The sequence below is a fragment of the Martes martes genome (genome assembly GCF_963455335.1).
Source record: "Martes martes genome assembly, chromosome: 12".
In the NCBI taxonomy this organism is placed as follows: domain Eukaryota; kingdom Metazoa; phylum Chordata; class Mammalia; order Carnivora; family Mustelidae; genus Martes; species Martes martes.
In genome coordinates, this window is record NC_137900.1 from 48,279,641 (window position 1) to 48,856,356 (window position 576,716).

The 576,716-nt window shown below is 40.9% G+C and overlaps 10 protein-coding genes across 11 annotated transcripts; 4 read left to right on the forward strand and 6 right to left on the reverse strand.

Annotated features, from left to right (window-relative positions):
- Positions 1–40,351: 40,351 nt before the first annotated feature.
- FOCAD (focadhesin) lies at positions 40,352–344,201 on the forward strand. Of its 2 annotated transcripts, none has more exons than XM_080819443.1 (44): positions 40,352–40,376; positions 73,862–73,950; positions 77,217–77,291; positions 79,762–79,916; positions 95,385–95,489; positions 112,307–112,408; positions 119,685–119,889; positions 123,270–123,476; positions 131,614–131,701; positions 134,788–134,990; positions 143,667–143,924; positions 184,735–184,839; positions 185,231–185,332; positions 186,339–186,469; positions 188,325–188,451; positions 229,056–229,190; positions 235,606–235,656; positions 236,437–236,520; positions 243,169–243,307; positions 247,716–247,901; positions 250,978–251,099; positions 264,701–264,793; positions 271,415–271,503; positions 274,738–274,782; positions 279,469–279,577; positions 282,547–282,663; positions 285,197–285,435; positions 288,555–288,644; positions 295,813–295,960; positions 297,853–297,972; positions 300,267–300,389; positions 300,854–300,931; positions 301,595–301,666; positions 302,985–303,087; positions 305,474–305,554; positions 320,178–320,306; positions 322,629–322,744; positions 325,212–325,472; positions 326,252–326,341; positions 330,326–330,503; positions 332,316–332,413; positions 339,106–339,357; positions 341,751–341,826; positions 343,804–344,201. In XM_080819443.1, exons 2-44 carry the CDS (start codon positions 73,894–73,896, stop codon positions 343,875–343,877), a joined length of 5,418 nt encoding a protein of 1,805 aa, XP_080675569.1. In that variant the 5' UTR covers positions 40,352–40,376; positions 73,862–73,893; the 3' UTR covers positions 343,878–344,201. The 2 variants fall into 2 exon arrangements, with proteins under 2 accessions (XP_080675569.1, XP_080675570.1); XM_080819444.1 differs by lacking the exon at positions 40,352–40,376 and adding an exon at positions 40,637–40,762.
- Positions 344,202–352,086: 7,885 nt separating this feature from the next.
- HACD4 (3-hydroxyacyl-CoA dehydratase 4) lies at positions 352,087–387,859 on the reverse strand. Its single transcript, XM_080819445.1, has 6 exons — positions 387,814–387,859; positions 385,451–385,578; positions 371,235–371,347; positions 365,897–366,003; positions 353,307–353,432; positions 352,087–352,474 (listed from the first exon to the last, which is right to left on the reverse strand). Exons 1-6 carry the CDS (start codon positions 387,842–387,844, stop codon positions 352,392–352,394), a joined length of 588 nt encoding a protein of 195 aa, XP_080675571.1. The 5' UTR covers positions 387,845–387,859; the 3' UTR covers positions 352,087–352,391.
- A 41,041-nt stretch (positions 387,860–428,900) lies between these two features.
- IFNB1 (interferon beta 1) lies at positions 428,901–429,461 on the reverse strand (the record flags this gene model as incomplete). Its single annotated transcript, XM_080820609.1, has 1 exon — positions 428,901–429,461. One exon carries the CDS (start codon positions 429,459–429,461, stop codon positions 428,901–428,903), a length of 561 nt encoding a protein of 186 aa, XP_080676735.1.
- Positions 429,462–476,917: 47,456 nt separating this feature from the next.
- On the reverse strand, positions 476,918–477,577 carry LOC308353349 (interferon alpha-1/2-like; the record flags this gene model as incomplete). Its single annotated transcript, XM_080820193.1, has 1 exon — positions 476,918–477,577. Exon 1 carries the CDS (start codon positions 477,479–477,481, stop codon positions 476,918–476,920), a length of 564 nt encoding a protein of 187 aa, XP_080676319.1. The 5' UTR covers positions 477,482–477,577.
- A 5,538-nt stretch (positions 477,578–483,115) lies between these two features.
- Positions 483,116–483,703, reverse strand: LOC308353350 (interferon alpha-1/2-like; the record flags this gene model as incomplete). The annotated part of the gene is made up of 1 exon (XM_080820194.1): positions 483,116–483,703. The coding sequence occupies exon 1, from the start codon at positions 483,677–483,679 to the stop codon at positions 483,116–483,118; it is 564 nt and encodes a 187-aa protein (XP_080676320.1). The 5' UTR covers positions 483,680–483,703.
- Positions 483,704–500,628: 16,925 nt separating this feature from the next.
- Positions 500,629–501,294, reverse strand: LOC308353351 (interferon alpha-1/2-like; the record flags this gene model as incomplete). Its single annotated transcript, XM_080820195.1, has 1 exon — positions 500,629–501,294. The coding sequence occupies exon 1, from the start codon at positions 501,223–501,225 to the stop codon at positions 500,629–500,631; it is 597 nt and encodes a 198-aa protein (XP_080676321.1). The 5' UTR covers positions 501,226–501,294.
- Positions 501,295–516,189: 14,895 nt separating this feature from the next.
- KLHL9 (kelch like family member 9) lies at positions 516,190–520,492 on the reverse strand. The gene has a single exon (XM_080819171.1). The coding sequence runs from the start codon at positions 519,988–519,990 to the stop codon at positions 518,137–518,139; it is 1,854 nt and encodes a 617-aa protein (XP_080675297.1). The 5' UTR covers positions 519,991–520,492; the 3' UTR covers positions 516,190–518,136.
- Positions 520,493–549,277: 28,785 nt separating this feature from the next.
- LOC308353352 (interferon alpha-1/2-like) lies at positions 549,278–549,913 on the forward strand (the record flags this gene model as incomplete). Its single annotated transcript, XM_080820196.1, has 1 exon — positions 549,278–549,913. Exon 1 carries the CDS (start codon positions 549,350–549,352, stop codon positions 549,911–549,913), a length of 564 nt encoding a protein of 187 aa, XP_080676322.1. The 5' UTR covers positions 549,278–549,349.
- A 5,210-nt stretch (positions 549,914–555,123) lies between these two features.
- On the forward strand, positions 555,124–555,801 carry LOC308353353 (interferon alpha-1/2-like; the record flags this gene model as incomplete). Its single annotated transcript, XM_080820197.1, has 1 exon — positions 555,124–555,801. Exon 1 carries the CDS (start codon positions 555,238–555,240, stop codon positions 555,799–555,801), a length of 564 nt encoding a protein of 187 aa, XP_080676323.1. The 5' UTR covers positions 555,124–555,237.
- A 19,248-nt stretch (positions 555,802–575,049) lies between these two features.
- LOC308353354 (interferon alpha-1/2-like) lies at positions 575,050–575,709 on the forward strand (the record flags this gene model as incomplete). The annotated part of the gene is made up of 1 exon (XM_080820198.1): positions 575,050–575,709. The coding sequence occupies exon 1, from the start codon at positions 575,146–575,148 to the stop codon at positions 575,707–575,709; it is 564 nt and encodes a 187-aa protein (XP_080676324.1). The 5' UTR covers positions 575,050–575,145.
- Between the last annotated feature and the right edge of the window lie 1,007 nt (positions 575,710–576,716).

The following is a 576,716-nucleotide window of genomic DNA, read 5'->3' on the forward strand; positions in this document are numbered from 1 at the left end:
GTAGTGGAGGAGAAGTGGCCCTTCTCATGGGTGGGAGTCTGACACTCACAGTCCTGTCATTGGTGGTGGAAGGGTACAGGTATTAGCCACATGGAAGTACCATGTGTAGAAGTAGACCCTACAAAAGCAACCCTGAGATCTGGGCCCACTATAAGATGCTCTTCGTGGAAAATTTGCCTTCACTTCATCTAGTCGGCCCAGTTAACACTCCAGAGTGTGCTGGGGTTGTTCGCATCAGTGGCTTGCAATGGAGAACAGATATGGCAATTGCTGAGTCTCCAGAAAATCAGGCGGGGGGAAGATTGGGAAGTTCCCGGTGGAAACAGCAAAGGAGAAGAGTCTCATGCTTTGCGAATGAGCACGATGGAGACCTTGAAAAGTCCGTAAATCCAACTGGGAGTGCACTGTATTGTTTCCTGCTTTGTCTGACTGTTTTCTTGAGTTTCTGTAGCTGCGGCCATTCAGGAAACTTTCTTTTGCCTGCGTCTGTCGGCCTTTTCCTTTCAATCATCATAGCAGCCTTATTGTGGAAGCACCACACTAAAAAAGAACTTCTGTCAAGGCAGGGGGACCAGAAGACAGAGATGAGTGGGTTGTCCTGAAGACAGATGGGGAAAGATATGCCCCAAAGTTCCTTCACCTGGGGAAGGATTCAGGTGGAAGATAGGAAGCGCCATCAGCAGAGCACGAGTCCAAACTTCAGCTTCCCAATCAATCCCACACTCAGCTGAGTGGGATTCTTTTCTTGTTTCAGAAGAACTTCCAAACAGTGGCCTTTTCCACTCTGGCATTCCAAGAGGAATGTCCGCACTCTCTTGTCTGCTCCTTCTTTGGCAAAACCAAGTATAGAAAGAGTCAAAAAAGGAATAGGATGCTTTTCTCTCTCCTGACATCCCTGTACTCCTACACAAAAATACAGGGAGAGGAAGGAATCATAAATGCCACTTAAAAAAAAAAAAAAACTATTGTGTTTGGTTTCTCCCAATGAGATTGTGTATAAAATTGCTTGCTATGAAGAAAAGTTTAGGAAAAAATAGGCTTAATCCAGTTTTAGATATTCAAACCCAAGACACAAGAGACACACCCAGTCTGTGAAAGGAGCTCAGGGAAGGGGTGAACAGTTCATGCTTGAGATGAGATGGAAGGATGACGAAGAGTTTGTCACAGGGACAAGGACAAGGGACATTAGGAGGAAAGAGTTAACAGAGAAATCTTTCCTCAGTCCGGGTAGGCACAAGGCAGGGTGGGGCAGCAGGTACTGGAGAGAGCTCAGTAGCCTGAGGGAAGAAGAGTGAAAAGAGATGAGGAGCCAGTTCCTGAAGGGCCGTGAGTGTCAAGCTAAGAAGTTTCCCTTCCTCAGTGCTGACAGTGTGTGAGGAAAGGAGTAGCAAAATCAAATTTGCATGTTAAAAGGATTGCAGGAGGAGAATATTTGTCCCATAGTCTTTTTTTTTTTAAGATTTTATTTATCCAGGGGTGCCTGAGTGGCTCAGTGGGTTAAAGCCTCTGCCTTCAGCTCAGGTCATGATCCCAGGGTCCTGAGATCGAGCCCCACATCGGGCTCTCTGCTCCGCAGGGAGCCTGCTTCCTCCTCTCTCTCTGCCTGCCTCTCTGCCTACTTGTGATCTCTGTTTGTCAAATAAATAAATAAAATCTTTTAAAAAAAATTTTACTTATCCACTTGACAGAGAGAGAGATCACAAGCAGGCAGAGAGGCAGGCAAAAGCAGGCTCCCCGCTGAGCAGAGAGCCCAATTTGGGGCTCGATCCCAGGTCCCTGGGATCATGACCCAAGCTGAAGGCAGAGGCTTTAACCCACTGAGCCACCAGGCGCCCTTGTTCCATAGTCTTAAGGAATGTGCATGAGAAGACAGGACGAATGGTAAACTACTTATTAAATGGATCAGAAGAAGAAAAAAGAGTGGAAGATCTCCTGGAAGGGATTATAAAACTACTGAAAATGATAAAAAGATTTAAACTTATCAAAGAAAATAAGAAAGATTTTAAGCCACTTGAACCAACACTATTTAAAGATGAAGAAGAGAAATCTTCCTAATGAAGAAGTTCTTGACCTCATCCCTGATCAAGGCAAGATTAGGGAAGTTACAGTTTCCACTCAGTCCCCAGAAACAGCAAGTAATGGGGCAACACTTGGGCATTGTAAACCAGTTTTTTATAATACATACAAAAATCATGAGAACTGCTTAGTAGCCTTTGAGCACCTCACTGAAGCATGCTTTATCCTTTTTTTTTTTTTTTAAGATTTTTATTTATTTATTTGACAGACAGAGATCACAAGCAGACAGAGAGGCAGGCAGAGAGAGAGGAAGGGAAGCAGGCCTCCAGCTGAGCAGAGAGCCCGATGCAGGGCTTGATCCCAAGACCCTGGAATCATGACCTGAGCTGAAGGCAGAGGCTTTAACCCACTAAGCCACCCAGGTGCCCCTGCTTTATCCTTTTTAAGAGATATTTCTTTTCACATGATAATCACACAGCCATTTATTTGCATATAGGTTTCTTTGTGTGTGTGTGTGTGTGTGTGTGTGTGTCCATAGATTTCTTTCTCTTTTTTAATTATGGTTTTTAAAAAAATTTTTTTAAAGGTTTTATTTATTTATTTGACAAAGAGAGAGACAGAGAGAGAGGGAACACAAGCAAGGAGAGTGGGAGAGGGAGAAGCAGGCCTCCCGCTGAGCGGGGAGCTCGATGGGGGCCTTGATCCCAGGACCTGTGCTGAAGACAGACAACTTAACAACTGAGCCACCCAGGTGCCCCCCTCACCTTTTTTTTTTTTTTTTTTAAGATTTATTTATTTAATTTAGGGAGAAAAAGCATGAGAGGGAGGGGCAGAGGGAGAAAGAATCCCAAGCAGGCTCCGTGCAATGGGGCTTGAAGTGGAACTCAGTCTCCCAACCCTGAGATCATGTCCTGAGCCAAAACTAAGAGTGGGCTGCGGAGCTGGCTGAGCCACCCAGGTGCCCCCTGTGTACACAGATTTCTCATAGAGGAGGTAGGATTCTGTTTTGTTTTCAATTTTAAAATGTCAAGGGAGGAAATTTGTTTTAATCCTCAGTATATATTTTACTAGACATTTTGTAGGTTATCGACTTTCAAATTTCAATCTTCTCATTCTTTCCTGATGCTTATGTCATGATTTCTTTTCCTTTTTCTTTTCTTTTTTAGATTTCTTTCTTTCTTTCTTTAAGTAATTTCTCCACCCAATGTGGGGCTTGAACTTACAACTCTGAGATCAAGAGTCACATGCTCCACTGACTGAGCCAGCCAGGCAACGTCCCAACAGTTTCTTCTCCAAAACTTATCTTTTCTTTCCTCTTTTCTTCTTTTCTCTTCTTTTCTTTTCTTTTCTTTTCTTTTTGTAATGAGTCCCACATCTAATGTGGGACTCAAACTCACGACCCCAAGATCAAGTGTTGTATGCTCTACCACCTGAGCCAGCCAGGCATCACTCCCCTCCTCTTTTTTTTTTTTTTTAAGTGACTGATATTTTCTATATAATTTTATTTGGTTTAATAAGCATTCATTGACAGGGGCACCTGGCTAGCTCAGTCAGTGGAGCATCCAACACTTGATCTCAGGGTTATGAGTTCAAGCCCCATGTTGGGTGTGGAGCCTACTCAAAAAAAAAAAAAAAAAGAATCATTCATTGACATTTTTTAAATGGCTTTTTCCCCCTTAGACCATGAAGAATCAATGATTGACAAGATGGACAAATCTGGCTGCTGTCCTTGTGGATATAATTGCTGTCTAGTGGCAAAGCAAAAAAAAAAAAAAAAAAAGTTGATATGTACTAGGAACATGGCAGAAACTCACTTTGCCTACCTAATATCTGTTTACCACATCTTTCCTGCTTAGAGAGCCCCACTTTTGTTAGCGCCAGGCAACATGCCCAGTTGCAGGAGATTATATTTCCCCCAAATGGCCACACCAATATCTTGATCCTACATGCTCTTCCCAAACCTTGTCACTGCCACATCAAAAAGTAAAATCGATTTCCCCTCCCTTTTAACCAGGGGTGTGTCTTTGTGTTTGCCACAATGACCAGAGTACAGCTAAAGTGATGTTGTAAGACTTCTAGTCTTTGGTCATAAAAGACAACATGGTGTCCACCTGGGTCTCTCTTGCCCTCACCCTTGGGACTCAACGACTGTGGTGTGGGAAGCCAGGCAGCCACATGAAAAGGTCACGTGTAGGTGTCCTAACCGCAGTTCCAACCGTGTGAATCTTCTTGGCCGGCAGCCAGCATCAGCTGCTCCTGTACTGATGTCAAGGGCAACACAGGCAGGAGGTTCCTGTTGAGCTTTGCCCAAATGGCATATTTGTGAAGAACAAACAACAACACGTTTTTATTTTAAGCCACTGAGTTTTGCGTCAGTTTGTTACACAGCAGTGGATACCCCGAGCACCAGCTTTAAAAACTGTATGCCACAGCCTTCCAGGTAGATTAATGTGGCCACGTGACATAATCCTTTCCACTAAATTGTAAGCCACAGGATGAGGCTTTGGAGAAAGAGACTCAACAGATACACGACTTCAGGACCTGGATCTTTAGCTCTTCCTTCTGCCAGGATGACAGCTAGAGCTCCAGCAGCCATTTTGTAAGAATGAGAATGAGAGCCACACCCTAAGGATTCCGGAATAGAAAACTAGAAATGCTGTTCAACGTTTTTAGGCAATGCAATTTAAAACTACCATGAGATACCATTCCACACTTCTAAAATGACAAACATCTGGGGTGTCTGGGTGGCTCAGTCGGTTAAGCATCTGCCTTCAGGTCAGGTCATGATCCCAGCATCCTGGGATCGAGTCCCGCATCAGGCTCCCTGCTCAGGGGGGAGTCTGCTTCTCCCTCTCCCTCTGCCCCCACCCCCTGCTCATGGGCTCACACTCTCTCTCTCAAATAAATAAAGTCTTTTAAAAAATAAAATAAAATGACGAACACTAAAAAGACTGACAATTGCCTGATTTGGGTGTGAATTGGAACAAGAGGCATTTCTAGTCGGTGTATGAAGTGATTACCAGCACTTTTGAAAACTGATTAGCAGTTTACAACAAAAGTAAAAATACACCTATTCTATGATCCGTCTTTTCAACTGGATTTTATTAAATTTAGGTTTTTATTACATTCAAGATATGAAAATATACATTTATAAAAAGATATATGTAGGAATGTTCCAAATAGCCAGAAACAGGAAATAATCCATAAGTTCATTAATTAAATTGATAAAAATGAATAAACAAGTTGCAATATATATGCTACTTGGGAATACTATTTGGCAAAAGAAAAGGAAAAAAAAAGTGACTCATATATGCAACAATGTTTACTCATCGGTTCTGAATTTCAGAAGAGAAACCTGGGCTAAAGAAATATTTAGTAAACATCGATGTATATAGAAGGTGTGTTAGAGAGTTTCTGTGTAATACAGGTCTAGCTGGATACATGGCTCCCCAGATAGAAACTCTATGTCTCAGTCTCCTTTAGAGTTAATTGTGGCCATGTGACTGGGTTCTCTTTCTGACATTTAGCGGAAATGATGTTTGCAACTTCTAGCCATGCTCTTTATAGGAAAGAAGAATGTCCCCCATTTCCGTGAACTTGAATGTCGGTATGGTAGTAAAGTAACTGAGACCACATGGATGAGGGCCATATCCAAACAGATGTCATAAGTTAAAAGGATAATGGGTTCTCTAACCACCAGACCACCATATTATTCCTGGAGCACATATGCAAAATATTACATGAGAAATAATTACCTTGTTTAAGTAATTTTCGTCTCTTGTTACAAGACTCTAGCCTTTATTTGAACTAACCCAACTATTATTTAAGCCCAGAGGAGAAGGCAAAAAATAAGAAGTGCCGAGAAAGTGGAATTGTGAAGACTGAGGCAAGAGACAAGAAAGGAATGGTCAGGGGCGCCTGCGTGGCTCAGTCCTTAAGCGTCTGCCTTCAGCTCAGGTCATGATCCTAGGGTCCTGGGATGGAGCCCCACATCAGGCTCCCTGCTCGGCAGAAACCAGCTTCTCCCTCCCCCAACCCCCTGCTGGTGTTCCCTCTCTCTCTGTGTCTCTCTCTGTCAAATAAATAAATTAAATCTTTAAAAAATTTTTAAAAATTAAATAAAAAAAGAAAGGAGAGGTCAATTGTGTCAAAGGCCTTGATATATACAGCAAGGAATGGATTGTCTTTCAATAAATGTTAACGTAATCACTTACCCACAGCACCCCCATGAACAAGTCTTATCTCTCTAATTGGAACTAAATCCAGTAAATTTCTTCTAATTTTTGCTTCTGTGCTACTTGGTCTAGTAAACATTGCTTTGTCTCTGTTAAAAATCTCACCAACACTTCTCATCCATGAAGGATTAGATTTTGTCAATCTAATATTGTGTTTGGGTAGACACTCTGGAAAGTGCCAATATTGGATCCATTTTATTTATTTTTTTATTAAATTTTTTATTTATTTTCAGCGTAACAGTATTCATTGTTTTTTCACCACACCCAGTGCTCCATGCAATCTGTGCCCTCCCTAATACCCACCACCTGGTTCCCCCACCCTCCCATCCCACCCCTTCAAAACCCTCAGGTTGTTTTTCAGAGTCCATAGTCTCTCATGGTTCACCTCCCCTTCCAATTTCCCTCAACTCCCTTCTTCTCTCCATCTACCCTTGTCCTCTATATTATTTGTTAAGCTTGGGCCAGAACCAACAACCATGACTCAAAGTAATCAGTACTCTTACCAAAAATTATATGGTATATTAATCTAGCAGAAAGAAGCTATATCCATTTCTGCCAAAGTAGTTGAGTTAGTCAATAGTCTTCTTGCAAGGAATAGAAACTAAGGTGGGAGGTGGGGGAGATGGGTCAGGGAAGAATTCAGTGCAAGTGTCCTGAAATAGTTTAGAGTTTCTGAAGGGAAAAGAGCTGTACTAGGAATCTCACCGGGAACCAAGGGCTCAATGCCACTCCTTTCTTTTCCTCCCTCCACTATCCCCCCTGGCTGTCAGTTTTATGCTTACATATATATTTACATCTTCGAAGGCAAGAGGTACATTTTGTGCTTTTATTTTATTTTATTTTACTTTTTTTTACAGTTTGTGCTTTTAGTAATCATAGTAGGCTAAAGAAAAATAATCATAGTAGACTAGATCCCTGGAAAGGGAATTTGGAATAAAGAGTATGGACTTTTTATAAACTTCTTGATGGATGTTGCCAATTACATTTTATATCTATATATCTATATATCTATATATATATCAATTTAGACTTATAATAGGAGTGTATGATTGGGCTTATTTTTGAAACAACTTCATCAGCCTCAAATTTTATCAGTTTTACAGTCTTCATTTTTTGATAGTATACAATGATATGTCCTTGATACCAGGTTTTATAACTATTAACTGTGAATTGTTTCACTTGATATCTCTGCTTCTGAGATTTGTCTATACATTGTCATTGCACTTTTTCCCATTGAAGTTTCAGCATTTGCATTATTGATTTAAACTACTACTTGCTTTTTGTTAGATGTTTTTCCTTTATAATTTACTTTTCAATTTCTGACGATTTCTTTTAAATTTCTCATGGAGTTAAGTCTTTGATTCTTTTTGATTTCAATTGATTTTATGCTTAGACAATTTTTCCCTCAACTCAAGAATAAGTAAATAGTTTCCTAAACGCTCTTTGGCTCCATCCCAGGGCTCTGAGATCATGACCTGAGCCAAAGGCAGATGCTTTACCCACTGAGCCACCCAGATGTCCCTCGTGTGTTGTTTTAATATCTTTTGATACATTGTGGTGCAAATCCTTGCATTAGGAGACTTCTGGTTACAACTAACAAAAGTGTGGGACTCCTGGGTGGCTGAGTTGGTTAAGCATCTGCCTTTGGCTCTGGTTGTGATCCCAGAGTCCTGGAATCGAGTCACACATTGGGTTCCTTGCTCAGCGAGGATCCTGCTTCTGCCTCTACTGTTCTCTCTGCTTGTGCTCACTTTCTCTCTCTCTCTGACAAATAAATAAAACCTGAAAAAAAAAAAAACCTAACAAAAGTGTATTAAAATTACATTAAGCAAAAGGGAGAATATCCGTGGACCAATCAACTGTGCTCAGAGGTCAGGATTACTTTGAAAGGGAAAGGCAGACACTGAGCCACCGTTATTAAATCCTTTGAGCGGGGGAGGGCACTCAGTAGGTATTCATTGTTCCCCTCATCCATTTTCTTTAAAAAAAAAAAAAATGTCTTGTCTCTTCTCTATTTTTTCTAGCTAATCAATTTTAGAATCACCATTTCAAGCTCCAAAAGATATTCCTATTTGGATTTTGATTGGAGTTGCATTAAACCTATAAATTAATTTGAAAAGAACTGACATCTTTATAATAGTCATTGTTACCAAGGAACATGGTAGGACTTCCCATTTATTCAAGTCTTCTTTTATGTTCTTCAGTAAAATTGTGTGGTTTTATTTATATCGTTCCTGTCCATTTCTTATTATGGTTATTCTGAGGTGTTTTATATCATTCATTTTTAAACCAATTACAATCTGACTTCCACCTATTAATCTTAATTCTTTCGTTACTAAAAAAAAGAGGGAAGCAGTAGAAATTATTGGAAGGACATTGAGGAAACTTATAGAATTAAGAGAAGAGAATTAAGTTTCAGGAAAAGGAGACAGGGCTGGTATCGGGGATGATGGGATCCCTGGGCTGAAACACCCATGCGTCTTTCAGGCTCTCTCTCTCACCATTGCTTGTCTCTCATCTCTACACATCTGTGTATTTTGACCTCACAGATGTCCATTACTAAAAGAAAAGAGGATGTTTTTGCCTACTTGTTCCAGATAGTAAGATCCTAGGCAAATGACCCATAAACGTATAAGATGATGCTTGCTTCATCTTATTCAAAAAAACAGAAATACAAATGAAAACATCACTTCTAAATTATCACATTAGCAAAGATCTAAAGGTGAGTTTAGAAAATTTGCTCTCATATACTTCTAGTTGAGTATAAATTGGCAATTTGGCACTATCTCACTGAATTAACAATGCAACCCAACAGGTCTTCCAATGGGAATTTATCCCAGACTTTATGCACTCATGTATGAAATGATGTATGAAATAGATTACTCATTAGAGCATTGTTTGCAAAGCCAGAAGATGAAATCAATAGATGGTATACCTGATGACTCATCTCTCTGTTGGGATACAGCAGCTATGATGATGCTATTTATGTGATAACGGACTGAGCTCTGTGACCCAGTGTTGTTCAGAGAAATCAGGCTATGGCATGCATAACTTGCTATCCTTTGGCAAAAACAGGAGGAAAAAATAAATGCAAATTGTCTTTTCATGTAGGAATGATCTCCAGAAAGATACCCAAACGCTCTTTGTACTGCATGCCTCTAGAAAATGAAACAGCATAGCTGGGAAGTAGATGTAGAGAAGAGCTTTCTCTTGTGTACCCCTTCATACTTTCTGTGTCATGTGAATATACCACCAATTCTAAAGTGTCACCACAGCTAGATTTCAAAATGTTATTCCCCATTTCTCATTTATACAGTAGTATTTGCTTGCTGTTGAACTGACAAAATAAGTCCAAGGCTCAATTATGATTCTTTTCTGAGGGCAAATTTGAACCTTGTGCGAACTCACAAGTGGCAGTGCAGGTGAAAAGTTCCAGAGTGGGGCGTCTAGGTGGCTCAGCCGTTAAGCCACTGCCTTCAGCTCTGGTCATGATCCCAGGGTCCTGGGATGGAGCCCCATATCGGGCTCCCTGCTCAGTGGGGAGTCTGCTTCTCCCTCTCCCACTCCCTCTGTTTCTGTTCCCTCTCTCACTGTCTCTTTCTGTGTCAGATAAATAAATAAAAGTCTTTAAAAGAAAGAAAGAAAGAAAGAAAAAGACAAGTCCAGTCCTGGAGAGCAGGAGATGGGGCAACTGGAAGGTAGAACAGAAGGCTTTAGACGTTCATCTCCTGTTTGGAAAGTCTAACACATTACCCGGATGTTCCAAATATTAGTTTATCTTCAGAAGTTGTTTAACTGGGGCACCCAGGTGGCTCAGTCGGTTAAGCATCTGACACTTCATCTCTGCTCTAGGTCTGGATCTCAAGGTTGTGAGTTCAAGCCCCTCGAGGAGCTTCACCCAAGGTATGGTGCCTTCTTGGGGAAAAAAAAAAAAAGGTCTTAAACTAAATTAAAGCCTGGTGTGACTGATGTCACGTCCCTGAAATAGAAACATGATACAGTTCTATCTTCCCACATCTGCTGTCACTGTGCTAAGCTGAACTGCTGTTCTGTCGCAGAGAATTTCCTCAACAGTATCAGATTTCATAACCATCATTTCCAGTCACTTTCAATTACTAAAACCAGTCCCTTGAGGATGAAAAGTCCTGCTCACTTTATTTTACAGTATCTAGAAATCTTTCTGTACCACGTGATTCGTACGTAAAGACTCTGGAATAAAGAGACTTCTTTCCACCCCTTACACACGGGGCCTTCCTTCCCTCTTGGTTATGCAGGTTATATACTACACCATTCTAGCCGTCTCTAGTCTCTGTCATTTAGATCAGTATTTCTCAGGATTTAATGCAATAGGAAACACCTGGAGATCTTCCTTAGCCGAAGGTCACCATTCAGGAAGTGCAGGGTAGGAACTGAGATTCTGCTTTTCCAACAGGTTCCCAGGTGATGCTGATGCTGCTGGTCTGTGAACCACATTTTGAACAGCAAGGTCTTTTTTTTAATATAGTTTGAGTTTTGTTCTGAACATTCTTTTTTTTTTTAAAGATTTTATTTATTTATTTTATAGAGAGAGACACAGCTGGAGAGGGAACACAAGCAGGGGGAGTGGGAGAGGGAGAAGCAGGCCTTCCTCGGAGCAGGGAGCCCGCCTTGGGACTCAATCCCAGGACTCTGGGATCATGACCTGAGCCAGAGCCAGACGCTTAATGACTGAGCCACCCAGGCACCTGAACAGCAAGGTCTTATGTGATTGATGCCCCAGGTATATAACCTGTGTGGCATCACCTGGAAGTCTTGCATTGTCCATTTCCCCTAAGGTTCCCAAGTTTAAAATATCCTTCCAGATATGCTGTATGTGTATGCAAGAATAAATATAATTTGGGGGGACATGATAGCGTTTTACATACATTGTTCTATATGTTCCATATGTTGTCCTCCCCCCCAACTTACTATGTCTTGAAGCCTATCGGTACACATAAAACTGTCTTCTTTCTCTCTCTCTCTCTCTCTCTCTCTTTTTTTTTTTAAAGGTTTTATCCATTTATTTGAGAGAGAATGCACAAGCCAAGGGGAGGGGCAGAGGGAGAGGGAGAAGCAGGCACTCCACTGAGCAGGGAGCCTGATGTGGGACTCTATCCCAGGACTCTGGGATCAGGACCTGAGCCAAAAGGCAGATGCTTAACTGACTGAGCCATTCAGGCACCCCTGCCTTCTCCTTTTAATGATAAAATATTATTACATTGCACAGCTGTAAATACTATTTATTTAGATAGTGAGTTTTCAAATGGTGAGCAAGCAGTCAGCCTTTCTGTCACTCCTACTTTCAGCTATGCACCTCCCTCCCTCTGACACTTTTCTTCCTGTTCCAGCAACATCTGGTCTGGAACATCTATCCCACCTCCACCGAGGTGAGGATGCGGAAGGCGGAAGGCATGGTCGCTGCTCCCCCAGTTCTGTTTCTCTCGTGACTGGCATTCGTCAATTCCTATGTGGACATAGCTGGTCCTATAGTTGGCAATTCTTTGACTTAACATGTCATTTGTTATCATTTCTGGGCTCTGAGAATATATGAAAAACCCACCCCGGCACTCCCCACTACCATTTTACATATATTAGTTATCCTCTGTTTGATATCTCACTATTTTACATCCAGTGTATTATTATTTCTATTGGTGAAGTAAAATAAGAATCACGTATTTCTTATATTCTATCAAGGACATTCAGTAATCTATTTATTAGTGATAGCATTGAATAAATTGTTATAGTGTTAATGATGAGGTATACACCAACAGGCTACAACAGGTGAGGCCAGGTTCTAGAACTAGCTCTATTAGCCGTGAAATTCTGCTCTTGAAGAAATGTTTTAAATTTGTGGGGTTCTGGTTACACAGAACCTGTAGGTGAGATACAACAGTCTATAGAGAAGAGAATTAGTATTATTTCACATTCATTATTACTTTCAACATAGGAACCTTGGGAAACCTCTAAAATTTTATTTATTTTTTTTCAAAGATTTTATTTATTTATTTGACAGAGAGAAAGATCACAAATAGGCGGAGAGGTAGGCAGAGGGAGAGGGGGAAGCAGGCTCCCCGCTGAGCAGAGAGCCCAATGTGGGGCTCGAGCCCAGGACCCTGGGATCATGACCTGAGCCGAAGGCAGAGGCCTTAACCCACTGAGCCACTCAGGCGCCCCTAAAATTTTATTTTTTATTCTGATGGTTTACGTTTTCGGCTGATTACCTGCTTTTCTCCTTCCTTCATTTTTTTTGGACCAGAATATCTGAGCTTGATTCTAATACTTAGTGCATTTTGATCAAAATTTATTAAGAGTACCAGCTATCACTAAATGCATTGCCAGGCATCCAGGCTATGGTAGGACAGGAAACAAACTAGTTTTCAGTTACTAGGGAGATTGCAGTCTGGAAAAGGACTCTATGAAATGTACACAAATAAGACAAGGGAATGAGCGAGTAACCCTGTCAGATATTGAGGGTGTGGCAGTGGTCAGAAGGTTTACAAAATAAAGTTATGCTAAAATCAAGTTAGAGGCGCCCGCATGGCTCAGTCATAGGTGTCTGCCTTCAGCTCAGGTCATGATCCCAAGGTCCTGGGATCAAGTCCTGCATGGGGCCCTTCTCCCTCTACCCTTCCCCCCATCTTGTAATCTCTCGCTCTCAAATAAATAAAATATATTTTTTTTTAACCAAGTCAGAATTGGGTATCTTTCTTGAAAGAAAAAAGTTTCGTTGCTTAAAAAATTATACCTCCTAATAGTAAACCAACTGTTAACTTCAGAAAGAACCACAGAGGTATGATTTAACTCTCTTCTCTTTTTGCAGATCCAGTCTCATTAGCAAAAAAAAGAGGAGGGTAGGTAAAGGAAAGATAATTGTCTTTTCTCTGTTAGACCTATGGATTTTGCTCTTCTACGAAAAGACTGGGACTGGCCTTCAGAACCAATCTCCTCAGAAACTAAGCAACCAGATAATATTCAGGTCTCTGCGAGTTTTCTGGATGTCATAAAAAGACCTAGGATTAGGGCTTTGGGAACCGGCCCTACCACTGTCAGCATGGTCTGGGGCTCCCAGGTCCCTTGCTGGGTCTGCAGGCTGTGGCACAGCCCCCCCCCGCCCCCCCGCCCTAGAGCAAGCATCCCCGGCTGCCCTTTCCAATGGTGAGAGACCAGTGTGTTCAACAGCTTCATGCTACAGAGGAAGAAATCACCACTCAGGGACCCTGGGCTAAGAGATTAGGGTGGGGAGATGCCTCAAGAGATGATTGTGACCATCCCTAATGTACTCTGATTTAGAAAAATAAAGAAATATGACATAACCTGTTCCTGAGAAGGACACAACAGGGTAAGAGAAACTCATACTGGTAAGAAAATAAACATTTTGAAAGTTCCTCCTGGCGAGATCTCCTAGTAATCACAAGGCAATCAGACCCACCTACGTTTACGACTAATGAAAACCTCAAAGATTATTGTGTCTGAATCAAATTGGGCACTTGCTCAGATGGGGGTAAAATTGTGTCTTGTGGGTTTCTGGTTACTAAGGATGCTGGTAAGTAAGAAATAGATTTCTCAGGACTGTAGAGGTCCCCAAGTTAATCACTTTGTGGACTTAGGTACATAGGAAACCAAGTATGTTTTCTAGTAAGACTTCTTTCTTTAGGCATCAGACCGTTCCCTCAATGAGTTGGAACAGTAGGCCTTGAATCTAGAGCGGAATGAGACAGTTGGGTTGTAATGCACTGGTTCAAATTCATGCACAAACGCCATGTTTGAAAAATGAAGGTGTGATTGGCTGAAAGCCATACATCCTGAAAGCACTGGTGGGTTTGTGGTGCCTGGGCCAGGCAATGTTCCAAACCCTTTGCATATATTAACACCATATCCTTACAATGACCCTATGCTGTAGATACTATTATTATGCTCATCTTAAAGGTGGGGGCACAGAGATATTGTCCAAGGTTATTCTCAGCTAGGAAGTGGTAGAGCCAGGCCATGAACCCATGCAGTCTGGTTTTAGAGTGTGTATCTTGACAACTGGGTTAATTGCCTTTTCATATAGTCGGTAGTTAAAATTAGGGAAGAACACTGAAATCCCTTGTAGAGAAGATCTCCATAGAGTTAGAAGCGAAGAGGTAAGGATAAAGTCTGATAAAACACTAACATGTAGGGCATTAGCAGAAAAAGAAAACCCAGGGGCACTTGGGTGTTTTACCTTGGTTGAGCCTCTGCCTTTCGCCCATGTCATGATTCTGGAGTCCTAGAATGGAGTCCTGAGTTGGGCTCCCTGCTCAGTGAGGAGTCTGCTTCTCCCTCTAACCCTCCCCCTTCTCATGTGCACTCTCTCTCTCTCTCATTAAAAAAAAAAAAGAAGAAGAAATGAAAAAGAAGATCCCAAGCAGACAGCAACAGTTTGTTCAGAATGGAAGAAGGGAGACCAGGGTAAGACCACGTAGTCAATAGCGTCACTGCCACAGGGATGTCAAGTAAGCAGACAGCAACAGTTTGTTCAGAATGGAAGAAGGGAGACCAGGGTAAGACCATGTGGTCAATAGCGTCACTGCCACAGGGATGTCAAGTAACAGAGACAGAAAAGTGTTCGCTGCATGCAAAAAGCAAGAGGTAATCAACAGCCCCAGCTAAGGTCCTTTCAGTGGAGTTTTGGGGGAGAGTGGTCAGAAGTCCATGATTTGAGAAGTAAGCCAGAAGAAGAGCATGCAGAGCAAACAGTGAAGAATCATGGCTGGGACGACTATGGAAGTTTAGAACAGACTCCAGGGACATGTGAAAAGAAAGGCAACATAAAGAATGAAGTGGTTGAACATGGTCATAGACCTTGGGAGATGAATCAGCAGAAGGGGGAAGGTTTAAGACAGTGAGGGAAAATTCCATAGCAGGGATGTGTTTGAAGAGACTAGAGAAGGAAAATTCAGGAACACCTGGGTGGCTCAGTTGGTTAAGCAGCTGCCTTCAGCTCAGGTCATGGTCCTGGGGTCCTGGGGTCCTGGGGTCGAGCCCCGCATCGAACTTCTTGCTCACTGGGGAGACTGCTTCTCCCTCTGCCCGCTGTTTCCTCTGCTTGTGCTCTCTCTTTCTCTCTCAATTAAATAAATAAAATATTTTTTAAAAAGAAGTCCTATTCAGAGCACAACCAGAAAGTCTGACAATAGCAGCTGGAAGTTGGTGGAGTAAAGCTTGATGCTCTTGGTCTTCTCTAACACGTAGGCAGGTAGTTACCCAATAACTGTGATGTTAGGAGAGTGAAATCAGAGCCAAGCAAAGCCCTACGAGGAACAGCTCTGAAGGGCAGCTTTGGCTCCTGAGCTTCCGGACAGGCTGGCGGGAGGTTTCGTCAGGCTAGCTTTGGGTCCCACTCTTCCTTCTGTTCAATTCCGCTTCCTGCCCTTACTTTTGACCAGAGTTTTATCCTTTATAAACCTCTTGTTCTGTGAACATCTTCTCAGAGTCAGCCCTTGGAGATCCTAATCTGTGAAGCACATGTATTTGGTAACATTCCAAAGATTTTATTTCAAATGGGAATGATACGTAACAGCAAACCCAAGAAGTTTACACTTAAAGGAATAATTAAAATAGCATCATATTTGTAACCCATCATATTTCAACATAACCTCCCTTCCCTTTCAATTTTACTTAGTATTAGTTTCAGGTGTACAAGATGGTTCGATATTTATATCTATTGCAAAATGATTAGCACAATAATATAATTAACATTTGACCCCATGCATAGTTATAGAATTTTTTTTCTTGTGATAAGGACTTTGCAACTTCCAAATATGGATTAATAAACTTCCAAGTACTCAATAATAGTCACCACCCTGTACATTACATCCCCAACATCCTCAACATAACCTTTTATCGTAACAATTCTAATAACAGCACATACGATGTATCTTGTTCTTAGCAAGCAAAATTACCATGTAATGAAAAGTTTTTTTTGTTGTTTTGTTGTTGGAACAATGGCTGCTTACAAATGAAAGTAAATTAAAAGGAACTCTTTCACTTGATGAAATATTATACCAACAGTCTACCTTACTTATCACATGTTCATATGTGTGTATGCACACAGACACAAACACTAAATTGATCCCTTGGTTTGAAATCTCTCATCCACCATGGCCTTAATCATTCAATAAAAATGGATTAAATGTTTTGTGTCAGAAACTATTTTAAGATGCAAGTCCTGTTTTCTAAGAACTCACAGTCTAATCAGCGTTTGAATAATATTACCAGAATGCTTTTAAAATTGTGGTTTGGGGGCATCTTAGTTGGTTAGGCATCCCACTCTTGACCTCAGCTCAGGTTGACCTCATCTCAGGTTTGTGAGTTCAAGCCCTACGTTGGGCTTCGCTGGGCTTAGATCTTACTTAAAAAGAAAAGAAAGAAAAGACCACATGAAATCGTGGTTTGAAGAGAGCAATGAGTAACCTCAAACCTGAAAATCCCTTAGCTATCAGCATTTATGGAAAAAGTTTTCATTCAGGCTTCCATATTTTCTATTTTTCTAAAACATATTTAATGTTAAAAATCATCTCAAGTATTCTTACCAAATTTATTTTGTATTATATTTTCCCCTAATCTTCGTACCGGAAAATAAACATATAGGAATTATATATCTTTCTAATTTTCATTAACATCATAAAGTAAATCAGTTGTGGATGATGTTTTAAAAAAATTTCGTAGTTACCTATTTGTGTTGTTATTTTATCTCGATGAGATCAGATGAGACAATAAATTTCAAAGTACTTCTCAAGCAGTAAAAATATTATCATTGCTTTTATTATTAATTATTAATGAAATAAGATATGAAACCTTGTTTTTCCCTTCGAGATTCTGAAGAAAATGTAATTTAAATACCACAGAAGTATGTTTTCTTTTCTTTTCTTTTTTCTTTTTTAAAAGATTTTATTTATTTGACAGAAAGAGACAGCAAGAAAGGAAACACAAGCAGGAGCAGTGAGAGAGGGAGAAGCAGGCCTCCCACTGAGCAGGGAGCCTGATGCCAGGCTTGATCCCAGAACCCCGGGATCATGTCCGAGCCAAAGGCAGACCCTAATGACCGAGCCACCCAGGCGCCCCTGTTTTCTTTTCTAAAAGTTCTTTTAGGGACACCTGGATGCCTCAGTAGGAAAAGCATATGACTCTTAATCTGGGGGTCATGAGTTTAAGCCCCATTTTGGTTGTAGAGATTACTTAATAAAATAAAATAAATTCTTTTTTATTTATATATAGCCCTAGGAGTATGAAATGAAATTTTATTTATTTTATCATATTACATTCATATCTATTTGTGGTATGTTATTGACCAAGTGATCTGACATCTATGATGATCATAGAAATATCTACTTTATTAAAGGAGGAAAAGTAACAATAGCTCAATTAGTACTGATTCTATTTAAAGATTCAGAAGATCAGGCCTCAATAAAAACAGTTATTCTTTTTGAGTGTGTATTATTTATAAAGTACTTTGAGCATTTCAAAGACAGTAAGACTCCCTCTGTCTTTCTAAAGCGTTTATAATACGGGCACTTGGGTGGCTCAATCGGTTAAGTGTCTGCCTTCAGCTCAGGTCATGATCCTGGAGTCTCTGAATCAAGCCCCACGTAGGGGTCCCTGCTCTGTGGGGAGTCTGCCTCTCTCTCTATCCCTCACGCTACTCTTGCTCTCTCACTCTGTCTCTTTCAAATAAATAAAATCTTTAAAAATAGTTTATAATATATTCAGGAAGAATAAGTCAAATAAGCTCCAAGAGTCAAATCCCATGAAGATGAGATCATATAGTACAAAGCTTCAAATGCCAAGATAATATCTGAATTGTGATGATGGATTCAAGAGTGTATACGTATGTCAAAACTTACTGAATTGCACACTTTAAGTATATACTGTTTATTGTATATGACATCTATCCTAATAAAGCTATTTTAATTTACTTTTTGTTTATTTACTTTTTTTAAAAGATTTTTTTGAAGATTTTATTTATTTATTTGACAGACAGAGATCACAAGTAGGCAGAGAGGCAGGCAGAGAGAGAGGAGGAAGCAGGCTCCCTGCAGAGCAGAGAGCCCAATGTGGGCCTCGATCCCAGGACCCTGGGATCATGACCTGAGCTGAAGGCAGAGGCTTTAACCCACTGAGTCACCCAGGCGCCCCTTATTTACTTTTAAGTAAACTTTGCCTCCAATGAGGGGCTCAGAGTCATGATCTCAAGATCAAAAGTCACATGCTGTCCTGACTGAGCCAGCCAGACACCCCAGAGATATTTTTAAAACACCAAGATGAGAAGATTTTACATGATACTATGCATAATGGAGAATACTGCATTTTTTTTTAAGCAGAAAAATGATAAAACTGATACTCTGCTTTATGAAGTGTGAACTGGTGACAATAATAGTTAACTAAATTACAAAAGGAAAGTGATAAAGCCTGGCAGATTATCCCAATATGAGGTATTCTGCTAGATTAGGTAGGCATATTGATTGCTAAAGGTTCAGTAGACCTTGAGTTACTGGCTTAGGGACTGTTAAAGAAAAAAGAAAAACCTTACTTGTAGCTTTATCGAGACTGAGAATGACTCCCAAGAGGTCCAAGGGCCTAGGATAATTGCACAGTTCTCCCAGTAGAAGACTATGATAGTAATGATAGACATAGTAGCAAAAAACACAAACAGCAAACTTTTACATTTCTTTTTTCTGGGAGGTTATGATTAATATTGCACTGACTCACATTGGCTCAAGTCAATAAAGCCCAATTCTTCATCTTCAGTCCATGTAGAATCAAACTAAGTTATCTCTTCACCTTATTGGAGAATGTAAGGATGGCAGGACAGTCAAGGTACTTCCTCAGAATTGCCATTTGTGTTGTGCCAGCAGAAGATCAAATATGTGTGTATATGCTTATGCTGTGTGTATAAAATTGGTTAATTCCACAAATATGAGAGTAAAAGAAAGAAAATGAGTAAGTATGCTGGTAAAAGGTGTGAAAATACAAGCTTAAGTTGGAGAAAGGAATAAAAAGTTATTTTTGAAGGGAATAAATCTCTATTCCATTTGTTTTTCCCAGGTCTTTATCTGCCATTATCTAGAATATAATTGAAATACACTTATTTCATTTTCTTTCATTATTTTTTAAGATTTTATTTATTTATTTGTCAGAGAGAGTACATGCACAAGCAGGGGGAGTGGCAGGCAGAGGGAAAAGCAGCTCCTTGCTGAGCAAGGAGCTGGGCGTGGGACTCAATCCCAGGACCCTGGGATCATGACCTGAGCCAAAGGAAGATGCTTAATTGACTCAGCCACCCAGGTGTCCCTGAAATATATTTTAAATAAAATGTATGCCCTCAGTAAAATGAAATTCTTTCCCCACAATTCTCTTTTGGTTTAGAATGAATTGCTCTATACTTAAGTTTTTATAGTTTCTTGTGTTATATAAAAAATGTCTCAATCATGTTACTTGAATTAAAAAGCACTTTTAAAAAAAGATTTATTTATTTATTTGAGAGAGAGAAAGCACAAGCAGGAGGAGCAGGGAGAGGGAATCTCAAGCAGACTCACCATGGAACATGGAGCCTGACCTGAGCTCAATCTCACAACCCTGAGATTACGACCTGAATTGAAACCAAAGACACTTAAACGACTGTACCACCCACATGCTCCACCGTCCATATTTTTTTAAAATAAAGGCTTATTTTCTTATTTGAGAGACAGAGAGAGAGATGGTGCATGCTCACAAGTTGGGGAGGGAGAGGGAAAGAATCTTTAAGCAGACTCCCCACTGAGTGTGGAGCCCAACATATGGCTCAATCTCACAAACCATGAGATCATAACTGAGCCAAAACTGGGTCAGACACTCAACCAACTGAGTTACCCAAGTGTGCATGTTTTCTGAAGAGCCATTGGCTTAAAGTTACTTAAGTAAATGCTAGTTTGGGATCCTTAAAGAAGTCAGTACCAGAATAAGCTTAAAGTTAAAAAAAAAAAAAAAAAAGGAGACCAAGAAACTTAGCTAGATTTGCCATAGTCGTTATTCCTGGTGCGGGAGGGTATGACCCCAAATTGAAAGCACTGCCATTTAAAACAGACTTTTTAAAATAAGATCCCCTTAAAAAGAAATACAGGTTTCCTGTTAAATTTGAGGGAGCAAAGACATGAATTTCTCTATGCCACTTCCAGAAAACACCAATGGAAATGGCAGTAAAGGAATAAAATGGTATATAAAAACCACAAGGGCAAAATACAGGAGAGGTGAGGACAACAGATCAGAGATAGCAATAACATTTGAGCACTGAAAAATGGGTGAGTAGTATCTCATACAACAGAACTGAACCGGGAATGCCAACACGTAAGTGGATAAGCCAAGAAAGAAAAAAGAAGAAAACCACCCCAAAGACAGAAAACTCCAGAGTTATTCAGAAGCTGGAGGCAGTTGTACATTGGAACAAACAAACAAAAACAAAAAATAACTGAGAGAACTAAAGATAATTCAGAGAGAATGATAAAAATAATTATGCAATAAGAAACATTTCAGAGAGATAAATTATTGTATTCATAAAATACAAACAGGGTATCATAAAAATACTGAGAGAATAAAAAAAAGATTCAAAAAGTGAAAATACCAAAGCAGAAATTGATAAGCCTATCCGTAGGCCCCCAAAGTTCTATACCTAGCTAAACTATCAGTCAATATAAGAAAAATAATATGTAATATTTTCAGAATGCAAGATTGCAAAGAATTTACCTCCCATTCTTTCTTTATTTCTTTTTTTAAAATATTTTATTTATTTATTTGACCGAGAGATAGAGAGCAAAGTAGGCAGAGTGGCAGGCAGAGGGAGAGGGAGAAGCAGGCTCTCCAAGGAGTGGGGAGCCCAATGCAGGACTCGATCCCAGGACCCTGCCAAAGGCAGCCACTTAACCAACTGAGCCACCCAGGTTCCCCCAATCTCTTTCTGAGGAAAGCTAGTGAGAATGGAAACTGAGAAAGAACATGTGGGAGCAAGAGAAAAGATGATCCCCAGGAAGAAAGAAGTGAGAAGCTTTTGATGATGATGATGATGATGCTAATGATTCAGGATAGCAGCAGTTCCCAGGATGACATTGTACAGCTGGTATAGAGAGAAATCAGGATGATAAAGGGATTCAGGAGGGATTTGTCCCCATAAAAAATGACACCTATAGATTACCTGACACATTTGGATATACTAAACAAAGATTTACAATTTTCTAAGAAAAGATTTTTCTTTGAGAGTTTGAGGATGGATTAGTAATAGATACAAGGAAAAGTGAGCAAATGAAAAGAAATGAGGCAATCATTAGTGCCAGGAAAAATTTAAATATTACACAATAATGAAATTGTTGCTCTAGTGCACACAGTATATTCTATATAGATTCAGCTGTGAATGATGTTAGTGAAATTGGATTAATATAAACACTGAATATTGATTTAACCCCAAGTTGGGATACAAATACATTGTAAAGATGGAGATGAGGGAGAAAGAGAAAAAGAACATTTGCAAGAGGGGACATATATAAGAGAGATTAGTCCTCATTTTTCAAAGTAGGATGTCCACGGATATGATCTAAAACTTTTTTTTTCAAAAATCAATAAATACTGGTATAACCTATTTAACATTTGAAAGGTAAACAGTAGGAGGAAAAAATGTAACAGACTTGAACATGGTGGAGAGTAGAGATCTGGAATCAGAGGTAAGGAGGGTTAGGTCGTCAGGCTGCTATTTTTGTTGTTAAAAATCCTGCACTATTTACTTTGTGTTTAAATTATTTACCTGTATTATTAAGCTTTTAAGTGATTACTTGGTGGAGATCATGAATATTACATATAGCAAGAATAAAAATAACTGATTTAATCTTACTTAAATACTTACAGCTTAGAATAAAATTTCCAGTTAGAGCTCATATACAGATTCGGTAAATACTTAGTCTTGAGCAATCTAGATGAAAGTAAAAATGGTGTGCTGAAAATTATTATGATTTAAAAAGTGGTTTTAGGGACACCTGGGTGGCTCAGTTGGTTAAGCAGCTGACTTCTGCTAAGGTCATTATCCCAGCATCCTAGGATTGAGTCCCACATCGGACTCCTTGCTCAGCAGGGAGCCTGCTTCTCCCTCTGCCTCTGCTTGCCATTCTGTCTGCCTGTGGTCTCTCTCTCTCTCTCTTTCTCTGACAAATAAATCAATAAATAAAATCTTAAAAAAAAAAAAAGTGGTTTTAGTGGTGACAAAGATACTGATGTTGGAGGGGTGCCTGGCTGGCTCAGTTGGTAGAGTGTGTGACTCTCGGTCTCAGGGTTGTGAGTTTGAGCCCCACATTGGGTAGCGATTACTTTGAAAAAACAAACAGGTGTACCTGGTGGCTTAGTCAGGTAAGCCTCCAACTCTTGGTTTCAGCCAAGGTCATGGTCTCAGAGTGGTGAGATGGAGCCCCACGTGGGGCTCTATACTCAGCGTGGAGCCTGCTTCAGGTTCTCTTTCCCTCTGCCCCTCCATCTGCTCGCATGTGTGCTCTCTTTCTCTAAAAAAAAATAAACAAAATCTTAAGAAAAAAAATCGATGTTGCAGATGCCCATGAAGACTTTGAATAAAACTGTAATGAGGAGCACCTGGGTGGCTCAGTGGGTTAAGCCTCTGCCTTCAGCTCAGGTCATGATCCCAGGGTCCTGGGATCGAGCCCCACATCGGGCTCTCTGCTCCGCAGGGAGCCTGCTTCCCCCCCCCCCCCGCCTGCCTCTCTGCCTGCTTGTGATCTCTGTCTGTCAAATAAATAAATAAATAAAATCTTAAAAAAAAAACAAAAAAACTGTAATGAATATATGTGAATAGGAAAACATATAAAATAATACTGGATAACATTTTAAATATGTATGTGTAAAAAGTTAAGTTTTTTAAAACTATTTTTTAAAACTATTCTTCAACGTTCCTAAAATAATATGCATTCTATTTGGCAAAACAAATAAAGATTTATATATATATATATATATATTCCACTGAAAGAGGACTTCAACTATCTCCATTTTGACCTCAAACTTTCTAATTGGTTAAATCTTTTTTCCTGTTTATCTCTGAACTCAGGCAAAAGACCCTGTGGGCAAAGCATCCCCTGATGGGAACCAAAATTACCCCCTCAGGCAAAAAGGACTGCCCTGAGCCAGCAAGACCCATCTGTGGTTAACTCCAAAACAATGATCGACCTGATATTCACTGCCCATCCACGCGTACCCACTGGTCTTTGTACCACATTTTCTTTATGCAAACCTGGAAGTATTTTCTTCTTTTCTAAGACTTTATTTAGAGAGTGAGCGAGCACAAGCAGGGGGAGCGGCAGAGGGAGAGGGAGAAGCAGGCTCCCCGCTGAGCAGGCAGACCCATGTGGGACTCCATCCCAAGACCCTGAGATCATAACCTGAGCCAAAGGCAGACACTTAACGGACTGGGCCACCTAGGCGCCCCAAACCGGATGTGTTTTCAACACTTTGGAAACAGTCTCTGAGATGCTAGTCCACTCTCTTCCCAGTGATAGCCTCACTGAAATAAATTCTTTTCTTGTTTCCCCACCAATCGCCTCTGCCCTTGGATTTTGTCCGTGGCAAGTGGCGGAACCTCATCTGTTTGGGACACCCACCCCCCACGCCCACCGGAGGCAGGTGCTCTCGCATTCCTGTTCCCTGGCTACACCACTGCTTTTGTATCTTCTCATTAGGAAAATAGGGGTTTGACTTAAATGTGAGATCACTCTATGTTTAGGCAAATTTGGTAGTTATTTCCTCTGTGGTTCTCTGCAACCATTAATTCCATTGAAATCAACATACTCTACAAATAATTAGTTTCTCTTTCTTTGTCCGTCCTATACAGTCCCTGAAGACATGTTTATGTGAAATGGACATGTGCCATGTCTAAAAATCATTCAGTTGTTCATTTGAGATTGAAATTGTCTTACATAATTCTCATTGATAAGTGCTTAAGGTTAAAGAAAGGTCTACATATTTATTGACCCAGGAGGGAGAAACTAAATGTGTGCTATATAATTTTATATTTGAGAATTTAAATTGTAAAAGAAAAAGTACCCAATAAATGGCTCATCTCCTGAGTTTTAACCCCATCAAAATTAATCCCACCCTTTTGGCCACTTCCCTGACAATGGAGGCTTTCATTCTAATTCCACAATGCTAGCCTGGGGTCCAGGAACATCCCTGAGAGGACAAAAAGGAATCACCTAGGAAACCACTACAGAAATTCTGAGTATGTTTTAGGTGCTTTACAATGGATGGCGGAAGGCATTTTGCCCATGGTCACTGTTGTGATAGAAAGTACTGCTTCAGGGTCGGGCTAAGGAAAACGTGCATGTGGAAAACCTTGGACTTCCAAAGAGTAAATAAATCAAAAAACCCTCTGAACGACAGTAACAATCAAACCAGAATAAAAAACAGGAATAAAAAAGGAATTCTTCCTTTATTGCATTAATCAAAATGGCCATTCTGTTGTAGACAGAGGTAATAGGGCTAAATTGTTAATATTTTTCAATTGTTTATAAATGCCAGTAAGAAGGTTTAAGTGTGTTTAGACAGGGAAAAGGAAGTGTAACTTTTTCTTCTGTATCTCTTCTTGGGAGAGCCAAATCTCTCTAATAATTTCTGACTGAAATATAATTTAATTGTGTATTTTCTGTAAATAAATACATTTCCTTATTCAACATGGTAGGAAATTCATTTTTATTTGCATCTCTTTTTAGTGTTTTTTAGAATTAAACATTAAATTGCAATCACCAAGTTCCCTTCGTTTTCTTCCATTTGAGAGTTCATTACTGAATACTTGCAATATTTAATCGTAAGGGGAAAATATGATCCCAGAATTATCTGATCTTTAATGACTTCATTTTAACAACTACATACAAAAAAGGGAGCAAGCTGAAGGACATCCTCTCAGATGGAAATGTGAATCAAAAGGAAACATTTTATGAATGTTCATGGATACAAACAAAATTGCCTTATGTGCCAGGCAGCATTATTACACTCTGCAAGAAAATATTCTTGGTGATAAGTAATTGCTAACAGCTAACTATCATTTTCATATTTCTATTTTTTATGTTCTGATATGAAGCAACATCTATAGAACAAAAATACAGAGGAAGGAAAAGGAGAAATATTAGGGTAGGCTATAAAGGTTGTAAAAATCCTAACTGGTGTGATTACAGGGCATGATGGCCATTCAATAGATCCATTAGTCATAATTGAAGCTGTCAGGAACCAGTTAAATGGCTGTCTCTGAGGAGGTCACCTTCCACACACATGCTGGCCTACACTGAACATTAGCCTTGTCAGGAGGTTGAATCCCTGACTCATCTGGACAGACCTTAAAAAAAATGCTTTGTTTTGTTTTGTTTTGATTATAGGAATGAAGAAACAAGGCTCAAAGTAATTTAGCGTTTCTGGACTAGACTTTAGTCATAGTACATAGCTTACATAGTGGTAATCACAAGATAAGTCACTTGTCTGCCTGTCCTGGTCCCAACCTGTGCTAGGTTGTCTCTGTTTGCCTCTCTTAGCCTTCTGGTTGGGTTGACCTCTAATGGGTGCATTGGAAGGGGTTCCTTGCTTTCTGATTTCCATTTGGACTCAGCCAGTGGGATGCCCTATTGGCGACTAGAGGATGAAAGAGATTGCATTTTTAATTCCCTACTCTTGTATATTTATTAATTCTCTGGTATCTTCCTTCTTGGGTTTTGTGCTCCATCAAGGACCACAGCAGGGTCAAATAGGTCTAAGACAAGTGAGGCCTTTGGGGTACAAAATTTAGGGAGATACCCACTCTTAGGTTTGTACAAAGCAGAGTGCCCTCCTTAAATTTTGATGACCAATTCCTTACATTAAGCCTTCTTTCAACTGAGCTGGTTTGAGACAATTCTATTCCTTACAGTCAAAGCAACATAGACCAAAATAACAAAGGGAACAGGAGCCTGAGAAGTAGCTGGAGAATACCTAGTTGTTCTAAATGAATTCTGGGTTGTAGGGCCCTGGGTGGCACTGGCTACATAGTCTATAACGCCTAGTGGTGGTGGGCAGGGGGTAGAATACAAAAACCAAGAACCAAATGCAGAGCCCTTCTTGAGAAATTACTGCAAATTTCAAGAAAGCAAGAGCAAAGCATTAAACCAAATACAAGTACCTCCTGAGAGTGAAGCTCTGTATGACTCTGCAGGGCTGGGCTATCTGCAAATGAAATGGTTAGTCTTTATGGGACTGTGGAGAATTGGAAAAATATTAGAAAATAAAGTTAAAAGTCATCTGAAAAATCTTGCAAGCCCTGTGATGGCTTCATGGGTTTCTTATGCACCTCTCCAGCCTATGGTGTTTGTTAAACACATAATAAGAACCTAACAGCAACACTAATAACCGATATTTATTGAGCTCTTATGATGGATCTAAGGCCTGATACATAGGAAGTATTTATACTTCTTGGTGCAATGGATGGATACATATAATTTAGAAATTAGCTAAGGGTTTTGTGGGTTTTTTAAAAGATTTTATTTATTTATTTATTTATTATCTTTTATTTTATTTTAGAGAGAGAGAGAGCATGCGCACATGCACCGCAAACCCCAAGGAGGACATAGAGAGAAGGACAAGCAGACTCTAAGCTGAATGCAGAGCCTGGCAAGGGGCTCGATCCCACAACCTTGAGATCATAATCTTAGCCGGAATCAAGAGTTGGATGTTTAACCGAGTAAGCCACCCAGGTGACCTTAGGTAAGGGTCCTACATGAGTGATCTCACTTAATCCTCAAGCAACTGTTAAAAGGTGATATTAGTTTCCCCATTTTACAGCAAAGGAAATGACACTGAGAGAGTTAGAACAATTTGCTCAAGGTCACACAGGTGGTTAGCCTCTGGGATTGGCACCAATAATTTCTCTCATTTCAAAGTCTGAGCTACTGTGCCCATAGTAGGCACTTTGGAATCACAGATTGGTTTTGGGATTATCTTTGGTATTAATAAAGGCATAACTCTAGCAACCTTATTAACTTGATACCAGAAAATAATGATCATTCAAAACCTTAGAAATTCCAACTAGTATATACTAACTATACAAAGGACTCTGCTTATACACAGGGTTTGCTCAAGTAGCTAGATTTACAAACTTATTTTTCATTAGCCTTCTGATCTTCTGTCAGAGGGCAATGAAATTATTATGTCATGAATATGATATATATGTTACACTGTATCATGGATACTTACAATCTTACAAGTGTGTCAGGCCAATTAGAACTCTACTCTTATCTCGAAATACACGTGAAGATAAATTACATAGATACAAAAAGCCACACATCCCAATTCTTGGTGATAAATTTCAAGGAGTAGACGTCTTAAAATAAAGAAGAAGCTCTTAAGAATGAAATGCACTTGGGGCGCCTGGGTGGCTCCGTTGTTAAGCATCTGCCTTTGGCTCAGGTCATCATCCTGGGGTCCTGGGATCAAGCCCTGCATTGGGCTCCCTGCTCCATGGGAAGCCTGCATCTCCCTCTCCCATTCCGCCTGCTTCTGTTCCCTCTCTCACTGTATCTCTCTCTGTCAAATAAATGAATAAAATCTCAAAAAAAAAAAAGAATGAAATACACTTTAATATTGGTGAAAGCAAATCTTTACTTGTCGCATCATTTTATGGAAGACCTTATACTCCAGTACCAGTCTTCTAAAATCCACAGGCTATAGGAATGGCTCCAAGTCTTGGAGCAGCAGGACAAGCCTCCTCTTAGGCAGATGCAACAATCTCTGAGCACCTCCATGTGTACAGCAGAAGAGCATATCTTTGAATTCATGGGTATGGTGACTGCTCAGTTTCCCATCTATTGGCCATCCTTGTAAGAGAAGAACCACTCATTCACAGAAGCAGTTCAAGGGAAACAAACCTGGTGGTTTGAAGAGGCACATCCCCCCCCCAGTGTTTATAGCAGCAACGTCCACAATAGCCAAACTATGGAAAGAACCTAGATGTCCATTGACAGATGAATGGATAAAGAAGAGGTGCCCCCCCACACTAGAATACTACTCAGCCATCAAAAAATGAAATCTTGCCATTTGCAACGATGTGGATAGAACTAGAGGGTATTATGCTAAGCAAAATACATCAATCAGAGAAAGACAATTATCATATAATCTCACTCATATGTGGAATTTAAGAAACAAGACAGAAGACCATAAGAGAAGGAAGGGGAAAATAAAACAAGATGAAATCAGAGAGGGAGACAAACCATAAGAGACTCTTCCTGTAATTTTTTTTTAAAGATTTTATTTATTTATTTGACAGACAGAGATCACAAGTAGGCAGAGAGGCAGGCAGAGAGAGGGGGGTAGGCAGCTCAGCAGCTCCCTGCTGAGCAGAGAGCCTGATGTGGGGCTTGATCCCAGGACCCTGAGATCATGACCTGAGCCGAAAGCAGAGGCTTTAACCCACTGAGCCACCCAGGCACCCCTCTTTCTGTAATTTTTAAAAAAGATTTTATTTATTTGAGAGAGAGAGTGCACAAGCAGGGGGAGTGGCGGGCAGAGGGAGAAGCAGGCTCTCTGCTGACCAGAGAACCCCATGCAGGACTCCCAGGACCCTGGGATCATGACCTGAGCCAAGGGCAGATGCTTAACTGACTAAGCCACCCAGGCATCCCTATTTTTCATTTTTTAAAGATTTTATTTATTTATTTGAGATAGAGAGCAAGCAAGCATGTGGGGAGGGGCAGAGGGAGAGAGAGAAGCAGACTCTCCACTGGCCAAGGAGCCTGATGTGGGACTTGATTCCAGGCCCTGGGATCATGATCGGAGCTGAAGGGAGACCCTGAACTGACTGAGCCACCCAGGCGCACCAGAGACTCTTAATCATAGGAAACAAACTGAGGGGTTCTTGACGGGAGGGAGGTAAGAGGATGGGGTAACTGGGCAATGGACATTAAGGAAGACACATAATATAATGAGCACTGGGTAGTATATAAGACTGATGAATCACTGACCTCTACCATATAATAATACATTATATGCCAATTAATTGAATTTAAATTTAAATTAAAAAAGAAAAGTAGAAAAAAAGAGAAGATTTTATTTATTTATTTATTTTAAAAGGAAGACCATATCATCTGCAATGATGATTTTACTTCTTCTTTTCTTTTCTTTTCTTTTCTTTTTTTAAGTAGACTCCATGCCCTGATCTTCTATAGCCTAATGTGGGGTTTGAACTTGGGACCCTGAGGTCAAGACCTGAGGACAGATCAAGAGTCAGACACTTAACCAACTGAGGAACCAAGCGGGGGGAGCAGCAGGCAGAGGGAGAAGCGGGTTCCCTGCTGAGCAAGGATCCCAGTGAGGAACTCAGTCCCAGGACCCTGGGGTCACAACCCAAGCTGAAGGCAGACACTTGACTGACTGAGCCACCCGGGCATCCTGCTGTAAAATACTTTTAATGTGCTGTTGAATTTAGTTTGGTAATATTTTGTCGAGAATTTTTGCTTTTATATTCACCAGGGATAGTGGTCTATAGTTTTCTTATAATGTCTCTATTTGGCTTTGTTACAGGGTAATGCTGGCCTCATAATATGAATTTCTTAGTGTTCCTCCTTTATTAAATTTTGGAAAGATTTTGAGAAAAATTGGCATTAATTTTAGTTTATATGTTTGGTAGAATTCATCAGGGAAACCAGTGCTCCTGGGCTTGTCTTTTGGTGATGTTTTTGATAATTGGTTCAACCTCCTTACTCATTATTACTGGTCTGTTCAGATTTTATATTTCTTCATGATTCATTCTTATAGGTAGTATGTTGTAGGAATTTTTCCATTTCTTTATGTTATTCAATTTGTCAGAATGTAATTGTTGATAGTATTCTCTTATAATCTTCTGCATTTCTGTAGTATTGATTGTAATGTCTTCTCTTTTATTTCTGATTTTGTTTGAGTCTTCTATTTTCCCCTAGTCTATTGGCTAAAGATTTCTCAATTTTGTTTCTTTTAATTTTTTCTTTTTAAAATCAGTTCTTAATTTCATTAATCTTTTGTATTGCTTTTCTTCTTTTTTCGATTTCTTCTCTGATCTTTGTTATTTTCTTCCTTCTGCTAATTTCCAGCTTAATTTATGTTTTTCCAGTTCCTTGAGGTATAAATTTAGGTTGTTTATTTGGCATCTTTCTTTCTTTCTTTTTTTAAAGATTTCGTTTTTAAGTAGTCTCTACACCCAAGGTGGGCCTTGAACTCAGAGCGCTGTGATCAAGAGTCATATGTTCTGGGCTCCTGGGTGGCTCAGATGGTTAGGTGGCTGCCTTCCCCTGGGGTCATGAACCCGGGGTTCTGAGATCAAGTTCCACATCGGGCTCTCTGCTTCTTGGGGAGTCTGCTTCTCGGCTGCCTCTCTCTCTCACTCTCATGAATAAATAAGTAGAATCTTAAAAAAAAAAAAAAAAAAGTCATATGTTCTACCAACTGAGCCAGCCCAGCACCCCCTTTATATTTTCTTAATGTAGACATTTACTAGAAACTTCCTTCTTGGAAATGCTTTTGCTGTATCCCGTAAATTTTGGTGTGTTGTATTCCTAGGGACCTGGACAGGCAGTGGTGGTGGCTGGAACCAGTGGTGTGTATACACTCGACCACGAGGGTCAGCTGTAGGTGCCCGTGCGGTGGCAAAGGCTAGTTACAAATGCAACCACAGATTTCGCGGTGGGGGCCAGGGAGGCAGCGAGGGCCGGGGCCAAGTGTGAAATCACTGGCAGCTGTGGGGACCCTGTGTGTGGGCGTGAGCTCCACCGCAGGGTGTGGTACATGGAGGCTGGGGCTTACCATAGACCCACAGCAGTGGAGGCTGGTGCTGCGGGCTAGGCTGGGGCTCACATGTACTTAGATGAAGAAAGTGGTGCCTGCCAGTGACTAAAGACGGGGCCCAATGTGGTCCCACAAGCAGCTGCGTGGGTCCTGGCAAGGGGTGCACGCGTCACCTCTCCGCACATGCGCAGTCTTCCCCTGCAGGTGCGTCCTTCTGTGGAGTCTGGTGACAGCTTGCAGGGCAGTGCCCTGGCTCTGGCGGGTATGGGGGTGAGGAAGGGAGCTGGGAGGGACCCAGGTGACTGGCCTCTGTGACCACGAAAACCTGCGGGGTGAAATCAGTGGGAAATCTGCAGGGCTCTGCCGAGGCTGTGCTGGCCGTTGGTTTCTTCAGTATTGGAATCTGCTCACTTTGCAAAGTTGGTCACTTTGAACTGCAATTGATCCGGCTACGTGGCTGCTGGTGGTAGCCCCTGCTTTTCTACTTTGTCTCTGGCCATCTTGGGGTGTCTCTGCTTTGCTAGTCTGGGTTGAGTGAAAATGAGGTGGAACGTTTTTGCCCTGGTCCCAGAAGGCCGAGGTAGTTGGGTGCTCACCCTGCTCTTCCTTTCCTGGGGAGGAGAACTCTTTCTAATTGGGAAATGTCCTCTCTGCACCGAGCAATGCCAGCCTGAGCAATGCCATCCTGGAGGATGGGATGATGCAGGGAAATTACAGCTGTCTCCCCTCTTTTCGTGGGTAGTTATTGTTGGTTTTTTTGTTCTGTGTTGATGACGTTTCTTAAGTGGACTCGAGAGCTGTCCCAGAACCATTTTTGTTAATGGGTAGCTAATTGTTGGTTTCTGTCGGGGAACAGAAGCTGGGGTCGCCTTCCCTGACATTTTGGTGACATCACTCCCCTTTCACATCATGGTTTTAAGGCGCAATGGAGTGTGGATTACTTTGTTATCCAATTAGATGGCAAAGTATGCATGAATGGTACAGTGACACTCCACCTGTGCTAAAAGGTTATATAACACAATATACGTTAAGGTTCCCAGACTCATCACAATATCCCAAACTTAGGAAAGCCATGATAAGAAAAATATGATTTAAGATGGCATATCTTATCACAGCAGAATTTCTTTACAAAAAATGAAAAAGCTGTAACCAGGGTAAGTTTCCGAGGAGTTCATTTGTTTGTCAAGCAAGGAAAGCTGTTTACTGTTGGTGAGTTAATTAAATCATGTTTGATTGCAGCCGCTAAAGAAATGTTTCTGCAGAAAACACACTTGTTCAAGACCATTAGCCTTTCAGCGAGAACAGTTGCTTAAAGAGTTGAGGACACTGGGAGCACCATCGATAGTTAATTAAAAAACAAAGTAAATGATTTGGAGTGGTTTTCCTTAGCTCTTGATGATTTGACAGATGTTCCCAGGACTGATCAGTTCTATTCAGCGAGTCAGTACTGAGTTTGAAGAGACTGAAGAAGCAACCTCTATGAATTTTTTTTTTGCCCAAAACAACTATAGGTGAATAGATTTTCAGAGAAATTGAGAAAACTTTCATTCAGTACAACCTGAAGTGGAATCTGCTAATATGCTTTACAACTGATGGGGATAAACATATGCACGGAGCAGAAAAGGCTTAGTTGAACACATTTATAGAGCTTGTGAAAATGTAGGTATTTACAGCCTGTAATTTATCTCTGTGCTGTTCCTCGGCAGGTAATTTGCAGAAAGCGTTTGAACTGGTTCTATTTTGACCCAGTAGTCTCCCCGGTGAACTTCATGTGCTCTCAGGGACTTAAGGATCATCAGTTCTGTGAACTTTTGTCAAAGATAGGAGCTGGATATCCTAACTTGCCTGAACCCAAAGAGGTTTGATCACTTAGTTGTGGTGAAGTTTTATTGCAATTTTTGAACTCAGGGTTGAACCTGAATGTTTTGGAATGAGAACTTCTTTCAGTCACTTTTATTAAACACTGAATGGCCTTGGAAATTAGCTTTAGCTGCCGACTCGATCATGTGTCCCGATATAAAATTACAAGGCAAACAGTGCTTATATGTAAACGTTACACTCTGGTAAGTCATTTTAACAACAATTAAAGTTGCTTGAAATGCAAGTGATGTCAAGCTGTTTAATATATTTCCTGTGCTATCAAGGCTTTTCTTGAAAAAAGCAAATCTCCGGGGTGCCTGGGTGTCTCAGTCAGTTAAATGGCTGCCTTCTGTTCAGGTCATCAGAGTTCAGGGTTCTGGGATTGGGTCCTGCATCAGGATCCCTGCTCAGTGGGGAGTCTGTTTCTCTCTCTCCCACTGCCCCTGCACCTGCTTGCTTGATCTATCTCTCTTTCTCTCTCTCAAATAAATAAAATTTTTTAAAAAGTTAAAAACAAACAAACAAACAAACAAGAAACACATCTCCATTCCTACGAAAATCTGCAGAGGATATACTTTCTAAGCTCAAACTGCAGTTCCAATAGCATTTTTGGATCTCAGGGTAAGTGGAAAGGAATTTTCCATATTTCAAAATGCATTTAACTTTGCAATTGAGTATCTTCAATTGGAAGTGATTAATCTGAAATATAATGACATGGTAATTGGCAAATATCAAGAGAAGAATCTAATAGGATTTTGTAAATTACTTCCAAGTGATAAATATGCTCAATTAAAATCATACTTTCATAGGCTGATATACGTATTTGGCCATTTCTGTGTGAAAAGATGCTCTCAAAGATGAAATGCATAAAGGCTCATAGATCAGCCTTCAGAGGTGAACATTTGCAACTGATTTGGTGATAGAGTACTAACTTTGAACTCCAATTTAATGAACTATTATTCCCTAGCAAAGAATTCTGTTCTTCTCCTTAGTAGATCTGTATTGGAAATGATTGTACTCAATTATTATACTTTGGATTTCATCAATAAAAATTCTGTGCAAATTTTTTTTTCTTGTTATTCAAGTTTCTGTATAATGTCCTCGATTTTGCCTCTTGACTCCCAAACCTTAAATATTTACTTTCTGGTTCATTGTAGAAAAAATGTGTTGACCTCTGCTGCAGATTAATCACATTCCATCCACCGGGACTGGGAACATTACAGAATCAAATAAAAATTGGGATGGTTTTAACATGGGAATTCCATTGAAATAATGTGTCTTGATATTAGCAAGGATTTGATAGTGTTACCAGGTGAATTGGGGAGACCCTGGGCCCAGAAGCCTCGATCCAGCCCAACCCAAAGATGTTGCCAAAGGTTCTGGGTCTCATCATAAGAAAGAATTCAATGACATACAACGCAGTGGACAAGTGACACAGCAGGAAAGTTTATTAAAGTGAAAGTGTACTCTGGAGATGTGAAACTGGGTGGGGGAGAGAAAGAGAAGAGGGAGAGTGAGTAAGTGCATGTGTATAGTGCGTGCGTGAGTGCTCAGAGCCTGAGTGCAGGTGAGCTTCTGCTGTGCCCTGAGGTTTGGGGTTCTTTTACTGATAGTTGTTAACATGGGGATGGAATAGTAATTACTTGTTGTGGGGAATTCTTGAAAGCAGGGTTTTATACCTTTTCCTCTTTGGTTGGGTTTCTGGCCAACTTTGTCGGCCATCTTGGGCCTGTTGAGTTTGATCTGGCTTCCTCTGACTTTCTCAATAGCTGGCCATGACTTCCCCTTTGTGGGCCTCCAGATACGTGATAGAGCCTTACTAACTGCCTACTCGAACAATAGTGTCTGACAAGGAAGAAAAGTGATTGGTGGCAGTCAGTAGAGATACACGGTCACATCATCCCTATCATCCCAGCTGACATGGAGCAAACTCCCAGCCATGTGAATGAGGCCATCCTAGACCAGCCATGCTGCCAGCTAACTGCAGACATACAAGTAGTTTCAGGAGGGACCCGCAAAGCCAGCCTATATCAAAACTGCCTTGGCAACTTACACAATTCTGAGAAGAAATAGACATCTGTGATTTTAAAGCCACTAAGTTCTGGGGTAGTTTGTTACACAGCAGAAACTGACTGTTGTGGCTCACTGAGGTGAATGTGTTGGATATCATTTATTTGCCCCTTTACTGTTCCCCAGAAGGCTGACCTATATGAGCTGTGTGAGGTTCCCTTGCTTCAGAAGATCCAGAAGGAGAAATGAGAATGACAGAGGTTATGGGATAAATTCCTAGGCTCTCTCCCTGTTGGGTCACTGTGGACTGGCTGTGTTCCTTGACCAATGGTCCCAGTTCCTGTCAGTAAGTCCCACAGCCTTCTCCATGTTTGTTAACTCCTTCCCCCCTCGCTCTTTGAAGTACAAGGGTGATTTTGGAGCCCCCACATTACTGAGTCTCCCTTTATTTCTTGACCACACCTTTATGTATAGGCCCTTACTGAAGTCTCTTCCTGGGCGGATAGAGTGGGACTTATCCAGAAGGTAACATCTTGGCAGACTTGAGTGATCCAATGGAGTGAGTTGGAAAGGTATGTAGAAGTGCGGAGATCCTGCAGCAGCAAGGGGGGCAGGGTGATGGGAGTAAAATGAGCGGGGGAGGAATGTGCAAGGCAAGGTCAAAGACAGAACTGGTATGCGTATGGAAGGACATGGTGCAGGAGAGGCAAATCATGTATGGGCTTGTTGGCTTTTGTAAGGAATTTGGCTTCTGCTCTGAAAGAAATGGGAAGCCATTAGAGCCATATACTCACATCTAATTAAATCTAACAACATTACTTTCTGTTAATGTGTCGACAGTGGAGCCGGGCGACTCCGTTTTCAATTTCTCCTCCCAGTTTCATGCCTGCTGATGAATGCGTGGGTGTGTTAAGCTAGCCCAGCATGCTTGGGCCTGAGTTCAAGGCTTTGTGCCTCTCCTGATGCTGTGGGTGACATGACCTTCCCTTACAGTACAGGATTCGGACTACAGTGTCTTTCTTTGTTAGCATATTCTTTTCAGTTCAGTTAATGATTTGGGAGTGGACACATTTTTCTTACTCTCTTTCTTTTGTTGTTGTTAAAGTCAATAGGCCCTTCTATACTGACTTCAAAAAGTGTACTTATCTAAAGGTTCTGGTACAATAGAGAACTGCCTAACTACTTCAGGGGAAATAATACACGAAGGTTAACAGAGAAATGCTGTCTGCCTGCTTACCTCTTAAAGACAGTGGTTTGTCTGGGATATTTAAAAGGCAAAGAGTACATTTGCATTTACATTTTAAGCCTTTCCAGAAAAATAATAAACAGATTTGAAGCCCATTTTAATCCTTCAATTGAAAATTCCATCTGTCCTGGGGCTTTCAGTATTAAATCTAGATCAGTCTCTGTGGGTACGGGGTGAAAGAAGTTGACCCTCATCCCCTTGCTCCTGTGAGGGTCCTCCCTCTCCCTGCCCTTTCTCAAAAAATCTCCCCTCTCTCAGTGAAACACTTGCGTAGGGCTCCAAAAATTCATATCAGATGTGGGTGTGGCCTACTCAATCAAGCAGACCTTCTTAGGTCTTACCTCAATCAAAATGTAACTGCCTGTAGTAGCTGTATTCCCTCAGGCCCCATTTTTTGCTTTCAGCTCAGAAGGAAATCAATCTACTTAGCTAATCTGATTAATTAAGCAGGCAAGAGCCTTTTCCTCCCGGCTAACAACACAGCTGGCCTATCGGAACCAGTTCTAATCTTTGTTGTCTAACCTTGACCTTGATTTCTTTTTAAGTTTGTAACTATCACTTAAAAAAATTTCTAGCCCTGGACACAAAATGGGATGTTTTGGGGGTACCCAGGAGAAAGAGGACTGGACTTTGTTCCTCTGGAATCTTAGTTTCCCTCTCTGTACATTAACAGGGTTAAACTAAATCCATGAAAGATCAAAAAATTTTGAGAAACAACATAGGGCTTTAAGATCATTAAAAAGCCCCCAACAAATATAATCTATTCATTATTTCATACAAGAGAACATTACCACCACCACCACAGCGTAATTTCAGAAAAAGGACAATTCTTTAAATTGAATCTATTTTTATGAAAATTCAATACATGTCCTTATTTATCTGTTTTTCATCTCAGCATTTGTTAGTGAAAACTTTGTCATAGGCTAGCAGCTTCTGAGACCTCTTCTAGTTCTAGAAGTCTGTACCTCTAAAACAAAAAACAAATCTATACCTCTAGTCTTGCCCAGGTAAATCTGACTTGGCCTCCAGGATGAGGGGGCTTCCTGAGGCTCCGATTGTGTCTTTCATCTTCACACATATCTAGCACAGTTTCTGGGATAGATGAAATAATTTAAAGTTTGAAATGATCCCTGCTGAACTATACTCATCTGCGGAAGGAGTATATCCTAGAAGTAGGGTAGAGTATATCCCAGAAGAGGATGAGGTGTACTTCCAGCCTAGTCTAAGATTTGTAGCAAGCAGTCAGGTTAGTCCTAGGCTCTAGAATTAACAACCTAAGTCTTTCATTCCAGCCCCAAATTTGAATCTAAATTTTCTTTCTCTCTTTCTTTTTCTTTTTAAAAAGATTTTATTTATCCATTTGACACACAGAGAGAGAGAGACAGACAGACAGAGAGCACAAACGGGGAGTGGCAGAAAGGAGAGGGAGAAGCAGGCTTCTACTGAGCAGGGAGTCCAAAGCAGGGCTCAGTCCCAGGAACACAGGATCATGATCTGAGCTGACTGAGCCACCTAGGTGCCCTGAATCTGAAGTTTCAAAAGTGAAAAATCACAGGGGCACCTAGCTGGCTCAGTTGGTAGAGTATGAGACTCTTCAACTTGGGATTGTGAGTTTAAGTCCCATGTTGGGCATAGAGCTTATTAAAAAAAAAAAAAAAAAAGTGAAAAATCACATAGTAAACAGCACTCTTCAAAAGGACATTTCCACATGTACTCCTAAAAGCCACCCCTTCTATAACAGAGGCAGTAAAGTTATTTATTGAGAGCCAGGGTGCCTGGATTCAAATTTCGGTTTTGCCACTAACGAGGTACATGTGCTTGGTCAAGATGCTTCCCAGTCTGTGCCTAAGATTCCTTACTTAGAAAATGTGGGTAATAACTGTATCAGCTTCATAAGTTGTTTTCTTGATTAAGTGTGTTGATGTACTTAGAACAGTGGTATTCATATAGTTAAGTGTACGATTAAAATTTTGACTAATGTGTCTCAAGAAATGGAAATAGTAGAGCTTTTTAGTTGTATTTATTTATGAGAGAGAGTGTGCACAAGTAGGGTGAAGGGCAGGGGAAGGGGAGAAGGAGAAGCAGACTCCCTGCTAGCGTGGAGCCCGACCTTGTGTTCAAGCCCAGAATCCTGAGCTCTTGACCTGAGCCAAAGTCAGGCATTTAACCAACTGAGCTACTCAGATGCCCTTTAAGGTTTTTAAAAGTAATCTCTACACCGAGTGTTGGGCTTGAACTCATGACCCTGAGATCAAGAGTTGCAGGCTCTACCTACTTAGCCAGCCAAGTACCCCCAAGGGAATAGAAGATGAATTTTAAAAAAGAATTAAAATGGTCCTAAAAGAAGTTCTGATGCATTTAGAATTATGAATAACCAAGGGGACTATCATCTGTGAAAATTAATTCAGGAAAACTTCGCTATACTGGACTTGAGATGCTTGAAGGGGAAGCTTGTAGGAAAAGCCATACCCCTTAATGGCAATTACAGACCCAACAGAAGAATCTTCAACAGGACAGGATCATCAATTACAGGCTCCAATAGGGAAAGATGTATCTTTGCATCTCCTACAAGAAATTGACTACCCCCTGAAACTCAGCCAAGGAGAAACCAACATCACTCAGAACTCTTGCTTTTCTCCAATGGGTTTTCATTCAAAACAACCCCTCTCAACTTCATTCTTCTTCTCCATAGAAAAATATTCTTCTTCTTTGTTGGACTTGCCTATGGTTTTGCTGTAGCTTGATTGTCCTTGATTGCCATTCTCTGCTATTCCTGTTTAAACCCACCTTTTGCTGGTAAAATTTAGCTGGCAGTTTATTTTTAAGGTTAACACATCAAATTCCATAAAATCAAGAAGGCCATTATAAACCTTATAATACTACTTTCTCTCAAAGGATAACATAGTGAATATATAAGTAGGTTAAAAATTAATTTAGATAAATTCCTATAGAATGAATGCATAACAGGTTATTGAGAGAGTTGAAATGGCCTGTGGCATATAATTATTTTTCTAAAGTGGAGTATAGGGAACCAAATCCTTCCTACAAATGAGAAGTAGAACTCTTGTCAGCACATTAAAATGACTTTGGAAACTTAAGAGTACCAATGCCAAGGACTCACAGCAGAGCTGCTAAATCGAGAATCTCTAGAGATGGGGCCCAGGGACCAGTATTTTTTAAAAAGCTCCCCACTTCTATATATATATGTACTTCTAAAGATATACCAGAGTTTGGAAACGGCTGGATAAGTCAAGTTCTCTAGAGCGACGTGTCTTAACTCTTGTATATAATTTTTACACAAATAGAATTCCATTCCTTTTTTACTTGCTCATTTTTTTTTCTTTCTGCTGTCTCCTTTAGCTTCTGTTTTACCGTGACCCGTACTTTACAGCTTTCTTACGGAAATGAGTGTTTGTGCACAGGTGGACACGCAGTAAGTATTAGACCAAAAAAAACAAAAAACAAAAAACAAACAAACAAACAAAAAACAATGACATGTGCCTGCTGTCCCCAGATTAACTGAGCAGAAATATCCAGGCTATAATGTCCTGTAGGACTATCCAACAGGTGGATGTACCAGTGTAGGTAGCATTGAGAGCTGCAGTGTTCTGTGTTGGCCAAAGAAGTAAAAGTATGAAGCAGCAACTACAAGGGGCAAGGGGAAGAACGAAGTGGCAGGTCGGCTGTCTGCATTACATTTTCTGAATCCTTAACGTTACCGGGACTATTGTTTTCTGGGCAACAAAATCCCCAAACACCAAGAAGCTGCTTTGCATCGCCAAAAGCTGCATAAGGGCAGGCTGCCAACAGGACGACCCAAGCACGCCGCAGTGGCATCCCCAAACAAGTTCCTTCAATCGGCTGTCTCGTGGGCTAATCCCCACTGCGGTGCAACTCCAGAACCCCCACCTGCGCGCGTCTCTTTTCCTGCCCCGGTGTCCCTGCAGAGAAGCGCTCAGCAGTGCACGCCACCCTCCAGCCGCAGTGCGCGGCCTTGGCCTTGGCCATGAGCGCGCGCGAAAGCAGAGAGGGGCGGGCCGAAGCCGGAGGAGGCGGGGCACACGCTTGCAGTCTACAGTCCATTGGTTCTCTCACCGTAGTCCCCGCCCCCAGGCGTTCGAGACGGCGGGGCGGGCCACGTCAGGCAGCCGGCGCGGGGCTGAGCTTGTGGCAGAAGGGAGGTAAGCGACGCGGGGTGGCAGGCGGTGAGCTGCGGGCCGCTGTCCCCTGCTTTGAGGCCTCTGGATCGCATTCGCCTGTGGCCTGTCTCAGCTTGGCGTGGAGGGCGGCTGAGGCCCTGCGGGCCTAGGGCTGTGCTGGGAAAGCGGAAAGGGGAGCATGTGGTGGCAGGGCCGCGCTGTGGCGTGGGTGGCCAGGAAGGGGATAGGTCTTGCTCTTTGCCCGCGCCCTGTCCTGACTGGGCTCTGAACTCCTGCAGGATGAGGCCTTCTGCGTAGAACCGCTCCGCGATGCCGGGTGGGGCCGGCTCCCGTGCCTGCGGTGGGGCTCAGCGGGATCTGGACTCGGAAACAGATCAGCGCGATCCTTGCATACTAACCTGCAGCAGGTTGCAGTTCCTACACTCTTCCCTGACCGGTTCCCTAGTTAAAAGGAGTGCAGGAGATTCCGGGCCGGTTTCTGGCTGGCTGGGGAGACGGTCTTATCACCAGTGACTCACTTAGATCTTGTCCACTTTAATGCAAAGGCTTATGGGTGAGCAGGGCCTGTTTTCAGACTTCTCGATTCTCTGGCTCTATCCTCCCTTGCGGGAATTACCTGAAAAAAAAAATGGCATCTATGTATGAATGTATGTTTTGAAACACCCGCAACAGCTCTGCGGAGATTTGCAGAGACCTGGTTGTTGTGTTTCACATAGGAGTTGTTTGTTGCACCGAGTTTTAATTTCAGCTATGGCATCATCATGATCCTTCAGTTTAGCTCCTGAAATTGGAGCTTCTAAAATCAGTGAAGTCATCCTATCAGGTATCATGCAATCATTCATTCATCCATTCAACAAACTTTTTGGATGAATTCCTTGATGGTCAGGGTCTTAGGTCAGAAACTAAAATGGACATTCCCTGCCTTTTCTCTCATTTTATCTGCCAGTTTTATTGTCTAGATTTGAGATGTAATTTTGTTGTTGTTAATGGTGGTTCAGTTTCAGGTTCCAGATTTAGGTACAGAAGCTTATTATGATTATTACAGAAGCTATATTATTATTATTACAGAAGCTATATTATGATTCTATATCATAATATAGAGCTGTTATGAGACCTCATTCGGTTTTTCTTACTTTCACCTCTAGTAAGCTTCAGACCATGATGACCAGAGGTTTTGTAATTCTGCTAACTAACTGTACATTGAAAGACCCCAGGTCTCAGGTGCCTATCTGTAAAGTGAAGGGATAGGATTAGAAGTATTCGTAACTTTTAGATATTCAAGAAGAGGGCAATTGGCATGTTTACTGAACTGGGTTAACAGTTGGGAAGTGGCCGTTTTAAAAACACAATGTGTATCATGATTATATGTTTTAATCTTTCTGAATCTGTCCACATGTCTCTTTGACTAGCAAGCAAGTGCATATTTACAATTTTGATTTACATTCAGTTCCTGCATACAAAGCACTATGACTCATCTAAATTTGGAAATGTAATAATCCAAAGCTTTTTAGTGTTATGTTTAAAGGTATGATGTAAAAACAATTGGGGGCACCTGGGTGGCTCAGTTTGTTAAGCGTCCCACTGTTGACTTGGCTAAGGTCAGCAGCGTGCTCTGTGGGGAGCCTGCTTGAGATTCTCTCCCCCTTCCATTGCCCCCCCCCATATGTGCTTGTGGTCTCTTGCTCTTTCTAAAAGAAAGAAATCTTTAAAAAATTGGGTAGGTATACAATTTTCAAAGTATTTTGAGTTGGTAGGTGGTAGTTGGTAGTTGGCAGTGATAGTGGTAGGTTAGTAGTGGTAGGTTAGTGATAGGTTAGTGGTAGCCAAAACCTCTGCCTTGGTTATCATGCTTATACTTTGGTAAAATGTTAGGTAGTTACTATCACTTGGCTAATACCTATCAATATCATGTCTATATTAGCATTTATTTTATCAAGCTAAAATTTACTGGATTTCAGTTGACTGCTACTTGAGAAAGTGGAATACTCATGGTTATTGATAACCATAAATAAATCATTAGTTTGAGAATGAAAATGTCCATAGAGATATACTAATAGCTTTTCTTTTCTTTCTTTCTTTCTTTCTTTTTTTTAGATTTTATTTATTTATGTGAAAGAGAGAGAGAGCTAGCAGGAGCAGGGGAAGGGGCAGTGGGAGATCGAGAAGCAGACTCACTGATGAGCATGGGCTGGATCCCAAGACCCTGAGATCAGGGTTTGAGCTGAAGTCAGATGTTTAACCATCTGAGCTACCCAAGCACCTAGTAACAATAGTTTTACACTTGCTGTTTGGTTGGTGGGACTTGCAAATAAATTGTTTGGCCTTCCTGCGGGTGTAAAATAATTTCTAAAATATTTCTGAGGCATAATATTCATAGACTTGTGAAATTTTTTGGATGTTACCCACAAACCATTATGTGAATTGTTTATGTCACAATTAGGGGTTTGGAAAGTTTCAGGAAATACAGCTTTCCAAAATTTTGCTTTTGCTGTACCTTTCTAGTTCTAGAGATGGACCAGATCGAGCTGGGAAGACTGAAGAGAAATGCAAAAACTGAGGGAAAAAAATCCAAGAGGAGGCTTTTTTTTTTTTTTTAATTGGAGGAGAAAAAACAAAATGAAAAATACAATTATAAATATATTTAGAAGAAAAGTAAGGAACTAATAGTGTCAGGATTATTGGTAGGTCTGTAGCACAACTTGATTTTTTTTTAATTGAAGTATAATTGGCATGCAGTATCCCTATTAGATTCAGGGGCATATCATAGTGATTTGATGTTTTTATACGTTATAAAATCCCTGTAAGTGTAGTTATCATCTGTCAACATGGAAAATTCTTACAATCTTATTCGCTATATTCCCTAGGCTGTACTTTATATCCCCATGACTTACTGATTTTATATCTGGAAGTTTGTACCTCTTAGTCCCTTTCATCTATTTTGTGTGCCTTCCAGATACTATCCCCTCTGGTAACTGTTTACTGTATCTATGACTTTGTTTCTGTTTTGTTTGTGTGTCTTGTTTTTTGGATTCCACGTATAGGTGAAATCAAATAGTGTCTTTCTCTGTCTGACTTATTTCACTTATCAAAATACCCTCTAGGTTCGTCCATGTCGCAAATGGCAAGATTTCATTCTTTTTTGTACGGCTGACTAGTATTCCTGTGTGTGTGTGTGTGTGTGTGTGTGTAAATGTACCACATCCTGTTTATCCATTCATCTATCAATGGACATCTATTAATGGTTCTTAAAAAAAGAAACCCAGTGTGATAATTTAAACTTTGATCACATTACATGTGGGTAATACATTTTTTTTTAGGAGATGAGAAATCTATATTGTATGTGTATATATATGAATATATGTTTTTAACTTGTATTTAAGTAATCTCTATAGCCAACGTGGGGCAGGAACTCATGACCCTGAGATCGAGTTGCATGCTTCTCTGACTGAGCTGGCCAGGAACCCCTATATTGTATATTTTTTTAAGAAGTTTTACAGGTCTAGAGATGAGTAGTATAATAAAACATGGTATAGTTATGTAAGTATAAGTCTGTGATTCATAATTCATGATAAATTGGATCGAGGTAGTGTATACTTTTTTTTTTCATAAGATTTTATTTGTTTATTTGAGAGAGAGAGTACCAGTGAGCACAAGCAGGGGGAGTGACAGAGGGAGAGGGAAAAGCAGGCTCTTCATTGAATAAGGAGCCCAACACGGGGCTCGATCCCAGTATCCTAGATCACAACCCAAGCTGAAGGCAGATGCTTAACCAACTGAGCCACCCAGGTGCCCCACTCTGTATACTATCTCCACATGATAGGAAACAAGATTTGCTAAACTTATAGGACAAAGGATGTTTATCAGTTTTTCTCCCATTTAAATTGAAACAAACTTTCAAGCAATGTGAAAGATTCCATCTATTTTCAAACAACAGATTGAACATTGTTGTTTTTATAACTTGGGTCCCCAAGGCACTCCTGGCTTCATAATTTTTTATCCTATTTCAAGTCACATTGGAAGTAATAACATTGCATTTCTGATTTTGAAATTTTGTTAAATTTATATTTGCTTTCAGGGCGCCTGGGTGGCTCAGCTGTTGAGCAGCTGCCTTCGGCTCAGGTCGTGGTCCTGGGGTCCTGGGATCGAGCCCCACATTGGGCTCCTTGCTCAGCAGGAAGCCTGCTTCTTCCTCTCCCACTCTCCCTGCTCGTGTTCCCTCTCTCACTGTTAAAAAAAAAAAAAAAAGAAAAAATTTATATTTGCTTTCATTCCGTTAGAATTATTTTAGTTTTTATATTTTGAAGATGTTTAAAAGCTTTGATATTAAATACCATACAGTTTTCCATTGTTCATGATGGGAAAACATTTCTTTAGGCCCAAGGAATTTGAAAATCCAAGCTGCATAGATAGTCAGTTGTTATTATTATTTATTTAGAGATTTATCTTTTCATTTGCCTGGGGAACCAATGAAGCAGTCCACCCAGGCTTCTAAACTGGAGATTTAAGTTCTTTTCAGTGCATTAAACTGTATCTTTGAACCTCATTTTGGTCAAACAAATGACTGTATGCTAATTTGGCTGATAAACATGTTGAAAAAATGTTAAAATTGTGAATGTTGTAACTGTAGTTTTGTTAAGTTTTCTGGCTGCCCGGGTGTACTTTTGTCTCTTTCAAAATCTTTTCCTTTGGCTTAGCTGCTCTCAGAATTAAAAAAAAAAAAGATTTTACTTATTTATTTGAGAGAGAGACAGACAGATAGACAGACAGCAAGTGCCCACAGGAAGCGGGGAGGGGCAGAGGGAGAGGGAGAAGCAGACTCCCGCTGAGGAGGGAGCCGCCTGCAGGGCTCCATCCCAGGACCCTGCGATCACAACCTGAGCGGAAGACGGATGCTTAACCGATTGAGCCACCCAGGTGCCCTGGCTTTCAGAATTTACTGTAAGTTTTACTCTATTTAACCATCATTGAAAAGGTTGGTTTAGGTAATGAAACCATTAGGTTTTAGTATATATTAGGACACGGGGAGGGAGTGGAGGAAACTTTGTATTAAAATTTGAATTCTTGGGGCGCCTGGGTGGCTCAGTGGGTTAAGCCTCTGCCTTCGGCTCGGGTCATGATCCCGGGGTCCTGGGATCGAGCCCCACATCGGGCTCTCTGCTCTGCGGGGAGCCTGCTTCCTCCTCTCTCGCTGCCTGCCTCTCTGCCTACTTGTGAGCTCTGTCTGTCAAATAAATAAATAAAATCTTAAAAAAAAAATGTAAATTCTTGAAATCTGTAAGTAAATTGAATTTTAAGAGTCATAAATATTAAATACTGTTTTTTTTTGTTTGTTTGTTTTTGTTTTTCCATTCAATAAAGAGTATCTGCTCTGGTCCAGGCCCTAACTTTCCTTTAAGGAACTTACACTATTGAATGGAAGCCCCGGAGAAGGCCAAAATACAAAGAAATAAATTATTATAGTTAGATGCATGCATAGAGTACTGTGGGGACAGAGGAAAACTGTATGTGTGTCAGATTTCAGGGGATTCAGAGAAGGCTTTTTGTTGGAGTGTTTGCTTGAACCGAATTTTGACAGCAAGTAGAAGTTAGCTGGTGAGGATGGAGGATAAGGCATTCTAGGCACAAGAAAGACATGAGGCCAAATCGACAGATGCGAGACGAAACAGATTCTTAATGTATTAAGGGGAGGACAGAGAGATGAGGTTGAATATGTAAACAAAGGGCCCACAATGAAAGGCCTCTTTCTTACTGTGTTAAATGTTTTGAACTTGATCCTTGAGGCTGTGGTGATCTATGGGTAAGAGATTTTAAGTTGAAGATCAGTTTCATGTGGCAAGGTGAGGAATGAATTGTGGTGGAGTAAGGCCTGTTTGATAAAGCTCCAAATTAGCAGTGGGGCTTGAGAGAATGGGATGGATCCAAGATAATGTCAAGATGATGAACCTGGTGTCCAGTTTGATATGTGGGTTGAGGAAAAGGTGGAGTCAAGATGCTTCCTAACTTTATGACTTCCCACAGTAGGAATCCCATGTGGGTTAGCAGGTGACTGAGATCAGTCTTGGATATGCCTTTGGGTCACACAGTTGGTGCTATTCTGTGGGTAACTAGCTGCACTGGTCTGGGGATGAGAACAGGATTTTTTTTTTTTTTTAAAGATTTATGTATTTATTTTAGACAACATGTGAGATCAAGGGTTGGGAAAGAGGGAGAGAGAGAATCTCGAGCAGACTCCTCTCTGAGCCAGGAGCCCGACTCGGGGCTTGATCCCATGACCCTGAGATTGTGACCTGAGCTGACATCAAGAGTCCCGTGCTTAACCAGCTGAGCAACTAAAGCACCCGGAGGAGAGGATTTTATGCAGTATAGAGATTAGAATGTTCTTAGCACGTAGATGATAGTTGAAACAGGGTGTATATGGCTATAGATAACCTAAGAGAGAGTTTCTAGAATAAGAAAGAATAAAACAGGGATGCCTGGGTGGCTCAGTCAGTTAAGTGACTGCCTTTGGCTCAGGGTCCTGGGATGGAGTCCCATGTCCGGCCGTCTGCTCAGCTTCTCCTTCTCCCTCTGCCTGCCTCTCTCTCTCTCTCTCTCTCTCTCTATGTGTCAAATAAATAAATAGATAAAATCTTGAAAGACAAAAAACAAGAGAAACTCTGGGAAGCACCATCACGTAAGGAAGATGGTCCAATGAAAAAGAATGAGAGGGAACAGCCTAATGGACATTGGAGCTCTAGAAGAAAAGGAGGTAGGGAATTTTAGGGGAGAATGGTGAACTGTTAAACACCATGGAGAATGGAAGAGAGAGCTCACTAGAGGTTTTAGGAAGGTCTACCAGATAGGCAAGAATCATTAGTTTAGGGGTGCCTGGTGGCTCAGTCGGTTAAGTGTCTGACTCTTGATTTCCACTCAGGACATGATCTCAGGGTCCTGGGATAAAGCCCCAGTTGGGTTCTGTGCTCAGAAGGGAGTTTGCTGGAGGATTCTCTTGGTCTCCCTCTGTCCCTCCCCCATCCAAGCTCTCTCAAATAAATCTTAACAAAAATTATCAATGGTTTTAAATTTTACTAGCTTGTATAATTGTGTGACTTTCTGTAGCAAAAGTCAGTAGATCCAAAGATTTTGAATAGTTGGAATGATCCAATATTTGGATTTTGTTATGTACTTACAAAGTAGGAATGCCTTTGAGCTCAAAGGATTAGCAAAACAATGGTTGAAGTGATGGAATGTGAGGTTTGGACTGCATGGAGGTGGGGACCAAGCAGGAGGAGGCTGAAAGAGTGAAAGAAAGTAATTGGTTCTGGGGTTCTTGGCTGGCCCAGTCAGAAGAGCATACGACTCTTGATCTGAGGGTCATGAGTTCAAGCTCCACATTGGGTGTAGAGATTACTAAAAAGATAAATAAATTGAAAAAAATAATTGGTTCAAGAGCTTAGAAGTCTGGGCAAAGTGAATATGTAAGTATATGTAGGCATAAGGGAGATAGCTGATAGAATATTCTGGATTCAGAGAAGAATATTGGAGTTTAAAGTTTTAGGGTACTAATAGAATGTAGGGTTTGGCCATGGATGTAGATTGCTAAAATGGAGGTGACAAGGAGATATTCAAGAGCAATGAGACTGGTGTGTTGGATGAATCACTCACCTTGACATGGACCTCAGAAGATCTTGGTAGCCAGATCTTGGAGAGGTAGACAATGGTTTCTGAGGTTTTAGATCACAGATAGTAGTTATCAGTATATATGGGAAATGAAGATACTTGGGTGGCATGCCCTCAGAAATATGGGGGTAAATGGTAAAGAAATGTTCTTCTGGACCTTGGAGCTTGGAAGGATGATTAGCTTTCACTGAAGTGGCCACTAAAGAAGCAGAGTATAGTTTTCATTAGACCTGAGAAGTAGGGGGACACCTAATGAAGACGCTGAGCATCTAATAAGAAAGTTTGATGGTCATGGTATCAGAGTGCAAAAGGTGAGGACTGGTTAGTGTTTACTGAAGAGGAAGGCAGATGAGGAAGAGGTTAGACTAGACTTGGGTGTGAGTAAGACTGAAGCATATGAAAATTTTGGAGTTACAAATAGTTTGCATGTCAAGTTTGGATGAAGCTTGTTAGCTTTCACCCATCAATTTATACTAGTTTCTGTTTATTAGTAGGACAGCAGACGGAGTTCTCTTTTTTTTTTTAATTTTTTATTTTTTAAAGATTTTATTTATTTATTTCACAGACAGAGATCACAAGTCAGACAGAGATCACAACAAGTAGGCAGAGAGGCAGGCAGAGAGAGAGGGGGAAGCAGGCTCTCTGCCGAGCAGAGAGCCCGATGCGGGGCTTGATCCCAGGACCCTGGGATCATGACCCGAGCCAAAGGCAGAGGCTTAACTCACTGAGCCACCCAGGTGCCCCTAGAGTTCTCTTTTAAATTTAAGAATAACCTGTCACCAGTGAATGTTTGTTATTTGTCAGAGGAGAGGCAATGGCCTTTTTGCTTTTTGGACTTCTTTTTGAACTTTGGACTTCCAAAATACTTTTCATCACATGGGTTGGCTCTCATGTATTATTAGGGGTAGGTGGGCATACCTGTGTTTTCCTGCGATTTCCTGTGATTTCCCTCCTATTGTTTTAGGACTTAGAGTCACATTGAAGAGTCTCTCTCTCTCTCTCTCTTTCTCTCTCTCTCTCTCTTTTAATACTTTATTTATGGGGTGCCTGGGTGGCTCAGTTGATTAAGCAACTGCCTTTGGCTCAGGTCATGATCCCGGAGTCCTGGGATGGAGTCCCACATCAGGCTCCCACCTCCATGGGGAGTCTGCTTCTCCCTCTGACCTTCTCCCCTCTCATGCTCTCTCTTACTCTCGCTCTCAAATAAATAAATAAATAAATAAATCTTAAAAAAAAAAAAAAAAGACTTTATTTCTTTGACAGAGACACTATGAGAGAGGGAACACAAACAGGAAGAATGGGAGAGGGAGAAGCAGGCTTCCCTCCGAGCAGGGAGGCCGATGTGGGATTTGATCCCAAGACCCTGGGATCATGACCTGAGCCGAAGGCAGAGGCTTAACCACTGAGCCCCCCATTCCCCACTACTAAGTCTCTTTGTTTCAAGGACAGCTCCTCACTCATGCATAATAAGATCGAATTCCTTTCACCTACTGAAGGATTGGGCTCCAGTAGCTCTCTCTCCTGCAAGATTGCATTTCCCTCATTACTAGATTATTCCCTTCAGTATGTAAACATGTGATTATTTCTCCTATCTTAAAATAATTACCTTTTGGGGCACCTCGGTGGCTCAGTTGTTAAGCGGCTGCCTTTGGCTCAGGTCATGATCCCAGCATCCTGGGATCGAGCCCTGCGTTGGGCTCCCTGCTCGGGGGGGTGGGGGAGGAAGCCTCCTCCCTCTCCCACTTCTGCTTGTGTTCTCTCTCTCGCTGTGTCTCTCTCTGTCAAATAAATAAATAAAATCTTAAAAAAAAATTTAAAATAATTACCTTTTGATGGGGGTGGAGTAGCTCAGTTGGTTAAGCGTCCGAGTCTTGACCTTAGCTCAGGTCTTGGTCTCGGGGCCATGAGTTCAAGTCCCACATTGGGCTCCATGCTGGGTGTAGAGCCTACTAAAAAATGGTAATAGTAATTACCTTTTGAAGCCCCTCGCTGGCTCAGAGGGTAAAGCATACAGCTCTTGATCTTGGGGTTTTAAGTTTGAGTCCCATGTTGGGTGTAGAGATTATTTAAAAATAAACTCTTTAGGGGTGCCTGGGTGGCTCAGTGGGTTAAGCCTCTGCCTTCAGCTCGGGTCATGATCCCAGGGTCCTGGGATCAAGCCCTGAATCGGTCTCTTTGCTCAGCGGGGAGCCTGCTTCCTCCCCCCAAGACCCCCCCCCCCGCCTGCCTCTCTGCCTAGTTATGATCTCTGTCTGTCAAATAAATAAATAAAATCTTAAAAAAAAATAAAATCTTTAAAGTGTTGGGGGACTGACTCAGTTGGAGGAGAATGTGACTTTTTAATTTATTTTTAAAAAATTTTTAAAAAATTTCTATTTATTTATTTATTTTTAGATTTTATTTATTTATTTGTCAGAGAGTTAGAGAGAGTACAGGCAGGCAGAGTGGCAAGTAGAGGCAAAGGGAGAAGCAGGCTCCCTGCAGAGCAAGGAGCCCTAGGTGGGACTTGATCCCAGGACCCCGAGATCATGACCTGAGCCAAAGGCAGCCGCTTAACTGACTGAGCCACCCAGGAATCTTTTTTTTTTTTTTTCTTTTAAAGATTTTAGTTACCCGTTTGTCAGAGAGAAAGAGGGGGGTGGGGATCGCACAAGCAGTGGGGAATGGCAGGCCGAGGTAGTAACAGGCTCCTCACTGAGCCGGAAGCCGGATGTGGAACTCAATCCCAGGACTGTGGGATTGCGACCCAAGCTGAAGGCAGATGCCTAACCCACTGACTCACCCAGGCATCCCTGAGCATGTGACTTTTGATCTCAGGGTCATGAGTTTGAGCCTTCATTGGGTTTAGAGATTACTTAAATAAAAACTTAAAAATATAAAATCTTTAGAAAGAAAATTTCCTGTCTTTACCCCATTTCCTCCTTACGCTGCTGCACAATTTCTGTTTTCCACTTTGTGGCAAAGCTTATACTCATGTGTCCAGTAATTTTCTTCTCATTCTTCCTCAGACCCTCTCTACTTGGCTTCCCTCACCACTCAGAAAAAATGTGCTCTTTTTAAAGTGATTAATGACTTTCATCATGCTGAATCCAAAGGTCTGTTTTTCAATCCTCATCTCTTACCTGGCCAATCAGCATTTCCACCCCAATTTTCTTGAGATATAATTGACCCATGACATTGTGAAAGTTTAAGCTATGCACTGTGTTGATTTGATACATTTGTAAATTGCAAAATCGTTACCACCATGACTAGCTGCCCCCTTTAGCCTGTCATACAGTTACCATTTCCTATCAGCATTTTTTGAAACTGTTGATCATGTTCTGCTTCTTGAAACACCTTCTTCCCATATTTCTCAAAGGTGCCACAATTCCTAGTCTTCTTTTACCTGACTGCCCCCTTTCAGCTCCCTTACTGGTTCTTTCTTACGTCTCTGACCTCTAAACATTAGAGTGCTGCTGGGGTCGGTCATTAGACCTCACAGTCCCTCAATCATATCTTCAATCAGTCTTAAAATACTGGTAATACTCTTTTAGCTGCTCAATTTATATTTTTAGCCTGGGCCTCGTCCTTTGAAATCCAGACTCTGCGTATCTGGATACCTACTCAGCATTTCTATTTGGATGACCAGTAGAAATCTCAGACTTAGCTCCTGATTTCTGCCCTGTACCTGCTTCATCTGTGGTATTCTTCATTCTGCCCTGTACCTGCTTCATCTGTTGTCTTCCTCATCTCAGTTCATGGAAACTCCTTCATTTCTATGACTCTTCTCTTTCACAATCCGCCCATAAACTATTAGGAAAGCCTGTTGGCTGTACCTTCAGAATGTCTAGAATCTGAGTACTTCTCACCTGCTGCTCTCAGTCTCTGTGTGTGATGTTTCAATAGCCTCTATATTGGTTAGCTGTTATGACCCGCCTTCAAAATCTAGTGTGGTAAAGCCACCATCATTTTTAAGCTTATGATTCTGGGGTTGGCAATTTGGGTTGGGTTTGAGGTGGGGGAGGGGGCACTTATTTTGTTAGTCTTGCCTGGGCTCGCTCATGTAGCAAATGGGGACTAGGTTTGGAGGCTTTGTCTGGGATGACGTGTCTTTGCTGCATGGGCTTCCAGCAAGCAGCCCCATGCTGCCTTTTTTTTTTTTTTTTTTTAAAGATTTTATTTATTTATTTGACAGAGAGAGATCACAAGTAGGCAGAGAGGCAGGCAGAGAGAGAGAGGGGGAAGCAGGCTCCCTGCCGAGCAGAGAGCCCGATGTGGGACTCGATCCCAGGACCCTGAGATCATGACCTGAGCCAAAGGCAGAGGCTTAACCCACTGAGCCACCCAGGTGCCCCTGCCCCATGCTTCCTAACATGGTGGTCTAATGGAGGAAGCAAGAAAGCAAGAGGAAGCAGCATGGCATTGGGACTAAAAGCCTACAACATCACTTCCTCTGCTGCTGATTAAAGCAGTCACAAGGAAGCCCAGATTCAAGGGGATGGAGAAGTAGATGACCTGATTATGAGGGGAGCAGTGAAGCCACTTTGTAAAGAAATGTGCATACAGGAATTGGGAAGAATTTGAGGGCATTTTTTGCAATCTACTGTAGTCTTCTAATTGCTCTATTCTCTCTTTGCCCCTGAAATATTGTCAGCAGAATACCCAAAGTGATTATTTTTGTTTATTTTTATTTTTTATTTATTTATTTTTAAAGATTTTATTTATTTATTTGACAGACAGAGATCACAAGCAGGCAGAGAGGCAGGCAGAGAGAGAGAGGAAGGGAAGCAGACTCCCTGCTGAGCAGAGAGCCCGATGCGGGGCTCGATCCCAGAACCCTGGGATCATGACCCGAGCCGAAGGCAGAGGCTTTAACCCACTGAGCCACCCAGGCGCCCCAAAGTGATTATTTTTAAAACACACATAAGGATTTCTCCTCTTGGGATACTTGGGTGGCTCAGTCAGTTAAGTGTCTGCCTTCGGCTCAGGTGATGATCCCAGGGTCCTGGGATCGAGTCCTGTTTTGGGCTCCTCGCTCTGCGGGGAGCCTGCTTCTCCTTCTCCCTCTGCCTGGCAGCTCCCCCTGCTGTGCTCATGCTCTCTCTCTGACCCCCCCCACCCCAAAAATAGATTTCTCCTCTCATCACTTTTCCAGAACCCTCTAATGGCTTACCAAAGTAAAAGGCAAAGTCTTTGCAGTGGTCTTCGAGGGCTGCCGCCATCTGACTCCTTTATTGCTTCCCTAACTTCATTTCCAGCTACTCTGCCCTCAGTCACTAAACCTGCTCTGTTAGCCTCGTTGCTGTTCTTCAGACCTTAAGGATACATTCTCCCACCGTGGTTTTTGTATTGCTGCTCCTTCTGCCCAGAATCCTTTTCTTAGAGACGGGACTCCTTTACTTCAGTTAAATCTTTGCTTATGTGTGAGCTTCTCACTGACCATTCTTTGTAAAATTAGAACCCCTTTCTATCGGTCCCCCTTTCCTGCTTTACTTTTGTGTATAGACCTTATCTTATAAAATGCTGTATCATTACTGTTTTCCTTATTTTTGTTTTGCCTCTGTTAGGAATGTAATCCCTCCTAAAGGTAGGGACTTTTGTTTTTTCTTTCTTTCTTTTTTTTAATTTTATTTATTAGAGGATAAAGATAGGGAGAGAGAGTGCATGGGGGTGGGGGAGGGAGAGGGAGAATCAGACTCCCCGCTGAGCAGGGAGCCCAATGTGGGGCTCGATCCCAGGACCCCAGGATCATGACCTGAGCTGAAGGCAGATGCTTAACCCACTGAGCCACCTGGGTGCCCCAAGGCAGGGACGTTTATATCTCCAGTACTTAGGACAGCATCTTACACAAGGTAGCATCTAGTAAATATTTGTCAGATGAATGAAATGTAGGTTTTTGTTACTGAACTTTTTTCAGGTGTCTGGGTATCTCTTCCATGTTTTATGGAAGAGCTCTTGAAACAGATTCTGGCTATTACCCGAGGAAATTTGTGACCTCTTCTCGCAGCTATGTATGTATGTATGTATGTATGTATTTACTTATTTATTTATTTATTTTTGCAAGTACTTTTGTGATTCTGTTTTTTTTAGAGCCAAATTGTTTTTCCACATCCAAGCTCTTTATTCTTTCAAGAAGAGTGTCCTGTTCTCAAATCAGCTGCACAGAATACCTGTTCTTTTTTTTTTTTTTTAAGATTTTATTTATTTATTTATTTGACAGAGATCAAAAGTAGACAGAGAGGCAGGCGGAGGGGGAGGGGGAAGCAGGCTCCCCACTCAGCAGAGAGCCCGATTCGAGGCTCGATCTCAGGACCCTGGGATCATGAGCTGAGCCGAAGGCAGAGGCTTTAACCCACTGAGCCACCCAGGCGCCCCCAGAATAACTGTTCTTTAGGTACTTCCTAGCTGCCTCTTTACTTTGAGTTGTAAATCACAACATTTTTGTTCAAAGTGAAGCTGAAACTTTATATGTGAAAGAGACAATCTGAGATAGAAAATTTTCAAACCTTTTCTTGAACTCTTGGACCTTTTTCTTTTGATATCTTCAGGAAAAAGAGGTATTTTTTCAGTCAAAACAGAATTACGTTAAATTCTAATTTATAATATAGTCTTAAATCATTCTGACCCGTGAAGCATGAGCATAACCTTTGAAATTAGTGATTATGAATGAAAATGATAATCTCTTAAGTGCCTCAGCCTCCAGTTTATTTTTGTATTTTGGTTTTGTTGCGTATTGTCAAGGAAATCTTCATTCATATTGATTGGCCTTTGGAAGCAATAATAATTTTTTTTCTCTTCAGTTCATTGTAATCTTAGTCTCTGGTTACCTAGTTTTCCTGTGGGAAATTTTGAACACACACATAAATAGGGACTATAATAAATGAACTTAAATGAAATTAATGTTTTGTTGATCTTGTTTTGTTTCTCTAACATTTTTCCTCCTTCAGCTTTTTCTGCAAAAGTAATTATTTTTAATTAATATCTTAAGTTATTTTAATTAAAAATTATTCTTAAGTATAACAATTTAATTTTACTGTTTTATTTTAAACATAATTTCTGTGCCATTATCATATCCCAAAAAAGTAAAAGTAACACTGATTTCTCAAGATTATCTGATACTCAGTCCCTCCCTATTTCAGAATTTCTTGGTTATGCCAAGAATGTCTTATTACAGTTGTTTTGTTGGAGTCAAAATCCAAATAATGCCCCCAGATTGCATTTGGTGATTAAGTCTCTTAATCACTTAACCTGTAATAGTCCCTCCAGCCTTTCTTTTTCGTACGTCATTGAGTTGTTGGAGAATCAGTCACTTGTCCAACTAAATGTCCCAAATTCTGAGCTTATTGTTCCTCCCCTGGTTTTTGTTTACTTTGTTCCTCTATGTCTTGAGTTTTCTATAAATTGGTGGTTAAATATGGAAAGCTATACGGGGTGATTTTGAAATGCTTTAGGTGGGAATATTCTTAGAGGGTTCCATGTATGTCTTCTTATCCTGTCATAACAGGAGGACACAGCGTCTGGTTTTCTTACTTCTAGTGATTCTAAGATGAATGAATGGATTCTGGTGGGGTCATCCTGATCCCTTTAATAATGAAGTTCCCATCCTCCTTTAACCTAGTAGTTTCAGCAACGATTGATGTTTCGTTCACAAATCAATTATATATTAAAGTGACTTCGTATCTTTGAAGTTTTTTTTCTTTGAAGAAATGAATGCTTTCAAATTTTCTTTACATTTCTGTTCACGGTATCACTTTACAACCAAATTTTTCCCTCCCCCGATTCTAAATTTATTCCCATTTGCCATGGTTTTAGAATGTCTGGGACATTTAACATAAAGCTCGGAAGGAGATACAAAGTAGAAGGGACAGGGAAGCCTGGGGGAATGGGGAAGTAAGGGTTCTCTACCCACCTACCTGCTGGTTAACCTGTCTTCGCTCTCTCCTTTGGGCCTGGTGGGCCACAGAGGCCTTAAAGGGGATTGGAGAGTGGGTGGGACTGGGGCAGTGTGGACAGCAGCCTTGGTATTGGATATGAGCTGAGTGTAAATAGAAGCTGGAGCTAAGCATACACATTTGTTGTTGTTGTTGTTTAATAATTTTTATTAATTTTTTAAAATTTCTTTTCAGTGTCCCAGAATTCATTGCTGATGCACCACACCCAGTGCTCTATGCAGTAGGTGCTCCATGCTCCAGGCTCAGCCAACCCCCAGACCCCCCTCTCCAAAACCCTCAGTTTGTTTTCAGAGTCCACAGTCTCTCATGGTTCATCTCCCCCTCCGATTTCCCGTAACTCACTTCTCCTCTCCATCTCCCCGTGTCCTCCGTGTTATTTCTTAAAGCATACACATTTTAACATTTACTGTGTATAGTCAAGATTGGCCTCAGATAAAATTGAGATGTATACAAAGCTTCTGCTTTATATTTTGCACCCTTTATCATGTAGCCTTTCCTTGCTGGGATGGACAGAAATTGTACCCCCAAGGACGCAGGAGACTTGTGCATGGCTGCCTTGTTTTATTTATTTATTTATATATTTGAAAATATTTTATTTATTTATTTGAGAGAGACCACATGAGAGGCACGAGTAGGGGGAGAGGCAGACAGGGAGGGAGAAGCAGGCTCCCCGCTGAGCAGGGAGCCCCTATTGGGCTCCATCCCAGGATCTTGGGATCCTGGCCTGGCCAAAGGCAGACACTTAACTGACTGAACCACCAGGGTGCCCCTGCTGTATTGTTTTATTTTATTTTATTTTTTAAAGATTTTATTTATTTATTTGACAGAGATCGCAAGTAGGCAGAGAGGCAGGCAGAGAGAGAGGGGGAAGCAGGCTCCCTGCTGAGCAGAGGGCCCGATGTGGGGCTCGTGGCTCAATCCCAGGACCCTGGGATCATGACCTGAGCCAAAGGCAGAGACTTTAACCCACTGAGCCACCCAGGCACCCCCTGCTGTATTGTTTTAAAAACAATCTTTAGTCTTATGCATCTTAGTATGACTGCTTTTTTTTTTTTTTAATTAATTTATTTATTTGACAGAGAGATCACAAGTAGGCAGAGAGGCAGGCAGAGAGAGAGGAGGAAGCAGGCTCCACACTGAGCAGAGAGCCCGATGTGGGGCTCGATCCCAGGACCCTGGGATCATGACCTGAGCCGAAGGCAGAGGCCCCAACCCACTGAGTCCCCAGACATCCCTGACTGCTTCTTTCTTTCGATTGTCTGAACTAAAAACCTTGGTGTCATCCTCTGCTCTTCTTGCCTTCCACATTCTATCCATTAACAAGTGTTGTCAAGAAAGTCTGACCTAGTCTCACCATTTCTGCTGCTGTTCTCCGAGGCAACATGGTTTCTCTCCCAGATTATTGCTGTAACTACCTCACTGGTCTCTCTTTTTCCATCTTTGCCCATTCTTGTCTGTTCTTAGAGAAGCCAGAATGATATTTCAAATGATAGTCAAGTCTGCCATCTGTCTGTCCCAAACCCTCTAGGACTTCCGGTCTTACTTGGGAACCCCACAGGCTTATAGTGTCCTGCAGAGATTTAGGTGATCTGGGCCCCTGGTCACTCTGTCCTCTGTCCCCCAGTGCAGCTTGCTTACATGCACCAACTGTGCTGGTGTCCTTGGTCTTCCCTGAATTTGCTAAGCCTACTTCTCCCTCAACATTGTTGCCTTGAGTATTTCTTCTCTCCGGAGTGGTCTTTTCCTTCCGGTCTCTGTCTAAAAGCCTACTCTTTTAAAAAGGCTTTTCTTTATTCTTTGGCAGGTGCCAAAACACAAGACTGCCCTAAAATTTATCTATGGATGATGTCATTTTTGGGGGCGGGTAATAAGGTTGTATGTGCATTTGGAAAATTAAAAGAAAATAAACTCTGTACTATAATTGAAGCAATTAAAAATACCTAACTTTTATAAACTTTCAGTTACACTAGAATGAGTAAGTTCTAGAGATCTACTGTACAACAATATGGTATTGTGCACTTCAAAGTTTGTTAATAGAGTAGATCTCATGTAAAGTTTTATTACCACAAAACCCAAACCAAAGGACACAAGAAAACTCTCAAAGGTGTTGCATATGTATTGCCTTGAAGTTGCTGATGTTATCATGGAGGTGTTTACGTATGTCCACCCTCATCACATTGTACACTTTAAACGTACATTTCTTTGTATATCTATTACTATACAGTAACTGTTAAAAAAATACCTGCTCTCTCAACTGAAGCTAACATACTTGATTGAAATGAGATGGGAGAAAGTTGAACACACTGGAGGACATGTAATTTTTTTCAGGGACAGATGGATTAATTTGCTGGCAAACAATTTAGAATCAAAGGTAATTCTGTTAGCTTACTTATTTGGAACTCTGTAGGACCATTACAGCTTCTAATAACTCAAAGGTGTGACTTTCTCATTAAATAGCTCTTAATAAGCAGTGTAATTGGATCAAGTGAGACTTTTATCTTGGTGTGTGCTGTGGTGAAACCGACTCTTTAGACAGTGATAAAAGACCATGGGTGTAAGTGAATAAATAAGATCACTGATTTTTTTTATTGCAACCCCAAAATTGACTGTATGGTTTTATTTGAAGAGAATTAATAATTTTTACTTGGTGTAAAAAAAGTAATGGATGCCCATTGCGGGGGTGGGGGGGCGCGGAATTAAATGTAGCAGATATAAGGAGGGATGTGATAGGTTGTGATCTCGTATCATCCTATTCTCCGGAGAGGAACTTGTTAATATTTTCCACATTCACTTTTTTTTTCTTGATCTTATGTCTTTATATATATGGTTTAAACTTAGTTGTGTTCATGATTGTGTGTAATAATTTCTTTTTCTCACTCTATGGTAAGCATTCCTTTAGTAAAACTTGTAAATGTATTTTTCATAACTGATCGGTATTTTATCTGCATGTTCCTTAGCTTACTTTTTCGATCAGTGAATAATTTTACACAAAAGGTGGTTGCTTTTAAGCCTTTTGTATTCTACTTTTGAAATGGGAAGCGAATAGGACTTGACAACTCTGTGCCACAGTTCAGGTTGTAGCCGAGAAATGCCAGACATGAGGATACTCATCAGGTGGTACCTGGGCTGCCCACTTCCACTTCCATACTTCCATACAGAGTGGGTTAGTTTCCACCCACCTCAAACTTTCAGCTTCGTTGTGCTAAGTTCCTCTGGAATTGAGTTTGCTGGTTGGGACTTAGGGAGACTCTTCCGGTCCTGGGCACTGTGCTGGTTCTCCCGTATTTCTTTGGCTTTGAGGACTTTGGCATCAGTTTGGAGGTAAGCCTGGTTGGGAGCAATTTCATAGTGGTTTGCATTTGGGCTGGGAGGCAGAAGTAGTCTTCAAGGCTGAGGGGCACCTGGGAGGCTCAGTGGGTTAAGCATCTGCCTTTGGCTCAGGTATGATCCCAGGGTCCTGGAATCGAGCCCCACATCGGGCTCCCTGCAGCTGCTGTTCATGTAGTCCGTCATATTATGTCCAACACAGTGTTGGAAAGTTCCATTGAAACTGTACAGAAAAAATTGTAGGTATTGGTTTTAAAACTTGAGAAATTAAAAAAAAATTCTCACAAGGAGCTACATGTTCCTCTTCCTCCTCCTCCACCTGTTCTCCTCCTCCTCTTCTTTGTTTAAATATGATCTTAAAATTAACTCTCTGAAAGACGTTCCCTATGCTGTACTCTGCCAACTGGATATCAGTATTTTCCAGGAGCCTCTTCTAATTCTTGCATATGCTGCTTGGTGTCTCCATGCTAACATGAAATGATTTACTAATGGGCTTCTGCCCAGGACGGTTGTGAAGGTTAACTAGTCTCTGATTATTAAGCACCCTACAAATAAAAACAGCCATGAATAATGCTGGCTGTGTAAGAGAAAATTAGTAAATGTTACTTCGTTGGGTAATTACATGCTTAAAATGCCTTTTGCCCCAGTGGGAAATCCACAGAGGTGATACTGTGGGTTTCTAACGGGTTGTAATACATAGCAGATTACGAGCATAGCTATGATAAATAATAGCTGTCAACTGAAGCGTTCACGTAAAACTTATGATGTATTCAAGTAACAAAGACCCATTTTCCATCTCTATTAGATTCAGCTGGAAACAGTGAAGAACAAGTCTTGTGAGCTTTTGCATGTGGTCTTTGACCCCCCCCCCCTTTTAAAAGAAAATGTACCAAAATGAATAACAGTGTAATAAAAGCTCACTAATCTGGATTCTGCTGATTTAGGGTTTGGACCTGATACATCTTTATACTACCTATACAAAAGTTATTTGCTCAGTTAAAAAAAAAAAAAAAAAGCCAGGAGGAAGGGCTGTGTCTAAAAGGAATGAATTATTTTCAAATCCTGAATGTGATGGTAAGTGAATCCAGGTTGCTGCGTTAATTTGACAATAAAGTTGTTTACATATTTATTTTTCTCCTCCTGGTTCTTATTAATTTACTTAGGGTCTTTGTTTTGGGAGTCTTCATTAGTGGGAAAGATTGCAGATTCTTTGTTTCTCAGTTTCTGTTTTGGAAAGTTGATTGGAAAGTGAAAGAAACAGCAGAATTCTGATTCTAACATTTTTTGAGTCTGTTGTGTATTTGCTACTATGCTAAACACAGCAACTCAAAAACACTGACTAACTGCTTATTGCACTCTGGACCCAGCGGTGGTGAACAAGACCCAGCTGTTTCCCCCAAGAAACTCAAAAGTCCGGGGGAAAAAAAGGCAGAAGGCTTGGTCAGTGAGGAACCCTTCCTGCCTGACTTCTTCACTAGTGTGCGAGCAGGTCCAGCTGCTGTGGGCGTGGACACTAAACCCCTCTGTGACGAGATCTACATCTTGAGGATGGCTGGTGATCTTCGCAGGGCTGGAAGGCACATAGAAATTGTCCGAGTCTAGCTCTGCCATGTGGCCCCCACTGCACCTTATCCTCTTCTCCTTGCCTGGAAGATGATGCCAAGTTGTAGTTCAAGCCCTGTTTTGTGAGACAGCTGTGGGAACTGAGAAGGAACACACAGTGGTTTCCGTTTGATCTTCCCAAAACATTCCACCATTATTTCAAACTCTGTTTTTACAAGTGAACTCATCTGCACAGAACTTACGTGTCTCGTGGAGCTGTGTTTTGACCCGTCACATGGTGGGGCTACCTGCCAGCCAAGCGTTCAGTTGTGGAACGGTGGCCATCTGTGTCTGTGTGGTAGTGTTTGAGCACTCGTTTGGGCAAATAAGTGCTTTCATCTATTTCAATGAATATTGACTTATTTTTAAAAAATGGAAATTTTTTTTTTTAAGATTTTATTTATTTATCTGACTGGCAGGGATCACAAGCAGGCAGAGAGGAAGGGAAGCACGCTCCCCGCTGAGCAGAGAGCCCGACCCAGGGCTCGATCCCAGGAGCCTGGGATCACGACCTGAGCCGAAGGTAGAGGCTTTAACCCACTGAGCCACCCAGGCGCCCCAGAAAATGGTTTTTTAACAAATTGTGCATGCTGAAGAAAATGGGGGGAGAAGTAAATAGGGAAGTGTTGTTATCAGCGGCAGGAAGCATGGACTGAACTAGGGAAAATCTACACTAATTATAGTGACAAAAAGAGCCAATCTTTATTCTTCATTTGTTGCCCATTGTACTTAAACTCAGTGGTCATTGATGAAATGAAGATATAAAATCAAGAACACATACAAACGCGGGAGATGGACTGCAGGTGATGGTACCACAGGAGAGGGTAGGTTTAGGTGGATCATTTTTGTGTTTTGTGGTCGGCATTGGACTCTCCCTCCCCTCTTTTTAAAAAGATTTTGTTTTTAAGCTATCTCCACACCCAGTGTGGAGCTCAAACCCACAACCCTGAGACTGAGAGTTGTGTGCTCCACCGACAGCCTGCCAGGCACCCTGGGACACCCTTTTTAAAAAATTTTTTATTTTTTAAAAGATTTTATTTATTTATTTGACACGGAGAGAGATATCACAAGTAGGCAGAGAGGCAGGCAGAGAGAGAGAGGGGGGAAGCAGGCTCCCCGCTGAGCAGAGAGCCTGATGTGGGCCTCGATCCCAGGACCCTGAGATCATGACCTGAGCTGAAGAGCTGAAGGCAGAGGCTTAACCCACTGAGCCACCCAGGCGCCCCTGGGACATCCCTTTAATATGTAACTTTTGCACGTTAGACTTGCTTACATGTTTTTAGGCTTGCAGTAGATACAAAGATAAAGAGCTGTTTGCATATGCTGATGGGCTACTTTGCAACCCTGATTTAACAGGTAGAACCATACCCAGGTTTTCTTTTCTTTTTTTTTTTTTTTTAAATTTTCTTGCATTAGACATTTGCTTAGATACACTCTTCTCTCTCTCTCTTTAAAGATTTTATTTATTTATTTGATAGAGAGAGACACAGCGAGAGAGGAAGCACAAGCAGGGGGAGTGGGAGAGGGAGAAGAAGGCTTCCCACTGAGTAGGGAGCCCGATGCTGGGCTCGATCCCAGGACGCTGGGATCATGACCTGAGCTGAAGGCAGCTGCTGAACGACTGAGCCACACAGGTGCCCCTAGTTTTTAAAGAGAGGCTTGATTCCCTGGGATGCAGCAAGATGTAATAGAAAAAGCAAGGTGTTGGATTCAGACTCAGAATAGTAATGGATAACGTTTCAAAAGTGTTTGTTATGTGCCTGGTTATGAGCGAAGCGCTCTAATGGACTCTCTTAGTTTTACAAAAACTCTGTGTCAACGCTCCTTTCTCGAGTAGCGGTTAAGAATGTGAGCTCTGGAGGCAGATTGCACGGTTCATGCTCGTGCTCTGCTTCTTACATAATTAGGCAATTAATTTTGACCTCTCTCTGCCTCCCTTGGTTTTTCACATGAAAATGAGGATAATAATAGTACTCATGTCATGGGGTTGTTTTGAATATCGGGAGCGAGAAGACACGGAAAGAGCTTCGACAGTGCCTGCCTGGCACATGGTAAAGCTCAAGAAATCCCGGCTGTTAATACGGCTGTATAACCCTGGGCAAGAGGCTTTCTCTCTGAGCTCCTGTTTTCTCCTGTGGGAAGTGGGAGGTAGTAATACCTACCTCAGAGTTACTGGGAAGAGCCAAGGGGATTAGTTATTTAAAGTGTTTTATGGAGTGCTTGACCCCTAGGAACTGTTTGGTCCACCTTGGCCTTCTAAATCCTAGGTCTGGCTGTGGTTAGTCAGTGCATCTTTATAGAACAGGTTCTTATGTGCTGAAGTTACAGTGGTCAGAAAGAGAGACCAGGTCCCTGCCTGCAAAGAGTTGGCCTTTCACTGGGAGGCACTTGGGGCTGTGCCCTTAGCATGGAGCCTGCAGAAGATTCTCGATCCCTCTCCCTTTGCTCCTCCTGTTCATGCTTTCTCTCTCTCTAATAAATGTATCTTCAAAACCAAAACCCAAACAAAACAAAACAGAAATTTAATTCTCATAGTTCTGGAGGCTGACAGTATGAGATTAGGGTGTCAACATGATTGAATGAGGACCCTTTTCCTTGGTTCATAGGCAGTGACTTCTCCTGTTGTCCTTATAGGGTGGAAGGCCTCAAAAACTTACAGAAATTTTCAAACATACATAAGAGTAGAATAGTATTATGAACTTGAACTTGTCTGTTACCAACCTTTAGACATTCTTGTGCCCCTTTGAGGGTAAGTGAAGTATTTTACAGAAAATCCCTAATATCAGTATCCCTGAATACTTCACTTTGTTCCATATTGATATTTGTTAAGAAGTAAATTATTTTAGAGAACCAGTGCACAAAATTAGAGTCATTTTTGAGGGGAGGAGATACAAGTAAAATACCTATAAAATACATTTCTGTGATGGTGCTTTAATAAATTCTAGTTAACTGAATGGTATTTGAAGTAAGATTATGACTATGGAGATTTTAGCTATTTAAATTAGACATTTATTCGGTGAGATCTTTATAATGATTGGTATCTTTTATTACAAATGTACTGTAAGGATTATTTTGATTATTTTATATCAACATAAAACATTTATTTTAAAAATGTAGAGAGCAATTCAAGTATTCTTTGATGGAGAGAGATTTAAAAATTGTAATAGAAAAAAATCATCTGGGGGCACCTGGGTGGCTCAGTGGGTTAAGCCTCTGCCTTTCGGCTCAGGTCATGATCTCAGGGCCCTGGGATCGAGCCTCTCATCGGGCTCTCTGCTCAACAGGGAGCCTGCTTTCCCTCCACTCCTGCCTGCCTCTCTGCCTGCTTGTGATCTCTCTGTTAAATAAATAAATAAAATCTTAAAAAAAAATCATCTCAGAAAGGAGCTAATCTGAAGACTCTTGAAGACTTAGATTGGATACTGTAAAAATTCTAGATAAGTAAATATTTAGATTTTTAACTTTTCATCTATATTCCCTATTATATTTAACACGCATATGCATACACATATATGACACTTCAAAAAGATTATTCGAGAGTAATTGGAGAAAAAATTGTAAAAAGTTAGGCATTATTCAAGGAGGTAGTTTTGTTTTTTCACTTTAATGCCTGGTTCTCCTGGATAGCAGTCAGTTCTAACTTGGAATTTCCTGCCTTTGGTCTTATTTTAGACTCCCATTTCAAAATCTGTGAGTAAGTAGCATGTGACATAAGTTCAGAAAGAACTAAAGTATAAAGGCAGGAATTTGATTGCAATTGGATATATTTCAGTAAATTGCAACCGGTGAGATCATCAGAACTCAGAGTCACCTGAATTTGGTCAGCGCTTGAATTCTAGATCCTAAAACTCCTGGGGCATGGCCAGTATTGGAATGTGCTGGTCACGCCTTATGTTACTACTGGTGGTCCAGGGATACACTGGGTCTGAAGTGAAAAACCTCCCTTTTCACCTGAACTGCCAGGATGGTTAGCCTTTGTGGCAAGTTGCTTAACTTCCTTGACATTCAGTTTCTTCGTTTCTCTGGTGAAAAAAAGGTATGGAAAGGAGATAGTCTCAAGTCTACTGTATTATTAAGGAAGTCTTATCTACTGTAACAAAGAAATCCCAGAATGCCCTAGTTTTATACAAAGTAGAAAATTCTTTCTCCTATAATAGCTGGAGTTCCAGGTATGTAGTTCTGCTTCATGTTATTATCTAGGGATCTGGTTCCTTCCACATTGTTTCTTTTTTTTTTTTTTTAAGATTTTATTTACTTATTTGGCAGACAGAGATCACAAGTAGGCAGAGAGGCAGGCAGAGAGAGAGGAAGGGAAGCAGGCTCCCTGCCGAGCAGAGAGCCCGATGCGGGGCTCGATCCCAGGACGCTGGGATCATGACCTGAGCCGAAGGCAGAGGCTTTAACCCACTGAGCCACCCAGGTGCCCCCCACGTTGTTTCTTCAACAGTGAGCTAGCGGCATTATCTTCATGCAGAGAGTGGAGGAAGCAGGTGGTAGCCTGGAAGGGCCAAGTCACATTTGTTAAAACTCTGGAGAGAATTTGATCACACACGTGGTCTTAACCTAAGCGTGTTTGAGGCTAGAAAATGTGATGGAGCTGGTCAGGCTACCATTTTATTGATACAGAAGAAGGAGAACACCGAGAGTGAAGGATAGTTAGCTATCTCTACCACATCTATGCAGTTCTTGCTTTCTCTGATTATAATTTTTTTCTTTTTTCTTTTTTAAAGATTTTTATTTATTTATTTGTCAGAGAGAGAGAGAGAGAAAGAGCAGCAGTCAGAGGGAGAAGCAGGCTCCCCGCTGAGCAGGGAGCCCGATGCGGGACTCCATCCCAGGACTCTGGGATCATGACCTGAGCTGAAAGCAAACGTTTAACTGATTGAGCCACCCAGGCGCCCCTCTGATTATAATGTTGACAACGTGTCTTCATCACACCACCTAGTTGCCCTCTATCTTGGGCTGATTTTGAAATTACTCATTAATCTGAAAGTATTTTCTATTCTTTGCCTAATTTTTTGATGACTTAGTGGTCTCTGTTTTTCTTATACTTGCTCTGTAGTATTACAAACTTCCATTGTGATTTCTCCATGATCTTTTCATTTTTATGGATCTTAGAGTGAGAAGGGCCGTAATTGTCACGTCCTGCTAATTTGAGAGTGCAGGTGGCAGTTGGATTTCAGAGCTTTTGAAGCAAGAACTGAGACTAAGCTTGATTTTTAGCAGGTATCAGGATTTGGTACAGGGTGAATGAAACAGACTCCAGCTGCCAGATTCTGGAGAGCATGTGGAGAAGCCGTTAGGGTCCAGGAAGTGGTAGGTGAGAAGCTGTGCAGGCAGAAGGACAAGGAAGACATAGTACTGGATTGCAGAGCAGGGTGGGTGGTTGAAAAGAATAGATGGGTTTTTTTCCCATCTTTTTTTTTTTTTTTTAAAGGTTTTATTTATTTATTTGATGGAGAGAGACACAGCGAGAGAGAAGGAACACAAGTAGGGGGTGATTCGGGGCTCGATCCCAGGACCCTGAGATCATGACCTGCGCTGAAGGCAGCTGCTTAACGATTGAGCTACCCAGGTGCTCTGTTTTTTTCCCTCCTTTAAGAAGCTGGGCAAAGTAACTAGGAGAGATAAGAATATACCCATAAGCCACAGTCTTGATAAAGTTACAAGATCAGCTCAAAGTTATTGATGGCACCATCAGCTTTTGTGTTTCTGAAACAGGGGTCCCCATTAGTGAATGAAGTATGTATTTTTATCAGTCTGCTAATGTAAACTCTTTATAGCTTTGACTTAGCGGCTATAGATTGCTTCCCTGAGTCCTTCCTATAAAGGGATTTGGTGGTCAAGGGTGCTCAAAGTCTCGCTTTCTCTGTGATTATCAGACACTCCCTCCAACATCCCATCCCCGTCTACCCCGCATAATCCTGTGCTGGGGTCCCGTAGTGAGTGGGAATGTAATTAGATGGATCTCTTGTTTTCCATATCGTGCACTTCATTGGAAGTTTGACACTAAACGCTTTTGTGTGATGTATGGTTGTGTATTTCCATATCCCAGAGAAAGCTGAAAAACTGAAGTGTGCTATCTATCTGCTGCTCCTTTATTATCTCTAGAATGCAGGTGATAGGTTTATTTTCTTGGAAATATTCTTAGGGTGCTGGAGCATCTTGGCAGATAAGGTGATAATTGCTCAAGTTAAACAAATGCTTTGATTCCCTTGGAACTTAAAGGCCTCATTAAAAATTCCCTTTCTGATTTAGGTGTAGACAGCCAAAAAAGGCACCGTGACAGGTTGGAAATAAATCTTTAAAAATCAAACACTTTTTTGTAACAAGCGGTTTATGGAGCGTATTGTGAGCGTTCTCATTCTTTTGTAAAAAATGTCATGGGAAGAAGTAATACACAAATTGTTTTCTTTAATGCATGAAATGCCCAAGGGAAGTTGAGATTAGAAATAAAGTAGGACAGAAGCTAGACTGCCAATGCTAAAGCAAGCATTATGTGTTCTTTTTTTTTTTTTTTTTTGGAATTCCCTAAGAGAATATGATGTTCTGATACCTTGAAAGGCCAAATAGTTGTGATTAACCTTGAAGTTTAAGTCTCCAGCAGATGAAAGACAGTTGCAGTTTGTAGCTGAAGGATAGCAAATCAAGGGTGATATCAAATTGAAACGCAGCTTAGGGAGTGGTTTTTAGAATGCTTTGTGGCCATTTATTTGAAAGGTTGAGTTTTGTTTTTTTGTTTTTTTTTTTTAAAGATTTTATTTATTTATTCGACAGACAGAGATCACAAGCAGGCAGAGAAGCAGGCAGAGAGAGAGGAGGAAGCAGGCTCCCTGCGGAGCAGAGAGCCCGATGTGGGGCTCGATCCCAGGACCCTGGGATCATGGCCCGAGCTGAAGGCAGAGGCTTTAACCCACTGAGCCACCCAGGCGCCCCTGAAAGGTCGAGTGGTTTAACTTGAAAAAATGTACTTAAAAAATGTATTCATTCTCTAAAGTGTCACATGGATCTTGGGGCTGTCTTTTGTAAACTTAGGTGTTTGTCATCTGTACTCAGGTGGTTTTGATGAAAATGGTACTCTCTTACTCCATTGGCCTCCTTCTTCGAGACAAAGTCATTCTTTTTTTCTTTTTCTTTTTTATTAACATTTTAAAAAGATTTTATGTATTTATTTATTTGAGAGAGAGAGAGAATGAGAGAGAGAGAGCGTGAGAGGGAGAAGGTGAGGGGAGAAACAGTCCCTGCTGAGCAGAGAGCCCGATGCAGGACTCAATCCCAGGACTCCAGGATCATGACCTGAGCCGAAGGCAGTCGCTTAACCAACTGAGCCACCCAGGCACCCAATGTCATTCTTTCTGTATGGTTTGGCTTTTTCACTGCACAGTAAGCTATTAGCCTAACCAGCTGCTCATCTGTCCCCAAAACATTTTGGAATTCCACCATTCTGTGCCTGGATCTGAGAGCATAACCTCGCATTTTCTTCTCTTTCTCTCTATCACTGTTGACATTTGGGTGAGTCTCTTCTGTGATATGTTTATAAGCATCTGCTACCCTGGAGAGTCTGAGTCTCCTTTTTACTGAGTTAGATTAGATCATCAGAAAACTGTCCTTGCGCTTCATTCGCTGAGGCTCTTTTGCTGAATTACATGGTATGTTATTCCCAGGGCTTTATCCAGGGTTTGTTTAAAAAAGTCGTATGAAATTCCCTTTAGCTTACGTTATTGAGAATGTTGCTTATTATACACTCTGTATTCCATATGTAAAGGCTAACCTGAGAAATTTCCTTCAGAGGTTAGGGGCACAAAAAGCTTGTTTTCTTTGATGAAAGGTGCTTCTCCCCGCACCCTCCCATCTTTTAGATAATAAAAGTTGTATTATTTACTATATATATACACACACACATATATATGTATATATATATATGCCATGTAATATATGCTATAAATATTATATATTATATAACATATGTTATGAATAACATAACATATAAAATATAACATTATATATAATATAATATAATACTATAATAATATATATTTATTTACTTTGCTTGGGAGCACGGGGCCAAATTTGGATGTCAGTGTTAGCAATTGTGTCTACACATTTTATAAATTAATTAAAAAAATAGTCACAAATTAAAAGGAGTCAGCAAACTACTGCCCACCCTCCTCCTGTGCTTTTCAGAAAAGTTTTATCAGGGCACAGCTATGGTCCATCGCTCATGGCTATGGCTGCTTGTATGCTACTGTGGTAGATTGAGTAGTTTGCTGTCTGACCCTTTAGAAAAAGAAATATTTCCATTCCCAATGCGAATAGTCGCAAGATGGTATGTGCCAGCCAAAACACTGAAATAATGTAAAACAAGGTGACTTCTAGAAAATGTGGCTACTTGGAAAAGGCTTAGCAGCAAAGATGGTCTATGAAGGAAATTTCATCTTTAAATAGTGGGAACATATAGAGAAGGGCATTTTATGGGGGCAAAAACAGCATAAGCAAAATTCCTTAGGAATGAGCACATTTTGAGCAACAGGGGACTAATTTGGAAGCCATTGTAGCCCAGTTGAAATTAGACAGCGGGGATGATGAAGCCGGCTGGGAGAGATGCTTGATGGAGGGCTTAAAGGTGAGGAATCAGAATGTGCCTTTAATCTGACAGGCTAGTGAAACCTCTGAAGTCTTCGCAGGGAAACAATGTGATGGCAATTGCATTTTAGGACAATTTGTCTCACGGCGGTGTATGGGATCTGCTCATGCGTGGAGGTCCCTGGGACTAAGCAGTTACTGAAGTGAGCTGAGCGGAGGAGCTGGTCTGAGGAGGGTAGAAATGGGGAGGAGAGGTAGGCTCTCAGGTGCTGGGAGGGATGAAAGCGACTTTGTGATTGAATGGCTGCAGAGGAAGCAAGGAACTCTTGAGAGAACCGGGAGAAGTGGAACCGAAATGGTAAATGTGTTTGTGAGAGAAGATAGGTTCTCCTTCCTTCTTCCTTCCTTCCTTCCCCCACTCGCTCCCTTCCTTTCTTCCTATTTAAAGATTTATTTTTTTTACTTATTTAAATTTAATTAGTTAACATAAAGTATATCATTACTTTCAGAAGTTTAGGTCAGTGATTCATCAGTCTTATATAACACCCAATGCTCATTACATCATGTGCCCTCCTTAATGCCTATCACCCAGTTACCCCATCTACCCCTCTCCAGCAACTTAGTTTGTTTCCTATAGTTAAAAGTGTTTGTCTCCCTCTCTTGATTTTGTCTTATTTTTCCCTCCCTCCCCTAATGATCCTCTGTTTTGTTTCTTAAATTCCACATATGGGTGGTACCGTGTGATAATTGTCTTTCTCTGATTGGCTTATTTCGCTCAGCGTAATACCCTCCAGTTCCATCCACACTGATGTAAATGGTAAGATTTCATCCTTTTTGATGGCTGAGTAATATTCCATTGTGCTTACATACCACTTCTTCTTTATCCATTCATTGTGGATGGGCATCTGGGCTCTTTCCACAGTTTGGCTATTGTGGATATTGGTGCTATGAACATTGGGGTGCAGGTGCCCCTTCAGATCACAACGTTTATATTCTTTGGGTAAATACCTAGTAGTATTTTCAGCATTTTGAGGAACCTCGGCACTGTTTTCCAGAGTGGCTGTGCCAGCTTGCATTCCCACCAACAGTGGGAAAAAACACCTGTTTTTTCCTGGCTGGTTAATTTTAGCCTTTCTAATTGGTGTGAGGTGGTATCTCATTATGGTTTTGATTTGTATTTCCCTGGTGCTGAGTGACAGTAAGCACATTTTCATGAAGGTTTTTTTTTAAGCACTCTCTGCATCTAACATGGGGCTTAAACTCACAATCCTGAGATAAGGAGTTGTGTGCTCTTCTGACTGAGCCAGACAGGTACCCCAATATGTGCTTTCTTTTTGACATCTCCAATCGCTGGCTTTATAAAAGAGAGCAGGGACAGGTTTGGGGGTATGGACTGGGCTCTGGGAGAGTTTCCATGAGGGGAGAGAGCACAAGGCAAGGAACTTGGCAGCAGTAAGGAAGGTGGGGTGCAGGAAGTGGAGTGGACAGAGGAGTTGGAGTTGGTAGAGCAGTTTCCCAGTGTGTGTCCCAGGAAGGGCTGGTTGTATAGACTGTTAACAGATATTTCTAGAAAAAAGGGTGCCATGATCAGATAAGTTTGGTAAACTCTGGGTTAAGCAAAGTTAATCAGACTTCTTGCTTTAATACCTCTCAGATTCTATAATTAATGTGCACCATCATTTATATCTTTAGCTAAATCTGTCTCTTCAGTTGTAAATTCATGTATTCAGCTTTCTACCTGACCTCTCCATTTGGATATCCGTTAGACATCTGAAACTTACCAGTTTCAAATGAAATTCCCAGCTTTTTCCCACAAAACTGGTTTGCCTCTCTCAGTTGATGGCAACTCCATCTTTTTCTCTTAGTAAAACATGCCATGGTAAGTGATATATAAATTGTTTTGTTTAATGTATAAAATGCCCAAAGGAATTGACATTAAAATTAAAGGTGCTCAGATCAAACACTTCGGAGTCATCTCTGACCCTTTCTTCTATACTCTCAACCAGTCATCAGCAACCACATTGACTCTTACCTTCAAATGTATCTAGAATCTGAGCACTCTTCATCTCAGGTGATTCTGTTAAAATCTTACCACTCTTTTTCAGTACCAGCTTACCATGTCACTGGGGACAGATACATTAGTCCTTCTGGTGACCTGCATGGTGTTTTATAAACTGACTTCTTCTTCTTTTCTTTTTTTTTTAAAGATTTGATTTATTTATATGTGAGATGGAGAGAGAGCATAAGCAGGGGGAGTGGCAGGCAGAGGGAGACGCAGGCTCCCTGCTGAACAAGGAACCAGATTCGGAGCAACTAACTCAATGCTGGGACGCTGGGATCATGACCTGAGCTGAAGGCAAATGCTTAACCTCTGAGCCACCCAGGTGTCCCTGTGATCTGACTTCTTACTGACTTTCTGATTTCCCATTATGTTCTTCCTTCATTCAGTTTTTTTAAGCCTTTATTCATCTATTAGAGAGAGAGAGAGAGAGAGAGAGCGCGAGCATGAGTGAAGGGGGAGGAGTAGAAGGAGAGGGAGAAGCAGGCTTCCCGAGGAGCTGGGAGGCCGACCCGGGACTCGATCCCAGGACCCCAGGATCACAACCTGAGCCAAAGGCACACGTTTAACGACTAAGCTGCCCAGGTGCCTCTTTCATTCACTCTTGGCTCCTTTCTTTGTTCTTTTCTAGCCCTGGCCTTAAGCACTTAATGAGCTTTGGGTTTTTGCACTCACTGTTCACTGTGTCTGTGATATCTTCCCCCAGACATCTGTATGGCTGACTCACCAAATGTCATCCTCTGCGGAAGAGACTGACCCTGGTTGCCATATTTAAAAAGAAAGTGTTTCTGTAAACCCTAAGATCCATGAGTGTAGGGATTTTTGTCTGTTCTGTTCCTGGAAGTTGCCTAAGCACACTGAGCAGTGCCTGACACCCAGTAGGCAGCTAGTAAGTATTTGAGTGAATGAGTGAATGAACATTAAGGTGCCAATATATATTCCCTACAAAACCTTTTACCCTCGTGGACATCTCTTCATCCTAGGTTTCCTGGGGACACACTTTGGGAAATGGTGTTCTGATATCTTACAGAATTCCAGAGAGCAGAAGATTCCAAGAAAGAGGAGATGGACACATCTGGAAAGTTGAGCAACTTTTAACCTGTGTAAACTAACGAGTAGATTTTGCTAGCAGACATAATTTGCAGTCTTTGAAGCTGTTTCAGTGCTGCGAAGTGTCAAATTCAGGGGAGTAAAGTTGGCCCTAGATGTTGAAGAAGAAGGCGAGGATGAATGATCCATTCAGAGAGTGTAGTTTTGGAGGAAAGGGAGGAAAGTAGTAGAGTCTTGGGTTCAACACAAGGCACATCCATTTGTGAGAGCAGGAGAGCTTTCTTTCGCTGCCTATTATTTTTATAGGGTAACCTGGACTACCTGGAATTTCTTTTTTAATACATATGTAAATATTTTTAAGTAGACTCCATGCCCAGTATGAAGCCCAACACAGGGCTTGAACTCCCTGAGATCAGGAGATCAAGAGATTAAGAGTGGGATGCTTAACCCACTAATAGCACCTTATTTTTTCAAAGTAGTGTAATTTGGTGGGTTCAGGGCTGCATGGACTGGATAAATTGAGGTCCTTAGGAAATCCTTTCAGTACTTCAGAGCCTTCTCTTGACCTTGCCCTCCTCCATCCATTTTGCATACTTGAAAACATTTTTCTTTCTCTTTTCTTCTCTTGTCTTTTCTCTTGCCTTGCCTTGCCTTTCCCGTTTCCCTTTCCTTTCCTTTCCTTTTCTTTCTTGACAGCCCAGTAGGAATGAGAGGTGTGATGGAAATATTAAAAGTTGGTGCTAATTGCTTCCTCTTTTAGCAGACAAGCAATCCGTTTCAGTGTGTGAGTTTCTAGGTCATTTCTATACCCCCTGAAAAAAGCTCACCTAGGCTTCATACTTGTCACCAGCAGTTAGATGAGTGCTTAAATGAAAGCTTGTCCCCAGACCGTGGTAGAGTTTAAATAATTTTGCGAAAATGTGGTTCTTTCTCTCTTAGAAGTTTTGATCTTTGAAAGAGTTTCTATTTCAAACATGCGGTTGAACTTTTAAAATCCTGTTATTTAGGCGGGAGCTTTTGGGATTTTTTTGGGTGTTTCCATAGTGTGAATTAATCTGTTCCAGGATTTGCTCTAATGGGAAAAACCAAGAGTGGTTGAGCATTTTAGTTTATTTATCAATCATGGCATTTGTGGGCCAGAGTGGTTGGTGATCCTATGCCAGCAATTATGGGGCAGAGCCCAATGCTTTATTTCCGTTGTTGTCTTTGGAATGAATTACTTTTATGTTATTTGAGGAATAATTGGTTTGAAAGCCTTTTCCAGACTAACAAATATTCTTTTCTTTTGATTACAGAGTCGGCTTATATACATGTAAGAGGAGCAAAAATGTCAGATGATATCAGGAAAAGGTTTGAATTTCCAAATTCTCTTATCCAATCACAGGTAATTTTTACATACTTAATTATTTTTGCTTCATGGTAACAAACGCAGTGCTTTGGTGGACTGTTAGTAGAACTTTACAGTTTTAACATTAAGTATTTTATTCTACATAAAGGATTCTACATACTTATTGCTTTATTAACTTTATATTAGTTAATTTGAAAATTTATATTTAAGGGGCACCTGGCTGGCTCCTCATGTCGGGGTGCATGCTAATCTTGATCTTAGGGTTGTGAGTTTGAGCCTCACTTTGGGTGCAGAGGTTACTTTATTTTATCTTTTTTTCTTAATTTTATTTTACTTATTTGTTTGAGAGGGAGAGGGACAGAGAATCTGAAGCAGACTCTGCACTGAGCACAGAGCCCGACGTGGGGCTCGGTCCCATGACCTGAGTGGAAACCAAGAGTTGTCTGCTTAACCGACTGAGCCACCCAAGTGCCCTCATATCTTGTAAAGATTATATTAAAAAATTAAATAAAAAACGCTGAAAATTTATATGTGACATAGGAAAGTGAATATTTGAAATTGACCAATCTCAGCTGCTGCTGCTGCTTTTTTTTTTTTTTTTAGAGATTTTATTTATTTATTTGAGAGAAAGAGAGAGAGAGGGAGAGCATAGAGGGAGAAGCAGGCTTCCCGCTGAGTAGAGAGCCCAACGTGGGGCTTGTTCCAGGACCCAGAGATCATGACCTGAGCTGAAGGCAGACACTTAACTGACTGAGCCACCCGGGCGCCCCCAGTTTCGGTTTCTGTTTATATCATACTTTCTTCTTAGACATAATAAAACCTTGATTAATTAGGAGGCCCCTAGATCTGTATTTTTTTTTAAGTCTACAATGAATTTGGGGAATAGAAATAAATGGTTACACATCTATGGAGTATGAGAGATTGATACTTAAAATGGTCTATTTTACCCCTGTACAACTATAAAGAATAAGGGATTTTGACTGTAATAACCAACATTCAGTAAGTAAAATACCCTGGATTAAAAAAAAAATTGATGTATATAGTAACACAGGCAGGGCTTGGTGATAATTTATTTTGAGAGCTTTTTAGTTATTAGGGTTCAACCAAAAGTGGTTTTCTGGTTGGCCTTGCACTAACTTGAAGCATTCTGGTTGGTCAAGGTGCTATAATAGCTTACTGTCTTTTCTTGTGAGAGTGAAACCAGGCGACCAGCTCCAAGACCGAACAGCGTACAGCCTCTTGGATGCTTTCAGCAAGTTTTCTCCGGAGATGCCTGCTGTGGGAATTGACCTAGCTGGGTAGTGGGGAACCCTTCCATGAGGAGTAGAACACTCCTTATGCAAGATTCCCTTCTACCTGACTGGGTTGGAGTCCTGTCCTGTACAGCACAGGTCCTTACCATGAAGAGGAGGATGAAGAGGATACCGTCCACAGTTTCTGTTTTCTATTCCTGGAGTCCCTTCATTAGCATAGATAACTGAGAAGTGCCTGTGTGTGTTACTGTTAAATTAAGTGAGAAGTGTACATGTATGGGTTCATGGATGGAGAATGTCTCTTTCAGCTATTGTATTATGGAAAACTTAAGTAGCAATATAGGGTCACTTATCCTTGGACTTTGTGCTTTAAAATCAGTTTAGCCTGTATTCTCTGATTTGTTAGTAGGATACACAGAAAGGCAAACTGGAGAAGTTGGACCTGGTGGGGGGATGTTTGTCAGTAAGCTGATCTTTTAGTCCTTTTTTTTCTAAATATGAATGGGAGCTTTTTTTTTGGTCCCTGTTGTGTTTCATACTGGTTTTATGTGGTTCTTGCAATTGTGCCCTGTTCTCTCTGAATACTTATTGTTCTTTTGTAACTGTTGCTCAGTGTTAGCACCATATTTCATTGATTCACACACATTTTTTCCACATTTTAGCATCTTTGAAATTGGGTCGCATCTAGTAATTCGTGGCAGCAGTTTTTACACAGCTGGTCTTGCCTGCACCATTGTGAACTTGGCCATGATTTTTCTAAAGGAAATCTTTCACTAATATAAAATCAAAACTCTAAATTATAAGGCACATTATTTAACATAGGTTAATGGGCACCCTTTCTTCCTTAGTAGTACAAATAAAATAATGGTGTGTCTCGCTGTTGATGGCCGGTTGCATTCAATGAAATATGGTGTATTTTGTAAGCAGCCACCAAAGCTGTTCACTGGTCTTCAGTTCTTGTTCATTTCCCTTGAACTAGGAGGTAAGAGACAGTTAATTGATCTAAACTTAATATTCATGTCATCGAGTGATTTATATTACAAAACTGAGATCATCAAGCATTGAGGTCTTAAAGCATTTCCAAGGTGTGAAATACAAAAAGAAACAAAGTGGGGGGAGATGCTTTGTTTTTGTGTGAGCTTTTCTGGAGACTACAAGACTGACAGTGGCTCCCAGATGTATCATATGTTGGTCCAAGTGCAGGATCAACACTTGGTGCAGTTGGAGAGTTTTTTCCAGCCCATAACCAGGAGGGCTGTCATTGTTGCTGGCCTACTGCTCTAAGGCAGCAGAGCAGTGCTGGGGAGGGGTGAAGAACCAGGGGAATGGAGTTGAGGTGGTAGGAAGGAATGATACTTATGTATTTATGTCATCAACAGTCCTCTAGAAATAGAGTCTTAGATTTAATTTTGGGCTTTTTGACCAAAGCAGGATATGGGAACATTTTAGAAATTTATGAGACTAAAAGCTTATACAAGGGCTAAAACTTATAAGAAAATAATAAAGAAATTAAATCATAGGCCTAAGCGAGAGAGAACGGTTGTGGTACTGGCTCAGATCTGTTTGGGCTGTGGTCATAAAGATGGGGATGAGTTTTCTCCATCTTCATTAAGGGCATGATGAAGCATGATGGATTTCATTTAGATGCAAAAATGATTTTAAAAGCTGTGGAGTTTCTCATTTGTCTCCTGGATTAATGGATGAAGCAATCTCACATTATCTTCTAATACTAAGTGACAGCAATTTGAACTGAAAATCTGGCAATTTTCTTAACATCTATGAACTATAGTTTGCTTATTGGGATAAAAATGCTTACCTTGAGAGTTGTTATGAAGCTAAGAAATTATGTATGTAGAATACCTAATTCAGTGCCTTCCACAGAGCACACTCTCAAATGAATGGGAATTTTATTACCACTTGACTGGTTGGCACACTCATACTCCGATCACCTAGTATTTTTTTTTTCCCCATATCAACTTGTATTGACAGGAGTTACCTTCAAATGCACTAACTGGAGAGATTTGTTGATTTTTTTTTTTTTTTTTTAAGGCTGTGGGTCATCTTATTGCTGCGGTCCTGAAGGAAAATGGTTTTTCAGAAAAGATCCACCAGTCGACAAACCAGGTCTGTATTCACCTTTGTGCTTGAGATCTCTTCAGATACTGCTCCCAGCTGCATGTAGGCACTCCTTCTGTTTCAGGTCACTGTAGAAATGATCTTGAACTGGTTTTGTTTGTTTGTTTGTTTTTTGGTTTGCCAAATTCTTCTTCTGAATTCTTTACAATTTAAAATTGGTTACAGAACTTGGGGAGTGAGATATGGAGGGGGTGTGAAGGGGAGTATTCTGTGACTCTTAGTGAAGAGTAGCATGCGTGGGATGAGGGTAGACATGCCTTAGACAAGGTTGGTAGGATTACCTCTGAGGGAATCTTTTCGGTTAATGGAGAAAGTGAACATAGCAGCTTTCTGCTATGGAGGAGATTTCTCCTACTTTCAGGTGGCCCAAGTATGAGTTCTGAGTTAGAAAGGTCATGCTTTGGAACTTGGAGCTGAAGGAAAATTACCATGCATAGGGCAGGAGAATGCTAGGATTGAAGCAGTACTCCACTTCCTGAGATGCAGACCACTTGGGTTTTGGTCAGCCCGTGTTGTAGATTTTGACCTGCTGGTTGGAAACTCCACTTGAGTGGGTGCTCTCAGGTAAACTCTGTAGAGAATGTAGATGATGGAAATAAGATTTTTTTTTTTCACAACAGAAATAATTGATTTCCTTTCTCTCACATTGCCTTTTTTTTTTTAACCCCTTCACATTGCTTTTGATCAGCTACTCCCAAGTCACATCTCTTTCCAGCTTCTGCTGCCATGTTGAAATCAGTGTAGAGGCAAATTTCACTAATTGGCATTTATCTGGTATTTGTATGTAGTGTATAAATTAGGTTTTCTGAGAACCCTCATCTTAATCCTGTGTATAATCACATTATGTACTCAGAGGTGATCTAATGGTTTTACTTAAACAGCTGGGATTTACTGAATGTCAAATCCCTGTGACTTAACTGTATTCTCTTCTGTATTCTCTTCTATTAGTAAATGAATGCTCACTTCCACGAGGGCATACCTGAGGCAAGGGTTTTTTTTATTCATTTATTTCATTTTTCTGGTTTATAATGGAGTAATAACATGTGGAACCCTTTGATATTGGCCATACAGGTGAATAAAATTTCCTTCTGAATAAAAGAACAGGAATATAAATATTTCTTTCCTGTAGTGACTGTTAACTGTATTGTTCTGTTATAGTGGGATCCTAAGATTGAAAAGGCTCTCAGAGCCAGCTACAGTGGGCAAGTGGGCACAATATGATGTTGATTTTCACTCTTTATTCTGTGGGAGCTGAGGACCTTGTTTTTTCCCCTCAAATTATATATTTTTCTAATAACTTATGTCAGGAAGAGGGAAAAATAGCTTCATGATGTTCTTTAAAAAAAAAAAAAAAACAAAGCAAAACAAAACCCAAACCGCATGTAAATCTAAATGGACTTAACTAACCCACAATACATTCAAATATAGTTTATCATTAGTCATGAGCTTCTGGTGGGGTGGGTCATGGATTCTTGAGGATGTTCTGAAAGGTTGAAGCTCTGCTTTTATAGGATTTTTCAAAATAAAGATCTTACATTTACTTATGTTCCCTTCTGGTACTTCTCTATCAAACAATACAGACTTATGGTCTGAGGGGGCAAAAAGTCAGTTTCTTTCTTTCTTTTTTTTTTTAGATTTTTATTTATTTATTTGACAGAGAGAGACACAGTGAGAGAGGGAACACAAGCAGGGGGAGTGGGAGAGGGAGAAGCAAATTTTCTGCTGAGCAGGGAGCCCGATGGAGGGCTCGCTTGATCCCTGGACCCTGGGATCATGACCTGAGCCGAAGGCAGACGCTTAACTGACTGAGCCACCCAGGTGTCCCAAGTCAGTTTCTTTCTTGACCACAGCTGTTTTCTAGGCATTTGTTGGAAACCATGGAAATAGCAGCTTGCTGTTTCCCCCCTTTACTATCTTTCCTCTGGACCCACATTAGACTTCAGTAAATTGAGGCAGGGGCATTGTGGGGGATGTGGAGTGCATGTAAGTGGTAAAGATTGCTGGTAGGAGAGCAGAAACACGTTCTGAAAAATGTTGCATTTCGGGCTTAAACCATAGGCGTGATTCGGACTGAGTTCAGCCTAGACTAACTGCTATGCTGATATTGACGGTGTCTGGTTCAAGGGCTTGGTTGGAGCTCTGTGCGAGAGCCGAGCCTTTGTTTTGATCCCCTGTCAGTTTCCTTGGGTTGCTCAAACTCAAGTCATACCCCTGTCTGCAGCCAGCCTTATTCTGAAGCCGGGACACCAGATGGGCGAGCATGGCTGTATCAGAACACAACCATTATCTCTCCTGGAAAACTGACTCTAGTTTATTCTACAAATGGTGGGACAACAGCATCATCTTTGTATGGGAAAGCTAGCCCACTGTGAGCAAATTACGCTTCGATGAATGCCTGGGGCTGTCCATGCCTTTGCTGCTCATCGGACGTGTCTTTTGATCACTGGTTTGTTTTCAGACTCCGGCTTTGAACTTGCTGTGGGAGAAGTGTTGCAGTGATAATGTGGTGGTTCGAACGGGCTGCTGTGAGGGTCTGGTGGCCCTTGTCGCTCAGGATCACGCAGAGTTTGGCTATGTGCTCAACGGGATACTCAACCTGATGCCATCGACCAGGTATTCTTTCCTTCGTGTTTAATCAGTAAAACACATTTTTAGGAAAAAAAGGTCACTGATTTGCCATTAAACGTCAACATTCACTCTACTTGCCAGTTGTTTTTCTTTCCCTTAAGATGTCATGCAGTTGATATCTCGTACGTGCCGATTTAAACTCTGTAGTCTTGGAATTTGTGGTCATTTGCTGTAGTTAAGCCTCCAGGGCTTTCTGAGGCACCATTCTTTTTTTTTTTTCCTTAAGATTTTATTAATTTATTTGACACAGAGAGAGAGAATGTAAGTAGGCAGATCAGTAGGGAGAGGGAGAAGCAGGCTCCCCACGGAGCCAAGAGCCTGATGCGAGACTCGATCCCAGGACCCTGAGATCATGACCTGAGCAGAAGGCTGGAGCTAGTCTGGGGAAGGGCAAGTATACCACGCTAAAGGATTTGAGTTTCTGACTAGAGACAGCACACTACAAAGAAAACTCAAGGTTCCAAAAAGATACACAGAGAGGATCTAAAAAAATAAAATAAGACTTGTGAAGAAAGATGAAAAGGCCAGAGGTTATTCAACCTAGCCAACTCTAAGCGCAGGATGCCATCTTCCACAGATAGGACAATGACAGCTGTATTCCTTCTCCACGGAAAGCAGAAAAAAAGATTAGGTGTCCACCTCCGAGGACACTATGATAAAAAAAACACAAGGAGAGGGGCGCCTGGGTGGTTCAGTGGGTTAAGCCTCTGCCTTCGGCTCAGGTCATGATCCCAGGGTCCTGGGATTGAGCCCCACGTTGGGCTGTCTGCTCCGCAGGGAGCCTGCTTCCTCCTCTCTCTCTGCCTGCCTCTCTGCCTACTTGTGATCTCTCTGTCAAATAAATAAATAACATCTTAAAAAAAAAAAGCATATATTTTGGAGGTGCCTGGGTGGCTCAGTTGATTAAGTGTCTGACTCTTGATTTCAGCTCAGGTCATGATCTCAGGGTTGTAAGATCGAGCCCTGCATCAGGCTCTTTGCCCAGCTTAAGATTCTCTCTCTCTCTTTCTGCTCACTGTCTAAAAAATTAAAATAAAAAAATGTATTTTTCAAATAAGCAACACAATCACATGGAAAAAGTCCAAAAGGGTACATGAGGCAAGGTGTCTGTCTTACTCCTATATTTCAGTTTTTCTCTTCAGAGGCAAAAGTCTTACAAGGTCTTATTTTTCTTATAAATGTGTTTATGTACATATAACTGACAATTTACCTGTTTATTTTTCCTTAAGAAAAGAAATAGCCTATAATGCACACGATTTATTTTTCATTCTTAAGTGAAAAAATGTATCTTGGAGACTGTTCTTTAACAAAAATAAAGTGCTTTCTGTTTTTTTGAGCCGCATAATATTCCATTGTTTGAATGTGCCATAATTTACCCATTCCTTATTGTTTTCAATTTTTTTTTTGCAAGTATGGGTAGTGCTTCAGTGAGTAATCTGATACATATAGGTGACTGTTAGTTTTTAAGGGTCATTGGAAACATGGTCACGATATAGAAGAAAGCCTTATATTTTATAGTAAACCTCTATAGGAATTTTTTTTTTAAAGATTTTATTTATTTATTTGTCAGAGAGAGCACAAGCAGGCAGAATAGCAGGCAGAGGCAGAGGGAGAAGCAGGCTCCCTGCTGAGCAAGGAGCCTGATGCAGGACTTGATCCCAGGACCCTGCCCTGGGATCATGACCTGAGCCAAAGGCAGCTGCTTAACCAGCTGAGCCACCCAGGCATCCCACCTATATAGGAATTTTAATGATTGGAAGATCCTGGGGGAAAAAATTTTTTTTCAAGTTTCCTGTCTGAGAATGTTCTTGACTAACTTAGAAGCCTCAGGGAGATGGAGACAGGGTAGACCTTGAAGCGAACCAGTTTAATTTTTGAATCAATTTGATGATGAAATGTGTTATATAAGTGTGACATTTTCTTTATTGTTGCCAGTAGAGATAATAATTATGTGTGAAGAATTTTTTCATTTGCTTGACTTCAAGTAGCAGAGCTTTGTGGTTTGTAAGGATTACCAAGACTATACTTTGCATTGTTTCTGTCATTAGAAAAAAAACAAAATGAGAATCAAATTTAAGAAATTTAATTTAATTTAATTAAAAACAGGAGGCCCAAACAGCCTTCTCATTCAAATGCTGTGCAGGGAATTTTCTGACACAGAAAACCATCTTTTTACCATGCAGATGGAAGCAGAAAGAAAACTGGGGCACCAGTCCTTACATTGCACAAAATAGCCTTTAAAACAAAGACTGTAACAAGAAACGGAAAAGAACACTATATAATGATAAAGGAGACAATCTAACAGGAGGATATAACAATTTTAAATATTTATGCACCCAACACGGGGACACCTAAATGTATAAAACAACTATTGATAGACATAAAGGAAGAAAACAGTAATACAATAATAGAAGACTGTAACACCCCACTTGTATCAATGGACAGATCATCCAGACAGAAACTCAACAAGGAAACAGTGGTTTTGAATGACGTGTTGGACCAGATGGACCTAACAGGATATATCCAGAACATTCCATCCCCAAATAATGGAATACACATTTCTTTTCAAGTGTACATGGAACGTTGTCCTGAATACCTTACATGTTAGGCCACAAAACAAATCTCAATAAATTTAAAAGAGATTGGAATCACATCTTGCATCTTTTCTGTCCACAAAAGTATAAAACTAGAGATAAAAATCAAGCAAACATTCCCTCCTCCCCCGCTCTCCCATCTTTATCTTTGGGATATAAAAGCAGGAATGACTTTGTCATTTCCCTGTGCTTCTTGACTGAGATATTTTGCATCTTCAGTTTCCAGCATTTAAGTTTCTACTTGTCTCTGGATTTCTCTTCAAAGAGAGATTTATCAGGATCTAGAGGCACCCTGGGAACACAGCCACACAGTAATTGCTCAGCTTTGACGTAGAACAATAATTCTAAAGTGTAATCTTTTCGTTTTGCCTAGCTACTAGCATAGCATCTTTCAGGAACTGAGGGAGAGATTGAGAGAGGGAGGGAGCGGGCCATACTGAGAAGCAGCCTTCTGTAGAATGGAGATTTAGCGAATGTAGCTTCGGGAGCTTTCTCAGCATTGTAGGAAATGTTCAAAGGCACAAGGAAAGATAGAAGGAAAGGTCTGTGAGGTCATCTCCCCTAGCCTTATAACCTGCTTCTATGCCCTTTGTAAATCTAGTCTATAAAATTCTCTTGGAACGCGTATGGGAGCCCTCTCCCCAGACCAGGCCATTCAACCTGCAATTTGAGAAACAGTGGTCTAGAGCCTGCTACACTGTATAGTCTAACTTTGCAAAAGACTTGACGTTTGCAAAGCTCTGGTTGTCTAAACTTCAGGGTGTGGCTGGGAAAGTGTCTGGCTCTGTTTGAGAGACTGTTCCCTTCAAAGGAATAGTTTGATGTCTAAGAGTGTTCTTGGTTCAAAGGCAACATGAAACAATTGTAAACTAGTTTTTATAGCTTCTGTAAACAAAGAAATGGATTTAAGAGGTCTAAAATGTTCTTTTAATCAGTAAGGAAATTTAAAAAAACATTATTCCCTAGGGAGGGTGAAGGAAAGAAGGGGGACCACAAAGGAAACACAGTAAGGAAATCATTATCATCAGTTAAAATGTGAATTTTGAAATTAAACAAACTGAAATTCAAGTGCATGATACATGGTAGCATGTACTTTTCTCATCTCTTAAGGAACTGCTTGTTTTAAGTTTAGATTATTGTAGATTTTGTTTATTTTTGTTTTTACATTGAATTTATCCTGAGATAATAATTCCCAAAGCAAGTTTTTCCATTTTTCTGTTCTTAGATTCCGCACCCCCCTCCTTTACTGCGCTAGCTTCTAGGAAGCTCGTGCAGCCATTGTTGTAGTTGCTTAGTAACGGGATTGTGCACAGAAAGTGTACTCTCCTGTGGAACTAGGTATTCCGTTTTCGATACTGAGATGTCATGACAGCCTGTAATTTCAGTTCAACTGCTTCCCCAAACCCTTCCTTCTTTTAAAAATGTGTTTGGGAAGATGGTCATGTGCTAGATAAACCAGACTAGCCCCTGATTTGTGTGCCTTTTGTGCTTTTAAATAGGGGAGAGACCTGCAATTTATGTATTTGGGGAAAATAATGTGTGTTAAAATAATGTGTTAAGACTTTAAGAGATTAAAGTCTGTTTTCTGAGATTCCTAAAGGAAAACCTACTTTTTATTTTTATTTATTTTTATTTTTAAAAGATTTTATTTATTTGAGAGAGAGGGGGGCCAGGGGGAGGGGCAGAGAGAGAATGCTAAGCACACTCTACACTGAGCACAGATCCCAGTGCAGATGGGGCTCGATCCCAGGACCCCAAGATCATGACCTGAGCTGAATCCAAGATTCGGATGCTTAACTGACTGAGCCACCCAGGCGCCCTGCAAAGCCTGCTTTTTAATGAAATCTTGCATAGACTATTAAAAATGCTCATAGTGGTCCTGACTAAAGCTGATGGATTCAGTGAGTCTTTGATTGTGGATTGATGAAGGTCCAAGTTGTTTAAAAATGACTTGAAGAACTATTGGGAGTTGACATTTAGGGTAATTTAATGAGAAAAGTTCTTCTGTTTCAGGCTCTTCTCTTTTATTGATGACTGTGTTCCTTGTGGACTTGTTTCGTTCTCTTGTAGGCGATGGCTAGCAACTGAGGAGACAGTGTATTCATATCTTGTATTATTGAAGCTTTTCTGTACTAATTAGGTTCTCCATTTTTGTTTTATTTGGCAGGAGAAGAAGTGTCAAGGAAGGATGGCTTCATGGGTTTTCCCCAAGATTTAAGGGGTCCAGTCATAGCATGCTTTCATCTGTAGTTGGGGTGTCAGTACCTTTTTTCTTTTTAAAAGAGACACAGCGAGAGAGGAAACACAAGCAGGGGGAGTGGGAGAGGGAGAAACAGGTTTCCCGCCGAGCAGGGAACCCCATGCGGGGCTGGATCCCAGGACCCTGGGATCATGACCTGAGTCGAAGGCAGATGCTTAACGACTGAACCACCCAGGGACCCCATGGGGCATCAGTATTTTTCTTGAACTTGAGATGGTTTCAGGATCGTATCTACATGGGTATCATTGCTTATTTCACTCTTACCTGAGAGTGACAGAATTGTTAGACCATGTCAGTTTCCCAATCTTCTCTTCTAAATACTCCTGTAAGCTGTTTAGCTTGTTTCCAAATGTTCTCCTTTTCTTTTCTCCAATCCTTTTTCTTTCCCCCCAAATCTCAGAATGTCTTTCAGCTTGCAGCTCGTAACCAGAAAAGTGATTCCAGGCACTTTTGCCGTCTAGGACATTCTGCCCTATTTCTTTTCAAGTTCCTTGATCTGGTTGAAGGCTTTGTTTGTCTCAAAATCTTCCATTGTAAGAGCCATGTATTTGTGCTAAGATGTTTCTAGGTGATTTAGGAAAAGCAACTACTGAAACCCGTGTTACTTTTATAGTGGGAAAAGGCTTCAGAAGAAATCAGGCTGTTTTCTGGGACTGAGAAGATAAATGAGTATGCAGAACTTCCCCAAGCAAGAAGTCAGTAGCATTATATTTCTTAGATTTTTTTTAAGCATTTTTTTTTTTTGGTCATTTATGCAAGCCTGGGTTTCCCAGAACTGTTTTTGATTTCCTTCCTTTCTTCCTGGTCTTCTTTGTCTCTCTCTCTCTCTCTCTCTCTCTCTCCTCATATAATTTTATAATGAATTTCGAAAATGATTTGATCATTAATCTAGTGTTTAACGTTCCCTTATTTGCTGGTGGCTTACTGTTCTTAAGGCTGACCAATTATCCTTTCTGGTGAAAAAAAGACTTGGCCACATTCATACCATTTGTTCCCGTAATATCCAGGGATGCCCCCTCCAGAGATAATTTGTGTCATTCTCTTCAACCCAGACCCTTGGTAATTCTCATCCCTGGTCCAAAAAGTAGTATGGGTACTTCCTTGTACCTCATATTTGGAATATTTCAAAAGCAAAGAACCAAGTATTATTTGAGGTCTTTCCAAAAAGAGACTGAGCATACATGAGCAGTGTTTCATGTTGTAATCCAGTCACCCCCCAAACAAAGGAAACCTGATGCGTGCTATTCATACGCACAATAGTAACTGTGCTATATTTACCTAGAGAAAAGCAATTTCGTGGGTGGTTTTCATTACTGGGGTTTGTACAGCTTGACCAAAAATGTTTTCTCTTTGGCCTTATTTATTTATTTCCTTGGAACACTCAGCATCATTCCTGACCTGCAACTCCCTCTCATGTTAAGATCTGGGTCTCGGGGGACGCCTGGGTGGCTCAGTTGGTTGAGCGGCTGCCTTCGGCTCAGGTCATGATCCCAGCGTCCTGGGATCGAGTCCCACATCGGGCTCCTTGCTCGGCGGGGAGCCTGCTTCTCTCTCTGCCTCTGCCTGCCACTCTGTCTGCCTGTGCTCGCTCGCTCTCTCTCTCTAACAAATAAATAAATTAAAAAAAAAAAAAAAAAGATCTGGGTCTCGGCTCTTAGGCCTGGGGAAAACTGAGGTTCCTTTTCGAGTTGCCTCTTGCTGCTCTGCTTGTAGCTGAGGCCTAGAAGTCTCTGCTGCTCTCACTGAGAGGCTTTTTTTTTTTTTTTAAAGATTTATTTATTTATTTGACAGACAGAGATCACAAGTAGGCAGAGAGGCAGGCAGAGAGAGAGAGGCGAAAGCAGGCTCTCCACGGAGCAGAGAGCCCAATGTGGGGCTCGATCCCAGGACCCTGGGATCATGACCTGAGCCAGAAGCAGAGGCTTTAACCCACTGAGCCACCCAGGCACCCCGTCACTGAGAGGCTTCTTGAGTCAAGTCAGCTTTTTCTGGAACTTTCCCAAGGAAGAACTTGTTCCAGCTGATCTTCACTGAAGGACTTTTGGCAGCAGGTTACTGAGTGTGTTAGCACTCTCTGGGCTACGAGTTACAGAAACCCACTTGAACTAATTTGAGCCTCAAAGGGTGCTTTTTATTTGTTTGGTAAATGGGTGTCCCCTAGGACCCAAGAACAGGGATGCAGCCAGGCCTCAGAAATGAATTGGATACAGATTGCATGTTTCTCCCCTCTTGCCGCAGACTGAGTCTTTCTGCTACTAATCCACAGGGCACCACCTGCACCTGGGCTAAGAGCTCTTATATCTAAGCGACAGCCAGACCGAGCTTAGCCACGATTACAGATTTCCAGCGACCCGTGTATGTGTGAGATGTTCACTCTGGACCAGTCAGGTCTGCCAGAGGCTATGTGTTAGTCTCCTAGGGCTGTTTCCACAGAATAACCACAAACTTTGTGGCTTAAAATAACAGAAATTTATTATTTCACAATTCTGGAGGCTAGAAGTCCAAAACCAAGGAGGCTGCAGGATTGGTTCCTTCTGGAGGCTGGGAGCACGTGTTCCATTTCTCTCTATTAGCTCTTCTCTTAGCTGTTACAATCCTTGGTATTCCTTGGCTTGTGGCTACGTAACTCTGTCTTTCCAGGCCCTCCTTGTCTGGGTGTCTGTTTCTGCTCTCCCTTCCCTTTCTCTTAGAAGCACACCAGTCATTGAATTTAAGGCCCATCCTGGATGAGCTGATCTCAGGATCCTTAACCATATCTGCAGAGACCCTATTTCCATATAAAGTCATGTTCATGGGTACCAGGGGATAGGACTTAGATGTATCCTTCTGGGAGACACAGTGTAACCCTCTAGAGGCTGTGTCTTCACTGTGTGAACATGCGTGTGCTAGGTTCCCTACACATGAACCACATGAATGGGGAAGGAATAGCAAGTCCCCACACAGGAGACTGGAACACTGTTTCCAAGGCGTCTTCTGCACTGGGATTGAACTTGGAGGAAAGCCATGAGTTGGGAAATAGGTATCTTTCAGCCCCTCAGCTCAGCTGTAGCTTTGAACTGTAACTATGCCTATGTGACTGATGTCAGACCGGTGTTGGCCCAACAGGGCTAGGCAGAGGAGCTGTTGAGTGGATAGAGAGTCATTGTTAAAGGTAACGTAACTATGTTCCTGTGCTGGCGAGATGCTGCCATGTTTTCCATTGTCATGATCTTCTGGAATATTCTTTTGAAACTATGTATTACCTCTCCAAACAGTAGCAATGGCAGTAACAATGTCAAAAGCTGGGGCCCCTGGGTTGCTCAGTTGATTAAGTGTCGCCTTCGGCTCAGGTCATGATCTCAGAGTCCTGGGATCGAGTCCCACGTGGACCTGGGGTTGAACCCCATGCTCAGTGGGGAGTCTTTTTGTCCCTCTGTCCCTTTCCCAGCTTCTGCTCTCTCTCTCTCTCTCAAACTAATAATATCTTTACAAAAAAGAGAAAAGAGTGTCAAAAACAAAGGGGGAATGGTTTGAGATGAAGCTGGGAAGGTAGGTAGGGGCCAGAGAAGGCAGTTCACAATGGCTTATCTTGAGCATTTGCATCTTTATCCTGAGTGTCAGGGAATCTACCCAAGTATTTATCTCGTGGGTATCAGGGCTTTCAAAAAGGCCTCTTTGGCTTCAATATGCACGTAATATTAAAAGTGTTGGAGGCACCTGGGTGGCCCAGTTGGTTAAGCATCTGCCTCCGGTTCAGGTCATGATCCCTGACTCCCAGGATTGAGCTCTTCTCTGTGGGGAGTCTGCTTTTCCCTCTCCCTCTGTCACTCCCCCTGCTTGTGCTCTCTCACTCTCTCTCCATCCAGGAAATAAAATCTTTAAAAAAAAAAAAAAGGGGTTGGGTTTTGGGTAGGCAGATAGAATGGATATAAGGAGATGAGTTTAGGTGGCACTTGCTGTAAATCAGGGGAAGGAAGATACCTGCTTGTACCAGGGAGGGAAACAGGTGGATTTGGGAGCTATAGAAGGGGTGAAGTTGGGCTACCTGGGTGATGCAGTCAGTCAAGCATCCAACTCTTGGTTTCAGCTTAGGTCATGAGCTCAGGGTCATCAGATCAAGCCCCATATCGGACTCCACACTCAGTGTAGTGTCTGCTTAGGAGGACTCTGTCCCTCTTCTTCTCCACCTGGTGCTCTCTCCCTCTGTCTCACATAAATAAATTAAAAAAAAAAAAGAAAAAGAAGGGGTGAAGCATTGAGGTGAGTTACATATGAGGATGACTGAATGGAATATGTCAAAGGTGACGCCTTGATTTCTGACTTGCCAAACAGGTAGATAAGGAACAACGAGAGAAAAGGTGTGTGGGAAGATAAGAGCAAGAGTTAGATTTTAGGCGTGTTGACTTTGAGACACATGTTGAATTTGAGACAGAGTTCCGATGTTGATGTGGAAATATCTAGTAACACATTATACTATGGATAAGTTAGTCATAGTATGTAACCCGATCTTTTCTGTCCTGATTAAAGCCTTCACTTTGTCTTGTTAAAGAACTCTTCCGTGTATGTATGTACATAGAGAACCTGCTTCTCTAAGGGCTAATTCCAATTTCTGAAAATGTTCCTCAGAAGTCAGTAGTCTGTGACTAACCATAGGTTGTAAATAAAAGATACTGTGGTTATTTTATTGTTTACTTCAATTTCTGCTCATATTACCCATCTAGGGGATCAAATTTCCTCTTCTATTTGTGTTCAGTGAGTCCTTCTTCACCATGAGATTATAAAACTCTTTTGCCCTTTTTTTACTATTAGAAAAATAAAAGTGGCACATACTCTTTTGAAAACCCAAACAATGGCACTTGTAGGTAGTGAAAGTAGTAAATGGTATAACTTTTCCTTTTTGTCATCTTCTCACTCTTTTCTTCTTTTTTATTTTTTATTTTATTTTTAAATTTTATTTATTTTTTAAATATTTAATTAATTTATTTGTCAGCAAGAGAGTGAGAGTGAGCGAGCACAAGCAGGGGGAGGGGCTGGCAGAGGGAGAAGCAGGCTCCCCGCTGAGCAAAGAGCCCAATGCCAGACTCCATTCCAGGACCCCGGGATCATGACCTGAGCTGAAGGCAAACGCTTAACCAACTGAGCTACCCAGGCGTCCCTTATTTTAATTTTTTAAAAGATTTTATTTATTTGAGGGACGCCTGGGTGGCTCAGTTGGTTGCGCCGCTGCCTTCGGCTCAGGTCGTGATCCCAGGGTCCTGGGATCGAGTCCCGCATCAGGCTCCTTGCTCAGCGGGGAGCCTGCTTCTCTCTCTGCCTCTGCCTGCCTCTCTGTCTGCTTGTGTGTACTCTCTCTCTGACAAATAAATAAATAAAATCTTAAAAAAAAAAAGATTTTATTTATTTGAGAGAGAGAGAGTGAGAGAGAGCATGAGAGGGGAGAAGGTCAGAGGGATAAGCAGACTCCCCGAGGAGCTGGGAGGCCCATGTGGAGCTCGATGCCAGGACTCCGGGATCCTGATCTGAGCCAAAGGCAGTTGCTCAACCAACTGAGCCACCCAGGCGCCCTCTCTTTTTTCTTCTTTTTTAAAAATTCGGTTTCTTTTTGGGCTCTGGTGAAAACTGGAAATTAGAAGACTCAGGGCTCTTAGTGTGTTTCGGAGGCAACTTCAGATCTGCACTTGGTTCCCTCTGGAATATAGAGGAAGCTGGAGTGATGATCTGTAGTCAGGACCAGGCACTTGGAATCACTTCACTCCAGTGAAGCTGGAGCCCCATTTCTAAACCTATAAAGAAAGTGTTTATAAGTATGTACACTCCAAGTGTTTTAAAACTGGGTAATCCATTCCTATGTAATATACATAGTTCTAAAACTTGGTTTTTCGCTTAATAGGTATAGGATATCTTTCCATACATCCGTTTGCCTCTTTTTTAACAGCTGCAGAGTATTCTTTATTATGAATGTATCATAGTTTATTTTATTGTTATTTTTAAAGATTGTATCTGTTTGAGAGAGAGAGAGCATGCACACACGGGAGGGCGTGTGTATACGAGGTACGGGGCAGAGGGGAGAGGGGGACAAGCAGACTCTGTGCCGAGCCAGGAGCCCAAGGGGAGGCTTGATCTTAATTAAGACTCTGAGACTATGACCTGAGCTGAAACCAAGAGTTGGATGCTGAACTGACAGAGCCACCCACGTGCCCTAAATGTATCATATTTTAAACACTTGTCTATTGACAAACATGTTTTTCTTCTTCTATTTTTAAAGATAACAAATGCAGTATAAGATCTTCTTTTGGCTATGTAAGGGTATTTCTGTATGATGGGTTCTTAGAAGTTGAATTTATGGATTTAAACATTTATGAATACTGCCAGTTTGCTCTCCGTAAAGACTGAACCTGCGGGGGTACCTGGCTGGCTCAGTTGGGAGAACATGTTACTCTTGATTTCAGGGTTATGAGTTCAAGTGCCATGTTGGGTGTAGAGATCACTTAAAAAAAAAAAAAAAGACTGAACCAATGTATACTCAACCTGAAAGTGTTTATTTCCCCATTCACTCATCAACACTGGATATTTTGAACCTTATTCTTCTGTGATTTGCATATCTATGTTCTTTGCTCTCTTGCTGTTATATGATTAGCCTTATTTTGTGCTTTTCTTGTTTTTTGGATGGTAACGCTTTGTCTTTCTTGTGTGTTGTTAAGTATTTCATCTCAGATGGTCTCTTGTCTTAATGTTTTTTCTCCCCTGAAAAGCCTCCCCACTAACTTTGTTAAAACTATCTGGAATTTTAGTTGTAGGTTGTGTTTTTCTCTTGTTCTTTTTCACACTCTCCCTTCCCCCCCTCCAAATCCTCTCTGAACAATTGCTATAAACTTACAGTCACATTTGAAAAATGGTAAAGACTTGAAGATAAGTTCTTCTTGGTGTTCATTCTGACGAGTTCTTTGTAGTCTTTTTCTATTTTGTCAGTTCTTTCTTATGCTTTATCTTATTCTTTCTTCCTTTTTTTAAAATAAGAGCCTTATTGAGATAATATTCTCATGGTAGAAAAATCATCATTTGAAAGTAAATAACTCAGTGGTTTGGGATATATTTACAAAATTGTGCAGTTATCATGTATTACCTTTTAACTGGAGTACTTATTTAAGAATTTCACAGTGTTATGTCTGAAAGTATTTCTTTTGTCTTCATACATTAGTCTTAGTTATTTTGGGGGAGGTTAGACTTATTAAGTTATATAAACCTTTCTATTTCCATATATATTTCTTTATTTAGTGTTACAGATGAGAATTCTGATGACAAATTAGAAATGATGTCAGTCTAATGGTCTTTGCTTTTTAATTATTTTTTAATGGTCTTTATTTTATAAATTTTATTTTATAAAATCTGAGAGGTCATAGGGTTTTCCTTTTATCTTTGGATTTGAGAAATGACAGTGATTTTTTTCGCATCTTGCCTAGCCCTTGGTAACCTTTTTAATTTGAAGACATAGATTCAATGAAAAAATTTTCTATCTTGTCTTGATTTTTGCTCCCCTAGTGGTTATATTTTCTTGTATTTCACCATTTTAATTTTCAGGACTAATCAAACTACTATTTATTTATTTAAAAGAATCGTAAAAAGATTTATTTATTTATTTATTTGAGAGCGAGAGAGAGTGAGCGAGAGTGAGTGCACAAGCAGGAGGGAGGGGCAGGGGGAGATGGAGAAGCAGACTCCCCGCCAATTTGGGGCTTGATCCCAGGACACCTAACTGACTGAGCTACCCAGGTGCCCCTAATCAAACTATTATTGTAACCTTTTTCTGGAATCATATAGAATTCAGTAGAAATTTAGTTTTTTTTTTAATTTCAATTTTTTAAAAAGATTTTATTTATTTATTAGACAGAGAGGGATCACAAGTAGGCAGAGAGGCAGGCAGAGAGAGAGAGAGGAGGAAGCAGGCTCCATGCCAAGCAGAGAGCCCGATGCGGGACTCGATCTCAGGACCCTGAGATCATGACCTGAGCTGAAGGCAGAGGCTTAACCCACTGAGCCACCCAGGTGCCCTAGAAATTTAGTTTTTTGAGCAGATCTCGGATACTGAGTAACAGTTGCTTACAAACAAGAAAAAGAAGGTTTTGCAAGGAGAGATGGAAAATACTAGGAGTTAGGATAAGTTTGGGTTTGTAGGTAGTTTTAGGGACATTCCAGTTCTGAGCATTTATGAACTCTGATGCTTGTACAAGTTTGCATAGTAGCCTCATCTGTAAAGAGGGAAAAACATTATAATCTTGGTGGTACAGTTACATGTATTAGATTACCAAAATTTATTGAAAAAATAACCAGGTGCTTTACTGACATATTTGTATTTATTCTTTATAACAACACAAGAAGTGGGGCTATTATCATGATTCTAGATTATATAGATGAGGATGTTGTGGCTTTTAGGTGTTAAGTGCCTTGGCCAACATTCCCTAGCTAGTTAGAATTAAAACAGGGGTTTAAATAATAATTAATCTGAAACTGTCCCTCTCAGCCCCCTTGAAATATTTAAATAATCTGAATAATTATTCAATTGAATTTAACTGCTATCTGAATGGATTTGTTATTTGATTGATGCCATCATTTTTCAAAACTTATAATCTGTTCATGCGGCACTCTCACTTAAAATATAGTACACTTAATTATTTAGACATTAAGATCTGGTCCACAAATAAGGCCAAACAAGACCGAATTTAAAGGTTAGAAAACTGGGAGTTCAGGGGCACCTGGCTGGCTCAGCAGTAGAGCATGCAGCTCTTGATCTTGGGGTTGTGAGTTCAAGCCCCACTTGGGTGCAGAGATTGCTAAGAATAAATAAACTTAAACAAACAAATAATTAAATAATTCAAAATAAATAAATAATAATTTGAAAATTTCAAATTTTCAAATAATTTCAAATAATTCAAAAATTCAAAATTTTCTCACAGCCACATTAAAAAGTTAAGCAGGTAGTGTTAATTTTAATTATATCCATTATGTGCCCCATGTATCGAAAATAGTATTTCCATATACAGTCAATATAAAAAATTACACATAATATTTAATATTCTTTTTTGTGTCCTAAGTCTTTAAAATTCAGTGTGTGTTTTACACTTCTAGCACATCTCAGATTAGCCATATTACATGTGCTTAGCAGTCACGTGTGGCTGTTGGCTGTTGTATTGGCAAACCTTAATGTCAGTTGGAAAACTTCCAATATTGTAAAAGATACACTAAATAACACTTCACATAACTGCTCCAAGTGATACCAGTGAATTAAGTCCAAGTCTTGTCCTAGCCTAAAAATAAACAGTGATTTGTAACTTACTATATTTTGGATAGCAAATGACAATACATGTTAAGCACTTAAGGAAGTACATAGCTTACAATGGTTGCTCCATGTGTATTAACAACCATGATTTAAAAAATAATTCCTTTTTTCCCCCATTTAACATGCAGTATTTTTTTTTTTTTTTCTAAGATTTCTTTTTTGTTCCCAGGGAGAACCTTATATAAAAAGGGCAGGTTACTTTGTGACAACATGGATGAGCCCGGAGGGCATGATGCTAAGTGAAATCACCCAGAGAAAGACAAATATGAGTGATCACACTTATATGTGGAATAAAAAACAACAACAACAACACAAAAACTGAACTCATAAAAACAGAGTAGAATGGTGGTTGCCAGGGGCTGGGTGGGAGACATAGGGAGAGGTGGATCAGAGGATACAAACTTCCAGTTAGAAGATGATCAAGTTCTGATGTGTAGCTTGTTGACTAGAGTTAACAATACTGTGTTATATACTGAAATTCCTGTGGATAGATCTTTAGCATTCTGACCCCCCCCACCTCCAAAAAATGAAATAAATTATGTGAGTTGATGGATGTGTTAATTATAAAATGATTGCCTGTAATTAAGTCAATGTATGCATATATCATATTGTACACTAAAATATACTGCAATTGTGTTTGTCAGTTTTACTTCAGGAAAAAAATTCCATGTCACAATTTAAAAAAATTAATAATGAAATCAATCTTTCTTTCTTTCTTTCTTTCTTTCTCTTTTTCTCTTTCTTTCTTTCTTCCTACGTATTATCTTCCTACCTCTTACAGAAAATAAAGAAAAAATTTAAGGTTTTCCTCCCCACTCCCATTAACTTTATTTTATTGGGGGTTATTTGCTCTGAATGGTCCCCTGGCCCACTTTTTTGAGTGGCTAATCCATTTCACATGTCTGGTTATTATTCATGGTCTACTAATATTTATAAATGAAGGACTTAATTATTCAGTATGGATAACTGATGTGGTCACCGCCTGCAATTATGTGGGCTAATGTTTATTTTTTCCTGATTGATACCCCCCAAGTGTAGAGAGGTGATTGATAGGTTGGTGGTTTGATTCCTTGGTTCCACTTCTCCTCTTTTAAAGGTGTGGGATGAGAGCTGTCTACCTTCAGGCCTCTTGGCTGCACGGTAGAATGAGGGGGCTGCATGTGGGTGGTTACTGTTCAGTGTGGGTGGCAAGTGTTCAGTTATTTTAAAATGGTAGATATAAGTACCTGATTAGAATATTCACTTTATATCTATAGCATTGAACATGTTGTTGTATTTCTTTACAGGAATACACATGGCCTGATAAAAGCCATTATGAAATTATTACAAATGCAAGCTCTTAAGGAAGGACAAGGAGGGGAGAAGAATATTCGGAATTTGTATACTATTAGGTATGCCATTTCTCCTTTAAAACAATTTGTGTGTGTGTGTGTGTGTGTGTGAATTATTAACTAAGTTATGAACAGATATGCTAATCAATTAAGAATTATTTAATTCAACAGTGATGGTGGGTGTTGGACCTCTCAGGAAGTTAGTAATTCAAAGACATAGAAGATGGAGATGGAGTTGAAAACATGCTGATATCACCATTGTGGATTTCAGGGTTGCTTCCTTGGAATTGGAATCTGTTACCCCACATTCTTTCTGCTCTGGGATATTTATAACCATCTTCCCAATACTATGAAAACTGAAGAGTTGATTGAGCAGATGTCCTGAAAGCAGGGGGGGTTTAGGTTAGGTAGGAGGGTACTGTAAATAGTAATAGACTATTTAAGGGTTAATAGCCAGGGCAAGCTTAGTAGGTAGGAGCATTGATTTGTCTTTTCTTTGTCATCTATATAATGTAACATGGTAGAGTTATGTTAAAAAGAAAATACACATAGCAACAATTTTATTTTTTTTGAAATACACTGGATTTTTTTGAGAAGTTTGGACAAGGGAAGACATTGTACTTACTTGTGAAGTTGACCCTAACCATTGCCTTGAACGTCCCAGAAAGCCGTTTGTTAAGAGAGGGGCTCCTACTTGGTGAGCAGAGTGCCCCAGAAGATGCCATGTAACTAGTGTATGTGGTAGAATCCCGGGATCAAGACCTGTGTCCTGCTCAGAGGGGAGTCTGCTTTTCCCTCTGCCTGCTGCTCCCCCTGCTTGTGCACTCTAGTGCTCTCTCTCGCAAATAAATAAAATCTTAAAAAAAAAAAAGAGAGAGAGGGAGCACATGAACGGGCGGAGAGGGCAGAGGGAGAGGGAGAAGCGGACTCCCCACTGAGCAGGGAGCCTGATTCGGGGCTCAATCCCTTGACCCTGGGATCATGACCTGAGCTGAAGGCAGCCGCTTAACCAACTGAGCCACCCAGGTGCCCCTATTTATGATCTTTTTATTGAGTACATTATTGAGAGTTTAAGCCGACTTTTTAACAAGGGAAGATTTTCATTTTATGTATTTTTTTCTTAACTTTTTTTAATATCTTCAAACAAACTTTGGAAGAATGTAGTACAATGAATTAGTTAATTCATTGTTAACTTATTAGTTAATTCAAAAATTAATTTATTTTTGAATTGGGAAGCAAAAGGAAAATTATTTTTTTGAAAATACCCTGGAGACTTGGGGTAAGTGGAGTAAACTTTTCCAAAATGATAAATATGCTTTTCTTTCCTTTTTTTCCTTACATATTGTGGTGCTCTGTGACATAACAAGGTTTTCATTTCAGCTTTCTCTCTCATCCATTGCCTTAACCAGAATTGAACCTAAGAAGAAGATGAACAGATCTTAATATTTCTAGATGAACCATAGAAATATGTGTGTGTGTGTGTGTGTGTGTGTGTGTGTGTGTTTTAAGAATTTCAAACTCTTGGGCCAGAGTTCCAGGATAGAGGATAAATCCAGGGGCGTCTGGTGGCTAATGTCCGACTCTTGGTGTTGGCTCAGGTCATGATCTCAGGGCCCTGAGATGGAGCTTCCCTTGGAGATCAGCTCAGCTTGGAGTTTACTTAAGATTCTCTCCCCGCACTCTGCCCCTCCCTTTGCTTTTGTTCACTCTCTCTCTCTAAAAATAAATAAATAAAATCTTACCAAAAAAAGAGAGGGAAAAGAATTCCATTGTATTGTTCAGTGGGAGTTATTTATTTTAAAATAGGAATGCCATTAAAGTTTTAAATTTTTATATAAGTTTTATTGAGATATAATTCACATACCACAGGACTGAGCCATTTAAAGTATACAGTTCAGTGGGGTTTTCTTTTTTGTATATTCGCAGAATTATGCAGCCATTGCCATAATCAATTTTAGGACATTTTCACATCCCCCCAAATTCCTCGCCCCTTAGCAGTCACTCCATATTTCCGTCCTCCCAGTGGGGTATTTTTAATTCAATGGTTCCAAACATTAGCCACTTATTAGAACCACCTGGGTGTGCTTAAAACAAGCATCAGAACAATCAAATGCCCCAGATCGACTGCATCAGAGTCTCTGCTGTAAGGCCTGGGCTTTTGTAGTTCTTAAAAAGATCTCAAGTGATTCTGATTCAGTGAGTGCAAGATGGTATGTCAGCTGCTCTAATGTGCATGCTAATGGCCGGGGACCTCGTTGAATGGCAGATTCTCTTTCTTTAGGGCTGGGGTGGGCCCAGGATTCTCCTGCACCAAGCTCCCAGGTGACGCTGACCCTTCCTCCCCACCCCCCCACCCCGCCCCCTACATTATGGGTAGGGGAGCTCTGCCTCAGCGTCAGCGATACCAGGGAGCCTGTTAGGAGAGTGGGGTCTCATGCTCCAGCTCAGACTACCTGTGTCGGCACCCACGTTCCTTTTAGATTTTGCAGGTAATTCACAGGCACCTTAACGTTTAAGAAGCTCTGGTTTAGATGTCGGTAAAGGGAGATTTTCTGCCAACTGAAGGGTTAGAGTTATCCTCCCTTTCCCAGTGATTGTCCTTACCCTGTGTGAGTACCAGACCTTCAGTCGGCTGTCACGTTGCACCTGTTTTCCTGGTTTATAATTCATTTTCTCTGCTAGTTCTTCAGAAGACAGTGGGTGCAAAGTGTGGAGAGGGAACCCAGTTTGAGGAGCTGAAAATCATACTGGATACATAAATTGTGTCTTTAGAGTGGCGGCACATCGAGAGGTCCAGAATCAATCACCTGAGTTGGCATAATCCGGTAATGTTTATGGAGAGCCCTTATGTGAATGGCTGTTTGGCACTATAAATCAGGAGAGTGTAATTGAGTGTGTAAGAGCCTTAAGTTCCTCCAAGAGGGGGATCGTGGATGCCGGGGACAGAGGAGAGGTGAGCCTGAAGAGCAGACCCCCCCTCAAGAGAGCTGTGATTACCTGAGTCAGGCATGAAATTGTCATGCTGTTTTCGAACCTTCTTTGCGGCGTGTTGGTTGGCAGTACCCTCCAGCTTTGGAGAAGCAACTGAGGAGCTGTGTGTGAAAGCATAAAAGGATTGTGAGAAGCCCAGAACTCCACGGAGAGGTGTTCCCGGGTTATGCTGGAAGGTGAATTTCCAATGGAAGTAGTAGGACAAATAATTGCAAGCTTTCTGGGAATGAAACTCCCCTGTGTTTTTTACGGTACTAAGGACCTGGTTTGCACACAGTTTTGGAGTTTGCGCATTTTCCACTTCTTCTTGGCCTGATAGCTAATTAATTTGAATTGTAGTACAATAGAATATGTGGTTATTTTAAATGGATTGGTGCTGAATTTGCTTACGTTATGCCAATGTGGAAGGGAAGGGAGGGTGCTGTGAGGACCGGAAATGAGAGCCTGAGCCCGTGGCTTCCCCTGGTTCCTGTGAATTTCATGGAAGGAGCTCTAGAGAGGGTATTCTCTTTGTTGAACCTAGAGCTCAGTGGTTCTCAAACTTTCTGTGCCAAAGAAGCACCTGGGGAGCTTGTTAACAGTACAGATCTTACTCAGTGGGCTCTGCACCAGACTTAGGAATCAGCATGTTTACCCAGCTGCTCAGTGATCTGGATATAGGTCAGCTGTGGTTCACGATTGAGAAATATTGCTTGGGGCTGTGGGAGCTTAAAGGTACCACATATAAGCCGCAAGGAGCCCCTCGGGGACGCACTACGGGGGGATATTGAGGGGCTTAATCCTGTCTCCTTGCCTCTATTCCCTGTTGGGGGGCAAAAAGCCCATTTCCCGCTAAGCACCAAGGCACTGAGTTCATCAAACCACGTCTGGCACGGACAATAGAGAGGTCAAGATCAGAACCAAAGAGCATTTTTAAAGGAAAAACAGCCTAGGGAGGGCAAGCCAAGTACAAGTGCAAGAGACCATGTAAGAGATTTAAACCTCATCGCTCTGTTCAAAGAAATAATTCTGTGGCCCCCACAAGGGAGTGTTCTTCATGGTCAGGTGGTGGATGCGTGTTTGAGGCAGGAAAGGAAGAGAGCCCTCCACAGCTCTCTTAAAAAAAGCAACACTGGTTTTCAGTGTTTACCGTGCATCAGGAGCTCATGCTGAGAGTTTTTGATGTGTATGTCTGGAACATGACCGGAAACCTGCATTTTTAATGAAATTGAGATGCACAGGTGGTCAACTGACTGTGCTTTGAGATACATTAGACTAGAGTGTGTATGGCTGATAAAGTTCATATTGCTCAGCTGGACCCTTCTTCTGTTTTGTGACTTAAGATTAAAGGGGGATGTTTATTTTATTTTTTTTAAAGATTTTATTTATTTATTTGACACAGAGTAAGAGCACAAGCAGGAGTAGCGGGCAGAGGGAGAGGGAGAAGCAGGCTCCCCAAGGAGCAGGAAGCTGGACACAGGACTCCATCCCAGGACTCTGGGATCATGACTTGAGCCGAAGGCAGCTACTTAACCAACTGAGCCACCCAGGCGCCCCTAGATGGGGAATGTTTAAATGCGGCTTGAACTATGATTTTTAGGATGGGGTTAGCTGGAGGAACACCACAGCACATTTATACTTAGCATATGCCATGTGTGAAACTCTAGGTGCACGAGTCTTGACTGTGGCTTCACAGTAGGGCCTTTGAGGGGTTTTATTTTATTATTATTATCTTTTTAAGATTTATTTGAGAGAGAACACAAGCCGGGTGAGGGTTACTGGGGTGGGGGGAGAGGAGGGGCAGAAAGAGAAGCAGACTTCCGCTAATCAGGAACCCCCCCATCCCCCCACCACAGGCTCGATCCCAGGACCCTGGGATCACAATGCGAGCCGAGCCGAAGGCAGATGCCCAAGGGCTGAACCACCCAAGTGCCTTGAGGGGCTTTTAAATGTACGGGTGCCTGGGCTTTTCCTAGAAGGACTGGAGGGTTTGCCTGAGGCATTGGTGGTTATTCAAAGCTTCCTAGGTGGTTTCCAGTCTGCTGGTAGCAGGGAGAACTGCTGGCCAGTGGTTGAAATGAGGCAATAGGGGTTCATTGTTGCTAGACCTTCAGATCTTTCAGTATTAATAATATTTTATATGAAATCTCCTGAATGCTGAATGCTGGAAAACAATTCAGATTTTTAAAAATACAGGGTAGGCAGACAAAATACATCTGTTCACAGGAGGCAATCCAAAAGGGTACCAGCTTTGTGACCTGTTTTAGGCATTTAATAGTTTTCAAAATCTTAGAAGCTCTTTTCTACCTGTGAACAATTTTTATAATAATTGCCTTTTTAAAGGTTTATTTATTTATTTTTGTAATCTGTACACCCAGTGTGGGGCTTGAACTCACGACCCCAAGATCAAGAGTTGCATGCTCTACCGACTGAGCCAGCCGGTGCCCCTCCCTCTATCCTGCCTTTTAAAAACTGCTGCTAATGTATCCTCTAGTTTAGGCTTCCGTTTCTTCTTCCCCTTTTGTTTGGTCTGGATTTTCTGTTGGTCAGCTTGAACTCCATTTTTTTCTTCCTTTTCTTTCTTTCTATTTCTTTTTTGTTAAAGATTTTATTTATTAGAGAGCACGGGCACGCATGAGATGGGGGTGGGTCAGAGGGAGAAGCAGACTTCCTGCAGAGCAGGGAGCCCCATGTGGGACTTGACCCCAGGACCCCGGGATCCTGACCTGAGCCAAAGGCAGACGCTTAACCAACTGAGCCACCCAGGCACCTGAACTCCATTTTCCTGTAACACTGTTATATTTAAGTTACTTAAACATTCTCAAATATTGACCATAGAGAAAACATGGCAGAGAATGGATCCGCAGCAAGGATTTCAGTTTTGAGAAAGAATAACTAAACTGAGTTTTTACAATTCATGGAGGCTCATTTTCTTAGTTGCTTTGTAATATGCCATCCCTGCCCCCCCAATGTTATCATGTGCTTCTGCCTTTCGTTTTTCCTCTGCATATTCATATTATGGCAATCTTTTCAAGATCTCTCTTCCTTTTGCTGAAGTGAGGAAATAGCTGTGAATTCATGAGCAGTGACTGCTTGTTCCAGAATTCGTGCACCATTCTGATGTGCCAGACAGTGGCTGACATGCACACATAGCAAATGTTAAGAATCTTATTTGTGGAAAGGTTTGGTCTGATCAACATCAAGCTGTACTTTCTGAAATTAGGGAATATTAAATGCTTTTGGCAGATGGTGTGCTCTGAATGGGTGAAGAGGCCAAGGGTAATGGAGGGTTATACCCTGAGCGGATTATTTAGGCACACTCTATCTCTTTGGGCAGTGTTAGGTAGTTTATTTAGATAGTTAATTTTTTTTTAAAAAAGAATTTATTTATTCATTTGACAGGAGAGAGAGAGAAGATAAGCAGGAGAAGCAGCAGGCAGAGGGAGAGGGAGAAGCAGGTTCCCTGCTGAGCAGGGAGCCAGATGTGGGGCTCCGTCCCAGTTTCCCGGGATCGTGACCCGAGCTGAAGGCAGACACCCACCCAACTGAGCCACCCAGGTGCCTCTGGAGAGTTAACTTTAAGAATGTAAAGATGTGTGTCCTGAAAGCTGAAGTACTTTGTAATTCATACTGATCTTTTTCACTCAGTTCTTAAGGCAAACACATTCATCCCTAGGTCTATAACAAAGAAAAATGAGAGTCCTAAGGGAGGGACTGAGACGCAGTGGGCTAAGACCAGTTTGTGGCTGAGGACATCAAAATGTAACCCTTGTTTTAATTTTGATAAGTAGCTTTTTCTCAGCAATAAACTCCTTCTGCGTTTTCTCTTCTACCCATTTTGAAGAATGAGATGGAGGCAGCTGTGGGAAGAGCACAGGAAGGGTGTTGCAGATCTAGGTGGAGGTAGGTGCCTCCGTGCTATCTGCTGTCATGAGTGAGAGCTGGTGTGTGGGAGGCCCAGTGGCTGGAGACAGAGTTCAAGGGAGGGAGAGCCCAAGATGGAGGCCCAGGAGACGGGGTGTGGCCTAGGATACACAAGATCACGTCAAAGACTTGGGGTTTTAATTAGAGTAGTGGGAAGTTTTGAAGGTCTGTCTTTTTAACTTCTTTGGAAATAATTTCAAAGTTCCAGAAAGATTGTGCAAATAGTACAAAAGACTCCCATATACCATTTACCCTGATTTATGAGTTTAATACTTTGCTACATTTGCCTTATCATTCTGTCTACTCTGTATAATTCTTAAAAAACATTGGTGAGTAGATTATATGTCTTCAACAGTGTATTTTCTAAGAACAAGGGTATTCTCATATAATCAGAGAACAGTTATCATGCTGAAAAAATTTAACATCTATATAACAATCTATAGTCCATATTCCAGTTTTGTTATAGCATCCTTTTATACATTTTTCCTTTTTATTTTTAGTGTGTAAGATCTAATTTAGGATCACATGTTACCTTTAGTTGTCCTATCTTTTTAGTCTTTTAAGTTCTGGAACAATCTCTTCCTTTCTTTTTCATGACATTGACATTTTGGAAATCTATAAAAGTGATGCCGTGTCCATCTCAGGATATCACATCCAGAGGCACTGATGTTCATCTCATCCCTAAATGGTGGTTTTAATTAAAAAAAAAAAATTTTTTTTTTAAAATAAACTCTATGCCCATTGTGGGGCTCAAATTCATGGCCCCAGAATCAAAAGTCACATGCTCTACTGACTGAGCCAGCCAGGCATCCTTCAGTGGTGACTTTAATTTTGGTTATCTAGTCAGGGTGATGTATGGTTTCTCTACTGTAGAGTTAATCATTTTTCTCTTGTAACTAATACGCAATCTGTGGAGAAGACTCTTGGAACCATGCAAATGTACTGCTCCTCATGATGCCCCCAACCTCTCAACTGATTTTCACTGTGATACCTTCAGAATGGTGATTTCAATGGAGAGGTGGAAATGGTAGGAATCCCCGGAAATGCACTGAATGTATAGATTCTGATTTAGAAAGCTTGGGTGTCATCCAATGTGCATACCTAGAATCTCTATATTTTTTAAAAAGTCTCCAGGGATTCAGCTGTGGAAATAGGTTTAAGAATCACTGGATGAATGGCTAAAATAACCAAACAACATCATGGTATTTCATAGTGATTAGAAAAAGATACAACTCTCTTGCCTCCCACATCTGCATCTTTTTTTTTTTTTTTTTTAATTTATTCATTTGTTAGAGCGAGCGAGCGAGCACAGGCAGACAGAGTGGTAGGCAGAGGCAGAGGGAGAAGCAGGCTCCCTGCCGAGCAAGGAGCCCAATGTGGGACTCGATCCCAGGACGCTGGGATCACGACCTGAGCCGAAGGCAGCCGCCCAACCAACTGAGCCACCCAGGCGTCCCCCACATCTGCATCTTTAAGAATCAGCGTAATTGTGGCACCTGGGTGGCTCAGTCCGTTCAGAGTCTGCCGGTCATGATTCTGGGGTTCTGGGATTGAGTCCCACATCGGGCTCCTTGTTCGAGGGGAGTCTACTTCTCCCATTCCCTCTGCTGCTCCCTATGCTTGTTCTCTCTCTCTTTCTCTTTCAAATAAATACAATCTTAAAAAAGAAATGGGTATAATCAACCAGGTGTATTGAGATAATAAATGAGATTTTGATTTGAACTTTCTTCCTTTGTAAGGGAAATTCAGGTTAGTTTGTTTCTGTTAGTGGTGTCCTTCACAGGATACACATGAATTTTTTTCTAAAATCAAGAATAGGGTAACTAAATTTAAGATAGTATGTGGCTGAATTAAATTTGAAAATTTTTTAATATTTGTTTTATTTAAGTAATCTCTATACCCTATGTGGAGTTCGAACTCATGAGCCCCAAATCAGGCATCACTGGCTCCACTAACTGAGGCAGTCAGGCACTCCTGAAATATTTTTTAATGCATTTTTTGAAGATATAATTTATACGCCATAAAATTCATCTTTTTAAACCATACAGTTCCGTATTATATCCACTAAGTTCTCTAGCCATGATCACTATCTAAATCCAGCACATGTTCATCCCCCCTAAAAGAAGCCTCATTAACAGTCATTCCCTAGTATTCCTTACATCCAATCCCTGGAAAACACTACTTTTTTTGTATCTGTGGATTTGTCTCTTCTGGACATTTTATATAAATGAAATCCCTGTGATATGTGGCCTTTTATGCCTTTCTTTTTCCACCTAGCATAATGTTTTCAAGGTTCATCTATATTGAATGGCTGAATATTATTCCATTGCATGGATATACCACATTTTATTTATTCTGTAGTCTTTTTTTTCTTTTTTTTTTTTTTAATAGCAGGCTCCCCATCAAGCAAGGAGCCCGATGCGGGACTCGATCCCAGGACCTAGGATCATGACCTGAGCCAAAGGCAGCAGCTTAACCCCCTGAGCCACTCAGGTGTCCCATCTGTAGTCTTTTTGTATGCTTACCAAGTCAAGTGAATTTTTAGTGTTTTTGCCTTTTATGTTTATTTTTGGAGGTAAGCTATTCTTTGTAAGTTATGGAACTGAACTCCTTAGTCTTTAAGAGTAATTAATGTTACATGCAAGTGATGAATTACTAAATTCTACTCCTGCAATGAATATTACATTATATGTTAACTAGAATTTAAATAAAAACTTGAAACAAAAAATTTTTTTAAAGAGTAGCTGTTTGTTTTTCATTTCTATGCAGATTTCTGTATTACATTACATTTTTTTTTTTTAAACATTTACTTTTTCTTAATGAGGTTGCTTAGAATCCTGTAATTCTTTAAAAACTTGACCGTCTGGAGCTTTTTTTTTGCTTTTTTTTTTTTTCTTTTTTGGGTCAAAGTGAACATTTTGCTTTTGGGAGAGCTGATTATTTCAGTAATCGAATATATTATCTAAAGGGATTCCCCTGAGATGTAGCTGTTTGGTTTTATTTAGCATAAAATAAGCATGACACCATTATTAAATCATCTGTACTACACAGTCTAGCTGCCATAAGGGATTGGAACCAGTAGAATACATTAATATATTTAATTTTGCTGAAGTTACAAAGACTTCAGTGCTTGGTGAACTACCATTTTGGGGTATGTCATATATAACCTTTTTTTGGGGGGGAGATCGTGCTTTGTAGGTTTTTTTGAAAGCAGGAGTTTAACAAGCCTGAATTGCAGTAATCACCTTATTTAATTCTCTGGTATTTACTGTTTTTTGGATGAGGGGTATAGGCAAGAACCTTCTTTGAGAATCTCGTAAAAGTTTTGATCCTTCCTTAGAAAATATACCCACACACACACGTACATACATGTCCTTAAAATTTTGCGTATCATTTTGGACGACTTGTGTATTCTTGCTTTAATAATAAAGGGACATCTTTATAGAAAAATCATGAAAATGAATACAAGTTAAGAAGGGATTATCAGCATCAGATCTGACTCTGAGAAAGCCCAGCAGAGTTAATGATAAGAAAGCCAGGGCAGTAAGAGGGGAAGCGTAGCCATTACTTTCCAAGGGCCATCTGGCTCTTTGCAGTTTAATGCTTTCTGTTGAACTGCATGTTTTGCTTCTGTTTTCATTTCCTCTTTTCTCTCCTTTTTCCCACCCAGGGAAGTCTTTGTTCACAGTTTATGGTTCTAATCACCTGGGGTTTGCACTTGGGATTTATAATCACACCTAAAGAATAAGCTACACATATTGTACGTCTTCCAGTTAAGCGACTGCCCCTAGAAAGTGCTTTTAAGTTCTTCTAAAGGTGAGATGTTTAATTTAAAAATTGCTATGGTAATTTGGTAATCATTGTCTTTAAGGGCATAAAATGTCCTTCTAGCCTTCTTAGCCTATTTATCTTGTCTCTAGTTTTTAGTATATGTGCTGCCAAAGTGAGCACTTGTCTCTAGTTTTTAAATTTAATTCAACTTTATCTATCTATCTATCTATCTATACACTTTTTACACTCATGGCTGCTAACTTAATAATAGAAGTTTTGAAACCCTAAGTATTTGTTTCCCCACAGTCATTACCTTCTACCTAGAATAATTTTAAACTTTTGACGTTGGCACACACCTTTGTTGTTAAAACCCTGCCTCTCAAAATAGGGATCCTGCAAAAGGTTCAGTATGAGGGCAGAATCAATTGTAATATGAACTACGTTTTTGAAGAAATCTCACACTTTCCCTCTCTGCCTTATGGACCCAAAGAAAATAGATTTGTCAAAATTCATCCACATGTCCACATTAAAATACTTTTTGCTCCAAAAGTTTTTCTTTTCCTGGTAGCTTATGTGGAAAGGAAAAATACATGTGTCTTAAAAATGCGACAGGATAATTCCCAATTATTGTGTAATTTTTTTTTCCCACATTCATTGTGGAATCTTAAATTTTTGTTAGGCATTTTTTTTTTTGAATCTTAAAATCTGTGGGACTTTTTTTTTTAATCCCTTTTTGGCTTCTAACCAGCACTTTCAAATCAAAATTCAGAGCAGGTAGAGAAATGCTTTTAAAATGCATATTTGATGTAGTAAGTGCTATGCTATGCTTCTGAAAGGGCCCGGGTCACAGCTGCATACATGAAAATGCATGGTGACTGTAGGCATTGTTTCCTCACACAGAAAAGGCAATCTGTGTCTATCGCTGAATTTATGATGTAAATCAAATCCTCTCGTTCCTGTATTCAGCAACAGAGCAGAAAGGTTGAGGTGACCTAAAGGTTACAAATAACTTTTGCTTTTTGATTTGCCTACCACAAGATGACTTTTTTTTTTTTTACTCCCTCTTTTCTATTAAGATTGATGTATTTATACTTGGAAAGGTGAATCTAGTTACATACCTTATTCTGTCATTGCCTCGGTGCTAGTGTAGCGGAACCGCACGTTTATCATTCCTTCCTCCCCCACTCAGTTCTGTTAGGATGCGTGTACTGCGCTGTGTTGTTGACAATATTATTAAAGGGTGGGGAGGACTCAAGTATTAGGTACCAACTCTGCGTGCTTCCTCTGTGCGTTTTATCCCTGAACAATGTAGACTTTGAAACCGCGTACTAGAGGCACTGTGAGACGTTGGTTTTTCACTATCCAGGGAAAGAGTTTGAAAAGGTGCTTTGGGGAGAGCCTGCATGTGTGTGTTACATTTATTGTAGTTGTGCCTCGGCACCAAGAGGGAAACCTAACAAGAATAAGACAGATCCAGCTTTCAGACAGCTTCTCCTCTGGTTTAAGAAACAAACCTACCTGCCTGAGAATCAGGACGGTACCACGTTGATGGAGTGTTCTGTGTGCTCGGTACAATGGAAACGCATTACTTACAATGGCAGTTAAGACATTTATAAATCGTGAAATGGGAAGGTGCCAAAGAACGGAGGACAGATCGGTTCCTCCATGGCAGAAACAAAAACCACACGGTGAGGGAGAGAGCAGAGGCACTTGAGGCCAATGAAGGGTGACCAGATAGCCTGGTTTGTATTGACTTTAACCTTTAGAAACAGTGCTCTTCTCTTTTAAGAGGAAAGCAGAATCTATTGGAAGTCTCAGGAGTTGGGAAATTCTGACTTAAAAATTTGTGCTCCTTCTGGGCTCCGTACTTCTCTCTGAAATAAATATGGTATGGTTTATCTCTTTGGGATTAGAAATAGGAAATTCCTGGGGCACCTGCGTGGCTCAGTTGGTTAAGCATCTGCCTTCAGCTCAGGTCATGATCCCAGGGTCCTGGGATTGAGTCCCTCATCGGGCTCCCTGCTCAATGGGGAGTCTGCTTCTCCTATCCCTCTGTGTGCGTGCTCTCTCTCTCTCTCAAGCAAATAAATAACATCTTTAGAAATTAAAAATAAAAGTAGACTCCTTTGTGAGGTTTAGATTTTATTAAACATTGACCTTAGAGCCACCTAAACTTGGCCTAGAATTATTAACAGTTGAGAGCCTTCTGTATTGCTTTCTGCCTTTCCAGGGTTTGGCCCTACCTCTAGTCTGGAGCAGTACAAAGGTAAGGGCTTTAATGGGTCGCTTGGGTTGTATATCTTTAGCACTGGAAGGTTCTTAGTCTGATGTCTTCATTTTACAGATGAAGAAACTGCCCAAGAGAGGTTAATTCTCTTGCCTGAGATCACATGGCTTGTTGCAGAACCTCAATGTAAATCTGGAACTCTTGACCCTTTCAATTCCTTGCTTTCCCTTCACTAATTTCCCTCTACCTCTCTACTTGCAGTTTTTCCTAAGATAGGATTGTGGCAGCCTAACAGTGATTCCAGTGATGCTAGGTAGGCAGTGCTTATATAAATAATAATGATGACTGTGTCCCACCATTGTGTTTGTTACTCACAACTTGCATAGCTTATTGTCTGCCATTATTAATTTTTTAAGTGATCAGGTTGATTGGTCAACCCATCTATCATTTTGAATAAAGTATTATAGTCAACTTTTTTAATAACTTGAGTAGCAGTTATAACTGCTTAACCTTAAAATTTCACTTAATTGAAGTGAAATTTTGCTTGGTGTTCTTTTGTACATGTTCTTTTTTTGATCAGCAGTGCTTCTAATGAAGAGCAGAGGTGACTTATTTAAACTGTAGACCCTTCCATTGACCTTGACCTTTCTCAGTTGGATATACTTGAATGAAGTGGAGTGGCTAACGAGCAGTGAATGGGAGGAAGAAGGAAAAGAGAAATCTTGAATAATCCATAAATTTAATAATCCCCACATGTATCAAGAATGAATTACACTTACCCTTATGATGTCTTAAATGTTCCAATGATAATATTTTAAATAGGAAAATAACTATTTTCTATCATACCCAAATTAGTAGGTATATTATTGAATACTGTTTATTTTGGAACATGATTCTGTATTTTGCAAAGGAATAATTTTCCATGAGTTTTCCCTTTAAAATTCTGGAGTTTCTGCTGTATTGTGTTAGCCTTGTGCACCTAATGTTAATATTTGAGGACTATATTTCCATAAGAAACTTATAATTTTGAGTATGATCGATTGCTTTGGTTCATTGCAAGGAAGGGTGAAGGTGGAATCAAGTCTTTTTTGTTTTTTTTTTTTTAATAGCTCTGGGATGGTACCACGGTTTAATCAGTTTTGTGCCTCTCCTCAGTGCTTGTCATTTTACAGTAACGCCGTGGTTCTTAACCAGGGGGCAGTTTTGCCCCCCAGGGACATTTGGTAATGTCTGGAGACATTTTCGACTGTCATAACTATATTGAATGCTATTAACATCTTGTGGGTAGAGGGCAAGAATGCCGCTAAATATCCTTCAGTGCACTGGACAACCCCAAAAAGAGTCCTCTGACCCCAAATAGCGGGAGTGCAAAGATTGAGAAAACTTCAGGCATGGCAGTTGTACCATAAAATATATTGAATTAGAAAATCATTCTGTTAAGCTTTCTATATTTGTATTCGCATACCAATTTGATGAGTCACAAGGGAGAATTTAGCTTTTTGCTTCATTATGCTCAAAGTAGTAAAACAAAATCTTGGCAATTATAATTGATTTTAGGTTAGTTGTGTTCAGTTGAAATAGTATAATATTATCCAATGTTAATCGCTAGTAAGATTCAGTGTTCTTATTTTGGACTTCCCTTCTGCCTCAAGAGAGCTTCTTGAATCAATTGTGTATTATTCTCTGCAGTATTTGTACTTGGATCTGACATAATCAATTCTTTGGAAAAGTTAGTCTAAATCAGTAATTCATCTGGATAATCCCTACTCTCCTATATTCTACTTTGTCTTGTTTTTAATGTTTAGGTCTCAGATACTAAATAGACTTTGTTGGATCCAATGTCCAGCAAAACAGGCCTTCAGCTTCATGCAACAAAGCTAGAGTGGTTCCCATAATCCCAGTGAAGTCGAAGTGAAGTTATATTGGGTATATGTGCAGCATTTCTGATCCTACTTTAAAATTACTCCCGCAGGGGTGCCTGGATGGCACAGTTGGTTAAGCGACTGCCTTTGGCTCGGGTCATGATCCTGGAGTCCTGGGATTGAGTCCCGCATCGGGTTCCCAGCTTTATGGGGAGTCTGCTTCTCCCTTTGACATTCTCCTCTCTCATGCTCTCTCTCACTCTCTCTCAAATAAATAAATAAATAAAATCTTCAAAAAAATAAGATTACTCCCTCTGGGACACCTGGGTGGCTCAGGTGGTTAAGCGTCTGCCATTAGCTCAGGTCATGATCCCAGGGTCCTGGAATCAAGTTCTGCATCGGGCTTCTTGCTCAGTGGGGAGCCTGCGTCTCCCCCTGCTTGCCACTCTCCCTGCTTTTGCTATCTCTCCCTCTCTCTCTGACAAATAAAATCTTGAAAAAAAAATGACTATCTCTTATTTCTGTTGATCCGATTTAATTTGGACGAAAATTTTAAACTGTAGATAGAAAACAAAACAAAACAAAACAACCCACCAAAACAGTAGATACTTGAGGTTTTTTTGAGGGAAAGGAAATGTTGAGGAGCGAGTTGAAGGAAGGAATGACTTACAAGGGAAGAGTATTGAAAAGCATGTAAGTGCTTTATGATCACACATAGTGTGTGATAATACATAATGATGTGATAACTTGTTGGGTTTTCTTCTTAAATAGTCATAGATGCCACCATTAAGTGGAGGATTAACGGATGGTCTAATGTGATGTGCCTCATTTCAATGTGGTGCTTGGCAGGAGCCAAACCCATACCGAAAATGATAGCAGGTGCTGTTCTTTCCTTTTTATTCGTGTTTCCTGGAACGTGACCTACTGAACTCTCAACCTTTGAAGTCTGACTGATATGACATTCCTGGGAGACTTTCAGGATCTGTAACATTTGTTTGTTAATATCTGTGGCAACTAGAGCAGAAGCAATTCTAGGTAGGTTTCAGTGCCAAAGAGTTTGGAATTTGGAAATAGGATTTTGATAGGATTTTTGAGTGTTGGCAGAAATCGTTGGAGCGATCCCTTAGCATGGCAGTCATCTGATCAGTCAGAATTAGCCTGTGCTGTGACAAATAGGAGGGTGGCAGGAAGTGATGTTAGTGCCTAGTAGGTCAGGTGAGGTTGAGGAGCACGGGAGGAGGTGGTGGTGTAATACGCGGGAACTGTGGAGTCTCGTTAGAGCCGTGCCTCTCGCGAGAGTTTCCATGTGAAGGACCTGCTATGCTTTTCTGTTTAAGAGAGCGAGATATCCGAAAACTTCCTGACTCTTCACCTCCCTCTTCTGGGTTTTTTTCCTTGTAGTAGTTCTCAGCCCCGGCAACACGTTAGAATTGCTGGAAGAGTTTTTAAAAGTGACTAATGACTAAAAATGACTAATAATCCCAGGACCCTGGGATCATAACCAACTGATGGTATCTTAATGGATGTAGGCATCCCCTCTTTAGGTATCTTAATGGATGTAGCCTAAATAAAAATTCTCATTCTTGTTCAATAGAAATTTTAAGAATTTTCAGTTTGGAGAGTTTATTTTGAGATGGGAGAAATGTTTTCTTTTTCCTTAAATATGCTGGGGGAATGGAGCCATGCACTGAGAAGAACTGGGTAAGGAGGAACCGGGAGGGAGAGAATGCTTATAAATTGGGGCAATGTTAAAGGAAATAGAACCTTCCAGGTTTGGAAAGAGAGGAAGAGGAGGTGACCCAAGACTTCCAGGAATGGAGAAACCAAGGAGATGCATAGGACCGAGCTCCCGAATTTAAGAGCTTGGCCAAAGTCCCAGGGTTACTGTGTGGCAGAGTTCGTGCTCAAATTTGGATCCCTGAGACTCAAAGTTGATTCTTTTTTCTGCAAAACAGGTAGAAGAAAAAAATGTTAGTTCTAATCACCCAACTCTGCAACAAATGATAGTTTTGCTTCCTGGAAAAAAGTTTCTAGATGGCATTGTCTCTTGCTGCCGTATTTGGATATTGAGAATTTGTAGTCCCGAAATGACAGCTTCCTATGTGACTTTTTGTGCTTTTCAGAAATCATCCTCAGCCTTTGATCACTATGCTTGAACACAGACCTGATTGCTGGCCGGTACTTTTGCAGCAGCTGACGGCTTTTTTCCAGCAATGCCCTGAAAGGTAATGTAGAATAAAATAAATGAGGATATGGAATGGCATATGCTTATTTTAGAGCCTTTTCTTTTTTTCTTAAAGCTGCTTTGACTATGTTGTTTTCTCTTGAAGAAAAGAAGTGTTTTAGAATAGGATATAGTTGTGTTTTTTAAGAGTAAGAGACAAAAAGACAAAACCCACCAAAAAACAAACAAAAAAACCTTTTTCAAAAGCCCTACCAGATCTAATTAATGGTTGAAATATTAAATATGAGAAAAGCTATTATTAAAGAAGTTAAGGCTTCCCTGCTTAGTTGGGAGTCTGCTTCTCCCCCTCCCCCTCCTCCCCGCTCATGCCCTTTCTCTCAAATAAATAAATAAAATCTTAAAAAAAACCCACACACACACAAAACATTAAGCATTGGTTACTTAGGAAAGTTGACTGGAAATATTTGGTAAGCTACTACACAATACATAGGAAAGATAGCTTCTTCCCCCTGGAAATTGATTAGTAAGTGATCTCTCCACTGGAAACCTTCTAGGTGGGATCAAGTAATACTGCCATACATGGACTTAGTTCAGCTTCACCAGGGTGTTCTGATGGTCCTCAAAACTAACCCTCCTTCTTCCATTCATACTGCCATGATGCTGGCTCATATTCTCATCTCTTTCTGTGGCTTTTGCCACCTGTTCCTAACTGGCATCTGTGCCTCCAGTCCTGTTCTGCTCAGAGCGATTCTCTCAACATCCATCAGGGTGTTATATCAAGAGAGTAGATCTTGGGACGTCTGGGTGGGTCAGTCTGTTGAGCATCTGCCTTCAGCTCAGGTCATGATCTCAGGGTCCTAGGAATGAGCTCTACATTGGGCTCCCTGCTCAGCAGGGAGTCTGCTTCTCCTTTACCTCTTTGTGCACGTGCACTTTCTCTCAGAGAGAGATTTTATTCATTTGACATAGACACAGGGAGAGAGGGAACACAAGCAAGTGGAATGGGAGAGGGAGAAGCAGACCTCCTGCTGAGCAGGGATCCTGATACGGAGCTCAATCTCAGGAAGGACCCTGGGATCATGACCTGAGCCAAAGGCAGATGCTTAACGACTGAGCCACCCAGGCACCCCTCAGATAAATAAATCTTAAAAAAAAAAAAAAAAAAGACAAGAGAATAAATCTTATTGTATCAGTCCCTTGCTTAAGTTAACACAGTTGTGGTTTTCAAACTGCACTTGCATAATGTGGGCTGAGGATGGGGACTGCCCTTTACCTCATTAGCTCTTTCTATAGAATCTACATGTTGATATATTTTTTTTTTCTACATGTTGATATCTTAATGGCAGCTTTTTACTGGCAAACAATAGTGTGGCTTCCGAAATAGTTGCAAAATCCGTGGACTAGACGGTAAAATCGAGTTTGTTATGCTAGGCTCTCTTTCTTACACAGTTTCAACCTATTTCCCCAGTTTTCTCTTGACGTACTGGTTTATGGATGGTGTATTCAGCAGTACTTGACTTGCTTTCGGTTCTACACAGAGAGCCATGCTGTTCCCTTTCCTCCGTGTCTTTGCTTATCAGTACGTACCTTACTCTTGAATTTTACCCCAAATATCAGTACCTACCTTACTCTTGAATTTTACTCTTTCCTGACTCATTTCTCTCTTTTAAATCTCTCTGCTTGGAAGTCCTTGCTTACCAAGCTGAATGAGGCGTCTGTTTTTTGTGGTCTCATAGTAACTTCAGCTGCGATTTGTAACATTATTGTACTTCATTATTGTACTTATAATTCTTCTCTGGGAAAATTTCTGAGGTCAGGGACGGTACCTCATTAGTCTTTGTATTCATAAAGCCTGGCCCATTTCTAGTTGCTCTATAAATATTGCATTTATGTACATGAGGTGCGTTGCAGAGGGCTTTATAATATATAATATTACTGCATATTTAGTACCATCATGCAAGGTCATGATAGGACACCATTGTCCCAGGTAATCCAATGCCTGAGTTACATTCACCACACTAGCTCCATTCATATTTTCTTGCCCTTGAAGGTCTTACCATGTCCTATCCATACAGTTCCTTAGAAAACCATTTCTGAGTTCATAATTTCAGTGTTAGATGGGATTTCTAGGCTTGGTGTACTGCCACAGGAAGTTTTAAGGGACATAGGAAACCTTGAATCATCTGCCAATGAGAAAAATCAGTGTGACATTTGGATGATAGCTCAACAGAAACATCACTAACCTCTATTCCCTCACCTAGGTTGCATTTTCATTGGTAAGATACTAACGTTTCCTAAAAAAGTTTTTATTCATCTTTATCAGAAAGTAAAAATAACAAACTTACACATTTTTGATTTTTATTTTTTTTTTAAAATTTTATTTGACAGAGGGAGACCCAGGGAGAGAGGGAGCACAACAGGGGGAGTGGGAGAGGGAGAAGCAGCTTCCCGATGAGCAGGGAGCCCAATGTGGGGCTCGATCCCAGGACCCTGAGATCATGACCTGAGCTGAAGGCAGACACTTAACAACTGAGACACCCAGGCACACCCCCAAACTTATACATTTTTTTTTTAAAGAAAATTTCTTGCTCTTGTTAAATAGATTAGGATTTTTTATAAAAGATGGTGCTGCTGTTGTGCCAAATTTAATATTAAGCTTTTTTTTTAAAGATTTTATTTATTTATTTGACAGACAGAGATCACAAGTAGGCAGAGAGGCAGGCAGAGAGAGAGAGGAGGAAGCGGGCTCCCCGCCGATCAGAGAGCCCTATGCGGGCCTTGATCCCAGGACCCTGGGATCATGACCTGAGCCGAAGGCAGAGGCTTTAACCCACTGAGCCACCCAGGTGCCCCAAGCTTGTTTTTAGGGTAATCCTCAAGAATATCTTTCTTTTGCAACTCTTGAGTTAGCCATCGTGTAATTAATTACCTTTTGGTTATCTTCATTTCAGAGGAATATTATATTGGGATTTGGATGTAGTTATTATAATGAAATATGTCCAGATATTCATAAAGTAAAAAAGATTACTAATTGACTTTGGTTTTTTCACTGATAAGCTTCTGTTGACTCTTTTCATTCAAGTTCTCTCATGTTAGATTATGCTATCAAGAGCCTTTTGGAAGTACTTTTTCTTTTCTTTCTTAATTTTTTTTTTTTTTTTTTTGACAGACAGAGATCACAAGTAGGCAGAGAGGCAGGCAGAGAGAGAGGGGGAAGCAGGCTCCCCGCTGAGCAGAGAGCCCAACTCGGGGCTCGATCCCAAGACCCCGGGATCATGACCTGAGCCAAAGGCAGAGGCTTTAACCCACTGAGCCGCCCAGGCGCCCCATCGGAAGTTCTAAATTAAATTTATTTGCTAAGAATAATTTCAGTTGCCTCGTGTCCACTTTTACACTATGGGGTTACTCTTTGCAGAATGAAATTGATATTTCTGGTTGCATTTTTCAGCAGACCAACCATTAGTTTCCTGAGATTTAATTTTAGAGCAAGTTAGCTTAGGAACTTAGTAACTTCAGTTGTTTGGAAGGTAATGAAGGAAGGTTGGTGATTTAATTTGCTAAGAATATAAACAGTGATTCACAACTAGGGGAAGAAGGCAAAATGTGAAGAGAGCTTGTATTCTTGCTCTTTCTGTGTTAGGAATTGTTGATTAGCTGGATTCATTTTTAATATGTAGATGTCCTGACATGACAGTGGATCTTCATGCTAGATTTTTATGGGCATTATTTTCTAATTAAATTCTGCATTCATTTATAGAAGGCCTGCGATGTTAAGACCTGAGAATTGCATAAATTGTCATAGACCTGAGAAGTGCGTGAACGGTCAATGACATCATTGTCTCTAGGCCTGGTACTTCCAAGTTTATCTAGTCTCATGTATAATTTCTCAGATGGAGGAATGAAGAAGAGCAACATCAAATGACTTTCTCAGGGTCACAGGATTAATTAGTGGTTGAGATCAGCCCAAAGCCTCAGTTTCTTGACTTTCATTCCAAGTTTTTCCTTACCACTTCTTCCTCTGTGAACATAAAGAGACACTTGGGTGTAGATAGGTGCACACACAGTCAGTTACGTTTGTAAACATTCTTAATCACTTTGTGATTTCAAGTTGTCCGTTTTATTATATTTCTGTTCTCCTTCAGACCTGTGAATTTCAGACCCCACTGAAATGACAGTCATCAGATATCACTTAGGAAATACAAAATCTAAAATCAGGACAGATTAAGCCAAAGAGATTTTAACTTTTAAAAAATTTTTTATTTAGTCATTTATTTATTAATTTATTTAAAAAAAGATTTTATTTATTTATTTGACAGAGATCACAAGTAAGCAGAGAGGCCGGCAGCTTGGGGGAGGCGGGGAAGCAGGCTCCCCGCTGAGCAGAGAGCCCGATGCAGGGCTCCATCCCAGGACCCTGAGATCATGACCTGAGCTGAAGGCAGAAGCCTAACCCACTGAGCCACCCAAGCAACCCCTAGTCATTTATTTATTTTAAAGATTTTATTTATTCATTTGATAGAGAGAACACAAGCAGGGAGAGAGACAGGCAGAGGGAGAGGGAGAAGCAGGCTCCCCACTGAGCAGGGAGCCCGAAATGGTGTTTGATCCTAGGACCCCGGGATCCTGCTGTGAGCCGAAGGCAGATGCTTAACTGATTGAGCCACCCAGGCGCCAAGCCAAGGAGATTTTTCAACATTATATCGTCCTAACGAAGCTCAGCATTATGTCCGTGATGTCAAATAATAATAGCCTCTTGGAAATACGTTTCTTTACATGAATCCTGCAGTTTGCCTTTAGCATCTCAAAGTAGGAGAAAACTGATAAGCTGTTTGTGCATGTTCTTGACACCTGGATAGTGTTTATTCTTTGGGGAAGGTGTTATTAGAGATGCAGAAACAATGTTTCTTAAATCTCTCTTCTGGAAACTTCTTTGTATTCTAACCTACACATACATCGTCTGCTTGCTTGATCTATGAAGATTTTTTTAGTTTCCTAAAACGGATGGTATGATAAAAGGCGTGTTTCAGTGAGAATTATGAACTCAGAAATCCTCAGAAGTTTTTTTATAGATTGTGTAAATATTTGTCTCTTGAGGAAAAAATCCCTCCAGCTTGTGAGCTCCATCAGATTGAGTATTTTTTTCTGTTTCTTGCTTTGTTTCTAGCACATAGAAGGGTGAATGGGATACTGTAAGTACTCAGTAAATTTTGCCAAGAGAATAAATGAATAAGTAGATCTTACCAGTTTGGTAACTTGAAAATATGTTAATGGTGTTTTGAAATCACGTTGCTGTTTAATGTATAGTTTTATAAAATTATGTGTCAAGCATAATTTAAATAGCATTTCCTCCATGAAGTATTGAAGTATTGTACTCTCTACCTTTCTTGAAGTTTTCACTTTATGTCCTCTAGTCCAGGAACAGAGCTGATTGCCACTGTTAGATTGTACACCTCTTTTTTTTTGTTTGAGGGAGACAGAAAATTCCAAGTAGGCTCTGTGCTCAGGCTTGATCCCATGACCCTGAGATCATGACCTGAGCCCACACCAAGACACTTAACTGACTGAGCCACCCAGGTGCCCCTAGACTGTATGTCTCTTAAAGATAGATAATGCCAGACACCTGGGTGGCTCAGTCGGTTAAGCGTCTGCCTTCAGCTCAGATCATGATCCCAGGGTCCCGTGATCGAGTCCCACATCAGGCTCCCTGCTCCTTGGGAAGTCTGCTTCCTCCTCTCTCTCTCTGTGTCTCTCATGAATAAATAAAATCTTAAAAAAAAAATGTTTACCTTTATAGCTTATCTAATAATTCCTTATGTATAATAAATATGAAACAGTAAAATAAAATTATGACATCTGCATGCTAATTGTAATACTACTCTATGATGTAGTATAACTGAAACGATTAATTTAGTAATTGAATATCTCTTTGGAGGCCTACTATGTCATTATCGGTGATCCAGCAGTAAACAGAAATCCATGCTGTCATTTCGCTTATAGTATGGCCCGAGATAGAGGTATTTAGTAAATAATGACAGTATATTCATTGTCCTGCGGAAACCCATAATGGGGCTCTGCCTTTCACTAGGTTAAGGGAAGGCCCTCAGGGAGTCATTTTATTTTATTTTTTTAAGATTTTATTCATTTATTCGACAGAGACCACAAGTAGGCAGAGGCAGGCAGAGAGAGAGAGGAGGAAGCAGGCTCCCTGTGGAGCAGAGAGCCCTATGTGGGGCTCCATTCCAGGACCCTGGGATCATGACCTGATCTGAAGGCAGAGACTTTAACCCACTGAGCCACCCAGGCGCCCCAAGGGAGAACTGGAAGGTGAGAGGAATTAGCAGAGGCAGGAACAGGAAAGGAAAAAAAGAGGAGAATGTTCTAAGTAGTGGGAACAGCAAGTGGGAAGAACATTCAGAGAACCTGACTGAACATCTGAAAGACGTTTAGTGTAGCTCAGTGGAGAGCAGAGGGGAGTGAGCAATGAGGCTGAAAAGACAAGCAGAGGCTAAATTATGGTGGGTTTGTGAGTTGGGCTAAATACTTTTATCTTAAGGGGGCATGCTCTTTTAAGCTGGTTAATGACCTGATCAAATGTATATACCTCAAGGGTAATTCTAGCTAAATTTTAATGACTTCAGATGAGTTATTGAGGTATATTGAAATCTAAATAAATACAAAAGGTTTGTTAAGCCTTCCTCCTTTGAGTGGGAAGAGCTTAAGAGGAAGGACTTGGCAAATTACCTTTCTCCTCTTTTATTTTTGCATCTGCACAATGGGATGGTTTTATTTCATAGGGTTGTGGTGAGGACATGGATTGAAAGGATGAAGTGCAATAGCTTGGATACCCCATGTGTTGACCATTTGACAAGTAAATGTTAATGGTTCATGTAGTCTTCTTGGGATGTCTCTATGGTTTCGTTTTCCATAGAATTGCACCTATGGAGTTTTTCCAGAAATGTGTGCCCATGTCCTATCCCTGGAGCACTCATCCTGACTTCTGCAATTCCAAAAAGGTTCTAGGGTCATTTTGATGTCCGCCAAAGCCTGGTCCTGCAGATGCTATTTTAGTATGTGAGTAAACATTCTTGTAGTTCTAGGCATCAGGCTTCTGGGCTTCTGGTGTTGTCATTTCCCCCAGGGTGCAAAGACCTTCGAGGCATGGATCCCGGTAGGTCATGGTAGAATTGAAGAATCACAAAAACAAGTTACATTCCGTGGTATCTTAGTGTGTCATGAACTATAAGTTGATGTTTGACAATTACTGCTTGGTACCTTGTTGAACTTGGTGACTGGCTTATGCATGAAATGATTTGCAGGTCAGAAGTTTCGTGTATCCAAATAATGGCACCATTTCTATGGTATCTCTATTGCGAACCATCCCAGTTACAAGAATACGCTAAACTGCGCCTAATGCTGCTGAAAGTCTTACTTCAACCCCGGGTTCCTGGTGACCCAGAGCAACCATCAGTCTTGGAACAACAGATACTTCAGCTGTGTTGTGACATGGTTCCGTGTTTGCAGGTAAGGCCGCTTGTCCTCCTCTGCTGATAAAACAGCAGAGTCAATCAGTGTTGGTTGTTCCCATCACGCGTAGAGTAGAACCCATGATTTGCAAACTTGGATACACGCCTGTTGTAGAAATGCTCGCAGGCTTTTGGAGATGAGGAAGGAACCAAATATAGATTTAACATTTACACATATCCTGTTATAACTAAGTTCATAGACCTGTAAATCAATATAATCTATTTTAGGATTAGTAAGAAATAAAAGGTTTCTGTTGTTCAGGGAAGACTTCTCAGGGTAAAGAATTTTGAGTTGAGTTCCTTCTTGTGCTAGACACAAGAGTTACAAGGAAAAAAACAAAACTGTACAAATTAGAAAAAGGTGTGCCTCTGGGCAGATACAGCCCTGGAAATGCAGGGCATGACCAGCTGAGCGCTGGCTGGAGTCCAGGTTCCACATGTCTCCTTACAACGTACTCGGTGACCCTGCTGTCTCCTGCTCGTGGGAAGCCCACAGTCTAGGAAGGGAGTTAAGACAAGTATGTAAATTCTCATAATTTGAAGTAGATGGACCAAAGATGTTGAACAGGCATGGAGAAAATGCCGGGGAAGTTCGAGGGAGAAATAAATATGAGCTAATGTCTTTATACCTGCAGATTAAAAAAAAGTGCCACTTACCCCTGGGTTCTGATGTCAGTGTAAGGATTAAGTTATCAGGCTGTCCCTCTCATCGTGAGTTTTCCAGTTTGCCTAGAGTCTAAGTGCCACGCTGCTTAGCTGATGGAGGGAATCTGTGAGGATTTTTCAGAGTGATCACTTGAGGTCACAGATGACCTGTTTTAAGTTTGTGTTAGCAAAGAGTGACTAGACTGAATCTTTCCTTTGTGACTCATAAATGGGCTTTCCTGTAATCAAGGCAGAGAAAAGTTAATTAAAATGAATTCTCCTGTGGCTTTTCCAAAGCTTTTGTTTTGTGTGGGCAGTAAAGCACTGTATAGCAGAACGACTTGGACTGGGGTACACTTTTCCCAGCTTGTGCTTGCATTGCCCAGTTCTGTGCTCTCTGCTAGGTGTTTGCCTTCATCCCCGTGAACCTGGATCTGTGAGCCTAAATAATTTCCACAAGTGAGCTCTGCGAGATATTTGGGGGAATCTGTGGCTTATTAATATAATTGAGCTAGGTGAAGAAAAAAAAGGAGTTAGGTACATCATTTGGAACTAATGGAACTAGCAACATAAATACATTTAATCACTTAACAAATTGGCTTTATTACAGTATGAAGAATCTGAGCGTCAGGAGAGATTTTAGTAGGAACGTAATCCATTTTCCCACTGATTACAGGTATTTCTTAAACTCTCCAAGATGATCATCCCATGACTAAATTTTTAGGGATAAGAAGTGTGCTGTTTTGCAAGGCAGCCTTTTTGTTTAGTACTTCTAATTGACCTGCATTTTCCTTTTACCCATTAGTTTCTGTTCCTTATAGAACGAAACAAAATAGGCTTTTAAAAAAACCCATCTGCATCCTATTTTGTGTTATTTCTCTTTCCTTTCTCTTTCTTCCTTTCCATCCTTCCCTCCTTTCTTTCCTTCATCACTTTTTTGTACTAGGGTTTCCAGACTTTTCACTGTCTTTTGCCAGGAATTCTCTAGTTTATTAGCGCTCAGAATGTGTTACTATGAAATGTTCTTTTTAGAGCTGAATACACTCCTGTATTTGTGGTCTGACCCATACTGTACACATGAATAGACTCTCATCAATTAAAAAAAAATGTTATTTTAGAAATAGCCATGCTGCCGTGTTGACCCATGATGAAACGATGGTTCATGAAATTTCTAGTTTCTTTTCATACCAGTTGCTCTTCCATTTAGTATTTGTATTTGTTTGTTTGTCTTTAATTTACCTGCCTTAAACTTCACTGTTGACTTTGGTCCAAATAGTTCCTTCTTTTTAATTGTGACTCTCGTCATTGCACATGTAATCCATTGCACGTAATCTATTGTTACATCAAGACAGAAGATTACAAGTATTGCTAAAAGTATTGATAAAGATTACAGAGCCTTATTGCTAGCTTGCTGAGGTTGTCCAAAATTTTTTTTTATCATGGAAAATTTCAAGTATGCACAAAAAATACATTCAAGGAAATATATTGTCCAATAAACATGAGGCTTTGTCTTGGTATCCGTCCCTTTTCTTGGTGGCCTTTTGCCTTTCCCATTGTAGGTTTGCAAAAGAGTAAAATAATTTAGCTCCTTGACTGTTTATCTTTACTTTTTATAAATTACTATTTTTTAAATTACTATTTTCTGTCTCTTCTCCCTTGATCTTTTAATATCTTTTTTCCCTCTTGTTTGCTAGGAATTAATTTTTCTTTTTGTATAACTTATAATCCTTTTGGGTTATTATGGTGGTAACGATTGGTGAAAGGTACAGCTGGTCAACTGTAGGCTTTCCTCTTGATAAATTTAACAGACACAAGGCTTCTGATTGAAGCAGATGGTTCATTGTTTGTAATCTCTGGTAAATGCCAATGTGTCTGTGAGCAGGACCATATCCTTAATACCAACTCCAGAATTTTGATCGGAACAGCTGGGTTTGAATTGAATTGGGATTTTCAAGAGCACCCAAGTCCTTCCTATCTAATGCATTAGCCTGTTGAGAAGACACCCGACCATTTGAATATGGTCTTTCATTGCATCTGCCAAGTGTGGAAATGGTGCTCTCAGTTAAAGTTGTCTGAGCAAATATCTTCCAGATGAAGGGCTTAGTAGTACATTAGAATAACATGCCAACCCTTTTACTCCAGGTAACTGTGTTGGAATTGTGGAAAGGAGAGTTCATTTGGAGAGCTCAAAACCAACTTTGATTAATTTCCTTCAACATGTTGGCACAGTCTTATCGTTTGTCTTAAAAAAGAAAAATCTTCACTCAGAGAAGTCAGAAAAATAAACGAAAACAATTTGTGTCAGCCAGCAGTAACAGAAACAGTAGCAAATTGTATTTTGGTTAGTGGCAAAAATAAGGCAGAGTTTTTACCTGGTTTAATTCTCTTTGAGTTATGTAAATGTCTTCATCTCTCTAAGTCTTTATAGGTTTAGAAAAGATTGCCAAAACTTCTTAGATAGTTTAAAATTATCCTTTGTTTTGTATATTTTATTTTTTTTAAGATTTTTTTTTATTTGATAGAGATCACAAGTAGGCAGAGAGGCAGGCAGAGAGAGAGAGAGAGGGAGGAGGAAGCAGGCTCCCCGCTGAGCAGAGAGCCCGATGTGGTTCTTGATCCCAGGACCCTGAGATCATGACCTCAGCCGAAGGCAGAGGCTTTAACCCACTGAGCCATCCAGGCGCCCCCCTTGTATATTATTTTAATATCCTATAATGACTTTTTTTTAAACAGGTCAAAGATTTGATCCAGACAACAGAAGTGATGCTGTTTATTGAGGAAGTATATTTAAGCTTACTGCGTCATCCCATTTTCTGGAAAATTCAGCTTACCCAGCTGACCCTGCAGCTGCTGTGTGTCTGTGAAGTCAGCCTAATGATAACTGGGGAATGCTCATCTTTAATTCACCTTTTAGAGCACAGTGTTGAACTTTTGAAGGAGGTAAGGAGAGTACCAATAAAACCACACTCCTTTTTAAAATATTTTATTTTATTTATTTGACAGGAAGAGATAGAGAGCTCGAGCAAGTACAAGCAGGTTGAGTGGCAGAGGCAGAGGGAGAGGGAGGTTCGATGCGGGGCTCGATCGCAGGACCCTGGGATATGACCTGAGCTGAAGACAGATGCTTAGCCTACTGAGCCACCCAGGTGCCCTAAGAGTATGACATTTTAATACATCAGTTCTCTTAATTGGGTCTTTCAGTAGCAGGGTGAGTGTGCTCTTTTAACTTTATTGGTATTAAAGGTGTTTGGTTAAATATCATTAGATCATACTGTTAATGACTACTTTTGTCATCTGTTATAAAAGCGATTGCTACATTTGGAGCACCAGTTAAGGTGCTCCAAGTCTTGAACACCTATTATATGACAGACCCTATAGAATACATACTTAAAAAGACATTTTCTGTGACCTCAAGAGACTTCCAGACATGACCTCATCTAATTTTTTAATCACTTCCATACTCCCAATATAGTCAGCGTGGTAGTTAGGTATTCTTACTTCAGGTAAGAAATAACTAGGTATAGTTACTTCAACATATGTATTTGTGTGGCAGGGGCACAACTCAGCTCATAGCAAGGGACTAATTAGGGGAAGAGAGTAGGAAAGAGTAGAAGAGGGAGGAAGAGAGTGGGAAAAGAGAGAGGGAGGAGATGAAATCAGTAGGGTTTTGTGGCTGAGTAGATGGTCAAGGAGAAGTTCCTTGGCTGAGTCTCACCTGTCTCTTTTGAGCAACTGGATGGTGCCCTTCACTTTGAGAAACGGTAACTGATATTACCTCCAACTGATGTTGGAGGGAAGAGGATAAATTTGGCTTTAGATATGCTTGGTTTGAGGTGTGTAAGGATCATGGGTAGTTGGATATGTGGTCTTAAAATTCAGGATAGAAGTTTAGGCTAAAGGTATAGATTTGTAGACCTCTTCTTTGGGGTGGGAGTTTTACCCGTGGGATGACATTACATGGGTTTTCATGGAACTCCAGGGACTGGAGTATACTGAAAACGAGGAGAAAGTGTGGTCAGGAGGATTGTATGATAAGCAGAAGAGACCGAGGACGTGAAAATCAAAGGAAGGAATATCTCAAAAAGGGGAATGGTCAACACTTTCATAGAGTGTTTAGAGTAAGGTATGGAAAGAAGTCTTAGGGTGCAGTACATAGAAGTTTCTTGTTTACATTAGAGGAAGCCGTGTCAGTGGAGGGATGGTGGTAGGAACCAAATTAGAGTAAAGGAGTAGAAGGAAACAGAAACTAAATATAAATTTTAGTGGGAAGTGGGAGTCAAGGAAGCTCAGGTAAGTCATTTGCCTATTTGTCAGTCTTGTGATCAGTATGATTTTATATCTGCTGGGACTTTATAGATAATACTACGTTATATATTATATAATATATTGGGGTTAATATGATATTACACAGTAGTATGTATCTGTTAGCTCTATTATATAACATCTGTTAGCTCTAGTATATAACATGATAAATAATTATAATAATTATAACATAATAACTTTGATATATAAAATATCAATGCCTATTCTAATGTAAAATTATTATATATAACCATACTCATTAGATACATAATATATGCTGTATATGACATGTAACATTTTAGAGATAAGATATAAAAAACCTGTAAAAATATAGTTCTTTTTCCATTTTGGATGTTGACCCCTCATCAGATATGTCATTAGCAAACATCTTCTCCATTCCATAGGTTGCTTTTTCATTTTGTTAATGGTTTCCTTGGCTGTTCAAAAGCTTTTTATTCTGATATGGTCTCGTGTGTTTGTTTTTGCTTTTGTTGCCCTTGTTTGAGGAGACATTCAAAAGATCCTGCTAAGACCAACATCAGGTTGCTTACTGCGTATGTTTTCTTCTAGGAATTTTATGGTTTCAGGTCTTATAATAAGGCTTTAATCCATTTTGAGTTTATTTTTATGTGTGGTCCAGTTTCATTCTTCTGCAAGTAGCTGTCCAGTTTTCCCAACACCATTTTTTGAGGGGCTGTCCTTTCCCCATGGTATAGTCTTGCCTTTTTCATCAAAGATTTATTGTCCATATACTTGTGGGTTTATTTTTTTTCTTTTTTTTTTTTTAAGATTTTTATTTACTTATTTGACAGACAGAGATCACAAGTAGGCAGAGAGGCAGGCAGAGAGAGAGAGGAGGAAGCAGGCTCCCCACTTGAGCATAGAGCCCAATGTGGGGCTTGATCCCAGGACCCTGAGATCATGACCTGAGCCGAAGGCAGAGGCTTTAACCCACTGAGCTACCCAGGTGCCCCTGTGGGTTTATTTCTGAGCTCTCTGTTCTGTTTTGTTGGTCTGTGTGTCTGTTTTTGTGTCAGTACCATACTGTTTTTTGTTTTGTCTTAAGATTTTGCTTATTTTATTTGACAGAGAAAGAGAGAAAAAAGAGTACACAAGCAGGGGAATAGTAGAGGGAGAGGGGGAGGCAGGCTCTCCGCCGAGCAGGGAGCCTGGTGTGGGGCTTGATCCCAGGACTCTGGGCTCATGACCTGAGCTGAAGGCAGACCCTTAATCGACTGAGCCACCCAAGTGCCCCAGTATCATACTGTTTTGATCACTGTAGCTTTGAGTATAATTTGGAATCTGGAAGTGTGCTACTTCCTCCAGCTTCATTCTTTCTCACTGTTACCTAGGCTATTTGAGGTCCTTTGTGGTTCCGTAGGATTATTCTAGTTCTGTGAAAAATTCAGTTGGTATTTTGATAGGGATTACACTGAATCTTTAGGTTGTTCTGGGTGTTAGGGACATTTTAACAGTGATTCTTTTAGTCCATGAGCATGGAATATCTTCCCATTTATTTGTATCTTCTTCAGTTTCTTTCATCAGTGTCTTATTGTTTTCACAGTATAGTTCTTTCCCCTCTTTGGTTAAATTTATTCCTTTGCCTTTTTTTTCTTTCTTCTTCTTCTTCTTTTTTTTGGATACAATTGTAAATGGGATTTTCTTTTTAATTTTCTCTTTCCGATAGTTTATTATTAGTGTATAGAAAGAACAGATTTCTGTATGTTGATTTTTATATCCTGCAACTTTACTGAATTCACTTATTCTAATAGTGACCCTAATAGTAACCCTAAAGTTTTAGGGTTTTCCATATATGTAATATATGTTATCAGCAAATAGTGACAGTTTTCTCCCTTTCTAATTTGGATGTGTTTTATCTCTTTTTCTTGCCTAATTGCTGTGGCTAGGATTTCCTCTACCGTGTTAAATAAAAGTAGTGAGAGTGGACATACTTGTCTTATTACTGATCTTAGAGGAAAAGCTTTCAGCTTTCACCAATGAATATGATTTTAGGTGTGGGTTTCTCCTTTATGTTCTTTAGAATGTTGAAGTATGTTCACTCCCTACCCACTTGGTTGAGAATTCTTAACATAAATGATTGTTGAGTTTTATCAAATGCTTTTTCTGCATCTATTGAGGGGATCATATGATTTTTCTTCATTCTGTGAAGGTGTTGTATCATGTTAATTTGCAGTTTTTGAACCATCCTTGCATTCCTAGAGGAAATCTCATACGTGATCCTTTCAATGTGTGATTGAACTTGATTTGCTAATACTTTGTTGATTTTTGCGTATGTGTTCGCTAGGAATATTGGCCTGTGGAATTACAACGTATTTTAATTTAAAACAATAGTGATGCCTGTGAAAATCATATTTATAGTGTCCTCCTTTTGCTCAATATTTTACAATTTTAGAAGGAAGTAAATATGAATAGAACTGTTAAAATACTTGTGTTTTGGGGCGCCTGGGTGGCTCAGTGGGTTAAAGCCTCTGCCTTCGGCTCAGGTCATGATCCCAGGGTCCTAGGATCAAGTCCCACATCCAGGTCTCTGCTCAGCAGGGAGCCTGCTTCCCCCTCTCTCTCTGCCTGCCTCTCTGCCTACTTGTGATCTTTGTCTGTCAAATAAATAAATAAAAATCTTTATTAAAAAAAAATACTTGTGTTTTGTAATTTTCTACCCCCAACTCTGGCCCAGTGATTCTGAGGTTTAACCAAAAAAAAAAAGAAAAAGTCTAGGAAAACTAATTTGCACATCTATATCCTTTAGGGCTATGTACTGTAATCTGAAACAAAATAAAGTAGAATAAGACATTCTTATTACTGGGGCACCTAGGTGGCTCAGTTGGTTAAGCATCTGCCTTCAGCTCAGATTATCATGATCCCAGAGTCCCAGATCGAGCCCCAAGTGGGGCTCCCTGCTCAGCAGGGAGTCTGCCCCTCCCTGTGCTCCATTTCTCACCCTCAAATTAAAAAAAAAAAAAAAAAAACAAAACTTAAAAAAAAGACATTCTTATTACCTAGGCTAAGGCTGTATCTTTCCTATATCACTGAGTTTATCAGCTGGATATGCAGTTCAAATGTTACATTAACTTTTGTTTTCCACTTTGTTATTTTTATGTTCTTCTATTGGAGATGTTTCATTGCATTCTGAAAATGGATGCATTCCTTATGCTATATTAGTTGCAGTGGATTTAGTCTTGGTTATTTGTAGCACTGTTTGAATGATCATAACCTAAGGTCCTTTCCATTACTCTCAAGAGCAAAATTAGGCAAAAATGATATTGATGGTGTGGAGATTGGGTAGCTGTCAGAGTGAAGCAAGAGCTAAACAGCCCATCTTTGGGAAGGCCGGGAACCTGAGTTCTAGAACACCTCACCATCAGCTGACTCAGTTCCACCCACCTTTCTTCACTGTGTGTGTGTGTGTGTGTGTGTGTATGTGTGTACTTAGTGCCTGTTTCATTGGTGATGCCCAGTGATAGGATTTCATTTGAATTGAGGACAAAAAGTGTGGACTTCAAGGTCTACTGCTATTAAATGTCCTGTGACTTCTGTGGCCCAGTGTAAAGGCATTTCCTCCTCTTTTGTGTTTTCCTTCCTTGCTCCAGATAGGCTCTGAATTAGCCTGGGTTCCTCCAAAAGTCGTTTCTGAGTTTCCCTAACGTCAAGAGCAGAATCCATAATTCCATAAAAGCCAAGGTGTATGCAGCAGGAGTTTATTTGCAAGGGTGATGCCAGGAAGCAAGCAGGAAAGGGTCAAGACCCTGAAATGCTGGAAATGGGAGAGAGGTAATACAAATATCTCCATGTTGCCCAGCGCTAGGAACAACCAATTGCTTGATCGCACAGAATATTCTGAGAAGTGTTATGAAATATGTCTTTGAAGGATCCAGATAAAGGAGGGAAGCATTTATCCATGGGCTTCCCTTGTCAGTTTGTCAAGCATCAGCCTATGGGGCTTTAACTGTCCTGTCCTCTGGACCTTTCACTAGTCTGGGTCAGAAAGCATGAGTTGTAGTAGCAATACGTATAGGATCTCAAGTGGCATATGAGATGTTTAACACAGTCTTCTATTAAGAGACCTCATGAAGTTATTTGGTCTCCATTAAAAATCAATCAAACAATAAATTTCTTAGAACTGTAAGCAATTTAAGCTTACCTGGTGTAATCCCCTACTATTCCTTCGTCTTAGTGCCTTGCTCTCCAGCTCATTTCCTTTCACCTTCTACTCTGAACTCCCCCTCTTCTTGGAGAATGCCATTTTTACTTGGGCCTTCCCACCTTTAAGTTCCATCCACGTAGGGGCCCTTGGATGGCTCAGTCCGTTAAGCATCTGACTCTTAATTTTGGCTCAGTCATGATATCAAGGTCCTGAGATTGAGCCTTGTATCAGGCTCTGTGTTGGGCATGGAGCCTGCTCGTCTCCCTCTGTCCTGCCCCGTCCCCCCACCCACAACTCTCTCTCTTAAAAAAGTTCCATCCACTTAGCATGTTTCTAGTCCATGTCAGAGCCCCAAAATACTATTTTGTGGCCTTTGCAGTGATAGCTTTTGTGAAAAAAGCTTTCCAGTGTAGCCTTAGTGTAAAGTCATACTTTAATTTGTCCTCATCTTCTTGGTAGCCAGGAAATTTGAAATTTAAATGACCTTGCTGGGTTTTCTTCTCTCTTTTTTTAAATGGATATGCAGAATATGAAATGAAATTGAGGAAAAGATTACGACAAAGAATGGTGTAATGGTATATACAATAAGTGTCTTATTTTTAAAAAATACGCTGATTGTCCTCAAATAGATAGCCATTGCTTTGTTCTCAACTATATTTCAAAGCAGTGAGGGGATATAGGCCCAAAGACACCAATGAAAAAATATTCCAAGTTAATTTTCTTCTTCTTCTTCTCCTTTTTTTTTTTTTTTTTTTAAAGATTTAATTTCTTTATTTGACAGAGAGAGAGAGAGAGAGAGTGAGAGAGGAAACAAGCAGGGAAGTAGGAGGGTTGAAGCAGCCTCCCTGCTGAGCAGGGAGCCCAATGTGGGGGTTGATCCTAGGACTCTGGGATCATGACCTGAGCTGAAGGCAGACGTTTAATGACTGAGCCACCCAGGTGCCCCTTAATTTTCTTCTTTTGCTGGTTTTTAAAAGTCCATAAACAAGCACTTGGGCAGTTTGCAGTTTATCTTCACTTTTTAAATGGTAAAACTGAGATGTAGAGATATAGATATAGATATAGATATATATATATATATATATATATATATATATATAAAATATCTATTTGTGCCAGAGTTAATAGCCCTCCAAGATTATAACTTCTGAGTTTGTCAGATTAGTTAGTTTTCTCCAGGTGTTTTCTTAACATGTGGTTCTACCACACGTTTTTTTTTTTTTTCTCCTTGCCCATCCTCTGATTCAGATTATTTCTGCTCTGCAGTTGCATCTGTAAAATTTCAGAATGAAGTAATTTTAGTGAAGTGTGCTAGACCTTTTTTCTTTAGTTACAGAATGTGTTAATATTTTTTTTATTTAGAACGCTCAAATAACATCTAATAAGTAAATTGCAAGAGATACAAGAACTTAGTGTTCACATCCATTTTGCCTTTTTTTTTTTTTTTAAAGATTTTATTTATTAGAGAGAGAGTGAGAGGGGGAATGCAAGCAGGGGAGTGGGAGAGGAAGAAGCAGACTTTCCACTGAGCAGGGAGCCTGATGCAGGATTCGATCCCAGTGGGCTGAAGGCAGATGCTTAACAACTGAGCCACCCCCGCGCCCTCCATTTTGCTTTTTATGTGATTGATATACTTGGTGAAAAATAATGATTTTCAGTTTCTATGATTATTGATTTTCTACATTTAAATATGCTTAATAGATTACTGTGATTTAAGAATAATCTCTGCCTCCCTGGGTATTACTGTTTCCTTTATTAAAATAACATAATTTATTTTTTAAAGATTTATTTATTTCAGAGAGAGAGAAGGCACACTTGAGCAGGTTGGGGAGCCGGGGAGGGGCAGAGAGAGAGGGGAAGAAGACTCCCCACTGAGGTGGAGCCCAACATGGGGCTCGATCTCCCCGCCTGGAGATCATAACCTGAGTCTAAACCAAGAGTGGGATGCGTAATTGAGCCACCGAGGCACCCCAAAATAGCATGATTTATTAAAATCATTAAGTGTAGTTCTTTATGTGAGTTATATAGATGAATCATCCCTGGATTAGGTAATTAGACAGTTGACCTACTTTTTAGAAGTGAAGTATTCTTTTAGTATTTTGGGTAGTTTTTCAGTGATTTGAAAGACTGTTTTTGAAGATGTATAGGTCTGTTTGTTGTGTTAAGGCATTGTCTCTTTTTAATTTGTTTTTCAAGATTTTATTTATTTGAGAGAGAGAAGGAAAGAGAGAACAAGTTGGGGGAGGGGCAGAGGGGGAAGCAGACTCCCCGCAGAGCAGGGAGCCTGATGCAGGGCTCAATCCCAGGACCCTGGGATCATGACCTGAGTCGAAGGCAGACCCTTAACTGACTGAGCCACCCAGGTGCCCAGGCATTTTCTCTTTAAATTAATTTGGTGGATAGCCTCTGCTCTTCAACCAGATATGATAACGTTTTGAATTTATGTGTGATTGCTGTGGAGTCCCCATTCTTCCTATAGTAGAGCTGGCTTACCGTAAATAGCTTTGTACAATGGGTTGATGATCTTTCATGTTAAATACACTCTTCCTGGATACATGCTATTAAAAAGCCATGGCTCTGGGAACTTCAACTCCTTTCTTGTTTCTCTTTTAGGATTTTCCTGTTGAACCGGTCACAGTTGGAATAGCTTTCTTACTGCTGCAGACACCAGCAAGTCAGCAGAAGCCAATCCTAAATTTAGGTAAATAAAAATAACCTCACAAGAGTAAAATGTACGTATAACGTAAGTGTTGGGGGGAGTCCCTTGAGCTATGTGTTATGCTATGCTAGAAAGTCCTCTATACTTTGAGTTTTCATTCTAGAAATTTTCCTCGTTAATCATTCTGAAATAGAACTTTGTTTTTCATATCCCACAAGGTGTTTTATGCAAAGGCTCCCCACATACACCATAATTTACCAAGTATCTCAGCTGTCCTACCAGTAGGAATGGGACTAAAGCGGGGGGGTAAAAATGTTCTATTTAAGAATATGGTAAAAAACCAGGTTGATATGTCTGGCCTATTGGCAACCAAGTCACACCTTTAAAATGCAGCTTTTATGCTAGTGTTGTGTCTCTTTACTTGGGGTAACATCTATGTAGTAATGGAGAACCTGTCCAAATTATGTTGCATGGTGCCATGATCTGTCGATCATCCCCACTCTCATTTTAAAGTGTGTAAAGAGGTAGATACTGATTGTGTAGCTCATTGTGGGCATTTTAATTCATCGTGATTTTGAGGTGAATTCCTTTTCCACTTACAATCTGTCTTGAGAATGGCTGTAGCACGTGGAGGGGGCCCTTGGCTTCCTGCGCTCTTTTTTGTCTGTTGGCCTTGCCTCATTTGCGCCCTCCTCCTGAGGCTCTTTCTGAAGTACTTTTGCCTTTTTGTTGATGGTGGTGTTCTGCAAGCGGAGCACATGGCATCTTTCCAGAGGTATAATTTGCCAGGGCTGGTACTTCTGATAGCCATAGTTGTTGTTGTTTTTCTCCCATTTTTAAATTGAAATTAAATTTATTAACATATAATGTATTATTGGTTTCAGAGGTAGAGTTCAGTAGATTCATCAGTCTTGTATAATACCAGTGCTCATTCCATCTCATACCCTCCCCAGTGTCCATTGCCCTGCCACCCCATCCATCCCACCTCCTCCCCTCCAGCAACCCTCAGTTTGTTTCCCGAGATTGAGTCACTAATGGTTTTCTCTCCCTCTCCGGTTTCATCTTGTTTTATTTTTTCCTCCCTTCCTTATGATCCTCTGTTTTGTTTTTTAAATTCCACATATGAGTGCGATCACATGATACTTATCTTTCTCTGATTGACTTATTTCCCTCAGCATAATACCCTCCAGTTCCACCCACTGACAGCTGTAGTTTTGTTTTCTTTTTTAACAGCTTTATTGAGGTATAGTTTATTTACCACAAAGCTTACCATTTTTTTTTTAAGATTTTATTTATTTATTTGACAGACAGAGATCACAAGTAGGCAGAGAGACAGACAGAGAGAGAGGAGGAAGCAGGCTCCCCGCCGAGCAGAGAGCCCGATGCGGGACTCGATCCTAGGACCCTGAGATCATGACCTGAGCTGAAGGCAGAGGCTTTAACACACTGAGCCACCCAGGCGCCCCAAGCTTACCATTTTTAAGTGTACAATAAAGGGCTTTAAAAAAAAATGAATTTACAGAGTTGTGCAACCAGCACTACAATCTAGTGACAGAGCGTTTCCATTATCCATTATGTTACGTTGAAGAGTAGGGAAGATGGGCTGTTTAGTATATTGGGAAAGAGTTTTCAATAGGATAACCAAGAAGATATTGATGATTTCAAATTTGACAAATCCACAGCATTAATACAGTGTTATGCTTCTTAATTATTAACACTAACCTTGATTGTAAATAGCAATTTATAAAAATGCCTGGAAGATTTATAATATAGAAGATAGAAATGTGTACATTTCCTGTTTTATTAGAGATAATGGATTTTCATACTCTCTCAGGGACAATTAGGGATTAAAACTAATATTTTAATTGGAATGATAAAGAAAAGATTTGCATGCCCGCTGTGCAAAGATACTTGCACATTCATGAAGTATTCCATATTTTTAAAATTTAATTAAAAAAGACTAATATTTAGGCAGGAAAGGTCAATTAGCAGTGTTAGAATAACAGGTGTTTGTACTTCATACCATGTTCAGGTTTGACTGCCAAATGATGAGAAGAAAATATTGGCAACTCACTGACATGACTTAAGGCTTGTAGACTAGACTTTTTTTGGTGTTGTGGGGAGATTGATTGATCGATAATCTAGCTCAGAAGCCTATGAATAACATCTTTTGGTAAATTAGGGTTCATCTAATAATTGTGAAGAATATATTTCTGCTTTATCTCATTCTGTTAATGGTCTAGGGGAGATTATATATGTGAGTAAGTCATCACTTGTGTTTCTTTCTTCCTTTTTTCTTTTTTTTTCTGTGTGTATTTCTGATGTATAAGTTGAGTGTCCATGTTAAAAAAAGATCATTTATGAAAATGGGTTTGATTGTTACTGGTTATGGACTCTGAGACTTTTCCTGATTGACTTTTTAGCAATTACAGTGAAGGACTTCCCTATTTTGCCTCCCTTTACCAATGCATCTCAATATAATTCTCACCTGGGTTTGTAAGGGAAGCATGCACATTGGTCTTAAAATCCACTGATCAGGAACTCCGGTCTCTTGGCTCTGTGGAGGGCAGTGGAAGGATCTGGCAATAAAAGGACAAAAGTTGAATTGTATTTTATTTATCTTTAAAGATTTTATTTATTTATTTATTTGAGGGGAAGGGAGAGAGCATCCAAGTGTGTGGGGGGGAGGGGAAGAAGGGGAAGGACTGAGGTAGAGGGAGAGAATCTCAAGTGGACTCTGCACTGAGCATGGAGCCTGATGTGGGGCCTGGTCTTGGGACCCTGAAATCATGACCTGGGCTGAAACCGAGAGATGCTACTCAGGTGCCCCAGTTGAGTTGTATTTTAGAGAAAGTCACATTTACTTAAAGAGTTGGTTTATACTCTATGGTATGTATTTTTTCTATGAGTATCCCAAAGTTATCAGGAACATACTTTAACAGCTTGTTTTAGACAATAGTTAATTTTTATGTTCCTTTCTAAAAGGGTAAGATCCATTGTCTCAGTTGTGTGTCTGACCCAGTTGTAAAGGGATGAGAAAACTTTTTGCATATCTCTCTTGAACAAAATAGCATTTTGTTTGATTGGGGTAGTAATTTTTTAATGCAAATTGTTGTTTTGATGAATAGCTTTGAAGCTCCTCTCTGTTGCTGAGGGTCAGAAAATCCCAAGGTCATCCTTGGTGCTAGTGATGCCGCTTCTGCAGATACTGTCTTCTACTGCCTTGGAAGACTGTATGTCCGTGGATGAAGAAGGTCCCTCTAGGCAGCAGTTGGCTCTGAACCTTTTGGAAATGGTACAGCAGGAGTCCTACAGAGATGACCACCAAAAGGTAATGAGTTCAGCCTTGATTCTCATGTTTATTTAAAAAAAAGAAAAGTTATTTATTTATTTGAGAGTGAGAGAACGTGTGGGAGGAGGGGCTGAGGGAGAAGCAGACTCCCTGTGGGGAGCCGGATGTGGCACTCAATCCCAGGACACTGGGATCATGACCCAAGCTGAAGGCAGATGCTTAACCGACTAAGGCACCGAGGCGCCTTGTTTCTCTTAAATAAAGGTGAAGTGGTAATGTGGGACTTCTGTTTGTGCAGATAATCTCACCTCCTGGTGAATATCTGTTTGGATTTAAACTCCTCTCCTTGAACTTTACCATTCTGTCACACAGTGGTGTAGCTCTTAGTCTATTCTTCTAGACTGTGAGAGGGGAGTGCAAAATAAGTTTTGGAGATGCTGTATAATTTTTTCCTCTTTGAGTTTTCTTTAAAAAAATTTTCTTTTTAAAAGATTTTACTGATTTGTCAGAGAGCGCAAACACAAGCAGGGGTGGGGATGGCTAGGCAGAGGGAGAGGGAGAGAAGCGGGCCTGCTGAGCAAGGAGCCTGATGTGTTACTCAATCCCAAGGCCCTGAGATTATGACCTGAGCTGACGGCAGATGCTCAACCGACTGAGCCACCCAGGTGCCCCCCTCTTTGAGTTTTCTGACTATATTAGCAGTTCAAGGTCATGAGAAATCCTGCAGAAAAGGAACTAATTCCATTTAACCTAGTACTTCTCCAACACATTTGAGCAAGGAATCCTTTTTTCTTATCATACTATTTAATTTACATGTTTACACAGCATGTTGTTACATCTGGGCCAATCCAAGGTGGGAAATCTCCTCAAATGCCTGAAAGTTCTGGGATCTGTAAGACCTGAGACTTCTAGTCTTCTTTTCTAATGTGGTACCTTAGGCCATTTTCCTTGACAAAATGGCTCTTGTTGTCTCCTGTGTCCTACCCTCCATTGCTGCCTTCAGTTGGAAGGCTGCAGGTCTCTCACACTGCATCCCCGCTCCCCGCTGCTGACGAACCTCAGTCCGCTTCATCTGTCTGTTTCTGTCAAGAGAATGTAAAAGTATTGTCAGCGTCTGGTTAGTGGCTGGGTTCTGGGCCCACGTTGGTTAGACATTTTCTTTTTTGGTATTTGAGTGTTGCCTTCAGTAAAATGTAGTATTACTTTCCCAGCTATGAATTTGATGGGGATTGAATGAGGATTAAAGAAGTGAAACTGGTGAAACATGTCGCCATGGAGAGAGATAGTATATAAATGCAGGCCAGTCTCTCCGTCTGCAAAAGCAGGGTTGTGTCTCGTTGTGTGTTGTTAAATGTCCTCGCAGCCCAAATGCAGGCACTGTAATTCCTGGTTTGAGGGTGCGGCAGAAACCAGCGTATAGGCAAACTGACCTTATTCTACAGCTTTGGAATTCCTAATTGCTCGTCTAGAACTTTCAAACTTGAAGTAGGTAGTTGACTTGCCTGAGAGAAGGAACTTCTTACCTCCACCCTGATAGGACAGAATGTGGCCCAAATTTTCTAATTACTTCCTGTTGTGGTTTGGTCCTGTAGAACAATGATTGGGTTCTGGATGGACCTGGGGGCAGGGCAAGATGTCCCCATGTCTGAGAATTCTATTCTTTCAGCTCACAAAAAATTTTCTCACCGCTTTATGACAGGGTCAGACACGTAACTGAGACGATGGATACTTCCTGAGAATCGTCCCGACTCCAATACACTTTACTGTTCACTCACGTGTGTGTGAATCTTACTAACTCTGATAGTTAGACTGTCTCTTCAGCAGCTGGGAAGAGGGACGAGGAAGGGATACTATTAGGGCCGTATACATTCTCCTGTGATAATGTGCTGCAAAATGGAAGCTGGAGTGGAGATATGATCCCCGTTTTTAAAATTGTAATCCACAGTTTGCTGTTGGCTTTCCTTCCGCGCCCGTCCAGCCCTCTCTATCAGACATACCTATAAATTTTAGCAGGATGCAAGCTCTCCAGTTCTCTCCCCGAATCTTTGCTTTTGCTCGTAATGCTCTTTGTCTCCTTTGCCTGACCTACTCATTCTTCAAGACCCAGCCAGATGTTCTCAGCCTCCTGGAGTCCGAATTCATGACCCTTTTCTTGGCATCCCCAGCTCTTTTAGTATTACTCAGTTGTGTTGTGTCTTAAGTTAGAGGGCTACGTGTATGTTCTTCCAGCTATGCTGCGAGCTCATTGAGGGAAAGGATCTTGGCCTTTCTCACACTTTGCCTGTATTTTCTAAGCATGTTGAAATTGAAATTGCAACAGTTGTTGAACTTTTTGTATTTTTTTTTTCCACAGAAGTGTTTTTGCTTTATCTTTGTGACCCGATCATAGATGAGAGCATTCAAAGTCTTTTAGCCAGTTGTTCATTGAATACTCTGTTTTCCACATACTGAAATAAGATAGGATGTTACCTATTTAACTTCACGTTCTCAACACCTGACACATTGTTTACCACATGACAATCATTCGGTATGTTTCTATTCACTGAGGGATGTGTGCTTCTCCTAAAGATATGGAAGATCATTTTCCCATCTCCGTATATTACAGAAAGACCTTTCTTTAAAACCACAGGTCTTGTTGTTTTTTATTATTTCTTTTTAGATGGGTGACTCTGACTTAGTGTGTTTGATTTAGAACTAGAGCAGTTTTTAAGAAGCACAGTTCTACCGGTGAATGGAAACAAGGGTAAATGTTCTGTACCACACAATTCTGTATTCCCTACCCATTTCGGACGTGTTGATAACCATGAAATGAAACACACATTTTAACTTCCAGTTTTTAAGAATTAAAAAAAGTAAGTTATTAAAACAACCACTCATCTTCTTTTAAAGATTAACATAATCCCAGAAGCTTTTAATATTTTTTAGTGGTCTGTGAAAAACAAGATTTCTTCTATTAAGCTATTAAATGGGATATTTAAAACCACCTATTTGTGTCTTCCTAGGCCCCCCCCCCCCGCAAAAAAAAAAATCAGACACTAGTTGTAAATTCTAATGTGCTTAAAATCTTTGCACCCCGGGCCCCAGAGAATGTGGTGGGGAGAAAGAAAGTACCAGGGTATGAGTCTGGGTCTAGGCAGGAGAGAGAGATCCTGCTGGTAATTTGAACAAAGAAAAACTTAATACAGAGAATTATTAACCAGTAAATGCTCTCCAATGACTAATGTAAAGTTTCACAGGTGAGGTAAACACAACACCAGGCAAGGTGGGCGCAAGGCAAGATTTATTAAAGGCACTCTCCGGCCAAGTTTCAGGGCTCAGGAGAAGGGGAGCCAGGAAAGTCGCACTGGGAGGAGGTGGGCACCCTCAGGCGAGGTTCCTCGACTCCAGAAAGGGGAGTGGGGGAAGTCGAGCTGGGAGGGAGTTGGCAGGGGTCTTTTATCGGGCCAAGGCAGGGCATGGGCTCACATCCATATATGGTAGGCTATTTGGTGATCAGAGGGTATGGGGTGGGGGGTCCTGATACTTCTGTTTCCTGCATAGGTATAGGGTTACCTATGGAGACGTGACCTGGGCATGCATCCTTTTGGCGGGAGAGTCAAGGGTTAAGGAAAGGGGGGCAGGAGGCTGGAAGACCTCGGACCCGGTGGTCATTTCTATTATTCCTCCTGCACTCCCGGAGCCGCCGACCAACAACTAAAAGAGGCTCTGAGGAATATTCATTGATAAATGTAGGGAGAAGCTCCTACTTCTAGGACTGGAGAGATTACCCAAAGGAAGGAATGGAGAGGGTCTCCCTACTCAAGATCAAGATGAGACCTTGTAGGAAGGATGTGGCTGTGGCCTGCTAGATGGTGACATTCTCTCGGGTGTCTCAGGCCAGAGCTGGTCTGTAGGAAACCACCTCCTGGGGTGTGAATGGGGTGGCCTGGGTCCTCCACAGGAAGACATCTCCTGGGTTCTCCTATATGCCCCTGGCAGACACGGTAGGAGAAATCCCTGGACAATATTCCACTGCATAGATACACACCACATTTTACTTTTCCATTCATCTGCTGATGAACTTTTGGGTTGTTTTCACTTTTTGGCTATTATCAGTAGTGCCGTTATGAACCTTCCTATGTAAGTTTTTACATGGACGTGTTTTCATTTCTCTTGGGTAGATAGCTAGGAGTGGAATTGCTAGATCATATGCTAACTCTGTTGGAGGAACTGCTAGACTATTTTCCACAGGAACTATGCCATTTTACATGCCCACGAGCCAAGCCTGAAGCTTCCGACTTGTCCATATCCTCACTTCTCATTGCCTATGTTTTTGCCTCTAGCAGGTGTGAAGTGCCTTTTCCTTAGGGTTTTGATTTGCATTTTCCTGATGACTTCTTAGAATACTCCTTTGACAACTGAAGAACCTGAGGCTAGAGAAGTTAAGTTGCCCAGATTACACAGCTAGTGAGGAATAGAGTTGAGATTCAGATTTTGACTATTTAACTATAGAGCCTACATCCTACTGACTCCAGTTTGATTTTTTTCCCCCCTTTTGGTAATTTGTCATCTTTGTGCTGAACTTGCAAGTAAACAGAACAGTGGCAGGTTTACAGGTTAACATTAAGTCATAGTACATTAAAATAAATTGGCTTCTTAGAAACTTCTCGTTGGAAGTTAAGAGGAATTAGTAAGTCTTAGACCTTGCATATCTTCCATCATCTTCTGAATCACATGGATACTGAGGACGGTATGGGTTGTCCTTGGGTGATAAGCAGCCCTCCCAAACCTCTCCACTCTTGACTAGATTCTTCATGGAGGTATAGGGCAGAAAGAGCCTCTTGAGGCTTTGTCTAGTCCAGTCTTCTGCCTCTGATCTGGTGAGTGCTAGAAGGGCCTGGCAAAAATCTGTCCTCCTTTCAAGGGGCTCCAGATTTGAGTTTCCATACCCCCTCTCCTGATCAAATCGTGGCTCCAGTTTGGTTAAGCCTATTTTGGTCACTATTACAGAGGAGTGTTAATCTTAAGGATTTATTTATTTGAGTGAGAGAGCACTCATGAGAGGAAGAGTGAAACCTCAGAGGGAGTGGCAGAGGGAAATGGAGATGGAGAGAATCCCAAGCAGGCTCCATACTCAGCAGTGCTTGATCCCAGGACCCCGAGACCATGACCTGAGCTGAAATCAAGAGTCAGGCACTTAACCAATGGAGCCACCCAGGGTGTCATAGACGAGTGTTACTCTTTAAAGTTAATAAAAATCTGTATTGTTCGCTGAACTCACAGTTTCTTTTTCAGACCCCTTTAGGCAAAGAAGTGCTATCAGATATCTGTCTTACTGTTAATACTTAACAGACTCGAACATTTTTATTACAAGCTTTTTCAAATAAAGATTCTCAACTAGTATCTGTAGATGTTTTACAACCATTTAATATTCCTTTAAATGTTATTTTTTATGGTTCCTTTTTTCTTGTATTTTCTTACTGAGATGTAATTCACCTAACATAAACCTCCTTTATTTTTGAACACCTGCTTTCTCCTCTAAAACAGAGAGCCTGCCAGCACTTTCAGGCCCTCCCCCCCCTGGCTGTGGGGCCAGGATTTGGTAGCTGGTGCTTAGAGAAAGCCCTGGGTTGCATCCTTGCCCTGGGACTGTGCCAAGGGCAGCCATCACTCACTGGGACAGAGAGACTGTTCTGGGATGTCTCATTCAACACTGTGCTTTTCTGCTGCTGTTCTAACCCTAGGCAAACAGACAAAAACCAGAGCCTAACCATCAACATAATACTTCAAGTAAAACAGGATTTTCTTTCTGTTTCAGTATGTTTACTCTTACCCGTCTGGGTAATGTTGCTGCTTTTGACTCAATTTATGGTGGATGGTGATTTCCAATTACTTTCTTTTATACTCCTATCCACCAGTTTTATTTTTCTCTCCTAAAGATGACAGAGATCATATTTCTCTGTATTTTGCAACTTTAAAGACTGCAAGGTTCTTTATTGTGTCATTATGTACCAAAGTAATCTTGGCAGGAAGGTAGTCATTACTTCCATTTTACAAATGAGCAAAGTGAGGCTCAGAGATTTGTGTAATAACCTCTAGCTGGCATGGCTATGCCAACGTCCTGCTGTTTTAAAGCACAAGTCCAATGCTGTTTGTCCTTTGTCGAAAGAACTTCAATGAATTTCATCTTTGGGTCTTCAGTGAATTTCATCTTTGGGTTGGGGAAGTATTTTTAGAGAGAAAAGGCTGTAATAAATGTGAGTATTTAACTTTTAAAATTTATTATTTAAAAAATTATAACACATTAAAATGGTTCAAAAATTAGAAAATGGTATCAATCAGAAATTTTCTTCTCATCCTTCATTCTGGTTGCCCAGTTCCCTCCCTCTCAAATGAAAAATGAGTAGTGGATGTTAATTTCCTTTGTATTTGTCTCATAACTTTCTTTGCATGTATAAGCAAATACAAATATATAGTCCCTACACTGTTTAAAAAAATAATTGGTAGCATTCCAGGCACACTGTATGCATCTTGTATTTTCATGAGAGTTCTTCTCATGTCAATAAAGATAGGTTCCTCATTTGTTTTTACAGTGGGATTTGCTTTCAAATGGTATCTCTCTAAAGCATATACTTGAGACAATTGAACACCTGTGTCCTCACAAAAACTTTTTTGTACTCTTCATAGCAGCATTATTCATAATAGCCAAAAAGTGGAAACAACCCAATGTCCACTAATTGATGAATGTTAAAAAGGTGGTATATCCATTCAGTGGAATATTACCGGCTAAGGAAAAGAAATGAAGTGTTGATACAAACCATAGCATGGATGAACCTTGAAAACATGCTGAGTGAAAGGAGCTGGTCACCAGAAAACACATCTTGTGTGGTTCCTGTTATATGAAATAGCCAGAATAGAAACAAAGTAGATTAATTAGTGGTTTCCAGGGGCTGTGAGGGTGGTGTTGGGGGAATGAGGAGTGATGTTAATGGGTATGGGGTTTCCTTTTGGGGTGATGAAAATTAGCTATGGTGATGCCATGAATTGCTAAAGTTCACTGAGTTGTAAACTTTAAAAGGATGGGTTTTATGGTATATGAATTATATCTCAATAAAGCTATTATTTAAAAAAAATTTCAGAGCTGCCTGGCTGGTTCATGAGACTTATCTCAAGGTCATGAGTTCAAGCCCTACACCAGGTGTGGGGCCTACTTTAAAACAAGTTTTTTTTTAATAAAGCTTAATTTTTTAAAAGATTTTATTTATTTGACAGAGAACAAGCATGGGGTGTGGCAGGCAGAGGGAGAGGGAGAAGCAGACTCCCCGCCTAGTAGGGAGCCCAATGCTGGGCTTGATCTCAGGACCCTGGGATCATGACCTGAGCTGAAGGCAGATGCTTATCCAACTGAGCCACCCAGGTGCCCCTATAAGGCTTAATTTTTACTTCCCATCTTTTCAGTTCTGTATCTGTATAAGTCAGTCTCTCGTAACAGGACAGTTATAATCTAGAGATTTCTAATTTGTTTCATCACATGCTCTGAATGAATTGAATCTTTTTATTAGCAGGCAATATTTAATGCTTCTTTAATGTCTCTGACTTCTGAGCCATGTGGGCACACTGCTCACCTTGGCAGAGTTCTGTCTATTCTCTATCCCTGACGGCACTACTTTATTTCCATGAGGAGTCATTTCTCAGATTGACTTAAGCATAACCTCTTCTCTGGGTATCATTTCAATTTAGAGCTGTCAGGCTGTTTCTTATTGCCGAAGTTATTCACAGTTATTAATTCCCAGGTTCCAGCTGAACCAATGCTGTTCCTGTCAACATTCTGTCTGTTACAAAAATGAATTGTCCTCAGTCCAAGTCTGCCACCTGCCCAGGGTTGTCTCTTACCAGAGCTGGAGCAGGGCGAATACAGTGATTTTTTTTTTTTTTTTTAGTCTTCCCTCTCACGGGGTGCCTGGGTGGTATAGTTGGTTGAGCTTCTTTCTGACTCTTGATTTTTGGCTTGGGTAATGATCTCAGGGGCTTGGCATTGAGCCCCATGTTGGGCCCACACCTAGTGCAGAGTCTGTTTGTCCACCTCTCACCCCCTGTGCATGCACTCTCTCTCAAATAAATAAATAAAATCTTTTAAAAAAATCTTCTCTTGGGGTGCCTGGGTGGCTCAGTCGGGCATCTGCCTTCGGCTCAGGTCATGATCTCAGGGTCCTGGGATCGAGCCCCATGTTGTGCTCCCTGCTCGGTGGGGAGCCTGCTTCTCCCCTTGCTTGTGTTCCCCTCTCTTGATGTCTCTCTCTCTCTCTCAGTCAAATAAAATCTTAAAAAAATAAAAATAAAAATAAATTTTGAAAAATCTTCCGTCTCACTGGTGAATACTTTTTTTTAGTGATAATAGGTTTGTTTTTTGTTTTGTTTTGTTTTTTGCTTTTTTCCCCCAACTCTGTTGCCTCTGGATCTTGTATATTGATCCTTTTCTCCCCTCCTGCCGGAACCAGGAGCACATGGTAAATAGGAGGAAGAGTTGAAATCAGGTGTTCTAGAGTTCCATCTGTTTTACTTTTGTGTAATCCTGTTAGCTCAGATATGTGCAGAGGAGTTTTTGGCAGGAATTGAAAATTCTGTACTTTGTTGGAAGGATTGATTTCTTACAATGAAGTATAAAAAAATAAATGAATATATCTCTGACAAATAGACTTATTCATTTATTCATGCCTCTTTTTGTTGGTTTTTCAGCTCTCCTACAAGCTTGCTTTCCCTATAACCAGCATGTATGGATCAATATTTACAGCCTGGAGGATCCTTGAAGTAATGAGAGAAGAGTCTGCGGCCAGTGACTGGCTGTTTTCCGTAGAGTCCTTGCTCCCTATTACCACAGTGATCCCTGTGCATGTTTTCCTTCTGTTGGCTCACCTCCTTGTTGAAGATCAAGGACAAAATCTTCGCCAGATACTGAAGGTCACTACATTATTAGCCCAAGCAGATTCTTCTCAGGTAAAGTAAGAAAATAATAGAACAGTAATGGGGGTAGAGCTTAACTCCTGGAATTATAGATTATTCTTGGTTTGCAGATGGTTTTGATCAAAATCTTAAATTATGGGTTGATTCTTTTTGGGGGGGGTTGGGAAGCTGTTTTTATCTTCTCAGTTGATTCTTTTTTTTTTTTTTTTTTTAAAGGTTTATTTATTTGGCAGAGAGAGCACAAGTAGGCAGAGCAGCAGGCAGAGGGAGAGGGAGAAGCAGGCTCTCCACTGAGCAGAGAGTCTGATGCGGGGCTCAATTCCAGGGCTCTGGTATCATGACCTGAGCAGAAGGCAGAGGCTTAACCCACTGAGCCACCCAGGCGCCCCTCAGTTGGTTCTTTTTTGTCCGTACTCTGAGTTAATGAATACTTGATGCAAACGTTTCTTCAATGAAAGCACATTTCACTGTGAAAGCTACACATGATGCTATTCTGGTACTACGGTTTATCGGTAGATTTGCTCGTTTGTAACACTCTGTTAACTCTTGCAGCCTATTCCAAGGTGAATATCCCTTAGTTCTAATATTGATCTTTTACTTTTATTTATTTATAAAAAGATTTTATCAGAGCGAAAAAGAGCAAGCACAGAAGTCGGGGGAGTGGTGCAGAGGGAGAGGGAGAAGTAGACTCCTTGCTGAGCACAGAGTTTGATGTGGGGCTCCATCTCAGGACGCTGGGATCGTGACCTGGGCCGAGGGCAGATGCTTAACTAACTGAGCCACCCGGGCGCCCCTAATATTGATCTTTTGAAGTGGATGCAGATTAATTAATTTAGGGTAAAGATGCCTATGTAATAGGCATTAATCTCTCTTTGACTTTTGGCAGTTTGATCCTATCTTCAGTCTTTAATAAACTAAACAATACTGAGTCCTTGCTATGTATAGTAAGGATGAACGTGGCTGGGTTATGAGGGTGAATAATCATTGTTCCTGTCTGCACAGAACTTGGAGTGTAATAAGTAGGCAGACATTATTAAGACTCCTCCTCCCCCCTTTAACCATATATTTGGTAAAGTCATCTAATTTTTTCCCACTGGATAGACTGAAGGGAAGGGTTTCCACACCAAATAGGTATGGTATGTGCTTATGCTTCTTTTCAAACACAGTGAAGAAAAAGTTCATCCCTTTATGGAAAATTTGTGTTCCTTTAGGAAATAATTTAGTTGTAGAGGTCGGAGAAATATGTTCATCTAAGATCTGAAGTTAATATTTGGATTTTTTTTATCCCCAACTTGCATGCTTTTTCCTTCCAGTCAAGTAAATAACTACCGATCACAAAATGTTTTCCTTCTGACTAGACCTCTTATGGTCTGATTCTCCACATGGATCTGTAATGTTCTCCAAGTACCTGTATCATATATGGCATAGGCATAATTTGAATAATTTCACTTTGCTTCCCACTTTGTTTCTGCCTTCACCTTCTGTAATAATTCAGCTTCTAATAAATGTTTTGTTTCAGTGCAGACACCTTAGAGGATAGTATCTTTATAATAGTTAATGCATCAATAATGCCCAGAGATTATCTAAAGAAGTGCTATAGCAAGTTACCTGACCTTTGTATGCCACTGGTGTAAAACATATATTACATCAAATTATGTGTTGATACTCAGGAAATGCATTGGTCTTTGAAATTCTAAGGTGATACTTTGGGTTATAAGTAACAGAGACCCATCTGTCTTAAATAGCTTTTATTAGCTCCAGAATTTAGAACAAGCATGGCCTAGACAGTATATTGACTGTATAGTTTCTTTGTTTCCTCTGTGAATTGGCTGGCAGCCCAAAGCCTTATAACCTTATATTCTGTCCAAAAGGAAAGGAGATGGGGAGGTATTTGTTGGGTCACGTGCCCACACTGAATCAGCTGTTATGGCGGGAGAATGGGACACTTTAATGCACTTTAACTGGCCATCGTGGGTAGCATGGAAGTGGGTGAAGTGTCAGTCCTGAAATTGTCTGTGCCACCAGGATCCTGTGAATAGAGGGTGGGATGATTCACCAAAGGAAAAATAGTTTCCTGGTAATAAAAGTGGGAATATGCTAAATAGGCAAAAACATGTAGTGGGGAGCTTCTCAGTTAGTGTTCTGGGAAGACTGACATGGTGTAAGTGCATTTCAGGTTTGCCAAGAATATCTCCCCTCCAAGCCTTGGGCACCCAGGTAGTTGTCCAAGCTCTGGGTGCTTGGCTGGTCGCCTCTGGCCACCTGGTCTTTCAGCTGTTCTCCCTACTCTTCTTAGAAACTTGATTTTCATGTGTGCCGTGAGATGGGAAAGGTTAGGAAGTACTAGAGTGACCATCAGGTTTATTCATTTATTCAATAAATGTTCAAGAATCAGTGGGAGAAATGAAAGTTGGTATATTACACTTCCTTTGATTATTTCTTGGATAGTTTTGAGAGAAATGAGAGTGTCATTGTGCTGTTAGGATGAATAGTAGGGTGAAATGCTTAAAGAGCTATTCAGATTCATGCGTAAGCAAGGGCAGTATCATTAATAAGAACTTAGAAGTGGAGTTTTTGTGAAAAGGACGAAAGTATCCTTGAACTAGGAGATACTGTTTTTGTTTTTCTTTTAAGATTTCTTCATTTATTTGAGACAGTGGGGTGGGGGGAGAGAGCAGGGGAAGGGGCAGAGGGAGAGAATCTCAAGCAGACTCCCTGCTGAGCACAGGGCCTGACACAGGGCTTCATCCCACAATCCCTGAGATCATGACCACAGTTGAAATCAAGAATCCAGCACTTAGCCGGCTGAGCCACACAGGTGCTCTTAGGTGATACTGTTGTTTTCCTCCCTCCTTCTGTAGTGAACATGTCATATATTTTCACTGAACCTTAGTTATAGGTAAAGTAGCCAAAAGGAAAGGACTGAATATTTGGAAAAAGCCAATTTTCCAGTTGTGAGTAGATATGGAATAGACTCAGTTGAAATGTGTTCGGTTATTGGCGGGTTGTTTCTGTTTCTTTAGGTTGACAAGTCTGCATGAAATGTATTAATACTTCATGTGTGTTTGTCCTTTCTCACCTTATGGGAAGAAGCTATATTATGTGTAAGCAGTTTTTGGCTCAGATTCGGGAGCAGTTGATACCAAGATTGACTGATTGATTTGAGAGAGAGAGGGAACAGAGGGACAGTGAGATGGAACAGCAGGCTCCCTGCTGAGCAGAGAACCCAATGCGGGGCTTGATCCCAGGACCCTGACATCATGGCCTGAGCTGAAGGCAGACGCTTAACTAACTGAGCCACTCAGGTGCCCCTCATGGGCAGGTGATACTAAACAGAAGTCTTAGACTACTCATGAGCAGAAGCTAAGTAAACAGGCAGTTAAGAGTAGGAATTTCGGGCACCTGGGTGGCTCAGGCCTCAAAGCCTCTGCCTTTGGCTCAGGTCATGATCCTAAGGGGTCCTGGGATCCAGCCCCGCATCGGGCTCTCTGCTCAGCGGGGAGCCTGCTTTCCCCTCTCTCTCTGCCTGCCTCTCTGCCTACTTGTGATCTCTGTCTGTCAAAGAAAGAAATAAAATCTTTAAAAAAAAAAAAAAGTAGGAATTTCAAGGCTGTCTTCCACCTATGTTTTGGTAGTCACTAAGCCTCTATGATAGAATTCGAATTCGTTGGCCTGCCATATGCTTACTAAGTATTCAGTTTGTGTGTCACCATGACTTATTGAAAGAATCCTACTGGAAGATCTTGTGAGAAAAAGTATTTCAAAAGTTTGAAAGAGATGAAGTATGTTTTGGTATGCTTGTTATTATTCTAAGGTATTAATTATGTTTAATTATGTATTAATTATGATTAATGGTAGTACGAGTCAGTGTTATATTAGTGCTCATACCGGTAAGAAAATGGGCTTTTTAAAAAGCTGTGATTGTGTTACTTATCCTGCAGTCTGATGGATCCTCTTCCTCTGTGAGTTTTCATCTTTCACCCCTACCTGGTTCTTGCAGGGCATGCATTTTCCATGTGGTTTAGTAGCTTTAGGACCATGGAAGACTAAATGGAGTTAAGTGGTTTGAAGGGAACTTGGCTTTGTGAGTATCATTTTAGAGTTAACTGGATGCAGATGATAATGTTGAAATAACCACATAATTAACCAAAGCCACAGCAATAAATTGACACCTGAAAAAAATAGGGACCCTATCCCTACCCCCATCTAGGAATGCTGTCATTAGTTACTACTAATCCCAATAGTTTTCTTACCTGGACATCGTGAGATTCAATTTGCAGAAGATTCAAGCTAGGTCAGGCAGTGCTCAGTAAAAGTTAGGTTCCTTTTACACGCTTGGCGGGAATGTCTTCTAGTGTTCTGGGGAGAGATCCAAGAATGAGCATCCTGTGTAAATTCCCATGGAAGTCTTGAAAATTTTAAGCACATTGATTTCGTTTAGAGAGAGTTTTTCATATCATAGCCTGTGATTATAATAAATGAGAATGCCATGTATTTCCTAAATTAGTGTTTTTTCTGGAAATGTTGATAGATTGGTGTGCTTTTTGGTTATGTTTATGTAATAGTTCCTGCCTTTCTGATACTGAGTAATGTTATTTTCCTTCATTTTGATGGAAGTCATTCAGAATGCCTTCAGAGATGCCTGAACAACAATGGAAGCACATGGCTTCATGGCTCATGTACAGTAATGTCCAGTTGGCCTTATTCTTGACTCTTTAGAGAGCTATTTCCTACCTCTGTGAATTGTTCAGGACCGGGTTTCGTCAGGGGTGAGATCAGTGGTAGTGAATTGTGAACATGGACTCTACCGAGTTAATTAAGGGATAATGTGGACTCCATGCCTGATTGAGGACATTTTCTGAACTTTATAGAATTTTAATTTTTTTTTTCTAAGTAGTCACATTCAGTGTGGAGCCGAGCGTGGGGCTTGAATGCATAATCCTGAGATCAAGAGTCAGGTGCGTAACCGACTGAGCTACTCATGCACCCCTACAGCTTTTTTTGTTTATTTGTTTTTAAAGATTTTATTTATTTATTTTTTGAGAGGGTGAGAGAGAGCGAGCATGAGAAGAGGGGAAGGGGAGAGGGAGAAGCAGACTCCCCACTGAGCAGGGAGCCCGATGTGGGACTTGATCCCGGGATTCTTGGGATCATGACCTGAGCCGAAGGCAGACACTTAACCGACTGAGCCACCCAGTTGCCCCAACCCTACAGCTTTTTAGAAAGACAGATCAAATCTTATTTTGAACTCTGAGCCAATGACTGGCCAATTTGTGTACAATATGACTGTGGACAGTTGGGAAATGTCTCAGACTGACAATTTCCTTAAGGAGAAGTTAATGACTCTTAACCAACAAGCCAACTTCAGATAAACTCTATATGTTTACCTGGGACTCCCCTAACCAAACCCCCAGGATGTTTTTCAGACCCCTAGGCCCTGTGAGAAGAAAAGGCTGTTACAAAGTTCTTAAAACCTTCCCTATCTATTAGCTTAGCTATATTATATTAACTATATTATTAACTAATTATTATAACATAATTTATTGTATTATGTGTTTAACATAATAGATTATATGAGTATATATTAATTACTATAATAGTATATATTACTTATAATTATAAGTATTTATTAGAGTGGATATGTTATTAACTATAGCTTCCCTATAGTTGTTGGAAGTGAGATTCTCCGTCTGATCCTGGAGAACAGAGGTGTGGGAGGAAGCTGTTATTCCACATTGCAGTATGTTTATACAGAAGCCTTATTGGAATTATTAGGTGCTTAACAGTAGATCTTCTAAATATATGTAGGGAGAACACCTGACAAAAGATTTTAGTCTTTTTGGAAATCAGTACTCCTGGTCAGTGGCTTTAAAACCTGAGAAATTATGTTTTCTCCCTATCTTTCTATATATAGTAAGAGTTTATGGCAAGACTCCATAGGTATTGGCATTGAACGTTAACCACAAGGATTAGTAATTTTTAGGTAGGCTTGGGTGGTTGAAAATGAAATCTTAAAGCTTAGTATCTCAACTTCAATGGAATAACTCTAAATACTACACGTAACGTACATCGGTTTCTTTTTGACTGATGGAATATGCCTAAAGGAAAAGTTTATGAACTTTGACTTTAGAGAAGTACATATTCCTTCCTTAAAACCTACTGTCATTGAAGAACGTAACAAATTGAGTTTTGTGAAACTCACTGCCTCTCTCAAACCCTTGGTACTTGCTTACTTTTCTCTTGTTTGGAAGTGGGAAGAGAGATGCTGTTTTTTGTTTTTTAATTAATTTTTTTACTTGGAATTTACAACTCTCCGGTCTTTTATTTCCCTTTTACGTTTTGGTTGTTAAGTCTAGTTAAAGGTCTTGCTTAATGGGAACAATTGCCTTCTTTGATAATTTAATTTTATCCTCTGTAATGTTTTCAGGGCTTAATTTTTTCCATTTGTAAAAGTGTACACACTTCAGAGCCATTTGAAATCACTTATGTGGCTAGGTTCATGGCCCATGACTTGCGGGTCTTTCAAAAGTCGTATATTATCACATAGTAAAAAAGCTGACTTTCAGGGCAGAATTCTGTGATAGTTCCACTCTGGGTCATAAGCCATATTTTAACATGGAAAATGAATAGGAAATGTGTGAAATTTAATGGTCTGTAAGTTACTGCTGTGAGAAAAGGAGAAAATATATTCTATAAAAGAACTTGCACAAAGAGTCTTTGGACACTTTGCACTCTGTTCTATTGTCACTGAGTTCTATGAATTGCTACCCCCTGAAGTCAGTCTGCTTTCTGTGTTCCTCTCACCAGCAAAACGAAGCCAGAATGTACAGTACCTTTAATAAAGAGCTTTACAGATAAGAAGTGCTGTACGGCTGTTCCCTCGTAGCCATAGCATCGATTATGCCTAGAGCAAAATTGGGCTGAGCCTGTCAACATGAAACAATTAGACAAAGAGAAACACAGACTGAAATTCAAGGTCAGGTATCTATTCCGTTCGGTGGTAGTATGCTTATTTCTTCTTTATAAACCCCACATAGATACCTGTAGAATGTTTTTAACAGGCATTTGAACCCTTCACTGTTTTTGTTTTTTCCTTTTATTTCAGAAAGCCTAGAATTTATACCCAGCAAGGAGTTCTGTATCAATTTCTTGCGCTCCCTGAGTGTTCGTATTGGGCAGAGTTTCTTTTGAGGAGCCCGGAGATTGTAAATCGCTTAAAATTGTCACGGAAATTATTTGATTGTGATTTTCAGTTCTACCCTATATCACCGTGATATTCAGTAGTTCTAATACACTGAAACGGAAACATTTGTCTTGTTGCGTCACTGAGTCCTGAATATAGAGAGGGGGTGGGGTAAAGCCCTGAACTGCATTTGGAATAGTGGAGTCTGTCTTCTCCCTGTTAAATACCAGATAGAGTAGCTTTGTCTTCTGGTTGAGACTCTCTAACGGAATTACCTGCCTGAAATGGGCTTCTAGTGTTGGTGAAGAGGGAGATCAGATTTTGTGGCAACTTTGAATTTCAAAACTGGTGTGAGGAATTCCCCTCCACAGGAAAACGCATCGAAGTCCACTCTTGCCAGAATAAAAAATGTCCTCTTTTAACGAGCAGACAGGGAAGGAAGAAGGTGTTTTTGGTCTCCTGGCTACATGTATCATGGCCAGAAAGACCCAAGTGAAGCTGCCAGTGGACATCCTTTACCATTCATTCTTCAGCTCTTCCGAGTTAGCCCTTCAGATGAGAGGACAGTCTTTAAGGAAACATTGCTTTACATCTACAGGAGCAACCCATGCCAGCTCCCTACAGCCGACTTGGCACTGATTCATAAATATAAATGGATAATGAAGGCTCACCAGACTTGGAGAAAACATAACAGCATTAGTAACCGAAGAATCTGTTTCCAGAAGAAAGAGAACTTAGGAAGAAGAATATAATGAAAAACAATCTTAAGTCCTGAGAGAGATTGGAAAGCTCTTCTATGATTCTGTGTTCTTATATGGTAAACAAAAATACTGCTGTGAAAAAGAAGAAATTCAATGAGGAGATTTTAGAAATGGAAAATGTGATTGCTGCAGTATGTAAACAGAGACAGGATTAGTGGTTTACAGAACATGCAAGTAAATAGTTTAGAATGCAGAACAAAAAAAAAAATTAAAAAGTGCAGACACTGAGGGTCAATATTGGGAGTTCTAATATCTTTCTGTAGAAATTCCGGTTGAGGGGATCAGAGAAAATGAAAGAGAAATTTAACACACGACAGAAAACTATTTCATGAGCTGAAAAAAGACACAAGGATACTGGTTGTTGGGGCCCTTTGAAAGCCAAGTAGCATATGGAAGAATAGATCAGTACCTAAATGTGTCCCCCGAACTTAAAGGATAAAGAGAAAGTCGTGAGAGATTTTTAGAGAAGAAGGGGGAAAAGAAAAACTTTAAGTTAAGATTGATCTTCATTTCTTAGCAGCAGCACATCAGGTGGTCGAATACATGGGATTATTGCCTTCTAAATTATTCTAATATGACACTTTAGAATCACTTTGTACCCAGATTATTCATCCCCATTATCCTACCTTTTACGACTGGTAATAAAGGCTTTTCAGTTCAAGAACATTTCTTGTTTGCTGATTTTTTTTGGTGGGGGGGAAGGGAAGAAACTCCTTAAGGATGTGCTCCAACAAAATGGAAAATGAATCCAAGAAAGCACAGAGAAGAAATGTTGAATGGTGATCAAAATATTCAGTAAACCTTATGGTTAGTTTAAAATAATTATTTATAGAGTATGAAAATTAATTACCTGGAACTAAGGTCCAAGCTTTAAAACATGGTAGGGGTAGGTAGGGATGGTGTAAAGAGTTGAGAATGTGCTGAGGGTGGAATTGTTTTGGAAAATGAGTAGTTCGTGATGTTAGAAAAAGTTGAAATATGCACATAAGCCCTTATTAGTAACAATTAGTGATTTATAATTTCTAGATAAAGTAACAAAAGGAAAAAGGAAGAAACCCTAAAAGGATCGTAAATGTGAACATAAAATAAGATGGTAGGAATAATTCCAAGTAGACCAGTTATGACAGTTACTGTGAGTGAATTAAATTATCAAAAGAAAGGCTCATACACTCTATAATGTTTCTAAGAGGCAAACCTTGAAACAAGTGACAAAAGTTGAAAATGAATGGTAACAAAAGCTAGGTAGATCATTAAGATAGAAGATGTGGTAATGTTATCATCCACAGTAGATAATACAGAGTCCAAAATAAAAAGCCTCACAAAGGACAAAAGTTATTTGTTACTGACATAGGTAGATTCCAAGTCAGTTTTCATTTAGAAGCTGTCCCATTAAAGTTAGGAATCAGAAAAATGCGGCTAATGGTCATGTTGCTATTTTTCTGGAGGTTCTGGCCATTGTTCATTCAAGAAAAAGAACTAGAACTTACATATGTACTACGAAGGAAAAAGCCGGAGCTCCTTAGAAAATCCAAGAGAATTTACTTAAAGCTGTTGTTTTTAGAATGGATAAGAGAGTTCATTACAGTGGACAGATATAAGGTCAGTGTACAAAACCAGTTGGTTTTCATTACAAAATAACCCAATAAATTAGATAACATTGGCAGTATATGGGAAAGGTATAATTTATAAGCAGTGTAGAAGCAGTAACTTGAAATACTAGAAATGTATAGAAACAGTTTGATGTAATTATAAAATGTCACCAAAATACGGTGGCATCTGACACTTTAGATATGGAATTCACATCATAAATATTTATCATGGATTGAAATTTAATGATCTTATGATTGCGAGACATTTCATTTTGTTTTTGCTGTTAATTATCTTTAATTGGTATATGGGTTCTGATTCATTACCATAAATTTGTGGCAGAAAGATATTCAATTAATCAATTTCATGTTATAGTGCCAAGGGCTCAAAAGGAAAGTGTTGGTCATATTTGCCAGCTTGACTGAATTCTGAGTTCTGTTGAGTAAACCAGTTCTAGACCTTTTGATAGCCTGGCTTGTGCTTTGGAATAAATTCTTCTATCCTTAATCTTCAGTGCTAAATAGTTTTAAATGTGGTCTACTCATTAGAAACTATAGTTTCTCCTTGAACAAAGTAATAGCAAATAAAAATAGCTAACATTTACATATGCTGATAACATAACAGTCACTATTTTCATCACTTTATTTGCATCTATTAACTAACTCACAAACAGCTTTTTGAAGTTGCTACCACTACTGTTTAGGAACTGAGGCACAGAGTTTGGTTAAGTTCCCCAAAGTCACACAGCTAGTAATTGGCAAAGCCAGGATTTGAACCGAGCCACAGAAGGTTCCAGAGTCTGTGCTCTTACCCAGTATGTTATTACTGTCTCTACAACTTTTAGTTGAACTATTAAAAACATTTTTTTGAAAGAGCAAACAAGATCCCCTAACTTCACATTTTTAAGATTGGCCCAGTCAGTTGTAGAGAGAATTACATGCTAAGAGAAGAACATCAATGTTTGTTTGAAATCTGGCCAGGTCTTCAATCTTGTGTGATTTTTTTTTTTTTTTTTGGCCTCCATTATGCTAGCTCCCTTTGGACCTTCTATAAATAGGCAAATCACATTTAGCTAGCTCTTTATACCTAACTAGAAAACCTATATACCATCCTAACTCCTGAAGGCATCCATCAAAGGGAAGATTGAGACAGTCCAAGTGAATTAGCAAATCAGCAAGCATGCTTGCAGTTGGGATTATCGCTTAATGGTCAAAATGATTTGATACTTTTTGGTTTGTAGTGATCCTTACTGGGAGATTCTGAAATCTAATCGAAGTCAGGTCTATTAGTAAACAAAAAAAGTAGGTTGTTGTAGTGTCTTTGAAAAATAATGTCTGTCAGTGCTGAAGAAAATTATATGTTGGTTATTAGGTTTGAAACCTTTAAAATACTGTTAAGATGCAGAGCTAATTCAGGATCTTGAAAGGGCAAGATGGCATCAGTCCTTCAGAAAAAAGTCATGGAGAACCTCTTTGGGATGCATGTTTTAACTGGAACTTGGGATACAAAGACCCTTATTGGGGAACTCACAGTGCTTAGGGAAGATAGCAGTATCTGATCAGAATACCTTGTGGTGAGTGCAATAACACAGGGAAGTGCAGTGTGTTGTAGGAGGAAGAGAGCCCAGAGGGGCGGAGGAATCATAACAGGAAGACTGCCTGAGGTAGGTGATTCATAAGCTAGTCTTGCAGGTCGAATACAAGTTCAAAAAGAGTATCTTTGAAATGAACTAGAAGAAGCATATATTGCCTGTCTTTACACTCTACAAAACACTACTTTTTATACATGGCATTTATATGATCCTCCTTGAGTACCATTGTTGGGCTAACAGTGGAATAAATACATTTCTGGAGGTGCTGGAGTAGTTTTTTGGTTTTGTTGTTTTTGTATATGAACTATAGGTTCCCTAGCTGTAATATATTTCTCATTTCAGATGTAATTTTTTTGTGTCGGGGAGTAAAAGCCAATGACAGTCACAGCTGTAGCTGCTACGTGAAAGCTGTAACTGAAAGAATGCGTCAGGATTTGGTGGATTTGATGGGAAAGGTCTATTCTAGAATTCTGAAGGTAGGACAGCTGGTAAAATCCCCTTACCAGAAGTCTTGAGACTGATTCTCTCCCTTTGTTTTCTCACACTGGACTCCTACCGTACCAGTGATAATTTTGAGCTTTCCATGATGGGTGGTGTAATAGACTCTTTGGCAAGTTGGCAGAACAGTTGTGTAATGCAGTTGGGCTTCCTGAAGTCCGTTTATTTCAAATGAGCAGGCAGGGTTACAAACTCAGTGGAGCCAGGCAAGTCGTTAAGGAGTGACTTGGGTGGATTTCTGTGTGTCAGGCTTCCAGTGTATTATGGGGCTTTGAGAGACCTCGTGTCCTGTTCTCCTTGTTCAGTAGCATTTTTGTGATCGTGGATCATACCTGCATTTAAGACAATTTGTGTCCCTCCCCCCACCTAGAGAAAAAGATTATGTAAAATATATGTAACCTGAGTTATATCATACCACAGAGTTAAACAGTGCTAAAGATGATTGAATGTGAGTAAGCACAGATTAGCATTTTTAGATGTCCTAGAGTTATTTTGAATGTAATTGGTCTTCAGTGGAAACTTTCAATAGATTACAAGTAGACTTAGAATTCATAAAAGGAGTTCCTTAAAGGAAATAGTCTTGCTTGTTTTATCTCCTAGTGACCTTGGACACTTCCTGGTCAGATTAGTTCCTGGACAGATACCTGCTTTGTTGCCTGCTTGAATGAACACATGAATATATTAAATGCACGTATCAACCCTACTAGAACCAACAAAACCCTATTTTCCAGTATTGTCATGTGTTATCCAGACTAATAAAGGGAACAGTGTGGAGTCCAGGGATAGAATTTAGGTTCGGTTAGATTACAGTAAAATCTTATTAAGTGAAATCCTATTAATTTAGGGTTCAGGGTAATTAGATACAGGCTGAGTTAAAACATAAGCTGATTTTGAAGCTATTGTTTTTAGGCAGTTTGGGCTTGCTCATTTGCATGAGTACAATGAATGTGCCAATTTAAAATGATCACATTATCTATTCATTAAGACATATCAGCAGGGACTGGTACTTGGCAACACTTGGCTAATTAGTTTGTTACAGTATGTACAGGAAAGTAATAGAATTTTGTTTCTTTAACATTTTTCTCTAATCCAGTCTTTCCTACCTTCATTGTTTCCAGTAGTCTGAATTGTTATTAGTGATAATTACACTGGTGGCATTTTACTCTATTTAAGTGTATTTAGTTGTCAAATTGTATTCAGTTTTTAATGGTGCATCTTGATCTATGTAAGTGGAATTATCGTGGAAGTATTTTACTTGAAATACTGGGAGATTCCTTGTCTTTACTAGTCTCATTTTATTAAGCATTTTCAAAATGTTCGTTTTGTCACATATTCCCCCCCCCCCCCCCCCCCCGTCTCCCTGTCTCTGTCTCTGTCTCTGTCCTAGCAAACTTCCTATATGGCAGGTTCTGGTAATAAGAAGAAGAAAGGGTATAGTCTTTGTTTTCAGGAATCAAAGAGCTTAGTGTGTTGACAGAGGTACGAAAATTTACTGTTTAGTGCAGGATGTTGAGTGGCATTGTGGAAGTAAGTAAGTGTCCGTAGAACATACATGAAGGGGGAGAGCACAGGTTTCCCTGATGCAGAGGACGGGGAAGGCAGGATGAAGGGCAGGTGCAAAGACAAAAATGTGTGGCAGGTCACGGGGTGGGGAACGAGGCAGCAAGGAGTCCTCTCCAAAACTGAGGTAGACAGGGTATGGGAAACTGTTCCTTCAATAGATATTGGGTAAGTATCTGGAAACAAGATCTGGAGAACCTTGCAGTCAGGCAGGAGATGAGAATTTCTCTCAGGAGATAAAGTTATATGACAGGATGTTAGAAGTGTTGGTGGTGGCTCAGTGGGTTAGGCCTCTGCCTTCGGCTTGGGTTGTGATCTCAGGGTCCTGGGATCAAGCCCCGCATTGAGCTCTCTGCTCAGCAGGGAGCCTGCTTTCCCCTCTCTCTCTGCCTGCCTCTTTGCCTGCTTGTGCTCTGTCACTGTCAAATAAATAAATAAAATCTTTAAATAAAAAAAAGTGTTGCCGGGAACCTTGAAATACCAAAATGCATTTTTCTTTTTTAAAGATTTTTAAAAAGATTTTATTTATTTATTTGTCATAGAGAGAGCACTGGCAGGCAGAGGCAGAGAGAGAAGCAGGTTCCCTGCTGGACAAGGAGCCTGATGTGGGACTCGATCCTAGGACCCTGGGATCATGACCTGAGCCGAAGGCATCAGCTTAAACAACTGAGCCACCCAGGTGTCCCTCTTTTCTAAAGATTTTATTTATTTATTTGACAGAGAGACAGCCGGAGAGGGAGCACAAGCAGCAGGAGTAGGAGAGGGAGAAGCAGGTTCCCCACTGAGCAGGGAGCCTGATGCATGGCTCGATCCCAGGACCCTGGGATCATGACCTGACCCAAAGGCAGACGCTTAACAACTGGACCACCCAGGATCCCCACAAAATGAATTTTGAGACAGAACATCCAGCAGAACTTGGAGAGTAATAGGAATAAACTTCGATGACTGAGTACTATTGCAGTTTTTAACCCATCACTCAGAGCAAAGGTCTAGAATTGAGGAGATGACAGGATAGGTGAAGAGAAGAGGGGGGATTTTTGCGACAAGTTGCGGGCATGCTGAATCCTACAGTTGCCAGCCTCTCTCACCTCAAGCCTAGTGACACGGACTTCAGTGGAACCCCATGTCTGTCCAAGCCAACTCTGTGTATCCCTGGCAGCCAGGGTGGGCAGATGTCTACTGTGAATGTCCCCAAAATCTAGCATCTGAAAGCGAGCGATGGGCTGGCTAGCCCTGGAGCGAGGGCTGAAGCGGGGGAGAGAGTACCGGCCATGTAGGGATTGGCTTGTGTGCCTGGAAGTTGTCGAAACAGAAGATGTGTGTGTTTCCGGTGGAGAGTGGGCGGGCAGTATGGGCAAGAGAGTACAGTGGACTTGTCTTATCCCATCTTACAGGTTTGCTTAGAGGGTTCTACACACTTGTGAAAGAAATAGGATTCCTACAGAGCATGTAGGACAATCAGACTGGAGGAGAGCATCTCACCTGTATCGGGAGTCTAAAGAGAACTTAATCATGCAGGTTTAGTCTGCTTGCCGGGGAGCCATAGGAGGGTCCTTCTGGGGCAGGTGAGCTGGAAGGACGCACCTAGTCACGTAGCGCAGGAGTGCCTCCTCTCCTTGGAGGGGCTGGCCCACTTCCAGCAAGGGAAGGGGGAAGCCACGCCTATCAGCATCTATTAAAGGGAGTGAGCAAAGGGAACCCTGGAGAGTGTCTCCAGCTGTCACTGTGAAAGAGGACTTCAGCTCTTCCATTTGGACTTCAGACTTTCTAATCGATTAAGTTCTTCTTTCCGGCTTATCTCTGAATTGAGACAAAAGACACCCCTGCCCCACAGCAGAGCATCCCCTGAAGGGATCCCCAGTTATCCCCTCAAGCAATGGGGACTACCCTGAGCCAGCAAGACCCCATCTCTGTTTGACCCCAAGGCGGTGGTGGACCTGACCTTTATTGCCCACCTGGGTGTACCCACTGACCTTTGTCCTACATTTGCACTATACAAACCTGGAAGTCTTTTTTTAGTACTTTGGAGATAGTCTTTGATGTTCAGGTTCACTGTCATCCGGAGGTTAGTCTCACCGAAATAAATTCCTTTCTCATTTCCCCACCCCTCGATTTTATCGGTGGGTGGAGAGTGGTGGAACTGGTCTGTTTGGAGACACCCCGCCCCCCAGCCAGGTGCTCTTGAACTCCTGTGCCCCACCAGGTACAACTATAGCCTTTCTGCATTTAACCTTCTTAATTGCATCAGCAAGGCAGGGAAATGTGTAGAAATGTGTAGACATCCTCAGGCTGAGACTTCTGTGGATACTGAATGATGCCAAATCATGTATTGTTGGGAGGGATTGTGGTTGGTTAATTTCACACCTTTTCCTTTAGTTTCCACTTTTTACATTTTTTGTGCTTTGCTGAGGTTTACCAATGGCAGTCTCCCAGTTCACTTTATCTGAAGCTTTTATTGGCAATGTCCTATGGCCCTTATAATTAACGGTGAGTTGCTGAAATGTTGCAATGCATCAAAGTCATTGCAGTAACCAGTTATGCCCATTCTCTCCCTTTTCTTCTTTCTTCTCCTTGGAAGCATTTGTGGGATTTCATTTAACCCACGTAGAAACCAGGAGCCCTATGCACGTTTCTGTTGCCTGCTGAAAAATCGTTGGTACCTGTGTTTTTTTTTTTGTTGTTGTTTGTTTGTTTTTAAAGATTTTATTTATTTATTTGACAGAGACCACAAGTAGGCAGAGAGGCAGGCAGAGAGGGGGTGGGGGCGGGGGGGGGGGAAGCAGGCCCCCTGCTGAGCAGAGAGTCTGATGCGGAGGCTTAACCCACTGAACCACCAAGGTGCCCCTCGTTGGTACCTGTTTTAAAGTGCTCAGTGAGCATCTGATGAGTTCTTAGTTATTTTTTGAAGCCAGGGAGGATTCAGCCAATGGTCTGCAAAATTGCTGAAGGAAGTCCAGGAATCTCCTTTAAAACGGTGGAAAAATGAAGAATCACGCACGCATATATTAGGTTGTCTTAAATCAAACGCCAGCTAAAGCAGTAGTGACACATGCTGTTCATGAAAGACTTAATACAGTCCTTCTAATCGGATGAATTGTCTTGTTGTGCAAAAACTGTTATTACACTGTGTGTGAAACCAACCATGCTGCAGGGGGAAAAATTAAATCGCCTGACTGAGAGGTCACTTGTGAATAGTAACACAAGATCTATTACCGTTATTAGGGGCTCTGGAGGACATTCACCCTTTTATGGTCTTTCAACTGCTGGAATGAAATATTTTAGTGGTAAATGACACCGTTCTGGGAAATCGTCCCAAGGATTCATTCTTTGCTGTTTGTACATTTAAAAAAGGGGGAGGGGTCTTGGGGGGGTGGAAATCACATTATTCCTTTAAGATCACTTAAAAAATTTACCGATTTTGACTTGGTGTGATGACGATTGCCTTTGAATGTTCCTCATTTACACCATTCTTAATCTGGGTCTATTAGTATCACACTTTATCTTTCGTAACATGTCACGCACATTCTGCAATCTTTTCCTTAGGGAAATCCGTGATCGCATGGAAGCTCAGAGACCAAGGGTGTATGTGGTTTATGTCAAAATCTGGATTAAGCACTTTAAAATTCATGAAATGAGAAGTCTGCTTATTTTGTTTATTTTCTTCTAAGGCTCTCTGAGTGTATATAAGGAAGATGATGTGAGTATATTTTTTAGTTCTGCATGGCAACCATGCTGAGTGGTAAATATTTTAAGGAATATTATCAGAAGGGAATGAATAGCTATTGATCTGAGGTGCAGCATTATAACATAGTTATTAAATTGGGAACCAGAGTTCTTTTCCTATGGATTACATTCATTATAAACTGTCGATCCACTCTGGAATTACCACTCTTGAATCTTCTGGCTTTTTGCTATTTTGCTATGTGCTTGAGATTAGCTTTTGTGGGGAGAAAAGAAAGAAAGAAGAAATCAAGAGCCTTGCAAGTAATTGGGGTGTTTTTTGGTGAATTTTGAAATCCTACCTATTTCCTCTTCCCACTATTTGACTTTAGCATCTTTTTTTTCCTTCTAAAACTTCCTTACTTTATTGCCCCAAAGATGTGCAACTGTTACCAGAATGTGCATAAGCATATAAATTCTGTTGGATTTCTCAGTGCCTGCTTTTGTTACAGGTATTTTGATGGGTTCATTAAAACCTATCTGTTGAAATAGGGGTTGGTCAGAAGAAGGAAGAGAGGGAAGGGAAAATGTTGTCAGTAGGAATAATATGTAGATATTTGAGCTTCACCTGGAAATAAAAATAATTTTGCAAAATGGGAGATAGAAGCCCTTTGTCAGGTTGCTAATGAGAGGCTTGACCTAGCCGCTGCTGCTGTAGCATCTTTGGGGATGATGAGAGATGCAAAATGCACTGTTGCTAGGCAACTCTCTTGGCTGCCTTTGGAGCAGGTTCATATGTGCTAAGAGCTAATGAATCCTCATGTCTGCTCTTTGAAACTGTTCAAAAGCCAATGAAGACATACCCGGACATTTAGCATTTACAAGTACCTGAACTATTCTTGCCGTGTCATTTACCCGTTAAAAATTAAGTTGATCACTTAGTGTGTACTGAATATTGCTTTATTTTTTCAAGGTGGACCAAGATTTGAGCCCTAATAAATATGTTTTCAAAAAGGAGCTCAATAAGAATGCCTTAGTTCCTATTGACACTAGTTAAGTTGTTCCCTATGAAGGCTTATTTTAAATTCGAATGCTTCCCCCGCACACCCCCCCCACCCCGCCCCAAAGATGATCAGTTGTTGCAACTTGCCTCTTTAAGCCTCTTAGAAAGTTTTTAATTACACTGTCTTCATGCCTTGCTCAGCCTGAGGCCTTTATTTCTGAAGATGATAGGAATCTGGAATCCTAAACCAATTTCCTGGGTGGCCTGTCTAAAACTCCTTCCCTTTCCATCTCCCCTGCCCCCAAATCCTGGACAGTAGCCATCAAACAAGCACAGAACATAAATTAAAGCTTGATAAGGAACATCCCTGGATCAGATAATGAATCTAAGTACTTGTAGATTCCAACCAGTCTCTAGTAATAACTACCTATCAGGGGTGTTGTAGGGATTACAAGATTCTGTGCAGGAGCAACGTTGTAATGTGCCATATGAACATGAGTTTTTACCGCGAATTCCAAGGTATTGTCTAAACCTGACAAGAATTTTGTGTGACTGGATTATTAGGTATTAGTCAGGCTTGTTAATATTTTGGTAGGATATACGATAATTGTAGTGGGATTTATTTGGAACAGGATTTAGCCTATACCTTGTTTATATTTTGATTGTATTAACCTACGATTCTTCGTAATGTCACAGCACCTAGTATAATACCATGTGATAGATAGAAGGCATTCAGGCTATATTTATTGCTTAAAGTTGTATAAACCTTCTGTATAGATTATCTAAATTGAATTGTTTCATTTCTTATACTCTTACAAAGTATACTGGAAATTCTGTTGTAATTCTCTGTGTTTTCTCACCTTTAAAATAAGAGTAATAGAAGAACCCACCATATTAAATTCATCATGTAGATTAAATGAGATAATCCAGAGTAGAGTAGCTGGTCTATAATCAGTGCTCAATGAAAGTTATGTATTATTAAAACTGTGGTTGACTTTTATAGCCCCTTTTATTCATTTCACAATTATGTATATACTGATTCTGTTCAAGGAGCACTGCTAGGCTATTTAGCAAATAGACATGTTCCTTGCCCATCTGGGGCTTATTGTTATACTTTATTCCCCAAGTACATGAAAAGAGAGCCACTATCTGTCTTCTACGTGTGCCTGTGTGTGTGTGTGTGTGTGTGTGTATGAGAGAGAGAGAAAGAAACTCTAGTATATTTAGGTGCATTAAGGAGATAAAGAATGGTGCTGTTCAATAGAAATATAACATGAACCCCATATATAAGTTTAAGTTTTCTGATAGCCACTTAAAAAAGTAAAAAAGGGGGTGCTTGGGTGGCTCAGTGGGTGAGCCTCTGACTCTTGATTTTGGCTCAGGTCATGATCTCAGTGTCGTGGGATTGAGCCCTGCGTGGGGCTCCATGCTCTGTGTTCATTGGGGAGTCTGCTTCTCTCTCTCCCTCTCCCTCTTCCCCTTCAAACCCTCCTTGCATGCGCACTCTCTCTTTAAAATAAATAATCTTTTAGAAAAAAGTGAAAGTAAACAGATGAAATTAATTTTAAAAATTTATTTTACTTAATCTGAAATATTTTCATATGTAATCAACATAAAATTATTAATGAAATATTTCATATATACGTATATATATATATTACTAAACATTCCAAATTTGGTGTATTTTGGCCTTATAGCACATCTCAGTTTAGACTACCCATATTTTACTACTGTGTTGAATAGTATAGAGGTACTAAAAAAATCCCAATGCTCATTTATTCGATGTAAGGGTAAATATGTACTTCGAAATACTCTTTTTTGGGGCAGCTGAGCAGCTCAGTGGGTTAAGCCTCTGCCTTCGGCTCAGGTCATGATCTCAGTGTCTGGGATTGGTCAGCCCCACGTCGGGCTCTCTGCTGGGCAGGGAGCCTGCTTCCCGCCACCCCCCACCCCTGCCCCGCCTTTCTGCCTACCTCTATCCCTACCTGTGATCTCTCTTTCTCTCTCTCTGTCAAATAAATAAATAAATAAATAAATAAATAAATAAGAAATGCTCTTTTTAAATTGGTTTTACTTGGCTAAAAATAGCCTTACAGTTTCTGCAGTGGGATAGAAGCCTAAAATGATTAAGAACAATAATCCTTTTTTTTTTTTTAAAGATTTTATTTATTTATTTGACAAACATAAAGAGAGGGACCACAAGCAAGGGGAATGGGGGAGGGAGAAGCAGACTCCCTGCTGAGCAGGGAGTAATCCCAGGACCCTAGGATTATGACCTGAGCGGAAGGCAGATGTTTAACGACTGAGCCACCCAGGTGCCCCAAGGATAATAATTCTGAAAATGGGGTTTTCAGGGAGGTACTCAGCAGGTGAGGCTATGTCCAGCAGCTGCCGTGTGTGTGTGTGTGTGTGTGTGTGTGTGTGTGTGTGGTGCCAGTCTTAACCAACTAAGCCACCCAGGTGCCTGTGAAGGTAGCCAGTCTTAAAAAATTTTTACTCTGTTAACCTTTTCTTCTTTCTTCAGGTAGTCCTTAGTTTCATCCCACTCATATTTACTGAGTATTTGCTCTGTGTGTGTTTTGAGCTAATAGTACAAAGAATAGGCGTAGTGTGGCTGCCTGCAAGGCATTCCCAGGCTAGCGTGGGCAACAATTGTGAGGAGTAACAATGACTCAAAGTGTACAGAAACAAAGGTGTGCACAAAGCTACAGTAACAAACAGTACTTGGAATATTCTTTGGCCAGAAAGAGCCAGTTACTCCATTAGCCTTAAATGTTTTTCGTGGCAATAAAACAGATTTTTCATGGTTAGTTCATAAGTAGTTGAATTATTGGTTTGAAAACAGAGAAACACAGACAAGTTTCCTTGAGCAAGAGGAAGGGCTAGATGTGTCTTGACTACTAAGCTGAGCAAGAAGGTGGTCAGAGGAGCATGATCAGACTTTGTTCGCTGACGTCGTGTCATCTTTGGGCAGGAAATCAGCAGTAGTCTCATTCCTCCAGCGAGCCTTTACTGAGTCCTGTAACCACCTTGTCCATTTCTGCCTTTTCTACTAGTCCTGTGCCTTCTGGTCATTTAGTTTGGTTCCATTACTTACTAAAGCATTGTTGTAAATAATTTTAGTAAAGTACCCTCTTTATTTTACTAGAGTAATATGTAGTAGTCATATATAAAATATCTGGACAATATAGTGTACTATATACTGTAGTCATAAGCATACATATTAATGCCACCTCTTCCCCCAAACATATGCCCACAATGGCGTTATGTTTTATAAATGTTACTTTGCAGGGCACGTGGAGAGCTCAGTTGGTAAGTGTCCAACTCTTGATTTCGGCTCAGGTCATGATCTCAGGGTCCTGAGATAGAGCCCTGCTTCGGGCTCCATGCACGGAGTCTGCTTCTCGCTCACCCTCTACTATTCCCCTGCTTGTGCACGCATGCTCTTTCTCTCTAAAATAAATTTTTTTTAAAGATTTTATTTATTTATCTGACATACAGAGATCACAAGTAGGCAGAGAAGCAGGCAGAGAGAGAGAGGAGGAAGCAGGCTTCCCGCTGAGCAGAGAGCCCGACGTGTTGCTCGATCCCAGGACCCTGGGATCATAACCTGAGCCGAAGACAGAGACTTTAACCCACTGAGCCACCCAGGCGCCCCTCTCAAGTAAATTTTTAAGAAGTTCCTTTGCAGTTTGTGTTTTTCTGTCATCCATATGTTAGACCCATTTTCCCATGGTAGTTTATACAGATCTATTTTATGATTGTTGAAGGATACCAGTGTTCCACAGTGTATCAATAGGTCTGATATGGTAGCTGGTAACCAGAGGTGACTGTTGAGCATTTGAAATTTGGGTAGTGTGGCTGAGGAAATGGGTCTTAGTTTTATTTAATTTTCATTAGTTTAAATTCAAATTTAAATAGCCACATGTGGCTCGTGGCTACTGTATTGGGCAGCCCAGCTCTGGGATCTCCCTCTTCCTCTGAAAAAGAAAAATCAGTCATTGTTACACTGGGTAGTGTTTTACACATTATCAAAGACGTTCTTGAATTCTTTTCTTGTTCTTATATTTTAATTTCTGTCTTTAGAAACTATTTTCTATATTTCTAATCTTTGGAGCTGAGTTTGGCTGATTCAGTGGTGACTGAGATTCTAATCGTTAGTTCCTTAAGTAGACTATAAACTCCTTCAGAGCAGGGGCTGACTTTTCTTGTATCATTAAAGCCTAACACAGCTCAACCCTCAAATATTTTTGATTGTTCAGTATATAACTCACAGGAAAAGTTTACTGTTACTGTTGATATTAGAAAGACTCTAGAAGTTAGTCCTTTTAAAAATCTACGTAACATTTTTTTATTGCTGTTTTGTGTTTGTGTTTATTTTTTTTAATTTTTAATTTTATTTTATTTTAAAGATTTTATTCATTTATTTGACAGAGAGGCAGAGATCACAGGCAGGCAGAGAGGCAGGCAGAGAGAAGGGGGGAAGCAGGCTCCCTGCCAAGCAGAGAGCCCGATGAAGGGCTCAATCCAGGACCCTGAGATCATGACCTGAGCTTAGGGCAGGTGGGCTTCACCCACTGAGCCCCCCCAGGCACCCCGGTTTTGTTTTTAAAGCAAAATATAGGATGATTCTGGTCAGTGGTCTCTAACACGACCCCCAGTTTCAGTGATTTGCTAGAAGGACCGGCAGGACTCAGAATATAGTTGAAACCATGACTATGATTTATTACCACAAATGGGTAAAAAGCAAAATGAGCAAGGGAGAAGGTTCCTTGGGTAAAGGTCCTGGGGAAAATAGGTGCAAGCTTCTGCGTGTCCTGTCCTGCGGAGTCGCCCAGGCTACACTTCATTCCTCCAGCAGGGAATTGTGATAACATGGGTAAAGTGTTGTCTGCTAGGGAAGCACATTCAAGACTCTGTGCTCAAGGTTTTTACTGCGGACTGTGTAGGTATGATGTTCAGTTTACTGTGTTTGTACAAATGGTTTAGGCGCAGTCGTATCAGTAAAGAATGGTAGTAGAAACCCTTAGAAAATCCACTTTCCAGGATCCCACTCAGAGGCTAATTTTGCAATCAAGTCCTTTAAGGATGGCAGTCTCAAGCCTCCTATGTTAACTCTCTTGTGCACAAATACCTACTTAAATTTTGATTAAGCTGGGTTATGATTTTTTTTTTTTTAGATTTTTTATTTATTTCAGAGAGAGAGAGAGATCACAAGTAGGCAGAGAGGCAGACAGAGAGAGAGGGGGGAGCAGGTTCCCCGCTGAGCAGAGAGCCCGATGCGGGGCTCGATCCCAGGACCCTGAGACCATGACCCGAGCCGAAGGCAGAGGCCTTAACCCACTGAGCCACCCAGGTGCCCCTATGATTTATTTTTTAAGTACTAGGTCCAGAATCAATCATTATAATTTTCTCTGCTATTCTCGTTTTTGATATTTGAATATATACTTTAAACATCATCTAAGTAGGGCATTCTCATTCTCTTATCGGGTACCTTTAGTTCAAGAAAACTTAGTGCTTATCAGGGCAGCCCACTGTATTAAAAAAAACAAACAAACTACTTTTCTTTATTAAACTCCAAATATGCCTTTTGATTTGGACCTCAGGATTACATAAAACCAATCTGGTTTGTCATTCATGTGTTAGCCCCTTAAATATTTCAAGATACCTATTGTCTGCAATTTTTCTGGGCTGCAGGAACACAGAATATTCTGTTTCTGTTCACCCTTTTTGTTTTGGTTGTAACAAAAAATCCTATTTATGGTATTTTGTTTTTCCTGGAACGTGTTTTGTACACTGTATTGGTGGTTTTTAATACGGATGTTTTTGTTTTCCTTTTTAATTTATTTATTTATTTTTAAATTTATTTGACAGAGAGAAAGAGATCATAAGTAAGCAGAGAGGCAGCAGAGAGAGAGGGAGAAGCAGGCTCCTCACTGAGCAGAGAGCCCGATGCGGGGCTCGATCCCAGGACCCTGAGATCATGAACTGAGCTGAAGGCAGAGGCTTAACCCACTGAGCCACCCAGGCACCCCTTGTTTTCCTTTTTTAGTTGATTTTGTCTGACATAAAAATAATAGATGCTGTCATATATGTATTAATGTGTGTCTGGGGAGATCTAGTGAATTTTATTGAATTTATGACTTATTTAAAAATACATTTATGTAGAAAAAATATGAGATTAGGAGATTTTTAACTTTTTGTTAGGAAAAGCTTCATATTCAGAAGTGGAGAGAGTAATATAATAAATTTGACAGGCACATCCCTTAACTTTGATGGTTATTATATGAGTCATCTGTATCTTCTTTACCTTTTACTCCACAGTTGGCAACTCTGTAATGTTATTTTGAAGCTGACCTCAGATTGGAGCTGAAGATTCTAAATGAAGTTTGAAATTCTTCATTTTAGGAACATTGTGTCACATTTTAGTCCTCCAGAATTATATGAGAATGTCTGTTATACTGTATCTTTACATACATTTTATAATTTAAAATATTTTAAGCTTCAGTATGTGAGAATATTATCTTATTTTTAGTTTTAAAAATTAATAGTGAGATTTAAAGTTCTTATTGATGCTAGATTTGTTTTATTCTGTCTGAGATTTAGATTTATGTATTTTGCCCATATATTGTGGGAAAGGAATCTGCATCCTAAGAATTTGTTCATTTTTTGTTTAGAATATCAAATAATTGGTTGATAATTCTATGTGTGTGCATGTGTGCATGGATGTGTGTGTGTAATAGCTAACAACTAGTGCTTTCCTGTGTGGCAGGTATTGGGTTAGTTTGGCTAGATATGGAATTCTGGGCTAGAAACCATGCCCCCCGCTCCCCGTCTTACTTTGTTTTCTTCCATTGCTTCCATAGCTTATAGTATTGGTGTAGAGAAATTCAAAGTTATTCTACTTACTGAATTCCTGAGTATATGTCTGTGTGAACCAATTTATTTTAAAGATTTTATTTATTTATTTATTTATTTTTAAAGATTTTATTTATTTGAGAGAGAAAGCATGAGCAGGGGGGAGAGGGATAACCAGGCTCCCTGCTGAGCAGGGAGCGCAATGTGATGCTTGATCCCAGGATCCTGAGATCATGACCTGAGCCAAGGGCAGATGCTTAACCAACTGAGCTGTTCAGGCACCCCTATGTGAACTAAGTTTTGTTTTTATTTTTCCTCTTAGGAAGCTCTTCGGATCTTCTTTGTCCCTAGTACTCGGTAATTTCATGGTGATGTGCCTTGATGTGAATAAATAAATAAATAAATAAAATGTAATTTATATATATAATATATATAACTTATAAATATATAAAATATATATATTATGTGTGTGTGTGTGTGTGTGTGTGTGTTTATTTCGGCTTTTTGTTTAAATTCTGGTTAGTTGACATATAGTATTAACTGTATATAGTTGTATATCAAAACAATATGTACTTTGAGGTGTAGAATTTATTCATTACTTGCCTGTAGCAACTGGTGCTCCTCACACAAATGTCCTTAATCCCCGTCACCTGTTTATCTACCTCCCATACCCATGCCCTTCCCCTTAGCAACCCTCAGTTCATTCTCTGTAGTTGAGTCTGTTTCCTGGTTTGCCTCTCTTCCCCTACTTCTCCCCCGACTCCTACCATGTTCACCTGTTTTGTTTCTTAAATTCTACTTATGAGTGAGATCATATGGTGTTTACCTTTTTCTGAACTGACTTATTTCGCTTAGCATAATACTCTCTAGCTCCATCCACATCATTTTAAGATTTCGTTCTTTTTTAATGGCTGAATAATATTCCATGGTGTGTATACACACACACACACACACACACACGCACTTCTTTATCCGTTCTTCAGTCAGTGGACTTTTGGGCTCTTTCCGTTTTCATGTGCTGGGCTGGATAATTGGTGACTTTTTTAAAACTGGAAAGTCAAGTCCTTGAATTCTGGGGAATGTTTTTCATTATATTGTCATTAATTTCTTTCCCTCTACTGACCTTATTTTTTTCTCTCTGGAAATTCTCTTATTTGGATCCTGAATTCCTATACCGATCTCATAATTTTCTTATCTTCTTCCCCTATTTCCCTTGCTCTACTTTTTCACTCCTTGAGAGATTTCCTTATCTTTGTCTTTTAACTGTTATTGAATTTATTGTTGTGCTAACATGGATTTAAATTCAGCAGCTCTTTTTATTTTTGGAATATTCTTCCTCTTAAATTGTATTCACCTTAGTAGTCTTTCATTGTTTTAACTCTTAGTAGTGGCATGTAAATAGCCACTTACCATTCTGGTTTCTTAAACGATTATTTCTCTCTGATTTTAATTTTTGAATCCATCTGGAATTTTTTTCCTGCGTAGTGATGTGTTAGGATCCCTCCTCCCCATTAACCATTTTTTCTATCACCATTCATGGATTAATCTTTTTTTTTCTCTTTGTTTGCACTGTCTGCTTCTATCATGAATGTTACCATCAGTTTCTTCTAACATTCATTTTATCTTTCTAGTCTAATGATTTTCTTAATGTAGAGATCATGAACGATAGGAGTTTGCTAAGTCTGTTTTCTTTCATTCCTTAATGGTCCACCATCTACTCCAAGCAGTGGAATCAGTCTTCTTATTCATTGTTGCAAGAAATTTTAATCAATCCTTTTTTATGTTACTGGCCTCTTTCATTAATTTCATTTCATCCTGGGTGTTAATCTTCTTGGCTAATAAAGCATTCTAATAAGGTCATTTGTTTACCATTATTCGTGCAGACCCTATTTCATGGTCAGTCTTTTATTTGAGACTAAGGCCCTTATATAAAATTCACAGTAATAAGATATTTACTACTTACTTAATCTTCGAAGGATTTTTTGTCATTGAAGATGAGGAATGATTAGAGTCATACTTTATATTCAGCCAACTTGTGTTGGCCATGTAATCGTTTTTTCTCAAATGTAGTATGGATTGTCTCCCCATTTACATGGTCAGTCCAGCATGGTTTTTCATATCCCAATAAATTGACCTCACTTTCATAGCTTTGGGATCTTTGAGCAATTTACTATTTTAGTAAATTCAAAAGCATTGACTCTCTCTATTTTTACTACGTAAGTGCTCACTTAACTGAGCTATATTTAATTATTGGAGGGCATTCAGACTCGGTCTCCCAGTTCTGATGTAAAACACATTGCCAGTGACGGATGCAATAGTAGAAATTGACTGCACCTAATTGAAAGGAAAAATAGACACATTATACATAAAGGACATTGGCTATTAACTTCTGTTCTGCCAGTCAGCCCAACAAAGATTTAGGTCTCATCGTGATAGAAATGTAAAACCTACTTTGTTTTGTTTTGCTCAGGAAGGAAATTTTATACTTATAGGAATTCAGTCATTCTACTTACCATTTATAGAATTGTCAAAATGTTAGCTATCGAAAAAATTAATGGTGGTTATACTTCTTTTTCCCATTGGTGGTTGCGTCTTAGTTATGTGGCTAACCATTACTTTATAATTTAAGTTTTCTTATACCATTTTCTAAAAATATGAATTGTCTCCAACTCTGAGAGATAATGAAGAATCAGGTGGCTAAGAGACTAACCTGGAAATCAAGTTTAGGTAGAGAAAGATCACAGTTGTTTTCTCCTAGGATTTAAAGCTCCTTAAGTGATTTGATACATGACTTTATCTGCTTCTGGTCTAGTGATATTTCTCCTGTTTTTCCATACTTGGAGCTTCTGTGTTGTTGACCTGATTTTCTATGTACTGGAACTTCTTACTTCAAATTCCGATGGATGTCCTGGTAACATTTTGATATCCTGCTATCATTTACCCAGCAGATACATTTCCCAATTCTACGTTAATTTGGTCAGAGTTACTATCCTTAAGTCCTTTTCTTTGCAAGTGGTATTTTTAAAATAATTGTTTATACAATCAAATAACTAACACTATTACAAGATCCATCTTGCTGAATGGAATCAGAGCAGATAAATTAGGAATAGTTTATGCTTTCTGAAAGCATTTTATAGTATGCTGCGAACCAGAGGTACAAAGGAGAAGAAGATGTTATCCCTGCTTTTTGCAAAGCAGAGTGACATGTACATGGGCTTTGGAGGTCATGGCTTTGGTCCAGTCCTAACTCCAGCATGAGCCAGCCCTGTTAGCTTGCACAAATTATCTGGCTTTCACGAGATTCACTTTTGCCATTTGAAACACCGTAATAATAATGATTTTCTATAAAATGTTTAGGAGAGTGTTCACAGTAGCTGTTCAGTAGATGTTAGGTGTAGAAGTAGGGGAGTCCGTGTAGATCAGACGCTCTCACTGGACTGGAATAAGGCTAGAGAGAATTGCAAATAGAAGATTGCCCAGTAGGGGCCTTCGTTATTCTAGATAGATTTCTTCCCTTGACCTTGTTTGACTCTCAAATGTTAAATTTCAAGACCTGAGGCCAGTTATTAATTAGGTTATGCTATAAATATAATTGGAATCACGGAAGAATAACATTGTACCGTTTGCATTTCTTTGACGTTGCTGCATGCCTGCAGTTTCCTTATCAGTGAAAGAAATTATTAGCTTTTCAGCATTTCATCAATGGACTGCTTTCCAAGGTATTATTTAAATAATAAGCCGAAACCATAAGTCGTTATGTCACATAAGTGGGGAAAGTGGAATGAACTAATGTTCAAAGGCATAATATACTATTATGTACATTAATTGTAGAATAAATAATTTTTAAAGTTTCTTTCAGTGTTAAAATATTAAAGAATGCATTTATGTTTCTATTTGTATGTGCCATTCAAGTATATTCATTCTTTGTTGTATAAAAATGTAGTTTTTCAACTTAATGATACTGTTTTCTTCCCACTGTTTTATAAATGGCAAATACACTTGTGTGCACAGAATTTACTTCCATTTTTTTTCACAGGAGAAAGTCTTACGCAAAGATGGTTCAGCATTTATCTCATCGAAGAACATAAATAAAATATAAACTGGGGGGGGGCACCTGGGTGGCTCAGTGGGTTAAGCCTCTGCCTTCGGCTCAGGTCATGATCTCAGGGTCCTGAGATCGAGCCCTGCATCGGTCTCTCTGCTCAGCAGGGAGCCTGCTTCCCCCCTCTCTCTGCCTGCTACTCTGCCTACTTGTGATCTCTGTCAAATAAATAAATAAAATCTTTAAATATATATATATATATATATATATATATATATAAACTGGGAATGTATCTGTGTGCCTCAGATCTAGTGTTGTAAAACCTAAGTCTGAAAAGTTAAAGAAAACCGGATATTACTTTGGATTTTTGCCTAGATGACCATGTCTTAAATTATTTCTTTCCACTAGTATCTTTATTTCCATGGATATTAATTTATTACTGTATCTTTTATATAGTCATAAAGTACGAGCTATCTCATTCCTTTAAAAAAGAGGGATAGTTGTAAACATTAATTATATATTCTCCCATATGATGACTAAGATGACTAGCAAAGCCCTTTTTCTTCCTCATAATTTAGAAGCAGATAGCACTCCTCATGATTTTCATTACAGAACTGTCTGAGGGACCAGGCTGCTTTCTGTGTAACCTCATACAGTGTTCCCAACATGGATGTTTTTCATGGAATCCAGAGTTAAATTTTTATATTCTGTTCTTTATATGATTGACTCCTGGGCGATGCTGGTTTATGTCTCTCCAGCTTGTTTTCCCCTGTATGTTTTGTCTAATTACAGGGAGAAGTCTTACTCGATAGCTCTTTATCCTGTTAGAAATAGTCTGGAATCTCTGATTGCTTTCACTCTGCCAAGTAGAATGGAGGAGTGAGCTGAGACATGGACTCCACCAACTAACTTTGTGGTCCGTCTGGGCCTCACTTCCATCATAACCAAGTGAGCACCCAGGTGACTCTGGCACTGTTAGTTTTGATAATGAAACACACACAGGGATTTTAAAAATTTTTTCTTTTTCTTTTTTTTTTTTTTAAGATTTAATTTATTTGACACAGAGAGAGAGAGTGTACAAGCAGAGGGAGAGGGAGAAGCAGGTTCCCCACTGAATGGGGAGCCTGATGTGGGTAGGTCTCGATCCCAGGACCATGGGGATTATGACCTGAGCCAAAGGCAGACACTTAACTGACTGAGCCATCCAGGTGCCCTTAAAAAAACATTTCAAAGAGGGGCACCTGGGTGGCTCAGTTGGTTAAGCATCTAACTCGTGATTTCAGCTTAGGTCGTGATCTCAGGGTTGTGAGATCTAGCCTCATGTTGGGCTCCGCACTGGGTGTGGAGTCTGCTTGATATTCTCTCTCTCCCCCTCCCTTTGCCCTCCCCCACCCTAAATAAATAAGGTTGTTTAACCAAAAGAACTTAACATACACTCTTCTGACTGTTAAAAAAAAACAACCCCTTGATTTTTTTTTAATTATGGTATGAAAAACATATGAAATACACCTTCTTAGCAAAATGTTGCGTATATGGTACAGTGTTGTGTAGAAATTTTCATCATGTAAGACTGAATCTGTGTACCCACTTAATAGCAGCTCCCTGTTCCCTCCTATCCCCAGGCCCTCTAGCAATCATTATTTTATTTTCTTCTTCTAAGACTGCCTTCTTTGGATACCTGGTATAAATGTGGAGTCATGCAGTATCTGTCCATCTGTGATTCGTTGTTTTACATATAATGTCCTCAAGATTCATCCATGCTGTATCATGTGACAGGATTTCCTTTCTTTTAAGGCTGCATAATATTTCATTGTATGTGTAGACCACATTGTCTTTATCCTTTCATCGGTTAATAGTTAGGTTGTTTCCGTCTCCTGGCTATTGTGAATAATGCTGTAGTCAACATGGGAATGCAAATACCTCTTCTAGATCCCGATTTCAATTCTTTTGAAATACTGAAATTCTTTGAAAAAATTTTTAATCATTTATTCATTTATTTATTTGAGAGAGACAGCATGAACAGGGGGAAGGTCAGAGGGAGAGGGAGAAAGAATCCTCAAGCAGACTCCCTGCTGAGCATTGAACCCAATGTGGGGCTCGATCCCAGGACCCTGAGATCATCACCCGAGCCGAAGGCAGAAGTTCAACCACCTGAGCCACCTAGGTGCCCCTCTTTGAAATATTATTTAAAAGTCCCTGTGCGTGTTTCATTATCAAAACTAACAGTGCCAGGGGCACCTGGGTGACTCAGTTGGTTAGGTGCTTGCCTTCGGCTCAGGTATTGATCTCAGGGATGGAGCCCCACATCAGGCTCCCTGCTCTAGCAGGGAGTCTGCTTCTCCCTCTCCTTCTGTCCCTTTCCCTGCTGATATTTTCTCTGTCTCTCAAATAAATAAAATCTTTAAACAACAGCAGCAACAACAAAACTAACAGTGCCAAATTAGACAAATTAAACAGTCTCTTTGTATTTCTTAAAATATTAGAGAAAGATTTGTTTGTGTTTCAATAGAGAGACCATTGTTTTAGAACAGGTACCTAAAAGCAACCGTACAGTTAATGGACTTTTGTCAGTATATTTTATTTTATTTTTATATTTATTTATTTATTTATTTATTTATTTTTAAAGATTTTATTTATTTACTTGACAGAGAGAAAGAGCACAAGTAGCAGAGATGCAGGCAGAGAGGGAGGGGGACGCAGGCTCCCTGCTGAGCAGAGAGCCCGATGTGGGGCTCGATCCCAGGACCCTGGGATCATGACTGGAGCCGAAGGCAGACGCTTAACCCACTGAGCCACCCAGGCGCCCCTGTCAGTATATTTTAAAAGAGATGAATACTTGTTCTGAATTTCCCAGAAGTGGCACTGCCAGATCATATGTTGGTTTTCTTTTTAATTTTTTGAGGAGCTTTCATACTATTTTTCATTGTGGCCGCACGATTGTACATTCCACCAAAAGTGCACAAGGGTTCCCGTTTTCCCACATCTTCACCAACACACGTGAATTTCTATTATTATGGATAATGCCCATCCCAACAGGTGTGAGGTGGTATAGCTGATTGGGGCTTGGATTTGCATTTCCCTGGTGATGAGTGATGCTGAGCATCTTTTCCTGGGCCTGTGGCCATTGGTATGTCTGCTTTGGAAGATGTTTAGCTCCTTTGCTCACTTTTTCATTGGGTTATTTGTTTATTTGTTGTTGTTGAGTTATAAAAGGTTCCTGATATATTTTGGATATTAACCCCTTATCAGATATGTGGTTTATAGGTATTTCCTGCCATAGTATAGGTTGCCTTTTTTTTTTAAACTCTGGTGATTGCTTTGCTGCACAGAAGCTTTTCAGGGTGATGTAGTCCCACTTGTCTGTTTTTGCCTTTGTCACCTGTCGTTTTGGTGTCACATTCAAGAAGTCATTGCCAAGACCAATGTTAGGAATTTTCCCCCTATGTTTTCTTCTAGGAGTTTTATAGCTTTAGGTCTTGTGTTTAAGTCTTTTATTCATTTTGAGTTGATTTTTGTGTATGGTGTAAGACAAGGGTCCGTTGTCCTTCTATTTTTTGCAGATACTCAGTTAACCCAGCATCATTTATTCTAGAGACCATCCTTTCTCCATTGTATTTTCTTGTCTCCTTTGTAATAAATTAATTAACCACACATACATGGATTTATTTCTAGGCTCTCTATTCCATTCCATTGGTCTCTTTGCCCCTGTTCTAAGATCACACTGTTTTGATTACTGTAGCTTTGTAATATGTTTTGAGGTCAGGAAATGTGAGGTACCCAGTTTTATTTATTTCTCAATATTGTTTTGGCTTTGTGGTTTCATGCGATTTTATGATTATTTTATTCTTTTGTGCAAAAAATGTCATTGGGATTTTGATAGGGATTGATTGTACTGAATCTGTAGATTGCTTCAGGTATTATGTACATTTTAACAATAATTTTTCAGTCTATAAATGTAAAATATTTTTCTATTTATTTGTGTCTTTAACTTAAGCAGTCCTTTGTAGTTTTCAGGATACAAGTCTTTCACTTCACTGGTTTATCCCCAAGTATTTTATTGTTTTTGATGCTATTGCAAATGGGGTTGTTTTCTTAATTTTCTTCTTGGATTGTTCATTAGTTTATGAAAACGCAACCGATTTTTTTTAATGTTCATTTTGAATCCTGCAACATTTCTTTTATTTATTTATTTATTTATTTATTTAATTTATTTATTTGACAGACAGAGATCACAAGTAAGGAGAGAGGCAGGCAGAGAGAGAGGAAGGGAAGCAGACTCCCTGCTCAGCAGGGAGCCCGATGTGGGGCTCGATCCCAGGACCCTGAGATCATGACCCGAGCCGAAGGCAGAGGCTTTAACCCATTGAGCCACCCGGGCGCCCCTCCTGCAACATTTCTAAATTCTCTTATTATGTTTCTCCCCCTCATTTATTAGTTGTAACTAACTTTTTTTGGTGGAATCCTTAGGGTTTTCTGCATGTAATATCATGTCATCTGTGAACTTTCTGATTTGGATGATCTTTACTTCTTTCCTTCTTTCCTTTTTTCCTTCCTCCCTCCATTCCTCTGTCCCTTCCTCTCTTCCTTTCTTCCTCTTTTCCTTTCTCTCCCTAATTGCTCTGGCTAGTACTTCCAGTACTATGTTGAATAGAAATGGCAAAAGTGGGCACTCCTGCTTTGTTCCTGATCTTAGAGGAAAAGTTCAGGTTTTTACCATTGAGTATGCTGTTATCTGTAGGCTTTTCATATAGAGCCTTTATTGTGTTGAGGTAATTTCCTTCCATCTCCAGTTTAGTACATGTTTCCATCATGAAAGTGTGTTGGGTTTTGTCAAATGTTTTTTCTGTATATATTGAGATGATCATGATTTTTATCCTTCATCTTGTTAATGTAGTTTGTAACTTGATTGATTTTTCTATGTTGAACCATTCCTGCATCTCAGGGATAAATCCCACTTGGTCGCAGTATGGGATCCTTTTAAAGGAATTCTGTTGCTTAGTAGTTTGAGGATTTTTGTACCCATGTTCATAAGGGATAGTGGCCTGTAATGTTCTGTTCTTGTAGTGTCTTTGGTTTTGGTATGATTGTAATGGTAGGGTCTCGTGAAATGATTTTGGAAGTATTCCCACCTCTTCAGTTTTTTGGCAGGAGTTTAAGAAGATTCGTGTCAGTTCATCTTTAAATGTTTGGTAGAAATCACCTGTGAAGCCATCTGCTCTTGAGCTTTTCTATGTTGGGAGGTTTTTGGTTACTGATTCAGTCTCCTTTGTTATCAGTCTGTTCAGATTTTCAATTAATGATTCATTCTTTGTAAGTTGTATGTTTCTAGGAATTTATCCATTTCTTCTAGTTTATTCAGTTGTAGTATAATTGTATATAGTTGTCTCTTATATCCTTTAGATTTTGGGGGCATAGGTCGTAATATCTTCACTTTCATTTCTGAATTTATTTGTATCTTCTCTTTTTCTTATTCTAGATGAAGGGTTGTCAATTTTACTGACCTTTTAAAATACCAACTCTTAATTTTATTTTTCCCCCCATTTTTTATTTCATTTATTTCTGCTTTTATCTTTTATTTCCTTTCTTCTGCTACCGTTGGTTTGGTTTATTCTTTTTCTGGTTCCTTGAGGTACAAAGTTAATTTGCGATCTCCTTTCTTTTTTAATGTAGATTCTTACTGCTACACACTTCCCTCCTAGTGCTGCTTTTACTGCATCCCATAAGTTTTGGTATCTTGTGTTTCATTGTTATTTGTCTCAAAATATTTTTAAATTTCCTTTTAGGTTTTTTCTTTCGCTCTTTGATTAATCAAGAGTGTGTTGTTTAGTTCCCATGCATTTGTGAATTTTTCAGTTTTCTTACTTTTATTGACTCCTAGTCTCATTTAGTTTTGGTGAGAAAAGATACTTGGTATTATTTCAGTCTTAAACTTTTTAAAAAATTTTTATTTTTTTAATTTTTTTAAAAGATTTTATTTATTTATTTGACAGACAGAGATCACAAGTAGGCAGAGAGGCAGGCAGAGAGAGAGGAGGAAGCAGGCTCCCCGCCGAGCAGAGAGCCTGACGCAGGGCTCGATCCCAGGACCCTGGAATCATGACCTGAGCTGAAGGCAGAGACTTCAACCCACTGAGCCACCCAGGCGCCCCTCAGTCTTAAACTTTTTAAAAAAGATTTTATTTATTTATCTGACACAGAGAGCATAAGCAGGCTTAGTGACAGAGGGAGAGGGAGAAACAGACTCCCCGATGAACAGGTAACCCAATGGGGGGCTGGATCCCAGGACTCTAGGATCATGACTTGAGCTGAAGGCAGTCACTTAACCAACTAAGCCATCCAGGTGCCCTGCAATTTTCTTAAATTTGTTAAGGGTTATATTGTGACCTAATGTGTGATCTGTCCTGGAGAGTATTCTGTGTGTACTTGAAAAGAGTTTGGATTTTGCTGCTGTTGGGTGGAATGTTTTGTGTATGTCTGTTAGGTATATTGGTGATAGTATACATGTCCTCTGTTCCCTTTTTCATCTTCTGCCAGGATGTTCTGTCCATTATTGAAAGTGGAGTGATGAAATCTCTTATGTTGTTGTCTTTCCCGCCTTTAGTTCTATAAATGTTTGCTTTGTATATTTGGGCTTACATATATTGCTCTGATGTTGGATACTTATATATTTATAATTATTTTCCTGGTGAATTGACCCTTTTTTATCATAACATCTTTGTTTCTCATGACAGTTGTTGACTTAAAGTATTTGTCATATGGTATGAATATATGGCTGTCCTTGCTCTCTTTTGGTTACCATTTGCTTAGAATATCTTCTTTTACCCATTCATTTTTAGCCAGTGTGTGTCCTTAAGTGTGAAGTAAATCTTTTGTAGTCAGCATATATTTGTATCTTGGTTTTTATCCTGTTAGCCTCTCTATATTTTGATGTGGGAGTTTAACCCATTTACATTTAAAGTGATCACAAATAGAGAAAGCTTTAATATTGCTATTTTGTTCATTATTTTCTGAGTCTTACAGCCTTCGTTAAAAAAAAAAAAAGATGTACTCATTTATTTTTGAGAAAAAGAGAGAGCAAGTTCGGGGAGAGGGAGAGGGAGAGAATCTTCAAGCAAACTCGCCGTTGAGCAGGGAGCCCGATGCCCAGCTTGATCTCAGTACCCTGAGATCATGACCTGAGCTAAAAGCAAGAGTGGGACACTTAAGTGACAGCCACCCAAGTGCCCTGCTCTTACAGCTTTTTGTCCCTCATTTCCTCTGTTGCTGTCTTACTTTGTGGTTCATTGATTATTATTTTTTTGTAGTGACATGTTTTGACTCCTTACTCATTATCTTTTTTTGTATCTTCTGTGGGTATTTTGTTTGTGGTTACTATGGGGCTTATAGAAAACATCTTACAGCTGTAACAGTGTATTATACATCTGTTAACAACTTAACTTCTGTTGCATATAGAAGCTCTTTTTATTCTCCCCACACTTTGTTATTGTTGTCACAAATCACATCTTTTTGTATTCTGTATCCATTGACATATTTTTATAGCTTTGTCATTTATACATTTGCCTTTTAACTCCCATATGAGAATTTAAAGTGATTTATGTTACTATCATTACAGCATTATAGTATTCTGTGTTCTTCTCTTTATTTACCTTTATCACTGAGATTCATACTTTGATAAGCTTTTCTGTTGCTAATAGCCTTTAATTTCAACTTGAAGGGTTTCCTATCACATTTCTTGAAAGACAGTTCTGATGGGTGAACTCCCTCAGCTTTTGTTTATTTGAAAAAGTATTTCTCTTTCATTTTGAAAGAAAGTTTTGCTGGTTATAATATTCCTTTTTTTTTTTTTTTCTTTCAGCACTTTGAATATCTTATCTAGCATCCCCTTCTGCCTATACGATTTCTGCTGAGGAATCTGCTAATAGTCTTATGGCAGGGGTGGGTGGAGCTCTTTAATAATCCCATCATTCTAAACTAAACTTTTTTTTTTTTTTTTTTTTTTAAAGAGGGAGGGAGAGTTAGGGGCAGAGGGAGAGAGTCTTAAGGAGGCTCCATGCCCACCAGGGAGCCCGACATAGGACTTGATCTCACAGCCCAGAGATATGACCTGAGCCAAAACCAGGATTTGGTGGCTTAACCAACTGAGACACCCAGGCACCACTCCCATCTTTCTAAATTAATTGTTTATCATTGACTTGAATTCTGAAGGAGGGAAGCAAAAGCATAGAATTTTCTGAAACCAGAAGATCATGAGACTGAATTATAGGGCACTTTCCAGCTTATTTTAAATTTAAAGTCAGAGAATTCATTCTTTTTTTCTGCCTTACAGTAGAATGCTCAAGAGCAGAGGAATTGGGTACTTAAGTGGCTTAGTCAGTTAAGTGTCTGCCTTTGACTCAGGTCATGATCATAGGGTTCTGGGATTGAGTCCTGCATCAGGGTCCCTGCTCAGTCGGGAGTCTGCTTCTGCTTCTACCCCTCCCCCCAATTGTTCTGTCTCTCTCTTTCTCTCACTCTCTCTTTCAAATAAATAAAATCTTAAAAAAAGCAGAGGAATCAATAGTTCATAATTACATCTCAAGTCAATCAGTACATATGTAACTTCATTAGGAAAACAACAGTTCATACTTTATGCAAAAAATATTTTCCATATGTATATATTTGTATCTGTGTTTTCCCCTATTTTGTTTTTCCCATTGGCTTTTGACAATTTACTTTGGGGTATAATAGCCTTTGAACTGTATTAAGTTTAAGATAGGTACAGTAAAATTTTCTCACTTAGGTTTTTTCATTTATGAACTCACTAGGAAACAGTAAACACCCAATCATACTTCTTTAAGTCTGAGGCTTGTAAAAACAACAACAACAACAACAAAACCTGTACTCTTCAGCATAAATAGAGTACTTTATTTCTTTTCTGACAATATAATTAAAACAGTTGTTTAAAACCGTACGGCTAAATGCACTATTTTATAAAATGTCAGTAAATATACTGATTCCCTTCCCAGAACTAAGAATCTGTCAAAGTGTCTTAGTAGAAATCTTACCAGAAGGGGTAATTGAAACTTGGGCAATGCAATCTAAGATAACCTTTTGTTTTTAATTAAAATGGGGAATAAGAAGCCAGTTCAAAAATTTGTCTCCCTTCATTTGCTCAAGGTAGGGTGATGGAACCTGTGTTCTAATAGAGCCCCAACACTTGTTAAAAACATCAATTCTGCCTGTGTGCTGTGAGTCCAGCCATTACATGCATAGCTCCAAATGCTGCCATGGTGTATCATGGTCAGGCTCATTAATGAATTAATGTTTAACCATTACTTTTTGGTTAGCAGATTAGTAGAGGATTTTTCTTCCTTCTTGAAAGTGAATTAAAGTAGATGCCTTCCTCAGCTTAGAAGGAACAGGCTTTCTAAGATTACAGCAGATAGAGGAGATTTAACATTTTAGACAATAAAAGTGTGAAATGCACTGGCAGGAAAATAAAATTTTTTTTTGGAGCTACATCGTGCCATTAATAGGCTTATAGTAAGTATTCACTTGTAGATTTTGAATTGAATTTTTAAAAATAGCTTTATTAAGATATAATTCATATGCTTTATGTTCTATATATGCTGTATAATTCATCCATTCAAAATGTACAGTTCAGTGACTTAGTATATTCACAGAGCTGTGCAAATGTAATTATAAATAATTTGAGAACATTTTCATTATGCCCCCCAAGAAACCTTGTACCCATTAGCAATCACTCCCCATTTCCCTCTACACCTTTCCAATCTTAAGCAATTACTTTCTGTCTCTTTAGATTTACCTATTCTGGACATTTCATGTAAATGGAATAATATAATATGTAGTCTTTTGTGACAGGCTTCTTACACTTGGCATGATGTTTGCAAGGTTCCTTTGCCTTTTTATGGCTGAATGATATTTCCGTTGTATGACTACACTACATTTTCTTTATCAGTTCATCAGTTGATGGACACTTGGGTTGTTTCTACTATTTGGCTATTGTGAGTTATGTTGCTCTGAACATTCATGTAGGAGTTTTTTGTGTGGATATGTTTTCATTTCTCTTGGGTAGATAGATATCTAGAAGTAGAATTGCTAGATCATATGGTAATTCTGTTTAAACATTTGATAAACTACCAAACTGTTTTCTGAAGGGGTGCACCATTTTATATTCCTACCAGGAGTGTATGATGGTTTCATATTCTCCATATCCTTACCAATATTTGCTATTATCTTTTTTTAATGATAGATCCTATTGGTTATTAAATGGTATGTCATTCTGCTTTTGATTTGCAATTGTGTCATGGCTGATGATGGTTGACTATCCCTGTCTTTATTAACATTTATCTTCTTTGGATCCTTTGCTCTTTTAGAATTGGGTTATTTGTCCTTTCATTATTGAATTATGAGAATTCTTTACATATTCTGGATACAAATCCCTTATTAGACGATTTGTAAAAAAGTTTTCCCCCATTTTGTGGGTTGTCTTTTCATTTTCTTTCTACGGTCCTTCAAAGGACAAATACTTTGAATTTGAAGAAATCTATTTTTTTCTTCAGATGCACTTGTTTTTGGTGTCATATCTAAGAAGGCTTTGCCTAATCTAAGGTCACAAAGATTTACTATTATATTTTCTTTAAGAGTTTGATAGTGTTAGCCTTTACATTTGGGTCTAAAATTTATTGTGAGTTAATTTTTATGTGTTATGTGAGAAAAGGGCCCAGATCCATTCTTTTGTATGTGGATATCTAGTTGTTGAAATCAAGCACCATTTTTCAGGGACTCTTCTTAATCCATTTTTCTTGGCATATTTATCAAAAATCAATAGAGGATGAATATGAGGATTTACTCCTAGACTCTGAGTTCTGTTTCATTGATTTATATATATATATTTTTTTTTGAGATTTTATTTATATATTTGTAAGAGATAGAGAGAGTGCACACAAGTAGGCAGAGGCAGGCAGAGGCAGAGAGAGAAGCAGGCTGCCCACTGAGCAAGGAGCCCGATGTGGGACTCGATCCCAGGACCCTGGAATCATGACCTGAGCTGAAGGCAGCGGCCTAACCGACTGAGCCACCCAGGTGCCCATCATTGATTTATATTTTTTAGTTGTTACTGCTGCTACCACACTTGTTTGATTACTGTAGCTTTGTAGTGAATTTTGAAATTGAGAAGTTTGAGTCTCAAACTTTGTTCTTTTTCAAGATTGTTTGGCTATTTGGGATCCCTCGCTTTTCCACACGGTTTTTAGAATCAATTTTTCAATTCTGGCAAATAAGCCAGTTAGGATTTTGATGGGATTGTGGTTAATCTGTAGATCTATTTGGAAAACATTGCTGTCTTGGCAGTATTACGTTTTTTGATCCACAAATGAATTGCACTTCTCTTTTTATTGTGTTATGCAGAGGGATTGAAACGGACACCTGGAGATGAATTTTTGTTAACCACCCCCTTACAGTACAACTAATTTTACTTATTTCATGTTGGAATAACAATTTCACTGTACAGTTATTTGTTGTTTATATATCCTATGTTTTAGCTTCTTAGTAGAACTATAGACTTCTTTGGAGCAGGATATATTTTAACTACTTTTGTATTTCTGAGAGTTAATGTCATGCTTATTTAAGAAAACCATTTTTGGGGTTGCCTGGGTGGCTCAGTCGGTTAAGCTGCTGCCTTCGGCTCAGGTCATGATCTCAGGATCTTGGGATCGAGTCCTGCATCAGGCTTCTTGCTCATCAAGAAGCCTGCTTCTCGTCTCCGCCTCTGCCTGCTACTCTGCCTGCTTGTGCGCGCAGTCTCTCTCTCTCTCTCTCTCTCTCTGACAAACAAACAAATAAATAAATAAATAAAATCTTAAAAAAAAAAAAAAAGAAAACCATTTTGATTGGTATTTGGCAGGTCATTGTAAAAGGGATAGACTAGTAGTGGTACTATGAAATTACCACTGACAACAAATGGCTAGCTAACATTTTTTTAAGTCTTCAAAGTTGTATATATTTCTATTATTCTTTTGAAGAAAAACAAAATAATGATTGCATTACAGATCTATTTCCTTTGAAGGCATAACAAATACATTCTTTACATTTATTTTAGGTACCGAATCTGATTCCGGTTTTAATGTTCAAATTGGGAAGACCACTAGAACCCATATTATATAATGACATCTTGTATACTTTACCTACACTTGGTGTTCACAAGGTTTGTATAGTAAACAGTTTGGCTGGGGACAAAAAAGAGAGTGAGGCATGCCTAATACTTTGAATTTTGAACCCTTAATTTTGCCATGACCGCTCTTTCTCTTAATTGGGTCAGAAGTATTTATTATAGTATTTTAAGAATTAATTCTTTGAAATCATATAATAGCCAATTTTCCCCATTAGCTATTGTCTGAGATAAGGTCTTATGCCCCCAGGTTTGCTAGCTAGCCCCTCCCCAAAACTGTCCCCCACCTCTGAGAAGTTGGGTTGTATTGTAGTTGGCTTCTGTTTCAGTCTTTATTCTGTGATAAGGGATTTTCACATTGTTGGGGTCACTTTGGGATTACCCACATTCACATTTGAGAAACCAAAGTTTCTTCAATATTTTCTAGGTGTGTATAGGACAGATTCTACGAGTGATCCAACTTCTTGGAACCACTCCACAACTAAGACCTGTCACTCTGCGCTTGTTGACATCATTGTGGGAAAAGCAGGTAAGCTCAGGTGTACACTCTGTATTAAACATGTCCCTTTCACCAAAGCAAACTAGTTTTGTCAGTGTGTGTGACAGTACTTTGATGCAGTAGGGCTGTGGAGTGGCATCAGTGATTGCATTCAGAAATTTTGGTTTAGCATGCTGCTTTTGATCTGTAATGCAGTCGGTGGTGATTGACTCTCAAAGAGAAATTGAGAATAGAAGCAATGGCCACAGTCGCCGAACTGTGGAAAGAACCAAGATGCCCTTCAACGCATGAATGGATAAGGAAGATGTGGTCCATATACACTATGGAGTATTATGCCTCCATCAGAAAGGACGAATACCCAACTTTTGTAGCAACATGGAGGGGACTGGAAGAGATTATGCTGAGTGAAATAAGTCAAGCAGAGAGAGTCAAGTATCATATGGTTTCACTTATTTGTGGAGCATAACAATATGGAGGACAAGGGTAGATGGAGAGGAGAAGGGAGTTGAGGGAAATTGGAAGGGGAGGTGAACCATGAGAGACTATGGACTCTGAAAAACAACCTGAGGGTTTTGAAGGGGCGGGGGGGTGGGAGGTTGGGGGAACCAGGTGGTGGGTATTAGGGAGGGCACAGATTGCATGGAGCACTGGGTGTAGTGAAAAAACAATGAATACTGTTACACTGAAAAGAAATAAAAAATTTTTAAAAAATGACGTAAAAAAAAAGGTATTTCCTTAATTCTGAACTTTATTTTTCCATCTGCATGGAAAAAGTAATAGAAATATGATTATACGTAATTAGTGCCTTTGTAATTAGGGTGAGATTCAGTCACCTTTTTCTTTTCTTATGAAATGAACAGTACGTGGGTCTATAAGAAAATCCCCAGGAATCACAAAAGCATTCTTTGCTGCTGATTAGAAGAAATGCATTACAATTAGTGATGCAAATTGTGGGATTTGGAGGTAAAAATGCTATCTAAAATAATTATTCAACTCCAGTTGGGAAATTACCTTTTTTATGAAATTCTCTTCTTAGGATCGTGTCTACCCTGAACTGCAGCGTTTCATGGCCTTGTCCGATGTGCCTTCTCTGTCCGTGGGCAAGGAAGTCCAGTGGGAAAAGCTCATTGCCAAAGCAGCATCGATCAGAGACATATGTAAGCAAAGGTAAGATGTGCTTAATCCTTGGGAGTGGATATCATGATATATTCCTTTGCTCTTAATTTTTTTATTGTAAGGAAAAAACTAGGAATGATAGAGGGTATTTGGGTAAGAATAAATTAATTTTCAGTTCCAGTTTTCTGATTGTGGAACTTAGTAAGATTGGATAATAACTTTGAGAAGCAAGCATGTCTTTTTATTTCAGATCTAGCCTTGTATCTAGATTTATAGGAAATTCGTATCCTTTTCTGGATAATAATTCAATATTATGATAAAAAACGTGATGCTATGTTTTCTGGGTTTTTTGGGTATACAAATCCCTGAAACCTAAGCAGTGGACTACAATGAATTGTTCTTCTTTTGTTTTGTTTTTTTTTTTTTTAAGATTTATTTATTTATTTATTTTGGTCAAAGTGAGAGGTCACAGGCAGAGGGAGAAGCAGGCTCCCTGCTGAGATGGGAGCCTGATGCGGGATTTGATCCCAGGACCCTGAGATCATGAAGGCAGATGCTTAACCAGCTGAGCCACCCAGGCGTCCCTATAGTCAGCTGTTCTTTTTTATATTTTCCCTGTGTTATGCCTAATTGTTAAAAGGAGTTTGAATAGGGAAGATCTCATTTGTGACTCATTGTCTAGAATTAATTACTAGAATTATTACAAAGAAGGCCTGATCTTTAATCCCCACGTATGCTCTAGAGGTGAGGAAGACACGAAGGTATTGGGGAAGTGACTCTGCTGTTGTAGATTCGGGATTATCCTGAAGCTGGTAATGTGGATGATTCTTGTTTCAAATCTGGGGTCAGGATGTATCTACTTCTCAGTTCTGCCTCTTTTCTAAGTTCAGCCTTTTGGCAACGCCAACCTAGCCTCACTGTACGAGTCACACACATGAAACCCAAGACCTGGGCGTGTGGATTCTCTTGAGCTACTGGTGTGGACGACATTTTAGAGATTAAGAATTATTAGCTGACATTTTGATTTTACATCCTTAAAGCTCAGCTTCAGGAGAAGTTAGATATCAGAGCAGGTCAGAGTCTGTTGATAACTTGTTCTGTATTCCACCTCAAGGTCTGGCAAAGTTTTCCAGTTTTGAAAAATGATTACTGTTTTCCAGACAGTGAAATGGTAGAATCCAGCCAGGCAAATTTCACTGTTGGGAGTTTGTTAGCGGAAACTGTTCTGTCACTCGGCGGTTATGAGGAAGGCCGAGGATGGACCTGAGCATTTCTTTGAGAAGTTCCAGTCATCCTGGGGCTAGCACACTGCATGTGGAGGAAAGAGGAGAAGAAGGGGAGGAGGAGGAGTGAGTGAATCCAGTGTCATGCTGGGTGGGGGGTTTTGTCAGTTACGATTCATATCATTACTTTTATCATCATCGTCATCGGTTATCGTTACTGTGATAGGTGTAACCACCTGACTATCACTGCTGTAATAAATTATCTTCTCATCTCCAATCCCTGCTTTTGTAGTCAGTGGCTGGTACCAGAGCACCCGGCAGGCAGGAATAGCTCTATCTTTACTGATAATCTCAATGAGGTAAGTCAGTTCTTCTCACCATTATTACAGACTTGAATTTTTGTCAATCCAGGCAATAGCATTTACAGTTTAGGGAGAAGACAATTTGTTAGCAAGTGTCCTCTTGCTTGGATAATATTTCTTTATCAAAAATGAGCCTTACGTTACAGCCAGAACGACGATGATGCGAATCTTGGCAGAAAACACATGTTCGTATTTGCGGGTCAACATTTAATGGATGTGAGGGTAAAGAAAGCTCTTAAGCTTTTTGATCAGGCAGAAGTCCTGGGAGGGGGAGTGTGCTCTTCAGCTTTAATCTTGTTTCTAAATTATCGTTTCTCATAGGCCCTACCAGCATGGTGCAGATATGTTGGCAGCTGTTTCTCAGGTGTTGAATGAGTGCACCAAGCCTGATCAAGCCACTCCGGCAGCTTTGGTGCTCCAAGGTCTTCACGCGCTCTGCCAAGCGGAGGTAGGCTTTTTAACCTTGCTTTGGATCCTTTTGAAGAAAGTACTTACTGGATGCACCATACTTGTTACAAGGACCTAAGTTTAGATTCAGTTAATTGAGTGCTGAATGTTCACTCCCAGAGAATCTTGTTAGGGAGTGAGTTTAGCCAGATTCTTTCTTGAAACATCTGGTCCCACAGACGTTCTCCAGAGGCTAGAGAAAACCACTGTTTTCCCTTGTTCTTTATTTTCCCTTGTTCTTTATTTCCTGTGGTATTTGTAACACGGAACAGTTATGCTCCTAGGAGAACCCGTGAGTAAATCTGCTTCTTAGGTTTGTGATTAGCACGCCATAGAAGCAGAGGAGGTGAAGAGATTGGCATACACCCATGGCAGCTTTATAGCCAGCAGAAATTATGGTTGGCTTGAAGACTGGCAAAGGACCCTTTCTTTCCTAGTCACTAGTTTGGGTAGGATGGATTGATGTTAGACTTGCACCTCTAACCATTTTCTGAACTTGAGCCCACTCCCCAGTTGACAACTCAGCAGACAGAATCTTAAGCATTTTGGAGAAATGCGATAATGATGTCAAAGATCACTGATGACCCACACCAAAGGTTTTGACACAGTGAGACATACTTATACAATTGGAGTCTTTTTGTGAAGGAGACTAAGTGGAATTCTCTTAGTGTTGGCAATTATGGTTGGTACAATAATGAATGTAATGGTATATTAAAACAGGCAGTGACTGTACTCGTGTTTATATGCTCATGTTCTTGTGCTAAGTACTTTGCATTTATGCTCCTCATTAATTCTGCAGTATGGGGATTATAAAGCCATTTTATAGATGAGGAAAATAGACCTTCGAGGGCGGTTGTTTACTCAGGATCTTGATATGAGACTGAACTTGATATGAGACTGCTCTTTTGGGTAGATACTTCCTTTAGCAGAGAGTGAGCACCATCACTGTTCAGGAACCGGTGTGTGCTGAGCGCTGTACCTCTAGAGCCTGGGCCCAGTGGTGGACAGAGCTCTTAGGGTCTCCTAGCAGAGGGCTGCTATAGTAGGGGACAGCTACACAAAACCAATGACTGTTGTTTGTTATTGCTTCCATTAGTCATCTGGAATTGGCAAGTGTCACTTGAATAATGATCTTGCTTTCCTGACAAAGAATTCTAAACCTCTTTTGGAAATGAGTTTTTAATAGGAGCTTTGAGAGAAGAGAGAATTCTATACTTTCCCCTCCAAAGGGTGATCAGTGTTACCATTTTGGAGGATTTCCTGGTCATTATTTTTTCCAAACAGGAATCAAGTCCTTTCCAAAATTAACCTTTTCTCCTCTAACAGATGGTAATTTTGTCTTACTGTGTCCGTAATTCCTTTGTGTTCTCCACCCATCCTCCGTTGTTAACATGGCTCTGTTGTCTGTAGATGCTTATTAACTCATAAGAAATGCTCAGTGTGTGGTGCTGATTTTTCTCATTCCATTTTCTCTAAGATATCATTAACTGTAGTTAGTACTGGAGACATGAAAAATGTACCAGATGGCAGGAAGCATCTTTGTTTTGGGGCAGTTGTGGAACTGTACTTGAGATATACCAGTTTTTAGTTTCCTGTCCTTCGGTTAGTTTACTTAGCCTCTGAGCATCTCGTTCTTTAAGTGAAGAGAAAAGATTACCCAAAAACAAAAGAAACCTGGCATAATGTCTGCCGACATAGGTGCTCTTTAAATGTTGAGTTTGCTCCTGGAAAATTGGTATGCTGTTGGATATAGTGAGTGCCATCGAGAAGGTTCTAAGTAGTTTTTTGTTTTTAATCTTTTCCCTAAAGTTTATATAATATAGAACAATGACTTAATGTCTTCCTATAGACGGTATCCTGTCCTTTCAGTGCTGAAGCTCTTGTTACTTCTTTCAGTACTTAAAGGAGACAGTTGAGGATTGTTGAAGTCTAGCCCCCAATCCAAACTACTACCCAGAGGATTTTACTAAATATGATCCATATCCATTCAGGCTGCTGTAATACAACAGAACATACACTGGGTAGCTTATTAGCAAACATTTCTTTCTCATGGTCTGGAGGTTTGTAAGTTTGAGCTCACGGTGCTGGTATATTCAGCGTCTGGTGAGGGCCTCCTTCTTGGTTCTTAGACAGCCATCTTTGTAGACAGCTTCAGCCTCACACAGCTGCAGGGGCAGGAGAGCTCTCTCGAGATTAATTGTAGGGTCACCAATCCCAGTCATGAATCACCAATCCCAGTCATGAAGGCTCTGCCCTCTTAACCTAGTCATCCCCTAAAGATCCCAGCTCCTAAAACTATCATCTTGAGAATTGCGATTTCAATATATGAATTTTGGAGGGGATACAAGTGTTCTGCCCATGGCAGCCACTTTGCTTCTCACGTTCCATTGTCTTGTAGAGGAATTAAGATATCATGTCTCTAGGTATTTTATTTAATGAGGCCTGTGTCTTATTTTGATACCTTAATATTCCTTTCTCTGCTTGGTTGAAGGCATTTCTTTTTTCTGTTGTGTTTCTCTCCTTCCTCTTTTGTTTCTTTTCGTGTTATGAAATCCAAATCCTGTATGATTTTTTTTTAATCAAAAATTCACTTTTAAGGGGTGCCTGGGTGACTCTGTCGGTTGAGCGTCTGACTCTTGGTTTCAGCTCAGGACATGATCTCAGAGTCATGAGATCGAATCCCGCATTGGGCTCTGCCCTCAGCACGGAGTCTGCTTGACCCTCCCTCTGCTCCTCCCCTGCCCCGCTTGTGTGCGCATTCTCTCTCTCTCTCAAATAAATAAGTAAATAAATAAAACCTTAAAAAAATTCCCTTGACAGGTTGCAAATGAAATAAATCCACCCTGTCTTTTGAACAAATAGAGGTACCCTTTTCAAATCCTTTTTGTATTAAGATGAGTATTAATAAATCATAAAGCAATACTGGCAGTCACTTAACTTCATTTTTTATAGAGAGTGCTTATTTTCTTGTCCCTTATTTTTCATTTTTCTTGTCTAAGAGGATAAACTCACTGTTTTATTGACCCTTACTAGAGGTACTTAGTGTTATTTACCATCTTTTCCTTATAGATAGTACAAGTGTCCTGAGTTGTGGAATTATTTGTGTTTTTTTTTTTTTTCTGAGTTGTGGAATTTGTTGAAATTGGCTATATCACCATTAATTTTGACAATAGAAATACTCTTTTTAAAAAAATGTTTTGCAATAGCTTTATGTTCATTTAAATAACTAGACATAATCTATTTCCCCTTGATGAATCTTGACGGTAGTAATTGATCCTTGTGTTTTGTTTAAGCCATTCCAAGCCTTTTTTGTATGTGTTCATTGTTTGTGAAGTTGCTGCTATTATGTCCTGTGGTGTGTGTTAAAGTTGCAAAATACACTCAATTTGGTGGCTCTTGCCAGGACACATCTACTAATTTGGGGCTAATCTTTTTTTTTTTTTTTTTGCCAGCATGCTATCCGTAGAAGCCAGTATGCATTCTTTGAGGCCATTTATTCTGTCTTCTAATTGATATCATGTGTGAAGCAATTGATGGTTGCCAAGAGTTTCAAGAATGAAAATATTCAGCATAGTTATAAATCTATTTCCCAGTAGCATTTGGTAGTAATTTGTCTATCCACAGCTTTTTAGATCCTTGACTGTCAAATATAATTAAGAATATAGAAAGCTGGGGCGCCTGTGTGGCTCGGTCGTTAGGTATCTACCTTCGGCTCAGGTCATGATCCTGGGGATCGAGCCCCACATCAGGCTCCCTGCTCAGCAGGAGGCCTGCTTCTCCCTCTCCCACTTGTGTTCCCCCTGCTTGTGTTCCCTCTATTGTCTGTGTCTCTCTCTGTCAAATAAATAAATAAAATCTTAAAAAAAAAAGAATATAGAAAGCCCAAAACAATGAAATTTTAAAAACCCATAAGGAAAAGAATAAAATTGAATAACCCTATCTTTTAGAAAGTGCCTCATTTGGAAAACCATTCCAAATTGAATTTCGTTGGGCTTTCCCATCCTTGCCTTTTGTAAGTAAGTAGAGCTCTTTTTCTTAAGGTCTATCCTGGACTCCTCAGTTTTAGAGTCACGATTATGAAATTCATTTTTCTGGAGGGTTAAATTAAGCCTGTAATTCCCTCTCCTTAATCATTTATCATGGCCTCCAATGAGAGATTGAAAGGATGGATTCCATGTCATTGCCAACTCTGTGAAGGTGAAGATTGTGTTTCCTGTGTGGGTTTCTTCGATGCTGCTTTACTAAACAAAAATGTAAGGGGAAGTCCTAGGAATCTTGGTGAACCATAAAGATAAGAATGTAGTTTCCATTTTGGAACTGGGAAAGAAACTTACTCTTTTTTTTATTTTTTCAGATTTTATTTATTTATCTGACAGAGATCACAAGTAGGCAGAGAGGCAGGCAGAGAGAGGAGCAAGCAGGCTCCCCGCTGAACAGAGAGCCTGATGCAGGGCTCGATCCCAGGACCCAAGCTGAAGGCGGAGGCCTTAACCCACTGAGCCACCCAGGCACCCCAAGAAACTTATTCTTAACGCTATAGGTATATTGATTCAGGACTTCACACCTTTTTTTCTTTTTTAATTGGCCGAACTACTTTTTACAAGTTACACCTAATATGAATTTGGACATTTGGTGGTATGGGGAATCATTTAATACTGGAGAAACAGTGGCTCTCGCAATTTAAGTAACTTTCCAAGGTCACATGACTCATAAGTGAAAGAGAAGGAAAGTAGATCCAGGACCCTCTCCAAGTCTGACTTTCTTTTGTTATTTTGAGGCTTCTTTCCTTTGAAAAATATGAGCATGGAATAAAGTACTTTTATCTTCAAGCAGAGGGTTTGTCATTTTCAAAGGAAAATTAATAGTCTTGCATTATCTTTTCCATATGTTTTCCTTTCAGCTTTCTCATCTCATCACTTTTTGCCTTAATTTTCTTCTTCTTAAAAAAGATTTATTTATTTATTTGAGAGCGCAAGTTTGCACACACAAGTGGGGGCGGGGGCCGAGGGAGAGAGAGAATCTTAAGCAGACTCCCTGCTGAGTGCATAGCCCTACTCAGGGTTTGATCTCACAATCCTGAGATCATGACCTGAACAGAAATCAAGAGTCAGTTGCCTAACTGACTACGGCATCCAGGCGCCCCGTTTCTTTTTCACTTAATATAAAATTATGTCTCTGAAAGGCAATATTCTCTCTCTTTAAAAAAAAAAGTTTTATTGGGATGCCTGGGTGGCTCAGTTGGTTAAGCGTCTGCCTTTGGCTCAGACTATGATCCCAGGGTCCTGGGTTCAAGCCCCACATCGGCCTCCTTGGTCAGTGGGGAGCTTGCTTCTCTCTTTGTGTGCCACTCCCCCTGCTTGTGCTCTCTCTCTCCCTCTCTCTCTGAGAAATAAAATATTTTTTAAAAAGTTTTGTTAAGCTTTAAATCACATACTATTTATTTTATCCATTTAAATGTTTACAATTTAATGGATTTTAGTACAAAGTTCTACAGTCATCACTTCAATCCGTTTTAGAGCATTTTACCACCTCCAGAAAAAAAACCTTGTACCCTTCACATTTGTCCTAGCTCTAGACAGCCATGAATCTACTTTCTGTCTCTATGGATTTGCCTATTCTGGACAGTTTACATAAATGGAATCATACAGGGGCTCCTGGGTGGCTCAGTCGTTAAGGGTCTGCCTTTGGCTCAGGTCACCATCCCAGGGTCTGGGGATGGAATCTCCATCAGGCTCCCTGCTCAGTGGGGAGTCTGCTTCTCCCTCTCTCACTTCCCCTGCTCTCTCTCTCTCTCTCAAATAAATAAATAAAAATTAAAAAAAATGGAATCATATAATACATTGTTTTTTTGTGATTGGCTTCTTTTACTTAACATGTTTTTAAGGGTCATCCATGTTGTATCATGTATCAATACCTCATTTCTTTAATGGTTGGATAATATTCTACAGGGTAATTCTACGTTTTGTACATTTTTTAAAAAAGATTTTATTTATTTATTTGACAGACAGAGATCACAAGTAGGCAGAGAGGCAGGCAGAGAGAGGAAGGAAATCAGGCTCCCCGCTGATCAGAGAGCCTGATGTGGGTCTCGATCCCAGGACCCTGGGATCATGACCCGAGCTGAAGGCAGCGGTTTAACCCACTGAGCCACCCAGCGCCCCTCCATTTTTTTTTCTTTAAAGATTTTATTTATTTGACAGAAGTCGCAAGTAGGCAGAGAGGCAGGCAGAGAGTGGGGGGGTGGTGGAGCAGGCTCCCTGCTGAGCAGAGAGTCTGATGCGGGGCTCGATCCCAGGACCCTGGGATCATGACCTGAGCTGAAAGCAGAGGCTTTAACCCACTGAGCCACCCAGGTGCCCCCGTTTTGTCCATTATTAGTTAATAAACATTTAGGTTTTTCCCCTTCTTTTTGTCTGTTATGAATAATGCTGCTGTGAACATTGGTGTACAGATTTTGGCATAGACCTGTTTTCATTTTGGGGGGTATACACCTAGGAATGGAATTGCTAGGTCACATGCTTATTCTGTGTTTAACCATTGAAGAAATGGCTGGGCTGTTTTCCAAAGTGGCTGTACCATTTTGCATTCCCATCAACAGTGTATGAAGATTGTAATTTCTCTTCATCCTTAGCAACACTTCTTAGCTGCCCTTTCTTTTTTTCTAACTGTAGCCATCCTAGTGAGTGTGAAGTGTATCTCCTAAGGCTTTGATTTGTGTTTCCCTGATGACTGATGGTAGTGAGCATCTTTCCTTGTGTTTCTTGGCCACTTGTATATCTTTTTGGAGAAATTTCTACTGTGATCCTTTGAATAGTCTCTTCTTCATAGCTTTTAACTTGTCTTGTCAGCCAAGTTACATTTTGTTCCTGTAGGAATGATTAGTAAAACAGTTTTGTTCTCATACATCAAAGTAAAGGAGACTGGGAAATCATGAGCTTTTTTATGGGCCTTTTAGTATAGAGCTTATCAAACCATGTGAAATATCAGATAAAGACTCGTAAGTTCCATTTTACCATTTGTTCCATTTGTCTACATATTACATTTTCTTTATTTTTAATGAAATTAGCTGAATGTTTTCAGTTTGTGGAAAAGTATTAGAGATGTTTTAGTAATAGTATTAATAAGCATCTGTTGTTTTACTGGGTGTTTTCTATATATTAACCATTATATATTACAGTCATTATTATCTCATTTAATCTTACTTAAAGAAGCCCCTTACCTAAAAGGTACTGTTGTCTTCTGAGAGACTAACAGTAGTTAAATTAATTGCCCAAGGTCATATGGCTAACTTGTGGTAGAGTCAGAATTCAAACCCAGGTCTGGCTCAATTCAAAGTCTCTGTCTTAATCACTTTTTTAAAAAAGCCTAGCTTTGGGGCGCCTGGGTGGCTCAGTGGGTTAAGCCTCTGCCTTTGGCTCGGGTCGTGATCCCAGGGTCCTGGGATCGGGCCCCGCGTCGGGCTCTCTGCTCGGCGGGGAGCCTGCTTCCCTTCCTCTCTCTCTGCCTGCCTCTCTGCCTACTTGTGATCTCTGTCTGTCAAATAAATAAATAAAATCTTAAAAAAAAAAAAAAAAGCCTAGCTTTGTTGAGAGATAATTCACAAATGACCACTATGTGTTTTTGTTAGTCATGTTTATGTTCAGTTGACCTAGTTATAGTGTGATATTATTGGAGAGATCGTTTTGTGAGCATGACATTTGGACTCATTTCCCACACTTCTCCTCCATTTCCTTTGTGATTGGTTTACTGCAAGAGTTTATATAATTTAGCATTCACATAAAGATCCAAATGAAAGAGATGTTTTGAGCTAAACTAGATTAATTTTTAGTGTTTTTACTGGTGAAAAATTAGATTTTATAATTTAAAGATGTGTTGAATGTTTTTATATCACTTTTAAAGACATTTGGTTTTTATAGTATCACATTTACTTTGAATAATGAAAAAAATAGTATCCATCAACTTTTCACAAAAGCATTTTCATTTTATTTTCCTTTCCATTGTATTTTTACATATATATTTTTTATTTCTATCCTCTCTATTTACTTTACATTTTGCTAGAAATATTTTTGATGTTTCTACATATTAAAAAAAAATTTTTTTAAAGATTTTATTTATTTGTTTGACAGAGAGAGCACAAGCAGGGGGAGAGGGAGACGTGGGCTCCCCACTGAGCAGGGAGCCTGATGTGGGGCTTGATCCCAGGACCCTGGGGTCATGACCTGAGCTGAAGGCAGACATTTAACTGACTGAGCCACCCATGTGCCCTGTTGCTACATATTTTGATGACTTAATTACATTCCCCTGAGTAAACTTATTGTAAGTAATCAAATAATGCATTTCCTTTTTTTACTTAATTTTATTTTTTCAGTGTTTCAAGATTCATTGTTTATGCATCATACCCATTTCTTAAAATTTTTTTTAAAGGATTTTATTAATTTATGCATTTGAGAAAGAGAGAAAGTGAAAGAGAAAGAGAGTGAGGGGAGGAGCAGAGGGAGAGAGGGACGAGCAGACTCTGTGCTGAGTGCACTGCCTGATGTGGGACTTGATCTTACAACCCTGAGATCACCACCTGAGCTGAAACCAAGAGTTGATTGCTCAATCAACTAAGCCACCTGGGTGCACCACAAATAATTCATTTTTGATTGACTTTTAAGTTGCTTCCTCCTTTTTTCCACTTTATTTATTTATTTTTTTAAGATTTATTATTTTAGAGAGAGGGAGGAGGAAGAGAAAATCCCAAGCAGACTCCCCACTGAACACGGAGCGCGCTAGGGGACTCCATCCCTGAGATCATGACCTGAGCCATGCAGGTGCCCCCCCCCCCACCGCCTGACTTTTCTGTCTGTATATTTAGTAGTCTAAGAAGTAATTACCTTGTAAAGTTTAAGTTCCTTTTGGATTATTTTCTTAGAATAAATATTTTAGAGTTTTAAGGATACTTTAATGATTTTTTTTTAAGATTTTATTTATTTATTTGACAGACAGAGATCACAAGTAGGCAGAGAGGCAGGCAGAGAGAGAGGGGGAGGCAGGCTTCCTGCTGAGCAGGGAGCCTGATGCGGGGCTTCCCAGGACCCTGTGATTATGACCTGAGCCGAAGGCAGAGGCTTTAATCCACTGAGCCACCCAGGCACCCCTATTTTAATGATCTTATTAAATAGTTAACTTACTTTTGTAGTAACTTTCCATGTTTACCTGAGCCTGAGAGATGGAATGTAGCTATTAGTACTCAAGTTTCAGGCAGTATTGTTTGTTACTGGGGAGAACAGTTCAGTTGTATTGCTACTTCATTAACTCCTGGTAGCATTGCTTGTTAAGATCATTGTGCTTACTACCAGGAGCCCATAATCCCTTATGCCCCAAATTACAAGCTGTCATTAAGGAAAGATCAAATTGTTGCCTCATAGTAAATTTGCCCACTATAAGTTTAGCTTTAGGGCTTTAGAGAATTACTAATAAAGGAGGCAGGGTGGTGATTTAATTCAATATGGGTTTTTAAGTGGAAGTTGTAAAAAGTTAACTGTACTTTAAATTAATTTTATTTTTTAAATTTTTATTTTTTAAACATTTTATTTATTTGAGAGAGAGTGTATACAAGCATAAGAGAGGGGAGGGGCAGAGGGAAAGGGAGACGGACAAGCAGGCCCCCCAGTGAGCTGAGAGCCCAACCCAGGGCCCCATCTCAGAACCCCGAGATCATGACCTGAGCTGAAGTCAGATGCTTAATCGACTGAGCCACCCAGGTGCCCCTTAATTAGTTTTATTTTTAAATCATTTGTGTATTATTATTATGAGTGCCTTTAAAGTTCATCTTGTTTGCTTGAGATCATATTAAACCCAAACTTCAGCTTTTATTTTTTTTTGTTTGCTTTTATTTTATATTTTAAAAATGTCATTGTTTTGCTTTAGAGATTTATGGGTCTAAATGTAAGAGATCCTATTTATGTCATAATCTCATGCAGTCCCTTGCCTGTTCCTGAAGATGTTCAAGTAGAAAAGGTTGGTAGCCTTTCAGAAGGCTTCTGCCAGGTTGTCATCTGTTCATTCTCTGATCAGTGGAGGTGGGGAGGAGAGCAAGGGGAGAGGGGGTGGTGTGGCTTCGCCCTCAAACCCCACGGCCACTGCAACAGCAAACAGTAGGCAAGGATTCCTTGGGCAGGAAACAACATTCACCTTAAAATAAAAATACTGACAATTTAAGCCGGGATGTGCAGGGCTCTCTGGATATGAACATTTAAAAGACACTTTTGGCCTAGGAATCCACAGTCTAGTAGGGGAGAACACTGCGTTAAGTACATTCAGTGTATTTGAAATTTGGAAATAAGGGAGAGGAGTGATAGATGGCAGCAAAGGGATCCTTCTCTAAACCTCACGCAGCAATTCCATGGCAGAGGGCAAGGACATCTGGGTCTAGAAGGGAGAGGCTCTGTGGCTCACCTGGAGCTCTCAGTTTTTTTCTTATTTAAAAAGAAAGCTGTCTTGTTAAATAGCCCTATTGAGATATAATCCACATAGTCTACATTTCACCAATTTATGGTGTACAGTTCAGTGGCTTTTTGAATATTCACAGAGTCATGCATCCATCTACACAGTCAATTTTAGAACATTTTCGTGACCCCAAAAAGAAACACCATCCCTTCCATGCCCCTCCCCCCAGCCTTAGGAAACCGCTCTTCTATTTTCTGTGTCTATAGACATGCCTGTTGTGGACATTTCACGTAAAAGGAGCTATATAGTATGTGGCCTTTTGTGACTGGCTTTTCATTAGCGTAGTGTTTTCCAGCTTCATCTGTGCTCTAGCATGTATCCATACATTATTTTTTATAGCTGAGTAATACTACTTGTACGGCTACACCACATTTTATTCATTCATTAGGTGATGGACATTTGGTTTTTTCCACACTTTGGCTGTGATGAATAATGCTGCTATGAACATTCATGTACAAGGTCTTTTTTTTTTTTTAAGATTTTTTTTATTTATTTGACAGATCACAAGTAGGCAGAGAGGCAGGCAGAGAGAGGAAGGGAAGCGGGCTCCCTGCTGAGCAGAGAGCCGGATGCGGGGCTTGATCCCAGGACCCTGGGATCGTGACCTGAGCCGAAGGCATATGCTTTAACCCACTGAGCCACCCAGGCACCCCTACAAGGTCTTTTTAAAAATATTTTATTCATTTGCAAGAGAGCAAGCGAGTGCGCATGAACGGGGGAGGGTTAGAGGGAGAGGGAGAAGCAGACTCTCCGCTGAGCAGCCCCCCTCCCCATCCCACTCCCCCCCGCCCACCAAGGTCTTGTACATAGATACACACCCAGGAAAAATGAAACCTAAGAGCTGAAGTGTTGGATTATGTCACTCTCTGTTTAGCTGTTTGAGTAACAGCCAGACCGTTGTCCAAATGTATTGTTGTACCAACATACATCTTTCGTTTCCTCTCCCTAGATAATGCAGATACTCCTAGGTAGGCATGGCCACTGAAGCATTATTAGCCGTTACCTATATTCTTACAAAATGTATATGATGTGTCTAGTCATTTAAGAATAAGAATGTAGTAGCGTATCTTTGGTTATATAGAAGGGTTGCTAAGAAAGGGGGAGCTGCCCTGGGCAGTTCTTTCTGACTTTCTTTGGGGCATTGTTGCCTTACTACTCAAAATGATGTCATCTGCCTTTGGGAAGTTGCCAACACTTGTCTTACCAGGTGTCCTCTTTGACCAGTAATTAATGACAATCCTGAATGGTGCATTGTTTACCATACTAAGGATGTCTGTCTTCATAAAACCCGACATATCTATAAATCAGAGTTTGGAAATGTATGGCTTATTTTGTTTGATTATCATAGGATTAATATTTTAAATTCTAATATTAATGAAGAATGAAAATATAGATACCTGCTGTCTCTTCGTGAGGCAGGAGTATCTTGCAGTACCTGGCCTGCTTGTCCACATGGCATTGACCCTTTGGTGGTAAGTAGCACTTAGCAGCTTCCTGTAGACAAGCGCATGCTCTAATTTGCTGTGGTCCCTTTGCCTTTTAGATTTGCATTACCTGCCTGAGCCAGGTAGTCCTTGCAAATGTGTCTCATTATTTTAATATTGCAAGTGATTTCGTAGGAACTTGTGTTTGTAACAACTCTCCCTTCTTCTGTCCAAACCACTCTTCAAAAAGGAAGCTTTTTGTAGGATTGGGTAGTAGGCATGAAAAAAGGTCCACATTGTTGGTCATAGGGAAACCTATATACCTCTGTGATCGCTAAAATTAAAAAGACTGTCAATACCAAATATTAGAGAAGGTGTGAATATCTCCCATGTTATTGTCAGGAATATAAAGTGATAAAACCATGGTGGAAAAGTATTTAGTAGTGGTGGTTGTTGTTTTAAGATTTTATTTGTTTAGGGTGCCTGGGTGGCTCAGTGGGTTAAGTCTCTGCTTTTGGCTCAGGTCATAATCTCAGGGTCCTGGGATCGAGCCCCGCATCAGTCTCTCTGCTCAGCAGGGAGCCTGCTTCCTCCTCTCTCTGCCTGCCTGTCTGCCTGCTTGTGATCTCTATCAAATAAATAAATAAAATCTTAGAAAAAAAAGATTTTATTTATTTATTAGAGTGCAAGCAGGGGAAGGGGCAGAGGGACAAGTGACTCCCCGCTAACCGTGGAGCCCAACATGGGGCTCCATGCCAGGACCCCGAGACCACGACCTGAGCCAATGTCAGATGCTTAACCCACTGAGCCATCCAAGCGTCCCAGTGGGTTTTTTTTGATAAAGATGAACGTAAACCTACTTAATGATCCAGCATTTCCACTTCTAGGTATTTACCTGAGTAAATGAAGACAGTTTCACAAAAAAACTCCATAAGAATGTTCAGTTGAGCTTTATTAATGGTAACATATTTGCAGACAACCCAGCTGTTCGTCAGCTGGTCAGCAGGTGAACAGATAGTGGTGTATTTGTACAGTGCTATTCGGCAAGATAAAGGAATGCACCACTGATACTCGGGACAGCACAGATGAATCTTAAGAACATGCTCATTGAAAGATTCCAATCACAAAAAGTGCATACGTATCATTTTTATGAAATTCAAAAATTGGCAGAATTAATCTATGGGGACAAATCAGCATAGTGGTTGCCTTAAGGAGGGGAGAAGGATAGGGTAGAAAGGACCTTAGGAAATTCCGGACTGTGGTCTATATCTGAACTGGTCACATCATAGCTATTAGCTACATGTGACTAGTAAGCACTAGAACTATGGCTAATTAGGGGTGCCTGGGTGGCTCAGTATTGAAGCACCTGCCTTCGGCTCAGGTCATGATCCCAGAGTCCTGGGATTGAGCCCTTCATCAGGCTCCCTGCTTAGCAGGAAGCCTGCTTCTCCCTTTCCCACTCCCCCTGCTTGTGTTCCCTCTCTTGCTGTGTCTCTCTCTGTCAAATAAATAAAATCTTGAAAAAAAAAAAAAGAAAAGAACTATGGCTAATTCGAAGTATGATATGTTGCAAACATGAAATATACAGCAGATTGAAGCTTTATGAAAAACATGTAAAATACCACATTGATAATATTTTTAAAATCAATTCCAGATTGAAGCGGTAGTATTTTTGGGTATAGTAGGTTAAATAAAATGTAGTTAAGTTAATTTCATCTGTCTCCTTTAACTTTTTAAAATGAGGTTACTGGAAAATTTTAAATTGAATATGTGGGTCACTTTCTATTTCCACGGTCTGTCCATCTCGATCGGGGTGGTGGTTACAACAGTGTGTACATCTGTCAGAATTCATTGAACTGTAAGATTAAGATCTGTACTTTTAGTAGTATGTTATTCTACTTTGTAAAACAAAACTACAAAAGATATATTCTTCATGCTAGTTACCATATTTGGCACTCGGCATCCATTATATCCCATGGGAAACTTCACGATCACCTTATAATGTAGATGATACTTACTGATGAGTCTAGGGTATCTAAATAACATCGGAACTGACGTACAAATACATGGTAATGTGATTTGCGTGCCCTGTAGTTCAACTCTAATCCTTGTGCTTTTCCTATTCCATCATATTGCTTTACCAGTGGTGATCAAAATGTGGGTCTACTCTGGGGCAGTTGGTTTTGTGCCTAAAGCCATTGATTTCTAAATCTGTGCTCTGGGGAGGTGGTGAATGAGTCGTAACAATTTGGAAAGGTACTTCTGTAAGTGCCTGAGTCTGGTAGACTTGCTCCTGAAGTCTCGAGGAGGAAAGTAACTTCCTGGCTAAACAAATTGCCCGCCGTTGGAGGGGCAACGGCTGTAGGCTCTAGGGTGCGTAAAAATGAAAATCGGTACATTGTCCTGAAAAGCGGGGCTCATTCACTTTTAAGGTTTTCTCTCTCAAGTCTTGAGATGGGACCGTGAGGCCGGGCTAGCTCTCTGTTTTCTTAATCAGCTGTGAGTCTGTTGTAGCAAAAATTAATAGGCGTTGCAGGATCATGAGGAAAAGCTCTTTCATCTTGCCAGCTCCAAGAGGGTGTTGTATTTTCAAAGCGGAGTATTGTACAATTGAGCAATAGATAAGGAGGGGAGGGGCCTTTCCTGGGGATTCTTGACCGCTGGAAGAGTTCACTTCAGGCCATTTGTCACAGCAGTGATTTTCCCGGAAATCCCCTCTGCCAAGGTTATGTTTTGGCTATTCTATCCTCTTTTATTGATTTATTTTCTGAAATCACGGGGGAAGGTAGTTGTCCCGCCCTCTCTTCATCATCCCAGCTCTTTGTCTAGCTGCTCCTTCCGAGCACCACGGGGTGGGAACCATTTTCAATGGGACCCAGCAGGTTTGAAAGGTTTTAGGGAGTGTGGTGCAGAAATGGCCAATAGAAATCCTGGATTTTGTTTAAGCATTTTTCAGCGTGATAAATATAATTTAATATGGAAATGTGATCCATTGTCCCACGGCAGGTTTTCTCAGCTGTGTACAGTAAGGATTCTGTCGCCTACTGTGGATTCGGTATTTATTACACTCTGGAACCTCTTTTGTTGTTCTGAGGTTTTGTTTGTGGGGACATTTAAAGGTGGATTGCCTGTTCAACCTTGCAGAGGAGTTGATTAAGTTTAATTTGCTATGCATTAGGGAAGGAATTTGCTGGTCTTTTTGAACTGAGCTCTACGTTATTTGTAGCTGGGGCATGTTTTTTTTTTTTTTTTTTTTTTTTTTTGATGCCTTCAGTTCTTTCTGGGCATGAAAACGCTTTTTGTACATTTGTTGAATCTATTTCCATGCTGAGCTTTTTATATACAGCACAATGACCCTTTGCACTTGCACTTGTAGTTTGGCCTTATTTTTAACTTTAAAAGGACAGCAGGAACTTGCCTTTTATTAAACATTTGTGGGATATTATAACATTTACTTTGTCACCCCGTAAGTAGATGTTTCAATATGGTTTTTCATTTTCAAAATAAAATTTCAACTGTGTTATTTTTGTACGGTTCAGCACACATACGCCATGTGAAATGTGTGGGAAAATAAAAATATTGCTGTTTTTTTTTCTTTAAATAGAAAAGACTTAAGCCTCCCACTATTTAATTATTTGGTTTTATTTATTTTTTTTAAAGAAGTATTTGGAGATCATGTCAAATTGAGCACTGTATAAAAACATAATGGGAAATCTTGAATTTGAGGTGTTGAAATTTTACAATTTCCTGTAGCTTCTCTTTTCCTTTTATTTAATTAAGTTTTTGATTTTCCTTCCAGTTTCGTGGACATACAGTGTTTTATTAGTTTCAGGTGTATGGTGTCCTCTGCATGCTCAGTGTTCCTTATAAGTGTGCTCTTTAGTCCCCATCACCTATTTCCGCCATCCCACAAACCCCTTCTTGTTGATGCTTTTATACATCAGTCCTCTTTGCTCTGCTGTCTGCCCTTCACCATACTCAGATTTGCTGTGATCTTAAGATACTTTGAAAAATGTATAATCTCAACTTCGGAGGTGACAGCGTTTAGGAGCTCCTCCTGCCTCCTGTGCGTGATCTTAATCCCATTTTCTGTTGATGTTGTGTTTAAGGTATTTTGGTAAGAAAAGTTTTCTTCCTTGAATTGGCCTCATGGTCTCTGAGGATTATGAACTGATGTGAGTCGTCTGTGAGTGAACATGAACGCTGTTCAGGGTATCCAGCCGTGAGTTTCCGGCTCTCAGTCACAAGCCCAGGGCATTCTTTAAAAGATCAAACAAGTTGGACACTGGGAGGGTTTCAAGGATGCCAGTTAACATCAGAAGAGCTGGTCTTGGTGGTTGCAAATTGTGCTTATCTGAATCAGTGCCACTGAGCTGGAAATAATGAAATGACTCAGATGATGCTGATTGTGTGCCATTCTGCCATTCCTGTGAATAAAATACATTGGTTTGAGCTTATACAAGGGGTAGGGTTTTTCTTTGGGGGGATAAATGTGGATATGGGGTGTAGAGAGGGAATAACTGAATCAGGGTAGTAGACCAGATGGCATTAATGTTTGAAAGGCTTTATGGATTTTGAGGTCTGATTGAAAGCATTATTTGGGTACCTTCCAAGAATTTAAAAGGTTTATTTCTAAAAAGATTTTATTCATATGTACCCTTAAGTGACCCAGAATTAAACTTTTATCAAAAATGGCATTGTCATCTGTGATGCTTAAACTCATCTCTGTTCATATGAACGTATTGATGAAAAAGCGAAGGATCTCACCCTCTCATTGCCTCAGATGAAATACCGCCTTTGTCATATCCCATAGGTTTTGGACTGAGGTGTTTTCGTTCTCATTGGTTTCCACGAATTGTTTAAGTTCTTTGATTTTCTGGTTGACCTAAACATTCTTGAGCAGGATGGTCTTTAGCTTTCAAGTGTTTGAATTTCTTCTAAACCTTTTGTTGTGATTGAGCTCCAGTTTCAAAGCATTGTGGTCTGAGAATGTGCAGGGAATCATCTCAATCTTTTGGTATTGGTTGAGACCTGATTTGTGACCCAGTATGTGGTCTATTCTGGAGAATGTTCCATATGTGCTCAAGAAGAATGAGTATTCTGTTGCTTTAGGGTGGACTGTTCTGTATATATCTATGAGGTCCATCTGGTCCAGTGTGTCATTCAGAGCTCTTGTTTCTTTGTTGATTTTCTGCTTAGGTAATCTGTCTATTGCTGAGAGTAGAGTGTTAAGATCCCTTACAATTAACATATTATTATCAATATGTCTCTTTATTTTGATTAACAGTTGGCTTATGTGGTCGGCTGCTCCCATGTTGGGGGCATAGATATTTCCAATTATTAGATCTTCTCATTGGATAGACTTTTAAGAATGATAGTGTCCTTCTGTATCTCTGACTACAGTCTTTAGCTTAAAATCTAATTCATCTGATAGAATTGCTACCCCAGCTTTCTTTTGAGTCTGTTGCCATGAAGGATGGTTCTCTATCCCTTCAGTTTAAGTCTGGATGTATCATTAGGTTTAAAATGAGTCTCTTGTAGACAGGATTAAAAAGCTTCTGCACAGCAAAGGAAACAGTCAACAAAACAGGCAACGCATGGAATGGGAGAAGATATTTGCAAATGACAGCACAAAGGGCTGATATCCAAGATCTATAAAGAACTTCTCAAACTCAACACTCAAAAAACAAATAATCAAGTATGAAAATGGGCAGAAGACATGAACAGACACTTCTCCAAAGAAGACATACAAATGTCTAGCAGACACATGAAAAAAATGTTCATCATTATTAGCCATCAGGGAAGTTCAAATCAAAACTGCATTGAGATACCACCTTACACCAGTTAGAATGGCAAAAATTAACATGGCAAGAAGCAACAAATGTTGGAGAGGATGTGGAGAAAGGGGAACCCTCTTACACTGTTGGTGGGAATGCAGGTTGGTGCAGCCACTTTGGAAAACAGTGTGGGGATTCCTGAAAAAATTAAAAATAGAGCTACCCTTTAACCAGCAATTGCACTACTGGCCCCAAAGATACAGATGTAGTGAAAAAAAGGGCCATATGCACCCTAATGTTCATAGCAGCAATGGCCACAGTCACCAAACTGTGGAAAGAGTCAAGATGCCCTTCAACAGATGAATGGATAAAGAAGATATGGTCCATATATACAGTGGAATATAACTCAGCCATCAGAAAGGGTAAATACCCAACTTTTGTATCAACTTGGACGGGACTGGAGGAGATTATGCTGAGTGAAATAAGTCAAACAGAGAAAGTCAGTTATCATATGGTTTCATTTACTTGTGGAACATAAGGAATAGCATGGAGGATGGGAGGAGATGAACCATGAGAGACTGTGAACTCCAAGAAACAAACTGAGGGTTTGAGGGGAAAAGAGTGGGGGGATCGGTTGGCCCGGTGATGGGGATAAGGAGGGCATGTATTGCATGGAGCAGTAGGTGTTAAACAATGAATCTTGGAACATGACATCAAAAACTAATGATGTACTGTATGGTGACTAACATAATAAACAATAATAATAAAAAAAGAAATATTGCTAAGAGGCTCATTTCTGGAAATACTGTTTCCAGATTACACTTCACCTTGACTAGATGACGAAAATCACTTCTTAGTGAAAGGCCGTTAACTTGCTTTGGAAATACTTGGGATTAAGACAGTAAGAATTTGATAAGTCTCCATGTAGGTACACAGTTACTCAATACATCTGTAACATGCATGCATATCCAGAAGTAATATTTAAAGGAGATAATATACACACTGTTTTAGTTCTTCAGTTTTAAGTTTGGGAGACTTTTTATCATTTATAGTAAAGGATTTTGTTAGTCTGTGGACTATAAGTTGGGTGTCATTCTAATGCCTTTTTCATGTTTTGAGTATACATTACCTTTATGATTCAGATGACTTCTTGCTATTGATCCTGTGGTCTGGTTTTTGAGCTTTATGAAAAGCTCGGCTGACCTTTTCTCACAATAGCAAGGTGGACTGCACTGCCCTCGGTTCTAATTCAGCATTAATGGGTAGATATTCTCAGGAGAATCATTCTTTTTGCTTCAGAGCTGTGCCATACTGCCCCTGCTTCTGTCAGCGGTCATTGGAGCAATTAGCGTGCTTAAACAGCCTGACATGGAATGACTTTGGTCTGAAATGATCGAAATACAGGTCTAATAAAAGAATGTCATTGACTTTGTTTCATTGTGTTATACTTAAAACTTCAATTGGAGGGGCGCCTGGGTGGCTCAGTGGGTTGAAGCCTCTGCCTTCAGCTCAGATCATGATCTCAGGGTCTGGGATCAAGCCCCGCATCGGGCTCTCTGCTCAGCGAGGAGCCTGCTTCCTCCTCTCTCTCTGCCTGCCTCTCTGCTTAATTGTGATCCATCTGTCAAATAAATAAATAAAATCTTGGGGCACCTGGGTGGCTCAGTGGGTTAAAGCCTCTGCTTTCGGCTCAGGTCATGATCCCAGGGCCCTGGGATTGAGCCCCGCATCGGGCTCTCTGCTCTGCAGGGACCCTGCTTCCTCCTCTCTGCCTGCCTCTTTGCCTACTTGTGATCTCTGTCTATCAAATAAATAAAAATCTTAAAAAAAAAAACAAAAACCTTCAATTGGAGTGTACTTCCTTCTCTTTCTCTTGTTTGGCTTAGCTACTACTATATCTAAGTTATGAACTTCACAGAAAAATGAAGGATGGTAGCGTTTAGCATGTAGGGCAGGGTCTTCCAAAGTTGGTAGAAAGCTTGTGCTACTAAATCAGAATCTCTAGAGATGAAACCTAGGCTAATATTTTTAATGAGTTCTCCAGTGACTTTGATGTGTAGTGAAGTTTGGGACCAATGTCAAAAGCAGTGGTCTCTAAAGTGGGTTGTGTTCAAACCTACCCATGAGGTTGAGAAAGAAGATATTATGATTTTTCTTTTTATCTTTTCTCTGAAAAGAGAGAAAGAAAACTTTAATAAGATTTAGCATACAGATGAATGGCCTCTTGCATGTCCATCAGATGATCGGGTGTCACCTGGAGTAGCCAAGTATCATAAAGGAAGAATGAGACTTCCACAGTGAACACCAATTCTAGAACCATCTCTCCTCTGTTAGAATATGACAGTCCATTAGCTTATACATATCAGTTAAATGAATTTATAGGAAATGTATATGCATGCATACATATATACATATGTATGTAGTTGTCATTTTGCATGTATTTGTGTAACGTATACTATATATACTATCCTACATATATACATGTGCATATATATTTATGTGTGTGTGTGTGTGTATACCACATATAGTGTGTCATTTAATTAGGCATGATCTGGGTATGGATTGTTGAAAAGTTCATCTGAAAAAAAGTTTATCTGAAGCACTGTTAACCTTGACTTTATGAATTTCTTGATTCCTTCATGTTATACCTAAGCACAACTACACACAAATCGTTTGCCTTTTTTTTTTGAACCACATAATAGCTATGTTTTTCTAACAACAGTGTCATTTAAAGAAAATAACAGCTTTTCTGAGATATAACTCCCATACCATAAAGTTCACTGTTAAAGTGTATAATCCAGTGATTTTTAGTGTAGTCACAACATTATGCATCGGTCACCATTGTCAAATTCCAGAACATTTTAAAATCATTCCTGTGGCAGGCTGAATAAGGCATCCAAAGATATTCAGGTCCTAGTCTCTGGAACCTATGACTGTAACCATACATAATCAAAGGGGATCTTGAATATCTGATTGAGTTAAGGATCTTGAGATGGTTAGATTGTCCTGTATTATCTGGGTGGTTCCTTAAATGTAATCACTCACATCCCTCTAAGAAGGAGACAAGGAGAGAGAGTGGGATGGCTGAAGCAGGAGGACAAAAGGTGATGTGCTAGGAAGAAGGCATCATGAGCCAAAAAATGCAGGCAGCTTCCAAAAAACTAGACCAGGCCAGGAAATAGCTTCTCCTCTAGGGCCTCCAGAAGGAACCCTGATTTTTTTAGCCTTGGAAGAGTCATCTGAACTCTGGCCTCCAGGACTGTAAGAGAATATGTTTGTGTCATTTAGGCCACTACATTTGTGATAATTTGTGAGAGCTGTAGAAATGAATATGATCTCCAAAAGAAACTCTCCTTCCATTAGCAGCCACTCTTAATTCCTTGGCAACCACTTTCTGTCTTGATAGATTTGCCTCCTCTGGACTTCTCATGTCATTGGAATCATGCAATGTATAGCCTTTTGTATCTGGCTTCTTTTCATCTAGCATATTTCCAGGGCTCACAAAACTTCACTCCTTCCTATGGCTGAGTAATATTCCATTGTAATGGCTATACCACATTTTATTAAATCCATTCAGCAGATGATGGCCATTTGGATGATTTCTACTTTGTGGCTATTATAAATACTGTTCTGAGCATTCGTACACATGTTTTTGTGTGGACTTCTGTTTTCAGTGCTCTTGATACATACTTTGAATTTCTGGGTCATGTGATAACTCTTTTTAATTTTTCATGGAGTTGTGAAACTCCAAATGTAAATGTTCTGTTGCATTTTATGGAGTTGCAAAACTCCAAGTGGTCACGCCATTTTACATTCTTCTGGGCAATGTGTAAGAGTTTCCGTTTTTCTACCTGCTCACCCACCTTCCTTACTGTTGTTTTATTGTAGTCATCCTATGGGGTCTGAAGCATTTTACTGTGGTTTCTATTGCAGTTTCCTGCCGAATTTATGGTGTTGAGCATCTTTATATGTGCTTATTGGCAGACTCTATTATTTACAGTATTTTGTACTGAGATTGGGAGTGTCTCTGAGAAATGTGTATCACTAGAGGTTGAAAAGTTATTGAAATTTGGGATGTGTGGGCGGCTCTGTCGGTTACGTGTCTGCCTTTGGCTTGGGTCATAATCCCAGGCTCCAAAATTGAGCCCTGCTTCGGGCTCCCTGCTCAGCCAGGACCCTGGTTCTCCCTCTCCCTCTGCCCCTTCTCTGTTTGTGCTGTCTCTCTCTCTCAAATAAGTAAAATCTTAAAAATCAACAATAACAACAAAAGTTATTGAACTTAAAGATGTTTTACTTTTTTCTTTTATTGAGAATAATTGTTTCACGTTTTTTTACTTTGCCTGATATTTTCTTTCTTATTGTTCATGTATATAACATGTGACTAAATATATGTTGGCACACTTTTTTTTTTAACCAGTAGAGCTGTACAAACAAGCATGTTTATAGGTCACAGGATAGAGGTTGTGCCTGTGTAACATATGGTAAGGTGTTATTCAAAGGTGTCCTCTCAAGCCATCTTTATGAAGAGGTCTGTTAAGATGATCCTTTTTCTCAGATTTTTTTGTTACATGCTGTAGAAATGCTTTGAAGGGGGGCACCTGGCCAGCTCAGTACCTGGAACATGCAGTCCTTGATCATGAGGTTGTGAGTTTGAGCCCCATGTTGGGTGTAGAGATTACTTAAAAAAAAAACAACAAACCAAAAAACCCTGAAACTTAAAAAAAAAAAAAGATGCTTTGAAGGAATAAGGATTTAACTCTAAAGAAGCTAGGCTATAGCATTCACTTCAAGTAATTGTCTTTAAATGACTAACTTAGGAGCAAATAGCATTATGTAATAACCACAAACACAAGGAAAACAACCATTCCATTTATTGAGTGTCCATTGTGGTCAAGGCCCAACACTAAGTATAACATGCATTATCTCATTTAATTATTACAACATCTCTGTGAGTTTGGTGGTCTTATCCCTATTTTATATGGGAATAAGCTAAAACCCATGGAGTGAAATAATTTTCAAGGGCACGGAGCTAAGAAGAGGCAGAGTTGGGGTTTGAATACAAGGCTAATAATCCCTTGCCTTTTATTCAGTATCTTATCATAAAATGTCATTCTTGTTACTTCTGTTCCCATCCTCCAAGAGGTCCTCCCTCTTACCCCAAAGGTGGGGCAGATGTAGCCTGCTGCATACATAAATAAATAAAAGGGCTGAAGAAGAATGCTTAGAGGTTTTGTGAGCAAGAGCATTTCCATTTAGCCATGGGAAACTCCAGAACCACTTAGAATTGGCTAGGTTTTAGAGTCAGCAGCTGTAGAACGGTATTAGAGAAGGACTTGATTCTGGTTACAAGTGACACCCATCCTTGAGCTGAGCAAGGCAACCCGCTTTCTGCGCCAACCCAATAGAGGAAAGGAGAAACTGACTGTTTTTATTTATATTCATTCATGTTCAACTAAAATTTGCTTGCCCACTATGCACAAGGCACTGTGAGATGCTGGAGATAGAATAATGTAAAGGACAGACCTCATTCTTAATCCCCAGGAAACCCATTCTAAATTGGGGACCCAGAGCGAATGGACATTTAATCATTCATGGTACGCCTCCCCGTTTGCAGTTGTGATAAATTCTGCGAAGCAGGATCACAAATTGTTTTGGAATAAGTTGTGTAATCTACGGTAATATCAGGTAATCTAAGAATGCTAGTAAAACTTCTCTAATTAGTGAGATCTTTCCTGGTTAATAATGTAGTTAAATGATTGTCTTCTGTTTCTCTTTTATGAAATTTCCTTATCCCTTAGGTTTGTATCTTTCTCTCTTTGCCCCAAAGCATCCCTTTCTATTTGAGCATTATAACCAACTGTAAATATTTGCTTCCCATGTTTGTGCTCCTGTGAGCTACTTTGGGGAGGTAATAAGCTCTTTTTATTTGTCTGTAGTCCTAGTTCTTCACAGAGGGGTTGGCCTATTAGGAGATTTGAATGCCAGCTTGTTTATGAGACATTCTGAATTGTCCAGGAAGGTTATGATTTCACATTCTATTCCATGCTGTTGATGAATTTTTATTTTTTAGACTATGTGTATTGAGTTTCTAAAGTATTTTTTTTATTGCACGGCATGTTTGTTGCTCAAAAACCAGAAAATACAGATATGCAAAACGTGAAGCAAGGAAGTGCCTGCGTCAGTATCCAGGGATACATCTAATATAAACAACTTGCCATATGTAATTTTGTACCTCTTTATATATAGATGTGGCTGTCTATCTAGAGATATTCTAAAAAATGAGAGTGTATTGAGCATACTATTTAGTATAACCTGATTTTTTTCCTTAATATATTGTGAATATCTCTTTCTGGCAATATGTATACACATATTTTAGTGGGTACATAGTACCTTATTGTATGCTGCGTGTATCATACTTTTACCCATCTTTTGTTGATGGGTATTTTGTTTGTTTCTGATTTTCTACTCCCATATTCAGAGCTGTGATGAGCTCCATCCTTGGAGCTAAACTTTAACATGCATCTCTAATTATTTCCTTAGAATAAATTTTTAGAAATGAAATTGCTAGCCCAATGGTATTTATTACCATCCATAAAGATTTCTCCCTTTTATTTTATTTTATATATATTTTTTTTATTTGTTTTAAGATTTTATTTAATTTATTTGGAAGAGAGAGACACAGTGAGAGAGGGAACACAAGCAGAGGGAGTGCGAGAGGGAGAAGCAGGCCCCTCGCTGAGTAGGGAGCCTGATACAGGGCTCCATCCCAGGACCATGGGATCATGACCTGAGCCGAAGGCAGACACCTAACAACTGAGCCACCTGGGTACCCCTTTGTTTTTGTTTTTGATTTCTCTCTTTTAAACTCCTACCTGCATTATATGGGAATGTTGCTTTACCTATGCTTTTTTTCTGCATAGGATATGATTGCTTCACATATGTCTTTTTTATTTACTTTGGAAAACATGGATGATCATTGTAACTTAAGTCTTTATTCTTTTATTTCCCTACTAAATGTGAGCCTTTTGCAGCTGCTAACAGAAGTAGGCATTACTGATGATTTGGTGACAGCTGAGACTAAAGTATATGATACACTCTAATAAATGAGAGAACACAAGGAAATCTCAAACATTATTATTGCTGCAATAAACATTCTACATTGACACTTACTTTCTTGTAGTGTAGGGTGGGGGGGAGTTGTGGGAAGGAATAGTCTGAAGGCCTCCAACCCTTCTCTACCCCAGTGCCGAACTACTGGGTTGTCGGCTGGGCCTTCAGGCTAGGGTGTGGCTGTTCGTGATGGTGTTGGGTGCTCTTGCCTTAGCCTCATGTGCCCTGTCTAGATATCTGTGGTTACACTAGGTTTCTGAGAATCGAAACTCAGAAGTCATGGCAGAGAAATGCATACTCACCCCTGTGTGGGAGGTTCTGCCCCATCTTACCTTCTTCCCCTTGGCTGGAAGTTAGGCTGCAGAGAGTCAAAGGATACTTCCACATTTCCTTTACCTCCGTCCCATCACATGTAAAAGTAAAACCAACCTAGGTGGAAACAGTCAACTTCCTGGTGTTCCTCTTTTCCTTCCGTGGGACCATGTTAGCTTCAGAGCAGCCAAAAGCACACTACAGAAGAGTGAGGATAAAAGAGCGTGAAGGAGAGAGGAGAGCTTTTAAAATCTCTTTACTTCTTCTGTTCTGCGTGGGAGCCTTCTCCAGGCAATAGGATGGGGGTTTCATGGTGAACACAGCCCGCTCAGTTGGATGAAACAGATACCAAACGAACACCCTATGCTTCCATAGTCCTCAGACCCAGAAAAGGTGTTGATTCAAGTAAGGAGTAGAGTGATGAGGAACTGAAGTGGAATTCTGATGAAGCACACTCAGCCCAGTGCTTGAAAATGGATGGTGATCTCATGTCTGGTCCATCTTTGGAAAACTACCCAAGGTAAAGAATGAAAACAGGGATATAATATCTTTTTTTAAGATTTTATTTTTAAGCCATCTCTACACCCAACACGGAGCTCGAACTCACAACCCTGAAATCAAGAGTTGCATGCTTCACCAACTGAGCCAACCAGGTGCCCCCAGAATATAGTCTTAATACTTATACCAAAAGTAAACATTGGCTGAGCGTTTACCCCTTGCCCAGTACTCTCGTAAATCGTTTTATAAAAATCATCATAGTAACCTTGTGAGGTTGGTATTAGTGCTGTGATGGCTGAATTTTAGGTGTTAATTTGACTGATGTATGGGATGCCCAGATAACTGGTAAAACGTTATTTTGGGATATGTCTGCTAGGGTGTTTCTGGTAAAGATTAGCATTTGAATCAGTAGGCTGACAAAAGGCATCCTCCCTCACTAAAATGAGAGCGGCAGCATCCAATCCATGGAGGGAGTGGAATAAAAAGGCAAAGAAAGGGCAAATTCTCTTCTTAAGCTGGGACAGCCATCTTTTCCTATCCTTGGATATCAGGGCTCCTGCTTCTTGGGCCTTTGGACTCTCAAACACCACTGGCTCTTTGGTTCTCAGACGTATGGCTCTGGGACTGAATTATACCCTCAGCTTTCCTGATTCGTCAGGTTGCTGACAGCAGATTGTAGTAAAGCCCCCTCTCTCCGTCTCTCTGTCTCTCTCTGTCTGTCAATCCACCCATCATCATCATCTATCTGTCTGTCTGTCTGTAATCTATGGGTTCTGTTTCTCTGGAGGATCCTGACCAACACAAACACTGTCCTTCATTTGGCAGCTGAGGAAACTGAAGTTAATACAGCTAATTACTGGCAGGGACAAGGTTTGAACCTAGAGTTGGCGGATACCAAAATATTTGTTCCTGTGGTACAAGTAGTAGGACCACACTAAATCTAAGCTTTTTTTTTTTGGTAAAAAGTTCTCAGATTAAATTCACACACAGTACAGTTTACCCATGTAAAGTTCATAATTTGATGCTTTTTAGTATATTCAGAGATGTGTGCAGCCATCAACTACAGTCAAACTTAGAACATTTTCATCAACCCAAATAGAGACTTTGTACCCTTTAGCTGTCACCCCACATTAACCCCACTCCCCTCCCCTGCCTTCCAGGTCCTATACAACTGATAATCTACTTTCTGTCTCTATAAATTTGCCTGTTTTCATATAAGACATATAAATGGAGTCCTACAGTATCTGGTATTTTGGGATTGGCTTCTTTCACACAGCGTAATGTTGTCAAGGTTCATCCGTGTTGTGGCATGTTAAATCTAAACTCTTACGGTGCCACTGGCTACTTTTCCTTTGAGAGCCTTCGAGAAGCTCTTCAGTCCACCTCAGAATTGTTCCAGCTTTGTGCAGTGTTATTTTCCTGGCATGTGTTTATGGGTTGTACAGTTATCACCAGCCATATATTTATTTGATGTGGCTGTAATAGCTGTTAATTCCTGGCTTAGGCTTTGTGCAAGGAGGCACAGTCTTCCTGCCTGGCAATGAGGGTGTTTAAGGAAACCTTTGGAATTATATTAGGCTTCCCAGGTGTGGTGGAAGATGTTTGGCTCCATTTTGTAGAGTAAGAATGGCTATAGTAAACTTTCAGATTTCCCTATAAAATATTAATTTAGGTGGGTGGAAGGAAGAAACATAAATCTCTCTTTTTACCAAAGAGTGATCACTTTGCCAAATGTCATTTTAAAAATACACTAATTTTAGGTGTCATATGAAAATAAATCTTTTTTTAATCTTTATGTAAGCTATAGGGAAGTGGGGGAATCAAATTAATTTTAACTGTGGAGAAATGATTGAGACTCAAATGAATAAAATGGATATATATTTCCTTTAAAATATGACTCAAGTATTATATGTATGTAGTAGGAAAGTCATAAGCTATAACCGAGGAAAAGATTAAAAATCACCTTCAAACCACAGGTATAGAGCAAAAAAAAGACCATTTGATGTTAGAGGGCTGTGTTACATATTTTTTTGTAATCTGTTGTCTCAGCTAGCAGTTTACCATGAGCACCAGGTTGCGTCGGCGGTCTACTTCTGACATCGAGTTGAGTGAGCACATGAGTCTATTTCCTGTTGTGGGATAATTAAATTATTTATTGATTCGTTTTGATTTTTTTCATATCATAAACCATACCGTAATCAGTGTTTTTTTGTGTCTTAATCTTTATTATTTAGCAGGTGTACTCTGATACAATGGATAATTAGGTTTGAGAAGAATTGGGGGGTTAGCATTGCATTTCTATATTCTTAAATATTTTTAAAAAGATTTTTATTTATTTATTTGAGAGTGAGCATGAGCCGGGGGCTGGGGGGAGAAGCAGAGGGTAAGGGAGAAACAGACTCCCTGCTGAGCAGGGAGCCCACGTGGGGTTTGATCCCAGGACCCCCAGATCATGACCTGAGCCGAAGGCAGACGCTTAACCGACTGAGCCACCCAGGTGCCCCTGTATTCTTAATTTTTTATAATAAACAGGAGATGCAGACAGAAAGTGGTTTAATTTCCCATTTGGATAGAAAACTTTAAAAAGACGTTATTTGAGACAAACCATAAAAGACTCAATCTCAAGAAACAGACTGAGGGTTGGGGGGGGGAGGGGGACGGGAGAGGGTGGTGGGGAAATGGACATTGGGGAGGGTATGGGCTATGATGAGTGCTGTGAAATGTGTAAACCAGATGATTCACAGACCTGTACCCCTGGGGATAAAAATACATTATATGTTTATTAAAATAAAAAATTAAAAAAAAAAAATAAAAAGACGTTATTTTTGGCAAAGCCGAAGGACTCGTCCCATACTTCCTTACCTTCTCTTGAGTGTAAAATACTACAGAAAGCTTTTTTTTTTTTAAACAAACCTCTGGGAGTGCCTGGGTGGCTCAGTGGGTTAAAGCCTCTGCCTTCAGCTCAGGTCATGATCCCAGGGTCCTGGGATCGAGCCCCGCATCGGAGACTCTGCTCGGTAGGGAGCCTGCTTCCTCCTCTATCTCTCTCTGCCTACTTGTGATCTCTGCCTGTCAAATAAATAAATAAATAAAATCTTAAAAAAAACAATAATCAAACCTCTCCCTGCTCACTTGGGCTCCATGGCCGTATCTATCTTTTCTCAATTCTCCTGTTTCTGTTGACATTTCTGTGGTGTCTAAATGGGGTGTTTCTCAATCGGATGGGGGCCCGCAGATGTGCAGTGATGATCTGGTGGAAGCCAGTGGCACAGCAGGTGAAAGAAGTCACCTGAAGCAGAACAGAGGAGCTGGAAGTTGAAAAGTTGAGCACACCGCAGGGGAGCTGCGGGAAGCCAGCAGAGGAGAGGCTCTCTGCAATGAGGCAGTGGGCAGGGGCTGTTTTTAAAGAGGAAGCATGAGTGGGGCGCCTCGGTGGCTTAGTTGGTTAAGCGTCTGCCGTCAGCTCAGGTCATGATCTCGGGTCCTGGAACTGAGCCCCCGGTGGGCTCCCTGCTCAGGGCGTCTGCTTTTTTCTCTGCCTCTGCCCCATCCCTAGCTCATGCTTTCTTTCTCTCTACCTCTCTCTCTCAAATAAATAAAATCTTAAAATGAAAAAGAGGGAAAATGACGAGGTTTGGTGACATTTGGAATTTTCCCTTTTGTAGCCCATTGGTCAGTTGGGGCCCGTGGCTTTTTTTGAGGTGGGTCCTCCAGTGGACCCAGCTGTATTCAGCCTGAGGATCACTGTGGCCCTTTCTACATTCCATCACTCAAGCCTATTTGCCTACAAGCAGCCTCTGCACTTTGTTGAGGTGCGCTGTGTTTCTGTATTGACTTAATATTCTTTCCTGTGGCAGGTGGACTCTTAGGAAAATTGATCATCCATGTGCTCTCTCCCCCAGCAATATGTAGCTTCTTTTCTCGAAAAGTTCCTTTACCATCGCTGGAGTCCTGATGTTTTCCTGGATTTTCTGGTGTAATTATTCAATTGCAAAGTAGACTGCTGAGAATAATTTAAGAAGACATTAATAGCTCATTTAGACTTGTGGAGTTCTCACGTATAATTTCAATTTTCGAGCTCCTTGGTGTTTGGGGAGGAGTGGTTTCCATTTCCTCTCTCTCTCTGGAGACTTGGGTCCGGGGAGTAACATCTACAGTTTGCGATGAAGAATTCATTAAAGCTGCAGTGTGCAGACGGGCACACATGGAACTGGACAACATCTTAAGGGAGAGGCCAACGTGGTTAGTTGTAAGTGAGGACATTGCCAGATCTTCACCTTCAGTATACACTCCTCCCTAGCGTTTCTCTGCCCGAGATCATGCCATGTCTCCTTTTCCAACTCTCCAGAATGGCCCCCACTCTGCGGTACAAATGGATGGCGTATTTCTACTTACTGTAAATATTTCTTCAGTCATTTTCTGAGGTGTAAAACCTCAAGGGCATGAAACAAAGGGGCGGTTCCAAATACTGATTTTAAGGAAGCATTTCTTAATTAAGTCACCATTTCTCTCTTCCACACGAGTCGTGCCATTTCTGATGTTTGGGTGGTTTTTTGGTTTTCTTTCTTACCTCTCACATGTACCGATTATCCCTATTTGCGGTACATAAATGTTCTAATCAATGGCTGCTCCCATGACACAGCGGCAGAGCGGGGTGGTTAATGACAGGTTGTGTGGCCCTCACAGCCCAAAACATTCCCTCTCTGGTGCTTGGCAGAAAGCTCTCCAGCCATGTTCTAGCTGATGGTGGGCCAAGTCATACCACTCATTTGTTCAACACGTTTTTTCCTTTCTTTCTCTCTCTCTCTCTCTTTTTTTTTTTTGTAAGGGGAGTGCCTTTATATGCCAAGCAATGTGCTAGCTACTGCATTTTTGGGAAGGAAAAATAGTTTATACTTGTTAAAACCTTGTGAAGGGGAACCTTTTTGTTGTAATTCAGGGTTTTTTTTGCACGAAAGAACAAATAATTCCTAAAGAAAAGCTGCCAAAATGCGTGCGTGCGCTCTCTCTCTCTCGCACTTGTAGATCACAGGTTTTGTCTTTAGTTTTCATTAAACAGGAGCTTGTTCGTTTCTTTTGTTAACAGAAAGTTGTAAATGCATCTTTTTGAGTCATTCAGGCAAGTAAGACTGATCTGCACCATTGCTATCCACGAGGAATTCATCAGTTGGGTTATTCTCAAATCTGTGGATACACAGAGGGGGTGGAGGGGGATAGAAGAATCATTTATGTGAATGTGGAATCAGGTTACATTTCAGTAATGGCAACGTTGGTTATTCAGAAATGTTTTCACGGAACTCCATCATTGTAAAGGGGACTAAACTCAGGAGGCATTTCTAAAAGCTTCATCTGTGCCGCTTAGAATTGTTCTGTAAAGTGTTTTTAGAGCCTCTATAGTGACTGCTTAATTCATCAATTATTTTTGATGCCTAGCATGTTGATTTTCCAGTATGTAATGGCACTAAACTGTTTCTCAAGCTCTTTCTACATGCACTCATAGTAGTCCCTTTCACCCTTTTTAACATTTATATGGGGAGGGGGTTATTTTACTTTTGTTGCTGGTAGATACTGAGTTTGCTTCGCTTTCAGTTCTGTATCTGCTGAGCAACTTTTTAGCAATTTTTTAAGCTATTTTGATTGAATTTCTATTATTTTGCTTTACTACCTTGAAATCAAACCTCTGTTTCTCTGAACAGTGGAAGGACTGACCTTTAAAAAAAAAAATTCCCTCTGGTTATTGAGGGGTGGGGGGAGTAAAGCGCTAATCATTTTGTTATCAAAGGATATTTCTGACACATTCTTACTGTGAGTTTGCTAGTTCAGGCCAGAAGAATGTCCAACATGAAGTAGATAATTAATCCGGACAGAATGTAGCAAAACTGAAAAGTGAGCATCCCTTCAGGGAGCTCTTTGTGTCATTCTTTCTGTTCCTGCCAAGAAATCAATGGAGTTTGCATCGGAAGATATTGTTCCCTATGGGGAGGTAGCTGGGGAGGCTGCAACTTCTCACAAAGGGGAATAAAAAAGAAACTTAAATCCCTGGCCACTGAGTAGCGAGTCCCTAGGGAGGCTTGATAATCTAGATTGGTCTGTTTAATAAGTGCCTCTCTGTTGTTGCTTGTGTCTGTTGTAGAAGCCCCTTCTATTCAGATACTGGAATTCCCAGTCCACAGTACAAACTGCCAGTTTTCCAGAAATACAGACTAATTTGAAAGGTCTCTTTGGAGATGGCATGGAGGATGAGATTGCTACTATGAGGGGAGCCTTACCACATCAAGTACAAATATTTCTGATTTACCGAGCCACAGTTGGGAATTTAGATACAGGTTTCTACGTTATTTGCCACGAACAGGACAGAAATTGAGCAACCGTAATAGAAAGTCATCGGGATGGCTGTCCTCTCAATTTTAAAGGACTCTTAAAAAGGCAACTCAGTATTTATTTCTGTTACTTTTCTCTGACACTGCCTTGATCCTAGTCTCAGACATGAAAGGACTGTAAAGTTACTTCAATAAACCTGTGCTAGTCATTTTTTTTATACTTATAACCTTTAACCCCATATTATTAGGGAAAGAAAGAGTATTATTTTTCTCATTGTTTCTGCCCCATTGATTGTGTCTGCTGAAACTCCCTCTTACCCCCCATTCCTGTATTTTGGTAACAGAAGCATCCTGTTTTTATGAATTGTGTGTACTGAATTAGCTTAAGAGGACTTCACTGTACGATGATGCCTTGAGTCCTTTAATTGTGAAGGCAGTTTCTTTTACCTTCATTATGAAAAGGGCAAATAAGGCAGTTTTCATTGCCTAAAGATTTTTTTTTTTTTTAAATAAACCTTTCCCTCTGTTGGAGTAAAGCATCAGGACAAAAGGAGTAGGCTGTTCCCAGGAATTTCTAGAAATAGCTTTTGGAAGTAAAATTAGAAGATAGCTCCCTGTTCTGCTGTGAAGGAACAAAGTCATTCTTATGGCACAAGAATTAGAAGCAAAGGCTTTGATTATTTGGGGATTCGTGATTTTTCCCCATTGGTTATAACAGCAATAACCATTTTTACAGTGTATGAAGCACATTTGCATACAATCATCTCAACATTGCCTTTACTGTTAACCTTGTGCTATATAGAGCGGGTGTTGCTACTATTATTTCCGTTTTGCAGCTGGGGAAACAGATTGAAGGAGATTAATGACTTTGCCCGATTTACTCAGCTACCAAATGGGAGAGCCTGGGGTTTTTGACTCCAATCATGTGCTCTTTTGAGTGTACGCTGCCCATGGTCATCTTAATCTGGGCCATTTAGTGTTGCTAAGATTGTAGGGGAACGGGGACAGGACGAAAGTATCCTTCTCCCTGAGAATCGCAAACGGCAATAAAATACACATAATGTAAGCACTTAGAATGGGATGTATTCTCCAAAACTCATAGACAAACTGAGCAACATGTTCTGGTAATTTGTACATAAATATTCATATGCTATAATGTGCTTAATACCTGGGTGTTCCATCTATTTAATTTAATTCCTATATTCTTGTTTCTTTTGCCCTTACTACTGAATAATGGATTCAGTCTTGTAGGCTGATAGTTTCCTCAGACCTTTAAGACGTTATTGCGTGGTCTCTGGCCTTGTTAATTTTGAAGTCTGTTACTATTCTAAATTGTTCCTTTGTAGACAGTCTCTCTTTTTTTTTTTTAATATTTAAAAAGATTTTATTTATTTATTTATTTGTCAGAGAGAGAGAGAGAGAGAGAGAGAGAGAATGCACAAGCAGCGGGAGTGGCAGACAGAGAGAGAAACAGGCCCTTCACTGAGCAAGGAGCCCAATGCGGGACTCAGTCCCAGGATCCTGGGATCATGACCTGAGCTGAAGGCAGATGCTTAACCACCTGAGCCACCCCGGTGTCCCAACAGTCTCTGTTTTTTGAAAGTCTCTTTTTTTCCCCACTGAGCTTTGAAGATTATCTCTTTGCCTTTGGTGCTAAACAGCAATCTTATAACGTATATAGATGTAACCTTATTTTTCTCTTGCTGACAACTTAGAACATTAAGGTCTTTCATTGACTTTGGAAATTCTTAGTCACTATTTCCTTAGGTAGTTCTTTTTTTTTCTGTTCCTTTTTTTTAACGTTTTATTTTGAAATAACTTTAAACCAATAGGAATGTTTCAAAAAATAGTAGAGTGTCATTACACAGAATGGCATATTATTTAGCAACAAAAAAGCCTACTGATATATATTATGCTATAATGAACCTTAAAAGCAATATGCTTATTGAAAGAGGCCAGTAACAGAAGACCATATATTGTATCATTTCCTTTATAGAAAAGGCCTACAAAAAAAGCAAAATTATAGAGACATAAAGTAGATTTATGGTTGTCTTGGATTGGGTAGCCTGGGGAAAATGAGTGATGATCAAATTGATTGTGATGATGGTCATGCAACTTTGTATCATTGAAAACCATTGAATTATGTACTTTAGGTGAATTGTATGTGAATTATATCTCCAAAAAGCTATTGTAAAAAAAAAAAAAAAAAAGGAAAGAAAGAAAAAGAAAAGTAGTATAGAGAGTTCTCATGTGTTTTTCACTCTGCTTTCCCTAATGTAACATTTAACTTTCATTACTATAGCACAGCCATCAAATCTAAGAATTAATGTCAGTAAAATGCTATGAGCTAAATTATGGATTTTACTGGGGCTTTATAGTTTTTCCCTCTAAAGTCCATTTTCCGTTCCAGGATCCAATCCAGGGTCTCATGTTGCACTGAGTTGTCCTGTTACCTAGCTCTTCCCATCTGTGCCACTGCCTCAGTCTCCTCTCTTTTCCCGATGCTGACCCTTTCGAAGAGTCCTGGTTAGGTATTTGGTAAAGTGTCCTTCAATTTGGTGTATATGGTTTTTCCTCATGATTATGTTGAGCTTAGCTTAGGTGTTTTTTGACAAGACTACTCCAGAAGTAGTATTTCTCAGTGTATCACATCAGGAGTACATGGTGTTGATATGTTTTATTACTGGTGCTATTAACCTTCATCACTTGGTTAATGGGTTTTTCCACATCCCATTACTGTGCTTTCTTCTGTAATTATAATTAATCCAATTCTTAGAGGAGTTACCTTGAGACTATCTAGTTGTCCTGTTCGTCCTCATACTTTTGCCCACTAATTTTAACATCCACCAACAGATCTTACCTATGACAATTATTCCTGTGGTGTTTGTCTAATGGTGGTTTTTTTTTTTCTTTCATTGCTTCTACATTTATCAATAGGATTTTTTCTGTAAGAAAGAGCTGTTCCTTCTTTCTTATTTGCTTATTTATTTATCTCTTTTTGCTTCTGAGGACTTAGGGGTTTTTATTTGTTCATTGGGAACACTTTGAGACTGGCTCCTTTGTCCTTTCAGCAAGTCCACATCCTTTAATGAACACTTCCTTACTTCTGGCACCATAAGATGCTCCAGACCTCAGTTACATTTTTCTTAGTCCAGTCCTGGAATCAACCACTTCTCCAAGGGCCATTCTCAAATGAATCTCCTTTAGGAACTCTTGATAAACATAAGAAAGACCACCTTTTTTGATACTACCTGACTTTGAATTTCTTTTTATATGGTAACTCTAATCTCTCTGGTCTGTGGTTAGGATAACTTCCTATCTGTTGGGTTAATAATTTCAGTGATTTTTTTTTTTATTGTGTCATGTTAGTCACCATAAAATACAGCATTAGTTTTTGTTGCAGTGTTCCAAGATTTTAAAAAAAGAAAAGTCAGGTCACAGATTGAGAGAAAATATTCAAAATAGATATATCTGACAAAAGACTTGTATCTGAATAAATATTTCTTTAAAAAAATAATAATTTCAGTGATTATATTCTTCATTTTTGGAGATCTTATTTGTTTTTTTCCCAGATTCGGTTCTTCTTTTCCATCATGCCATATTCTTTTATTGGTAATTAAATTCCTTGTCTGAAATCTTTAATTCTGTTTTTTTAAATTTTTAAATTTTTAAATTAACATATAATGTATTATTAGCCCCAGGGGTACAGGTATGTGAATTGTCAGGCTTACACATTTCACAGCACTCATCATAGCACATACCCTCCCCAGTGTCCATAACCCAACCACCCTCTCCCTACTGAAATCTTTAAATCTTACACGTACTTTTGTATTGCTGCTCTGTTATCTAAAGGTCTGAGATGTTTAGTCCTGATGTTTCTTGTTTTTGTTGATTCTTTCATGTTGGACTGTATCATAGTTTTTGAAAATTTTTTTAACATGAGCTCCTTTTTAGAAGAGCTTATTTTATTTCATTTTTCTCTGCAAACCATTTGAGTTACGTGTTATAGGAATATCCTTTGAGAGTGATCCATATGCCCCCTAGGTCACTGCTGTTTTATTATTTTAGTGTCTCAACCCAGTGGTTTTTAGTCCAGCCATTACACTAAGGATTCAGTACTTTCGAGGGTGCTGTTTTTTGTGTTTGTGTCGGTTGTTTTTTTTTTTTAATTTTTTTAAAAAGATTTTTATTTATTTATTTGACAGACAGATCACATGTAGGCAGAGGAGATAGGCAGAGAGAGAGGAGGAAGCAGGCTCCCTGCCGAGCAGAGAACCCGATGTGGGGCTCGATCCCAGGACCCTGGGACCATGACCCGAGCCGAAGGCAGAGGCCTTAACCCACTGAGCCACCCAGGTGCCCTGTGTGGGTTTTTTGTTGTTGTTGTTTTATTTTTATTTTATTTATTTATTTATTTTAAATATTTTTATTTATTTATTTGACAGAGAGAGATCACAAGAAGGCAGAGAGGCAGGCAGAGAGAGCGGAGGAAGCAGGTTCCCTGCCGAGCAGAGAGCCCGATGCGGGGCTCAATCCCAGGACCCCAGGATCATGACCTGAGCTGAAGGCGGAGACTTTAACACACTGAGCCACCCAGGCACCCCTGTTGTTGTTGTTTTAAAGATTTTATTTATTTTATTTCAGAGAGAGAAGGAGAGAGAGCACACACAAGTGGGGGAAGCAGAGGGAGAGGGAGAGAGAGTCTTAAGCAGACTGAGCACAGAGCCCTTTGGGGGGCTTGATCTCATGACCCTGAGATCATGACCCTGAGATCACTACCTGAGCTGAAACCAAGAGTTGGACATTTAACCAACTGCGCCACCCGGGCACCCCAAGGGTGCTGGTTTTATGTAGGGTCTCAGTTGCAACTCCCTGCCTTCTATAGGGCTACAGGTGGTATCTCGTCTTTCCCTGTGGACATTGAAACACAAGCTATTAGGTTATGGAAACTGATAACTTTCTTACAGTTGCTCAGTGTGGTTATTTGCCTCTTTGTTTCTGGCACAGGTAATTACCACCACCACCCTCTTCCCATGCTCCCACCCCTACCTTTTTTCCTTTTCAGCTCAGCTTTATAGAACAGAATTTCCTTCTTTATCAGTCACTTCAGCTCTGGTCCATCACATTCCTAGAGCCAGATGTCAACTTGTTTTTCTGAAAACAGACAAGTGATTGGGTAATGAAGAGTAGAGGCAGAACGAGCCAGTAAAGGTCAGGACCGTGAGCCTGACTAATCTGATATCATTCAGTAGATTGTAGGGGTCACAAGGGTAGTGAATCAGATCCCTAGGGTTCCAGGAGGTGGATATAGCAAGATGGTAATAGCTTGAACTCAAGGAGCCCGCAGGGCCAGGAGATCTCTGCAGTGTAGTGTCAAGAATAGCCCAGGATTGGGAAGGTCAGGGAAAGCAGCCAGCCTTCTTTACTAGAGGCTTCCCTGCTTCTGATGATGGGGACAAGCCTGGGTTTGCAGGTATTCCCTGCACGTGTACCTTGCTTCCGTGTAAGGCCACACTTCCTGGCTGCGGTTCTGAAATACCGTCTCCTAGTCCATATGTACAGTACCATTTCAGGCCTTTGCTTTCAAACTTTCTAGAAAGAAGACTTTTTACAAGAAGTTCTGTGAACCCTTGAATAAACTTGAAGGCTGTAGCCTTCCTGCCCACCCACCCCTACCGAAAGGGCAAGGCAAGGCCTTTTTTGTACTTCTGTCATTGATGGCCAGACATCCTCTTTGTTGATCTGCAGAGTACATCAGAGCATCTGTGAGGCCATACCTCCTCATGGTATTTTGATTTCTAGAAATACTCGAACAACAAAGCTATTGTTGACCAAACTCACATCTGAGTTGTAGTACTTTTCTTTTTTTTTGGTGCCGAAACCTGGGAAGTACTTTTCTTTTCCTGCAGGGTATTACTCTCTGAATGTCTTTATACCAACTCACATTAGACATATATCAAATGGAACTCATCCCTAGTTCCGTCTCCTACAAATGTGCTTCTTTGTCCAGTTTTCCTTTTTTTTTTTTTTTAAGATTTTATTTATTTATTTGACACAGAGAGAGCATAAGCAGGGGGAGCAGCAGAGGGAGAAGCAGACTCCCTGCTAAACAGAGAGCCCGATGTGGGTCGCGATCCCAGAACCCTGAGGTCAATACCTGAGCCAAAGGCAGACACTTAACTAACTCAGCCACCCAGGTGCCCCTCCCTCCTTTTTTAAATGTTACTTTTTATTCACCTAGGCATTAGTTGCATAACCTTTCTCTTCCCAGTTCATTCTCCAGGTTCTTTTAATTCTTTCATTCTCCATCTCAGATTTAGCATTTCTCAGGTTCTGTATGAAGAGCAGTTGATACGTACTGATGATCTGTTATATACTTATTACCATGCTAGGTGAGTGGGGAGGGAGAACTATAAGACATCATCATTATCTTCAAAGAACTTAATATCTACTTGAGGAGACAACTTATGTTCAAGAAAATGGTGAATAGTACTAGACAGTATATAATTAAATGCTAAATTGGGTGGTGCAGAGCTTTAAGTGTTAGACAGCTGAGGAAAGAAAGGGATAAAAAGAGGGCTTGAACTGTAAGAGAAAGCTTAATTGTGGAATTGGGGTTTGAACTGGGTCTTGAAACCCCCTCAGCTGGATTCGGATGGGCATTTAAAGTGAAGAGAAAGCACAATTAACACACTGAGCACGAGAATTGGGGAAGATGTTGGAGGCTCTGTATGTGTTGGGGACCACTGAGAAGTAGGAGTTAGCAGGGTTGGGCGGCTTCTTTGACTTTGGCTCTCAGACCACCAGAAGATTATTTCAAAAGTGGCATTTTAATTTTGATGTTCCCCCACTCAGAAACTGCTAGAAGCTTCCTTTTCTTTTTTGATTCTGATTCAAACTTGTTTTAGGATCCTAGGTCCTCTCTGATCTGTCAGCCTTCCCTCACTGGTACTTTGCATACCAGTTTTGTACCTACAACACACTTTCTTCGTGTTTCGATGTACACTTTCCACTCGTTCAGGAAGTGTCTGCTGGATTTGTCTATTCCTTCTTCCAGTCCCATCTTGAGGCTTCCTGGCTCTCGATATCCTCTATGATGACCCCCACCCCCAGACAGCGCTTTATAACCTACTTCCTCCTGAAACTCTTGTCTGTTGACAACAGTTTTAAATCTAATCATCTCTTTTGTTTCCTGATGATTTAGAATTATGTACATACTCTTCAGTAGGTGCTAAATTCTTTGAGATGTTAGATTATGTTTTATATTCCATTGTTCTTCTTAGTACTTTATGTTACCCTGGGCAGATACTCCATGTTGAATTGAGAGTTTTGAAAGAATTAGTTTATCTTTTGATGGCAAATACTGATTATTTGGAATATTAAGGCTGCTTTGTATAAATGTGGCTACTGACATGACTGTCACACAGTATTCTCCCTAGTAAATGTGAATTCACCCCAAATTTGCAGGGGTTCCCAAGCCGAAGAACATTTTTCTGCTGTTTCACAAAAGGAGAAAATAAGAGCAAAAGCATCAAATCCACGTGTTCTGAGCTACTCCTTCTGTGGTCTCCTCTTTAAGGGTCTTAATCTGTGTCCTTAGGTATATATTATTCATTTATCTTTGACATCTTTTCACTTACTACCTTATGTAGTTTTTCCTAAATAATTTATGTTTGTAGATAGAGATAAATTGTGTGTGTGAATTGACGCTTAAGAGAAGAGGTGGGAGTATTTTAGAAAGATTGAGCCTTGTTAAACTCTATCTAATTGATCTATGTTGGCACTCCTCTTGCTTAGAGTTTAAAGTTTTAATAAAATATCTCTAAGTGAAGAAATCGTGTGTTGTAGTTGCAGTTGAACCTGAGAAGACACTTGAATCTCCAGAAAACCAAATAGTGAAATGAACTAAGAACACTTGATTTAGAAAATTGGGTCAAATTAAAAATAACAGGGGCGCCTGGGTGGCTCAGTGGGTTAAAGCCTCTGCCTTCAGCTTGGGTCATGATCCCAGGGTTCTGGGATCGAGCCCCATATCGGGCTCTCTGCTTAGCAGGGAGCCTGCTTCTTCCTCTCTCTCTGCCTGCCTCTCCACCTACTTGTGATCTCTGCCTGTCAAATAAATAAATAAAATCTTTAAAAAAAATAATAAAGCTATTCTCCTGCCTCCTTTAAATGTTTGTAAGATGATTTGAGCATGTTCAATTTATATATTGAACATCTCAATTTTCTGAGTGCTGATGCAGTTTCAGCAGGGCTGAAAAACAACAAAAGCTGCAGGTACCTGCCTTTAGAAACGCTCTAACATTATCTTACCCTTCTTTGTTTTGAATAGTTCTTCAGCAGCACACGTAGCTAACCCCACCCGCGGACGTGTGTGCCGGCATGAGTGCCCGCGTCTGGTATGCATGCCGGCGTCTGCCTGGGAGAGTTTTACTTCCTTGGTTAGCAAAGTAGTAAAGAAATGGTCCTAAGAGTCAGGCTGGATCATCTTCAACCACAGTTTATGTTGGTTTAAATCGTTTCTTTTGAGGAGTGATACCTTATCAAGTCTTAACTCCTGGCAATGTTCTTGTTCTTTCCTGGTTTCCTTATAATGAGAGATAGTACTCTGTGCTAATGGCCTCCTATCATTTGGGGTTTTGTGAGGCATTGACTCTTTCCTTTGCTTCACAGGTCGTTTGCATTCGCTCCACTTGGAACGCGCTCTCCCCGAAGCTCAGCTGTGACACGAGACCTCTCATTCTAAAGACCCTCAGTGAACTGTTTTCTCTCGTTCCTTCCTTAACCGTCAACACGGCTGAATATGAGGTACGAGTTTGGAGGCCAATACGTTTTCTCTCTTCACACTGGAAAGACATGGGCTTCATAATAACTTCGGGAGAAAGATGTTCATAGTCTTTGTTTGCCAAAAATCCTTTAACACTTTTTGTTCCTTAGAACGTGATATCTTTATGGACTGCTGGAATAGGAGTCCTTATCAATTCTGTGTCTCCTCTAGGGTTTATTTACATAAAGGAGACCATATTTTTATTATGAGAAGAGAGCCAAGATGTTAAAAAAAGTCAGGATGTAATAAATGAAATAAAATAAAAAGTCAGTGTGTTAAAAATAGGGTTTCTAAAGTAATGGAATTCCTGAGGCCAAAAGTTTAAACACATTTTATTAGTGCTTTTAGTTCTAAAGAAACAAAAAGTCACAAAGACTTTGATAAGGCAGGGCAGAATCTCCCATAGTATAGACATACTGTCATCGTTTTGCTTCTAGGTTTCCCATGAAGATTTGATTTTTACACGTTAGTTCACATTTCCTATATACATCTGTATGATGAGGATGATTGTAAAATCAGACTGCCTTAGGAGAGGAAAATAACTTTATGAGCTGCTTGGTTTTGTCATTGCAGTGAACTCAAAGCCTGGGTGGAAAATCCAGGTGTTCTGTTTAACATGTTCCATATTCTCTCTTCCCGAAATGAGCAAAATGAGAGGGTGGTTAATTCATTTATGTCTCCACTTCTGTAGCCACATTCCCACTCATGCTTCCCTTTTCTCTTTTTCCATTAAAGCCCAGCAATTGATTTTCACTTGAAATCTTCGTGAACTTTAAGTTTGATTTAGTGCTTCACAGACTTTGATAAACTACCTCCCCCAGAAGAATCCAATAATGGTCCCTTTCATGCTTTAGATTATGTGATAAGGCAGGATTATAAGGTAATACGTCTTCTAATCATTCTTAATGCTGCACAGCAAATAAAATAAAATTTGTCCTTCCTGAGGATACAGTCCCCGGGAGGGGGCCTGGCACATAACATACAGTCAGTAAGTAGTTACTCAGTGAATGATTGAACCAATAGAGGATGAGTTTATTCTCAGATTTGGGGTTTTGTTTTAGGGTATTAAAAAAAAATCAATATAAGAGTCCTAGAGTATATAGTTCACCAAAAGTCTTTTTTATGGAGACTATTAGGATACATACACTCACGTTGTCCGAAAGTGTCCTGGGCTACTGACAAAGAGCTAAGACTGAAAGCCAAAGGGAGGACATGTGTTTATCTACTTTCTGTTTTCAAGGACTGAACTCATATACCTTTGCATTGCTTATCCTATGAGTTGCTCAGATTTTATTACAGGTTAATTTATGAACTGGTTTTTGTGTTGCTTTCTAATGTCTGCTTACCAATGGCTGTAAAAATTTGTGTGTGTGTATATGTATGTGTAGGGGACACTTTTTTTTTTTTCTTCAAATTTACGTTCTTTTTCACCAGTGTCTTATTTTGGTTTCTCTTCATGTTTGTGTTAATACTAAGGTTCCTCGGTTGTTCATTCAGATAGATGGCTGTGGAGCCATTCTAGCCATCAGTTTCCTCCCAGTAAGGGAGAGCCCTTCAGTAACCATAGTCCACTTGGAAGCAGATGTCATGAAATGCGGTGACCTCTGTCCATCTGTCTTGCGCTGTCTGTCTGGCTCTGTCTCTTCCTATTCCTCTCTTTTCCCTCATCTCCTCCTCTCTCACCCCCAGTCCTTTCCTTTTTCCCTCCCTCTTCTCTCCCTCCATGTGTGTATTTAAACAAAGCGTTCTCTATTAACTGCTTAGAGTTTGGGTGTAATTTTCCCAAAAGATTTCTAAGGTCATTGTTTTCCCCAGTTACCTCAGTGTCTTGTGTTTGCCTAAAATGGAGTCCAGCCTCTCTACCTAACCAGTCAGGCCTTTTAGAATCTGGTCTCACTCTGCGGTTCTGCCTCCTTCACTCCAGGAAAACTAAATCGCTTGGAATGTGTTTTTTCTGCCTCCAAACTTTACCGTTTCTTTTCCTTTGTGCAGTTCTTCTCTCTGCCAGAATTGCTTTTTTTTTTTTAAATCCCTAGTTTTAAAATCTATTTTAGAGAATAAATAATTGGTTTAATTCATCCCTATTTTTGCAAACTTTTGCGCAATCATGGGTCTATTGCTATAGGCTTGACTTTTTTTTATATCTGTACTATCTTAAGAACATTTATTTCTGTTTTATAATACAGGTATATGTATATCTATGTTTTCCCCATTAAACTATAGGCTTGTGGCAAATAGATAGTATGTTTCAATTCATGTATTTTCTGAATGGCTTTGCTAAGTGTTTGTATATCCATTCATTGACTCAGAATATATTTCGTAAAACTGTCCTAGGCTTTAGAAGTACTAACACATAGTAGGGATAGAGGGCACATCCCTCAATATTATCAAAGCCATCTATGAAAAACCCACTGCAAATATCATTCTCAATGGAGAAAAACTGAAAGCTTTTCCGCTAAGGTCAGGAACATGGCAAGGATGTCTGTTATCACCACTGCTATTCAACATAGTACTAGAAGTCCTAGCCTCAGCAATCAGACAACAAAAAGAAATTAAAGGCATCCAAATCAGCAAAGAAGAAGTCAAACTATCACTCTTTGCAGATGATATGATACTATATGTGGAAAACCCAAAAGACTCCACTCCAAAACTGCTAGAACTTGTACAGGAATTCAGTAAAGTGTCAGGATATAAAGTCAATGCACAGAAATCAGTTGCATTTCTTTACATTAACAACAAGACAGAAGAAAGAGAAATTAAGGAGCCAATCCCATTTACAATTGCACCCCAAACCATAAGATACCTAGGAATAAACCTAACCAAAGAGGCAAAGAATCTATACTCAGAAAACTATTAAGTACTCATGAAAGAAATTGAGGACGACACAAAGAAATGGAAAAATCCATGCTCATGGATTGGAAGAACAAATATTGTGAAAATGTCTATTCTACCTAAAGCAATCTACACATTTAATGCAATCCCTATCAAAATCCCATCCATTTTTTTCAAAGAAATGGAACAAATAATCCTAAAATTTATATGGAACCAGAAGAGACTTCGAAAAGCCAAAGGAATATTGAAAAAGAAAGCCAAAGTTGGTGGCATCACAATTCCAGACTTCAAGCTCTATTACAAAGCTGTCATCATCAAGACAGTATGGTATGGGCACAAAAACAGACACATAGATCAATGGAACAGAATAGAGAGCCCAGAAATAGACCCTCAACTCTATGGTCAACTAATCTTCGACAAAGCAGGAAGGAATGTCCAATGGAAAAAAGACAGCCTCTTCAACAAATGGTGCTGGGAAAATTGGACAGCCACATGCAGAAAAATGAAATTGGACTATTTCCTTACACCACACACGAAAATAGACTCAAAATGGATGAAGGACCTCAATGTGAGAAAGGAGTCCATCAAAATCCTTGATGAGAACATAGGCAGCAACCTCTTCTACCTCAGCCGCAGCAACTTCTTCCTAGGAACATCGCCAAAGGCAAGGGAAGCAAGGGCAAAAATGAACTGTTGGGATTTCATCAAGATCAAAAGCTTTTGCACAGCAAAGGAAACAGTTAACAAAACCAAAAGACAACCGACAGAATGGGTGAAGATATTTGGAAACGACATATCAGAAAAAGGGCTAGTATCCAAAATCTATAAAGAGCTTAGCAAACTCAACATCCAAAGAACAAATAATCCAATCAAGAAATGGGCAGAGGACATGAACAGACATTTCTGCAAAGAAGACATCCAGATGGCCAACAGACACATGAAAAAATGCTCCACATCACTCAGCCTCAGGGAAATACAAATCAAAACCACAATGAGATACCACCTCACACCAGTCATAATGGCTAAAATTAACAAGTCAGGAAATGACAGATGCTGGCAAGGATGTGGAGAGAAGGGAACCGTCCTACAGTGTTGGTGGGAATGCAAGCTGGTGCAACCACTCTGGAAAACAGTGTGAAGGTTCCTCAAAAAACTGAAAATAGAGCTACCCTATGACCCAGCGATTGCACTGCTGGGTATATATCCTAAAGATACAAACATGGTGCTCTGAAGGGGCACGTGCACCCGAATGTTTATAGCAGCAATATCCACAATAGCCAAACTATGGAAAGAACCTAGATGTCCATCAACAGATGAATGGATAAAGAAGAGGTGGTATATATATACAATGGAATACTATGCAGCCATCAAAAGAAATGAAATCTTGCCATTTGTGACAACGTGGATGGAACTAGAGGGTATTATGCTTAGTGAAATAAGTCAATCGGAGAAAGACAACTATCATATGATCTCTTTGATATGAGGAAGTGGAGATGCAATGTGGGGGGGTTCGGGGGAGGTAGGAAAAGAAAAAATGAAAGAAGATGGGATCGGGTGGGAGACAAACCATAAAAGACTCAATCTCAAAAAACAGACTGAGGGTTGCTGGGGGGAGGGGGGGCGGGAGAGGGTGGTGGGGATATGGACATTGGGGAGGCTATGTGCTATGATGAGTGCTGTGAAATGTGTAAACCTGGTGATTCACAGACCTGTACCCCTGGGGATAAAAATACATTATATGTTTATTAAAAAATAAAAAAAGAAATACTAACACATAATAGATATTCTTAAGAGCCTATTATATTCCCAGCACTCTTCTCATTACATTGTACCAATTCATTCTAATATCTCATAGGAAGGTATTATTTTCATTTTAGAGCTAAGGAATCTGAGATTTTGAGAGGTGCATCCATTCATTAAATATTTATTGAGTACCTGCTGCATGCCAGACAAGGAGCCTGAATATCATTGTAGTTTCTAAACAAAAGCTGGTGTCTAAGTCCAGGACATTTAGCTCCATAGCCCCTGTTTTCCATTACACCGTATTGTCAGTCCTTGCCTTCCAGAAGCTCAAAAGTTGGCAGAAGAGTTGGACATAAGCAATAATAATTTCAATAATTTTTTTAAAGATTTTATGTATTTATTTGGCAGAGATCACAAGTAGGCAGAGAGGCAGACAGAGAGAAAGAGGAGGAGACAGGCTCCCTGCTGAGCAGAGAGCCCGATGCGGGGCTCGATCCCAGGACCCTGGGATCACGACCCGAGCCGAAGGCAGAGGCTTTAACCCACTGAGCCACCCAGGTGCCCCATAATTTCAATAATATCTGATGAGTACACTTAATCAGAGGGGTATGAGAGTGTGGTGGTGGAAGTGACTAGCATTCTAGAAGGAGTCGAATGAAACCTTACTTAGTTGGTACTATTAGACTAGGTTCGTTTTTTTTTTTTTTTAAGATTTTATTTATTTATTTGGCAGACAGAGATCACAAGTAGGCAGAGAGGCAGGCGGGGTTGGGGGGAGCAGGCTCCCCGCCAAGCAGAGAGCCTGATGTGGGGCTCGATTCCAGGACCCTGGGATCATGACCTGAGCTGAAGGCAGAGGCTTTAACCCACTGAGCCACCCAGGTGCCCCTAGACTAGATTCTTAAAGAATTTTAAAAAATGTTGCTTCTCACTGAAGTCTAAGAAATAGAATACACAAATTCAAGCAGGTATAGGAGAACCTTCTATGACTTAGAAGGGCAAGAAGTTAGATGTGATTGAAATGAAGATGACATTGAGCCAATGTTGGAAGATAAATAGCTTTTTAAGCTCATTACTTATTAAGTGTCTGTCATTTGAGGAACTGGGCTTTATGCCCTTTATTTTTCTGGGCTTTATGGTCCAGGCTTTTGAAATGCAAAAGACAATCACTGTTCTAAAGTGTGTAAATCTAGTAGGGAGTTAACCACATGCACATATAATCATACTGGATGCTAGAGTGTGTCATGGGCTGTATGGACAGTTTGTGAAGGGAGAATTCTCTCCTGGTTAGAGGATCATCAACAGTGGCACAAAAGAGGGGAGTAAAATTTGTACTAGGTAGGACTTGAGAGGTCAGCCAAAAAATGGTTAGGTTTCTTTTTTTCTCTTTCTTTCTTTCTTTTTTTTTAAGATTTTATTTATTTATTTGACGCACACAGAGAGATCACAAGTAGGCAGAGAGGCAGGCAGAGAGAGAGGGGGAAGCAGGCTCCCTGCTGAGCAGAGAGCCCGATGCGGGGCTCCATCCCAGGACCCTGGGATCATGACCCGAGCCGAAGGCAGAGGCTTTAACCCACTGAGTCACCCAGGCGCCCAGGTTTCTAAATTTAATAATATTAACACACTATGTTTAAGATGTCCATGTATTTCCATGATGCATCTCGTTCTATTTTCATGTCATGAATGATGGCTAAATACAGATTAAGTCAATCACTAGTGGTATAATTTTGAGTTAGTTAATTTTCACTGTTTTCTACTTTGGATTGTTCCCAGTTTTGTCTTCATCTTAGCAATTTATTGTGATGTTTATTGATTTTTCAGAATTTTAAAGTTCAAGTCCTCAGCTTCCTCTGGACCCACACTCAAAACAAGGTACTATCACAAGGGTGTCAGTGAAACAGAACCAAGTTGAGAAAGAACTGTGAAATAAGACTCTAGGAGTAAGAAATAGAACTAACTCGAAATGATGGCTTTGTGATCTTTAAAGAATTGTGACGTTAATGAGTTTAGGTTTTAGAAATTCTTCTCAGATTATGCTGATTAGTACATTTTTGTCATGAAGTGCACTTTATTACTTTGTGAAGCTGACAGATGTGAAGAGAGACTGCTGTTGTTGTCTCATTTTTTTTTTTTTGATGGCCCTTCCCCTTTCCTACTTTGCCCCTCCCCTACCAATAAGCTCATAAGCAAACAGAAAGTTCAGTACTTTTCTTTAGATATGGTTTCCAGTCAAGGAGGACTGAGAAGAGGGTGTCTGTCAGTGATACTAGACTCAAGAGTGTATGAGCTGAGATTCCCAAGGGCTAATTTTCCTGGTTAGTAGCTAGAGAATCAGAGCCTAATTCCAACCTATCAGACTCCGTTTCCTCATACTCCTTTCAGTCAACCCTACTATGTCATGGGGACCTGGCAATTTTGAGTTATGTTCTGTTTAACGTCCAAACTAGGATAAAAATTGAGTGCTTCTGATCTCCCTACCTACTGCGGTTTTCTATTTTTAGTTGCGACACAGTAAGCAAGGCCTGAGTATCATTTCTAAAGCACTGACTCTAGAACTTCAAGGTTGGTGCGGGATGGATTGTCTTCCTTCTTCCAGAGTTAATGTGTAATGTCTGTTGTTTCTTTTGTTTGTCTTACTGGTACCCCGTCTAGGACCCAGTTGTAGCCAATGCCGCGTATAAATCTCTGTCACACTTCAGTGCGGGAGAGCACACCATTCTTCATCTGCCTGAAGAGGTAGGCCTTTCTGCTTTCTTGCTCGGTTTTATATAACTCCATTTGTATCTCCTCTCTTATAAGGTTTTTACCTGATGGATGTAATTCTAAATATGTGGTCTATTAAAGATAAGAACTTATATTTATTGCTTGTTTAACCTGTAAAAGACCACAGAGGTCTTAGACCTCACAGATAATGAATTTAAATCCGATGGGAACCACCTGTGCTGCCCCGGAAGTCTCTGTAGGTGACCGGGTATAGGACTGCATGCCTGGGCCCCCGGCTTATTGTTCCAGAACATCTGTGTCCCCATAGCAACTGTTTTGCCCAGTTGGTGTTCCATCTCGGACTTTAAATCCAAGCATGGCCTGCGTCAGCTAAGGTTTGTGCAACCTGGGCAGCCAAAGATCCTTATTTCTGATACAAAATTGAGATGCCATGTCAAAACAAACAAACAAACAAAAAAACCCCCACAAAACTTAGTTTAGTGTGAAAAGCCCCAGGGAACTAGATGAGGAAAGTGTCACTCTTTAGGGGTTAACATGTTATGTGATACTGCCTTGGCTTTTAGACTAAAAACATACAGCCTTTTCTAATATCTCCTGAACATAACCAGCTTTAAATTATTCGGTTATGTTAAGGACCTAAGTGTATATTTCACATTTCGTATTGCTGCTAATTCAAATGCATAGAAATGTTTATCGAGTGTCTCTAGAGTGTAAGGCAGACATTGTATTAGAGAAGTTATGTGAAATGTTACCCAGAGTCTGTTCTTAGGTCAAATGGCCTAAGAAGTTTTGATATAAATTTCTTGGTTCCCTAAGGCGTTAAAATGGGTTGAGTTTTTCTTTGGAATTGAGTTTACACCGAGGTTAGATGCCAGTAGGAACAAGGCAGACTTGTGTTGATTGGCTTGAATTGGAGGGACCTATAAAAGGCTCTTGTGAAACCAAATCCTAAGGCAGGATTTCCCACGTTGAGGATGCAAACATAGATTGGCCAGCTTGTCTTGCAGTCATCACAAATGGGAAGACTTATGGAGACGTGTTCTGTGACTCATAAAATTAAAAAAGATGGGACCTCAGACTGAGCTATGGTGACTAGCAATACTCAAACCGTCTTTAAAAAAAAGGAAAAAGAAAAAGGAAAAAAAAGCTACCTGTAAATTTTGTAGGCAAACTGCCAGTAAATTGGCTACAACATCTGCAAAGATACCTTTTATTATTATTGTTTTAATGAGCATTTGCTAAGTTAGATCATGGCATAATAATTACCTTTACTTTTAGCTAATATTCATGAGCTATGCCAGCTGGAGTACTAGGTTTCATTAAATAACTCCCACATGTTCTTGACTGTTTAGTTTCTATCTCTTTACATATTGGAATGTTGGTATCTGTTCCTACTTTGGCCTTCTATTCAGTTCCTGGTTGTGCTTTTTAGAGTTTGTGCTCAGATAAGTGAGCATAAACTTCTGAGCATAAACTTCTGCTCAGTCAGATATTAGATACTTTCTTAATCTAATTCTTCAATATTCTCTGATCCCTGAGGATCCATAAATAGCTCTTTTATACCTTCCAATGTAAAGGGTGGTGATAGAGTTGGGTTTCTAGATATGCTTGGGTTTTCACCTTTGGAGTGTGAAGAACTATAAAGGAAATCTCTAAAATTTATCTTTTTTTTTTTTTTTTTGCCACTCTTCTCAGCCTTTATTTTACCCTTACCCCCTTCTGGGATTCGACTTATTCCCCAAAGTAACAGTGGTTCACTATAGTGGATATTCTCAACTAGGTTTAAGATGAGGAGACATAAGTGATTTAAAAGAGTTCGTCTTTGACCTTCAGTTTCTGGTGTAGACAGCCTGCCTCCTCATGGAGAATTATTGCTTCTAAGACTGCACAATGCATTCTTCTTTTTACTGATGACTGAGTTTCCCTTTGGCTGTTTGAATACCCAAGGACTAAAAAGTCCAGAAAATGGTCAGTGTGCTCATATCCCAAACAAGCCCCCCAAAACTGAGGGTACAACTGAGTCAGGTCCCCACCTCCGTCTGGTAGGTGTAGGTGAAACTGAGGCTCATCTTCTCTAAAACCATATTTTCAATGATTTGAAGGTCCCTGCCAGGTAGGATCTTCTACAGTGTAACAACCAACACTCTTCCTTGTTGTCAGAGATGACTCACTCTGCACAAGGCTCACTCACAAAACTGAAGCCTCCCTCTGGACCTTTCCTGTGAAAGTACATCCACATTCTCTCAATTTCTGGAAACTTGTGAGATAATCTTTTAAATGAGAGTGCTGTGAATTTCAAGTAGGAAGAAATTGCAGAAAGATACATTGTATCCTGATCAACATTGCTACTTTTGTGGATAACTCAGCTACTTTGTAAGTACTAGGTCTCTTTACATTTACTAAAGATAGACTTCTTGTTAACTGATGCATCAATTTAAGCTGTGAAACTTGTTGAAAGCTCACAGGTTGATAGAACAAAAGGTGTTAGGGGAGTGGCAGACATCAGGGTTGAATGAAACATAGGTAAGGCAGGATGGAAAATGTCAGTGGTTAGTAGAGCTGAATAAGATACCATGTGAGCTAGGCAGTTTGAATATCAAATTCATTAGCTCATATTTCTTGTCATTGGTTTGTTATTAGGAAGTTCTGTGGGATTATTAATGATAGACCCTTCATACTTGGATTGGTTTAGCAATTATTTATTGAACATACACTAAGTAGTAGGCCATTTTATAATCTGGGAATGTTGAATGAATCCATATGTTTTGTTGATTAAAGTGTCATTGTTAATCACTTGAAACATGCAAATCTAAAGTTGGTCAAAAAGTTTTAGGGAGCTTTTTTGAGGACTTGTTGATTCCAATGTTAAGAAATGGACACAGATGATTTTCTCTTTTAGTTTGTATTTTTTTTTGTTGTGCTCAGCTATTTATACTTCTCTTCTGTCTCCTTTAATGTGCCCCCAACCGAATAAAACAGAACAAACAAAAACAAACAAAATACAGAGAATTGTTATTCTGGTAAAACAGTCAGTAATGGATGAACCTTTAGGTGGAAGATTGATTCTCATCTCTGACTTGGGTTCATTAAAAATATATTTAGTTGTTTAAAAATTAGACTTTTTATTTTAGAAATCTTAAGATAGATTGTGTTATTGATTTCTGGAGTTAATTTTAGAAGTGAGTAATATAAAAGAACTCATTATGCATCCTGGGTTGGTATTAATATGGTGTAACCTGTTTGGCTTTGATTTAAGTGAATGTCACTGCATTCATCAGAAGCTGTTTCTCTTTTTAAATAAATTTATGTGGATACTTGACGTGTTCTAAATAAAATCCTGTGTTTATGCACAAACTCCTGGGTTTTCATAGGTTATACACTAGGAAAGGTGGTTGAAAGGTTATGTGGCTCACGACCCATAGAGGAGGCATTTTGTAGGATAAGCTTTCCAATATTCAATTTGAAGCCGATTCTAAAAGTAATTAACATTTTATATTTGGCTCTCCACTTAAGTTCTTTCAACAAAGCTTAGCTATAATTGGAAGGGTGTATTTGTGTGTGTGTGCGTGTGTGAAATATGTACGTGGTTTTCTGGATGTTTTAGTAGCTAATGTAATTTACCAAAATGTTATAATTTTACAGGTACTTTTTATGTGACTTCTTTTGATTTTTTCTTAGTTGTACATACATTCCTCTTACTCAGTCATTACACACAAAGCAAGGGAAAAGCCTAGCATAGAGAAGCTGGAACAAGTACTTCTTTAAGAGGTGAGCAGAGAATGGGAAAGGTAATGAAAGCAAAGTCCAACAGTAAGTGCTAATACGTTCAGGAGAATTAACTCACCTTTGAAGACACAAATCATACTATTATAAGTCGGCAGACTCTATCAGCTATTCTGAAATTACAGTACATCTGTAGTTTCTTTGTTAAAATATATGCATATGTGAGATGCAGACATATGCTCTTTACCACATGGCAGATAAATTAATATAGGCATCCAGTTATGTGAATGTAAAATTAGACAACATAAGATAGATGAGTGGATCGTTATTTTTTATTTCCAACCTAGTAGGTCTTTCTTTAGCATTTCTAAGAAATATTGCTGGCTTGGGTGCTATGACTCATTTTAAGTAATTTAAGTTGACCGAACAGAAAGACTGGGTGGGCTAGAATATGTGTAAAAATAATCTTATCGCTTTTACGTTAAATAATTCTGGAATTGGAAGCATTTGGTCATTTGCCATAGTTCCTACACCAGTTAAGATCCCTCCGAAGGTGGTGATAGCTTCCAGCTTCTGCTGCCCCCTCCTCCCCTTTCCTTTACCACCTCCTCTTTATAACATGCCTTCCTTCCCCCTTCCTTCCAACCTTCCTCCTTCCGTTCTTCTGTTCTTATTCAGCGGCTTTATTGAGCTATAATTCTCATTCCATATAATTCACCCATTTAAAGCGTACAATTTAATGAGTTTTTGGTATATTCAAAGAACTGTGCAACTAATCACAGAGCAACTACAATCTAATTGTAAAAGATTTTATCAGTAGTCAATCCCCATCACAGCCCTAAGCAGCTGTGTCACCTACTCTCTGTCCCTAAATTTACCTAACCCAAACCTTTCCTATAATGAAATCACATAGTATGTGGTCTTTTGTGACTGGCTTCCTTCATTTAGTATAATGATTTCAAGGTGTGTTCATCTGTGGCGCGTATCTGTATGTACACCTTTGTCTGACTGAATAATATTCCATTGTGTAGATAAGACTACACGTAGTTTATGTATTTATCAGATCATGGACCTTTGAGTTGCTTCCCTTTGGGGGCTGTTATGAATAATGCATTCACACACACATGCAAGTTTCTGTGTGATTGTACCTTTTCATTTCTCTCGATTGCATGCCTTGGAGTGGAATTGCTGGGCCATGTGGAAACTCTGTTGAACTTTTTGAGAAACTGCCATGCTGTTTCCCAAAGGGGCTGTACCATTTTATATTCCCACCAGCAGAGTAGGACGGTTCTGATTTCTCTATATCCTCCCCATCCCTCTGAGTTTTCATGGTAATTTACATGTTTACCTCTGTCTTCCAACTCCCCAAATCTCCTGCCATTTGTGTATGGGGTGTACATCAGAGCTTCCCAGCGCTGTGATACGCTGGTGTGGTAGCTGGCGTTACCCGTGTAGTCTCGGGCTGTAAACATTGTTGTCTGTTTCCCCCTGTCTGCTGTTCAAATGTTATTTTCAGTTTGTACTATGATGTGTAAAAAGGAAGTAAGGCAAACAGACCCAGGACCACCTCCTTTTATGAATCTTCTTAGGCAACTGGGACTGGTTAGGATTTCTGAGATAACTCCCGATGGAACCAAACTGGCCAATTCAAAGTATGGGCACAGACAAGAGGCACTTGGAAAACCCCTGCTTGTGAGAGCTGAAAGGGTTGCAAGTGTGTCCAGGTTCCTCCAGGAACCAGTGACACCCACAAATGCTGTCATGCCCTATGCGGAGCATACATTATTGTTATCTCTGTAATTATGGCTGGCTCAGTCCTCTGAGAATTAGGTACTCAATATTGAATCAGAATTAAATCGTGTCTTGGAAAGTGCTTGGGTAGTCAGGTTGCTTTTATTCCTTCACTAGTGAAGAGAACACTAGTTATGGTTGAAAGGCTTCATTGGAGTTGGGGTTATTATACTTAAGAGAAGCATTTCCTCTCTGTTTTCTTTTATCCCCCTGCAAGAATCCTGACTCAGTGCAGTTCCTAAATGGAACAGTGCTTTGGGGACCTATGAAGAAGGCAGTCTGCAGGAATTGTTAATTATTTCTAAAAATAACTCCGGGAGACAGGCTAATGGTAATGACTGGGTTCTGGCACTTTATGGTTATAGCAACCACTTTTATATATTTTGATTTCCTCCCCTAATGCTTAATTATCTCCATGTGGGCATTATGATGGTGTGTCATTGAAAGTATTAAAAATTTAATTAATTGCTTGACAGTTACATCTTGTAGAAATTACAATGGTAGTAATCTTTTTAAATTTTTAAATTTTTGGTTCAAACAAACCTAACTAATCACAGAGCAACCACAAAATCTTCAAATTGCAAATTAGACACCATAAGTATAGCTACCAATTACAGATTTTAGTGTTTTTATATTCTCTAGCAACAAACTGCCGAGTCTAAACAAAAGTCAGCTAAAGCATTCTGTCCTTTCCTGATCTCTACTATATATGCTGCTGGAAGATTTTAAGCTTTGCCATAGAGATATGGCTAGAATGACAAGTTAAAAAGGAAGTATTCCGACAAGGCAAATATTTAATTACAAACCATAGAAGTTCAATATATTGAATGTGTCAGTGTTTGCATTTTATAGTCAAATGGTGTAAAATTTTATTAGTGTTCTATAATAATCATTGCTTACGCTGGCTTACGGTAATTTTCTTAGTATATTACCATTAGTTCTTTACGTGGATCTGGGCTTGTAGCTACTAAGATCGAGTTTACCATTCAGTTAATCTGAAAATGAATAGGTAATTTAAAATTAATTTTTAATGGTCTTTTGACATTACAGTGCAATGAGTCTAACTCAGTTTTTAAATCTTGACATAAAAAGGACAAAGAAAGGATTTTACATAATGTTTTCGTATTGCCCTCTCTGTCGTTTCAGATAAGACCAGAAATCCCTACTCCCGATGAGCTAGATGAAGACGAAGATGACGAGGGTGATGAAAAGGATGTGGATCTTTCTATTCCTGGCTCTTGCTATCTCAGACTGTTGTCACTTACTGCTCCTTTGGTTTTACCAGGTGACTCCTATTCAGTGGCACGGGAGCTAGCATTTTTCAGGGATTTTACCTGTCTGATTGTGTTCTTTTGTGATGTGCACGTATGATAGCTCACTTTAATTACAGCCCACTTTCTATCTGAAAGGCACAACATAGCCATCTGTTGTGGAGGTACTGCTTAAGTTAGGAATGGTGTTCAGAACACACTGAAAAGCGTTAGAGTCGAAGAAAATTGAACCGGAAAACTAGTTTAAACAACCATTTTCAGTAAGAAATTAAAATTCATTTCCAAAGCTATATTCTACCAGACAAATTTGCAGTGGGACTTCAAGTCACTGGCTCCAATAATGGTTCTTTATCCTATAAGCTAAATGAAAGGATGGTTAGAATCTTCAGAGATTTACTGGGTACTTTCATTATGAATTTATTCTTTCTTTAGAATTATTCCAAAGATGGTATCAATATTTGAGAGCTGCAAATTGATGGTTTAAAAAATGGATTAAATTGTATGATCATTCTGTTTTGATAAAAAGCTTACAGGACCTTGACATTTTAAAAAATTATTCTAATTATGTCTAATTATTCTAATTGTCTTAGCCAACATTTTGCCGAGCATGCTTCTATTACCTTGTTCAGCCCCAATCCTACCTTAATTGTACATGGACGTAGAAAGTCCTTTTCTGAAAATTAAGGTCAGTACACTTAAGAATTGTCATCTGGTCAATCATAGTGTCAATATCCTGTACCAGGGGATATTTTCCCCTTGGTTTCACCTCACATGGAGATTTTCTGAAGAATTAAGGCAAATATAATTATCTATTTCTAGACAAAGCTCCTGTCCCAAATCCCTGCCTCCTTTCATTAGAGAAAACTGAAACGATGTAGCATAGACAAAGAGAGCACCCTTCCTTTTCTCTTGATGTCCAGAACAAGCCTTAAAGATTTGTTCACTGGTCCTCTCTTCTGTTTTTACCCACTTCTGGAAGGCTCTTCAGAGTCTGGGACCCCTTTGGCGTTTTAATAGTCAGTCCCAGGAAGGAAATAACTTTGTTATCTAAAGTTTCTCCTGTAACCCAAAATCACCTTAGAGGTAAAAGTTCTTTTGGGCTTTTTAAATGATATCGTTCCTAGGGACGTGGGGCCTTTGCTCCAGTCTTGTTGTATTGGAAAAAGGAGAAGGTGTGGCCAAGGTGAGCTGTTACTTCTCTCCTCTCAGGATGTGGTGGCCATTAACCTGTTCTACATCATTTGTTCTTGATGGTTGCAAGTGCCTTTCCATGAGAAAGAAGGGGAGGATTTGAGTTCAGCAACTGTATCTGTTTGAGAAAATTCAGTAATTAGACTCTGGTGGGGGTGCTGTAGATGCTGGCTGTGTCTGGCAGACTGTGTCACTCCGGGCAAAGGTCTTTATTTATTCTGTGCCTCGCTTTCCCTGCAATTACTGGACTACTCAAAAAAGAACCAGGGGAAAGTACCAGCCCTAGGACCGTGGACCTTAAAAGGTACAGGGTGGCTAGTATAAGATCTCTAGTTACAGTAGCCAGAAAACCCAACTACACTGTTAGTGAATCCTGGTCCTTTTCTTCTCCTCTTTCCTTTCAAGTAAACACAAAAGCAGCTGCAGCGTGAGTCCAGTAATTTGCGTTATTTTAAATGGGGATGTTACTGGTATTTATTTTTTATTTTGACACAATTTTAGAATTCAAAGATGTTGTGAGTACACTTTAGAGGGCTCCCGTGTACTGTCACCCAGCTGCCCAGCAGCTCACATACCTTAGTTCATTATTCAAACCAGGAATTCACATTGATACAAAGCAGGTAACTGAAGTGTAGACCTATGAGGATTTCTCCAGTTGTTGTTGTTTTTTTCCATACAGTGTATACACTTTTTGGTTTAACTTTTTTTTTTTTTTTTTTTTTTTTGGTTGGCATAGTGTCTCTGATATTTATCCCAACACTGGCCTGTCTCGATTCTTCTTAATCGCTAAATAATATCCCACTGTAGTAGGCACCAGTCTGTCCACTCACTTGTTAAAGGACATTGGGGTTGTTTTAAAAATTTGTGTCTTAACACTCTGTTCTACAGATTTTCTGCTCTTTCAAGTTCTCACGTGGTCATCTGAAGGGATGGGGCAAGGCTCTGACAGGGTGGAAAGATTCCTGGTTGTTGGATTAGTGGTTGGGGAAAGAGGGCGCTGTATGGATCAGTTACACTCATGGTATCATACCCTCATTTAGACTATTTTCAGGGCTAGAGTTAATTTGAGAAACCTTAGTTCTCTGAAGAGCTTGACACGTAGACACATTTCCATTCCCGAGTTAGCGTGTGTACAGTGTGTACTTACCTCCTGACTCGTGCGAGCTTTTGCCGAAATAGGACCCCTTCGGAGAAAGCATGAAATGCCCTTCTCTCGCCATAGCTCCTCTGTCCTCACAAACATGACTCTTCGCTACATTCTGGGAAGTCTGTGCTGAAATTCCGCATGAAGTGGTCACCCACGTGCCTGCATATCGGATACAGTTGGATGTTACTCATTTCTTTCATTAAGACCATGTAACCGTCAGGGTCTTGATGGAAAAGGCACACTGCGATGGAATCCCTGAGCGTTTACCGCAAGGGACTCTTGGCAGTTGTGTGGTCAGGGCTGCAGGACATTCCCAAGCAGTGGTGCTTTAACCCAGACTGGTTGGCGCCCCTCCGCCTGAAGAGGTAAGGAAAGGGAGATAGCGGTTTGGAGACTGAGGGGGAGCATCCTGTCACAGTGCTGCCAAAGGGGACTCAAGGCCTGCGGAAGAGGGGTGCAGGCAACTTGTAGCAATCCTGCGGGAGGGGGGCTGGGAATTCATGCCCTGACCTCATTCTGTTTCCATCCTCTGACCTCCTGCGAGTGTCTCCCATTGGATAAAAGCCAGCCAAAATCCCAAGGACAAGGGAGCCTGATTATTCTTCCAGGTTATGGAGCAGGGTTGAGAGGGTGGAGGTGGGGGTCGGGAGGGGTAAATAGAAAACGTCCCACATAGGTGTTCTCTGGGCTTTGAATGGAGAAGCGTGGTTGCATTTGGGAAGGTTCTATACAGGAATGACAGAACTGGGCACGTAATAGAGGCTCCAGGGCACACTTGCTGCCTTTAATGTAATCATGGTCATTTAAAGCAGACTTTTCGGTGTATTAAGAATGAAATTTCAGTCTCGTGAGGCGGACCCTTCTTTTTTGTTCCTATGAGAGGCACATGCAGTGGTTTTCTTTTTTTGTTTTCCATACATTTGTTAAGGTTTCATGTTTCTGTTGTTTTTGTTTCTGCATTGGCAACCTCTAGTGGTCCTTAGAAAAATAACACTTGATAGAACCTCTAGTCTTCTCAAGAATTTTGTTTGGGTATCCTATTGTCTTCTGAGCCCATATTTGTGTCGATAATAAGTAGAAACGTTAAGCAATAAAATTTGGGGCTTAATTAGGAGGATCACAAACAAAGAAATCATGAACTAATATTTTGGTTTTTTAAATAATTGTCCTGATAATTGCTACAGAATGATGGAGAGTCGTAAAGGACCTCTCTGATAATACCTAACTGACAAGAAGGAACTGATCCCATGGAAATCTGAGACTAGCGTGTTCCACTAGTGGGAGGAATAGCACGTACAGTGGCTCGGACTTCGATATGAGTTTTGTGTTATTGCAGAATAGAAACAAAGGCCATGTGGCAGCGCGCCCTTAACACTTAGTTGGCAAGGAGGGTGCATGGCAGAGATGAGGTCAATGGGAGAGTCAAGGGCTGGATCATATAAAGCCTTGATCATTGTGAGAAGTGTTAACGTTATTCCACGTATGGTGAAAAAAATCACTGGACGATGTCAGGGAAGGCAAGGACATCAGATTCTGGCTTCTGGGCAGAGGATAGTTTGTAGGGATGGTCATGAAGAGAAGACACCAAGAAGCTAGTTTTATTTAAATTTGTCCAGATGAGGAATAGAGAAGATAATAACTGGCCAAGTAGCAGTGAAAATAAAGAGAAATGCATGGGTCCAGGATATATTTTTAAAGATAGATTTAGAAGGACTCGTTAATGGATTATATGTGAGAAGTATGAGAAAGAGAGGAATTCAGAATATCTGAGTTTTTCAGCTTGAGTAACTGGGTACCATGTTTTAATTTGGGAAGACTAAGAAAGGGATGAGGTTCAAGAACTCCCTGCTTACTTTGTGAAGTTTGGTTTGAAATAGAGCTATGGCTGTGTGTGTGTGTGTGTGTGTGTGTGTATAAGTGTGTCTATATACACACTTATACTACACTTACACTTTGTATATAAGTGTATATATATCCATATATAAGTATATATACATACACACACATATGTGAGTTAACAATGAATGATTGTCTCCTAACGTATTGTATTTACTCTACTTTTGATCACTTTTCATCTCTTTCAGCCTTGGAGGAATTTTTTACATCTCTTGTGAAGCAGGAAATGGTAAATATGCCCCGTGGGGTCTATCACTCTGCATTAAAAGGAGGTCCCCGGTCCGACCAAGGAAAAACTGTAGCAGGGATCCCCAATTTTATACTGAAGATGTATGAGACCAATAAGCAGCCAGGTTTGAAACCTGGCCTTGCAGGTAAGTACAGCACATGGTATCAAGGTACAAGTTCTTAGCCTAAAGATTGCACTTCCTCTTCCAAGTTCGGTGTGATAGGTCACGACAGAGCACACCTGCTGCTAACATTTTGACACACCTGGACAAATGAAAAAAATAAACCATATTTTAAAGGCATCAGAGAAGTGTAGAAGCAAAGACAGGTAGACGAAAACTACAGAATGAGGAGAAAGAATACTTCAGAAGTGTGCCCCTGCTGCCCCATGGGAGATCGTCACTGATTTTGATTGTATGCTAGGACCGGGGCTTGGCCCGAGAAGAGGTCTGTTGCAGTATATAGAGAAACCAGTGGAGCTTTTATTTATTAATTTTTTAAAAAGATTTTCTTTATTTATTCCTGAGATATATATATAGAGAGAGAGGCAGAGGCAGAGGGAGAAGCAAACTCTGCACTGAGCAGGGAGCCTGATAGGGGACTCAATCCCAGGACCCTGGAATCATGACCTGAGCCAAAGGCAGGCATTTAACCATCTGAGCCAGCCAGGTGCCCTAACCAGTGGAGCTTTTAGTGGTTCCACGGGCCTAGAGTGATGTGATGGCTCATTTTCTATGTCAGTTTGACTGGGCTAAGTGATACTCAGGTAGCTGGTGAAAAATTACTTGTGGATGTCTTTGGGAGTATTTCCAGAAGAAGTTAGCATTTGAATGAGTAACTGAGGAAAGAAAGTCACCCTCACCAGTGTGGATGGGCAACAACATCCAGTTCACTGATGGCCTGACCAGAACAGGTGGCTAGAAGAAGAGTGAATTTGCTCTTTCCTTAGCCAGGACATCCATCTCCTCTGAATTACACTGAATTACTGAATTACACCAGTACTCTTCCTGGATCTCCACCTTGCAGATAGCAAGATCATGGGACTTCTTATCCTCCATAATCATGGGAGCCAATTCCTATAATAAAGCTCCCCATTTAGAGAGGGAGAAAGGGGTGGGGAGAGGGAGAGGTTGGGGGAGAGAGATTGAAATTGAGATTCTGGTTCTCTGAAGACTCTGATGAACAGAGGTGAGAAACTAGAGTTTTCTCAAAAGCTAGCTGATGAATTTTGAGTTTGCACTGAAAGTTACAGAACTAGGCTGGAGCTTCTGAGAAGCGGTGCAGTCTCCAGCCTCTCTGTGCTCAGGAAACAAAGAGCTAGGACAATGGGCCTGAAAACAAAGCCCAGGAGTAGCAGCGAACTGATACTGAAGAGCTACGTCTCTTTTCACCTGGGAGCACTTACTTATTCTGGCCTCAGCTGGAGACTGAATTTCAGGCTTGACCTTTACTAGAGGCTGGTGCGGGAGGCAGAGAAACCCACAGAGATCTTGTCATTCATGGGGTGTCTGAGCAGTGGAACCGGGGACTTGTGGAACCTCAGACACATAGCCTATTTCTCCCTATTTGTCAAATTTTGAAGGTTTATGGGATGGGAGGTTAAAGAGATAAACTGAAAACCTCAGAGGACCCGTCTGAGTCTCTCATAAGCTTTCCGTATTGAGGAGACCAATTAGGCTGTCAGATGAAAATCTTGGGGGAGGCATGCCCGAGGAACAGGGTTGAACCAGAGGTAGACTGAGATTTACCAAAGCTATAATCAAGCCTAACCCAGTTCAGTCTCTGATTCAATTTATATGATCATTCCTTTATTCTATGTATCTAAAAGAAGGCAGCTGAAACTCCTCTCTGAGTTAAAAAAAAAAAAATCATTTAGATTTTCTGTGTTTCCTTTGTATACTGTCCAGGATTCAATGAAAATGTATTGGATGTATGAAAAAGGAAAAGCTTTGAAATGAAGGGGACATTTCATGGAGATAAAGAAGTCATTCTATTAAGAAAATATCACAGTACCACTGTACACAAAATAGCATCATTTTTAAACTATATGAAAACCATTCACAAAACTAAAAAAAATGGACAAACCTTCCAGAAGGGAGGTGGGTGGGGGCCTGGGTGAAAAGGTGATGGGGATTAAGGAGTACACCTGTTGTGATGAGCGCCAGGTGTTGTATGGAAGTTTTGAATCACTGTATTGTACACCTGAAACTAATATTATACTCTTTGTTAACTAACTGGAATTTAAATTTTTAAAAATGGGCGAACCTATAATAATAGTGGGAAACTTTAAAATAATTTTTATAAGATTTTATTTATTAATTTTTGAGGGAGATAGAGTGAGCACAAGCACAAGGAGGAGGAGGGGTAGAGGGAGAAACAGGCTCCCCTCTGAGCGGGAAGCTGGACACGGGACTCTATCCCAGGATCCTGGGATCATGACCTGATCTGAAGGCAGATGCTTAACTGACTGAGCCACCCAGGCATCTCTAAAAAATGTTTTAAAGTAGGATACCTAGGTGGTTTAGTTGATGAGATTAACATAATCTTGATACTGAGAGCAAGAAGGGAATATTATAAAGCAGTCTTTTCTATTATACATAGTTGTAAAAATACCCCAAAATATATTAGAAAATTGAATTTAGCAATATAGCTAATACAAGTGAGGTTAATTTAATGTTTGAAAATCAGTATAATTAAGTACTTTAATAGAAAAAGGCATAACAATCTTTAGATAATCTCGGTAGATGCAGAAAAAGCCTTTGAAAATTTTTGTTCATTTACAAATGAATAAGGCTCATAAATAACTGATAATTTGAATATGGTAACTGCTAATTTCTTAAATCTGTTTTTTTTCCATAGATACCGTGGTCAAAATCATAATTTGCTTAGCAAATTAATTTCTGATCTCTCTATCCAAGGGCACCTGGGTGGCTCAGTTGGTTAAACATCTGCCTTCGTCTCAGGTCATGATCCCAGTGTCCTGGGATCGAGCCTTGAATCAGGCTCCATGCTAAACAGAAAGCCTGCTTCTCCCTCTCCCACGCCCCCTGCTTGTGTTCCCTCTCTCGCTATTTCTCTGTCAAGTGGGTAAATAAAATATTTAAATAAATAAATAAAATCTCTCTGTCCAGATTGATTGAATATGGATTACTGAGACTCTGGGAATCTGTTTTTCCATAAGACGCGTTTTTTACAAGTTGTCCCCCCCCCCCCCCCCACCAGGTGGTATGTTATTTTGTTACGATGTTTCAACCTATCAGAGTAAAGATGGCAAACCTTTGAATCGACTGATGGCCAGTAGGGGGCGAAGTTTCAAGCAGACCTCACTCGCTCTGGTACATGAGGTAGGTGCCTCCCCATACTGTGTAACAGGTTCTTCTTGCTTGTATATGTTTAGGGGTTCCCCCTCTTCAGTTTATGGTCATGAAATTTAGTGTGTGTTTATTTTTTTAAAGATTTTACTTATTTATTTGAGAACGAGAGAAAGATAGCAAGAGAGGGCACGAGCGGGGTGAGGGGTTGCAGGGAAAAGCAGAAGCAGGCTCCCTCCTAAGGGGGAAGCCTGACACGGGGCTCGATCTTAAGACTCCAGTATGATGACCCGAAGGCAGACGCTTAACCGACTGAGCCACCCAGGCACCCCTGTACGTTGCTTTTAAAGGAAACCAAAAAAGTTGACCCAGTTGAATACTATAATATTTGGATGTATTTCTGAAAGAAAGTGGCACACTTCTTCCATTGCCCAGCCTTATTATTATGGAGTGGTATGTAGGAATTTGGTTTATTTCATCATTGTTTAACTTGTATTGTTCACTATAAGTACCAATTTATTGTTTAAAGAAGTAATCTTGCCTCTTCCTTGATTTGAATCCTTTGCAAGTATGTAGGGTACCAGTGTTTATATATTTTGCAAATGTTGGGAATTAAGAGTAAATAAAAGTGTTTAAAGAAAAAAAAAAACTTTGGTTTTAGTGTTTATTCTGTTTTTCCTTAAGGCTACCCTTTTAAAATAAAGTTAGGTGATGCCACGAGATGATTTGTATAAAGTCTGATCATATCAGATTATAGCAACACCAGAGGGAAGAGAGAAGCTGGACAGCGTGTGGGAAACGTGTTCTTTGGTGTTACTGTTAAACACTTGATGACTTATTGTGGTGAATATAAACTAAAATAAGTGAATAACAAAGTGTCATAGCAAAGAGATTTATTTTATACAGTTTAGACATGATAGGTTATATACCACTTATAAATGAAGGTAGGAATTTTAAAACGTTTAACAGTTTGATGTTAACTTAGAGCTAAGACAGTATGTTTGTACTAAATCTCATTTTGGTGTGTAATTTGTAAATCTTGGCATCACTCATTTGGCTGGACTATATGCTGTATCTTCCCAGTTGCCACCAGTAGCATATCCAGTTTTTAGAGAGCTGTCTTTATTTGGTGCCACCCATGCTCTTTCATGTATTTAATTAAAGTTGAAATTATGCAAATATTTGGTTCAAAGCCTTTTTTGTCTAATTCATTGTCTTCGCTTAACTAAGGAGGGACTAACGATCTGGGAGGAAGTGCGGTTTAATTTCATGAAAGAGAGAACATAGGTGATTTCTAGATCTGTTTTCCTTAACATCTTTATACTTGCTATGGACAAGGGAGAGATTTGGTACCTTTTTGTGTTTTTCAGTGTGCACCTAGGAGACTGAAGGATACTTAATCACATACTTAACCAAAGTGTTAAGTAATAATGGAAAGCTGATTTTAAAAGTCACCATCAGAACTGAAACAAGAAAAAGTGTTAATATGAGGAGTAGCAGAAGGCAGTCTAATAAATTTCAGCAAATGGCATCAGAATTTATGAGGTGTGCCTTGGATATGAACAAAGTATTTGGGTTAAGATACTTGTTGCTTATGTTGTAGAATGCCTAGAAAATTTCAAAGAGATGAAAGAGTGATTATTTTAGGAGTCATTTAGAAGATATATTGGATAGAATTTTGTCAAATCTATGGTAGGATTTTAGTTTGGATTCATCTTGCTGTAATTCATTTAAAAAAAAAGAGGCAGAGATAGTGAATGAATCATACAGTTTCTCAGACTAGGTGACAACAAATAATATGAATTTTAAGATCTGGTTAGAGTAATAATTGCAATGATAATAGCTAATAACCAGCTCAGGTATTTTAAAACTTGCGTGCACGTTCTCTCTCTCTCTCTATATATATATATTTATTGAATATTGAATATATATTAAATATATATTGAATATATATTTATTGAGTATATATTGAAATATATATTATTTATTGAAAATTTATTGAATATTGAATATATATATTGGATATTGAAAAAACATATCTATATTCATTTAATCTCTAACACTGTGGGGCTGGTACTGCTAATGTGTCTGAGATCACAGAGCTCATAAGTACAGAAGCCTGAAAATTGAACCCAGGCAGTGTGATTCAGGATGGTCCTTGAATTACCCTACACCATACCAAGTTAAGCAGAGAGCATTTAAAAAATATCTTTGAATCTTCCCAAGATGCCTGTAGTATTTCTTTACTCTTCTCCTTGTTTCTAGATTTTCTTTTGTTGGGATCCTTTTGGTGGTGTTGCAGGTGATGTTTCTTCAAACTTCTTTGGGTTCTTATTATTGCTTCTGAGTCTTTTTATTTTAAAAATGTCTGTCATGAGAGTTTCAGTTGGTTTATTCACCCATTGATGGACTCTTGGGTTGTTTCCGGTTTGGGGCAGTTAGGATGAAGCTGCTGTAAGTGATTCTCATATAGGTGTATGTGTGGACACCTGTTTTCATTTTTTTGAGTAAATGAAGATGTAGGAGTGGAATTGCTAGGTCATATGATTAGTGAATGTAACAAACTACCAAACTTTTCTTTTTTTCTTTTTTTACTACCAAACTTTTCTAGTGACTGTCCCATTTTGAGTGCCTCGCGGCAGAGTGAGGGAGCTCCACTCGCTCTCTTTGTCCGTACTCCTCTTTTTTTTTTTTTTTTTTTTAAAGCTAGCTGTTCTCATACATGGAGAGTGATTTCTCTTCTGTGGTTTTGTGTTTCCTTAATGGCTGTTGATGTCGAGCATCTTTTTAGGTGTTTTTTTGTTTGGTTGTTTGTTTTGTCAGTCATACTTTTTCTTCCATGAAGTATTCTGTTGTTTTGCCTGTTTTTTTTTTTTTTAACAAGGTTTTTCTTTTTAAATGAGAGTTCTTTATATATTCTGATACAAATTCTTTATTAGAAATGTGTTTTTCAATTTGTTTTTTAAACCAAGTCTGTAACTTGTCTTCTTATTTCCTTGGCAGTGTCTTTTGAAGAGCGAATGGTTAGCTTTAAAGAATTCCAATTCATCAAGGTTTTCTATTTATAGACCTTGCTTTTTGTTGAAACCAAAGCCTCAAAGATCTTCTGTTTTCTTTTTTCTCTCCTGTATTTTCTTCTTTATTTTTTTCAAAAATCGAGGCATAATTAATGTGCTGTGAAACCAACTCATTTAATGTGTGCAATTCCGTGGTTTTAGCATATTCACATATTTGTGAAACCATCCACACAATCAATTTTAGAATGTTTTCATCTCACCAAAAAGAAATTCTGTACCTGTTAGCAGGGAGACTCTCTTTCCCTCTTGCCCTAGCCTCCAACAACCACTAATCCACTATTCTGTCTCCGTAGTTTGCATATTTTGGACATTACATATAAATAGAATCATGCAATATGTGGTCTTTTTTGTCTGACTTTTTTCACTTAGTATAATGTTTTCAGAGTTTATAGATGCTGTAGCATGTGTCAGGACTTCATTCCTTTTTATGGCCAAATAATATGCCATTATATGAATCTACCATGTATAGTTTATCCATTAGTCCTTTGATGATCTCCTGTGTTTACGTATGAAAGTTTTATACTTTACAGTTCCATTCTAGCCTAGGATCTGTATGAGTTAACTTTTCATGAGCTATGACTTATATTTATTGAATATACCGCCCTTTCTTCACCAAATCACCTCTGTAGAAAATTGTTTGTCCATATGTATGGGTCTACTACTACTTCTTTTTTTTTTTTTTTTAAGATTTTATTTGTTTATTTGAGAGAGCAAGAGAGCATGAGCACGCACAGAGGAAGAGGCAGAGGATAAAGCAGACTCCCCACCAAGCAGGGAACCTGACTCGCGGCTCTGTCCCAGAACCCTGGGGTCATGACCTGAGCCAAAGGCAGATGGTTCATCAACTGAGCCACCCAGGCGCCCCTGCATGGGTCTACTTCTGCACTCAGTTGTATTCCCTTGATCTTTGTGTGTATACTTTAACTAAAACCACACAGCTTAATTACTGTTGCTTTATAAAATGTCTTGAAATCAAGTAATATGAGTCCTCCAATTATGTTGTTTTAAAATTTGGCTATCTTAGGCCTTTGGCTTTTCCATGTAAATTTTAAATCAGCTTTGAGAAACCACAGAAAAGCCTGCTGTAATTTTGGTTAGAAATGTATTGAATCTGTAGATGAATTTGGGAGAGAATTGACATCTCACTAATATTGAGTCTTTCAACTCATGTACAAGGTATTTGTATCTTTCCATTATTTTAGGTCAGTGTTTTGTTTTATTATAAATCTTATGCACATTTTGTTAAATTTAATGAATATTGCATGTCCCTAAGTATTTTGATGCTACTGCATCTAATTAACTGTTTTTTCCTTTGTGTTAATTTGCAACTGCTCATTGCTAGTATATAAACATATAATGGATACTTTTCTATGACTTTACTAAACCCACTTACATGTTCTTATTGCTTTTTGTAGCTTCTTTTTGTTTTTCATTGTGATGTGTGTGAATAGAGAATATCTTAATTTTTTTTCTTTCTGATGTTTTTGCCTTTCACTTTTTTCTTGCCTGATTACACTGAATAGGGCCTTCTAGTACAGTGTTGGACTGGAGTGGTAAAGAGCAGACATTTCTTATCTCATACACAGTCTTGTGGGAAAACATTCAGTGTCTTAACATTCAATATGATATTATGTTTAGCTTATTTTAGTATGAAGATTTTATAGATATCTTTTATCAGGTTTGCAAAGTTTCCTGTTATTCCTAAGTTGCTGAGGGTTTTTATCACGATTTTGTCAAATGTTTTGTTCTATATCTATTCAGAAGACTGTATGCTTTTTAAACTTGTTAATATGATGAATTATTTTGATTCGTCTGAGTGAACCAGATTTTCATTCTAGGAAAAACTCCTTGTAATCCTAATGTATTATCCTATTTATATATTGCTGAATTTGTTTTGCTAGTAATATTTTGTTAAGGATTTTGGCATCTGTGTTCATGAGGGATATTTTTCTATAGTTTCCTTTCATTGTCTTTGCCTGAAACATCGCTGTGTAATGCTATCCTAATAATTTTTCCTTAAATGTTTGGTGGAATTTTCCCATGAAACCATCTGGGGTTGGAGTTTTCTTCAGGAATGTTTATAACTATGAATTAAATGTATTTAATATATGAGTCTCTTCACACAAATCTATCCATCTTCCTACTAGTCCTGACAGGGGTGTGTGGGTGGCAGCAGACATGACAGTTAGTGTCTGTCTCCTGTAAAGTGTAGAGTTCGTAAAATCAGGGAGCTGGTTTTGGTCACATGTAGCTCTAATGCCTGGTATTCCTGGGACACAGCACATACTTCGTAGACCTTTGTCAAGTTAATGGTTTGAATTCTTTTGAAACATGGATGTGCCTTAGACTTTGTATGTGCATTTAGTGTGATGGTTTCCTTTTTCCAGAAATGTTGTTAATAAATTGATGCTGAATCTAATCACCATTGAGGTCTTACTAAGAGGTGACATTATTATAATTTGAACAGCTTTTATGTACTGTTTCATGTCATTATTCACTTATGTGAATAGATGTAGCCTTTCCCCTTTTCTCCCTGCCCAAGATCACATATACTTACAGGATATGCTATGGCCTTCTTAATGCCTACAACTGTAGGTGGGTGAGTGTGTGAATCGGGAAGAGAACTTTGTTTTGAATGTCCTGAAAGCTCTGCTCTTCGTATTCTGACCTATTTGTTTTACATAATTGTCAGTATTTCTCAAGAACTGTGTTCATTAAATCAAGTAATTTTCATTATGGAGAACTAGCTATTTCATCTGTGATGAATTCTTTTGGAGATTATTATATTCCCTTCTTTCTGAAAACTTTTTTTTTTTTTTTACAATTTTTGTTTTTTAATTGACTTTTCTTTAAGTGAAACTCTCCCATGGGACTTTCAGAAGACTTGAAAATCTAAGTCTCCTTGGACTTTGACCTGAAATACCAGGAGAAGTTCTGTATCATCATTGCCCTGCTTAGATTTTTCTAAACCTGAAGTGTTTGAACAGGGACAAGCAGGGGTCATTTCAGATCTACTTAGGGGTTCTCCAACCTCAGGTGACCGTCCTCTTCTGCTCTGATTTATAACTACACTTTCCCCTCCTGAGACTAACTGATTCCTCTTGATAAGGAAGCTGAAGGTGAATGACAGGTTCCTTCCCTGAAATTTGCTGCCTGTCTTGTCATCCTTTGGCATTTCTAACTCTGACGTGACACTCTCACCTAAATTGGATGATTGTGATTTGTCCCTGGATGGGAATGGCAGTCTTGCTTCATTATTCCCTCCATCTTTGGACGCATGCAAATTTTCCTGATCCTGCTGCTGCCACCCAATATTTCTGCCTCTGCATTAGGTAATGAGCTCTTTTTTCATTCTTATTTCACTGCAACCTTATCTGGACTTATTGGCAGAACTATTCTGAATGAAATCTCTCTCTTTCTTCCTTCTTTCTGTCCTTCCTTCCTTCCTTTTGAGTTGATTATCATTTGATTCTTTTTGTCCTATAAATTAATTTTGCCTTTCTTCTGCCTTCTGTGGATTTTTTCCCTAGATAGGTGGGCTATAACCCATCATTTGAAATACAAAGAATATATTTGCCTTTTTCTTTCAGTTTCTTCTTTATTTAAGAACCTATTTCTTAGGAAGAACGTGGAGTAGCATTAACATTCATGCAATATGAAACAATTAGATGGAAATTCTGAATAATAATTGGGAGAAGTGGTATCTATGCTTATTACACATTCCCCTTAGAAAACATTGTGAAAAGTATGGTTTGCTGTATTTTAGAGACTCCATAATTACCATGTGATGTGAGTTGTTATGGTAACTGGGTTTCCCCCCTCCTATTAAATAACAGAGTAAGTAAATGGTTGCTTGAGATGTGATTGAATTGTCAGCTTTCAAGCTAATGTTATCCTGATGGGGGTGGGGGGGGCCGAGATAGACTGAGGAAGAGAGAGAGAAGATGAGGGAGAGAGAGGCAGGGAGAGAAATTTTAAAATGTCCAGAAAGCACCCACAAAGAGATGAGTATCATTTTACTTTAAAAATGTGTCCTCTGCAAGCCCTCCCTTCTTGTCCTTCAGTCACTATTTGTCAGGAGACAGGAATAACAAAATTATTTTTGTGCCAACAAGATTGCTATTGACAGAAAATTGAAGGCTATTATATCTCATATATAAACAGTGGGACATTGAATGGCTTTTTGGGGTCTCGAACACTAAGGACAAATGGTTTTTCTTCTGGGAATGTGGGAGGAGTGTGTGTATGTCACAGACTGCATGTAGAGTGACTCAGTGTTTGTGGGTCTGTGTAGCAACTGACATTAAATACTTCAATTCTTTTGATAATAAATACATCTGGGGAGCATGCAAATGTCTCCTTTTTGAAATCAGGGTTTTAAAGTCAATAGCAAACACTTGGTTTACCTGTAAGTTTGTACAGGCTACTCTATCTTTTTTCATTCTGCCTCAACCTTCTAACAACCTCACCAAAGGTTATTTTACTCGAATTATAGTGTTTAATGAAAGTCTGTTAAAATGGATGTTTTCTTATAAATGGCAATTGTACTTGTTAAAATTGCATAGGAGACAGAAGACACTACCAAATTTCTATGCAGTGTATTATGAACAGTAAGTTTACAGGCGGCTGTAAAACACGTATCAGTGAGGAAACAAATCTACTTTTTGATTTTTTCTTTCAACATTTCCCTTCATTTGTGAATTGTGTTTTCAAGCAAGATATTTTCTGTTGAGCTACTATTTCAGATCTACTTGATTAAATCCTGTATGATTCAAATGAAGTTTAGTGAGGAAACTTCAAAATATAAGACATATTATACCCACTTGAAAATTCTGCCTTGTCACTCACTGTGGTTTTAGCTGGAACATCTTGGACGTGCTTTTGTAAAATTTCAGATAACTGTGTCCTCAACAGCTTGTGTTTGAGTTGAGCTGTGTCTACTTAAAAAAGTTTTCTAACACTGGTTCCTGCATGACTGAAAGTTGAAAATCATAGTTTTCCGATTGCTTGTTTATGTTCGTGTAGTTTTCACATGACATTTTGTCTTAAAGCAAATACTGTACATTTGATTTGATTAAACTCAGAAGGTACTTAATTGAGTACTTATGTGCAGAATCCTATCATGGGTCTATGGGAGGAATTCTGAGATGAGTAGGACAGGTTCTCTACCTCTAGGATTGTATGAGATGAAGGTACATACACAAATAATCTAAGATGGAATTGGATGAATGTTACAGGAGATGTCTGTAGCCTCCTGGAAGTATAGAGATGGAAGAAATTATTTCAGTAAGTAGAGATGAAAGGAAGACAGAGCATTCCAGGCAGTGGAAAGAGTGAGTGCAAAGGTCCTGTAGAGTATAGGACTGACTTGGGAATTGGTTTATAACCAGATTCAGCCAGAATGCAGGTTAAATGAAAGAAAGGACCAGGAAATCATCTGGGGAAATTGGTTGGGGATCTTGGCCAGCAGAGTTCTTACATGAGAACAAATTATTTTTTAAAGTAAATGGTGTGCTTTTGATTCTAAAAGGCTTTGAACATAGTACAAAAGAGTTTGGACTTTATTCTTTAATGAACCATCAAAGGTTTTTGAAAAGGAGTTCTGAGTTAATGGAAGAGTAGCAGCACCATTTAGGATGTATTAGAAGAAGGAAAGATTTTAGGCTGTTAGGGGAGATCAGTTAGGGGCCTTAATACTTTAGGCAGGAATTAGGACTAAGCCAGTGAGGAAGAAAGTATAGAAAATAGAAGAAACATTTCAGAGGTGGAGTTGGCTGTTGAGTTGGGGGCAAGAAAGAAGTCCAGGATAAATCAGAAGTTTTAAACCTGGGTGGCTGGGATATTGACGTGTGATATTGATAGAAACACAAAGGATAAGAGCAAGGGTGGATTTTCAGTGCTGATGGCAAGTGTACAGGGTATAATAGACAATGGGAAGTGAGGGTTTGAGAAGCATTACAATCAAAGTAGTGACTTTCAAACTCTGTATTTTTAGTTTTATTTGTATTGAGGTATAATATACAGGCACTCGATTTCTCCTCTCTTAGTACATAGTTCTGTGAATTTTTGCAAGTGCATACATTCACGTAACCCAAATCCCAGTCAAGATAAGAACAGTGCTGTTGCCCTAAAAATTCCCCCATGCTCCTTTATAGTCAGTCCCTTTCCTCTCTCCTTTCTTCTGAAACCACTGATCTAGTTTATGTCCTTCTCGTTGAAACCACAAGAGTCCTGGGGACCACCACAAATACAGTTGGATGATTAAGAGGCTGACTACCAAGCCCCCAGCCCTCGTCCTCACTTCATCTAGATAAGTTTTGCCTGTTTTCTGTTTTATATGTTGACGTTCTACTTAACATTTGGGGTGGGTGGGAAAATTGCATAGCTTAACACTTAAAACCTCGTCATATTCTGTGGTGTTGCTGTCACAACTCTAAGCTACAGTTCTCTCTTACCTGGATCCTTGCAGTAGCCTGTGAGTAGGTGTCCCTTCTCTGACCTTTGCCTCCTACAGTCTATTCGCAACATAGCAGTCATCATGATCTTTTTGTTCTATAGAAGAAAGATCATGTCTTTCTTCTCAAAATCTTATAATGGCTGTCCCTTTAATAAGAATAAAGATTAGTCCTGAGAGGCTCCCAGGTGTAAGCGTCTGACTCTTGATTTCAGCGCGCCAGTCATGATCTCAGGGTTGTGAGATCGAGCCCTGTGTTGGGCTCTGCCCTGGACGTGGAGCCTGCTTAAGATTCTCTCTCCTACTTCTGCCGCTTGCCCTCTGCACCTGTGCACATTCTCTCTCTTTCGCTCGCTCTCAAAAAAAGGTAAGTCTTGAAAAGTGACCTAGAAGTGACTTCCCTGCGTCCTCTGAGTGCCCTGTAAATTTACCAAACTCTCGTGCTCACTCTGTCTGTGGTCGTTCGTTGTAGTTGGTTACACTGGCCTTTGTGTTCCTCAGACAGGTTAGCCATGTGCTTGCTTTAGGACCTGTGCCCTACCTTGTGTGTGTGTTTTTAAACTGAGGCAAAATTCGCATAACATAAAATTAACTCTTTTAAAGCTTAAAGCATACAATTCAGTGGTATTTAGTGTATTCACAGTGTGCAGACCATCACCTTTAGCTAGTTCCAGAACATTTTCACCACCCTCCAGTGACATCCTGTGTGTGTGAAATAATCACTTCCCATTTCCCCCTCCCTTCTTCCCTTCCCCCTCTCTTCCCCTCCCCTGGCAACAACATCCATGGATTTACCTATTTGGGATATTTCATATAAATAGAATCATCTAATAGGAACCTTTCTGCCTTCTTTCTGTTTCACATAAATGTTTTCACAGTGCATCTACATCTAGGGCGCATCTGCCCGTCATTCCTTTTTATGGTTGAGTAATATTCCATTGTAGATACATTTTGTTTGTCCATGCATTGCTCATGTGGGTTATTTCCATCTTTTGGCTATTGTGAAAATGCTGCTTTGAGCATTCATCTACGGTGTTTGTCTGCATATATGGTCTCGATTCTTTTGGGTATGTGTGTAGAATTGGAATTGCTGGGTCATAGGGTAATTCTGTATTTGACTTTTTGAGGAATGACCAAACCGTGTTCCGTAGTAGCTGAACTGTTTTCCATTCCCACAAGCCCTTCTCTGGGTTTCTATAACTTCATCACGTTCCAGTCTTTACTCAGGCCTCCTCTTCTCAATGAGGTCTGCTCTGACTGCCCTGTTGAGTCCCGTAAAGTGTTCTGTCCCTGTCCTCCTCCCTTGTCCTCCCTCCTTGTCCTCCCCCCACACCCTCCTCATGTATATTTCTCTAATATGGTCTCCTTTTTTAGACACATGTGTAATGTTTCATTATACTTACTCCCTCTTACACCTAGAAACACTTCCTTTTCTCCAGATCACAGAACCTGCTCATTGCAACAGTCCGTCAGACGCCTGTCATTGCAAGGGCATGTGCAGATGAAGCCAAACTACATTCCACATCCCTGACAACTTGCTGCACAGTAGTGGAGAACCCTCATCTGCTGAGTAACAGGGTTACAAGTTCATGATTTGCAATTATTTAGTTGATTGGATTCCCTTCAAAGGCTTCTCAGAGTATAGAAAATTATACATAATTTCCATGCTTTAAAAATGCTAATTGTATTCTTCAGCCTAGCAACATTAACCTATATGGGTGGCTATATACTGAACTAGAATAGTGTCCTAAAATGTGTTTTTGTTAAAAATGGTCAAGGACGTCTCTTTTGCTGTGTAACACAACGGGAGTGTAAGGGCATGACTGACTTCAAGCTGTCTCTCTGAGTTTCTCTTCAGTAAAGGGAAGAGCAGGAGAGTGCATCTTTAAGGCGATTTATTCGCAGCTGACTCCGTAGAACACTGAGACTAGGTATAATCTCACAAACCAGGAGGCGTTCAGGCTGGTGTGTAGGCTCGAGAGTTGAGCTGGGTCCCCGCACCCACCTTCAGATGTGGTTGGAGCCGCAGCCAGAGGATTAGCTCTAACCTTCAGTTTTTAACCTCCTTTCAGATAGGTTTCCGGGCACAAATGCTCTTGTTCTTAGAAGCTCAACGTTTGATTTGTTCATTTTCCTTTACATTTTTTCCATAATACTTTCTTTTTTTAAACTCAGGTTGAAATCATCATTGCCACTGTTGTCCTTCGAAAAGCATCCATTGCTCTTTTTACCAATTCGCTGAGACCATGGATCGTCTCAGTAGTGCAGTGGTGTCCGTGGATTATATGGCAGGAAAATACTGAAATACTTTGAGGTTGTGAAGTAAGAGAGGAAAGTTTGGTTGTTGTGCTTGAGTGTTTTTTCTATTAAATCCAGGTCTCACAATAGGATTTTTTTAAGGGGGGGCGGGGTGCAGAGGAAGGGGAACAGAGAGAATCATAAGCAGGCTCAACGCCCAGCACAGAGCCTGACCTGGGACCCCATCTCATGACCCTGAGATTGTGGCCTGAGCCAAAGTCAAGAGTCAGATGCTTAACTGACTGAGCCACCCAGGTGCCCCCAAAATAGGACTTGAGAGTTAATGTATTTTATGAAACATAAATAGAATTGATAGGAAGATGCCCTCCATTTTGGAAAGAGAGAGCAGGGGCAAGGACCAGTTGATGCCTCTCCAGCTGGAAATGGGGCCTCCGTTGGCGACTGCTTCCTGGATAATGAGAGAGGAAGCAGGAATTGGTGGGTCTGTTTCTTCAACGATTTTTGTTGACCTGTTGACAATCTCCCTCTACCCTACTCTATATAGTGAGTACTTACTCGGAAAAAGAAGAAACCCGTCCTTAGAATTTTTTTTAAAGTTCATTTCATGGTGCAGGTATCTTTTTCAGACTCAGTATCAATTTTTTTTCTTTTTTTAAGAAAAGCAGTGCTAAGATGAGAAGTGATAGGTAGCAGACAGAATAATTTTCTTTGTTCTTTTCATTCCCATAGGTTCCTCCTAATTTTGACGGATAATCTGTTTGTGCTCCTTTCTGACTCTCCCATTAGAAAGCTCTCTGCAGACACACACCGATAATCATAACCTTTCACAGTACCTTATGTATAGCAGGCCTGCACGAGGACCAGGGTTCCAGAAAATTCTAGAGGCCCTGGGAAGCAGCTGTATTAAGAGCGGCTGTTCTCTTCCCTCTCACAAAGCCCTTGAGAAAATTAATTCCCACAATGCAGTAAGATCTCCTTACACACTCTAGTTATCATAATTCTGGGGTCATTATATAGAAATTTGTCTTTTTGGCTGTTTGTTGTTGTTTTCGTGTGCAAAGGATCCAGACTACAGTTTTGGTTGTTTGGGTTTAGATGAGATGGGTTACAGGAAATGTGAAATGTGATGCACTGTGACTGTTTTTCTTGAGTGATCTTTCTTTAACAGAAGCAGACCTTGGGAAGATTTGTTGCAAGATAGCCTCCTACTAATAGGTAGAAACAGAAATGACTATGAAAACCAGATGTTTTGTCTGGGCCTCTCTTCAGAAACAGGGCTTCGGCATTGGCATATATCATTTTTCTCTTGTTTACCCACCCTGATTAAAGGGCTTTATCTAGTTGTGTGCACGATTGCTCGGTGAAGGATTCATTTGCATCTCTGGCCCTCATGGTTTCTACACAACGTGATAGTTCTGTTGGCAATTGAAGTTTATTACTTCAGAAATTGTCATTGTGGAAATCCAGGATGCGAGTGATACTTATTTAAAATGACCAGGGGCATTTGCTAGACAATACCTAGTTTCCTGACATTGGCAAGAGGCTGCACAGAGTTGCCCCCTCATTTTCAGGGACACATTTGTCTTACACATACATCGTAACTTGTGATTACTGTAGAATTCTATTGGCTTTAATTTAGAAAATTCCAGGCTTATTTTGTCTTGACGCGACTCTAAACCCTTCGCCTTTGAAAATAGCTGAAAGATCTTATTTGTGGTTCAGATCCTAGACTGATTTGGTTTGTTTTAGAATCTGAATCATTTAAAATGAAGGGAAGGAAGGAGTTTTATTCTGTTTTAATACCACATAGTCTGACTTAATGTTGTGGTCCGTTTCCCCCGCAGGTTCAGATCCAGCTTTCCGAGTGGCACCGGGCGATCTTTCTGCCCCAGGCCTGGCTTGCGTTTATGAGTCGAGCTTATCATGCCATTTTACAGGTAAAGAAACCATAGCACCGCTGTAGGGGAGTGTCCCCTTCGGATCTCAAATTTTACTGTGCATATGGATTTAATATAAAAGCCTTTAGGAAAATAGCACTGTCAAAAATGCAGAGCTTGGGACGCCTGGGTGGCCTAGTCAGTTAAGCTTTTGCCTTCAGCTCAGGTCGTGATACCAGGGTCCTGGGATTGAGTCCCTCATGGGGCTCCTTGCTCAGCGGGGAACCTGCTTCTCCCTCTGCCTGCTGCTCCCCCTACTTGTGCACTCTCTCTCCCCCTCTCTCTGACAAATAACTAAATAAAATATTTTTAAAGATGCAGTGCTTACTTTGCTCACAAAAGAATGTGAGTTACACACATAACTGCACTTACATTTGCAACCTTGATGTCCTCCATCTGTGGCCGGTCCAGAGCCCCCTCTTAGGTGCTCCTCTTCTACACCCCGCTGCTTTCTGAGACCTCCCAGGTGTCCCCCGTGGCCGTCCCACAGCGCCTTGACATACACACATCCCAGACTGAGCTCCCCGTCTGCCCGTGTACCTCCCAGGCTGTCCTTGTTTACAGCTCCAGCCTTATTATCTCTTAATCCTTCTCAGGAATTGTATGTTTCAGTCTTGGCTAAACCTCTTTGTTGTCCAAACTCAGCACATCTTCCCTAACCTCTTGACTTTTACACACCATTCCTTCTGCTCTAGGCGCTGCCATTTCGTCTTCACCCGCCTAATTCCTGCTGGTTTTTAAATTTTGTTTTGTTTTGTTTTTTAATTTTATCTGGGAAGGCACTTACCTGTGGGGCCCACCCCGCGAAACTGAATCATATGCCCCTCTGTTGTGCTTTCTTAGAATACCTCCTTCCCCATTTCCTTTTTTTTTTAATGGTGTATTCATCTATCTGTCTATTTATTTATTTACTTAGTAATCTTTATACTCAATGTGGGGCTGGAATCTACAACCCCGAGATCAGGAGTCATGCCCTTTGCTGACTGAGCTGGTAGAGCATCCCCCATGCTCCCCATTTTGAAGCCCTTATCACCTTAGATATTTCTCTGGAGCCCTTTGGCTGTCTCTGCTCCTTAAAGCCAAGAGCTGTGCTTTCTTCCCTGTTGTCCCTCTAGAACCTGGCATAGTGTCTAAAACATAGCAGGTACTCCCTAAATAAATGAATTATACTCCATTTGACTTCATTTAGACCAATAATACTAAAAATTGTGGTTTGTGGATTTTGAAATTAGAAAATTTGCGATCGGTGTGGAAATATACAAACAGTTAACAATATGAGGAAATGACTAACCAACCTTTGTTCGAAGCATAAAATTCATTTTTAAGGATGATAGAAAAAAATCTGATGGCACTTGGGTAATTTATGGCCCAGAATAGGATTTTCATGGAGTCTCAGGAAGTGTGGTATTAGGGTTAAAGGTAATAGCTGTCCTAAAAGATGGGGGGCGGTGCGGTTGCGAGAAATGAGTGGGCATCTTAGCATTGGTGTTCTCGTCCTGAAACATGGCTGCAGCATATTTTATTGAGTCTAGGGTTTTTAAGCCCTGTTGCATCTTCAGAGTTTCTGGCTCCTTAGAACTGAGTCAGGGACCAGGAACTTCTGTGTTTACCAAGCTGTCCAAGGTCATTTTAACATAGTCTGTCAACCACACTAGCGTTTTAGATGGTTCCCCAAACTACACTGGAATTCACATTTTGAGGATGTCCTTTTAGAACCCTCATTCCCTTTGGCTCGGCTTTCACACATTTTTGCTCCAGGTGGCATCTGGGCACTCGGTTTTGAACAGGTCCATGAGTGAAGGAATGTGTATTACACAAACATACCCGTAACCAGTTATGGTTTTTAATTCAAGAAGAGTGAGATCGAGAATCAGAGTATGCTCTTTTTCTCACATCTGTTTGCCTCGATGTGATTTTCCAGGGCTTTCCTTCAGCAAACACGTATAGACCCCCTTTCACTGGCCAGGTCTGTGCCAGGTATGTGGGATACGAAGGAAACTGAAACACTCCTTCCTCTCTGGGCGCTTCCGGTCCAGTGCAGGAGACCGACATGGCCACCAGCAGTTTTAATGCAACATCTTTGAGGCTTTAGAATAACTCCTGCTGCAGCATGAACTGAGAATTTTATTTAGCTCTTAGCATAAGGAAAGCTAAATCGAACAGGATTGAGGTATAACTCATGCAGATGACTTGCCATTGATTTAAAAAAAACCCACCTCCACAGTTATTTTTTATAGTAAGAGCTACCGTTTATTAAACAACTAGTGTATGCCCAACACTTAACACGTATTATCTCAATGAATCTCTACAGTAACCCTTTGAAGTGAGATGTTAACCCCACATATAATGGGATTCCAGTCAAAAAAGCAGAGTTAGCTAGGAAAGTAAAACAACGGTGCAAAACCCAATAGTCATAACTGTCGGGCTCCAGGGAAAGGAGCTGAAACTTCCCCTGGATTTGTCTGTCCCCAGAGCCTCAGCCTTCCCCACTGTGGCGTGCGCTTTCCCTGGCACTGTCATTAGTCGTAACAACAAATCATGCAAATTGGTTTACTTTTTTAAAGGATGGATCTATTTACGAAAAGCCGGCTGAGTATTTTTAGTAATGCAGGTCAGTTATTCTGCCTTTCTGCTGTTGTAGGTGCTAGTGTGCCTCTTTGCTTATTTATCATTTAAAACGCTTTTTACTTTGGATCTCTCAGTTCCGCTGAGAATTGGTGACAATAGAAATGAAACTCAAATTGTAGACTCTAAGATTTTTGCTATCATTTAAAAGTACAGGTAAGCTTTTAGGGAATCACTATTATTTGAAAGCACACTGATGCATTTTAATTGTTTTGAGTTTTTTTTTAAATGAGCCCAGACACTTAAACCGAATTTATGGTATCTTAGGAGAATTAGAGCAACTGCCAGACTCCTTGTCTATATCCAGAATTTCTGTCCTGGAGGATCCTTCTTCTAGACAAGAGTTACAGTCACTTCCATATGGTGCTAGACATATTTTGTAGCATTGAACCAGAGGATCGTTTAGAGGAGGCATGTTTTATTCAGTTAAGCCTAGGAGACATGTTGAAAGATACACTCCATATTATTTCCTGGAGGTTGATTATGATGTGAGTAAATCTGAGATCTGACCAGCACCAGTGGGTTTAGCTTGGGCATCTGCTTCCAGCCTTACCTAATTTGCCCACAAGAAGATTGGAATTTGAATTTTAAGCATATCAATGTGGTTGACATGGGGAGGTCTTTGGCTTTCTTCCCATTAAAATTGAAAATGTGGTAGATAACATTTGATTGACAGTTCAGAGGCTATTTTGATAAGGAGGCCTCTCCAGCCATCTTTGCCTTGGTGCCCGTGTGGGATGCCGAGCTGGTTAACATCTCCAGCCTTTGCGGAAAGGGCTCTTGTGCATATGACCTCAACCTGGAGAGGGGACTTAGAGATCAGGTTGATTGCAGACATTTGCTTCCTGAGTGGGTCAGTTGGCTATCAAATAATTTGAAATCAAAACCAGGGTCAGGAATTGCAACCCCCGGTATATTTCTCTCTGACCGCTGGTAGGAGTTGTTCATTCTTAACGTCTGCACCCTTAACCACAGAAGCCAAAGTGACAGACAGAGATGGGGGCTGCCATGACCAACACACAGAGACTCCAGGGGCAAAGTGGGTCTGAATACACAGCATCACACGGACTGGGTGGAAAGGGGGAGAGAAATATTCCAGAAGGGAGGATTGAGAGGAGCGAGAGACTTTGGAAGAAGAAATGAGAAATATACTTAGTTATGTCGATGGTTATACTGGGTTGTGGCTCTAGAAGAGAGTAGAAACGTAGGCCTTCTCAATAGGCTGCACATATACTGAACTCTTTTGTTTTTTTGGTTTATTTCTAAGCAGATTTTGAACGTTTTCATTTCCTCCTGCGTATCCTTTTTGGAAAAACATTATAGCAAGTAAGTGTTCCTAGGAGTGAAGGGGCTAATTTAAGAAGCGTAACTAACAGGGATAGGCACAAAATACTATTTTCTAGTTATAGTAACCCTCCCTCTGGGAGGTCAGTATCAGTATTATTAAGTATTAATATTAATGTTTTTCCTATTTGTTCACCTCTGATACTTGCTCTGGGAGACAGAGGGGAGAGTGAAAGGGCCAGGATTCTATCTTTGAAAACACGGAGATGGGGACGGAGACGAGTGAAGTAAATGGAAATGATGAAGGGTGTGAATGAGATGCCCATCAGATCTCGAGTGTCTGAGCTGGTCAGCCCCAGGGCACTGAGGGCTGGAAGTTGTGCTCAAGTACAAGGACCCCTTAGACAGATCGACTGTCTTTGCCTTCAGTGGGCTCACAGGCTGGTGGTAACTGAGAGTTTATATATATTCATGAGAGATCATTTCCTAAGAAGATAATAAAGGGAGGTGGGATTTTTGTTGTTGTTAACAGTAGACCTGGTATGGTAGCTATGTGTTACCAGCCATCATACTGAATAGATATTTTCCCACATGATTTCGTGTGGTGCTCTAATAGCATGAGATAGCTGTTAGCTACATTTTACAAATGAGGAAATTGAAGTGTAGAGAGACGAAGTCACTTGGCTGAATTTACACAGCAAGTAAGTGGAAATTGCCTGAGATCAAGGCATTCTGATTCCAGAGCCCACATCCTTCCTCCCGCAAGCTGTATTGCTTCCCTCTCTACAGTTTATATGGAGATATACTGTTCTTCTGTGGAACATACATTGGGACTTTACTTTTCACTTTATTTTATTATTATTTTTAAAGTAAGCTCCACACCCAGCATGGGGCTTGAACTCGCAACCTGGAGATAGAGAGCGCATGCTCTACTGACTGAGCCAGCCAGGTGCCCCCATACCTTAGAACTCTAAAATCATTAAGAGAAAGACAACCAGTAGAAAAATGGACACACGGGGGCACCTGGGTGGCACAGTGGGTTGAGTGTCAGACTCATTTCAGCTCAGGTTGCGATCTCAGGGTCATGGGATGGAACCCTGTGTCAGGCTGTGTGCTCAGCGCAGAGTCTGCATTTCTTTCTCCTCTCCCTCTGCTCCTCCTCTTGGCATGTGTGCTGTCTCTCTCTCTCTCTCTCTCTCAAATAAATAAATCTTTAAAAAAGAAAAAAAATGGACACAGTAGAAAATCTAAAAGTCAATAAACGTTTGAAAAGATTTTCAATCTCATCTATAAACAGTGAAATGGAAATTCAAACCATAATAAACACTGTTTCGCACTTGCCAGAATAGTTAAAATTCATAGCCTGACAACTCCAAATGTTAGTGAGAAAGTGGAGTAGCCAGAACTTTTATTTTCACTGTTAGTGAGAACATAAGCTGCACAACCACTTGTGAAAATGGCGTGGTGTCACTCAGTAGCACAGTACACGGTAAGTTCTCGTCCAATGTGGTGCTCATCAATAAACCAGTATTTTTCTTCCTTCTTTTCTTCCTCCCTCCCTCACTGCCTCTTTCTTTCTTTCATGATTTTAATAATCCATTTGAGAGAGAGAGCAAATGAGTGGAATGGGGGGCAGAGCAAGAGGGAGAAGCAGACTCCCCACTGAGCGGGGAGCCCGATGCGGGGTTTGATCCCAGCACTCTGAGATCATGACCTGAGCTGAAATCAACAGTCGGACACTTAACCGAGACACCCAAGCGCCCCCAAACCAGTATTTTAAGTATGTTCAAATAATGTAACTACTGCTAGACTAGAGGGGAAAGGAGCTGATCAAAATAATCCTGAGTGTAAAAAAATAGAGCGGAAAAGAAATATCTGAAGCTCTTGGTCTTAAAGGGGTGATAGTAGCTATAGTTTTATTGTGTATAGTAGTTGAAAAGTGTGGTATCAACTTTAATAAATTCATGAAATAAAAATGTCATGTGCAGATGTTTGAGAATAACTTTGGTTATATATGACCCGAATCTTAAGTGTTATATGAGTATCCTCATTTTCTCCCATTCTGTTATAGTACTGGTGCCCAGACCCCAATCTTGGTTTAGTGTCCGTTAAAATTATCAGCTGCTGACAGAGGCAGATCATTATGATACAGGTTTTTTGTTTTTTTGTTTGTTTGTTTGTTTTTAATGGGACCTATGGAATTCAAATCTTTTTTTAATTTTTTTTTTTTAAGATTTTATTTATTTATTTGACAGAGAGGGAGAGAGCACAAGTAGGCAGAGAGGCAGGCAGAGAGAGAGAGGGGGAAGCAGGCTTCCTGCTGAGCAGAGAGCCAGATGCGGGGCTCGATCCCAGGACCCTGAGATCATGACCTGAGCCAAAGGCAGTTGCTCAACCAGGTGAGCTACCCAGGCGCCCCTCAAATCTGCTTTTAATGAGCTATCCCAGAATGAAGGGCTGTACACTCAATTACCCAAATCTACAGCTGCTCCAGGATAAACTTCTCTGATGAGTGTTGAAATACCTGAGTGCTGATGTATTTACCTCTCCTCACATGTTCTTTTTTAATAATCTAATCTAATCTAATAATCTAACATTTTATTAGGAACACTGGGGAAAGGCTGCTACATCAGTTATCAGTGTTTACAAAGAACTGTTAAGGTCGTTTCCGCCGTAGAGTTTGCACGTTGATCTATGCTGTGTATCCTGCAGGGCAGGACAGGAGAGTTGGACTTGCAGCTGAAACATGGGAAGGAAGGACCCGAGGAGGTGCAGTACAAAAAAGGCACCGCCTGGCTCTGGTAAGGGGATGGCTTTCCGCTGCTCATCATTCCTCATGGGAAACAACTGATGCAGGGGGTGGGGGGCACTGTTTAAAAGCTTGTGTGGGGAATTTTAACTTATATACATGCCGGAAGGTGAAGAGACTGAAGATCTGATGGTGGATTTTCCAGCTCTAACAAGTAGAGCTTTATTCATAAATTTTAATTATTTTTAAAATGGTTTTCTAAAGCAGCATGAAAATGGATTGCTTTTCCCTTTTTTTTATTCCCTGTAACAGATTATTTCATATGCTTTCAAAGGAAAAATTCTGTTTTCCCACTCAATTCATTGCCTTCCTAACATCTCCCATTTCATCAAGGAATACTCTTCCACTCCCACGCTCCCCCCACTTTCCCCAAGATATTTTCATTATTAGGAGCAACTTTAAGGTGTCAGGGTTTTAATTTCTTTGGCAGACATCCCCAAGTGAATTCCCACTATATTAGCTAGAAATGTGTAAGTGCTGGCACATTAAAAGCAATTTAAATTGTTACATGGGTTAGGAAGAATACCTTGTCAGATTAATGTGGCAGCAACCTAAATCTAGGTAAAGTGCCTAGAATCTAAATTGCTTTACCTGCAGCCACCAGGTTTCTTGAATCTAAAAATCTATTCAAAGCTTACTGAAGTTTAGGTTTTGGTTTACTGATAATTGGCATTTGTAGAAAAGCAGAAGCTATATGTGCATGTGTGTATGCTTAAGCAATTCTATTGTAAGTTACATTTTCTAGGTGAACTTTCAAAATGGCGACACAGTTTAAAACATTAGGACATCGAATTCAAGATTAGAGGTTAAGAATTTGGATTTCGCTTCCTGTTTGTGATTCTCTTTTACATATAGTTTGAGGTTCATCTTCTAAAATGATCATTTGGTGGGGGTCGTGTATTGGTCGTGTATCTCCAAAATACATAGAGATGGAATGAAGAAAGTGACAGAAAGATGGGCATCCAGGATAACTCCGAGATTTTGACTGTGAATAACTAAAAGTATGAACTTCCCATTCCCTAAGATGGGGAAGACAGTAGAAAAGCAGGTCTCCATGGGGTAGGAATCAGATTTGGGTCTTGCTAGTTAGACCTCCAATTTGGAGATATCAGGTAGGTCATTGCCCATGTGAGTCTAGAGTTTGGGGATGAGATCAGGGCTAAAAATATAAATTTGGGTATTATCAACATATCAGCTGCATTTAAAATGATGATGCTGGATGAGATTGTCTAAGGCATAAGTAAAGATAGAGAAAAGGTCAGAGGACAGAGCTCCAGAGTGGTTCAACATTTAGATGTGGGGCAGATGAAGGGAAAGTAGTGGGTGAGTGATGTGGGAAGAAAACCAAGAGAGAATGGAATCTGAAACCAAGGAAGAAAGTGTTTCGAGAAAGGAGAAACCGGTTGTGTCCAGGGTTGCTATGTGGCAGCAAAAGGTAGAGACTGAGAATTGGGAAAGACTTGGTCTCTTGAAAGTCCTTGGCAGCCATTATAGGAGTTGTTTTAGTGGAGCTGTGGGGACAAAAGCCAGATTATAGAAGGGTCTAGAAAGAGTGGAAGGAGATGAACTATCTTAAATAAGTTCTGCTGTATGAGAAGCAGCAAAATGGGGTAGTCACTGGAGAGTGTTTTCTTCCTTGAAGATGGTAGGTATTATAGTATGTTCACCTGCTAAGGAGAGTTATACAAGTAGAGAAGGAACGGTTGGTGAAGCAGACAGAAGCAGGCAGTAAGAGGTGGGAACCAGCCCACGAATAGAAGGTTTGGCCTAGCATACAACTATAGGCAGGTCATCATTTGTAAAAATTCCACATTGACCAGTAAAAAAAAAACCCGCACTGAATGCAGCATACTCCATTTAGGAAGACTGAGAGAGGACAATATATTTTAATTTTATTTTATTTTATAAAAATAGTTATTTATTTGAGAGAGAGATAGAGAGTGCATAGAGGGAAAAGGAGAAGCAGAGTCCCTGTTGAGCAACGACCCGGACATGGGGCTTGATCCCAGGAACCTGAGATCATGACCTGAACTGAAGCCAGCCACTTAACTGACTGAGTCACCCAGGTGCTCCCTAGGACAATATATTTTAGAGAAATTTATTGTCAAATAGTTTTATAGAATGCAGGTTTATAGTCTGTAGGAACAGTGTTTGCAGCTGTTTGAAAAACTTGGCTGTGAAGATCAAGTCATTCTCAGAGACTGCAGATAGCTAAGATTTTTAAAACATTTCCAATGAAAATAGTACAGCTCTAACATTTGCAAAATTTTATATTTATAAAAAGTTTGAACTTAAGAAACTTAAGGTGTATAGTGAAAATACTTATGATTGCGTCTTCAAAATGTAAATATGGCAGTCCATGGTTGTTCTTGATCTCAAGGCTTTTATGGTGAAAAGAGATTTTATCTTGTGAATATTTGAATTGAGTACATTATCTTCCAATCCACATGTATAATTATTTTTTTTCAGCTCCAGAGTGATTTTAGAACCATTTCAATTTTATTTTGTGTAGTGATGGTTCTATTACCTACAATTTGGACATAGTAAATTGCCATTTTAGTGAGCTCTTCTGCCAAAAACGAGAGAATGTCTTAGTTTAGACTTAGTTTAGACTGCTATACCATAGACTGGATGGATGGCTTAAATAACAGAAATTTCTCATGGTTCTGGAGGCTGGAAAATGCAGATCGAGGTACCGGGAGATTTGTGCTGGGGAGGGCCTGCTTCCTGGTTTGCGAGTGGCTGCCTTCTCCCTGTATCTTCACAGGAGGGAGAGCAACCATTGTGTTTCTTCTTAACAGGGGCGCTCATCCCCTCTCGAGCTCCCCACCCTCACGATCTCCCCAAGTCTCACCTCCAAACGCTCTACATGGGCTGTGGAGATTTTAACATACTAATTTGGGGGGAACACAAACTTTCAGCCCATAGCAGAATAAAACATAAGGGACACCTGTACAGCCACCACTCAGTTTAAGAGGTGACACCATCGTGACTCTGCCTGCATGTCGCTCCTCGGTAGTCACCTTCTTCCCTGCCTCCAGTAAGTGACCTAAGAAACAGGCGGGGGAAAGTCCTTGAAGGAAAGCCTCCATTGCAGTTTTTTCATCTTACACTGAAGTTCCACATATGTCGTTTTAGGATCTGGAGTCATTGCCAGAGGTAAGCAAAAAGATTGGGTTCTTACTCCAACAAAAACTCCTGCACCTATTTTCAATCTGTATTGCAGGGTCCGAGACATGTTGACGGAGGAGATCACCAAGGCGGCGGCCAAGTAAGATCCATTTATTCTCTTACCAAAAATTTTGTTTAAACTTTTTTTTTTTCCTGGCAGGTGCATACCATTTCTCCCTTTAGGGTCTGTCCTAACTTTAAGGATTTTAAAGATTTTTTCTTTTCTTTTTTTTTTTAAATCAGTTGTTATCCTTTCTTGTGTTAATTCTTAAGTTCATGTCTTTTTTGTGAGAATACAGAGGAATCAATACAAACATGACTTTGACATCAAGAGTCACTGAGGTCGTGCCCTTGTTGTACACCTAACAGAATGCCCCGTGCTTTGACTTAGATTTAAAGGATTCTCATTTGATTTGGGGCGGGGATGGGGGCTGCTAAGGGAAGGAGAAATTCTTGCTAATGTGAATTATGTGGGTTCTGCAAATAGGTTATTAAATCTCAACTGTGAGCCAGGAAATAAATCAGAGTACTACTTCCTTTCATTCCCTTTGTGTTACTGGGTCCAGGGTATCTAAAAATTGAATTTTTAAGTACCTAAAACGTGCATGAAGACCCATGAAAATGGCAGTTTCAATCATAACCTTATGGTTGTTTTAACAAAAATAACAAGCATTACCACCTTGAGGCTTTTTATTTATCTTAAGCCAACTCTCAACAGAAAATTACACCCTAATGAACTTGCTGGAACAATCTCTTCAGGTTCCTTTGCTAACAAGCTGAGTAATTGTTTCTGGCAGTAAGTTACATGTCAGTTACCGCCGCTTCTCCCTTCCACTGTCACCTTTAGCTGCTGCCCTTTCTGTAGGACTTCCTTTATTCTTATCCACCAAATAACGTGGATTGACCTTTGATCTGGAGGATTTCATGTGTCTGCATTATCTAGACATATTTAATTGCAGTATAGTTTATCCCTATCGTGTCCAAGAGCCTTCCGTGGCTAAATAGGTTTTTCTCTAGGGTAAAAACAAAAAGAAAGAACATGATCTACCTGAGAGTTCGCTTTCTACCAGTAATTTCTTAAGCAGGCACGTAATGGTGAAGTCTGATTGCAGTACATGATCACTGTTCAGCCTCATGTCTTCTGAATAAAGGGAGATAGAAGTGGTAATCCTCCCCTGCACTCAGTTCTGTGGGAGGCACTGGGAAATATCTGTTGACATATCTGTTGACAAAGTGAAAACTAAAGTACAGAGAGGCTTCGCTAGGGACTCATTTGTGTCTGCTTATCCAGTTTGGTGAATTGCAGACACAGTGGGGGAGCCCTCAGCTGCATATGGAAGGGAGGGGGTGCTGGGTTGGGGGCTGTCTTTGACCTTTACCTTTAGTAGTTTGTTCCATTATGTAGCCTACTTACATCCTGTTAAAAAGAGTGCTCTGACATTTGCAGCAAAAACTGTAAATGCTGAAGAATCTAGCAGCTTTCTATTAGACTATAATTTTGCCTCTCTAGTAGCTTTTGCATTTTCCATTCTAAAATTTTATTTCAACAAGATTTTAATCTTCAGATTTGCAAAGCATCGTTTCATGACTAATACCTAGGAAGAGTGTGTTCACATTCTCAGTGGTAGGGAATAAAAATAATTCATGTTCTCATGGTGCTAAACCTTTTCATCAAAAATTTCAAAGTATTTTATAGACCTTATCTTATTAAAGCAATGCTGACAATAGTAGGTATGACAGCAAGTGAGGTTCGGAGGCTGAGAGATTAATGATAGTGCAGGAGGAAAAAAATTACTCTGCTGCCCTCTCTTTACTTTTTCCCACTGGCTTCCTCCAACCATGGGAGGACCCCACCACCACCTGCTGCCAGCTTAGCCTTCCCTTTCTTGGATCATGGCTGTCACAGGCTGGTTTGGACCATTGTAAGACTCACTTTGTTCTGAGCTGTAAGTTAAATGCAGTCACAGGATTAGACTGATTTACTCATTTAAGAGCAGTTTTAAAGCATCAAGGATAGGGCTAAGGGAGAATCAGAACACAGATAAACCCCAGTGATTGATGTAAGTTTATTTTCATTGTTATTAATGAAATAGATCTGAACCCAAAGATGAAAATCCCCAAAGGATGGGATCGCTTTACTAATATATAATGTAATACTTTGTCCCTAAGAAAGCATCCTTGTAGCTCATCCTTCCCTGTGCTTTTTAATTAGGTTAATGGCATCAGTTTGTTCCAAAGGACAGTTTAATTAAAATGCTAGTGGTGTTGCCTAGATAAATACTGTACTGATGCTGACATGTTATTATGCAAATTAGTTACCACTGCCGACCGGTAGGGGATAGTTATTTGATCCACAAGCTGATGAGTTTTTGCTGAACCCAGTTGTAGATTTTCACCTGGCCAGCTCCTCGGTGAATTTGTTTCACTAAATATGTATCGAGTGTCTCCCCTCCATAAGTCACGGTGCTGGGCATGCAGGGAAGGCCAAGTTGACCAGTGCTGGTCACAGCACCTTTGTGAAGTGTGTAGCTTGGCCCGAGCATCCACTGCATGGACTGTGATATACTTTTTTTCTATTCAAAGATTAATGTCCAAATATGCATTTAGTCTGCAAGCAAAGGTCTAATCACTAGTGGCTTTAAATACATTTTTTTCCATTTTACAAGAACAATGCATGTTGGGGATGTCGAGACCAGTGGAACTTCTGAAACAAAATCATTTGAGGGCTCTGTTTTGAAACGGAGGCTAAATGTTCTTCTGGAATTTCAGGGTTACAAAAGGACTTTTCATGTCATCTTGTCTCATATCCTTGGGTTTGTTTGTTTGTTTGTTTTTAAGTATTTATTTATTTATTTGGCACAGAGAAAGAGAGAGAGAGATGGAGGGAAAGAGCAAGCATAAGCAGGGGGAGTGGCATGTAGAGGGAGAAGCAGACTCCCCACTGAGCAGGGATCCAGATGTGGGACCCCATCCAAGGACCCTGGGATCATGACCTGAGCCACGCAGGCACCCCTAATATCCTTGTTTTAAATTATTTGACGCCCAGTTTCTGGTGACCATCTGAGTTTTTCTATAGGGTAATGAAAATCAGGGATCAAATTGTGAGATCACTCAGAATTTGAAATTTTTTTTTTTTTTTTTTTTTTTACTATAACTTTAGGGATCGATGGCTGTTTTGTAGCAGGACAGGCTTCAGGATATTCTCAGCTAAAGGAAAGAGATCATATTAGAAATAGAAGAGTTAATTTTGGTTTTGTTAAGTGATGTTACGGCTTGGGCGCCTTGGAGTGCACAGACCTTGTCCTGCTTCCTGGTGTTTTTTTAATTATTATCCATATCCCAGTGATCCTCACTGCAGAAGTCTAGCAAAACCTAGGTTGAAGGCATTTGCTTAACCTTCAGGTCTTCCTCCTAGTTTCTCTCCTCACCCCATCCCCCAATATAAACATCGTTGTGTTATCAAATTATGACAGGCCTTGCAGAGAAATGAATTAAGCAGGAGTGAACAGAATGAGCAAGTGCGCAAAGGAAGCCTCCACCCCAAGGCGGAGAGGGAGAAGGCGGGAGGGATTCCATGGATAGGTAAATGGGGGAACTTGATCATGGCAAGTCCTGAATCCTGTTCTTACCCAACGGAAACAAAAATGCAAGAACGTGTGTGTATACTCACCTTTGAATACCCATAACTCACAGGTTCTGTCATGATTGTGGCCTGGGACTGGAGGTCCTTAGCGTGCATGGGGAGCAGAGCTGGAAGTCTCCTCACCCCACAGATCTGTCCTGTTCTTGCATTGGGGTGAGCAGGAGTCATTCTAGCATGTACCCACAGGTTCATGTTCAGGTCTCAAATCCAGGTTTTGGGAAACAATCTCTGTAGTTATGGGAACCCCCAACCAGGACAGAATGGAATGTCCGAGGGCTTGGGTGCTCAGATGGAGGTGGCCAGCCAAGAGCCTCTCATCAGTGCCCACTGAAGATTTTTCTTCTATAGAATCACGTTGGAATAATGGAAAAATATTAAGTGTTCATTTTCAGGTGGTAAGTATATTTGAAAAGGTTCAGTTTTCTTGATACTAAATCCAGAAGTCACATTAAAATTTTGTTGCTGTTCATAGAAAAACCACTATTTGTATAACAGGAGAGGGCAACTCTCCATCCAGATAGTTTAAAAACAGGACTTTTTTTTTTTTTTGGCGCCTTATCTAGGGTCTCTAGGTTATATCACAAACTGCCTTTAAGATTGCTGGCTTTGGCATCTCGAAGGAAAGAAGGGGAGGATAATGATAATAATTATAGTAACCAGCATGGCAGGTTGCTGGCAAAGGGTGCTGTCCACACACCAGCGCCTGAGAAAAGCCAGAGGCCAGTTGCATTCTACTGTACTCATTCACACAACTGTCTCCGCTCGTCTCTTCCACACAAATCAATAAATTTATATTGGTCAAAGATGAAACAGAAAGACACAGCTTATGAAATGCCGCATCCAACGATGGAATAAAAACTTTAGAAAGAACGAACTTAGATATGTGAGCTTAGATTTGTAGGTCCAAAAAAAAAAAAAAAAAAAAGCTGAATGAATGACCATACCCGTAGAGGAGAGTAAGAAATCCGCGCCAGGGTCAGAAGAAGGCAAAAACATCAGGGCACAAGCAGACGTGTGGGGCTACAGCTCTGTGAGGGAATGGAAGTGCGTTTTGACCTCATCTGCCTCCTGTGTAATAACACCTTCTCTTTTCCCTGTTAATGCCCCCAAATCCTCTCTCGGAATTTTTTTCTTTTTGAACAGGGAGAGCCCAGTGGTCAAGGGCAACGCGCTGTTAGCCTTAAGCAGCCTCGCTGTGGTCGTATCCAAACACGAAGCCAGCCTTTCCTCAGACTCGGAGGGGGTCCCGGAGGTGAGTTAAGGGTGATTTGAACCAGTTGGGCACCGTTTGAAAAGTGAGAAGCCTCTTTAAGCCTGGCCCTGAATTTACGAGGTTAGAGCCCATGCCTGCGGCAGCACGGTTAGACTGCTCCATGGGTCTTTACACGGCGGGCGAGCTCGAGGGGCTCCTCAGACACTCTTCCTTGCTGCTTTTCTGTTTTGCTTTCTCCATCACAGTTAAGTGGTCATTTCCATTTGAAGGTACCAATTTTATGCAACAGGGGTTGTCTTTTTGTGATTACATCAGTGGTAACCAATCTTAGGAGGTTAACTAGGCTTACTGAAAGTGAACAATGCTGTCAAAAAATGATAAATAAGCAGTGTTTACTGACTGAAAAAAATTGTACTTTGCATTTTAATTGTAGATGTCAATGACAAAGTGCCTATTCATTTTTGCAAGGCATTTATTTCTTAATTAAACATGTGGCGAGCTGGCCAATGTTCATTTCCAATGTACTTTTTCAGATAATTCATATCTGTCAAAATAAAAAGGCATGGATTTATTCTTCTTTTAAGCCCCGTTATCTAGTAGCTATCATTATCTGGAGACAATATAGCCAAGTGGTTAAAAAACACAGGCTTTGGAGTAGGAGAGTCCTGTATTTAAATCCCAGTACTTGCACTTGCTAGCTCTGTGGTCTGTTTTTGGTAACTTACCCTTGCAAAGCCTGTTCCCCCATCTGTAAAGTGGGGATAGAGGTACTCAACAGACATGATTGCTCTGAGGATCAAATGAATGTGTATTTGTAGAGCTCGACGGCTGGTGGATACTAAGTGCTCAGTCATAGTAGCCATCATCTGACTTCTTGCTGCAAGAACCGGGCTTTATTCAACACCATTCAGCCTGTCTCTGTTCCCTCAGTATGTCTTCTGGGCCATCTGTACTCTTTTTTTTTCATGGTGGAGTTTTTTGTTTGCAAGCGAAGGAACCAGCTCTCATCTAAATTAAAAAAGCGGAAAAATAGGGCATCCGGAAGTCCATGGAATTGAAGGCAAAGCTTAAAACTGGGTTTGGGGAAGAGCATTAGGCACAGGAAGTGATAGGAGAACCATCACAGCGGACGGACCACTGTCCCTGGGATGGATCCGCTCTGGTCATGTACTGTGCTTGTGTCACTCAAGATTTAGGGTCCCCTGGGTCTCATGCCCACCCCTTGGGCAGGTTGGATGGGTAGCTTCATTGAGCATTTAACCAAGCTTCAAGTCCTGGAGGAGAGAATTCTCCAAAGTGTGCCATCACCAGTAAACCAGAGAACAGAGGCTGTGTGGCAAAAGCTACAAACATATATTACCTGTGCGGAAGGGAAAGAGACCAGGCAATTATTGCACGAAGGATAAAAGTGTAGATACCGTAAGAAAATTTAACTTTAAATGCAGAATCTTACTTTAATGCTGAGAAAGATGTTTTCTATCCTTGAAAGAGGCATAGAGTACTTTAGCAGAGACAACATGCTAAGTAGAATCTACGACCTAAAAAGTTAAAAGTGCCTTTCTAGGATCCCTGATTTGGGGCAGTCGAGCAGATAATTTGCCCCACTGATAACCAGGGGTCTAGCTCTGAGTTTGAGTTCCAGGCAGTCTTATTCTTTATTTCCCCACTCTTTGGTTCTGTGCTAAAACACATAGTACACAAAACGTGGAGAAGCCACACCACCTGGAGCTCTGCTTTTGTTCTTCATCGCCTTGTCTTTGGTTGTCAGTACAAATTCACTCCTTATTTGATGAGCGTTGAGGCTTTCAAACTTTGTTCCAATCTGCATATGACTGAGAGCCAAACAGCCTGGGAAGAAGGCCTTCCTTGAGTCAAGCTATTAATTCCAAGGATGCTTAACATGGCATTGACCTTTGTCGTTTGCACCACCTGGGGGTGACCGTGTGAGTTAATGGATGCTTTTGACATCCACGGTCATGAGTGATTTTTAAAACCAAGGTCTCTTTTTAATGAGTTGGGTTTTGTTGTTTTGGTTTTTTGCATTCTCTTTCCTTTTCTTTTCCCAACTGAAGATCATTTGTGCTTTCATACCTAATTAGCTAGGCAAATGTTGTGATGATTCAGAATGATAAATCTGTGGTGGTAGTAAGCAGAAATGCTAAAGATGGTGATGAGAATTTTGTAGGCTGCTTTTTATTGCCTCCTTTGTGAAACGGCAAGTCAGAGAAATGAGGCATTTTGACTTTCTTTCTCTGCACGTCTCTCCTTTAACCCCCATGTCACCCTCACCAAACGCAGGTGGGCTGTGGAGAGCTCTTGGACACAGTCTGTTTCCTAATCCCCATCCTCTCACACCTCTGCTTGTCTTGTATAAAAGGTAAATCTTGTTCCTGTTGGGGCACAAACCGAGGATGTGTATTTGTTAAATATCTATCTGCCTCCTAATGTCCTGGCAGCTGAAGGTTACTTTTTTTTTTTTTTAAAGATTTTACTTACTTGACAGAGAGAGAGCACAAGTAGGCAGAGCAGCATGAGAGGGAGAGGGAGAAGCAGGCTCTCCACTGAGCAGGGAGCCCGATGTGGAACTCGATTCCAGGACCCTGGGATCATGACTTGAGCTGAAGGCAGAGGCTTAACTCACTGAGCCACCCAGGTGCCCTGAAGGTTACTTTTTGATAATAGCACTGTACAGAAGGGGGTTGTGCCCCAGATCTAGAAATAATATTTAGGTTTTGTTTTCTTTTTTTTTTCTATTATCATTTTATGTTTTTTCCTTTTTTTTTTTTTTTTTAACTTACTTATATGAGAAAGAGAGAAGGTGAACAGGGGAAGGGGCAGAGGGAGAGGGGAGAAAATCCTCAAGCAGACTCTGCTGAGTGCTGAGCCCGATGACATGGGGTAGATCCCAGGATCCTGAGATCATGACCTGAGCCAACATCAAGAGTCTGGACACTTAACCGACTGAGCCACCCCGTCGCCCCTCACTTCATGTTTTCCTTCCTTTGCAGGTTCAGCCCAATTTCCTTTCAATGAAGGAGTGGGTTTCCATGGTGTCTGATACGCTCCTGGTCATTGTGGATAGCCATTACCAACCCAGAGGCCAAGTTTTCTCCTCATTTTATTACGTAAGTCTGAGAAAGAAAATTTTTAAAATGATTGGAAAAGTCAAGGGTCGAGGCTACTCATATTAGTTGTCCATACGAAAGCCATACCGTGGTGTGATCATTCTTAGCTTTACGTTGGAATCACCTGAGGAACATGTATGTGTTTGAAATCTCTGTATAGATAGAAAAAAGAAGTACTGCCCTGTAGGCCTCTCCTCTGATTTAATTGCTTAGGGATGGACCCTGGGCACCATCAGTGTTTTGAAAGGTCTCTAGATGATTCCCATGTATAATCAGAGGCAAGAGCTATAGTTGTCGTGAAATAAATATTGGCTAAAGATTGGGAGCCCTGAGTTTCTAGTTTTGGTTTTTTAAAATTCTGGAATATGTGACCATGGGCAGTTCACGTAAGTCTCTTTGGACCTTTGTGTCCTAACGTGGAAAATGAGGCAGTTGAACGGTATTATCTATACTGATTGTAGCCCCAGCTCTGCCCCTTATTGGTTTTGTGACCATTGGACTGATACTTAACCCATCATTTTATTTTCCTTACCTGTACAATGAAGGTAAAAATTAATGCCTTGCCAACATTATGAAAGATTTGCGAGGATCACCGCCTATAACTTTCGAAATACTCTAAACATACCAAGGAATATTGTTGCACCTGTCACTTAGTCTCTCTTTTTCTTCATGCTAATATCCTAAGATTTGAAACAAACTGAAAACACACCTCTTTTGTTTAGGTTTTATTTCCCCTTCATTGGCTGTAGTGCATGTTTTATTTCTGTATCTGCCCAGAATTATTTTGGTTCTGCCTTATCACTCTCCACTGCTTAGGGAATTACAGTGATCATGGGACAATCAGCTGAGTGGCAGAGGATTATAGTCGATTTGAATAAAAATATAGCACAGGTCGTGAACTGTTGCTAAGATCATGAATTGTGCCCGAAACTCCATTCCCTTCTCTTCTCCATACAGCTTTCTGCATGCCTCTGTCCTCCTGCTTTTGGGAGGACCTGTTACATATTCATCCGGGCCTTGGGGTCTGGAACTAGGATTTTTAACTATACTTGGGGACAAAGAAATGACTTGTAGATAATATAGAATTAAGTTGGAATTTGGATTTTCCTCAAAGAAATCTTTGCATTATGATCCTTTGCTTGCTGTCGGAAGTATTCTTACTCCTTTAATGACGGACAGAAATCTAGTTTATGTGGAGGTCTTTGCAATAGGTCTCTGGTTCAGATATTTACCAGGCCAGGATATTCTATGAGATTTCTAATCATGCTGCTTAGTTCTTGCAAACCAATAAAAATAATCTCCCTAGTAGCCAGCTCAGGGTTGCCTCTTACCATTGTGATTTTTGCATTATTCTACTTCTTCAAAGCACTGATTCGAAAGCTACTTTCTTGACTTCCAGTGTTGGAGCAGCTGGGTCATTTTGAATAGTATTGTCATTACAATAATGCTATGTTAACTTAAAGAATACCTTAGCACATGTTTGATTTTTGTCCTTGAAGTACTGAAGCTTAGAGAGCAAATGGGTACAGAATTAAACACACTTTTTAATGTGCTTTGATTGCAAGGGGCAGAACGGCCTTTATGGCGTGTCTGAAAATTTGAAGTGGATAATAATGCGGAATGATAAACGGGCTTTCTTCCCCACTTGAGACATATTTATAAATGTATATCCCATGTCTGTACATGGGATTCTTGTAGAATTCTTGTAGAAGCTGTTCATACTCAGCTGCCCTGCCATTTTATTAGGGCTGTTATTCATTTCTTTTCCCATAATTACATATAGGAAGGAGCATATAGAGCTCTCCATTTCGTTTTGAATAGCTGGTTATTGCTTTGTAACCAAAGGCTTTTAGGATTTCAACTTCCTTTTTAATTAAAAGGAATTAACCCCCTGTAGGAAATAATCCATCTACTGGGAAGCGTTCCCACCAAAAATTTTGGGAGATCTGCCAATAGATCCCTGTGCTAAACTTACACTTCTTCCTTCGTACTAAACTTTAACCACCACCCCCACCCCCCACCACCGCCACCTCCACCACACACACGCTTCCTCTCTCTCCTGGAAAACTGGTTTTCTGGGCATTTATAAATATTTGCTTGGTGGTTTCTCCAAGCTTGGGTAACTTCACTTTGGTTTTTTGTTTCATTTTTTAGTAAACACATGTGGTCTTTCAAAACACTGACTTTTTTTTCAGGCTTTATAATGAGGGAATTCACACCTTTTCAGAGAAGACACTTATTTATTTTTTTCCAAATGTAAAAGGATATTACTAATCAGCTGTTTAGGAGCAAATTGTTTCAGTAAGGGAGGGTGAAAAGGGAACCTACTACCTAGACAAACACAGATACAGATGATTTTAAATGATATTTTTGATTGGCGGGGGGGGAGTGTGAGTGGGGAGGGGGGTAGTGGCAGCTCTAAGAGCCACAGATCTTGTGGTGCGGTGCCTCTGTGACACTCTGTGACAGGTGTGCTTCCTTCATGTTTTAAACAAAAGGCCAATCCCTGTTTTCTTCCTTTGGCATGTCCTAGAAATCCTATTCTGGTGAAAACACAGCTAGCGCGATCGCCCGCTCCGCTGCCGCCACGGCTTTGTCTCTCCTCGTGCCAGTTTTCATTATTTCTTGCAAAGAGAAGGTTGAGGAAATCCTGAACATGCTGACTGCCAGGTTACCTGGGAAACCGAGAGCTGATGAGTCTCAAGCCGTGCAGATCCACATGGGCCTGGCTTTGGGGATGTTTCTCTCTCGCTTGTGTGAGGAGAAACTCAGGTACAGTTGATGAAAATACTCCTCCTTTTCGTCTTTGTGATGAGGCAGACAGCACCGCAGGCACATGCGCTCGCGAGCGTGCTGGTGGCAGCTCAACTTTTTGAAATGGGCACATCGGTGCTTTTTTCTCCTCTGTGGGTGCATCCGTCTTCCCAGAATGCCATCCCGAAGATATTACTGTGTTTGGGGGATTGCTCTTATGAAGGTGATGGCAACTTGAAAATCATTCCGTGCTTAGCTGAATGACATGCATAGATCCATGTAATAGACACGAGGAAAAGTGGCCTAAAAAGAAAAAGCTGCTTTTCCCCCTGGTTTCCAAGGGTGAAAATAATTATTGATTATTGATGCCATTATAAAATGGGAGGAAAAGACTGGAAGATCCCTGCTGCCTGAGGGAGGTGAGAATCACCCAGGCTAACTGAGAACTGCATGTACCCAGTTTTAAAGATTGCTTTTATCCCGTGCCCTGGCTACATTTTTATAATCCTTAAAGAGTCTTAATCTGTGCATATTATACTGTGTGCTTTATTCCATTTACTCGGTGTTGGACAGCTAGCTTTACCCTTGAATGGAGCTAACCGAGTAGCAAAGACCCAGGCGGAAAATTCCACAAGATGGGAAAGTTTTCTTGTGCATGAATCTACTTTGGTTGTGTTGTCCGTCCTACTTATTCTTTATTTTGAAACAACCCTTAGAATTTTATATATCCAGGTTGATTGCAGTGTGGTACAACATGAATATTTGAATATCATGAATATTTAGGTATGCACTGAATTGGAATTTTCCCCGCACCGGAAAGAGGATAGCGGGGAGAGGCAGCCTGTTGTGATGTTCACTGTCCTTAAACTTCCCTGGTTGGCAGAAATGAACAGTCTGTCCGAAGCCAAGAGACAGTGTCAATGTGGGTAAACTGGATGGCATTATGCTATATTTAGATTTCAGTTTGAAACCAGTGGTTAAGTTTGCATTTATAATTTACATAGCTTTGTGCAGACACCATTATGTGAAACCTTTATGAGAACTGCTATTGATCTAGGGAAATACTGTCTTTCAGATGATCATTTTCAGCTCTTGGAAACATCTGTCAGATGATTGGAAAGATTGGCTTCGTCTCTGTGATCATAAATGAAAACGTTTCTAGAATGCTCATTTTGTTCTGTTGACCAGCATTTGTATTTATAGGCCTGGTTCTGGACATGAACACAAGGCTGCCCTTTGCATGTGAATTCACTGTTCCATATCTCGTGTGTGTGACAGAACGCAGCATGTTTTTTAAAGACTTAAAACTTGAAAGTGATTTTTTTTCCCTTTGCCACTATTGCTACAAATGGCAGTTTCTTCACCATCTGTGTTCATGCTCTTTCTTCAGTATCTTTCAAGCAACACGTTCTACAGCTAAAAATGAGCCATGGCAGTTTAATTCCAGGCAACTCATCTCTTCCTATCTTGGCTCTGGCTCCCCTCATCATTAGTTTAGGAGGAGATGCTGCTGGTTTTAGGGCTTGACAAGTTTTCACTTGTGGTTAATTTAATCATGCTACCTGGAGAAACTGGAAGGATTCATGCCAGTTCCTAGATTACCTTCCACCCCTGTCTCTCTTACTTGACTTTGCATCTGCAGAAGAGGCTGGGGAAGGACACCAGGAAGCTCTTCCCAAGACTGAATGCCCTCAGAATCAATGCAAATTTTCACTTTGCTCTAATGATCTGTTTGGACAGCATCCTTCCTTTTTTGGCCCGTGTGTGAGCACTGTAGTGACCAGTGTAATAATTCATGGTTCCCACCTTCCTAATTTCTCAGAACAGAGGAATCTGAAATATTTGCCTTTTGGTGCTGTCGAGTATTTTACTAGATAATGACAGCGACACTAGATAATGACATTTTTGGAGGAAGTTTCCATTTTTCTAAAATTAAGGTCATCATTTGAAGGGCTGTTGACTCTTAATAGTTGGTGACAACCAGTAAATGGCCCACCATGACTCCCTCAGTGGTACAGGATTAGGACAGTATATTGGGCTCAAGAATGAAAAATCACCTTGTAGAAGAGAATTGTGACAATCCTTTTTTGCCCTGGCTTATGAAAAAGTCACCTGAATTTCAGTTCTGGTCTAGAATTTATTCAGAAAAGCATATTATTCCCAAGCTTGCTTCTGTCATAACTCCCAGAGGATACTAGTGGATCTCTTCAGCATTGGTTTAGGATAGTTAAGTATATTTTACTTGAGAGAACAACGATAATAGGACTTAGTCAAAGCTATTAAAACTGTGTGTGTGTGCGCGCACACATAGTGTGCACAGGTACACACTCACTGCAGAATATAATCCCTCACCTCAGATAAAACCACTGATTCTTGGTTTGGGAAGATATTATGTAAAGTGTCTGTGGCTGGTTGGCATCCTGGGGCTGATGAGGGAGCAGTGTGACAGTTGATGTGTTAGGAGCCCCTTAACAGTCAAGTGTTGGTGACAGCCCACAACCCTGCCTGAGAACACAGCCACAGAACCACCTTTTAAGTTTTCTTTTACTACAGAAGTCCTCGTTCTCACCAAGACCATGGCAAAACCACATCAATGATTCTCTAAAGGCAGAAAAATACATGGCTGGGTTTCCTCCCCCATCTTCTGAAAAAACAAGTGAAAGAAAAAGGACAAGAACACCCTTCACAAATGACACATGAAATCAGAAGTAACAGTGTCTGCAAGAGAGAGATTTGGAATGATTATTCTTAATTCCAGCTTCACGGGTTGTTAAATATTCTGAAGAAAATCACGTTAGCATTGTTAGAAATGTTTCTGGAATTCTGATTTTAGTTTTTGTTTTTCAGTGGTTTAAAATCTGAATGGGGTGAGGAAACACAAAAGCAGCAGTTTTTGAGTTTATTGTTTTACAAGTGATTATACTGTTCAGGGACTCAATTATTAAATAAATTCTCAGACTCCATTTCTGTGCTCTGCAAAATAAGTATATGTGAATCATCAATATTATTGTTACTTTTATGTTTTTTTTTTTAATGAAATGAGTGTTCAGTAAAATATTAAGAGGAAATAGTATACGGTATTTTGGGTATTTGAATGATTTTAAGTGACTGACTTTTTCCTCTTGGTCTTTGCCCAGTGATATATCTGGCCAACAGATGAACCTCCTTCTGATGAAGTCTCTGGATGCCCTGGAAAATTGCTGCTTTGATCCTAGTCTTGAATATAAGTATGTTGGTTCCATTTCCTCTCTGATACATGGGGATTGACTCTTTCTCTGCCATAAACTTTACCTTCAATCGTGAAATATTTGTCAGACTGGATCTTGAATTCCTTTGCAAAGACTTTTCACTAATAATCAGAACCTGTAGTTAAAGGTACTTGTTCTAAAAAACCATGTTTCAGCAATAGACAGTTTGCTTCAATACAGAGTAACGAATGTCATTTCATGGCTGTCATTAAGTTATTAATATCTTAGTTCTGTCTTCTACTTATCATATGAGGCATGTATCTGGAGACTTAACATGCATGATTTAACCTTTTTAAATAGTTGAAACTATTCTTTGAATTTGATTGGACAAAGAGAACCTTTGACCCATGATTTAGATTTCCCTTGTGAAATCCAATGACTAAAGAATCAAAACAGAAACAAATATAGGTTATGTCTGGGGTTCCCAAACTCCTCAATATTAATCACTTCTCTCTGCCCCACATCAGACTTCATGCTTTTTAAAGATTTTGCCTATTAAACTAAATATCTTAAAACTTATTATTCCAGTTGTGAAAGGTAATCAAAACAAAAAAGAATAATTAGAGAAGAATACCTTGCTTTCACTGGCTCAGTTGGTAGACATGCGACTCTTAATCCAGGGGTTCTAAGTTCGAGCCCCATGTTCAGTGTAGATATTACTTAAAAATAAAAATTTTTTTAAAAAGAAAAAAAATACCTCAAAAAACTGTTTAAACTTACTCATTTGGTTTTCTAAGTGTTTTAACTGGTCTGTGACTTAACGTGGGAGAATATAGTGTTATTAGGCTTCCTGAAGCACTGAGGCAGTCGAGGACTTACACTGTATCTTTTTGGACTTCCAAGTGTTTTGGAACCTCCAATGTAGATGTTCTCATGCTCATTGTTACTAAAAAACTCAACACATTGTTAAGCACTAAGCTCCAGTTTATTAACTCATTTAGTTTGTGCTGTTTCGGGCACTGCTCAAATGTGACTGTTTATGTTCATGGCCTTTAAGGGAACTTATGACCTAAAGTCACATTCAAGTCATCTAGCCTGCTACGTTCAGATGGAGAAAAGAGTCAATAGAAGTAACTGCATATCTCAGGTATTTCATTATGAGTATATGAAGTCAAATCTTCACTTGGTGGGTGGTAGTTAGAAGATCTTCTCTGAGATGCAAGCTAAGATGAGATAAGAATCATTGACATCCACCCAGTTTATCATGAAACACTTTAGAAATGAAATGAGATGTTTTTAAGAGTGTGGTTTTGAATATGGGAAAAGAGAGTTCAGTGGCATGATTGAAGTCTCTTGAATGTAGAAAATGATGAATGGAAGGGATAAGGCCATTTAGCTGTTACCGGGTCTGATGAAGAGTTGCTATCTTGGAGCCCAATCCATGTGTTGGTGTTGCCTTTTACAGCCAAGGAGTAAGATAAATTTCCCTCCCCCCTGACCCGCCTTCCCCCAGAGGTATTCATCATAGCTATAGGGCATGGTATTATAAAGCCGGGAACAAATTTGTGGATCAACTTACTGCAGGCTTTCAGCCTTGTGACTTAAACATGTATTATCTCCACTGGTCTGTGGGAAGTTTGTTTGAATGAAGGAGAACCATAGAGATAATGGAATTGTCCATAGTGTAGGTATTTATGCATATAAAAACCTCCTATGTCTAAAGACATTTAACTTTACCATTACCTTTTTTTTTTTTTCAAGATTTTATTTATTTATTTGACAGAGAGAGACCACAAGTAGGCAGAGAGGCAGGCAGAGAGAGAGAAGAGGAAGCAGGCTCCCTACCAAGCAGAGAGCCGGATGCGGGACTCGATCCCAGGACTCTGGGATCATGACCTGAGCCGAAGGCAGAGGCTTAACCCACTGAACCACCCAGGTGCCCCCATTAACTTTTTTTTTTTTTTAAAGATTTTATTTATTTGACAGAGAGAGATCACAAGTAGGCAGAGAGGCAGGCAGAGAAAGAGATGGGGGAGCAGGCTCCCCGCCTGAGCAGGGAGCCTGATGCGGGGCTTGATCCCAGGACGCTGGGATCATGACCTGAGCCGAAAGCAGAGGCTTTAACCCACTGAGCCACCCAGGCGCCCCCCCCATTAACTTTTTATATCGAGAGGATTCTTATTTCTTCATTATTCTTCCTTGATTCTTACCTCCATAATGATCAGCTAGCTGTGCTTAGGAGAGGAAAGGGTGAGCCCAGATCGGGACTAAACCTGGAGAATTAAGTAGAATAGGGTCATCAGAAATTTCCTGTCCCTTTAGGAAAGTCTTGCCTGTCTCTCAGAACTCAGTTAAAAGCCCAGATCCTTCAAGAAACTCAACTTCTCAAACTCCCATTCTCTCTACAGTTAATGAAGTTTAGTATTTTGTCGTTCCTAATGCTTTGTAGCTTGAAGCGCTTAGGTAACTGTCTCTGGTTTCAGTTCAACTAATACCACATGGCTGTGTACTGTGCGAGGCATTTTCACATCCGTTTCTCCTGTCATTCAGCCCCAATGACAATCTAAATATTGATACTAAAACAGGAACAGTCATCGCTTTGGTTTACAGATTAAGAAAATGACTCTCATGCAGGAGACTGGTTCAAGATCACACAAATAGCAGCTGGGGGAGAAGCCTAGGTTGTCTGCCGTCAAAGCCATGTTTCTGTCTCTTAAATAGTTTTGTGGGGAGAGTGCATTTCAGTAGAAGGAAAGCTGTTTGCTGACAATATGGTGTTTACTACTTTTTTTTTTTTTAAGATTTTATTTATTTACTTGACAGAGGTCACAAGTAGGCAGAGAGGCAGCAGAGAGAGAGGAGGAAGCAGGCTCCCCGCAGAGCAGAGAGCTCGATGTGGGGCTCGATCCCAGGACCCTGGGACCATGACCCGAGCCGAAGGCAGAGGCTTTAACCCACTGAGCCACCCAGGCGCCCCTGTTTACTACTTTTTTTGACATGTGGGTGTATCTCACTATTAAAAAGAGAGGCAGAAAGACACACACACACCCCCACACCAAACCACCCCAGAGACCACCCCCCCGCCCCCCCCAGCCATAAAATATTCCCCTGACTAATGAGATTCAGGAGTCTCTGGCAGTCTACCCTCAAGTGAAATAGTGGAAGCATTACCAGGAGGTAGTTAATAGACCTGGGAGCTTGCTACCTCAAGTGATAGAATTCACCCAGAGTAAATTCACCATGCTTCCGTGATTTAATAGACATGTCCCTGCTGAGAGGACCCAGCACCTGGGCTGGTGGGGGGGAGGGTCGCCTGATCACTTACATTCTGCTGCCATCTAGTGGTACCTGTTGTGCCATTGCAGTCCTCCCAGCCTTAACTAGTCCTGCCATCCATCAATGACCTGAGCGCTGGTTAATTGCTATTGAGCTTTTACAAATACGATAACATCTGTATAGCACTCTGTAAAGGGCAAAGCGCTATACAAATGTTAACTGTTATTAGAACTAATTATTAGACAGCCTCCTACTTAATCTGCAGGATTGTCCACAATAAAGTCAGGAATTGAAGATTCATATCTGATTAATTTTAGAAACAATTTATCATTATTTCTCAGTTGATATAGCAACCCACAGAGCAGAATTGCACAGCTTTTCTTTTCGCCAGTGATATTTTAATATACTTGGATAAGAGATTCAAGAAGTAAAGACATAATAGGGCATATAATTTTAAAACTCACATTCTCTTTGTCATTTGTTAGTATTCTTCAAGACTCATGTTAGTAATTCCAAAACCCAAAATTTATACCTAATACTATAATTTCGTTTTATTTCATCTCTCTGAGACACCACCATGGAACTCCTTTTTGTTTTCAGTGGAGAGAAAGATGTAGAAGCTACTTCTGCCCAAGCTATTCGTGGTTTAGAGCCGGCAAACATATCAAAGGGGAGCTAAGATGAGGTAAACGTATAGCAGTGCTGACCTAAGCACCTAGGGGAATCTTTAAGACTTAGTCACCCCCCCAAAAAAAATTTAAAATATAGACCACTTGGAAATCAGAAGAAAATACCAGGAATAAAGCTTCAGGACTATCTTCTTGGAGCATGCTGGAAAAATGAGATGGAATAGGAGTTTAGAAGGTCAATAGACACATACATCTTAGCGTATTTATATTGGCACACGTCTGTCCATAGTTAGATTGTATGTTCACATATGACAACAGTCACTGATCATTGTAGCAATAGAATAGAATCGTTAGTGAATGGCAACCTTGCCCATGAATAATTATGCTGTGATAATATTAGGTAAATGTGAACTAGGAACCAGGATGTCTTTTTCTAAGCCTTTGTGCCTGCATGCCTTGGGATAGTAAAAGAGGAGTTTTAGTCCAGGAGATAAAGATTTTTGCCTACCCAGGATAGCCCCCAAAAAGCCAGATGTAGGAGCCTGCTACTTACTGAGAAAGATGAACCCCGAAACTTTAGTGAGCTTTGAGAGGTCTCCTTTTCCCGCATGAAATCTGACACTCCTCTTTCTTAAATTAGTCTGGCAAGAAATGGAAATTGAGTTTTCTTGATTGAATCTTGGATAATATATTCAGTGTATTTTAGCATTGGTAAATTTTGCCTCAACCTGAATAGAAGAATCCAGTCTTGTTTTTGCTGTTTTACTTGTAGATCTTCTCTCTACTTTGGACTCTCTTAAAACCCTATATTGGGTCAGTTCTCCAGCATTCGATATTGACTGAACTCTGTCCCTGTCAAAGCAGCATATAGCAGTGAGGGAAAATCAGAAAACATTCCCAGCCTCGTGGAGCTTCCAGACTAGTGGAGGACATGGGCAGAAATCAAACAGTCCTTCAAATAATCCTCATCAGAATTTATAATTAAGGGATACCTGGGTGGCTCAGTTGGTTAAGCATCTGCCTTTGGCTCAGGTCACATTCCCAGGGTGCTGGGATAGAACCCCGTCTGGCTCTCTGCTCAGAGGGGCGTCTGCTTCTCCCTCTCTCTCTGCTCTTCCCCACCTCGCTCATTCTCTCTTTCTCTCTCAACTAGATAAATAAAATCTTTATTTAAAGAATAGAAATTTAAAATAAAATCTTTTTTAAGAATTGAAAATTATAATTTAAATTGTCTGAATTAAATTAGTATGGGGCATTATGGGAGAGTCCCGAAGAGTTTCCCTGCTGGGCCAGGGAAGGTGTCCCTGAGGAAGTAACATTTGAAATCTTAATCGAAAGTAGCAGTTAAATAGTCAAGAGGGAGCAAAAGTCAAATTTTTCGAAGTATTAATCACATTTTGTCTAGCTATATCTTTGGTTCTAATTTTGTCAATTTTTATATGCGCCAGTATAGAAAAAGCCAAAAAAAAAAAAAAAAAAAAAGACCTTCCCTGTAGATTCTAAATGAAAACAAAGACTTTAAATCCCATACTAAAGGGGCACCTGGGTGGCTCAGTGGGTTAAGCCTCTGCCTTCGGCTCAGGTCATGATCCCAGGGTCCTGGGATCGAGCCCCACATCAGGCTCTCTGCTCCGTGAGGAGCCTGCTTCCTCCTTTCTCCCTGCCTGCCTCTCTGCCTACTTGTCATCTTTGTCTATCAAATAAATAAATAAAATCTTAAAAAAAAAATAAATCCCATACTAAAGAAGAGCGCCTTTTCTCTTTCAGAAACGTGATTGGTCTCTAAAGCGTGCCGTGTTCAGGTGGTAGACGCTGATTTAACTGGTTGGAAGTGCATTATGCTAGTCGAGCTTGTTGTTAAGTTCCTGTAAGCTGGAACAGCAGTTCTGCCTGGCTAATGATGGATTATTACTGCAGTAGCTTCTTTACAAAGGATTTTCTAATGCCAGATAGTTACACAATAGAACCGAGAAAAACAGGCTCGAGATACGGTGCCTTCTCACAGGCATTTCATCAGGGCATCCCGACGGGGCCCTGAGAGGGGCCTGGGGCTTGGCAGATGGAGCTGAAGGCTGGGAATGAGAAGCCTCTGTCTCCTGGCCGTTCTCTGCTGGAAACTCTCCATATGACCTTGAACAAATCTTGTAGCCTCTCTGTCTTTTTGGGTGTCTCTTATCTGTTGTGGATGCTTCTTTTGCAGGAGGTGTTTGAGGGAAGGAGCTAACATATTCAGGAAATGACGTGAAGGTTCTTGATGCCAGCCAAGGAGATAGATACTATAGACGTGTAAAGTAACATAACTTATGGGCATTGAAATACGTTATTGGAGAAATGCCCTGGAATGGCGTCTTCAGCGCCAGATACCATGCCGGGCAAGCCAAACCAGAGTTGAGATGATTTCTGAAAAACAGTTCAGCATTTTCGCAGTTCAAAACACAACAATGATGACAGAAACTTTTTTTTTTTAAATAGAAAATCACCCTACAGCTGCATTATCTAATCATTCTAACTAGAAGTTTTCTAGGAGACCCCTTTTTTTTCCTTAAATGGATATGTATTCTTTCCCAAGAACTGGGGCACAAAGCCTAAGATTCCAATTGAATTGTCACATGGGGTAACTTTTGACAAGCCTGTCATTTGTCCATTTTCTCTTCTGACCCAGTGGTACTCTGAGGGATCAGAGGGGAGAAGAGGATTAATGTCATTGTGCGCAGACAAATAACATAGTTTCTTTAAGAAATTCCACTTGTGGAAGTTGACTAGGAAACACGAAGCACTTAGCAGTACCTCATCATCATGGCTTGCGACGTGTCCCCCCTGTCATTAGTCAGCTGTCCTCAGCTCATATTCTGAAATGGAGTCTTTTCTCTTGTGCAGTTCATCGTAGTGCCGTCTACATGTGGACATGGGGGGATGGGGTCGAGGACAGAGCTTCTCCCAGTGTGGGGATAGAGCTGGTTTGACTTGACTTTTTATTCATCGTCCTACTTCACCATAGAGTTTAAGTCAAATCTATTTCATATTTTCGTCTGTTCTTCCCCATTTTGTCCACAGCACTAACATGGGCCAGAGACATCTGTTCTAATAGAAAGTTTTCCGTTTAAGGTGGGGAGGGGCAGTGGGTGTGCCTGTGGTGGTTCATGGGACACACTTATATACCAGGCAGCAGACTGAGAATCCAGCCATCTCATCTCAGGTCCAAGAGCATTATAAACTCCCGTGATGAGTGAAGAGCAGTAACGTGGATTTCTGGTGATTTTTAACAGCTTTTTTTTTTTTTTTTTTTTTTTTTTGCATCCAAGCACGGGCTGTATATTGGGAGTTGGACTTGTTCTGTCTCTCATGAGCCACAGCAGCCAGACAGAGTCCCGAGTTCACGTGGCAGCATCGCTTCGGAAGCTCTCGATGTACCTAGATGACAGTGGGAGCCAAAGCAGAACGTTTCAGGAGGTAGGAGTGGGAGGTTACGGCTTTCTTCCCTTTGTTGTCTCATGTTTTCCAATGGCCACTGATTTTCTACTTCTCATATTTTGGTAACACTGAAATTAAATTCTTCCTCAGTTTCAACTGGGATAAAGAGAAGAATTTGGCAAACAACCTATATTAGATCATAAGGTTTTCAAACTGTGCAGCTGTTTAAATCAAATGTGGCCTTTAAGATAAGAGCCTTCAGTGAACGCAAAAAACGAAGTCAGCCTCGCTAGAAGGCACTTTCTAAGAAGAGCTGCGATTTCCGGAGGAAGGTCCAATGGAGATTTTTAGAATTACGTTCAAGCCAAATGTAACTTTAAAAGATGGCCAGGAATAAGCTTAAGAAACTGCATCAAAAAAGGCATTTGATTTTTTTTTCTTTCTTTTTTTTTTTAACGTCAGCTAGCATGAAAAGTCATTGAGGAAATTCCCTTTACCACACTTAATGAAAAGATTTTTCTGTTACGGTGCAAAAATGCACAGAATTGTGGATCCTGGGACACAGCTTTTGTGTGTCAACCCCGTTCAGAGTGAGCGTCTGAGGTGTGTGTCTTTGCCCAGGTGAAGCTGGGCGGCCTGGGCTCTGTCTTCGGGAGGACCCGGGGATGACCTTTTAGCCTGGCCAGATTCTCTGTCTCATTAGAGCAGATTCTGTTTTCTCCGGGCCTGCCCACGAGCTATTGATGGGCACATAATGGCTGCTGTGTTCCCCCGCTCGGCTCCTCTGCTTTCAGCAATAGGACTTGTTGAATCGGTGAATTTCTTTGGGGCACAGAGGGTTGAAGTTTTGTTCTACTATGTGCACCACATTTCCATTTTTAAAGCAGTTGCAGAGCACAGTTGAAAAGGACGTATCTTTTTAAGCAAAGGGAGAAAATTTTGCCACCGAGGGGCAGTTCGATTAATAAACGAAAGCGGGGCTTTTAGCACTGATGCCTCGGTCTGCCTTGATGTTTTGATTTACGAGGCCTCGAGCAGGCAGTTTGGTTTTTTCCCCTCCCCTCTGATGTTTTATTATCCAATTTCTACCTTAGAAACAGCTTCCTTTTTTCATGCTGTATCGACCAGGGTTGGGAGTTGAACATTTCCACTTTGCCTTAACAGCATCTTTGTGAAGGAGGGCTTCATGAGGAAAGTGTGAGGTAGCGGGGAGGGGAATGACTAGCCAGGATTTGCAGAAATTGAGGCTCAAGTCGATTGAGTGACTTGCCCAAAGTTTCTTAGCCTGTCAGTGGTCAGTGTGGGACGTACACCTGTGTGGGCCGTCTTGACTCCCAGCATTCTCTTTTACTTATAATTTGCTCATTTATTCATCTTTTCATGTATTAATTAGCACACGGGTACTCTGAGGTAAGAAATATTACCTCTATTTTACACAATTTATGTAACTCTAAAACCCGCATGCCTGGCCGCTATGCCCCACTCCTAAGAGGGAGTCTTAATGCAACCATGGGTCACATCTTTGAATTTCCTCTCCGGCTTGGCCTTGGATCAGAGCACATGGCTATCAGTAACATTCGCTGGTTATGAAAATCTAGCCTCTGCTGTTAATAGATCCAGTGTTCTGACATGAGATGGTGAGAGAACTTTCTGATTTTGAGTCTAAAGACCTGGGCTTGAATCTTGCCCCTGTCACTGGCAAGCTGTATGTAGTCAGGCCTCAACATCCCTGTGTTAAGTGGGAATTCTGACCCGCATCTCATACCATTGTGAGGACATGTCAGGCGGTGAAGCAGTGCCTGGTCTGTGGTAGGCATACTTGAATCCAGTCCTTATCCCGGGGAGAAGTTGGACAGAACACTGATGTCCACTAAATCGTGTTCTTTTGTTTTCCCTCACGAAGAAACCTCTCCTGCCATCTCTTCTTCTAGGTCCTTGCCTATACCCTCAGCTGTGTATGTACCTCAGCGTTCAGTACCGGGATCATTGAGGCTGCGGAGGCTGAAGATATCATGAACAAGCTTCAGATGTTGGTAGAAAACAACCAACAGGTTGGAATGTGTGCCCTGATCACTCCTCTCTTTGGGTCTCATGTTGCTGCTGAGTCCTAATCTTGACTGACTCTGATTAGACTATTATCTGGATGTTTTCATGCACAGAACTGAGGAACTACTACTTTTTTTTTTTTTTTAAGATTTAAAAAAAATTTTACTTGAGAGAGTGTGCACACGTGGTGGGGGAGGGGCAGAGGAAGAGGGAGAAGCAGATTCCCTGCTGAGCAGGGAGCCCCATGCGGGGCTCGATCCCAGGACTCTGGGATCATGACCTCATCCGAAGGCAGATGCTTAACTGACTGGGCCACCGAGGCATCCCCAGAACTGAGAAACTTCCGACTTTTCTCACTACCGTAGCCAACGGTCACAAATGTCTTTTTTCTCTCCTTATACTTTTTCTTTTGTAGGTATTTCTTTTTCTTTGTCAGAGGGAGTATGAAAGGCTTTTCTCTCCCTCCACCGGTATTTATAAAACCTTGAAACATGTGGCTAGGGAATATAAGGCTAGTGATAACAATTTGCAAAGATACGAATACTTGATGGACTCTGATGGGTCAAGCCTCTGCAAATTCAAAGCAGAGAATGTCTGCTCATGACTGAATATGCATGGGACAATTTAAATACCTGCAAATTACTTTAAAGACCTTTAAAATGTTCCCTCTGAAATATTATTCAGCCTTAAAAAGGAAGGAAATTCAGACACACGCTACAACATGGATGGATCTTGAGGACATGATGCTAAGTGAAATGGACCAATCACAAAAAGACAAATACTGTATGATTCTATTGATAGGAAGTCCTTGCAATGGTCAGAAGCTTAGGGACGGAAAGTAGGAAGGTGGTCGCCAAGGGCTTCGGGAAGGAAATGGGAAGATATTGTTTAAGGGGTGTAAGATTTGCATTTGCAAGATGAAAGAGTTCTGGAGATGGGTCGTGGTGATGGTTGCACAGCAGTATGAATATATTTTTTTTTTAAAGGATTTCATTTATTTGGCAGAGAGAGGTCACAAGTAGGCAGAGAGGCAGGCAGAGAGAGAGGGGGAAGCAGGCTCCCTACCTAGCAGAGAGCCTGATGTGGGACTCAATCCCAGGACCTTGAGATCATGACCTGAGCTGAAGGCAGAGGCTTAACCCACTGAGCCACCCAGGCACCCAATATGAATGTATTTAATGCCGCTGAAAGTGGGGAAGATGGCAAATTGTATGTTATGTATATTTTATGACAATTTCACTGAAAAATATATTCCCTCTGATTACACATGTTATAAAATTGCCCCATCTGGACTTTTTATTTTTTTATTTTTTTTATTTTTTAGATTTCTCCACAAAGTCTCAATATTGGCCATGGTGGATTATTGCAGGATTCACTGGTTATTAGCTAATATTGTATTGTATTGTTACTAGTTTATGGATGTGTGACTGCTCACTTAAATTCAAAATAGGCTTTGCAACACCAAGATGTAGAAGTTTGCATATGCTGTGCTCATTATGGGGACTTTTTCTCCTCTTGTTTGGGAGTTGACTAAGCTTGCATGATCTACTTCAGTATTTTCACCCTTTAATTCCTTCTGAAAATTTGGATCATTGGAATCAAGTCTTGTAATGGTCCAGTATTATTTTCCTAAAATAAACAATTCAGTGCAGGTGAATTCCTTATAGTTGGTCTGCAATTTCTGTTGCAAACCAAAGTCTTGATTTTTTTAAAAAGAAATTTTCAGTTCCTAGGAGATGAGATAGATATGTGTTTGTTTGTTTGTTTTTTTAAGATTTTATTTATTTGTCAGAGAGAGAGCCCAAACAAGGGGAGCCGCAGGCAGAGGGAGAAGCAGGCTCCCCACTAAGCAAGGAGCCTAATGTGGTCCTTGATCCCAGAACCCTGGGATCATGACCTGAGCCGAAGGCAGACACTTAACTGACTGAGCTACCCAGGTGTCCCCAAAGTCTTTTTTTTTTTTAAGGTTTTGTTTATTTATTTGACAGACAGAGATCACAAGTAGGCAGAGGCAGGCAGAGAGAGAGGGGGGGAAGCAGACTCCTCACTGAGCAGAGAGCCCCAGGACCCTGGGATCATGATCTGAGCTGAAGGCAGAGGCCTAACCCACTGAGCCACCCAGGCACCCGCAAAGTCTTGATTACAAAAAAATAAGTCTGCAAATCACTGATTTTCAGATGGCAAAAGAACCTGTCGGTAGGAAAGGGAGCCCCTCGAAGTGCTTAGATGCTGTCTATAAAATTCTGTGCCATCTGTGCTCTTCTTTTCTTTACCCTTTGTTTTTATTTATTTATAACAGACTTCAGGTTTTGCCCTGGCGTTGGGAAACCTGGTTCATGGTTTGTCTGTGTGCGGACATGGAAAAGCTGAGGACTTGGGCCACAGACTGCTCCCTGCCTGGATCAGAACTGTTCTAGCACAGGTAGGAGGGCATGTCCTAGCATGTGATTTTATATTTCTATAATGGAAGAAAAGAGCAACTTTATTGAACCATTTATAGGTGCTGCTAAGATATATAGCCTAACAGTAAAAGAATAGGCAATTTCAAACGAAAGGGATGCAGGAACTTTAAATCCCTTGTAAATGATACATCCTGTCAACCATTATAGCTTTTGTTTTTTTTTAGACAGGCTACTTTCTTAGTGTTTTAACTTTCAAACAGCATTGTGGTTTTGAAAATACAGAACAAGAAGAAGCTACCTCTGATCGAATAACTTCAGCCTATTACTGTATTCAAGTCGGCTGCCATTTTTGGTTCAGTGATGCAGGTTACGTTGACCCTACAAGTGTACTATCATTTTGACCAGGGTTTCTCTAGAATATAATAAGTTTTATCCAAACCCCAGGATTGTTTGCCTCTTGACATACCGGATGCTTTGTTTTCAGGGCACTCCCACAATGCTTTGTTTGGCGGCGCTTCATGGCATGGTGGCCTTGGTAGGCTCTGAAGGGGACGTAATGCAGGTAAAACCAAAAAACAAAGCACGAATGGAGAAATCTATATGTGTGCATGACCACCGCAAGAAGAGAGCACCAAGTGTCTCAGTTTGCCAAGGACAGAATACATGCTCGTAGTAATGGTTATTCTGGGCTTTTCAGTGCCTTGATATATAGAAAATTGCTCTTGGGGGAGCATTCCCTTTTAGAAATTTGTTCCTTCTTTTATTTAGTCCGTAAGAACTAGACGTAGTCAGCCTATGTACTTTCCACGAAGTTCCCTGCCCAAGAAGTGACTGAATCGTAAGAAATTTCAGAAGTTGTCCGTAAGAACCTCCATTTTGTATCTGCCATGTTTAAGTTTATATCTAGGTAGTTGTTTCACTTTTAAATGTTTCCCAGAGTGGACATATGTATGTTCCAGTTTACAAGTAATGCTAAAGAGCGCCTGTATTCACACAGTGAAGGCTCTTCAGTGAGCGCTGCTCACTGCACTGAACTCGTGTTAGGAAATCGGTGATAAATACGGCGTGGGCCCTGCCCTCAAGGAGCCCACAGCTTTTGTTTATGAAATGTAAGCACGTAGTGGTAGATGATACCATAGCTTAGAAGATGATAGCTCATCCACTGGGAATATCATTATTTACTTTTTGGGGATATTGGGGTAGATATTTCTCCTTTTTCTTTCAGCTGAAGTCAGAAGCCATCCAGTCCTCTCATTTTCAAGCCCGACTCAATGAAGTCATTAAAACTGTAACTCAGGTGAGAAGAGGAATTTAAAATTCTTGGGTGGAAAAACAGATAATCCGCCCCGCCCCCCCCCTCTTTTTATTTGAGACAGAGAGTGAGAGAGAGAGAGCATGCATGTGTGTGTGAGCAGTTAGAGGGACAGTGGGAGAGGGAGACAGAGAATCTTAAGCAGGCTCCATGCCCAGTGTGGAGCCTGATGCAGGGCTCGATCTCATGACCTTGAGATCATGACCTGAGTTGAAACCAAGAGTTGGACACTTAACTGACTGAGCCACCCAGGCGCCCCACAGCTACTTTGTTTTACTGCCTTTCTCTTTCATGGTACCAGCTGTTTTCCTTGGAAAATGAGGAGACCTCTGGTTATTCACGTTCAGCCCAAGCAGCACTTGAGAGTGGCTTATGGCCCCACATTCACCAACAAACACGCACTGCCTCTGGGAAAAAAGCTGGCATTTTTGAGTTAACTAAAGTTGGCTTGGTTTCCTTTAAAAATGAAAATCTGACCCTGGAAGGGATGTTAGGCCCTCAGGACAGAGTAAAATGGAAGGCGATCAAAGGACAGGACAGATATCTAAGAATAGTTGAGAAGTGCTAGTTCAGATGTCACAGATAAAAAGTGTTCATAGTAATTGGTCCTATTTCAAGTATTCTTATTTGCTTTGCACAATTGATACTCTTACTATATATAGAACTTTGTAGATAGTCTTTTCATTTAGCATACTTTTTTCTTCGTGTAAATACAGCTGATTATTACATCTACCACATAAACAAGTTTTAGTAATTCATGCTTTGAGAAGGAAACATAAATCTCTGAACAGAAGAAACTCTCTTTTGCGTGTAGGAATGTGATTCTCAGAAAAAGAATTATACCAAAACTTAAGTGCTTATAACTTGGGAGAAAAATCTATAAATGAAAACTTATTTAAGAAAATCTATATTATGAATGATAAAGCAATCATAGAACATTACTTAAAGAAGAGAACAAAATAATATCTCCTTGCATTTTTAGAGGTATTTTATTCTTAAATATCTAACACCCTTTTTTTAAAATTACTTTTTGGATTTTTTCCCCCTTTTTTATAAAAAAAAAAGTCCTTTGAGATCAGTCATGATTGATTGATTCATCCATTCATTTCTTCAGCAACAATCCTTGATCACCTGTGTGTCCAGGGTTTAGTATACTAGACACGTGATATTATGTCTTGTCAGAGAACTTGTCATTAACAGACAAGCCACCACCTCATAAAAGATAAATGATTTCCTCTGAGTGACCTTATATTAAACAGAGTTTGAATCTTGCCCAATTGAACTGTTACGCTTTCATCCGTAGGTCATCAGTGTGTCTGGGGTGATTGGTCTTCAGTCAAATGCTCTCTGGCTTCTAGGACATCTTCATCTGTCTACGCTGTCCTCAAGTCAGAGCAGAACCTCTGGTAAGATCAGAATCTTAGAATACTGGGGCTGGCAGGAGGGATTGCTACAGGGGCTGTGTACTTGGTTAAGAGCATTAACCTTTGCAGCCACTTTAAGTGGTGGGTGTTACCATCCCTCTTTTACGTCAGAAGAAGGAGAGGCTGTGGAGAGCCTTCCTGACTTGCCCAAATACCATCACTCTTTAATGTCAGAAGAAGAGGGGCTTGGATAGCCTTCCTGACTTGCCCAGGGTCACGTGGCAGCAGGTGGTGGACACACAGTTGAACTCACCTCTGTCAGCCCCCAAAGCCCATGCTCTTTTCATCCTTCCTCCCTGCCTCCCTCAGAGAACAGATTATGCCTACTAACCCCATATTTCACAAATGAAGACACTGAGGCTTAGAAAGGTGACATGACTTACATGTGCAGTTAGTTTAGCGACAAATCCAGAAAGTAGGAACAGGTCCTTGAAGCACGGAAGAGAGTTCTTTTTATTTTCCTAGATGGCATTATAGTTTGTGTAATACTCATATTTCATTAAAAGTCTCTTCCTATATGACTGGATTTCTTTGGACCCCTGCTTTTTTTTGTTTGTTTTGTTTTTGACAGAGAGAGATCACAAGTAGGCAGAGAGAGAGAGGAGGAAGCAGGCTCCCCACCGAGCAGAGAGCCCGATGCGGGACTCGATCCCAGGACCCTGAGATCATGACCTGAGCCGAAGGCAGAGGCTTAACCTTACCCTGAGCCACCCAGGCGTCCCAAGCCTCTGCTTTTAAGAAGAGAATGGAATACATGCATTTAAAGATATGCACATACTTGGCATTGAAATTAAAATTCTAGGTCTTACCATCACAAGGCCTTTTCTGTTTCCATATTTTTAATAGAAAACAATAAAAAATATTTGCAATTCCCACATTCTTTTTTTTTTTTTTTAAGATTTTATTCATTTATTTGACAGAGATCACAAGTAGAGAAGCAGGCAGAGAGAGAGAGAGAGAGAGGAGGAAGCAGTCTCCCCACCAAGCAGAGAGCCTGATGCGGGGCTCGATCCCAGGACCCTGGGATCCCGACCTGAGCCGAAGGCCGAGGCTTTAACCCACCGAGCCACCCAGGCGCCCCAAATTCCCACATTCTTAATTTAAGTTTGTACTTAAAAGATTTTCTGCGGAAGCCTTCCCTGTAATACATGGGGACCTGAATCTGCTCCTTGCTCTTTACAGAATTTTGACCCACTGGCTCTCTTGGACCCAGGCCAGAGAGGTTAGGTACCAAAGATTTCTCATTAAAACCTAGTTTCACATCTGCCCTGACAGGTAGTCCAGAGATAGCATCACCATGAACACGTAGTACCGTAATTACTGTTCCCCTCACTTTCAGACACTGCATAGCTAGAGAAATAGGACATTGTTCCACAGCATTCCCAACATAATGAACTTGAGACAGCTGGCAGTTGTCATGTTAAAGTGGGAAAAAGGAAAAAAACACCAAACCACCAAACTTAGTCATAGAGGAAACCTTAAGTAATGCTAGTTTGGAAGGGCAGGGGGCTCCTAAGGTAAGGTTCTGGTAAATTAGCAAGCTGATGTCAGGCTTTTGTTTTTTTATGTAAATTTTTAATCATTGTGCTCTGGGTTACATGGCCGGCCCCACATGTACTCAAGTCAGGTGGTCGTGAACCGTCTCACACCAGGTTCATTGGAACACAATGATTGTTATGTCTGGAAAAGTACAGCTCCTTGTCTCTGTTGGAATTTTCCAGTTGAGCCATTTGTTGCGGCAAAAAGCATCTCATGAAGCAATTCTGGGGGACTGGGGAGGAAAAGAATTTAGGAAACTCCCCAGACTCGCCTCGCCTCCGTGTCGCTGCCTCAGTGTTCCAGGTCAGCAGGCGGACCTGGTGATTTGGACATGCTGGTCACTGAGAGGTCCCCGCCTTCTGAAGTAACAGGCCGGCTGCTGTTATTACTGATTGTGGCATTTCCCTGGTTCATCGACCTGGCTTGGGATGTCCTCAAGTCACCCCTAGAATGGTGGTCTCAGCCTAGAGGCCAGCGGACTCCTTGCAGACACCGAAGGTCGCCGGACTGGGGCATATTGATGTGACAGCGTGGAAAAGACTTTTTTTTTTTTTTAAACCACTTCAGTGAAGTTTCAGTCCCCTGTGTTTTTGCAGAATCTGCTAGGTTTACCACAATTTTAGCTTTGCTTGCATAGCCTAAGTGATTCCTTCAAGGCCAGTCACTTAATCTAATAGAATTAGTTGCCACCACGGAGTGTTGTGCTAGATTAATGACGTAAACATCCCTGCTTTGTCTCTCAGTTGATATGGCAGCAGGAGATCATTATCTTTCCTTCATTAGTCCCGCCAAGTTCACTGGTTAATTTGATCATTTTCTGTCTCCACAGTTCCTACTGACTATAGCTATTTGCCTGAGAGCAGTTTTATTAGAGCGGCCATTGGCTTCTTCGTCACAGGAGGGAAAAAAGGCAAGTGAGCACATTTCTTGAATGCTATCATTCTTCTACGTGTTAGGTTTGGGTGCCCCAAGCTTGCTTCTGTAGGATTAAACCATAATCAGTATGAAGGAGAGAATATTTCCGTCTGCTAGACCATCTTCACGGTAGAAATGACCACAAGGCCAACACACCATGTCTTCTCTTGGAATCATTGTATCTGACCTTGGGAGTGGTGGGGTAGGGGGGTTGGTCAGGGGGATCTGTGAAGATCTTAATCTTTTTTTCAAAAAGTATGGAGCACGCATTTCTTTTCTTCTTACTGTTGAGTGGGTATTGACCATAAAAGAGAAAATGCAGCTGAGACCTGACTTGGAAGTAAGTCTTCTCCCTGGACCTCGAATGATGGCTCTCTGTTTGAATCACTGGCTCTAGTTCTTAATTGTATCTTGTGTTCTTTTTCTCTGCAAACATTTGTCCCTGTGGGATTCTTTGTTGCGGCCACCCACATTAGAGCACAAGCAACCTGAAGACAGATGGATTCGCCTTTCGTTTTTAACTGGAGTCCGAATAATGCCTTAGAAGTTTTTAAATAAATGCTCTCTACTGATACACATCGACTATTCAGCGATGTCAGGGCAAAATGTATACCTCTTGAGAATTTGATAGCTCAAGAAATAGTTTCATTCATATAATATTCTTTCATTGATAGTTGCTAGTTTATTTCTTGCCTGGCCTGGTTGGGTCGATCTGGGCAAATCCAGTGCCTGCATTATGATAAGACCATCCCAGTTTTGGGGGGAGTTTTTAAACAAATTAAACTGAAGAAATCTGGAGAACTCAGATTTAATTAATGAAGGTCGTAAAAGAATAAAATCTTACTCTTGGAGGGGACGTTAAAGGTCATGTCATCTGATTTCCCATTGAATACAGTAATCCCTGCAGCTTCCAGATTATAAACTAGTTTCAGAGTTTGGAGATGAACTCCTTTAGTTCCTAGAGTTCTTGAAACTAGTATTATTTTAGGGTCATGAGTTAGCATGACTGCTTTTACATACCCTCAGTAAAAATGGACATATAGTTATGTCATTGTTGTACATAATATAGTTATATATTAAACGTGTAGTATATTACATGTAATATAGAGTTAATTGTTTATAGTGTCATAAATTAAGTCTATTTATGGTAGTATCATAGTAGAGATGTCTTCATTAGTAAGAAGTTGAACTTTTACCGAAGGAGCATCTAAAATTTCCATAGCCAGGATAATTTTAGGAATATATATTTTGTTCCTTTTTTTTAGTTTGTTCATTGATATCTTACAAAAATTTTAAATGACGACAACATGAGTTATTTCCATGAGAAATAAAATGAAAATTCTTCAGACAAAAGAAAAGATACTTTTTCTTTTCCAGTGAATAAAATGTAATGTGGACTCCCCAGATCCCTATTTCTTGGCAGACATGAATTTTCTCTGAATCCTGTGGGAAATTCAGGATTTCATGTTGGTTAAACATAACGTTTTTATGATTACATAGCCATGGCACAACAGGAAATGTTCTGCTCTAGAATTGAAAAATCAGGTGGAGCTGGCCTCAGTGACGTTACTTGCAATCTTCCTGAAAGCTGTTTTAAGACAGATAAATGAAGTATTAAAAATGCCATATTACCAATCAGATTTTTGGCATTTTCAGGTTGTGGGAGAGGGCTGCCTTCTTGTCAGGTTTGCTGACTAGATTCAGAGGAAAATCTATTCAGCCTTACACATTACTAATGATGACCCCAGAGGAGTGGGGGCCGTGGGAGGCTGACCTCCGCCTCCGAAGCCCATTTACAAAAACAAAACCAGACCCTGCTCTGTGGGTCTAAATGGGATGGCCAAATGCGGAGGTGTGCATGCAAACGAGTGTTTTCTTCTTCAATATGCCCAGCTCATTTGAATTTTAATAACTCCCTTCTGAAGCAGCTTTTGAGTTTAAATGTCTGGATGTCACTCACTAGAGCCCAGTGGGGCTGCCGATAGGAAGGATGACGACGTTGGTGAGCTCTTTTGAGGAAGAAATGGCTTTAGAGAATAAAAATCATGCGTGGCCTAGGCAAAAGAGAGGAGGTATGATATGGCTTCACTGCCTCTGTGTGCTGCTTCCTAACTCTTGAGAGGAAGAAAAATGTGATGAGTTATCCTGGATCCACATTTACGCCAGGATGGGCTAGGGAATCGTCAGGGTTAGCCAATCAGATTTGAGATAGTGGATGCGTGGCTCTGGTGTCTAATGCTTAGGGCTTTTCTCCCCCTTGGATCCACATTTTAATATTCGGATGATAGAACACACAAGACGTTCAGAACATCCATTCCTTCACACAGGCCAAATCTGAAAACCCGACAGATGAAAATCTTTCTAGTTTTTAAAGACTACAGTTAATAGCTTTGACTATAACTGGTTTTTTGCTCTGCCCTGACGTTCTCCTTTCTTCCCTGATAACCATGACCTCTAATGGCAGATGTCATCAACATCATCATTATTTATTCCCATGGACATTTCTTCACAATGCTATTAAAATATTAAAATATGCTCAGAATCTCTCTCTGCCTATCATGGGATTATTATTTTTTTTCCCCTTAAGAGACTCTCAATTTTGACCCTTAGTTTTGCTTCTTTTCTATTCATTTATTCTTTTTTTCTGATCTTTGTTTTTCCTCAGCTTCATAGCCATACTCAGATTTCATCAAGATTATATCTGTTTCTTTCATAAAACATTTAAAGGGGATCAAAAGCACTAAACAAAAGCAATGGTTCACTTTTGGTGCTAACACCAGGTATTACTACCTAATGACTGAGGATTATTTTTTCTTACCATTCTGTTGCTGGGGAATGTGACTAGCTTTCCAAGCTTGTGTTTTTCTGTTAAGCTTTAAAGTTCACAGAAATATTATTTGTGGAAAGTATATTTAAATCCTTGTCATAAAGTCTCAATGAATAGCATTTCCTTCTTGATCGGAATTCGTTGGTCACTGATGTATGTGCGTAAGTGCTGGACTCTTGTATAAAGTATCGGTAGGTATATTCTTCATTGGTTGTTTTGGACAGTTAGCACGAGGTGTGTTTATTGGTGAGTGTAGTCAAAGGAAGCAGGATTAGTGAAGTCTGAGTGTAGAATAAACGATACGGGAAAGCTGTCCTGTTTTTCTGGTAAAATTATGAAGTCGGATGCTGAGATTGTGTTAAAGTATTTTAATTTAGTAACAGTTTACCTATACAAAGCTTTTGACAAGTATTACTAGAAAGGAATACTTATATATTATACTAAGTTTAAAAATGGTTTCAATCTCCTATAATCTCACCACCCAGAGATAGCCACATAGATATTCCAACACAGGTCCTTCTAGATTTGTATGTGTGTTAGATGATACTGAATCATAAAATTTCTTTTATTTTGTTGCCTGGTTTTTAAAAACTTAACAACTTTTCATGTAAATGGACATAATCACTCATCTCCTCCAAAAGAAGGTTTGGGGGAAAGTACAAAAAGAATCCTTACATCGCTTCCTAGACATTTGTTAATGGGATATGTTTTGGGAGTATTTGATGGCTATTTTTGGTTATAAATACCATGAAAAATATTTGAAAGGAAAAAAGTCACCAATTATCCCATGACTTTCTAACTGCTATCGTCGTTCTTTTTTTAAAGATTTTATTTATTTTTTTGACAGAGATCACAAGTAGGCAGAGAGGTGGGGGGGCAGGGAGGGGGAAGCGGGCTCTCTACCGAGCAGAGAGCCAGACTCGGGGCTCAATTCCAGGACCTGGGACCATGACCTGAGCCAAAGGCAGAGGCTTTAACCCACTGAGCCACCCAGGTGCCCCTATCATCATTTAAAAAAATATTCTCTCTAATTTGTTGCTTTTACGCACATGCAGTTTTTACATATTTCCAAATGCAATATTTACATATTTCCAAATATACATATACTTTGAATCTTTTATTATCATTTCCCTACCTTTCATTATATCTCCATAGTTATCATTTTTTAATGATGGTAGAATATTCCATCAACTTGATGGATCACAATTTAGCCATTTTTCTATGTGTCATTTAAAAAATTTCCATTATGGGGAACATCTCTATGCATGTAGCTTTTGCTTTTCTGCATATAGGTTTCCCCAGGATACATTCTCAGCGACTTAAAATTGGCAAAATGATGTGGTGATGCTGGGGATGGCTTGGCCTCATTGTTCTTCAAAAGGATTGTACAGGTTTTGGTACCTCAACCCTGGGTGCATGTGAAAAGCAGTATATTTTTGAGGTAAAAGGCGTGAGAGTCAGGCTGCCGTGGTTCATGCCCCACTCCCACCACAGGCAGGCTATGTAATTTCAGACAAGCCGCTTAAGTCCCGAAGCCCCAGTTGCTTCTAGAAAGTAGAGAAAATAACTGAATCTTCTTTATAGAGTTTTGGTAAAGATTATGAGTCACTTTATGTCACAGTGCTTAGAAAACAAAGTAAGAAACCCTTTCTAGCTATCATTTTACAAAGCAAACCAACATACAGATAAACAGATGATTACAATAAAGATCCGTCAGGTATAAAATGATACCGTAACACTGCTTTAATTTACATTTCATTGCCAGAAGGAATGAACACTTTTGTGTGTATTTACTATTTGAGAAGTTTACTTTTAAATTAAATTTTAGACCACTTTTTTTTTTTTAATTCAATTACTTTGTTTTGAAGTAAGCTCTACACCCAAAGTGGGGCTGTAGGGCTTGAACTCACAGCCATGAAATCGAGAGTAGTACACTCTACTGACTGAGCCAGCCAGGCACCTCCAAGATTTGTACACTTTTTCTTTTACTTTTTGTTTTGAAATGATTCCAAACTTGTAAAAAAATGAAAATAGCCAGAGAACCCTATTCAAGTTTCACTGACCATCCAAGTGATGTCTTTAGCAGAGAACAAATTTGATCCAGAATGTCACACTGTGCTTACCTGTTCTATCTCTTCAGTCTCCTTCAATCTGGAACAGTTCCTCAGTCATTCTTTACCTTTCAAGACTTGAACATGCTTTTTGGTTCTTTGTTTTCGTTTTTTTTGGGGGGGGGGTTGGTGTTTTTTTGTTTTTGGGGGGTTTTTTGAAAGAGTGTGAGTGGGGGCAGGGAGGAGCAGAGGGAAATAGAGAATTTTTTTTTTAAGATTTATTTTTTTTATTTTAGAGAGAATCCTCAAGCAGTCTCCCTGCTCAGCAGGGAGCCCGACATGGGTCTTGATCCCACACAAAAATTGTATTTCATGTAATTATTTGCTATTCTATTATTCATTATTTCAGCCTTCATATTGTTCCGTATTTGATCAGTGAGAACCTCTTTAAATTGGCTTTGTGTCCTTTTGACATGACCCCATCATTCTGTGAGTACATTGTTTCACGGTGGCCCAAGAAGACGTCCTAGGCTCATCTTGTATTATCCTCAGGTCTGTAACAGCCAGGTAGCTCAGGTTCCTTTTAGTGGGGAGTGATACTTCAAAACAAAGATCTGGGTACAAATTCTCCTTGTTCCTGAGGTGATCACTGCTCCCAGGCTCTCTCAGTGAACAGTTGTTAGGAAATAGACACACACACCCTCTCTATTTCTCTCTCTCTCACTCTCATATCTATATTCATTTTTTTATCTCACTATATACATTGAAAGCCACTAGTTTATACTAATATCTCCAATTCCAGTTCAACACCATAGGGTTCATTGTACTTTTCCCCTCTTTTCATATTTGTAACTCTCTTCCCTGAGAGGGAGAAACCGGCTCCATTTTTCTCCATATATCTGCTCATTTGTGGAGTCCCCCTGTATGCGAACAATCTGCTGTCCCCACTGGGCCACAGCCCTGTGGAAGCCACCTTCCCCTCTTGGATCCTGATCCCCAGTGGGCAGCTACCCTGCTTGGCAACCTTCCTGGTGCAAAGGGGTCTGGGGATGTTATTGTAGTGATGAATTCTGAATGTTGTTGACGTGCTTCTACAGAACATTCTACCAAGTCTGAATATCTCACCTCTCAGAATCTTCAGCTGTTTTTAACTACCGTCTGGATTTAGAGTAGTTTCTGGCAGCTTCTGGGGCGAAGCATCTCTTCAACTCCACAACTAAGCCATGCTGTCATTATCTCAACCTGTGTGTTCTGCGACTTGGTGTAGAAAAATCCTAGTGACCCCTTCCATCTTGGTTTAAAGATCCTTTCCTCATTCAGTGTTTCCAGACTAGTTTGGATTTCTTATGTTACATTTTCCAATGTTTCTCACAGTACTTGACATAGGAGTAGTTATTTTCTTAATTGTTTCTGACTCTTTGTTTAAAGTCTCTCTTTCCCATTGGACTGTCATTTCCTCAAGGACAGGAAGAACATAGGTGTTTTATCCTAAATGCTTTGAGAACAGAGTACTTGACGTTTAATCATTTTCAAATATTGGTTGATCTACAGCTGTGTGTGTGTGTATGTGTGTGTGTGCACATGTATTAGATAATTCTAAGCTAAGTGCTTCTAAACAACACTGAAGATGGAGAAAATAACGACATGTCCGCACTATGCGAACAGCACACAGTGATGGGAAATAGATGCGCCACCGGCTGTCAGCCGACTGCTTGTTACCAGACTTTTACTGGAGGGGTTACACATGTGCGTTGAGGCATTGAGATGTGATCCTCTGTGTAGCTAAAGTATGTGTGATAATGGGTCCTGTTGTAATGCATTATGTTCGGATATGCCATTTATATCAAGGTTCTTTGAGGCTGTCAACTGGATGAGAGATTTAAAGCAACTTTGTATCTGGATTTTAAAACATCTGGATCCTGTTAACAAGGACTGTTAGGCCTTCTCAGTTCCAAAGCCATCGTCTCTAAAGCATTCCAGTATTTCTTTTTATCTAAGGCGCTTTCTTGAAAGACAAAGCACAGCCAAGAAGGGAGCTAATCATTCCCGTTGCTTAGACTTGGATTCCTGTGTCCAGCGCTGAAGATCTCTGGGGAGCAAGCCATGTGACTCTGTTCTCCCGTTTGGGGACTCCCCCTTTTTCCATAACCCCCCTCCCCGCCCCCAAGCACCACGTGCTTGGAACTGCCAAGTATTTTCTCCATTCCTAACAGTTACTATAATTCCTTTCATTCCAGTTAGTGTTAGAATTAGTTCCCTGCAAATATAGCGGAAAATTTTGTGTGATTCTAGTTACGCCTCTCAGTACCAATGCTCTGCTCTTTTTTAAAAGGGGAATATTTATTGTGTCATAGCACTTACTTGATTTTCAAGCCTCTGTTCCCTGCTTCAAGGTCTTGTTTCTGACTCTTGCTTGTGCATCAGGTCAGTTCCAAAGAGTGGAGAAGCAAGGTGCAAAGTGTATAGTGAAGCGTGGTTGTGTGTAGTTACATATAGTGCAAGTTGTTGGCGCAAGAGCTTGTTGTGTAAGCAATAAAATAGGGTGTGGTTTTGTGTGCGCATGTGTGAAATGGTCATATTTTGCACTGGGTCCTGATGTTAGAGCACGTGGTGACTGTCTTTCCTGATTCCCTAGATCCTCTAGAAACAACAAAATTTCTGTAGTAAATTCTGTAGAAGGACCTGGAATAAAATCAAAATAAAATCAAAAATGATTTTGAAAACACTTGACCTGAGAAAAAGAATTTAAAGGTATCTGCTTATGAATTAATGATTTCCAGCATAAAACTGGATTCATGCCCTTAATAGGAGATAAAAGCAGTTCTATGCACAGATTTTTGTGTCCTGTCTACCAGTTCATCAGGCCGTTTCTGAGAATCACACGCCAAAATGACCCCAAAAATGCGGCTTCATTTTCTGTATGTGATGTCTGCTTTGCTGCCCACATGGTATAGGGACAGCTGCCCTATGTGTGTAACCAGGATGGAGTTCTGAAAATGGCCAACCAGTTAATTCCTAGCACAGAATTTTGATTTTTATCACACCTGATTCTTTCCTTGTCGGTGTTTCTGTCCTCTAACTAGAATATAAGCTCCATTAGTGAAGGTGCCTGTTCTGTCTTGTTGAACACTCTTATTCATGTCTGGAATAGTGCATGGTACTTCCTAGATGCTCAGTGATTGAATGAATGAATTTTTTTGTGTGTGTGTGTGAATATGTTTACTTTTTTTGGTCAGAAATTCTTCTCTTTGTAAGAGCAGTGGTAAATTCCTTGATAATACTTCCTGCACTCCTGGTATTATATCTTAAGATGGAATAGAAATAAAGCTTCAGTTATTGGTAGCAGAGGCTAGAAACGTGGCAGATGTGTTGAGCTTTTAACATTTTCAGAAAGCGAAAAAGCGCTTGTTGGAGGGGAGAAAAATATCACTGGAAGGTACACTACTAGTTTTCCCTTTCCAGGCTGGCAGAGGCAAGGGTAAGGAGGAAGTAGGTTAGTTGGTGACTAGCCTAAGAAAACATACTGATTTTTTTTTATATATTTTTATTTATTTGACAGAGATCACAAGTAGGCAGAGAGGCAGGCAGAGAGAGAGAGGAAGGGAAGCAGGCTCCCCGCTGAGCAGAGAGGCCGACGCGGGGCTCCATCTCAGGATCCTGAGATCATGACCTGAGCTGAAGGCAGAGGCTTTTAACCCACTGAGCCACCCAGGCGCCCCAACATACTGATTTTTGAGGTCCTGGGATCGAGCCCCGCTTCGGCTCCCTGCTCAGTGGGGAGTCCGCTTCTCCCTCCCTCTACCTCTGTCCCTCGCCCCGCTCATGCTCTCTCTCATGCTCTAACAAACAAATAAAATCTTTAAAAAAAATGCTGATTTTTGAGGTGGCTCTAGCTGGAAATAAGAATGTAAAATATCAGGAAGGGCTTGGATGAGTACCATGGATTTACTCTTTATCAATATATGAATGGGGAGTCTGCTTCTCCCTCTGCCCATCTGTCATTTGTGCTCTCCCTCCCTCTTTCTCTCTCTCTCTGAGAAGAAAAACCAGACTCCCTGCTGAGCAGAGAGCCCAACATAGGGCTCAGTCCCAGGACCCTGAGATCATGACCTGAGCCGAAGGCAGATGTTTAGCTGACTGAGCCACCCAGGCACTCTTTGTTTTAACCATTTTAAAATGTTCAATTCAGTGGCATTCGTGGGTTCACAGTGTTGTGCAACCATCACCACTGTAGAGTTCCCAAATATTTTCAGCACCCCAAAAGGAAACCTTGTACCCGTTGAGCAGTTGGCTCCCCATTTCCCCCAGCCCCTAGCAACCACTAATCTGCCTCTGTCTCTGTGGATATGCCTGTTCTATATGCTTTATTTAAGTGAAATCGTACGCTATATGGCACTTTGTGACTGGCTTCTTTCACTTTGCGTAATGCTTTCAAGGTTCACCCATGTTCTGGTGAACATCAGAATTGCATTCCTCTTTACAGCTGAGTAATATTCCATTGTGTGAATATACACTTTATTCATTCATTCGTCAGTTGATGGACATTTGGGTTGTTTCTGCTTTTTGGTTATTATGAGTGGTGCTGCTATGAAGGTTTGTGTACAAGTCTTTGTTTAAACACCTATTTTCAATTCTTTTGGACATATGTGAGTGCAGTTGCTGGGTCCCATAGTAATCCTGTGTAATTTTTCAAGAAACTGCCAAACTGTTTTTCCATAGTGGCCATACCATTTTATATGCCTACCAGCAATATATGAGGGTTCCGATTTCTCTGCACCCTTGCCTGGTAAGCCATTATACCCTCTGTTCATCTGGCTGTTTTTCCAGTCACCAGGGTAGCAATTTGCCATGTGTTCTGCCCTCTGTTGCAGAACCAAGAATTGTGGATTTTTTAGTCTGTTCAGCTTTTTACTTGTTATCAGGACAGCGTGGTGACTTTCAAGCTACTTGCATGCAGAACTGGAAACCACAAGTCATTCCTTTTAACTTTTTTTTAATTGTAAAAAAACACAACATGAAATTTACCATCTTGACCATTTTTTAAAAGATTTTATTTATGTATTTGTTAGAGAGGCAGAGAGACAGAGCATGAGCAGGGGGAGGAGCAGCAGGCAGAGGAAGAAGCAGGCTCCCCACCAAGCAAGGAGCCCAATGCGGGACTCGATTCCAGGACCTTGGGATCATGACCTGAGCCGAAGGCAGACACTTAACTGATTGAGCCACCCAGGCATCCCACCATCTTAACCATTTTTAAATATATGGTTCAGAAGTGTTACATATATTCACATTGTTGTAAAACCAATCTCCAGATGTTTTTCATCATGCAAAACTGAAACTCTGTACCTATTAAATAATGTCTACTCTTTCTCCTGCCCCATTACCCCTGGCAGCCATCATTCTGTTTTCTGTTTCTCTTAATTTGACCACTTAAATACCTGATATAAAGAGACTTGTACAGTATTTATCTTGGTGTGACCGTGTTGTATCATTCAGCATGGTGTCTTCAAGATTCATTTATGTTGTAGCATATGACAGGATTGCCTTTCTTTTTTTTTAATAAGTAATATCTTTTTATTTTAAAGATTTTATTTATTTGACAGAGAGAGACAGGCAGAGAGAGAGGAGAAAGCAGGCTTCCTGCTGAGCAGAGAGCCCAATGCGGGGCTAGGCCAGGATCCCAGGACCCTGGGACCATGACCCGAGCCGAAGGCAGAGGCTTTAACCCACTGAGCCACCCAGGCGCCCCTGCCTTTCTTTTTAATGTTGACTACTGTTTCACGTGTGTATCAATCACATTTTGTTTCTCCATTTATCCACTGACTGATGTTTGGGTTGCTTCTGCTTGTTGGCCATTGTGAATAGTTCTGCTGTGAACAATGGTGTACAAACATCTCTTCAAGATTTCTTGCAATTCGTTTGAATATATGCTCAGAAATGGGATTTCTAGATCATATGGCAGTTCTGTTTGTAGTTTTTTGAGGCGCCATCATACCATTTTCCATAGGAGTTCTACCATTTTATAATCCCACCGACAGTCCACAAGGGTTCCAGTTTCTCTAGTTTCTCCACATCTTTACCAACATGTGTTATTTTCTTTTCCTTTCCTTTTTAAAATATAGTAGTTGTCCTAATGGATGTTATCTCATTGTGAGATATTATCTCATTGTGGTTTGATTTGCAGTTCTCTACTGATTAGGGATGTTGAGCATCTTTCCAAATTATTATTGGTCCTTTGTGTATCATCTCTAGAAAAACTCTACCCCTGCTTCTCCTTTCCCATATGCAGCATTTGCTGATTCTGCTATTCTTCTGCTAATTTAATCTCTGCTTCTCCTCTTCCCTATGCTTTTCCTTTTTGCAGCTGTTTATCCTTTAGCAGACTTTGCCCCAACTTCTGCTTCCCCTCTTCCCAGGACTGCTGATTCTGCTGGCTTTTCTGCCTTAGCCTCTTCTCCTGTGCTTCTCCTTTCTGTAGCATTTGCCCTTTTGCTGATTGAACCCACCTTAGCTTCTCCTTTGTTCAGTGCCTGCTCATTTTGCTGCCTCTTCTGCCTCAGCTTCTCCCTTTACTTGTGCTTCTCCTTTCTGCAGCTGTTGTTCCTTTTTCAGATTCTGTCCGCACCTCAGCTTCCTGCTTGTTCAGTCCCTGCTGATCGTGCTGCCTTTTCTATCTCAGCTTCTCCCTTTTCTTGTGTTTCTCCTTTCTGCAGCTGTGGTTCCTTTTTCAGATTCTGTCCGCACCTCAGCTTCCCCCTTGTTCAGTCCCTGCTGATCGTGCTGCCTCTTCCGTCTCAGCTTCTCCCTTTACTTGTGCTTCTCCTTTCTGCAGCTGTGGTTCCTTTTTCAGATTCTGTCCGCACCTCAGCTTCCCCCTTGTTCAGTCCCTGCTGATCGTACTGCCTCTTCTGTCTCAGCTTCCCGCTTGTTCAGCCCCTGCTGATCGTACTGCCTCTTCTGTCTCAGCTTCTCCTTTGGTGCTTCTCCTTTCTACAGCTGTTGTTCCTTTTTCAGTTTCTGTCCGCACCTCAGCTTCCCCCTTGTTCAGTCCCTGCTGATCGTACTGCCTCTTCTGTCTCAGCTTCCCGCTTGTTCAGCCCCTGCTGATCGTACTGCCTCTTCTGTCTCAGCTTCTCCTTTGGTGCTTCTCCTTTCTGCAGCTGTTGTTCCTTTTTCAGATTCTGTCCGCACCTCAGCTTCCCCCTTGTTCAGTCCCTGCTGATCGTACTGCCTCTTCTGTCTCAGCTTCCCGCTTGTTGAGTCCCTGCTGATCGTACTGCCTCTTCTGTCTCAGCTTCTCCTTTGGTGCTTCTCCTTTCTGCAGCTGTTGTTCCTTTTTCAGTTTCTGTCCGCTCCTCAGCTTCCCCCTTGTTCAGTCCCTGCTGATCGTACTGCCTCTTCTGTCTCAGCTTCCCGCTTGTTCAGCCCCTGCTGATCGTACTGCCTCTTCTGTCTCAGCTTCTCCTTTGGTGCTTCTCCTTTCTGCAGCTGTGGTTCCTTTTTCAGATTCTGTCCGCACCTCAGCTTCCCGCTTGTTCAGTCCCTGCTGATCGTGCTGCCTCTTCTGTCTCAGCTTCTCCTTTGGTGCTTCTCCTTTCTGCAGCTGTGGTTCCTTTTTCAGATTCTGTCCGCACCTCAGCTTCCCCCTTGTTCAGTCCCTGCTGATCGTACTGCCTCTTCTGTCTCAGCTTCTCCTTTGGTGCTTCTCCTTTCTGCAGCTGTTGTTCCTTTTTCAGTTTCTGTCCGCACCTCAGCTTCCCGCTTGTTCAGTCCCTGCTGATCGTGCTGCCTCTTCTGTCTCAGCTTCTCCTTTGGTGCTTCTCCTTTCTGCAGCTGTGGTTCCTTTTTCAGATTCTGTCCGCACCTCAGCTTCCCCCTTGTTCAGTCCCTGCTGATCGTACTGCCTCTTCTGTCTCAGCTTCCCGTTTGTTCAGTCCCTGCTGATCGTACTGCCTCTTCTGTCTCAGCTTCTCCTTTGGTGCTTCTCCTTTCTGCAGCTGTTGTTCCTTTTTCAGTTTCTGTCTGCACCTCAGCTTCCCCCTTGTTCAGTCCCTGCTGATCGTGCTGCCTCTTCTGTCTCAGCTTCTCCTTTGGTGCTTCTCCTTTCTGCAGCTGTGGTTCCTTTTTCAGATTCTGTCCGCACCTCAGCTTCCCCCTTGTTCAGTCCCTGCTGATCATACTGCCTCTTCTGTCTCAGCTTCTCCTTTGGTGCTTCTCCTTTCTGCAGCTGTGGTTCCTTTTTCAGATTCTGTCCGCACCTCAGCTTCCCCCTTGTTCAGTCCCTGCTGATCGTACTGCCTCTTCTGTCTCAGCTTCCCGCTTGTTGAGTCCCTGCGGATCGTACTGCCTCTTCTGTCTCAGCTTCTCCTTTGGTGCTTCTCCTTTCTGCAGCTGTTGTTCCTTTTTCAGTTTCTGTCCGCACCTCAGCTTCCCCCTTGTTCAGTCCCTGCTGATCGTGCTGCCTCTTCTGTCTCAGCTTCTCCTTTGGTGCTTCTCCTTTCTGCAGCTGTTGTTGTTTTTTCAGATTCTGTCCGCACCTCAGCTTCCCCCTTGTTCAGTCCCTGCTGATCGTACTGCCTCTTCTGTCTCAGCTTCCCGCTTGTTGAGTCCCTGCTGATCGTGCTGCCTCTTCTGTCTCAGCTTCTCCTTCGGTGCTTCTCCTTTCTGCAGCTGTTGTTGTTTTTTCAGATTCTGTCCGCACCTCAGCTTCCCCCTTGTTCAGTCCCTGCTGATCGTGCTGCCTCTTCTGCCTCAGCTTCTTCTTCTCTTGCGCTTGTCCTTTCTGCAACTGTTGCTCCTTTTGCTGACTCCACCCCTTTGCTTCATCTTCTTGCAGTGGCTGCTGATTCTGCTGCTTATCTGCTGATCCTTATCTGTTTTTCCTTTTCCTACTGATGCTTTTCCTGAGTCTGCTGCTCTTTCTGCTGATGCTGATTTCCCTTCTGCCACGTATGTTGATCCAGCCGCTCTTGCTTCTCCGTGCTGTTTTACTTTTTTGCACATCATTTCTGGCTCCTTCGAACTTCACTTTTATATGGCCCTCAGTGGCTACTCGAACCCTGACTGTGCCTTATGGCTCCACTCATAATTACTCCAGTGTTGCATCATGTCGTTTTCAAATTAGCCTCCTTCTAAAAAAACACAAAAATTATGTGCATAAACAATGAATTTTGGATCACTGAAAAAAATAAATTAAAAAAATTATGGTAAAGCTATGTACTGTCGTAGATAGCTGATTAACCTGGATATTAGCTGTATCATAGGTGCTCACCCCTGGAGCCGTCAGCCATGGCCCAGGCTGCAGAGTCAGCGCTGGGGGGAGGGGACTGCAGGCACTGAGGGACTTCGTGGTCGTTTGAAGGGACTGTGCCCAAGTAGGCAATAGTTCCCTCCTTTCCTGGAAGTGAGTGCATGAGTAATGAGGCAATAATGTGGATTAGTTACTCTTTTTAGAAAGTTGGATGAAGTACCCACAGGTGAGGATGGAAGGCAGCTAAGTGGTAATGCGGGATATGTCTGTCCAGACGAGAGGGGGCAGCTGGAGGCGAATAGGAAAGAGAAGGACAGAAGGAGCAGGCTTCTGTAACAGATGGGGTTGAGATTGAGAGCACAGAATTGAAGAACTGACCGCAGTTGCAGGTGTGCTACCAAGTCGTTTGAAACTGGAAAGAGGGAAAGTTGGCATTTCCCCCTCTCACGGTGCTGTCAAGGTGTCTCATTAATTTGTTTCCTTTCTGTCGCAGGTCCCGAGTCTGTGCCTCCTTCCCTTCTCAAAGTCGTGATGAAACCCATCGCAGCTGTCGGAGAAAGCTACCAGTATCCTCCTGTGAACTGGGCCGCGCTCCTCTCTCCACTTATGAGGCTAAACTTCGGTAAATGTCAAATGTTTTTAGGCCTTCGGACCCTGCTTTTAGGATGTGACCTGAATAGAAAGAGAGATTCTGGGTCACAGCCAGTGGTGACTGGAGAGACCTTTAGGATCTTGAGGTTTGTCTTCTTGGATGGAAGAGCTGGGTTACTTCCACCGAGTCACTTTCTAGATCGCTGAGGCTGAGCAGGAGGAGGAGGTCTGAAGACACAGGCCAGGTGCGCTCATCAAAGCAGTAGTTGGCTGACGTGTGCCTGTTGGTGCGCGTGTGGTGCAGGTCCCAGAAAGCCCGGTTTGATGGTCATCACACTGCAGGATACAAGAGCTCTAGGATACAAGGAAGCGCCCTGTGGCATGGAGCGTTAGTTTTCTGTTGCTGCTGGAACAAGTTACCACAGATTTAGTGGCTTGAAGCACCACAAATTTATCAGCTTATAGTTCTGTCGATCAGAAGTCCAGCATGGTTCTTGGCCACGGCATCATTCTTTCCTAGATGCCCTGAGGAGTGCTATGGTCTGTGTTTTTGTCCCCCCAAAATTCGCATGTTGAAATCCTAATCCCTAGTGTGTTGGTATGTGGGGCCTTTAAGAGGTAAGTCGGTCATGAGTGTGGAGCCCTCAGAGGCCCCGAGAGCTCCTTAGCCCCTCCTGCAGTGTGAGGACACGGCGAGAGTTGGCGTTCTACAGCCGGGGACACGGGGTTCCACCAGAGCCCGACCATCCTGGCACCCTGATCTTAGACTTCAGCTGTCAGAACGATGAGAAGCACATTTCTATTGTTTATAAACCGGTTGTTCTGTGATATTTTGTTAGAGCAGCCCAAGCAGACTAAGGCAGGGAGAATCTTTCTCTCCCTTTCCCAGCTTCTAGGGGCTGCCCACATTCCTTGGCTTGTGTGTCGTCCCCCATGCCCCCCTTCTTCATCTTCAAAGCCTGCAATGGAGAGCGGAAACCTTCTCACACTGTTCTCTTTCTGGTTCCCTACAACCAGGAAAGGTTTTCCATATTAAAGACTCATGTGATTAATGGGTCCATTTGCATAATCCAGGATAATCTCCCCATCTCAGCAGTCCTTAACCTCAGTCACTTCTCAGAAGTTCCTCTGCCAAGCAGGGTAACACAACATAGTCACAGCTCCAGGCATTAGGATGGCGGCATCTTTAAGGGCCGAGGTTCTCTTTACCACAGATACTTTGTGATGAGAGACAGAGGGAGCGCACACCTCTCATTCACCCACTGCAGCCTCTTTTATGATGTTAGCGTATGCAGATTTGATCCCATGTACTTGCCCCCCCACCTCAAGAAAAAGAGTGGGGAGAACCACTTTTTAACAGTGCTGTATTACTCTGTGTGTATGTATTTGCAGTGTTCGCTCTGTTATTTACAGTGGGGTGCTCGCTTACATATGATATGCAGAAAGACTTGTAAACTGTAATTTACATACAACTGAAAGGATAATCAAAGATGATTTTGACTATACACAGTTTTTGCACTTAAATGCTTTCATTTGAACCTAATACCTCTATAACATACAATGTCACCGTACCGTGTTTCTGGAGATTTTGTTTGAAAAGTATGTTCTCTCGAGCCTCCCCTGTTTTTATGCGCTGTATTAAAAATGTTTGTGTTTTAGTATAAATCCTTAGAAAAAAGAAGAAAAGGTCTGGTTGGGAAAATATGCCTGCTGATGGGAATCGGGCTAGTAAAAGTCTGGATTGCAAGAGAACGTGGTGACCATTTTTTTTTAAGATTTCTATTTATTTATTTGACACAGAGGGAGAGATCACAAGTAGTCAGAGAGGCAGGCAGAGAGAGAGGGGGAAGCAGGTTCCTCGATGAGCAGAGAGCCCGATCGGGTCTCGATCCCAGGACCCTGAGACCATGGCCTGAGCCGAAGGCAGAGGCTTTACCCACTGAACCACCCAGGCGCCCCATGTGGCTACATTTTTAAGTCCTTCTGGACCTAAACAGATTTCTCTGTCTTCAGAATGAAAGGTGGAGAGGAGGGGAAAACAGACACAGGGAGTTTATCTAGAATTTTTCTCAAGTTTTTGTTAGTATTAGATTCTTTAGATTTCTTAGGACATCACAAGAGAAATTTCCTGAGCAAAATCACGGCCCTTGCCAGTTCCAAGACTTACTCCTCTGCTGCCAGTGGGTACAATCTTTGCTTCATAGTGGAAAGGTCACTTGGCATATCTTTTGGTTCACTCAAGTACTGTTACTGGGAGAAGTCATACCAGCAGATGCTTTGATTTGAGACATGGAAGCCTGACAGTGAGTCCCAGGAGCAGCTGTATTACCTATATTCTTGTCTTCTCTTGCAGGGGAAGAGATCCAGCAACTGTGCCTTGAAATTATGGTGACACAGGCGCAGTCATCCCAGAATGCAGCTGCGCTCTTGGGACTGTGGGTGATGCCGCCGCTGATCTATGGTCTGAGCGTAAGTTGAATTTAAGGGTGCTGGGCAGCAGGCGGATACGGTTCTTTTGGGGGAGAGGAGCGCTCATTTGTGTGTGCATTCTCAAAGTCAAGAGTGGACAGATGTGATTTTCTAAAACTCAGGGCCTTGGCAGTTGCTGGCCAGCAGACTGGAAGCGTGTGTGATTCAGACCTCTACCCTAGCCGTCGGCGTTCGTGCTTTCGGCTCCCGTTGATTACGAAAAAGGAAAATGATGGTCAGAGATACTAAAGTTCCTTTCTCCGGATCATACAGCTAGAAAATCGTGGTGTTAATGAAACCTCGGCTTATCTCTAGGATATGCAGTATGTTGGTTCAGTAGGTATTAAGAGAATGGCAAATCCATATATGATCCCTCCCTTTCACAGAAAAGGCAGCAATTCTGGTGGGCCCTGAAGGCTTGGTAAGGTTTTGTTAGGCATCAGGTTAGAGGCACGGGGCGGGGTGCTGGCGGGGGCCATGTAGGTGAAGAGAGGAGAACATCTCTGCCAGGATGTTCGGCTTGAGCAAAGTGCTGAGGAAGAAGTAACATAGCCCAGTATCTATGACAGAAGGAGCCGATTGCTTAAAAATGCAAAATTAACAAATTGTATAATTTTGAATATAGTCAAAGCTAGGACCAAACAAAGCAAAAAAACCCCACCCCACATTCCGTGATTCCTTAGAGGTTTACCAGTTGATCCTAAATTAACTGATCCTGTTACTCTGCAGGAAGCTTTAATTCCTTGAGAATAGCATAAAGTTCTCATGTTTGTTCCTCGGTCTTTTAACTTCAGTTCCTGTCCCGTCCTTTTGTCTTCTAAGCTCTGCTATGTATTCTAGTGCTCCTTAATTGAAGGGGGACAGACTGAGGGCTGCATCCCTGTGTCAGCAATGACCGTGAGGTGTCTGACCCAAGCACCTCCCATCCGGCTGCCAGTACCCGGTGCTTGCTAGGTACCCGCTACTTGTAAGCGCTCAGTGAGCACTTTGGGACAGCAGACTGAATGTCTCTTCAATTCTGGCAGATTCTTTTTTCAACCTTAGTTATAATTTATAGTCCATAAAGTATGGCTGTGTTGAGCATACAATTTGATGAGTTCCAGGACATTTATACATTTTCATCCATCCCCAGTAATATTTCTATCACTCCCCCAAAACTGCATTGTCCCCACCTGGAGACGATCCCCACTCCCAGTCTCAGACCCAGGCTACCTCTTATCTGCTTTTGGTCTCTATAATTTTCCTCTTTTTAGAGAACTTTCCTAATAAATTTCAATTTCATATAAGCTTTAGAAATTCTTTAGAAAGGCATCATACAATATGAAGTCTTTCATGCCTAGCTTATTTCATTTCTCAGAAGTCGAGTTTTTTTGTTTCCATTTTACAAGTTGATAAACTGAGGCAGGTTGCAATTAAACAAAATTTATATTGCTAATAAACAGGATTGAGTCCGGCTGACTCCAAAGTCTGTGTCTAAGACACTGTTCTATGAACCTCTCCTTCCTTTTGAGTCAGGTATACCTCGAACAGCCGGTCTTGTTTACCTCAAAAATCTTTCTAGAATTTAGTTCTCCTCCCACTTCCCTTTTACTTTTTTGGTATTTGTCCATGATTGTGGACTCTCTTACTACCTACATTAATGAACAAATGAAGTTTGTGAATTCATTTTCTTAATTATATACCTTCTCATTTACAAAAAAGATCAGGAATGGCATGTTCTTTCCAGTGAACTGTTTGGCTAACTCATGCAACCACGCTGATACTTTTTTGAAATTTACTGGGCTGTGTCAGGTTTTCTTTCCTTTTTTTTTTTTTTAAGACCACTTCTTTGCGACTCGCTGCTCCTTTGGTAGCATACCTGTGTTCCTAAGAACTTCTCAGCCTCCTCTCTTAACATGTCTGGCACACAGCTATTTCAAACCGTGCCCCCTTTTCAGCTCTCATGACCTCCAGGAAGCCAAGGTCATGTCCCCATTTGTGTGGTCAGCAATGGTCCTGGCATGCCAGTCCTTTTGATTTCCTTATGTTTCCTGAAAGAAGAAATTAATAATATCAAGTATTGATGAGTCCCTTTCCTGCAGAGGAGCCTTTCATCTTCAGGATTTTGGTTCTTGCCAGAGAATGTGACCATTTAAGACTGAATAGCAGCTGTCATGTACGTCGAGAAGTAGCACAGTATTTTCCTCCCTATAAAAAGACCCATGGCTTAAGTGGAGTGGTTCACGGGTGGATTGGCAGATGCTGTCTATACCCACGAGTCACCGTGGGTCACAACTCCTGGCAGCAGCAGCCAAAATTGCCTGCATCGGTGGCCTATTGGACCATGAGGCTGGGGGCCCTGCGGGGCCAGGGAGTAACGCGAACCTTTCTTCTCTCATCCTACCCTCAAACACAGGGACAACCTCAAGGTTTTGAGCACCACGAACCCAGATGTGCCTGTTTCTGACCTCTTTTCTTTTGCTTCCAGGTGAATATCAAGAAGTACCTCCTGGTGTCCACGTCTCTGTGGGTAAAACACGTCTCTGACGAACAGATCCGGGGCTTCGTTGAAAATGTGATGGTGCCCGTTTTTAGAGCAGCTTCCCCGCCTGCCCACCCTGAGTTGCGCGCGAGTGCCCTGCAGGGGCTGGGTCAGGCCATGAAGCTGCCCAGCCCTACCCACCACCTCTGGAGTCTGCTCTCTGAAGCTACTGGAAACATTTTCGACCTTCTGCCAAATAAGATTCGGGTGAGGAACGAAAATATTTACACTCCCGACAATTTATGTTTGGGATTTTTGAAAGCCCTTTTGGCAAAGCAGGGAGGTGTATGTTTTAAGAATGTGGCAGGAAGGCTAGGAAGAAATAACCGCATTTTTCACGAGGAATGTGTTCGCTTCCAAGATCTAAATTGAGGTTGAATATTTAGAACCAAAGTTGGGAGCAAGCTGAGCCACTGGGTTAACGAGTGCTACACCAGGAAATACGCCCTTGGGCCTTTTACCAAATGCAGAAGATGAGCAGGCTCAAAAGTGCTTCCACATTGCGCCTGGAGACTCTGGGCACAATGTCCAGTATTTTGCTTATGTCAAGTGACATAATCCTAGCCTTTCCCCTCCCCCAACAGATTACTGAATTATAGTTTTACAAAGAAATTAAAAAATCTCTTTGGAACGATGGATTCTGATAAGAGGAGAAAAGTACAGCCACACAAATAAGTACAGCCACACAAATAAAATAATAGGAAAGGTGGTTTTTGTTCTGTTTTTAAGTAAGCTCTATGCCCAGTGTGGGGCTTGAACTCATGACTCTGTGATCAAGTGTCACCTGTTCTACCAACTGAGCCAGCCAGGCCACCCCAGAAATATGTTTTTTTAAATTATAAAAATTGGCCGTATATTTGGTTTGATTAATGTCTCATAAGCTGCTGTTCATGGAAATAAATAAATCTAATAATTCGTCAGAACATGAAGACTATATCTGTTATGTTACCTTGTGTTTTGACATGCTTGTGATTTTTCCGTGCCAGAGAAATGATCTAGAGCTGTATGTCAGTGTAGCAAAATGCCTCTCAGAAATGACAGATGATGAAGCCAATCGGGTTGCCCAGATTACGGAGGTAAGAATGTATTTATATATTTCCATTACTGAAGTGGGGGTTACAATTGACGAGGTGACTACAGTATCCTTTTGATGGGAGCTAGTTTTGCTTCATATCTGTTAGTGGTTGATTTGAGGAAGCTCTCTGTGTTCACTGTGGCATCTCGTGTTCAGGCTAGTGTTATGGATGGATAGATGGATGAACAACATTTTAACCTAATTCCACTTTGTCAAGATCATGTTCGTGTCACCTGTGGGCAAACATAAGTATAGGACAACATCTTCAATAAAAATCCCTAAGAATGGGAATATTCTGGCTGAAGAACTTTCTGGTGCATGGAAGGCATAAATAAGTAGTTCTTAAATTTGATTTTCTTTCACCTGGTACTTATTATCCTTTTGTAATGAAGAAAGGTGTCTATTTGAAAAACAAACACTATTAGCGCAGACACAAGGTAATTAACAGATACTCCTTTTTTTTTTTTTTTTAAGATTTTATTTATTTATTTGTCAGGGAGCACAAGCAGGGCGATCAGCCGGCAGAGAAAGAGGGAGAAGCAGCCTCCCCACTAAGCAAGGAGCCCGATGTGGGACCCAGTCCCAGGACTCTGGGATCATGACCTGAGCCAAAGGCAAACGCTTAACCAACTGAGCCTCCAGGCAGCCCAACAAGTACTCCTTATACTCACACTCAAAGGATGAATGAGTAACACACCAGTAAAGTTGCACATTTAGCTAGTGTAATACATGTCTTGTTAGATTTGAATTGCCTATAAACAGTGAATTTTTTTTTTTAGTATAAGTATATCCCAGTGGACATACTTACACAAATGCCAACTCTACATACCAGGTGATAGCAAAGATCTAGAGAACTGTGAGCCCTCACCCAGCTGGTAGACCTCTTACCATTTATTTCACCTGATGACAGGTGTGCCTATTCAGTTGAATCCTTGAATTGCTGCATTGTATAGCCGTGATTCTCAAAATGTGTTCCTTGGGCCAGCAGCATAAGCATGGTGACTGATTAGAAATGAAAGTTCTGGGGGCGCCTGGGTGGCTCAGTGGGTTAAGCCTCTGCCTTCCGCTCAGGTCATGATCCTGGGGTCTTGGGATCGAGCCCCGAGTTGGGCTCTCTGCTCAGCGGGGAGCCTGCTTCCCTCTCTCTCTCTGCCTGCCTCTCTGCCTACTTGTGATCGCTGTCTGTCAAATAAACAAATAAAATCTTAAAAAAAAAAAAAAAAAGAAATGAAAGTTTTGGATTCCCACTTCAGCCAGGTATACTAAATCAGAGGTGGGGTCCAGGAGTCTGTGTTTTAATAGTCCCTCCAGGTGATAGTGCTGCGTCCTGAGGTTTGAGAACTCCTATTAGAGTATTTGGAATATCAGCATTTTGGAGATTAGTTTGTTTTAAGCATTTTGGAGATTAGTTTGTTTTAAGGAAAGACAAGCAGTCTAAGGAAATGCTTAAGAGAATGGGCTATGCTGGGGATTGAAATCCAGCTCTGTGATTTACTAGCAATGTGACCTTGGTTACATTTCATAATCTCTCTCTGCCTCGGTTTCCTTATCTATAGAAGGGAGATATTAACACCTACCTCCCAGAGTTGTTTTGAGAGTTACAGTGACTTAATCCGTGGTAGGTTTTGGAAAAATATCTGACATAAGGCTAGTACTCAGTAATTATTTGTTATCCTTATGATCACATTCATGTAATTTATTATATCCTGTTATTATTATATTCATGTAATATAGTTGGAAGTAATGCATATAATTTCCTTCGTGGTACCTGGAGCTGAACATTGCTGGGTTACGCATCCAGGTTCTTTTTTTTTTTTTTTTTTAAGATTTTATTTTTATTCATTTGACAGAGATCACAAGTAGGCAGAGCAGCAGGCAGGGAGGTGGGGGTGGAAAGCAGGCTGCCTGCTGAGTAGAGAGCCCAATGCAGGGCTCGATCCCAGGACCCTGAGATCATGACCTGAGCCGAAGGCAGAGGCTTAACCCAGTGAGCCTCCCAGGTGTCCCCTCACCCGGGTTCTTAAAGTACCACTTAGAACATTTTCGCTAGAACTTACTGAATAGTGTTCTTATGCTCCCCAAAGAGCGCATTTTACTGAGGTCAATGTCTTCTGTTCTTTTCTGGAAAGAGTAAAGTAGTGAAGGGCTCAGACTCCCTGAGTTTCAGTTCTTACTCTGCCTTGAGCCATGTGACCATAAGCAAGTTACTTAACGTGTGTGCTTACTACTATCCTCTACAAAGGAAGGATGATGGTTGTCATCTGCGTAGGGTGGTGTGAAAATTCAGTGGTTCGTACAGGACTTCTCACACTTTCTGGTCTCAGGATTACTTTAGTGTCTTACAAACTGTTGAGGGTTCCAAAAGACTTTAATTTAAATGATCATATCTTTCAATATTTACCATCTTAGAAATTAAAACTGGGAAATTTAAAAAATATTTACTTAAAAGTAATAATAAACCCATTGCATCTTAACACAAATAAGAAAAAATTTTGAAAACAAATAAAAAATGGTATTGTTTTCCATTTTTGCAAACCTCTTTCATGTCTGGCTTAATGGAAATCTCTTTAATGTTGAACTCTCATAGCTGCTGTTTCATTCAGTCTGTGCTGTTATTTTGGTGAAGTATGTGGGGAAGATCCAGCCTCATACAAATACGTCAGTAGAAAAGGGAAAAGAGTGTGTTGATAGTTTCAAATAATTATGGATATCTTTTTTTGTTTGTTTTGATGTTGCAACGGAACTCAACAAACGGTGTTTCCTTCAGGGTAGTTGGCACTATGTGAAGTCTGAGTCCCTATCAGTGAACTTCACATAGTCTGTTGTATTAAAACCCATTGGTCCGACTTCCGCTCCGGGTATGATATCACAAAATCATTTGGAAAATACTGAATCACTGAGTTTTGAAAATCTTCCAAATGTTCATGCATTTCATTATACACTACCAAACATCACATTTGTTAAAATCATCAGAAAAGTCTTTTATGTATTGGGAAACTGCCAACTCATAGTAGCAAATACAAATTTTTTTCCGAAAGTCTAATTTTCACTTGAAAGCTCAGATTTTATCACTGCTAACAAATACTGTCAAGTATTTCCTTCAAGTGACAGTCTCACTTTCTTCTGTTTAAAAAAAAAAAAAAAAGTCCGTCAAATACTCAGTTTGAATAACCATCATTGGTCCATCAGTCATCCTTCCAAGTAGATGTGTCCCGCAAAACGTGGCTATTTCAGTTCACAGCCCAGACTTAGTGTTTTCCCTCGAGACAACCGTAATACTTGGCTAGGCACCAGAAGTCCCTGATGCATGCTTGCCATTTTATCATACCTTTTGTTAAAAAGATGTATACTCAAGGGTGAAGATTTAATGAAACTAATAATTTTTATTGTTTATAAGGGTATTTTAAGTAAAAGTTATTTTAAACAAAAATTGCAAGTGGCTGTGAAAAATGCAGTGACTCTTACTGTGGCCTTGGTGCTATTGTAAATATACTTTGACCTCACAGAGCCTCTAAAAGGGTCTTGGGGTCCCTCAGAGGTCTGTGCACTGCACTTTGCGAACTGCTGAATTAATCCTTGTTAAGTGCTTAGAGTGGTGCCTGGCACATGAGTACTGTGTTTTTCAGTCATCATCATCATCATCATCATTTTGTACAAATAAAACAAATACACACATTATTTTGTGCAAATACACAAATAATAACGATTATTTGTGTATTTGTACAAAATATCATCACCAATTAACCCCTGAAATCACTGACGGTTTTTAGGAGAAAACAGGAGGTGACATTATAATGCTCTATCTGTACATTCATTTTAAAATACGTACGCAGGCAGACAGGTCACATGCTGCAGGAAATGAGCTGTTTTAGCATTTGGAATAATAATCAACTTTCAACTCACCCTTTCTGTTTTGCCCTTGCCCCGAGGTTTTATAATGACTTCAGCTAATTTAATAGTAACCGAACAATTTGCTTTTTTGCAGAGCAGCCTAGAAAAGGCTGCCTTTGTCAGACTGTACTTGGTCTCTCAAGGACGATTCCCCTTGATGGGCTTGATGGAGATCCTCAGCGTGGCTGTCCAGCACCAGGAGAAAGACACCCTGGCGTGGATGGTCCTGCACAGCCTCTACCAGGCGCGGATCGCGAGCCACGCCAACACAGGTGAGGCCGGCCTGAGAAACCAGCAGGACCAGAAGGATCTGCCAGCCGTTTTAACCTGTAACTGCTTCCTCCACTAAAAAGGGAGTTTAGTGCTTCGCGACCCAGGAGAGCTCTTGTTACCCCAAATAAAGAGCACCTTAAATTAAAAGACCAGTTAAAACTCAGCAGCCTCCACCCTGGGGTTGGGAATGGGTTCCGTTGGTGATTTTTATTATTGTCTTTAGCTGTCCAGGCCCTCGAGTCCATAAACGAGTGGATCGGGTTGATTCTGCCTGCTTCCATTTCCCAACCGGGATGTCCATCGATTCTGCCTGATGTTTTCAGGAAAATGACTTTGAGGTGGTTACTTAACAAACAAAAAGAGGAGAACAGCGACAACAAAATTAAATTGTTATTCTATAGGCGAACTTCTCAGGGGTGAGGGGAATAAAATTGGGGTTCCCTCACTACATCCTCAAGCCAGAAGCTCTAGGCCTGCAGCTCTGCTAATGAATCATATGGTGGAACTTCTATTTATTTTTATTTTTATTTTTTTAAGATTTTATTTACTTATTTGACAGAGAGAGAGAGATCACATGTAGGCAGAGAGGCAGGCAGAGAGGAGGAAGCAGACTCCCCGCTGAGCAGAGAGCCTGACGCAGGGCTCGATTCCAGGACCCTGGGATCATGACCTGAGCCAAAGACAGAGGCTTTAACCCACTGAGTCACCCAGGTGCCTCCATATGGTGGAACTTTTATACCATCATAGACCTTTAGCCTTGAATAATAATGAGCTGTGCCATTTCTCCTCCTGAGCCTTTGTTCACATTGCTTATGGCCTACAGTCAGGCCTGAACAGCACCTGCCTCAGTAGATCAGGTGTGGCGGGGAACTCCTAGTGACCGCGCAGGTGGGTTACTTACATTTCTGGATTTTTTATATGTTCCTCAGTTCTTGATGAGGAAAACTGGCAGACATAATTGTAATACCGTTTTTGGGACTAGATAGGAAATTTTGATTTATTCTTCTCTTTGGCAGTTGAGATGGTTGTCTCATCTCTGCATCAGTGCCTGCCCATGAAAAATGAACCTGTGATGAAAAACTATTATTTTCTTACTCTAAATCAAAGTATATTTATCAGGGAGAAATCTAGTAGATACTCCCAAGGAAGCGTGAAGATAACGCGAAGTAAACTGAAATAAATCTGATATTGCCTTTGGTTTTAACTAGTTGGCCTTCTAGTTATTTCCCGTTTTCCTCTGACTCACTGAAATTTGACAGCCTTCCCAAATAAGCTTTATTGTGCTGGGAACCCTCATTTTTTAAAAACAAAAACGGAAGAATCAATATTTATGCCAATGTTTGTTCTCCAATTACTATATAATAGCTGGTTTTTATTTTTCTTCTGATGTCTTTGGGTAGGTTTTCTCTTTGATTTTGGCATAAAATGGGAAAATGTAAGTAAAGAAGACCATAAAAACAACTAACTAGCCAGGAGTCAACATTCTGGCTAGCTGGCACGCCAGATTTCTCCTAGTGTGTTTAACCTTGAGAGAGAGAAACTCCAACAAATGCATTTTATCACTAGCATATGTGTACTTTTGAAGAATAAATTACCTTTTGAAAATAAAGGCAAAATTACAGTTATCTGATGTGAATAGTGTCAGAGAACTCCTACAAAATCCCAAGTCTCAGGTATGGCAGGAGGATTTGCGACTGTTTCATGGAATCCTCCTCAGCTGTTCTGCTTTCTTCATGGTGGCTAGTACTGACCTCTTGGACATGTCAGAGGAAAACTGTGGTCTGGTAAGAAAATATCTCTTTTTGTTTCAGGTGTGTTGAAGAGAATGGAATGGCTCTTGGAGCTGATGGGTTATATCAGAAATGTTGCGTACCAGTCAACATCTGTTCAGAACGTGGCTCTTGATGAGGTACGGTCTAGGGGAGTCATTTGTGGCTCCCTTAAAATGTGGAACTTAGTTTGCTCTCCCAAAAGACAAAGAAGTCGCTGCTTGCCTTTGTTTTTCCCCCTCCTTCCTTTTACTTTGGGTAGAGCTGGTGATAACTCTCTGACGTCATAAGGAAATAGATGTGCTTACCTGTCTCTTGGAGACATCCAGGGCTGCCCTTGGAAAAATATTTTCAACAGAATAAGTTTCTTGAAAGGCAGCACACAAGGACACTAGCTGATGAGGGAACCCAGTGTCTATGTACTTGTGCTTGACCCCACAGAGAGGAGGTACAGAGCTCTGGCCTTCGCACTGGCCCAGAGAATGTCTTCAAACGTCTGGTTTGAAGAGGTTCCTGAAGTGTATACAAGTGATCCTGTTTACTGTGTGAGTGGAATTTGTATAACCTGGGATGTCATTTGAAGTTCTGACCAGCTTTTCTGAAGAGTGGCGTATATTTTTGAAATTTTAATTAGAGAGATTATGACTTTTAAGAAATTAAGGAGTACTTTTAAACTTTTTTTTTAACTAGCAGAATCTGTCATCTTTTTCTTCTGACCTCCTAAGTTTTTGTTAATTTTCTGTTTTCTTACAAAAAATCTTTTGAAACTTAGAAAATACAGATAAGCAGAAAGAAGTATAATTTGAATCACAGTAATCCAACAACTCAGAGGGGCCCCTTGTTCCCACCATTTTATAAGTGTGTAGATTAGTCTAAACTCTGAATGGATGGATCCCAGACAGAGTATTTAAAATGCAAGTGGAGGGCGCCTGGGTGGCTCATTTGGTTGGGCGACTACCTTCAGTTCAGGTCATGATCCTGGAGTCCCAGGATCGAGTCCCTCATTGGGCTCCCTCCTCAGCGGGGAGTCTGCTTCTCCCTCTGACCCTTCCCCCTCTCTTGCTCTCTCTCTCTCTCTCCCTCTCCCTCTCATTCTCTCCTTCAAATAAACAAAATCTTTAAAAAAAAATGCATGTGGAAATATGTAGGCTGAGAAGATGGCAGCATAGGAAGACCCTAAGCTCACCTCATCCCACAGATACAACTAAATGTCAGTGTGAATAACCCAGGAAATGACCCGAAGGCTGCAGAACAAACTCCTCACCTAAATGTAAAGAAGATGCCACATTGAAGAGGGTAGGAAGGGCAGAGACATGCTGGGGAGCTAAATGGACCGTAGGTGTGGAGAAGGGGAAGAAGAAGGCTATCATACTGGGGAGCCCACATGGAGAAGATGAATCCCCATAATATTTGGCTTTGAAAACTAGAGGGGGTGAAGTTTAGTGACTTACTACAACCATCAGGACTTAAAGTCTGCAACTTTAAAAATCAGCAGATTAGGTTCTGGGAGAACCTGGCCACTGAGAGGAAACTGAGTCCCTGCCCTTAAAGAGACAGCACAAAAAACAGCCTGTGGAGATACAACATAGGAGCAGTGAATTTTGGAACACTGAAAAAAATAAAATAAAAGGGGGGGGGGAATGTCTGGGGCACAGGGAGGAAGAGTTATTTACTCATCTCAGAGCCTATCCCGGAGGGGTAATGTTCACAGGGAGTATCCTCCAGGAACAAAGGAGCTAATAGGTGCCATTTCCCTCCCCTGCCTCCCAGCATAAACACCTGGCCGGCCACCTGCAGCCACCTGCAGGAACCAGTTTAGTGCCCACATTTGCTACCTAACTTGCTTACACTACTCCCTGCCTCCCTACTCCACCCCAACTCTGGGGATTTGCCCACTCCAGCTGGGCTTGCCTCAGTCCCAGTGCTGTGGATCCCCTCCCTGAGAAGACCTGCTCACATTTTGCTAACCACGCACTTTGTGGGGCCTCGGCAGTGGTGGTGGCAGCCAGTACCCTCTCATGGAAGATGGGCAAATGCCTTGTTAAGCTGTGTGCCCACCCACCCACTCTTTGCGGATCCACACAGGCTGGCCCTATGGTGGTGGTAGGTCTCCTTTCACAGCAAACCCGAGTGCACCTTGGTAAAAATACGTGCCCTACCCCTGTATGCTTTATGGATTGACCCAGCCACTGTGGTCTCAAAGGTAGCGTCATGTCCCCTCTCCCTGGTACACAAACCTGTGGGCTCTGCATACCTCCCTCCCGGGCATATGGCAGATCCACCTCCTCCAATATGCTCTGGGCCAAAGCCCATTCAAACCGAAGCCACAAGAAAAGTGTGCTAGCAGCCTGGACAGGGACCAGCACCACGCCAAAGTGATTCCTGTCCTGGGGAGAGAGAAGGATAAACACCACATTGGTCAGGCTTTGGCCTCCACCATGGGTTGGGGACAGACAATTCATCTGATCGTGAGCCCTGCCCACCAATGAAGGCTTCTCAGGGGATAACACAGGGAAGGTGCTCTGCAGTTTGGTGCTATTGCATCTCTGCCAAACACCTGGTCTGGCTCAACTCAAGCACAAGGTAGCACCAGCCTGGCCCACTAACAACATAGGAGACCCCCCTGAAGCGCCAGTTTCTGGTAAACAGGAGAAAGTGCCCTGAAGAGCACCACAGGCCCTCTTCTTCATAAAGCCACTACTTTCAAGAGCAGGAGATATAGCTGACTTTCCTAACACACAGAAACAGATGCAGAGAGTTAGACAAAATGAGGAGATAGGGGAATATGTCTCAGATGAAAGAACACAAGAAAACCACAGTAAGGGTCCTAAACACAATGGAGATAAATAATATGCCTGATAGAGAATTTAAAGTAATGATTATAAACTTTTTAAAAGATTTTATGTATTTATTTGACAGAGAAATCACAAGTAGGCAGAGAGGCAGGCAGAGGGGGGCAGGGCAGTAGCCTCCCTGCTGAGCAGAGAGCCCGATGCGGAGCTCAATCCCAGGACCCTGAGATCATGAGATCATGACCCTGAGATCATGACCTGAGCTAAAGGCAGAGACTTAACCCACTGAGCCACCCAGGTGCCCCTAAAGTAATGATTATAATGATACTCACTGGACTTGAGAAAAGAGGGGAGGACATCGGTGATACTATTAACAAAGAGATAAAGAATCAATCACAGCTGAAAAACAAATGAAATAAAAAATACACTATATGAAATAAATAGCAGAGTACAGGAAGCAGAAGAATGAATCAGCAACTTGGAGGAGGATAGAGTAATGGAAAGTAATCAAGCTGAGCAGGAAAGAGAAGAGTGACAAAGAATGACACTATATAATCATAAAGCATACAATCCAACAAGAAGATATAACAATTGTAACTATACACCCAACATGGGAGCACTCAGATAGATAAAACAGTTAATAATAAACATAAAGGAAGTAATGTATAGTAATACAATAATATTAGAGGACTTTAAGGTCACCCCACTTAACATCGATGGGCAGATCATCCAAATAGAAAATCAACAAGGAAACCAAGGCTTTGAATGACACATTGGGCCAGATGGATTCAACAGACATATTCAGAACATTCTACCCTAAAATAGCAGAATACACATTCTTTTCAAGTGCACATGGAACATTCTCCAGGACAGATCTCAAAAGAAGGCCACAAAACGACTCTCAATAAATGCAAAAAAATTGAAGTCCTACCAGTCTGATTCCCAGCAATGAAATTGATATGTAAAAAACCCACAGCTAACATCATACTCAGTGGGGAAAAACAGAACTTTCCTGCTAAGGTCAGAAACAAGACAAGGATGTCCACTCTTACCACTTTTATTCAGCACAGTACTGGAAGTCCTAGCCACAGCAGTCAGAAAATAAAAAGAAATAAAAGGCATCCAAATTGGTAAGGAAGAAGTAAAACTTACACTCCTTGCAGATGACATAATACTGTGTATAGAAAAGACTCTGCCAGAAAACTGCTGGAACTGATCCGTTAGTTCAGTAAGGTTGCAGGATACAAAATCAGTGTATAGAAATCTGTTGCATTTCTATACACCAATAATGAAGCAACAGAAAGCTAAATTAAGAAACAATCCTATTTGGGCGCCTGGGTGGCTCAGTGGGTTAAAGCCTCTGCCTTCAGCTCAGGTCATGATCCCAGGGTCCTGGGATCGAGTCCCACATCGGGCTCTCCGCTCAGCCAGGAGCCTGCTTCCTCCTCTCTCTCTCTGCCTGCCTCTGCCTACTTGTGATCTCTCTGTCAAATAAATAAAATCTTAAAAAAAAAAAAAGAAACAATCCTATTTGCAGTTGCACCAAAGATAATAAAATACCTAGAAATAAACTTAACCAAGGAGGTGAGAGACTTGTACGCAAAAAACTATAAAGCATTGATGAAAGACAATGAAGATGACACAGAGAAATGGAAAGACAGACCGTGCTCATGGACTTTAACAAATATTGTTTAAAGGTCTATACTCTCCAAAGTAATCTACAGATTTAATGCAATCCCTATCGTAATACCGACAGCAGTTTCTAGAGAACTAGAACAAACAATCCTAAAATTTGTACGGAACCACAAAAGACCCTGCATAGCCAAAGCAGTCTTGAAAAGAAAAACAAAACTGGAGGCATCACAATTTCAGACTTCAAGTTATATTACAAAGCTGTAATTACAAAACAGTATGGTACTGGCATGAAAATAGACGCATAGATCAATGGAACAGAATAGAAAGCCCAGAAATAAACTCACAATTATATGGTCAATTAATCTGCAACAAAGGGGGCAAGAATATGCAATGGGAAAAAGACAGTCTCTTCAACAAATGGTGTTGGGAAAACTGGACAGCCACATGCAAAAGAATGAAAATGGTCCACTTTGTTACACCAAACGCAAAAATAAACTAAAAAAATGGATTAAGGACCTAAATGTAAGACCGGAAACCATTAAAATCCTGGAAGAGAGCACCGACAATAATTTCTCTGATATCAGCCACAGCATCATCTTTCTAGATATGTCTCCTGAGCCAAGGGAAACAAAAGCGAAAATAAACTATTGGGACTGTATCAAAATAAGAAGCGTCTGGACAGCAAAGGAAACAATCAACAAAACTAATGGACAACCTACTGAATGGGAGAACATATTTGCAAATGACATACCTGATAAAAGGTTGGTGTCCAAAATATATAAAGAACTTCTACAACTCAACACCAGAAAAACCCCAAACAATCCAACTAAAAAACGGGCAGAAAACAGAACCAGCATTTCTCCAAAGAAGACATATGGATGGCCAACAGACATATGAAAAGATTCTCAACACCCCTCCGCATCAGGGAAATGCAGACCAAACCCATAACGTGATATCACCTCACACCTGTCAGAATGGCTAAAATCCAAAACTCAAGAAAACAACAAACATTGTGAAGATGTGAAGAAAAAGGAACCCTTGCGCAGTGTTGGTGGGAATGCAAACTGGTGTAGCTACTGTAAGGATGGTATGGAATATCCTCAAAAAATTAAGAATAGAAGTACTCTGTGATCCAGTAATCGCATCACGGTATTTACCCAAAGATTTACAAAAACACTAATTCAAAGGGGGTATATGCACTCCTGTGTTTATAGTAGCATTATCAATAATAGCCAAAGTATGGAAGCAATGCAGGTGTCCAGTGATAGGTGAATGAAAAAGAAGAGATGAGATACACGCACACACACACACACACACACACACTCTCTCTCTCTCTCTCTCTCTCTCTCTCTCTATCCAGCCGTAAAAAAGAATGAAATCTTGCCGTTTGCAGCAACATAGATGGAGCTAGAGAAGAAGTGCTAAGCAAAATAATCCTGTCAGTTAAAGACAAATACCATATGATTTCACTCATTTGTGGAATTTAAGAAACAACAAAGTGGGGGGAAGGAGACAAAACAAAACAAAAAGCAGATTCTTGACTGTAGACAACAAACAGATGGTTACCAGAGTGGGGGTGGGGGGATGGGTGAAATAGGTGAAGGGAATTAAGACGACACTTGAAGAGCAGCTGAGTAAGACATGGAATTGTTGAATCACTGGGTCCTACACCTGAACTAATGCCACACTGGAATTAATATTTAAACAAATCCTTGGAATTATAGCTATAGGTCAGGAGCCAGACCCTGGTGAGTCTCTTTCAATTCATGGCGGAACATACTGAAAAAATTGTTCTAAAAAAATGCCTAATGATCTGTTGTGACTGACTCCCTTATTCCAAGAATGCTTGTTGGTAGTTTGTCTTCATGCTTACGTTTCAGCATTAGTGGAACAAAAATCAAGTGTTTGCCTCCCAAATGTTTTGATTAGGTAATGAAAACAGAAAAAGAAAATGCCTGGGGAGAGTCATTTGTTATTGTTCAAAAGTAGAATCAGACTGTACCTCTTTTTAAAAATCCATTTTGGCCACATAACAATAACTGTAAATATCCCTCTCCCTATGACTCCTAATGAATTCTTTAATCTCGTTGGAAACACCAGAACAGAGGAGGATCTGGATCTCAGTGTGCTTAGGAATGAAATAAGGTTTCTCCTGCATTATTGGAGTAATAATAATGAAACTGTTGTGGCTTCTGTCTTACCAAAGAGGATCCCTAAAACCTTCTGGAGCCCTGAAATGTCTCTTCATTAGGCATGGAAATGGAGTTTCTGTTCAGTCCGGTTCCTCTTCTGGGGTGAAGGGGAAGATAACGTTGCATCATCCTGAGAGGGGCTGTGTGTGTGAACATGTGTTACTCTGAATTGTTAAAACCTGTGACCTAACTTTGTTTCCATTTCCTTTGTAGGCTGTGGACTTCTTGTTGCTGCTCTTCGCCGCCGCAGTGGTGACATGGGCAGACCACGCGGCCCCGCTCCTCCTTGGCCTCAGTGCCAGCTGGTTGCCATGGCATCGGGAAAATGGCCCAGCTGGGTCAGCCTCGAGCTTCCTTGGCCGGAGTCCAGTGCACAGGGTCACTCTGCAGGAGGCCCTCACTCTCCTTCCCAGTAGCATGCCTCTCCTGCTGCAGAAAGAACCATGGAAGGAACAGACCCAGAAGGTGAGGTTGGCAGCCTCTTGCGTGTCAGGGCAGGCCGCCGTCTTCTCTTGAGGGATTTCTGCGGTAGAATTGAGGTTGGAAGTTAAGTGAAACTGGAATCACCCCACGGGCTCTCATCCTCAGCCCCGAATCGCAGCCAGATGCAGAGCCTCAGAGAATGAGGCTGACTGCTGGCCAAAAACAGCAATGACAACAGCAGCAACTTGCTGACAGCTGGAGGTGAGGCGGAAAGAAGAGCTTATACTTGCCCTGAGATCCCGAAGGCACATGTGTTCTTGATCCTGGGGGCGAAGGGATGAGTGAGGCTCCGAGTGCTCAGAATGTCAGAGTGAGAACAGATAGGAAGGCAAGTTCAAAGCTGGAAGGTTGGGAATGATCCGTCATGCCCGGGGGTAGGTCAGGGAAACGGGCATCTGGAGCAGCCACATTCCCATAGCCCAGTTAGGGTTCCTCATAGCTCACTCGGTCCTATAGCCACATTCCAGGGGCCCACCCTGCTCCCAGCCTGTGCTCGACGACATGGGGAAAGTTGTAGAGGTCATCACCCTAGCCCTCCGGAAAATTCAGAATGTAGGATGCACCTTTTGGTTTTTAATGTTGAGTTTCCCCAGACAGCTAGCTGTTGTGCAGAGCATATGGAAATAACGCCTCCTCTCCTTCTCATTCCATGGCTCTGAGCGGCCTTTAAGACAGTTGATTGAAAGATTCTTTTTTGAATCCCATTTAATGAAAACTGGATTTTTATGAGGTTGAAAGCTTAACGCCAGCTTTTTGTAGCTTATTGTTAAAATCCGAACATTAGTCTTTAAAATATTTCTGAACTATGGACCCACAGGTTAGCCCTGCACAACTCCACTAAGCAACTCAATTAAAAGGCCTTTGTTTTCTTTTTTTTTTTTTTTAAGATTTTATTTATTTGACAGAGGGAGAGATCACAAGTAGGCAGAGAGGCAGGCAGAGAGGGAGGGAAGCAAGCTCCCTGCTGAGCAGAGAACCTGATGTGGGGCTTGAACCCAGACCCTGAGATCATGACCTGAGCCGAAGGCAGAGGCTTTAACTCACTGAGCTACCCAGGTGCCCCCAAAGGCCTTTGTATTCTTAAGCATTCATATTGTCCCAAGTTTTGTGTTTTCTGTCTCATTTTAAATCAAAATCGATTCAAATGCGTTATCCCCTTGTGTTTTTTTCTGGGCTGGGATACCATGATCACCGTGGACGACAGTGCAGACATCTGTGTCTGTTAGGTATTTGTAGTGCTCGATTTATTTACTGACCAGTCAGATATTATATAAAAAAATGGAGAAAAAATGTTTTAATTTAATCAAAACAGAGAATTAGGAATATTTTCTATCTGACTCTTTCTTGCAAGCCGGTCTCTACATCCCAAGTTAAAATACCTAGTACCTATGACTAATGTATGTGTTTTTTAGTGAGTCGAGAGTGGACCATTCAGTCATTAATGAAATTACCCTCCATCTAATTCAAAACCAATTTTGGCTGTACCCTGGGAGATCAGTCAAACTCCTGAGTAGTCTGAGTTTCTACCTCATTTGTAGGATTTATTTGCAGTTAACACACTCGGCTCTACCTAGTAAATTACTTTATGCCTTTCTCTTGCATTTTAACTTCCTGTTTCAATTCCATTTGAGCACAAATTGTTCTCAGCTACAGAATATCTGATTTTAGAAACGGGGGCTTATGTCTGATGTGTTTCCTTCTTTACCACCCACCCTGTGAGCCTGGGCCTAGATGCCTGCAGTGTCAGGCAGCAGGAGGCAAGGAAGGCTCACAAGGTTCTGAAGTCAGGTGTACCCGGGCTGAAATCTGGATTCTGCCATTCACTGGGAGTGGACTTGGGCAAGGTTCTTAACCTCTCTGTGCTCTCGGAGTGATGAGAGAGGAAGTTCGTGGCACACCGGAGGCCCACTGGGCCCACGTCTGCCTTGCTGTTAAAATCCACAGCAGGGGGGCGCCTGGGTGGCTCAGTGGGTTAAAGCCTCTGCCTTCGGCTCAGGTCATGATTTCAGGGTCCTGGGATCGAGCCCCACATCGGGCTCTCTGCTTGGCAGGGAGCCTGCTTCCCTTCCTCTCATTCTGCCTGCCTCTCTGCCTGCTTCTCTGCCTGCTTGTGATCTCTGTCAAATAAATAAAAATCTTTAAAAAAAAATCCACAGCAGGCTCAGGGTATGTAGCTGGGCAAGGGGTTTTGACTTGGCTGGGTTGTTGGCTGAATGGGAGCTGTGTCCGGCTTCCCCGTCTCTTAGGCCTGGTCTTCCCATCGCCAGTCTGCCAGCTCTGCACGGAGATGCATGTATACAGACCCAAGGGACCGATCGCTCTTGTACTGATAGTGCGGCTGTCTTCACTGACACTGCTCTTCTTTTTCACCCTAGTTCATTGACTGGCTCTTCAGCATCATGGAAAGCCCTAAAGAAGGCCTCTCAGCAAAATCCAGGGATCTTTTGAAAGGTATGACTTCCGTGCTGCACGCTCAACAGAGGCGAAAGCCCCCTATGCTTGCCTTTGCTGCAGAAATAGCATCCTCGTATATATTGGCTCCTGAAAGGGTTCGTCTGAATTCAGGGTAGAGAAGTAATCTGGAGCTGCCATTATGTGGCATTTTGAAGCAGAAAGTGGGTTTAAAAAGAGTTCCATACCTTTACATTTAACTTTTATTTAAATAGCTTTTAAATGTTTTATTATGATGGCCAACTATCACTTTAATTAAAATTCAGAAAATTCAGGAAAGAGCAGAGAGGAATCCAGAGTCCCATTGCCCAGTGGCAATTTTGATAATTTTTTCCTAAGAAGTTTTTGCCCCTCCGCGTATGAGTGTTGTTCTAACATATTTATAAATCATTAAGCAACTGAAAAAATAGACGTAGATACTTTGAACACTGCCTTTTTATTTCAAAGTTATTTTTAAAGCCTTTTAACCTATTCCTATATTGGCTTCTTTAATAGTATTTTAACAGCTGCATGGTATTTTGCCATGGGAATTGGACATTTCTCATGCTTTCAGGCATTTGAATAGTCTTTGTGCTTCTTATACTTCTCTCTTGATTTGTTGAACTATGACTATAGGAACCACAAACATAGAATACCTTCCTCTGAAAATTATGTACATTATTTTCCTCAAATCTGAGAAGTTCATTGGGCGTTGGTTCTGTGGCCTGAGACCGCGTGTACTATCATCTGTGTCTTAGGGCTCGGGGGTCTGGTCCAACCAATAGCTGTTGGTGAGATGACCCCAGTTTGCTGTAAGATAGTGCACTGGAAAGTCTCAGCGTGGGAGAATCACCTCCTGGCCTACACATGTGGTAATTTATCTGGCCAGCCTGGAGTCTTAGGATGACCATATTTTACTCTAAGTATGGTATGATTTGTTGGTTGCCAAACAAATAAGAATTCCCTAACCAGTTGGTTCTGATCCTTCTCCCTAACCCCACGTATCAAAGGGCATATGTAGGAAGTGGATTGTGATCAAGCACAGAACTTCACTGGGCAAAAGGTCAGTGGTCTGACATACCTTTACTTGATCCGTCCTTAGACACTTGCTAGGATTTTCTTTTTTTGTTTGCCTCAGGAAGACTGAACTCATTCTTAATGGCCATAGGTCTATAATACCATTGTTTGCTCCAAACATACAGTGTTTTAGGTCACGAAGATAGCAAACAACTTGATACTGATGAGAATAGTTATTTGGGTCAAGGAAGTACACGTTCACTTGATTAGATAGTCAAGGGCTTATTTGAGTCACACACAAGAATTGTGTAACTGGCTTCCCTACATTTCCTATTATATTTTAAATGACATCTCAATATATTTATATTAATATCCTAAAATAAGATCTATAATGAGTGACCTAGAGGAATTACACAGCGCTGGCCTACCTTAAATTGATCCCTGAGGGACCCGTGATGAATAAGAAAAGGTGTGGACTTGAAAGCACATAGATGAATACAGATTAGCACAGTCATGCCTGCTCCGCTGAGCCTCAAGGACCTAACTTCATTGCAGGATCAGTTTTTTATTTTTGTTTTTTACCTTTTAACCAACTCCTAATGGAAAAATCACATTCATGTAGAAAAAATACACAGATCATTAAGTAGCTTTTTTACAAAGGGAACACACCTATGTAATCATCACCCAGATAAAGAAAAGAACCAGCATCCCAGAAGTCAGTTTTTGTTAAACTCTGCAGAATTTCCTGTTAACTGGTTGCAGAATAATTTAACAACAAAGAAACCCTTTCCCCCAGATTTTATTAATCGTGTTCTACTATTCAAATTCTGCCTAAGGCTTGATGGGAGTTTTCAGTCTTGAAGATGAGCCAAGTAAGAAAAAGCCAAGTTCTGTTCTGACACATTTTCCATCTAAATGACCTTTTCAAGTGCAGTTTCACCAAATGCAACAGTTCACTTTACTTTTTTTTTGTCCCCTTAGCCACCCTGCTGTCTTTGAGAGTTCTCCCAGAGTTTAAGAAGAAAGCTGTGTGGACCAGAGCCTATGGTTGGTGAAGTTTCGTGGGTAGCCAGCAGCCTCCTCAGCTGGGTGAGGAAAACCATAGAAATTGAAGAAAGTTTTCAGAATTCATGCCTGGGATCGCCGAGCCATGATGCAGAGGGTCAAGGGGCATGAAAAGGTGGACACAAAACTGACCCTTCGACAGGTACATGCCAAGAGAAGGGGGCGTTGCTTCAATGCCCAGGCCAATTGGGAACGAAACCAGAACTTGAATTTTCTTTTATTTGGCTGGAGTTCAACCTGAAGATTTTCTTTGTGAAAACTTGACTACATTATCTACTCCCCCTAAATTCTAGTAAAATGATCTTGTGAATTTCGTGCATGTTTTCTTCTTTGTCTTAAGGCATAGGGAAGGTTTTGCTGGCAAAGCGAAACTCTAGTGGTGACAGTGGCATCATGATTGATTTCCCGTGAAGTTTCTAGAGGACATTCTCTGACTCAGTGTTTTCTTATTTTTATGGATAAAGCACTGTCTTGGAACTGCTGTCCACATTTAAACAATAAGTATGCTGTGTGTTGAACATTAGCCAAATACGATTCATTAGTGGTGGTTGTAATTTGCTTATGCTTGGGCCTCTTGAACGCAATTGAAAGTTCTCCAATTCAAAATAGCTCCAACCAAGGAAGAGAATATTGGGTCATAAGCCAAAAAGTTCAAGAGTAGATCTGATCAGGTCAGTCAGCTGCATCCAGTGAGTCAGTGCCATTAGGGGCATAGACAGGATCACTCCTTGTAGTTGGTAGGATGGCGAACAGCCACCTCAAAGGGAAGGAATGGCATCTTTGCTTGTGGATATGGCAGAAGCAACATAGAGAGGACTCTGGTTCTGCGTGGGTCGTGTGAGAGTCCCTGTACAATTATGTGGGCCTTGGGAGTTGGGGTAATCTAAATGACCGGTCCTCGGTCCTACCTGAACTGGCTTTCCTCCAGGAGGAAGATGATGGAAAGCTGGGCGGATACCTCCTTAAAAGAACAACGTGTTTTATTGTAAGCATACATCTCTGTCTCAAGCAGGGTGACTGCTGGCCTAATGACAAGTAAATGAAGTCTGTGACGGTGTCCTCTGAGATAGCAGTTTATTCAAAGGTGTGAGCCATCAGCCAGCGTTCGATCTGTTTGCTGCTTATTTTTCTTTCTCGCAGGCATTCATCAGGGCAGGCTTTAAAAACCAGGCATAGGAGCGTACTGCCAGGGCTCTGTGTATATACAGGGTCTCTGGGAAGAAAGGTTGTGCCACTGGAATAATATACCTTTGTGTCTTCCAGGCCATAGCGGTGCCTGGTCCTTAAAAGCACCATAGAACCTTCAGTATTATTCCCGTGTGACACATACATTCATGTTGTCACTAAGTGAACCCGCCGATGACTTAGGTTAAAAATAGCTCTCCTTGATTTATTTTCCAAATATATGGATTTATGATTCCAGGTTTCAGATATTTGTGGTTCACTGTGTAATCCACACTCCGTTTTTTCTTTTGCTGAACTTCAGTACGACGTGGAGATGCTCACAGAAAAGGGAAGGGAGGGCAAGCTCTCAGGGAGTCACCTGCAGGGCCAACATTTCATTTTTATTACCTCCTCAAGAGGCCGGGCTAGAGGGAAATGAATTTGAAGGAAGCAGCCGAACATGTTCTGGGAGCAGCCAGCTTCTCTTTCCTTCCCACTGCATGCACTTTGTTTTACTTCCCACCAAACAGTGATTGAAATTCATCTCAGATTTATCGTTAGGTGCCAGACAGTAAGTTCACCAGAACTTTCACTTGTATTATCTTATTTCACTCCTACAACAAGACTGCGAAGAAGCATTTCTATTTTAAAGTGGAGAAAATACATCTAATAAGAGGCAGAGCTACATAGAACGCCAAAGCCTTAAAGCCCCAGGTCCAGTGCCCTTTCTGCTGTATCCAGGCATTTAGTGCCCATTTTCAGATGAAAACTCCTATTAAGGAGGAAGCCTCACGCATGCATCACATAGATTGCTGTCATCAGACAAAAGAAAGAACCCTGAAGCACAGGGAATAGAATCAATAATATCGAAATAATGGTGGTGACGGATGGTGACTACACTTAACCGTGGTGCCCGTTGTGTAATATATAGGATTGTCAAACGCCTGTATTGACCCCTGAAAGTAATAGAATGTCGTATGTCAACTACAAAACCCCAAATCAGAAAACGACACTGCCTCATGTTAATAAGCTGCCGGAACTGGGAAGTTGAGGAGTTGTAGTGTTAAGGAACAGGTCTTTGCCCGTTGAAGGACTTAAATCCCTGCGCTGGCTTGCAGACATTTGTGGCAGAGAAGAACAGTGAAGGGGAAGTGGGCACCGAGGAGCCCGTCTGCGCTTCCGCCCTGAGTGGGCGGGCAGAGCTTGCTAGTGCTGGAGGAAGGGAGGAAGGATCAGGCCCGGCTTCTAAACCCAGCCGGCCTTTTTCTCCTCAGCCTGGTTTCTTCTCATTCAAACTTTGTCCCTGCTCCTGCCCTTGACAAGAAAACAGAAGAGTACAAAATGGAGGAGATAAATTACATCTGTATCCCTTTTTCCCTAGCTACACAACTCCCCCCTCCTGTTTTTGTTTTCGGGGGTCTTGAGCTTGAGATTTGTAGGATTTTCCTATTCATGGTCATCTCTGACGAGTCAAAAATACAAGGTGCTAGGGGTGCCTGGTGGCTCAGTTGGTTAAGTGACTGACTGGATTTTGACTCAGGTCATGATCTCAGGGTCGTGAGATCAAGCCCCAAGCAGGACTCCACGCAGGGCTTTCAGCTACTTGAGACTTTTTTTTCCTCTCCCTCTGTCCCTCTCCTGCCCACTCCATCTCTCGCTCTTAAAAAAATAAATAAATAATGTAAATTTCAAAACCTAAAGGTTCTAAAATCTAAACACACTAATATATTAGGTCACTGGAATAATAACACTCTTACTCTTGGTTCTCTGTATGACTTCAGGTCAGAATTAAGTTATTTCCTCAGAAGTCTCTGCCTTTTTAGACCAGATGTTCCAAACTATGTATGGAAACACTTCCTTTTCACAAGTCATCTTCCATCGGATTTTGAAATCACAAGTTGCCAAGACAGAGAGCATGCTGGGATATACTAACAAATGAACATGTGGGGTTAAAGCCTTATGTGTCTCAGAACACTGACTCTTGATTTGCAAAGTGTGCATTTGGAGCAGATGTTGGGATGGGATCCGTGCAAGGGCCTAAAATTATCTTTGTGTTTTGTCGTGTAATGACTCCATGGTAAGTAACTACAAGGCTGTTAATGACCTTTTTTGAAGGTAACTGTCAGAAGTTCACTCGAAATGATTTTACCAAAGATAGTGATATTGTAATTATAAAAGGAGTAAGACTTTGTTAGGCACGCAACTACTGTCTCGAAATAACTTAGTCACTTTGAAAATAAGCAGTTTTAAACTTTTGGAAACATTTTCATAAATTGCTGTATTCGAAGGGAGATCAGATCTTGGGCTTAGGAGGATGGGGCCTTCACTAAAGCCAGAGCTGTAGGCGAGACCTCTGGGTGAGTCTGAGAGAGATGCCCCAACACGCCTATTCCCAGCTGCAGGCATTTCGGATGAAATCAGGGGACCGAATGTGGCCAGAACAATTCCCATCCTCCATCCTACCATCGCAGAAAAACACCTCATGCTGTCATCTTTATGTATAAATGTGTATCATCGTCACTCCGGTCCTAGATGATGTAATATGCTTTTATATTTTCTGGAAGGAAATGCTTTATACTGATGCTAAACTCTCGAGCCTCATTTTTTTAAAATGTATGATATATATATAGTAATTATGAAGTTGTGAGTGTGCATGGAATGTGTTAATCTTCATAAACAGTATGACATTCTTTAAAATTGCCACTTAGATCGTCTGGTTCTTGTCAAACATAAGGAACTTGTGAAATAATTTCTAGCTAAATTATTGGACATGAAACCAAGTAAAAATGACAGGGATGACTCCCTGACTTTGGTTTTGTTTCTTGGGTACAAGGAATAATTTAACTCACAAGGATAAAAGAGTACAGAAATATGGTTTATAAATTCTAAAATGTAATAGAAATGTTATCACCTTTGTATGTTTCGCTGAAAATAGTTCTAACTCTTGGCGATCTTTATGTTAGGACTTGGGAAGATAATGGAAATTTAACCAGTTCTTAATACATTCTAAAAGCAAGTAGCACATTAGGAAAGGATACTTAGAGAAGCTAAAAAACAAAACAAAAAAGTCCTTTTGTGTCTTGTAAATATGAACTGCCCTTTGAGAGTAATCAAATACAATGGAGATATCACCTATCAATTTGATATTTTTAAAAAATGTTTTATTTATTTGACAGAGATCGCAAGTAGGCAGAGAGGCAGGCAGGCAGAGAGGGGAGGAAGCAGGCTTCCCGCTGAGCAGAGAGCCTGACATGGGGCTCGATCCCAGGACCCTGGGATCATGACCTGAGCCAAAGGCAGAGACCCAACCAACTGAGCCACCCAGGCACCCCTATCTGATAGATTTCTTAAAACAGGACTTTTTCTGGAGGTACTGGTAGTAATCTATAAAGTCAGAGCTGCACAATTATGAGTGTGTACCATGTGCCCGGAGTGACCAACGCATGATATTCCTGCCCTCACAGAATTTATATTCAGAAAATATAAATCAGTAAACCATCAGATAATTTTAATTGATCCAGGAAACGTGTTACAAATTTCCTGCTTCTGTGTAGCTGTTTATCATTTAGAGAGGTTTAGTTTACCGCACGGCATTTATTCTTTGCAACAGCGTGGGGGCAGTGAAGGAAAGGAACCCTGGGCTCGTTCACTTAGTAAACGTTGGAGCTGGATTTCATATCAAACCCACTGCTCTTACTTCCATCCAGGCCACGTTCTCACTCACAGGACCCTGTGGCTTGGCAGAGTACCACAAAGTAAGTACGCAGTGGACGCCTACGTTTATTTGGTGAATTAAGGCATGTTCTCACTAGTTGATTTGCAATATGGAATTGACGGTTACCTTTACTTGAGGTTTTAAACTCTAGCCACCCTTAGCAAAGATAAATCCCTCTTTAACATCTTTAAAAACCAAACATAAATGCCATCATCTCCATTCTGAAAACAGAGAAAACTATATTGTATGGGGGCTTTTATGTTATTAGCAGGTTTCTGTCCAAAGCTGAGATACTTAGACTCAAACTGTAGTGTGCAGGAGGGGCATTTGAGGAGCCTGACAACATGTAGGTTCCTGGGTCCCAGTGGAGCCCAAGAGTCTGGGTCCTAGGTGGCACCCTGTCCTAGGACTGTTGCTCCCTGGAATACACTTGGCAAGAGCGCCATATCGAAAGGTAACGTAGCAATTAGACCTGGAAGTAGAAAGGAAAAATTAACAAGGGGGCAAAAATGTTTACATAGGAAAAATAAGCCAATGAGAGGAAGATGTGGGGAAAGGGGAAATAATTTGTAGCATATTTTCATTTAAATCATTGAAACTTTAGCACAAAATGTAACTGTTTTCTTTGCACGTCAATAAATGTAAGATTCTCTGTGGAAATATTTTGGATACTGATGTTACAGCTACATTATCTCTTGAAAGAAACACAAAGTCTTATACGTGACACCTTGCTCAAGGTAAGCAGAATAAGGTATCCTAAAACAAAATGGTTTTTCTTGGTGGGGGCGGGGGGCTTCAGTGCAATGTGGTACATTCTTTGGTAACAAGTGTGTCTGCAGGAAGCCTATTAAAAGTTTTGTAATTTGTGCCTTCAGTGCGTCAGGCGCCCCACAAGGTGTTTCTTGTATCCTAAGACCAGGATAACTGTGTGATTCTTGAAGAGCATACTGGAGGGAAAAAACACATTAATATCAAATGGATGCTTTTGGCGGAAGTGTTACTGCTTTTCATTCAACTATTTTGGTAACATAAAAGCCCAGGGACTTTGATGATATTACAGTGTCTGTGTGTTGTATTTTTTAGGCAGACTTTTGCTGAATAAGGAAATTCTTCGAAGTAGTTTCCATTCAGAGCAGTTTTACCCCCCACTACCCTACCCTTTTAAGTCCCAGAGGCACTGGTGATGTTGATTACTACACCTTAGCTTGGGTTACTTGGAACTTGAGGCAATGGAACTTGGCATTGAAAGGTCCCAAGAAAGTTGGGGTTTTTTTGTTTTATAGAGAGGGAGAGAGAAGAGGGCTTGGGGAAGGAGAAAGAATCTTAAGTAGCTCCACACCCAGCACAGGACCCAATCTCACGACCCTGAGCTAAAATCAAGTCAGACATTTAACTGACCAAGCCATCGAGGTGCCCTAAGAAAGATCATTTTAAAAGTTATGTGTTATGCTTCTAAAATATCTAACAGTTTGCTATTTCATCTATATTTATTATATTTGAGAAACCAAGCCTTTGACAACACTGAACAAGATGAAATAGAGATTTGATGGACATACAGTTTAAGAAATAAGCCAAAAAAATCAACTTTGCAATCTGGGTAATATCCAGTTAACTAGGTAGATGTTTACTTGTCTAAGTTTCTTAACCTGGGGAACATGAACTTGAGTGGAAGAGAAATGACATCCTTATGTCCACTAACCTCTAATGAAATTTTTCTTTCAATTATGAATACAGGTAACCACCCACAATAAGTTGTGACTGTGTTACCAAAGGAATCACAGAGCTTTGTTACAGTTGTTGCGGAGACCTGATTTTCAATCCATAATTATAAACTGTGCTTTTTAGTCTAGTTTGAGAAGTAGGCAGGCTCTTAAGGTAATGTGGCTTAAAAATTAAATAACAAGATTTTAATTTCTTATAATAGTCCAGTGCGATATAGTTTCTCTAATTCTTACTCTGCAACTTTAGTGATGCATGTAATGCTTCAGCAATCTACGCAGCCATATTGACTGAGAGGAAGCTTGACTGAATCACCTAAAGTTTGCAAATGGATTTTGTTCTCTTTGTACACCAAAACTTTCAGTATTTTTTAATTTTGAAGAATAAGCTTTTTAAAAAGCTATTTTTTTGTTGTTGTTAAAGATTTTATTTATTTATTTGACAGAGAACACAAGTAGGCAGAGAGGCAGGCAGAGAGAGAGGAGGAAGCAGGCTCCCTGCTAGCAGAGAGCCCGATGCGGGGCTCGATCCCAGGATCCTAAGGCAGAGGCTTAACCCACCACCCAGGCACCCCTACATTTTGTTTTTAAAGATTTATTTGAAAGGGGGAGGGGTAGGAGAGGGACTAGTAGACTTCCTACAGAGCAGGGAGCCCAATACGGGGCTCGATCCCAGGACCCTGAGATCAGGACCTGAGCCAAAGACGCTTAACCAACTGAGCTACCCAGGCACCCCTATTTATTTTTTTTAGATGGGGGAGAGAGAGAGAAGCAGACTCCCCGCCGAGCATGGAGCCCAATGTGCAGCCTGAAACCACAACCTGAGACAAAATCAAGAATCGATGCTTAACTGACTGAACCACCCAGGTACCTCAAAATGTAGCTTTTTAGAAGGGTAATTTTAAGTATTTTAAAATCCCAAATAGGATACTAAATTTACAAAGATATCAATTATCTTTACCTAGCTGCCAATTTTTTGTAACTATATTTTACTACCTGGTTTTTATGTCATAAAATATTTAGTAACCTTTTTATATAGTTACCGGATAATAAAATTCTAGACTCCTTTCAAGAAAAGTGAATGTATACTGATACAGAAGTGATATTAGTTATTTTTCAAAACTGTGACTTATGTAACATAGTATTTACAACGATAATGCAATAGTAATCTGAAACATCACTAGTTAACTGCCTTATCTCCTTTAAAATAATTTACTCTAGATTTTTACCTTTTGTCTCCCTGTAAGGTAAGTAACATGGCCTGATTTCAACCCCCGCCCCAGAAGAGGAATATGGATCAAATAAATATTTGTATATTTACCAAAGATCCATTCTGTTTTTATCAGTCTCCTCTTTTAAGGCACCAAAGTCCAAATATTAATGAATACTTTCTCAGGGCTTGGAAAATGTAGAATTTTCTCAGCGTGTCTCATGTGTAAGATGGGGGTGAGCCCTGGCGAGGATGACATCTGTCTATAAAATGTTATTCTAGACAACTGCTGAACATATTTCACATTGTTGCACTCCCGTGGAGTTGCTATTTGCAAACTCCGAAATGAAAAGAAAAAGATGTAAACAGATAAAATCCCGGCTAACAATTTTGGTTTCTCAATTTCATTGAATCCATTCCAGTGAATCTATTTCTCATTTGCCTTACAGGAAAAGAATCAATGTAAAGTTACTTGTACAAAATCTATAGCTTTGGTAAAGTAGGTTGCGTGGAACATGCATTTTGAAAACATGTGAGGATAAGAGTGCTGCGATCTGCCTCAAGCTCGAGGAGAGCGCGGTCGTCGCGGAGCCGTGTCCAGCAGCAGGTATTTTTCCAGCAGGCTGCTTCCTGTGTTGTCCGTTGCAGCTGAGTCCACAAGCCTGTCCTTCCTTCTCTTGCATCGGAATGCGGTGCTTCACATTTTCTTTTTCTTAAAGGGAAAGACTCCGAGGACGTCTCTTCTTTCTGAGTAAAGATGACTGTAGGTATAATACATGCCTAACACGGGGAAGGAAGTGGCAAGAGTAAGTAAGGTTGATTAACCATCTCCCTGGAAAGAACCATGGTTTTAAAACATAGAGTGCAGCTTGGAGTCTAAGGACAGGACACTTGCATGGGAGACTCAAAGAAGGACCATGTAAACAAGAGGCCAGGGAAGGGAAGTAAAGCGAACTCCTCTACCCTCCTATTTTGTTTAAGGCAAGGAATTAATGTTCCCCTTTCTGGAGGGTAGTGCTCTCTACCAGCCCTGAAGTTTCACATCTGTCTTCTTCCTGATGCATTGTTCCTATCTGTCTGATGATTACTCTAGACCAACTACCATGGGGATTTGTAAAGGTCAGAGCTGCAGAAAGTGAGATGTAATCACAGAAGTCCTTTGCCAATTAAATTTTCTTGACTCTTAAGTTTTTGTTCCACACATTTTTGTGTTTTTAGCACCTACTCCCACGTGCCTGCTGGGAAATGCCAGCTCAAAAAACCAAACAAACAGGAAACAAACAGATATAAATGGGAAAACCAGAAATGGCCCACTCTGTAGATCCTGTATCCAGAGTCAAATTTCTACATTTCCTACACAATACAGGTACTTTACCTGCTTGTAAATCTGTTCTTCTTTATACAGTGAAACAGTGACATACTTGATCTTGTGATACCCTGCGAAAAGCATTATAACCTCTAGGTGCTTTACTAACAAGGTCTAATTCACCGTGCTGCGTGTCCTCCTCTGTTTCTCCCATGCTCACAGACCTTTCTGTTAAAGTAGATGGCAGCACAAACCAGAAGGCACAGGAAGAATGCAGAAACAAAACAAAACAGAAAACCCACTTACCTATAAAGAGCATCATGAGATATATTTTCAGCACGTATGGGAAATAGATTGATAAATCAAAGGGCAGCTTTGTGGAGTAAGTGCCAAATGATTCAAAATAAGGCAGCGACTGATAGATGGCAAATGCTGTTTAAAGAACAGAGAAGGAATTGTGAAAGTTTCCCCTCATACTGCTACAGGGATGTGTATATATAAATGTCTACAGAGCTCAAGGATATTTTGAATTTTATAATAACGGTTTTGAAAGATGCTGAATCCTTTAGCTAAAGCTAGAGCTGAGCCAACTGGCAAGGCCGTTACGGCAGCGTGACTTGAACTTATATCCACTTTATACTTCGTTATACCTACAGAGAAATAATTTGTTTCTTAGAATGGTATCCCCCAATACATATCCCCTACTCACAAACAGACAAATGAATTTGAAAAATGCTGCACAGAGTTACTTCTTAGAGTTTCAAACACATCAGTACAGTAGGGATTCTGAAAAGGTCTGCAGTAAAGAAACTGGTTTTCCTCTACAGTTTCTCAGTGTAACTGGCCTTGGAAGAGCTCCTTCTCTCTCCTTACCCACTAGGAAAATTTAAAGAATGCTGAGGAACTCTGGGAGAAATGTTAGCCAAAACATTTTGAGGGGGGAGGCTGATGTCAAAGAAAAAGATACGGAGGTTCAGAGAGTCAGGGGAAGATGCAGGAGGAGGAGCATCCTGAGCTCACTTCATCCCATGGACACCCCAAGATAACAGGTATACATGTACATCTATACAACTCTGAAAAAAACCTAAAGACAGACCAGACCTTCCACAGCCAGCTGCAGAGAGAATGTCACATGGAAAAGGATAGGAGGTGTGGAGTTGTGGTTGGTACTCTGGTCAGACTAACCACAAAAGGGAGGGACACCACAAGCCTGAAGAAGCCAGGGGATCACACCCCACACCAGAGACACCTGGCATTGGGGATCTGCACTGGGAACAGGAGTCCCTATAACATCTGGCTTTGAAAACCAGTAGGGCTTATCTTTGGGAGCCTTAGAAATCAGCAGTATACAAGGTTAGTAGAAGGAGGGAAATAGAGACTAAAAATAAAGAAAAGACCAGTAAAACCAAGAGCTGGTTCTTTGAAAAGATAAAATTAATGAAACTCTAGCCACCCTCATCAAGAAAAAAAGGAGAGGACCAAAATAGAAACAAAGCAGCAGAAATAATAACTGTTCTATATAAATACAAAAGATTATAAGACTTATGAAAATTGATATGCCAGCAAATTGGGCAACTTAAAAAAATCTGAATAGACTAATACTTAGTAACAAAGTTGAACTGATAATTGAAAAAATCCCAACAAAAGTCTAGGACCATATGGATTTATAGGTGAATTCTAACAAACATTTAAGTTTATACCTATTCATGGCAATTTATTCCAATAAAAAGAAGAGAAAGGGAAGCTTCCAAATATATTCTATAAGGCCAGTGTTACCCTGATATCAAAACCAGGCAAAGACACTACCCCCACCCCCCAAAATACAGGCTAATGAACATAAATGCAAAAATCCTCAACAATTAGCAAACACTTATTCAATAATCTTTCCCATGATTAAGTGGGACTGATTATGGGGAGGCAAGGGTGATTCAATATTTGCAAATCAATGTGATACACCATCATCAACAAAACAAAGGATAAAATCCATGATCAGTAAATGAAGAAAAAGCATTTGACAAAATTCAGTATCTACTCATGATAAAAACTCAACCAAGTGGGTTTAGAGGAAACATTCCTCAACATAATAAAGGGTATATATAAAAAGCCTAAGCTAACACCATACTCAATGCTAAAAAACCGAGAGCTTTTCTTCTAAGATCAGGAACAAGCCAAGATGCCCACTCCTCCCACTTTATTTAACATAGTTTCTAGAAGTTCTAGCTCCAGCAATCAGATAAGAAAGTAAGAGGCATCCAGATTGGCAAGGAAGAAGTTAAACTTACTACACATGACATGACACTATATGTAAAAAATCCTAAAGATGTCACAAAAAAAACCTTAGTACAAATGCAGTAAAGTTGCACAATACAAAACTAACATCTAGAAATCAGCTGCATTCCTATACACTAATAACAAAGCAGTGGAGAAATTAAAAAAACAATCCCATTAACAGTTGCACCAAAAAGAATAAAATACTTAGGAATAAACTTAAACTAGACGGTGAAAGACCTATACTCTGAGAACTCTAAGACACTGATGAAAGAAACTGAAGATGATACAAATGGAAAGCTATGCCATGCCCATGAATTGGAAGAACATCACTAAAATGTCCATATTACCCAAAGCAAACTATAGATTCAGTGCAATCCCTATAAAAATACTAATAGCATTTTCCATAAAATTAGAACAAATAATCCTAAAGTTGGTACAGAATCACAAAAGACCTGGGGGCGCCTGGGTGGCTCAGTTGGTTAAGCATCTGGCTTCAGCTCGGGTCATGATCCCAGAGTCCTGTGACTGAGCCCCACCTTGGGCTCCCTGCTCAGCGAGGAGTCTGCTTCTCCCTCTCCCTCTGCTGCTTCCCCTGCTTGTCCTCTCTGACAAATAAATAAATTAAAATCTTAAAAGAAAAAAAAACAGTTAAAAAAAAAATCACCAAAGACCTCAAATAGCCAAGGCAATCTTGAGAAAGAACACAGCTAGAGATAGCACAATTGCATATTCCAAGATATACGACTAAGCGGGCATAATCAAAATAGTAAACTACTGGCACAAAAACAGACATATGAAGGGGCATTTGGGTGGCACAGTCGGATAAGCATGTGACTCTTGGTTTTGGCTCAAGTCATGATCTCCGTTCATGAGATTAAGCTCCTCACTGAGTTCTGCACTCAGTGCGGAGTCCGCTTAAGACACTCTCTTCCTCTGTCCCTCCCACTGCTCTAAAATAAATAAATCTTAAAAAAAAAAAAAAGACATATAGGGGTCATCTGGGTGTCTCAGTTGGTTAAGCATACAAATCTTGATCTCCACTTGGGTCTTGATCTCAGGGATGCGAGTTCAAACCCTGCCCTGGGCTCCACAATGGGCATGGAGCCTACTTTAAAAAAAAAAAAAAAAGACATATAGATTAATGGAATGGGATAGAGAGCCAAGAAATAAACCCATACCTATATATCTTGTCATAACAAAGAAGGTAAGAATATACAATGGGGGAAAGATAGTCTTTTCAATAAATGATGCTGGGAAAACTGAATAGCTACATTCAAAAGAAAAACTAGACTCCTTATGTCATACACAAAAATAAGCTCAATGGATTAAAGACCTAAACCTGAAACCATAAAATTCCTAGAAGAAAACAGGGAGTACACTCTTGAATATTTCCCTTAACAACATATTTATGGACAGCTCTCCTCAGGAAAGGGAAACAGAAGCAATATTAAACTATTGGGACTACACCAAAATAAAATTTTGCACAATGAAGGAAACCAAAACAACAAAAAGGCAACCTACTGAGTGGAAGAAGATACTTGCAAATTATTTATCTTATAAAGCATTAATATTCAAAATATACGAAGAATTTATACAATACCAAAACCACAATTTAACTGGAAAATGTACAGAAGACATGAACATACATTTCTCTGAAAAGGCATAAGATGTTCAATACCACTAATTATCTCAGAAATGCAAATCAAAATCACAATGAGATACCACCTCGACTTGTCAAACAAGTGTTGGCAAGGATATGGAGAAAAGGAAACCCTCTTGCTTCCACTGTTGGTAGGAATGTAAATGGGTGCAGTCACTGTGGAAAACAGTAAGGAGGTTTAAAAATATATACATCTCCCATATGATCCAGTAATTCCGAAACAGTATTTACCCAAAGAAAACAAAACCATTAATTCAAGAAGATACATGATACATGATACAAGATACATGATTTACAATAGCCAAGATATGGAAGCAACCCAAGTGTCCATCAATAGTTGCAAGATATGGAAGCAACCCAAGTGTCCATCCTGAATGGATCAGGATGTGGTGTGTACACACACACACATAAATATATATAATAGAATATTACTTAGCCATAAAAAAGGAGATGTTATCATTTGCAAGAACATGGTGGGACCTAGAGGATATTACGCTAAGTGAAATAAGATGCAGAAAGACAAATGCCATATGGTTTCATTTATATATGGAATCTAAAAAATAAAAGAACAAAAAGGAGAAACAGACCCATAAATACAGAGAACTAATGGTTGCTACAGAGGAGGGGGTGAAGGGGAGTGGGAGATAAAAGCTTCCAGTTATAGAATCAGTGAGTCACAAGGCTAAAAGGTACAAGAGAGGGAATCTAATCAATAGCATTCTAACAGTGTTGTATGGTAAGAGATGGTAGCTGCATTTGTGGTGAGCATACCATAACAGAGTTGTTGAAGTGCTATGTTGTACACCTGAAACTAATGTAACATTGTGTGTCACCTATAGTTCAATTAAAAAAAAAATCAGTGGGGCTTAACTCCAGGAATGTTAAGAATCAGTAGGCTTAATGCCGGGAGAGCCAGAGGGCAATAGGAAACTGAGTCCCCTCACTTAAGAACCCAACATTGTGGGCGTCTGGGTGGCTCAGTGGTTTAAAACTTCTGCCTTCGGCTCAGGTCATGATCCCAGGGTCCTGGGATCAAGCCCGACATCGGGCTGTCTGCTCCACGGGGAGCCTGCTTCCTCCTCTCTCTGCCTGCATCTCCGTCTACTTGTAATCTCTGTCTGTCAAATAAATAAATAAAATCTTTAAAAAAAAAGAACCCAACATAATAAGTAACTTGGCAGAGACACAGTGCAGAAGCAGCAGTTTGCAAAGTGCCTGGGGTATATGTCAAGAAAATTTATTGACTAGTCTTGGGTTGTGTGCTGGAAAGGCAAGGATCTTTAGATTTCTCTGGGAACAAAAGTGCTGACAGGTGCCATTTCTCTTCCCCTCTCCCAGCCTAGATGGCTAGTCACTTAGGGGAGCCAGTGCTAACAGTATCTTGCTAGCACCATGTGACTGACCTGACCCATCCAACCTGCCCCCTTCAGCAGGCAATCCTCTAAAGGGGCTCCTGCCTCCCACACCCTGCAGAAAGCCCTGGCAGGGACAAAGCTACTCCAAAATGACTCCTTCCCTGGGGCGGGAAGAAGTAAGCCCCACAAATCAGTGCACCCACAGTTTCAGCAGCCCAGGCTCTTAGCTGGCTGTGTAGGGAATAAGTCCTCTGCTTTGGTGGAACAGAAGATGTGGCAGTGAGGCTAACTGCAGACACCTCGGCTGACTGCTGGTCTTCTCACCGACTAGTCACAGAGGCCTCAAACAGTCCTCTCAATAGTTTAAGGACCAAACCCTGCCCAGTGTGCCTACAGCAGGCAAAGTGGGTCATGGCAGCTGGCTGAACTGAAAGCAACTGTAGTTCAGCTACAACAGTGGGGCATGTTTAGCCCACACAGTGGACATTCCCAAAGTGCCTGATTTTGAAGACCAAGAGGAAGCTGTGTTACAGGGCTCCACAGGACGCCTTCAACATAAGGCCAATATTTTCAAGACCAGGAGACATAGCTAACTCACCTACTATACAAAAACAAACACAGAGTTAGACAAAATGAGGAGACAGAGGAATATGGCCCAAATGAAAGAACAGAATCACAGTAGAAGAGCTAAATGAAATAAACAACCAATGTGCCTGATAAAAGAGTTCCAAGTAATGGTCATAAAGATACTCACTGAATGTGAAAAAAGAGTGGATGATCTCAGTCAGAACTTCAACAAAGGGAAAATATAGAGCTGAAGAATTAAAAAAATGAAATAAATACACCAGAAGGAATCAAGAGCAGATCAGAGGATGCAGAAGAACAGATCAACAATCTGGAAGACAGGGTAATGGAAAGTAATCAAGGTGAACAGCAAAAACAAAAAAGAATTAAGAAAAGAGTTCAGTAAAGGGAACTCAACAACATTGTGATGAGTAACAACATTCACGTTATAGGGATCCCAGAAGAGAAAGAGAGAGAAGGGAGTAGATAACTTATTTGAAGAAATAACTGAAAACTTCCTTCCTCTGGGAAAGAAAAGATCTATCCATCACATTTCAGGAAGCACAAAGAGCTCCTAACAAGATAAATCTAAGGAGTTCCATAGCAAGACACATAATAAATAAAATGGCAAGAAGCAGTGATATAGCGGGAGTTTTCAAAGCAGCAAGAGAAAAAACCATTACACACAGGGAAATCCCCTATGGCTATCAGCTGATTTTTTCAGCAGAAACTTTGCAGGTCAGAAGGGAGTGCCATAATTAGACCAGAGGGCCCTAACAGATATAGACAGAACATTCCATTAAAAACAAAACAAAACAAAACAAAACAAAAAAAACCCCAATATGCATTCTTTTAAAATGCACACAGAACATTCTCCAGGATACATCAAACGTTAGGTCGTAACACAAATCTCAAAAATTTTTTTAAAGAGACTGAAGTCCTATCAAGCATTTTTTCAACCATGACAATATGAAACTAGAAATCGATTATAAGAAAAACTCTGGAAAGGATACAAATACATGAAGGCTAAACAACATGCTATTAAACAATGAATGCATCAACAAAGAAATCAAAGAAAATTAAAAAAAATACACGGAGACGAATGAAAATGGAAACACTGCAGTGAGAATCTTTGGGATGTGGCAAAAGCAGTCCTAAGAAGGAAGTTTATAGCAATACAGGCCTATCTCAACAAACAATATGATTCTCAAACAATTTAAACTTGTACCTCAAGGAGCTGGAAAAAGAAAAAAGAACAAAGCCCAAAGCTAGCAGAAAGTAGAAAGAAGAAAATAATAAAGACTATAGTAGAATTAATTGAAAAACTAAAAATATAAAAACAAAAAAACCCCAGATGAAACCAAGAACTGGTCCTTTGAAATAACCAAAATTGATAATTCTTTAGCCAGACTCATCAGAAAAAAGAGAAAATTAAAAATGAAGAACTGATAGCAGAGAAATACAAAAGATTATGAGAATATGATGAAAAATTATATGCCAACAAATTGGACAACCTAGAAGAAACAGATAATCCTAATATACATCTCCCAAAAGTGATTCAGGGATGCCTGGGTGGCTCAGTCATTAAGCATCTGCCTTCGGCTCAGGTGATCCTGGGGTCCTGGGATCGAGCCTCGCATCAGGCTCCCTGCTCAGCAGGAAGCCTCCCTCTCCCACTCCTCCTGTATGTATTCCCTTTCTCATTCTGTCTCTCTCTGTCAAATAAAATCTAAAAAAGTGATTCAGGAAGAAATAGAAAATTTGAACAGACCAGTCACTAGTAAAGAAATTGAATCTGTAATCTAAAACTCCCAACAAACAACAGTCTGGGACCATGATAGCCTCACAGGTGAATTCTACCAAACATTTAAAGAATTATTCCAAAAAAACAGAATAGGAAGGAAAACTTCCAAATTCATTCTACAAGGCCATCATTTCCCTGACTTCAAAACCAAAGACACTGTTAAAACTAAAACAAAAACAAAACCCAAACCCCAGTATGATGAACATAGTGCAAAAACCCTCAACAAAATATTAGCAAACTATACACAACAATACATTAAAAAGATCATTCACCACAAACAAGTGAGATTTATTCCAGTGATGCAAGGGTGATTAAATATTTGCAAATGAGTCAATGTGATATATCACACTGACAAAAGGAAACATAAAACCTATAGGACCATTTCAATAGATGTAGGAAATGGGTGTAGAGGGAAAATACCTCAACATAATAAAGGCCATATATGAAAAACCCACAGCTAACATACTCAGTGCTTAAGAAACACGGGTTTTTCTCTAAGATCAGGAACAAGACAAGGATGTCCACTCTCACCACTTTAATTCGACAGAGTACTGCAAGTCCTAGTTGTAGCAATCGCACAAGAAAGAGCAGTTTCCGGGGCGCCTCAGGTGGGTGGCTCAGTGGGTTAAGCCTCTGCCTTGGGCTCAAGTCATGATCTCGGGGTCCTGGGATCGAGTCCCGCATCGGGCTCTCTGCTCGGCGGGGAGCCTGCTTCCTCCCCTCTCTCTCTCTCTGCCTGCCTGCCTGCCTACTTGTGATCTCTCTCTGTCAAATAAATAAATAAAATCTTAAAAAAAAAAAAAAAAAGAGCAGTTTCCAAATTGGCAAGGAAGAAGTTAAGCTAACACTATTTGCAGATGACATGCTACACCACATACAGAAAACCCTACAGACTCCACCAAAAAACTATTAGAACTGATAAATGAGTTCAGTAAATTTGCAGGATACAAAATTAATGGAATTTTATTACGTTTCTTCTATATGCTACTAACCATTTATACATGCACCACAAAGAATAAAATACCTAGGAATAAACTTAACTAAGGAGATGAAAGACCTATACTCTGAAAACTATAAGACTTTGAAGAAAGAAACTGAAGATGACACAAATAGGAAGATATACCATGCTCACAGATGGGAAGACTATCATTAAAATGTCCATACTACCCAAAGCAAACTAGATTCAATGCAATCCCTACAAAAATGCCAATAGCACTTTTCATAGAACAAGAATAAATAATCCTAAAATTTGTTTAGAACCACAAAAGACCTTGAATAGATAAATCTTGAGAAAGAAGAACATAGCCAGAGGTATCACAATTCCAGTTTCAAGATACGTGACAAAGCCGCAGTAATCCAAGGATGGTAAAATAGATACACAGATTGATGGAACAGGATAGGGAACCCAGAAATAAACCCATGCCTATACAGTCAGTTTATCACAAAGGCAAGAATTTAGAGTGGGGAAAAGACAGCCTTTTCAATAAATGGTACAAAAAAAAAAAAAAAAAAAACCTGGGACAACTGCTTGCAAAAGAATGAAATTGGACCCCTTTCTTACAACCCACACAAAATTAAACTCAAAATGGATTAGAGACCTAAATGTGAACTACAAAACCATAAAACTCCTGCAAGAAAACATAAGCAGTCACCTGGACATCACCCTTAGCAACATATTATAGATGTCTCCTCAGACAAGGGAAATAAAAGCAAACTTATTTGGGAGTACATCAAAATAAAAAGCTTTTGCGCAGTAAAGGGAACCATCAACAAAATGAAAGGCAACCTACAAAATGGGAGATGATATTTGAAAGCAAAATATCTGACAAAGGGTTAAAGTCCAAAATATATGGAGAACTTAACACAACTCAATACCAGATAGTTGGTTAACTCTCTTATTAAAAAATGGGCAGAGGACGTGCACAGCCATTTTTCCAAAGACATACAGGTGGCAAACAGACACATGAAAAGATGCTCAACCTCACTCATCATCAGGGAAATGCAAGTCAAAATCATAATGAGATATAACCTCACAACTGTCAGAATAGCTGGTATAAACAAGCAAACAAACAAAAACCAACCCAAAAAAACACATGCTGGTAAGGATGGGAAGCAAAAGAAACCCCACACACTGGGGTGGGCAGGTAAAGGTACAGCCCCTGTGGAAAACGGTATGGAAGTTCATCCAAAAAATTAAAAATAGAACTACCATACCAGTGAACTCACACTTACTAGGAAATTTCACATTCAAATACTAATTGGGAATGGGTTGAGCAGTCTTAGAGAGACCCTCAGGTTGAATAGACACAAGTGTGCTGTATGTGTGAATGCTTCAAATATACCTAAGATTTTGTCTTAGATTTTTTCTTCTGAGAAACTACTGCTTAATAAGATGGGTAATTACAGTGTTAGCTTAAAAAAATAAAAGCAGTATCATATCCTCCAGTAATTCTACGACTGGGTATTTATCCAAAGAAAACAAAAACACTAACTGGAAAAGATAAATGCACCCCTATGTTTACTGCAGCATGATTTACAATAACCAAGATAAGGAAGCAACCCCAGTGTCATCAATAGATGAATGAATGGGTAAAGTATATGTGTTTATGTGTTAAAGATACACACACAGTGGAATGTTACTTAGGCATAAAAAAAAAATGAGATTTTGCCACTTACAAGAACATGGATGGACCTAGAGGGTATTATGCCAAGTGGAGTAAGTCAGAAGAAGACAAATGCCATATGATTTCATTTATATATGGAATATAAAAAATAAAAGACTTAAATACAGAGCACCAACTTATGGTGGCCAGTGGGGAGGTATTTGGGGGACAGACTAAATAGATAAAGGGGATTAAGAGGTATAAACTTCCAGTTATAAAATGAGTAAGTCATGGAGATGGAAAGTACCGCATAGGGAGTAGAGTCAGTAATACTCTAAGAATGTTGTACAGTGACAGATGGTGGCTACACTTACTGTGGCAAGCAATGAGTAATGTATGGAATTGCTGAATCAATATGTTGTACACCTGAAACTAATATAACATTGGATGTCAACTATACTTCAATGAAAATAAAGAGGAGGTTCTATGAAGTTATATCTCACATACAGATTTTTATGACATTTTATGAAATGATAATGTACTATGGTTATGTAAGATGCTGTTAGCATAAGCTGGGTGAAGGGCACACGTGAACAATACACCATTTTTGTACTTCTTGTAAGTCTAAAATTATTTGTAAATAAAAAAAAAATTAGAGACAGAAGAAATGTTGGGCAACCAAGGCCGCTAGGGCTAGCCTGAGCAGGATGAGTGGCTCAGCCACAGGGTCTGCAACTGACCTGCCGTCTAAGACTTCCAGATGCTGCACCTAAGTTTCTAGCAGTTAATCGGTATAAACTGATGATCTGGCTGTCTACACACCTTGCTTTTGTCTTTGATGTTACTGGATGGGAAACTATAGTTATTTAAAAATATTAGAGTCATCAAAAGTCAGCCAGGTTTTCTTAACTACGTCTTTTCATACTTTAGAGCATTTAAAATATAAAGAAACATGTGAAGGTTAAACTGCAGTGACCCATTTTCTGCCACCCAGAATTATTAACATTTGCCACATATGCTTCCAGACTCCTTTTCTGCATATACACTTTGCTTTTTAATTGCAAGAATAAGTTAATGAATCTAATTGCAAAAAAAGAAATGGGTTTTATGGCAAACATACTGGAACATGGCTTTCCCAGAAAGGTGAAGGCTTAACGTTATCAAATGATGAGAATGTACAAGTTTTCTATAGTTATTCATCCTTTATTTTTAGGAAAAGATTACTCCTGTCTCTACCTTAGTCCTTTATAATATATACTTTAGGGTATTTTTCATACAATAAAGCAATTTACTTAATAAATGTTTCAATGAGTGAAGAATTTCATTCTCAAAGAAATGAGCAATCCAGTTTTTTTTAGTTTTCAGTATTCTCTAGATTCTTTTGGCTTAGTCTATTCTAAAAATTAGTAATTCTTTTCAAAGCAAAACAAATTTTAAAGTTCTACCTAATATGATTTACTATAAATTTTTCTCTGGTCATCGGTACAAAACATGTGGGTAGACTATATACACTTTATGATTATCACCAATGTCACCATTTTATTTTAAATTTCTTTTTCTATGTTTTCCCTTAGTTACTATAATATGCTTTCTTAATTTCTTTATGCCTTCTGTTTTCAAAAATTTTAATGTTTCACAAAGTTCCTTACCAGTCTGCCAAATCCATTACGGAAGGAAGCATATATTCCCCTAATATCCTCAAGCTTTTTGCAAACCAATGAATTTTATTTAAGTTTTAGGTTTACATTTAGGCTAAGTAACTAGCTGAGTTCATACTGTATTCAATAATTTGTTCAGTGTTTATTGAGCATATATATTGGGTGCATGAGAAAAAGGGAAGCAAGGAAACAACAACCCATATCCCCAAGTTGCTTAGAGGCTAGACACGAAACAGAGATTATTCAAAGAATCACACAAACGTCTAAACACACCTGAGACAGATCTTATGAAAGAGAGATTCATGGTGCTGTACTGCAGGCAGGGTGCAGGGGGTGGGGAACAGATTTAGTTGAGAAAGTTGAGGAATGCGTCCCTGAGAAACTGATGACTGATCTAAAGGTAGAGTTAACTGTTCCTGGCAGACAGTGTGATGCGTGGTAGATGGTTAAGTAGGAAAGATAATCCAGCTAGGGGGAACTGAATTTCTATGCACTAAAAATAATCATTGGGGTGCCTGAGTGGCTCAGTTGGTTAAGCATCCAACTCCTGATCTCAACCCAGGTCTTGATCTCAGGGTCATGAATTCAAGCCTCACCCTGGGTGTGGAGCATACTTAAAAAAAAAAAAAAAAAAAAATCACCGAGTCACTAAATGTTAAACCCCTTTTGGATGAGTAAACTGAAAGAGGTTAAATGATTTGCCCAAAACTCATACAGTGAGTTAATGAAGTTAAGGGCCTGTACTCAGATGTCTTCATTCCTCATCCAGTATTTTGTCTACTGTGCAAAGCTGCTTCCCCCTCTAACTTTGTTTCTTAATGCTTTGCTTTTTTGCATCAAGGGAAGTGTGCCAGGAATGATCCATTGAGTCAGCTGTCCGCTAGCAGTAGCAAAAATAGTAATTTAATCATCAAAAAGTTAAGTGAACCATTATAAGTAGATGGCTTTTGTCAGGAAGCAATAATGCAAAGTCACTCTTACCTTCAGCAAGAACACACAGAGGATAAATGGGCATCCACAGTGTCTGACTGAGCCAGGTCAAGACGGCATAGGATATCCCTATGACTGACAACATGCTGTAAGTGTACCTAAAACAAGACAAGGAGCTCAGAAACATCATTTCCCACTAATATCTGGGAGAAGAAGAGAAGAAAATACCTTACACTGTAATTAAACACAGAGATACAAGTGGAAAGTTTAAATTCCAAACCTTATTTTCTACCATTTAAGCAGGAGGTAAAAAATAAAAAAATAAAAAATAAAAAGTAAGGGGAAGGGAACTGTGTCAGTCTGGCTTGTCTCAGGGGTTGGATCATGGATAATTATGGAGGTAAACAAAGAAAAATGGAACCCTTACCCCTCAACAAATTACATGTTTCCCTGATGAGTGAATTTAGGTTCACTCAAAAGCTAAGCCCATTTTATCCAGCATGCAGCTGGGTTTTTAAAAACAGACAGACTTGTAAATATTTAGGTAATGAATTTTTAAAACACAAGTGTGACTTCCAAGTCCTTATTGGTCATCCTTCTGCTCGTGCAGTTGGGCTACGCTGTGTGATCAGTTAAAAGAGCCAGCCTTAGAAGCTTGTTTTGAGCGCAATAGGTGGTTTTAAAGCTGCCTTTAAAAGGAAGTAGGAGGAGGAAGTAGTCTGCATCTTTTTGTTTCTCTGACTAGGAGGTGGTTCTTAAGCTTAAGCGGACATCAGAATCACCCAGAGGTCTTGCTAAAGCACACACTGCTAGGCCATATGCCCAGAGGGTCTCATTCCATGGGTCTCAGGTACAGCCTGAGAATTTCTATTATAAACAAGCTACAGGTGATGTAGATGCCACATGGGGCTAGGGTCTGTACTCTGAGAACTACTGGAATAGGCAGTACGTAATATGGCAAAACAAAATCCAAAACCTTGAAAACATGAATGGAGAAAACTAAACCTTTCTCCCATTCTAGGACCTTGATTCCATTCCTCAGAGGCAATGACCAATGGCAGTTTCTTATATATCCTCTCAAATACTCTTGCAATTGCTTATCTGTGTATATAAAAACCATATACCAACAGTGCAAGCCTTCACTAAACATGGCATGTTACCAAACTTGATCTGTACCAATCTCGAAAACGGCATCTATTTTAAAGATTTTATTTTATTTATTTGACAGAGAGAGAGATCACAAGTAGGCAGAGCAGCAGGCAGGGAGAGGGGGGAAGCAGGCTCCCTGCTGAGCAGAGATCTGATGTGGGGCTCGATCCCAGGACCCTGAGATCACGACCTGAGCCGAAGGCAGAGGCTTTACCCACTGAGCCACCCAGGTGCCCCCGGCATCTTTTTTATTACAAGAGTAGATAAGCATCTTATATGTTTAAAGCCACTTTTGATGAAGTCCAGTGTATCTTTTTTCTTTTGTTGCTTTGTTTTTGGTGTCTAAGAATCCTCTGCCAAATCCAAAATCACAAAGGTTTACCTCTATGCGTTCTTGGAGTTTTATAGGTTTAGCTCTTACATTTAGGTTTTTTGATCCATTTTAATTTTTGTATATGGTGTAAGAATCCATGCAGATGGACATGTCATTGTCCCAGCACCATTTGTTGAAAAAACTATTCCCCCACCCCCATTTAATGGTCTTGGTCCCTTGTCAAAAATCAATAGACTATAAATGTGAGAATTTATCCCCAGACTATCAATTCTACTCTATGCTATAACCTTATGCCAGTATCACATTCTTGATTATTATTGCTTTGTAGTGAGTTCTGAAATTGAGATGTGTGAGTCTTCTAACTATGTTCTTCTTCAAGATTGCTTGGGCTAGTAAGTTCCTTGAATTTCCATATGAGTTTTAAAATCAGCTTTGCAATTTCTGCAAAGCAGCCAGCTGAGATTCTGATAAGGATGGCAATGAATATGTAGATCAATTTGGAGACTGTTGCAGTCTTATTACGTTTTCAACCCATAAACATGGGTTATCTCTTAATTCAGGTATTTTTAAACTTCTCCCAATAGTATTTTAAAGTTTTCAATGCGTTAAGTTCTGCACAACTCTTGTTAAATTTATTCCTAAGTACTTTATTTTTTGGATGCTATTATAAATGAAAATTTTCCTTAATTTTATTTTAGAATAGGTCATTGCAAGTGTATAAAACACAATATACAAAAATAGTTTTGCATATTGGTTTTGTATTCAACAACCTTTCTTTACCGGTTTACTAGTTCTAGTACTTTTAGTGGATTCCTTGTGATTTTATGTACAAAATCATGTAACCTGCTAACAGACTTTACTCCTTCCTGCCTTTCACATCATTTTCTTGCCTAACTGCCATGACGAGTATTTCTAGTACAATGTTGAATAGACATGGCAAGGGTTGTACACCCTAGTTTCACTCATCTTAGGAAGAAAGCACTCGTCTTTCAACATTAACAATCCTCTGGATGTGGGTTTTTTTTTTATAGATGCCCTTTTCTAATCCTTGCATTTATTTATTTAAGGTTTTACTTATTTGAGAGAGAGAGAGCATGCACAAGTAGAGGGGGGAGCAGAGGCAAAGAGAGCAGCAGACTCCCCACTGAGCAGAGAGCCCAATGTGGGACTCAATCCCAGGACCCTGAGATCATGACCTGAGCTGAAGGCAGATGCTTAACCAACTGAGCCATCCAGGTGTCCCTCTAGTCCTTGCCTTTAAAAAAAAAAAAAGGAATTTTAGGGTAAGTTGGGAAGATAATTGCACCCCAACATCACAGAGGGAAAAAAACTGAGTTTCGAAAAGGCTACATGCTTAGAAATTTTACTTCCAAGTTATGAGAAAAGAAAGCCTATGTATATACAAAGCTTGTACATGACTATTCATAATGATATTCCTCATAACCAGAAAGTATATCCATCAACTGAAGAATGGATAAATAAAAGTGGTATACTGCTATAACGGAATGTTATCCATAAAAGGAATAAAATACTGATAAAAAGGAATGAAATACTGATACATGTTATAACATGGATAAACCTTGAAAACATTATGCTAAGTGAAGGAAATCAGTCACAAAAAGCCACATACAGTATGGTTCCATTTATATGAAATGTCCACAATAGGCGAATTCATAGAGACAGTATGTTAGTGGTTGCCAGGGGCTGAGAGGAGAAAATGGGGATTTTACTGCTAAGGGGTTTGGGGTTTCTTTAGAGTGCAGTGAAAATGTCCTCAAATTAGTGATGATAGTTACACATCTTTAAATACACTAAAACCCACAAATTTTCTATTTTACGTGTGAATGTTGGGTGCCTGGGTGACTCAGTCGGTTAAGTGTCTGACTCTTGATTTCAGGTCTGGTCATGATCTTAGGCTCCTGAGATCAAGCCTTGTATCTGGCTCTACCTGAGTGTGGAGTGCACCTGCTTAAGATTCTCTCCCTCTCCCTCTGCCCCTCCCTACCCACACACTTGCTCTAATTAATTAATTAATTAAGAAATAAATAAAAGGTGAATGTTAAAGTACATGAATTATATCAATTCTTTTGTTTTTGAAGGTTCAGTGGGATGTCCAAGATTATACAGCAAGTAGTGGCAGTGGGATGCATCGTAAGATCTCCTCTGTTAAAAAGCCCTTCCATGACATCATGATACTACTCTCAATGTTAAAATCATTTTGTTCTCTAATGGGTTTAACTGTGCTCATTAGAGACTGAATTGACACCAAGAGAGTCAGGCATACCAGAGAACAGTATGTCAGAAGGTCCCAGTCCCAGATGGGGCTCCTTGTCTCATGAACACAAAGTCATGGGCTACAAAAGTCCATGAAATTCACCCCAAGTCTACAAAACTATCAGTTAAAAATGAGGAATAACTTACTAAATTATATATACAAAGAATGCTACTCCTTTTCATTCAACAAAACATTTCATTCTAACTCACTGTAAGGCTCAACCCATTACTCAGAAATACTTTAATTCAGCTAAGTTACTGACAACATAGTAAATGAATAATTTACGTAACTCAGCTAAAATGCTAGGGTGCTTTTGTTACCTACCCACACCCAGATCTTGCAAGTAGAAGGGGCAGTTCTCATTAGTGAAAGCCAAAGAAGCAGTTAGGATACCTCCCCAAGATGAGCCTCTGAGCAAAGGGGACTGTTTACCCCACTGCTGGTAGAGACAAGACTAGACCCATCTGTTTGCAAAGTTTTAGAAGTAGAAGGAAACTGAAGGTGATCTAGAGCAAAAGTTCTTAATCTGAGGTTCAAGGATTCCTAAGGAATCCACAAAATAACTTCAATAAGTCATTTGGACCCACTGGAATTGTATATAAAATGTATCACAGAGATAAAAGTAGAGCCTAGGGAATATAGTCAAATATTGTCAAATATTTCAAATATAGTCAAATTATTGAATATAGTCAAATATATTGAATATAGTCAAAATATTGTCATAACGTACGGTGACAGATGGTGACCGCACTTATCATGGTTGGTGCTGATTAATGTCTAGAACTGCCCAAATCAGGGGCACCTGGGTAGCTCAGTTGGTTAAGCATCTGCCTTCTGCTCAGGTCATGATCCCAGGGTCCTGGGATCCAGCCCCATGTCAGGCTCCCTGATCAATGAGGAGCCTGCTTCTCTCTCTCCCTCTGCTACTCCCCCTGCTTGTGCTTGCTCTGTCAAATAAAATCTTAAAGGGTGTCTGGGTGGCTCAGTGGGTTAAGCCTCTGCCTTGGGCTCAGGTCATGATCTCAGGGTCCTGGGATCGAGCCCCACGTCCGGCTCTCTGCTCAGCGGGGAGTTTGCCACCCACCCCGCCACCTACCTGTGATCTCTCTCTCTCTCTCTCTCTCTGTCAAATAAATAAATAAATAATCTTTAAAAAAAATTATACTTCAAAGAAAAACAACACAAAATAAATGTATGTGGAGATGCGTTCTTCCCCAGAGCGATGAGGCCCTGTATTTAAAGTATTCTGGAACTCACAGAAACCAACTTTGTAAATCCTAAGACATACCAGAAGTCTTGCTTTGCTTGTTACAATTACATGTACCAAAGCAATTTCAAGGAATGCCTTTCATTAGCAAGCAGCTGTGAGGTTTATCCCAAATTGGTGCTATGCCAAGTCTTCTGCTGGAAACCTGAATGCACTGATTTGCTCTTATAATACCACGGGAGGTTTGCATTACCTCCGACATGCCCATTGTGGAAAGCGCTAAGAATACATTTTGATATCAAGATAAAATAATTTGGAAAGGGGTTATGTTTTCCTCTCTCATTCAGGGTAACCAAATGAAGGCAGCTATTACTGGTTTCACTGTAGAAAAGCAACTTGGCTTTAAGATATTTTGCCTCCTTACCTAACCATATCCAATAGATTCCAAAAGATGAATAAAACACACACCACATATTTCTCTTGGACTTCCTCTTGACTGGTGATCACCACAAAGAGGATGATTATTCTCTCTGTGAGCTAACAAAGAAACAGCAAAGTCAAGAATTAGGATCATCTGTTAAGCATGTAGGTCATTTTCTAATTTCAAAAACCAGAGTTCCTCTTCAAAGTAAGTATGCTTTAACTGGAAATAGGTATGCCGAACTGTTAACATGATCTCTGAGGGAGTAGGGTTATAAGTCAATTTCATTTCCTCCTTGCTGTTTTTTGTATTCTCCAAATTATATATAATGAATAAAAACATATTTTATGTAATCAGGATATTTCTCCTCCTGCGATATATGCACACATGTTTTTATTCACTTTGGTAAGCTTTTATTATATGTCCACTATGTATTAGATGCCAAGGTTTTTATACACACACACACAGAAAGCAAGGTCCTTTCTCCAGAGGGTAGCAGTGGTAGGAGAACGTGGTGGTAGAATTATGACATAGTGTGAATAATGCTGTCATTTAAAGTGCTCTGAATGGGAGCACAGATGAGGGACATAACTGCCTGGGGAAAGGATGCACAGATTTATGAAGACAGGCAACACCTCAGTTGGATCTGAGAGAAGAGGCAAGAGTTTCTTAGGTAGACTGATTAGGAAAAAGGACATCCTAGGTTAGGGGAACAGGAAAAGCAAAGAGGCAGAGGTGTGAAAATGCAGGTGTATTAGGGAGTAAGGAGAACCTCTGGAGGCTAGGGTTGGGGGGAAGGCTCAGAAAAGGGAATAAATAGGAGATAAAATTGAAAACATGGCGGGTGCTGGGTTATAAAGGGTTCTGAATGACAGGCCAAGAAATTTTGATTTCATCTAAAAGGGAAGCTATTGTAGTTTTTTTTAAAGGGGTGGGTGGAGGGGGAAGAGAAGTAATATAATCCTAACCTTTATAAGCCAGTGGAAAATGAAAAGAATTCAACATCCACATTTTTTTCCAAGTCAGTAAGTACAAATCATTGAGAATTCACACACTATGACTTAGCTCCAATTACTGACCTCAAAAAATACGTTCTTCTTTCCCCATCTAAATATAATGAGCCTTCTTATAACATATTAATGCCCCCTGTACAGTCCACATTTTTTGTTGTTTTTTTAAACAAAACATTCTACTTTGCTCTCAATGGTCAAAGGAAAAGCATATTAGTGATGGGGAGGACTGCTTTATGTTTTTCAGTAGTTGTCCTTATTTTTAAGGCAGATCAAAGAGAAAAGAACAGAACCATTTGTGACTTAGAATCATAGGCTGTTAATCCTGGAAAATCACCTCACGCAGAGAAATCCGAGATTTGCCAACACTGGCCCACATGACCAGCTATGCTCTATCAGCATAGAGTGTACACGCTCTATCAGCAAGTGTGACCACAGCAGTGAGTCAAGAGGGTCTTTGCTTGGCTAAGGGAATTAGATATGATTCAAACCTTAGTCAATCTATAGAAGCCATCTACATAGCTGTACTGATTGTCAGTATTCCTTTAAAATGCCCTAGTTTCTTGATTTAATTATATATATATAATGAAGAATACTTAACTGCAACTATAATTACCAAATGATCCAAGCTTGCGGTCAATGACACCTGGCAGCCTTTGGATAAAAGATCTTAGCAGCAAACAAGTACTTAGGAACCACCTAATCTTATGTTTGGTCAGTGTCTGCTAATTAGGAAAATGATCTCCTTTTTTGATAAAAAATCTCAAGATACATATGCATGAGTGCATACACGTAACATATATTTCTAATTATATGGCTGACTACAGAAAGCAAAAACCTAGATAACTCTTGGTAAGATGGATCTCTAGGGTCCACTCTAGATTAGCCCAACCCTACCTTCTTACAAATAAAAAATTGGGGAACCAAAGAAGTGACTTGCCCTAGTGGCAGACCAGGAAACATGTATCCCAAGTTTTGTGGTTTCCAGATTTATAAGCTATCTGTGATGTCAGACTGCCCATTAACTGATGAGTACAGAGAGGGAAATCTAAAACAGAAATGGTGCTGTACAATAGAATTCATCCTGTTGAAAATCATGTCTTAAAAGGGGGTCGCCTGGGTGGCTCAGTCAGTTAAGTGTCTGCCTTCAGCTCAGGTCATGATCCCAGTGTCCTGGGATAGAGTCCCACATCGGGCTCCCTGCTCAGTGGGAGCCTCCTTCTCCCTCTGCCACTTCCCCCGCTGGTGCTCTGTCAAATAAATAAATAAAATCTTAAAAAAACACATCACTGCAGAGTGTGGCATGTTACTGATGCAATCCCAACTACACAGAAATTAGCACTCAGCATGCCATAAACCCCAGCATCACATACATACATGTGGGTATGTGAAGACCCCTGCCACAATGTCACTTTAATTAACCAAGTATCTGATGGTTAACTCTGACTTGACCATTCAATGGCAATACAATGGGAGAATTTATGTGGAGCTATTCTCGAAGTGGTAACAGCCATTATTTATTGGTTACTTTGTACAAGTTTCTGAAGATATATCATATCTCATTTAATCTCCATGACCCTAACAAATGAATGTTATTATTTTTTGCTGCCTTTTATAAAGGGGACTGCATTTTACAAAGTGAAAATGATGGGCACCTGGGTGGCTCAGCTGGTCACAATCTCAGGGTACTGGGATCGAGCCCCACATTAGGCTCCCTGCCCAGCAGGAAGTCTGCTTCTCCCTCTACCCCTCCCCACTCTTGTGCACATGCTCTTTCAAATAAGTAAATAAATAAATAAAATTTTTTTAAAAACAACAAAGTGAAAGCATCTTGCCTACAGATCTGCAATAAAAATCTGGACAATGTGATTCTAAATCCCTTGTTCTGAAACACTAACACATTTTCCCCTTTGTTATTTTATGTGCTATCCTTATGCCTAATATCCAGGTTATAGTCTATTGTTTCAAAAAGCCTTTCTTCAAAAATTAAACCTTAAAACAAGAACCTCCTACATATTCTAAATCAACACCAAAACACTTCTGAAGAATAGACTTTTTAAATTTATTCCCTTTTTATGTATAATAACTTGACCAGTTATTTGGAGCTTTACACTTGTGAGAACTTAGCACTTTGTCATTTTAAACAAATCCTAAGAGAACATGACTAATGGTCTTTTAGTGTTTAGTGTAGCTCAAACTAGGTAGAATACAAGTACAGTAAAAAAGAAAAAAAAACCTATTAGGCCAAATTAAAACACTGTCTTAATGTGGTCTGCTGAGAAGTATGGTAACTATAAAACAAAAATACTTTGCATTTTTAGGTTCTACTTGGGAATCCTAAATTCCAAATTAAGCAGTGACTAAATCTAAGTTGTTATTTAATAAATGGTAGCTGGCACTTCAGTTATCAATTATGTAGTTATAAACTACTCTCTCTAGTGGAGAGAATTTCTAGAATTAAGTAGCAGAAAAAAGAAATTAAGAGAACAATCACATTTACAATTATATAGAAAAAATAACAAAATACCCAGAAATAAATTTAGCCAAGGAGATGAAAGCTCTGTACTCCAAAAACTATAAAACTCTGATGAAAGAAATTGAAGATGACATGTAAATGGAAAGATATTCCACGCTTATGGATTAGAAGAACAAATATTGTTAAAATGTCCACACCACCCAAAGCAATCTACCCATGTAACACAATCCCTATCAAAATGCCAACAGCATTTTTCACAGAACTAGAATGAATAATTCTAAAATTTGTGTGGAACTACAAAAGACCTCAAATAGACAAAGCAATCTTGAGAAAGAAGGACAAAGCTGGAGATACTACAATCCCAGATTTTAGGATATACGACAAAGCTGTATTAATCAAAAGACAAAGCTGTATTAATCAAAATGGTATGGTACTGGCACAAAAACAGATACATAAATCAAGGGAACAGGATAGAGAGCCTAGAAATGAATCCATGCTCATATGGTCAATTAATCTGTAACAAAGGAGGCAAGAATACACAATGGGGGAAAGAGAGTCTCTTCAACAGATGGTGCTGGGAAAATGGGACAGTGACATTCAAAAGAATGAAACTGGATCACTTTCTTACACCACACACCAAAATAAACTCACAATGGGTCAAAGACCTAAACATGAGACCTGAAGCCATAAGAGTCCTAGAAGAAAATGTAGGCAATAATTTCTTTGACATCAACCCTATAGTTTTTCTAGATAGGTCTTCTTGGTCAAGAGAATTAAAAGTGAAGTTGAACTACTGAGACCCAAATAAACTTCTGCACTGTGAAGGAAACCATCAGCAAAAAGGCAACCTACTGAGTGGGAGAAGATATCTGCCAATGATATATATCCTATAAGGCACTAATTTCCAAAATATAGAAAGAACTTCTACAAGACCAAATACACCAAATAATTTGATTAAAAATAGGCAGGGGACCTCAACAGACATTTTTCCAAGGAAGACATACAAATGGCCAACAGACACATGAGAAGATGCTCAATATCACTCATCATCAGGGACATGCAAATCAAAACCACAACGAGATACCACCTCATATCAGTTACAATGGCTAAAATAAAAAACACAGGAAATAAGTATTAATGAGGACATGGAGAAAACGGAACCCTCGTGCACTATTGGTGAAAATGCCTGTGGTGCAGTCACTGTGGAAGACAGTATGAAGGTTCCTTAAAAACTAAAAATAGAATTACCATATGACCCAGTAATTCCACTACTAGCTATTTACCCAAAGAAAATGAAAACACTAATTTAAAAAGATATACACACCCCTATGTTTATTGCAGCATTATTTACAATAGCCAAGGTAAGGAAGCAACCCAGTGTCCATCCATAGAAAATGGCAAAAGATGTAGTATAATTATATATAATGGAATATTTTAAAAAATTATTTATTTAAATTCAATTTAGTTAATATAGTGTAGTATTAGTTTCAGAGGTAGAGTTTAGTGATTCATCAGTTGCATATAATACCCAATGCTCATTCCATCAAGCGACCTTCTCACCCAACTACCCCATTCCCCCCTCCCCCCGCCAACTCTCAGTTTGTTTCCTATATCTAAGGGTCTCTTAAGGTTTGCCTCCCTTTTTAAAAATTTTTATTTTTAAATATTTTTTAAAATTTATTTGAAAAAGAGAGTGTGCACAAGCTGGGGGAGGGGCAGAGGAAGAGGGAGAAGCCAACAGCCTGCTGAGTGGGAGCCTGATGCAGGGTTTGATCCCAGGACTGAGATCATAACCTGAGCCAAAGTCAGCCGCTTAACCTACTGAGCCACCCAGGTGCCCCAACTCCCTGTTTTTATCTTATTTTTCCTTTCCTTCTCCTATGTTCATCTTCTTGTTTCTTAAATTCTACATATGACTGGAATATAACTCAGCGATAAGAAAATGAGATCCTGCCATTTGCAACAGCCTGAATAGACCTACAGCATATAATGCTAAGTGACATAAGTCAAACAGAAAGACAAATACTGTATGATTTCACTCATATTTCACTCAAATAAACAAACAAAATGGAGAAAAAAACCAGACTCAAATACAGAGAACAAACTGATGGTTGCACAAGGGGATGTGGGTGGGGGGAATGGGTGAAATAAAGAGGATTAAGAGACACTTACTGCGATGAACACTGAGTAGTGTATAGAATTGCTGAATCATTGTATACCTGAACTATAACACATTAATTTTGCTTCATTTAAAAAAATAAAAATTAGTTTTAGCCTCAAAGACTATTATTTTACTAAAATAATAACCCAAACTATTTTGATCCTATGAACTTTTGTTGAGAACTTTAGAAACATATCTTTAATGTGTTCAAAACCACCAATTACTTTCTTCTATGAGACATAAGTATTTACATATTTCTATTTACATTTTTTTTTTATTTATCGTTCAGTAGATACTTATTGAGTGCAGTACTCTGGGTCCTGGAAGTTGTAGCTATGAACAAGACCAAGTTCCAGCCCTCAGAGTATTTCCATCCTACTTGGGAGATACACAGTAAGCAAATTTAGAATAGTTTAGAGTTCAAGACAAATAGCCTAAATCCAAATTTTCACTCCACCATCCACAATATATGCGGCCTTGAGTAATTTATTTAGCTTTTGTGTTAAGTAATCATACTGCAGATAATAATTAGCATTAGCATTATATAGTAAACTATAAAAGACAAGGTTATGATTGAAGATTTGAAGATTAAGTGAGTTAATGCACATGAAGAATGTAGAGAACTATGTGGCACATAAAAAGCCCTAAATAAATGTAAGTTATTACTAATTAAAAAAATATAACTTAACATAGTGATTAGTATATTTACAGAAAATATATTTTTCTATATGGATCATTAAGACTATCACTGAATAAAAAAAGGTTAATCTCAGCATTTTTTACAATTTTTTAAGGATTTTATTTATTTATTTGAGACAGACAGAGAGAGAGAAAGCATGAGCAGGGGGGAAGCAGAGGGAGAGGGAAAAGCAGACTCCCTGCTGAGCCAGGAGCCCAATGTGGGGCTTGATTCCACGACACTGGGATCTTGACCTGAGCCGAAGGCAGATGCTTAACCATCTGAGCCATGCAGGTGTCCCTAATCTCAGCATCTTTAAAATTATGCTATAAATACAGTTTTATAATAATCACACTGAAGAATTCCATGGATCAAATAAAAGAAATCTAAAAAAAAAAATCTAAAATCTTACCTACAGAGCAAATTAGGTCATTCATTCCCAGGAGGCTTCAACACCGAGAACGTCAGCTTGACACAATCCCCAGTACAGTTTTTATCTAACAGTACAAATGTGTTCTCAACTCAAAACTGGAGAGAAAACCCATATGACTATATGGAAAGCCAGATTATTTAATCTAGCAATGCAAAGAGGCACCTGCTTCACAGCTAAAAAGAAATCAGGGTGAAACTTGGCTATTTTCCTTGAAGGGTTTATGTTAAGACACCCTTGATATTATTTTCGTATTTGTTCTAAGAATCTAGAACTGTGAAAAATCTTTGGAGTGATTTTTGGCAAGCAGACCCTTGCCTGCCCTTAGCAGAAATAGGTGATATTCATAAATATAAAAGCAGTTTTTGCAATTTGGGTTTGCAAATGAAGTCTTTGTGGGCACAGTAATCTGGGGATAGTAATTCCTAGTGTTTTGATTTATGGATTTTTCATGTTTTGTAAAATTAACACATGTGCAACAGTGTTTCCTACAATGCAACGGACAAATGCATTTTAATTTAGTCATTTTAATTCAGTTATATATGAAGTCATTTTAATTCAGTTATATATGAAGTCTTTGAATTTCAAGCATTTCTCAAAAGGTAAAGGAGTAAATGGGATTACTTGGAGGGTTTCCTAAATGTACATGAGTCGAAAGTCCCCATCCGAAGGCTAGTTTTGTGGATATTTTCCCATCTCCTGGAGTTGAGAACAACCCAAGGCTATGTCAGTAAAAACCTCTTTCTCAGGCTTCTGCACAACGTTAGAACAAAGTCCTTCAAAATCAGTATTTAAGGGTTGGCAGTGTTTCCACACTATAAAAACCAAGTTGTTTTTATTTTTATTTATTTTTTTTAAAAACCAAGTTGTTTTTAAAAAAAAAACATAAAATAGAAAATAAAAGCCTAGTTGATTTGATTACATCTACTGAAATATATGAATTTCCCAATCCAACCTTTTTTCTTTTTTTTAACCAAGCTAAGTATATGAGCCTTTTGGGAGGAAGGGGTTGGAGAGGAAAGATGTCTACTTTTCACCTACATTATCATGTCTTAAAATAGTTATGTGTTTGGGACCTAAATTACTTTCCCATTTTATAAATTAAAACATAGAAAATTTGTTATATTTCTTTATATGATTTTAGTGGACATGTAATTATTTCCAAAAACGGATGTCTATAAGTAACTATTTATGTTATCATCTTGCCTTTTCCCCCTAAAGTATATTTTAAAAAAAAATACATAAAATGTATTACTGTTTATTGTATCTTATTGTACATTGTGTATTTTGAAAATACATAAAAATTTTTTATTGTTACATTATTTTAGTCTTACTGTCAACTGTGTGTAATTTTAGGAATTCATAATGACTTTTCTCTGTCAAAATAAAGATGTGTGTACAAAACATCTAAAAATGCACAGAACAAGACACAGAAAACAAACAGACCTCCTGTACACAGACCATCACCATCTGATACATGGCTCAATTAGCTCAATTTTCCTACTGCTTTTTGGAATTACTTATCTTGACATTTTATAAAGCCAGTTTCCAAAATGAAAATTCAGTCATGCTTCAGTCTCACAACGGTAATGGCAAAATAACATCACAAATACACGGACGTGTTTTTGGCCCACTGAATGCAGCTGGGCACCATGCATTTTTCAAGAAACTGTGTGCACTCAGCTAGGATTACTGAGTAGCTTAGCCACATTCTTGACTATGCTTTCTTCACTTAAAAATGGGGAAACAGGAAAACCAAGAAAGGTTACACAATCTTAGAGTTTTGTTTGGTTATTTTAAAACAGAGGCCTTGGAGTCACCTCATAATTCTTCTAACTGTTGGCAGAACTCAAAGGAAGGGGATAGAAAATGAAACTTTGAACATGAGGATATGGGTTTTCAAAGCTCTTTCCAGCACTGGCTCCTTTTGGAAAACTACACAGAAGATAGGAAATGAGTAACCCAAATAGAGTACAGATAAAAATCGCAAAGAGATTTAAAAAAATAAATAAATAAAAGGAAGCCAAACAATCACAACAAAAATTAATAGTAGCCCAGGATGAAAATGGTAGCCGTCTTCCCTGATGTGGTGAATCCCTTTCCTGTTATCCCTGACAACAAAAAAGACTTAAAAATCACTTGAGCCCCATTAACAGTAGGCACTACAAACTCACTTTGAATAAAAAAGATTCAATGTGGGCTGCCTGGGTGGCTCAGTCCTTAAGCATCTGCCTTGGGCTCAGGTCCTAATCCTGGGTCCTGGGATCAAGTCCCGCATTGGGCTCCCTGCTGGGTGGGAAGCCTACTTCTCCCTCTCCCACTCCCCCCATTGTGTTCCCTCTCTTGCTGTGTCTCTGTCAAATAAATAAATAAAATCTTAAAAAAATTTAAAAAGATTCAACATATATTTGCCATTATTATTTTAAATTACCAAACCAGGATATAGTTTGATTACAGCAATCATAGTTCTATAAAGCACTACATTAATATGATTAAAATCACATTTAAATACTCCGGAACTTCTGGAACTCCAAGAAATCAGATTTCTAAGTTGTGTAATAATTTCTATTACTGGACAAGCCTACATAATTTTGGAAATAAAAAAGGTGCACATTTTCTAGGCATCATTAAGGTGTTCTATTTTCTTTCCTCCAAGTCTACCTGTCCCATTTCTCACTTGCATTCCTCACACTGTCAATAACTAAAATAACACCACTCTTAATTTTGAAAATGCTGTTTTACTATGAAACTATTATTCACCAATGTAGCCTAAAGAAGTAAAAAGTCCAGGGGTGCCTGAGTGACTCAGCTGGTTAAGCTTCTGACTACAGTTCAGGTCACAATCTCAGGGTCCTGGGATCAAGCGGCCTGTCAGGATCCTCACTCAGTGAGGAGTCTACTTGTCCCTCTGTCCCTCCCCACTCGTGTTTTCTCTCTCAAATAAATATCTTTCACTCTCTCAAATAAATAAAAATCTTAAAAAAAAAAAAGTAAAAAGTCCAAAAAGGTATTAGCAAAAGAAAACATGCTTAGACTTTCAATGAATTTGGTCATATTCCAGGCAAAATAATTCCATATGATGGACTACAGCTTTCATTTAACCTGGGTAGTTCATTCTGTTCTCTAGAATTAGCATGAAGTTGTTAACAAGGAATAAATACCATAAATCTTGTTCCCAAGTAATATGCTTCTTTAGGGACAGATATATCCCTATGTCCCTTTTAAATTTTATAACGAAGTACACTTAAGGGAAGTCCATCTAAGTCTTGGCTACCTGGCTACTCTGTTATTAGGAGTCCAGACTAAATATTACCTTGATTTTTATTTGACATTTGGTATTTCAAGACTTAAATGTCTTCATTCTAATGAATACTATTTCTCTATTTTTATTTAATATGTAAAATTTAAAATCTCCCATAAACTTGTAATGCTAAGTTCTTAATAGGCTCCTTAGGATTATATTCCTATTTCCATCTTTAAACTTTTATGGTATTTTAAACAGATTTTAGTATAAGAATCTGTGTCACTCTAATCAACAAAAATTTAAGGCATATGTTTATCCTAAATACTTTGCTAGATGCTAGCAGTAAACGCAGATTCTGACAAATTATTTTCACAATGCCTATTTGTCAAATTTAGTTATTTCCATTTTTCTGATTTATTTTGCAAATAGTTAAAGTTATCCTCACAGAAATCCCTTTTTCTGCAGATTTTAAACACATGTTCACATAGTCACCTAACTTATCTCTCTTCATATGGAAAATAGCACTTTTTTCTCTTGCCTTACCAGCAATGATTTCTTGTATTGAATCTCCACCCACGAATTTCTCTCCTTCCTTCAACCTGCCTTTATTTATTTATTTGACAGAGAGAGTAAACGACAGCACAAGCAGAGGGAGCTGGAGAGGAAGAAGCAGGCTCCCCACTGATCAGGAAGCCTAATGTGGGGCTTGATCCCAGGATCCTGAGATCACGACCTGAGCCAAAGGCAGTTGCCTAACCAACTGAGCTACTCAGGCGCCCTTCAACCTGGCTTTAAAAAGGAATATGTTGGGCGTGCCTGGATGGCTCAGTAGGTTAAGTATCCTTTGCCTTAGGTCATGATCTCTGGGTCCTGGGATCAAGCCCTGTATCAGGCTTCCTGCTTAGTGGGGAATCTGCTTCTCCCTCTCCCTGTCTCTGTGCCATTCTCCCCCAACCCCCAAATTAGTGTGGGCTCTCACTCTCTCTCTTAAATAAAATCTTAAAAAAAAAAAAAAAAAAAAAAAAAAGGAACATGGTCATCTAGGGCTAAAGACCTGGTACAGGAAACAAATACTAGCTAAAATAATAGCAATAGCTTCCAGACATTGTATTCTAACTAAGCACTAGGAACTTATCCCACCCATTTTTTCAGTTACTCCATGAGGTAAGTGTTATTTTCACATCACATAAGAAAATGAGGTTCAGAACAATTTCCATGTTTAAATTCATACAACTAGTTTCTACTCCTGAAACTATCACACTATCTGTTAACTAACCAGAATTTAAATAAAAATTTGAAATAAAAAAATAAATTCATACAACTAATAAGAACTAGAACTGGGATTTGAATCCAGGTCTGTAGGAGTCCCAAGTCTATGATTAGATGTATATTAGATATACTAGATAAACATGAATGATCTCTCCTTTGCATTTGTATTCAGTAAAAATTGGCAAAAAGAACAAGAAAGGACTGAATATTCTATTCTTTGGATATTGGTGAAGGAAACTTTTTTGGGGGGATTATTTACTTTTTTTTTAAGATTTTATATATTTGAGAGAGAGGACACGGGGGTTGGGGGAGAAGCAGGCTCCCTGCCAAGCAGGGAGCCCAATGCAAGGCTCCATCCCAGGACAGGACACTGGGATCGTGATCTGAGCTGTAAAGGCAGATGCTTAACTGACTGAGCCACCCAGTGCCCCTGGGCCGTTTACTATTGACCAGATATTTTGTGTGGTGTCTTTTCCCTGAAACAGCTCAATGGCTCTGGATCGGACCCCACAGTGATAGCTAGAGAAGCCAGGAGTCAAACCGAAGTCTGAATGACTCCAATCCTATGACTCTCCTCTATCCTCCAGTGCCCAGGACAGTGGCACAGGTAGAGTGGCAAGTGGCTGTGAAATCCCACTCCTAAGAGAAGATCACCTCCATGCTTCCCAAAGCGACAGCATCGTTGCCCTGAATGTTTCCAACTGCCTAGTCTAATGGTGCAATGTCTTGGAATAAGGTCATTTTTTCATAGAATTCTTATCAGTGATTTGAGTTGCAATTTTTCAGGGGTTTGCTTTTCAACTGCTCACTTTAAGTCAATAGAGCCTGAAATAGTATAAAGTATAAAACAGATTCTATAGGGGTGCCTGAGTGGCTCAGTGGGTTAAGCCTCTGCCTTCAGCTCAGGTCACGATCTCGGTCCTGGGATCGAGCCCCGCACTGGACTCTCTGCTCAGTGAGGAGCCTGCTTCCCCCCCATCTCTCTGCCTGCCTCTCTGCCTACTTGTGATCTGTCAAATAAATAAAAAAATGAAATAAAACAGATTCTATAATACTGGTAATGTGATTAAAATCTTCCTGCAGAACCAAGCTCATGAAGAATTATTATTAAAATGTCCATACTATCCAAAGCAGACTACAGACTCAAAGCAAACCCTGTAAAAATACCATAAGCATTTTCACAGAACTAGAACAAATAATCCTAAAATTTGTACAAAACCACAAAAGACCTTGAATAGACAAAGAAGTCTTGAGAGAAAACCACACAGTGGAGGAATTGCAATCCCAGATTTCAAGATAATATGACTAAGTTGAAGTAATCAAAACAGCATGGTACTGGCACAAAAAAAGACACACAGATCAAAGGAACAGAACAGAGAGCCCAGAAATAAGCCCATGATTATATGGTTAATTAATCTTCAACAAAGGAGGCAATAATGTCCAATGGGGAAAAGACAGTCTCTTCAACAAATGGTATTGAGAAAAATGGGACAGCTACACGTGAAAGAAAGAAACTGGACCATTTTCTTACAACATACACAAAAACAGATTCAAAATGGATTAAAGACCTAAATGTGAGACCTAAAACCATTAAACTCCTAAAAGAAAACATGGGCAGTAATCTCTTGGACATCAGCCTTAGCAACATATTTATGCATATGTCTCCGCAGGCAAGAGAAACAAAAGCAAATAACCCACTGGGACTACACCAAAATTAAAAGCCTTTGCACAGCAAATGAAACCATTGGCAAAACAAAAAGACTACCTACTGAGTGGGAGAATGCATCTGAATGAGAAATATCTGGTAAGGGGTTACTATCCAAATATACATGAAGCACTTACACAACACCAGAAAAACAAACAATCCAATTTAAAAATGGGCAGAAGAACTGAACAGACATTTTTTCAGAGAAAACATACAGATGGCCTACAGGCTCATGAAAAGATGCTCTAATCATCAGGGAAATGCAAATCAAAACCACAATGAGATATCTCCTCATACTTGGCAGTGGCTAGAATCAAAGAGATAAGAAACAAGAAGCGTTGGCAAGGATGAAGAGAAAAGGCAACTGGTGGGAATGTAAATTAATGCAGCCACTGGAGAAAACAGTATGGAATTTCCTTAAAAAATTAAAAATAGAAATACTATATAATTCAGTAACTCCACTACTGGGTATTTACCCACAGAAAACAAAAACACTAATTTGAAAACATATGCACCCCTGTGTTTACTGCAATATTGCTATTGTTCATAGGCATTATTTCTAACAGCCAAGTTATAGAAGCATCCCCAAGTGTCCATCCATAGGTGAATGGATAAAGATGTGGTGCGTGTACACACACACACACACACACACACACGAATATCACTCAGCCATGAGAAAGAATGAGATCTTGCCATTTATAAGAACATGGATGGATCTAGAGGGTATTATGCTAAGTGAAATAAGTTAGAAAGAGAAAGACAAAGACCACATAATTTGTAGCACCTAAAAAACAAATGAATGAACAACCAAAAATAAATAAATAAATAAAAGGCCCAAACAGATTCCTTAATACAGGGAACTAACTGATGGTTGCCAGAGGAGGGGTGTTTGGGGGGATGGGCAAAACAGAGAAAGGAGATTAAGATGTACAAATGTCCAGTTTTAAAATAAGTCACAGGAATGAAAAGTACAGCATAGAGAATATAGTCAATAATATCATGTGTGTTTTTTTTTCAAGATTTACTTAGTTGACAGAAAGAGCACACACACAGGTGGGAGGGGAAGAGGGGGAGAGACAGGGAACGTGAAGCCGACTCTGTGTGGAGTGAGGAGCCTGACACAGGGCTCCATCTCACAACCCTAAGATCAAAACCTGAGCCAAAACCAAGAGTTGGCTGCTTAACAGGCTGTACCACCCAGGCACCCCCAGTGATAAATTGTTAACAAAACAAAACAAAACCTACCTGCAGAAACCTAGGAAAGAGATGGTTTGGTTCAATGCCAACATATATGTGCAGCAACTCCAGGAGGGAAATGGACTGGCAAAGGCGCATCACAAGACCAATAGCATAGAAAGTGTCAACCATGGAATCTGTGTCCAGGAATTAGAAATAGATACAATAAAGTAAAAGCTAGGTCACAACCCAAATCTATGCAGCACTTTGAAATAAAAATTGTGATTATTTACTTCTTTTCTCATTGTACATGTGAGAAATTTCTTAACAGCTACTAAATTACTAATACCATGCAACCAAAGAAAGCACTTCGTATTGTAGTATATCTTAATTGCTCCTCTGCTAAAAAAGCAGCAAAAATTTGAAAAAGAAGGCCCATGGCCAAGCTGTAGTATTTATTCTCCATATATAATTCCCCATATATGTTATAAAGCAAATAAAAGTAACCCGGTAGAATCTAAACCATCAACTGTAAACAGGTTGGAGGTACACTTACTGAAGAAGCTGGCGTGCTCGTACCTTTTTCATTGACAAGAAAATGACAAAGATGAGAAAAATATGATACTAGAGCAGCTTTACGGAAAGGACATTCATAATGATGTCATGCTTAATAACATCTTATTTGTGTCCTATATGTATTTGGTTTGGGCTTCCTAAAACTTTATTAGAACCTGGGCCTCTGGTGGGGACTTTTGAAGTCTGCACTGCAGAGAGCCCACACTGCATTTGGAAAAAAAAGAAATAGGAGAAACAACTATTCCTCTAAATAGGATGTATCTGTTGGCTTAAATTTTAAAAGGAAATCCCACCATGTTAAGAAACATCTAGGGAAGAGTTGGCTGTCTTTATTGCCCAGTGATCATTCACATGATGGTAACTTATGGAGCACTAAGGGTTTCTCTTCTCAACAGCTCTATAAGGTGAGCACTATTATCACCATTCCCATTTCACAGATGGTCCCTGAGGGACAGAAGTCCATGCTCTCATCCACTGCCCTGTACTTGCTACAAAAGAGCATTTCCCATCACACAGCTCTGGGATGGAGAAGGTAGCAGGTGTTACTCTTCAGGTGATTAGACTGCTACTAAGCTACTTAATTTATACATTGACTCAGGAATTATACTGAACTCCCACTTAGCTGTTTTCAGTCCGCTTTCCATATGAATGGTTGTGTTACTTTAATAAGAGGCTTCTCTAATTTTAACAGTAGGATAATAATTAAGAAATAAACACACTGCCAACTAAAGCAATTTTTCCCACTGGAAAGGCCAGGCAGGATAAGAAAGAGTTCATTGCTTGTAACTCTTGGCGTGAATGACTTGTAATATGCCTACTATGCCCCAGCTAATTTTCAAGGCCTAGAAGTGCTGACTTTTTTCCCTATAAACATACAGGAAGTTTTCCCACCGCTCATGTTTTCCCCTGATTGAAGACCCCCAACATTCATAGTTGAAATTCAAGCCTTAGGTTGTATCTTTGGAGGTTGCTGAAGGCAAGGATTTAATTGCAGATTCACAGTAAGAAAAAGCAACCAAAGATAGTTATGGCACCTCAGAATTAGATTAATTTCCTTATGATACAGAAGTCTGAATTGATGAGCACAGCATGGTTTTTCTCGGGTACATTCTATGTGTTTGTTTCTAGCTGAAACCAGCAGTTGCTCAAACTGTCAAGCCACCCAACAGTTGTAAACTGTGATGACACTTACCCATGTGGGGATGGAACATGAAAAGAATGTTATTTTGACAGTCACTTAGTGATTCATTTCTTAAAAATTGAAATGCTGGTTAAAATCTTTACTTTTTAGAAAACTGGAGGAAACATGACTTTACCAACTCCCATATGGATGGTGAGTCATCTAGAAGGTGTGTGATTTACTTAGGGACACATTACTTCTTAAGGGGACCATACAGTTTGTCTTTCACTTATTAGTAGTCTCTAGTTATGCTAAGCCTGGGGAATAAAAAGACAAGGAAAGAATCTGGTTAATTCCTGAGTTCTCTGGGCAAAAGGTTATACTGGCATTTACAGATTTCCTCAAAACCCATCAAATATGAGAAGGTTTGCTGCAGAACCAAAAAGGAAGAGTCAGATGGCACCACCCCAATGCCACGTCTGTGTTTTCAGAGCAAATTGCCTAGTCAGAGGGAAGCCAAGTCCCTCCCCACTCAACTCACCTGCCCCCTTCTCCAAAAAGGTTTTGGTTTTTGCAATGAGCAAGAAGTATGGTTACTAAAAAATATGGCTACTAAATCTTAGAGCAGTGAAGGATATTAGGTGAAGTTCACAGAAGTTGAAAAATTAACATAAGCAGGACTAAGTGAAAACAAGTATTGAATGTTAAAAATCCAAAATGATTTCTGGAGTTTTACCTTCTCCAAATGAAAAGAACCGGACTGTCATATTGGTAAATATCCATGAGTGGCCACAGAATTGGATTAAGTAGTAGATGAAAAGATAGGTGTTCTTCCTATACCTATAAATAAAGGAAAATACCATTAAGTACTTCCTTCATAATAATCTTTTCAGCATTACACACAAATCTTTTAACTAACCTGCTGGCCCACCTAAGCAAGCAAGAGAAAACCATTCTGTATCAGAGTCTTTTATTCAGATTTTGAAAGGACCCACAGCACACATTATCTGCTAAAAAGAGTATCCTGAGTTTGCTTAAAGTCAAAGATGGATCTATTTCAAAATTCACTTTCAGCTTTGAGAAAGTTCTAACCTTGTTCTCACTAAAGGCTAAAACATTGCAAAAATGGCTTTGAATACTTTAAAAAAAAAAAAAAAGGATGGTGAAGGCTTGCTTGACATGCTCAATGTGTTCCCGCAACTCAGTCTGCGAAGTGCAAAACCTGAGATCACGGTTACACGAGGGGAGTAGTGGTGGTGGCATTTCCCAGTGGTGGGTGATTCAGTAGTTGGCCATACCTGACTTGTGAATGTATTCTCTGATGGCGGGGGTGGGGTGGTGGGGGTGTTAGTACGTTGCCACTGCCCATTATACTTACAAGGGCAGACGTTTCCTTCCCCAGACATACACAGAAAGCAGTTTAGTGGCTCAGGCCAGAAAAGGGAAGTCAAGCCGGGTTTAAAACTGGGTTGCTGGGGAGATGACTCAGGGATGATTGACAGATATACAGTTTGAGGCAGTTAGGGAAAGCACTGTTTGAAATGTGCCTTGGGGGTTCAGAAGGGTGGTGGGAGGGGCCCTGCCAGTATAGACAAGGATTTCTTCTAGTTGGAGACGCGAAACCTCTAAGAAATAAGGCAAATAAGCGGGAAGCAGATCCAGTGTAGCTTGATGACAGGCACCCTACAGATCATGCAAACCACTAAGAGGAGTTGGCGTAAGGAGGCCTTCCTTAAACCCGCACCAGAATAACCTGGCGTTGGTTAAACACACAGCCCCAAGTCCCCTGAACTGAGCTCTGCAATCTACACATGCAACAGGTGTTTCTGCACCTGGCAGGTCTGAAACCCACCCGGGACAGCAGGTCCCACAAAGTCAATCGAAGGACTCCTGGTGGCCAGAGGGGGAAGGAAAGCAGGACTGACTGGTAGAGGGCACACAAAAAGGGTGGGAGGGTAGCCAGGGTAGCCTGTCCTTCCCATTTCCTAGCCTGTAGATGGGGGTAATAACAGAGCCTTCCTCCTAGGGTTGCAGAGAGAACTGAAAACTAGCTAATGCCTGTCGAGAGTTCAAGAGCGCACCGGGCTCAGGGTTGCGCCGCGCTGCGCTCCCCGCGCAGCTGCCCGCGGGCGTGGGGGGGGGGGGCACCCCGCCCCTGGCGCCCCACCCTCCTCACCCTTCGCCTCCCGCCACGGGCGGGGCGCCCTACCTGGGCTGCAGCCAGGCGGGTAGCGCCATTGGGTTTCGTGGGCCGCTGCAGGGCCTTCCAGCGCCGTCAGGAAAGGAGCAGCTGCCGGGGAGCGCGGGAGGGGCGGCCCCCGAGGCCAACCCCCGGCGCGGAAAGGCGGGGCCTCTCCCCACTCAGCAATTTAAGAAAAAAAAAAAAAAAAAACCTAAGGTCGTGCTGTGGGAACTAGATGAAAGCCAAGTTCCTGAAGTTCCTGGTGGGGCGAGAGCGCGCTGCACCACGAATGCCGGACCCGGGCGCGGCACGCGCGCGAGACTGGGTTAGGCTGAACGCCCGCGGGTTCACGAAGCTCCTGCCAGGACTTCCTAATCTTTGCGTTGACACTCCGTTGCAGCTGCGTGGAAACTAATGGACCCTTCCCATTAATCTCTAAAAGCTGGCTTGCAGTCACAGCCATCCCTAAGGATGCTTGGGCTTCAGGCGCGCGCCTGCTTCTCTTATTACCCTCACCTGTAAGAGGAGGTCAGGGAGGTAGCCTGTGGTCACACCTTCCCTAACCCCTTCTCTCCAGCTATGGGGTCTGATTCCTCCAGGATCAGGCATCCTTGCCCTCTAACCCTCCCCCTGGGTCTTTACACATGCTTCCAAAACCTTTTATTCATGTTGTGTTTTTCTCCCTATCCTATGCCCACCCCTCAGAAAAACTCCTGATCACTGAGGCCTACAGCATTGTCTCCTTCATGCTAAGAGGACCCAACTCCTACTTTGCTTCTCCACCCTCTAATGGAAACATCCCCCAAAGAAACTCAAAACAAAAAGCCAAGAAAGCACTTGCAAGTAAGTGGGTCAACAACACCTGATTTTTGGAGCTGGAAGGTAGGTTACGCCCATTTTACCTACAGGGAAATTGAGGCATTTGAAAAAACGTTGTCACTTGCTACAGTTCATGCCACTGATGAAGGGCAGTATGAAAACTCCAAGGCTGCCGTGTTTTCATTAGGCCATAGGATCCTCCCTAGCAGTCCATTATGACCTCCCACCGCAGGGCCCACCTTTCAGATCTTCATTTCTCAGTGCTTTCCCCCACCCCTGCCAGAGCTTCATTCCCTCCCCTGCATCCACCAGTCCCTTTCAGATTCACTCCATGCGTCATTACCACTGCCTCCCCTTCCATCCTCAAACTCTCCTTTCCACGGGCCCGCACCACAGCGTAGGAACATGTTCAAATCTCACCTACCCTAGAATTAGACATTTTATCCTCTCCCCTTCTCCTGGTGATCTCTCTCCCTCCTCTTTTTCTCATAACTGCCTGCTTCTTTCATGTCTTACCATCATCCTGTTTCATCACAACCTACACTTTGGCTTTCCTTCTCAATGCCTCCCTGAAACTGCTCTCTCATGGAATGTCCTTAATTTCCTGATTCCTCATCCTATACTCACCATGTAGACAACTCTACACAGTCCTTGCTCTTTGCGGGCATTTGATCTAATGGACACACAAGCAAACGCTGGTGACTAACCATTCAACGATGCCAAGCCACAAAAGGAAGACAGTCTGGGATAGCCTGGAGTGGGAAGACTGCCCAGAGGAAGAGACCCTTTATCACCAAACACAGCCCCTGAGACTATATCCGCCTCCTCCCCCCCACCAGCCTGCTGCATTTACCTACATCACGTCTCCTCCCTTTTCCTCTCCAGCTCTGCATGCTCTACTCGCATGTCCTTCCCCCTTCTCCCAACACGTCCCCTTCTCCTGCTCTATTTTCTGGAAGTTTAACACCCCCCCCATCTTGTCTATTTGCCACGTTATCCTCCGCACAGGCATCCACCACACAAGGCTTTATCTCTGTGCAGACAACAGCTGACTCTACTATCTCTAGCCCTTACTATTTTTTTTTTTTTTTTATGAATACCAGCTCTGGCCTTTCAACAGTTTCTGGATATTTCTGCATGAAAAGGCTATTGTAACTTCCAACTGATCCCATTTGGCATACTTTCTTCTCAAATCATGGTCTTATTTCTCACATGGAAACCACTCTTTTCCTAGTCATTCAGGTTTAAAATTTGGGAGTCTTCATTACATTTCCCCATCCAATCAAATTCTATTGATTCCATCCTTTCCAGATCCCTTACTGATCCCAGCACTCCACTTCTGTTCGTTAGGACTCAGAACCTGAGTAAAAAGGACACAAAAAGAGCTCCCTTTTACTTGACAGATAAATAACAAACTACAAACAAAAAGCTTTTACAAGTCAAGCAGTCAGGAAATTCTACTTGTTTTCCAAGAAATACGTGCAGGAGAGAGCTTCCTCGAGAACCATTTGGGGTAAGAAGCAGGATTCTCCCTTTCCTCTGGCCAGGTCCAGGGCAGGACCTCTTTGGGTTCTGCCAGCATTACCCAAACAGCCTCCACTGGCCTTCCTGCCTCCTCCTTCTACCCAGACTGGGTAGTCTTCCATTAGTGGAAGACTGCTGGAAGAATTCTTAAATCAGTCCTGTTCCAGCTATCCCCCTGGCCAAAACTCTTTGCCACTTCCTTGCTGCCTGTTACAGTTATATTGTTAGAGTGGGCCTTAACATTAATATTGTTAGGCCTTAACAGGTTGCCTGAAGGCCAGCAAAGGGGGACCCGAGCCCTGTTATCAGGAAAGTTAGGAACCTGTCCCTGAAGCATTTCACAAAGCCACAAGAAACCCAATCACACCAGACAGGCCTAAGACGAAGAAGGCCAGAAACCCTGACCTAGTAAGGAGAAAAGGCACAAAATCTTGCTCCCAAAGAAATCCCCTCCCCAAATAATAAATATTCCACCGCTTAGTTAACAACTGTCAATACAAGCTAGAGACCCAAAACCCAGGGCACAGCTCTCCCTTGAGCTGGCCCACCCTCACATCTCGAGAGTGTACTCTAAGAAACCTTTCATTTGCACCACTCAAACATGGGCTCATCCATCCCTGAATTCTGGTGATGAGACCAAAAGCCTCTGGTGATGTCAGGGGGACAGGCTGGGTGAGAGCTGCAGGGCCCAAGGTCTCTAGTTCATCTGGCAACAGCAGCTCATCTTGTCTCCAAGTCTGTCGCAGGTGCTGACATCCTGAACCGTCCTATCCCCCCACCAATTAGAGCATCTCTTACTGTTTCCTGGCCACACCAGGTATTTTGCTCATCATGCCTCTGTGAAACTTTTCTCCTCTATTCTGACTTTCTCTTTTGCTTCCTCCCCATCTCACAGCCCAGTAGTTACCTGTCAAAGTTCTAGACATCTTTTAAAGCCCTTCCCAAGGCTTCCTCAAGAAGCCACTCAGGACTAATAAAGGTCTATGATGGGACTTGTTTGAGGTTTGGTTTCTGCCTGCTCCACTAGATTACAGATTCCCAGAGGACTAGCCCTCTTATGAACAGTAAGAATTGAACAAATTTTGGGGTGCCTGGGTGGCTCAGTCATTAAGCGTCTGCCTTTGGCTCAGGTCATGATTCCAGCATCCTGGGATCAAGCCCCACATCAGGGTCCCTGCTCCGAGGGAAGCCTGCTTCTCCCTCTCCCGAGTCCCCTGCTTGTATCCCCTTTCTCACTGTCTCTCTCTCTCTCTGTCAAATAAATAAATAAAATTAAAAAAAAAGAACTGGACAAATTTTAACTTCTCTAAATAAGGTTTCTTTCCCCCAACTACACAACTGTTGGGATTAAATAAGAAAATGTATAAAACATGTAAAATTTATGGTATGATTTTCCTCTCCCAAACTTATAACCAAAATAAAACAAACTTTCAGCAATACTTGCATTTTTGGAATATGTACAGTGGACTCTTAATTATCTCCCTGTATGGATATCAGAGACCAAGATAGTTCAAATAACTCAAAATTAATATCTTGTCTTTTGAAGCAATTTTAACATCATTTGAACATGTCAGTTCTGTTTTTCTTGGGCAAATGTTTAAATGTGTTTTCTCCGCTATGAACACTAATGGGGAGACTAAAGTTGCAAAATATATTTCATAGCAATAACAGACTGACTCGAGATATTTTTAAACCATGCACAAAAAGTGATAAAGGATACTCTCTCACAATGATCTTCAGAAAAATTAAGGTTTCATATCCTGACTTTGGACACTTAACATCCATTCATTTGTGGTTTTCTCCCTCCCATTCCCCGGTAAGCTCATTTGTAAATGCCAATACTTCATGCGATATTCACTGAGAGCAGAGATTCTGGGAAAGTGGCCCATTGCTCACTTTTCCTTCTTTAGCCACAAATAGCTATATAAGGAACCAGTTAAAGGCTGACAACTTTCAATTCTAGATTTTTTTCTTTCAACTACCTAGAATTGTCAGGGATCACAACCTACCCCTTTTCTCCACTCCCAGTTCCATAGAACAAATTGGAAATTTCACAGGCTGCTGGACCCAAATAAAACCATAGGGATTATGTGGCCCAATCTCCTTATTTCACGGGTACCAAAAAGCTAGTGAAGGCTGGGTTGAGAGAGCCTTCCATCCCACTGTGTAAAATTCCAGCCACATTTGTCCCATTATTTAATCTTACTCAGGCATTAATCACAGTTATCTCTTGTAATCTTTGCTTGTACATACTCTCAGCCCTCATTATCACTCTTTTTCAGCTGTTCCAAGGTACTGCTTGCACTTCTATGTTAGAACTTTAACTGTCCTTCCTTTATTATTTTCTTATTTTATTTTATTTATTTATTTGACAGACAGAGATCACAAGTAGGCAGAGAGGCAGGCAGAGAGAAATAGAGGAGGAAGCAGGCTCCCCGACGAGCAGAGAGCCCGACGCGGGGCTCCATCCCAGGACCCTGGGATCATGACCGGAGCCGAAGGCAGAGGCTTTAACCCACTGAGCCACAGGCGCCCCAACTGTCCTTCCTTTAAATAGCTTTGACCCTTACTACTACATTCAAAAGATCAAACCTTGGGGTGCCTGGGTAGCTCAGTTGGTTAAGTGTCTGACTCTTGATACTGGCTCAGGTCATGATCTCAGGTTCATGAGATCAAGTCCCACATCAGGCTCCATGAAGCCTGCTTTAGAGTCTCTCTCTCTACCCCCCTTCCTCTGCTCCTCCTCACCTTCTTAACATTGTCTAAAACAAACAAACAAGATCAAACCCTTGGCTTGGATACCTGCCTTGTTGCATCATCATTCCCCGATCTATCCCATTCTATTCCAAGACAAACAGGTTCAAGTGTGTAACTGCTTCATTCAATTACACAGGATACAATTTTAGATTGGTTTTTCTATGCCATAGACCCTCTCCTCCTCCACATATCTGACTCAATCCTCAGAGAAATCCTAGGAGATGGTAACTATTCTTAGCCAATTTTACAGATGAGGAAAAAAGGTCAGAGCAGTTAAATTACCTTGTCTAAGATCAACACAACTAGTAAATGTTGGAATTGAGATTAGAACTTTAGTCTCCAGATAATGAATTCTTAACCACTGTGCTATATTAACTTGTTTCATACGATTGTTCAGTATTTGTTCACAAATACTCCATTATATATAATAGAGTCAAAATGTAAGTCTACATAAAATCTAAAACAACCCAATAAAACTCAAAATATTTGAGCACACTGTTCACCAAAAGAGATACCCAGATGGCAGAACAAAGAAAAGATGCCCAACGTCATTAGGGAAATGCAAATTAAAAACACAATGAGATATCACTACATACCTATGAGAATGGATAAAATGAAAAAAGATTCACCATATCAAGTGTTGGTGAAGATGGGGTACAACTAGAACTCTCACACAGTTTTTGTTTGTAATAACCAAAAATTGAAAACAAGCCAAAAGGCCATCAGAAGATGAGTGGATAAACAAAGAGTTTTCCCTGCTGGCCTCCCAATTCTACTCTAAATGAGATTTCCTTTTATTAATTTTCACATTCCCACTTTTGGTCAAGATCTTTCTTTGGAAGGATTGCTGATTGAAAGTCACATTTTCCACTATTTAGTAATTATGTCCCTCACTGCCAGGAGGGACCTTTCCTGGGTGTCATGTCCTACACTAGAGGAAAGGGCATAGCAGTTAGAAACCACCTAAGGCCACATCGGAGTTACCGAGGAAGGTTAGGAGGCAGAAACTCTCAGGCACTCCCTAAAGTCCTTATCTCCTCCAGGTCATATTAATTGGAGATCATCTCAAAGGATTGAGCCAGCATCACCTTATTGGGTACATAATTTTTTTTAAAGATTTTATTCATTTATTTGACAGACAGAGATCATAAGTAGGCAGAGAGGCAGGCAGAGAGAGAGAGAGAGAGAGAGAGAGAGAGAGGAGAAAGCAGGCTCCCCGCTGAGCAGAGAGCCCGATGCAGGGCTCAATCGCAAGACACTGAGATCATGACCTGAGCCGAAGGCAGAGGCTTTAACCCACTGAGCCACCCAGGCGCCCCTTGGGTACATAATTTTTTAACAAGTTTTATAGGCAACAAAACACAAAATGTAAACTAATTACATGAAACAGAAGTGACAGCGATTTCAAATTGTATCATGGTTCTAAACCAGGCCTCTAGGCCTGCAAGTAGCCAAATGAAATATTTATTGGCATTTATTCTAACTTAAGAGGAGAGAGCTTTACCCTACTGAGGGCAAACCCGAAGTCATGTGTGCCTTCTGGAACTCTACACTTAAAGTGACCATGAAAGCAAAATAGTGAACATTACAAGAGCGCAATGGAAAGAATTACACAAGTGCATTTGAGAAAACACAGTGCAAGTATAAACATGAAACTACAGCTGATGAACTTTTTGCAAAAAAGCAAAACTTCAAAGGTATTTTAATATACTATTGTTATTTCAAAAGAACTGTTTGGAATGAAATGTGTTGTTGATAATATAGCCTGTAAGTTTGTAAATTCAGAGAACATCAGTCTGGGTAAGAATCCAAAGATAGTTAACAGTTTAAAGACTTCAGTGATTCTAAACCTTCTAACCCTTCATAAAAAAGCAAATGAAAAATTTAATTGTCCTGGGATCGTGATGAGTCTGTTTCCAAAAGGCCATAAATAAAAGAGGAGGTTCCTTCCTCTCACAATGGCTTGGGAAATGCAGACAGAGGCACTGTCTTTGTACAAAAGAGAAAACGCAACAATGAGAAAAAGGTACACAGGCCTTGCCTGGACATCTGGGGACCAAGTGTCTCATCAGATGTCATCTGCTTCAGTTCCAGGAACTCTTTACTTTCAGGTCCAGCCATGGTTTGGTGCTTTCTTTCTTTTTTTTTTTTTTGGTGCTTTCTTTAGATGTGTCACATGAATCTAATAGTCTTTTCCCTGGAGTTTGGTGGCACAATGGTTGCTTAGCAGTTCCTGGTAAGAGCCTCTCCAGTGAGGTAGAAGACTCTGGAGGGTTCTTTCTCGACAGAGGAAACCTCTAGGTAGCAAGATGTGATCCTTAAGGTCATAGTCTCCCAGCAACTGCTCTGCCAAAGCATGGTTATTTTTAATAGAAGTAATTAGGCCTTTACACTATTGAATTATATTTCCTTTTATCAACTATGGGCCAAAGGAGATGGGGCCAAGTGTATTGGATATCCTCTGACTATCTCAAAGGCTGTCTATGAGCTCCCAAGGGATAGAGCTGTGATTTAGAAGACGAATGGCAATGCCTTAGGCCAAGGTATTTGGAAGGTCTCTACAAATTTTGCCATCTCAACAGTACCCTTAGTACATGTGACTAAGCATGGTATATGTACAACGAAAGTGTTATAAAGCTGGCCAGATAGCACAGACTTCTCACACCACCTGACTAGTAAAATGGGTTCCCGGGTAGAGATAATCTTTTCTAACAGAAGCAGCAGTGGCTTGTCTACAAGAGGACGTTTGGGTCCAGTGAGAAAACCTATAAACCAAGACTAAAACATTTATCCACGAGAGGGAATTGTATGATCCATTTGTAGGAACAGGTTTCCCGAGGATGTACTTGGGACAGTGGGACAAGTGAGGCAGGCAATTTTTGCAGCCTAATTAACTTTTTGCCACCACTACTGGTTCATGAATGCCATGATTTTGTCAACAGTCCAATAGTTCAATGCAGATACAGTGGTAAGCGCTGAGAATTTTAGAATTACTGGCAAGGACATATTGTTACTTGGCTCAAGCCAGAGTTCTTTTTATTGAGCCAACAATGATTAGATTTCCATATTGTTTTGCCCTCTCTGGGGCCAATTCCTGGGTGTCTCTTGTCAATTTTTCCAAATGATCATTTGGGAGAACATCCCTTTGGACCATGACAGATTTGGCTATTGGTTTCCTTGGGAGCAGCATTTTTGGCAGAAACATTGGTGAGGTGGGTTACTTTGGCCTCCAGGGAGTTGAATCTGGAATGCCCAGGAACCTTAATAGTCAAAGCAGTGGACAAAAGCGTTGCATCTAGTAAATTCTGGACATAGAAGCCATTTTAAATTTTATTCCCATCAGAGGAAAGGACATCTCACTATTTCCATAATATTCCGAAGTCACGAGCTACCCCATTACTATCAGTATAAATATCTGTGGTTTTACCCTTGGCTAAAATACAAGTGAAGGAACAGTATAGAATTCAGTCTCTTTTGCTAAGGTGGCCAAACATAAAGGTGCTTTTTCAATGACTTCAAAAGGCGTTTCAATTGCCATACCCAGCATGGTATTTTCCATTTTTATCCTTCAAGTAAGAATCACCAGTAAACCATGAAAAATCTGCATATACTTAAGGAGTTTCCTGTAAATTGTCATGGGGACTCAAAAGGTAACCTGTGAGCATTAAGCAGTCATGAGGGGTTTCATCTGGATCCAAATACAGTTCTTGATTTGAGATCAGATGCTCAAGTATTAGAGGTGAGTTTGAGGAAACTGTAATTTTCTTTGGAAACTTTATGTTCCTTTAAAGCCAAAAGTTTTAACAGGTGGATGCTATCTTTCTGTGAAGAGGTCTGAGAAGGGGGCTGGGGGCAGGGAAGCCAATCATCTGTGCACTGTTAACTCATAGAACCTGCAGAAAACCGTGTATCATCCAAGTCAGCTTTTAAGGTTTGTGAAAATAAGAGGGACTCTCTGTGAAACCCTGGGGCATTACTATCCAGGTGTATTTCCTTTTCTCCCAAGTGAAAGCAAAGACATATTGACAATCCTGATTAACTGGAATACTAAGAATGGCAAGGCATAGGTCAATTACAGTGAAACATTTACTTTCAATGCAATGGATGTCTGCAGGGTATGGGGGGTTGCAAACAAAAGGGTGCAAAGAAATAACAGTGTTATTTTTTGCTCAGAGGTCCTGGGCAAACCTCCATGTTCAGCCACTGAGTTTTCTCATAGGTACACTGGGGTAACACAGGAAATAATGCAGGAGATAATGAGGCCCTAACACTTGGAATCTTCTATTAGGAGCTTGATGTTTTGAAGGACTTTTTTTTTTTTTTTTTGCTAATAGGGTGTTAATTATGGGAAGAGGTTTTGAGGGATCTACGTCAATCTTGATGAGAAATGTACTGTGGAATCTGCCAATATCAGCTGAGGATTCTGCCCATAAAGACGATGGTAGCTGATCCAATAAAAATTAATAAAAGATGTCATTTTATTATATCTTATTTTATGTATTATATATTATATATTATATATACTATATATAAAATATTTTATTTTATATATTATATATATTATATTTTATTATATATTATTTTATTTATTATAAATGTGTCATTTAATTCCCCTGGCCGGCTATTTTGTTTACTACTGTCAAAATCTTGAATTATTTCCCCCTTTTGGGAAAAAGAAATTCAGACATGATACTTTAAGAAACCTCAGCCCAATAAATGAATAGGGTCAGAGGAACTAAGGAGACAGGAGTATCTCTCTCAAAAGGCCTACACAAAGGGAGCAGGTTCAGAGGCAGGAACCCATTGGGGGGGGGAGTGGGGGGAGTGGTGTTAACTAGCGCTCCCCTCCCTGAATCTGAACTGTTCTGGTACTTGGAGCAGGGGCTGCTACACAGCAACGGGGCACCGAGAGTGTCGCTCTGCTGTCAATATGGACAGAGATTCACTCTGAATCTGAAGAGTGGATTCTCTGACCAGATTAAGAGGAGGGATTGGAAAGAGCACCTGTAGTTCCCTGGAGCCTCATTACTGGGAATTAGGAGGACACTATAAACACTAACTAGAGGGCTGAAGGTGACTGGAGCACTTAAACTTGAAACAATCCCCGCCCCCCCCCACCCCAAGCCCTGGTCTTTGCAATTACATCAGAAACAAAGAGATTTTGGCTCTGTTTAAGGGTCTTCATTTGGTGGAGTTGAAAATTGAGAATTTCAATTTTCTGTTTTGTGTTGTTGTAGTGGTGGTAGTGGGTTTTTTGGTTTTTGGGGTTTTTTTGTTGCGGGGGGGGGGAGTGTTGGAGCAGAGGGAAAGCCAGGATCTTAAGCAGGCTCCAAGCCCAGCACCGAGCTGGATGTGGGGCTCGGTTTGACAACTCTGAGATCACGAACTGAGCCAAAATCAAGTCAGTGCTTAACAGACTGAGCCCCCCCAGGTGTCCTAGCAGTCTCTCTTTTAGGTGACTCTTTTAGGTAACTCAATGGAGTCTCTCTTTTAGGTGACTCAAGGGATATGGTTTGTCAAATTAACTAAATCTTGAGTGGTAGTTTCCCATTCCAACCTGGTCCTAGCTAAAAGAGAACATCCCGGTTCAACCTGTTAATAAACACTTAAATGCTACCTGGATGGACTCAACGTCTAAAGATCAGAAGATTCTTAAAAGACAATTTGGAGTTGACAGTCATGAATCAATTCATGAGGCTTTTGTGTGAATTTGGTTCCAATCAGCAGGCATGGGGACAGCTACTGTAATTGCTTGGGGAGCCTTCCAGCCAGTGCTACAGCATCTTGTCAAAAGTTAGGGTTTGCTGAGGCACCGGGGTGACTCAGTCTGTAAAGCGTTGACTCTTAACAAAAATAATTCATTTATTAAAAAATAAAAATATTTACTTTATTTTTTAAAATTTTTTAAAAGATTTTATTTATTTGAGAGAGAGAGAGTGAGAGATAGAGAGAGCATGAGAGGGGAGAAGGTCAGAGGGATGGGACTCCAGGATCATGACCTGAGCCCAAGGCAGTTGCTCAACCAACTGAGTCACCCAGGTGCCCCCCAAAATAAAAAATCTTTTTGAAAAAGTTAGGGGTTTGGAGGCATCTGATCTGGCTGGCTGTCAGTAGAGCATGCGACTCCTGATCTCAGGGTCACGAGTTTCAGACCCACATTGGGAACAGAGCTTACTTACAAAAGAGAGAAGAGAGAGAAAATGTTAGAAGTTTGTTTCTCTAAATTTCCTTCAGAATGTTCCCTTCTGGCTAGTTTCATGCAATGTTTGGTCTGCTCCTCACCAACAATCATGTGGACTAATTGATATAAATCTGAGAAACCAGGTTGGTAAGTTTAAATAACTAGATTAAATTCTTCAGCAAACTTATGGGCATTATCAGTCATTTTAGGAAACTCAATGACTACGGATCACAATTCAGTCTTAGTCCAGGTAACATAAGAAACTGAGTTTTGTTTAGATCCTCAGCAACTTAATTTTAAAGAGGCAGGTTTCATAGGTTCAGGAGAGGAGCAAGTGGAGAAACAGGAAATGCGAAGTTTGGCAAAGACAGAAAAATGGCCTGGGTGGGGGGGCACAAACCTGAGCACAAGGTGGCTGCCACCTGTCTGCAGACAAAGAAAATGGGAGACGGTAGTAAGTCATCAGAAACCACTTGACTCCTTTCAATTGTTTGCCTCAGTGAATTTAGAAACAGTATTTTGCAGAAGCAAACTTAGAACCCTCAAAACAGCTGGAAGCCTCAAGGTACCATTTGAAATAGGCATCCCATTCAGGTTTTGAGTTGTTTTGGAGCCATAGCTTTCTAATTTAATCTTGAGTAAAACAAGTTTGGGGAAATCCACATGCCCCTTAATGACCACTGAATTTCTAAATTACTGGTTAAATCAGTCCACTTGGTTATACATACGCATACTAAGGAGCCATAGTTTTTAAACATAAAACTGGCCAGAGTTCCAGTTGGGGGAGTGGGAGGGGGCACCCTCAAAGTATTTTGGTAACTGGAATCCCATTTTAGAGGTTTTCCTCTAAGCAAAGAGACCCAAACGGGGGAACTGCAGCAGGAACAGCATGGTTCCAGAAGGAATCAGACCAAAGACTAACCCAGTTCCCATAGGAACAATCTTGTCCCAAACAAGCCGGACCAAAAGTCAGTAGCTGGGATAGAAATGGTCCGGTTCCGAAAAGGAGGCAAACTAAAGGCCAAATGAGGATCCTCAAAGAAAGAAAACCCGAGCCCTTAAAATAGTCCCAAATAAGGCCTGAAGGGCGAGCCGCCCAAAATCCAGGAAAAAGACTTACCCTCAGACGCCAGGGTAGGAGAGGAAGCAGTGAGGGCAAAGGGCTGTGCGGGTACCCGCACCTGTTTGCTCACCAGCCTCACAGTGGCTGGGGGTCTTCTCCGGATCCCACTTCTGATTACCGAGTAATGTTAACCTTAGAAAATAAAACTGCCAGCAATGTTACCCACAATAGTGAGTTTTGGGGGGGAAATGGCAGAGAACTGCGACAGGTGAAGAAGAAGCTATAGGAAAACCATAGGCAAGTGCCCCAAACAAAGAAAGGGAAGGCTCTTTTAATAGAGGAAAGGGGGACATTGGGAAGGCTGCTATAAACAAAAAGCCCATTGGAGTAAACTGGGAGTTCGAACTGTAGTGGCTTTTCATTGGCTGAGTTGTGACGCTGTCTCATTGGCTGGGCCGTTGCCGGGGCGGAGGACAGCCCTTCTTCCTCCCGCTGGGATCGTAAAGCTATACCCCCCTGGAAGACAGTCTCTTCCTTTGAGTTTGCAAGTGGTAGGGCATGGACCCCTCTGCAAGCCTCCCCACTCCATCCTTTTCACAGGAGTCATGTGTGCACTTCTGGAGTAAGCTGTGAGCAATCAGCCACGTTATTTCAGGCTGTCTCTGCAGGCGTCTCCCTGTCTTTCCCACATCATGCTGGACATGGCACTGTGCGGAAGGGGAAGCTACTTTCAGAGCCCACAGGTCTGCCAGCATCTGCCTGAGAACGTAGGAAACTAAGCTTATGGCTCTCATTCTTCGAAGTCACTCAGGATGTTTCTACAACCATCTTTGTAGCAGGGCTGGGACTAGAGGAGGCTAGCAAGCACTTAGGGTGCATAATTTAAGCAGATTCGCCCTCAGCATTGCCTGCCTGAAAAGAAGCAGTTCCTTAAATTTTGCAATTCAGACATTTCTTGTCCTTCCCAAGTCCCTGCCCTGCTTGGTGGTTTGGTTTCCAGGTGGATGAGGGGAGAGACAAATTGGACTTTGACTACAGATATTTTCATATAGCTTGCTTTTTAAAGAATCTCTAATTCCTCCCACCCTAGAAATTTCCCCCACTAACTCCCTAGGCAGGTGTGTCTTCACTTACTGTCCTATACTAAGTTCCTCCCCTCCCCCACCCCATGGCTTATTATAAAACTCAATCCATACCTCTCCAAGTTTTGCTATGATGAAAGGAGTCTTTGGGGAATTTAGAAATGCTTTTTCCTCCTGACAAAGCATGACTCTCAAAACCATTGCCTCACTAGGACCTGGAAAGGCCACTTTGATGGATAAAGGCTGAGACTCCTTCTATCCCTTGGCAGTCTTACTAAACCAACCCAAATCTCCTGAGGCAAAAGGATGCCTCTGGCAGGCTAGAAGGAAGGTCACAGACAAAGAAATGCAAAGGAGAAAATCATATTAGTGTATTTCAAAACTATTATCCCTGTTATTTACACTTAAGGTTTTATTTAAATTCACACACAGTTTTCATTTCTGTATATTCTTTCTCCATGCCATTGTTTATGATTACTGAAAATTGCTTTTCTTAGATCAATTTGCTTTATAAACTAGAGGAGTCACCCACAGCAAACTAACTTAATATGATAATTTTTGAGATAAGGTTTAATTTTGCAATGATGAAAGCATTATTTGGGTTGCAGATAGAAATAGTTTCAAAAAGATAACTTTTATATCGATCTTCTTATATAAAATTATAATCATTAGCATTTAAATCACTTTTAAAGGCTTTCGCTTTTTGGTGTTCTAAGGTAAGAGATTTTAAAAATGAATTGGGCTTTAACAATTTAAGACTGTATGATATATAGAGAGTCAAGAAGCAAAACCTGCAATGTCTTCTGTAATCACTTTTGACTAAGGAAAGAACAAAAAGGATAAAGTTAAACAATCTAAACACTTAAACATGAACTTATCTAAAAGCTATTGAATTTTACTGGCTGTTTAAATAGATGAAGGTAGCTCAGATTATGCATTTATATAGCTGAACAGTGGTAGGTAATGCTGGTCCCAACAGAAAAATGATGGAAAGATTCCTTCCTTGCATAATTGGTTTCTGACAAAGAAAAAGGGCTTATACTTCAGCTTGATTTACTTCCTGTTGCCTTCTCAATGTTGACTATTCTGTCATTTGAAGGGAATTAGATGAAAAGATCATAAAGATCTTTATGATCTGGTTCTAATATTCTATAACCCCATGATTTATTCCATATCTCAAATATGCGTTCTCTGTAAAAGCTGTTTCTTGAAAAGCCATCAGCTGTAAGTGATGTTAATGTTCCTATTTCTTCATTCATGCATTGGTTTTATATTTTCATTCTATTGTTTGTGTATACTTCCCACAGAATTATTGTTTATCAAAAATATTGTGCATGACCTTGTGCCTAGTGGGCCCTTATTAGATGTTTGGGAGACAGAATGAATTTAAAGACAAAAAGAACTGGTCTGTAACCTCAAGGTATTTTAAAATGGCCATTTTTATTTTAACTATGCTCAGAAACAGAAAGGAAGAGTTTCTGGAAGGAAGGAATGTTCAGTCGGAAGACCAGAGTTCAAGTCTAGATTTTACTTCTGTGTGATTGTGGACAAGTAATAATGCTTCTCTGAACCTCAGCAACTTTGTTTCTTGAATAAAAGTCATATGACAGACCCTAGCCCACTTCCCATGTGAGGATCAAATAAGATCTCTGTCAAGCTTCAGGGAAGAATGAGACCAGAGTCTGCAAGCCCAACAGATGACTTGTTCCAGCATTTTAAAGGTAGAACCCTGGGTACTGCCCGTCAAATTTGGTAGAAGCCTGTGGAAGATGGGACACGTGTGTGTGTGTGTGTGTGTGTGTGTGTGTGTGTGTGTCCTTGGTAGGGGGGTGGTTTGCGGTTGTTGTGGTGGTTGAAGAGGGATCAGCTATGGTAGACAAAGGAGTTATCCTAAATGAAATTTAGGAGCTAGACCTCCAGCAAGAATGTTCAGTACATGTTCAGTACTGGGAAGGAGTCAGAGAGAGTAAGTGGGTGGGTGGGGTGCCGGCTACTGGGGGGAGGAGCAGAGGCAGATTCATAAGTGGAGAGGGGCCAGGTCAAAAAGCCAAAGCTAAAGCCAGGTATGAAACGGTTGGTTCGCTAAACAAGGACTGGCGGGACAGAAGCAGGAAGCAGAGACAGACCGTTGTCATGGGCCATGTGTGCGTGTTTTGGCCTACTCTTCAGGCAGGAAGGTCTGATTTCCTTGTCTCCAGCTAAGGGTACAGAGAGTAGCAGGCAAGGATTGAGTCTCAGTAGGGTGCAGCAGGAGGGGAAGACAAAATAGCTAAATTGCATTATTAGCACATTAGATTCCAGGGTCAAGGGAAGATAAAGAAAACTAGGAAACATTGTTGCTAAGGCTAACCCTGTATTGAGATTTAGTCTGTTAATTTATAAGGTTTATTAGCCCAGTGTAACCCCACTGAAATGGCCACTCTTAAAGTTTGCAATGATTTCTTATCTGCTCATTAGGAATAATCTTTACTGAGTATATAACTTTTAAGACCATTGTGGAGATGGTTAGTTGTTTTATATTGCTTGTATCAAAGTCTTATTCTATATAACTTGAGTGTTAGCCTGCCCCTAAGATAGGATAAATCCACTCATGTGCTGGCCCCTAACCCCTGAGACTTGCCTCAGAGGCAGGGGTGGCCCTGAAGAGAGGACAACTAGGATTCAGTCAAGGAAGAACAGAACACCACCGCCTCCCCTCCCCCCACAAACAAAAACAAAAAAACCCTCTAAAGAGGAACCCAAATCAGAGAGCAGCTAGGTAAAGGAGCCACGAGGAGACAGATTTACAACAAAATTTGGAACTGGTCCTGATTCATGCTGATGATCTTGTGAGCTCAGGCTTGCCTTCATAAGGCTGGGTGGTCTCATCCCACATTTCCAAAAGACCAGATATGAGCCTTAATTTTAAATTGATTTTCTAAATCCTTTCTTTATAAAAGCAATAATTGGTTAAAAAGTAGACAGCATTATAAATCCATTCACAAGAGTAACAGAACCAAAGATACCTAGAAATAAGAAGAAAGATACAGATTCTTTAAGAAGGAAGTTATAAAACCTTCTTGTAGGATATTTAAAAATGATACAAATGGAGAAATAGACCATGTTCTTAGGTAGAATCCTTAATAGACCCCAAATTTAAATTTTCCCAAATTGATCCATAAATGAAAGGTAATTCCAATTAGAAACATAAGCAGAGTTTTTTATTGAATAAAATACTCCTAAGTCCATACAGAGAAATAAATGAGAATAGCCAAGAAAGTAATTAAAAAGAGGAACAGTGAGAAGGATTTGCACTGGCAATAAAATACATCACCAGACATTGTATTAGGAGAGGAACAAATAAATGGAATAATGGAAAACAATCAAGGTCCCAGATTTGGGTTTTGACATATAGAGGAACTAAATGTTTGACAATGTCAAAATTTCAATTCCATGGGAAAAAGATTACGTATTTAACAAATGGCTGACGCACCTGGTTAATCTATCTGGAAGAAAATAAAGTTGGAATGCTATCACATACCACATATAAAAGCCAATTCCTAATGGATTAAAAAAATATGTATAAAGAAAGTGTAAAAAAATTTAGATGATTATTTGGACTACCTTGGTGTTAGGAAAGGCTGTTCGGCCAAAACAGGATTATAGAAAATGTGTTTGTATGGCAAAAGATATCAAAACAACACCAATAGATTGAAATTATATTTGTTAATGTGACAAACTCACCTTGTATTACTGGGATGAACCCCACACCAACTTATGATGTATCATCCTTATTAGTGGATTCATTTGCTAATATTTTGTTAAGTATGAAGTCTACTTTGATAATAATAGAATTACATGAGCTTTCTTACAGGTGTCTGCACGGTATGTCCTTTTCGTTTTAGCTTATCTTTTCCCTTATATTATTCCTTATATTTAAAGTGTGTCTTTTGTATATGGGATGATAGAGCCATTGCCATTGCCATAAGCGGCCAATGCTGACATATAAGTCTACAAATTGTAGTGGAAGAATACTTCTTTCCACAAAACCAGATGCTCAGTATGGAAACCACACATTGTGAAGACCAAACATCTCAGAATAATGTCTGTATTTAAATAATATTCACTGAAAAAAAAAGAATAAAGTGTGTCTTTTGTAAACAACATATAGTTGGGTCTTACTTTTTTACCCAGTCTGACAATCTCTGCCTTTTAATTATTTAGTTTATACTTAGTGCAATTATTGCTATAGTTGGGTTAATAATATCTGCCATCTTTTGTCTTCTCTAATTGCCCAGCGTAACCTTTTTTCTCTCCTTGCCTGGCATTTTTGGAATTACCAAGTATTTTGGGGGATTTCATTTCATCTCCTGTATTGGCTTTTTGGCTCTATTTTTCTTTATATTGTAGTGGTTGCTTAAGAATTATCATGTGCATCCTTAACTTATTATAATCCACATTGGATTCATTATTATACCACATATATCACATGTATTATAAGAAACTTAAAACAGAATTCTTCCATTTTCCCCTCTCCCATTATTTCTGCTATTTCTGTTCTTTCATACATTTTACTCCTACATATGTGATAAATCCCACAATAAGTTCTGTGTGTGTGTGTGTGTGTGTGTGTGAGAGAGAGAGAGAGAGAGAGAGTCAATTCTCTTCTAAATAAATTCTAAATGAGGAAAGGCCTTTGTATTTACTATATATTTACCATTTCTGCAATTCTTTATTCCCTCACAGAGATTCTTATTGTTATCTGATATCATTTCTCTTTATCTTAAGAACTTTAAAAAATATTTCCTATAATATAAGGCTTACAGCAGTGATTTCTGTTTCGTCTTTATTTCACTTTATTTTTTAAAGATTTATTTATTTATTTTAGAGAAAGAGAGCACATGTGCAGGAGGAGAAGCAGAGGGAGAGGGAGAGGGAAAGAGAATCTCAAGCTGACTTCCCTGCTGAGTGTGAAGCCTGACATGGGGCTCGATCCTATGACCCTGAGATCACGACCTGAGCTGAAACCAAGAGTTGGATGCTTAACCAACTGCACCACCCAGTCTCTCCTCACCTTATTTTTAAAAGATATTTTTACTATATATAGAATCCTTGTTTAATAGATTGTTTTTGCTATTTGTTTTCTTTTGGTACTTTAAAAATATCCTTCCATAGCCTTCTGGCTGACATTGTTTTGGTGAGATGCCATCAGTAATTCTTATTGTTCCCTGTACGTTATGCATCTTTTCTCTGGGACTGCTTTTAAGACTTTATTTTTTAGAGCACCTGGGTGGCTCAGTGGGTTAAGCTTCTGTCTTTGGCTCAGGTCATGATCCCAGGGTCCTGGGATGGAATCTCACTTTGGGCTCCCCACTCGGCAGGGAGACTGCCTCTCCCTCTGCTCCTACCCCCTGCTCATGCTCTCCCTCTCTCTCAAATAAATCAACAAAATCTTAAAAAAAAAAAAAGACTTTATCTTTTGTTTCAAGGTCTAAAGTAGTCATGACTGGAGGGTTAGAATAGCCCTTCTGGGGTATGACTTTTCTTGAGTGTCAAGTAAATAACCACGGTATTTGGTGAAGTCTTTCTACTCTGGGTGGTTGGAACTCCCATATCTTTTTCTGCTGGAGAAGCTCTGAGATTTCTGTTCGGCATACAGCATTCAGCAGCTGTTGACAGCCAGGTAGCACAGAGCACTGCCGTGGGCAAAGACACAAGGAGATGCCTCGGCAAGCATCTGGAACTCTGTCACTACACATAGCGCTCTCCCTTCTGACTGATTGATTAATCAATTGATTGATTTCTTGATTTTATGTATTTATTTGAGAGATAAAGCATGAACAGGGGGAGGGGGTCGAAGGAGAGGGAGAAGCAGGCTCCCCACTGAGCAGGGAGCCTGATGAGGGGCTCCATCCCAGGACCCTGAGATCACAACCTGAGCTGAAGGCAGGCACTTAACCAACTGAGCCACCCAGGTGCCCCTCTCCATTCACATTTCTTACAGCACAGTTTCCAGCAACTTCATTAGCCTCAAACTCTGATCTCTGTTTTCTCTGCCCAGAAATAGTACTGCTCTCTGGGATTTATTTCCAGGTGCCACAATTTAGGAAGTGCCCTCAGACAGAAAGCAGGTGTGAATGTGTACCTTGCTTTGCCTATTCTTTTTGTGTGTTTTTTAATATTTTATTTGTTTGTTTGACAGAGAGAGCACAAGCATGGTGGGGGGGTAGGGTGCAGCAGGCAGAGAGAGAGAGAGAGAGAGAGAGAGAGAGAGAAGCAGGCTCCCCACTGAGCAGAGAGCCCCATGTGGGGCTCGATGCCAGGACCCTGGGCTGGGATCATGACCTGAGCCGAAGGCAGACGCTTGATTGACTGAGACACCCAGGCGCCCCAAACCACTTCCTAAACTTTATTCACTGGTTCGATATGAGACAATATATAAATATATAAATGGCCAGTGCTGAAAACAGTTGATTGATGTCTTTTGTTGAGTTTCTGATTAGTCGTGGTGGGGATACTAAGGATTCCATCATGGGCAGAATCAGAATCACTTATACAGGCCAGTTTTCTACATTACTAACAATTTAATATTCCATCACAAGAATCTTTAAAAAAGTAGATTTTTGATATAAATTTTTGTAAAATACAATATCTACTTTCCTGACTTTTAAAATCAAACTTTAAATACAACGTTATGAGATAACAAGTTTTATCTATAGCTCTAGCTAACCAAAAACTTAGCTAGAGCTATAGATAAAACTTGTTATCTCATGCTGTCTGCACTGACACCTTTAAGAGCTCTGGGAATGAGGGGGAGCTGTCAGGAATGAATGAATGAATGAGCGAACCCCTACCATATTTTGTTTAGTCCCTACCTGCATGTGAGTGTTGTTCCTTTCCCTCTTCATTCTCCCTTCCTTTTGCTTTCCAGCTGACCTTGGGAAGCTAAAGTTGTTTCTGTTTTGTTTTAGTTTACAAATAGCATGAAAGAAAAATCTACTCCCCAAATTTTGATTATTTGGTGTCTTCCAATACTTAATAAAACTGATTTTTGTTTTTCTTTCTTGTTTAGAATTACCTCCTCAATTGCTACAGATTCTGAATCTGCTGAATGTTTCCACTCGCTTTCTGAATTGTAATAGTTATAATACTCCTGCCTACTTTCAAAGGGACATTTAGATTACTCTCCACTCTTCAACTTAACTTTCCATTCAATTCAACAAACTGACATCTGTCACAGGCCAACTTTGTGCCACACAAGGGGCTGAGGGCAGGCATTTCAAGGATGGATAAGCATGTTGTGACTCTTTTTCTGTTTTTTGAAGATTTTATTTATTTATTTGACAGACAGAGATCACAAGTAGGCAGAGAGGCAGGCAGAGAGAGAGAGGAGGAAGCAGGCTCCCCACTAAGCAGAGAGCCCGATGTGGGGCTTGATCCCAGGACCTTGGGATCATGACCTGAGCCGAAGGCAGAGGCTTTAACCCACCGAGCCACCCAGACACCCCATGACTCCTTTATAAATGGAAAATCAGGACAGTGGCTTCACTGGTGTGTTTCTTGCATAAAACCTTGGTGTTGTTTTGCAGTTTTGTTCATACTCTTATCCGCTCTCTCAAGGCCCATAGAGTACAGGGCTGACCATGAAATACATCAGTTTGGATGTTTCACTACATTTCAGTACATCTTCCTTTTCATTTCTTTTATTGTTATTATTTTTTGCTATAATATAATTAGATTTTATCTAACTATTTTGGACCTCGTGATCCCAGTGTAGGTGTGAGATATAGAAAACTTGAGCCTATATGCATGCAAACACACACACATGTTTACTACCTCAGATCTTATGTATAAAATAATTTCAGACTGTCTTGCAATTGCGATGCCCTTGGTGTAAAGATCTCTTCATATTAAACAAACACTAAAGTGTGTATGAATGAAGGTTTGGGAGCTTTGGTCTAATTCTTGCTGAGTAAGGCTCAAAGCAAATCATTTACTCACATGCGGTCATTTTTGCTTCATATGTAAAATAAAGAAAATAAACAGCCTTGAACTATGACCAAAACAAGACCAAATCATGATATTAGTGAGCGTAATAATCATGAGGATAGCTACATATGTTGACGGTTGAATTGCTAGTCTCTATTCTGAACACAAAATGTGAATTAACTCACTTGGTTCTCTGGCAAGGGTATGATGGGTATAATATTAATATCTCCATTTTACAGATGGGGAAACTGAAATGCAGATAATTTAGGTAACTTACCCAGGATTAACATGGCCAGCATGCTGTAAACCTAAGATTTCAACTCAGGCCAACTCAAGGGATCGAAAACTGCCTTTACACAAAAAATTGCTTTTTAGATGTTGAATTTTAAAAGTGTGCTTCAGAATTCTAGAAGGTGGTATTTACTAAACAAACAGAATACTGGCTAGTCTTTACACTAATCTAAAATCTCAGCCTGCATTTCAGAGGATGTGTTTTCCCCTCCAACTTTAATTTAATTACATCTGGAACAGTTCAGATAGCCATCCATCACCATCACATTTTCCGGGGCAGCTGTCATATTAAAGAAATTGAATCTATCACCCTCAAGGCACATAAAGACACAGCTAATAGACTCCTCTCCCTTGACTGTGCTTTTTCTCCAGCTGTTGCCTTATCTCCCCCCTTCCATTCACAGCCAACGTGGCCTGTCTTTCAGACCCTATCTCCTGGGCTTTCTCCTTCCCTTGATGTTGTTAACCACTTCCTGCTCTTTAAAGCCTCTGTGGCCCACTGATGGCCTCTGACTCTGTCCTATCTCTTTCCCCCTCTTTGGGTCTTCTTTCTCATTTCAGGCTTTATGCTTACCATAATCTAGAGTGATTTTGGGGTCTGCCTCTTCTGCACACTTGGAGCTTTCTAAACCCAGGAATCTTTGCGCTGGCTCCCCACCCTACCCCCAACCTGGCTCAATGCCAAGAGAGGAGGAGCTACTCACGAAATGGTGCAGGACGTTACTTGAAATAGCTCCCATTAAGAATATTGGCAGGTAATCCCCTAATGCTCCTTGGAGATGGTAAAGAATCCCATTCCAGGAAAATCATGGATATTACTATCAAGGGAAGGTTTTCTCCACATTTGGGAGGCTGTGCACATTTAAAGACCCAGAGGAAGAGTGCTGTGGAGATTAAGTGATTAAATTTATTGAAGAAATGGAGATAGGATGCCATATTGAGAGGAGAGGGTCCTCAGAGTCTCATCTCTGCTCTTCCTGAACTAAGGTTCCTTCTCTCTCAGAGAGCACATGTGTTCAAAAATTGCTTTGAGCATCAGAAATATTCTGACAAGCAAACTGTTAGCTCTTCTTCCCAAAACATACTGTGGTGAAGATCTTTGGTGATTAGACATTTAACATATTTGACTTTGGTGATTGGACAGCCACACCCAAATGTGACTGAGTTCATCTTCAAGATGTCTGTGATCTCAGTAAAGCACAACCCTGAATTGTCCTCATCTGCCCCGCAGCAGGAGAGCAGGCAGGGCTGCGTAAAGCTTGGCTCCTGGAGGTGCATCAGCTTCCAAGAGGGTTTATCCTGCTGGTTGGACCTGCTCTTTCTGTGTCTATGCGAAAATATACACAATAGTGCTGTTTGGATATTGCTGAAGGTCTGGTGGATACAATCCTCACACCGTCAGAGTGCATTTTAAAAGATGATGCTATTTTTAACAGATGTTGTCTATTGAGAGACAGCACACACGAGCTGGGGGAGGAGCAGAGGGAGACGGAGAGAGAGAATCTCAAGCAGACTCTATACCCAGCACAGAGTCCCACATGAGGCTCAATCTCACGACCCTGAGATCACCACCTGAGGGAAAATCAAGAGTTGGATACTCAAGCACCCAGGTGCCCCAAGAATAATTTTATCAATCCAGAAAACTGACTGACACTATTACGCTAAGTCACAAAAAGAATTAAACTAAGAGTTGCTTAGAAATATCATAGTAGTTTGAGGCGACATCTAAAACAATACTAGCAATCAGCTCCCTACTAGTTACTTATGTAAGTGACCTATTTCTTGGTCCTGAAGTCTTGTGGTAAGCTTCTCAATGAACAGAAATGATGACCTCCCAGGCACAGTTGCTGCACTTGTGGTCTTGCAAATAGTCCTGGATCCCTCGGAAATAATTCTTTATTCCAAGTCTGATTCAGTACCCCATTGGCATCCCTCCCCCCTTCCCCACTCCCATTCACAGGCTTTTTGACTCCGACTGAATGACGTCACCAGCTTTCCTGGTTTCCTGGATGGCAGATCATGGGACTTCCATAATTGCGTGAGCTGATCGTATAATAAATCTCATCTCTATCTACATCTCTCTTTCCTACTGGTTCTGTTTCTCTGGAGAACACTAATACATCAACTTAACAGTTACATGACCTAGGAAGGTTGTTAAACCTCTCTGTGACTATTTCCTGATATCTAAAGTGAAGATGATAATATTATCACCTGATCGTTATAAAGATTAATGATCAATGACTGGCACATAGGAAATGTGTTTGTCACCATTGCTACCAGAACAACAGCACTGTGATCATCCTCTTAGGGAGGGGAAGGCCTGGATGACCCTGCCACCGACATACTTCTTTCCAGAGTTTTCCCTCTTTGGGAAAGAATGCTGCAGACTAGTGTAACCAGTTAAGATATTGTTTTTAAATCCTCTGGGACAGTATGCTTTGCAATTTATTGAACTGGGGCAGATGGTGGTGTGAAAACACTGTGAACACTCACAGTTGATGAATGACTAGGAGTGAGTCAGGAACAGACAGTGAGGCTCGGGGAGAGCGGCTAATGCTTATGGAGAACCAATCATGCGCAGGCACTATGCTAGGTGAGGCACTACTTTGTGTAAGGCCATAATTTTCTGAGGGAGAAAGCTAATTATGAGGGGAACAATTAAAATGAGTGGAGTAAAACAAACCACTGTATGACGTTAAAGGTAATAACAGTTATTCGTAGTGTTTTTATATACATTATCTTATTATAGACTCAATGTGGGGTAATGGTATGATACTCATTTCATGGGTGAGGAAAGTGAATTTCAGAAGGATTAAATGTACCAAGGACCACATAAGTAGCAGAGGCAATGTTATTCCGCGAAGAAGCTGTGCTTCTAAATTGGGGACTGTGCTCTAAATTGGAGATGACAAAGAGGTCTCATCCCAAATCAATTGTGTTCCAGAGCGAGGAGGAGTCTGCGGCTTCATCTGGGGTGTGTGTGTGTGTGTGTGTGTGTGTGTGTGTGTGTGTGAAGAGTCCTGTAATCAGCTAGTGATATCTGCCTTGAGATGGGGGGATGATGAGTTGTCATCCTCATATAAATATTAAAATATCTTAGGTCTGTGTCTTGTTTGCTTGAGTGTAGATTGAGCAGGATCTAAGTATGGGGTCGATGAACAGAGATTAAACATGACAGGTGACCACAAGCTATAAAAGAGGCTAGAAGAATGATGTAGTGATTTCTACAAGTTAATACTGCTTTTACAACCTGGTATTGTACATATATTTTTGAAACAAAAACACCACTTTTCCTTCTTTCCTTCCTTCCTTCCTTCCCTCCCTCCCTCCCTCCCTCCTTCCCTCCCTCCCTCCATCTTCTTAGACATAGATAGAATAATTTGTAAGACTGAAAATTCAGAGATAGTGACATCCAGTCAAATTTCTAACTGTGGTCTTGGGGAAGTCCCACAACCTACTAAGTTTTATCTTTATGGAAGGGAAACCAGATTGAGTAAGATACCCTATCGGTTCAGAGAAGTTGTGAGAGGCCACCAATATAAATAGAAAAACTTCACCTCAAATTTAAAATGACATCAAGATCCTCAACTAAGCAACCCTAACTGCAGGGCAAGTCAACACCTGCTTCCCCATGAAAGAAAAAGGCGAACCACCATCTTTTTGTGTTTTTACTGCCTGCCCTCCACGTGAATGTGGTACATGGGCTAGCTTTCGCTTAGCTAGCCCTGGAAAACCACTTCACCCCCTCTGTGGCCTGGAAAATGACAACCACATGTTATTCCAGTCTTTCCTCTCAGTTTTATTTTCCAGGTCTTAATTCATGATTGCCCTCTGGGTTTCTGTAATGGTAAGGGAATGTTTTCAATTGAAACAGGAGTTCCTGCCAAAATGAAGGGACATGAAAACATGATTCTTCATCACATTTTTGGTAAATCCCCTGCTCTCCATTTGAGATTCGGAATTTGGGAGTTCAATTACAAGAGCACTTTCAAGTGCTGCTTATAAAAACAAAAATGTTTATCTTAAGTCGCAGGCCATCTTTGTATGAGCCCGAGTGTTAAAACTGTGTAGATACAATTTTTTAAGGAAGACTCGTGAATGGAAATGGATGAGGAATCTAGAAAAAGAAATGCTTTTCTCAAATCATTGTTTAACTACTATTATGAAATAAGCCGATTTCAGTAGAACATTCTAAGTTGTGGTTGCTGGTAAACACTTGAGACACATTGTCTTTACTAATGATAAGAAAAGATGATTCTCAAGTTCTTACAAATTAAGAATTCTTTTGACAGTACCCCGGAAATTCTGATGTAGAATCATTTCTCTTTTTTTCCCTCAACTCCTTCATTCCTGGGTATCGTTAACATGAAAGCCCATTTGTGCTTAACAAAATGGACAGGGAGATGTACGCTGATCAAAATGTATGCTAAGGGAAACTTCAGTTTTTTCTTGGATTTAATCTGTATTTGAGTAGAGGTCTGTAACCAATAACGCAAATGACAATAAGAGCTAACCTTTGTCTAGCACTTCCTATGTACCAGGAATTGTGCTGGAGATTTAGATCTAGTATCTCACGTCTTACATCTTAAAGAGATAGATCATTTTATTTGTTCATTTTTAAAACAATGAAGCTGAACTCCTGAAAGGTGAAGGGATTTGTTGGTTACACAATTTATAGGTATTACCTTATAAAATATAAGGCTTCAAACATAGATTCAAAAATAGATAGAATCCAATCCAGACTTTTTGCTTCAGGTCTAGTAAAACTGCCAGGAAAAGTTCTTTCTATTTGATTATAATCTTAAAAGAGATGGATACCAGAAAAAACTAAAGATCTTGAGAGACAGAACTAAATTCATGTTGGCTCAAGCTTCTGAAATCTCCACGGAGCCCTGTGAAGTCCTGAAGAGAGTTCTTCCCGCTAGCTAGTAGCTGAAGAGAGGAAAGTAGTCAAGTCTCCTAAATCCCAGACTAGTGAATTTTCTTTTAATGATAAGAGTTTATGACTGGGTAATTATGTTTTAAAATTACATCAAGGTAAAAATAATATCATTATGGGATTCTTGGAAACTAAACTGGAGCTTATAACTGTATCCAGCAGAGCTTATTCTCATGTTCCCAGTCACTTCTTCTCAGGGACACAGTGTAGCCCATGGGATGTCAAGGTACGGCTAAGGCAAATGACTCATCAGGGTTGAGATAAGACTGAATACAATGTATTTCAGTTTTCAAAATTATTATTATTTTATTATTAAATGATCAAGAAAAGCCATTACCTACTCCTGAATGTGCTAAACATTCAGGAAAAGTACAAAGAAGAAAAAAACCCATCCACAAATCTGTCACTTAGAGATGCTCACTATACTATTTCATTTAGAACTTATGATTGACGTAATTCTAGGCTTTACTGTATGCATGTGTAGTATATATATTTTTTCACAAAAATGGGATTATAGTTTGTATGTTGTTTTAAAATGTATCTTTGTCACTTAATAGTGTGTAGGTTATGGAATAATTGTAAGTTAAGGCATACAGATGTAGCATAATCCTTTTTTTGGCTATTGAATTTTATTTAAATTCACCTCTTAATATATTTAATGATTCTAAATATGTTAACACATGACACTTGTGAATTTATAGTCAGGTGAGTCATTACGGAACATGTAAGTTAGTCTGCCTAGTAGGTCTGGGGGATGGAAGTTATTCAGTGCACTAGGATCATTCAGACTCTTAACTTGATTTAATATCCCTCAGTGTGTATTCAAATGGCTTTAAAATTAATTCACTAAAAAATAAAATCTTTCCCTGATATTGAACCTCTTCTTATCAGCTAACATATTTTTGTGTGTGTGTGAGCTAAAATGCTTCTATTCAACACATATAAAATAAACTGGAAATCGTGTTTAAATGCTCATATATTAAAAAGGAAACATTTCAGTAATACATTTGAAGTGCTTCTTTCATTTTTCAAAAAGGCATCACAGGAAAACACTTCTCTCTGGGAACCAGTATTTTGCCTACATAAATGCAACCACATGAGCGGTTTGCTTATTGACTGAGGGTTATTTGCTGGTCTAGCATGATCGTTTTTAATGGCTATATAGTATTTCCTTTTAAGGCTGTAGCATGATTTATTTAATTACTCTTCTATGGTTAGACATTTATATTTTTACAGACTTCTGAAGCCAACAGAGCCTGGGGGAAATCAAGGGTTTAGGATGAATCAGTTTAAGAATGAAACCTTGGTTGATCATCACGGAAAGTATTATAATGTGGCCCAGAAAATCTGGGCACTGTTGGCTTAATAAATCTGATGTTATTAGGCCCTAAGAAACAAGAACAAAGCTAAATAAATTGGAAGTGAATCTGTCACGCAGACCACATTTACTGTTTCAGGGGTGGGGTACAGAGTAGAAAATTAATCCTTGGGATTCAGCTACGTTGGATTTTAGGAGAGCTCAAGCTGCAGCCTGGAGGTGAAGAAGCTAGTGTTAAGTTTTTCTCCCTTCCTACACTTGGTTCCCCTTCCTCAACAGTGGCATGGATACACACACACCCAACAGAGACCTTGGTCTAAAGCTAATTCACCAAATACCTTCTTGTCCTCCAAACTATGAAGTCTACAGCAAGTAAAATGAAAAGGATGATTTCAACAGCCTATGAAAATGTCAATGGCATTTTAGCTGACTGGTTTTCACTTTGACTTCATAGGAACATTTCAAGGAAAGAAGAAATCTGTGCCCCAGTTCCAGGGCTGCCATGGCTGAAGAAGATGAGGTAGAAAATGGCGATGCTCTTTTAGGGCAAAAGACAGAAGAGCTGATCAACTTTTCCTTCCCCTGCACAAAGTTGAACCAAGGAGAAAAAAGAGGGATATTTCATCTTCCCCTCTGTTATGTATTGGGTTGTGTCCCCCACAAATTTATATGTTGAAGTCCTAAGCCCCTGGTACCTCAGAATGTGACCTTATTTGGAAATAGGCTTGCTGTGGATGTAATGAGTTAAGATGAGCTCCCTAATCCAGTCTGACCGGAGTCCTTATAACAAGTGGAAATTTGGACACAGACATGCACACAGGGAGAGCACCAGGTGTGGAAGAAGGCAAAGATCAGGGTGATGCAGCAGAAGCCAAGGAATTCCCAAGATTCCAGGAAACCACAAGAAGCTAGGAGAGAGACAGTGGACAGACCCTGCCTCGCAGCTCTCTGAAGGAAACAACCTTGTCGACACCTCGATTTCAGAATCCTAGCCTTCGGAGTGTGACACAGCAAATTCCTGTTTTTCTCAGCCTCCCAGTTTGTGGTACTCTGTTATGGCAACCCTCATGGGCCACCACGTCCTGCTCCCAAGTCCGAGAGTCACCAGGATTAAGAGACTGCTATTTGCGGGTGAGAGAGGGGACATTGCGTAGAGAACTGTCATGGTCTTGCTGGATGAGCCAGAGAGCAGGGCACACGCCCCACTCTGTCCGCTGAAAGCTTGGCCACACCCATCACCGAATAGGAAAGCCTTCTAAGTATGCCCAGGAAAAGCAGCTGAAACGCAAGCAGACCGGAGCAGTATTCTGTATTGTACAGAAATGGATTTCTACCTTGCACACACATAGAGGATGTTAATTTTGTCAAGTGATTTCTTGTATCCGGCCAGTTGTGCGTGGTCCCTGCTATTAAAGACCCCTCACAAGCCTAATTTCGAGATGCTGGCGATGCTCTTTTGAGAGCATCTGAGCATCTGAGAACAGCTTCTGAGGCTAGAGGGATGGTTCATTAATGAGACTAAGGTTGCTTCTCAGTCTGATTGCGCATTGTTCATTTCAGTCCTTTCAAAGAGTGTCTCTGTAGCAATGGCAACATTGGAGGTAAGCCGTGACTATGAAGAGAAAAGAGCACCTTAAGGGTGAGAGATTTCTACAGAACCGAATCCGCATGACATGTGTCTATAAACTGGCCTGTGCTCAGTCGGTTCAGGCCGCCATCCCCCTGATGGTCAGACCCTCCGAGCCTCTGGAGCTCTGGTCTCCTCCTGCTCTAATCCATCCTTCCCTGCTCCGATCAGTCTCCTGTCTCAGGGTCATCTGCCCAGGCCACTCCTCTCCTCAAAGACCCAGCTCTCCAGGCCCTCGGCATCCATCCCAACTTAAATTCCAGCCTCTTTTCCTTCCCACTCTCTTCCCCAGTTCCTGCCATCTGCTTGCACTGTGGTCCATGACGTCCCCTGAAAGAGGCTATGTGTCCTCAGGACTCTAATTCTTTTGTTCAGACTGCTCTTTTTCGGAAATGTCCTCTCTCCCATTCTTTTCATTGTAAAATGCTGCTATCTCTTCACATTCAAGCGCAGATACCTTCTCTGCGAGGGCTGCTCTAATCCTGTCAGGCAGGACAGACTGTACATTCATCTGGGCTTCTGTACGGCACTGTCTGTTTTGTTAGAGTGACATTTTTCATCATGTTATCATTTTTAGCCATTTGCTTATCTGTTTGTTTCCCCCTGAAAATGAGTTTCCTGAGTATAATGTGGGGTCTTGTTGGTCCATGTGAGCTCAGGGCTTAGCATAGGGTCTGGTACGCATTGCACATTTAGGAAATGTTTGTTGAATTGCATGAAAGGACCAGCAAAGCTATGTGCCTCCAAGACGAGGGAACTTTTCACTAGAAACAAGAAGACAGTTTGACTCTGAAGGCCTGGCTCTCTTTCTACAGAGATTTCGCTGAACCTCAATTTAAAGCATTCAGTGGTGAGGTTGTAGGAGACTTCATGTATCACACATCAGCTTACACTGGAAGAGCAAAGAAAGGGCCAGTCCGGCAAGGCCTTCAGAAGCCTTTCCATGCTTCTAAGGATGGGCAGCTCTATCTGGAGCAGGCTTCCGAAAACTTAGGCTGAAGGAACATACAGACAGACAGCCTCCAAGGGCAAGAGAGGTTACTGAGTGGTTGGGTAGGTTTCTAGCTTATTTTCCAGTCCCCTCTAATTCTATTCACAGCTCGGATAGCTTAAACATTTTAGGAGATAAACCTTCAGGCATGGCTCAAACAATATTTTAAGGTACGTGTTTTCATCTGTCTTTCCCTTCTACTCGTCCTTTGAGTTGGCTTTACTTTTAAGCATTGCTTCCCGTGTGGGTCGTGTCAGGATCACCAGAGAAGAGCACCACCTACAGGTGTGCCGAGCACATGTTGTGTGGCTGCACCTGGACACCCACTCCCACAGCCGTAGGTGGCGGCCCTCCATGCCAGGCAGACAACAGACGTCCGACATAGTCTGTGCAGTGCTGAGCACAGTTCAGACAGACCAGAGCAGATCAGCGAAAGGCGACTATTCCTTCTGTTCACCCTTCCGCACAGTCTGTTTTCCCCATCTTTTTTTCTTGACATTTCAAAGGTCTGTGAAACAACTGGTTTTGCTTCCTTTTTTTAGAGTATTTATATAAATATTTTTAAAGATCTTATTTATTTATTCAGGAGAGATAGAGAGTCAGAGGCAGAGAGAGAAGCAGGCTCCCTGTTCCCCACCCAATGTGCGACTCAATCCCAGGACCCTGGGATCATGACCTGAACCGAAGGCAACCACCCAACCAACTGAGCCAGCCAGGTACCCAATTGGTTTTGCTTCTTCCTTTTTTTTAAATTAATTTATTTATTTTAATAAACATATGATGTATTTTTATGCCCAGGGGTACAGTTCTGTGAATCGCCAGGTTTACACCTTTCAAAGCACTCATCATAGCCCATACCCTCCCCAATGTCCATATCCCCACCACCCTCTCCCGTCCCCCCTCCCCCCAGCAACCCTCAGTCTGTTTTTTGAGATTGAGTCTTTTATGGCTTGTCTCCCTCCCAATCCCATCTTCTTTCATTTTTCATTTTTCTTTTCTTTTCCCCCACATTGCATCTCCACTTCCTCATATCAAAGAGATCATATGATAGTTGTCTTTCTCCGATTGACTTATTTCGCTAAGCATAATACCCTCTAGTTCCATCCACGTCATCGCAAATGGCAAGATTTCATTTCTTTTGATGGCTGCATAATATTCCATTGTGTATATATACCACATCTTCTTTATCCATTCATCTGTTGATGGACATCTAGGTTCTTTCCACAGTTTGGCTCTTGTGGACATTGCTGCTATAAACATTTGGGTGCACGTGCCCCTTCAGAGCACCACGTTTGTATCTTTAGGATATATACCCAGTAGTGCAATCGCTGGGTCATAGGGTAGCTCTATTTGGTTTTGCTTCTTAAATAAGTTAGAGGCCACTTATACAAATGCTGAAATTGGAATTTTAGAGAAGTCTTATTTATACTTGGTAATCATAGATGCTGAATACCATCTTAATTTCCATAAATATGACTTGTAAAAATGACATTAGATCCCATTATAAGAGCAATATGGCTACCAACTATCACTTTATTAAGAACTTGCTTTTTGTGTAAGATTTTGGAAAGTGTACTCCAGGAGCCCACCTAATTCTGTGTGAGAATTTTTGTAATTTTTATTCACTTTTAATTAAGTAAAGCATTGGGCATTTTTTTTTAATTTATTTGACAGAGAGAAATCAGAGCTAGGCAGAGAGGCAGACAGAGAGAGGGGAAAGCAGGCTCCTGCTGAGCAGAGAGCCCGATGCGGGGCTTGATCCCAGGACCCTGAGATCATGACCTGAGCCGAAGGCAGAGGCTTAAACCACTGAGCCACCCAGGCACCCCTTTTATTTTTTAAAGATATTTTATTTATTCATTTGAGAGAAAGAACGTGGGAGAGCACAAGCCAGGGGGAGGAGCAGAGGGAGAAGGAGAAGCAGACGCCCCGCTGAGTGGGGAGCCTTACTCGGGGCTCCATCTCAGCACCCCAGGATCATGACCTGAGCCAAAGGCAGACGTTTAACCAACTGAGCCATCCAGGTGCTACAACACTGGGCATTTTCATAGACAAGGTCCAGTGCTGGATCAAGGCATACATCCTATTATTCCATTTATTCCTCAAGAGTTCGAGGTATGATTATCTCCAATTCACGTATCTTGTTCAAGATCATACAGTTAAAAAGTGGCAGAACCCACGTTAGCCCTCAGGTTTGTATGATTCTATGTCATGCCTTCTCCTCTTGGGTATAAGAACCTTTTAAAAAATATTTGGACTTTTGGGGCACCTGAGTGGCTCAGTTCGTTAAGCATCTGATTCGATCTCAGCTCAGGTCTTGATCTCAGGGTGGTGAGTTCAAGCCCTGTGTTGGGCTCCATGCTGGGCATGGAGCCTGCTAAAAAGAAAAAAAGAAAAAAAAGGAAAAAATATATATATGGACTTTCAAATTCACAGACTTCCCATTCACACATTTCTAGATTAGTCAGTCACTTTCTGCTTTGAAAACTATTTGCCCTACCTCTAGGTTTTCACTGGGGAAAAAAAAAAGAGAGAGAGAGAGAAAGAGACAGAGCACGCACCAAGAAATTGAAAAGTGAAAGGAAAGAGAAATTTGCTGGGTGTTTCATTAAATAACACAGGTTCTTAAGTATTCCTATGAGATAAGGAAAGCAAGCCGGTGCCAGACTTGAAAAGGAAACTGCATACAGCGCTGTGTTGCCAGCCTGGGAAAGACCGCGGTGGTGGAGAGCAGGAATTGCAGCCTTGCCAGGGAAAACTATGACTCAGAGAGCAGACAATTGCCTCCTGAAAACCTAAGTGAAAATATTCTCTGTAGAGTCTGGCGAGAGAGCAAGTGGGAACTTCCTACGAATCTCTCTAGAGAGAGAGAGAGGCAGCGAGTCCTCTGCATGGGGGTGGCAGGGAGACAAATTGCTGGAGTGAAGGGAGCAGCCACTTGGATGTACAGAAGGTCCTCAGAGCACTTGCAGCAAAGCCAGGAGCTGGGGCCACTGGAGGGTTTCTTGTTCCCTCTCTAAATCACAGTATCAGTGCTGTGTACTTGGATTAAAAATAACATTTGGAGAAGATGACAGTTAAGAGTATGGTCTCTGGGCGGCCCAGTCAGTTAAGTGTCTGCCTTTGGCTCAGGTCATGATCCCAGAGTCCTGGGATCGAGCCCTGCATCCAGCTCCCTGTTCAGTGGGGAGCCTGCTTCTCCCTCTCCCTCTGCCTGCGGCTTCCCCTGCTTGTGCACGTGCTTTCTCTCTGTCAGATAAAGAAATAGAATCTTAAAAAAAAAAATTATGGTTTCTGGTTCCAAGTATGTCTGTCTGTCTTTCTTTCTTTCTAACAAATGTGGACTTGGGTAAGTTACTTAACCTTACTGAGCCTTAGTTTTCTTAATACTTCCCTCCTAGGTTCTCAGGAGAATTAAATAAGATGGTGTATATTTATAACACACTTAGCAGAGTCCCTTGCAGAATATATATCTTTAAGAAATGTGGCTGTTATTGTTGTGTTTGGATTCTGTTATTGTTGCAAATATTTGCACTATGAAGACAGAACTTAAAAATAATTGCTTTGGTGATTCCTTAAAAAATTCTGTATAGAATTATCATATGATCCTACAATTCCACTTGCGGAAATATTTCTAAAATAACTGAAAGCTGGGGATGCCTGGGTGGCTCAGTTGCTTAAGCCTCTGCCTTCGGCTCAGGTCATGATCCCAGGGTCCTGGGATCGAGTCCCATATTGGGCTCCTTGCTCAGTGGGGAGCCTGCTTCTCTCTCTGCCTCTGCCTGCCTCTCTGCCTGCTTGTGCTCTATCTCTCTCTCTCTGGCAAATAAATAAATAAAATCTTTAATAAATAAACAAATAAAATCTTATTTAAAAAAAAAAGAACTGAAAGTTGGACTCCAGGAAGTATTTACAACATCATTGCTCAAGGTTGCCAGAAGATAGAAACAACTCAAGGGTCCATCGCTGGATTCAGTGGGTGAATAGGCAACTAAAATGTGATATAGACACACAAGGGAATATTATTCAGCCTTAACAAGGAAGGAAATTCTCGCACATTACAACATGGATGGAACTTGGAGACACCATGCAAAATGAAACAAGTCAATTGCAAAAGGACGCCTATTATATGATTCCACTTATATGAAGCACCTGGAGGCAGAAAGTAGAATGGCGATTGCCAGGGGCTGATGGGAGGGGGAAACAGGGCACAGCGTTCAATGAGTACAGAGGTTCCAGTTGAGGAAGATAACAGTTCTGCACATGGACGGTGGTGAAGGTTGCACAAATACGTGAATGTACTTAATGCCACAGAACTGTACACTTAAAAGTGGTTTAAATGGTAAATTTTATGTCTTGTATTTTTTACCACAATAAAAAAGAGAGAGAGAGAGACGAAATCCTTTCTGTGGACTTGGTATTCTGCAACTTGCAACGCATGCGGTGGGGTTTGCAACATATAGAGTGCCCTGGGGTCTTCCCAGAGTTTTAAATGCGAAGCTATGGATCCGTTTCTGGGCAACCTTTCAAATTATGAATGACTAGGGACACCGGGGTGGCTCAGTACCATTAAGCATCTGACTGTGGCTCAGGTCAAGATCTCAGGGCCCTGGGATCAAGCCCTGTGCTTGGTGGGGAGTCTGCTTCCCCTGCCCCTCTCCCTCTGCCCCTGCCCCTGCTTGTGCTTGCACGCTCTCTCTCTCTCTCAAATTAATAGTCTTTCAAAAAATAAGTAAATAAAAATAAAGTCTGTCTTCTTATATTCAGCATAATTATTCAAGATTCATCCACGTTGTTAAGTATATTGGGCATTCATTCCTTTTTATTGCTGAATAGTAGTCACTATATGGAAATACTACGATTTCTTTTTTTTCTAAGATTGTTTATTTGTTTATTTATTTAGAGAGCGCTTGAGTGGGGGGAGGTGCAGAGTGAACTCCATTTCAAAGTGGGCTCCATTTTTCTCTTATTTCTAGGATAACTGTCGGGAGATAAAATTTAAATAACGTGCTTCAGGTTTCCTAAGAACACATGACATGGAATTATAAAACAAAGCAGGAATTTTGAAACGGAATGTCAGTTGAAGCCAGATTACCACTGATTTGGTGGTAATTGATAGTGAACACGTTTCCGGAGTACGCACCAAGTTAATTCACAAGTCAAGCGACTAACTTGATCCCACCTAAATCAGGAGAGTGTATGTCCATGATGGCAGTTCTAGTCCAATCTCGGGAGTTTATTATTTTAAACCAACTACGCTAGAGGATTTTAGACAATTAAACTGATGTTTGAGAAGCAACAATTAACACTGAGAATGAAAGAATAAATCATAAAACAGTTTTTGAGGTTCTATTCCCATCAGTACAACAGATGTTGAGAAAAGGTCTGCAATTGGCAAGGTCTGGTCCTGGGTGCACTTCACCTTCTGACATGACCACCAACTGCTGGCTCTCTCTGTATGTCTCACAGCCGGACTAATCAAGACAGAAGTGGGTATTGATCACGGCCCTGCCTTCTCTGCTGGGCAGACCTCACGTGTTATCATATATACAAGCCGACCACGATGGCTGGTGGACCTTTCTCATAAAGCACAGTGGCTAGGGCAGGTCCTCCCAGTGGAATGGGCTCCTTTGTAACCAAAAAGCCATCTCACATTCATTATCTGGCCTAAGCCACACACACACACAAATTCATGAAGGCTTCAGTCGTTCCATATACCTATTTGCTACTCATGTATCTCTGGTGTAGTATCATATGCTACCAGTTTTTTATTGGGTTGATTCTTTTCTTATTGGTGAGTTTTGAGAGTATTTTTTATTTAAAAAATACATTCTGGATATAACTCCTTTATCAGATATGTGATGTGTAAACATTTTTGCCCAATCTGTGGCTTATTCTTTCCTTTTTTTTTTTTTTTTTTTTGTAGATTTATTTATTTATTTGAGAGAGAGAGAGAGGAGGGAGAGTGCAGGGGACGGGGGAGGGGCAGAAGGAGAGGGACCATGACCTGAGCCAAAATCAAGAGTTGGACCCTTCACTAACTGAACCACCCAGGCACCCCTCTTCTCATTTTTTAAAGACTATTTTATGAACAAGTCCCTTTATCAGATGTATCCGAGTACCTAAATGTGCCTACTGACACCCAAAGTGCCTAAATATCTGCTTTGTTAACTGCAAAAAGTTCGATACAAATATACGTAGCTACTGTGTGTCTACAGGCCCATAGGGTGGGGCAGGATTCATGTACTTCTATGTAACCCAAATGCTTGCCAGCGCCTTCGAGAAAAAACTTCCCACCTCCTAACCCCTGTCTGTGGAGGCGCAGAGTCCTCAGAATTCCTTGGATTCCTCAGGTGGGAGGCAGGCTGGGGCAAAATGGTTTCATGTCCTGGCTCCGCCTTGTGTCCCCACTCATCTGGTTCCTGAGTGGGTGTCTGGCCCCCTGATCCCACTTCCCCACGTTATTTCAAACTCAGACCTGGACGCCCTCTATGAGTCCTACACACATGGGAACTTTGTGCTGGTGGCCATCTCCACTGAGGTGCGGGGGGAGACGTTTTCATCAAAACATGGGACCTAATTTTTAAGTTGCATGTGAGACATCCTCGTCCTTAAAAGCCCTTTCCTTGCCCTCACGGGAAAATCTTCACTGCCTTCTTGTTCCGGGACCATCCCAGAGCTGCTGATGGGCTTCTCGCTGTCTTTTTTCCTCCTCAGACACAGACCCACACAAAAGCACACCATGGGTGGTGCATGGCCTCTGGGGTTAGCATACCCACAACCTCAAGAGGCTCATCAGTATTTCCCTGAATGAGTGCTCTCCTCTGAGGTATTCTGGTGCCCGCTGAAGTAGTAACTTTACTCCTGATATGTTGCTATCTGTTTAGACAGGCACCTACTCGCGCTTGTGCTTTCAAGCAAGCCTTCCTCATCCTTATTGGAATTAAATACTAATTATCATTTAAGCTCTCCTGGTGACGGACGTACTTTTGGTATTGTAGATGGGTTGACATACTCAGCGGTGGCATGGGTATTTATAATTCTCCAGAAGAAGTCTTTCCGCTGGCATTCTGGCCCCCGGGACACATGCTGAGCAGAACTTTCCAACCCCTTGGTGTCTGGGCCAATTTAGTGGTGAGCAGAGAAGAGCCTCTTGCTGGGACTTCTGTAGTATCCTCAGCCTAGGGAAGACGACGGGCAGCTGGGACCCATCGCTGAGAGAGACTTCTCTTCGGTTCTAACCATGACCCATTATGCATTTCTCCATGCCCATCTTGTCTTTGAATCCCTGGCAAAAGGAAGCACATCTGTGGAAAGCTTTTGGCAGAGCTGGGGTGTGGCATAGTGAAGGGTGAGGAGTTTTGGGGAGGGAAGCTTTCCTGCTTCACCAGGACCTCAGCTGTCTTGAGACAAACGCAGCAGATCCACGGGGGAATATAGCACTTCTTGGTCCCGTAGTCCATGTGTTACCGGCCTTGAGTCAGAAGAGGGAGCCCCAAGTTCACTCTCTGCCCTGTACTGTACTGTCTTCTCGGAAACCCCTGATCGATACTGATTTCTTCTCCTCAAGGCTGACGCCCTCAAAGGGAACTCGGACTTCTGTACTGCTCTGGGAGAAAATGCTTAGATACGAACAAAGTCTTAATGATTTGGCCCTTTGTACTTTTTTAAACCTCCATGCATTTAGCTATGGTGACCTTGGGGCAGTTCCTAAATCTGAGACTTAGTTTCTGGAACTGTAAAACAGCAATAATGTAATTGTGCCCACCTGAGGGGTGCTTGTGAGGAGGACTTATTTCCAATTACATACATTACATCCATATGGGGGTGCAGTGTCTGGATGGCAGCTGATGACAGGAATAGCCGTAATCATGTAAATTCCCGAGGGGTTCAGTACAAAGACAGAAACCCGGCCCATTGGTACAGGCTGGCCAGGTGCCCGAAGGAGCTCCCAGGAAAATTGTATTCTCTCAGTGTAAGCCCTGAGAAAAGTTCGTGAGCTCACCATCTCATTCGAATTTCCCTTTCCTGCATGCTTCCTGGTTTTCCGCTGGATGGAAATGACTCTCTCTGCCACACCTGTTTCGGATTTGGCTTCAGGGGATGTGCGGTTCAGAGATGCAGAGCATCAGGAAAAGCAGATGATGGAATTCTGTATGAACAGGGCAGCAGGGACCAGGAGGAAACTCGCTTTTCTGACAAAATGGGGAGAAAACCTAGCCAGAGAGCAGAGATCTAAAGCAGAGTTCTTTCTCTCTATGGTGTTTGTACCCAGGAAGCAGACAGGGACCCCCAACTCCACGGACACAGGCATACATTCTAGCTGTCCAGGAAGAGTACGAGGGAAGGACTGCTCCTTAACACTGTCACAGGCGTACCGGGACTTCTCACCCTTAGCTTACGGGGGCACATAAATATTTTAAATTCCTGCAGGGTTGCAGAAGGGGGCAAGCAGAGCATCCTACAGAGAATAGGAATGAGTTTAGGGCAAACCCAAGAGCTGAAATATTCCCCTAGTTGCCCTGATAGACAGTCAACTTCTAACTTTAGGGTCAGAGAGCCTGAGGGCACAGAGTATGAGCACAGAAGCAGTAGAACCCTTTGTCCTAATTCCAGAGCCATCCACCTGCCTCTTCCATTTTAATTCCGAAGAGGTTGTTCCATTTATCCTCCTGAAAGTTTCGCCTCCCCTTACCATCTATCGTCTTACATATTCCACATGGCTTCTTTGGATTTTAAGTTCCTTGAAGGCAGAGGCCAGAACCTAGACGATTTTGCAGTCACATTTTACAAAGAACATCTAGTAGGTGCTCTGTAATTTTTAATACAGGCCTAATGAAATCAACTTGAAATTAAAACTACTACGTTGACTTCTGTTTCACAAAAAAAATTTATTTTCCAGGGTGAAAGTTCAAGTAGAAAAATAACTTAATGCATAAATTAATTTTAAAAGTTAAAAATCTTTGTCCTTTCAAAAACAGTATCTTGCTTGTCAGTCACTTACAGAGCCTCTGTGAGTTGAAGAATGCCCAAAATCCTTGTCAACATCGTCCATTCCCAGAGGCACAGGCTGAGAGATCTTCAGTTAGGGAGAGAATCTGTAAGTTTATCAAGGAAGAAAAAGCTCTTGAGGATTTCTGCTTGCACTATTGTCCAGGCACAGACACTGTATTCCTTGGCTTTCAGGTACCGCACGATCCTTAGATAATATCTCTTCAGGTGCAGAAGGGTCCTGTGGTCCCAGGTGAAGTTTTCCTCCTGCATGATGTCCTCCAGGATTTCCTCCAGATGTTCCTTCTGCCAGTGGAGTGTGGCAAGGAGGTTCTCGACAATGCTCTCATTCCATCCCATGCTTGAGAGATTTCTCCTGAAAATATCAGAGGTCTTCTGGAACATCTCAAGGGTGACCAATACGATGTCCTCCTTCCGGAACTGCTGGGATTTCTCGATCTCCTCAGGGATCTTGAAGTTCATCCTGTCCTTGAGGCAATCTTTAGAAGTTCCATTCAACTGCAGAAGGAGCTCCTGGCACTCCACACTGCTGCTCCTTAGTTGGAATCGAAGCAAGTTATAGTTCATGGCAAGAACCGTGGTGGAGAAATACACCAGGAGAGCAGTTTGGAGGATACACCTGCTGGTCATGATGAAAAGAGGAAGAGTCTTGCCTGCTACGGTCTAAGTGCTGAAGACAAGGCTTCAAGAGTCTGCAGTGTGAATGCCCTTCTTCCATGAGTGTGGCCTTATATACACAGAGGTCCTCTCTCTTTCAGAGGAATTTCCCACTTTCAGTTCTCCCTTTCAGTTTTCCTATGTCATTTAAATTAGCAGTAGATCGTAGTAAATTGTTCTAACTAGGGAACTATGTAGTTCCGATACCACACCATCGTATTACACACCATCGTATTACACACCATCGTATTACACACCATCGTATTACACACCATCGTATTACACACCATCGTATTTAGTTCTAACAAAGATAAACATCTGATTTTCCATCCTCATGCATACAACAACTCTAGAAAGAAGTCTAGAAGGAAAATGGGAGGAAAAGGTCAAGCAATCAGAGGATTAACTGTTGTTCATAGTTCTAACTATGGAACTATTTTAGCATAGTTACATAGTACATAGTTCTAACTATGGAACTATGTAGTTCCAACTACATACCATTGTACATAGTTCTAACAAATAAAAACATTTGATTTTCTATTCTCATGCAGACAACTCTAGAAAGAGGTCTAGAAGGAAAATGGGGGGAAAAGGTCAAGCAATCAGAGGATGTTACTGTTGAAACACACGATTCTATCTCAATATTTCTAAGGCTGTTTTTTTTTTTACTACAGTATAAAACATTTTAAGAGGAGAATCAGTAAAAAATCAAGTTATGATTTTTACATCCTGCTTATATAGACAGAAACACACGGTTCTTTCTCAATATTTCTAAGACTGTTTTTTTTTTTTTGCTGGAGTATAAAACTGATTTTAAGAGAAGAATCAGTAAAAACCAAATTATGGTTTTTACATCCTGCTTATGTAGACAGAAAGGCATATGATATATTTCTAAAGGTTTCAATACAAAATAAATTTATAATAATTATGACATTTAAAGTTGTAACTTTTAAGTTTTCAGAAAACCTTGCATTATCTTTCAACCCGAATTTACCAAAACCCCACTGAGTGCAAAGAATTCAGCTGAGCTGCTACAGATTATAATCCTCACTCTCATGGATTGTATAATGAATTAGGAGAGCTACACAGAGAATTACACAGAAGTAAAATGCAAGGGTGACAATGTTACAGAGGAGAGGTTCATAGTACCATGACTTCCTATGATATATGGGGATATATGTAGTAGGAAAGATCAGAGAAGACTGCCCTAAGGTAGTGACAGTGGAGCTGAAATCAAAAGGAAGATCAGGTGGAACTGCATGTGCAAAGGCCCTGTGGTGCTAAGATATATGGTAAGGGCAAAGAACTTGACCAAAAGCCAATGTGACCTTCCAATCAAAGACTGGTCAGGGAATGGTCTGAGATGAGGCCAGAGGGCTAGTGCAAGCCAGATATCACAGGGTTTAGCCAAGAAGTTTTGTGGATTATTGTTGTTGTTTTTAATCCTAAGAGCAACAGAAGCCATGGAAAGGTTTTAGGCAAGGTGGATTAGATTAGATTCTGGGGAAAAAAAATACTCCCTCTACAGTAAGCAATAAGTAATGGAAGGAGTACATTATGGATGGAGACAGAACAGATAGGGGATTTATGAAAGTTTTAGACTAGGGAACTAGTGGTGGAGAATGAATTCATTTGTGTGAAATATCTCATTTACTGACAGCAGTGGATTCAAATGCCTGAAGAAATTCTCCATCATTTTACAGAAAGCTCCATCAGTTCTGTGGGTTATGGTGATTTCTATGTGTGCTTAATGTACAGGGACATTACTTCTATTGTAACAAATTGAAGTAGAGGCCGGAAGTATCTGGGTACATGTGTATTTATAAAATAGGAGCAACTGGGCACCTGGGTGGCTCAGTGGGTTGAAGCCTCTGCCTTTGGCTCAGGTCATGATCTCAGGGTCCTGGGATCGAGCCCCACATCGGGCTCTCTGCTTGGCAGGGAGCCTGCTTCCCCCCTACTCTCTGCCTGCCTCTCTGCCAACTTGTGATCTCTGTCTGTCAAATACATAAATAAATCTTAAAAAAAAAAACAACAAAACAAAACAAAAAAAAAACTAGGAGCAACTGTGAGCTCCAGGTTTCCCCTCATCAATAAGTTTCTTGTCTCCTGATCTTTACAGTATGCTCAATGTATCTCCCAAATATTCCTCCATTCCTGTTCTTTATTCTTTGTTGGCTGTATGTAATCAGCTCTCCCCAGGAGAGAGTATCTATTGGTCATGTCTGAGGTGTTCCTAAACAAAACTACCTGTGCTTGAATTGTGCTGCTGCAATGCCTTCCAAATGGAGTGGAGAAGAAGCAGTTTATCTTTCCTCCTAAACTGGGGGAGTGGGAAAGATACCAGTGGTATTCATTCAAACGAATTAAGAGGATGGAGGGTTGAAAAGAAGTAGCAAACAATCCAAAATTAGGCGGACGGGATTCCAGAAAGATGGCAGAGATGGTAGCATAATTTTGAATATCCCTTAGTTCCCATGCAAAAACACACATTGCTACTAGTAGAAACCAAAACCCCATTTGACATAAGACTGGTTGACATGAACCACAGAATGCAAGCAGATGAGGACCAACTACCAAATGTCACAGGACCTGTCTGGTAGCCCCGTCTATGTGGGAGAAAGTAAGGGGAAACAATCGAGAGCCCTAATATAACCAAGACATATTGACTGGAAATCCACCTGGGGCTGATTTGAGAACAAGAGTTGAAACTGGAAGGGATTTTGCTCAAATCAACAGCTGGTATGAGTGGGGTGGCCCTCAGTAGATTCTGAAAGGCACTGGAATAGTCTAGGATACAAACAATTTTCAAACCAACTGGGCACAGTTTCTCTTTGGGAAAGGGCCCTCCACTGAGGAGAAACTGCTAGAAGTGGAATCAAATTTGAACACGATGCGGTGGGGGTTGGGGGGTGGGATTTGAGCAGGAAAGAAACAACAGAGGCAAGGAAAGAGAAAGATCAGACCAGTCTGGGAATGGGCCACTCAGAAAGCAAGCTGTCATGTTTTTGAGCACTTTGACAAAAGCAACAGAAGAGGGAGCTCTGTGAAGTTAGAGAAACTACCAAACCACATCTAAAAAATCCAGCAACAGAACAGCATTATGATCGAAGTCAGACAAAGTTATTATTAGAAACAAGTGAATGAGGAGTAAATCATATCTGTATAGATAATGAAAATATACCAGGAATGCATGCACACAAAACAGATCAAAGTTTTAACAGTGTTACCAAAGGAGTTTAAAATATTAAGAAATGATACAAAACACTATAAATCAGAATTAGATAAACCAAGAAATAAATTAATATATGTAGGGAATAATTAGAAATAAGAGAAAAAACTCTAAATTTTACAGAAAAAAACAGAGTCTCAAGAAATGAGAAGTTTGGGGGAAATCTGGCACTGGTGAAAAACTTTAATCTGGGGGAAAATATTAGCAACTAGAGTCCAACAGTACATAAAAGATAGTGTCTATCGGTCAAAGGGAGTTATTTTCAGGCAACCAAGGATGATACAATTTATATAGTCCATATAACATTATATGGAACAGATTAGAAGCTAGAATGACCAAAATCTAGAAGAAAACTTGGGTATTTTTTTTTTTAAACATTGGAGTAAGGAAGACTTTTCTCAGAAAGATATAAAACCCAGGAACTCTAATGGAAAATATTGATAAATATGACTAGAAAGAAGTTATAAATTTGAATGGCAAAAAAACAAAGTCAAAGAGGAAGAGCATAAAAAAAAGAAAAAAAGAAGGAAGAGCAGTATCAAAAACATTGTTACGATGTACAGTGAGAAAGGGATCATTTTCTCCACAGGCAAGCAGCCCTTGAATAGAAAGCTATCATACAGAAGTTCATATATAAGAAAAGAAATATCAATGGCCAATAAAAGACATGAAAATCTGTTCAAATGTTCACATTTCTTAGTAAAAATGTAAATCAAACTAGTAAAGAGGCAATCATTTTTCACCAATAAGATTTGCAAAGGGCATGGGGAAATGGGTATTCTAATATATAGTCAATGGAAGTATAAATTTATGCAATGGGGAAGGTTGTTTTTTCAAAAATTGCTAGAGCATTATCTCCCAACCCACGTGAAAATCTACAGTGTGACTCTGACTCTACCTGTCAAGAGGTAGGGTCTGTGTGCCTCCTCTGGAATCTGGGGAGAATTCTGGGGTAGAAACAATGTTGTATAATTTTTGAAGCTGAGTCAGGAAAGACAATACAATGCCTACCTTGTCCTTTGGCCACTATATAAGTGATCTTACCGCCCTGAGTCTGCCATGCTGTGAGAAAGCCCAAGCTAGCTCATAAGGACAGACCACATGGCAATTGGCAATATATTTCAAAATGTAAAATTTCAAGCTATGGAATTGTCCCTTTAACTTGCAATGCCACTGCTAGGAATTTACCTGTGGATATTCCTGCAGAAGTATATGTGTATATACATATATGCATGTATATATGTGTGAATATAATATATATTATATATGAACATTTATGAATGTTCATTGCAGTACTGCCATATATGAAAGACAAATTAAATATCCATCCTTGGGGAATTAAGTAATACCATGGTAGACACAAATGGAATACCATAGAGCCATTAAAAAGGAAGACCTGCTGGTATGGACCTATATTCCAGATATATTTAATGAAAAGAGTAATACATATAACAATGGATGTGGTATTATCATTTGTTTTATAAATTAATAGATAGATACAAAAAGTATGCTGATACACACATATAATTTCTTTTGGTGGGCACATTTACTCATCTGTTAGTAGTGGTTACCACGGGCGAGAATGCTAACATGAGGATTAGAAAGAAGAAGAATTCTGGGGCACCTGGGTACCTCAGTTTGTTAAGCCTCTGCCTCTCTGTCAAATAAATAAATAAAACCTTTAAAAAAAAGAAGAAGAAGAAAAATTCTTTCCCTTTTCTCTTTTTACCTTGGAACCATTTGTATGTATGTTTTTTCCCTTGATCAGAAGATATCTGGGGAATAGAATTGTTAGACATTCTCATAATTTGGTGCATTTTATTTGTTTAAAAGAATTTAATAAAAATGTTACTAAATTTTTAACTTTAATTTTATTCACATTAAAACATTTTTTTTAATTTTTTAAAAGATTTTATTTATTTATTTGACAGAGATCACAAGTAGGCAGAGAGGCAGACAGAGAGAAAGGTGGGGAAGCAGGCTCCCCACTGAGCAGAGAAACCGATTTGGGGCTCGATCCCAGGACCCTGAGATCATGACCTGAGCCGAAGGCAGAGGCTTTAACCCACTGAGACAGCCAGGCGCCCATTCACATTAAAATTTTTCTATAATGAACATACATTACTGTGTCATTAGAAAATAAAAAGCAATCATTATGTTAAAAAGAGAATATAAAAGTGTACATACAACACAGCTATGTAAAAGTATGTAGAGGAAAAAAGTAATAACAGAAATACACTCACATTTAGATAGTGGTTATGTTTGACTTGTATTAACAAAAGGGTGGTAGTTTTTCTTTTTTATTTTGTATGGCTTTCTAGTTTTTCACCAGTGAGTTTGTTCTTTCATTTGAGAATTATCTACACTAAGGAAGAGCCAGTAAGCCCTAGCCTTTCTGGTTGTTCTGCCCCAATGTCACTCACCCCAGCCTCTTGACCTTCACATGGCAGGTCTGAACAGAACCTCTGCCATCTCCTGCATTCTTCACAATGAGTTTTGGTAAACGCAAAATAATCCCACAGCTGTTCCATTTTCAAATGCCCAGTGAGGTCCATCATTAAGCATTCTTTAGGGTTTCTGCTTTTTGAAAACTGTCTCTGAATTAGACTGGAATCATCATGGTTCACACCACAAAGGCCAATGTAAGGAGTCACAGGGATCAGTCAACCTAGAGATGGTCCACTGCACTCAGGGGATGAAGGTCATCCAAGGAGTCTGTTCACTGGGGCCTGCTCCTCCAGGATGACTTGCACTCTTAGGTAAAGCTGAACTCCTCAGGTGTGGCAGAAGGCCTCCTCATCCTGCCCATATCCAAGAGCCTCTGATCCTCTGTGATCAGAGAGAGCATAATCTAGAATAATAGTGATGGCGGTAAGTGGCAGTAGTATTAGTTACCACAAATTGAGCAGTTCCTTTGTGTCATTCTCTGCGCAATTCTCACAGTAAACATTGGAGATGGGCTACCATTACTCCCATTTTACAGAGGAGAAAACTGAGGCTCAAAGAGGGCTAAACAGTGTGAGATACACACAGTTAATCAAGTGAGTGGACTGCATTCAAACCTGTGCTCTTTCCATATACCGCAGTTAAAATACAGTGGAGAAGACAACAGCTAGTGCCTTCAGACAGATACAGGGTGCCAACCATGGTGGCGGTGGTGGCACTCAAAGGACAAAGGAATTACAGCTGATGGGGAGGATAAGGAGGCAAGTGGTGAGCCTGAAGAAGTGATGATCATGGGGAAGGTGATAGGGTAGAGGGCATTCTATATCAATGCTATCCAACAGAAGTATAATGTGAGCCACATCTGCAATTTAAAATTTCCTAGGGCGCCTGGGTGGCTCAGTCCATTAAGTGCCTGCTTTCCACTCAGGTCCTGATCTCAGGGTCTTGGGATGGAGTCCCACATGGGGCTCCCTGCTCAGTGGGGAGCCTGCTTCTCCCTCTCCCTCCCTCTTTCTCTGTCTCTCATGAATAAAAGAATAAAATCTTAAAAAAAAATAAAATAAAATACATTCTGCATAGAATCCTGACAAAGGTAATTTGAGAAATAAAAATCTTTGACAGTTAAAAAAATAAAATAAAAAAATTTTCTAGTAGCCACCTTAAAAGAGTAAAAAGAAACATTTAGAAAAGGTGAAGTTAATTTTAATAGCGTATTTATTTAACATAATATAGGCAAATAGTAGCATTTTAACGCGGAATCAATATAAAATTATAATGAGGTAGTTACATTCTTCTTTAAATACTGCCCTCAAAATATGAAGCTCATTTTTACATTCATAGTACAGCTCAGTCCGGACTCGTGGGGTTCCCAGCAGGCCCGCCGTGGTCAGTGCCTGCCACGGTGACCAGTGTTGCTCTCGATGGAGGGGCCGAGCGAGCAGGGCTGGGAGCCCCTACAAGTGTGAAAGGAGCCGGAGAAGGAGCTTCAAGTTCTGGACAAGGCTAGGCATCAGGGGGACTAAGGTGGAAAATGAGCTCAGGATGTATTGTGGAGGCTCCTGAATGCAGGAGTGGCGCATGCGTACTTAACTCAAGAGATCTGTGGGCAGAGAGGAGACCGGAGTTTTGTCCTGGGCAGAATGGGCAGCAATACTGGAAGTGGCCCCGGGTGGGAGAGGCAGGAAGAGGCTGTGCCCGGAGGCTCTCGCGGCTGTGGAGGTGAGAAGTGAAGGCATATGAGGGATTGAAGAAAAGGGATGGATGCCGAGTCATAAAAAGGGATTTTTTTTATTTTTTTATTTTTTTTTTTAATTTCTTCCCTTCGTCCTCTTCCCAGTTCCTGCTGTTGTGTTCATGAGGCGCTTCTGGTCTAGCTCTGTCTTCCAGTCGCCTTCATGAAGCTTCTCTCTAGCCCTGCTCCCGTGGTGACAGGCGGATACCCATGGATGGTTTAAAGTCTCTTCCTTTCCAAGACACGGTGTTTTGTTTTTGTCTCATTTCCGCTAATATATATAGCTTTATCACAAGAACCAGATACCCTTGTCTCACTGAGGGATATCTACATCTTAGAGTGGCCTAACGCATACCTCCGTTGCAAGGATTAATGCGCAGCCTTTTCCAACAGCTTTTCCTCTCTGATCTGAAGCCATTTTTCACGTCAGCCCTGTGTGGAGGTCGGTTTTTTTGTTTGTTTGTTTTCTGCACACATTTTCTCCCACCAGCTTTCTGTGGTGCAGACAACTTCTTCCCGTCCCTGTACCGGTTTCTTCTGGTTAGTGAAGTTTTCTAGAAAGGCAGGCTGACATTCAGAAAGCAAAACTTACATGCAGGTCTAACCATTTGAAATCATCATTCAAATTTGGAGTGGCTTTTCTTTTTATTTTCCTTTTTTTTTTTTTTTTCATTTATCTATTTATTTGAGAGAGAAAGAGTGGGCACACGTGCAGAGAGAGAGGCAAAGGGGGAGGGTGAAGCGCACTCCCCATGAACAGGGAGCCCCTCCCACGCAGGGCTGGATCTCACAACCCTGAGATCATAATCTCAGCGGAAATCAGGAGTTGCACCCAACTGAGCCACCCAGCTGCCCCTGGAGCTTTTCTATAAACCTCACAAACAGGAAGAGGTCCTTCCTCTTTTTGATTCAATAAATTACCTATGCAGAACAAATACGTATCTAGAAATCAAAATTACAGCTGTCTTATCATCTTTTCAACTCTTTTTTCAAGGAAAAGGGCCATATAAAAAAATGATAACTTAGATAAGATGGAAAGTTAACAGTAAGTGCCTGAACAGTGGCAAAACAGAAATTAAGCACCCCCAAACCCTTTCAGTGATAACCTGGAAAGGGCAGCAAAGTTGACAGTAAGAGAGTATTTTGATGGATAAAAGGGAAAATTCCCCATTCCTCTTTTTGAAAAAAAAAAAAATATATATATATAATATACATAGAAAGTCATGCACAAATCAGGTATACAGCTCAACAAATTAATATAAAATAAAATCTTCTGCACGCCTTTGTAACCCCAAACTAAGTGAAGGCGGAAGCATTACCCATAGGACAGAAACCCCCTGCTTGTCCCCTTGCAATCATTATTCCACTCTCCCCCAACAGAGTCCCTACTGCGTTTGAGCTCCCTTATCGTTCTGGGTTTTCAACTTTGTATAAATGGCTGCTTTCAGTCAACAGGATGTCGATGAGATTCATCGATGTTGCTGTGTGCAGTTAGAGTTCATTAATTCACACGAATATGTCATATCTACTCAGAAATGCCACAGTGTGTTATCCTTTCCACTACTGATGAATGTTTGGTATTTTTCTTCCTGAGTTTTTTGTCATTATAATTAACTCGGCTATGAAAACCCTTGTATGCCTCTTTCGGAGCTCATTGGTATGCACTTCTTTGGGTATATGGACAGGATGAAGTAACCAGGTCATAGAATATGCATATGTTCAGATTTAACAGATAATATCAAACATATTTCCCAAATATTTGCACCCACTTACATTCTCACTCTCTGTGTATGGAAAGTACATTTGGATCACACTCTTGCCAACACCCAACGTTGGCAGTCTTCTTAATTTTAGCCGTGCTAGCAGTGTCTAGTGATATCTCATTATGCTTTTAATTTGTATTCCCTGTTTATTAATAAGGTTCAGCACATTTTCATGTTTATTGGCCACTTGAATATTTTCTTTGTGAAGAGTCTGTTCAAATCTCTTGCTGTTTCAAATATTTTACTTCATTATCTATAACAAAATACAAAAGAATCTACAGATAAACGATGATAATTAAAAAACAAAATTAGTAAGATCACTGAGCACAAGCTCAGTATTACAAAGCAATCACCACCTTTTATACTAGCAACAACAAAAAAATGGGAAATGAAACTTAAAAAGTAATACCACTGACAATATCATATAAAGTCTACCACTGAGAAATTGTCATAGCCAGCCAGGAGGAACCCAAGATAACATGACGATTAAATGTAGTGGCATTGTGAATGAGATCCCAGAACAAAAAAAGGACATTAGGTAAAAAATAAGGAAATCTGAATAAAGTTTGGACTTCAATTAAAAAATAAAACAGCATTGACAGAGAAAGTTATCTTCATCTTTCTCTTGGCTTCTAAATATGAGCCTACAATTACATTTTTGATTCAAGTAAGATGGCCAGCAACCAATGAAAAACACTACATAGTCTTTTCTCTCTCTCTCTTTTTAAAAGATTTTATTTATTTATTTGACAGACAGATATCACAAGTAGGCAGAGAGGCAGGCAGAGAGAGAGAGGGAAGCAGGCTCCCTGCTGAGCAGAGAGCCCGATGGGGGGCTTGATCCCAGGACCCTGAGATCATGACCTGAGCCAAAGGCAGAGGCTTTAACCCACTGAGCCACCCAGGCACCCCCATAGTCTTTTCTCTTAGATTGAGACTGACTTTTTTCACCTTGAACACCAATGAGGATTAAGCAACTTCTCTCACTTGCTCTGTTCATAGGTGAGCAAAGAACATTTAAGCATGTGGTAGGGTTAGCATTAAGCTCACTAAGCATCATTAAGAAGGGAAATCAGACTCTGCAAGGCCACCAATGCTAGCCTCCTCTTGAGAAACACACATTCATTTATTGAGTAAATATTTATTGATCAGTTCGTAAAGAAGACCAGTCTATCTTGGCATTTTATTGGGCTATTTTCAAAATGTCTTTCAATAAAGTTTTTCCTGTTGGCTTGATTCTATGTCTTACACATTCTTTCTTACTCCAACATATTTAATATTTATTTCTTATGAACAAAATTTTTTTCACTATATTTTCTAATTTTGAATGGGACTAACTCATTACTTTTTCATATATATACATATATATGCACACCCACATATATATGTGAAAGTTACTAATTTTGATTTTGTATCTGGACAACTTTGTAAATACTATGCTTAAAAGTTTTTTTTTATTGATTTTTCAGATTTTTAGATAAAAGAATACATTGGATTCATGTTAAAAAAGTTAAAGGACTGGAAATACCAAGTATGATAATGATATCAACCAACAAAGACTATTATCTGCTGCTGCTGAGTGTGTAAATTTGTCCAACTACTTTGGAAAACATTATGACATTATCTGGCAAAGCTGAAAATATGCATGGCCTATGACCCAGTAAGTCTGCTTTCAGGAATTACCCTGGGGAACAAATCCTACAGATATGCATCAGAATATATGCACAAGAATGTTCATTACAGCACTATACATAATCGTCCCAAACTAGAAACATCTGAAATATCCCTTAAAAGTTAAATGGATAAATATATTATAGTCTATGCCTATGACAGGATCATAAATAACAAAAATGAAGAGCCACAATTATATGTTAAAAACAAGGCTAAATCTCACAAACATAATGGTGAATGACAAAATTAAACTCGGAAGAATACGTACTCACTTTATGTAAGTTTAAGAATAAGCAAGGGGCTCCTGTGTGGCTCAGTCGGTTAAGCTTAAGACTCTAGGTTTCAGCTCTGGTCATGATCTCATGGGTTGTGAGATTGAGCCCCACCCCAGGCTCTGTGCTCAGCGGGAGTCTGCTTGAGATTCTCTCTCTCCCTCTGCCCCCCACTCACCCCACCCCTGGCTCTCTCCTCAAATAAATACATAAAATCTTTTTTTTTTTTTTTTAAGATTTTATTTAGGTAATTGACAGAGAGAAACCGTGAGAGAGGGAACACAAGCAGGGGGAGTGGGAGAGGGAGAAGCAGGCTTCCCGCTGAGCAGGGAGCCCGATAAGGAGCTCAATCCCAGGACCCCGGATCATGACCTGAGCTGAAGGCAGATGCTTAATGACTGAGCCTCCCAGGCACCCCATAAATAAATCTTTTTTTAAAAAACAGGCAAAACTAGACTGGATGATTCAAGGTAAAATTATAAAGAAAAGTAAGCCCGTGATCACCATAAAATTCAGGATAGCAGTTACCTTTAGTACAGAGAGATGGAGTTATATCCAAGAGGGGCAAACTGGCTGGGAATGGTGGTGAGGCTTCTAGAATGTTGTGAAATTTGATTATTTTTATTGGCTGGTGGTTACATGAATATTTGCTTTAATTATTAACATTTTTACTCTTCTGTGAGTTTTTGTGAACGACTGCTAACATTTCACAGTGAAAGAAGGTTAGTAAACAAGAATCAAAGCTGTAAATGAGTGCTTACTCTTACCTAAAACTTTTAGCTGAGAATCATGAACAACATCAACCACAAGAGTATAGTGTTTTCCCAAACTGCTTGGTTTTCTGGACTATAATGAAAATAAGCAGAATTGGAAAACAGGCAGAAAAGAATAGTAATTCAAACTCACTGTGGTCAGTAAGTATCTGTTCAACCTTGTGTGATGATAATGTGTGTAAGTGGTTCTCAGAGTGTGGTTTGAGCACCTCTGGGGTTCCCAGACACTTTTTTAGCAGTCTTCAAGTTTCCTCATTTTCCGTTTTGGATTTCCATTCAAAGATTTGAAACAGACAACATAACACACCAGGCTGAATTCAGAGCAGATATGAGAACCCAGTTGTCTGCTATTAAGCCAGACATTAAAGAGATATGCAAAACTTTAAAATATTTTCATTATTTTTTTTTGCTTTGGAAAATGTAGTTGTTTTTCATAAAAATATATATTTTATGTTAAGATGTAATCGTCTTATTTTCGCTATTTTAAACAGAATGAGTATTTAGAACTCTTTCAGTTTTAATTTGTAACATGGTAAGTATCAATAAATGTAACCCACATAAGTACAATCTCTCTAGGGGGTCTCAATAATAATTTTTAAGAATGTCAGTGGGTCTTGAGGCCAAAACATTTAAAAACAGCTGATGTTGGTAATATTTACAAGGACCCTTTGGGTGGCTAACTGAAGAAGTATTATGGGTTTATAATAACATGAGTCCTTTTTCTTTATTGGTTGTTCTTTTTGAATCACAGGAAAACAAATGTGATTTTTTCCTGGCCTTGGGTAGGAACTGTGGTGTGAGATTCTACTTGGAGTGAAGTCTATTGAAAAATGAGGAGGAGGGGAGTTAATGAGGACACAGGAAATGAGGAAGAACTTGGTTCAAAAAGAATATTCTTTTTTTTTTTTTTTTCAAAAAGAATATTCTCTGCAACAATAAAAATGTGTGGTCATTTCACCAAAAGTTTTCATTTCACTGAAGACGTTTTACTCGGGAACCGGAGGAATTCCTATTTTACCTTTAGAACAACAAAAGCCTGCTTTTGGGGTGAGGGGAGAATCTGTCACTCGCTTCCTTCTTCTTGCCCACACTTGGTGCCCCAGGCTGGAGTTGGGGTTTCTCTGTGACCACAAGCCAGCAGCTGCTGAGGGAGCCAACTACCTTCAGGCCACCAAGCTGGTATGAGCTGGCAGAACATGCCGCTGAGATCTAAGCGCCCCTTTTCAGATTCCTCTCTCTTTCTTTCCCTTTCCCACATCCTGAATGTCTTGTCACAGGCCTTTGACTAGACTCATTCCTCAGTTACCTTCCTGGTCACCTGGGATCCCTCCGGGACAAGGCCACGTTGCTGAAGGTCCTCCCTAGCTCTTGCTAACTGCATCCCTGCTCCAATATACACGTACAACCAGAGGGTCCCACACTGTGCGCCCCCCTGCCACACTCTGGATGGTCCCATCAAGACGCTGGTGGCCCAGGGACACATGGGGGCTGCCCACCCAGCGTCTCCCCTGTTTGCCGTGACTCCCACTGCTTCTGATTGACTGCCAGTCTGCCTTAAGCCTGGATTTACATTTCCCTTTAGATACCCTGCAATGCTCTGAGCCTGACTTCTTTAACTTTCATGACCACTCAGGGGCGGATGATGCCAGGCCTACTTGGCGTTGAGAAGAGAACTAAATGGGCAGCACATTTACAATAACAGCTGAGTAAGCTCCCATCCCTCCCTCTGCTAACACCTGGGAGTGTCTTACTGTCTGGACTCCATCTGAGTTTCCTGTCTCTCAAGTTCCTGGGTCTTTTTTAAAGTGAAACAGCCCAAAGCAAAATCCTCTACGTAATTAAAACCTACAGCTAAATTTAGTTTTATTTCATCATCTGCCATTGCATAACGAACAGGGAATGCAAAAATAACGAGTCTGCTGCAACAAGTGAAAAGGAAACTAAAATGCAACTTGCCAAATTGAATTTGAAAAAGGAGGCTAGGATTTCCCTCTGGCCCTGGGGGCTTGGCTGAGTCAGGTGCGTGGAATCTTAGCAGAGGATTCTTCTGGTGGAAACTTCTCCATCCTGAATACAAGGCAGAACCACAGTGAGGAAAGCAGAGGAGGAAAGGCGTGTGCTAGTAGACAGCCGGTGTGTGTGTGAGTAGGAACGGGTCCTGAGATACACTTGGCACAGTCATCCCCGAGAATGGCTATTTCTCCTCCTCCTTGTGCAGTGGCTGAGCCGGCCCTACAAATTCTCCTGGACGGCTCTTTTGGAACTGCCTCTTCTTCCTGCCCACAAACCTGGGACATCAGGCAATAATCATACTAAGTGCCAGGTATCATTCTGAACACATTATCTAAATGAAAGCAACCAATCCTCACCCCAGTTATAAGAGTGGTACTGTTATTACCTTCATTTTACAGATAAGGAAACTGGGCACAGAGAGGTCTCTTTTCCTGGCCTGTGTGAAGGAATTTAACAACATTCCTGGTCTCTGAGTTGTAGCGGGGACTTTCAAGGTCTAGTGTAACTTTCCCATCTCTCATTTCTAGACCTCTTGTAAGCAGGGAAACTTGACTTTGTTCCTAGTTTTTACTTATTTTCATAAAATGTCCAATTTTGGCAACTCTTTGGCTAGCTCTTGCTTCCAAATCCCTGCATGTCTCTGGCCCTTAACCCATTGTCCAATTCTTTCAATGTCTTTCCATATCCATCTATCGTCTTAAAGTACCAATTAATTGATTATCTCTCTCTGTTTCACAACCCACCCCCCATGCCTATGGCTCTGTGCAAATACAGCATTTCCATTAGAACGCTTATCATTCTGTTCTATAACTGATGGTTCATTTTTTCTGTCTCTTCCAGAAGATTAGACTTTTTGCGTCTGAGCTTTGTAACCTCAGTCATTAGCATAGTTTCCAGCCCATGGTAGGAATTTAAGTATTGTTCATTGAATAAGTACTGTGCTAGAAATATGAGCTTTGACGAGCTTCCTCTCGTCTTCCAGCCGTCAAGCTGCAAGAGGTTCTCTCAGCGCTATTTGCTGTGTTCATGGAATAAGCTTTCTAGACAAGAACTCAAGCCCCTGTCATATCCATGAGCCCACTGCTCAGCAAGGTGAACAAAGGAAGAAAAATAACATTCAAAATACAACACAATTCATTTTGATAAAAACTAAAATATTGTTTCAGACTAGTTCAGCCCCACTGCATGAGGGTCTTCTTGTTATCTCTTAGACTCTTTTCAGCAGGGTACTGCATCCAAAAGAAATAACAGCCCATAATCAAAAGTCTTTAAAAAAGCAATACGGGTCTTCAGTCAAGTGGCCTGAAGAAATAGCAAAGCTGGGGCACCTGGGTGGCTCAGTGGGTTAAAGCCTCTGCCTTCGGCTCAGGTCGGGATCCCAGGGTCCTGGGATCGAGCCCTGCATCGGGCTCTCTGTTCGGCAGGGAGCCTGCTTCCCTTCTCTCTCTGCCTGCCTCTCTGCCTACTTGTGATCCCTGTCTGTCAAATAAATAAATAAAATCTTAAAAAAAAAAAAAAAGAAATAGCAAAGCAGGAAACCGTATTAGGAAACTATTTGGTAAATCATATTTCGTTTCTGTTGTAAGAGGGCATAGAAAAAGACAGAAAGCTCATCAAGTCATTTTATAAGGCTGTTAAAACCCAGATATCAAAATCTGAAGAGAAAATCACAGGACATTCTTTCTCATAAACATGAGGATAAAAATACCATGTTAAATATGGGTAAATCAGACCAGAGGTGTATTATAAACAACAGCAGTTCATCCAGCACGTTAATGAAAGTTCAAAATAAGAAAACCTGTTTATGTAATTCACTACATCAGTACGCAACAAGGAGAAAAACCAAACACTAATCTTAATAGGTGCCCCAGAACCGCTGCATCGATTAACAAGCTATTCCTTAGCCTACCGGGGCTTGAAGAAAGAGCTGAAGTCTGATCAATATTATTGTATCGATTCGGAATGCTTTTTGCTGTGAGTTAACAGATAACCAGTTATCAGAGGTTAAAATAATGAAGGTGGGGGGGGTGCGGATCTCAATTTAAAGTCTGCAGGGTGATGGTTGATGGGTTAGAGCAGCAGCTCAAAGCCGTGAGTTTGCTAAATGGCATGTCTGTGACTCTCTTGGTCTCTTGCTCATAGTCGAAGGACGGGTACGCCAGCTCCAAGTATCAGACCCTTGCAAGAGCATCCGTAGCAGAAAGAGAGGAATAAGAGCTGAAATTCTCTCTAGAATTGCCCAGCAGGCTTCTCCCAAATCTTCTCTTGTTTAGTGTTGTGTCACATGATTATATCTAGCTTGTATGTGTCTCTCCCTCCCCACCTTATTTCATACTTAGGCCGAAAGCAGCAAGGAGAACCTGGAAGAATGTGACAGAGGGATAATGCTATTTTTCAAATGACTTAGCTAACTGCCCCCCACACTCACTTTTCCCACTTGTTTCAAATGCCACTTTTAGTATATGCAAAGATCCACTAAATTCAATGCCTTTTCTTTTTAAAAAGATTTTATTTATTTATTCGACATAGAGAGGGACAGCGAGAGAGGAAACAACAAGCAGGGGGAGTGAGAGAGGGAGAAGCAGGCTTCCCACCCAGCAGGGAGCCCGATGTAGGGCTGGATCCTAGGACCCTGGTATCATGCCCTGAGCCCAAGGCACACCCTTAACGATGGAGCCACCCAGGCGCCCCTAAATTCAATTGTCTTATCCTCAACCTCTAATCTGTTTTCTTGATCAAATTTGTCTATTCTTTCAATAACACCACGTGGTTTCACTTTCTATACCCTTAGAGGATCATCTCATTTTGGATAAGTCAAGCTCATCTGTATATTTTCCTCTTTCTCAGATTTTCTTATAAATGATTTCTTCTTGATACACTTTACAGTCAACTTGTAAGGCTCCATCTAAAAATCTTGTTGAAGGGGCTCCTGGGCGGCTCAGTGGGTTAACATCTACCCTCCGCTCAGGTCATGAACCTGGAGTCCCAGGATCATGGAGCCCTGCATCTATCTGGCTTCCTGTTCAGCGGGGGTCTGCTTCTCCCTCTCACTCTGCCTCTCCCCCCACTAGTGCGCGTGCTCTCTCCCTCTCTCGCTCTAACAAATAAACAGAATATTCATTTAAAAAAATATTGCTGAGGGGCGCCTGGGTGGCTCAGTGGGTTAAAGCCTCTGCCTTCGGCTCGGGTCATGATCCTAGAGTCCTGGGATCGAGCCCCGCATCGGGCTCTCTGCTCTGCGGGGAGCCTGCTCCCCCCTCTCTGCCTGCCTCTCTGCCTACTTGTGATCTCTCTCTCTCTGTCAAATAAGTAAACAAAATCTTTCAAAAAATAAAAATAAAAAAAATAAAAAATCTTGCTGAAATACGGGTTAGGAATGAATTGAATTTGGTGGGAGAGGAGATAAGAGGGTAGCGGAGTAGGAGGACCCTAGGCTGGTCGTGTCCCAAACACAACGAGAGAACTATTAAATCCTCCTCAATATCCCAGAAATCGGCTTGAAGATTGACTGAACAAACTCCAAAACTAAAGGGGGGAGAAAAGAAGCCTCACCCAAGAGACTGGGAAGGGCGGAGACATGATTTGGGGCAGAAAGCCAGCAGGACTGCTGTGGAGGAGAGGGGGCTTGGGCTGCAGGAGCGAGACAGTAACAGAGACAGGAGCACCCAGGGGAACCCACAGGAGAGCATATCCCATGGGAGAAAAGAGAGGGGCTGAGTTCTGTGAGTTCTGGCAGCCAGAGGGGCTTCAAGCCTGGAGTTTGAAAGGTCGGTGGGGTTGCCCGGCCCAGAGCCCCGAGGACGCTGCCCTGCTCCGGGAGAGAAGGCAGGCGAACACCCCGCGGGGCAGACAGCTTGGGACAGTACCTGAACAGTACCTCCATTTCTCTCCCGGTCCCTCCGCAGGTGCACAGGTGCACCAGCAGGCGGCAGCACTGGGCCTGCGCAGGCGGCTTCCCCCGCGGGAGACCCTCCCCCAGAAGACCAGCGCAGGTCCCTGGCCCCATCGCGTCCCTAGAGCCCCGAGTTTGGAAAGTCAGCAAGCTTGGCTGGGATAGGAGCCACAGGGGACCTTGAGATGATCTGTTCTTCCCAGAGCGCTCTCCTGAGAGGCAGCAAGGTATAATTATTCCCATTTCATAGAGAAGAAAACTGAGGCTGCCCAAAAGGGTTCAGCATATTTCCCAAGGGCATACAGTTCAGCAGTGGGAACTCAGAATTTAAACACTGGTTCAAACCAGAATAAATCCCATGCTTTTACCCACACTGATACGATGTTTGTGTGTCGATGCAAGGCTTAAGGTTTTTGTTTTTGTTTTTGTTTAATTTAATGGTGGTAAAATGCAAAGGGATAAAATTTACCATTTTAGCCATTTTGAAGTGCATAGTACAATAGTGCTAATTATATTCACATGGTTGTACAACCAACCTCCAGAACTCCTTTCATTTTGCCAAACTGAAACTGTATACTAATTAAAAACAACTTCCCCGTTCTCCCCTCCCTTAAGCCCACGGCAACCTCTGTTCCACCTCTGTATCTGTGAATGTGACCGCTGTAGGTACTACATATAATTGAAATTATACAGTATTTGTCTTTCCGTGACTGGCTTCTTTAATACAGTATAATGTCCTCCAGGTTCATCCATCTTGCAGCATGTGTCAAATTTCTTTCCTTTTTAAAGCCAAATAATATTCCATTGTACAGATAGACCACCTTTTATTTATTTACCTGTTAGTAGACACTTCGGTTGTTTCTACCTTTTGGCTGCTGTGAATGTGAGTGTACAAGTATCTTTGAGAAGCTGCTTTCACTTCTTTTGAGGCTATACCCATAAGTAAAATTGCTGGATTTGCTGGGTCATACGGCAATTCTATTTTTAACTTTTTAAGCAACCACCATACTTTTTCCCGTAGCAACCAAGTAAGAGTTCCAGTTTCTCTAGATTCTGGTCAACTTTTTTTTTTTTCTTTTTTGTAGTAACTTCTAATAAGTGTGTGGTAGCATCTCATTGTGGTTTTGATTTTCATTTCCCTAATGATTAGTGATGTTGAGCATTTGTACATCTTCTTTGGAGAAATGTCTTTTCAGGTCATTTGCCTATTTTTTAATTAGGTTTGGATTTTATGGTTGTTGTTGTTGTTATCTATGCAAGACTTTTAACACCCTTTAATCCCCCAAAGTTTTTGTTCTTTGGTTTTTGAGGTAAGTTCCCTGCCAGCTTCTCTACATGTTCACCAGTTCTTTCTTCCCAGCTCCTGAAATGTAGAGACATTAACCAAAGGTCAAGAGGCACTGAAGTTTCTTTAAATAATTACCATAAGAAACTTGGAAGTGAATAATTATTTACTGAGTAACTACTATATGCACAGTTAATAAAAATGAAAGTAACAAATATCTCACTTCTGAGTGATTCCTTTGTGCTAGGCATTTTGCGCCCATTACTCATTTAATCTCATAAATCTCTGCAGTAGGTATTATTATGAACCCCATAAAACAATCATGAAAATTAGGCCACAGAAGGGTTAGGCAACTTGCCCAAGACTTGCAGTAAACCATGGGAGTTGCTAAGAAGAGTCCCTCTGCAAGAAAACCATGTCCAAAGGAGAAGACAAGACTAGCACACTAGAGAAAATTTGGAATAATGCAGCATTCGTAAAAACTCGGATTACTATGTCAACACAACTACTATATATATGGATTTAATTTTTTTACTTTTATTAACCGTCTTTAGGCCCTCCCTACACTGCCCTGCAAACAGGACAAGACACTATGAAAGGGGAAGTCAGGATCACTACTCTAAAGGACGAGTTCCTCAGCAGTCATGTAAATACGCCTCTGTTCAAAATTCTGGACTAGCTGAGTTTGGTTAAAGGATCCAGTATTTCCTCATCTTTAAGGAACTTGCAGTCTTCAGGGAAGACGAACCTGGCAAATGATCAGAGGAAAAAATGGCTATCTATATCAACTAACCATTTTAAAGTCCAATTCAGTGGTATTTAGTACATTCACCATATTGTGCAACCATCACCATAATCTAGTTCCAGAACTTTTGTGTGTGTGTGTGTGGGGGGAGCCAAAGGAGGGGGAGAGAGAAAATCTTAAGCAGTTTCCGAAGCCCAGTGTGGGGCTCCATCTCACAATCCTGAGATCATGACCTGAGCCCAAATCAAGAGTTGGATGCTTAACTGACCGAGCCACCTAGAACTTTTTCATCACCCCAAATGGAAAATTCATACACATGAAGCAGTCATCACTCCTCATACCCTCTTCCTTCTCAGCGCCTGGTGACCATGATCTACTTTCTGTCTCTCTGATTTTACTTATTCTAGATATTTCATATAAATGGAATCATACAATTAGCAATTTTTTGTGTCTGGCTTCAATCACTCCGCATAATGTTTTCAAGGTTCATTCCCATTGCAGCACGTATCAATACTTTGTTCCTTTTTATGGCTGAACAGTATTCCATGGCATGAATACACAACAGTTCACCCATTCATCCATCAATGGGTTGTTTCCACTTTTTGCTATCATGAATAGTGCTGTTGAGAACATATGTGAACAAGTATTTGTTTGAATATCCAGTTTCAATTCTTCTGTGGTATATATCTAGAAGCGAAATTACTGGATCATATGGTAATTTTGTGTTTAACTTTTTGAAGAACTCCCAAACTGTTTTCCACAGAATTTGAAACATTTTGCATTCCCACCAACAATGTGTAGGGGTTCCAACGTCTCCACGTTCACCAACACTATTTTTCATTACTGGGTTATACCCATCTTAGTGAGTACGAAGTGGTATGTCATTGTGGTTTTGATTTGCATTTCCCTAATGACGAATGATAATGAACATCGTTTTATATTAGTGTTGTCACTTTGTGTAAAAAATTTCTATTCAATCCTTTGCCCCTTTTTATTTAGTTTTTTTTGCCTTTTTATTATTGAGTTATAAGAGTTCTTTATATATTCTGCATACTAAACCCTTATTAGATATATGATTTTCAAATATTTTCTTCTATTCTGTAGATTGCTTTTCACTTTCTAGATGGTGTCCTTTAATGTACAAAAGTTTTAGTTTTGATGAAGTTCAATTTATCTTTTTTTTTCTTCTGTTGCTTATGCTTTTAGTGTTTTACCTAAGAAATCATTGGCAAACCTAATGTCATTCAAGATTTATTTTTCTCTAAGAGTTTTTCTCTAAGAGTTTTTTTTAGATTTAGCTCTTATATTTGGACCTTTGATCCATTTTGGATTTTTTTCTATATGATGTGAGGTTGAGATCCAAATTCCGTCTTTTGCCGTGTGAATATCCTGTTTTCCCAGCATCATTTTGTTGAAGATACTGTTCTTTCCTCATTAAATGGTCTTAATACTCCCGTCAAAAATCAAGTGTCTATAGATATATAGGCTTATTTCTGGGTTCTCAATTCTATTCTATTGGTCTATATGTCTACCTTTATGCCAGTATCCCACGGTTTTGGTAATTGTAGTTTGTAGTATGTTTTGAAATCAGGAATGGGAACCTTCCAACTTTGCTCTTATTTTTCAAGGTTGTTTTGGCAACTTGAAGTCACTTGCAATTCCGTATGAATGTTAGCATTGGCTTTTCCACTAGCCATGTTGGGCTATCCTTGTCCCGTTTCATTCAGGAACCTTCTGCTGGTTTATTTTCTGAGATCAGGCTTAGGGTTAAGTTTTCACTCAAAAAGTGTATGCAAGCAAAATTGATTTTTAAGAGTTGCTTTTATTTCCCATAACTTAAAAATGAACCGTAGTCTTATACAAAACATAATACCAAGCAAGTAGTTTGTGAACAATAAATATTTAAATAGTATAAACAGCAAAAATATTTCAAATAATTTAAATAAATAAAAAGTACAAAAGATCTTAAGCTATTGCAGTTGAATTTTGCATATCTTTGTTCTAAACAACTTGCAACATTTAACATAACTTTGTAATAACCCCATACATTTGTTACTATTTATTTTTCTTCTGGCATAAAGAAAGAGATGAAAATGACACCTAGAGTCCTAGAAAATAGGTATTTAATTGACCAGATGAGTTTTCAGACTCGACATCTTCTTTATATCCTGAGTTTCCTTGTGAGCTCACTGACCAAGAACAAGCACCTTCTGATTTCCACCCGGACAACCTCCCAGGCACAGCGGCTGTATTCTTTCTTTTCAAGATAGAGACTGATTCCACGGAAGTATCTCTTCACAGCCAGTCTGGAGTTCTCACTTCCCTGGGGTAACTGTTCCACGTTCTTTTCTTCCTCCAAACATGTCTCCAGGTCATCCAGCTGCTGATGAAGTCCAGCGAGGAATTTGTCCAGTAGGGTCTCATCCCAAGCCACCAGGGAGCCCCTTTGGCTGAAGAGGCTGAAGATCTGCCGGAGCATCTCATGCGTGACAGCTGTGGCTTCTGTCTTCTCAAACTTGTTCCCATCCACAAGCATCTGAGGAAAGCTGAAGTCAGTCCTATCCTTCAGACAGGACAGAATGGAGATTCTCTCCATCTGACTCAACAGCGTGAAGGTTTCCAGATTGCCATGGCTTGGATGCAGGGCACAGTCCAGAGAGCAGGCTGGGCTGGAGCCCAGCATCACCAGGGCCAGCAGCACAGAGATTGAGAGGGCCATTAGGCAGCTGGGGGGCGATTCTGCAGGACTGCCTGAAGAGGAAGTCTCAGTAGGCTCTGAGAACTTTGGGTGATGAGTGCCTTTTAAATAGTGAATATAGAAACTTCCATTTTCTGGGTTTTTCCATTGTCGTGTTTTTCTTTCCCTTTCTACTTTTCTTTTTTTTAACAAAGCCAATTAAAAATGTACATTTATTAACATGAGCGCCTAGACGGGGGACTCCAACCATGTGTGCCCATGCAGTACTTACACAGCACTGGAACGTATTTTTTCATATTTTTCACACGTGCCAGGTTGTTCTTGGGAAGTAAAGCGTGGACAAAGTCAGAAAAGGGAGAATTATGTATGCAAGAAATGATTGTCTTTTCAGGTCAGCAGGAAATATAAAAAAGCTTATAAAACAGGAGATTTCAATTTTTCTTATTTTTTTTCCTTATTTATACTTTCCTCCTTCTTTAAAAAGTTTTAGTTGTATATGTACCTCGAAAGTATCGCTTGAGTTGATTAATGAAGAATTGTTAGGGAATCGATTTTGCAGATATCATTTGTCAAAAATAAATTACGGTCTGCCAAGCCCTTTGCTAGGTGCTGGTTTCCCTAAAAGATTCAGGTGCATGTGTGCATGTGTGCGAAGTGCAAATTGCATGTGTGTGATTCTTTTGGCTCTCTACCAAGTATAACCCTTCACAGTAAAGACTTTGCCTTAGTCATTGTATGGTAATCCAGATAATCTCTTATCCTTAGGTATTCCACTGACAAATGATATCCCACCACACACTCTGGGCTAATGGGGCTGCAATTATATTCCAGGCTTATCATGATATGTCTTCATTGAATCTTTAACATACAGATATTTTAATAATATTAATGGCAGCAATCTTCAATTATATGTAGGCTCTTAGCAAAGTGTTTTACAAACAGAATTTCATTTAAACTTCACAACTTCCCTATGAGGTAATTACTATAATTACATTTTGCAGATAAGGAAACCAAAAACTCAGAGAGGCTACTTAACTTCCTAAAAAACACAATTTAGGGGCGCCTGGGTGGCTCAGGTCATGATCTCAGGGTCCTGGGATCAAGCCCCGCATCGGGCTCTCTGCTCAGTGGGGAGCCTGCTTCCCCCCCTCTCTCTGCCTGCCTCTCTGCCTACTTGTGATCTCTCTCTCTCCCTATCAAATAAATAAAATCTTTTTTAAAAAGCCACAATTTATTATACAGGTGGTACTTCACTGCTAAACTGTTCTGCCTCCATTTACTTCTTAATCTTAAGCATTCTCCTTCGGCTGTATTCCATTTGCTTGTAATTAATTAAATTTGATTTAATTTGATTGCTTTTAATCAATTTAATGATTTGTTTAATATCTGATTGCCCTGATAAACTGTAAGTTCCCTGAGGGCAGTAATGTGTATCTTGAGTATCTGTCATAGTGAAGGCACACTGAGAATTTTCTGTCCTATAGCAAGTACAAAAAGGACTATATTTTCCAAAAAGTGAGTAGGTCTAAAATTTGGGCACTGTGTCAGAAAATGATAGTCTTCTCAAAGCAAGGATAGTAAGAATAACTTTTATTCTACAGTATTGCTTTCCAAATAATATCTTCAGTGAGTTTAAGACCAACTCAAGTGATACCCATTAAAATGGATGCTTTAACCTCCGTGATAATTTCTGGAAATATTTCAGATGGGAACAGGGGGTTTCAAAGATCCAGTAGAGATCAACAAAACATGTCATTTGGAAGATAGGACTCGAACTTACTTAGTAAGTGAAAAGGGAGCAGTAGCCTCTTCAAGTATATTGTTAAGTCTCTGAGATAATCGAATAGTGTTCTTTAAAATAGATTTATTTATTTTAGAGAGCGAGAAAGAGTGTGAGCAGTGAGGAGGGACAGAGGGAGAGGGAGAGAGAAACTCAAGCAGACCCTGCTCTGAGCAGAGACCCTGATGTGGGGCTGGATCCCACAACTGGGAGTTTGTGACATGAGCCAAAACCAAGAGTCCAACGCTTAGGCGACTGCATCACCCAGGCACCTCCAGATGGTGTTTTTGGTCACTAAGAATGGCAACCAGAGGGTAAGAACTTGCTAAGTGTCCATCTTAGATAGAAGGAAGGATCATCAGAGGAGAAGTCCCCATCTGGTGGCTAGGCCAGTTGACTCTGGGGCCACACTGCTGGGATTCATGTCATAGCTCCAGCCTCTGCTCTGGTGTGTGACCTTGGGCTCCTCATTTTTCTCCTCTGTCCTACAGAAATGATAACCACATATTTTCCACTGGGTTGTTGTGAGGACAGGATGATGTCATGTACCTGTAACAATGCCTGGGCAAAATAGGCACTCAACATCTGTTAGCCATTGCCACATGGAGAAAACGAACCTATCTGACTGTGGGAACCGGATGGACGTTTCCCGGTTGTGATCTGCTTCCCCTCCCTTCCCTTCCTTCTCAGCTCGCTAATATACATTTTTATTTCTAATCTCATCTCTTTTGTGAACATGAGCATGGGTTTATGCGACAGGTAGTGTTCCCTCCAAATGACTGACATCTATTAGCTTCTGGGTAATAGCCGACCTCTCACATGTTAATAACATGGCCTTCGCATCTATAACCCAGTCTCTTTTGAGTGTGGGCTGGTATGACTAAGTCTTCGGAATCTGATCTTCTCTGTGGAAAAAAAAGTAAACAGACAAATAGCTAGATAGATGGGTTCTCCGATTCAGCAAAGCTGAAAACTAGCCAGCACTTTCGGTAACAGTCTGCCTTAAAGGGCCAGCTGCCCTCCCTGGGGACTTGTCTCACACGGGCTGGTTAGAGTCCGTCACTCTGCAGAGCTCGGGATCCCTTGTGTAGTTTAAGTAACATTTCGTCATTTGGACAGAGAAGATGCCACTTTTTTTTCCTTTCATTTTCAGCATCTACTTTCCATTTGCCTTTTGTGCATTACGTTTTTATTACCGCTTCCTTTTACTCTCTAGGAATGTGAAAAAGAGAGAGGCAAGGTCTGATGTCTTGAAAATCATACAGGAAGTGTCTTCTCTTCTCTTACGTTTTCCCTTCTTTGCTTTTGCATCAAACCTCAAAGTGGAAATAGAAAAGATTGTGGGGAGCGTTAGGACCACTTTTATAAAGAGAAAAGGCAAATAAAAAAGAAAAGGCAACAATTTTATAATTCCATAAAAATAGCAAAGAAAAGCAAGGGTGGTTTAACCATTACTTTGCCAGACTAATACGATGGTTTGGGCTAACACAAAGAGGCTGCCACAAAGCAGCAAACACACATTCTAACAACACCCATGGTAGCAGAGGTTGCATTTTACTTTTCTTGTGGGCAAGATTAGAGGCTTAATCATCTGGGTATAGCCTGAGCTCAGTGTAATAATTGGCACACAGTAAAGTTTCAGTAATTGTCTCAATTAAGCAGAGTAAATGAAACCAAATTTGACAAATTAAATGTTTTTCAGCAGAGAATAAGGTGAGATCCGCATATACACAAATCGGGTTATGTTTCACACCTGATCAACACTTCCAAGAGAGTCATCTAGAAGGGGAATAAAGATTTTAAAAGGAAGCCTGGTAAATCTTCCTTAAAAGTTGTTCTTAACATGAGGAAAAAAGACTTAGATAGCTCTATCATTAGTTTGAAGTTAGATTTTGTTAAGATGGTAAGCATTCCATTGAATTAATTTTCTAATTTCTAATTAATTTTCTAATTTTTTAGTGGATAAATTTTACTTCAATTGTAGGAGTAAAGAAAGATTTGAAACTAATGACAATCTTCCAGACCCTTGATGAGAAAGTAAAGCCCAAAATGGGGAAGCACAAAATTCTAAAGGAAATTCAGAAAATGACAACTTTTCACTCAATACCTAAGAGACCCATAAACAGAAGATTTTTCAGAGAACCTGGATAATATCCCACCATCTCCACCACAAGGACTTCTTGGAACTTACCAATGGCTTGCCAGGTACTTCAGTACTTTCTTTACTGATGATGACTTTCTAACCCAAGAGCTCCATTAGCTGTGACCTGTTTCAGAGCTGTAATAAAAAGTGTTGATTTTTGACTTACTAAATTTAAGACATTTCTCTTCTTTTTTTATAGACTTTCTCCAAAGCCCTAATTCTGCAAACTAAGTATAAAAATATGTGGTGCCCTTCATTCGTTCATTCCCTGGCCTTGGGGATAGAGTCTTGAGTACAAGATGCATAGTTTCACTGGATTACGTTGGAACAAAAGACATAGCCATGAAAGCAGTAGTTATAATATAATTAGGTATTTACATTTGGGATCTGGGCTACACAGAAATAAAAGATGGTATGGCAGTGAGTTTCCTGGGTAGCTCATTTAGAGTACTTTCGGTTTTCCCCAGGGAAGTGCTATGAAGTAGGACACTGGAAAAATGAGTAGGGGTTTGTTAAGCATCACATGGAGGGCAAAATTTCCCAGGGTAAAAAGCAACTGCATGGGGAGGAGGTAGCCCTGTAGCAGGAAAGGGCCTGGTACATTTGAAAGAGTGAGAAAGACTAGAGTAGGCGCACTGTATTGACAGATGAAAAGTATGGCCTGTAATGACGCTGGAGAAACAGAAAGACGTCCAACAGTAGACTACGTCAAAGATGTTAGATTTTATCTTAGGAGCCAAGGAAAACTACTTTAGGATTTAAAACAAGAGAGTAGCCTGACCAGAGCAGGTGCAGGGAAATCCATCAGACTAGTGGTTCTCAGAGTGTGGTTTGTGGGCCCCTAGGAGTCCCCAGGATGGTTTAAGAGGCTCCATGATGTCAAAATTACTTTTATAATAATACCAAGACATTATTTGCTTTTTTTCACCACATTAACAACTTGCACTGATGGAGCAAAAACAATGGTGGGTAAAACTCCTGGTGCCCGTGTCAGTCAAGGCAGTGGCACCAAAATGTACCAGGAATTATTATATTTTTTACTGTAACATACTTGAAGTAAAAGGAAAGCCAGTTTAACTTAATAATGCCCTTGATGAAGTAGAAAGAGTATTAATTTTATTAAGTCTTCTGAGTACACATCTTTTGAATTTTCTCTGTGATAGTCTTTTAAGAGTCTATGTGACAAGAACTTCTGTCACATGCATGATGGTTGTTTTGAGGAAAAGCACGGCTACAATTGTTTGAGTTGTCAACTAAACTAGCCACTCTTCACAGGATCCATTTTTACTTGAAAGAATGACAGACAAGCTCAGGCATGTGACAAACATTTTCTCAAGATACTTACAAAGTGAAATTGTAACCCAAGAAAAATGTTAGTTGCCAATGATAACCTATAAACTTTCTATAGAGAATTAAAATTTTTGAAAACCTACCACTGTGAACTTGACAACTTCTCAATACTTAAAAGACTTTTGTGGGGTGCCTGGGTGGCTCAGTTGGTTAAGTGGCTGCCTTCGGCTCAGGTCATGATCCCAGGGTCCTGGGATTGAGCTCCGCATCAGGCTCCCTGCTCAGTGGAGAGCCTGTTTCTCCCTCTCCTTCTCCCTCTGCCTGCCGCTCTGCCTACTTGTGCTCTCTATCTCTCTGTCAAATAAGTAAATAAAATCTTTTTAAAAAAAGACTTTGTGATGACAACAATGGTGATATTAACAAATAAAGCCTTTGGTTATAATAACTGAAATATATATAGATTTGTAATGTCAGAATAGCTCAGTGAAGCAATATTTTCTGAATAACTGATGCATATATTACAAAATTATGCATGGGTGAAGGAGATCTGTTCAGAGTAAGTCAGATTGGTAGGTTCTTTTTGTAATAGAATTTCAAAAGTTTATTGTTTTGGTTTTAGACTCCACATTGCAACTAAGCCTTAAGAAACCACCACTTAAGTTCTGGTGTGATAAATAATGCATTACATAAATATATTTTCTAGTATAACATCATCTTTATAGTTCTATGATAGTCTCTTAATCATAATGAACTGGGTTATTCACATGATTTTGAATTGTGCCGCAGTGGAAAGCATATAGAATTGGGAAAATACTGACTGAGTTTGAATCATAGTTCTGCTACTTAATAGCTTCTATCATCTGCTGCTCTTGCAAACAGTAGGTGCTCAATAAATAGTATGATCTATGGATATGCAATGGAGAATAATGTATTGTTTAAGAGCATGGTGGGAGAAAATAGAGCTACCCTACGACCCAGCAATTGCACTACTGGGTATATCTCCTAAAGATACAAACGTGGTGCTCCGAAGGGGCACGTGCACCCGAATGTTTATAGCAGCAATGTCCACAATAGCCAAACTGTGGAAAGAGCCTAGATGTCCATCAACAGATGAATGGATAAAGAAGACGTGGTATATATACACAATGGAATACTATGCAGCCATCAAAAGACATGAAATCTTGCCATTTGCGATGATGTGGATGGAACTAGAGGGTATCATGCTTAGCGAAATAAGTCAGTCGGAGAAAGACAACTATCATATGATCTCTTTGATATGAGGAAGTGGAGATGCAAGGCGGGGGGGGGTTTGGGGGGAGGTAGGAAAAGAAAAAATGAAAAGATGGGATTGGGAGGGAGACAAACCATAAAAGATTCAATCTCAAGAAACAGACTGAGGGTTGTGGGGGGAGGGGGGACGGGAGAGGGTGGTGGGGATATGGACATTGGGGAGGGTATGTGCTATGATGAGTGCTGTGAAAGGTGTAAACCAGGCGATTCACAGACCTGTACCCCTGGCGATAAAAATACATTATATGTTTACATTATATGTTTATTAAAATAAAAAAATTAAAACTATCATGGATATCAGTATTATTAATCATTATCAATAACATAGGAATATATAATCATTATCAATAACTCATTCATATTAATATTGCCACCTCTAAACACTTTCCTTCATTGTGTTTTCTTGCTCTGCCTTCACACATCTTTTCTTGCACTATTTTAGTATTACTTGATTTTAGGCTTATCTCCCTATGCAAAGTGATAGTGAAATTTGTGCTTTAAACCAAACAAGAGTTGTTTTTTTTTTTTAAATAAGGAAGTTTAAGCAGTTTATACTTATAATCTTAAGCATATGTGTTTGGTTTTCAAATGTATTGATTTATGCTTTACTTTCTGCATTACTTTTACCTTTTTGACACTTGTCATACTCCCTCCAGCGCCCCAATTATTATCAAAGACAGTATATTTTTAAAAACAATTTAAATTTTCTCTTAATTTTTGAGTGAAAAATTATACAATACTTTAGAAATAAATTTTTAAGTTTTAATTGAAAATTAATTTTAACTGATTTTATTATTTACTCCCAGTTCTTACTAGCACCGTTGCTTGTAGTCAGCATAATAAGTGTAAGAGACATCACATACATAGATATGCATGTGAATTTATATTCATATGTAAACAGATGAGAAGGTCTAAAAAGTTAGTAAATAGGAATTGACTTCGGGATTTTATTTGATTTTAAATAATTTATTTATTTGAGAGAGAGAGCAAGGAAGAGGAGGAGCAGAGGAAGAGGGACAAGCAGACTAGACGCTGAGCACAGAGCCCAACGTGGGGCTCCATCTCACAGCGCTGAGATCGAGACCTGAACCAAAATCAAGCGTTGGCTGCTTGACCAACTGAGCCACCCAGGTGCCCGGACTTCTTATTTTAGAACACAAAGATATTTAATTTTGAATGCTCTTAGAATGGCAGTAAGTTGGATCCAGTGTGCGAAATAAGTGTCAGTATTCCAAATGTAATCATTGGACGTTCTCAGGGGTCCTCTGGTCGTCAGGTGGTAATCAACTTGCCTTAAACAATTTTAAGATGAGGGGCGCCTGGGTGGCTCAGTCGTTAAGCATCTGCCTTTGGCTCAGGTCATGGTCCCAGGGTCCTGGGATCCGCTCCCTGCTCAGTGGGGAGTCTGCTTCTCCCTCTGCCTGCTGCTGCCTCTGCTTGTATGCCCTCTCACTCTCTGTCAAATAAATAAATAAATAAATAAATAAATAAAAATGTAAAAAAAAACCACAACAAAACAATTTTAAGATGAAGCGTATGACTGTAAGGCAATGACTCTGATATTCTTACTACTTAGTAAACGGTCTCTGAAGAAAGCTCTCATCCTGGAATGCAACATCTTTGAATGAGAATCATGTTATTGCCATTAATAGACATTATATTTCTGACATGTTTTTCAAGATTCATATTGAAACTGCAGTAAGGTACACTTACAGTGAAGAAAACAAATGAAAGATCTATGTGTGTACCATGTGGCCTACCCGTTTTCGGTGGCTCCCTCCAACCTTTAACCAAAAGGGCAGATGAATGGAGTTATTCTGAGAGTAAGTAGGGTCTAAGCCACAGGGCTTCCTTCCCTCCACGCCCTTCGTCCGTGACTCTCGGCCTTCAGTGGCCTCTCTTTGGTGATTTACTACCCCATGCTGGACTGGGATCAAGCTAGAACAGAGAGAATAAAGATTTTAGGCAACATTCCTTCTCTGTTCTCCAGGCCCTCACCTTCCTTCCGAGTCTCCGTTTGAGTTTCGAGCGCTGCGTGCCTTCATTAGAGGTATGGAAATCTGGTGTTAGAGTGCCATCTGCTGCGCGTAGGTCAATTGCTGACTCAGAGACCGGGGGTCCCTTCCAAGACCTCCAGCAGGGAAGAAGTCAGGAAATTGGAAATAAAAGAACATTTTTGATTCTGCCCATTTAAAAACAAAGAGACAAGTGTGTAAGTGAAGCAGAACAGATTCTAACTCATAATAAGTGACACAAGTAAAGTGAAATGTATGTTTTTAGACCCACATAGTCATTTTCTTCCTCCAAAGTAAGTTTATACATAGACTTGGCATAGTGTATGAACAGCCAATTTAAACCAAAAAGAGACATTTATATTTCATTAGCACATTTGTTTGTAAGTATTTCTGATATCCTTGGGCTGGCTTGTGTGGTATCAAACACCATACCAAGACAATTACCAAGTTTTAATAACTGAATCTTGGGATGAATGGGGTTGGGCTTTGGGTTCCTGTTTTCTCTAAGAATCCTTGAGTTGTTATGCAAATTTGCTCACCCACCTCCCCCAGCAATAACCTTCATTTGCTACACATCAGATATCAGATGTGGGGCTCGATCCCAGAACCCTGGGATCATGACCTGAGCCGAAGGCAGATGCTTAACTGACTCAGCCCCCCCAGGTGCCCAGGACCCCAAGAACTCCAAGGCTCCATGCCATGTTGCATCTAAACATTCAGTACAGAGATAAGGCAGGTCTAGAATTTCTTCCAACTTTAACACCAAACACAGGCAACATGCTTAGCAGGGCTTACTCAAGGTAGGGGACCATTGCACATTTAATCCTGGCCTCTATTTACTACTGTCCTCTGTGAAATGGGTAAGAAAATAATAGGCCCTATTGGTCCTGAGATCACATCTGACTCCTTCCTACCAGTTGTGGCTCTTGGACAAAAACCTGGCCATCTCAAAACCTCGCACCTCCACGTGGTGTTCTGAGCTGCCGGTGAAGAGTAGGAGTGAAACCGTAGGTTGGGTACTGCGGGAAGTCAGCAGTTACTCTCCAACACATCCCATTTTACTGTCTTGCACTGTGCCCCAGCTTGCCCTGACAGTCTGCGTGATCTATTTTGGTGGTTAAAGAATGTGCTTCTGGAGCCAGAGTTTGAGGGTTGACTTCCAGCTCTGCTACCCACTGTTAGTGGACCTTTTGCAAATAACATAAACGCTATGTTCTCCAGTTTCCTCATCTCCAATATGAGGGACAGTAATGGTATTTTTTCAAGGATTAGTGTATGAAATGAGTAAATACAGACAAAGGGCATTCAAGTATGCAGCAGACTGGTGGATTCCAGAGGTGGGGGGATGGGCAAGTGAGTGAAGGTGGCCCAAAGGCACAGACTTCTAATTACAAGAGAAATCAGTTCTGGGGATGAAATTCATGGCATGATAACAGTACTGTATCATATATTTGAAAGTTGTTTAGAGAGTAGATCTTAAAAAGTCCTCAGCAGAAGAAAAATATTGTGACCGTATGAGGTGGTGGAAGTTAACTAAATTTAGTAATCATTTCACGGTATATGCATATATCAAACCATTATGTTGTACACTTGAATCTACTATAATGTTATATGTCCATTATATCTCAGTATAACTGAGGGGGTCTTGAACGTATTCATGCTGGTGACGGAAGATCTGCTCATAACCTAGACAAATGCTGCAGGAGAATGAGGAGAATTGGGGGGGGTGGCATGAGACACAGGGGGAGCAAGGCAGAGGCTCTTTGTGAATTCAGGACTTCAGGCAGGGTGACTCGTGGGCATTTGACTATCCTGATTGCCACAGCCACCTGGGAGTGAAGGAAGCATGACATTCACTCAGTTCTCCGGGGCATAAGGGTCTCCATCAACACACCTGGGCTCAACTCCTGGCTCTACCAACTACTTGCTGTGCCCTTGATGGGTCACTTCATCTCTTGGGGTTCTGCTTTATTCATTTACAGATGGACTCGATGGCATTACTGTTTCAGCAAATTGACAGGGAGATTTAATAAGGTAATATATTATTTACCTTGTAGATGACACATAAATGGCCAGATACATTTTTGTTTCTCTTTCCCACTTTCTGACCTTGCTGAACTCTCTTCTTTTTGAAACTGATCTAGTAGGGGTAGCATCCATGAGTGGTAGCATCCACTTTTAAAAGAGAAACGGACTGAAAAATAAGCTTCTTCTAAAACTATATTAGTGTTGAGGGTCTTCACCAGTCTTGGTATAGCTTAGACAGATCCAATGGCACAAAGGACACTGCTTATGCATTCCGAACTGGCTGTGAGTCCCATCTCTGACACTCACCAGAGTGTGGATGGGTGTCCTTGGAGATATCACTCCCCAACTTTGATCTGAAAGTCATTCCTCATAGCAGCTCCAATAAGATTCTGGATGAGAGAAAACTGCAGAATTCTGCGCAAGGATGAGTGGGTTTTGTGATTAGGTAGTAGATATGGGAGTCTGGTGGACTGAGAAACCGACAGCACAATGGTTTGCTCATTTGCTCTCCATGACAGCTGAATGTTCTTGCCCCAAAAGATCCTCACATGGTGAGGTGCCATCCAACCCTCTACGGAGATGGCCATATTTGTTTTGCCTAAGTTAAGAATTTGCATTTCTGAGGCTGGGATGAGGGGAGTATGATGAATGAGTAATGTGTCCTCTCTTCCACAGTTCTTCCAACATGTGTTCAGATTCACTGAAGGATGTGATCAGACTTCTGTTTTCAGATAGGGCTTGTATCAGCAGGGCTGAGCTGGAACACGTGGATACTTCTAGTTTGGAAGGTGGTACAGTGATGATGTTTGTGACCCCCTTAGTGACATCAAGAACTGAAACATCGTTAGGTTTTTATTTTGTCACACCTGGAATGTCTTCATGATTGATGTCAAACTGGAGGAACCAGGCATGAGAACATCCATGTCAAGGTTGGTCAGTACCTTCTAAACTTCAGATCAGTCCCTGTTGTGACTCCAACAAGACGGCTCACATTGAACAAGATGCCTATCTTGAAAGATGCTGTCCGTGTCATCCACAGTTTAGAAGATGGGCTTGTAATTGTGTTCTCCGTCATGGAAAAAGGGGCAAGATTATGCTAGTTTTAAAGTCAGAATGACCTGGATTCAATTTCAGGTACTCTTTTGACCCGTTTGATCTATAAGGAAAATTGCTTAACTTACGTCTGAATTTTCTCATCAGGAACAACTCCTACCCAGGGTTGTAGTGAGGGTTTCTACGTGTCTGCCACACGGTTGTCATTCAGATCTTATTGGCCCTGTTTTATGGCATCAGGATAGACTGATGAATTTTGGAAACTAAAGAACACACTCATAGCCCTGCGGGTAAGAATACTGGCAAAAATCACCAGCAACCTTGTCCAGTTCCTAAAGCCCTGGTCCCTTGGAGGACCAAAGCAGGAACACTGGTGACACCAATATCGGTCCTCAAAGTGTCCAAATTTTTACTTTCATTTTTCATCTGATTGTAAATTTATCTGGTCATAATGTGTATGATATCAACTCTTCTATAAGAATGAAGGCTTATCATTTTTATCGTTCACACTTTCCAATAAGGACAGTGAGCTTTAGAAACTACATAATTTATCCAAGGCCACACAGTTACCAAGTGATGAAGATTCAGTCTAACTGAAAATTCCAACCACTCTCATTGTATTATGCTGCATTATTGACAGTGAACAGATTTTGTAAAAAAAAAAAAAAAATAGAGGAGGAGCAGGCATGTTGCCATTCATTCCCTATTCAGTTACTACTACTCGGCACATTTCTTGGATTCTGAGGGTAATTGTCTGGGATCACACAGTCCACCTTTTCCCAGAACATTGCTAAATGTGCACCCAGATTTCTGGGGATATGGAGATCTCAGCAGTATGTGCTGCTCTTGCTGCCTAAAGGTGGTATCTTCAAGTTGAAGCACCATTGACAGTGATGGGATCGAGTACCTCCTGACCAATTCCTTCTACCCTATATACATTGCCCAGGAAGCAGAGGTGAATGGATAAGATCTCTCAGCCTAAAGCTTCCAAGTAGTTAATGACATGCCAAAAGTAGGGGCGCTGGGTGGCTCAGTCGGTTAAGCATCTGCCTTTCACTCAGGTCATGATTTCAGGGTCCTGGGATCAAGTCCAGCATCAGGCTACTCATTCAGTGAGGAGTCTGCTTTTCCCTCTCCCTGTGCCCCCCACCCCACCCCGCATTTCTGCTCTCTTTCTATCTCAAATAAATAAATAAAATCTTTAAAAAAAAAAAAACAAAATAAAAGCACACCAAAAGTATCCTGCCGGAGGTTTGCAGAGAGGTAGAATGGTAAAGGAGGACTGGGATAACTGGCATGGCCTCAAGCCAAAAGAGCACTTGAAAGGAGACTAATTTGTAAGAGGGACCCCAAATGAACTTGGGATCTAGAAGTGGTATGTTTCAACTTTAACCGACGCCCTTGGAAATCCAGGTGAATCTCCCTTTTAAAAGGGCCAGTAATGTGAATGCCCATGCCTTCTCCTGTTGAGTCCCTTGCCTGGTTTTCATTTGTGGAATCAGATCTGCAGTCAGCGTTTTTTGGATAAAATGTACAAAAACTAGAAAATTGGCTGTTTCTCCTAAAACCAAATTAGTGCCCATAGTTTAAAAATTAATGATGGTGTTATTCCTTAAACGTGCATCTTTTCCCCACTGGTCACAAAATTAGACATCCTCTCCCAGTCTTTTTACAGTTAGATGTGGCCATGTGGGGTGAATCCTGGCCAGCTGAACATGGGTGCAAATTACGTTTGCTCTGCTCAGGTCTGGCCCATGAAAACACACCCATGGGATCAACCGTGCTTTTTTCTTTTACAATTAAGTGGAGTAAACCCAAGCACCACAGCCATATTTAAAGTCACATATTGATGATGGCAAAGGCACTAAATAGAAAGTAACTGGATCCCTGAATCACCGTTTGAGGGAGAACCTACCAGAAGAGTCATTTGTTCAGGAACACATGCATTGAAGTATCACACAAAGAGAAGATAAACTTGTATTATTTTCAAAATGCTGACATTTTCAGGTTTATCTGTTCAAGCAGCTAAAATTACCATAACGGACAAAATCTGCAACAAAATAATAAAATGAAGAAGGTTTTCCATAAGTTATATTTCAGATTCTAGGGACAACAAATACCCTCCGAAAATTTGAAAGACAAATGAAACATGTATTATCACTGGTTAGTTGTTTTTTTTTTTTTTTTAAGAAACAGATTGTTTATTTTTCTGAACATTTTTTGAAGACTATACATGTAAAGTTTTGACTTCAGATATTTGACAGCTGGCACAGAAAATACAAATAGTGCAGATTACTTTCTTTGATTTGACAAACACTAATATAGTGATTAGAGCGTCATGAGGATAATTTTATTTCCTGATTTTCTTTGGAATTTATTAAATAAGGAAAAGCACACTTCAGCCGTCCCCCTGACAACTTCCAAGGCACAGCAGCTCGACTCCTCCTTCTTCAGAAAACTGCTGATTCCTTGGAAATACTTTTAGATAACATCTCCAAGTCAGGACAAACCTGAAGATTTCGACTTTCTTTTTCTGGTGCTGTCGTTCCAGACTGCCCCAGGAGTAATCTAACCACCAGGTCTTCCTCCAAGCTGTGCTGTAGTCTTCTGTGCAAACAGGATAAAGGTCTGTATTGCAGCCTGTGTGGGACAGGTTGAGAATCTGATGGCAGGAACAGGTGGCTTGTGCCTTCTGGATGTAAATACCTATTTTGTGGTGAAAAAAACATTAAAGCAAGTCTTGTTATTCTGGCATGACTGAGAAGTTATCATTTTCTCAACAGCGTAATTTCCTGTTTTTCACGACCATTAGATCCGGGGGGGGGGGGGGCAGACCAAAGCATCGCCAGCACCGTTAGCGAATTGATTAAGTCGCTGAGTTCTGTGATTGAGCGGACCACAGAGAAACGCACGGCCAGGACTCAACGGCGCAGGCAAGGCTCCCTCGTTGCGCCCCGACGGCCAGAAGGGGGCGCCCGAACCCAACGTAACGGGCACTCCCCGCGCGGGAGAACCGCAGCTTCGCAAGCAGCAGGGGTCTGGCCTGAGTGACGTGTCGCCGGGGTCCGGGGTCCGGGACGGCGTGCAATCGGGGTGCGGGCCAGAGAGCAAACTCTCCCATGTCGGGCCTGACCGCTGAGGGGAAACTTTGCCGCGGTTTGCGCGGATCCTTCCTGTCCTGGGTCGGCCCCTGCGTGGATCCTCTCCTTTGTCGGGCAGTGTTTTTGCCAGAGTCAAACCTGTAGGAATGGCGCGTTCCTGGGGACGCACGGCCCGAAGTGGGAGCGTGCTGCGTGGGGTATGTTTGCAGATCCAGGCTTGTTTCTGGGGTTAAAGACAAGAATTCAGGGAAAGGGGATACACATGTACAATCTGGACGCGATCTCATAAATATCGAAACCCTGCAGTGGAATGACTAGGTAATAGGTCCAATGCACGGCTGAGACTTATTGGAGCCGGAGGACAAAGGCAAAGGCAAAGGACAAAGGACAAAGGCAAACTCTTCCCATACATACTTGCTTTTGTTATTACTATTTTTTAGTGGTTCATTTTTCTTAGAGCGTTAAGAATTGAAAACATTCTCTCTTCAGTTTTAAAAATTGTCAAGGTCGTCAAGGTTAAGGAAAGCCTGAAGAATTGTTTCCAATTAAAAGAAGAAAAGAAATACATGAGTACCAGGTGAAAGGCACGATCTTGGATTAAATTCTTTGAATATAAAGGAATTGGGGAGGACAACTGGCATATGGGGGGGGGTGTCTTTGAATGATTGGAATTTGTGAATTTTTTCCCTCCTATTCTTCGAATGTTTCTATAAGTTTGAAAATTATCTCAAAATGAAGTTATTCTAAAATAATTATGCTCTCCTCAGCCTCCAGAAAGTGTCTGATGTAATTAATCTGGCATAGAATCTAGGTCACTTCTTTAAAAAAAGTTTTCCTGTTTATTCAGTGAAGTTTAGATTCACAACCAGAGCACTGTGAAAACCTAGAAGATCCAGAGACTATGTGATCAGATAACAGAAGGGTGCTAGCTCTCATTTCTTAGAAAGACAGAGCTGTTCCCAGATGATGGGGAATGGTGTGGGTTAGTAATGGAGAAGGCAGGGGAGATGTGAGCAGAGGAGGAAGGAAGGAAGAAATGGGTAGAAGAGCTCAGGTTATAAAAAGGTACTTAATTCAGAAACTCTAGGAGAAAGTGAGGAAACAGAATTGAGGGAGCTAATGTAACAGGAAAAGCATCTTGAAGTGAGGACATTTGGAATGAATCTCAGGGCAGGGTTTCCTTTTATTTGAAAATGTTTCTATTTCCTCTTTAGTGCCCCTGGGAGAATTCCTTGACTCTCCTGCGATAGACATTACTGGTCTTGGATTTCCCTGGCTTCTTTCATGTTTTAACTCATCTTGGGAATCTCTGGGTCAGGCCTCTTTATTGTGTCAGCACCAACACGAGAGAGAGAGAGAGAGAGAGAGAGAGAGAGAGAGGAGAGAGCTGCTTAGCCTCTGAAAGTCTCCAAGCAGATAGTACTCAATACTTTCTCAGAGTACAATCCTATCACTGGAGCACACATGATCTCGAAGACTTGACACGGTGTGGCTTCCTTCAGCAGGACTCCTGCCTTAAATATGCTAAATGGACCACGTGCCGAAAACCATTCCTTGAGTTTTTCAGAGAAGGATGAATAGAAAATATCCTTAACCACTTTAAAAATGAAGAACTTAGAAGATGGGTCTCAAATGAGTGTAGACTCACCTTATTCACCAATAATGACCGCTGCTGCTTTCGTAGACAGAGGAAAGTGAGACTGTCTTACATACCATTTTTCCATGTCTTTCAGCATCAACATAGAATCAGGAAGAAAAAGTTTGAGGCTTAAATGTAATGTTCTGCTCTTGAGTGCCAGACTCTGTGGATTAAACTTCATATCTCTTTTCAGTGAGGGCTCAGGTCAACACTGAGGAGATCAGTTCCTAGAAACTGTCCTCAGAAACTATTGACCTGGTAAGGCCAGCCCTTTGGGAAGGAAACAGGCCTCATCCTGATCCCTGTTGTGCTCATCCATTGGAATGGAAGAGTGATTGAATTGGGCCATGGGTCTTGCCCACTAGGTGGTGGTGTGAGATACAGTGGAAGGACTGTTGGTTTGGGGGGCAAATGTCTGGGCCCTTTGGACATGTTTCAAATTGTTAACTTTCCAGAGCATCAGACTCGTCTTTGGAAAGAGTCTCCAAATCTCATGGGATTGTTGTGATGATCACTTGGGACCATGTGTCTAAAAGGAGTGTTAAAATGACATAGCCCTATCCATAAGTGAAGCTTACTATAATTGTCCTTGAACTTTTAACTTTGCATCCTAATCCCTGGGCATTCAGGAGCTAATCTTGAAGAGTTCAACTTCCTACAAGATGCTACCCTTACCCTCTGTGATCTGGGGTCCTACATTCTCTATTGTGAGCTCACAGCCAAGGCAGTAACATGGCACCAGACCTATTTCCTCTTCAGAAAAGGGGACTGATCTGTCCTGTTAGTCGTGTTATTTCAGGCATCCTTCTTCCTAGATGGACTGTGGAATGCCATGCATGCAGGCTGAAGTGACACAAGAGGGAGAATCGCAACAGGCTGTGAAATCAAGCCTTGGAGTTAGGATAAAAAGAATATCGCAAGGTCAGAACGACCTCAGAATGACAAGCCCACCTGTCCCCACTCTGCTTTTAAAAGTACTTTGCATCTCTTATCTCTTGCAGGTACCTGTACAAGTTTCCTTTCTCAGGTAGCTTTCCAGAAGAGTTCCACTGAGATCCTTTTTTGGAGAAGTGTCTTAGAGCAGCCAAGGAAGGGGTGCCTTAAATGCCAGTTCAGATGGGCAAGGGGAAGTCCTCAGGACCTTGAATCTCTGGGTGGGGAAGAGCTTCCACCTGCCCCCAGATCCTCCCTCTCTTCTTGACACAGCATGGATAGAGGGGAGATGAGCGCTGCTCCCCAACACGCATTCACCAAACAGCTGTTTCTTGCCACCTACTGTGTCAGTCACTGTAGTTCATGCCAGTGAACAGTATGGGCTGACAGACATCCTTTCATTATCCCCATTTTCTGAAGAAGCAAATGGAGCACATGGAGGGGCAGTAACTGTCTCAAGGTCATACAGACAGTCTGGAATGTAGGCCTTCTGTCTCCCCAGCCTGAGCTCCTGGCCACATGGTAGGACTCTCACAGTCCACACTAATCAAAGAGGCTGTTGAGAATCTGAGGGAAGCCTTTGGGATGGTGAACTTCATGGGTCAGTGTGGCCGCAATCCCCAGATATTTGGTCAAACATTCTAGAAGTTGCTGTGAAGCTATTTTTTAGGTGAGATTGACATTTGCCTTACTAGTTATTGAACAAACCAGACTGCCCTCCATAATGGGGGTGAGCCCCATCCACTCCACTGAAGACCTTCCTTGCTGGAAGGAGTGGGACTTATGCCAGCAGACCACATCTGGACTCAAACTGCAACTCTTCCCTGGGCCTCCAGCTGCGGACCTACTGTACAGATACTGGACTTGACCATCTCCACAAACTCATGGACCACGTCCTCAAAATAAACCTCTATGTATGCATATACTACTGATTCTGTTTCTCTGGAGAGCTCTGACTCAGCCAGGTCCCAGGGAAGTTCTCTCTCCAATTCCCATTTGTCCTGGGCATGCAGGCACCGCCCCTCATGCCAGACATTCACAGTACAATTAACTTTGTCATCAGGATCCTCACTTCCGTTACACACCCGGTCTTGTCTCCTGGAGGATGACGGCATTTGTGAAACACCTTGCTCGGCCAGCAGTGTTTTCTAAGACCTGAATTTGGATGGGTTTGCGTGTCACGGTCTACGAAGTGAGTCTTTTCTCCTTTTCTTGTACTCGCAATCTCAGGCTCTGCTTGCTTCCCCCAACACCCAGGCACCCTGCAACTGGCCTTTCAAATGTAGCCAGAGGCAGAGTGGCCAGCCTACTCACCACTTTGCGACTGAAATGGATCACACTTGACGTTGGTACTTCAGCTGCGCAGCTGAGAGCCCCAGAGAGCACAGAGTAGCTGAGCTGCTTCTGTTCTGTGTTCTCCAGCTGCTCCGGCCCCTTATAGCCTCACAGTTCTTACCCACTTTGGTTTGTGGCCAGTTGAGCTCCTGTGGCTGGTGCCGTCTCCTCCTGGTGGACTGAGAACGTCTGGCTCCTACCCACCGGTGCAAGGCGCTCCTGGACACTTGACCAGCTTGTGTGGTTTAGACTCACAGGCAGTGTTGGTGCTGTAGCTCTCTTCAGTTTCTCTACTGAGCTGCTCATCCATGGTGTCCTGCCTGTGACAACAAAGCATTGCATGAGGGGAGGATCAGGACGCGGCTTCACACTCAGCTGCCTCCCACTGACACCACACGTTCACAGCTGCCATAGCGGCGTCCTGGGCCTCCCCTGGTCCTCACCCCCACACACAGGTGTGTTGGGCAGGTAAAGTCCAGAGGGAGACCAGGACACTGCAGAATCAAAGATCCAGTGGGATTAGGTGTCTTGCCCAAGATCACACACACAAACTGGTGGAATGGATAACCGATGCAAAATCCTATACTGTGGAGTGTGGATGATATTTTAGGTTTCATTTAGGGATTTCTGTTAATTTTTCAAATCTGAGTTTAGGCTATTATTGAAGTCTCTTTGTCTTGATCCCTGCACTTCCAGAAAGATATCACAGAAACATAAAAATATATATATGCACAGAGATATTAACCCCCCTGTCCTTCAAGGTACCACCTCATTTCTCTCCTCCACTTCACAAATAAGCTTCCCAAAGTGACTTCGTGTACACAGGGGCCCTGAGTCCCGTGCTTGTGTTTCCTCTTCCACCTACTCCCTTCTGGTTTCTGCGCCATCGATTCCACTGAACCAGATCCTGCTCAGGTCACCAATGGCGTCTGTTTGCAGAGCCCCTGGGACAGATTGTTGGCACCTGTCCTGTAAGCACGACTTTGACCTTCTTCCCTGCAGGAATCTGTCCCCCGTGTGTCATTGTGCCTGTGTGTCCTTCCAACTGCACTGGCCACTCCATCACAGACTCTCCTCTTGCCTGACCTTCAAATGTTGAGGGTCTGCAGAACCACATTTAGGTCCTCTTCTCATTATCCTCCCTGCATAGCAGCGACCACATGCACTCCCTTGCCCTCACTCCCAGACATGCAATAAAGAATTTCAAATGAATACCACCCACCCCCAGGGCATTTTTTGTTCAGTCTAGACCCTTAAGCCCAACCAGCAGCAAGACCTCTGTAAGTAAGGATCTCCCAGGGACCCTGCAAAGGATGTCTAGCTTTCCTGCCCTCCACAGCATTTGTATTTAAAGCTTCTAAGTAAGAACATCATTTTCCTTTACATCTTTTTGAGTTCTTTACAATAATTGAAAGTTAAAAACTATTCATTCTCTCTTTAAGACTCTTTCTTTGTGAGACTGAATGTTTGGAAACAGAAGTTGTCCCGTTAGATTTCCTGAGCTGTGCTTCTGAAAGGTGATTCTGCAATCTGCCACACTGACACTCAGTTTACATAGGAAATTAATGAATGAATGAATAAACAGATAAATATTATCATTCATTCTTCCATTTGGCTTTGAAAACAAGTATTTGGATTCAGATTTAAGAGTAAACAGACCCAGGGAGCCTGGGTGGCTCAGTCCATTAAGAGTCCAGCTCTTGATTTTGGCTCGGGGCATTTTCTCAGGGTCATGAAATGGAGACCCTCCACTCCCACCCCCCAGCCTGCACGGCTTGTGTGCACAGCATGGAGCCTGCCTAAGATTCTTTCCCTCTCCCTCTGCCCACCTCCCGCTGTCCCCATCATACCCTTTCTGTCTCTCTCAAAAAAAGAAAGAAAGAAAGAAAGGGAGAAAGAAAGACATAACCGAAAAAACAGACTCAAGAAGTTGTCTTTGATAAGAATTAAATAAGAAAAATGCATACTTAATACAATGAAAAGATGAATATGTTTTCTAAATTTTAATACAATGAAAGGCAAATATTTAATATGAAAATATAAATATAAATAGGATAAGTTACCAGAGTGAATGAAGAACGAACGAACGAACGAACGTCAGGGCAATCATCTCTTAGGGACAGGTGATCCTGAAGCTGGATTTTTAAACACGTTCTTGCTTACTACTACTCAGAACACACTTGGCGGAATTAAAGTCAATAAATTCTGAAATGAAACCAGGAATGACAGCCTCTTGCAGTGACCAGACATATGTGTGGGGGTCATATGGCACATACGTCCTTGAGAATCATTTCAAGGTGACCCCAGGTCTCCATCCTTAATTCCTCACCTACCTTGCAAGTAGGTGGCTGAAGACAAGGAACTCACGATTCCCCAGGCGCAGTCGCTGTTCTTCTCTTACAGGAGGAGATGGACTTCCCGAAAGTACCTCTTCAGGGCGGGTGTGGGGCGGTCCATTCCCAGGGCCAGTTCTCCCCACCGCCAGCCCAGCAAACACGTGTCCAGATCTTGCCGCCGCCGATGGGGGCCAGAGCGCAGCTGGCCCAGCAGGGGGCGCTGCAGGCAGCCGAGGCGCGCTCCGTGTGCAAAAGGTTGAAGGTCCGCTGGAGCCGCTTGTGTAGGACGGACGTGGCCTGGGCCTCCTGCCGCTGGCTGCCCTCCACCATCTCCCCCGGGAATCTGAAGGCTTTTCTGTCCTGCAGACCGAAGAAAGGGGACAGTCGCCTCATCCGGCCCAGAAGCACGAAGTTCTCCCTGTTCACCAGTGCGTGGCTCTGAGGCGGGGCACAGCCCTGAGAGCGCCCAGGGCCTCCTGTGAGCACCCCGAGGGCGGGGCGCAGAGGGCGCAGGAGGGCCGTGGGGAAGACTAGGCCTCCGCGGGCCTGGCCAGGCTGGGCGTGCGGGGAACCTGGGAGCCGAGGTTCTCTGTTCGCCACATAGCTTTTCAGTGGAGAGCACAGAACGTTTCATTTTCTGAACATTCGTCTCTGCTTTTACTTCCTATTTTTTGTTTTCCTTTATGTAGTCTCCATGTTGTCTAAGAAGATGTCATCAAACTAGACTATGACTTTCACAACAGAACCTTATTTTCCCAGTAAACTTCGGATGGGTCCATCTGCGTGGATACTTACCAGTCAAACGAGAGACATCTTTGTCCTAAAGACCGAGGTGGTGTAGGAATGTAAGGACTCATGCACACACACCGACACACATACCTGCTTTACTCTTCTTTGTGTGAGGAACAAATCTGGCCTTGATTCTGCACTAAGGTTTTACCCTCCTTCCCTTACACAGGGAGATGGGCTCCTTCCTCTCTATGGATTTGTATCTTGTTAAGTACTGATCAGACCAAGTATGGTACACAAGTTCTCTAGAACCAGGACTGAGTTTTATTTACTGTTATGTTCACAACAAAGTCTTATGGTAATGAGTGAATGGGTTTCTCTGATGTTTCTCTTCATTCTAGAAATAATTGATGCAGATCCATGTGGTTATGGTTCACTGGGACCTCAAGGGCAAGACTAGTACAGGCACTGTCCTTTCTCTCTGACATTTTGTAACCTGTCTATACTGCTCCTAGGCTGTGCCAGTGCCCACAGGAGGAAGCCTGGTTCTTGTCTGGGACTTAGAGGTGTCAAGGTTCTAATTCCACTTAACTGGATTTTCCCAGCAGCACCTCACTGACAAGGTAGTTATCACCTCTACTAACCTCCTTCCTCTGCAGTGACTGAGTGTCCTCCACTCAGGCTCTCCTGGACTCACTCCCAGAGGACAGACTCACCATGTCCTGAGGACTCTAGATTCCTCTACTGTGCAGGGGCTGGTTTCCTTGTTAGCAAAGCACTTACTGCCCCTAGATCCTTGCCCTTGCCCCCGGAGTGTTTGTGTCGGGGACCCTCTCAGTGCTGACCTCCTCCTCTCCTGACCAGAAGAAGGTGTCTACAGCCCTCAGATGCTGAGGGTGAACATGTTCTCCAAGTAGAGGAAAGACCCGATTATAATAATTTCACCTTGAGTAAGGGAATATATTTATTTTGGACCACAGCTCTTACTTTCCAGTTTTTTCATTTTTTTTTTTTAAAGTAAGCTCCACACACAGGGTGGAGCCCAACGTGGGGGTTGAACTCACAGTCTGACATCAAGACCTGAGCTGAGATCAAGAGTCATGGATGCTCAACCAGCTGAGCTACCCAGGTGTAAAGATTGAAAAATAGCCATCCCCGACTCTCATCCATGACTTGTTAATCTCCCCTTTGGAGGTCAGTTACTAAAGTGGAGGACACCCAGTTCTGAATAATTTTGTAGGAAGAGACAAACAATATTCTCATATATCGCTGTCAACATTAAAATAAGACGATAGCTACCATCTTTAAGCTGCTCCTTATGGAAGATGCACTGCGAGAGTTCATTGAAGTGCATGAGTTCAGTGAATATTCACGCTATTCTGTCATAATTGTTAAATCTGTTTTTATTCCTGAATTACACACAACTCACTATTGCTCGATGGATTTCCATGATTCATATTGTATTTTTCAGCTGATTTTGACCAATTTCTTCTTTGCTTAAAATATTAAGAAAGAAAATGTCTGACCCATCTACCCATTCTCATTTTTGAAGAAAGTCTGTCAGTCTCAGTAATTCTAGGAACATTTTTTTTTATCAGTAGTAATAGATAATTTTTTGGAGGATTGAATGAGTTATCTATTCCCGCCTAGTGAGTTCTTAAAGCCGAGCAGCTCGCTGATGTACAAGGTAGTATAAGAACCAAGGTAGGATTAACCATTGTAAATAATTAAGTCATGATTTACACTAACTACAGTATTAAACACAGTAACATAATTTGCTAGAACATCCATTCCATGAAATCACTCAGGAAAAAAACATATGGCATAAAAGGGCAAACTATGCCCGAAATAATGAACCCCATTATTCCCAGATCCCATGCAATATTCTTCTCCAAGTCAGATGTACTGACTTCTCTTATTCATGCTCCCACCTGCTCCAGGGTGGTCTCTGCTTATGCATTCCACCAAACCGACTCTCAGGAAGGTCAGCAAAGGCATCTGTGTTTCTGACATCGCAGGCAGTTTCAATCCACATCTTCCAGGAATCCACTGATGGTCTTCGAAGCACATTTACTTCCTTAAAGACACTCACCAGCATCCTCTCTTACCTTGTGCTGTATGGCCAAGAGTCCACCGTCTCCTTTGTGGCTCTTCTCTCCCCTCCCTTCAATGGTTGAAGAGCCTCAGAATCAAGTTTATGTCTGTTTCTCACATGACACGGTCTGCCTGCGTGATCACCTCTGTTTCTGGCTTTGCCTGCTAGATATGGACCTCAACCATGGCGTTTCTTATCAAATGCCAGCTCACCTGCCCCCGAAACTGGACATACGCGCCTTCTTGTCTGCCAGTGACCTGTCGAGGGGTCTGCAGCTTTTCTGTCTGTACCTCCTGTGTACTTCAACCTCTCCGTTCTAGGAGCAGGTGAGAGAAGTCACATCCTTTCCTTCTTCATTAGAACACTAAGTAGGAAGATTGTTTTTAGATTCCCATCCCTACAGCAACCAAAGATGTAGACATCAGGACTGTATTTATTATGTCCCATAGCCTAAGGGCAACGTTCAAGTTGTCTTAGAGAAGATCAATTGTTATTTCCAATGTTAATGTAGTATGATAGTAAATGCATTCTGCTGTCTAATTTCTAATTAAGTTGCACAATTAGACCGGGTGTGACTCTTTGAAAACACTTTCTGTAGTAAAAGTTCCATAAAGAAAGAATGATAGGGGCACCTGGGTGGCTCAGTGGGTTAAAGCCTCTGCCTTCGGCTCAGGTCATGATCTCAGGGTCCTGGGATCAAGCCCTGCGTCGGGCTCTCTGCTCAGCAGAGAGCCTGCTTCCTCCTCTCTCTCTCCCTGTCTCTCTCTGCCTGCCTCTCTCTCTACTTGTGATCTGTCAAATAAATAAAGATTAAAAAAAAAAAAGAAAGAATGATAAACTGATTACATATTAAAAATATATTTTATTATATTCTGCTATGTAAAGGTGCACATAATATTATAGGAAAAATCTGAAGCTTATCAATTTTTACATAAATAAATATTTAAATAGATAAATAGGCATGAGCAAGGTCATCTGTAAGCAACTACTGCTTGTAGAGTTGACATGTTCTGAAAACACTTGACAAATTGACTGTGTTCATGTCTTCGCGACAGCAGAAATGAGGGTCTCTGACACGGTAGAACTCCGGAATGTGTGATATTATCAGTCAGAGAGAATCATTTCCCTGTTGAAAGGGGTGTCACTTCTTTCTCCTTACTCTTTCTTGCAAGGCTGCTGATGCATACAAGGGTTTCATGATCTCTGCTCGGACCATCTCCCAGGCACAAGGGCTGTATTGCTTCTCTTGCAGATAGAGGGAGATTCTTTGGAAGTAGTTCCTCACGATGGAGTCCCCTTTCACAAGGGGCGTCTCTCCCACCCCCGCCTCCTGCAGGGGACAGGCTTCCAGGTGGCCCAGCTGCTCAGAAAGTCCCGAGCACAATTCCCCCAGGAGGGTCGAGTTCCAGGGAGCAGGTGAGGCCTCTGTGCAGAAGAGGTGGAAGGTCTTCTGGCTCGTCACATGGAGGACAGAGAGGGCCTGAGCCTTCTGCAGCTGCTTGCCGTCAAACACCTCCTGGGGGAAGCCAAAGTCGTTTGTGTACTTGTCACAGGAGCTAGCAGACAGTCTCCTCATTTGTCTCAGGAGCATCAAGGCCCTCCAGTGCAGCAGGCCGTGGTCCTGAGGCAGGTCACATCCCAGAGAGCCAAGGGAGTGGCAGCTGAGCACCACCAGGGCCACCAAGAAGGAGCAGGGCAGGGCCATCGGGGATCCTACAGATGCTGTTGGCCTGGCTGGAGTGGGCACGTCTGGGACCCGTGGCTCTAGCTTCTCTGAACATCTTCTCTTGTGCGTGAGGCTTAAGTAGGGGACACAGGAGTTTTCAATTTCTGAACGTTTCCCTTGCTTTCTACTTCTCTTTTTACTTTCCTTTCTACACTTTATACTGGGGTTTAGCGCGTGGGTTTCTCAACCGTTCCTTTTTCCTATTGCCGTCTCCTGTCACAGTCTTTTGAATATTTATGTAATTGAACCTTCCAACAAAACTTGGTAACACGGATCTATAGTCTATATAGTTATGTATGTATAGCTCTACTTTATAGATTAAAAAAAGAAAGTGTTAATTTTACTCTGTTTATTTAATTCAGGGTTAAGAATGAACTGAACTGAAAGAATTGAACTGAAAGCTAAGTTTTGTTTGTTTGCTTTTTTGTTTTTAGATTTTATTTATTTATTTGACAGAAATAGAGAGTTCACAAGCAGGCAGAGAGGCAGGCAAAGAGAGGGGGAAGCAGGCTCCCTGCTGAGCAGAGAGACTGACGCGGGCCTGGATCCCAGGACCCTGAGATCATGACCTGAGCTGAAGGCAGAGTCTTAACCTACTGAGTCACCCAGGTGCCCTCAACTGAAAGCTAAGTTTTAAAGCTATTTATCCTTCACTGGATATCTAAATTTGATTAGTGACTTCTAATTTTTTACTTATTTAAATGGAAATGTAAAAGTGAGATGCAAATTTAAGAGTTTCTAGAAAGACATAATAATTATATCAATGTACTTAAATATTTAGAATCATTCCAAATTGCTACAGCCAATGAAAAGTTAAATTATTTATTGGATGTTTCTTTTCGGTGTACTGTATTTCAATGTGGTCTCAATGAGAAAATGATTTTTTTTTGAGAAAATGATTTTAACTTCACTTGCCACTAGATATTCATCAAGTTATTCTCAGAATATTTTTAAATTTAGCACTAGATAGAATTACTGATGCGTTGGGTAAGTTTTGAAGAACTAAATTGCAAAGTACAATCTATTTATATTTATTTCCAAAGCCCGCATCACAACAAGACGCAAACATCAGCAACGTCCACAAGTTAGCCAATGGCAGCTCAAAGTAAGCAAAGATCACCTGTCCAGGTAAGACTCTGAGATCCAGGAAATGATGGGGAGAAACTCCTCCAATCCTACGTTATTCCTGATATTCCTAGGTGTGGCACTATCTTGTGACATTTCATGTATCTTCCACAAATTCCATGACTGTGATTCTTGTGTAATACCCAAGAAAACCCAATAACAGACAGTAAGTACTGGGCACTAAGGCTTTGTTAGACCACTCCAAGGTTGAGCTTTAGGGTACCACATACCTTGGCATATTGAAGCCTTGTTCCCAGCCCTAAAAACTATTTGTTACATTGTTGGAAGCAATTGGAACAAGTGTTGCTTCTGGTGGGGGGATACTGGTAACGGGGAGAGACCATGCAGCTCCAGAGCAGGGAGGATGGGGAAAAACTCAGGACCTTCTGCTCACTTTTACTATGAACATAATTGCTCTGTTTAGAAAGTGTATTTTTCGAAAAGTACATAAAAGCCATGGACATTGCCTTATTATACTAGCAGAGTCTGTTCATTCCAGGAAAGAGCTCTTTTTTGCTCTGGAGGAAAATCTCCCATCAGGGGTCAGATTTCTACATACAACACAAACCCGTGTGCACACCTGGTCACTGTCTAGCCCACCTTGCTCCCTCGCTGGCAGCCTCCCCTGTAAAGACTGTGATGGGCCACAGAACAGCAGCCTCCTGCTCCTATCTCCTCTCTGCTCCTGCCACTGTGACATCACTGCAGTGGGGACATTCCCTCAGGTCAACAGTAGTCACCAGGAAGAAAGAAAACAACAAGGCTTCTGCTAGGAGAGTTTCAAAAAAAACCTGGAAATTTCAAACAACTTTTGTTCTTCTTTGTGGCTTTGTAATTAGAAGTAAAAGGGCCAGACAGAAACCACAAAGGAAAAGGAAGCAGCTGTGTGAATGGGCAGGAGAGGCTCCTGAGGAGGGAGGGAGGAGGGGGAGCTCACAGGAGGTTTCTACACTGGGGGAGAGGGAAACACTGTGATTGGAGAGTGAAAGGATGGGATCTGGGGAAGCAGGGTGGAAGGGGAGATGGGCTGTACCAGAACATATAGAGTATGCGGACATAGATACAGTGTATATGTATACATATTACATTATTGTGTAACTAATTACATTCAATGGATAGGCCACCTGTTCCCAATGAGTATTTTATTATTTTTTTTTCCCAATGGTATTTTGGGGGATCAGCCATTTACAGTCAGTTACAGGGAAAAGGCTAAGAGAAGATCAATTTTTAGGGAAAACATAAGACAATAGTCCCCACCTGTTAAACTCTCACTCAATGGACAATACTAGATACTTTGAAATGTGTCATTTCATTATCACAACAGCTCTAGGAATATTTCCACCCCACTTTACATCTGGGGAAACTGAGCTGCAGAGCGTTCAAGTGAGGTTCTCAACGATCAAACAATGAGGGAAGCAGAATTCAGATGCAGGGCACAGTCCTGTAGCCCATGTGATAAATTCCTGCCTGAGGTTCCTCTTGGGAAATTCTGAATCTTCCCTTCTTCCACACTTCCTGGAGATCATTCTTCCCTGGTTGGATCCCACCTGCACTGGCTGCCCCATCTCTGTGCCCCTGACAGGCTCCCCTTCTCCTTCTCAGCCTTAAAAGCTAAAGGTTCTCTGAAGCTTTAGGGCATCTTCTCATTCCACTCTCACGTCAGACGGAAGGACTCTCAGTACCATACCCTGAATTCCAAATATGTAAGAGACTTTGCAATTTAATGTCTCCAGGACGTGCATTGTTGGAGAGTCCAGACTCACCCCTGCATCTTCAGTGGGAAGTCTGCTGTCCCCTCTTCCTGACTTCCCTCCTTCAGGCTCCTCGTCACTGATCCCCTTGGTCTCTAGTACTGTAAAGAGATAGACTCAGACTATTCTAGAATGATTGCTTTCCCCCTCCCTCTGCTGGCAAAGCCAGCAGATTTCCCTCTGCTCTTCACAGGGGGAGCCTAGCAGAGATTCCAAAGGTCCAACTCACAAACCTGTGGGCTCCACCAACTAGGGAGGCCTGGATGTTGTAAGTGTCCACACAGAGCCTCGAGCCAGACTTCCGTAATAGCTCTAGTTCCTACCAATGCCTGCTCCTGGCGAGTGTGACTGTCTGAGCGCTCCTTTTTCTCCTGGTACCAGAACTGAGTCTGGCCCTGGGACCTCAGATGTGAGTGGATCTAAGAAGAGTTGTTGTTTTCCGTCTTCTTGCATTTGGGAGCTGTTGGTTTTGTTCTTGTTGCTGCAGCTGTGAGGTCAGGAAAAACGTTCCAACTGGTTCAGTGTTGGTCCAGAAACCAGAGGATCCTGCAATATGTGAACACGTGAACGACTTCAGGCTAGCTCTGTCCTGCGGACGGAGGCCCTTAGGGACAGTCCTGTCACAGACACATTTTACCCACAATGCTGAGTAACTTAATTCAACACATTGTATGGCTGAAGCAGAAAGAGGAGTCCTTAGAAAGATGGAACTCATGGCTATGTGACTTAGTGTTGTAGGTCAAGAATATCATTTCCAGGTCCCTTTCCTACCTTCTTCCTTTTTATCACTTTCCTTTCCTTATGTCTTCATTTGAATAGGAAGAGACGGGTCACCTGATTTTGACTCAGACTCCTTCACAGGCAGTCACTCTGTTTCTTCTCTCTCAGATGGAGATGGATTTTCTGGAAGCACGTCTTCAATGCCAGGCCAGGGCCCTCAAACCCAGGGGAGACTCTGCCAGTCCCATCGCAGGTACCATACAGGTGTCCAGGGTTCTGGCTGCCCCTGGGGCCCTGGCCGGAGTTTGCCCAGCAGGGTCGGGTTCAGGTAGCAAACGGCAGCATCCGGTGAAGAAGAGGGTGAAGGCCAGCTGGAGCATCTTGTGGGGGACATAGGTGGCCCGCGGCTCCTGGAACTGGCGGCCACGCACCATGTCCCAGAGGAGCTGTCCCTGGGTCAGGGAAGGGACAGATGCTCCTTCTTGTGTCAGAAGCAGCAGGTCCCCCTGTGAAGCTGCCCGGGGCCAGGAGGCAGCTCACAGCCCAGAGCTGAGAGGCTGCCAGGGGGAACCAGCAGGATCCCCGCAGAGGGGCTGGGCGCTGCACCTGAGGGCTTCTGGTGGCCTGGCGGACCAGTGCGGGGTGCCCTGGCCCCCACTTCATCTTCATTTCTTTGTATTCATGAGTCTTCAATAGAACAGGGTAGTTTTCATTTGCAGCATGTTCCCATACACTTTTCATGCCTTTTCATTTTTGTTCCTTTTCTTTATATATGCTTTACATGGATTAAGACATGAGAAGACATTGCCCATTTCAATTATTTTTTCATTTTTTCATGGATGTTTAATTAGCCCAAAGAAAGTAAATCTCCCAGATCTATATTCTATCTATAGTCACTAGCTTCTGTTCTGTTCCTCACCTTTCCTCTGCTGCCAATATGGTTTCTGGTGAGTAATTCAGTCAAAACAGCTGGTCCCTATGGTCACAATCCTTCTACTTTCCAGCTTCATGGACCCTTTCCATGCACCCTTTGCACTGATCCAATTCCTTGAAGCCTTTCTCAGCTTTGAAATAGACTCTTAACCAATATTCGCTCTTATGCTACTGCCTTAGGGCCATTCCACCTTTGTTTGCAGTGTGGCTCTTTTCTCCCTTAACCGGGGGAGGTTTGAGGCACCATTTCTCATTCTATGCTCTCTTCCCAGGTGACCACTTCCCTCCCTGGGCTTTACGTGAATGGAATGGCTTGTAAACGGCAGATTCAAAGATCCATTTTGTAAAGAATATTCGTACTTGGATGGCTACCAGTGTGATGTGGAAGGTTACTAGTGCTTTTGATTTTATATTCTGATGTGTCTGCTTCTTATTCTGCTTATGGAATTCATATTTTACCTTCTTCCCATTCTACCCTTCAAAATAACTGATACTACTTCAGTATGATTATTGTTCAGAGGTTGGTATCTCTACAAAACTCAAAGATACAGACAGGGGATTGGATTTCTTATGTCTGCCTTTACCCTGAGGACAATATCCAAACTGATTTCCAGGAAGCTGATGCTATTACTTCTAATGTGAATCACAAAATAATGAGTGAGTGAGTTGTACAATCTATTCTTTCATCAGATTGTAATCAGGCTTGTTTCCTCCTTCAATAAGAAACAAATGCAAGAATTTTTCTGTAGAAACAATTAACAAAAAAATAAGAAATTAATAAATTAAAGCATATATATTTCTCTTAACCACAACGAAGGTACGTCTAATATTATACAATGAAAAATAATTTAAATCTTATAAATAGTGAAGTACATAAATAGTTAATAGGTAGATCAGCATAGTCATGTGAAAACAACAAGTATTTGTAGCATTGACTTGATGTGGCTTAATACTCCTGAACACATGTGACAAATTGATTCAGTTCGTGTCATGATGACAGCAGAAATGAGTCTTTGACACGGCAGAACTCTGGAGAGTGTGATGTTATTAGTCACAGGTAATCACTTCCATGTTGAATTGGGTCTCACTTCTTGCTCCTTAATCTCTTATGCAAGGCTGTTGATGCATACAAGGGTTTCATGATCTCTGCTCGGACCATCTCCCAGGCACAAGGGCTGTATTGCTTCTCTTGCAGATAGAGGGAGATTCTCTGGAAGTAGTTCCTCACGATGGAGTCCCCTTTCACAAGGGACATCTCTCCCACCCCCGCCTCCTGCAGGGGACAGGCTTCCAGGAGGCCCAGCTGCTCAGAAAGTCCCGAGCACAATTCCTCCAGGAGGGTCGCGTTCCAGGGAGCAGGTGAGGCCTCTGTGCAGAAGAGGTGGAAGGTCTTCTGGTTCGTCACATGGACGACAGAGAGGGCTTGAGCCTTCTGCAGCTGCTTGCCGTCAAACACCTCCTGGGGGAAGCCAAAGTCGTTTGTGTACTTGTCACAGGAGCTAGCAGACAGTCTCCTCATTTGTCGCAGGAGCATCAGGGCCCTCCAGTGCAGCAGGCCATGCTTCTGAGGCAGGTCACATCCCAGAGAGCCAAGGGAGTGACAGCTGAGCACCACCAGGGCCACCAAGAAGGACCAGGGTAGGGCCATTAGGGATCCTACAGATGCTGTTGGCCTGGCTGGGGTGGGCACGTCTGGGACCTGTGGCTCTAGGTTCTCTGAACATCTTCTCTTGTAAGTGAGGCTTAAGTAGGGGACACAGGAGTTTTCAATTTCTGAATGTTTCCCTTCCTTTCTACTTCTCATTTTGCTTTCTATTCTGCACTTTCTACTGGGGTTTAGAGCATGGCTTTCTCAACCACGTATTATCTTTTTCCGTATTGTCTCTTGCCTCCAGAGTCTTTTGGATGTTTTTTAATTGAAACTTCCAAGAAAACTTAATAGCACAGAGACACAGTATATATCGTTTTGTATTTCTATCTGTGCTCTATAGGTAAAAGAGAAAGTGTAAAGTTTATCCCACGCAGGGTTAAGAATGACTAAAATTTTTAAGCTAGAAGTTAACTTTTAAAGTTATTGATGCTTAAGTATATAAGTAAATTTGGTGAGTGACCTATAATTTATTTACATATATAAGTTGTAATAAATAAAGTACATAAGCAAATTAAAATTTTCTAAAAAGACACAATGATCGGTGTACTTAAACATTTAAAATCATTCCAAATTGCTAAAAGCAAATGAGAAATTAAATTATTTTCTTAACATGTGTTTTTAGTGAACTGAATTTTAACGTTGCCTCATATGACAAAATCATTTTTAACTTCACCAGCTACTAGATACTCTTGAAGTTATTGTCAAAATATTTTTCTGTTTAACACTTGATAATTACTGATATGAAGCATTTTTGTAGAACTAAGTCATAAAATATAATTTGTACTTTATTGCCAAGCCTGCATCATGTCAAAGCTCAGACAAGCAACGTCCACAAGATGGCCAATGGCAGCTCACCAGTAAGCAAGGATCACCTGCCCAGTTAAGACTCTCAGATCCGGGAAATGATGGAGGGAAACTCCTCCAATCCTAAATTATTCCTGATATTCCTAGGTTTGTTGCCCTGATCTTGCAGACAGTTTGTGTATCTTCCAAAAATTCTGTGTCGTTGTTTTGTGTAATACCCAAGAAAACCTAATGAGAGACAATAAATACCAAGGTTTTGTTAGACCGCTGCAAGGACAAGCTCTGGAGAGCCACAGACCACTGCAATACTTCAGATTGGGTCACAACCACAAGAAGCAATTTTGACACGTGGGAGCAAGTATAACAACTGTTCCATCTGGTGGGGGATATTGATAATGCAAAAGACAATGTAGATACAGAACCAGGGTGTAGGTGGAAAACCTTGGTATCTTTTACTCAATTTTTCTCTGAAGCCAGCCACTTTTTAAAAAAACGTATGTTGTTTCAAAAATATGCAAAAGCTATGGAAATTGGCTTATTACACTATTGGAGTCAGTGCCTTCTAAGAATGAGCCCTTTTTGCTCTGGAAAAAAATCTCCTGCCTGGAGACAGGCTTCTGACTAGAGCACAAAGCAAGTCTCCAGATTTGCTCACTGTCTTTGTCCATCGTAGCCAGTAGGCGGCACTCTTCCTTCATAAATATTTTAACAGGCCACAGTAAAATGATCCTGCTTTCTATTTCCTTTTTGCTAAAGCTACTGTTACATCACTACAGCGGGGACATTTCCTCAGGTCTAAAAATAGTCACTGGAGAGAAAGAAGAGAACACGGCTTCTCCTAGCAGAGTTTCAAAAAACCTAGAACTTTCACACAACTCTTGGTTTCAGTTAGTGGCTTTGTACTTGGAAATAAAAGCGTCAGAGAAACCACAAAGGAAAAGGAAGCAGGTGCGTGAATGGGCAGGAGAGGCCCCTGAGGAGGCAGGGAGGAGGGGGATCTCACTGGGGTTTTCTTTTCTTTTCTTTTTTTTTTTTTTTTAAGATTTTAAAAAATTTATTTATTTGACAGACAGAGATCACAAGTAGGCAGAGAGGCAGGCAGAGAGAGGGGGAGGAAGCAGGCTCCCCGCTGAGCAGAGAGCCCGATGCAGCTGGGATCCCAGGACCCTGGGATTATGACCTGAACGGAAGGCAGAGGCTTTAACCCACTGAGCCACCCAGGCGCCCCTCACTGGGGGTTTCTACATGGGGAGAAGGAAACATCGTAATATGGTAGTGAATGGATGGGATCTAGGGAAGCAGGGAAGAAGGGGGAAATGTGTTAGCTATCGGAATATATAGTGTATATATATCATGTACTATATACATAAACATATTATACTATTATGTATGTAATTGATGAACCACTTGTTCCCAATTCTGTTTTTTTAAACCATCAGCAATTTGCAGTTAGTAACAGAGAGAGGGCTGGGAGAAGTCCACTATTCTCCTCTAGATCTCTATGAATAAATAATAGTCACCCTCTGTTAAGGCTTCATTCTGCTAAGCGCCTCCAAGTGTTCTAGATTATTTAACTCAAGAAACTCAAGAACTCAACTCAAGAAACATTTCCAGCCTCTTTTATATTTGGAGAACCGAGGTCCAAAGAAGCTAAGTGAATTATCCAGGATCAGACATCTAATTTCCTTAGCAAAATCTAGATGCAGTACATAATCCTATATCACATGTCATAAATATTCCTCATAGTTCTTATTTTGAAGTTCTCATATATTTTAATCCCAAATTTACACACTTCCTTGTTCTCTTTTTTGATGATGATACTCTTGATTTTTACTGCTTTTCACCTAATTTTGCCTTTCGGATACTGGAAAAGAGAAAATTTCTGATTCATTTTCATTTTTTCATCTTATGAGGGAAGTGTCCCTGTCCATTATATTCATTACAAACTCATTATTTATTAATGCCTAAGAGTTTATTATTTTTCTGAAGTCATTGACCTACCTAAAGATCGAATCTTGATTTAGTCAGGAAGAAAGAAAGCAATAGAGAAGTCTGGGCATATCAATCTCTATGTAAAAATAAGCTATATTTCATAATTACAGAAAATGCAGTGTAACAAAGAGGAAAATTAGGTAACCAGTTTGGTAAAACACATCATGCCCCAAATGATTGTGTTGACAGTTAGGTTTAGGATAAAGGATGTATCTGGTGTTCAAATGGTGGGATCAACTACCCAGAAATGATTCCACAGTGGTTACCTGCCAATCCAGGCAGAGATCAGTGTCAACTCATATCATAGATGAAAATAAAATCCTGATGCAATACAGACTTGATGGAAGATTGGACTTTAAGAAGGAAAATAGGGACACCTGGGTGGCTCAACTGGTTAAGCATCTGCCTTCTGCTCAGGTCCTGATCCCAGGGTCCTGAGATTGAGTCCCGCATCTGGCTTTTTGCTCAGCAGGGAGCCTGCTTCTCCCTCTGCCTGCCCTTCTTGAGCTCTCTCTCTCTCTCTCTGATAAATAAATAAAATATTTTTAAAAAATGAAATAAAACATAAGAAGGAAAATAGCTCATTTTCAATCACAATGTGTGAAGAAGGCTTGAACATGTGCTCCTAGAAGAAATAACTAGAAAACTGTCCATGAAATAACTAGAAAACTGAAACAAAGAATAACATCTTCTTGAGTTTGATAATTAAGATGACTTTCTTCCTCAAGGCACAATGAAGGAAAAAGTGGAAGACACAAATAAAAACTGATAGGAATTTTTAGAGATGGAAAATATTACAAATATCACAAGTGACATATATTTTTTCAGACTTCATTAGGACAAACATAAGTACAGACCACATTCTGAGTCATAAAAAAGTTTCTATAGAATTAAAAGAACCGAGATGATAGAGGAAGTTCTTTAACTGCAATAGACAAAAATAGAAAAAATACCAGAGAGATAATGAAAAATCTCCAAATATCTGGAAATTAAATAACATACATTTAATAACTCATGGGGCAAAGAAGAAATCCCAAGAGAAGTATGAAAATACATTGAAATAAATGGAAATGAAAGCACAACATATTGGAGGTGCCTGGCTGGCTCAGTCAGTAGAAAGTGAGACTCTTGATCACAGGGTCGTGAGTTCAAGCCCCATGTTGGATGTGGAGCCTACTTTAAAAATAAATAAGTGAAAAAAAATTTAAAACCCCTATCATATAAAAACTTCTGAGATGCAACCAGGCAGGATTGAAGTATAACTTACAGCTTTAGATGATCAGGCTAGAGAAGAAGGAATGTCCAAAGCCAGGATTCTTCACTTTCACTGTAACAAGCTAGAAGTAAAAGAAGCAACTAAAAATAAAATAAATAAAAAGAAACAATAAGGAGAATAGTGGAAATCAAGGAAATAGAAACTAGAAAAACTCTAAAGAAAATCAAAGAAACCAAGAGCTTCATTTTTCCAGTAAATATATAGAACCATAGCAACGCTGATCTAAGTAAAAAGAGAGAGGAGATGACACACTCTTATTCTTCATCTATTGACATGGTCTATTTTTCTGCCTAATTGGATCTTACCAAAGTGATCAATGGTGCCTATGTTTCCAGATCCACTGGGACAAGTTAGCCCTATTCTTCTCTAAGACCCCCCATCAAATTTAAAGTCTTCGTTTGCTTACTCAGTACTTTCTGAAGATCATTCTTCTCTTGTTACCTTCTACCTGCACTGGCTCTTTGGAAGCTCTTCTCTTTTAACCTTAAAAGTCGAACATCTTCATAAGTTTTAGGTCATCTCTTCATTTTACAATCTACTCATAAGTGAAACATCTATTATCATGCCCTGGGTTGCAAATATGCAACAAGCCATTGTAAATTAATATCTCCACAATATACTCTGTTGGAGATTCTGGATCCGAGGACACGTCTGCTGATGGGATGTCTGTGTTTAGAGGTTTCATCTGCTTTAAAGAGTTCATCTGCTCTGTCTCCCCTCTTGACATCCCTCATTCAAGCAAAAGAATCTCTTGTCCTTTACCTCTCATTATAATATGAAATATAATTGAAATTCTTAAAGCATGATTAGTGCTTTATGTTTCTTTTCTTTTTTTTTAATTTTAATTTTAATTTTTTGTCCCTGCTGGGCTTTATATTAACATATAATGTATTATTTGTTTCAGGGGTACAGGTCTGTGATTCATCAGTCTTACACAATTCACAGCACTCACCATAGCACATACCCTCCCCAATGTCCATGACCCAGCCACCCCATCCCTCCCCCCCACCCCCCAGCAACCCTAATCCTGAGATTAAGAGTCTCTTAATCTCATAAGAGTCTCTTATGGTTTGTCTCCTTACTTGTTTCATTTTTCCCTCCCTTCCCCATGAACCCTCACCCTGCCCCTCAAATTCCTCATATCAGTGAGATCATATGATAATTGTCTTTCTCTGATTGACTTATTTCACTTAGCATAATACCCTTTAGTTCCATCCACGTTATTGCAAATGGCAAGATTTTGAGTTTTTTTGATGGCTTCAGAGTATACCATTGTGTATATACACTACATATTCTTTATCTACTTATCTGTCAATGGACACCAAGGCTCTTTCCATAGTTTGGCTATTGTGGACGTTGTTGCTATAAACAACTGGGTGCACATGCCCCTTTGGATGACTACATTTGTATCTTTAGAGTAAATACCCAGGAGTCCAATTGCTGGGTCATAGAGTAGCTCTATTTTCAACTCTCTGAGGAGCTTCCATGCTGTTTTCCAGAGTGGCGGCACCAGCTTGCGTTCCCACCAACAGTGTAGGAGGGTTCCCCTTTATTCACATCCTCACCAACATCTGTCGTTTCTTGACTGATTAATTTTAGCCATTCTGACTGGTGTGAGGTGGCATCTCACTGTGGTTTTGATTTGTATTTCCCTGGTGGCAAGTGATGTTGAGCACTTTTTCATGTGTCTGTTGGCCATTTGGATGTCTTCTTTGCAGAAATGTCTATTCTTGTCCTCTGCCCACTTCTTTTTTTTTTTTTTAAGATTTTTTATTTATTTGCCAGAGAGAGAGAGAGTACACACAAGCAGGCAGAGAGGCAGGCAGAGGCAGCGAGAGAAGCAGGCTCCCTGCCGTGCAAGGAACCCAATGCGGGACTCGATCCCAGGACCCTGGGATCATGACCTGAGCTGAAGGCAGCAGCTTAACCAACTGCGCCACCCAGGCGTCCCTCCTCTGCCCACTTCTTGATTGGATTATTTGTTCTTTGGGTGTTGAGTTTGGTAAGTTTTTTATAGATTTTGGATACTAGCCCTTTATCTGATATGTCATTTGCAAATATCTTCTCTCATTCTGTCTGTTGTCTTTTGGTTTTGTTGACTGTTTCCTTTGCTGTGCAAAAGCTTTTCATCTTGATGAAGTTCCAATAGTTCATTTTGCCCTTGCTTCCGTTGCCTTTGGTATGTTTCTAGGAAGAAACTGCTGCAGCTGAGGTCGAAGAGGTTCCTGCCTGTGTTCTCCTCAAGGATTTTGTTGGATTCCTGTCTCACATTGAGGTCTTTTGTCCATTTTGGGTCCATTTTTGTGTGTGGTGTAAGGAAATGGTCCAGATTCATTCTTCTGCATGTGGCTGCCCAATTTTTCCAACACCATTTGTTGAAGAGACTGTCTTTTTTCCATTGGCTATTCTTTCCTCTTTGTCAAAGATTAGTTGACCATAGAGTTGAGGGTCCATTTCAGAGCTCTATATTCTGTTCCTTTGATCTATGTGTCTGTTTTTGTGCCAGTACCATACTGTCTTGGTGATTACAACTTTGTAGTAGACCTTGAAGTCTGGAAGTCTGATGTCACAAGCCTCATTTTTTTTGTTTTGTTTTGTTTTGTTTTGTTTTCCAACACACCTCTGGCTATTCAGGGTCTTTTCTGGTTCCATATAAATTTTAGGATTATTTGTTCCATTTCTTTGGAAAACGTTGGGGTATTTTGATAGGGATTGCATTAAATGTATAGATTGCTCTACGTACCACAGACATTTTCACAATATTTGTTCTTCTAATCCATGAGCATGGAACATTTTTCCATTTCTTTGGGTCTTCCTCAGTTTCTTTCATGGATACTTTATAGTTTTCTGCATACAGGTTCTTTGCCCCTTTGGTTAGATTTATTCCTGGGTATCTTATGGTTTTGGGTGCAATTGTAAATGGGATCAACTCCTTAATTTCTCTTTCTTCTGTCTTATTGTTGGTATATAGAAATGCAACTGATTTCTGTGCTTTAATTTTATATCCTGGCACTTTCCTGAATTCCTGTATGAGTTCTAGAAGTTTTGGAGTGGAGTCTTTTGGGTTTTCCACATAAAGTATCATATCATCTGCAAAGAATGAGAGTTTGACTTCTTTGCTGATTTGGATGCATTTTATTTCTTTTTTGTTGTCTGATTGCTGAGGCTAGGACTTCTAGTACATGTTGAACAGCAATGGTAATAATGGACATCCCTGCCATGTTCCTGGCCTTAGAGAAAATTTCTCAGTTTTTCTCCATTGAGAATGATATTCACTGTGGTTTTCTCATAAATGGCTTTTATGATAATGAAGTATGTACACTCTGTCCCTCCACTGTGAAGAGTTTTGATCAAGAAAGGATGCTGTACCTTGTCAAATGCTTTTTCAGCATCTATTGAGAGTATCATATAGTTCTGGTTCTTCCTTTTATTAATGTAGTGTATCACATTGATTGATTTGTGGATGTTGAACCAACCTTGCAGCCCAGGAATAAATCCCACTTGGTCATGGTGAATCATCCTTTTAATGTACTGTTGGATCCTATTGGCTAGTATTTTGGTGAGAATTTTTGTATCCATGTTCATCAGGGATATTGGTCTGTAATTCTCCTTTTTGGTGGGGTCTTCATCTGGTTTTGGGATCAAGGTAATGCTGGTTCATGAATTTGGAAGTTTTCCTTCCACTTCTATTTTTTCGAGCAGTTTCAGGAGAATAGGTATTAATTCTTCTTTAAACGTTTGGCAGAATTCCACTGGGAAGCCATCTGGCCCTAGGCTCTTGCTTGTTGGGAGATTTTTGATGACTGCTTCAATTTCCTGGTTGGTTGTGGGTCTGTTCAGGTTTTCTATTTCTTCCTGGTTCAGTTGTGGTAGTTTATATGTCTCTAGGAATGCATCCATTTCTTCTAGATTGTTTAATTTGTTGGCATATAGATAGTTGCTCCTAAAATGTTCTTATAATTGTTTGTATTTCTTTGGTGTTGGTTGTGATCTCTCCTCTTTCATTCATGATTTTATTAATTTGGGTCCTTTCTCTTTTCTTTTTGATAAGTCTGGCCAGGGGTATATCCATCTTATTAATTCTTTAAAGGACCAGCTCCTAGTTTTTTTGATCTGTTCTACTGTTCTTTTGGTTTCTACTTCATTGATTTCTGCTTTAATGATTATTATTTCTCTTCTTTTGCTGGGTTTAAGTTCTATTTGCTGTTCTTCCTCCAGCTCCTTTAGGTGTAGGGTTAGGTTGTGTATTTGAGACCTTTCTTGTTTCTAGAGAAAGGCTTGTATTGCTTTATACTTCTCTCTTAGGACTGCCTTTGCTGCATCCCAAAGATTTTGAACAGTTATGTTTGCATTTTCATTTGTTTCTATATATTGTTTATTCTTCTTTAATTTCCTGGTTGACTCAATCATTCTTTAGTAGGATGCTCTTTAGCCTCCATGTGTTTGAGTTCTTTCCACCTTTCCTCTCATGATTGAGTTCCAGTTTCAAAACATCGCAGTCTGAAAATATGCGGGGAATGATCCCAATCTTTTGGTACTAGTTGATACCTGATCTGTGACCTGGGATATGATCTGTTCTGGAGAATGTTCCACGTGCACTAGAGAAGAATGTGTGTTCTGTTGTTTTGGGATGGAATGTTCTGAATGTATCTGTGAAGTCCATCTGGTCCAGCATGTCATTTAAAGCCCTTATTTCCTTGTTGATCTTTTGCTTAGCTAATCTGTCCATTTTGGTGAGGGGGTGTTAAAATCCCCTACGATTATTGTATTATTGTTGTTGGGTTTTTTTTTATTTTGTTATTAATTGGCTTATACAATTGGCTGCTCCCATGTTAGGGGCATAGATATTTAAAATTGTTAGATCTTCTTGTTGGACAGACCCTTTAAGTATGGTATAATGTCCTTCCTCATCTCTTACTATAGTCTTTAGCTTAAAATCTAACTTGCCTGAGATAAGGAATGCCACCCAAGCTTTCTTTTGATGTCCATTTGCATGATAAATGGTTTCCCACCCCCTCACTTTAAAACTAGTGGTGTCTTTGGGTCTAAAATTAGTATGTTACAGACAGTATATCAATGGGTCTTGTTTTTTTTATCCATTCTGATACCCTGTGTCTTTTGATTGGGGCATTTAGGGTAACTATTTACATTCAGGGTAACTATTGAAAGTTATGATTTTAGTGCCATTATATTGCCTTAAGGTGAATGTTACTGTATATTGTCTCTGTTTCTTTCTAGTCTGTTACTTTTAGGGTCTCTTTTTGCTTAGATCACCCTCTTTCAATATTTCCTGTAGAGCTGGTTTGGTCTTTGTAAATTCTTTTAGTTTTTGTTTGTCCTCGAAGATTTTTATTTCTCCTTCTATTTCCAATGACAGCCTAGTTAGATATAGTATTCTTGGCTGCATATTTTTCTTGTTTAGTGCTCTGAAAATATCATGCCTGTCCTTTCTGGTTGGCCAGGTCTCTGTGGACAGATCTGCTGCCAGTCTAATATTTCTACTGTTGTATGTTACAGCCCACTTGTCCTGAGCTGCTTTTGATGGGGTCCATGATCAAAGGAGCTGACCATCCTCTACCTGCCTTTCCCCTTTCCATTGATCTCTTTCCCCCTTCTCCTTCCCACCTCATGTAATGCCAAAACCTTAACTATTATTTTGGTCTGTTTTTCATCTTCTTGTGCATCCCTGTTGTTAAACACCTTTTCAAACACAACAAACAACACAACAGACAACAAAAAGACAAGACAAAGACAACCACAGACCCAATGGCCCTTCCTTGACCAGATATCAAGTCTAAGGGTGTGCAAGATATAATCCCAACTCAAAAACACATACTGCCACTGGTGGGGATTTTCTTGGTCCCCTGACCACCTAGTGGGACTCGAACCCCCTAGCTATCTACCAGTGGAGGGATGGGGCATCCCTGCATCCACTCCAGCTCTGGGGAGCAATACTGCATCCAGTTTCTCCCCAGTGGGCTATACCCCTGGGGCTCCGCAAACACACAGACAGACAGAACAGGATCTCCAGAATGGGGTCTCGAGATTTTACCTCTGGAGGCTTTCCCCAGAAATTCTGATCCTGGCTCAGGTCTCATCGTTTGATCCTGGACAAGCCCCCAAATGATGGGCACCATAATCAAAGCAGCAAGACTGATACAAAGCGAAGGTCAAGCAATTTACTTCATGCCATCACAGAGAATCAAACTGACCAGCTGGGCCATCTTTTACGGAGAGAGAGACCACCCCCAGCTTCACAGACTAGCTTTTATGGAGCAAAGGCCATGTGGTTGAGCCTTGCCAATGAGATTGTCTCCACCTGGCCTGACTCATCCTTGCATTCTGGGCTCTGTTATCTCCACCTGACCTGACCTGTCCTTGTATTTGGGCTCTGTTATCTCCACCTGACCTGACCCGTCCTTGTATTTGGGCTCTGTTATCAGGGACTGGTCAACCATATTTTACTGGTTTCCCAGACTTGCTTTTAAGTAAGGTCCTCTGTGCAGGGTCAGTTTAAGTTTTACTGCACAAACAACAAAATGTCTGTTTAACTGAAATTGAGTCGCTCTGGCTAAGTAGGCCCCTACACTTTAGGATTTTCTCTTTGTCTCTGAGACTTGTAAGTTTTACTATTAGATGATGGGGTGTGGACCTATTTTTATTGATTTTGAGGATTTTTTTCTGTCCTCCTGGTATTTGACGCCTGTTTCCCTCCTCAGATTAGATAAGTTCTCCACTATAATCTTCTCCAACATCTTCTGCCCCCTCCTCTTTCTTCTTTTTCTGGGATCCCAATTATTTTAATATTGTTTTGTTTTATGGTATCACTTATCTCTTGAATTCTCCCCTTGTGATCCAGTAGTTGTTTATCTCTTTTTTCTCAGCTTCTTTGTTCTCTATCATTTGGTCTTCTATATCACTAATTCTCTCTTCTTCTCATTTATCCTAGCAGGAGGAGCCTCCATTTTTTATTGCACCTCATTAACAGCTTTTTTGATTTCAACTTGGTTAGATTTTCGTTCTTTTATTTCTCCAGAAAGGGATTCTCTAGTATCATCTATGCTTTTCTCAAGCCCAGCTAGCATCTTTATAATCACCATTCTGAACTCTGGTTCTGACATCTTACTAATGTCCGAATTGATTAGATTCCTAGCAGTCAGTTCTGCTTCTTGTTCTTTTTTTTGAGGTGAGTTTTTCTGCCTTGTCATTTTATCCAGAGAGGACAGATGAATGAGAGGACAAAATACTAAAATGGCAACAATGACACCAGAAAAATATACACTAACCAAATTAGAAGAAACCCAAAACTGGGGTGAGAAGAGAGGGAAAACAAATATGATTAGACTGGTGAATAGAACAGAGCCACACACTCAATTTTGGGTGTATTTTGGTCTGTTAGAAGAAACTGCCTCCCAAAATTTTAAAGAAAGAAAAACACATATATACAAAAAAAAAGGGTAAACACGATGAAGGGACAGAATATGACTGTAAAGATGAAAATTATAAAAAGTTTTTAAAGAGGAACTGATAAGATAAAATAGTTAAAATATGTTAAATAGAAAAGAGGAAAAAATTTTAAAAATAGAATAAGAAAAAAATAAAATTAAAAAAATTTAACTTTGAAAGACTAAAGAATAGTGGGAAAAAAGCCATGAATTCTATGTGGGGTATTTCTCTAGCTCTCGAGTTCTGCAGTTCTCATTGATTGGTGAACTTGGTCTTGGCTAGATATTCTTGCTGCTCTTCTGGGGGAGGGACTCTTGCAGTAATTTTCAAGTGTTTTTACCTGAGGCAGAATTGTACCACCTTGCTAGGGGCCAGGCTAAGCAATCTGCTCCGTTTTGCTCTCAGTGCCTTTTGTTCCCTGAACACTTTCCATACAGCTTTGGAAGAGGAGAATGAAAATGGCAGCCTCCCAGAGTTGCCAAGAGCTTGGGTTCCCACTCCTCAGTGTGCCCTCAGAGAAAAGCTGTCAATCCTTCCCATCTCCCTGATCTCTGGCTACACTCCATGCTCTCCCTGCTGTGACCAACCATGTCTATCTCTGATTCACAGCCCTGTTTGGAGTCTCCAAACCCAGCAGATTCCTGCTGCGTGCTCCTGTGCTGCTCCTCCTGGAGGAGGAAGGAGAGATCTCCCCAGATCTGCCACTTGTGGAGTCCCTGATCAGAGAGCAGTGGCTCGATGGTGTCTCGGATCATGGTTTAAGGTAACCCCGAGCTGAGAGCCCACCCCTCGGCTCTGTCTCTGCAGCCAGTGTTCCTGCTCCAGTACTGAGTGTGGAGCTCTGCCACACTCAGACACCCCTGATCTTTTTGTGACCCTGCAGGTCCTGAGACCACACTGTCCCCACGAGTGCTCCATCCCTTGCTTAACCCCTGGATCGACGTCCCTCAGTGGAGCAGACTTCTAAAAGTTCTGATTTTGTGCTCCACTGCTCTACTGCTTGCTGGGAGCTGGCTCCTCCCTGCCGTGGTCTCTCTTCCCGTGGCTTCTGATTCACTTCTCCCCACATCCTACCTTCCAGAAAGTGGTTGCTTTTCTGCTCCTAGAATTGCTGTTTTTCATCTCTATAATCTCCTGTTGAGTTTGTAGGTGCTTAGAATGGCTCAATAACTATCTAGCTGAATTCCTGGGACCTGACAAAATTTAGTTGGCCTACTCCTCCGCCATCTTGTCTCATTCTCCTGTTTTATGTTTCTTTCTCTTCAGAATGGAAGGCTCAAAGAGAATAAGCTTTACAATTACTTTATTCACCTCTGTGTCCCCAGAATAACTACATAATCTGGCATAGAGATAAGCAGTTTTAAAATAATGAATGAGAAATGAATGAGTGATTTGAATTTATCATTCATTCTTCAAAATGGGTCACAAATTCAGGCTATCTCTCTTTTTAAGAATTAACAAATCTGAAAAATCTCCTGGTGAAGAATTTCATAAAGAAAACAATTTGACAAAAATAAGATGAACAAATTTTGTTACATTCAAATGTATTATAAAGGTAAATATGATATTATATGAACAAAACTATTTTTTATTTTTAAAAGGGCATCTTGCTGTTCAAATCTGTTTTAAATAGTATATAGTAGATAAAGTAGATGAATGAATAAATGAATGAAAATATGAATACATTAATACCCTCAGCATATTAATGATGGTCATTCTGAATTCCTAGTCTGACAATCGGAAAAATCTCTGCCATAGCTGAGTCTGGTTGTCTGGGGGACCAGTCAGGTGTGCCATGGCCCTCAGTTCCTCTCCAGTTCTTTCTATTCATGACTCTTAAGTAGAATAGGTAGTTTTCATTTGCAGAATGTTCCTGGGCACTTTTTATGGCTTTTAATTTTTATTTGCTTTTCTTTACATATGCTTTACTTAGTTAGAAGAGATTGGAAGACACCACCCATTTTGATTATTTTTTTATTTTTTTCATCGAAGTTTAATTTGTCCAGTTCTTGAGATGTTTCTATGTAAATGGAGCCAAAGCTTTCAAATGAGAAAAAAAAAAATGTTTGTGTTATAGTCACAAGTAGGCAGCTTTGTTCTCCTTACTGAGAATGCAGTTTTGCCTCTGCTCCTGGGCTCTGTTTTCTCTGTTTTTATTTCCGTACCTCAGCCCTGCTGCCTCATCCCTCAGCATCTGTCCTCTTCAGAAAGGATGTGGTCCCCCTGTTTGACAAGCACTCCCTGGGGCCTTTCCACACCTTAGTCATTGGCCAGTGTTCATATTAATTGCTTAGGGCATAATGACTAATGAAGAATATTCTTGGATTCTGTGTACAAAAGAAGACTTCCAAGGATGGCCATGCGGGGTGCTGTTTGGATGAGGTGGGGGAGGGGGGTGTCTCATGACCAGGGAGGTAAGTGGCATTTCCACCTCTTTCTGCCTTGGCCTACTAATGATTCATCAGTTTCTTCCCTGAAACCCAGGCTGGTTTCCTAGTTTGTTTGTTTGTTTTTTTAGGCGCACCTTGGTGTTTCTGTTCTAATTTCACCTGCACATCCATGTGTCCTTTCTGCATAGAATCTCATCCCCCCTGAGCAGGGTGGATTGCATCTTATGCTGTGCCCATAGCCACCTGTGTTACACCTTTGCCCTCCTCACTCCCTCCCTCCCTCGCCCACTCCCCTTCTCTCTACCTGGCTGTGAGGAGTGAGCTCAGCACACTTCCAGTTTTGAGCACAACTCTCTTAGAGGGGGTTTGTTTTTGTCCCCTGAACAATCAATAGCCCAAGACCCAAGAGTGTTTCTGTGACCAATTCCTCTTCTTTCTGTCAGGTACCCAAGTGTCGTATTTTTCTGTGTCTTACAGAGGACACAAGGTAAACGTTATGCACTACATGTGTGTGTCAGGGACACAGGGGTGGGTGAATTATCACCCCCCCCTTTTAGTTTTACCTTAAATAGTGACTGCAGTTTTATTTCGCTAAAGGTTGATTTCTATACGGAGTTCAGTCATTAGACTGTGAGTCCTTCTTCTGTTCTCGATTTCTGAGGCCACAGGGGCCTCGGTGTGGCTTTCCCTGCTGTGCAAGGCTCTGACTGAAGGAATGACTGTCCCTGCATTATTGAGTCAGTCCTCTTTTCCTGAGCCCTTGGATTCCTCATGCTCTGTCTCACAGTGAAATGTGGGGCAGTGAGGCCACATAGGATGCTAGATAAAACCAGCAACTTTTGCTTCACTAGTTCAGAGTTTTTAAAACTGTGTATGTTTGTTTTAATTTAGTAATTCTCTGGACAGGAGTTGTCTTGTTCTTCTCAATTCCTTTCCATTTCATCTTGATTCAGTACCAAACTAGGGAAGAGAAAACGGGAAAAGAAGGTCCTGGACCGTTAGTTTCCATCACTTTCAATACATCATTTTCTTTTTTTCTTTCTCCACTCAGCTTTGCTAGAAAACTGTCATCACATTTGGATGCTTTGAGGCAACAGGAACTCAAAGGCAATCTGACCAGGAAGGGAAGGACAATACTAAGGTGACTCCCAGGTGAGAGAAAGACATCAGGAGCTCTTCTCTTCAGCGACCTTGCCTCCACCTGCTGCCCTGTGGTTTCTGCATGGTTCCAATCCACAGAGCAGCTTACTGACATTCCACACAGTAGGAATCAAAATAATAATAAATTAGCATTGTGAGTAATGAAATGTGCCATGCTTTAAAAGAAATACATATTAAACAGATGGACATGATTTGCTAATATTTCAAATCCATGAATCGACCCAGAGACACATACATTGCAAAAGGGGGAATTCTGCAGGAAAAAAACGCACATAATTTCCCATTCCCATTCTGTTTTCCTGTTGCATTTCAGAAGATAAATCTCTCATAACTATTTTCTCTGAATACATTAACTTCACTTCTCTTATTCACTCTCTCCCTTTACTTTCCAATATGGTTTCTGTTGATGAGTTCTGGCAAGCCAGCTCTCACTGAAGTTTCAATGTTCCCTATATCCCAGGGTGGTAGACACTTCCAATCCACATTTTGCAATGTTGCAATTCTTTGAAGCACTTTTTGTCTTTGAAATACTCTGACCAATATTCTCTTATCCTACTGCCTTAGGGCCATTCCACCTTTGTTTCCTTTGTGGCTCTTTTCTCCCTTACCATTTGAAAGTTTACAAAATTAATCTTTTTATTTTATTGAGAGAGAGAGTGCGAGCACAAGTGGGGTGCTTGGAGGGAGAGGGAGAAGCAGACTCCTCAATGAGCAGGGACCCTGTCCATTGTGGGGCTCCATCCCAGGACTCTGAGATCATGACCTGAGCTTAAGGCAGAAGCTTATCCCACTGAGCCACTCAGGTGCCTCTCGAGGAATCAATCTTAAGTTTTTTTCTCATGCTCTACTCTTCCGATATGACCACTTCTGCTCCCAGGCTTTTGGTTAATAGCGCTGCTTAGAAATCACAGACTCAAATATCCATTTTCCAAGAATTTTTACAGTTGGATATCTATCAGTCAATTGTAGAAGAGATCTACTGCTTCTGTTTCTGTTTCCTGTCAATGACTTACTGCAGCTTCTGCTGAGAGAACTCCATTTATCCCCTTTTCATTATATCACTTAACATAATTGGTACTACTTCAAAATGATTATTGTTTTTAGGTTGGTTTCTCCACAAAAATCCATGGTACAAAGCAGGACTGGATTTATTATGTCCACCTCTATCCTGGCAGCAATACACAAACTGGTTTAGAGAAAGTCTATCTTTAACTTTTAGCGTGAATAACATAATAATGAGTAGGTGCATTGTACAATCCATTCTCTCATCAGGTTATAATCAGGCTTGATTCTCTCTTTTTAAAAAATTATTTATTTATTTATTTGACAGACAGAGATCACAAGTAGGCAGAGAGGCAGGCAGAGAGAGAGAGGAAGGGAAGCAGGCAAGCAGGCTCCCTGCTGAGCAGAAAGCCAGATGCGGGGCTTGATCCCAGAACCCTGGTATCATGACCTGAGCCGAAGGCAGAGGCTTTAACCCACTGAGCCACCCAGGCACCCCTCAGACTTGTTTCTTTTTAAAATAATAAATACAATAATTTTTCTATACAAAATATTTAATAAAGAAAGGAAATAATAAATTGAACAAATATAAAGGATATATTTTTTCTCTTAACCACAAAGAGAAATTATACCTAATGTTGTTCAAAGATAATTTAAATCTTATAAATAGTTAAATAAATAAGTTATTAAATAGATACACCAATAGATCAGAATAGTCATCTGAAAGCAACTAGTTCTTGTAGAGCTGATATGCCCTACATGATGTCACTTAATACTCCTGGAAACATTTGACAAATTGATTCCATCGTGTCATGATTGTAGCAGAAATGAGAGTCTATGACCTGGTAGAACACAAGGAAGTATGATATTATTTGTCAGTGAGAGTCATCACCATGTTGAACCAGGTCTTGTTTCTTGGGCCTTAACCTTTCTTGCAAGGTTGTTGATGAAGAGAAAGCTTTCATGATCTCTGCTCGGACCATCTCCCAGGCACAAGGGCTGTATTGCTTCTCTTGCAGATAGAGGGAGATTCTCTGAAAGTAGTTCCTCAGGATGGAGTCCCCATTCACGAGGGGCGTCTCTCCCACCCCCGCCTCCTGCAGGGGACAGGCTTCCAGGCGGCCCAGCTGCTCAGAAAGTCCCGAGCACAATTCCTCCAGGAGGGTCGTGTTCCAAGGAGCAGGTGAGGCCTCTGTGCAGAAGAGGTGGAAGGTCTTCTGGCTCGTCACATGGACGACAGAGAGGGCTTGAGCCTTCTGCAGCTGCTTGCCGTCAAACACCTCCTGGGGGAAGCCAAAGTCATTTCTTTCCCTCAAGCAGGAAAAGGGGGAGACTCTCTTCATTTGTCGCAGGAGCATCAAGGCCCTCCAGTTCAATAGACCATGGTCCTGAGGCAGGTCGCATCCCAGAGAGCCGAGGGAGTGGCAGCTGAGCACCACCAGGGCCACCAAGAAGGAGCAGGGCAGGGCCATCGGGGATCCTACAGATGCTGTTGGCCTGGCTGGGGTGGGCACGCCTGGGAACCGTGGCTATAGGTTCTCTGAACATCCTCCGTTGTGCACACTCTTAAATGGGGACGCATTAGTTTCCATTTTCTGAATGTTCCTCTTACTTCCTACTTTTGTTTTTGTTTTTCATTTTGCATTCACCAAATGGGTTTAGAGCAGTGTTTCTCAACAATTTCATTTCATTATTGTCTCCCCTTCCCTTGACCCCAGAGTCATTTTAGATATTTTTTGCTAATTGAATCCCTCATGAAATTTTAATGACATAGTTATCCTCTATATCTGTTTGTGTCCTCTCTATGTATCTGTACTTTATACATAGAAAGAAAAGAGTGCCAAACTTGACTCTCTTATCCAATGGAGGATTAAGATTGACAAAAATTTTAAGCTATAAGTAAATTTAAAAGTTATTAACATTTTATTTATCTTTATAGCTAAGTTTTCAGAGCAAATTTTATTATGCTTACATAAATAGTAATGTATTAAAATCATATTCAAATTTAAAATTATACCAATACAATACATAATAATGATGACTGCAATGATATACTTAAACATTTATTAGAAGTACTCAAAACAATTGAAAATTCACAGTATTTTCCTGACATGTATTTTTCGGTCTTAACTTCTAATTTTGCTTCATATCAGAAAATAATTTTTAATTTCACTGACTGCTTGATATTCATCCAGATATTCTCAATATTTATTTCTTTTCAGCACTTAATATAATTATTGTGTTTAATAACTTTAGTAGAATTAAATGATCAAATATGAACTACTTGCATTTAATTCTAAAGCCCAGTTCACACTGAGGCTCCAACATAAGCAACATAAACAGGCAAAAATGACAGCTACTAAGTAAGGGAGGGCCACCTCTCACCTCTCACAATACAGCTTTGAAATCAAGCAAATGATGGAGGAAGAGTCCTCTGGTGAGCCATCTATTTGATGTAAATTTTATTGCTCTAAACTTGCATTTTCTGTAACTTTCATGAACTCAATGTCAATACTTCACATAAGATACTCAAGAAAAACCAACAAGATAAGAAATAGTGAGAAAATAAATATTAAGGAATAGGATTTTGTTGAACAGGTTTGATTTAAAGAGCAGCAATCATTGTAATACCTAAGATTTGTTCACTCTCCAACAACTAATTTTTGCACTGTTGGTAGTCAAAATCGGCAAGTAAAAGAACATAATCAATGTGAATCCTTTTTTAAAAGATTTTTTAAAAAGATTTTTAATTTTATTTATTTGACAGAGAGAGAGAGAGATCACAAGTAGGCAGAGAGGCAGGCAGAGGGGGAGGGGGAAGCAGGCTCCTGCAGAGCAGAGATCCTGATGTGGGGTTCGATCCCAGGACCCTGAGATCATGTCCTGAGCTGAAGGCAGAGGCTTTAACCACTGAGCCACCCAGGTGCCCCTTCTTTTAAAAAGATTTGTTTAGTTATTTGAGAGAGAGAGAGCAGGAGGAGGGGCAGAGAGAGAGGGGGACAGAATCTCAAGCAGACCCCCTTGGAGACTGTTGTCCAATGCAGAGCTCCATCTCACCACCCTGAGATCATGATCTGAGCTGAAGCCAAAAGTGGGACATTTAACTGACTGAGCCACCCAGGCACCCCTGAGTCTTTATTTATATTTTTGTATGTAATTTCAAATTTCCCAAAGGACTTTCAGAGGAATAGATCAGTTGAAAACTGATCTATTCCAAAAAAAAGGAAAGTTTTTTTCCTAAATTCAAAACCATGTAAATATTGATTATTATCATGTGACAAACTTACTCTCACCTTCTATTCTGAACTCTTTTCGTTTTGCATAGGAAGTTACCTTGCCTTACCCCTCTACATTCCTACTCTTTACCTAGAAGGTACATAGCCATCTTTGACATACCAGCTCTTAGTCATGGACTCACTTGGCCGTCCTTGGCACTGGGCCCAGTGCCCTGGCTCAGTATGTCATGTTAACTGCAGCATGCTCTCCGATCTCCTCATCCTACCAGGAGGCATTCATGAATGCCCAAACTGGTTTGCTTCATCATGGCCATGTTTGCTCGGACTATATGAGACCATGCCTGAAATATCCACTCTACTCTTCCTGGTGTCAACAACGTCTACTGGGTTTATTGCTGAAACCACTGGGATTCTAGTTGCTTTCAGGTGCACAGGGCTCTGGGGTTTGGGCTGCAAGAGCACAATTTTCAGCTTTTGCCCAGCACTAGAGGAAGCCCCCAAGGATGGTCTCATCTCAAATTTGCCTTCAACTTGGTCACACAGAAAAATAACTAGCCTGGTGTCCTACAGAGAGCCACACATCTAAACTCAAATTCTCCCCCATTCACACGGCCTACAGCAACCAGGCTATTTATCCATGAGTTGTGGTAGATCTTTCCTGAAGTGTCACTGAATGACCTTTATCCTGAGGTGCTCTGGAGAAAACTCAGAGACAACAATGAACAGTCAATTGGATGTTCTTTTCTCCATCCATTTGAGAGGGAGACTGGGCTCCACTTCAGTTCGATTTCCACAGTTTGGCAGGTAAAAAGCAGAGTGTGACTTCAGGTCAAAAAATGAAGATGTAGGTTCTCAGTTCTTGGCCCCCACTTGCTCTTACTTGCTAATATTCCTACTCAATCTTCTTTGGTACTAAGGATGGTTATACTGTCTCTTTTAGATGGAAGTCATGGAGCTTTTAATGAACTGCTAATGAATGTTTGGAAATTGTTGAAATCTTAACCCTGAAATGATGCTATTTGGTGGGGGCCCTTTGGAGGTGATGAGAGTACAAGGCCATATCCCTGCTGAAATTGGGGCCCTTATAAGAGACACCCTGATATTGGATTTCCAACTTCTAGAACTGTGACCAAAGAATTTCTGTTCTTTACAAGTTAGCTAGTATATACTATTTTTTTAAAAGCACCCAAAGGGACTGAGCCCTGACCTGCCCTATTTTCTCCTTGGAATATCTCCCTCCAGGGGTCTGTAAAATACCTAAGGGGAGAGACTTCCTCTTGCCCAACTTGTTTTTCTAGGCATCCAGTACCAGTCTCCATTGTTTCCAGTGCACCATCAATATTCACGAGGAAAACAAGTATGGCAATTATAGAAGAAAGAATAATATGAGCAAATACTACAGAGGTATGCTTTATGTAATGTAGGAGTTCAACAGATCTGTGGATCCTTTATAAATTCCTCTTGGTTCTATAAGGAAAGTTATAATGGAATAGTCAGTGGGGGATTTAAAAACAAAAGAAAACAAGACCAAAAAATGTCCATGAGCAAGAAAAGTTCCTTCAAGTTTGTATTTTCAGTATTTAGGGTAGCAGGATGAGAATCACAAGGTTGGTCATCAGTAGAAGACTCACTCTCCTCTTTTATTTCAGTGAGCCCCAAGGACCTGCAAGGAACCACCTCCTCTTGCCTTGCTCACCTACCTCACCTAATGAGGAAATAACTTTGAATTTTACAGAGTGTTCCGAGACCTCATCTCTACCCTTGTGGTGTCAGGCTATGCCTTAGGGAATCAACTTGGATGCTTCTTTCAAAGGGTCAGTGATGCTATCAGCTCTAAAGAGTGATAGCCATTGAATCTCGCCCTGGCTTAAATTGTGTCATCAGACTTTAGGTCAGCTGTTTGGACTTTTCAAAGTGTGTGCTGCCAACTTATTGGTTATTTTTCTCCTTAAAAAAGCACTAGTACAAATAATGTAATAATGAAGCCTGCTCTTTTTCATTGATCTTGTTTCCTCTTTATTAGTCACCCCAGCAGTCTGCTTCTCAGTGGAAACTTCTTTACACTGACACCACCCATGAGAATGAATTTGGGCCACACAAATGTTGATGAAGTGACATTGCCCTGCACTGGTACAGTTTTGGTCCCTGAAATCATCCTCTGTGATCCACCCCACATTTCCCCTTTGCAAATGATTGGAATAGACTCAAGTACCACAGACACATTTGGAGTCCTATGCGGAATATGGCAAAGTCACAGAAGAGAAGGTTCCGGTGTCCTTGAATCACTGTTTGAAGAAGAACCAAACAGTGGAGCATCTGAGCAGGAACTCCTGTTATAGTTATATAATATATAACATATTACATAAGATATTATATAATATATATAATCTGTAATATATTATATATAAAGGTATATACAGTTATATAATTCCTTTCATAGTTTTCTGTAGATCAGTTACAGCGGCCGGCATTCATTTAACTGACACATGTCTTCAACAAAATACTATCCTCAAGTACTTTTTCATAAACGATTGGACTTTATATTTTGGAAATGCAAAATATACCCCAAAACTTAAACAGACTTTAAAAAAACTACGTCATAAAGTCATTTATTTAAGAAAGTAAATCATGTTCTCTCTGAACATGTTTTCTGTAAATTCATTCTAGACAATACACTTTTTTTTAAGTTCATGATTTTGGTTCAGCTATTTCTCATCTGATGCTCAGGCACAGCGACTGTGTTTCTTTTCCTTCAGATAGAGGTGGATGCTTTGGAAGTCCTTCTGGACCACAATCCCCAGATACAGACAGGCAGAGTTGTCTTCTTCCCTGGCTCCCGGTGTCCCAGGCAGCAATGAAGGCTGGAGAGGAGGTCATGGAGGGCAGCGTGGCTCCAGGCAGCCTGGCTGTGGCCCGTGCTGAAGAGGCTGAAGATCTGTGGGAGCATCTGGCGGTGGAAACAGGTGCTTTGTGTCTTCTGGATTCGGGTGATGGTCCGTCTTTCCCAAGGAACTCTGAGGTAGGTTCTGTCCTTCAGGCAACGTGTGAGAGGGGACACTTCTCAGCTGTCTCATAGTATGAGGATGTCGTGCACTCTGGGCTATGGGTCCAGGCAGGTGTCCAGTGAGGGAGCAGGCAGGCAGGCAGGGGTGCAGTGGATTGGGGCTTCCGATACAAACTCTCCCCATTACTATAGCTTTGAAGCAAATTATTCTAAAATGCATGATCCTGGATGGCTGGGGATGACTTGATGGTTAGTAGACATTTTCACTGCTATGTCTGAGGCTTACAGGTTTCAGCTAGGATCTCAGCTGGTCCTGGGTGCAGGAACACCTCACTCTACCTTCTCCTTGACGTCTGTTTTTTTCTGACAGACTGGTGGACCCAGTACAGTTGCACTGTTTACATGGGGCCCGAGGGCTCAAAAAATGAGGGCCCAGTGACCAAGCTCTATTGTCTTTTATGATCTAACCCAGTGGTTCTCAGTGAGAATGATTTTATTCCCCCAGGGGACTTTGGGCAATATCCAGAGACATTTTTGGTTGTCGCAACTGATGAGGGCTGTTACTGGCATCTCGTGGTTATAAGCCACACATACTGCTGAATGTCCCCCCGTGCACGGGACAGGGCCCCACCACAGAGAACAGTCTGGCCTCAAGTTTCGGTAGTGTCAAGGGTGATAAACTCTAACATAAACTTGGAAGTCACGCATCATTATTTCTAACAAATTCTTTTATAAGCAATTACCGAGCCCTCCCGTATTTAACGGGAGGTGAAATAGATTCAACGTTTTGAGAAATGGCAAAGTTTTCAGGACACATGTGGGATGGGAGATACTGTCGTAGCCATCTTTGGAGGGCAGTCTGTCGCGGAGTCTCCTGTGATTTCTTTTGCTCTTCAGTGATTTTGTCGTTCTCACCCTGTAGGTTGTGTGTTTTATGCTCTTAGAAGCCAAGCCTATGAAACCTGCTTATCATCTTCAGAATCAATGTTTCCAAGAGGGCACTTCTCATTTCAAGGGACTTGGGTGCAGATATGATCACATTGCTGATTTTTTAATATTCAAGGTACCTGCAAGATAGCTATGAGAAAGTAACAGACAAGATTTCTTGGTTATAGATTTCCCCCATCCTCATTTTTTTTTCTTTTCACATTAGTCAAAGAAAGAGATTTGTTTTTTCCTAAAATCTCTCAGATATTTAAAAAACAGTTAAAAATATTATTTCTGTGTATAAAATAAAAGGGGGATCTGCCAGCCTCCCACTTCCTCCCCCCCAAAATTTAGCACCAAATGATCCTCTCTCTGATCACCGACAGCATAGATGGGGCTGAAGATTGTGCTTACTCTCTGGTTACTCTCACACTCCTTCCTTTCCTGGAATGTAACAAAGCCCCACAGGTGTAGACCGACAGCAACAGATCTATAGTCAAACCAAATCTTAACTTTTGCTGTGAGAGCATTCACCACAAAGAATCATGATAAAGTTCAGTAGGAAGGGGTAGAAAGGGGATTCTTCTAGGATTTGAACTTGGACTAATGATTCTAAGGCAATCAGGGAAAAGAATATCAGGCTCTGGACAAGAGAGCTTGAGCTGGTGTGAGCTAGTGTTTCTCCTGGAGGCCCCAGGAACACAGTTAGGGTAGTCATTGGTAAGAAAGCAATCTTCACTCAGAAGCTGAGAGGACTGTCCCATGGGCCACGGGACTACGCAGAATCCTGTTCCTGTTTCCCTGGAAACTATAATGGTAGAGGATGAAAACCTGTTACATGAAGCTTTGCGTTTGGGTTGGAAATTGGGTTGCTGTTCTTTTGTGTCCAAGTGGCCACGTGGCTCAGAGTCTTCAAAATGAGGGTACACAGAAATGTGCAATCAGACAAACAGACACTAATCTATAATGTGAGAGAACAATGTTTCTCAGGACTATATCCTTGATATTAATAAAAGAAGGTTTTATAGGTCAAATGCCCAATTTGGGTAAGAATTATGGTAGAATTTGGTAGAATTATTGGGGCTGTGGAAGAGGTTAGGTCTGGGGAGTGAAGGCATTCCTAAGAGCTGGACAAGGCTGTTAAGGAGTTAGACTATTGCTGAGATTTTTTTTTTTTCTGTGCCCCTAGTCTCCTGAAAGCCAGCAGTGGGGGGGGGGGGTGGCTAAAAATAAGGTGGACTAAAGAAAAACCCATCACTCTTTCTGTGCAGGTCTGGAGCTTAGGGGTTGGCAGGTCCTGCATGTTTCTTGTGTCTGATACCACCATCTTTATTCATCTCCCTAACCACATCCTGAACACGTGTGCGATTAAGTATTCAAAAACTGCCCATTTCTTCAACTAGAACAGCTGGGTCCTGTGATGTCACTGAAGTGTAGTAACAACCCCAGGCAAGTGCAATGGACCAGAATGATCAGTTGTTTTCATGATTTTTTTAAGATAAAGTGTCCAGCTGGTGACTTGTTTATAGTTCAGGTCTGGTTCATGGCTGTAATAAGATGGCTAATTCTGTCATTCTCCTGCATAAAGCCCCCTCCCCACTCCTGTCTCTGCGTAAGATCAAGGCTTCATCAGACTTCAGTCATTCTCAAAGTTAGAACCCTGATTGCTACTGAGATCTTGATGGGGCTTCTCTTTTCTGCACCAGTAGATACTTCACGTCAGCAGGGTGTTGTACACTGGGAGTGTGGACTAACTGGAAGTGCCCAGCAGGGAATCCTCATCCATTTCTAGACATTGGGTCTGGTAGCTAAGTGGAGAGAGATCTTCTTGAGTTTGGTCTACACATAGAGGTCCCTGAGTGAGAGCCATGAACCTGTTGTGCATGGCAGAATTAGCTCCCAGATCAGTGGTGAGGATGAAAATAGAATATATTGAAACCCAAGAAGTGAATGAAGTGGACAGTGTCAATGGAATCCATAACCTACTCCTCTTGCAGGATAAAGTCAATGGTTCAGGGCCTGGGTGAGCTCAGGAAGGGAGAGCAATCTCGGAGGTTAGAAAACTCTTTCCCCAGTCTTTGAGCTTAAGTGACATCTTCATGTGTGTCTGTATACATGATATATGGAAGGTTTTATGAAATCTGTGATTTTCTCATCTAGAGAAGGATGGAGACGTTAATAAAAAACTGTAGTAAAATTTTTTGCCTAGTATGAAGAAATAAATGTTATTACTGACTCTAGGATTCTATATTGAGTATGTTTGGGTTAATGATTACCATGAATTAGAGTTTTGTTTTTTTTTTTAAGATCTTATTTTATTTGTTTGACAGAGAGAGATCACAAGTAGGCAGAGAGGCAGGCAGAGGGGGAGGGGGAAGCAGGCTCCCTGCCGAGCCGAGATCCTGATGGGGGGCTCAATCCCAGGACCCTGAGATCATGACCCGAGCTGAAGGCAGAGGCTTAACCCACTGAGCCACCTAGGCGCCCCTAGAGTTTTTATGAATCACAAATTCCTGGATGGAAGAATATTTCCTTCACTTGCAAGTGATAAACTATGTTTCCCAACTAGGATAAAGTTGTTTGAGTCAGTAAAAATTAGACCTGCCCTTTGACTCATACATAAACAGATGGTGCTGACAGGCAAAGGATGATAAGTCTCTACCTGTATAGTAACAGCTTTCTGGAAGACGGACCAGGAAAGCACCAGAACACTCTGTGGAGTTAGAACGGCGGTTGGGGCTCTACACAATGAAACACCTGACCTTGGCTGCTGTCATCAGCTTTATACTCCTCTTGTTCTAAGACTGCAGGAAATATAACCTTGTTCCTTCAGCTCTATCTAGAAAAGAAATATGGGACTATGTGTACTCTTGATAGCCTTCAGGAGGCATCAGTAAGAAGTCACCTGTTTTCAGTCATATCCATCCTGAGGAAAAGAATGCTTTATGTATGAGAATATTTTACTCTGAGGCAGTATTTTGGAGAATTAGAAATGGGTAGTTATGCTACTCTCACTGTTCCCACAGCTGAGAAACAGGCTTTCTTTGAGCCCATGGATGGTACTCTAAAGAATTTGCATCAGCTGGTTCAGAAGTTACTGTGTGGTTGTGGAAATATGTTGCTATTGGGGCTGAGTGAAAGCCATGTGGCTGGAGCAGTGATCCAATGCCAACATCCATACGGGCAAGCCAATATAAAAAGCCCTTTGAATATTGTAAGTTTGTCAGATTTATTTATACCTGGATATATTGCATATTATATTCTTTGTTATTGCACAATATTTACTCTATAAGTGTCTTCATAATGAGGCTCTTTGCTAAAAGAAAATTTAAAAGGAATGGGGAATGTCTTCCCTGCCCACAGTCCCCCAAAGGAAGGCATATAGTAGTGGGTGTGGATGCTTAGATAAAATGTTGCAGACTTTTGGGGGCAACTGCCTGGCTCAGTGGGCTAAGCCTCCAACTCTTGGTTTGGCTGAGGTCATGATCTCAGGGTCATGAGATCAAGCCCCTTGTGGGGCTCCAGTGGGAGTCTGCTTAGGATTCTCTCCCTTTCCCTTTCCCCTCTACTCCTCCTCCCATGTGCAAGGCTTTGGCCCATGCTCTCTAAAATAAATAAATAAATAAAATCCTTTAAAAATGTTATAGACTATAGATAGTTGGCAATTTATATGGATTAATCAATTAAATAAAGGTCAAAGCAATTTAAAATGTATATTTTTATTTGATGCCAAAAAATACATTTTCTTTGATTATCTGACCCACTATATCCACCAAGAGTTATCATAGGTCTTACATATTTATTAGGTAATTGGGTGTGTGAAGACTTGATGCTACAAAAATTTCTTGTAGTTTTTGTCATTACTGGGGTTTCTGGGGTTTTTTGCTGTTGTTTTTAAGGAGATATATTTTCTGGAATCTGTCTAAAATGAGGACTTTTAATTCCAACCAGTAGATGGCAGAATAATATCAGTCCCTAGAAAGTGGTTGTTCACAGACTGTTACGAAGTAAATAGAGGAATAAATTTATTATTCATGCATTTGGTTAAGGAACACTTTACCAGTTCTGCACTGTGAACAATCACCTTTGATGAACAAAAGCAAGAACATCTCTCTTTAACAAAGAAATTAGAAAACTACAATCACCCCTATTAAAATTACCTACAAGACATGATGACATGTGTCACTACTATAATTTTCCTGGAAGTATTAACCAATCTTTCAAGTTATGATACAAATAATATAGAACACGGTTTTTATAATATGCAGATAATATAATATTATTCTCTAAAGTGAAAACACAAGAGAATCCACCCCAAAATCTGTTACAAATCAATGAGACTAATGTTTCATCCAAAAACTTAAGAATCAATGACAGTAATGATGTCAAAAAACCAACATGCTAAAACCATGAATTTTCTATACTGTTGCAATAAAGTTTGGAATACAATGTGAAAACAAAATCTCACTCAAAACAGCAATCTATATACCAAAGACAACGTGAAGAAAAGGTCATTGGAACCAAGAAAGACCCTAAATGGACCATATAAGATTTTATTATATGATTTTAAAAAGCATAAAAATTCAGGGAGAAAGTAAAAATTATTCAAAAAGGGGTGATGGGAACAACTGGATAATAATTTGAAAACATACATTAGATTTTATGCTAGATGTATAGTAAAAAGTGATATTCATAACAATAATATAAAATACTAGGATAATAATACCGTATCACAGTGGGAATAAATACACAAGAAAATATTTAAAAATGACAAAGGAAAAAGTAATTTCACTACATTGCCAAAAAAACTTTGCATATTAAGACACATACTTAAGGAAATAAGATGGGAAAATACTTACTGTAAATAGACTAATATTAATGTAAAAGAAATTTTTGAAAATTTATTTTAAAAATTCATGTTCATTTCAATCAGAAAGAAAAGCAATTTGAACAAGAGATAAACAGTAAATGCTCCCTTAGCAAGTTAAGAATTAGAGCTGATAAAGCAACTGCTAAGGATGAGAAATGTGACATCAGTACTATGTAAAAAACCGCAAAATTACCACCACAAGTTCAAAATGCAAAAAAAATGGACATATTTGACTGCATTATATGGAATGGGTGAAGGTGGTCAAAAGGTACAAACTTCTAGTTATAAGATAAATTAGGATGTAGGGTACAGCATGTGACTACAGTTAATATTATTGTTGTATATTTGAAAGTTGCTGAGAGTAAATCTTTTTTTTTTTTAAGATTTTATTTATTTATTTGACAGACAGAGATCACAAGTAGGCAGACAGGCAGGCAGAGAGCCCAATCCCAGTACCCTGAAACCATGAGCCGAAGGCAGAGGCTTTAACCCATGAGCTACCCAGGTACCCCAAATGAGAGTAAATCTTAAAATGTTCTCATTCCAAGAAAAAAATTTGTAGCTATGTGTGGTGATGAATATTAATTACACTGACTGTGGTGATTATATATCTATATCTGTATCTATATCTATATCTATATACATATATCTCAAATCATTATATTGTGGACCTCAACTAATACATGTCCTTAATATCTCAACCAAAATGTTGAGTACCCTTGCCCCTATAAAAATGCCGTAAATGGAGAAAAAAAAAGTCTTTGCAGCAAATAAGAGATTTAAAGTAAAAGACAGGAAAAAATGATTCACAAGTGAAGAATACACATACTCAATAAACAAAAATTTACAGTATTGTAATAAAAAGAAGAAAAAACCCAAACAAGAAAACTAGAACTGTAAAGATTTCCTTCCAAATCATCACTAAACACATTCTGCTGGAAATGCATATTGGTACACTCTTGGAATGTATTTTAAGAGCCTACACTATTTGACTCATATTTTACTTCTTTAGAATTTATTACAGAATTCTTTATTCTTTATTACAGAATTCTTCTTTAGAATTTTTACATGGACAAAATTTTATGTAGGAATATTAAATCTTGCTCAATTTCTAATGAGGGTAGATATCTAATAGATTAATTAATTAATCTATTAATTTAATAGATATATTTAGGGTAGATATTTAAATATACTCATAGGGAAATGGAAAAAATATGAAGGTACATTCATGAGTGCAAAATTGTACAGACATTTAATACTTTCTAAGAAAAATAACCTATGAAAATCATTAAGATAAAACTAAAGTCAAACCACATAAATCAAAGGAACAGAATACAGAGCCCTGAAATGGACCCTCAACTCTATGGTCAACTAATCTTTGACAAAGAGGAAAGAATAGCCAATGGAGAAAAGACAGCCTCTTCAACAAATGGTGCTGGGAAAACTGGACAGCCACATGCAGAAGAATGAATCTGGACCATTTCCTTACACCACACACATAAAAATAGACTCAAAACGGATGAAAGACCTCAATGTGAGACAGGAATCCAACAAAATCCTTGAGAACACAGGCAGCAACCTCTTTGACCTCAGCCGCAGCAACTTCTTCCTAGAAACATGCCAAAGGCAAGGGAAGCAAGGGCAACAATGAACCACAGGGCCTTCATCAAGATCAAAAGCTTTTGCACAGCAAAGGAAACAGTCAACAAAACCAAAAGACAACAGACAGAATGAGAGAAGACATTTGTGAATGACAAATCAGATAAAGGGCTAGTATCTAAAATCTATAAAAAAACTTACCAAACTCAACACCCAAAGAACAAATAATCCAATCAAGAAATGGGTAGAAGACAACAACAGACATTTCTGCAAAGAAGACATCCAAATGGGGGCGCCTGGGTAGCTCAGTCATTAAGCCTCTGCCTTCAACTCAGGTCATGATCCCAGCAGATGGAGCCCCGTATCAGGCTCCCTGCTTGGCAGAAAATCTGCTTCTCCCTCTCCCACTCTTCCTTCTTGTATTCCCTCTCTCGCTGTGTCTCTCTGTCAAATAAATAAAAAAGAAGAAGAAGAAAAGAAGAAGAAGAAGAAGAAGAAAAGAAGAAGAAGAAGAAGAAGAAGAAGAAGAAGAAGAAGAAGACATCCAAATGGCCAACAGACACATGAAAAAGTGCTCAACATCACTCACCATCAGGGAAATACAAGTAGAAACCACAGTGGGATACCACCTCACACCAGTCAGAATGGCTAAAATTAGTAAGTCAGGAAACGACAGATGTTGGTGAGGATGCAGAGAAAGGGGAACCCTCCTACATTGCTGGTGGGAATGTAAGCTGGCGCAGTCACTCTGGAAAACAGTATGGAGGATCCTCAAAAAGTTGAAAATAGAGCTACCCTATGACCCAGCAATTGCACTACTGGGTATTTACCCTAAAGATGCAAATGTAGTGATCCAAAGCAGCACATGCACCCAAATGTTCATAGCAACAATGTCCACAATAGCCAAACTATGGAAAGAACCTGGATGTCCATCAACAGATGAATGGATAAAGAAGATGTGGTGTATATATACACAATGGAATACTATGCAGCCATCCAAAAAAACCCTGAAATCTTGTCATTGCATCAACATGGATGGAACTAGATGGTATCATGCTAAGTGAAAAAAGTCAATCAGAGAAAGACAATTATCATATGATCTCTCTGATAAGAGGAATTTGAGAGGCGGAGGTGGGGGTCGTGGGGGAAGGGAGGGAAAAAATGAAACAAGATGGGACTGGGGAGGGAGACAAACCATAAGAGACTCTTAATTTCAGGAAACAAAATGAGGGTTGCTGGAGGGTCAGGGGAGGAAGGGATGGGGTGGCTGGGTGATGGACACTGGGGAGGGTATGTGCTATGGTGAGTGCTATGTACTGTACCTGTACCCCTAGGGCAAATAATACATTATATGTTAATTAAAAAAAAAAGAAGTAAAAAATTATGATGCAAACGCCAACTTTATTAGTACTAACTATCCTTCACTGAATGCTTCCCAGTGCATGTCTTATGCCAATCATTTTGTAACATTCTCAACTTGTAATTCTGGTAAGATACCACAATTATTAATACCCACCATAATGCCATTGACAAACGGGAAACGTTAGCTTTGAGAGCTTAGGGTCTTTCAGTTAATAATTGGTTGAGCTGTGGATAGGACATTGGTTTTATTTCTCTTGATGGTATGTTTTTGTAGTTTTGAATGAAATGTTCTGTAGGAGCATGCTTTGTAATCAAAACCAGGTAATTTCAATTATGAACCAGAAAAATATGAACATGAATGAATGTGTTTGCTTTATGGGTAAACTACAGGAATTCTGTTGGCGAGAAGGGAAAAAAAGAAGTATGGATTTGAGTAAAAACAGAATCTGTTTTTCTTAATGCACATGTATTTGATAATTAGGAAAAAAGCACATTATTTTTTAATATATAAATATTTTATAAAACCTGAAGAAAAAGTCATAATGATAGCAGTGTTATGTTTCAAAGTTGGATTTATTTCCTTTTATCATCCAGATTTTAGGTTAGGGTCTGGCATATTTGAAAAATATTTGACAAATGTCTGTACCTATGTATATGTATAATATATCCAGTGTTAACAGAAGTTACCCTTGGCATGTGGAAATCACTGATCATTTATAGTCTCACTTTTATTTTCCTGCACTTTCTATAATACACATAAATTACTTCTATAATCAGAAAAACTAATGAACATTAATTTTGAAACTTAGAAAAATAAGAAACATTAAAAATATCTAATGTGTTTACAGTTTATCCTTTTTTTCAGTCTTAATATCCCATAAAAAATTACTAGCTTATGAAAGTAAAATCTCTTTCCAAACATTTTAAAGTCACTGAAAATTCCTTTATCTATAAGCAAAGAATTCCAGGTGTAATTAGTAGTATTAGCATACCATCAGTCACCTACTCTAGGACTGCCAAGACAGCTGTCCACTGCAGAAAATTCTAAAAGGGTGAGAGGTGGAGCATGTGTACCCTCCAGTTAGGGGATATAGGTGGAGTAGTTAGCTTATCTAGTTAAGCAATTCTTGGCTAGCTACAAAGCAACAGTTAACTGTAATAGAAGGCAAAAACCTTTTTTCAACAAGGTAAAGACAAAAGCTTGTGCAGAACAGAAGGCAAGCAGGGCAATATCACCTCAGCAGGTGAGAATTAGCACCAAGAGTAATACATCAATACTATATAAAAACAACAACAACAAAAAAAAAAACCATAGCAGAATTATCTCCAAAAGGTCAAAATGCAAAAAGATGGACAAATTTTATCTCTAAAATTAACTGAATGGCCCTGCCTTTGTAAAACTATAATAGATTAAGAAAAAGAAATCAATGCAAACAAATGCCAGTTAAATTATATTTATTATATAAAGAGATCCTATAACTTGGTATGAAAAAAACAAAGCAAGTCCAATAGGTATCACAAGGGTAAAGGACATGAACATTCAGAGGAAACAGAGCTACTCAAAAACCACAAATATTTAACCTCATTAATAAAGAAATGATTGGGATGCCATTTCTTGCTTATTTAATGCACAAAGTTAACACCAATTTCTACTTTTTCTATTTTCTAAATGTACTCAACTGTGCTATTTTTAGTAATAAAAAATCAGTCATTTAAAAAAACATAGAAAGTATGAAATTTTCTGCCAAGGCAGAAATCATAAAAAGCATTAAAATGAATCAACACTTGTATGGGCAGTAAGGTTCAGATCCCTGGAAGCCAATTCCTTTTGTCTGGGTTCCTGAGTTTTCTCATGGGATTGTCAATGAAGAGAAGATCATTCCTGATTTATACTATGACAACTTCCCAAGTGTAGGGATATATTTATATGTATGTAAATGGGCATATGTAAATTTTTCTTCAGATAGGCAATTATTCCAGGAAATTACCTCTCCAGAATCACTCACTACATACAAAGGTCCATTATGACTCCCATTTGCTGAAAAGGTCTCATTAAGATCTCCCCGTATGATTCTCAACCAGTAGGGATGCCCTTGGTATTTCAGAGGCTGAACATCTACTTTAGTACCTGTCTGAAAATCAGCAGTGGCCTAGGCTTTCTGTAACCGGCTTCCTAGGGAATCTGAAGTTGGTCCCGTTCTTTAGACACAGACAAATGGACATTCTTCTGATTTGAAACAGAACTGAGTCTGTCTCCTGCTTGCTCAGATCACAGCCTTGAGGCAGATCCCACAAAGCTCAGGACGTACACCGCCTAGAGCAACCACCCCAAATCAAACGATCATGTTAGAATGACTAAGTTGGGAGACTGAACTTAAAATCCTACAGCTTTGTTCAGCATATTTCATTCTTAGCTTTCCTCATGTAAGTTTTACTGAACAAAAAGGCAGAACAGCAAAGCTTACTTAAACTTACTCAGCAAAACCAATTCTCAGAAACCCGAACTCTGCTAAATAGCCTGTATAAAAGCAACTCTATAAAAAACAATACACAGCAGAAAAAGTAGTATGTTTCATCTGAAATAACAATTTAGCCAAATGACAGATTTGGTAGTCAACCTAATATGTTGTAGCCCTTATCTATCTCAATTTAGTATGACTCTATACTTATTTTCTGGTACTGAATTCCCACTTGAATAGAACAGCTGGTAGGAAGAAAAAAAATTAAAAACAATTTCCCTATAGCTGAATTACCAATTTAAAAATTAAATGTGTATGTGTATGGATGTATGGATGTATATACACATGTATGTAATGTACGTACATACATATTTATATTCTCTCTCTCCCCTTCCCTCTCTCCACAGAGAGATACAAAACTCTGACTTAGGGCTACACTGTTTACTTCTCCTATCTAAGAAACTTCACATATTCTGAACGCACTCAATCAGGTGAATTGGCAACGATGTCAAAAACTATATGAAAAAAGGGAGGTCGGTGATAATATTTGGTGACCTCTTGTTTATTTTAGGTCAGGGCAGGCAGCCTCCCTTTGATGTTTTGAAGTCAAAGATGAAAACTTGCAGCTCTGAAGCATAATGAACATAATTATACATTTACTACAATCACCTACAATTTAACTTACACAACACCACAAACACATCTCAAACATTTTTCTACGTATCTTTTTACATTTGTTAAAACAGCTGGCTATGTTGAATATTTTCAGAATGCATTTGTTAACCATATGATAAACATAGAACCAAACAAGAGAAATAACATCAATTACCATTTTATCTAATAACTGTACCAATCATTATAAGATACAACCGAAGGGGAAGTGTGAGATCATCCATGATGCACTGCAAAGGTACTACATTTTAGTCCTAAGAATGATCCGAAGGTGCTGAAAGAGGTGATTCTCTAGAAGGGGATCCAGGGTTTTCCTCAGGTGGAAAAACTGTGAGAGTACAAGCTCGAATGCCACCAAGTGACTCTGGAAGGTCAAAAACTTTATGCCACTCATCCTTTTCTGGGTCATATTTCTGGACAATTTCTACCATACAACGATTATTCCAAGAATATCCGCCTACAACATAGATTTTATTTTCAAAGACGGCAACTCCAACATCACTTTGACCTCTTAACATAGCAGCAATTGGTGTCCACTGGTCAAGGGTTGGCGAATAGTATTCACAGCTTAGAACATCATCATAATCACTTGTTCCTCTGAAGTGATTGCCACCAATGACATAGAGCTTGTCTCCAACTGTACACATGCAGTGCAGACCTCTGACTGTGGTCATTGGAGCCTTCTGTGTCCATTTGTCTGTATCTGGGTCAAAACACATGAGCTCATTCTGGAAGGTGTCATGAGTAATTCCTCCTGAAATATACATTAGGCCTCCATACACTGTTCCAGCATGGCCATAGTGGGGTTCACTCATTTTTGCAACATAGCTCCACTCATTCATCCTTGGGTTGTAACATTCTACTGTGGCCAGTTCACCAGCTGCACTTCGCCCACCAACAGCATATAAATGTCCTTTGAGGGCACTCAAGTGGAAGAATGTGCGCTTTTCATTTAATGATGCAACCTGCATCCATTTATTATACCGAGGATCAAACCTGAAAACTGTATCAACAGCAGTTTTTCCTTTTGTATCATAATTGCTTTGACCACCAACTACATAAAGAAAGTTTCCAATGACAGCAATGCCATGCTGGTATCGAGGAGCATCCATTGGGGCTAGAGATCTCCATTCTTGTGCCCTTTCATCATACATCCGTAATTCTTTACTGACAACCAGCTGCTGTCTCAAAACTCCTCCTAATGTGACCAAGTGTGTCGAGTCAGATCGAATGGCAGTTCTATCTGACTGCATCACTGGCTGCATATATGGCATCATTTGGTAATTGCTAGCTTCTAAAAGCAAATTCACACAGGTATTGTCTGTTCTCATGAAATCTACTGTCTGCACATAATTGATGAGATCCTGGGGTGTCATCAACGGAAATCGAATATTCTTCATTAATTTTGCAGCATAATCCATCCGAGGGTCTTCCAACCTTAGCCAGCGACAGGCAGCCTTGAAGAGCTCAAGTTCAGAACAGTGCTTAAGACTATTACTAGAAAGCACAAAGGCAAGCCGTTCAAAGGGGAGTTTCAGAAACTCCCCAGTACTCAGTAATGCAGGAAAATTCTTCAGGATGAAATTATTGACATATTTATCCACTTCGATAAGATTGTAGGTGTTAGCAATTCGTCCAACTTCAACACAGTTATCTAAAGAGACTCCTGAAATAAGAAATACTTTACAGAAGTCCAAAACAGGTAAAATTTGTAAAAAGCTGGCAGCTTCAAGTGTGTCCTGGAGATTGTCCATATTAAGGGAAAGTTTTGCAGTATAAATAAAATCAATTATTTTCTTCAGACCAACCTTGTTCACCCCATGAAGCTTAATGCACATTAAATCTTGTTCTTTCATTCCACCTGTGAACATCGCCTTGAAATAATCACTAGCAGACGCCATCATAGCTCTGTGAACGGGGAAGATTTCATCTCCATCACCTGGAACCAAGGTCACATCACAAAGCAAGCCTTCTATTCTGAGCTGATCGAAGCCTTGCAATACCACCGAACTGTGAGTATTGCTGGTAAAAAACCGTGTGGTTCCTGCCTTGCAAGGCTGCAGATGGGCGGAGACGCCCATTTCACCGTTACCAAGAGACACTTTCATGGGAAAGCCTTCCTCTGGCACACAGATCTGTGCCCGAGCACGCAGTTAGAACCTGGAAGCTTTCAAGGAAACGAGGCAGCCCAAAGAGCAGGAGAGCTCGCTTTCCTTTTCAGGGGCAAGCAGTCACTGAGGCGCCCCTCACAACACACCAGTCAGTCATCCACCGAAAACTGTTCCACAACAGGACCACAAAGGGCTGTGGACCTCAAATCTGATTATTATGCAGATGATTCACCAGAAGGCGGTTAAGGGACCCGGTTCACCTGGTCAGGCCTGCGCTGCCGCTCCTCCAGCAGTTCCGCTCCGGGCCAAGGGCGAGGCGCCGCCACGTACTGCGACTCGCGAGGCGGCGAGGCCGGCCACCTCAGCGAGCGGCCCGCTGCGCCCTCCGCTGTCACCAGAGCGCCGCCTCGGCGACTGGTGGGACGAGGGCCTGGAATACGGGCCTGACTTGGGTCTGGGCCTGGAACACCGGCCTAGCCGCGGACGCCGAGCCCGTCCTTCCGGAAAAGCCTCGTCCCAGGATCCCCCGGGCTAGGAGCGGCCGAGGCGGCTACTGCGGCTGCGCAGCCGCCTGCTCGCGTCAGTGGGCGGACATATGGGGGATGGGGAGGAAGGGAGCGGGAGGCGCCAAGGGGGCTGTTGGGGAGCTGCGGCGCGGGATGCCCGCGAGCTGGCTGGCATCTCCGTCTTACTCCGTTTGTGGGATTCTGTCGGCCCCAACGGATGAACGTTTGTGATGCTGCCAGTTTCGTATAAACTTTGCACGGCATTGGAGCTCTCCAGCTAAATTCATACTTTCTCTTTAAGATTTACACTTCCTGGCTTCTGCCTTTTGAATGAAATGCGGCTTTTGTATAAATTGAAAAGAAACAGGGCAGAAGAGGGCCTACCGGCAAGATGCTGAAAACTGTTCCTCAATAAAGCGCTTGAGTTAGGATTTTTATCCTGCACAATTTTAGTAACACCTCAATTATAATTTAGGTTCATGTTTTCATATTACTAATCAATTAAAATCCATATCATGTGTCTCTAAATACCAAATTGTGACCATGGTATGTAAATAATATACCCTGAATTTTTGCTGTGCAATACAATTCTAAATTGTTTTCCACTCATACATTTTTAAATGGCTACACAACTTTCCGGTGACTCTACATACTATAGTCTCCTTTGGCCATTATTTGTTCCTGAATATATACCTTCTTGTACTTCATTTTTTATAGTCTCTTAATAAACTAAAATCTAGGCACAAAGGTTTCCCCTGTATTTACGTAAACACTAAGGATTCAAGACATACAAAAATTTCTTTCCAAAATGTTGTCACCAGCAATGTTTGTACATTTCCCCCATATTTATTTTCGCTTTATGGATATTTTCATTAATTTGAATTTCTTCAGTAGTAAATTTCAATTTTGCCATATGAATAAATACATTTTGACACAATTTCTTCCAACATTTCCCATGGTTTGAAGAGTTTAATGTCTTTTAAATCTAACTAGTGTCTTTTGCATATGCAAACCAGTAAGAATAGAACTATGTTGGAAAAGAGCAGCCCAGGGAAGAAGGGGGTAGTGTCAGGCAGAGGGAGAAACAGGGAGTCCCACATGGGACTGGATCCCAGGACCTTGGGTTCATGACCTGAGTCAAAGGCTAATGCCTAACAGACTGAGCCACCAAGGCATTCCTATATTTTTATTCTCTTTATTTAAAGTTTTACTGCCAAACCTTTTTTGCATTTGTTCATTTTTAATAAATAAACACAAAGACGTATTTTGTAGCTCAGCTGAAGGTATTGTTCATTCATCCATTAGATTCAATTTAAATACTTAAGTTGCTAAATCACAGGCACTTTCCTTGCCTTCAAGGTAAAAAAATGAATAAAGAGAACAAAGTGCCAGGGGCATGGGTGGCTCAGTTGATTAAGTAGCTGCTTTCTACTTAGGTCATGATCCGGCAGTGTCCTGGGATTGGCTTCTTGGAATTGAGCCCTGCATCAGGATCCCTGCTCATCAGTGAGTCTACTTCTCCCTCCCCCTGCTCTTGTGCTCTGCTTGCTCTCTCACCCTCTCAAATAAATAAAATCTTCAAAAAAAAAAAAAAAAGTGTCAGCCCTCTTGGAACTTTTCCTTTTTGTTGGAAGGAAACATAAAAGTATTTGGCAATCAATTAATTAATTTAAACTGCATCATATACTACTATGGTCAGCAAAAGAAAACAAAATTATCATCTATCACCAGGAACTGGAGGATGCAGAAACACTGAGCCTTGATACTTGATGCACATTTCTAGAATTTGCAGTGCTGTGGCAAAAATGTAAACTTGGGAGCTGAAGTATACCTGCTCCCAAAGGCCAAGGAATAAATGAGGTCTTGTAGAAATACAAAATAGGAAAACTACCAAAAACTGAACCGTAGGGACCTTCACAACTTCATGTAGGGAAAAGAATAAGGAGCATGAAAAAGCACGCTGGAATAGAGGCAGCACAATAGGACGACCAGGAGAGACTGGTGATGAGAGAATGTTTAAGGGAAGAAATGTGTTTAAAAGGTGGTGTCATGGGGTGCCTGGGTGGCTCAGTGGGTTAAAGCCTCTGCCTTCGGCTCAGGTCATGATCCCAGGGTCCTGGGATCGAGCCCCGCATCTGGCTCTCTGCTCAACGGCGAGCCTGCTTCCTCCTCTGTCTCTGCCTGCCTCTCTGCCCACTTGCGATCTCTGTCTATCAAATAAATAAATGAAATCTTTAAAAAAAAATAAAAATAAAAGGTGGTGTCGTGGGGCGCTTCAGTGGCTCAATCAGTTAAGCTTCTGACTCTTGATTTTGGCTCAGGTCCTGACCTCAGAGTCAAGAGATGAAGTCCTGCATGGGGCTCTACCCTCAGTGCTCAGTCTCCTTGAGATTCTCTCTCTCTCTCTCTCAAATAAATGAATAAATCTTAAAAAGAAAAAAAAAAAGAGTGATGTCTTGGGACACATGGGTGGACCAGTCAGTTAAGCGTCTGCCTTTGGCTTAGGTCATGATCCTGGGGTCCCGGCAGGGAGTTTTGCCTCAGGTTCCTTGCTTAGCGGGGAGTCTGCTTCTCCCTTTGCCTGCTGCTGCCCCTGTTTGTGCTCTCTTGATCTCTCTCTCTCTCTCTCTCTCTGACAAATAAATAAATAAAATCTTTAAAAAAATAAATAAAAGGCAAGGATATCAAGCATCATTGCTCAACCGTGTTTAAATACTAGTGGGCTAGAACATTTTTTCATTTGTTTGCTAGTTTTAGTTCTCTTTATTTGGGTTTTATTTTATGACATTAACTAGTTTTGTATTGTCCTTATGCACTATGTTTTTATATATCCTTAATTCTTAAAAGTAGGTATAAACCTCTCATGTAGACGCTGGCTACAGTCCTATGATGTACCTCTTTGTCCCATTTTCTTGACATTTTCTTTGAGTTCCAGTATGTTGAACATGTAGAACCAATACTGTTCCATTCTCGTTCTGCTATAGAGCTTACGAACTGCCAGTTCCCATTTATGTTTTAAATCGTTCATATGTTTTTCTATATCTCATTAGGATTTTATTTTCATCTATGACTTGAGATGAGAATCTAAATTGATTTGAGTCTGGATCACCAGGCATTTATTCTGTTACCACTTACCGAAAGTTCTTTTCTTCTGTATTAACATCTAAGATACCTTTAATTCCAAACTTAATTACTATGATAATACAACAATTTCTGGGATTATTTTCTTAATTATTCTGGCCACCTATGTTTCCTTACTGGCCCCATATTTATGCTGTTGCTGCATTACAATCCAGTTCATTTTCTAGTAAAGCTAGATCTGTAAAAAAATTTTCCTGTTCTATTCTTGGATATTTTTGCTTAGTGATCTTTCCTGGTTAACTTTTGAACTGTCCTACAGAGGTTAGTGTTGGCGTTATAAAAATCATGAAATTTTGTGGGCTCAAATATAACCATATTCAATGAATATAAAATTCTGAGAAACTTCTTCATCAGATAGAAAAACTTGTATCAGAGAATTTCTCTTTCACAAAAATCTAAGGTAAGGAACAAAAAATAGATGAAAATAATCAGAAAGTACAAATGTAGCTGCCAAAAAGAGAAGCCCAGAGTAAAAAGAGGAAGAAATTAAAAAAAAAAAAAAAAGATTAAAAACCCAGAAATCTGGAGCACCTGGTGGCTGAGTTGGTTAAGCGACTGCCTTCGGTTCAGGTCATGATCCCAGGATCCTGGGATCCAGTTTGATGCTGGGCTCCCTGCTCAGCAGGAAGTCTGCTTCCTCCCTTCTCCCTCTGCTGCTCCTCCTGCTTGTGCTCTCTCGCACTCTCTCTCAAATAAATAAATAAAATCTTCATTCATTCAACCAATCAATCAATCAAACAGAAATCCAACTTAAAGAATCACCCATAGCTCACTATGAGAGATTCTGCTTGCTGATTTTATGTAGCATTCCGCATGGAACTCCCGTTTTGCTCAAAGTCTGCTCAACTTCCCAAGACTCAGTTTTCGGAAAAATGAAGTACTTATATCAGTACTTATGGGCCCAGCACGCTTCCGCTGCGCAATTCTGCTTATATCAGTACTTACGAGAATGTACTTATGTCAGTACATTTAGGAGCCCTTAGGACATCCTCTTCCTCCGAGTAACCACTTAAGTGCTGACCATTTTCTCCATTACGTGTCTTCTATAAACTGGTTGGAAACTGTGCCATCTCGCTCTTGATCACTGCCTGACAGAAGTCAGCTGAATTCTAGCCATAAACCTGAAGAAAACGGGGATGCATCCCATCAAAGCCATGTTTGATTCTGTCCAGTCAGCACAGCGGCTGGCATTGGTATCTGATCTGGGGAGAAACCTCCTAGACTGGAATGGGAATGGGAAAGACATGCTGCTCTCTGGGATCTGTTCTTTCACTGGTTTTCTTCTTCTTCAGCCACCAATTACCAGGGAGTGCCCCTCCCTCCTCCCTCTCTCCCTCCCTCCTCCCTCCCTCTCTTCATGCTGCCCTTTCAGTACACCTGCTTGCTCCCTGTCCTGTTGTGGTTTCTGGCTAAAAGTTTTCTCAGGTGAAGACAAATAAATAGTTGAATGAGATTTCCAGATTTTGTAAAAAAAAGTGTGGAAGAGAAGTCTCCGTTTTTTAGGCTGAAGCCTCAGGGCAGCGGGCAACATCCTTCCAAGGAAGCAGAAAGCAGGTATAGTAACTGTGGGCTAATAACACAGCCCAAGGTGGGCTAATGAAAGGCGACCAAAGTGACAGGGCTAGAGACCAAGTCTGTGGAAGGCAGGCTTCTGGTGTGTGTAGATGTGCTCCTTTGGGGGAATTTTCTTCCGGCATTAGTAGGGGGCTCTTTCCTAGCAGGAGTGGACCCTCATATTGGAATCAGCCTCACCATAGTCTTCCTTACGAAGAATAAGTGTTCATGTTTAGGTACCACATGGCACCTTTGGGCCTAGGGCAGCTATGGTGAGAAAAAGAGGCCAAAATGTTTCCTTTCTTTGACTTGTTGTGCAAACTCACAGATCCTGATCAATGACAGGCTAGGAGGTGGGTACCGCCTAACAATTTGAGGGTTAAAAACTGCAAAGATATTTTGAGCACAAGCTCGTATTTCATGGTGCGTTACATTTCTCTGCTAATAGTAAATTCCCAGCTTCACAAATTCGTTTTTTTATATCAGATCTCTTCATTTTTATAATTAGGAAAATAGGTTCATCCAAATTTTTTTTTTTTAAAAGATTTTATTTATTTATTTGACAGATAGAGATCACAAGTAGATGGAGAGGCAGGCAGAGAGAAAGAGGAGGAAGCAGGCTCCCTGCTGAGCAGAGAGGCCTATGTGGGGCTCGATCCCAGGACCCTGGGAACATGACCTGAGCTGAAGGCAGAGGCTTTAACCCACTGAGCCACCCAGGCACCCCTCATCCAAATTTTTTTTAATTTTTTTATTTTAATAAACATATAATGTATTTTTATCCCCAGGGGTACAGGTCTGTGAATCGTCTGGTTTACACATTTCACAGCACTCATCATAGCCCATACCCTCCCCAATGTCCATTTCCCCACCACCCTCTCCCGTCCCCCCTCCCCCCAGCAACCCTCAGTCTGTTTCCTGAGATTGAGTCTTTTATGGTTTGTCTAGGTTCATCCAAATTTTGCATCAGGATTGCAACATCCTTTCTAATGCCGATGCAGTAATAAAAGAGAGCAGTCTTGCTCCATGTCTGTTTGGAAATTTCCCAATCACGCCTTGTGAAAAACCCAGCTAATTATCACATCTTCACTGAATGCTATTTCCTTGGCAGAGTTCTTAACAATGCTGAATGGCTAGAGCTGCCTTGTGGGTTTTTTGGGGGTTTTTTTTCCTTCCTTTTTTTTCAGCACTAATTACCTTACCTATGTTCCTGTTCTGTTCTGTTCTGTTCCCAGAAGCGGAGAACTGGAAGGAGAGGACTTCACCTGATTCATCACAGAATAGGTGTTAATGAATGGTCCTAAGAGCCGTTGCCTGCTTTTCACTCTGATAGCCCCTAATTAAAACACACCGAGACCTTCTGGTCATCCTTACATCGCATTTGGGTTTTTTTTTTTTTTTAGTAGATTTCCCAAATTAAAAGTACATTAATATGAGTGAAACACAGAACCTTGTGATTAAGATAAAACACCCAGAAAGCATGCAGAGTCCAGTGGCTAAAGAATATACCAAGACCACGAAACAGTTACGGAAAGTGGGTTTCCAATCACACTGATGGCATCTGATGACTGGGTTATCTTTGTTAAGGTAAATAAATAATATTTAAACACTCCTTGGAGTGAATGTGGCTGACTGGTCAGAGAGCTCATCTATCACTCTCTTCTCCCTCCCATCAGAAATGTTAATTCTGCCAAAGTATAGAAACTGAGGAAAGTCCAGACACGCATAGCCATCCTGGTAAAGGGCTATATGGCACCCTGACTCCCCCCCCCACCCCCGTCTGCTTCCGGAAGGGCTTTGAACCTTCTGTCTTCTACAGGGGATGTGCTCCTTTTTGAGGGTATCTTTCTGGAGCAGCTAAGCAACTGTGGGAGCACTCATTCTTTTCTGGGGCAGGGGGTGCGTGTGGTGTGCCTGGGGAAGACTGTGCTCTGTTATCTTTGGGACACTGGGTCCTTACTCACTCTGACCTCTTTACCTCCAACCTTTCCCTACCCGCTGGGCCATTTTACCCCTCACTTTCCATTTTATCACCACCTCCAAATCCATTTTTATCACTGGATCCCATAATATCCAAGGACCGTGTTCCCCACCACTGACCTTTTACTTCAACACACAGAACATGCAGGTACTAGAACCTGCTCCCCCATTTTGTCTTTCAACACTTCCTCCTCACTTGACCAACACTTCCCAAGTTCTCCTTTCCCTCCTCAGTTATCTATGCTTCAAGAACAAACTCCATGGCCAAGATTGCAAAGTCCCTTGGAAGAATCCCCCACGCAGGTCAGAGAGAAGACATTCAGTCCCCAAACTGGATTGCTCTTGCCCTGCTCCATCACCTGTGGTAAAGGAAAGTCAGGCAGCCGTGAGAGGGGGCCCTCTAATCCTCCTCATAGGTTTGTAGAATTAGACCCTGAGCCTCCATCAGCCTTAATGGGACCCCCAGCAAACAGAGTACACAGTATTCAGAAATGACCATCTGCATAGACCCAAACATGGCCCATTAGAAAAGAAACTCCACAGCCTTCTGACCTATAACTCAGGTCATTAATGTTACTATGTTACTGTGCCCTTACTCTAAGATATAAACTAACCTTTCATCAGAGAAAGAGAGATATTCATTGTTGACTCCAAGAAAATAGCTAAATAGCTCATAAATAGGTCCATCTAGAAAGAGTGAAAAGGCTAAAAAAATAGATATAATCCCTTAACAGGGCCGGGCAAGCGGAGCTGTCTCATTGTTTTGAATGTCTTGGTAAAGCAAACTGGAATCAGGCTTCCCTCCTCTCCAGAGATTCTTCTCACATGCCTCAGAGGGTCAGGACAATATGGTGTCCATTTATCCCTCCTTTCCTTTAAAACTACATTGTTTTTATATTTTTCTATCAGTCAAGACTCAGAATGTGTTGTTATGTGCGGAAGATTGTATTACATAATGCAGGTAAAGAGATCAAGAGTCACATCCCCACCATGGATTAGCTCCTAGTCTAACTGGAAGAAAGAAACGTGATGTGTTACATTTTCTTAAAAAGATTTTATTTATTTATTTGGCAGACAGAGGGAGATCAGAAGTAGGCAGAGAGGCAGGCAGAGAGAGAGAGAGAGGAGAAAGCAGGCTCCCCACCGAGCAGAGGGCCCGATGTGGGGCTCAATCCCAGGACCCTAGGATCATGACTTGAGCTGAAGGCAGAGGCTTTAACGCACTGAGCCACCCAGGCGCCCCGATCTGTTACATTTTAATGCCGTATGCCACGTGATAGGAGTTGTGCTCTGAGAGATTAGTAGACTCAGACTATCAGGGCTTTCCGGTGAAAGTAACAGTCTTAAATGAGTCATGAAGAACAAGAAAGAGAAAGTGGCACACATAAGAGAGTATGTACCTGTCCGGGAGAATATCATGTCAGCTTGGGTTTCCGGAGGCCCAAAATGGACAATCTCATATATTGTGATGTTGCAGGTCAGACACCCAACCAGACCCTGAGATGAGAGATTATTACCCGCAAGGGGTTTATTGGGATGTGCATTGGTCAACAACTGGGGCAGAGAAATTGAGCTGCAGTGCAATCCTATCAGGGCGTTAGCTGATCCCAAGGGAGCTCTGAAGCTGAGATGACCCTTTAGAGGAAGAGTGTGGGTGCCAGGCCTTTCTACTCCACCTGGACCAGTGATTGGACACAGGCTGCCCCCAGGAGGGGGAAAGAACTTTGGGCTAACAAGAGGAGTTTCCAGGGAAGGCCTAGGTAGGAGGGCTGTCAGCTCGCAGCCCTATCAGTAGTAGCCAGACGAAGTAGGTCCTTAGGTCTTAAAGGGAGATTTGAATTGTGTACCAGATGTCCATTATAAATGCTAAAGTGTTGGATTGTACTCATAGGACTATAGGAAACAACTGAATCCTGGAAATAATATGACTAGAGTTGTATTTGTCAACTAAACACATTTGACGCCTGGTCAGCTTCCTTGAGAAGGTGCCACAGCAGTGGGACAGGAGGGTTCCCGGTTCCCTAGAATGATCTGTAGTATTTCTCTATAGACGTCTTTCTGTCTCCAAATTTCTAAGTCATTTGCAAAAAATAACACCATCTTTCCAACTATTATTACTCAGGTCCCTCTAGGAACTGGAGGAAAAAACTCAAGAAATATGACTGCATTAACATGGCCAACTGAGAAGCCAAACAAGTGAAGAGAATGTGTTGGGAGGAGAAGAAGAATATCTTACCATCCAATTACTGCCTTGTCACCACTTGCAGAAATTAGCTCTGCAGTCTCTAGATGTTTGTTCTTTCTTCTCGGGTTGTTAAAAAATTGAAAAGCTTTATTATTCCTTTTTATAAACGTTTTTCTCTTCCATTTGCTTCTTTTGGATGGATTTGGTCACACTCAAATTTTCAACTTGGTCTGTAAGTTGCAAAAAGGCACAACAGGACTGTGCTGGACAACGTATATGGTATTTATTAGAAGCAGTTTATGGATGTGATATTTGTTGTCTCTGACTGGGGGCATGACTGTTGCAGATGAGATCCTGCAATTGGGCACCTCTGAAATAGTGTGAATGGGAAGCCATGGGTGAAAAGGAGTAGGACACATCATCTGTTCTCACCGCCCTTCTGGATCTGCCCTCCAGCCATGACATCAGGATCAGCAAGTTATATCGCCCTACCAATGGCTGATAAAATCAGATAGGGTGAGCCAATCAGATAGCTGTTCTCAAGAACTTGTTTCAGGAAAGGCAGAACCTGAGACTTAGGGGCTAAGTTACCTTAGTAAGAATGTTCTGAGGTTGTTAGAGTTTATGTAGTCCTTACCTTTTCTCAGTCTATACTGCTTAACCTTTACTTGGATTTTATGAAATACCATGATATGCTTACAGCACATTTTTTAAAAGATTTTATTTATTTGTCAGAGAAAGAGAGAGCACAAGCAGGGGGAGTGGCAGGCAGAGGGAGAAGCAGGCTCGAGCCCGAGGTGGGACTCAATCCCAGGACCCTGGGATCATGATCTGAGCTGAAGGCAGTCACTTAATCGACTGAGCCACCCAGGTGCCCCAATAATAAAAATATAAAAATATTTTATCATAGATTTACTTATCCATTTTAAAATTTCTACTACATATACCTTATAATATGCAGAGTATTTTATAACTGTAGTATATATTATAAGTAAAAATAAACATTGGAGCTCTGTGCTCAGCATTTTTTCTGAGAAGAGTAGAAGGTGAATATCGAGTACCTGTATCTCCATAACCCTGGGTACTCCACCTTAAAGACATGGGTGGACATTCTCTGGGATTCCACGTATGTGTTAAAAGTTGACAGTTGCTGCTTTGGTCACAGGAAATAGCACAAGAGTTATATACATACACTTTTTTGGACATGTTAAGTGTACCTGGGGGAGCTAGATTGTGTGAGACCACGAACCCACAGCACTGAGTAAATGTCACAGTAAATGTCTCCCAAGGTGGCTGTGGGCTGTCAGGACAGATCCAGTGCCCACGAGTCACCCCTTCTAGATCCTGGGCTCACAGAGAGCCCCTGCCCTGCTTCCCCTGTGCCTTGCTCCCCACCCCCACCTCAATTCTCATCTTCCTACATTATCTGCCTAGGTAGTTAGCAAATCTCATATCACCAGCACAAGTGCAGTCAAGATCTAGGGTTCCCGGTGCAGTCTGTTAAGCGATCAACTCTTGGTCTCGGCTCAGGTCCTGATCACAGGGTCATGAGACTGAGCCCTGTGTAGGGCTCTGTGCTCAGTGCAGAGTCTGCTTGACATTCTCTCTCCCTCTGCCCCTCTGGCTCGTGCTGTAAATAAATAAAAAAAATACATACATACAACTTGTTTTTTTTTTAATACATACATCTTCTTAAAAAAATCTAGGGCTCCCTCCAGGAATCTGAGGGTTCAAGTAGCACCCACATATTCAGGACAGAGATGAGGCCAGTCTAGGGCTTCATAAAGGTTTAACACCAAGCACTTGCAAAGGTATCGAGCTGGCCCCACTGGAGAGAAGGGACTCTTAACTCACACAGCCCACCTGGCCTCAGCTATCTCCTGTCATCCGTGGAATGGAGAAGAAAATAAAGGTCCCCAATCTGTCTTGTGCTCTAAAAGGACGCTGCTCCTTACCAGTGGAGCACGTCCCCTCCCTCTTCGAGCCCCATGCTTCTTCACAGCTTTCTGAGTTGCAAGAAAGAGGATGTAACTCAAAGAATAGCATGAAACCATCTACAAGGTGCTATGTGGGAGTGGGTCACTATTCTTCAACCCCTCTGATGGGATTGCATTTGTGTGCTTCCCAAAGTGGAACCCAAAATTTTGAAGTCGTGAAAGCCCTGAGTTCAGAGGGTGAAGGGAAAACAAAACAAAACAAAACAAAAGAAAAACGATGACTGTGATAGGGCACTGCGTGCATCTGCACCCGAGATCCCATGCCCAAAGCTGGAAAGTTGGGCACGACTGTTCATTTCTCAGCCTCAATGAAAACATACAGATGATTCCCACGTCTCCTCTCATCCCTGTCACGGGACATGCTCTGGACCAGGAGGGGACATAGGACTCGTGGCTCTGATTCGGTAAGTGCTGGTGGTGGTGGAGCTCTGTCAGGTACTGTGGACCAGGGGTGGGCTGGGCTTACTAAAGCAGTGTGGTTCTATGTTGTGTCCTCTTGACAGAAGTGGCTAAAGGAAGGGAGGCTGATGGAAGGGTTAGGAAATCTGGGAGGGAAAGGAGAAAATACTGCCCACAGGCTTGGGGAAGAAATGGCTGCATATCTTCCAGTAACACTCGTGTCACTCTCTAGCGACTGGAGGGGAACTGGATTCAAAGCAAAGGACATGAAAAGAGAGCCATGACCACCAGGAAGCCCAGCTCTGAAGGGGTTCAGAGACTGGATAATCTTTCTTTAAAATTTGGTTTTTCAGATGTTAGAGGCGCAGCTACGGTACAGGGGCCACAGAACTGGGGGGGTGGGGGTGGAGGCGGGCAGGGGGGTTGGGGAGGAGGTATTGCTAAGGTATTACTAGGTCCTGACACAGATGTGCTAAGGCCCGAGACTATGGTCAGTGCTACTTAGAGATGGGCAATATCTGTGATGTCCACCTGTTTTGACATAAGCTTTGAACTCAGAACGAATTCTCCTTGCCGGCTAATCACCCTGGGCAAGGAAGCCCCCTCCTTACTGAGATGCTGCCTGGTCCGTAGCATCAACGCAGGGCAAAGGGGTCACTCAGTCTTCAGTGATAGGAATGTTCACACTACAGACACACAGCACCTGTAGGAGAGTGAGGAGAGAGTGAGGAAAGGTCAGGCATTGAGTGAGTGAAAAGGAGAGAAACAAATGAAGAGGGATGGAAGGACCCCTGGATGGGGAAGAACCGAGAATGTCCCCATCGTCACTAATCAGGCCTCCCACGGTTGCTCTTCAGCCCTGCGACCCGACTCAGGCGTCACCTGCCGGCGACTGACTGGAACACTGAGAGGTGACGGGGCCCCAGTGCCATCTTGGCAGGAGAGTGTGTGTGTGTGTGTGTGTGGGTGTGTGTTCATGTCTCTGTGTGTGTGTGTGTGTGTGTGTGTGTAGCAGGTTGTGGGGAGGGTGTCTTTGTGCACAAAAACAATGTTTGCCAAACTCCTTTTTGGTTAAGTGCCATTTTTACAGCCATCTTTTTTCCTTTTTCTTTCTTTTTTTCAAGATTTTATTTATTTATTTTTGCAAGAGCAAGCGAGCAAGAGACAAAGAGCAGGGAGCCTGATGATGCAGGATCGATTCCAGGACCCTGGGATCATGACCCAAGCTGAAGGCAGACACTCAACCGACTGAACCACCCCGGAGCCCCAACAGCCAATCTTTACGACATCGTGCAGGATCTCGTACTCTATGCAAACAGTTGGCCTATCAGGCCCGAGGAGTCCTCTGTGATTGTCGTATACTCGGTAGGGTCATGGGCTATTTTCTTCAGGACACACACAGTGCCTGCACCACAGGTGGGTGATTGTGACAAGGGTGCAGTTGTCCTGGGCTCACCTGGGACCACTGTTCAGCCCACTGAAGCCAACGTGGTGAAACAGGCCGAAGGGCTCTCCATGGTCCTCTACCTCCATGTGATCGGGATCAAAGCCACGAAAGGGCTGGAGTGGAGTGACTGCTGAAAAGAAGAGTCACAGAACAGTGGAGTCACCAAAAAGGAGGAATCCCCATGAAATAGAGAGAAGAGCCACTGGAGCCACCTGTTGTGCCATTTCCACCTGGAGGAGAGAAGACGGTGGGGTCAATGTCGCTCATCCTGGCTTGCCTCCAGTCTCTTCACCCGCCTTGGCTCCCATATCCACATAGAGAAGCAACCCTTATCTCCTACAGGCAGGTGTACCCTTACACAGCAATTCAAGCCTGGGAAGATGAATATCTGCTTTTTGTTACATAATTAGTAATACTGGACTTAATTTAAAAAAATTTGATTCTCCTTGGGTGCTGGGGTGCCTCATTCCGTTGAGCATCTGACTCTTGATCTCGGCTCAGATCTTGATCTCAGGGTCATGAGTTCAAGCCCTGTGTTGGGCTCCAAGGTGTGGAGCCTACATAAAAAATTGATTCTCCTAAATTGAGTTTCTTTCTTTTTTTAATATTTTGTTTATTTATTTGTCAGAGAGAGAGGGAGAGCGACTGGCAGAGGGAGAAGCAGGCTCCTTGGAGTCCGATGCAGGACTCGATCCCAAGACCCTGGGATCATGACCCCAGCTGAAGGCAGACGCTTAACCCGCTGAGCCACCCAGGTGTCCCCTAAGTTGAGTTTCAGACAGGATGAATAACCACATAGGTAGAAAATTCAGGGTTAAAGAACTCAGAGGAGGTGACCCTCAGGACAGTGACTCTCTTATGCTCCCAAGGGCAAACACAACTCATCTGAAGAGAGGTAGTGGCTTCACGTTCTAAGGGACTGGTGATGGATCTCACAACAAGCCACATCTGGCTTCCAGATCTGTACTTTTCTCCAGATACACACATGGGGTAGGGTAATCAAACAAGCTGTGTACTCACAAAGGGCTACTAATAGATTTTCCAAAATTTGGGGGTGGGGCCACACCACAGGAAGGATCCCTTACACTAGCTCTGCTTCTGTTTCCCCTTCTCCTTCCCTAACTCTTGCCCACATTGACTATCTGACAATTTCTTGGTTGCTTTTAAGTTGAGACAATGTCAATGTTAGTGTCACACAAGTGTCTTAAACCCAAGTGGGAGTCTCTCTAAGGAAGGTGCCATGAAGTAAAATGTATTGGTTACAATACATTCACATTGCAAATAGGTGTTGCCAATTGTTCACCAAAAAATGGCCACATTAATCTGTATTCGAGAGTGTCTAAATCCTTATGTTCCCATACACTGACAAACACAAGATCTTATCTTTTTTTTTGCTTTTTCAGTTTTTGCCAATCTGATGGGTGACAAATAACATCTCCTAGTAACCATGAGTTGTCCTTTTCCAATGGGTGGTGGCTGGGACCAGTTAGAGTGCAATCAGGAGAACAAAGCCTACTTCCAGCTTTCCAGTCCCTCTCCTGAAATTGGAGTGGAGTAATTTCAAAAGAAAAACAAATCTACTAGCAAAGCAGAAATACAGTAAAGGAACGAGAGCCTCAGCATCACAAAGCAGAGTTGAGATGAATAGATTTGGAGCTAACTTTAGCTTTAAGAGCAGTACGTTTCCATAGTCATTGGAAACTCATATTTCTTCTGGGTTTCCTACCCACAGACAATGCATTTGTTGCTTTTGCATTGTCTTTTTCTGAATTATTTAAAGAAATTCATTATTCATTTTTCTTATACAAAGTCTTTAGACAACACACACTATGGAGCAGACACACACACACACACACACACACACACACACAGTCTATAAGATCTTTGGTTAGACCCCGGATGTGCTGCTCTGCCTTTATGGCTGCCCATTCCGAGTTTCACTGGTGACATCTAAATTTGTGGTTTTCCTGTGTTCAGTGCCCAGAATTCTTTTCAGTTAGATTCATGAACTAGGTCCTGACCCCACCTAGTTTTCAGGGCTTGAAGCACAACCCGGTCGCTGAGGTATTCTGAAGTTCTGGAATCATGTACCCAACAGCCTACTTGATAGTTGGTATCTAATAAGCATCTCAACTTTATGTGACTCAAAACAGAAATCTCCTTTAAAAACCTGGAAACCAGGGGGCACCTGGGTGGCTCAGTGGGTTAAGCCTCTGCCTTCGGCTCAGGTCATGATCCCAGGGTCCTGGGATCGAGCCCCGCGTCGGGCTCTCTGCTCAGCGGGGAGCCTGCTTCCTCCTCTCTCTCTGCCTGCCTCTCTGCCTACTTGTGACCTCTGTCTGTCAAATAAATAAATAAAATCTTTAAAAAAAATAAAAACCTGGAAACCAAATAAAAGCAAACACAACTCACCCTCCTTTCTTACTGTTTACCATTCAGTTAATGACAACTCCATATTTTCAAGTGCTCAGGTTAAACACAAGAAACCATTCTCAACTCCTCTTCCTCGCCCATCATGTATTGAGTTTAATTGTCATCGAGGTTTTACACCATTGAGGGTTTTCATCCCTGAACTTGATAAAGCTCTGCATTTTAAGCACAAGACTTCTAAAATAACTGAATTATATTAATAGCTATGGTGCAAGCCTCCTTGAATTATCACATAAACTCTGCTTGATTATGATTTATGAATTATTAACATGGCTTCTGATTTATTTTACTGATATTTTACTCGTTATGCATTGATAATTGTTTTTTTTTTAATCTAGTTTCTTATTTAATCTCTTAAAAAATACTTGAGGGGCACCTGGGTGGCGCAATCTGTTGTGTCTGCCTTTAGCTCAGGTCAGGATCCCAGGGTCTTGGGATCGAGTCCCACATCCGGCTCCCTGCTCAGTGGGGGGTCTGCTTCTCCCTCTCCCTCTGCCTCTCCCCCCTGTGCCCATTCTCTCTCTTCCTCAAATAAATAAATAAAATCTTAAAGAAAAACTGACCCCAAACCTCCTACCAAAAGTTTATACATTTCATTTAATATATTTCTACTTTCATTATTCTAATAATTTCCTATGGTCCTGCACATCTTAAGGTCAAGGTCTTGTCCTTCGCTCTTATCTCCCCTCCCCCCACATGGGTCCTCATAATTGAGAGTTATTTAAATGTTTGTGATTAATTGATGCCCCAGAGCAGAAGCACTTCTACATCTCTTACTCCTACCCAGTGTTCTGCACAATATTAGGGATATTGTAGGTTCTAAGGGTGGTTAATAGAAGTGGCAAATGTAGTAAGTTCAAAATAGTTGTGCCAGGGAGGGGCTCAGTCAGTTAAGTCACCAACTCTTGATTTCTTATTGTCTCCAGTCACAATCTCACAGTGATGAGACCAAGCCCCAGGAGGTCTCCAGCTGATTGCAGAGCTTCCTTAAGATTCTCTCCCTCTGCCTCTGCCCCACATCCTGCTCCCCCATTCTCTCTCTCTCTCTTAAAAAACCAAAAGTTGTGCCAGTAAAAGTGTTTGAAAACTTCTGTCCTATTCCATCTTTTTCTGGTGAGTTACTTTGGTCTTCTCAGGTGACCTATACATCGCTAATGAGGCATTTCTGAATCTTTCCCTCAATTTGCTGCATGATTGGGGCAATTGTTTTCATTGTCCTATAGTATAGGTCTCTCAGCTTCAAAATAAGAATAATGTTAATACAATATTCCACTCAATATACCATGCCATGTTCTAGTCCCTAAATAGTGAGAATAAAATAACTCATGAAGTTATCAAAATTGAGTAATTGCATAAAGCATCAGGGGCATACTAAACACAGCTATGATAGTTGTTACTGTGACAGGTGTATCCAAAGGTATAAAAGCCATTAATTCCTGCCCTCCCCCCACAAAGATGATTATGCCACAGTTGTGCCTTGCTTACCTCATAATTCTATTATGCAAAAACTCTTCTCCACTTCTGAACGACGGCTTTGTGGCTAGAGTCTTCCTGGTTGGAAACGTTTTTGCTTTCAGCAATTTTAATATAATGTGTCACTGCCTTCTGGTCTGCAAAGTTTCTGATGAAAAATACATACATTTAAAAAAATTTTTTTTGGCCACCTGAACATTGTAGTAGAAACTGACCTTTAAAATTGAAGGAAATCATTTGTATATAGACTCACATTTTCCCTTTCCCTGAACTCACTTCTTTCTCCCCAGAAACAATAGTGGATCTGCAAACATAACCCATGCAGCATGCTCTCAGTTCGGCCCGTGCGTCCCGAGGAAACCATGACCCTGGTACGTCGCTCCGCTAAAATACTGCGCGACAAAGGAGAAGATCACCCAGGGGCCGACCCAGAACAGGACCAGCTCCGTGCAAGGCAACGCGCAGCATCCCTCGACGGTCACGTTCGACAATAGAGAGTTTGCTCTCCCTCTGCCTGCCAAGCTGCGGTTGTCCCACGGACGCAGCTCTGGGGGGCCAAGAGATTCCCGCTGGTGGGCGGGGCCGGCTGGGCCATTTTGGTGAGTTCGGGCGCCGCCTGCTGGCCATTCGGGTGCAGCCACGGAGCCTGGCGTGCAGGGTTTCGCTGTGGTCCAGGGGAAGCCTCGATTTCTGACTCCCCAATTGTTCTGTTGATGGCCGTAGTGATGCTCTGCTCCATTTCTCACACTTTACCTCTTAGTATACATCATCTTGTATTTTTCCAATCATTTCTCATATTCACCTAAATTTGTAGCATGAGTAATTGTTCTTTTTAATCTATAAGAACCAGTAGCTCTGTGATCTCTACACTGGAGTCACTGAAATGTTTGTAATTCAGTACCTTCCTGGTGCAGGGGCTGGAACTCTCATGGGTCTTGTGTTCCAGATTCTCAAAAATTTATGGTTAGAATTAATGAAGCAATCTGAACGAGCCATCTGGGATATATTAAATATGGTTATTTTAAAATTATTAATAAAGTTGTTACTTTTGCTGGTCACATTTTAGGCTCTCAGAAATAATTGCCAATTGATCATTTCATTTGGCTTATGCAAAATAATGAAATTACTTTGTCATTTGGTCTATGCATGAACACATTCAGAGGCGGAAGACAAATTTATGACGACACAGAGAATTTGTAATCAGTGAGGTAGGAGACAATAAAGGAACACCGATGTGTAAGAAGCCTAGGCCTTCCAGAAAATAAATGTAATTCACTACATGCAGTTTGCACAGGCATCTAATGCTGTGGGTGAGGAGGTAGAGTTTGGAATCTGAGACAGCAGGTTTTTAAACCTGGATTTGTCATTGACTTATTAGGTTGTTCTATTTTATCTAAACTCTTAGGAGGTGCTGTTTGGACATAATAGTATTAACAACTACATTGAAAGGATTGAATGGGTCCCTTACAAGGGCAAAGTATTTGTAGTTGCTATCATCATCAACAGCATCAGTCTTGATAAAGTCTTTGATAAACTCTATGGAATTTGGTAGCTCCTTTAGGATCATCATCAAAGAGTAGCATGGCAACATATAATGAGTCAACAATTAGGATTAACATGCCATAAAAAAAAGAAGTAAGCATCAAAAAATGCATTTTTCATCCCAAGTGAATGTGGAAACTAAAAACTATTCTAATAAAACTTTGTCATACCCACGATGTTTGGGGATCTTCTTATCAGGGTGTTCTGGACTGAATGTGTGTACCCCAGATTCATGTTGAAACCCTACCCCTCCATGAAATGGTACGAGGAGATGTAGTATTGGGGAGATAATTGGGATTAGGTGAGTGTATAGGGAGGAGGTCTCCTGAATGCAATCAGTGCCTTTATGAGTTGCAAGATAGTTTGCTTCCTCTGTCTGCTCTCTACCAGGTGAGGCTACAAAGAGAAGTTAACCATCTGCAACCCAGAGCTAAATAAGCTGACATCCCGATCTTAGACTGCCAGCCTCCAGGATCCTGACAAATACATTTTTGTTGCTTATAAGGCACAGTCTTTAGTAGTTAAGCAGCCTGCACTAAGACTGGGGGCATCATTCACTTAGCACTGCCAATATACTAGTTGAGATTGTGCCTACATATTTCTAGTTCAAATCATACTGACAGAGATGAAGCACTCATGTATAACTATTTAACTTTCATTTTAAAAAGACCTGATATCTGTGCTCACAGGGAAAAAGGTAGATGCTGAATCCAAGAAAGAAGGGGAATGATGGGCCGGTCTAAAAGGCTTGAGTAATAATGAGAATGGGAATAATGAGAAAGGAAACAGCAAGAAGGAGGAGGAGGCTGCCAGGAAGTCTGCTCAGGAACCAGAAGTTAATGCAGGATGCTGGTGTTTGGCTCCCCACCCCGCCCTAAGCAGATCGTCCCAAATACAACTTTAAAATAATTTTTATTCTTCAGGTTTTGAAAAAATGTTGGAGGCCATGGCCTGCCCTAAATATTTGCATCAACCATTCCTTTATTCACTAACCAGTAAGAAGGAGGGCAGTGAAATTAGCCACTTGCTGGATTTCAAGTACCAGGGACCATCAATGACTTTCAATATCTCCAGGGTCAAAAACATTTTCCCTAATTCCTGAATTTTCCTGTCAACTTGCTAATGAAGAAGAAAAACTGACTTGATTCCAAGGCCAAAATTATTTTATTTATTTTCCTGCTCTCCTTGAAAGGGCAGAAGGAGGATATGATTTCTTTTCAATGTTATCTGCCCATGGAAAAATATTCTCAAAGCAGTAGGCTATTTTGCATGGTTTCTTTCTTTCTTTTTTTTTTTTTTTTCTTTTAAAGATTTATTTATTTATTTATTTGACAGACAGAGATCACAAGTAGGCAGAGAGGCAGGCAGGGCGGGGTGGGGAAGCAGGCTCCCTGCTGAGCAGAGAGCGTGATGCGGTGCTGGATCCCAGGACCCTGGGATCATGACCTGAACTGAAGGCAGAGGCTTTAACCCACTGAGCCACCCAGGCGCCCCTATTTTGCATGGTTTCTTAGTAAGCCCACAGTGAATGTATCAGATCAGACAGGAGCTGATAAAGAAAGAAAGGATTTACTGGTGAATCCAGACTCATTTAAAGTTTAAACGTTTTTTGATTTTACACTTTACACTTTTTGATTTTTAGATGCTGATCTAAAGATCTATTTTTTAGCACAAGGTGTTTCTTTATGTTTACAATTATGATAAATGTTTATGCATATAAAGACTCACTCAACATGTCACTGTGATAGGTATCAAGGAAAAATATATCCTAATTTGCTGTTGGACTTTACTAATTCATGGGATAAATCTGAACTCCTAGCCCCCAATTATACAAAGTCCTTATTGACATGACTGGGAAAATTCTGTTTTGCCCATGCCAAACAGTTGTATTTTTAAAATATTCAGAAGATGATCCATTTCAGTACTTTTATTTTATTTTATTTTTAAAGATTTTATTTATTTATTGGACAGAGATCACAAGTAGGCAGAGAGACAGGCAGAGAGAGAGGGAGGAAGCAGGCTCCCCTCTGAGCAGAGTCCAATGTGGGGCTCGATCCCAGGACCCTGGGATCATGACCCGAGCCGAAGGCAGAGGCTTTAACCCACTGAGCCACCCAGGTGCCCCTATTTTATTTCTAAAAAGATTTTATTTATTTATTGGACAGAGATCACAAGTAGGCAGAGAGGCAGGCAGAGACAGAGGAGGAAGCAGGCTCCCTGCTGAGCAGAGAGCCCGATGCAGGGCTCCATCCCGGGATCCTGGGATCATGACCTGAGCCAAAGGCAGAGGCTTTAACCCACTTGAGCCACCCAGGCACCCCATTTCAGTACTTTTAAAAAGGGTTGAAAGTTTATTTAAACTGTGCATTCAGCCAATTTTTAACATCTTCAACACTGACGAATGTGCTTCCATAAAGCTGATCTGCCTGAGAAATGGAAGTTCGGCTCATGTGCATTCCTACTTCCAAATTCACATGTACACCTTCCATCTCTTTGTGAAAAAGCATCCCTCTTCCTCATCCCAGGCCTCTGGTGCACTGCCTCCTGGTGCAAAACTTCTGTGACACCAAACAGAGGGACCATTCCAGAAGACTTAGCTTTGGGGAGAGATTCCCTTGATGCATAAGTACAGAAGATTCTCGCAAGATGCTTAGGACTGACCAGGGACTGTCTCTCTTCAGACCCATATTTTCTTATTCCCTTCAAAAGAAGTGAACATCAAATGTGCTGAATTTTCAATCTTCTTTATCCTCAGCCCTACAACCACCCACAGGCTTTATCTTGCTTCTGTCATTCTGTTCATAACCAAACTATTTGATGTTCTCTGTCATGTCTGTTCCTACTTCACATCAGGTCTTCCTGCATTTACCAGAATGTGGCTTCAGCCTCCCAGTACTCCTGAAACTGCTCAGCCAAGGTTTCCAAGAAACTACACCTTACTGAGGTGAGAGATAGCTGTCAGTCCCCTTGGCTGATATTTCATAAACATCTGACCCTCCTGAGCGCATTGTCCATGTCCAAGGCTGACCTCCAACTGGCTTCTGTATCCCACTATCTTTTGCTTTTCTGCTGTTCCTCCTCTCTTTCCTTTAGTGATACTCCCTCTCACATTGGGGGCATTTTGATGTTCCTCAAAATTCTTTACTAGGTGCCACACTCCTTTCTGCATATACAGACTCAACCTCCCAAATAGTTCAGAACTATTCAACCAGAAGTTAAATAAATATTGTTTAACATTGTCACGGAGACCCAAGAATTGTCAAAGATACGAATCGTTCAGCTGAAAAGAAGGAAAGAAGTAATCTTCAAGAGATCGTAGAGTTTGTTTCCATCAATGGTAGAAAAGTCATGTTCAATGATTGTTATTTTTTTTAAGATTTCCTTTGTTTGTCAGAGAAAGAGAGCGAGAGAGAAAGAGCACAAGCAGGGGTAGTGGCAGCGGGAGAGGGAGAAGCAGGCTCCCCACTTGTGAAGGGAGCCCTATGTGGGGCTCCATCCCAGGACCCTGGGATCTTGACCTGAGCTGAAGGCAGACGCTTAACAGACAGAGTCACTGAGCTGTCTCTCAATTGTTGTTTTGATGTAAATAAAATAGAGCTTCAATTCAGTTGAAGTAATTGACTACACTACTACGAGCTTGAATATTTTCAATATGAGAAGTTTGGATGTTTTATGTTTTACATTTTCACTTGATATTTGCTGTCTAATATGTCATGTGGACCAAGTTGACTGGGACGCTTTTGGAGTCTTCAGGTTCCTCCTCTGCCGTCTGCAATCCTGTTGCGCTGGGTGCCCCACTGTCTCGCCAGCAAATTGGCCTCAGAGTTAGGGGAGTGTGGTGTGGATACACAACTTCCTTTCAGCGACCATGCACAGGAGGCTAGGCTGGCTGTGAGTGGCTCTGTCCACTGTGTCCTCCCTGCCGTCCAGGCGAGTCCTGTCATCTGGTTTCTCTTTGCCCTGTCACCACATCAACCCACTGGCCATCATCCCCTCAACTCCTCATTCTCCCATCACCCCTTGTGTCTTTGCCCTGCTGCCCCATCCTCCTGTTACAGTGTTGCCTCATCAGCCCATCGTCCCATCACCCCATCGTGTCATAGCCCCATTGTCCTGTCGTCCTGTTAGCCAGTCCCCACAATGCCCCATTGTCTCAAATCCCCATCATCCTGCTGTCCCTTTGCCCCATGGACCCACCCTCCAGTTGCCCCATCATCAAGTCTCCCTATCACCCATGCCCTGTTGCCCCATCACCCCAATGTCCCATCATCCCATCATTCTCTTGCTCCAATGTCCCATTACCTGTCACCCCATGCCCCCAGCTCCCCATGGTCCCATTTCCCCATAGCTTCACCGCCCTGTATCTGATATCCCATTGTCCCTTCCTCACATCCCCCAATCATGCCAACTTCCCATCTTCCCATTGATTATTGTCCCGTCCCTTCATTGCCCCATTGACCTGCCATTGGTTGTCTGTGGATGTTGCTTATGTGTAACCTGGGCTTTGGGAGTTAAATGCAAATGGTTTCCATTTTATTATTTTCGGAGATAAAGTGACTCAGCCCATTACAATTATGTTAACTGCTGAAATGAAAAAGAAAATGTTGACACTATCTAGGTGAATATCTAGCAGCTAGTGAAGTTAAAAATTATTTTCTGAGATGAAGCAAAATGGAAAGTTAAGATCTAAGTAGACATGTTAAGGAAATAATTTAAATTTCCAATTATTTTTAGCCATTGTGAAAGATTTATAAGGATGTTCTTACTTTACTATAATTAGTATGTATTTGTATGAATTTTTAATTTGAATATTTTGAATGTGAAAGACTGCTCAGTAACCAGAAGTTTAACACCAGTTATATTTCAGATTGTCATGGAGTGGCAAGAAATTGTCCAACCTGTAGTCCTGTCCACTGCAAACAAGTAAGGGAGAAATCTGGAATGCATGATTGACTTAACTTTCATCAAATGTAGGAAAGTAAAGTTATTCCATTGTTGTTTTGGTGTAAATGAAATACGTTTCACTTCTGTTGAAAAAGGTGCCTAAAATATTCTGAGTTGGAATGTTTTTAATATGAAAATAGTTTAATATTTTGTCTAACATTTTAATGTAATATGTGTTGTGAAATATTTCATGCTGATCAAGTGGACTGCAATGCTGTATGAGTGTTGATATTCCTCCTTTGCAGGCTGCAATCCTGTTCCCCTGCCTGCTCCACTGTCCCTCAGACAAATCGGTCTACAAGTCAGGAGAGCGCATTGTGGGCACATGACTTCCTTCCAGACGATGGTGGCAGGCAACTGGCTCTGTGGAATGGGTCCTCACTGTGGTCCAGGTGTGTCCTATCCTCCCACTGACCCAACCTCCCATTGTCTCCATTGCCCCGTTGCCCTATTTCCCCATTGCCCAGAGGTGCCATCATTCCATCTCACCATCATCCCATCTTCCCATTGTCCCACCGTCCCATTGTCCCATCATCCTGTCACCTATTTGTGCCATATCCCATCACACATTGCCCCTCTGTCCCTTCGCCCCATTGTTCCTTAGTTCCATCACCCCAATCCAATAGCCCCATTATTGTTCCTTAGTCCCATCACCCCAATCCAATCTTCCCATGGCCCCATCATCCCATGGTCACACTGTCTCATCATCCCATCGGCAGACTGCGCCATCCTCCCATGGTGGTAATGCCCCATCCTCCCGGCGCTCATCATCCAGTCCTCTCCTCACCCATTCTCCCTCCACCACGACCATTGCCCCATCATGCCATCGTCCCATCTCCCCTCTATCCCTTTGCACCATCTTCTCATTTTCCTATCTCCCATCCCACCGTCCCATCACCCCATCATCCCATCTGGGTATCATCTCACTGCCCCATCATCCCACTGTCCTATCTTCCCTTCCCCCAGTTGCCCCATTGTCCCATCGTTCTGCCTCCTAACACCGCTTCCTCGCACGGGCCCAAAGTCCCAAAGCATCCTGTGCTCTCGTCCCTTCGCCCCATCATCACATTGCCTAATGGCCCCATCGTCTCATTATCCTGTCATCTTGTTCCGCCATCACTCTGTCATCCCATCATATTGTCACTCAGCTACCTCAAGGCCCCATCATCCTAAAGCCCCATCATCCATTCGCCCCCTTGCTGTCCCATCATCTCAGCATCCAGTCGACTCATCCACCTGTCGACCAGTTGCCCTCTCGTCAAGTGTCCCCATTGCACTGTTGCCCCTTCGCTCCATAGTCCCATCACCCCGTGTGCCCTCTTCCCATCATCCTGTCACATCGTCCTGTCGTCCTACTTTTCAAAGCCCCATCAACCCATTACCCTATCACTCCATCCTCCCATCCTCCCATCGGCTCATCTGCTCCATCACCCACCCACATCTTATGGCCATTATCGCCTAACAGTCTCATCGTCCGGTCACACTGTCCTCCCTACACCCCATCGTTCCATTGCCCCAACGCCCTATCGCCCCATCCTCCCATCGTCCTGCCCTGTGTCCTGCTTCCCGCCCTGCTATGAGCAGGTCGCGGCCACGGCCTCCGGCACACACACACCCCGAAGCTGTAAATGCCACTGAACGCGCTCGCGTTCCGAGTCTCAAATCCTTTAGGAAACCGGTTTTTGGTGATAATGGTCTGGCTGCAGTTTCCGCGCAGGAGCAGAGCCCAGGTCTCAGGGCCGCGCTCATGAACAACTGCAAGGTGCAGGACGCCCTGGCTGAAAATGTCCCGGGCGAAAGCGCCCCACAGCCGCTCAGCCGGAAGGGCGGCGGAAAGGCAGGGTTTAAGCGGCTATGAAAGCGACAGGGAGCTGGTGTCTGACCGCTGTCAGCCCTGGGCCACAAACAGCTGCGGGAACCGATCCCGCGCGCCTCCTCGCGGCCTCCTGGAGAATCACTGAACTCCTCCATGGTCCACCTGTCTCGGCTAGTGGCAGGAGCCCTGCTCTGCTGCACCCCTGCCTGCTCCCTCGCTGGGCATCCATAGCCCATAGCCCAGAGTGCACGACATCCTCATACTATGAGACAGCTGAGAAGTGTCCCCTCTCGCACGTTGCCTGAAGGACAGAACCTACCTCAGAGTTCCTTGGGAAAGACGGACCATCACCCGAATCCAGAAGACAACAAAGCACCTGTTTCCACCACCAGATGCGCCCGCAGATCTTCAGCCTCTTCAGCACCGGCCACAGCCAGTCTGCCTGGAGTCACGCTGCCCTCCATGACCTCCTCTCCAGCCTTCATCGCTGCCTGGGACACCGGGAGCCAGGGAAGAAGACAACTCTGCCTGTCTGTATCTGGGGATTGTGGTCCAGAAGGACTTCCAAAGCATCCACCTCTATCTGAAGGAAAACACAGCCGCTGTGCCTGGGAGGTTGTAAGAGCGGGAATGGAGAGGCCCTTTTCCTCCTTTCACAATCCACAAGTACAGGAGAAAGTGATAAGAGAAAGTTTGCTGAGCCCTCTAAAACACTTTGTGATTAGCAGAAAAAATTGCTATATTTCATTTTTTAGTTTTTCATTACATTTTATGTAGAATGAGTATTATATCTGTTTCTTAGTGAAAGAGGAATCAATTTTGATTATCATCTGATGAAAAATGGATTGTACAACTCACTCGCTATTACATTGTTCACATTTTAAGTAAAAAATAGACTTTCTCCAAGCCAGTGTACATATTGTGGTCAGGGCAGAGGGAGACATAACAAATCCAATCCTTTGCCTGTATTGTTGAGTTTCGTAGAAAAACCAACTTCCAAGCAATAATCTCATTTAACTAATATCAGTTATTTTAAATGGGATAAGGACAAAAAGGAGGAAATGGAATCTCTCAGTGGACTCTGGAAGCAGACATAAATAAATAAAGGAATTCAGGAATAAAAACAAAAGCAGTAGATATCTCCCACAGTTGACTGGTAGACATCCGATGCAAATAATCTTTAGAAACCATATTTGAGTCTGCCATTTGCAAGAAAGTCTATCAAATTAAAACCCAGGATTGGAAGTGGTCACAAGGGAAGAGAGTATGGAATAGAAAAGAATTTAAAATTGATTCTCTTGGGGCACCTGGGTGGCTCAGTTGTTTAAGCACCTGCCTTTGGCTCAGGTCATTACCCCAGGGTTCTGGGATTGAGCCTGGGGTCTGGCTCCTTCTCAGCATGGAGACTGTTTCTTCCTCTGCCTCTCTCCCTTTTGGTGTTCTCTTTCTCTCTCACTCTGTCAAATAAATAAACAAAATCTTAAAATAAATAGATTCTCTTGTGGTTTCTGTCTGATACTTTTACTTCCAAGTACAAAGCCACCAACTAAAACCAAGACTTGTGTGAAAGTTCTAGACTTTTTGAAAACTCTTCTAGAAGAGTGTTCTCTTCTTTTTCTCCTGGTGACTATTTCTGGATATGAGGGAATGTCCCTGTTACAGTGATATAACAGTGGCTATAGTTAAATCAAAATAGAAGGCAGGATCATTTTATTCTGTGGCCTGTCAAATTATTTGCAAAGGAAGAGTGTTACCTCCTACCCAAGATGGACTAAGACAGTGACCAAGTCTGGAGACCTGGCTTGTGTTCTCTGCATATGGCTATCCCTGGAAGGTGATTTTTCTCCAGAGGTGAAAAATAAGCAAAAATGCTCTAACAAGGAAAGAACTGACTCTGTTAGTGTAATAAGCCACTTTCACTAGCTTTTATATATTTTTGGAAAAAACATAGTTAAAAAAAAAGATTTAATTATTTTATTTTCTTAAACAAGTTTTTTAAAAAAAAAGATTTTATTTATTTATTTATTTGAGAGGGAGAGAGTGATAGAGACTGAGAGAGAGACAGCAAGAGCCTGGAGGACGGGTAGAGGGAGAGGGAGAAGCAGACTCTCCATCGAGCAGGGAGCTGGATGTGGAACTCTATCCCAGGACCCTGGGAGCATGACCCAAGCCAAAGGCAGACCGTGTAATCGGCTGAGACACCCAGGTGCCCAAAATTGAGTTATTTTAGAAAAACAGAGAAAGCATGTGGTATAGAGGAGAGGGACAGAGGAAAGGAATTTTCAGGCTGACTCCCTACTGAGTGTGGAGCCCCACTTGGGACTCCAGGCAGGGCTGGATCCTATGAGCCAGGAGATCATGACCTGAGCCTAAACCAGGAGATGTAAGCTTCATCAACTGACTACCCAGGCATCTCTACAAGAGGGATATTTTCTAAAGAGCAGTTAGTTTCACAGCAAAACTGAGTATCAACACTTTTCACAGGTTCCCTGGTTCTGTATTTGCATGGTGTTCCTTGAAATCAACATTCCCCCACCAGACAGAACAGTTCTTACAATGCTTCCAAGGGTGTAACTTAGGGCTGTGAACAAGTTTTCAATATCACAGTGGTCTGTGGCTCTCCAAGCTCAAACTTGGAGCAGTCTAACAAAACCTTCTTCCTTAGTATTTTTTTTTAAAGATTTTATTTATTTATTTGACAGACAGAGATCACAAGTAGGCAGAGAGGCAGGCAGAGAGAGAGGAGAAAGCAGGCTCTCCACGGAGCAGAGAGCCCGATGCGGGGCTCGATCCCAGGACCCTGGGATCATGACCTGAGCCGAAGGCAGAGGCTTTAACCCACTGAGCCACCCAGGCGCCCCCTTCCTTAGTATTTTTATCCTCTCATTGGGTTTTCTTGAGTATCAAACAAGAAGCATGGACATGGAATTTGTGGAAGATACATGAAATGTCTGCAGAGAGTGCAACAGACCTAGGGCTAACATGTTGCTGTGATTGGAGGACTTTCTCTGCATCTCAAGGACACACTGGGACAGGTGGTCTTTGCTTACTCATGAGCTGCCACTGGATGTCTTGTGGATGTTTTTTTCTATCTGAGCCTTGATGTGATGTGGTCTTTTGGAATTAAATACAAATTGATTACATTTTATTACTTAATTCTACAAAATGTATTCAGTACATCAGTAATTATAGATAGAGCTAAACAGAAAATGTATTTTGAAAATACCTTGATAAGTAACTAGTAGCATGTGAAGTTAAAAATTGTTTTCTCAGCTGAGGTAACATTCAAATTCAGTACACTAAAAATGTGTAAACTAAATAATTTAAGTTTTCAAATGCCATTAGGAACTTGGAATGGTTTTAAATATTTAAATATATGAATTAATTATTATTTCTTTGTAGAAATTGTTAACTTGCATGTGTGCTATATAAATTACAAATTATATAAGTAAATATATTGTAAGTCACTCATCAAATTTATTTATACTGTTAAACATCAATACTTTAAAATTTGACTTTAAGCTTAAAATCGTTAGTCATTCTTAACCCTGCATTGAGTTAAGAATAAAAAGAGTAACTTGATACTTTCTTTTGTATGTACAAAGCTCAGATATAAGTACAGTACATAACTATATAAATACTGTATCCATGTTATTAATTTCTCTGGAAGATTCAATTAAAAAACATCAGAGGAGACTCTGGAGGCAAGGGAAATCATGAAAAATATGTACATAGAGTTGGGAAACAGTGCTCTGAACCAGTAGAAGGTGAAGAAAGGAAAGCAAAAAGAGAAGTAGAAAGTAAGGGAAATGTTCAGAAATTGAAAACTCCTATGTCCCCTACTTAAGCCACATGCACAAGAGAAGATGTTCAGAGAAGCTAGAGCCACGGGTCCCAGACGTGCCCACCCCATCCAGGCCAACAGCATCTGTAGGATCCCCGATGGCCCTGCCCTATTCCTTCTTGGTGGCCCTGGTGGTGCTCAGCTGCTACTCCCTTGGCTCTCTGGGATGTGACCTGCCTCAGGACCATGGCCTGCTGCACTGGAGGGCCCTGATGCTCCTGCGACAAATGAGGAGACTGTCTGCTAGCTCCTGTGACAAGTACACAAATGACTTTGGCTTCCCCCAGGAGGTGTTTGACGGCAAGCAGCTGCAGAAGGCTCAAGCCCTCTCTGTCGTCCATGTGACGAGCCAGAAGACCTTCCACCTCTTCTGCACAGAGGCCTCACCTGCTCCCTGGAACACGACCCTCCTGCAGGAATTGTGCTCGGGACTTTCTGAGCAGCTGGGCCGCCTGGAAGCCTGTCCCCTGCAGGAGGCGGGGGTGGGAGAGACGCCCCTCGTGAATGGGGACTCCATCGTGAGGAACTACTTCCAGAGAATCTCCCTCTATCTGCAAGAGAAGCAATACAGCCCTTGTGCCTGGGAGATGGTCCGAGCAGAGATCATGAAACCCTTGTATGCATCAATAGCCTTGCAAGAAAGATTAAGGAAAAAGCAGTGACACCCCTTTCAACAGGGAAATGATTCCCTCTGACTAATAACATCACACATTCCAGAGTTCTGCTGTCTGGAGTGTCAAAGACTCTCATTTCTGCTGTTATCATGGCATGAATGGAATCAATTTGCCGCATGTTCTCAGGAGTACTAAGCAACATCAAGTCAACGGTACAAGCACTTGTGGCTTTCAGATGACCATGCTGATCTGCCTATTTAACTATTTATTTCACTATTTATAAGATTCAAATTATTTTTCTCTGTATAATACAGGCACATTTTCACTTTGTGACAATACAAATACACATGCTATACATTTATTAAATTTTTGTTCATTAAATGTTTCTGTAGAAAAATTCTTTTATTTGTACTTGTTTCTTATTGAAAGAGAAGGGGAACCTGGGTGGTTCAATTGGTTAAGTGGCTGCCTTCTGCTCAGGTCATGATCCTAGCAGCCTCCGATTAGATCTGCTCAGGCTCCTGGCTCAGTTCAGAGTCTGCTTCTCCCTCCCCCTTCTCTTGTGCTCTCACTTGGGTGCACTCTCTCCCCCTCTCATATAAACAAAGAAAATCATAAAAAAAGAAAGAGGAAACAAGTGTGATTACAACATGATGAAAGAACAGATGGTACAACTCACTCAGTATTTCGTGATTCACATTAGAAATAATACCATAGACTTCCTAGAAGTCAGTTTGTATATTGTCCTCAGGGTAAAGGCAGATGTAACAAATCCAACCCCCTGTCTGTATCGTTTAGTTTTGTAGAAAAAACGAGCTCCAAGCAATAATCATAATGAATTAATATCAGTTATACTAAAGGGTAGAAGGAGAAGAAAAGAATACGGGAATTCTGAAAGTAGAAAAGGAAGCAGACAGGTCAGGAAATAGAATCAAAAGCACTAGTTACCTTCCACATCACACTGGTAGCCATCCATGTGCCAATATCCTTTACAAAATGAATCTTTGAATCTGCCATTTACAAGCCATTCCATTCACTTAAATCCCAGCAAGGGAAATGGTCGCCTGGGAAGAGAGTGTAAAATGAGAAAAGGATTTAAAAGTGATACCTCAAACCACCACTGGTCAGGGTAGAAAAGAGCCACACTGCAAACAAAGGTGGAATGGCCCTAAGGCAGTAGGGTAAGAGTGTATATTGGTTAAGAGTCTATTTCAAAGCCGAGAAAAGCTTCAAGGAATTGCATCATTGCAAAGGGTGCATGGAGAGGGTCCACAAAGCCTGGAAGTAGAGGGTTTGTGTCCCCGGGTTTGAGCTGGATTGACTGAATTACTCACCAGAAACCATACTGGAAGAGGAGGAAGGGTGAGGAACAGAAGAGAAGTTAGTGACTATAGAAACAAAATAGTTTTGAGAGATTTACCTTCTTTGGACAAATTTAAATTTGATGAAAAAATGAAAAAATAATTGAAATGGGTGATGTCTTCTAATCCATGTAAAGCATATATAAAGAAAAGCAAACAAAAATGAAAAGGCATGAAAAGAGTACGGGAACATTCTGCAAATGAAAACTACCTTGTTCTATTGAAGACTCATGAATAGAAAGAACTGAAGATGAACTGGGGTCCAGGGCGCCTCCCACTGGTCCGCCAGACCACCAGAAGCCCTCAGGTGCAGCACCCAGCCCCTCTGCGGGGATCCTGCTGGTTCCCCCTGGCAGCCTCTCAGCTCTGGGCTGTGAGCTGCCTCCTGGCCCCGGGCAGCTTCACAGGGGGACCTGCTGCTTCTGACACAAGAAGGAGCATCTGTCCCTTCCCTGACCCAGGGACAGCTCCTCTGGGACATGGTGCGTGGCCGCCAGTTCCAGGAGGCGCGGGCCACCTATGTCCCCCACGAGATGCTCCAGCTGGCCTTCACCCTCTTCTTCACAGGATGCTGCCGTTTGCTACCTGAACCCGACCTTGCTGGGCAAACTCCGGCCAGGGCCCCAGGGGCAGCCAGAACCCTGGACACCTGTATGGTACCTGCGACAGGATTGGCAGAGTCTCCTCTGGGTTTGAGATCCCTGGCCTGGCATTGAAGACGTGCTTCCAGCAAATCCATCTCCATCTGAGAGAGAAGAAACAGAGTGACTGCCTGGGAAGGAGTCTGAGTCAAAATCAGGCAACGCATCTCTTCCTATTCAAATGAAGACATAAGGAAAAGGAAATGATAAAAAGGAAGAAAACAGGAAAGGGACCTGGAAATGATACTCTTGACCTACAACACTAAGTCGCATACCCATAAGTTCCATCTTTCTAAGGACTTTTCTTTCTGTTTTAGCCATACAATGTGTTGAGATAATTTACTGAGCCTTGTGGTTGGACTATCTCTAAGGGCCTCCCTCTGCAGGACAGAGCTAGCCTGAAGTTGTTCATGTGTTCACGTATTGCAGGATCCTCTGGTTTCTGGATCAACACTGAACCAGTTGGAACATTTTTCCTGACCTCACAGCTGCAGCAACAAGAACAAAACCAACAACCCCCAAATGCAAGAAGATGGAAAACAACAACTCTTCTTAGATCCACTCACAGCTGAGGTCCCAGGGCCAGTCTGAGCGCTGGTACCAGGAGAAAAAGGAGCGCTCAGACAGTCACACTCGCCAGGAGCAGGCATTGGTAGGAACTCAAACTATTACGTAAGCCTGGGCTCGAGGCTCTGTGTGCTTCCACTGGACGGTTACAACGTCCAGTCCTCCCTAGTTGGTAGAACCCACAGGTTTGTGAGTTGGACCTTTGGATTCTCCGCTAGGCTCCCCTGTGAAGAGCAGAGGGAAATCTGCTGGCTTTGCCAGCAGAGGGAGGGGGAAAGGAATCACTCTAGAGTAGTCTGAGTCTACCTCTTCAGACGGTAGATGCCAAGGGACTCTGTGACCAGGAGCCTGATGGAGGGAAGTCAAGAAGAGGGGACAGCAGACTTCCCACTGGAGATGCAAGGGTGAGTCTGGACTCTCCAACAATGCACGTCCTGGAGACATGAAATTGCAAAGTCTCTTGCATATTAGGAAATCGAGGCACGGTACTGAAAGTCTTTCTGTCTGATGTGAGTGTGGAATGAGAAGATGCCCTAAAGCTTCAGAGAACCTTTAACTTTTAAGGCTGAGAAGGAGAAGGGGAGCCTGTCAGGGGCACAGAGTTGGGGCAGCCAGTGCAGGTGGGACGAGGGAAGGATGATCTCCAGGAAGTGTGGAAGAAGAGAACTTTCAGAATTTCCCAAGAGGAACCTCAGGCAGGAATTTATCACATGGGCTACAGGACTGTGCCTTGCATCTGGATTCTGCTTCCACCTCCCACCTCGTTGTTTGATCGCGAAAACCTCACTTGAACACTCAGCAGCTCAGTTTCCCCAGATGTAAAGTGGGGTGGAAATATTCCTAGAGCTGTTGTGATAATGAAGTAGCACATTTCAAAGCATCTAGTATCTTCCATTGAGTGAGAGTTTAACAGATGGGGACTATTTTCTTATGTTTTATATATCACTTTATATATCACTTTCTAAGAGAAAAATGATCTTCTCTTAGCCTTTCCTCTGTAACTGACTGCACACTGCTGATTCTCTAAAATACCTTATTGGTAGTATGCCTGGGTGCCTCAGTTGGTTAAGTGTCTGCCTTCAGCTCAGGTCGTGATCCCAAGGTTCTGGGATTGAGTCCCACGTCTGGTTCCTTGCTCATCAGGGAGTCTGTTTCTCCCTCTGCCTGCCACTTCTCCTGTTTGTTATCTCTCTCTCCTCTCTCTCTCTCTCTGATGGAAAAATAAATAAAATCTTCTAAAAATAAATATAAAAATAAATAAATAAAATAAATGTAAAAATTAAAATAAAATAAAAATATAAAATATAATAGAAATATATAAATATATTTATAAAAATAAAAATATAAATATAAAATATAAAAAATAAAATAAAATATAAAAAAATAAAAATAAATATAAAAACAATAAAATACCCATTGGGAACAGTTGGCCCATCAATTGAATGTAATTGGTTACAAAATAATGTAATACGTATACATATACACTGTACCTATGTCCGCATACTCTGTATGTTCTGGTACAGCCCATCTCCCCTTCCACCCTGCTTCCCCAGATCCCATCCTTTCACTCTCCAATCACAGTGTTTCCCTCTCCCCCAGTGTAGAAACCTCCTGTGAGCTCCCCCTCCTCCCTCCCTCCTCAGGAGCCTCTCCTGCCCATTCACACAGCTGCTTCCTTTTCCCTTGTGGTTTCTGTCTGGCCCTTTTACTTCCAATTACAAAGCCACAAAGAAGAACAAAAGTTGTTTGAAATTAGTTTTTTTTTTTTTTTAAACTCTCCTAGGAGAAGCCTTGTTCTCTTCTTTTCTCCTGATGACTTTTATTGGACCTGTGGGAATGTCCCTGCTGCAGTGATGTCACAGTGGCAGGAGCAGAGAGGAGATAGGAGCAGGAGGCTGCTGTTCTGTGGCCCATCACAGTCTTTAAAGGGGAGGCTGCCAGCGAGGGGGCAATGTGGGCTAGACAGTGACCAGGTGTGCACACGGGTTTGTGTTGTATGTAGAAGTCTGTCCCCTGGTGGGAGATTTTCCTCCAGAGCAAAAAAGAACTCTTCTGTAGAATGAACTGACTCTGCTAGTGTTACAAGCCAATTTCCATGGCTTTTATGAACTTTTACAAAAATATAATTTTTTTAAAAAAGAACAGTTATGTTCATAGCTAAAGCAAGGAGAAGGTCCTGAGTTTTTCTCCATCCTCCCTGCTTCTTTAACTGCACAGTCTCTCCCATTACCAGATTTCCCCCACCAAAACGAACACTTGTTCCAATTGCTTCCAACAATGTAACAAGTAGTTCTTAGGGTTGAGAACAAGGCTTCAATATTCCAACCTGTGTGGTATGTCAAAGCACAACCTTGGAGTTTAACAAAAGCTTAGTGCTCAGTATTTATTATGTGTTATTGGGTTTTCTTGGGTGTCACACAAGAAGCATGGACATGGAATTTGTGGAAATACAACTATATATGTATATGTATACACTGTATGCATGTACACATACTCTATAGACTGTAGATCCCTGTGACTATATTTTCATGGAAGATTCAATTACATAAGTATTCAAAAGACTCTAAAGGAAGGGAACAATATGAAAAAGAAATGGTTGAGAAACCATGTTCTAAACCCAAGTAGAAAGTGCGAAAAGGAAAGCAAAAAGAGAAGTAGAAAGTAAGGAAAATATTCAGAAATTGAAAATGCCTATGTCCCCTACTTAAGCCTCACGCACAAGAGAAGATGTTCAGAGAAGCTAGAGCCGTAGTTCCCAGACGTGCCCACCCCAGCCAGGCCAACAGCACCTGCAGGATCCCTAATGGCCCTGCCCTATTCCTTCTTGGTGGCCCTGGTGGTGCTCAGCTGCCACTCCCTCGGCTCTCTGGGATGTGACCTGCCTCAGGACCATAGCCTGCTGCACTGGAGGGCCTTGATGCTCCTGCGACAAATGAGGAGACTGTCTGCTAGCTCCTGTGACAAGTACACAAATGACTTTGGCTTCCCCCAGGAGGTGTTTGACGGCAAGCAGCTGCAGAAGGCTCAAGCCCTCTCTGTCGTCCATGTGACGAGCCAGAAGACCTTCCACCTCTTCTGCACAGAGGCCTCACCTGCTCCCTGGAATACGACCCTCCTGCGGGAATTGTGCTCGGGACTTTCTGAGCAGCTGGGCCTCCTGGAAGCCTGTCCCCTGCAGGAGGCGGGGGTGGGAGAGACGCCCCTCGTGAATGGGGACTCCATCGTGAGGAACTACTTCCAGAGAATCTCCCTCTATCTGCAAGAGAAGCAATACAGCCCTTGTGCCTGGGAGATGGTCCGAGCAGAGATCATGAAACCCTTGTATGCATCAACAGCCTTGCAAGAAAGATTAAGGAAAAAGCAGTGACACCCCTTTCAATATGGCAATGATTCCCTCTGACTAATAACATCACACATTCCAGAGTTCTGCCGTGTCTGAGACTCTCATATCTGCTGTCCCGAAGACATGAACATAGTCAATTTGTCAAGAGTTTTCAGATCATGTCAACTCTACAAGCAGTAGTCGCTTACAGATGACCTTACTTGTGTCTATTTATCTCTTTAAGTATTTGTTTATGTAAATATTGATAAGATTCAGGTTTTTCATATAATATTATGTGCACCTTTACATAGCAGAATATAATAAAATATATTTATAATATGTAATCAGTATATCATGTTTTTCTTTATGGAACTTTAAGTACAAAAGGGTTTTCAAAGAGGCACACCAGGTTTGATTGTGTAACTCTGTTGGAAAGTGGACAGCAGAATGCATTTGCCATCATACTGCATTAACGTTGGAAATAACAACTGACTTTCTCTAGGACAACTTGCACGTTGCCCTTAGGCTATAGGACATAATAAATACAGATCCTGATATCTACGTCTTTGGTTGTAGGGATATATAAATATGGTTGCTATAGGGATGGGAATCTAAAAGCAATCCTCCTACCTAGTGTTCTAATGAAGAAAGAAAGGAAGTGACCTCTCTCACTTGCTGCCTGAACAGAGAGGTAGAAGTACACAGGAAGTGCACACAGAAAATCTGTGGACCCCTTGACAGGTCACTGGCAGACATGGAGGCATGTATGTCCAATGTCAGGGGGAGGTGAGCTGGCATTTGACAAGAAACGCCATGACTGAGGTCCACATCTAGCAGGCAAAGCCAGAAACAGAGGTGGTCACGCAGGGAGACTGTGTCATGTGAGAAACAGACATAAACTTGATTCTGAGGCTCTTCAACCATTGAATGGAGGGGAGAGAAGAGCCACAAAGGAGATGGTGGACTCTTGGCCATACAGCACAGGGATAAGAGAGGATGCTGGTGAGTGTCTTTAAGGAAGCAAATGTGCTTCGAAGACCATCAGCGGATTCCTGGTAGATGTGGATTGAAACTGCCTGCAATGTCAGCAACACAGATGCCTTTGCTGACCATCCTGAGAGTCGGTTTGGTGGAATGCATAAGCAGAGACCACCCTGGAGTGGGTGGGAGCATGAATAAGAGAAGTCAGTTCGTCTGAATGGAGAAGAATATAGCATGTAGTCTGGGAACAATGTGGGTTAGTTTTTCTGTGCATAGTTTATCCTTTTATGCCATATTTTTTTTCCTGAGTGATTTTATGGAATTGATGTTCTGGGAAATCATGTTAATGTGTTAAATATTGCATTTATTGTGAATCATAACTTAATTACTGATAGTGGTTTATCCTGTATTGTTTATTATTACCTTGTATAGGTTAGGAATAGATAACTCATTCAATCCTTCATCAAATTGTCTATTGCTACTGATAAAATAATGTTTCCTGGAATTTTGGTTTTATTAATTAAGCTACTTAATTTTCATCATTGTGACACTGGTTTACTACAGCAGCTATATACTGCATTTCTTTTTCTAGGGGAGTTTGCTATGATGAGAATTCTTTTATGTTACTTGCCAGGAGTTTTCTCTAATTTTATGGGTAACACAAACTTCCATGAATTCCAAAATAACAAAATTATCATGGACAGAAAGACTGACAGGCTTTCTTCACACTTTGAGTCGAAGCTGGGTCAAGAAGTCTCTTAATATTTAAGGCAGAGAGAAAATTGGTTACCATCAGCAGAAAATACGAATCATGGAAATCCATGGAGTAAGAGCAAGTTGTGTCTATTTCAGGAGTAAAACCAGATTTAATTATAACAGAATATCATGACTATTAACCCAACTCATGCACTTTAAAGGCAACTAGAATCACATGTTCCCTAGAGTAACTGACTTGGGAAACAAAGGAGAAGGAAAGTTACATTTCCTTACTACCTATAGCCCATTGACACTCCAGACATGTAGAGCGACATTCCTCTAGGAACTCAGCTGACTCCATGATAAAACTTTGCTAAGGGCAAAAGGCAATCTTAGCCCAACCCCCAGCATCCTGTAAGTCTCTTTTAAGAGATAAAAATTCCTTTGGAAACTTCCTTTATCTCCAGCACCCAAGATACACTTTGGAAATCATCCCCCTAACCATATGACCCACCAATAAACATATGAAGGGTTTCATGACTAAGGGTTTATAGACAGTAATAAATGATCTTTTCCCAACAACATCTAGCCCCCTCAAGGTCCTGGAAGCCTTGCTTCCAATATTCCTTAGAGACTTATGCTATCCCTAATCTCCTCCCAACTTGAAAGTATATAATCAGCCACTCCTCATGACCCGAGTACAGCTCTCTCTGCTCATGGGTCCTGTCCCCTTGTTTTAATAAAACCAGTTTTTTGCACCAAAGACATCTCAAGAGTTCTCTTTTGGCCATCGGCTTTGAATCCCAACATCTTTGCTACATCAAACCCACTTAAAATACGGTATGTATTCTCTTATTTTTCTTCTGACAGCTATATATGAGAATATTGTTTGTCTCTTTCTACAAAATTCTTGGGACTTGTGTGTCTTACCCTTCAGAAACTAACTTCCAAAGGAGGCAACCTCTAAAATCAGAATTCTGTCATGGATTCTAGAGAAACCCAACCAATTCATTCCCCATTTCCAAGAAAGGTTTTTATTTATCACCAGTGATGAGACGGTGGCTTCTAGGAACATCTGAGGGTCGAGAATAAATATCTAGGTGGAAGTGCAGAAGAACATGCTATTTGCTTAACCTTCTGGCACCCACCCTGCCATTCCCACCGCATTCCAGAACACATTCCCCTGTCCTAACAGTTACCTTCCTCTCCAAAGCAGAAGTCCCCAGATCTCCCTTGGCATTTACACTCGTGACCTCTCAGCCTGTTCACACAACAGCTTTCTGTTCTATTGTGGCCTCAGCTTAAAGGTTTTCCTAGGAACAGCACAAGAAAGCAAGTAGAAGACAAAAATGCAATGAAATCCCTAGGTTTTGCAGAACCACCTGCTAGAGAGGCTTTGCTCAGATGTCCATCCAATATGATGGAACAGCAGCTGTGGCTGAAAGGAAACAGAAAGCAGGATCAGGTTGAAGGGGGGCCTAGTGAAGCTCCTCTCCCGGAAGACCGCCTCCTGGTGGCCAAGTGCGACAAGGGTGGCGACCAAGATTGAAGGCCAGGCTTGGGATCTATGCAGAAATCAGATCTCTTCCTGAGGATGTCCTTTGAGCTACATAAAAAACAAAAACAAAAACAAAACAAAACAAAACAAAACAAAACAAAAACTACTTGTTGAAATCCAGAGATTCTAATGCTGTCATTAACCTGTTTCCTTGCTCTACGACAAAGAGTAAGTCTTGTCCTGAAAATCCCTATAGCCGCAGGTTGGATTCAATCCCAGTGTTATTGATTATTAAATACTGGAAAGTGTTGGAGAGCTGAGAAGCAGGGTCAGAGACAGGGAAGACAGGGGTGACAGGGGTGAGCATCCCTGCCAACTTTCCTTTCCCCAGTGCTTCTGGTCAACCTGCCAGGTGAGCTGGCGATGGAAGGGCTTGGTGATTGGGTGCCCACTGATGGGCTGCGAGAGATCACCCTGCAGTACCAGCCACAAGCAGCCAAGGTTTGGCAGCTTCAGGAGCCAGAGTGCGCCCTTGCCCTCCCTCCACCCTCCCTGTCAGCTGATTTCTGTGATGTGGAGTTCAAGGCCCCCAGATGTCTAGTCCCGCACAGAAACATGCTAAATACAAGGAGCTCAGTGCACACGTCTATACTAAAACGATCACAGATGCTCATCTATGCCAGTGTTTGGGCGTACCTATTGATGTGGGGAACAAAGGCAAAAAGGAAATGTAGATAAAATTAAATTTCCTATAACCTCCAGCCCATTGACAAACACTCCCTCCAGGAACCTCCCAAATGCCTTAATGTTGTTGTCTTGCTAGAGGGGAAAACAACCTTAGGTTGACAATCCTAGGCTTTCAGGATTCTATGAGTCTTCCTTGGCATATGAACACCCTTTTGGAAACTTCCCTTCATCTTTACCTCCCCCAACCAAGGTACATAGTCAGCCATTCCTCACAACCCCAGTGCAGCTCTTTCTGACCAAAGGTCCTGTCTCCATGTTTTTATAAAACCATTTTTTTTTTTTTTGCACCAAAGTTGTCTCAAGAATTCTTTTTTGGCTTTTGGCTCTGAACCTGAACATTTCCTGTGTCACTAGGTTTTGATTAACAAGGGCATAGGATACTCATTTGCTCAAAAGACCCACAGCTGCCCATCTGGAAACATGAAAGTGTTAAAGATCAGCAGCAGTGTGGGAACCTGGAAGGAGAATAGAAATGGGAAGGTGTCCACTGGTTTAGTGACTTATCCTCAGGAGGTGGAACAGTAGGACAGTAGGGCAGCATCGAGTCAACTGTCTCTCTGTGTCCTTCCCGAGACTGAGAAGGTTCAAGTGGATGCTAGGAGCACAGAGTTCTCCTATGCAGATGTGGCCCATAGCAGTGTCCCCATCACGGGTGACCCTGACAGGACAGCAGCCTACAGGGTATTGGAAGGAGGAGGGTTACCCAGTGCCAGCTGCAAACATCTATTTCAATTGGGAGGAAAAATCTACTCTCTTGTGACTCTTTGAAATAGAGTTTCTCAACTTTTACTTAGAACCTATAGTCAGTCAGTTCATGGAACTAGAGAGTATTATGTTAAGCAAAATAAGTCAGAGAAAGAAAAATACCCTATGATTTCATTCACTCGTGTGGAATTTCAGAAACAAAACATATGAACACATTAAAAAAAAGAGAAAGCTGTGAACTGTAAAGTAGACTTTTAACTATAGAGAACAAACTGAAGGAGACTGGAGGGGAGGTGGCCAGGAGGATCAGTTAAAGGGATGAGGGTTTCAGAGGGCACTTGTAGTGATGAGCACTGGGTATTATATGTAAGTGGTGAATCATTAAATTCTACGGAATTTACAGAAACGAATCTTATGCTGTATGTTAACTCATGTAAGAAAGATGTTGCGGTCCAGAGCCTAGAGCCAAGAGAGAATTCTTGAGATGTCTTCTGTGCAAAAACGTGGTTTTATTAAAGCACAGGGACAGGACCTGTGGACAGAAAGAGCTGCACTGGGGTCATGAGGAGTGACAATTATATACTTTAGAGGAAGGAAGGGGTTAGGGATACCACAAACCTCCCAGCTATTGGAAACAAGGTTTCCAGGATGTTGAGGGGTCTAGCTCTTGTTAGTAAAAGGTCATTTAGGTCAGTAGAAACTCAGTCACGAGACCCTTCAGATGTATTTGGGAATGAGGGAGGACATACATCTTGGGGGGTGGAGATAAGGGAATTTTCCAAAGGAATTTTATCTGTTAAAATAGACTTACAGGATGCTGGGGGTTGGGCTAAGATTGCCTTTTGCCCTTAGCAAAGTATTAACAGGAAGGCAGCTGAGTTCCTAGAAGAATGTCACTTGGCCTGTTTGGAGGACTTGTCAATGGGCCATAGGTAGTAAGGAAATTTAGTCTTTCTTTTGCCTTTGTTTCCCACATCATAAACTAACTGGAATTTAAATAAAAACTTGAAAAAAAAAAAAAGAAAAGATACACGTTCTTTGAAAAAGACAAAAGAACTTCAAGTCAGCTCAGTTGACTTAAACCACACCCTTAGTTGCCATACACTACAACAGACAACAACGCTTTGGCATCTGAAGTGGAATCTGGAATCCTTGATCCCTCACCTTCCCCTCCTGACTGATTTCATGCTATGGGGCCTCTCCTGGTTCTTAAATCCTCTGTCCATTTCTAGCCTTCTTTTAACAGGTGCTTCCAGACAATCCATTATCTCACAACTCCTTAATGTTTGACCCTGGATCTTTGGTACCATCAGAATAATTCATGCCTTCTGGTTTCTATTTCTCTTCAAACAGCTGTATAAATAAGCATAATCCAAACGGGGATATTGACAGGATTGATTTAATGATTTCAATGATCTCAGAATAGTTGGTTTATAATCGACTTCGGTGTTATCATCATAAAACATCATCATCCTTGTTCTTATCCAGGTGAAGACTAGAATCTTTTAGGATTATCCAGTTCCCTTTGTTTTAATATTGGATTTCTCAAGGCCATCTTTTCCTGGCTGAGTGGATTTCTAAACTACATAGAGCACTCAGGCAGGGCGAGGATCCTCTTTCCTTCCATAGAGGGTGAGCAGCTGGGGTCCTGGTCGCCAGTCTCTTGTGAGCTGGTTGGTGTGACTCCTCCCATCTCTCCTTAGAACTGAGCACATGTGGACTGAACAAAAGAAAAATCAGGTGGCTGTCTTGCAAAGCTGAGAGCTGCATGGGGACCCAGGAGTTGGTCTTGTGTGAGCCTCTGGCTGAGGCAGCCACATTCCTGACTTGTGGTAACTCAGTACAGCCTTCACTCTCACCCTCTGTCAGAGCCGCTCATCCCCAGTGTTGCTGCACTGAATTTTGTTAACTTATGCTCTGTCATTTTAAAAAAAATAATATATAATGTTTTATTTGTTTCAGGGGTACAGGTCTGTGATTCATCAGTCCTATACAACACCCAGCACTCACTACAACACATATCCTCCCCAACGTCCATCACCTTGCCACTCCATCCTCCCACCTCCCCTCCCCTCCAGCAACTCTCAGTTTTTTCCCCTAAGATTAAGAGTATCTTATGGTTTCTCTCTCTCTCTGGTTTTGTCTTATTTCAATTTTTTTTCTCTCTTCCCCTATGATCTTCTTCCTTGTTTCTTAAATTCTGCATATCAGTGAGATCATATGATAATTGTCTTTCTCTGATTGACTTATTTAGGTTAGCTTAATACCCTCTAGTTCCACCCATGTCCTTGCCAATGGCATGATTTCATTTTTTGATAGCTGTGTAATATTCATATATATATGTATATGTATAGATATGTATATATATGTGTATATATATATACACACACATATATGTACACACATACACACACACAACACACACACACATATATATTACATCTTTATCCATTCATCTATGGATGGACATCTGGGCTCTTTCCATAGTCTGGCTGTTGTGGACACTGCTGTTATAAACATTGGGGTGCATGTGCCCCTTCAGATCACTACATTTGTATCTTTAGGGTAAATATCCAGTAGTGCAATTGCTGGGTCATAGGGTAGCTCTATTTTCAACTGTTTCAGGAACCTCCATACTGTTTTCCAGAGTGGTTGCACCAGCTTGCATTCCCACCAACAGTGTAGGAGTGTTCCCCTTTCTCTGCATCCTCACCAGCACCTGTTGTTTCCTGACTGGTTAATTTTAGCCATTCTGACTGTTGTGAGGTGGTATCTCACTGTAGCTTTGATTTGTATTTCCCTGATACCGAGTGATGTTGAGCATTTTTTTCATGTGTCTATTGCCCATTTGGATGTTTTCCTTGCAGAAATGTCTGTTCATGTCTTCTGCCCATTTCTTGATTGGGTTATTTATTCTTTGGGTGTTGAGTGTGATAAGTTTTTTATAGATTTTGGATACTAGCCCTTTATCTGATATGTCCTTTGCAAATATCTTTTCCCATTCTGTCACTTATCTTTTGGTTTTGTTGACTGTTTCTTTTGCTGTGCAAAAACTTTTTATCTTGGGGCACCTGAGTGGCTCAGTGGGTTAAGGCCTCTGCCTTCAGCTCAGGTCATGATCCCAGGGTCCTGGGATCGAGCCCCAAATCGGTCTCTCTGCTGGGCAGGGAGCCTGCTTCCTCCTCTCTCTCTCTCTCTCTGCCTGCCTCTCTGCCTGCTTGTGATCTCTGTCTGTCAAATAAATAAATAAAATCTTTAAAAAAAAAAACTTTTTATCTTGATGAAGGCCAAAGAGTTCATTTTTGCCCTTGCTTCCCTTGCCTTTGGCAATGTTTCTTTTTTCTTTTTCTTTTTTTTAAGGTTTTATTTATTTGACACAAGGAGATAGAGTACAAATAAGCAGAGCAGCAGGTAGAGGGAGAGGGAGAAGCAGGCTCTCTGCTGAGCAGGGAGCCAGATGTGGGCCTCATTGTGGGGCTCGATGTGGGGCTCAATCCCAGGATCTGAGATTATGACCTGAGCTGAAGAGAGCACTTAACCCACTTGCCTTTGGCAATGTTTCTAGGAAGAAGTTGCTGCAGCTGAGGTTGAAGAGGTTGCTGCCTGTGTTCTCCTCAAGGGTTTTGATGGATTCCTGTCTGACATTGAGGTCTTTTATCCATTTTCAGTCTATTTTTGTGTGTGGTATAAGGAAATGGTCCAGTTTCATTCTTCTGCATGTGGCTGCCCAATATTTCCAACACCATTTGTTGAAGAGAGTGTCTTTTTTCCATTGGATATTCTTTGCTCTTTGTTGAAGATTACTTGACCATACAGTTAAGGGTCCATTTCTGAGTGCTCTATTCCATTCCATTATATGTCTATATATGTCTATATATGACATAGACATATGTCTATACTATATGTCTGTTTTTGTGCCAGGACCATACTGTATTGGTGATTACAGCTTTGTAATAGAGCTTGAAGTCCAGAATTGTGATGCTAACAGCTTTGTTTTTTTTTGTTTTTTAATTTTTCCCCCAACATTCCTCGGGCTATCTGGGGTATTTTCTGGTTCCATACAAATTTTAAGATTATTTGTTCTGGCTCTGTGAAAAAGGTTGATGGAATTTTGATAGGGTTTGCATTGAATGTGTAGATTTTTCTAGGTAGCATAGACATTTTCACAATATTTTTTCTTTCAATCTATGAACATGGAATGTTTTTCCATTTCTTTGTGTCTTCCTCAATTTCTTTCATGAGTGTTTGTCTCTTTGGTTAAATTTATTCCCAGATATCTTATGATTTTGGGTGCAATTGTAAATGGGATCAACTCTGTAATTTCTCTTTCTTCTCTCTCATTTTTATTGTATAGAAATGCAACTGATTTCCATGCATTGATTTTATATCCTGTCACCTTACTGAATCCCTGTATGAATTTCACAAATTTTGGGGTGGAGTCTTTTGGTTTTTCCACATATAGTATCACATCATCTGCAAACAGTGAGAGTTTGACTTCCATGCTAATTTGGATGCCCCTGCCCTTTTTTTGTCTAATTGCTGAGGCTACGACTTCTAGTACTATGTTGAACAGCAATGGTGATAATGGACATCCCTGCCATGTTCCTGGCCTTAGGAGAAAATTTCTTAGTTTTTCTCCATTGAGAATGATATTCACATTGAGAATGATATTCTCAATGATATTTCTCCATTGAGAATGGTGTTCTCATAAATGGCTTTTATGATATTGAAGTATGTACACTCTGTCCCTCCACTATGAAGAGTTTTGATCAAGAAAGGATGCTGTACCTTGTCAAATGTTTTTTCAGCATCTATTGAGAGTATCATATAGTTCTGGTTCTTCCTTTTATTTATTTTATTTTTTTATTTTTTAAAGATTTTATTTATTTATTTGACAGAGATCACAAGTAGGCAGAGAGGCAGGCAGAGAGAGGGGGAAGCAGGCTCCCCGCCGAGCAGAGAGACCGGCGCAGGGCTCGATCTCAGGACCATGAGATCATGACCTGAGTCGAAGGAAGAGTCTTAACCCACTGAGCCACCCAGGTGCCCCGGTTCTTCCTTTTCTTAATGTAGTGTATCACATTGATTGATTTGTGGATGTTGAACCAAACTTGAAGCCCAGGAATAAATCCCACTTGGTCGTGGTGAATCATCCTTTTAATGTACTGTTGGATCCTATCGGCTAGTATTTTGGTGAGAATTTTTGTATCCATGTTCAACAGGGATATTGGTCTGTAATTCTCCTTTTTGGTGGGGTCTTCATCTGGTTTTGGGATCAAGGTAATGCTGGCCTCATAAAATGAGTTTGAAAATTTTTCTTCCATTTTAATTTTTGGAAACAGCTTCAGAAGACTAGGTAGTAATCCTTCTTTAAATGTTTGGTAGAATTCCCCTGGGAAACCATCTGGCCCTGGGCTCTTGCTTGTTGGGAGATTTTTGATGACTGCTTCAATTTCCTTGTTAGTTATGGGTCTGTTTAAGTTTTCTATTTCTTCCTGGTTCAGTTGTAGTAGTTTATATGTCTCTAGGAATGCATCCATTTCTTCCAGATTGTTTAATTTGTTGGCATATAGATAGTTGCTCCTAAAATGTTCTTATAATTGTTTATATTTCTTTGGTGTTGGTTGTGATCTCTCCTCTTTCATTCATGATTTTATTAATTTGGGTCCTTTCTCTTTTCTTTTTGATAAGTCTGGCCAGGGGTATATCCATCTTATTAATTCTTTAAAGGACCAGCTCCTAGTTTTTTTGATCTGTTCTACTGTTCTTTTGGTTTCTACTTCATTGATTTCTGCTTTAATGATTATTATTTCTCTTCTTTTGCTGGGGTTAAGCTCTATTTGCTGTTCTTCCTGCAGCTCCTTTAGGTGTAGGGTTAGGTTGTGTATTTGAGACATTTCTTGTTTCTAGAGAAAGGCTTGTATTGCTTTATACTTCTCTCTTAGGACTGCCTTTGCTGCATCCCAAAGATTTTGAACAGTTATGTTTGCATTTTCATTTGTTTCTATATATTGTTTATTCTTCTTTAATTTCCTGGTTGACTCAATCATTCTTTAGTAGGATGCTCTTTAGCCTCCATGTGTTTGAGTTCTTTCCACCTTTCCTCTCATGATTGAGTTCCAGTTTCAAAACATTGCAGTCTGAAAATATGCGGGGAATGATCCCAATCTTTTGGTACTAGTTGATACCTGATCTGTGACCTGGGATATGATCTATTCTGGAGAATGTTCCACGTGCACTAGAGAAGAATGTGTGTTCTGTTGTTTTGGGATGGAATGTTCTGAATGTATCTGTGAAGTCCATCTGGTCCAGCATGTCATTTAAAGCCCTTATTTCCTTGTTGATCTTTTGCTTAGATAATCTGTCCATTTTGGTGAGGGGGTGTTAAAGTCCCCTACGATTATTGTATTATTGTTGATGGGTTTTTTTTATTTTGTTATTAATTGGCTTATACAATTGGCTGCTCCCATGTTAGGGGCATAGATATTTAAAATTGTTAGATCTTCTTGTTGGACAGACCCTTTAAGTATGGTATAGTGTCCTTCATCATCTCTTATTATAGTCCTTGTTTTAAAATCTAATTTGTCTGATATAAGGACTGCCACCCAGCATTCTTTTAATGTCCATTTACATGATAAATGGTATTCCACCCCCTCAATTTCAATCTGGAGGTGTCTGGGTCTAAAATGAGTCTCTTGCAGACAGCATATCAGTGGGTCTTGCTTTTTTGTCCAATCTAATACCCTGTGTATTTTGATTGGGGCATTTAGCCCCTTTACATTCAGGGTAATTATTGAAAGATACAGATTTAGTGTCATTGTATTGCATTAAGGTGATTATTACTGTATATTGTCTCTGTTCCTTTCTGGTCTATGTTACTTTGGGACTCTATCTTTGCTTCGAGGACTCCTTTCAATATTTCTTGTAAGGCTGGTTTGGTGTTTGCAAATTCTTTTAGTTTCTGTTTGTCCTGGAAGCTTTGTATCACTCTTATTTTCAATGACAGCCTGGCTGGATATTGTATTCTTGGCTGCATATTTTTCTCCTTTAATATCCTAAATATATCATGCCGGTCTTTTCTGGCCTGCCAGGTCTCTGTGGATAGGGGTCTGCTGCCAATCTATTGTTTCTACTGTTGTAGTTTACAGACCTCTTGTAGTGAGCTGCTTTCTGGGTTTTCTCTTTGTCTCTGAGATTTCTAAGTTTTATTAATAGATGTTGGGGTACTGAGCTATTTTTATTGAATTTGAGGGGGTTTCTCTGTGCCTCCTGGCTTTTGATGCCTGTTTCCTTCCCCAAATTAGGGAAGTTTTCTACTATAAATTACTCCAATATACCTTCTGCCCCCCTCTCTCTTTCTTCTTCTTCCGGGATCCCAATTATTCTAATATTTTTCACTTTATGGTATCACTTATCTCTTAAATTCTCCACCCCCCACCATGATCCACCCCCCCCACCCCGTGATCCAGTAGTTTTTTAATCTCTTTTTTTCTCAGCTTCTTTATTCTTTATCATTTGGTCTTCTATATCACTAATTCTCTCTGCCTTATTTATCCTAGCACTTAGAGCCTCCATTTTTGATTGCACCTCATTAACAGCCTTTTTTATTTCAACTTGGTTAGATTTTACTTCTCCAGAATGGGATTCTTAGTGTCTTCCATGCTTTTTTCAAACGCACTTAGTATCTTTATAATCATGATTCTGAACTTCAGTTCCAACGTCTTACTAATGTCCATAATGATTAGGTCTCTGTCAGTTGATACTGCCTCTTGTTCCCTTTTTTTGAGGTCAGTTTTTCTGCTTCGTCACTTTTGACCAGAGAAGAATAGATGAATGAGAGAACAAAATGCTAAAAGAATAACAATGACCCCAGAAAAAATATACACTAAACAAATCAGAAGAGACCTGAAACCAGGGGGAAAAGAAAAAAAAAAAAAGAATATGATCAGGTTGTTGAATGAAACAGAGCCATACACTAGATTTTTGAGTGTGTTTGGCCTGTTAGAAGAAACTGCCTCCCCAAATTTTAAAGAAAGAAAAACTTATATATATACAAAAAATACTGTTAAATACAATGAAGGGATAGAATATGACTGTAAAAATGAATATTAAAAAAGATTTTTAAAAAGGAACTGATAAGAAGTTGGTTGAAAAAGGAAAGAAGAAAAAATTTTAAGAAAAGAAAAGGAAAAAGAAAAAATAAAGAAAATTAAAAATATTAAAGTTGAAAGACTAAAGAATTAAGGGGGGAAAGCTTTGAATTCTATGTGCTATATTCCCTAGTGCTGGAGTTTTGCAGTTCTCATTGATCTACAAACTTGGTCTTGGCTGGATGTTCTTGCTGATCTTCTCGTGGAGGGGCCTGTTGCATTGATTACCAAACGTCTTTGCCCCAGTGGAGTGGCACTGTCTTCGCCAGGGTCCAGCCTAAGTAGTCTGCTTGGGTTTGCTCTCCATAGCTTTTGTTTCCTGAAGTCTTTCTGTGCAGCTCTAGAGGATGAGAATGAAAGTAGAATGAAAATGGTGGCCTCCCATCTCTGGCCTGGGGAGAGCCAAGAGCTCAGGGCTCCACTCTTCAGTGTGCTCTCAGAGAAGAGCAGTCAATCACTCCTGTCTGCCTGGTTTCTGTCCGCACTCCCCAGCCAGTGACCAAGTGTTTCTATCTTAGGCACACCACCCCACTCAGAGACTCCAAACCCAGCAGATTCCTGAGGCCCGCTCCTGCATCACTCCTCCCAAGGGAGGAAGGGGAGTCTCCCTGGATCTGCTGCTTTTTGGGTCCTTGCTCATAGAACAGTGGCCTGGTTGTGTCTCAGATAATGGTTTATGGTAACCCTGAGCTGAGAGCCCATGTCTGGGCTTACTCTTTGCAACTGGCTTCCCTGCTCCAATACCTGGGAGCTCTATTGCACTCAGGCACCCCCAGTTTTTCTGTGACCCTAAGGGTCCTGAGACCGCAATATCCCAGGAAGTGTTCCACCCCAGCTTAGCCATCAGAGTGATGTCTTTCGCTAGAACAGACTTTTAAAAGTTTCAATTTTGTTTTTTAAATTTAAATTTAATTTTATTTATTTGAGAGAAAGGGTGTATGTGTGTGAGAGAGAGAGAGCACAAGCAGGGGGAACTATAGAGGGAGAGGGAGAAGCAGGTTCCCCACCAAGCAGGGAGCCCAATGTGGAGCTTGATCCCAGGATCCTGAGACCATGACCCTGGCCAAAGGCAGACGCTTCACCAAGTGAGCCACCCAGTTGCCCCAAATCTTCCAATTTTGTGGTCCAGTGCTCTATCACTTGCGGTAGTGGACTGATGGAGGCTCCCTCCCCTGCAGTCTGTCTTCCCATATATCACCTCAGATTCACTTCTGTGCACATCCTATCTTCCAAGAAGTGGTAGTTTTTCTATTCACAGAGTTGTTGCTATTCTTATCTTCTCTCTCCAGTTGAGTTTTAGGTGTTCAGAATGGTTTGATAGCTATCTAGCTGAATTCCTGGGACCAGACGCAATTTAGGTCTCCTACACCTCCACCGTCTTGGACCTAGCCTCCCATGTGAAATTCCTTACTGCATCTGGAAATGAGCACAAGGGAGTGGATGTGGTCACTTCTATGTAGAAGGGACAATGAGAAGAGGACCTAAATGTGGTTCTGCAGAGCCTCAACATTTAAAGGTTAGGCATAAGAGAGTCTGTGGCAGAGTGGCTGGTGCAGTTGAAAGGACACACAGGAACAATGACACAGATGTGGTGTTTGCAGGACAGGTGCAGACAATCTGACCTACTAAATGTCCTTGATACTTGTGCACAACACTTTTCTTGCTAACAATATTGTCAAGATGAGGTCATAGGAAAGATATTTCAATTCCCAAAAGTTAAAAGAGCATAATTAAGATAGTCGTGGAGACCCAAGAAATTGTCAAACATGTAGATCTTTCAAGTGAAAAGGAAAGAAGTAATCTTCTACAGATTGTTGAGTTTGTTTCCATCAATGGTAGAAAAGTCAATTTATAGTCAATTGTTTTGATGTAAATAAAAGAAAGCTTCAACCCCATTGAAGAAATTGACTCAATATTATGAGCTTGAATATATTTTTAAAAGATTTTATTTATTTATTTGACAGAGATTACAAGTAAACAGAGAGGCAGGCAGAGAGAGGAAGGGAAGCAGGCTCCCTGCTGAGCAGAGAGCCCAATGCGGGCTCAATCCCAGGACCCTGTGATCATGACCTGAGCCGAAGGCAGAGGCTTTAACCCACTGCGCCACCCAGGCGCCCCAAGCTTGAATATTTTTAAAATGAGAAATTTTGATATTTTATGTTCAACATAATTTAATTTATTTAAATGTGCTGTCAAATATGTCATGTGGGCAAAGTTGACTGGGATGCTGTCAGAGTCTCCAGGTTCCTTCTTTGAAGTCTGCAATCTTGTTCCACTGGCTGCCCCACTATCCCACCGGCAAATTGGCCTTGAAATCAAGGGAGTGCCATGTGGATGCACGACTTCCAGCGATGACACACAGGAGGCTGGATGGTGGCTGGCCCTGTCCACTGCGTCTTCACTGCAGTCCAGGCTGAGTCCTGCTAACCAGTCTCTCATCGCCCTGTTACCATATCATCCTGTCGACCATCATCCCCTCATCTCTCATTGTCCCATGGCCCTGTCCCCGTGTGCCTTCTCACTGTAGCCCCATCCTCCATTATGCTGTCACTACATTGCCCCATCATCTCATCACCTCATCATGTCATTGCCCCCATTGTCTCGACATCTGGTCAGCTGGTCCCCCAAATGCCCCATTGTCCCAAATCCCCATTATCTTAGTCCATTCACCCCCTCGACCTGTCACCCCATCTACCCATCTTCCAGATGCCCCATCCTCAAGTCTCCTCATCATCCCTGGTGCTATCACCTTGTCACCCCAATGTCCCATCGTCCCATCATCCTATCTTCCCCAAGCCCCACTGTCCCATCACCACATCTGCTATCGCCTCATCATCCCATTATTCCATCACCCTGCACCCCCATTGTTCCATCCTCCCATCCTCCCAGCTTTCCACTGTGTGCCCTCCTCCCTACAATGAGCCAGTTGAGGCCATGGCATCAGGCGCACACACAACCTCAAAGCTGGAAAGGCCACTGAACACGCTTCCGCTCCAAGTCTCAAGACCCTTCAGGAAACCGATTCTCGCTGACAATGGTCTGGCTGCAGTTTCTGCACGAAAGCAGGTCTCAGGGCCGTGCCCAGCAACTGCAAGGTGCAGGATGCACCCCTGGCTGAAAATGTCCCCAGCGAAAGTGCCCCACAGACGCTGCTCAGTGAGGAGGGTGGCGGAAAGGCTGGGTTTGTGTAGACTATGAAAGCTGCAGGGAGGTGGCGCGCCTGCCAGCCAAGTCAGCCCGGGGCCACAAACAGCTGTGGAAAATGACACCCACGTGCTTCCTGGAGAATCACCGAACTCCTTCATGGCCCACCTGTCTCGGCTAGTGGCAGGAGCCCAGCTCTGCTGCACCCCTGCCTGCTCTCTCGATGGGCATCCATAGACCATACCCCAGAGTGCACAACATCCTTATACTATGAGACAGTTGAAAAGTGTCCCCTCTCACACGTGCCTGAAGGACAGAACTTACCTCAGAGTTCCTTGGGAAAGACAGACCTTCACTCAAATCCAGAAGACACAAAGCACCTGTTTCCACCGCCAGATGCTCCCGCAGATCTTCAGCTTCTTCAGCACAGACCAGAGCCAGGTTGCCCGGAGCCACGCCGCCCTCCATGACCTCCTCTCTAGGCTTCATCGCTGCCTGGGACACTGGAAGCCAGGGAAGAAGACAACTCTGCCTGTCTGTGTTTGGGGATCGTGGTCTGGAAGGACGTCCAAAGCATCCACCTCTATCTGAAGGAAAAGAAACACAGCTGCTGTGCCAGGGAGGTTGTCAGGGCAGAAATGCAGAGGCCCTATTCCTCCTTTCACAATCCACAAGTACAGGAGAAAGTGATAATCAGGACTCTCTCTAATCAGTGATACTGTTTGCTGAGTCCTCTAAAACACTTTGTGATTAGCAGGAAAAAAACCCTATATTCCTTTTTTTTTTTTTTTTTTTAGTTTTTCATTTCATTTTTCTGTAGAACAACTATTGTATCTGTTTCTTAGTAAGAGGTATCAATTCTGATTATCATCTGATGAAAAACGAATTATACAACTCACTTACTCATTATTACATTGTTCACATTTTAAGTAAAAATAGACTTTCTCCAAGCCAGTGTACATGTTGTGTTCAGGATAGAGGGGAATATAACAAATCCAATCCTTGGTCTGAATTGTTAAGTTTTGTAGAAAAACCAACCTCCTTGGTGGCTCAGCTGGTTAAGCCTCTGCCTTTGATGTGGATCATGGTCCCAGAGTGCTGGGATTGAGTCCTGCATCCGACCTCTTGCTCGGCAGGGAGCCCACCTCTCCCTCTGCATGTCGGTCCCCCTGCTTGTGCTCCCTCTCTCTAACAAATAAATAATAAAGTCTTAAAAAAACCCTCCAAGCAATAATCCCATTTACTTAATATCAGTTATGTTAAATGGTGTAATAAGAAAAGGCAAAAATGTACTCTGGAAGCAGAATGTACAGAAATAAAAACAAAAGCAGTAGATAACTCCCCCAGTTGGCTGGTAGACACCTGAGTGCAAACAGACATTTGAGTCCACCATTTATAAGCAATTCCACCAAATTAAAGCCCAGGATTGGAAGTGGTCACAAGGAAATAGAGTATAGAATAGAAAAGAATTGATTCTCTTGTGGTTTCTGTCTGACACTTTGACTTCCAAGTGCAAAACCACAAACTGAAATCAACTTTGTGTGAAAGTTCTATACCTTTTGGAAACACTCCTAGAAGAGGCCTTGTTCTCTTCTTTTCCTCCTGGTGACTATTTCTGGTTATGAGGGAATTTCCCTGTTATAATGATGCAACAGTTGCTATACTTAAATTGAAATAGAAAGCAGGATCATTTTATTCTGTGGCCTGTCAAATTATTTACTGAGGAAGAGTGCCACCTCCTGTCCAGATGGACTAAGACTGTGACCAAGTCTGGAGACCTGGCTTGTGTTCTCTGCCCAAGGCTGTCCCTGGCAAGTTTTTCTCCAGAGTGGGAGGAATAAAAACCCAATCTTACCTGGAAAGAACTAACCCTGTTAGTGCAATAAGCTTTTATATATTTTTGGAAAACATACTTTTTAAAAAAAAGATGTATTTATTTTGGAGAGATAGAGAAAGGCATAGTTTTGGGGAGAGTGGCAGACAGAGAGAATCCTCAAGCAGGCTCCCTGCTGAGTGTGGAGCCCCACCTAGGGCTCTAGGCAGGGCTTGATCCCACGACCTAGAAGATTATGACCTGAGCCCAAACCAAGAGTTATAAGCTTAACCAACTGAGCCACCCAGGTGTCCCTGGAAAAACATACTTTCTTAAAGAGCAGTTAGTTTCACAGCAAAACTGAGTATATCAAAACTTTTCACAGGTTCCCTGGTTCTGTATTTGCATAGTGTTCCCTGAAATCAACATTCCCCCACCAGACGGAAGAGTTCTTACAATGCTTCCAAGGGTGTAACAGGTATTTCTCAGGGCTGTGAACGAGTCTTCAATATCACAATGGTCTGTGGCTCTCCAAGCTCAAACTTGGAGCAGTCTAACAAAACCTTCTTCCTTAGTATTTTTATTCTCTCACTGGGTTTTCTTGGGTATCACACAAGAAGCATGGATAAGGAATTTGTGGAAAGAACATGAAATGTCTGCAGAGAGTGCAACAGACCTAGGGATGACACGTTGCTGTGATTGGAGGACTTTCTCTCCATCCTCTCCTGAATCTCAAGGGCAAGCTGGGACGGGTGGTCTTTGCTTACTCTTGAGCTGCCATTGGCTGTCTTCTAGATGTTGCTTCTGTCTGAGCTTCATGTGGTACATGTTTTAGACTGAAACATAAATAGGTTACAATTATGATTTAATTCTATAAACCTTAGTCAACACATCAGTAATTATATCCACTATTAAACAGGAAAAATATTTTAACAATACCTTGATGCCTATCTAGTCACAGATGGGGTCAAAAATTATTTTTCTACGAAGGTCAACATTACAACTCAGTACACTAAACACAATTGCCCACTAAATAATTTTACTTATCAATTGCTGTTAACAAAGTGGAATGATTTTAAATATTCAAATACATTGAATTCATTACTACATGTTTGTAGGAATTGTTCATTTGCATATGTGCATTATATATATAACAAATTATGTAAGTAAATAAATTGCAGGTCTCTCATCAAATTTAAACAGTTACACATCAATGGCTTTAAAATTTGACTTTTAGCTTAAAATTGTTAGTCATTCTTAACCCTGCATAGGTAAGAATAAAAAGAGTAAACTTCACACTTTCTTTTGTATGTACAAGCTCAGATATAAGTACAAAACATAACTGTATACATACTGGATCCATGCTATTAACTTTCCTGGAAGGTTCAATTAATAACATCAAAGGAGACTCTGGAGGTAAGGGCAATCATGAAAAACATGTATATGGAGTTGGGAAACCGTGCTCAAACCCAAGGAGAAAGTGCAGAAAGGAAATAAAAAAAAGAAGCAGAAAGAAAGGGAAACGTTCAGAAATCGAAAATGCATATGCCCCCTACTTAAGCCATACGCACAAGAGAAGATGTTCAGAGAAGCTAGAGCCACGGGTCCCAGACGAGCCCACCCCAGCCAGGCCAACAGCATCTGTAGGATCCCCAATGGCCCTGCCCTGCTCCTTCTTGGTGGCCCTGGTGGTGCTCAGCTGCCACTCCCTCGGCTCTCTGGGATGTGACCTGCCTCAGGACCACGGCCTGCTGCACTGGAGGGCCTTGATGCTCCTGAGACAAATGAGGAGACTGTCTGCTAGCTCCTGTGACAAGTACACAAACGACTTTGGCTTCCCCCAGGAGGTGTTTGACGGCAAGCAGCTGCAGAAGGCTCAAGCCCTCTCTGTCGTCCATGTGACGAACCAGAAGACCTTCCACCTCTTCTGCACAGAGGCCTCACCTGCTCCCTGGAACACGACCCTCCTGGAGGAATTGTGCTCAGGACTTTCTGAGCAGCTGGGCCTCCTGGAAGCCTGTCCCCTGCAGGAGGCGGGGGTGGGAGAGACGCCCCTCGTGAATGGGGACTCCATCGTGAGGAACTACTTCCAGAGAATCTCCCTCTATCTGCAAGAGAAGCAATACAGCCCTTGTGCCTGGGAGATGGTCCGAGCAGAGATCATGAAACCCTTGTATGCATCAACAGCCTTGCATAAGAGACTAAAGAGCGGGAAGTGACACCCCTTTCAACATTGAAATGGTTCTCTCTGAATAATAATATCACACTCCCATGTGTCCTGCAGTGTCAAAGACTCTCATTTCTGCTGTCATCATGACATGAACTGAATCAGTTTGTCACATGTTCTCAGGAATATTAAGAAACATCAAGTCAACGCTACGAACACCTGTCGCTTTCAGATGACCATGCTGATCTGCCTATTTAACTATTTATTTCTTTCACTATTTGTAAGATTTAAGTTATTTTTCACTGTATTATATTAGTTGTATATTAGTTGTATCCTCACTTTGTGGTTAAGAGAACTATATTATGTTTTATGATTGTTAAATTCTTTATTTTTTGTTCATTAAATGTTTCTATAGGAAACTTCTTGCGTTTGTTTCTTATTGAAGCAGACAACAAGTCTGATTACAATCTGATGAAAGAACGCATTGTACAACTCACTCAATCCTTATTTTATTTTCACATTAGTAGTAATCGCATGGACTTCCTGGAAGTCACTTTGCATGCTGTCGTCACGGGAGAGGCAGACTTCACAAGTCCAATGCTGTGTGTGTATCTTGGATTTTGTAGAAAAAATAACCTCAGAACAATAATCATAGTGAAGTAATATCATTTATGTTAAAGGGAAGAGTGCAAAAAAGGGAAAATATGAATTCTGTAATTAGAAAAGGAAGCAGACATGTCAGGAAATAAAATGAAAAGCACCAGATACATTCCACATCACATGGTAGACACCCAAGTGCAAATATTCTTTACAAAATGGATCATTCAGGGGCACCCAAGTGGCTCGGTTGTTGGTTAAGTGTCTGCCTTTGGCTCAGGTCATGATGCCAGGGTCTTGGGATCAAGCCCTGTGTCGAGCTCCCTGTTCAGCTGGGATCTGCTTCTCCCTCTCACACTCCTCCTGCTTGTGCTTGCTGTCTCTCTCTCTCTGTCATATAAATCAATAAAATCTTTAAAACAAAACAAAACAAACAAAAGGGATCCTTGGTCCTGCCACTTA

Bases quoted from the DNA above. Each gene is read 5' to 3' on its own strand.
- KLHL9 (XM_080819171.1), bottom strand. From the start codon at position 519,990: ATGAAAGTGTCTCTTGGTAACGGTGAAATGGGCGTCTCCGCCCATCTG.
- FOCAD (XM_080819443.1), top strand. From the start codon at position 73,894: ATGTCAGATGATATCAGGAAAAGGTTTGAATTTCCAAATTCTCTTATC. The intron at 251,100-264,700 runs GTAGGTGCCTCC...TTTCCCCCGCAG, and splicing joins CACTCGCTCTGGTACATGAG to GTTCAGATCCAGCTTTCCGA. The intron at 320,307-322,628 runs GTAAATGTCAAA...CTTCTCTTGCAG, and splicing joins ACTTATGAGGCTAAACTTCG to GGGAAGAGATCCAGCAACTG.
- HACD4 (XM_080819445.1), bottom strand. From the start codon at position 387,844: ATGACAGTCCGGTTCTTTTCATTTGGAGAAG. The intron at 366,004-371,234 runs GTAAGGAGGCAA...GTCTTGTTTTAG, and splicing joins AATCTATTGGATATGGTTAG to GTACACTTACAGCATGTTGT. The intron at 353,433-365,896 runs GTAAGAGTGACT...TTCTTTAAACAG, and splicing joins TCTGTGTGTTCTTGCTGAAG to CATTTGCCATCTATCAGTCG.